The sequence below is a fragment of the Orcinus orca genome, chromosome 15 (genome assembly GCF_937001465.1).
Source record: "Orcinus orca chromosome 15, mOrcOrc1.1, whole genome shotgun sequence".
Taxonomy (NCBI): Eukaryota; Metazoa; Chordata; class Mammalia; order Artiodactyla; family Delphinidae; genus Orcinus; species Orcinus orca.
The window spans coordinates 21,059,418-21,636,133 of NC_064573.1; the positions used below are offsets into that span (position 1 = coordinate 21,059,418).

Consider the following 576,716-nt stretch of genomic DNA (forward strand, 5'->3'; position numbering starts at 1 on the left):
GCAGAATAATGTTTGGCCAGACAGCTGGGCACTCTGTGGCCCAGTCACGTTGACGCATAAAATTAACCATCACACTGTGCCTTCTTTTCCTCTTACTGATCCTTACGAAGTATATCCCCTAATCCTGCTGTGTGATGCTGTGGAATCCATTCTGACCCCTGGTTCCTGACAGTTGGTGACCCAGATCGGACTCGCTTTGCACAGAGGTCATAGTCATCATATTGCCTCTCTTTCCTGCTATCTATCATCTTCCTGCCCTTTATTTACCCTAATGCATTCTTACTTCAACTGATGTTTTCACAGCAGTTGTTGACCTGCTTCTTTTTGGAATTTTTAAATAACTGCTCCATGATTTATTTATCTTTAAAAGAAAGCAGTATTAATTTATTTCTTAATACACAACAAACATTATCACACAATTACTAAGATTCTTTACAGCATCTAGGCCAATTACCTTTTCCTATCTTCAACTCAGTATCCATATTAAATCTTTCTTCTTGCTCTGCTATAAATCTTTTTGGGTCCAGGTCTCAAATAGGCTTTCCGTGGTGCTTCTTCGGTTTGGTGTTAGATATTAAATAGCGACCAGAATATGCTGTTCACAGAAAACCACTGCTTTTATATGATAGATTCTGGAAAAATCTTCACTGAACATCATTAACACTGTCTATAGATACTCAACTTGTAAAGTTCAATTTTGTCCAAACTCTCCATGCTCAGCTTCCTCAACTTTGACATGCAAATGATATGTACAGTAATAGTCCCTGCAATTAAATGCAACTGGATTAAGATTACTTACCATTCCCCTTTAGCAATTCATTAACTTATAGCACGATTTCTTGTTTAATTACATAAAGGAAGTGCTTAGAGGCTCTGAGTGCTTTCATATTTCAACCCCTTTAAAAAAGTGTTTTTCTTGCTAGCACAGCTATAAGGTAGTAGATTTTCAGACAATACCTTCTACCCTATTTTCTCTCAAACACATCCTTTGTCCAGAGGCCTTTTGTATCTCACTGTGAGTGAACAGATTCTTTCTTGATATTCTTTCATCAAAAGAGTTCTCTGGACTAGATGCTTTGTGCTGTTGAGGAGACAGTAACTACACCTACAACATCTGCAAATGCTACCGAATTCCTTCCAGAAGTTTGCATTCATATTCACATGGCGTTACATGTTTTTCAAGATTAAGCAGTTGATGGGGTTCAGGACACTACCCTAAAATATAGTACCTTACATATTAAATATCTTAAGTTGGAGAAGTTTGAGAAAATGGCAGAAGCAAAAAGATCTCTCTATTCTCTCCCCCTTCACCCTTCTTCCCTGAAACAGGTCCTGAAACTCCTATTTGAAAGGTGTGTTCCCTGTACCAGGGAAGATATTCTTATCACCTGCAACAGGGAATTTGGGCAAATACTCTGTACAAACAAGCCTTGTTAAACTAATCCTTATCTTCCTGTTATAGAACCTTGTGGGGTCCTCCCAGTTACAAAAGCCCCTCCGTGTTCCCTGTTTCTTGTTTGTATAAAAGGTCTTTGTCTCCTAGGCCTTCCCTGAGTTCCAAAGAGCAGACCCAAGCAGTTACTAATTAGGGAAGTGAGGGAATTCAGAAACAGGAAAAGCAGTCCAGCAAGGAAAGTACTGATAGCTTAAACAATAATTCAGCAATAAAACAGTGTCCCAGTTCCTCCTCAAGGGATATACATAACAATCTGACGTACATCTTTGAACTGTTCTGCAAACTGACTACAAGCCCCCAGACTGGTTGGAACCAGAAGGCTGGTGATTAAGATTCCTGAAACATCACTCTGTTACCTCCCCACCACCCAGTCAGAGGAAAGTCCGTCCACAGGCTGCAACCCTCACCCCAAATGTTGCCTGTCAAAAGCCTTCCCTGAAACCCTTTGGAGAGTTCAGTTTGGGTCTTTTGAGCATGAGCTGTCCATTCTCCTTTCTTAGCACCTGCAATAAATGCTGTACTTTCTTCCACCACTATCTGGTGTCAGTAAATTGGCTTTGCTGCATAGTGGAGGAGCAGAGGCAAATTCACTTGGTAACACTTCTTCACTATTTACTACCCAGAGCCCAAACCCTTTGTCTTGTTGATTCTTCACAAATTTATTGTTTCTTTATCTAAAATGTATAAAAGTTTCCTGCTCTGGTCACTCCTTCAGGTCTTCATTCTCTTGTGAAGTCTCCCATATACGTGTACAAATGCAATAAAATGTGTATGCTTTTCTCCTGTTCATCTGTCTTTGTCAATTTGATTTTCAGACCCAGCCAGGAACCCTAAGTGGTTCAAGGAAAACATCTTTCCCCTGTACAGCTCAATGTCTGCTGAAAGGCAACAGCCATCAAAATTAGACATCAGTGCCTAACTGTACAGAAAACTTTAAGGCTAGGCAGGAAAGCTATCCTGGAATCATGTGTCACTTTATAGGGAAAGATCTTTAGAGCCATTTAGAGGTTATCTTCATCATAGAGAACCAAGGTAGGCTTATAATATTTTCTTAAACATATGTGTCTTAGGCCTATTTATTATCTTCACTGGGGCTTCATAAATTATATGGTTCTGTTCTCTGGAAAGACCCAATGGAGTAGCTCAGTGTAGACCCTCCACTCTGTGGAATTTCAGGAGACTAGACTTTCTGCCTGCTCATTCCTGGTGGTTACTGCTAACACCTACAGAATTCTGGCCTGTCTTTATCCAAAGGCTTAAGTTCCTGACCTGACACACCATCCCACTCTCAGCCCAAAGGTGTTCAGCAGTTGTTAATATCTGTTGAATTTTAATAGAGCTTTGCCTTGGAGCACAAGACCAGCAAGTAAGTACACAGTGCAAGACAGCTCAGCCGGAGACCCGGATTATCTGCATTCACTTTAATTAAATGGAAACTTTTAAACACTATTTAAGCCTCTGAGTGTTCTAGAAATGCATGCCCTTAGGCTTTCAAAATAAACGTGATCTCCGATTCTACACAGGTGTTGGTCATCCAACTAAACCATTATTTTTTTTAAGATGAAAGAACTGCACTTGGATGATACTTTCCTGCCAATTACCCGCTTCTCTGGGATTTAAGATTTTAGGTGAACACAATATGTAAATTTCCGCCTTTCTGGTGTATTCCTTATGTTCTCCTTGAAGACAAACATTAATATAAAGTGAACTATTAGTTGTTCTCGAGGTACTTGTCTTCCCTGTTACCTGAAATAACAATTAACTTGTCAACTGTAATTTACAGAAATGTGTGTGTATTATATACATATATATATAGTATACACACACACATTGATCATTAGGAAGGATAAATATTTTAAAAAGGTATCTTATGAAAACATTAAGTGAAATACACATAACGTATATAATAAAAATAACATCAGGAAGGGTAACTGAGGTGAGCTATAAACACTCAATTTTATAATACTACCTATTGAAAAGAAAAATGCTCTAAACCGAATTCAGTCATTTTCAGTCAACCTGGAAAATACTGAGTGATCTCCTCCTAACTCAATAAGCCTTCTATTTATGATAATCAGATTATTTTTCTTCTCAAACCACTTTCATAGACCTTGTTGGTCCCAAGTCCTAATCCAATTTACTAATGATAGATTCTGAAAAGTTGCTGTTTGAATTTTGGGTTTGCTTATTTATAAAAATACAAAACATAAATTAAGATTTCAAAAAGAATACTCACAATGGATTAATTTGGAATTTTGGTTGGCATTCACTTTTTTCTTTTCTTTCCTCAGATTCACCAAATGTCTCTTGTTGATAAGATAAAAATAAATGAAAGTGTGATTGATGTAAATTACATAAGAGAGCTGAGCTAGGATTGCAGCAAAAACCTTTTAAAAAGACAATCTGTCTATTCAGATCTTAGATAAAAATAATGAAAAACTATAAAGAAACATGTTCTCTTGTTGTAATTTACCATATTGATTCCTTTTCTTTTATGTTTAATAACACTGTGATTTTGCTGGCAGTGCTAAGATTGTTTACTTCTTTTCTAATGTAGAAAGAAAAAAGAAATCTACTAGTTATACAATTTAATGTATGAAAATAAACTTATCTGCAACCTAAATGAAAACATTAGTTTTCCTTAGTGATTTTAGTAAGTTAAGCACCTCCCCAATATAAAATGATTTCATTTTCCAACATTAATTTCTGTAAGAAAAGTTGTTTACCCATTTTTATTACTTTTAACTAAACCAATGCTGTTGAGTACAAGCATTTTCTCTTGAATCACTTCATGACTGCTTTCTTTAAAATTATTTAGCTCATCCATGTAGTTAACCCAGCACACTTATAAACATCACCCATAAAACCTAATTGGGTCTTTTCATCACATACTCAATACCATATCAAAAGTGATAAGGAAAAAAGTTATTGTGTAAATATAGAAAAAATGCAAAATTAATCTTGTGTCACTTTATTCATAGGTTAACATTTTTATTCATAAAACCTGCAGAAAAAACTAACAGATGATGACAATTTGCCAGTTTCCACGTGTATCTGTATGGTATGAACTGATCCCTTGAGGGGAGAAGGTCAACAGTTTTGTTTTGTTTTTTCCCCCTCCAAATGAAGACCTCACTCTGAATTCTATGACTTCCACATTTTAAAACTGATCAGTCATTTATATGTCGCTTCCTCTATACCACTCACTGTGCTGCCACTTGGGATTAGAGCCTCCTGCTGGTTTGTCTTTCTAGTTGCCCATCCACCTTCCATTTCAGATGTTAAATCAGCTTGCCTCTGCACACCACCTGTCTGATTCAGCACCCATTCACCTAGAGGTTTCCCGTTGCCCACTGGTTTTGATCCCCTTCCTACTTTAGACCTTTCTATCTACATCTCATGCACCTGTTATGTCTCCTTTAGTCTTCAAAAGTGGGTCCGTGGTGGTGCTTTCACTAGGTTCTAATATTGTACAAAATTTAAGAAAATTTGGTGATTTTTATAATCCAGTTTGTAATGTCCAATTTGTGTTATTTTTAATTAAAGTGAACTTCCCTTCTTGAGAATATATTATTCTTGAGAATATATTCCTTTTTTTTTGATTATTAAAAAGCCCTTTTTCTCATGAAGAGATATGATAATATGCAGTAGTTCTGATTTTGTTTAACTGTATTTTATCATTCTTATCTGGCAAAATTAAAAGATGATAATTATACATTTTTATTAATAATTATTATTATTTTTACTGAAATGCCACGTTTTGAATGTTCCAAGGATGCCATCAAATTTTTAGCCTTCATTTTTGGCAGCTCCTTCTGGATCTTGCTGTATTCAAACCAGTGAGATATGAGGCAATTTGTCAATGATACCAACAGAAGTACAATTACCAATTGCTCTACTTGTGGCATCCACTAGAAACCAGGATTATCCAGGCGTAAGTTTTTGTAGATGCAAACATAAAACTGAAAGAAGTGGAAACATTTTAAGTCAAGATCATCCTGCCAAAGGCCTACAGTTTAAAGAAGGGCTTTAATTGGTCAGTGAGTCAATTGAGAAGCTCTAAAATCTCACGGGTCCAAACCAGCTGGGAAAATAATTCAGAAAATAAGAGGAAACCAACAAGAAAAGAGGAAACTAGCAATCAAAAGAAAGAAGGGGGTAAGTAAAAACAACCTCAAATTTAAGTACACCTCATTTAATCAGCAGAATCTTAAGAATTTTCACAGTACAATTAAAGCAAAGTATCCACGTAACAGCATGACCTCTTTGGCTGCCACCAGTAGGTGGCAGTAGATATACCTTTGGTGATATTCCTTTGGATTTATAGATTTTGGAATAGTGTTCTTCCTTGTCCTTTCCAAAAAGGGAATTTTGTTTATACCTTTCTCTGACCATGCTGGTTTTCTTTTTCCTTTTTAAAATAATAATATGAAGTACCATTTTAAAGTATGATATGAAATAATTCATGGACTTGTTTTCTGTTTTGCATTTTGTTTTTCTTGACAAATAGCTCAATCTAGGCTTTTGAGTCATCTTGCGGGGAGTGCAAAAAACGCCAAGTTTTCTTGACTGATTCAGTCAGTCACTCAGAAATACAGACTTTCCACTAGAATATTACCTATAAAGTGCCTCCTGATGGTTTAGGTAAATGTCAAACCACACCATCTGGTAAAAGGCCACCATGAAGAGACAAGATCAACATCAAACTAATATTCTGATTTAAAACTCCAGCCTGAGATGTTTTAGGCACAGTGACACATTTGGGTGGAGAGTGCCTAAAAGCAGACCTTCTTAACTGGTGTGTGTGTGTGCGTGCGTGCGTTTCTACCACATCTCATTTAGGCATCTAAGCTTCGGAAATCCCATATATAAAGGGAAGTTTGCTAGGAAATAACTGCATGACAGCCTCAGAACTGAAGGCAAGTGCGGGTTTCAGCAACACAAACATGAGTTGTCATAGCAACAGCAGAGCCACACACCCCCCAACCTCCCACAACCATTTAATGTGGGTGGCATCAGAGTTAACACATGAAAGGGGATTGGGATGCGTCTCCGTGGCCTGGACTAAACCACCAGTGAATGAAATATTTCCCATACATTCACAGGGAAGATTGAGAAAGGAGGTGTGTAATCAGATATTCCTCACTCATAATAGGAAAACACAAAATCACATTAAACTCCCAGATCTGCACCTATGTTAAAGCAGCATTTTGCAAGGAGGATAAATACCTGTTTGCAGTAGAGTCAAATATATCAAGTGTTATGAGATTATTATGGATCTTGTAAAAACCAGCCCGGGGCAAAAAAGAAGAGTACGATGGAATGGATTTATTTCAGGCTGATATTTAATGAAAGGCCAGATCCTGAGGACAATGCTGTGATCATGTTTCTCCTTCCTTTAGAGCCTCCAGCAGCCTCTTCCTGTGATCCGTTACTAAACTAACAGCTGTGCTCTGAATACTGCTGTCATTATTTTACAATAATCAAGTACGTATGTTTGTATTTATATACACAACTTTCTCTTTCACAAACTGTGTAATATGAATGAATGTATGCATATCACAGCTGAGTCAGGTCACCTGCTGGGAAATGACTGTATTTTATACTTGGTCATCAGCAACCTAGCCAGACGTGGGCTGAGATACGGGATCTCTCCATACTACCCAGTAATGTGATAGAAATTTGTAGATTAGAAATAAAGGAGATTCACCAAGAGTGAAACCTAAGGTACACTATGGACTTTGGAGGATGATGCTTCAATGCAGGTTCATCTATTAAAACAAATGTACCACTTTGGTGGAAAATGCTGATAGTAGGGGAGGGTGTGTGTAGGGGGAGACTGGGGGCATTTGGTAACTCTCAGCTAAGTTTTGCTGTGAAACTAAAACTGCTTTAAAAAAATGAAGTCTACCGAATAAGTCAATATGTAAATAAAGGAGATTCAGACATGAGCCACCAGAGCAAACTCCTGGTCTATTCAAGCCAGAACCTTCTAAAGGAGGAAACTTCTTATCTCATTCTATATCAATGTCGACAGTTTAGAGGTATGTTTCAAATATACCTAAAATTTCTTTATAACCTGCATCTTAATGTCTTCAGTTTGTCCCCTGCTAATGTATCTAAATCATGCTGAAATCAGAAGCATCTCTTGGTTCACTGACTTTAACTGGACTTCAACTGTGTAACCCATATGCCCCCGGGGACTATCTCTTGAAATCTCCCCCAAATTTTCTTGGGCCCTAAAGGTTCCAGATTTCTGAGGCTGCCAAGGTGGCTTACATTCTTAGGGTCTCTCTTACTTTCAACCATGTATTTCTGTTCTTCCTCATGGTAATCCAGATGGGACAGAAAATATCTTTACAAGCGTGGAAAATTTTACTGAAATTTGATTTTTTTGGTAGAGTTTAGACCAAATTAATATCAACAGTTTTAAATTGAGCAATACACTTCCCATTTTTAAAACGTTCTTCTACGACTTTCCATGGGACACTAGTCCTTGGCCGGCCTGCTCCTGGGTCCTTACCTGCCCCTAGTTCTCCAGCTCCTCTCTCCTTCCCACCTTCTCCATTCGTCTCTTCTCTCCTCCCTTTTTGGTAGCAAAACATACATTCCTATAATTTTCTTATCCAGAAAAACCTAACCACATCTCTTTTCACAGCTGGGTTTCCTGCAGACACCTATGCCCTCGGAATCATACCTTCCACAAATACTGAAGATTTTGACCAACAGTTTACTTCCAAAGATGAATTTTGCTGCCAGCTATAAAGATTATACATCTTTTACTTGCTTATGTAAGTTGCACTTTGTCCTGAAACTACCCCATTTGAGTTGAAACAGAGGGACAGAAGGAAAGCAAGAGATTATACATTTAGTATCTAAAATATGTCAGGCCCTTGGCTAGCAAGCATGCTTATGGTTTCGTGTAAATCTTGCAATAGATCTATGAGGCAGCTGTATTGCTACACTCATTTTAGAAATGAAGCAGAGGCTCAGAGAGGTTAAGTCATTTGCTTAAAATTACACATTCGTTTAGTAGCAGAGGCTAGATTTGGAAAGTCCTATGCTGACTTTAAAAACGTCTGTGTATTGCATCTACTGTCAAAGAAACGGACAACTGGAAAAAACACCAGACTTTAATTAAAAAAGAAAAGATTCCAAGTTCTAACTAAGAAACTGTAGTTATATGACCTTGGGGGAAATTACCAAACATCTCTGATTCTCATCTTTCTTGTCAATAAAGCTCTGACCCTTCTGATCCAGCTGAGTTGTTGTAAGGATTAGTTAATGTGTATGAAAGCATTTTGTAAGTGGGAGGTAGCTTTGTTCAAAGAAGAAGAGCTCAAGTTTTGGCTACAGGTGGCCTGGGTTTAAATCATGATGCATCTGTCACTTACAAATGGTGTGACCCTGTTCAAGTGATACACCTCTCTAAGCCTCAGTTTCTTCACGTTAAACAGAAATAATGAGTACAAACTTCTAAAGTTGTATGCCCTAAACATGACAAAGAATATAAAGTGTTTAACAGGCTCTGACATATGGTGAGACATGAATAAATTTAACAACAGTTATTGTTGTTAAATTGTAACATTTTGGAAGTACTGGGGGTCCCAACTGCTCACCCCTTCTCTTCAACCCAGACTGCCATGTATGACCACGCAGGGTGTACCCTCATGCCATTCACATGGTCTCAGATATGAAACGTGACGCTTGGAGTTGTGCAATATAGTAACACTGCCTTCACCAAGGTCCTTTCAAATCGTTAATGAAAACACCAAATGGGAATGGCGAGCTCAGTAGCTGTGCTAACTCCCATCCCAAGCCTAAACCATGAAACTCTCCCTCTTCTCCCTTGCCCCCCATGAAAACTTGGTTTGGAAAGTAGATTTGGGGTACTAGGCCATTTATGTGGAGACTTACAGAGCCGGTCCACAAACCCAGGTACCAGCAAAATGGAGACTCAGGGAAGCATCTACATGACCTTTTGTTGATATGGTTCTATTACCTGGTAAACATGTGGCCCCGTGGAACTTGGGCTCTCACCAATTCAATTAACTACTTTGTTTTGGTTGGGAGGAGTTCTCTCCCACATCTCACTCTCCTAGGAGGTGAAGCTTAGTCCCTTCCATAATGCAGGAAGATAAGCAGTGTCATCCCCACTTTAATTAGCTTTAAAACATATTCAAATATAAGTGATTTCAGTCTTATCATCATTTATGGTTTTCATAAAGGCTTATCTCCTATCTCCTAATGTGTGCTGCTTTGTAGACCTGAGTCCCAATCATCTGGTCTCTCCCTAGTTGATCGAGTTTAGTTTCTTGTGTCTGTAGTACTTCTTGAAGAACCCGGATGACCTCCCAGATAGATGTTATAATATCATTTATCAATCTTTAACTGGGTCACACTCAGATATTCTCCTAATCAATGATCTAAGTCTTCAAAAGTGTTCACTGTTTATAGAAATACAGAATAAACCTAAATGAAAAAAACAGGTCTTTTCTTGTTTCTCCAGTGCTTCGAAAGAACAGAGATATCAGTACACAGTATAAAGCTCTGGATCTGCATATGAAAGATGAACATTTTGGAAACAATAATTAATACAGGAAAACGTATGAAAGTATGTTGCTGGGGAGAACATCAGTCTGGCTCTTAGAGAGGCAAACCCAGCCTTCCTTCACTAGGTTCATCAGCTGATCAGGTTCTTGGGCAAGTCTTCCACACTTGGGATGGGGCTGGGATTAGGATTTCCCCAAAAGGAAGAGGAGATAAAAATCTGGCCTTCCTAACGTTCACACAACAGAATATTACTCGCTCATAAAGCGGAATGAAGCACGGACACACGCAACATGGATGAACCCTGAAAACATTACGGTCAGTGAAAAAAAGCCAGTTACAAAGGACCAGGCGCATTGTTTTAGATGGAAATTTCCATGCTAAGATCTTACCTCCCCTACCTGTATATAAACCCATATATAACCTAATCTTGATTCCAGAACTCCCTCCTCAAGGCTATTTCTCTGACAAGAAAGTATTAAGTAGTAGATACTAAACACTGAAGAGCCAGAGATAACTTTCCCCAAGCTCCTGCCTCGTCTGTATGGCTGGAGGGGTGTGTGTGTGGAGGTGCTGATTCTTTCTCATTTGCCTATCTTGAAGTAAATGATTCAGAAGCAATTTGACAAAGGTATAATTTCAGGGGACTTCCCTGGTGGCGCGGTGGTTGAGAGTCCGCCTGCCGATGCAGGCGACACAGGTTCATGCCCCAGTCCGGGAAGATCCCGCGTGCCGCGGAGCGGCTGGGCCCGTGAGCCATGGCCGCTGAGCCTGCACGTCCGGAGCCTGTGCTCCGCAACGGGAGCGGCGGCGATGGTGAGAGGCCCGCGCACAGCGACGACGAGTGGCCCCCGCTTGCCACAGCTGGAGAAAGCCCTCACACGGAGGCGAGGACCCAACACAGCAAAAATAAATAAATTAAACTCCTACGCCCAACATCTTCTTTTAAAAAACGGGTGTAATTTCATTCAGCATCTTATTGCCGCGCTATAGTACTATTTGCCAACTGTCAGTAAGAGTTAACGCTGACTTCCTGCTCAGGGGGATGTCAATACAAAAAGAAGGCGATGGTTTAAAAGGAAGAGGAGGGCGAGGGGATAGAACATTACAAAGCAAATAAACTTGGTTCAAAATACTTGAGGGGATTCAGAGGTAATACTGGCTTAATTTTCACATGTCTATAGGGTCCATGGTTTTTGAACAAACAAGCAAACTTAGAAGAAAAAATAAGGTATTTGGTATACATCTTAATATACTCAATGACAGCTACATTTGCCATAAAATCGGGGTGATCTGGTTTCCAGTTTGAAGCCTAAGTACAATAAATATTACATCATTTTCCAAGCTGGATTTCATAGAATGCTACTGTCCTGTAAGATATTAATAGATGCTACGTAAGAAGGGTTCCTAGGTTCCAAGTTTGGAAAATGAGGCTTACTGTCTTCCTTTCTATAAGATTCACAATGCACATTATTACATTCAAAACTTTAAGAAGTCCCACAGGATGAATGGATGGAGAGACAGACTCTTCATCACGGTTTAACCTTGCATTTCCAAAATTTATTTAACAAGGGAAATCTCATTTTGGAGAACTTTTATCTTATAAAATAGTTAAGTCCTCCAAGACGAAGTTTCCTTATCTAAAGTGGGGAAAAATAAAAGCCAACCTATATTGTTACTGTGAAAATTAATCGAGTTAATCCACAGAAAGCACACAGTGAATCTTCCATAGGTGTTAGCAGTTACGGTTATGATTATGATTAAAAGACATTACTTCTTGAGGAGGCTGGAGTGAGAATGGCAATTTTAGCTGTGGTAAATTGTAAAAATGGTCATGGTCTCTTCCCCTCTCAAAGTGAGGAGTATATTCCTCTACTCCTTGAATCTTGGATGATTTTGTGATGAGTTTTGACCAACAGAATGTGGCAGAAGCTGCACTGTAAGTTCCAGGCTATGGCTCAGAAGACAGACCCTGTAGTCTTGGACCCTTACTCTTAGAGCTCTGAGATCTCCAGGGGAACAACCCAAGCTGGCCTGCTGGAGGATGAGACCTAGAGAGAAGTCCCCACCTTTCCAACCAACGCCATCACAAGCAAGTCGTCCCCACCAATACAATAGCTGATTGCAGGTACATGAGTAAGACCAATCCAGCTGGCTCAGACCAGGAAAACCGCCCAGCTAGTCTAATGAATCAGGAAATAAACAGTCGTTGTTTTAAGCCACTCAGTTCTGAGGTGGTTTGCTATACAGCAAAAGCTAACTGATACATTAGGAAAAAAAAAAAATCAACTCTGGGGGCTTCCCTGGTGACACAGTGGTTAAGAATCTGCCTGCCACTGCAGGGGACACGGGTTCAAGCCCTGGTCTGGGAAGATCCCACATGCCGCGGGGCAACTAAGCCTGTGCGCCACAACTACTGAAGCTCTCACGCCTAGAGCCCATGCTCCGCAACAAGTCACTGCAATGAGAAGCTTGTGCACTGCAACGAAGAGTAGCCCCCGCTAGCCACAACTAGAGAAAGCCTGCGCGCAGCAACGAAGACCCATTGCAACCAAAAATAAATAAATTCAAAAAACAGCTCTGGTGCTTTTACTCTAGTCTGCTCTGCAGTCTCTCAGAAACAAAACCTACTTCTGAATACAATGTGATATATTAATAAAATGTATGTTTTGCTATTTATTAGCAGTGACTGGTCTGTAAAATACATTTCTGTCTGGGGTTGAAAATGCTATCAAGCAAAATTTTTTTTCAAACTTACCTATGTATGCATCTAATCATATCATCAGCACCATTTTCAACTGAGAAGGACAGCAATCTATGTATCAACACAGTATCATTTTTATATCCATCTATACGCCTTCAGAATGATACTTTGAGTCGAGAAATAAAGGATACATTCAAAAGATAAGATGCTGCTCAAACACCACTGGGAATGCCATTTTTGTAGAGCATCTCCCAGTATTTTTCACTTAAAAAAATAGAACACTATCTTTTACTCCACCATTGTCCTTAAAGACTGCACAAAAAAAATCAAAATATTGGCATACACTTTTGTTTAATGACTCATTAAAACGTCACGTGTCATATTGCATGGGAGCCTGCAGGCATTAGGATGAGAGTATTAGCTAGGGAACACTTAGGCTTTCATAATAAATATTACTAAAGGTACATATTGAGTAGGACCCATGAATGCCTTTTCTCATCAGGAGCTCTGCAACACTAATTTTATTAACTCGCTGAACACTAATAGAAAATGAATATTATTAGCACATATTGTAAGTAAAGTATAACCCAGGAATATTATTTAAGGTAATTCAACAAATGTTAACTGACAATTACTATGTCTTGGAAATCTGTAGCCATTAATGATTCAAAATGAAGAACACTACCCCAAAGTACCAGGAATTAAGTTGCATCAACAACCTGGAGGGCGTTTTGGTGTACACTGTTAAAAAAAAATGAATATATTGCTACGCTCCTTGTAACAGCCATCCTGGTACTTGGACATCAGGGTATTTGAAATGGCTTCTCAAATATTGATCAGTGGGTACCACTTGGGATCCACAGGAAATATTTTGAAAGTGGGGTTAACTTTAGGTATGGAATAAAATTGTTAAAATTACTGGATAGAGCCTACTGTGGTTATAAGCACGTGTCTCGACGTGAGCCTGACCTAGGTTAAAATTCTAATTTTGCCCAATTAGTAGCTGTGCAAGACTGAGCAAGTCCCTTTCCTTTGCCTTCTCATCTTCATGCTTTCTTGTTACATGTACGCCCAGGAACAAAAACACGCCATGCCACAAAACAAAAAGTACTATTTTTACCTTTAATCAGGTTTCAGATTTTCTTTTTCTATAAAGTGAGGAGTTTACTGCTCCAAGGTTTTCCACATATCAAACCACTACTATCTGTTGCAGTGTAATGCAGAGAAGCATAACCTACCATATAGATTCTAAGATTGAGGACCTGTGTTCTACTGGATGCTTACAGATTAATTTAGGTACCAGGTAGGCATGGGGCAGTGGGTTTCTGATTTCAAGAGCTTTAGAAATTTGTATTTATTAAGCTTCACAACACACAAGGTCATTTCATATGCATTTGTAATAGCCGTTCCTGTTTTATTTCAAACATGAACAAAAAACTCCATATCCGTGGTTTTTGACTTTAAAAAAGCCTTTTCTCCTCACTGCCTCCTCTTTTCTTTATCTTCCCTCGCTATTCCTCATCTGCTTCATTTTTTTCTCCCAGCATAAAAAGGCTCAAGGACTCACACACACCCTTGACCAACTAGAGTAGCTTCTTTCCAATTCAGAAGGGATTTGGAATTTCTTCAAAAGACAGCACTGTTCACTGTACTTACAAAGTTCTTCTGAGAGCTCTGTGAACCAGCCAAACCCTAGCCTGCTACTTCCTCCAGCCAGGAGAGGAAAATTAGCCAAGTCTTTGCCATAGCCTGATACTAATTTACTTAAAAAACTGCATTACCCTAGAAGGTCAAGTAAAGTAGAATCTATAATGAATTTCAGTAAAGTCCTGTATTTAGAGGAGTATAGTTAAGTGACTGTTTACTAACTGACGAGCGTCAGGTTTGTATCAAGAACATCTTTTGAACATGAGTGTGCCTTTTACTGATAATACAATAAAATACACTTTCAAATTACACTGCACACAACTTACTTTGTATAAAGATTCAGAAAGGATTATAGGATCTTGCCGGGCCTCAAGTCACATTATTAACAGTAATTTTTATCATATATGTCTGAGGATACTGAGACTAAAACAAAGCTGCCCTGTGAGAAGTAACAGCATTTTTATGTACTTTGTGTTGTAAAAGTAGAAGCAGAGTGAAAAATTATTTGGGGCTCTGGATAAACACATGCTTATTGTACTCAAAGAGTTTAAAGAGGTGTAAAACTACTTTCTAGGACAGTTGTCAGACGAACAAGTAGGGATGTCCAACTCATGTCAATTGACAACCTATATAAATGGAATTTCCTGCATAATTTTCATTCTTCACTTAAATGTAAAATAGACTCTAAAGCTATGCTTATTCGATGAAAGTATCTGTAGTGTAGGTCTATTTTCATTCTGACATGCAACATATTTTTAGAAACATCTGAACACTGCGAATCAGTATGGTCTTGTTTCTAGCTTCCTTGAAAATCACAGGGTACCATCTGTCCAAAGACATTTAAGCCTTTCACCAGTATCATGTGATGTAATAAAATAGTGATGATTTACCTTCCTAGGCAATCGCGTCACGCAATTCTTCTAGGTAGAGTGTCAGGGTTTAAAATCAAAATGTTTATAGGAGAGCATAATGGGGCATAAATTCCCCTAAACTGTTCTGAAATTTACTCCTCTCTGAAATTTACTTCTCTCTTAACAGAGTATTGGGGATAAAAATCAAAATTTTTCCAACGCTTATTTCTCTCATACGGTAACTTAGAGGGGAGCCAGGAGGCTCAAATAAAGCCAGGCAGAGGAGAGTTAGTAGTCCAGGTCTAGGAATTCACATTTACGAGAGGTCAGATCCAGAGGTCAGCAAGCCAGGAAGCTGCAGTGGAGAACACACAGAGAGAAAGACCTATGCCTTCAGGGCTCTGTCCTCCAGGTTTAGTCTGTGTATTTGGAATTTAATGAAAAGTACTTGGCCGAAAAAGGGTGAGGGTATAGTTGCACAAGTTAGGATCAAAGCAGAGTGTTAAGAATAGATGTGGAACACTAGAGCATCCAGGGTCAGAAGCAGTCTTGGGATAGCGCTGATATGAGAATTCTTTGAAACCAAAGGAAAGGGGGAAGCAAAAATGAGAAGCTCAAATTTCTCCTCGTGATTTCTAAATACTATCAGAATCATGGAAGGTTACTTCAAAGCAGATGCTACGAACTAACCTGTGTTACCAAAACTTCCAAAATAATACTGAACAGCCTCCTCTCCGGGTCTCTAGAGTCTAATTACTTTCCAAGTCTTTAAAATGCACTGCATCTGAAGGAGGCTGTTGAACTACATATGGATCCCTTGAAAAGATTCTAACGTGTGTACCCTCATTTATAAAGGTCCTTTTGTTTAGGAAGCACCCTGTGTTTAGTTCTGGAAATGTATTAACTGAAGAGGTCCTTTTACTTTCCTACTTCTGGAAATGGAAAAGGAAAATGGTCCTTTTCATCCTTCAGAAATTATTTTCTTTAAAAAATCATCCATTGTTTCTTATTGCTGAAGTTTCTCCTTGTGTATTCAATCAATAATAAGAGAAGTCATTCTCTTCAACTAACCAGCTTTTTCATTATGTCCTGGTAGTATTTAAAGAACAAAGTAATGCAAGCATTCTGTACTATTTTCACATATAAATAGATGGATATAACAGTCTCAAATTGATGAGGGCTTTATAAAAAATGAATATCCATAAAATTCAATGCCCTGAAAGCTAAAAGAGCAGACTGCATTTCAAGCAGAGACAAAGCCTTCTTCTCAAAGACCTATGTTTATTGAACTTCACTACAGGCCAATGAAATAAAATTTGCATAACATTTTGAGAAAATGGGCAATAATGGAGGAAAAAATATTGGAGCTTGGAGGACAAATGAATGGTGGACTATAAAATTCGTGGCTTCTGCATAAATACAATGTTAGAGACACTCCCTCCATTCCTCCTGCTACAATGCGAGTTCCTTGAAGGAAGGCATCCCCTTACAGTGGTTACTATGGTACTTACATACAGCAGGTATTCAATAAATATCGACTATAAAATTCAATTCTCTACAATGACTTACATTTATCAAAATCAGATAGCAGAGTCTGGTGTATCCCAGCCTTTCAATCAGCTGGGTCTTCTTTCCTTATATTTCTCTCTATAGAGCATATATTTTGAAAGATATTATCTAACAATCTATTTAATAATATTTTTACAAATGACCATGGATTTTATTAATTTTCTAATTCTAAAGTTCAAAAGAATGTCAAGCTAAGTTATTAGAATTACAAAGAATTGAGCTAGGTTCTTGGTTTGTTCCTACCTATCTAATCTATCTAATCTATTTTATCTACCTAGGGAGGGAGTCCTATTTAAAAACAGATAAAAAATAAAATTAAATATACTATTTAAAATATTAGCAATAATACATGGTGTACTAGGAATAACTCTACAGAAAGATTCAAAAGACTTCTATAATTAAATAGACTTCAAAACAGAGTTTTAAAGACCAAAATGAAAAGAGAAATACATAATATTAAAATATTGGAAAGGCCAGAATTGTAAAAATATAAACTGTAAAGATGATTCCTTTCTAAAACATTTATAATTTAATGCAATTATGATCAAAATCCCAACAGCTTTCTTGGGGAAACCTTCAAAGTCAACTAAAATTTTAAGGAAATGTAAAGGCACAACAAAAGCCAAGACACGCTTGAACAAAGAACAAAACAGGAAGCTATAGTAATCAAACTGATATGTTACTGATGCAAGAATAGACATACAGAACACTGACACAGAATACAGAGTCCAGAATCATAACCTACATCAGTGGACCCCTGATACTTGACAGGGCATATGTTATATGGCACTGCAAAACAGTAGGAAAAGTTTAATCCAATCAACTGATGGGCAAAGACAACTGATAAGGGAAAAAATAAAAGGGATATTGATAAGGAGAAATTAAATCAAAACTCTATCTTCCACCATATACAAGTCCAGTGTATTGGATGTCTAAGTGTGGAAGTTATGAAACATTTAGAAGATAATAAAACAATATCTTGACAACCCTGGGGGTAGGGAAGAATTTCTTATGCAAGACAGCAAACAAGCAACAGTACTAAGTTTTCTTTCTTTTTTTTTTTAAAGAAAGGAAAAAAGAACAACAACAACAACAAAAGATACAACTAGGTCATTGCTCAAATTATGCCTCTTGACATTTTCCTAGTCTGCAAACTTTTTGTTACCAGTATGCAACATGTCAAGTAGACATACTGAGAGGAAGCTTTTAGAAATTTCTATCAAATTTTGATATAGAAATTTTATGTCTATTGAGTTGAATTTAAAAATTGTTTGTATTTATAATGTCTTTATTTTTACTAAATCATTATATTGGATTTTAATAAAGTATCAGCCTGTCAAGGAAAAAAAAAATGACTGAGAAAAAAAATGATCCACAGTTTGAGAAGTAGTAAAATAAGCAATCTAAGATTAAAATTAATAATTTTTTAAAAATTCTATTCATTAAAAGTTAACTAATGGGGCTTCCCTGGTGGCGCAGTGGTTGAGAGTCCGCCTGCCAACGCAAGAGACACGGGTTCGTGCCCCGGTCGAAGATCCCACATGCCGTGGAGCTGCTGGGCCCGTGAGCCATGGCCGCTAAGCCTGCGCGTCCGGAGTCTGTGCTCCGCAACGGGAGAGGCCACAACAGTGAGAGGCCCGCGTACCGCAAATAAAAAAAAAAGTTAACTAATGATTAAAGACACTTTGAAACCACAGAATAAAAGAAAACATTACAGGTTATTTTATCATTTTTTGATGTAATAAATGCATATTTAAAACAACAAAGAAAAGGCTTAATATTAAAATCAATAGTCTTATTCCCCATTGGGAACTTTTAAAACCTCTACTTGCAACTTCTTTCACAGCTCTAAATAGTGTGGTTGGTCCTGGATTTATCAGCATTAGACATTATTTATTGACTTCTCACAATGATGGATGAGTACTTAAGCTCACTTACGCCACCACCTCCTCCTCCCATATATTGTTATTGGGACTATCTATATTGGTTACCACTGAAACTTTTAAGTAACATAATACTCATGACTCTTTATTTCTTCTTTCAGTGATAGACAATACTTCTTGATTTCATAGTTTGTAAAGAAGAGACTATTACTATCTTTACCACTGCTTTTTAGCGCTCTTTTCCATTTTATCATCTACCTTCTGCCATAGATATGTTTACCTTTTCAGGACAGATTCAGTAGTGTGTTGTGCATTGTCTATAGGCAGATTCAAAACGGCCAAAAGTAATTCAACACTGTTTACATTTTCAAAATTATGTAAATACAGCTTGTTGATGGGACAAGTAGTGTATAACAATTCCTTGTACAAACTAGTTCGCTCTACCTTTTAATTTTCTAGGCATTTACATTCCTTCCTTCTTTTTTAAAAAAACTGTATTTATAATCTCATTTTCTCCTTCAAATCTTCCATCAAATCTACCAAGTCTCTTTTCCCTGGAGATCTGCCTCCTAGACCCTCTTCTACTCTAGTCTGTCCTGGCTGATCTCTAGATCAGCTGCAACACGTTTCCATCTGGGATGTTCCTTCACTGTTATTTCTTTTTTTTTCTTACTTTGCATTCACTCTTTGCTATGTAGTGGGCTTAATTCTCCCCTAGTCCACCCTCAAAAAAGATATGGCCATGTCCTAATCTCCAGAACCTGTGAATGCTGCCTTTTTTTAAAATATGGATAAGGTCTTTGTAGACATAATTAAGTGTCTTGAGATCGTCCTCAGATTATCCAGGAAGGCCCTAAATGCAATGACAAGTGTCCTTATAACACAAAGGTAGAGAGTGTTTTGAGATAGACATCATACAGAGAAGCAGACAGCCGGAATGAAGAGGCCATGTGACCACAAAGGCAGAGATTGGAGTGATACAGCCACGTCTGGAGCCGATACAAGCTGGAAGAGGCAAAAAAACAGATTCTCCCCTAGAGCCTTCAGAGGACAACGCAACCCTGCCGACACCGTGATTTCAGACTTCAGGCCTCCAGAACCTTAAGAGAATACATTTCTGTTGGTTTAAGCCCCCCAGTTTATGGTACTAGGTTACAGCAAACACAGGAAACTGATACACAAATCAAGGCCAGGACTGCTGAGGTTAATGGGGCAGGCGCCTTGGGCACAAACGCAACGGGGCACCAGGAAACTCAATTTGAAGATAATATTTTATAATGCAATATTTTTCAAAAATCAAAATGAAGGCAAAAAAAAAAAAATCCATGATGAACAAAACATCATTTTTTTTTCTTTAAAGGAGTATCCAAGCCTGAACTTGCACGGCGCAGCTCCCCCGAGCTCCACGCCTGTTGCTGGTCACTGACTTTCCTTTTTTTTGCTCCTTGGCTACAAGTAACTTCCTAGGAAAGGTATGAGATATATAATTTCTGAGCCCTGTGCTATTCTAGAGCTTCCCAAACAGTCCACTCATGACTTTAAAAAAAAAAAAAAAAAAAGAGCCTTCCTTTTTCGAGCTAGGAAATGACTATTGATTAGGTATTCCGCAAAAATAGAGAAAAAGGTAGGATAATTTGTTAATATTTCCACCACCACCACCCTTTTTGTCCCCTCTTTCCTACCTTGGGGTTTTCGTTGGTGTTCAAACTTCTTCAAGACTCTGCCTGGGAGAGCAGGGCCATCCTGAGCTGCAGTCTCTCTAGATGTGCGAGACGCCAGTGGATCTAAACTTCAGTGAGCATCAGAAACACATGGAGGGCTTGTTAAAACACAGATAGCTGGGCCCCGCCCCCAGAGCCTCTGTCAGGGGCCCTAGGGTAAGGCTCAGTAAGGCATTTCTAACAAGCTCCCAGGTGACGCTTATGCAGCTCGTTAGGGCCCACCCTCTTTGAAAACCAGTACTCACAGCTGACCTAACTTGACTAAAAGTTACAAGCGCCCAGGGCTTTTATTCCAGAACAGTCTCCCAGACCCCACATCAACTTGATGATTACAGATGATTACATTTAGCCCCTGGAGATGACCGTCAGGGCACCTTATGCGGCTGCAGACTTTTCAGTCTTGTTTCATCTCTTTCCCCCTGCATCTGATTTTCTGTTTCCTACAAACTGTTGCAATCTGTTGTCCACACATACCCCACCTTTTTTTCTTCATTATATTTGGGTTGTGGCTTTCGATTCTTATAAACTTTTTCTATCCCTGCCTGAAGTGATGCGGGGGAGAAAAATAAGCATATTTGGTGAATAAATCATCTTGAAATGGAACTCATAGTTAAGGATATAAAATGCAAGGAAGATCCCTTCCCTTTGGCTACCAATTTAACTGATGCTCAGGTCACAAAATGGGTATAATATCTTCATCAGGTGAGGTGAAAGTCTTCAATATTAGAAGCTGAAAGGCCAGGATCCTAGTTTCAAATGTCTGACTAACTGAAAGCATAAACTTTGATACAGAAGTTATAGTTTTCTGGAATCTAATGCCCTTAAATCCAAGGTTTACGACTGAAATTATAATTTCTTTTTGCCAAAATCTTCCCAGTTGCTATTATTCTTTCCAGCAGCCCCCGGAGGATGTGGTGGGGATGCTATCCCGAGAGCATAAAAGGTTTGAGGTATCGTGACATGACCTTCATAGCGATAAATCGATCCACCTTTGAGGTGTTATGCCGATAGCACCTTGAATATCAGACAACTGACCAATTTGCAAAGTTTATTTTCTTGGCAATGAGAATATTTGCATACACTTGGTTGTCTACTGAAGTAGGAAATCTCCAGGAGAAGCAAGACAGAGATAGATGTATACTCTATTATAATGATTTAAACTTTAGAGGCAAGAAATTAGAGATAAGATGTCGAATCACTCCTTGGGGAGTTTCAGTTTCCACTGAGTCTTTACCATGAAGGAAAAACAAAGAAGCAAAAGCAAAACCAAAAAAAACCCCCAAAACAAAACCACCATTATGGATCATATGTTCTACTGGACTAACACCTCCCTGAAGGAAGGGTTTTGTGTAATCTGAGCCCTTATCTCTATAAACAGAGAACACAGCCAGCTCTGACATTGACCCTAGAAATGTGTTTTTACCTTTTGCATTACAGTATTCTTATTAGGACATCCCATGGTAGTTTCTCTGATGAAGTACCTTAGACATTAACTATCAGCCAGAGGGAAGGAAATAAAAGTAGAAAACACTTTCAACTCTAAACTTATTAAACCTCTAACACAAATCATCACATCACTCACGCCATAAACCATGGTAAACCACAGAGAGGCATTTAATCAGATTCTCTCAACAATAAACTGCTGGTGCCCTACGATGCACACTTATAAACCTCTTGCTATTATTCTTCTGATATTCATGGTTTACTGACTTTTTAAAATCATGGTACAGTGGAATATTCTTGAAAGGATAACTGTTAACGTAAAGTTCCTTAACCAAGATGTGTTCAGCATGAATTGACAAAATTACCATCTACCTAAGTGTGTGTCATTACAACATCATCTACTAGAGAGGATACGATAGTTAATAGCTTCTCATAATTAATAAGGATTCAACTATAGTAAGCAAAAAGAAGGTATCACAGAGTAAGTAACTACACTCTAAAATAAAGGGGGGGGTTCATAGAGTAACAAAGCGTGGGGCCATTCTACATAAGCTTGAACCCATATACATACTAAACTTAGCTCTATATCAGAATCACCTGGGGACTAATAAAGAAAACAGCCTCACTGAACTAGAATAAGGCCTGGGCCTGGTATTTTTTACCAGTTTCCTCCAGAAGATTCTGATACAAAGCAAATTTGAGAAGCACTGAACTTAGGGGTTAATTAAAATATGAGAGAGGTAACAAGAGAGAATAATTCAACACTACAGAAGGCTTTTGATATTGAAGAAATTCCTACCTCCCTCAAACAGATAAAAGAGCACAGAGAAAACTTTAAGAGATCTCTCTGATGCAATGTCTCCATTTATATCCCCATATAAGTGAGAGGGTAAAGCCCCAAAACGTCCTTGGGTTCTGCACACTGACTCACTAGGTTTCTACGCAGAAGTTGTTTCCCGCTTGTGTGTCCAGCCCTGGAGTACAGGATAGAACAGTGAGACTGTGCTCACTTTTTCTGTTAGGAGCCTAGTGGCTTTCTAAGCGAGAAAGTGCTTCGAGAGACCACCTAATAAGGGGCTTGGGCATATTCCTATTTCATTTGAATAAAATAATTCAAAAATTGAATAGAACTGAAAAATAATGATCAATTTCTTCATATATTTTAAATATTGAATTCATTTTATGTAAAGGAGAATTTTTCTTTACTGTATTTTAAAAAACCTATGGTCTCGGGCCTTCCCTGGTGACGCAGTGGTTGAGAGTCCACCTGCCGATGCAGGGGACACAGTTTCGTGGCCCGGTCCGGGAAGATCCCACATGCCGCAGAGCGGCTGGGCCTGTGAGCCATGGCCGCTGAGCCTGCGCGTCCGGAGCCTGTGCTCTGCAACAGGAGAGGCCACAACAGTGAGAAGCCCGAGTACCGCAAACAAAACAAAACAAACAAACAAAAAAAACTATGGTCTCCACCTCACGCCTGCTTCGAGGTTTGCATGTGAGGTCTGTGCTCTGATGCTGGCCCAACCCAGGGTTCAGTTCCTCTCAAATGACACTGAATAAATCAGGCCTACTGAGGTGTGAAAGTGAACTGGGAAGCATTTGAAAACTGCTTTCTGAAAGGGAAACCAAGTTATTACTTAAAAATAAAAAAGATAAAAGCCACAATTTTTCTCTGTGTTGGCTCAATGGGAGGAGAGGCCAAGAACAGTAACTGTCCTATCGTCTTGGCATGTCAGGAACCAAAATGATCTCTGGACTATGGGGCCTTAAAGGATGTGGAAGGAAGATGAACCTGAATCCTTGAATTCTCTGGGCTTAAGATCATTATAAAAAGGCTTGACTATTACATGCAGACTTTTATCTTTTCCAAATCCAAGATCCTGTGACTCCAAATTCCTGCTCTCGGGGTTGTTCCTATACACTGGTAGCTAAAGTCTTTTGACTCGTGATTTGATTTCTTGACTCCCAGATAAACAGAAGAGTCCTAGGCTCCAGTAATCAGAGGCTTAACCCTTAGCTCCCCTCCCCTGCAGTTCTGTTCACACCCATTACTGACGATTTCAGTTCAGTACCGCCCACAGCCCTGGTAGGACACTAAGACACTGTAACTCTGTGCCCACTGTGAATACATCAGGGAAGGTGACAGACATGGTGCCCACTTCGGTCAGGAAGCTTCCATTGTAGTGGGACAGGCAGGTGCTAAAAAATAATAATGAAAGTATAATCAGCGGGCTTCCCTGGTGGCGCAGTGGTTGAGAGTCCGCCTGCCGATGCAGGGGATACGGGTTCGTGCCCCGGTCCGGGAAGATCCCACATGCCGCGGAGCGGCTGGGCCCGTGAGCCATGGCCGCTGAGCCTGCGCGTCCGGAGCCTGTGCTCTGCAACGCGAGAGGCCACAGCAGTGAGAGGCCCGCGTTCCGCAAAAAAAAAAAAAAAGTATAATCAGCAATTGTTATGAAGGAGATTTAAGGCATGGTGCTGGGATAGCAGCTAGCACTAAGACCTAAAAAATCAACAGATATCCCAGAAAAAGTGACATCCAAACAAGGTTCTGAAGAATGAATAGAAACGAGCTAACTGGAAGGAACTGGGATAAGGGTTTGAAGGAGATTATGCCATGTTTCAAGTCTTGATGTGGGAGGGGGAATGGTTTGCTCAAGGAAGTGAGGATGACTAGTGTGTCTGGGAGCATCCCAAGGACACTGATGGGAATGGAGTTGGCTGTGAGGGAAGGAGAGGGAAAGGGGATAAAGGGATGGAAGGAAGAAGTCAGATTAGGCAGGACTTTTAGGTCATTGAGAACTTTAGATTGGGTCCTAAAAACAGTGGGATACACTGAACAACTTCAAATACCTTTTAAAGACAACGTTGGCCTCTGTGTATAAAATAGATTAAAAGTTAATTAATAGACTTTTGTAGGAGATGCAGTCAAGAGATGATGGAAGCTTCTGTTTGGAGGGTTCCAGTAGGCATGGAAAGAAATAAACCCAACAAAAAATAAACAGTTGTAGATTGAGTCAGTGGATCTTTGAGAAAGGTGTAAAGGCAAAATTATGGAGAGATCATTGTCTTTTTAACAAATGGTGCTGGAACACACTGCATATCTACATTACAAAAAAAAAAAAAAAAAAAGAATCTACACCTATCTTACACCCTTCACAAAAATCCACTCAAAATAGATCATAGACCTAAAAGTCAAACACGAAATTATAAAACCCCTAGATAACAACATAGGAGAAAACCTAAATGATCTTGAATATGGTGATGACTTTTTAGATACAACCCTAAAGGAATGATCCATGAAAGGAATAACTGATAAGCTGGGCTTCATTAAAGTTAAAAACTACTCTGTGAAAGCCATTGTCAAGAGAATGAGAAGACCACAAGCTGGGAGAAAATGTTTGCAAAACACTAATCTGATAAAGGACTGGTATCCAAAATGCATAAAGAACTCTGGAAACTCAACAAAAAGGAAAAGAACAACCCAGTTAAAAAATGAGTAAAAAATGTGAACAGACACCTCACCAAAGATGATAAACAGATGGCAAACAGCCACATGAAAGATGTTCAGCATCATATACCATTAGGTAATTGCAAATTAAAACAACAATGAGATGCCACTACACACCTATTAGACTAGCCAAAATCGAGAAAACTGACCACACCAAATGTCAACAAGGATGTGGAGCAAAAGGAAACTCATTCATTGCTGGTGGGAATGCAAAATGGTACAATCACTTGGGAAGACAGTCTGGTAGGTTCTTACAAAACTAAACATACATTTACCATACAGTCTAGCAATCACATTCTTTGGTATTTATCCAAATAAACTGAAAATTCACGTACACCCAAAAACTTGCACATGGATGTTTATAGCAGCTTTATTCATAATTGCTAAGACTTGGAAGCAACCAAGATGTCCTTTAGTAGGTGAATGGATAAATAACCTGTGGTACATCCAGACAATGGAGTATCATTCAGTGCTAAAAAGGAACAGCTATTAAGTCATGAAAAGACATGGAGGAAACTTAGATGCATATTAAGTGAAAGAAGCCAATCTGAAAAGGCTACATACTATATAATTCCAACTATACTATTCTGGAAAAAGCAAAACTAAGGAGACTATAAGAGATGAGTGGTTGTCAGGGGTTATACATTTCACTATACATTTGTCAAAACCAACAGAATGTACAATACCAAAAGTGAACTCCAAAGTAAACTATGGGTCTGGGGTAATAATGATGTGTCAGTGTAGCCTCATCAATTGTAACAAACGTGCTGCTCTGATGTGGGATGTTAATAGCGGGGGAGGCTATGTGTGTGAGGAGAAATGGGGGTAATGGGAACTCTCTGTACCTTCTGCTCAGTTTTGCTACAAACTTAAAAGTGCCCTTAAAAGTAAGTCTATTCAAAAGAAATTAAAATATATGTTTCTTTGAGACTGGACATGACTAGTTATTGGACAAGGATGTTGTAGGTGAGAGAGAGAGAAATTACATCACCCAGATTTCCATCTTAGATGACTCGATGGATACAGGTCCACCCAGTGCAATGGGACTAAAGAGAAGAACAGGACAGAGTTAACTGTGAGATAAGAGAGAAATTGCAGAGCAAAGCAGATTCCTGGTTTAAACTTTGACCACTGAAGAGTCATTTGATCCTTCATTTTTTTTTTTTCTTTTAGATTTGGAGGTCCAGGCTTCATATCTTAACATTTTTCACTGGAAAATGTAAGTCATTTATAGGGTTAGGCATAGCATGATTCTGATAGAAAAATGCAAATAGAAACAGATGTCTTTGTACACATAAAGAAAGGCATGATGAGTTAGAGAAAAAAATATGGTTCTGGGGTCTGCAAGACCTGGGTTCTAAACCAGCCTTGGACATTCATTAGTTGTGGCGCAAATTATTTAGACCATCTGTCTCTTAGTCTCCTGCTGAGGGACATTCATAGTGAGTGGTTGTGAGGAATATAAATATTTTCAGGAAACTAGCACAAAAGTTGGTCCTCATACAATGGAAACAAGTGTTGGGATTATACCCCGGGTGCTTGTCACATTTTAACCTGAATTTGACAGCTGTATGAAAATATACTGCAATTAGGTGAGTGGAATAATGCTAACATATGTCGGGAAGTGTGATTTCCTAGAAATCTCCTGAAACAACATAGAACTGAAGTCTTGGTACCATGCCTTATATGGAAGGCATTCCACATTTTTCTAGATGGCCCATGTTTGTTCTTTTGGGGAAGCCATACTAAGTCATCAGTCCTCAAGACATTTCAAAGCCAGATACCAAATGACAACATGTCTTTTTCTCTTCCACTGCTTCCTTGTCCTTTCTTCCCTCCCTCTTTTCGAGTTACCTTCCAAACAGCAAGTTTTTAGGAGATTTAACTGCAGATATTCGAAAGTGTAAAAATGGTATCTGTATTATTATATATTAACTGAAACCCTACTGAGCGCTAAATATGATAGAAACGGAAAACACACACACAACCACAAAGAAGACTTAATAGCAAACCAACAAGATTAGAATGAATGTTGGGAAGCTTTAAGAAAAGGTGTTAACATCATCCACAAACTAATACAAATATTGAAATAAACAGACTGAGGACTAAGAATTCTCCAATCAGAGTCTTCTCTGTAGAGATCTGGCAGAGTCTAAGATGGTGAGGGCAACGTGACAGAGCTCTTTCTGCTTTGTATACGATGGACTGAGTGACTAGTACGGCAGTGAGTCTTAGTAATGGAAATCAGCAGCCCTGACCTGTGCTGACGACATTTGTAGATATTTTTCCCCCATCGGTGACCTACCACATGTAAGCCTTCTGCCTCTGATTTATGAGGTACAGAAGGCCAAGTGCAAAAGTATGAAAAGGTTACTCATTAAAAGCTGAGAAGTGGATAAACTCATAATTTTTAAAACATGTGAAACACATGTTCCCCAGGTAAGACCTTGCACTCCAAATGTCAGGCCAGAGTGAATTCTTAAAGCCAAGCTATAAAGCTCTGAAAATAGAGTTTATAATGAAAATGTTGACAGGCTCTTGGAGCCGCTATAGTATAGAAAATTTAATATGTCACCTTGTTTTACAAGATTTTACTGGCATAGAAGAAAATTAAAACATTTAACATCCTTCACTTCACCAAATTGCTTTCCTCCTCCAAAGTGTGGCACCATTTGTGGTTCTCTTTCATTGATAAAACATCCTTTTTATTGTTACCAGGCTGAACACACATATTCTCAGCTTTGCGCTCACACTTCCTTTCCAAAGCACTGAAATGCATATTGGGGCAGCATTATCGTGTAATCTTATTCACACTTTCTGAAGGCATGTTAAGTTGTGAGAGTTCTGATGGGGAAAGGGCTGAAATGAAGTAGCTACAAAGGCAACATAAATGATGCCAATCACTTAAATAATTTCCACGAGCATTTCAAAAAGCCTTTTTTAAAGAGAAACATTCGTCTAGTACACAAATTCTGAGGGAAAAAGACTTGGAAATGATAGCTTAGTATTTGGAGGAAACAAATTCCAATCCTCCGGCAAAATAAGATGACTGCTTGCATTTCTGAATATAAGTAGACAACAAACATAAAATGGGGGATAGTTTTCTAAGTCAGTTACAAATAATCAAGATTTATACGAAAACACAACTGTGAATCCAAGTCATATCATTAACAAGAATCTCTTGACCTAAGTAATATTTTTATATCTCTAATGATCATTTACTTTTATGAAAGGTTAAAGACCAATGAGGGTAACCAGTCAGTCTGCAGTTCATATGTCCTCCCAGAAGGAGAAAGAAGGGTCCCGAAGCTTGCTGGTCCAGAGAAAGCTCTTCAAGGTTCCACGACAAACTTTACTTCAGATTTTTGCTAAGTGACAATTAAGAGATGTTGTCTTCTGATATCATCAAAGAACAAAATCAAAACCATGAGTATTATCCAAGTACTTTCCAGTGTAGTCATTATTTTACTCCAGGAAGGAATATCAACCCCAAAGTATTGGTACTAAGAGCTTTAAACAGGCACATAAAACCTGACATGTTTGCACAGAGCTCATCTGGATGTGGGAAAGCAAGACCCTGGATGAGAAACAGGTCAGATAGTCACGGAGCATGCAGACATGCACCCCACACAGGAAAAGAGGCCTTCTTCGTGGGGTTTCTCTCTTCCCATTTGCTGCAGGGTATTCAAGGAATCTTCAAGAGTACTGCCATTCTCTATCTCTAACAAAACTTCATTCATTAAGCCCTTAGTAAGTCTAAGCACTTCTTGATTATATTCACAGCAACCTTATAAGGCAGGCCCATTTTTTTTTTTTCTTGTGGTAGGCAGGCCTCTCACTGTGTGGCCTCTCCCATTGCGGAGCACAGGCTCCGGACGCGCAGGCTCAGCGGCCATGGCTCACGGGCCCAGCCGCTCCGCGGCATGTGGGATCTTCCCGGACCGGGGCACGAACCCGTGTCCCCTGCATCGGCAGGCAGACTCTCAACCACTGCACCACCAGGGAAGCCCAAGCAGGCCCATTTTAAGAACAGGAAAGTAGGCCCAGAACATTTCCACAGAGAGCCCAAGTTTACAGAACTAGTGAACGGATAGAGATAGGATCCAAATCTGTCTGGCTCTGAAGCTCATGCATCTGACTACCATGCTATGCCATATAACTAACCAGGTTCTAAAGAGTTTGCCCACCTAGAGAAGTTGAGAAGATAGAACATGATCTGTCTTCATGAAGTCATTGACCAGTGGAGGAGTTGTGTGTATGTCTGTGTGTGTGTGTATTTTATAAGGACATAGTGTGACATGTTCCATGCCATAATGGGGGAAGCCCAGTTTACTGTGAGTACAAGGAGGACGGAGACTCTCCTAGCCTGAGGGACCAGTCAAGATTCCTAAAGATGGACTGCATGAATCCAGTCTCATTCAAAAAAAACAAAAAGTGCAAGAGTGAGCATAACGGATGAAAAAGGAAGACATACAGAATAAAATATGCAAAGCCATGAGCACCAGAATATGCATGTGTAGGAAACTGCTATAAAAACTGAAGGGAAGAGTGTGGACAGGATTATAGATTGGGCTAAAGGCACACTCAGGGGCCAGACTCTGAAGGGTCTTTAGGCCCCCGGAAAGAGTTCCCGTTTTTCTGTGGTGCACTGATATGACCAAATGCCATTTTGGACCTAAAAGAGGCCCCAACCCCAAGTCATTTTCATGAAATGACACCCACTAGAAGACTCCTTTCACACAAAGCAGGAGAGACACCTATCAGCACAGGGAAATCCTAGGACTCAGATGAGATGTATTCTTCTATAATGCTGAGTCTCTATTTTTTTTTTTTTAAGTGAGGCAAACACTTGTAACTGTTAATTAACAGTGTTAAGTCACCACTACTCATTGGAGTAAGCAATAGATTTCAGTGATATTTACAAGCTAAGGAGAAGCCAGTTCTATTTGCTCAGTCAGTGGCAGTAAAACACATGCTGACCTCTGATGTTTAGGTCCAGGCTAACAGAATGTTCTTGAATCTACAGTATCTACTAAAATGCTGATACTCTTTGACTCAGAGATTATATTGCTAGGTACACGTCCTAGAGAACTTGTCAAAAATACGCACAGAAGAGTATCCACTAAATACAAGACTATCCATAAGGGCACTATTAACAAAAGTGAAAAAAATAGAAACAAACCAAATATCCATCAATATACAAATGGTAAACCAAAAAATACTATGGAGAATTAAAAAATATGAGGCTGATCTGTAAGAACAAATATAGAAAAGCATTAAGCTATATCATTAAGTGAAAAAACAAGCGACTATTTAAAGGATAATCAGATAATCTTGTTTATGTTAAAAATAAACAATGCAGGGCTTCCCTGGTGGCGCAGCGGTTGAGAGTCCACCTGCCGATGCAGGGGACACGGGTTCATGCCCCGGTCTGGGAAGATCCCACATGCCGCGGAGCGGCTGGGCCCGTGAGCCATGGCCGCTGAGCCTGCGCGTCCGGAGCCTGTGCTCCGCAACGGGAGAGGCAGCGACAGTGAAAGGCCCTCATACCGCAAAAAAAATAAATAAATAAACAATGCAGACAGACAGTAGGTTAGTGGTTGCCAGGGTCTGAGGGGAGAGGGGAATGGAAATGATAAAAATATTATAGGGTTAGAAAGTAGTGATGAATGTACTAATAATGAGTGAATTACATACTTTCAAAGGGTTAATTTTATGGTATGTTAACTATTTAATAAAAACAAAATAATCCCACATCTATACAATATGTATGCATTTGGGGTGAAGAGGATTAAAGGGGACATTTACTTTATCTGCAACTACATCTTCCAAACCAAGGCACCTCCTGAACTGACACTCAACTGGAAATAACCTTAAAAAAATAGCCACACATTCGCTCATAAAGTACCCAATGCACTGTGGGACCCAAAGGATGCCCCTGGAAACAATGATTAGATCAAAGAAACACTAATTATTTTTTACGTCATATTCCAGCCTTTGGAGAAATTTTCTCTTTGCGAGAGGAACCACAAAAATTCAATCCAATAAAATCAACCAGCACTGAAACTTAATGTTGAAGCTATATAGATTTTATTAATCTTTAAAACATTTTCTTAAATAGATTCCTAGCTGGTGAAATGTTCCAGGTAAAAAAACCTCAGCAAATGAAACCTCATGAACAGTCCTTTTAAGGGTAGTAAAGCTTTGGGTTACAATAAAAAGGATAAATATATTTTTTTATAAAATAAAATTTGTAGCAATGTGTATAACAGAACAGTAAATTAGAGGGATTATAAATCAAACAGATTTTATGACTGTGCTGTTCATCAAGAGATTTAAAACTATTTTTAAAGAAGACAACAGCAAGAAACAGGCCCAAAATGGAGTCTCTTGTGCTAAGCCACACACATTTAACAAGTCAGTCTGAATTACTTGGTCAGCACTAGTAAGATAATCTGCCTAAAAGACCCCAACTTCCTCCAAAGGAAGACAACGTTGTCTGAAACAATCCACTCTTTGCTAGAAATTTCCTTTTTCCTCTGCTTCTGCCTATAAAACCTCTTATTTTGTTCAGCTCCTTGGAGCTCCTATCTGCTAGATGGAATGTTGCTTGATTCATGAATCATTTAGTAAAACCAATTAGATCTTTAAATTTACTCAGCTGAATTTTGTTTTCTAACAGGACATAGAGGCTTAGCGAAGAAGATTCATCTAAATGGAAGGGTGTATGTGCATGCTCTGTATTTATGTCTAAATATCTCTGGGTAACCTAGGTTAGAATGTAGACAGTGTAAATTGAATTGTTTAAAGATCCTGATGGGAGATGATAGAACACAGACTCTCTTACACACACACATCCCCTACCTGTACCAATATCTACTGATTTATTTACACACAATCACACTGACCTGAGCTCACTAGATTCCGAGTTAGGCATATAACCGTCGGACTTCATCATCCTCTAGAAGTTAGAGCAGCTCTTTTGGGTTCCTGCACCTAATTCCAATGCGTGTGTGTGAAGGTGATTTCCCACACCACCAGCATTTCTCTGGACATCAGTGGGTGTCCTTACAATTCAACTCGATCCTGACACCTATCTATCTGCCTGGAGACAGCATCAGATTCCACAGGTTAAGGGTTCATTCCTACAAGACTGTCTCCCTGTCCATCCACTTCAGATGCCAGTCACGAGCCCAGGTTGTTACCTGTGCTTCTGACCAACTGGCTATAAACCAGAGGTTCTGATGACCTCCTCCCTGGGCTCAATTAATTTGCTAGCGTGGTTCACAGAACTTAGAGAAACATTTTACTTACTAGATCACCAGCTTATTATAAAAGGACATAACTCAGAAACAGCCAGATGGAAGAGATGCACATGGCAAGGTATGAGGAAAGGGTGTGGAACCCATGAGACCAAAGGCACCATTAGCCCAGCACCTCCACCTGTTCACCAGCCTAGATTCTCCTGGAACCTTCTCCTTTTGGATTTTTATGGAGGCTTCATTACATAGGCAGGATTGATTAAATCATGGACATCAGTGATCGATTCAACCTCCAGACCCTCTCCCCTACCAGAGCCCATGGGGGTAAGACTGAAAGTTCCAGGCTTCTCATCACTGGCAGGGTTGGTTCCCCTGGCAACGAGCCCCTATCCTTAGATGGGGTTCAGAAGTCACCTCATTCACATAACAAAAGACACCTTTATCACTCTAGTCACTTAGGAAATTCAGAAGGCTTTAGAAACTCTGTGCCATTAGTGGGATAAAGACCAAATATAAATTTCTCCTTGTGAATCACAATATCACAGCCCCACAGCTCTATATGGCCCAGTCAGAGGAGGTGCCTCTGTACCTGAGTGGCATTTAGAGACAAGTCCCAGTTAAGGACCTGTCTGAATTATGTGTTGCTTCTCACAAAAAAAGGGCTGCTTCTCAGATGCTTTGGGATGTTTTCCCAAACTGCCTTTCGGTTTAAAACACTCTGACCTCTGGGACTAAGGCAATAGGTTTTGTCTTTTAATAGAAAGTCTCCAAAGAACTTTCAGCTGTAGCTCTGAGAGTGGCAGCTTTGAAGGTACTATATCATATTGTACTATTTTAGTATGTGTGTGCATATGTATATGTGTATATATGTGTGTGTGTGTGTGCACATATGTATATGTGTATGTGTGTGTGTGTGTGTGTGTGTGTGTGTGTGTGTGTGTGTGTATATTCCCAGTATATTGTGAAATGAGTAGATATATTTGGGTTTTGGGATTTACTGTGATTATTTATTTGCTATCAAAAATATTTATCATTGTTTTATTGTTGTTGTTACATGCTAAACTCATAATTCAAGGTCCAAAACAAGTTATTTGCTACACTAAGAATATGTGGCCCTAAAGATGTTAAAAAAAAAGAATATGTGGCTCCTTATATTCCAATGGCTGCCTAGTCACTAGAAATCAATTTACTGACTTATTCTAATTCTCATCTCTACCAAATAATAGACATATTTAACAATTATAGGAGACTAGACTGATTATTATAAAATATATAGATATAGCTTAAAAATATAAAAGTAGATTATTAAAAAGCAATACCTGGGGCTTCCCTGGTGGCACAGTGGTTGAGAGTCCGCCTGCCTCGGCAGGGGACACGGGGTCGTGCCCCGGTCCGGGAAGATGCCACATGCCGCGGACCGGCTGGGCCCGTGAGCCATGGCCGCTGAGCCTGCGCGTCCGGAGCCTGTGCTCCGCAACCGAAGAGGCCACAACAGTGAGAGGCCCGCGTACCGCAAAAAAAAAAAAAAAAAAAAGGCAATACCTTCTTAAAGGGAGATGTTTTCACTGATGTATTCAGTACTCTCATCTCTAAATATGGATCCTGACAAGAAAAGTTTAAGATAATTTAGGGACTATATACACTGAGATTTTCCATGATTTCTTCTTAGTTTCTAGAACATTCCTAAGCTTGAATATTTCCTTACTTTGTAGAAAGACTTGTATCTAGTATAAATATCTTAAGTTGTAGATCTTTACTAAATTTAAATGATAAATTTTAGCATGGACATAAAAAACAATAGAAAAAAATCAGTACCAGTGATAGGTTCATAAAAGTAAAATGCTCTATTAAATTTATTATCAATCATAATTTTATCAGAGATTTACAGTTATACCACCTGATCTATCTACTTTACTTCCTCTGATTTAAGTCTTTGTTAGCCTGACATTGATTAAAAAAAAAAAAAAAACAAAAAACAAAAAAAAATCTCTTGTATTCCAAGGGGGTCTTCTAGAATTCAAAAGAGTTTTTGGTTAAAACACTACCACTGTACTGTTTTACTATTAGTATTACTAAATAGTATTACTATTTTAGATATTACCCCTTCGTTTTTATTACAGCACCAGCAAATATCAAACTGTAGCTAGCTTAACAGTTGAATAAAAGAACAGTGCTCTTAAGATACTGAATTTTAGAATGAATAATTACTATTTCCACTGTCATATGAATTAGAATTCATAACAAAGAAAAGGCAGTGAAAGGTTGGAAGATTTTTTAAAGTTATTTTGTTGATGTTTCTACTATAAAAAGCCCTGTCAAGTTTTCTTTTGTAATTTTTATAATGCAGACGATGTCTTTCTACTCTGCATATTTTATTCAGGAATATATTTCTATTTTAATTTTACTGCAGAGTTAATTGACTTAGGAAGGAGGCAACTAAAAACCTATTCTTTAAAATGCCATTATTTAAGTTGAGGGTGTGGGAGTGTGTGGGTAAGTAGGCACTGGGCAATTTTGGTGATTATCCCAGTTTTATTTGGCAATAAAACTAAAAGAAAATTATAAGATTAGCACACATACAACAATTACTTATAACACCACAATCCTTCCTTAAATTTTCTTTCTTTCTCGTGCTTTAACCACAAAACAAAAGAACACTTAGCTAAATGAAGATAATTAAGACCATTAAGAATTATGGAGTCAGAACAATGGATTTTACTGCTCACCAGTCTGAAAATAAACAATATCCCTCTCAGTATAAAATGTAAAACTTTGCTCTGTAACTGAAACTTCCCCAAAATAGAATTCTGAGAGCATTCAAGAGCACTGGGATGCATTTTCCAAACTGCTTCACTGGATGAACTTGACCTTCTAGGCAAGATTCTTATATTTGTTCTTGTAGAGGAAAGGAATATGAGCACTTTTTCTTGCTATTTCCTTTCTATAACATTTGAGTGGCCCGAGGCAATGTAGTTTATTCTTCCTTCTCTTAAGACAAGCTCCTTTTTCTGTTTCCTTTTAAGTAAAAACGTAAAGGTCAAGTTATCATTTCACAAACTGCTCCATTCTGCTGAAGCAATTCTAGCTTCTCTCACCATAATATGCTTTCACTAATTATTTCATAACTCATTTAAATTGGAGGCATCCTGGAAGGGAATTCATTGAAACTACTCCTCAAGTAACTAATTATTTTTTTTTTTAAACTCAGGGGAATTTTAATTATAATGCCTGTGTTATTTAAAAGCAGAGTGCTACAATTTGCATCTTGAAACATCTATTGTAATAAGGAAGTAAAAAAAAATATGCTCCTGAATGAAATAACACAAGTAAATGCAATTTAGTTGGCCTTTTATTTTCTTGATTTTCAAGAAAAAAAATGCAAATTCGACCTGAATTATAAAACCACTTACAAAGATAAAAGGTAACCAAAATCTTGCCCCTAGAAAGACTATTTATAAGCTGATTTTAAAAATCACATGTTCTCCACATTTCAGGAGAGATTGATCTTGTGTCATTATTTAATGCATAGCTGTGCTAGCAAAATCTTATCTTAGAAGAAAACATCCAAATCATAGTGTTTGCCCATGTTGGGAAGGAAGAATCTTTCCTTCACCCTTCTAGGTTCTTCTGACTGGTCTAAGAATTAAATTGACCTAAGACAGATTAACAGAATACCACATTTAATTTCATACGTACAGGAATCCCACATATATGAGAGTGTAAGAGAACCCACATATTGAGAGGTTCAAAGACAGAAAACCAAAACGAGGTATATATGCTGTTCTGAGCTAAGGAGTGGGATACAGGCCGGGGCTTCCCAGGACAGGAGGGTCACTCACAGGACAATATAAAGAAGAGCAGACATTTAGTAATTAGATATTTGTCCTGCCATATAGATGGGGCCACTTAGATAAAGTGTATCTCTGGCAATAACTCTTTTTCTGGGAAAAATCCCCAATTTAAATTCTTCTAGGTTAGTAAGGGACAGACAGTAGTTTCTCTTGAGCCCCTAGGATCTCCATTGCTTTTAGCGCAAAATAATCCACATTCCAAAGTAGCACATCTTGGGGAGGCCTCTTCTGAACCCCTATACCCATAAGAAGTTGATATTTTCAAGGCAATAAATGGATAAAAGAAATCTACTATTATTTTCCCCTTAGTTTCTATTTTGGAGAGTTTGAATGATTAAAAATAAATGACTAAGTGAGAAACTATTCACAGTATCCTTAAACCTAGTCCTTAGACTGAGAAGCAAAATGATAAGGGAATAAGTGTGTGCCAGAGTGAGACAATCTGAGTTCTAGTCTCTGCCTGTAGAAAGCCACCTACCTCTTTTCAGTTTGTTCTCTGTCATTCTGGGTATCTATATCACTGGGCTTTTTTGAGCATTATGAGATAATGTGTATGAACATACTGTGCAAAGAGCAAAGGACTATAAAAAAAGCAAGTCAATGGTTTTAATATTCAAGACATAAATGCTTAAAATTAACAACAACAAAGAGAATCTACCTGGACACAAATGCTCTGTAATGTATCCTGCAGTCAGTGTTGCTTCACATGAGGGAGGAGAGGCTGGCCGCCTTCCAGCCCCAAGAGTGTGAATACCAGCAGAGGAAGCACTTAGGTTGCAACTGGGCTTCTAAGAGCCCTGCAGGAGAAGTACATGGGCAAGCAGTCGTGTGGGTAGGTGGGTGTGTTGGATGGTGGATGTGTGGTGGTGGTGTAATCAGGGAAAATGAATAAGATGACTCTTTCATGATTATTTGGAGGAGCTCTGTAGTGATCTGGTTTTCTTACACATCAGCATTATTTAAACTCCCAATCTAGACCAAATAACTCCTGTAGACCCAGCCTAGGTGACTCTTTTTCAGTTGGAAGGGCATCAAGGAGGCTTGGTTGAGAAGATTGCCCAGCATCTTTTTTCCAAAATGACAGCAGTTATTGCTTGGTCTAGACCCAGTACAAATTATATTGGCTCCACTGACAAAATAGATCAACTTTTGGAAAATGAATTTTGTAGTTAAACTGATTTTGGCATTGCTGGCCAACAAACTGCAGAGAGATTCAACCATTTGAAAACTCAATTCAGTCTTGCCAGTTTGTAATTATGGATTGCAAAGGCAGATATCTGATCTAGGGCGATAATATTTATGGCTCAGGATTTGCAGCCTATATTTACCTCCTTCCCCCCCAAATTTTTTGTACCACCACATGGGAATATTGAAAGTTGTCATTTCCTAGTAGTAATAATTGTAATAACACAATAACCATTATTAAGTCTATTTATACTACTGCTGCTATTGAATAAGAATCTACTCTGCACTATGGCTTTACATCCTAGATGTTATTTGAAAGCCAGCACAGCCTTAGGAGGTAGATTATTATTATGTCTGTTTTATGGAAGAGAATACAGGCTCAGATAGCTGGTGACATCTGGCAGAGGGAAGACGTGCTTGGCCAGATGCAAACTCATCTTGATGTTATAGGAAGAAATAAGGAACTGACACATGCCTTTTATTTTTTTCACGTAGCATGAATATTCCAGCACAGTCCATCTTCTAATAGTTAATGAATTTGTAGACTATTGAGATATAAATCAAATTATTCCAACTCTGCCCATCAAGAGTAGGGACACAGGGCTTCCCTGGTGGCGCAGTGGTTGAGGGTCCGCCTGCCGATGCAGGGGACACGGGTTCGTGCCCCGGTCCGGGGAAGATCCCACATGCCGCGGAGCGGCTGGGCCCGTGAGCCATGGCCGCTGAGCCTGCGCGTCCGGAGCCTGTGCTCCGCGACGGGAGAGGCCACAACGGTGAGAGGTCCGCGTACCGCAAAAAAAAAAAAAAAAAAAAAGAATCACATCAAGGTCAATAATGAAGAAGTGGATGAGGAAGAGAAGGAAGAAGAGAACATTGGCCAGAAACTCTCCATAGACGGCAGAAAGCCCCACATCTTCATTGGTAAAACAAGTATCTACTGAAAAACTACTAAACACGTCTGATGATTTTCTAGGTACTGAGTGGAGAGGGTGGTAGGAGAAGTTATATAAACAAAGTCTGGCTGTGCTCCTCTCTTCAAGCTGTTCTCCATCTAGAAATGCTAAATAGAGGTACACGATGCAGATAAATACTGTACCATTTTAGATTAGAGCTAATTGGATACAAATACAATTCCCAAGTTTCAGCCAGTACTGGCCAAGTTGCTTTCAAATAGAGATTTAACAACCCAGGTGTTCCTTACTGATAGAACTCACAATTCCCAGAAATACTGACAGTCGGTAGGCCGTAACACTGAGATTTTTAACAAGATGTTGAATGGGCTGGTAGCCCCTCATTTCCCTTTCCTACTCTCTCTCCTTCTCCAGCTAAGCATGTACTCAGGGCTTAAAGAGCACTTGAGAAGTTCTTAGAAAATAGAATGAATGGTGTATGGCAAGATCATTGCATGAAATAAGCTGACTGATTAAGGACCGATTTCATTTGCCACATTTCTTTTTATCAAGACACTTTGAGAAAGCAAAAATGGAAGAGAAGCATTCTATTAAATGGGCTCTACACAGCACCTGAGGGTAGAGAACAGATTTTTTTTTTTCTCATCCAAAGAAAAGCTGCCTGTTACCTTTTAGGAGTGGCTGGTTTACTGACTGCTAACGTTTTAAAAATGAGATTAAATCAGGCCCGTGGTCTTTATTACAGGGAAGATATATTCCCCTTGTGCATTCCAGTGGTTTGGCAATCTTAACCTCAGCAGACACAACACTGACATATGCTGTGTTGCCAAACAGCAAGGTAAGTGTTTAAAAGGCTGTGAATAAGCCTCATTGCCTTGAAATGATACAATCTAATATTAAGTTGTAACTCAGTGACTGAATCTGCCAGCCTATCCTTGTACAGAATATGAAAGTCAAAAGAAGAAGCCACTTTATTTTGATATCTCACAGGGAAGGGATTATTCTTCATCTCACCATTGAAACAGAGCATGTAAAAGTGAATCTAGATCACAGGAAACAGAAACCACAACTTACCAGGACATTTTCATTAACAGCACACATATGTGTGTGCCTTTTGGAACAGGCATCAAAGTACCAGCCTGATTCACTCAAATCAGCAGAGCTACGTTGTATTGTGGGCAAGTGACGGATGGGATGTGAGCGTCCAGAAATTCTCAAATGCGGGAAATCAGACTGTACCCTTTCTGCTTCATTTGGAGCATTCCAGGAAAGCAGTTTTTACCTTAACCCTCAACACTTGCTCCACTTTTCTTTTTTAATCAATCATCATTAACATAGAATTTCAGTTCTCTCCACACTTTACGCTCGTCAATCACATTTCAGACACCCATCACTCAGAGATCCCAGGTGGCTGGTAGCCTTGGTTTTCCTGATCAGGTGCCACCTCATGTGTGTCCTGAGTGAAGGAGACGCTCTGCACCCATGCTTCAGTCTAGCGTTGCTAGAGAAGGTGGAAGGTTCCACTAGGTGGGTTGACCAACTATTCTGGTTTTACATGGGACTGAGGGGTTCTCAGGACCAGTACTTGCAAGTGCTAAAAGCAGGTCAGTCCAGGTTAAACCAAGACGGCTGACCACTGTATCGCCAGGACATCTTTGCTCTAGAATAGTCTTGTTTAACTGAAATATGAAAAAGAGTCCTTGGTGGGGAAAAGAAGCCATAAAAGAGTGGCAGGAAGTTGAATTTATGGACTGATCGCTTATCTATGAGATCTAATTTTTTATATCATAATCTGACAAAATCCCTTTTTTCAGATTTCAACTTTATCGCATCTTTACTAGAAGAGTACAAGGGGTGGGGGGGTGGTCCTGCCTGACTGTCCTAGCAAATGTCATGGCTGAAAATGAGTCCTCATTCTCATCAGTCTTCCTGTATACAGACTACATGGACCCTGGGGAAGGAAACCCATATCAAATGACTACATTATGGCCTATTCATTCAAGTGAATAGAACTGAAGATTAAGTTTGAAAGGAGCCCTTCAAACCTGTTTACCTATCTGAAGGCCTAAATTTTTTTCAGGTTGGATCCATTTGCCTTGTTTTGTGACCAATATCAAAATTAAACAACAGAAAAAGATGAAAAAACAAAGTCAAAGCCCAATTTTTAGCTGAATTATTACAGAAATGAGGAAAATTTAATTCTTCTTCCTACAGGTCTACCTCTGAAAAGAAATAATCATGAGCTACCCTCTAACCAAAATAAGTGGGGCAAAAAAGAGCAATATCCATGGATTCCAGAACATTCAGTACTGTTTCTTTCAGGGTCTGCACCACTTCAAAATATATATAAAAAGAAAAACTTTTCATCTTATTATTTGGTTATTGAGTCAATATATTACCAAGCATAAAGATATTTGGAAGCACTATTCAAATTTTTATTTTTCATTTAGAGATTTATATGTTATAGCCATTATAATTAAAATAAAATCCACTGCTCTAAAGGCAAAAAAAAACAACCCAAACAAATAAACAAGCACACACACACACACACACACACACACACACACACACACTGCAAATTTTCATCATTAGTGAGGCTGTAAGATGGAATTAATTAGGAAATTATTTTTCTAATATTTTTCTATTAATGAAAACTCCTTCCTTACACATAAGTAGTGGGTCAACTTGAACCAAATTTTGTTTTGGAAAATCTCATCATGTTATGTTAATTGTTGAGATTCTTCTATTGTTTTCCAAGCTAATTTAGGCAAAAAGTCAATCAAGACTGTGAGGAAATAAACATACATGTTTTTACATTTTTTCCTTTTTCTTAAAAAATATAGTTGTTTTTACAAATATTAGGGGTTTTTTTTAATCTCAAAAAGAAAAAAAAAAAAGGAGTAGAAGAAGAGATGGAGAAGGAAGAGGAGGAGAAGGAAAAATCCACTTACCTGCCACTGCAACTCTTGCTGTCCGACTAATAATTGACCCAGAATCTCCTAAAGATGCCTCACATTGGTAGAGTCCCTCATCTGGCTTATGGTGCCTGGAGTGAAGTATGTTTTGTATCAACAGAGAGCCATTTGGAAGTTGCTGCTTCCTTTCGTCCATCCCCAAGGCAAGGTGGATGCCATCTTTCTTCCACTTGATAACTGGAGCTCCTCTGTCAGACTCTGCAGAGCAGTTCAGGAGGACATTTCCTCCCCGCATCGTGACGGCATCAGAAGGTTCCGACAGGAAGCGCAGTGATGTGAAAGACTTAATCTGGAAACCTGGAACATGAAAGTACAGGGAAATATGGTCACTTATTCAAATAGATCTCAGGAGTCAATCCCCTGCCTTTTCTTCACAAAACTTTTTCAAAACACCTGGGGGCTTTGAATAATGTCCAAGGCTAAATGAAACTTAAAATCAAGGATGTTGTGTTAAAGAAGTGAAAAAGTGTCCAATTGAGGTAACCACAATTAATGAAACTATCGGTCCCAAAAGTAATAATATAACAAATTAAGAATTTATAGAAATCTAGGCATGGCCACCATCACATATCAATCAACACTTGAAAATTTAGACAGAATAGACTAATATTTTCCAAAGTAGCCATGGTGGGACTTCCCTGGTGGCACAGTGGTTAAGAATCCACCCGACAATGCAGGGGACACGGATTCAAGCTCTGGTCTGGGAAGATCCCACATGCCACGGAGCAACTAAACCTGTGCGCCACAACTACTGAACCTGTGCTCTAGAGCCAATGAGACACAACTACTGAGCCCACATGCCACAACTGCTGAAGCCCATGCGCCTAGAGCCTGTGCTCTACAAGAAGAGAACCACCACAATGAGAAGGCTATGGACCGCAACAAAGAGTAGCTCCCAATTGCCGCAACTAGAGAAAGCCCGCACACAGCAACAAAGACCCAACGCAGCCAAAAATAAATAAATATATATTTTAAATAAATAAATAAAGTAGCCATGGTTAGTAGTGGGGTAGCTAAGATTTAGGGTGCTATTTCTATCTCTGCATTCTGAGTTTAGTATCCAATAAATTTAAAAAGAAATCCACTCAGAGACAGTATTTCATTAACAATAATAACAAAAAACCAGCTCCAAACTGGGTGGGACAAGTTATTTAGAACAAAGCTCAGGTGTGTTTTAAATAGGCAAGAGATGCCACTTGCAGAAGCAAGTCAATAAAGCTACCACCTAAAGTCACAAACCCGTGATGTGTCTCAATTTCCATCCAAATGTTGCTCACGAGCCAGGAAGTCTAGGTGAATATTATAGTTGGATTTTTTCTCATAAACATCTATGAACATAAGAAATCAACAGAAAGAATAGAAGGTTGTTTAAGAATCTGGAGGAGGTAAAACACCTACAATTAGTTTAAGTACATTCTTTTCAGGGCTGGCATCACAGCATTTGGCAGAATATTTGGTTGTTGAATCAAAGACTTTGATGAGGTCTCAGGAGGTCATGGGGCTCACCCTTTGCTCAGACAGGTGTATACCTAAATCACTCAAGTTCAATTACTTTAAATTTCATTTTCAATGATTTCTGGGCCTAGGGATTCTACAATATCCCTTGCTTTCAATATTGAATCATTCTTAGAGTCTTAACTGAATTTTCTTGCTTCCATTTAATCCCATTTTTCTCCTGAATCACCCTGTGTAACAGTGCAGAGGAGAGGAACACATTTAATTTCTTTAAAAATACTCCCTCCCCTAAGTTATGTTTGGCTTCAATCTTCCAGGATAACAATCTCAACTTCATTAGCTTCCTTAATTTTTCTGTGATGGGAACAATTTTTGTTATACTTGGTGAAAATGTTCCAGTTTTCTATTATTTAAAAGGCAGGCATCTAAATTGCTTATAATCAGTACTCTTATAATAAAGGATTGACCCATACTAGCACCAATGGACAGACTCGTTTCTAGCTTTGTATACTCCACTTTCAAGATAAAGCAGAACAGCTTCTCACTGTTTCTCCATGGTGTTATCTGCCATGTTCCCACAAACCCAATTTTTCTAAACCTTATATTCAAAATAAGTCTGTTACTTTATTGTTTCTGTTGAAATTTGCCCATCATTCATTGTCATACACTCATTTCATCCAACTAGGTCATTTACCCAAAGAAAGCAGCTGGAAGTTTGCTCAAATTATTATAAATTGTAAAATAACAGTGAGCATCGTGTCTACCGTAAATTATAATGGTAAAAATCCCCAAAGATACAGCCTCACCCTCTCATTGTCCAATAAGGCCCTCCTCCCGTCAGACTGTTTTGGTGTAGCCAGCCTAATTATTACTGCCCACCCCTCTAGTGGAAAGTACATCACATCAGAAGTCTGGATAATTAGCCCTTGGTCCTGGCTTTACTATTTAAAGATCTGGGACTCAAACAAGCCTTTTAAATCTTCAGAAGCTCAGCTCCTTCTGTGAAATGAGGGTGTTGAACTTGATGATCTCTAAATTCAATATCCAGTTTGGGAACTTTCAGAATTAGGATGGGTTGAAGACATCCATCAAATGAACGCTGCTCTAAGCTTACTGAGCTGCTAACAGTGAACAGCTAGCTAGAGATACACCAAGGATGAGAAAGTAGAAAGAAGTTCTAATGTCCTTAAATGTCAAGATATTTCACTAGAGTAATACCTGCAATTTCCATACAAGTAGCATTAATAAGGCAGAAAAAAATTTAGAATTTAAGACCAGGCAACTATATTAAAAAGCACTGATTGCTTTTTTGTTCTTCCTGGAGCCTATATTTTAAACCACCACCTCATGTTGAACACCTTATTTATGTCACAGAACACACAGTATATTTCACACAGCTGTTTATGACACCATGTTAATGAGCATATGTGCCCATTATCACAAATAAATAATCCACTTAATCTGAAACAAGGAGGTTATGACAGTTTTCAGCACTGTGAATACATAATTTGGGAAAGTTAAATAAAGATGAACATTTCTTCAATACAATTACCCTTGCAGTTTGCTGGCAATGTGAGCTTTTGTGCTCCTTTTCACAATTATATTTTGAACATGTGACTCTGGAATAAAGGTGTCTCGCTGCTTGAAGTAACTTGCATTAGTTATTTCATTTTTAGAAAAGATGGGCATGGACCCAAGCAAATATAATCTGTTGAGAAATAAGAGGTGTGTCTCCAATGGTCCTGGTTTCAAAGTTTTAGCTCATGGTAGGGGCAAGCTGCCTCCACCCCCTTGGAGAGTATACACAGGCCTAAGAAATGTCTCACTGATAATTACACTGACTTCAATCTAGGCTATCCTCCTCCCTCTTCTCTTAGAGTACTAGTTCCCCTTGGAGGGATGGGCCTACCAGTGTATCGTATCTTATAAAATAATTATATCAAATTGTTTCATCTAAAATTCAATGTGAAATCAACTACACTGATTTAATGTAGGAGCAGAGAAAGAAAGATGATAAAACTAAAGAAAGCAAAGAAGTACACATAACATTTGGAAGTTGTGGCTCAAAAAATTGTGGCTGGAATTTGGGCAGAGTTCGATGAGGATACAGATCGCCTAGGAAATGGGTGAAAGATTTAATCAGAAAGCAATAGAAGAATGCTTTGGAAGAGTCAAAATGAAACTACCTACTTTACAATTTTACAGAGGATTTTACATTAGAATAACAATGGTGAGAATTTCATCCAGAAGAAAGCCAACAGGAGAAGTTTTCACTTTGTTTTGTTTTGGTTTTATTTTTAAGATGCCCATGGTCATTCTGTTGAACCCTCAAATAGTAACATTTCCCAGTCTTGCTTCATAGAAGCAATCCTTTTGGCCTGCTATAAAATTACATAAGGTAATTATATTTAGAGAAATGTACTTGAGAATACCAAAATCCCATCCAGTAAGAAATTTGTATGAGTGAGTCTGATACCAGAGTTCATGATAAGAATAAGTGAGTCTCAGCCCTCTCTCTCTCCAAATTTTGTCTTGGGAAGATTCCTAAATCTTCTTTATCTAGGATTTAGGCAAAGAGCCATATATGCATTTAACTAACTGGTATTGTTTCTTATCTGTGTTGGTCCAAGAAAAATAGAGTATCATATTTTCCTTAGACATTATTCTTTTTCTTCTTCTTCTTCTGAAAGATGGTAGTTCATAAGTAGATACGAACACAGCAAAACCTTTAATGTTCTCCTAATGAAAATATAGAGGAAGGCCTACTCTTAAGAGGTGACCCAAAGGAGAAATATTAACATCTATTTGCTTTAGTTTTGTCAAACATAAATAAGCATAGGAGAAACACTCCTAGGGATATTCCAGATTTATATTAATTGAGCACCTAGAGATAGAGAAGATCCTCAATGTGTTTTAGAAACTCACCAAAATGATCAAGCAAATAATAAAAATGTTTCTATAAGATTAAGTCCCTTTGTGCTTGCTCTCCTTATCATATTCTTGTTAATTTCAAAGGCCAGTCACAGAGGCAGACTTAGAATGGATTTTTAAGGTATGACATTTCATCTACAATATTAAACATTGTTAAGTGTGAAAAATAATTCCCTATGAAGTCAGAAACTCCTTTCCAAGTCCAATGTTTTAGAGCTTCTGCTTAAAGCAATAAAAGCTAAAAATGAAATTTATGAAAAGTAGCATGAATGTAAAAAAGAAGCTCCTAAAAGATTTTAAGATTAGAAAATGTCATACAAATCCCCATAGAACTTACTATGCATAATTTTGTCTCTTTCAAATGATGAAAACTTTTACTTTGGGACGCTTGGAGAGTCTGTGGATCCCCAAATTCATGTAATCAACCCAGAAAGTTCTGCCATTATTATCTTTTCTTAGAAATATATTCTACTGCATCTGTTTCTCTTGTGCTAAGATAAAGAAAGAGACCTCCATTGAAAGAAATTAAAACTATTCTATGGGTGATGGAATATAATCCATTTTCAATTAATCAAACATCACTTACATGTGCAGCTGCCACTCTGGAATCAGCCCTAGCAAAAGCTTATAATGTCTGTGAGGCTATGTGATGGGGGAGGGGATTTAAAAAACAAAACAGAAACCCATGAATTAACAGGTCCCCTAATTAATGTGAACATTACTTGGTTTAGGATATCAGATTATAAATCTGACACAGTGGTTCTTAAACTAAGGTCCCCAGACCTGGAAAAGCAACACCACCTGGGAACCTGTTACAAATGCACAATCTCAGTCTACACCCCAGACACATGCAATTGGTCAGCAACAATGGGGCAGAGTCCCACAATGTGTGCTTTAATTAGCCTTCCAGGAAATTCTCACATTCACTAAAGCTTGAGAACTGCTTCTCCAAAACTTCCAGCTGGGGAAGTTTGGGGATCCCTACAGCTTGGGGATCCTTGTGTTTTTTGAACTATCTTGTTATAATGTTCCATATTTGGTGCATTTGTGCAATATGGTCAATTCTAAGTAGAAAGATGAAGTTACCAGGCTGATCCAGGAATGCGAATAACTGAATACCATTTCAACACTTTTTTTTTTTTTTTTTTGCGGTACGCGGGCCTCTCACCGCTGCAGGCTCCAGACGCACAGGCTCTGCGGCCATGGCTCACAGGCCCAGCCGCTCAGCGGCTTGTGGGATCTTCCCGGACCGGGGCACGAACCTATGTCCCCTGCATCGGCAGGCAGACTCTCAACCACTGCACCACCAGGGAAGCCCAACACATATTTTATTAACATTTGTTGTATAGTTCTCTTTGAGAGGCTGAAAAAAAAGTAGGGAAAAGGCTAAGAAAGAGGGCTATTGGTGACGACACCTCATCTTTCCTTTGTTACCAGCACTCTGGACACCAAATGGCCATACTGGATTAAGGGGAAAAAAAAAAAAAATTCTAGAGTCAATTGAACATTTAGAATGTTCTTTGGAACATTCTTGGTTGTTCACACAAGGAGCTGTCAAAAGATTTCTTTTAATCAGCTGCAATAGCTATAATCCTCTTGCAAAAGAAGTTTTGGAAAACATAGTATTCTTTATCAGATTACATTTCTTTCATTACCTTTTAGCTCCACAGTATAATTACAGCATTTAAAAATACTGGAACTCTAAACACTTGCCTGGGTGACCTGCCCCTCAGACCAGTTTAGTCTCCAGATGGGCAAAACCATATTAGCACTCATTCTGCTAGAGCCTTGGAGGTATACTTTATATGCTTCATATTAATGCCAAACATTAACTGCAGCCAGCCCAGAGTGAGAAAGTGTATCTAACCAAAGCCAGAACCAATGACCACAGCGGTTTCTGTGAAGTATCAGTGCTTTTTTTCGACTACAATAAGAGACATGGTAAAAATACTTGTCAGAAGATGTGGTCATATCTTTAAAGGATTGTGTGCATTCCAGCCCGTCAGAGAGACTATGTTCAAGCCGTTCGACTTCAAGTTTTTATTACAACAAACGGAAATCAGAAATGAATGAGGTTTTATGGCATTTATTACTGAATTTCAATAAGGCAAAGACTTAACAGGAAGAAACACGAGTGCATTTTACTATGGGAATTTATTAAGTATCATTAAAATGTAGGGAAACAGGGCTTCCCTGGTGGCGCAGTGGTTGAGAGTCCGCCTGCCGATGCAGGGGACATGGGTTCGTGCCCCGGTCCGGGAAGATCCCACATGCCGCGGAGCGGCTGGGCCCGTGAGCCATGGCCGCTGAGCCTGCGCGTCCGCAGCCTGTGCTCCGCAACGGGAGAGGCCACAACAGTGAGAGGCCCGCGTACCGAAAAATGTAGGGAAGCAATGGATGAAATGAAAAATTTTAAAGGATAGTTCCAGTTTCTCCCCCATTAGCATCTCTAGATTTAGCCAATAAAAATTAAAGATATCAGTTACACTTGAATTTCAGATAAACAACAAATAACATTTTAGTATATATGTGCTTAAGATAATAAATGCTGATATTAAATAAATATTGCATAGGACATACTTATGCTAAGACATTTTTTGTTATTTATTCAAATTTCAAACTTAACTGGCCATACTGTATTTTATCTGGCAATTTTATCCCCCATGAAATTATTTCCCTGAGGCCATCGCAAAAGTAAGCAAATAGTATATGAATTCATACTACCCTTCTCAGTTCTGATGTATCTACCAAGAGTGAACTCTTGGAAAATTACCATGACTGAATCAGGAAAAGTAATTTTAGTGTCAGGACACTTGCTGACCTAGTCCAGTACCACCAAATATACAGGTAGAAAGGTTGCTGAATCTGTTTTGTTCTTAACACAGCAATCCTTCTTTTTCTCTTCCCTTTACAAGACAGGGAGCAAAATTCAGAAATACAAATACAGGATGTGAAGTTCAAGAAGCCATGGTCCCACACAGAGGCTCCCCATCACACATTCTGAGCACGTGGCACCTTCCACAAAGCAGTGGAGGCTTTGCAGAGAGATCTGAGGTTTTTAAAGGGCAAGAAGTGTGTGCCCCAGGCAACTGTCTGAGTGTCCGCTGGCTAAATCCAATGGTAAAGAAAAATGATAAGGGCCAAGGTAGAGTGGGGGAGTAGCTTTCTCATCTCTTTGCTGCTTCAAGAGCTGAATCTCTAAACCATAGCTTGATTTTGCTGTGTGATACTGGGCAAATTGTAATGGGATTGTTTTTCAGCTCAACAGGTAACACAGTCTGACTTCTAGGTTATCATTCCCTAGGCCTCATGCAAAATTAACACTTAAAAGAGAAACTTCGATGTGCTGCTTAATCTGCCCTGGGTTTGAACCTTTATCCCCTGCCTCATTTTGGTAAAATGTAAGCTGGCTTTCTCCTCCCTTGTGTTTTTCATCAGTAGGGGCATGGACTGCTTTTTATGAATGCACAGCTGTCAACTGGAACACTGAGAAAGGTTTTTCAGAGTATTTAGAAAAAGTACCAGGTAATGGGTATCTAGTGCATAGGAATCTCTCCATCCAGATGACAGTGAAAAGTGGACAAGCATTGGAATGCCAGGTATTGTTAAGAGACCAATCAACTTTCAGAACCTTATTATTAATCAAGTTGCCCATATTTACTATACACAGGTAAGAACATATAAACATAAAACCGAATGTCATAATACTCGCTCATAATCCTGCTTCACCTGGTGACAGCCACTGTTGAAATTTATATGCATTTCCTTGTAAGAAATGATTCATTTTTTGATTCATAGTAATTTGCTATTTTATCCACATGTTTGTAATAATATGAGAGAGAGAGAGACAGAGAGAGAGAGAGAGAGGTTATATCCTGATCTCTCTTCCTCTTCTTACAAGGACTCTAATCCCGTCATGAGGCCCCCAACTAAACCCAAAGGTTCCATCTCTAAATATACACCAGGAGTTAGGGCTTCAACATAAGAATTTGCCAGGGCAGGGGCGGTGGGAGGGGCACAAATATCCAATCCATAACAGGCGAAGAATAGGTATCTAGGGGAAGAAATCTGCGGGGACACAAGACCAAGAGGTCACAGGGAGACGTGTAAGACCTGGTAGACAAGTAAAATAACTTTGCTTTAACACTGACAAAGAAGGAAACCAAGTGGAGAGTTTTCAAGACAGTGCAAAGGTCCAACTTATGTTATAAAAACAGTAGTTTTGAATAGGGAAAGACACTCCCATCCCCCAGCCAGGACACTGGAGACACTTTTGGTTGTAACAACTGGGAAGGGTGCTACTTGCATGTAGTGGGAAGTGACCAGGGTTGCTGCTACCCGTCCTACAATGCACAGAACAACCCTTCAGAGGAGAGAATTATCCAGTCCAAAATGTCAATTGTGCTGAGGTTGAGAAATCTTCTTTTAAAAGAATCATCCCGGTTGCTGTTTTGAGAACAAGGGTCATTGGAAGAAGAAGGGAAACGAGTTGGGAGGCTAGTGCCATAGTCCAGGTGAGAGATGATGTGACTTGATAGGAAATGGTCAGATTCAGGATCCATTTTTAAAGGTAGAGTCAGTGGGGTTGCTGAGGGATTAGATATGGATTGTTGAGAAAAGAAAAGAGTCCAGGATGAGTCCAAGTAGATCAATAGAGCAATTTACATAATTTATATGCAGGAAAGGCACACTTGCAAAACAAAGCTCTCAGCACAAGGGGTCAGGAGACCTGAGTACTTCGCCTAACTCTGTCACTCACTAGCCCCTCTGAGTATGGGCTACACCCCTGGGAGCCGATGTCCTCAACAATGAAACAAGGAGTCAGACTGCATGACTTCTAGGTGTCTTCAGCTCTCTTGTTATAAAAGTCTATGAGTTCACACATATTAACTTTGCTACTTACAAAAATTACCCTCAAATTTAGGAGAAAATTTGTTATATGAAGAGATCTGCTATAATCATGCTGTGATCAGTTTATCACAGACTTATATGAGAGCACAAAGAGGCGCAGGTACTGAAGGTGCCAAGAGACCAACAACCCACCTTCGTTATCCATGAAATAGAGAGAAAGTCTAATCTTTTCTCTTGAAAATAAAAGACTGCAGAGGTCACTCTGCCAACAAAGCACAGGCTGTTTTATTATGATTCATGAGAAATGAAGCATTCATCTTGTGGAAACTGCTGAATATGTGAAGGATTAATTCCATAAAGGTCTGACAGGTCCTGGGAAAGCCTTGAAAATTCAGCAAACCTCATGGTTGATATTGTGGTATAAAGTCTGATGGGGGTACCCATACTGGTAAAACATTTGTGTTATAATGATCCCAATTTTCTTGACACAGAGGCCCAACAGTGTTTTTTATTAAAATGTAGTCATTCTGTTTTTTTCTTTTTTGAATTTTTGAATTTTATTTTATTTATTTTTTTATACAGCAGGTTCTTATTAGTTCTCTTTGTCAGGATATTTACTGTATCTTGTCACAGCAGAAAGGTGAGCTTTTCCTGCTTAGTCTATGGAGGACATCAAGAAGGAAAACCCACAATGATAAGAGAAACATCAACATTGGAACTGAGAGCCAGTGAGCTTTAAACCACTCAGGAGGTCAGCCTTTATTAAAGGACCCATGTAAACAACTTGTTTTATTCAATGATGATTTAGATTCTACAGGAGATGACTTAGAGAGCAAGGACGAAGTCTCTTTAAAGGATCAAAACCATAATGGGAAGTCTGAAAATGAAGACACACAAGTGTATTTCTCATCTAAAAAGAGTTAATTGTGTGCATGAGTTAGCTTTAGCAGTTTCTAGAAATGTTCGCATTACAGTCGTTCCTAGAATCCAGTGGTTATTACCTTGGACCCAGCATACTAGCAGGAGGGGACCAGAGTTGAAGGCACCCTGTGCCCAAACAGTGGCCAAGGAATGAGTGACCCGACCATATATATATTTTTTAAAATGCATTATTCAAATGTATAAGATCGAGTCAATATCTGAATGTCTGGAATGCCACTATTGGATGCAATCTGGAAAGTTCTCTAGACTGAATTATTCATAAATCCTTTGCTGGTCAAGTCCTACTACAGACACCAAACAAAACAGAGGGCAAAGATTTCTCTAGGAGCTGTAATCACTATAGTAAAAGGCACTCTCAGTTCACTTGCTTTCCAATATGGCAGGACATCCAATAATATCTTAGAACTAGTTATAAATCTTAAGCCAATTAAATAATAAACATTAATCCTCATCAGGCTCTCATTTTACAAAATGGAAAAGTTAGACCACAGGCCTGTACAGAGATAGAAAGTCTCCCTGCATAGCAGTGACAGTCCCAGCTCTTAGAAGTGATAGGTCTTTATTCAACGTCTCCTGTGGCTCTATTCTTTCTATCACATATTTATGAGAATTTCTTCCTTATTTTACCACAGACTCCTGGGGAGCAGAAATGAATCACGTTTGTCTCTCTGTATCACACAGCCCTTAACTATCTCAGATGCATTTAATAAATATCTATTGAATAAAGTTACACTGACAAAAACATGAATAATTTACGAGAATTGCCTATATCAGTGAAAGAAAATCATAACAGAGGTTAAAAAAATGGATCTCATTCTCTTAGATTGGTTGTGAATGATAAAGATTACTCAATATTACTGTCAATAAAAACAAAAATTATCAATATTCATACTGATAATATTTCCTGGAGCAGTCTGAAGAAGGGTTGGCCAACTTTCTTTTCTATTAAGGGCCAGATAGTAAATATTTTTCAGCTTTGTGGGCCAAGAGGCAACACTGAGGATATTATATAGTTATTTCTAGGATGATTTAAAAGTTAACCATTTAAAAAATGTACAAACCATTATTTTAAAAAGAGGGTAAGGGCCAAATCTGGCCATCCCTCCAGGCTGCAGTCTTTGACCCCTGTTCTAAGAAGAAGATTCTGCTAATCATCTGCTAATTCACAGTGAAGGGGATTCAAGCTTGGAGCTGCCACCTTGTGCTAAACTCACCACCCTCAAAGCTGCATTCCTCTCGGTAATGGATTTACCAGTTACAAAAACTTTAATAAGAATATTTGGTCTATAGGCACACAAGTGAAGTTCATTATAGTTGTTCATTCATTCATGCATCTCATTAAATATCTATTAAATGGCTATGTAGCTCCCCCACTACCTTGTTCCTTCTAATAGCCCTCTAGTTCAGGACCACAGACCACACGCTTCATCCATCCTCTCTCTTCCTGTCCTTCTCCTCGCTGCCTCTGGACACTCCCTGGCCTGTCTCATGTCCCTGCTGCCTGCTGTACCTATACCTCAGCAAACAGAGTGGTTGGGGATTCTGTGGAAAATGTATTCTTCTAATTACTGATGATATATGCAACCCATGCTATTATCATATCATCATTTACTAAAAAGCCCCAGAGAAAAGGAAAACAGTCTTGTTAGCTTTTTTCATCTTACATGAATAAATATTCAAGGTGAAGGGAAAAGCTATTTCTTTTGTTTTCTTGTTGCAATTAAGCCAGTACAGTCTAGCCTGCTCTGCTATAGCACAGTAGAGTTTTTCACTGGCTTTAAAGAGGCTATAAAATTTCAGTTACACATGATAAATAAATCCTGGAGACTGACTGTACAGCATGGTGCCTATAGTTAACAATGTTGTATATTTAAAAATCTGCTAAGAAGGTGGATCTTACGCTGTGTTTTTAATAACAAAAAAAAATAAAGAGGGTGGGAAGAGACTTTTGGAGACAATGGATATGTTTACGGCATTGATCCTGGTGATAGTTTCACAGGTTTACACTTATCTCCAAACTCATCAAGTTGTATACATTAAATATGTACAGACTTTGTATGTTGATTATACTTCAATAAAGTTATTTTTAAAAAAGACATCTGGGTAACTCTCAGTCCTGAAGAGCTAGGGACTTATAGTATCACCAATGGTGAGCTGTGGGTTGCAATTAAGGTTGCTTCGCCACTTTTTACCATTCCTGGACAAACTTCTATCCAGTTGCTTTTTATGTATTTGTCTTATTTGACCTTTAACAAATTCCTTTCACACTGTCTCTAATTGAAAAAAAAATCAGTAAGGGTCAAAGCAAAGAAATGATCTTCTGTGTCTCAACTGAGGAAGAGTAAATGCCTTAAATTTATCTAAATAATAAACAGCAGGTTCCCTTGAATGATAGAAACTGTAATTCCCACTGAGAGGTCCAAGTGTTACCATAAAACACTCAGAAGTAAATGTATACACAATTCTCAGATGAAACTCAAAATTGAGAGCAGAAAATGTGCTGAGTTCATTGAGTGTGGTCCACAGGCCTCCCCATCTCAAGTGTGGGCTCCCTTATAATTCATCAGCTGGAGACACTTCTTCCCCTCACGGCCCACGATCCCAGACAAATGCATCTGCTTCTTCTCTTGTTCTGCCCCACTTACGGGTTCTCACCTAATGCCTTCAGCTCTTTTAACCTCATATTACCTAACGATCAGAACAGGCAGGGACTTAATATATGTCACCAGAAGATAAAGAGGGGGTTACTTTTGGTTGTATAACATTTTGATTTGTATGATATATACCAGAACTGTAATTTAAAAAACCATAATTAGTATAAGTGTTAAATCATATTAGCCAAAGCACTTACTACCTTTTAATGTAATCAAATAAATAAAATCTTCTCTCTCCCCTTTTCAATTCTTTTTCTCTCCAGTGAAAAAACAGCTTGAAAAATACGCCTTTGCTATTGCATAGCCAGGGGAATGAATAATACAGACATGAAAAGGACTGATAATGATCAAAGTCACTTACATACAGTCAGGTTTATTATCCTGTGTAGGGGGTGGTCTGGAGGTTAGGGTTGGGGGTTATTTACCACCTTAAATCATGGGTCAAGGTCTGGGATGGTCTGGGAAGAGCCCACTGGAATACAGTTGCCCTGCACTTCCATCAACAAACAGGAGACCCGGGCGCCTATGCATGAACAAACAGGATGGTGGGGGAAAAGGCTGGAGGAATAACACCAAAGCAGAAAACCTTTTTCTACCTTATTTTCTCCTTGAGACTGACCCTCAATCACAAAACCCAGATTTATCCCACATAACTGGATGTAGAAGAAACAAGGCATTTGATCAGCAGAATTTATAAATATCAGGCCTCCCAAATTTTGATCAGCCCAGAAAATCTGTATTGATCTATCAAATATATTAATACCAGATCTACTACTTTCAAAATCAAGAACTATGACTACCATTTTGTTTAAATCTCCTTCCCTATGTATGTTTAGCACTGATGAACACATAATAGATAATAACTTTAAAAAGTGTTAGGTGGCGTTAGTCTCAGGACAAGAGAATATCTTTAACATGTTCAATGAACCAAAGATGAATAAAGGAAAGACAGTGAACATTTTGAGCTTCCTTTAGTACTTACTTTCCAGTAGGTCCAAAGTTTGGTTTACCCACTGCAGGATTCACCTGGAGTCTGCCATTTATGGGCAAGCAGGACCCAAAGAAGCTCATAACCAGACACTGTAGATTAAACGCTTTCATGGATGCCCACTTGCGCATCTCCAAGATAGAAAGTCAGTAACGCAGTTTGTGAAGGTTTTAAAAGTAGCTTTTAGGTGGGATTGCTGTTGAACATCAGCATGTCAATTTTTCTTCACCACCAATGTTAAAGTAAAATTTAACAAAAAATATATAATAGGAGGACAGGCTAACTATGGCACTGTAGTTGTTTTTTTTTTTTTTGCGGTACGCGGGCCTCTCACTGTTGTGGCCTCTCCCGTTGCGGAGCAGAGCCTCTGGACGCGCAGGCTCAGCGGCCATGGCTCAGGGGCCCAGCCGCTCCGCGGCATCTGGGATCTTCCCGGACCGGGGCACGAACCCGCGTCCCCTGCATCGGCAGGCGGACTCTCAACCACTGCGCCACCAGGGAAGCCCAGCACTGTACATTTTGCTCTTGGCTAGTTTCAAGCTAAATCACTGGTGTGATCACTAGGATAATCACATATTTTTTATATAAATCTGATACTTTTGAGACTGAAAGAGAACTCAATTTATAATTATGCCAGGACAACATGTATAAACTAGAATTGTTTGAGGCAACCCGGGAGGCATAGTCTCCGACCTATCACTGTTTTAAAGATGACACAGATGTTCAAACTTGCACTCTCTTTTGAAATCTGTTTATTTTTGTCTGATAGTGAGATATCTTGTCAGGAGCTAGAAGCATTCAGAATGAACTATATTGAAATATAGTATATACATTTCTATTTCTGAAATGTATGATATACTGTCATGCTTCTGGAATTTTCGTTAAATTTGTATTTAAAGAATGATTGCCTTATTCTCACTCAATGTTGCTTACTCCTTAATGGAAATGTCTTTGGGTAGGGGTAAAAGGCCAATGTTTATTGGAACACCTCCTGGTAATAACTGGAAAGACATGGCTGTGGGTTCATCATACTGGCCTGGAGCTACAAATAAATTGAAACCAAGTGATTAAAGATGTGATTTGTCTGAGTGAAGGGGACTGTGAACCAAAAACTATCACACTTCCCTGTCGGTTTGCAAAGTGACTGTGAAAAATGACACATGAATCATGGTACAAAGGACCGCGGCCACTCAGACACTATTAACTCCACTGGCTTTGACCGTGAAGAATAACGGCAGAATGAAGTATGAGAGTTGGGATCATAGGCAAGAGACCTGTTCCATCACATTAAATGACTCACAACTCTATGTCCTTTTGCTCAATAGTGGTGGGTTCAATGCTTTGACACAAATAAATATGTTCAGGAAACCTTTCTAGTCAGTGCTGACATCAGCAACTAACAGTTTAGCATGGCCACAGCTAAAAGCAGGGGAAAATTAAGTTGGTATTTTTGGTTGCATTAATTTATTAATTCATACAGAATACTTTTTTTTTAAATTTACATAGTACTAATGGATCTTCATTTGACCACATCAGGAGAGTGCACAAATAACTACTAGATACCTTAAACACTAATCATAATTTTGAAGTTCTTCATTTATAGGAGGGAAGAACAAGGGGATCAATACTTAAACCAATTATATGATTTCATTTTCAACCAGCTGATGAAATTATTACTATGTTGATTTTAGGGAGGAAGAAACTATAACAAATTATAATTTTCCCAATGGATGAGTTTGAATTTGAAATATTATCTTTGACTCCAAACTCCATTTCTGCCTGTCAGATTTGCTTCTCTGTATCGGGACTCTACATTTTTTTTTTTTTTTTTTTCGGTCAAGGGCCAGAGAGTAGATATTTTTGGCATGTGGAGCAAACTATTCAACTCTACCACTGTAGCAGGGAAGCAGCCACAGACAGTAGGAAAAGATACCCACCCTGCCCCTTCCTCCCGAGTAATCACTAGAAATGAAAGCAAATAAAACCCCAAAACAACAACAACAACTAAACCCAAAGAAAAACCTAAACAAAAATAAATAAGTAAATTGTGCAACACACTAATAGGCTAGAATATATTACAATGATGTCCCTGTAATACCTCCAGTAAATAAATCTGGATAGGAAACAATCGTGTTTATGTAGCATTCTCTAACCTTCTCTTCCAAAGCCCTTTTCTGCCCTCCACCTCCTGGGTATCCAGTGCTCTCCTACTGGCATTAGTGTTCTCTTCTCAAAATTCCCTCTAGCCCTTCCCTTCCTGGCTGAATCTTACTTTGTAAACTCTTCTTTCTTCAGCTTCCCATTTTAAAAATCTATTCAAAATAGCATCATCTAGTGGAGAGGAAGTTTCGATCATTTTTACCTACCTTTAGGTATGATTGGCTAAAACAACTTAATATGACAACCTTAAAGTTATCATAATTTAGTAAAGTCTAGGCTGAGTTAAATTCAGTAACCATAAGTCTCTATGCTAGATATTGGGAGTGGGAATGTTTCTAAAGAAAGCAATGTATATCTGAAGCCATAAAAATTTAGGATTTAGTAAATTCACTCCTAAGAAGCTACCTCAAGAAAATAATTCAATGGGACAAAAATCACTGTATATATAAAAATGAAAAGCTCATTGCAATGTTTGATATCATAGCAAATCCAGCTATACTGAAACATATTAACTGTTTAATATTAGGGAAATAGATAAGTAAATCACAGAACACAAATATAATGATATAGTAGGAAATAATCAAAATTATCACCATGAAGACCGGGAAGAAACATGCAATAATAAGCAAATCATTGGGGTAGATCTGTGGATGATTGATTTGGGATTAAAATCCCTTCTACAACTAAAATAATGTCATGAAGTCAACCACTGATTGAATATGAAAGATCTTTATACTGCATGAATGTTTCAGTATGATCTTAACGCACTCTGTATAGGTATAAACGCTTGTGTATGTAAAGAGGAAATCATCTGTAACTTCCTCACCCTAAACCCTTTTACTAGAGAGGGAGATGTGGACTGCTGAAACCACAGCATGGACAAGCCCTCTGTCATATGACTGAATATCCTTTTTATAATTGTCAACTGTACCACTTCTGAATGACAGAGACATGCACAGCTCTTTCTTTTTGTGCATTTTGTTTTGTTTTGTTTTGAAGCCTACTCCCTCATTCCTCAGAGGCCAGTTAGCAATGCAATAAATTAATTTGTACTTTGGAGTGAACTCTTTAATCCTTTTTTGTTCTCTCACCTCCCAATCAAACACACACTTTCACATTTGCATGTATTAACATAATGAAACATTAATTACACAGTGTCTAGGATAGGACCAGCAAAGCACTTCAATCAATCTCAATAACTTGCATCAGGAAGGTGGAAAACGCTGCCCAGCCTTATCAGAACCACATAATAGACACAAACACAGTCTCGGTGCCTGTTTTGGGTGTGATTTATAACCAACATCTGAAAACAAAAAGCAGAAAATTACAAGGAGACTAATCAATAACAGTTATCTTAATGATAGATGGACAAATTTTATTCTTTTGTTGGGCGGTATTGCAGTCTAGTGGTTTGTTTGCAACAGGGGATAAAGATTAAGCAGCTGCTCTAGAAAACCAATGAGGTCTGAAGATGCCTAACTCCTGGGGTGCAAAGAGTCCTTACATTATCTGATTTCTCTCAAGAAACTGTGAGAGTTCATCTGAACAAGAGAAGGTGTCTTCCAAAGCTTCTCACACAGCCATTTCCTAACCCTTCTAGATTTTTGTTGGTCTTCCTGGTCTCTCCCCACACATACGTGTTGATCTGCTTAAGAAGGTCTGAATTCCACCAGGGCCATCCTTTGTGCTTATGGCCAGCATGTGTTCTGAGTGATTATTGTTGAGCTGTGCCAGTTTTTAATTATGTAAAAATTCTTACACAAGGGTAAGAACCTTCCAGTACTCACAAACATCTTCAGTATTTTACAACCTTGTCAAGAGCTTTTTGTAAATATAGATTATGGTAACATAGATGTATTTGGGTCCATAGAAGCCCTGTTCTTGTTGGATTTTTGCTTAGAACCATGGAAGATTTATAAGTAAAAAAGAAAAACAAAGGGCACCCCTTAGACCATGGTTTCTCAATGTTGGAACTATTGGCATTTGGGGCTGGATAACTGTATAATTCTTTGTTGGGGGGAGCTGACCTGTGCATTGTAGAAAGTCTAGCAGCCTATCTGGTCTCCCTTCACATGCTGGTACCCTTCCTGCTCCCCTTCCAGTTGTGACAATCACAAATGTCTCCAGCCTTTACCAATGCCATGAGGAAGAGCAAAACCATCTCCATTTAAAAACCACTGGCCCAGACCCTTCTGTACAAGAATTATATGTAATGCTCATTTAAAAAAAAAAAAAAAGTTCAGTAAAGATTACACAAAATTATTTGCTTATGCAAAAACTGTGTTATTAAATCTTTGAAATAAGTGGATTTTACTCAGCTTTAAAGTCAACATTTCAGGGCATTTGTAAAACATTTAAAGCCGAGAAACCTAAATTTTATTCCTAATGATCCCATCCATACAGCATGGCCTTGGACAATGAATCCTCTTTTTTTTTTTTTTTTTTTTTTAATATCCCTTTCTTCCTTTGCCAAGTGAAGAGCTTGGACTAAGTGATTTCCTAGTCCCTGCCAGGTCTAACATTCTGTGGGTCTATCATTAAAAGAACTGACTCATGTGGACTAGCTCTTGAACCAGGACCATCCACGGTCCTCCCAAACATCACATCCAATGTGGGACTCTGACAGCGGTCAATGTTGCTCACTGACCTCGGCATACTACAAAACTGTAATCCCCAAAGAAGGAAAAATTGCATGCATTAAAATCTGAATGTATAATTCAGCAAAGGTGGGTGTAGTTCCTGTTTCTGGGTATTCAAAGAGACAGAAACATCAAGGGAGCAATAATTAGTTAGGGCTTCCTTAAAGACTTGGGCATGACCACCAACCCAAAGAATAGGCAAACAACAACAGAACAGACCACTAAATCCAGCCCTAGATACTGCCTATTCGCTAACACTTTTTCTTTCCTATTATAGTAGTTTTATTCAAGGTAGAAACTAGATTTAGAGAAAATAAATGTGTACGTACATACGTACATACATACATACAATTATTAAAAATCCAGTTTTCCTGAATTTGATCTTATGGGCTATAAGGTCTCAGAGCACATGCTTTCTGATTTGTGATTCCCAGAGCCCATGACTATTTGTGATCATTTCTCCAAATACACACTATTCACATAGATCCCTGGAGATTCTAGAGACCAATCTGCACTTTTGATAGCTGTTGAATCCTTGTTTGCACCAGAGATGCAACAAGTCAATGAAATCATCCTTCAGGACCCTCGACCCTGTCAACTATTGGCTATTGAAACTCATCCATCTGCAGGCCCTCATTTCAGCTCTTCCATAACTGATATGTTAGCTTGTGCATTCCTGCAACTGTTCATGTGAGTACAAAATAAAATGACAGGACACAGACACAACACTGTACGTCTCTATATCCAGAGGCTCGAGTGACCTGCCTGCCAATATACCACAGTACGTTCCCATTTACAATGCACTTATCTCAACAAACAACTGAGGAAATCATCTTTCACACAGGTTGTACCTGTCTCCTCCCATTGCCTCTCAACATTCTAGAAGATGCATCAAAATACAATGATCCTTATAATTTCATGTATAACAATCTTGGGAGGCAAGAAAGGCAAACCACCTAGCCCTGAGAAATGGAGCACGTATGCAATAAAACGATACAGAGAAATTGTTAGTCTGCACACTTGGTGAGATATCATCTAAGTGTCACTGCACTTTAGCTGTTTCTGGTAAGACAAAGAACTTTATTTCTAAGGCTACCTACAGGCACCAAATAATTGGTATCAGTAATAACTACTGATTTTTTCAAAAATAGCTTATGATCTCTTCACAATACTTCTCACTTTTATTCATTAACAAAGAAGAAGGGAGAAGCAGGGCACACAGTCATAATTCCCTAGGAAAGGCACTTATAAATCCCAGGAACCTCATCCTTGTCAACACAAAAGCTAAATTGTTTTATGGCGACACACTGACACTCTAAAAATGAAACCCTTCTAGTTTGAGCCAAGCACTGACCAGACATTAGAAAAAAATGTTTACCATTAGGTGAATGAATTGCATCACTATAATGAAACGGGAGAGTTGGGAAAATAAACAGCTAATTCATTGCAAATGCAAAACCACTCTTGCTCTCTAAAATGAAAGCCACAATAAAACTGATGGGCCATGGGTTATAGATACATTGTTTGAGGTTTTCAAAACCCAAAGATATTTTAAAAACCATAATCCAAACATAACCAAATTGTAAAGCATTCAATAACAAATGTGTATACTTCAGCCTTGCCCTTCCAGCCAGCACCAGCAGCAAAATCCCCCTGTCATCCTCTCCCGACCAGCTGTATTTGGATACACTTCATGAAAAGTCACAGCTTTCAGATCTCATTTCCTTTCATTTCAGTGGATTTGGCCATTTCAACATAAAGAAATTAAAATTTAAAAATAGATAAATAAACGTATCTGAGGGTCATAAACCCGCAAGCTCAGCAGTTTTAATGTTTAAAATCAATGTTTAATGTCCAACAGCAGGATTAGGTGATATTACAAATGCGGATCATTTTCTTCTTGGAGATGAACAAAGCAAATAGGAGGAGGAAGGGCAATCAAAGTTGCAGGATCCTGAAACTCTGTTATTCATTACACTGTTGGCTTCATGTCAGAACTGGCTGCCATGTTTCTAAGTCCTTATCGCAATCATTTATTAGCCCATAGCAGCTTCAGACAAACAAGAGATGCTCCTGTTGACCATATTTAAAAAACCCAATCCAAAAATGGGCAGAAGACCTAAATAGACATTTCTCCAAAGAAGATATACAGACTGCCAACAAACACGTGAAAGAATGCTCAACATCACTAATCATTAGAGAAATGCAAATCAAAACTACAATGAGATATCATCTCACACCAGTCAGAATGGCCATCATCAAAAAATCTACAAACAATAAATGCTGGAGAGGGTGTGGAGAAAGGGGAACATTCTTGCACTGCTTGTGGGAATGTGAATTGATACAGCCACTGTGGAGAACAGTACGGAGGTTCCTTAAAAAACTAAAAATAGAACTGCCATACGACCCAGCAATCCCACTACTGGGCATATACCCTGAGAAAACCATAATTCAAAAAGAGTCATGTACCAAAATGTTCATTGCAGCTCTATTTACAATAGCCAGGAGATGGAAACAACCTAAGTGTCCATCATCGGATGAATGGATAAAGAAGATGTGGCACATATATACAATGGAATATTACTCGGCCATAAAAAGAAACGAAATTGAGCTATTTGTAATGAGGTGGATAGACCTAGAGTCTGTCATACAGAGTGAAGTAAGTCAGAAAGAGAAAGACAAATACCGTATGCTAACACATATATACGGAATTTAAGGAAAAAAAATGTCATGAAGAACCTAGGGGTAAGACAGGAATAAAGACACAGACCTACTAGAGAATGGACTTGAGGATATGGGGAGGGGGAAGGGTAAGCTGTGAGAAAGTGAGAGAGTGGTATGGACATATATACACTACCAAACGTAAAATAGATAGCTAGTGGGAAGCAGCCGCATAGCACAGGGAGATCAGCTCGGTGCTTTGTTACCACCTAGAGGCGTGGGATAGGGAGGGTGGGAGGGAGGGAGACGCAAGAGGGAAGAGATATGGGAACATATGTATATGTGTAACTGATTCACTTTGTTATAAAGCAGAAACTAACACACCATTGTAAAGCAATTATACTCCAATAAAGATGTAAAAAAAAAAAGTGTTGGTCAGCTACAATTATTTTCAAAAGAATGGTACTGTTTTCATGATCCAATGACAGTAAAGGGCTGGAAGATATCACAAGGTAAAGTAATTTTTAATTTTCAGAACTCATCACTGTGGATTTCCATTTCTGAGTGTTTTTTTCCTCACTGTGGAATATGGTGTTCCTGCAGCAACACACCTATTACTTCCGGTATCATATCTAAGAGACGGTTTCTATCAAAATAGATGAATATACTTTTCATCTTGAGTTATATGGGAGAGACTCCTATTTATTAGACTCGTAAGAAATACCAGGGATTTACTAAGCAAGAGAAATGTCAGGTGTGGGATGTTTCCCAAAGCTCATAGCTTTCTTTTCATAATTATGATTAATAATGATGATAACATTTATAGCGGCTTCCATCGTTGCATCATTTTTAATCTGCTACTACACACTATGTTAAATATCTATTATAGATTACGTAGAATACTCCTTGCATCTGACCTATAATTTGGCGTGACCATTATCTCCATTTTATAGATGAGTAGACTCATCTTGGTGGTTCAGAGAGGCCACATAATTTGACCATTGTCATTCAATCAGTAAGGGGCAGAGCCAGGACTTGAACTTGAGTCTTCCTGAATCGAGAGACTGTGCTTTTGATCAAAGGATTACATTTGGAGTTCACAGGCCTGAATTCCACTGCAAAAAATTAAAATATAATATAAAACTTACGAAAACTGTTCATGGCTTAAAATATTTCCAAAATAACTAGAGAAAGAAGAGACATATATACAAATAATGCTGAAGAATTTGGTGTGATGGGAGGCTAGAGAAGCGAGGTATACAGAAGATGAAATATGGAAGAAGCGATATATATGGGCCAGCAGAGAAGATGTGAGATGATGCTACAACTAGTGAAATTGACTAAAATGAAGGTCCTGTAGTGGAGAGAGATGGGATTCAATAGAAAAGTGACCATACTATGCAAGAATCACTAAGTATCAGGAGAAGGAGAATTGCTAGGTTACAGAGACAAACTATTTATAAATAGTGGTTAAGATCACAGACTCTGGAGACAAGCATTTCTAGATTTAAACCCAATCTCTGCCACTTATCAGTTATACGACATTAGCAAGTCACTTATCCTCTTTTCTCTTCCATAAAGCAAGACTAAATGTCGCTACCCATCTTCTAGAGTGGTTTGGAATTTTTAAAATAAAGTGTTAGCATAAGGCCTGTAGTAAGCATTCAATAGCTGACCATTTATCATGATCAACATTGGTCAAAATGTGATGACTCACAATCAGCGTGACCTCAAGCAAGTCACTTTACTTCTGCCATTCCATTGACTTTATCTTTGAAATGGGAATGCTATTGGAAGCTCAACCTGTTCCACCCGATTAAATGAGATAATATGTGTAAAACAATTTCAAAAAGTATAAAAGTGTTATTACAACATTGCTTAGAAGTGGAAACTCAACCATGAACATCTGATCCAAACAAGAGTGAGCAGCCATGTGTGTACGGATCTCTTCTGAGGAAAGGAAGGATTAATGCTGAGGACCTGGTATTCGTTTCATTTCCAATTTATATTTTCTATCTCTATTGCCTTACCCAGTCTCTTGTTTCTCTCTCTGTAATGTCATCTCAGTCCAAACCATCTACTTCATTTAACACATGAAGTCCAAATTCCTAGTGAAGTAAAACTATCCTCTCCCATTGTGAGATAATAGGAAAAGTATATATTGGTCTCTGGCCCTGGTTCCTGGCACAGGGCTCCTGAAATCCCTGTAATTTCCTAACTGATAAGAACATCAGGAGTATCTTTAGTTCTAATATTTGATCTTTGATCTTGGTTCCTGACACAGAGCCCCTAAAACCCTTCTAATTTCTGGGGTGAAAGCACTGTCTTTTATCCTAATGAAGTGACTCTTGGTGGGCTCCTGGATGGGGGCTGGTCACCAGAAAAGACCAAGCCATGATTAGAAACTTGGAATTTTCAGCCCTACTTCCCATTCTCCAGAAGGAGCAGAGGGGCGCGAAATGGAGTTAATGATGGATCATGGCTACATCCAAAGACAGAGCCGAGACTTCAAGAGGCAGTGCTATGCACAGTGGGGAGTGAGGTGTGTATTGATCACCTAGGCTCCCAGCTTTGCTCAGATCCTGGCATGGGCTGCCTTTCTGAGCCCTCCTTCGTCAGGGGCTCTGTCCATGAGTCTAGTGTTTATTTCCTCCTGCAAAAGGTGCTTCAGCCTCAGGGGAAGTGTGGCCCCCTACGGGCAGGTACTCTTGGCTAATCAATCTCAGACTACACAAGGGACTGCTATTGATGTGGCCTGCTGGGCAGCTGTCTACAGGGAACACTTTGAAAGAGAATGGAGAGGATCCTTGGCAACCAAAATACTCCTCTTAGTTTCTACTTCGCTATTCCTTTCTGAGATTAGTCTCTCATAGCAGGTAAGACTGAAGGAAAGCTGAGATGCCACCCAGGGAGAAGAAGTTTGTAGAGAGGGCCAGATGGAGTTGGGTGTGCTCACTGTATCTATGCTGATTGTGTGTGTAGGAGGTTTGAATGATGATTAACATATGATAGTCTCTGCTTCAAGAAGGCTTTAGGCTACTATGAAAAAAGGGAACACAAGCTTTAGTAAGCATACAAATGACTGCTAAAGGACAGGAAGTAAATAAGATGTATCGATCATATTATTCTCTTGGTAAATCTTGGGAAGATTTATGGATCAACTTAAGCTACTATTTCAAGGTGAGCAGAGCTGTGGAATTCTGAGGCCACCTGGCAAAATTTGTGAAGAGGAAAAAAAAAAAAAGAAGTGCAGGTGAAGTAAAACAGGCATTGAGATCAGATTAAAAATAGGGCATGAGAAGGAAAACCTATTAAAACAAGAGAACAGGGGCAGTTAAAGGAAAAATAAAGTTGTATTTGGTGGAGAAGGTGATGGGTAGTCACTGGAGGTCTGAAATACTCACAGTCATCCCTCTCCGACTCTTCCCAGCCCACTCTTTACAGCTGTGACGTTGAAGATTTTCAGCTCATAGAAGCCACCATTTCCAGTCCTGAGACAATGCTGACCAGGCAGCTTAAAGGGCTCAGGCTCACAAGCTGGTGGGTCTGCAATTAGCCATGTTGACGTAAATCAGGGAATTAGGGTGCCTGAGGGTGAGGTTTAGGACCACTCATCTTTTCACTTCTAGAATTTGTCTTGTGTGTCTTTGTGATCTGGGGTTAGAGTATCAAGTGATTTGTCTGACCTCAAGTATCTCAGTTGTAGGGACTTCCCATGGCCCAGTTTCACCCTCCAGAACTCAGACAGAGTGCTTTAAATATGGTCTTCATGTCCTTCCTGGGATGGTAATTTGGTCTGAAGGACTGCTAAAGCAATGCCTACCCTTTTTTAGGCTTTCTCCTTTATGTTCTAGCCTACCCTTGAGGTTCTACAATTCCTCAGTTTTGGCCTACTCTCTGACCCACAGTAATTATCCCACTTATGGTAACAACAGACAGATTTTATGCTACCCATAATGACACAATCACTGGTAGATCTTCTGATTTGTATTGAATTCTGTGTCTAATTCATCATGACTGCATTTTGAATTTTTTAAAAAAATTACTTATTGACAATAGAAATATTCCATTTGAATTTTAAAAATGTAGTCTAGAAATGAGAGCAAAATTATGTAAAATAAGAGAGAAAACAAAATTAGTGGATGAGTTCTAGAGTTCCAATCTCTAAAAAAAAAAGAAAAAAAAAGAAAGAAAAAAGATTTCTGGAACATTTTATGAAGCTAATGGAAGAGAAGACATTATTGATGAACTAATTCAAGAAAATTCCCCAGAATTGAAGGACACACAAATCCATATTAAACAGGTCTATATCCACACCATAACAGATATCCCTAACAAAGGATCATAAGGATCATGTCTATCATAAGACTTTAGGTCACTGCAGACAAAGGGAACATCCTGTACATTTCCAAAAAGAGACAGACAAAGAGACCAAGAGACAGAGAACCTAAAAGAATCAAATATCAGAATGCATCAGATTTTTTCAAAAGCAAATGTGGAAGCTGTAAGACAACAGAGACATACCCTCAAATTGTGATAGGAATCTTATACCCAATTTAACTACTAACAAAGTGAGAGCATAGAATAAAAACATTTTCTGATGTGCAAAGTTTTAATTCTACCCTCCCCCACCCCCCATGAATCCTTTCTCAGGAAGTTACTGAGAGATATAATCCACCAAAAGGAGAGAATAAAGAAGACAAGAGCTTCAGGAAACTGGTGCTGCACACAGAAGGGAAGAGGAGGGGGTTCTCAGAATGGTCATGAAAGAAGACCTTGGGTCATAGCAGTGCCCACTGAGTAGCAGTCAATCTTTTCGGACTGGAGCAGGTCAGGAGTCTACGGGAGTGAGTGCCTCAGGAAGAGACAATCTACAGATATTGTCTGAATAATTGGGAGGTGATTTAGGCTTGTAATGAAGAGAAGAATACATTAAAACTAAAAAAACCCGAAAACGAAAAAACAAAAACCATACAAAGGACAATGATTAACTCCAGAGGGAAAAATTATACTGGAAAGCAAATGTACGCACAGTATAATCTGCTTCAGTACTGTAAACACTGAATATCGATCTAAACAAAATTAAGATAAAACTTTATTGGGAATGTGAGGATGAGAACAGGGCACATATAGGGTAAAGGTGAATGGGTATGAAAGGAAATCAACTCTGCATCTGTCACAGCTGGAAGTCAGTAGATAATGCTCAAAATGGAAAAATTAAAAAGGAGTAATGTATGTATATTACTTAGAGATATGGAGAAAAATTCCATAAAAATCAGCTAGAGGGATTCATTCTTTTTTAATTAGTTACTTTATTTATGTTTAGCTGCCTTGGGTCTTCGTGGCTGCCTGCGGCCTTTCTCTAGCTACAGCGAGCAGGGGCTACTCTTCCTTGCAGTGCGCGGGCTTCTCATTGCTGTGGCTTCTCTTGTTTCAGAGCACGGGCTCTAGGCACGCGGGCTTAGTTGCTCCGCGGGACATGGGATCTTCCCCGACCACGGCTTGAACCTGTGTCCCCTGCATTGGCAGGTGGATTCTTAACCACTGTGCCACCAGGGAAGTCCCTCAATGCAGTTACCTCTGGGAAGGGGAGAAGAGTTGAGATGTAGTGGCAAAGGAGTGATGTTTTTACAGCAAGCTTTGCAGAACTCTAGTGCTCTTAAAATCATGTGCCTACACAACTTTGATAAAAGTGAATGCAAAATGCATTTTACCTAATTCTAAAAAGTGATTTGAGGTACCTCCATGGCCAGGAGACCATCAAACTTGTACAAGAATCAGGGGTCAAGAGGCATGAATGAAGAGGATCACTGAGACTTTAATAATGGTGATATTTTTCCTTAGTGAAGTCAAAGTCTTCCCACCTCATCTGAGGTCAATAGCCAATTGTCTGTTCACAGATAATCTAGGTTTTCTCTCTCCAGGTAAGATACCATCTAAGAGTTAAAAGTTGGCTTCCCACACCTAGGACCTGTTTTCATAAAATCTAGTGTCAAGCTGATAAAGTCAAATCCGACCTAACCCTTTAGACTTCGAACAAACGCAAGTGTAGCCCCGCACTGTCCTGTTAAACACAGTCGGTTTGCTCATAATAAAGCTCTTTTAAGAATTTTGTGAGCTTGACGGGAAAACAGAACGAACAGCCCAACATTAAATTATTCACTTGAATGACTTTCCAAATTGAAATCACAAAGACTGCAAGCACAGAGTCGTAACTACACAGGAACCCATTTGGAATAATTTCAGATCTGAACATTGCCTCATGGTCCTGTTGATTTCGATGGGGCAGGCTACTCATGTGGACAATACTATGCAGATGCACCAGTGGTGCCGGAGCCCTCTGCCAAGGCCATCTCTGTCCCGGCCCAATTCTGGTGCCCAGATACCCTGTAAGGATTATATACCTTTTTAAGGGGGCTGGAGGAGCCCAGGTTGGAATGGAAGATGTGTACATAACATTAGTTATCCTTCAGATGAGAGGATTTCTGCCACGAGGACCATGTGGCTCATCTAGAAGGTGACTGCCTGCCAGAAGAACGAACTCATTTGCTACAGTGAGATACTAGCCTTCTCTCAGCCCATTATATAGGGAGCTGGAAGAAGCAGTATGTTAGAGAATCCTGTGGGAGAGACACATGCATGTTCATAGCTCAAACAGAGCTGTACCATGTTAGAGAATCCTGTGGGAGAGACCCATGCATGTTCATAGCTCAAACAGTGTTGTACCTACGTGGTTTCTAATAACAAGCGAAACTGTCATGTCATTTTCAGGGTTGGAAGACGTCTTTCCTTACATCTCATCTCATCTTAATTTTCTCTTCTGTCCCGTGCAGCTTTCTGGTAGGATACGGTGTGTCCTGCTGGTTCAGAGGCACCACAGGCCACTATTTCTAGGTCTGAGAGACTCACACTTTTCTAGGAAGGCCTTCCCATCCTGTGTGATAGCACTTCCAGAATCTAATGAGTAAGCACGAGAGACAAGGCAGGCCGTGCCCATCTGCACAAATCAGATTCTGGACCTATATTCCAAACCAGAATATAATTCCTACATTTTTAGTAGAAAATGAGCAGAGATATATAATAAAATCCCCTTTCATTAATTTTAAATAAGATCCATTTGAAAGTGATTTTCATTTCATCTTTTTAAAAAGTCAGTGCTATCTAGAGGATGGAGTTATACAAATCTCTATTGAAAAAAAAAAAAAAAACTCTATTCAGTCAGGATTGTCTTTCAGCCTGGGAAATAATCCACTGGGGACCCTCCCCATCACCTGCAAGCAGCAGGAATATATGGAATGTTTCCTGGGTAGCAAGGTTCTCTACTCTAGCCACTTCTGTCATCTTATCATATTCAGCCCACAGGTGATACTTTTCTGTGCCTATCTCTTCTCCACATATCAACCAGTGGGATCACATAAAATGAAATTCAGGGCTTCCCTGGTGGCGCAGTGGTTGAGAGTCCACCTGCCGATGCAGGGGACACGGGTTCGTGCCCCGGTCCGGGAAGATCCCACATGCCGCGGAGCGGCTGGGCCCGTGAGCCATGGCCACTGAGCCTGCGCGTCTGGAGCCTGTGCTCCGCAACGGGAGAGGCCACAACAGTGAGAGGCCCGCGTACCACAAAAAAAAAAAAAAAAAAATGAAATTCAGAGCTTGCCATTCCTCTCCTTAAAACTTTCTGGGGAGTCCTGTTGCAGGGACTCCCAAATCCTGAATGTGAACCACCGTGTGTGCACCGCTGGGCTCCCGGCACCCTACTCTTCATCTCCCACCTTTATCATCATGTCACCACAGCGGCTTCCTTTCTGCACTCTGAACTCGCCACTGATCTGTCCAAGATCTGCCCATGAATAGGAGTGATCTAACTCCTATTCATCTTTTGGTTTCAGCTTAAATGTCATTTCCTCAGAGAAAAATTTCCTGACAGACCCTCAAGTGAAAAGAAGAACCCCTCCACCGCCACCAATGTGATTCCCTCTCAGTGTAAGAGGTATAGATAGCTTCCTTAACAATTAGCTGTAATAGATTTGTTTTTGCATTTGGTAGGCTAATACTGATCTCCCCCACTGAAGCAGAAATGCCATGAGGATGGCTTCTGTTTCTTTATATTCACCTTTCTACACGCAGCCCTAGTAGACTGCCTTGTACATCTCAGGGGTACAATAATAATTTGCTGCACAAATGCATGAGTGGATCATCTTCCGTCTGAGCCCCTAGGATTCCTGAGAACTAACACAAAACTTTCTCTTAGACACTCTCTATCTATTGCAGGCCTTAGTATGTTTTTAAAGTTGATTTTTTTTTTCTTTTTCTTTTTGCCAAGGGGTCTGTAGAGGGTTGAATAGTGCTCCCCTGGCAAAAAAAAAATTTACAACCTCTTGGAACTGAGGTGACTGTGATTTTATTTGGAAATAAGGTCTTTGCAAATGTAATTAAGGATCTCCAGATGAAATCATCCTGGCTTTGGGGTGGGCCCTAAATCCAATGACTGTCATCCTTATAAAAAGGAGAGAGGATACAGGGAGACACAGACACACACACACGAAACAAGGTCATGTGAAGACGAAAATAGAGATTGGAGTGATGCAGCTACAAGACAAAGAACGTTCAGGGTTGCAGGAAACCAGAAATGGGCAGAAGCAAGGAAAGCTTCTCCCCTACAGGTTTCAGAGGGAGAATGGACAAGTCAATGGATCTTGACTTCGGACTTCCGAACTCTACAACCGCGAAAGAATACATTTTTGTTGTTTTAAGTCACCCAATTCATGATAATTTGTTATGGCAGCGTTAGAAAATTAATACAGTGTTCTAAGAGCAATGCTTTTACTCTGTGACCTCTATGACTTCCTTTCACAAAATTAGTGAAGAAGAAACTGACACAGAGACAAGAACTCATACTTAGTAGTCACTTACAACTGCATAGACAGGAACTCTAGAAATAGGACTTGGGAATTAAAGAGGTCATTGTAAGTTATTCTGTTCAACCTCCCCATGATACCAGCACTCTCTGCAGAGCATCCCTTCCAGATAGTTCCCTGGCCTCTGCCAGAGAACTGACCTCTTGTCAGAGATGACAAGAAAGTCACTCTCCCACAATGCTACACAGAGGCAGAACCTTTAAGGGAAACAGTCTATGTGCCCTGTAACCCACAGCTGACTGTTAGACTAACGCTGAATTGACTGTTGGAAGCTTCAATGCGCCTCCAGAGCTTCGAAGAAGCAGCTTCAAAGGGTGGAAACTTTGTTGTTTAAATGCTGCCAAAATCTTGCCCTGGCTTCCGTAAACATAATTCAGTGTTTGCAAGAAAGAAGTAATAGAAATATTATTCAGTGACATCATTTTATTCAATTATCTCTGCCCAAATCCCTGCAGCAACTGAAGAACAGAGTCAATTTTCATACTTGTGACCAAAACCCCAGTCAAATTAAATCAAGTCAACTAAGACTTATTGAGCATCTTTCTTTGGGTAAATGTTTTATGGGAGTGAAACACAGATTTGGAAAGTATGCTGCTCACAGCATACAGCTCAGTGGATCTTCATGAAGTGAACCACCTGTGTAGCTCGCACTCAGATGAGCAACAGAAACTTACCACCACCCCCTACGATCCCCTCCTGGCCCCCTCCAGTCACTGACACTCCCACCAGCAGCCGTTCTCATGACCTTCCACTCATAAGATTAGGCTGTGCTGGTTACTCCTTTTTTGTCTTTTTTTTGGTGGTGAAATATATGTAACATAAAAGATATCATTTAACCATTTTACAATGTATTACAATTCAGGGGCATTAAAAGTTCTGCCTGTTGTTGAATGTAATATAAATGGAGTCTTGTGTATAGCATCTTCTGTTTAGCATCTGTTTAAATCATGCCACGTTTTGGAAGACAGTAAATAAATGTCTTTTATGTATTTTATCCACTGAAAATCGGCACCAGTGAAACTCTAAAATGGGTGGTTTTATGGGTTAAAAGGCCCCTGGAGACATGTATTATACTGGTGTCCACTACACGTAAATGTAGTTTTGAGCCTCTCAAGTTACTCCCCTGCTGACCATCTGGAATCTGCGGGCGAAGTTTCACTGCTTGTGGTTTCTGAGTATTTGAATGTTAGGATCTGTGGCCACCGCAGGAAGCACTGGAGGTTACAGAAGCCCATGAGTAGATGGGTCTTTCCTCTCTGGAACAAACACAATGTGGAAAGGACCTTAATTTAAACCAGAAAGAGGTAAGGGGTGACCCAAGCTTCCAATGCCATAATAATGTCGATTAAAGGCAAGCTACCTTATAAACCCAAGCTTCTGATTTATAATGTATGCTGCTTTAAAGGCTCTATGACATATAGTTATCATGACCTCATAGAAAACATTTTTATTTAGCTTTATGGGCCGTGTTCCGCAAAATATCACATTCGCTTCTGCACCAAAGTTTGTGGCATAGCCTTGCTCATCCTGTTTACAAAATCCAGACAACTCTTGGCCAATCTGCAGAAGCTCCATGGATTTCTGTTCCCGGGGGCCCTCTTGCGGTCAGTTCTCACCAGGGAGAGGCTTAATCTATGTGGTCGGCTACTTCTTAAGAGTTTGTTTACACAGATGAACAGGCAGATCACACTGCAGGGGGACAGAAGTATAATACCCTGGCTCTCGGTGACTTGTTATCACATTTAGATTCCCATCTATGAAACCGTTCTCTGCCCTGGTTCTGAAACCTTACAGCCCTCTTTAAAGAATGATCAGAAAACTTCAAAGTTAAGAACAGTTTCGAGACGGAAAAATGGTCACCTATGATTGCAAGAGCAGAATGCTCAGAGGAAACTGACGGGAAGAAAAATCATCTGTACCTGTAAAGGAGGGAAATAGGGAGCTGGGACAGAGTCTTTATAAGGAGTATGTAATCATAGGGAAGATGGTGATATTCTTTCCACGACAGCCCAATTCAAAATCCTGTCTTCAGGGCTTCCCTGGTGGCGCAGTGGTTGAGAGCCCGCCTGCCGATGCAGGGGATGCGGGTTCGTGCCCCGGTCCGGGAGGATCCCATTTGCCGCGGAGCAGCTGGGCCCGTGAGCCATGGCCGCTGAGCCTGCACCTCCGGAGCCTGTGCTTCGCAGCAGGAGAGGCCACAACAGTGAGACGCCTGCGTACCGCAAAATCCTGTCTTCATCCCCCAGCAGGTGAAGCTTTTTCCCGACAGCCATGTTGCCAGGATGGACAAGGGTAATTGTACGGTGTTCTTAATTGGGCATCATACTTATTTATCTTCACCATCTATCACACAAAGGACCTTGCCAAGCACAACACTCTGACCTTCAATCATAAGCCACATGTGAGACTACAGAGGTTTTCACGAGCAGCTGCCGCCGTCGTATCCCATTATGGCTTCAAGGGCTTCCTAGCTGTCCACCAGTGAGGTCAGAAGCACCCCCCTGCCCCTCACTGTCCATCACAGCACGACAGGTGAGTGAGAGGACAGCCTCAGAGTGGAGAAGCCTGGGGTTCATAGGTGCAACTGACTGCCAACATGACAGATTGCTTGTTTCATATGCAAAAGAGGAAGGAAAAGAGGGGCCCCATGGGATCTCAGTGCTCTGCAGCGGGCAGGCACAGCCTGCGGGCATGGGGCAGGCAAACCAGGGCCTAGCAAGGGCCCCCGCAGGGGGCGAATCAGTAAACAGTGAATTGAGAGCAGCTGGAGAACCCAGCCCTGCATCTGCTCCCTAGCTCTGAGCAGGGATCACAGAGTCACAGAGCAGGAAAGGACTTTGAGACCTCTGTGCCACCCCCTTCTTTTTACAGGTGAGGAAACAAAGACACTGAAGGGTAACTTACATGCTGCAGGTTACATTCCCCGTTAGTGCCGGGGCTAAAAGGAGAACCCAGATTGCCTGACGCCTAAGCTGGAGCTCCTTCTACTGTATTTATGGCCCCCAAATCCGGAACAGCTCTTTCAAGAACAAATCAGTACAGAAGGTCACCGGGTGACTGGGTGGGATGAGGGTAGAGGATTACACATTTAGACCTTGTAATGAATGGGCAAGACCCCTAAGCACAGCCAGCAGATTGGGCTAAGGCTCCTCAAGTGTAGGAGGGCTGTTTGAATTAGGGGTAGAGAACTGCAGAGATTTTCAGGGATTCTCTAAAGTGAGCCTCCTTGCAGGATTATCCCATGATACTAGGAATTTCCTATAACGGTGATGATTTGTAACATTCATTCGCATGTTCAAATGCCCCAACAAAGTGAAAAATCAGATAATTTTATCCTAAAAATAGTTCTTATTCTTAATAAAGGAAAATTGAAGCTTAAGGAAGAAAGGATTCATTGTCATGCTTCCACCTCCAATCCACATACCTCCCCCAGAAAAGCAATCACAAGAGAGAAATGGAATTATCAGTGTACATAGTATCAACTTGGAAAGAATCCTTAATTAACATGTAACCACTGAATCCTTTTAATGGAATAACTAGAACCTACTGAGTAGTCAGTAATGCAGTATCAGAATTAGAGATGAGTGTACCTACAAATACTCAGGATTCAAATGGATGAGATGCTTATCCAAATTATCAGTCTCAACTTGCTCGCTCACCCTCCAGATAGCCTCATTCCCTAACATAGCACAGCCCTCCCAGTTCAGTTCACAATGCTTTTCCATTTCTAAACCTTAAAAACAAAATTGTAATACTTCAAAAAACGTTACAGAGCTAACTCCCAAAATTTACTACCCACAAGCAACTGCTCTCATTCTTGCTTGCTCCCTTTCTTGCTTTGTCTGTTTAGCCGGGTTTTATATAATTATAAACATAATGCTCAAGAAAATTTTCAAAAAATAAGGCAATTCAATAAAAGTCTGTCCCAAGGGACTTCCCTGGCGGTCGAGTAGTTAAGACTCTGAGCTTCCGATGCAGGGGGTGCTGGTTCGATCCCTGGTCAGGGAACTAGGATCCCGCAGGCTGTGCTGCACAGCCCGAAACAAAAAGCTTTCCAAAGTCTGTCCCGAAGGTGTATTTTCTAGGAAACACTGCCGTGGTTACTAAGATGCCACCTTCCTGTGGACCCCGAGGTCAGACAGATTGGTTCAGCAGCTTTGTTTTGCTCTCCTCTTTCTAGAAGTGTGTCCTCAGTATTGCCATCTGGTAAGTGGGGTGGGAATAATACTGGCATTTATCACGTAAATCCATTGCAAGGATTATACATGACCCATACAAAGTACTTAGGACTGTGCCGGGAACGTAGCAGAGGTTTAGAGGTAGTCCTTAAAGAGACTAAAAGTCCCCAGATGATAGTCTGTAGTCTTACAACAGACATCCGTCAGTTAAATCCTCATAAGACCTGCTCAGTCGCTATGTTTTCATCTTCCTTTCTGCATGAACCTGTAATACCGGTCTGCCCCAGCACAGAGTATGTTTTGATTATACACAGCTGGCCAGTAAGAACCAAGTGCCTCCTTGTACTGCACTTACGCAGCGCCATGTGTGATTACAGGCTTAACACTTCCATTCTGATGATAATGATGATGACAGTAACAGCAGCACTGATAATGGCTAAGAGATGACAAATAACCTGCAATGCAAAACTTGCCCAAGGAGGGGCTGCCTTTCCCTAGCTTCTGGCTGAACACAATAAAAATGATCATCTCCATCCAAGAGGCAATTAAACACTTCTCTGCAGGAAGCTAAACTAAAAGATCCGTCAAGTGCACGGGGGCTGCCCTCGGGAGTATTTCACGTCTTCTTCATGCTGCAGACTCTGCTTCCAAATATTAGCAGGCCATTAAGCACCTGAGATCCTGAGGGGGTACCCATGTGACCAAAGTGGTGTCTTAAAGCTTTGACCTTCTTGCTAGGTTTTTTGTTCTCTCTCTTCTGTTCTCTCTTCCTTGTAGAACTGGAAGTTCAGTTTTGAACAGGTCACTGGTTTCCAGGGTTTTCTTGAACTCAGTGACTCTTTTGGTATGAGCCCACAGACTGGTACGACCAGCGTTGTGAGCCCATGGAAGTGGAAGTTAACACTGTCCTTTTCTCCCTGGCCTAGTTTGTAATGGTATCTGAATATGATCAATTAAAGACAAAGTGTGTAAGGAATGACCTGAGCCAGAGAAGCTCAAAGAATTGGGCATCCACTTCCCCAAGTCCCTTGGCATATTCCATCAACAGAGCTTTCAGAAATGTCCCGGCTAGGCACTAACGTGGTTTTAGGTCCCAAATGGCCTCTCTCTACCAATTAGGAAGATTAAGTCAAAAGTCAAAAAGATGGAATGGAGTGAGCTCTGTTTCCCTCAGAGGACAGGTATAAGGAGTGAGAGTCAGGCAGACTCAAGAACAGCAAGGGAAATACATTTCAGTGGATGACAAGGCAAGGCAGTGACACCTTTGTGAGCTCTCATAAACTCTGCAACTCTTGAAACCAAGCAGGACCCTGTGGGACTCCTGGGAACAAAAGCCTTTCTGTGTCCCCTTCCCTGAGTTCCAAAGGGCAGGTTCAAACAGTTGCTAATCAGGGAAGGGAGGGGATGTGGAGACAGAGAGAAACAGTCAAAAAAAACAGTAGTTCAGCCTTGTGGCGGGGTCCTGGTTCCCCCGCAAGTGATACGTGTAATAGTATCTTTGAGCTCTTCTGCAGAACTAAAACCCCCAACAAATGGAAGATGTTAACTACTTGATGAAGCATTCTTCATTCCAGAGAGGTGGTCACAGCTTATCGCCACCTGATGCCAGATGACCTCTAGATTGAAGGAATGAGGGCCCTGCTCGCACCCTGATCCTTATCAGCAACCCTGCCCCTGGACTATGAGACTCCTCACAACCCCCCTTCCCCAGGTTGGCACACACAGTCTTGAGGGCATGAGCCCACCGTGGCCCCCTTTGCCTGGCAAAACAATAAAGCTATCCATTTTGACTTCACCCCAAACTCTTGTCTCCAAGATTAGTTTGGCGCCCGGGTACAGAGGCTGCATTCGGCATCACTCTGAGCCCTCCACACAAACCGGCTTCACAGATCTCCCCTCTGCCTTTGCAAAGCCATTTGCCTACAGGCTGACAGCAGACCAATTAGGATATCAAGTAACACATGGATGAAAGGCAGCACTGGTAATGATGAATGTGGTTTATGAAAATTAAGAGTGCCAGCGAGAATGTTTTAGAAAACCAAACCAAACTTCTCCGGATGGCTTGATCATTTTCCATGGACTGTTGGCCTTAGTTCCAGCTCTAAGTATTCGTAGGATACCTAGGATACCTAGTATTTCAGGATTCTCACATGGAATGCAGTAGAGTAATATGTTCTTTGAGATCAGTCACACCTGCGTTATAATCGACTCACTTTTCTCATCTGTAAAATGGGATAACAACATATACCTCCCCAGGTTATGATAAAGGCTGAGTAGGTAATGCAGGGCATGTAAATGATTTAATATAGTGCCGACAACATAGTATTTTAAAATCGGTTGCTAAGGATAGTAAGGAGAAGAAAAAGATAAAAATAAAATGATATTACACATATATAACAATATCCTTATCATGTTACCTAACAAGGCCATCCATTAAGTAGATGGGAAAGTATTTACTTTATTTGATTTTCTGGCTTTAATTATCCTCCTAGATGTGTGCAAGACTTACTGATACAATAAATTTAAATATGTAGAATATGCTTGTACTGGTCAGACACATAGAAAAGTCAGCGATTTCCCAAACTAGGCATCAACAAAAGAGCAGTGAGCAGAGCACACGCCATGCCATTGCCACAAGGGCCCCCAAGATAGCATCTTTTCCCCACCTGTCTTCTGTGTCAGAAGGACAAAGTGAGAGTGTGGTCGGCCAGTGGCACCTCCACCGTCTCCTAAATAAAGGCAGAAAACTTGAAGGTTCTGTGATTCTTCGAGCCATTGCCTTCCTTCCCCAACATCTGCATCTGCAGTCAACTTAAAGTCTGAGAGTACACCAACAGCCTTGCTGCAGCAAGATTAAAGCTGAGGTCAAATCCCATGACAGGTTGGTAGTGAACTAATTATTTCATCTGTCATTCAACTAACATCCATGGAAGATAAAATAAATAAACAACAAGGACCTACTGTATGGCACAGGGTACTATATTCAGTATCTTGTAATAACCTATAATGGAAAAGAATCTGAAAGAGAGAGCAGACGTTTGACCTTATGTTCCTTACAGTCTAAAGAGGGGAAATAGCTAACAAGAAATAAATACATAACAATAACTGCTATGCTGCATGAATATAAGGTCACAGTACAGAATGATGGGCACAGGGGTTGGGAGTGTCTATTTTAGATAGAATGGTTTTCTATCAGGCACACAGTCAAGACCTTGGCTTTGTGCTCACTGGCAGAATAAAGTTATTCTTTTGGGTACCAACGATGATTTCCTAACCAATCATATAAAGTCTCCTGGAGACCGGTATCTCTCCTCTGTAAGCCTTTATTCCCAACCAACATCCTCTCACTCCTCCTTTTACCATAGATGTGTATGTCAGGGGTAGAACAGGGAAGGTACGTCTGGGAACAGAATGCAGGTACATCTAAGGGTTAGTTAAATCAAGGCAGTTTCTCTTTTACCTATGCTAAAAATAACACTGCTTACTGTAGAAAATTTGAAAAACACAGTAAAGCATAAAGAAGAAAATTAAAATCATAATCTCATCTACCAGGAGAATGGCAACTAACATTCTAGTATGTTCCCTGCATGTTTTGGTGACTCTCAATCTCTCACTATCTCTCTCTCTCTCATACACACACACACATACACATACAAGTTCACACTGCACGTTCTATTTTTTATCTTACATTTTCTTTCCTTAACATTACATCGTGAGCATATATTCTTACATACAATAAAATTCTTTGAAGATACTTTAATAGCTGCACAATATTCTGTCCTATGTTTATACTGTATTTTAATCAGTCATTTCTATATAGATGGCAATGTAGACTCTTTCCAATTTTTCACTGTTGTTAAAAATGCAGCTGCAATCAGCATTTTTATATATATTCTTGTCCACATTTCTAATTATTTCCTTAAAATAGATTCCAAGGAGAAATACTGATCAAGAAAGAGGGTACCAAACATTTTTGAGACCTTTGAGAAAACGGACAAATTGACTTCCAGAAACCTGGCTAGTGGCCAATCTTACCAACAGCTTCTGAGAATGCCTGTTTAACCACATTCTCAAGGGCATGATGGCATTATTCCTCTTTAATTCTGTTATTTTTAACAGTAAAAAACTCTCTCACTGCTATTAAAAATTTTGTTAATTTGTTTATTCTCTGAATTGAAAAGGCTTCTCTCTATATATTTATTCATTCGTATGGTTTTATTCCTGTGAATAGTCAATTTCACATCATTTGCCCATTTTCCTAATAGATTTGGATCTTTTTAAAAAATTCATTTTACAACAATATTGCTAGATAAGGATTCTTCCAGTTACTTAATGGTTGCATTAATCTTTGGAACATATTTGATTTGACTAAGTGATATGAGATTTCAAAATTACTCTAGCACGCATTCTGCAAAACATCTGGCCTTGGGAGATTCAAAGAAAGCAGGCCATCTTCACCACTGGAATTAAACAGAAGGAGAAAATGGAGGTAACTGTCCCTGGCACACAGTGAAGGGACAGGCAAGTCAGTTTCCTTCCTGTACCAGAATATCTCACTACTGACTGGCATTAGCCTCTTGGCCTGTCTGTGCTCTCCAGATTCAAAGCCAACCCCCTGTGACATGCCCTTGTTTTCTCTTCTTAGCACCACTCAGTGTTCCTAATCCAGTCTAATTTCTAACATTACTTTTTAAAAACTTTTTAACCAGAGGGTGGTTTGGGAATTAGACAATCAGTCTTTCTGGGCAATGAAGAACAGAATACATCAGAACATGACTTTGGAATTGAATGGATTTCAAATACTGTTTCTGTAATTGACTATATTTTAGTAGTCCCGGGGTATACGACTTTGGACTAGTTATTTAAACTCTCTGAGGATGAGTTTTCTCGCCTGTAAAACTATAGGTATTTTGCAATCCGGGTGCCTCCTCCGAGTTTAACAACAAAGTGTCTTGCGGGCCTTGATGTTGGAAGGTAGGGCTGGACAGAGAGAGGACAGAGCAGGTTGCCACAAACAGACAGGACACAAAATGAATCTCACTTTTGTGTGCATCTTCAGCACTTGAATGTCTAAGAGTATAATAAGTAACAGTAGACAAGGGGATAGTTTTTGGTACTAAGCTACACAGATTTTGATTCTGCCAGAAAGGGCTCCCAGGCCGTGGTTCCTGGCCCATTTAACCCAGGATACTTTTCCTCTAGCTTAAATGGGAGTTTTGATTACTTTGTGGGTTTTCTGTAACTTTGTTGCAACATACTATTTTTCTGGAAACTCCAAATCACATTTGCTTTCTCACTTATATCTTCTTTCCTGTTAGCTTTTTATCTTTAGAAAATTGCTAATTGGGTCTCATATGAGCGAGGTAACAAATTCTTAACCTTCTAAAGTTGAACTACCTACAGACTCAGACGCAGCAACCCTGGCAGTGGCCATGGGTGGGGCTCCTTATGGCCGAGACTCAAACATTTCAGGGGAGCCCACTGCAGTATCTTTTTGTTGACATCTTCAACTGCCCTGCTGGTTGTCTATGCAAATGAGCTTTGACATCTTTAGATATTGGCCTCTGCTATTGGATGTGATCCTGTCTACCAAGGGGAGGGTTAGGGTTTTTCAAATATCTTGAAACTACCAATATTTTACACGTAAAAATGTACGAGAAAGATTTTTGCCAATTTAAAAGTCACTTAGAGAGATAAGAAGAGGAAAAAGAGGCCCAGATATTGCAAAGTTAATAATAACTTAGTAATATTTACTCAGTAATAATTTAGTATTTACTTAGAATTACTCACCAGGAAATCGTCAAAGCTAGCACCAAAATTCAGGGCTCCTGTTTCCCTATCCAAGCAATGGCTACTAAGCAAATATGCTGTAATAATGATAAATTACATAGATAATAAGTTTAAAATTAAGTGTCAGAAACACAGAAAAGTTAGTAAGTATTGTAACATCATTCATTTTCTCCTTTGTGTGTGTGTGTGAACTGTTGTTGTGTTGTTCTCTTCTTCTTCTCCTGAGTCACAGTAAAAGAAATTCCCACCACTCCCATACCCAGTTCACTGAAGAGTGCAGCTTTTTCCCTTCCAAGTCTTTGTACATGCTGTTCCTGCAGCCTAGAGAGTCCTTCACTTCCCAAGTCTCCCCTTCCCTCCCACCACATCATTTCTCTCCTGTTTAACTCGCCGCTTCTTTTATATCTCAGCTCAGATGTTATCTGTCCCTAAGACCTTCCCTGATCAGCTCTCCTCACCCCAAGCTCAGAACGGTGTGTGTGCTCAAGATACCTTGCTCTTCTTATAGTACTTTGCTCACCAGATTTTTGTGTTTGTTTACTGTGGGTAAGGTATTATTCTGGGCCCCTTAAGGTCAATGTCGATCATTTGTTATCTCTGCCTCTTCAGTATGCATCACAGGACCTGGATTGGTGGTGGGTGGAGAATGGGTGAGTAAACAAATAAACAGATGTAACTGCAAAAGCATAAAGCATTTGGGGGCAATGCTTGAAAGAAGCTGGCAGCATTCTGAATTGCTCTTGGTAATAAATGGTCTGCTTTGAAGTAAGAGAAATGAACAGAATTCAGAAATAGTCTTCCAGAAACTTACAATGTCAAGGGAAACAATGTTCCCAAAGAGCTACCAAGGAATAACAGAAACCTAATTACACTTGCAAACTATTTCACAAAATTCTAAAATATTACCATCAGGCCATAGGTATTCATAATAAATAAAATTCTCAAACCTTGGTATGTGGGACTCTTTACGAGGAAAACTAGAGGACGATCAGGAACCCAGGGCTGTTTTCTAAGGACTGTTAGTCATGATCTGGAAGCCTCTGCACCCACTGGATTATCTGACCCAGACTTTTGTTCCTAGAGTTCAGAATTGCACTAAGAGACTTCCCTGGTGGTCCAGTCGGTAAGACTCCACAGTCCCAATGCAGGGAGCCCAGGTTCGATGCCTGGTCAGGGAACTAGATCCCACATGCCACAAGGAAGATCCCACGTGCAGCAACTAAGACCCAGCGCAGCCAAAATAAAAACAAAACAAAAATATTGCGATGAATTTTTTAAAACAGATGGAATTATTTCCACTCTGGGGTTTTATCAAGGTGTTTAGATGTCAACCTCATTTTATAATCCCTACACGTTTCTGAGTGACACGGGTACACCAGGTGCTAGGTTTAGATTTCCATCATGGCCTAATCAAGATGTCTCTGTAATGTTTTACCATCCTAAGATTTAGTAGTCAGCTAATGGGGCATCCTTCCCATCCACGGGTTACTCAGTGGCCCTAGGCTTTTTGTTACCATGCTACATTTGAACATCAAGTCCTTTCAGTCTAGAATGAAAGGAAAGATTAAACTTGGAAACCTAGACGTCAAATCCTATGACAGATTTGTAATAAATCAATTATTAATTCATTTATTATTCAACAAAAGTTTTTTGAGTACCTTTTATATACCTGGCCGTGGTCTAAACAGGACACCCAGCTGAGTGATCTAAGCATCAACAGTATGATAAATGTCAGACCAACATCTGTGTTTTCAGATCGCCAGTCTAGTGCCCTTTCCACTGGGTTTCCAGAGAAACCCTGTGCTTCCTTCGGGCCCTTTTTTTTCTCCTTCAGACTAATTACCTATTTAAGAGAGAAACGTTCGACAGAAACCTCACTCGTCCTGTGTGAAGACTATCGTTAATGCCTGGTTTTCACATACACATTTCCTTCTACCGCTGTCAGCTTTCTTTCAAATATGAAATCCCAAAGACCATATTTAAGAAGCATCAGAATTCCTAACACTCCTCTAGCCACTCTAGTCTTCTTCCTTCAATTTCCCAGAAATCCATTTTGGGGTTGCTGTCACTTTAATGAACCAATCTGAAAACCAGGCATTTTCAGGGATCAAAATTTATATTAGGATATCCATCTTCATCTGATCAATTGATAATTGTCCACTCCTATCCCTAAGAGAGGAGTAGATATAAAATGAACTTAGAAAATAAGACAAGCATTTACATACAGTGTAGGAAAACCAGCCTTGTTACCTTATAGGCACACTTTGCATAGCATAATTCCTTAAGGGGATAGTAAGAGATGATGCCAGAGACACAGCTGTGGACACAAGGCCCAGGATAATTTCAGCACCTGGGAACCAAGTGCCCCAAAGCTTCATATTAAGATGCATGAAGGGGAGCAGAGGCATGATTAGTCATAAATTAGGGCAAGCATATAAACGTCCAGGCTTCAACATATCCTCCGGCTCAAAGAAAAGACATGAGGGAGGCTAAGGGGAAAAGATTGAAAACAAATCCCCAAAGTCTTCTACACCAATAGATACAATGGTTGAAAAGGCATCAGTAAAACCGAGAAGCCATGTTCCTGAGGGCATTCTGAATCCACAGAATAAGAAAGACTTTAAGAGTGTGAGAAAGGAAAGACGAAGGCCAGCCTGTTTAATACCACCGGACTTGACGGCTGATACTGCTGTGCTGTTTGTACACTATCAGGGTATATGCCGTTTATTTCATTTGCAATGTGGGATTCGGCATCATAATGCGACGAGCTCGGGCTCTTGAATAGAAGCCTTCAATCACCATCTTCATTTAATAAAATCTGAACTTTCAGGAGATGAGGATAACATCTCTCATAACTGTTAAATACAATTGGAAACAGTCTCTATATAATTTTCTTTAAAAATGACTGTGTGTAGAAAATGACTGTGACTGCTTTTGAAAGCCTCAGATATTTATTTATTAAGTCAGGATCCCAATTTGTAAATAAACAAATTACCAGGTGTCATCCTGTTTTTAAACAAATGGGCTACCCCATTATAAGAGCATGGAACAGATAATAAACTATGTAATATAAAACTAAAATATTTTCCTTCAGTGCTAGATGATAAATTATTGCATTTGAATTTCATCACATAAAAGGGTTGAGAGTTTTATGGGTACACTGACAGAGACTCGAAATGGTACCACATAACGTTTATAAAGTTCTTTTATACCTGTGAACTACTTTATACCTACTTTTATAGAATCATAGGGTGTAGTATCATAAGGGAACCCTTAAAAGGTAAGAAACTTAACTAATGGTATACAACTACTTAGTCTTAGACCCAGACCAACCATTTCCCATGTAGCTCCTTGAGTCTAAGTTTATACTGAAAAGTGGGAAATGGGAAAGAATAGCAGACCCCTTGGATCCAGTCAGATTCTTGGACCCTGTATAGTAACTTTCCATCTCTGTCTACAATCTAAGCACGAGAAAGCCAGAGAAACATTTGTTGTCTTATTCTTTTATCTGTCCAGACTTTTCCCATTTGATTTCATCTCCCTTTAGTTTTAAGATAAATCATGTCATCTGAGTACATTTTCCAAAAAGAAATCTTTGTAATAATTTTAAGGTAACATGTTGACCTGACATGATAAAAAGACATGAGAGGAAGCAGTATGAAAACAAGACGATGAAACCCACAAAATCCAACCCACACTTCCAGACCCATTTCTGTCTGCTACCCTGTGGCCCCCTATCATTTACCGATCCTCACTGATGCTCAAACCTGGCTTTGCCTTGGTAAAACTGTATAGAATTCCAAGGAGAACGAAGAGGTTAAAAAGGGGTTATTTCCATATGGAAATAAAAATGGTCAATGTTGTCAAATGTCATTGGAAAGTCCGTAAGATGAAATCTGTGAAGAGAGTATCAGATTTGACAACTGGAAGATCATTAATATCTCCTAGAATAGAATCAGCAGAGTGATAGAGGCACCCAATTATAGAGGATGAAGAAGGGTAGACTTTTCTAAGAAGGAAAGAAGACACTAGAGGTGAGATAGTAAATAAAGGAGAGGCTGGGGCCAAGAAAGGTTTTTGTTTTGTTTTGTTTTTAAGTGGGAGTGACATATATAAAGTCTGTGGGGAAGAATCCTGTAGAGGTTGAGATATTAGAAATTCAAAAATTAAGAAAAAATTGAACAATTGATGGAACATTGCAGAAAAAAGGAGAAGGGCATACACAGCGAGAGTAATTTGCCTTGAATTAGAAAAATGAAAAGCTCTTTCTACAATGCTGAAGAAAAGGTAGTGAAGGTGGGTGATGATAAATAGAAGTGTCTATGTATGGAGATAGGTAGATATGAACCTCAGTTTTCACTACAAAATTGGCAGAAAACTTCCTTTAAAAGTGTGTAATAGCTGTTATGGGAACGGGAATGAAAAATGATCAATGTTATGTAAGTGCCTGGTCCAGCATCATGGAAGCCCAAGAAAGATGGAAACCATGAATTTGTAGAAGCGAAAATCCAGATTAAATAGCTGGATGCCTCTGGAAGGCAGGATATAGACCCTAGAAAGCAGATAGTTGGTTTAGCTGGAAGATGACAGTTTGCAGTGTGAATGCTCCCACAAGGCCAAAGGAGCAAGAATTTTAGGATAGCAGCAAGAAGTGGCTGAAGTGGGCCCTACCAGGTCTAATCTGGATAGAAAGGAAATATGCCAAATTTTGGAAAAAATAGAGGACTCCAGTGTTTAGAAATAATAATAAAATCAATAGCAGAAATATGACATAACAAAATACCATGTTTGAGAATTAAAGGAGGCGTTATTAATAATCATGTCATGATAACAAGCATAATAGGATTGACCCAGAAAAATTGGAATATACAGGAACCATACTCAAGGGTGTACAGAAGATAGTTACTGGACTTGCAAAGATCGAGGTACTTAATCTTTAGGCTAGTTTTTGGATGGTCCATGATGAAAGTAAGAGCCAGGATAATAAAGATGAGTGTGGGCTGTACTGCAAATGCTCAGTGGATTTAGGAAAGGGATGAGGTAGTTGGTAAACAACTACAAGTAGGGTTGGAATATATTTGACAGCATGACAGGAACAAACATCAAAGAAAGGATGATGGATTGAGATGGAAAAGTAGAGATACAAAAATAGGTAGGATTAGTAGTAGTAGAGGTACATAGTAGTAGAGGTACAAAAGTAGGATACAAAAATAATAAGGATTGTGCAGCAATTCTGTGCCTCACGGTAGATGTGGGAGCTAGGAGTGTTATGAAGAAAACTCTGACAACCTAAGTGTGTATTTTGTATGCTGACAGTTGTCCCATTGGGCTCACAGGTAAAGAAGCTCCAGGCTATGGTCTTTTAGCATAGTTAACGAGAACACAATCATATTCCTAGTTGCTACTGCTACACTCTTTCAGGATAGGTAACATTTCAAGTATCAAGGCTACTGTAGCTGGGACATCAATAAGAAGCACTAGACCTTGTTAAACAAAAATAAAAAGAAAGAAAGAAAGAAAGAAAAGAGCTTTCTAACTATATTAGCAAAGTCAAGGTGAAAAGACTTGGAAGGATATTTTAATACAATATAGACGTACCTGATTGTATTGAAAAATGGATTTCCGCCATCTATTATATTAGATAAGTCCTTACCAGAAGTCACCCAGTGTTGCTTAACTAGAAAATCTCACAAACAATATTAGTCATTGATCAGAGGCTATCAATAGATACAACTCACTGTGGCCAGTGAAATTCACCATGACAATATGTGTGTTATACAGAGCTTTGTTCAGGTTTAATGATTAATTCCCAATGGAGCAATATGGAATTGTGCACTTGCAATGCTGGTCAATCAATATCATGTGCTACTCTTGGTAATAACGCCTGTACTTTAAGGAACACAACTGCAATCACAGAAATGATGCTCTGCCCTGGCAATTCCTAAAGTGCTATCCATTCTCAGACTAGTTCAGCCTTTGGAAGCTGACCCTGGTAGTCGGCACAGGAAGAACCCATCTACATTTGAAGATACCAAATATATTTCTGGGTAATCGTATAGAAGAGACTCAACAACTATTCACTGACTATGAGTGGAAAGTGATGTGTAGGATAGAAAGAATCAAGTTTATAGTCTTACTCAGGAAAAAATTATACCTATAAAACTGTATTAGAAAGCCCATATCTATGAGACAATCTGTATGTGATAGAAAAAATGTAGCAGACATTCATGAGAAGGGGCCTGGGGGTGGGGGGACTGCAGGTAGGAGTAAAGAAGGTGAGACTTAAACTGGATGTGGGATGATGGGATATTTGAGTTGGAGATCATGGAGGGAAGAATAGTGTGTGTGTGTGTGGGGGGGAGAGATCTATCAAACGGTAACTTATAAAACATTCACTATATTTCATGATGTTTCTTTTTTACATAAACAGATTGTTCCCAAGTCTTGAAATTATAGACTCATCATCCAAAAGAAGACTAAAAACATATTGCTCCACTCAATTTATACATGAGGCAACTCAAGACTCACAGATTTATCTGGAGTGATATAGACACTTCAATGGACAGAATTAACACCACTCTGTGAATATACTGATACTAAACCCTACAGAACTGTACATGTGAAGTGGGTGAATTGTATGGGGGGGATATGAATTATAGCTCAATAAAGCTGCTTAGAACAAGGACAGAATTGGGGATACAGGACTACAGTCCATGTCTGCTGACCTCCAAATCAGAGAATAAGAAAGTAATATGTAACCCCCTAATCACCCTAATAGAATCGGGATACAAGGTAGCAAAAGTTCAAAACATAAAGTTTTCTACTGCCTCAAACTTCAGGATGCCCATCTTTCTTATCCCTCAGACACCACCAAATGCAACTGCCTTTGCCATGGATATCGAGTCTGCTCACAAGGTTTGGGGAATTCACCAATAAAACAGCTATATTTCATTTGTCATTTCCCTTGAACCCCTGACATTCTGATTAGCAAATTCACGAATGATCAAAAATATCTTAAGATGAGTAACAATGATTTTATAGTTCTTCCTCCCAAACGTTCTTGGATAATTATAGTGACACCACGTGGCTGCCACCAGTGCTGCTACCCCAGTCAAACCTGGGGTGCAGACAGGGTCAGATACAGTCTCCTCGGCTGGCTCAGAGAAAATTACTGAACAGACGCCCTCAGTCCCATGGCAATGTCCATGGCCACATGGATTTCCAAACATGATCCCAGCATGAAACCACCCCTAGACTGATGGGCTCACAGTTGGTTGAGGGGTAGGGTCTCAGGGGATGCTTCCAGTCGGCTTGTGCTCTAAGAACTGCAAAGCTCACAGCTCAACAGTGAGCTTGTAAATTTCACACCCTCACCCTCATCATCAAATTTTGGAACTGACATCTCTGGATTCTATATAAACATCGAGGGCTTCCCTGGTGGCGCAGTGGTTGAAAGTCCGTCTGCCGATGCAGCGGACACGGGTTTGTGCCCTGGTCCGGGAAGATCCCACATGCCATAGAACGGCTGGGCCCGTGAGCCATGGCCGCTGAGCCTGCGCGTCCGGAGCCTGTGCTCTGCAACGGGACAGGCCACAACAGTGAGAGGCCCGCGTACCGCAAAAACAAACAAACATCGAAAATTTTACTGACAACTATGCTGTAATTCTGTGGATTTGTTCTCCCTTTAAAGTTTTTCCTTGGGGAAGAACATACATCCATTCAGTTATTAATTTATTCATTTATCCAAGGACATGTAACTAACTGCACACGATTTGGTCCCATCCTAAGGATGGTTATGTCACCATATTTCCTATAACCTGGAAGGGTCCCTTTTTAAGACCTTCATCTTTCATACAGTTGATAATCTATATTTTCAAGAACCACAGGTTACATGGAAGAACAAGAGGGAGTAAGAGTTGCCAAAGACGTTGGAAAAAATACGAACTCTGTAAACCTTAATCTGATAATCACGGCACTCAGAGAGAATGTTGTCATCCTCATTAAATCAGAAAAAAGAAGAGAGGAAAAGCTCACCAATTCATCCTCCCTGATTGTAATTAGGTACTATTTCTGGCAATAGGTCAGCTGTGATGCAGATACATTCCTTAATGAGACAGAAATAAGCTACTATTTTTCTCCAAAGTTAAAGGATGAAAGATATGAATCCCAGCAAACAACTTCCAAGAAGCTCAACGTTACTGGATCAAGTACAAGTGCTGGGCCTTTTCGAACACAGAGAGTTTCAGGTTGTTCAAAAGCTGGCTGTCATTTCTCTAATGATTAATGATGCTGAGCATCCTTTCATGTGTTTGTTGGCAATCTGTATATCTTGTTTGAAGAAATGTCTATTTAGGTCTTCTGCCCATTTTTGGATTGGGTTTTTTTTAATATTGAGCTGCATGAGTTGCTTGTATGTTTTGGAGATTAATCCTTTGTCAGTTGCTTCATTTGCAAAGATACAGCCACTATGGAGAACAGTATGGAGGTTCCTTAAAAAACAAAAAATAGAACTACCATATGGCCCAGCAATCCCACTACTGGGCATATACCCTGAGAAAACCATAATTCAAAAAGAGTCAGGTACCACAATGTTCATTGCAGCTCTACTTACAATAGCCAGGACATGGAAGCAACCTAAATGTCCATCAACAGATGAATGGATAAAGAAGATGTGGCACATATATACAATGGAATATTACTCAGCCATAAAAAGGAATGAAATTGAGTTATTTGTGATGAGGTGGATGGACCTAGACTGTCATATAGAGTGAAGTAAGTCAGAAAGGGAAAAAGAAATACCGTATGCTAACACATATATATGGAATCTAAAAAATATATATAAAATATAAAAGAGAAAATGGTCAGAAGAACCTAGGGGCAAGATGGGAATAAAGATGCAGACCTACTAGAGAATGGACTTGAGGATACGGGGAGGGGGAAGGGTAAGCTGTGACAAAGTGAGAGAGTGGCATGGACATATATACACTACCAAATGTAAAACAGGTAGCTAGTGGGAAGCAGCCGCATAGCACAGGGAGATCAGCTCAGTGCTTTGTGACCACCTAGAGGGGTGGGATAGGGAGGGTGGGAGGGAGGGAGATGCAAGAGGGAAGAGATATGGGGACATACATATATGTATAACTGATTCACTTTGTTATAAAGCAGAAACTGACACACCATTGTAAAGCGATTATACTCTAATAAAGATGTTAAAAAGAAAAGGGGCTTCCCTGGTGGCGCAGTGGTTGAGAGTCTGCCTGCCAATGCAGGGGACACGGGTTCGTGCCCTGGTCCGGGAAGATCCCACATGCCGCGTAGCGGTGAGCCACGGCCGCTGAGCCTACGCGTCAGGAGCCTGTGCTCCGCAACGGGAGAGGCCACAACAGTGAGAGGCCCACATACCGCAAAAAAAAAAAAAAAAAAAAAAAAAAAAAAAAAATCTGGCTGTCGTAACTAGGCAAAAGGAATTGGCATTATTTGGTTGGTTTTAAAGAGTAAGAAAGGTACTCATTCTCTAAAATAGGTGTTTTTCCAATATGTATTTGGCCTTGGGATTTGAAGGGAGCTTTACTAAAATTCTATCTTAAGAAAACACTGTAAAGATTCTGTCTTGTTTTGTGCTTTATGAAGAACACATGCACACAGCAGGGCTACAAGTAAAGTCCTTGATGGCTTGGTGCTGCTCAGGAGCTGACCCTTGCCCTTAATTTCTAATTGCTCTATTACTTCTTAAAGGATTTCATTGGATTAAAGGAATCGTTTCTTGGTAGTAAAAGTGGCAGAACACAAGACACCCAATTCAACCTATGCCTTCTAAACCTTAATGAGTGGTACCTAGATCTTAATTTTCACTTTTATTCCAAAATTAGATTCAATTTCACAGAGCTGACTAAGGTAGATGACCTTATTGTAAGAGTGTGAATTCAAATTAAACACAAAACCAAGAGCAGATGATACCCTTTAATGATAATGAATAGAAATAGAGGGAAATATAAGAAGATGTCTGTTACAGCCAAAATAGATTCTCCATCATACTTCCAAAAATGTCTTCCAGAAGGCTTAACCAGCTGTTCTCCAATGGAACCTCTTGGATCAACAATTATATTTCATATCCAATTTTTATGTTTAGTAGTATGGCATTTGCAAATTCTCTATTTAACAATGCACTTGTATCTAAATACTTTTAAACCCTGTACTCAAAATCCTGATTCTGAGCACTGAATGAATGTATCGGTGGCAGCACGAAGGTACTTTTGGAGGAAAACTTCAAACAAAAAATTTTTAAAATGCTATTTCTTGATAAATGCACACATTAAGTACGTTCCCACGTATGATTTAAAATAACTGTCAGAATTTAATGAGTATATCTTCAAAATGTGAAGCACCCTTACAGTTATACACATATATCTAATAAAGGACCAAAAAGTGAGATCATGCAAGGCTCAGAAGGCTTTCTTTTCCACTATTCATCTGTTAATCTAAACACGTCAGCTGCCCAGAGAATTCCTTAATAAATATGGTCTATTCTTCTTCCTTCACTTCTCCTCTTCAACCAAAAACTAGGCTGTCAGGTGGTAGCTCAAGCTTCACAGACATCTGAAGCAGAGTGACAGAGCTCAGTGGAGTCCATAGTAGCTAATCCCAAACTCTGAGACCAAAGGTGAAACAGAAAGACCTGATCGGTCTTGTTCTGCCTCCAGAATAAAATATCATCAGAACCTCGATGTCCGGAAGTTACCCATAGACTTAGGTTCAGCACTCTGCAATTCCTTACTGAGAGCTCTGTGCCTGGTGGCGCATTAGGGACCGAGTCTAGATCTCCTTCTGGAGGGAAGAAAATACAGATAAACAACTGGAGCTTAAATAGAAGCATACACATACTTTCTAAGAGGGTGAAGTAGGAAGAGGTCGCTGTAGTGGAAGGAATAAGTCAAAGCTTCATGAATGCCAGGGTGTTTGACCTGGGTCTTGAAATAAAGGTAGTGTTTGGGAGATAAGGTCAGGCACATTGATAGTATCACATTACGAGGGCCTGCAAATAAAGGCCACATTAGAGTAGAGCAGACTGCATGGGACTGGCAGGGTCCACAAATGTTGACTCATAGGCTCACTGCATCAGAAATACCTGGGGAGCAGGCTGAAAATTTAGATTCTATATTTTTCTAATTCTGTAGTATGAGGTGGAGCCAGGAATTGGCTGCACAGACACGTTCAGGGGTTATCCCAGGGGATAGGGGATAAGATAAGAAACATTAAAGGGGCAGTTTGTACCAGCTCAAAAAGAGTGCTAGAAGTGCAAGGAGTTTGGGTTTTACTCTGTGGATGGAATAGAGTTTCTTGATTACTCTAAAGATCCTTATCAAGAACATTTAAATGCCAATCTGTGAACTTAGGGATAAAAAACTTCTGAGTAAAAGGTCATAGATGCAAAAACATGTGCATACCCATGCGTGCGTGCATGCACGCGCGCGCGCGCACACACACACACACACACATACACCCATACACACAGACACGTAACCAGGAAGTTTACAATGTTAGCAAAAATAGTTATATGACTATTTCGATAATAGTGGTTTCCATTGATTTCCTGTATGACAATGATACAGTTACTCTAGAAGGAGGTATGGGATGAGTTATCCACCTAGAGGTTGAAGGACTCTAAGGGGCTCTTATCTCTATCACTGACTTGCGCAAATTAAACTTCTCTGTGCCTCAGTCTCGTCCTATGTGAGAACACAATAATAAAGCCTGGTGAGTATCAAACAGATGGCAAGAATCACAAGAAAAAGTAAGTAAAAGGCTTCAAAATATTAAAATAGAGTCTGTAAAACCCAATATTATATGGAGAGGAATGTTCACTTAAGTATTTCCAGGGAATACTTTCTGACTCCTGAGTTCTAGGGAGATGATAATCCCATTTTGAATCCCTTTTCATTTTTTTGTTTTTTTTTTAACGTGTAAATGTGGCCAGAGCCTTCCTGGGACCAGTTGTTCTGTGAGAAGCCCAGGTCCCAGGGGTGACTTGCAGCTGATCCCTCCCCTCCCACGGTCACAAAGATGAGAGCAGATGCACAGGGGGAAGAATGAGCAGCTTATCACTGAAAATCTAATTTACAATCCAAAAAGAACATGTGGCAACATAAAGCCTCGGCTGCAGAAGAACCTTTCTCAAAAACCTATTTAAGAGCGATCCACATATGTTGAAAATATTCCCAAGTTATCAATCTTCTATTGAGGCTCCCATCAAGCGCTGGCTGTCCTCACAACCATGCTTCTCCCCTGCCACTTGGGTCCCCCACAGAAAAGCCATCAGTCACTTGCACACTGATTATTTATGAACACAACTATCAATCATGTGCTACTAACTACTGCTGCAAAACCATTTCCCCAAATCTTTTAAGTTAATGTTAGTAAAAACTAAATCTACCCTCTTGGTATCATTTAGGGTTTTTTCAAAGTCATGAATAGCTGGATTCTGCTCTTTGAGCCTCTCTACCAACAGACACAAACACACTACTGTTATTTAATACTTGGTAAGGACCAGAGGCCAGAAAAGTCCAAATATTACCCACCTAAATAAGAAGTAAATAGCACATTGCAGCCCGGAATTGGATTCGCTCAATTCATTCTCGTAAAGCAACACAAAGTAGTTATTTTTAACCCCCATTTTATAACTGAAGAAATCGAGGCCCAGAGAGGTTAAGTAATTTGCTTAACGTGTCATAGTTAATTTTTGGTGGTGTCAGAACTGTGCTGGGTAATGTCTGAAAGAAGAAGAGGCAAGAAAGAGACCTGCAAAAGTCATTCCTTTATCCAAGTTTGTAGATAACGGCCAAGCTGAGTCTACAGGATTTTCTCTCACCCGGGGTTGTGAGTTTCCAAGCTACCCAACCAAGGGAGATAACCCTTGATTCCCCAGCAGGTGTCACTGTGGTTTGCGGAAGAGCATCCCTTACCCACCCCAGAAATTGCATTCTCTATACCTCAGACTTCTACCACTGGTACACAGAGCTAGTAGAATTATATGTTATAATTGGAAATGTAGATATTTTCTAATCTAATCTCACCAGTTTACAGACAAAGAAATTGAGGCATGGAAATATGACCTGTCCAAGGTCACGTGCCTGTGGACACTCAGGACTAGATGAGCCCCCTGAGATCCACTGCTGAGGACAATTCTTTACTCAGCTCTGTCTTTTCCTACTGTGATTCTAACTGATGTCTAAGGTTTTCTATCTGCAGCAATGCCTTCTGCAATTCTCTATTTTCTTAAGCATGGGAAGAAAACATACAGAAAGAAGCATCTAAAAACATATATTTTTTTAATTAGAAAAAATAGCTCTGACACCTTAAGTCCAACCTCTCCTCTAAGACATCTCTTCTGTGAACCTCACTTCTAGAATATTAGGAAGTCTATAGCTAGGAGGGACTAAGCCATCTGATCCAATTGTTTCCTTCCCTTTTTTTAAACTACAAACTAAACTTCAGGTTGTATTTGGATTTCACCAGTTTTTATACTAATGTCATTTTCCTACCTCAGGACACAACTGAGGATCCCACACTGCATTTCGTCATCCTCACTCCTTAAGTCTCCACTGGTCTGGGATAGTTTCTCACTCCTTCATTTTCATGGACTTGACAACTTGAGCAGTACTGGTATTTTGTAGAATGTCCCTTAGTCTGGGTTTATCTGATATTTTTCTCATGATGAGACTGGGGCTATGGGTTTGGGGAAGAAAACCAGAGAGATGAAGCTCCCTCTTCATCACATCGTATTGGGGGTATATGCTATGAAGATTACTTATTACTGGTGATGGAAACTCTGATAACTTGGTTAAACTAGTGGCTGCCATGTTTTCTACTCTTACTAACTTTCCTCTTCCCATGCTCTATATTTTGGATGAGGGTAAGTCCAGCCCTCACTTACATTACTTGAAATAATTTTATAAGAAAGATCTGTGCCTCCTCCCCTATTTATTTATTTATTCAATTGTTTAATGTCAATGTGAACTTGTATATATTTATTTTATACTTTGGGCTCTATACACAATTGAGGTTATAGTTAAATATCACACACTATATTTTCTTGCTCTATCTGTTCTCAATAACAGGAGTGCCAAAGTCTTCTGGCTTCTAGGCCAGAGAAGCTCTTTCTAAAAGGGTACAGTTCTATCTAACAATTGTTTTTTCTGCAACCACGCTTATCATTGCTGGCCTCTGATTTTATAATGCTATTATTTTATTTTACACTTGCTAATATCTGATTTCTTCACCTGAAAATGCGTACGGTATAACTACAAGTACCTTCCCACTGTGAATTCAGAAATGGGATGAATAAAAATGGCCTCTAAAAGCCAGGCTACGAACCAGCTCAGAATGCGGCTATTTAAACAGAGGGTATTCTAGAACGTCCATATGGCAGGGGTTTAGGAGACATTAGTCTGGTTAGAATAGGAGGCTAGGGAGCTTCCCCTGAAGTTTTATTTGCAGCAGCTTACATTGTACAGAAAACGCAAAATACGTGGTAAAGGTAATTTTGTTCACATTTGACATGAGACTGCAAAATAAAACAGCATTACAGTAAAAGAATATTATTATTGTTTTGGGTTTGGATGGCTTGAAGGAGGGGCTGGAGCAGATCTTCCAAGCTCCCCCTTGGTGCTGGCATTGCTTCCCAAACTATTAACTACCCCCACAAGCTCTCATGACTAACAGTGGATTCTTGATACAGTAGTGACTGCAGGTTTAGCAATAGAGGAAACATTTGGCATTTAGAATAAAAAATAAATAAAAACCAAGCTATTTAGGGGAGAATGTTCCAATCACTTCTACTCCTCTTATCCCTGAAGTAATTGATGTAAAAGGTGAGGTCAGTTATGAGTCAAGACACCTTAAAAAGGGCGAAAGGCTCTCAGGCCAAAATAACACTTGAATGCAGGAAGAATCTATCCTGCACAGGGCGGCAGTGAGGTGAGCCAAACAGTAAAACATGAGAAAAGAGGGTAAACTGGCTTAAATTGTGTCCTCCCCAAAGGATGTGTTCAAATGCTAATCTGTGGACCTGTGAACGCAAACTTACTTGGTAATGGGGTCTTTGCAGATGTAATCAAGTTATGCTGAGGTCATACTGGATTAAGGTGGGCCCAGAATCCAATGACTGGTTCCCTTATATAAAGAGAAGGGGGCGCACACACAGAGGAGGTTCTGTGACTCTGGACTCAAAGATTGGAGTGAGGCAGCCACTAACCAAAGAAGGCCAAAGATTGCTGGGAGCCACCAGAATGGAAAGGAATCCAGAAACGCTCTTCCCTAGAGATTTCAGAGGGAGCATGCCTTGCTGACACCTTTCATTCATATCTTTAACTTAGAGAATTGTTAGGAAATTTTAAGCCACTCAGTTTTGATATTTTGTTAAGATCAGCCCTAGGAAACTAATACGGAGAGTTAGGGAAGTAGATTTCTTTTGGGGGATGAGTGAATCTTGGCCAGAGGACCGGTGTTCCTGGACCGGTGTTCCTGGCAGGTGATCTCTAAAGAGGAAAAAAATGCCTCAGTCTCCCCACCCCAACCCGAGGAACATCTCATAGGTTTATCTAGTCAACTCTCTTCATCCTGAGAGCATGGACGTTATCAAGTTTTGTACTACAATGGGACTTCCCTTGAAGGCCTGTCTACAGGCAATGAATGTACTAGCGTCAACAGAATACTCTGAGGTGCATGGCGGTGACACTTCTCATTACAGTAATAAATCTGTCTGTGCACTTTGCTAATACAAATATTCCCTCGAGAGACAGACCTGCTTGTGTGCTAGCTAAATCAGGTTTGAGAGCTTATAAAGCTGAACACCTACTTTCCGACGCTGGTAAATTCACCTCCCTGAGAAGTCTCTTGGGAGAATACTGCCAGCCTTCCTGACTAATGTGCTGATCACACCATACATCTCTCTTCCTCAAAACTTCTATAGAAATAATTTCACTGCCTTGTGATCCCTTCTACACCATTTTCTAATTGATTGAGGTTATTTCATTATACATATTGATTTATACTTTCTCCTTGTTTTCAAAGACCCTAAGCTTCATCTTGGCCACTTACTACCTGACTGACCTTAGACATAACACTGAGTACCTCAGAGCTGTACCTTCCTTATTGATAAAATGGGCACAATGGGCTTCCCTGGTGGCGCAGTGGTTGAGAGTCCGCCTGCCGATGCAGGGGACACGGGTTCGTGCCCCGGTCTGGGAAGATCCCGCATGCCACGGAGCGGCTGGGCCCATGAGCCATGGCCGCTGAGCCTGCGCGTCCGGAGCCTGTGCACAACGGGAGAGGCCACAACAGTGAGAGGCCCACGTACCGTAAAAAAAAAAAAAAAAAAAAAAAAAAAGGGCACAATAATGACTGTTCTACCCATCTCACTTGGTTTGCGTGGAAATCAAATAAATTAGTATATGTGGAAATACTGTTCAAGTTTTAAAAAATGTACTTTAGTATTACTGTTATAATTATTAACTCGATTTTCCAATCACTCCATTTCTGCAATTTTGTCAATCTCATCACAAAGTAGAACCCTTTATGCAAGATATCCTCAACATCTTCACGTGTGTACAGCGTGCTCATCCTTCAAAACTCAACCTGAATGTTACCTCTGCCATGAAGCTTGTATTGCTCCCTCAAACTTCCTGCTGCCTCATACAATAGGTACTTGTACATGTGTTATTTTCCACACTCAACCGTTAAGTCCTTAAGGGCAGGATATCACCAGGGAACTCAATGCCTTTCACATGGTGTTCTCAGATATGTTGGCTGACTTAAAGTAATAAACGCTTATTATCTCACAGTTTATGAGAGTTAGGAATCTGAGCAGGACTTAGCCCAGTGTTTCTGGCTCAAGGTCTCTTATGAGGCTGCAGTCAAGGTGTCAGTCAGGGTTACACTCAACTGAAGGCTTGACTGGACTAGAAGATCCATTTCTAAGCTCACTCGCATGGCTGCTGGCAGGAAGCCTCAGTTCCTTGCCAATGAGGGCCTCTCCACAGGGCAGCTCACAACATGTCAGCTGGAGTCCCCCAGAGAGGGTGATTTCAGAGACTAAAAGAGTGAGAAGCCATAGTGCTTTTTATGACCTAATCTCCAAGTCACACACTACCATTCTGCTTCCTTCTGTCCATTAGACGTGAGTTATAAAACCCGGCTCATTCACAACAGGGGGGAGTTATACAAGGGTGTGAATACCAGGAGGCAGGGATCACCAGGGGCCACCTTGGAGGCTGGCTACCACAATGACTGAATGAATTAATATGTCATGTTTATATTTAATTTACTTCCCACTCAGGGCTTTGTATTTTCTTCCAGTCAACATAGACTTGACTTCACTTTCGTTGAAGTGTGCTCAGGAGCGCAAATGCAAAGCAATCATTAACCTTTATTTGATTCAGAAAAGATGATTTACAACAAAGAAGCCTGAAGCTAAATGAAAGTGACTTTTGTATTAACTGGTCAGCGTTCATTCTAAACTCACCTCCCCTATTACATATATGTACATAAGTGATGGAACTTTTACTCAAAATTAACGGAATCTTTTTAGCAAAGTGATACTAATAAAATCAGCAAGTACATGCTAACTGAAATCAGCTACTTTTAAGAATATTTTCTAATTTATATTTTCCATTTCCTACTAAGTCAAAACTGGACTCCCTGCCTTCTTCTCACAGTGAAGCTCACACTACATTTATTAAGTCCCGACAACATGCTATGTACTGTGCTTGTGACAGAAGGTAAGGAAGAGGCACAAGGGCCCTAGGCTTACTCAGTTTATAGGAGGACAAACACACACACTACAAGAATTCTCTGGAATCGAATACATCAATATACCCAACTTCTTTCAATACTTCCCAACACAAATTTTTATACTCATCATGCCTATGAACTTCTACATGCTTCTCAATTTACTCAAAGCTCCTCTACATTTCTTTGAAGGCTACCCAAAGTGGACTGTCTTCCACGAAATTTTCCATGCTTCCCATGCAATAAATCTGCTGTGCTTTCAAACACCTTCTGCTTTGAATTTCTACAGCAAATGAACACTTAATTATGAACTATCTTACTCTTTTTCCCAAATTGTTTCACATGATTTAGTCGTATTGCCCCAACAGACGGCAATTTCTTTGCGGTTCAAGCTCCTCCCCAAATGCTTAGAAGGTACTCAATAAAGGCTTGCCGACTGATGGCTAATAAAGATAAAGTGCTTGCTTCAATGTCCTTGGCCAAAACTCCCCACGTTTGAACCTGGACTAATACGACTAGTTTCTGAATTAATATTCTAGGTGCTTCAGGCTGAGCCTAATTTGAATTAAAATTTACATAAATTATTTTAATAAAAATAAATGGACAGTGCCTTAATCTTTTCTGAATTTAGGATTTATTGGAGAGATTAATAAGTTCCTGTTGCTTAGTGTGAAAGCTTAGCAAATGGAATGTTAAATATTCCGTATTTTTTAAATAACTATACAGAAAGAGCTACTATTATTTGCAGCATTCTTTAGATAGAACACTTGAAACAGCCTAAGCTCTTGGAAAGAATTCTGGCTTTAGAGTCACACAGACCTGGGTAAGTCAAACTCTAACATTACTGTCTGGCAAATTACAATCACTCTAAGCTTCCGTTTTCTCCTCCATACAATGAGGTTATTACTTTTTGCTTTGCAGAGCTGTTGGGAAGATGGCAGTGATGCCTGAGTCACCTGGCCCAGGGCCTCGGTAGCACTTACTGTGTGTACCCTACTTCTTACTCTTTCAGTAAATATTTCTTTAAGAAACATTGGAACTATCAATATATTGACCTAAGGGGAAATTCTGTTAATCACCCAATATAACAAACAAACAAAAAAAATCATTGATCATTTTCAAATACATCGTTATTAAACGAAGATCCCATAGCTGGCCACATGTGACGATGTACTCAGGAAATGGTGGGCAATTTAGACCCCTGGTGTCCTCAGATTTCGGTAGATTGTGAAACTGACTTGAGTCAAAGACATTTACAAACCAGAAAAGCTGAGAAAAAGAATGGATGGTCAAAAAGAAACCAAAGAGTCGTAAAACTAAAGCACTTCTCTCCGAAAGGGAACCCTCCCACAGCAATCCCCTTCCTGGGTATATACCTGGAGAAAACCATAATTCAATAAGGTACATGAACCCCAATGTTCATTGCAGCACTATTTACAATAGCCAGGACATGGAAGCAACCTAAATGTCCATCAACAGATGAATGGGTAAAGAACATGTGGCACATATATACAATGGAATATTGTTCAGCCATAAAAGGGAATGAAATTGTGCCATTTGCAGAGACGTGGATGGACCTAGAGACTGTCATACAGATTGAAGTAAGTCAGTAAAAGAAAAACACGTATCGTATAATATCGCTCATATGTGGAATCTAGAAAAATGGTACAGATGAACTTATCTGCAAAGCAGAAATAGAGACACAGATGTAGAGAACAAACTTATGGATACCAAGGGGGGTGGTGGTGAGATGAATTGGGAGATTGGGATTGACATATATACACTACTATGTATAAAACAGATAACTAATGAGAACCTACTGTGTAGCACAGGGAACTCTACTCAGTGCTCTGTGGTGACCTAAATGGGAATTGGGAAGGAAATCCAAAAAAAGAGGGGATATATGTATATGTATAACTAATTTACTTTGCTGTACAGCAGAAACTAGCACATTGTAAAGAAACTATATGCCAATAAAAAAAATAAAATAAAATAAAATTTTCATCATGTCAGAAAAACAAAAATAAACCACTGTTCTCTGAATTTTTGGTTTATCGTCCTTCTTTGATTGCAATAATCCACTGTTACTCTGAATTATCAGGCTTTCCTTGAACAGTCTCATGTCTCAACACTGGACCTCTGTCTCCCATCCACAATGCCTGTAGACTCTTGATGTCTAAAGGCACTTAGATTTTAGGTGTCACTACTAATTCCCAAGAAACACCTTAGTAGCAATATCTGGCTTTGAAGTTTGGAACTATTTTTTGTTTGTTTTTTATGCTTTTTTTTTTTTTTTTTTTTTGCTGTACGCGGGCCTCTCACTGTGGCGGCATCTCGCGTTGCAGAGCACAGGCTCCGTACGTGCAGGCTCAGCGGCCATGGCTCACGGGCCCAGTCGCTCCACGGCATGTGGGATCTTCCCGGACCGGGGCACGAACCCGTGTCCCCTGCATCGGCAGGCGGACTCTCAACCACTGCGCCACCAGGGAAGCCCTATTCTGCTTATTAACAGTCCAAAGTATTGAGAACTAGTCTTAGGATACATTTCTTAGTTGTATGTGTATATGTTCCCTACACGTATTTGCAAAAATATCCACATACTTTAAAAACATTTAGCTAACATCCTAACAGAAATTCAAGCTGTCTCCACATCACTTGAGCAAATCAGACTCAATTGAAAACTTTTTTAGAATCACTTTTTAGACTAGGTTTGAGCAGTGGACTCATTTAAAGAGTAAAAGTTGCTGGGCTGGGGGTTAGGAGATGTGGATACCAATCTAGATTAACTACAGTCTGTGACTAGGAATATGGAAAAAGATGGTTAAGCTGATGAGTAGAACCACCACAGGAAAGGATCTTGGGAGAAAAGGACACAGAGAAGCTAGATGATCCATGTTCTGGGTATGACAAGAATGGCATTGAGTCAGATTCTACAGATTAGTCCAAACGCTCATGTTCTCAGTGAGAAATTGTAGAGAAGAACTGAAAGATTGGCAAAAATCTGATCATGGAGAGTTTTCAGTAAGGAGCAGCCCTGGAGGGTGACTGATTTCTCTTCCAGCCTCTTAAGTCCACCTCAGATGGACTCATGCCATTCTTAGAGTGATGTGAGAAGCTGCTCATGGATTATGCTGAGCTTGTTCTACTCAAGAAAATCTTGCATGGTTGACAGGAAACAGGAGAAGTTGCCCTGTGGTGAGAATATTCTGATCTCACGAGGCTCTAGGTCTTATGAACTCTGATTAAGTTATCCTCTGAAATCTTAATTAATCCGGCATTTCTGGGTTTGGGGACACTGTTTCTGGAAGTGTGGGCTGAAGAAGTAGAGGCAACATGAACTCCGTGCCGAACGTCTCATTTGGACTATCGAAACACTGCCAGCTCTTAACTTCAATTCTTTGGTAAGAAAAGAGAATTGAGCAGTGCCCCAAAACAGTACAATCCTTTTAAAGCTCAGACTCGATGTGTTATAAGGAGTTGTATAGAGCTCTGTTGGAACAGAGGCCAGTGTGAAAACAGATCCTTGCAAATTACTTGAATATTTATTTTTCATGTTTCAGCCCAGTGAACCACAATGAGATGTAGCCAGTTGACTGAACAACCTAATAGGAGTGAGTGCAACCTGACCATTAGGAAAGAAGTACTGGTGGGGTTCTGTTCTTAAGGAAATGAAAGAGAATGTCAGAGGAAGCCTCAGGAGTAAAATGTCTACGGTTTGATGAGTAGCTAAATCAAGTGACAGTGGCAGTGCTGAGAGCACAGATATCCTGGGTGTGGGTCACAGTGGACTCGTCTGTGTCCCTTCAGATTAAGACAGAATTCTCTCCAGTATTGATACTGATACAAGCAGTCTTAGCCCTTGAGGAGAAGGCTTGGATTATGTCTACTCCCATATCAGCATCTTTCTAGTATAACTAGTTATATTATAGAGGGTTTTTTTGGTACTTTTAGTAGCTATCCAAGTACACCTCTTACTTTTTTTCCCAGAAGGAGGAGGGCTTTATAAAGGTAAGTGCAGGGACCTTTTTCAACTTACATTTGAATTCTTTCTACCTTACTAGTTCATGTTCTGAAAACAGTACCTGAACAATAAATATATAAGAAATGAAGGACAGAGAAAGGAAGAGAGGGAGGTGGAGAGTGAAGAAGACAAATACTATTATTCCACTAATTCCCTAACTTCTCTTTCAGGCTGGCCAACAGTTCTCTTGGAGGGGAAATTTCACTCGAGTCTGCTGTTTTTTCAACTTACATAATCTAATATACGTAACATTAACTTTTCCCCTATATGCCTAGTACTTCATTTGTTCATTCATTTATTCATCAAATATTTCTTGGGCTCATTCTGTGTGCCAGGCACATCACTATACACTGGTCATAAGTAATAAACATGAGAGGACGGGTCCCTGTTCTCTTGGAACTTACATCCTAATGGAAAAAGAAAAACACATCAGTCAATCAATCAACTGACCAACCAACCAACCAGAAAAATATCAAGGCTCTGTGGAAAATAATATTATTTATGATAGAAGGTGACTCAGTGTAAGGGAAGGCCTTTCCCTGAGGATCTTGGAGAATAACACTCCAAACAGAGGGAACAGACAGTGCAAAGGCCCTAAGGCAAGAACTTTCAAGTGTCCAAAAAAGTACATGGCTGTTGAGTAGTATAAGATGGGAAGAGAAGAACAAGGTGGATTAGAGGAATAAGATGGGATAGATCATATTGGGCTTTAAAAGACAGTAAAGACATTTGGACTTTATTCCAAGGAAAAGGTATAATATAAATTAAGTTTTAAAGATTAGTGTGAATAGATTTCGAGGGGAAAGATGGAGTCAAAGAAACCAGTTACAGGATTATTTCAGTCATGCAGCAGAGAGGTGACAGTGGTGTGGAGAAGGTGGTGGTAGAGATTAGAGGTGAGAACACGTACAGTTTTTGATGTTGAACTTCTAGAACTTGCCCATGGTTGGGATGCGGACATTGAGGAAAAAAAAGAAAGAAGAAAAGCTATTTTTTTTCTTTTTCTTTTTTGGATTTGAGCCACTAGTAGATAGTGGTGTCTGTTAACAGGTATGAGTAAGAATAGGAAGATTAGATTTGAAAGGGAAAATCAAGTGTTTTCCATTTTGGTTAAGTTACATCTGATGTAACTTTCAAACTAGTAGATGCTAATTACATAGCTGAGATCAATAGGTCAAAAAGATTGCTTCAGAACTAGAGAGATCTATTTAAAGTGGCTAAAGGGGATGAAGAAAGTTCATTTCAGATTTGGAGATCTACGTGACTGTCATCCCACACACTGTAACCCGTTATCACATGCTTATGTAGACACTGTCCTGTAAAAAATTATCAGTAAATCAAATTAATAGGTCAGAGTAAAATTATGAATTCTAAATATTTACTGCAGGCCAGAAAAAGTTCTGACATTCACCTTGTGAGAGAGAGAGGGAGGTAGGGAGGGAGAAGTAGAGAGGTAGAGAGAGAGATTAAAAAAAAAAAAAGAAAAAGAAAGGCAAGGGAAGGATTGGTAGTTTGGGATTAGCAGAGGCAAACTATTATATATAGGATGGATAAACAACAAGGTCCTACTGTATAGCATAGGGAACTATATTCAATATCCTGTGATAAGCCATAATGGAAAAGAATGTTTATATATATGTATAACTGAGTCACTTTGCTGTGCAGCAGAAATTAAACACAGCATTGTAAATCAACATTTCAATAAATTTTTTTAAAAAAGAAAAGAAAAGTAAGAAACTTAAGCATGGGATAACAGAAACGCTAGTACCTCACAGCCACCTACACCTCATTATTTAATTCTTAGAAGATATGGACATGTTCAATCCTGTATCAAAACATACAGACAGCATTGTCTTAATTGAATTAAATTGAATATCAGGTATTATGTCTTCAGAACATAAGTACAATTACCTCCATATAATATATTAAAAAAAAGAATTGTAATCATATGTCTACCTATTAGTACTTCGAGGAATAGGTAAATACTGAATGACAACTGATAGAACAGTAGCTGCAAATGTTAGAAAAGTAGATTTGCAATTTTTGAAGTAAATAATCCCTTTACCACAAAAACATGATAAACTGCTGCATAATATCATATGATATTGCTTATCTGCAGAATCTAAAAAAGTTGATACAAATGAAATTATATAAAAAACAGAAATAGACCCACAGACATAGAAAATAAACTTATGGTTACCAAAGGGGAAAGGGGGGGGATAAATTAGGAATTTGGGATTAGTAGATACACACTACTATAAATAAAATAGATAAACAAAAAGGAACTACAATATAGCACAGGGAACTATACTCAATATTTTATAACAACCTATAAGGGACAAGGATATGGAAAAAATAGATATATATGTATGCACAACTGAATCACTTTGCTGTACACCTGAAATTAACACAGCATTGTAAATCAACTATACTTCAATTAAAAAAAATAACAAACAAATTTAGATTATGATTTGTGTCATTAGTAGTTTAAGCAAATTTGCCACCTGCACACTCGAAGGCCTTTTTCAAAGTTCTTGTTCTTAATTTATTTTCCTGAATATTCTAAGTGCTTTGGAAACAATGAAAACAGCAAACTCCACTTCGCTGGCCTCATGCCTTCACCCCAGCTTCAACTGGCACCAGCCAGATGGATGAATTTGCCCAGTTGCTACAAGGGACAGTTGGCACACTTGTCTCCACTGATGTTATGTAAAATGTCAGAGACTTTTGAATTTGATTTTGGCATGGCATGATGGAAACATTCCAAATCCAAAGACTGTAGAGAGCTGTACAATCACCACACAAAGGGACTGATGTGTTGCATATTGAATTCAGGCAATGATTACATATAATTGTATCATTACCATCATTACCTAGAGTGAGATTAATGGAAGCAACTATTCAGAAAAACAAGAAAGAAATTAGCTTTGAAGGAGCATAATGAAAGATTTTAATTGTGGGAAGAATTCAGTCACATTTTGAAATTACGGGTTGTGATTCCATCAAGCTCACTAACCCCGTATCTTATTCACTGCTTCAACGCATGTGCTACATTCCATTTGTCCACACAATGACTAACGAAGGTCAGATAGCTACGGAAGATGATCTCACCTCAAAGCTAGTAAACCAACCTGTCCAAAATGTTATTTTAATAAATGGGCAGAGGAATTTACAACACCTATTGACAGAGCAAATAAATGAAGTGGGTGTTTGGTTTGTTTTTTTGTATGTGCCATTAAAGCCTGTTGGAAGCAAGATAACATGGTACAGAGGTGAACTATGTATGTTTCATATTAAGTCAGAGATTAGCAATTCTTAGCATCTAAGATAACAGTCCAATTTTTTTTTTTTTTTTTTTTTTGTGCGGTACGCGAGCCTCTCACTGTTGTGGCCTCTCCCGTTGCGGAGCACAGGCTCCAGACGCGCAGGCTCAGCGGCCATGGCTCACGGGCCCAGCCGCTCCGCGGCATGCGGGATCCTCCCGGACCGGGGCGCAAACCCGTGTCCCCTGCATCGGCAGGCGGACTCTCAACCACTGCGCCACCAGGGAAGCCCAACAGTCCAATTTTATTCAAATGCATTCATATAATCTACATAAAAGAGTCCCATTGGTTGTTTTTTTCACCAGGGGTTGTGTGCATTTTCCAACTTTAAATATACATAAGAAAGACTCTTGCTAGTCCCTGAGTTAAGAGTAGGGAAAGGTTCCTGAACCATAGGTTCTGCAAAGGAATGGTACTGAAATTCTTGACTAGAGGGGCCTTGACATCTAGGGATGCACCTTCCTCCCCTACCTCTCACTAAGGCTTTTTAGAGACTCTCAGAGGAAGCTCTTAGAGGGGTTACAAACTGGATCAGAACACTTAGCCCCATATCTAAATGTAGATTTGGACATAGGCTATGGTTTAGAAATTGTTGCAATATAGACCTTTTCTTAGCCGAGTTCAATCAATATGTCAGTTAACATTAAGTCATATGCACATACTGTCTAAATTGCAATATAAATAATTTAATATAGTGGATTTCTTTGTAACAACTCTGTGTTCACTCTGGAGACTCAGAAGAATAAAAAGCTGCATATCCTCTACTCTGGAAAAACACTATTTATAGCATTCAACGTATCCACTGAAGAATAACAACTGCTCACCCCTTATATGATATAGCACTTTACATATTTTAAATATGTATTTTGAATCTGTTCTTTACAAAAGCTAAAGAGGTAGAAAACCCAGGAATCATGACTTCCTTTGATGGCAAAACTATAAAATATAAAAGTGGCTCAGGTAAAACAGATAAAAACTTGAAATAATTTATTTTTACTCCCACTTCAGAACTCTTTTCAAAAACAGCATTAGAACCACGTGGGATGAAGAAACAGCTCCAATGATGAAACCCATCCATATTCAGCCACAGCCCCTACACACCAACACAGTCTGACGAGCCATCATCATCTCCTTCTAGGTAACTGCCGTAATTCCCTTACTGGTCCCCTGCTTCTACTCTTTCCTGTTCTCATCTTTTTTGTACCCTACAGCCAGGTTGATCCTTTGACCCTACAGCCAGGATGGTGTTCTGATCATGCCACCTCTCTGATTAAAACCCTTCAATGACTCAGCACTTGTTCTTAGGAAGAAAGCCTAAAACACTTTACACGGCCAACTTTCTTTAGGTCTCTATTCAAAGGTCACCTCATCCTCCTGACCACTCTGTAAACCAGGAACTCTTCTCCCCAGTCAGTCTCCATCCTCTAACTAAAGCACCTGCTTTAGTTCTCTTCATAACACTTACCACCTGATACAGTCTCTATTTATGGGTCTAGCTGCTAATTATTTGTCTTCTCAGGCATTCATCGGGTTTGTTCACGTCTATATCCTCGGAATAGCACCTCATAGCCTATGCTTGTCCTTTATTGATAAACTCAATGCAGAAATGCTGTCTTAGTCCATTTGGGCTGTTATAACAAAATACTACAAAATACCACTGGCTTATAAACAACAGAAATTTATTTCTTACAGTTCTGGAAGATGGAAATACAAAATCAGAGTTCCAACACAGTCAGGTTCTGGTGAGGACCCTCTTCCAGTTGCAGACTGTGGACTTCTGTGTCTTCACATGGTGAAAGTGGACTAGGGAGCTCTGGGGGTGGGGGCGGGTAGGAGGGTGTCTCTTTAATAAGGGCACTAATACCATTCATGAGGACTCCACCCTTATGACGTAAGAACCTCCCAAAGGCCTTACCTCCTAGTGGCATCATATCGAGCATTAGGGTTTTGACATATGAATTTGGCGGACACAAACATTCAGGCCATAGCAATGCCCTGCGTGATCCAGCTCCTGCTTACCTTTCCAGCCTCAACCCTCACATCATTTCCTCTTGCTCTTGGTTCTCCAGGTCCACTACCTTTCTTCATGTTCCCTGAACGTGACAGGATTCCTCCCATCCCATTGTCTTGTTCCTAAGCCTGGAAAGCATCTGCCTCCAACTCCTTTAAATTAATGCTTGTTTCTCCCAGTATAGCAGGATTTTTGGTTGTTGTTGCCCTGCTGACTTTTGTGTCACCAGTAACTGGTCTATAGAGTGAATGTCACTTTGATATGACGTTCCTATTTATTTATGTCTAAATAGGTAATGTGTTCTTTTATTGAGTTAAAATCCATCAATGTTTCATTCCCATTGACTGGTTCATATTTGGAAGTGCCTTGGTGAGTAAGTTGGGTAAAGTTAGGCAGTCCATAAACTGCCACAAATGGAACCCCATTAGCAAATTGCCCTATTTGTGCAGTTAGTAATGGCAAGTTTGGGGTGGCTTTCACAGAGTTAAATGCTTTTAGTGCAAATTAAATTAGCAGATTCTCAAAGCTTCTATCATAAGCCATATTAAAAACATTTATTAACCCTCTGGATTTAAGTGAGGTAAAATTAGGCTTGAAATATTTAGAGTGTCATAATTACGGCATTTTCTTCCAAGAGGAAGGACACTTATTTACAAACCATGAAAGTTACATTTTCATGTTAGAAGCTACAAAAAAAGGGGCACTTACCCCTACTTTCTGTTGTGAATCAAACACTGTCTTCTCACATTGTCCTCACCTTGCTGAACAAGCAGATTGAAAAAAAGATTCTAATTCAACCTTGATTTTATTTCAACCCAGTGCATTTACTGTGGACCCATCCGTGACAGGCCCCAAACTGAGTCAGAATTAGCAGCTACTCCTCAATAGTTCATATGTGCTGACAAAGATGACCAATCAGAAAGGCTCCCTGCCTCAAAAAAGCAACAAAGCACACTTTCTCCCCCCTCCTTATAAACAAAGAAAAAAATTGTCCACTTCTGAAATATTTTGCCTAATGCTATGCCTATTGAGAATAAGGAATCTCACTAGTATCAATCAAATAGATGGATAGTAAAATATTTTTGTGTTTGCAACCGGCACACCATTTCCCTGATGCCATGGGAATTAACTGGCAAATCTGGATTTTGGAAATAGTTGATGTATAGAAATAAGTTATCAGGATTCAGACGGTAAAGGCTGATGGGAAGAAGAGTGGGAAAAATGGAAAGAAAATGGCTTTAGGATCAAACAGACCTGGGATGGACATTCATTTCTGCTACTTGCTTACCATTTAATTGTCTAGACCTCAGTATACTTGAGGAAATATCATTTAATTGTGAGCTGAGGAAATACCATTTAATTGTCTAGCTGAGGAAATACCATTTAATTGTCTAGACCTCAGTATACCTCTTTCTAAAATGGGGCTAATATAATATCTAAATCTTTTGTTGTGGTAGAAATTAAATGTGATAGCATAAGTTGAAGGGATAATATGACGTCTTACATAAAAAGTCTAGTAAATGTTAATCCTCACCCCTACCCACCACTGCAATTTATTAATAGACTCAGGGAGGATTTGACACACTGAAATCTAGTCAATGTAAGAACTAACCAGTGATTTTCCTCCTGTATTTTAACTATCCACAGAAGTCATCTAAAATTGTTTCTCTTCATGTTATATATACTAGGCAAAAGTCTAAAGCTATAGAATATTTCTGGTAGGTTTAGATTTATGATAGAGTATATGTGGTGGATTTAGGAAGGACAGTATACTAAAATGCATTTTTTCTTTCTTTTAGGAATATCAACAACATGGAATATGAGGTTGGCCACCCATACTATGAAAGCAGGGAAGGCGGCTAGCTGAATGACATGATTTGCAAGTCCATTCACTCATTCATTCGACATTTATTAAGTTCTTGCTGTGTGCAAGGCATTGTGCTGCTCCAGAGCGATAACATGAGTACAACTGCTATGTCCCTTCCTTGACGAAACGAAGAGTCTAATGATGAAGAAAGGTAGTAATATCTATTAAAGTACTGCATAATACTGTTCAGTAAATAATTAAAACCGAGATAAGCCCTTTGAAGGAAAGGAGCTGAAAGAATATATGATGAAGGAATCCCATTCGCATAGAGACATCCAGGAAGGCCTCCCTATATAACAGTGGTTTGGACTGCTGGATAAGTGAGAGTTAACTGGGAAACCTAGGAGAGGTCACTCGCTTTCTCTCCCTGGGAAACCCCTCATCCTTCAAGACAGAGCATATTGAAGCTTCTTGATTCCCACAGGCCTAATTGGTTGCTTCCTCCTCTGTCTTCCCAAAACACTCCTTCTGTTCTACTTGAAGGTTTCCCACAATGTAATTATCTGTGTATATTTCCCGTCACATGTATCATGAGGCCAGGATGCTGTCTCATTTTCTGTAATAGCAAGGCTCCGTCCCAAGGCACATAGTGGTCACCCAGGAAATGTTTCAAGGATGAATCTACACCTCTCTGACCCTGTGACGATGCTTAACACTTACACGTAACCAATTTATTTTAATTAAGAGTTACGTTTTTGAGGAGGAGATTTTTTTTTTTTTCCTTTTTACAGTAGTGGAATTCTGAGCAATTTTGCCTAATTATTTGATTTCTATTCTAGCTACTGTATTGTTTACACAAAATATAAACATTTTTTAAAAAGTCTGTTAGAATGCAAGCTATCAGAAACTAACACCTCAGAGTTCAAGTAACTGGTAAGATGGACTTTAATAACCTAGGAAGAGCCAAAGGGATCAGGATCCTGTATAACCAAGTTTTGATTCAGGGAAGTAAACCCAACATACAATCTTGTAGAAATAACCAAGCAAGACTTATGGATTCTTTACAGCAATGATTAAACTGAAACCGCCAGGAAGTTCCATAGGGCTAAGTGGTACTTTGTCATGCAATAATAATTGTTTGGTTCAGCAAAAATGCAAGGAAATGCAGAGAACTTCTCTCCTGTGGAGGTTTCTGCATTTCTGCTAGATCAGAGATACACACTATGGGCCCTCCTTCCCTCATAGTATTCTGTTTCCTAGCAACCAACATGTCTAGGCATTACAAGCAAGGGGGCTACATGAATATACACCCTTACTCTTTTTAACAATAGACAGGAAGAAATGCAGTGGGGAAACATCTGTAAATCATGATCAACAACAAAAATACTATCTTCTAAAAGTTTGCTTGAGAATGAGCATACTATCAAAAATGTAACTCTGATTTGCATGTAATTTAAATACCTTCCTCAATGTTTGCTGGAGGGCATACTTCCTGTGTTCCTGAGTCTATTTTAATATCTATAACTGAAAACTAAAACACAGTAATAGTAAAATTAGGATGATAACTATAATTATAAATTCCTTCATATCACCATTCAATAAATGTTCTTTGTAGTGGATTTCCTTTGGTTTTATGTTCACAAATAATATTCATTTAAGATAAATTGCTATGCCCTGTGGGAAAAATAATATTTCAAAGCTTTATGCCTTGTAGTTTGTCAAACTTTTCAACTGACCTGATACTCTGGGTCAAAATGGCTTTTTCAATTAAAAATTGAGAAGGAATAGAGGATGCAATAAAGCAGGTAACAGCAAAAGCTAAGTATGGAAGCAAGGTTATTAGTGTCAGAAATGGAGAGGAATAAGTAACTTTAACAGCAGCTGGCAGATTTAACAGTAGAATCACTGAAGAAAGAATGGGCCAAAAGGATAGGGGCAATAAAAGAAGAGGAAAGGAGTAACATGTGAGAGCCATGGGGTGGAAACAGAAAGAAGGGATAATGAAGGCAGTGAGCAGAATTGGTTTCCTAGTGAAAAGGTTAATTAAATCTTTCGTGGCATGAAATTCTTAAAGAACTACTTTTCTGACTATGTGTGTATATATTCGTGTGTGTTCTTTGTAAACACTCAGAGATGATAATGATTCTCTCCTAACATCCTTTCCCACTAATGCCTGAGCACATTTATTTTAAAAGGACAATAATTTATTATTTTAAGGCTTCTAACATGTTGAGTAGAAAGAAATTTAACACTGTTGACCTGAAAATAAATCTTAGGAGCCAGAGTTTTATCTCTTTTCCTTGTTCTGCTTTATTTTCTCCAAAATTTAAAACAAACAACAGAAAAGCAAATCCAATATCTCTATTAAAATAGATGGCATAATGAATGAATGCTTACAAACAATAGAGGGGACAAAAAGGGACCCATAAGGCTTGGGAACTTCAGTACTACTCTGAAGACCATAAGGCTGATTTCTAAGCTGAAGAAATGATTATAGATCATCCCAGGAGGACGCCAACCAATAAGATGGCTGCAGCGCTATTTGTTTTCTGCCTTTTGTGTGTTTCTTAACGTTAATCTTGCAGTGCTGTCACACAGATTCCAGCAGCCTGGGGCAGGCTGGGGGCTCCGGGAGGGAGGGTGGAGTTTCTGATGTCAGTGTAAAGGGCAAATGTTGATCAGTATCATCAAGAACACACAGTCCATCCAAGGTGTGACATGTTGTCTCCATCACTGTTACCCTTTTATGCCCATCCATGTAGTTTATACACCCTTACGGGGGAAGGTATTGTGTGCAGTGAATACCTTCCTTTTGTTTGTTCTATATTTAGCCTTAGCCTTGACTTTAAAAAGCATGTGATTTATTTGTTTTCAGAATCCCGGCATATTCTGACTACTGAAATAATTGCAGTGGATCAGGCTACAAGTTGTAGGGGAAAAAGTATGAATATACCTGCTCAACAAGAAGCCAGCCTTCCAAGACCCTCCTGTGCTTAAATAGAATCCTTTCATGTGGAAAATCAAAAAACAGAGTGAAGCAGCTTCCTGAGAAAGGCAATTTTTTTTTCTTTTCCATTTTGTCAGAAAGCAAATGTGAGAAGGGGAGAATCTGTCAGAGATGTTTCATTCTGCCCTCAACTTCTTAAGAGAAGTTCCCATGATTTATCTCCAAAGAAAGGCATTTCCTCCTTCTTTACCAGTGAGAGATTACTTTGGTTTGTCAAAAATGGGCAGGGTGAATGTTTTTCTAAGTTGAACCAAAATAATAATGATGATGATGATAATGACAACAAAAACAATAGGACAATTACAGAACCAGGGATGGCAGAACAACGTAATGTAGCAGCCACTACAATAACTGTTATTGTTGTATGGCCAATGAAGACTTTTCCATATGCTTTGAGCCTTAGCACAGGCTGAAAAACAGGCATTTTAGTATTCAAGTCTTCACTTTTCCATCTTATTTAATGTAGGCATACTTCCTTCCCCATAATTGTAGGGCAAGGATAGTTTTGACATTAATGAATTAGCTCTAGTAATACTAAGGATGGGCAATATTTATGATTATAGAATTCATTCAAAGACAGAAATTTAAAACACTGGTGTTAAGAGAGAAGAATTAAAGCCTATCCCATAAATTAAATGCGTTATGTCATGTCTAGCACAGAACATTGGCTGAATTTATTTGCTGTTGAATTTCACTGATTCTCAGATCTCTTCGGGCTACATTAAAAAATTTACAGGATATATATTACATTCATGTTTCTGTAATAAGTACTTGGAAAAAAACAAAGATATTAAAAATGCTTTCTCTATCCTCGAGGCATCTACAATCTAGTTAGGAGGATAACATTTAAAACCCAAAAATGTCTTCAACTCAAGGCACAAGGAAATCAACCTCTAGCAAAGATCACTGAGTGAGCAAAACAGGTTCTACATGCTAAGCTATGTGAAGGCCCAACAACTCCTAAAAGAAAACCAATGAGAGACAGAGAGAGAGAGAGAGAGAGGAAGGAAGAAAGAGGAAGAAAGGAACAAAGAAGGGAAGAAAGGAGGAAAGGAAGGGAAAACCTACCACTGGATCTAACTTTAGACTTGGGACAGAGCCATGGCTGGACCTAACTTGACGGTCTCTGGGCGCCTAACACGGAACCAAGACTTGTCATAGAAAGACTCATCCTCAGTTTAGTCATCTGTAAAGTGGACTGGAAAATTCCCACAAACCCATCTCCTAGGAGCAAGGTTTGGCTTGTAAAACTTTGTCAGATACAAGACAGACATTTTAGGTACAAATCACTTACATGTATATATTGCTTAGTAGAGCATATGATTTTACATACTATCGGATAAAGCACTGATTTGTCTGAGTTGCCATTACCAACAATAGTAGTTTTCCTAAAAATAGTGGTAGATGCCATTTATTGAGCACTTACTACTACATGATGCATGTCTTTCTGTACTTCATCTCAGTTTATCCTCAAAACTCTATGAGGAACTAAAACTACTACCACTTACAGACAAACTCAGAGACTCAGTGATAGAGTCAGGATTTGAACCCATTTCTGCCTCTGGCTACGAAGGCCCCCTGCTGTTAACCATTCCATTCTTGGATCTGGTTAGACTTATGTATCCAGCTTGTTCTGCTAAACAATAAGAGTTGATCAAGGAAAAGATGTGAATTAAAAATAAAGAGTATATCACAGTACTTTCTAAAGCTGACTATTCTGTAAAGGCCACTGAATATGCTCACTTTACAGATAATTAAAGGAAGGCCAAGAAAGGGTCAATCGTTTGCTGAGGATCACCCACCTACATTGTCAAAACTAGACATGGCACCCAGGCTGATTGATTCCTATGCCAGCCCTCCTTTACTTCTTCAATACCTTAAAATAGTAAAATGCTGAGGAAAGAATAGCATTCACAGAATTTGCTAATTATCTAAAAAGTTAAATAAAAAGCTCTTTCCACGTCAATCTTGGTTACTGAAAATCTAAAGTATGGGTTGGATTTACTGCTTTGGCAAACATAATAGAAGAACAAAATATATTTCTTGGCTTCAACATGCTACTGTGGAGTTGGTACTGAAATAGGATAAATTTGGGCTTTACTTTCAACTTAACTAGTTATTTGCTGTGCAGATGTGTAGACTGTTGCATGAAGGTTTCCCAATGAATCACGCCTCTGGGTATTCACTCCCTTGAATGGTGCCTCCAGTATCAGCTCTAGACTTGGTCATGTGATTTGCTTTGGCCAATGTCCAACAGGTAGGACACAGCAAGGCCTGCACACTGGGGACAGCTGTGGTGGCAGTGTGTAAGAGCCCATCCTAACCTCACTGAGCATAGAAGACCATTGGTGAGAAATGCCCAGCCATTGCTATTATAGCTGAGCTCAGTCCTCAGCTGTGGTACCCAGAACCTAATGGAGGCACAACCAGCTATGAAGAAGATTAATAGCCTAAGGTAAAAGAGTTTGCCCCATCGTGGGCTAAACACTTTCAAGAGACAATGTCTCCTTTTCCATGTCTCAAGTCTTCAGTGAAAGATTAGCAGTGAGATCCAAACCTAGGCATACCTTTTTCTACCCACTCCTTTCTACCCCATCCAGTTGTATATCTCATGTTTCAGAAAGGGCCCTATCTCCCCCAACCTTTGAGCATGAGCTAGACTTAGTGACTCAATTGCAAAAACAGAGGATGCCAAGAGAAAACTAGAAACGTAGTTTCTAGCAACTCAGCAAATACTACCTTGTTCAAGTGATGAAGGTCAACATCACCAGTGCAGGTCATGACGGTTCATCTGCCTCATGAGAACATCAGTCTAAACATGAGATAAATGTCAGACAATCCCAAATTATAGGGCATTCTACAAAATCCCTGACTAGTACTCCTCAAGACTATGAAGGTCTTGAAAAGAAAAGAAAAGACTTAGACACTATTACTGACCAGAGGAGACTAAGGTGACATAACAACTAGATAATTAAATGTGATGTGGCATTCTAGACTCAATTCTTTTTTTTTTTTTTTTTTTTTTGCGGTATGCGGGCCTCTCACTGTTGTGGCCTCTCCCGTTGCGGAGCACAGGCTCCAGACACGCAGGCTCAGCGGCCATGGCTCACGGGCCCAGCCGCTCCGCGGCATGTGGGATCTTCCCCGGACCGGGGCACGAACCCGCGTCCCCTGCATTGGCAGGCGGACTCTCAACCACTGCACCACCAGGGAAGCCCTCAATTCTTAAACAGAAAGAAAAATGGAACATTAATGAAAAAACTGGTGAAATCCAAATGAAGTGTGGAGTTTGGTTTAAAAATGGGAGGGACATTTATCATATAACAAATGTCATTACATCCTTCCAACCCACGAATGAAATTGAAAAATAAAAGACATAATCCACTCAGAGGACAGGAGTAGTTCTGCTCACAATGCTAAACAAGATTTTATTAGGTATCTAGACACAGAATACACTAAATGAAGTGGGACTGAATCTAAGGTCTTCTTCAAAGCTAGGGCAAAAAGTATAAAAGTAAAAAGGAAAGGAAGGGAGGGAGGGAGGGAAAGAAGGGAAATAAAATGATTGTGTGCTTATATCCTCTTGTTTCATATCTCTCCCTGTACCCATTTCCAGTAAAAAGTGGAGTACGTGAAGAAAAACCAGTTACTGTAGAGTTAATTTAAAGATTTAAAGAGTCAGATTCTAGTTAATTGAGAGTTTTCCTATTGGCATCTTATAGAGACTAGCCTATAAATTAAAATGTATACACGCATACATCACTTTTAATAGTACTATTGTAAATAAATATTTGTTTTTAAATGTTATTATTAAATGTTTAGATCGGTTCTAGCAAGTCACAGACCTTTTTAATGTCAATATTCTGTACTAATCTTTTGTTATCCCAAAGCATAAACATAATTAACCTATTACTGTTTTCTTATTTTGCACAGAGATTAATGTAGGGTGGTGGACAGTATTCATACTGGTTTATCTAAACCGATTTGTGATGACAACATAGTCTGGAATGGAGATGGGGAGAATCTACAAATTTGCAGGGGTCGACATGAATAAAAGCTTACACTTTGACAAAAGTGCATCTGGCTCTTTAAATATTCATGAAAATAATAATATAAGGCCTCTGCTCTGTGGGGTGTTTACCCTCTTTTCAAGAGTTTAGTTCTGCAAATGTGACGGTAAAAAGGTTGGCAGATGATACTGAATAATGCTATTGTAATGCGGGGGAAAAGGTTCTGATGGAGAACAACATCATCTGGGCCTTTTGAGTTTTTTTTAAAGCATATTGGAAAGAGATCGAGAAGGGCCCCTTGGCAAATAACATAAAACAGAACTAACAACGAGCAGAGGCAGACAACCAGGAAGGATGTGCTAATTCCACATATGTCACTTTTGGAACTGGTCGCACTTTCAGTCATATGACAAGGTCTATTCCCTTCTAAGGAATGATCAGCTTCCAGGGATAGAAATGGTGACTGATTTGCAAAATCAATTGTCCTGGATTACAAAGCACTTGTGTCTGAGGTCCAAGCATCTATTTAGCTGGAACCCCAACTTTGAATTCAAGGATGATTATCTTAAGCCTCCCAGCAGGGGTCAGTAAGCTAATGATAAAAATATAAACTCTGATATACTATGTAATCACTGTTTCCACTGACAACATGAGGGAAAAAGAAAACAAAAAAACAAAAACACATGTATGATATCAAAGATCCTGCTGGGTAAGCTTTGGAAGAAAATACAAAATATTTCTCAGCAAAGTGACAGTATTTTACATAGAGAGTCAAAATATAATAGTTGCACTTTAGTGTAATGTTTACAGAGAGGGCAGGAGTCTGTAGTCTGCTAGCTTTGAGAATTATATGCATTTGGTGTACTATTTTGTACTAGTTTGGTGTACTATTCTCATATTATAAATATATACAGGAAAGAGACTGAACATTGGAAAATTAATGATTTTCTAACAATGATTTTGCTTAAACTTTATACTTAAATAATTTGAACATAATAGAGGCAGCATTTATATACATTCTGATTTCATTGAGGACTCAGTCACTTAAGTCACCTTTCATTTGCAGAGAGGCCCTCAGTCACCTCGTCCTGGTACTCCATCCTCATACTTGCTACACTCCCTGGCCCTGGAATAGTTTGGAGCTTTGAATGGGTTGTAATGATACTAGCAAGAGTGGAGAGCTGAGATCTTTTACTTGAAAAGTATAATTCATTTCCTTGAAATCAGCCCCAAACCCGTTCCTAAAATTTAAAAGATGGTCATGGACAAATGGGGTTCCGTCATCTTGCCAGCTACAAATCCAAGATCTTTACCATGGCCTGTATCCCTCACCTTGATCTTCTCACTCCAGAACACTGGCTCCTCAGTGTTGGGATAACACACCAAGCACAATTCCCTCGGAGCCTCTCTGGAAAACACTTTTCCCCCAGACACTGCGGGAGGTGGTCCTGTCACCTCATTTAGTTGTTTCCCCAGCTGTTATTTCCTCAGAGAGGTTCTCCCTGACCTCCAGACCTGAAGAGCAGCCACATCATTCTTTATTCCCTTAGCATACTTTGTTTTTCTTCAAAGCACTTTCAACACCTAGGTTATCTTCTTGGTTTATCTGCTATGTGTTTTCTGCCATCCCCCACTAGAATAATAAGCCCATGGAGGTGAGAGATTTATATGTTTGGTTTTCTGATGAATGTCCAACATCAAGAACCTGCCTAGTACAGTAAGAACTCAATAAATATTTCAAAATAAATGAATGAACAGACAAACCAATATATGTACCATGTATTCCCCACTTTGGAGGATGGCAAAAGAGAGATGAGACACAGATCATGACAAGACACATATCTAACTGAAGAGACTAGAGTTGAACACAGAATGATTTTTCATAGCCCTTATTCCAACCAAACCAACCCATGGCACAAAGATAAACTGCTCTCCACGTATAGAAACATAAGCCTTTAGTAGGAACCTCTGGCGAATTGATCAGGTATTGGAAATATTCGTTTTAATTGAATCTTCCGTTATTTGAGAAGTTCACAAAAGGAAAAGCTCTGTTCCACTGCCAAAGACAGAATTTGAGGCTGAGTAGCTCACTGTTCTCAACTCACAGGGAACTTCTCAGAGTCTGATGTCCTTATTACATTTTGATGTTTATTCTTTTATCTCTAAATTCATAGCATAGACGAGCGCATCAGACACTTTCAGGATGAGAGATCATTTGTGAACTAACCGCACTTAATTAAGCTTTTCTCTTGACTATTTTTCCTTTTCTAGTTATTACAAAAACCTAGACGTGAAAATGCCCCTTTTTTATTCTGTCTCCTGTCCACGAATCATAGCTTTAAAATTGGAAATCTTCTCATTTTTTTAGTTCTCCCCAACTTCAGATTAAACATTTGATCCTGCTTTATTTTGAATAATAATTGGAAATAAAAACAAGGTTGGGGGGTGGTGGCTACTCGCTGGAAATTTCAAACATGTGAGATTACTTGAAACCATCAACAATTGTACCTGATTTCCACGCTCTATACAACCTCTATTCCAATAAATATTTAATTAATGCAAATATTTCTGCTTGACTGTCCAGAAAGTTGGCAACCTTACACCTCCCTCTTGCTTTGATAGACTCATTCATTTTTTTCCTACCCACTCAGGAAAGAAAAACAGTGGGAAAAACCAAAGGGTTAAAAAGACACCCCTTAATGAATGTGTTTAATAGCCGACATGTCTTCTTTCTTTTTGTTCCATTAAACTGGCACCTACTCAGCGTGGCATTGTTCACTTTGAAGTGGGTTTTCATTGTTCTCCTACCAGCCTCCATCAAGGCCTCCTGACAGATGACCTATCAAATGCTTCCTCCTTTGTCTTCCAACCTCCTTACCACCCCTAATTTCTTTTTTCTCTTCTTTCTTTCTTTCTTTTTTTTTTGAAAAGGCACAATCTGCTCACCCTCTGGCTCGTCCTCCTCCTGGGTTAGCAGTTGGTAAGCCTGGGCCCCCCCAAAGTCAGAGCTGTTATGCGAAACATGTCTGGATCCCAATTACTCGAGGAGAAGTAGTGCATAAATTAGGAGATACTGTTTCTAAAGCTGTCAGGGATAAATTGTCCTTATTTCCTGAACCTGTCATAGGAAAGAAGGATGGTTCTAAGATGAGCTCTGACACCCCTGTTTCTCCTTGAAGACAAAGAAGCCCTAAAGTCTCCTGCCAGGGCTGGGCCAGGAATACGCTTACAACAGACTCAACTTACAACACAGCGTTAGGAAATAAGATAGAACTGGCACTGTGGTTGGAAGGCAAGTTTCAATTCAAACTAGGCAAGATGAAATCTATCGATAATAAAGCTGTCTCATGAATCACGTGGAGTATTTAGGCTGAGGTTGCTTGGACGATGCTGCAGCATCCTAAATAAAGTGTCAGTTTCATAGCAGAGAAAGGAATGGCTCTCTTGCCCCTGGGTAGGGGCAAGAACTCTACCAAGGGGTGAGAGTTGGGGCAAACCAATCCCTACATCCCCCAAAGTTACCTGTAGTCTTGGGAAGGCTGCTAGGCTGGAGTGACTAAAACTGGCCTTCTCTGGATCTTCCTGGACAAAAGCCTTCAGAAGGTCTATCTTCAGTGAAAACAGATAACCACTCTATTTCATTCTCTACCTCCTAACTGTGGTCCCTCTCTTTGGCCCCTCCCCACATCTGGACACATAGATTGCACTTTTTGGCATGGTCAACATCATTTATATAGAATTCAATTACTTATTAGATGGCCCATGGCACAATCAAACACATACCTATGCATAAATACACAGGTATCTGAGATACAATTTTAAAGATTTTTCCGTCAAAATGATTGGGCATTATCTTAATTTTTTTTTTTTCTTTTACATGTTAACTCTTCAAATTATAAGCACAGATCATCCTTAAAACGAACTTCTGGAGAACCCATCCTTTCCAAAGATGGTGGAAGTGACATGTCATGACTTACGGCTGGCTAGGCACTAACTAGTTATTTTCTTTTTCCAAATTTTGTGAAATTTTGTTAAAATAAAATGAGTTGAACTGAGCAAAGCTACTATGAACAAGCGTATAGTATTTGTATAGACAAGAATAAAATTTAAATTGTACTACATGTTTGATTGGCAGAAACACAACTCATACATATTTTTCCTTTCTGTAGCATTTCTATTTAAATGACTGCGTCTCTGCTTTGCTGTTCTCCAAATGGATGTAAATATGAAAGCCATAAAAGAGTAAACTTCTCCGCGCCTAGAGCCCCTGCTCTGCAACAAGAGAAGCCACCGCAATGAGAAGCCTGCACACCGCAACGAAGAGTAGTCCCCCACTTGCCACAACTAGAGAAAGCCCGTGCACAGCGATAAGACCCTACGCAGCCAAAAATCAATCAATCAATAAATTAAAAAAAAAAAAGAATAAACTTCAGTACTTCTGTTTGTTTAACAAAACCTAAGATCAATCATTGCATTTAGTATCAGATCTGATAAGTACTAGTCACATATTGGAAAAGCAAAATCTATTGTTAGTCTCTATGACTGTTTGCTCTTCTCTTTATATGGAAACTTCACCGTGCTTTCAATCAAGTGAGAGAAGTGGATATAAGTGAAGTATATAAATATTTTTAAACTAATGGTGAATTATTTTGAGTAAGTGAATATCTGAGGAACAAGGCATATGATTTAATGCTGGATTCCTTTGATAATTCAGGCATCCTAAATAAAGTGTCAGTTTCATAGTAGAGAAAGGAATGGCTCTTGCCCAATAGAAACAAGAGATGCTTGTTTGCCTGATGTTGATTTACATGAGAAATTAGGCTTTTGACTTCCTTATATTTGGTTGATTAAACTGAAAAGTTTGCAGCCAGCAATAATTACCAAAACATCACCTAGGCATAAGCCACGACACCCCTACACTTGATACTGCTGCATCACTGAAAATATGTAGCTATTGTTTTTCAATAGATGGTATAAATCAGGCTCCGATTATCTAAACGGTAAGAATTCACTAACTTCTGGATGACATCCAAACTCCTCAAGCACATCTGCTCTACACACTAGCAAAATGCACAGTGACGAGTGCTGCACAATTCAACATAACAATTTAAATATTTTATATAATTAATGATATGTAATTAAACTTAATGTAATTACATTTGGGTTCTCTGAGGTAACTATTTTTACAATTAGTGTTTCATCAACAAATAGCTTTTCCAAGGCACAACACAGCTCTTCCTACAGTAGCAAGCCATACCCAGAAGTCTCCCTGTTACAGTAAACAAATTGTAAGGCAACAAAACCAAGCACTCTAGCCCATCAGCTTTTGATTATATAAGAAACAAGAGGCCTTCGCATACCAAAACCACACGTCAACCTATACGTTAATGGCTTTGCCTTCCGCTTGCTGGAAGTTGGAAAAGGACAAGAAGGTTCAACCATGAGATGGGCTTTCTTATAACTTCACAAGCATAGTCAATTACTAAGAGGCCTATGAAGAGAAGGCTCAACATTCTACATGTCTCAACAGGGCCAATAAAACTGTCTACTGACCTGCCTCACTTCCTTAGGTCAAGAATTTGATGAGGAGATGGTGGGTGAAGGAGTAGCATCTGAGAAGCTGTTCTACCTTCAGTGATGAAGGGAAGACATTTGCCCAGTATTCAGATAGGGCTGTACCTGTATGAAGTCATTCTATGGCCCCAGCTCAATAAAATTAATGGTCACATCATATAGCCGCAATAACAGCAAAGAGATCTTATTGCTAGGATTTTTGCTTTAAAACATTTGGCCCACTGCACTGGTTTATGGAGCAGATATATGATGCAAAAATATATCCTCTCCCCAGATCTGTTCAATTCAAAGAATTGTAGCAAAGAGGCTTTTTCTCTTACATGGAGGGCTCAAGTCTGTAGCTGTCTAGACTAGCTCTCCAGACTGTCTTCTGAGGGCCATTGCACCTTTGGAATGAATCCACATTTCTCTTCCACGCACTCCTTTCTCTCAAAATAATTATCTGGCTTGTCCATACCCAAGATTAAGTTTCCTTTATTGCTTTCCTTTAAGAATTTTTATTAACAGCAAAGCATCACATGTCCACAGTAAATGTCATATTAATCTTCCAGGCCATAATGATAAAGCAACAATCCCCTGACACAGCTCTACTCATATAAAAGTTATAGCTTTCAGGAATGGCCACACTCAACTCTTACTGATCCTTCTCTTATTCTAAATAATATTCTTATTTCTTGATTTTTCCAATTTAAATATCATGTAATGACTTTCTAGTCTGGAAAGTAAGATGGTAGTTGTAGTTGTTTTGTATACCAGGCCCCCAACCATCCAAAACGTCTTACTTTTACTTCTCACTTCTCTTACGTCTCCTCTTACTTTCTCTCAATATAAATGTAGCACCATCTATAATAAACCACTATGGAAAATGTATAAAAGAAACCCCAATGTTCATTAATACATTAATGTGACTATGTTTATTGTAGAGTACCATATAGTGTACCATGATCAAATAGCCTTTCTTACACAAATGTTATTTGAGCTAAAGTGAATGTACCTTTTAATTTGCTTAATTTTCTAGGAAATTATCAGTAATTAACTTCCCAAACTCCCCAACAGAACTAAAACCTTTTTTTCTAACGAAGGTGAACACATCAGGGTCCACTCAGGGGTGCTGCTACCTTCCTGCTTCAACCTCAGCAGCTGTCACGCAGCTGTCACCTGGAAGCTCCCATCCTAGCATCATCCCGAGAACTGCCTCTTTCCCTCAGAGGATCCTTTTTTCTAGATCCTGAGGCTTCCTCTTTATTGGTTCTTCCCCCTTTTATTAGACCTTAATGCTAGGAAAGACCTCGCACTTATTTGAAAATAGGCTACACATGGAATTCTATGTTGACAATTATTTCTCATAATACACTGAATGCCTTCCTTCCTTGTCTTAGTTTTATCAGTGCTGCTATTGAAGAGGTGTTGGTCCACTCTGATTCCTTATATTGTGTGTATGTGAACATACTTTTTTTTCTTTCTGGGAATGTTTCTCCCTGAAGTATTTATCCCTAAAGTTTTGAAATGCCATCGTGATGTCCCTTGGGGTGAATATTTTCTCATTTATTGTGCTGGGCACTCAATGTGCCCTTTCAATCTGGAAACTCATGCCCTTCTGGGATTATTTCTATCATCATTTCTTTCCTCTCTGTTTTTGTTCTGTTTTTTTTGTTTTTGGGGGGTTTTTTTTGGATTTATCTGTCAGTAACTGCTATAATTCAGATGTCGAATCTCCTAGCACAGTGGTTCTCAAAGTCTAGCTCATAGATCAGGCACATCTGCATTCACCTGGGAACTTGCTGGAAATGTGCATTCTCCAGTCACACAAGTAGCTTGTGATTTAACAAGCCCTCCAGGTAATTCTGATGCAAGTAAAGTTACAGAATCACTGTTTTAGACTGATCCTCTATTTTTTTTTTTCTGCTCCTTCCTCTTTTGTCCTCAATGTTATTCTCCAATCCTTCAACTGTGTTTTTCATTCCTTCTATTAGGAATACCAAATATTCATTTCTGAGCACTTTTTCTTATTACTTGAAAGTTTTTCTCTCTTATTTTATAGCTGTCTATTCTTGTTTCATGGTGGCATTATATTTTATTCTCTCTCTCAGGGTATTAACTTAAATCATATTTCACTTGTTTTAAGATTCCTTGTATGGTTTATGTTTCTCTTGGTTTCCTTTTTATTTGCTGGTTTTGCTTTCTCTACTTAATTTAAGAAGATTTTACAAGTATTTGGTGATCCTTAGATGTCCGTATCTATTCAAAAGTGAAGGAAAAAAATAACTTCTGTAAATCCCAAGTGCAAAGTGGGGCTTGTCAATTGCAGGCTTCCCTCTAGCTGTTTGGTAGCCCCCATGGATCTTTCTCCTTTGGGTAGACCAGTTTCTCAGAAAGGAATTCTCCAAACCTTGTGGAGGTATTGGGGAAACATTCTGCCTGCCAGCTTGAGAAAGGCCTAAAAGATGGAGGGTTATGGGATCTCAGCATTCAGATTGCAGACCTCTCACTTAATCTCCTTATTTTCAGTACAGTTTCTTCTCCCCACACTCATCTGTTTCTGGAATTCCTAAAACCCGATCCTCTCCGATTTAGTCCCTGTAGAAAGTGGGCATTCTCTCTTTTGCTGGAGTCAGAGACGTCTAATTGCTCAGCTCTGTGGGATCAGAGAAGGCTTGTAGGTTCATACACAATCACCCTCATTCTACTTGTTTTCCATATTCTGTACCCCTCCCCATCACAATCATCTGTTGCCACAATTCCTGAGTCTTCCTGGGGTTCTGAGGCCTACTCTGGCTTGTTTAGCATTAAGTTGTAGTTATTTGCTCCCGACCAGAGATCAAATTCAGTTACTATTCAGCCATCCACTTTTCAGCTTCCAAAATCTTGTCCTCTCCTATCTCCTGTTCTCCTTATTCCCCTTTTCCTGCCCTTCAAGATTATCCCATCCGTACTCCATTCTGTCATGTTAGCACTGAGGGAGCAGAGTTACACCTGGGTGTTTAGTTCATGATATCCCCAGAAGCCCTTGTCGTACTATGGAATATCAGTGGAGGGTAATCCTGAAAGCATGGCCAGGAGGCATTGCTATTCTAGAAGGGCTAGAATGGTGGAGACAGGCTGGGGAGGAAGGGCATCGGTATCCAGCTAGAGGCACATTCATTTTGATGGGGAAGGGGAACCCAGAGCAACTTGATTCTCATGTGTGTCCACAGGTCTGTGAAAATAATGTTTGCCTGATGGTCAAAAGAGAGAGTTCTGTTCTCTTATCGTGAGTGAAGGCCAATCTACACAAACACAAACCTGAAATTTGATGGTGACAAAAGACCTATAGGTAATACCAAAAATTTTCTCCTTTAATATGCAATCAGATTGCCATCATGGCTGTACCACCTGGACCCCAAGGAGGACCCTCAGATTTGTTTCAGTCTCTTTTAGTTTGATTCCAAGGTACTGTGAACCTAAACCAGAGCGATGCAGTCACAAGGGTGATTTGAGAGTCAGTGTGAGTTTGGGAGCAAGCAATTAGGTGGCGTTTCTGCTTTACCTTCCTATCCTGGTGATTTGAACTTTAATGGATAACCATTTGGTCTTTTCATGGATTCTCCCTTTCACAACATTCTGTTTCAGAAAAAGGAAAAGAGGGAGTGGGAGAGAAGAATGTACACAAAAGTGATATATTTATGGGAATCCCTTTGTTGCCAGGCCAATATGGACTAACTCAGCAATAGTGGGAAGAGATGGGACAAAATAATTGGTGAGGCCTCCCTTCAATTCTACGTTAAACACAGGCTTCCTAATGTGTCTACTAATCGAATAAAAGGTGTGGTGTGATGTAGTAGAAAGAACACAGAGGTGAAACTCTAGAGAACTGGGTCCCAGTTTTTCTCTGCCCTTGACTGCCTAGCCAAAATTTAAAAGGCGAGAACTTCTGGTTCATTTTCAAGTTCTAATCTAACCTGAAATGGCAAATCACTTAATCTGTGTATTTCAGTGGTCTAATCTATAAAATGGGAATGACAGACTACAAAATACCCAATAAATTGTCCATGTGATTTTTATAACCTGTACATCCGTATTCCTTAGTATGTAGTATGTGTTTATAATCCATGCTTATGCTGGTTGGGATGGGGGTGCATTCTTGCAAGGCTTGGAGTATCCCCTTCAACCCCTCTTTTATTTATTTTAACTATAATGTAACTTAAAGAAATTTATTCTAAAATGAGAAATGTATTGTGTTCAGTGGTTCAGAAGCATCTGTGGGGCGTTAGTGAAAGCAGAAGTGAAACATAAGTGGGAAGCTAAATTATTAAATGCATTCCAAAGCTTGGGGCATCTGCACATGTTCAACAGTTGCACTTGATTGGCCTGGTTTGTATGCTGCCTGACTACATGAGTTCTTATCAGGATGACTTTTTAGATTAAAAATTTAAATAGCTTAAGTCAGCAAAGCACTGCATAAGCACAAATAAAAAGCAGTGCATTAGAGAATGCAAGTGAGCTTTGTCATCACTGGGCTAAGAGATTCAGCTCAGAGTCCCTGGACGGAATGCAGTGTAGGCCTGATCTAGGAAAGTTAATCAGCAGCTTCCTCTAGGCAATAACATTTTGACTTTACTCGGCCCCATTTCTTTACTTTATGTAGAGTCCTGGAGGATAATATGATGGTATTTTGGATTACTATTCACTCTACATGTGAGAGGGTTGTTTCTAAACCTTGAATATCAATTCATTCATTTGTAGTTACTTCATGGACAAATCTAGCATCTCACTATGGTCTAAACATTGTACTCAATTTCATTTGTTCCTGTTTTAACCTTCTTTTGTCCTGGTGGTAGAAAAAGGTAGGCAAATCTGTCTTGGCAAATGGTAAAATGCTGGGACATTTACCAAGAGTGGATGATTGCCACTGACTAAAACATTATTTCAGAGAACCTTCCTTTAGTTTTTAGATTATCAAGTACTCTTCCAACGTGCAAGCAGACAGTTGCCTAATTCTGAAGGATGAGTAATGAATTATACTGAATAACAATATTTACTGATTTAACCTCAGTGGGGATCAAAGGTGTCTGGTAAAACAATTTGTAGAATAGTCACTTTCAAGCCTATAAACGTCACTTGGATGGTCAGATGCCAACAGAAATATACTCTGAAGCAATATCAGCCTTGTCCAGAATGGATGATCTAGGTAACTTTTTTTTTTTTAACCTTTTCCATTTCTAATCACTATACAGAAAAACACTTGTAAAAATAAAACAAAACTCTGCTACATGGGCTTGCCTGGTGGTACAGTGGTTGGAGGCCGGCCTGCTAGTGCAGGGGACGTGGGTTCAGCCCCTGGTCTGGGGGGATCCCCCATGCCACGGAGCCGCTGGGCCTGTGAGCCATGGCTGCTGAGCCCGCGCTCTGGAGTCTGCGAGCTGCAGCTACTGAGCCCGCGTGCCTGGGGCCAGCGCTCCGTGGCGGGGAGTGGCCCCCGCTTGCTGCGGCTGGAGGGGGCCCGCAGGCAGTGACAGGGACCCAGTGCAGCCAGGAATAAACAAATAAAATATATAAATTTATTTTTTAAAAAAACAAAGAAAAACTCTGCTACAGCTACATCCCTTTGAATGGAGTCTACTTACTTAAGTGATGAGCGATGACCTTTTAACCTCATCATGCTTCTCAGATTAATTAGGTTTCAGGATGTTGTAATCATGACAGTGTAGAGGACTAGAAGGTGAGGAGAGGATCGCTTTTAAGTTCTGGGTCACTGACACAAACTGAAAGTATTTAGCCTATGGGTGTGATCACTTATGCTTTGAATCAGGGATGGTGGGGTCCAGAATCTGCTCAGGGTTATTTAGATAAAATGTTTTATGTAAAGATGGGGGCTTCCCTGGTGGTGCAGTGGTTGAGAGTCCGCCTGCCGATGCAGGGGACATGGGTTCGTGCCCCAGTCCGGGAAGATCCCACATGCCACGGAGCGGCTGGGCCTGTGAGCCATGGCTGCTGAGCCTGCGCGTCGGAGCCTGTGTTCCGCAACGGGAGAGGCCACAACAGTGAGAGGCCCGTGTACCGAAAGAAAAAAAAAAAGATGGAAGGTGTTTGTACAAGAGTTTGGTTATTTGATCATCTATTCAAAAACAGAAGCCCATGACTTTTCATGAACTGGAGCCCTTTTGAGAATGAACCGCAACTTGATTGAAAACTCTGAGAAGGAAGCTCTCCACCTTCCCTACCTTTGAGAGAGGAAGTGCAGCTGGCTGGAAAGACAATAATTGGTGCCTCCACTGAATTAATACTCCCACATCACCCATACATTTGTTTTGTGACACTAAAAATACTCAGCTATACTTTCCTTGGTAATGGAGAACTCAAAATGAAACTAATTACATCCTAAGCATGAGCAATACCAGGTGTTAAGTAAGTGCTTCTTATAATACAACTAAGAGACAAGAATATGTCCATCTCTTAATGGGGTAAGAACTAAAGCCAGAACCACCTCCAGTCAAAGAGAATCGAAAGTGTCCAATTACGGGATGGTTAACACCGGAAGTGTGATGATGAGCCCGCTCTTTCATCATTTTACACGGTAAAAGCTGTGACCCAGAGTGATTAAATGATACGTAAGTGATTATAGCTAGTACAATCCAGTTTACTGAACATAATATTTATGAGCCTGGAAAAATGTTTGGCACTAGGAAAAAGAGGAAAAACACAGTCTCCAAGTGGAAGGTGGTCACTATCTCATGCAGAAATAAATGTATAAACACAGAATTACAATGCGGTGTCTCCAGCCAAGATGGGATTAGAACATGCATCTCTTGGTTTATCAGTGGCACTTACATCTACCCAGCTGTCTCGAACACTCTGAAACTTGGCCCTCAGTGAATCAGATCTATCCGAAGTAAGACGGGCAGACTGCAGTGAAAGAAAACTTAACATCACTTCCGGCACATTGCAGGTATCCATGAGAAACAATGTAGCCCTGCTGATTAAAATAACATAAAATGCCAAGGTTTCCTCGGCACCAAGGAAACCTTGACCTTTGCTTGGGGGCCTTCAGAAAATTCTTTCTAGTTTAGAATCTCAGGAAAGGCTTCCAGCTAACAGTGAAACGTAGCCACTGTTATATGGTGAAGCCCAGCAGCATAATTTCCAAGAGCAATCCTTGGACCAAAAGAGGTCAGGAGGAGAAGGGGTGCAGCCAATTGGAGGATGCGTGCAGCCTGCGAAACTGCACCTGGCACCTGCTTCAGGCACACCCAGGGGACATCAGAGCGAGAACGGTACAGGGAATCAGGCGCTGGGCTCAGAGAACAGCTTGGGTTTTGTCTCAGCACGGATCAATCTTGTACAATACTGGGCCCCCCACTTTATTTCCTTGCATTGCAGTTTCCCTATCAGTACGTAAGCAAAAAAAAAAAACTCTGATGTGACCACATTCGCCCTTCTATAAATATGATGGGCATAGAACAAAGGGTATCCAAATATTTCCCCGGAGGAAAGTCACAAATGACACAAGAGATTTGAAGGGGATATTTCTGACGCATCACGTGTGGAGATGTGCATTTTGATTTCTTTTTTCTACTAGGAAAGCATTCACTCACAAGTATCACGGATGGGTTTGGACTTAGAATGTCAATCTTCTTGAAAGGTGAAACCCTTGGGGTAAATGATGGTGCTTATAACGAAGAACAGGAAGAAAGGAAAAGACAAAGAAAAAATAACAGACCATATGTGTATCAAAGTCAAGGTCTTGGCTTTATTTATACGATGTTCTTATCGAAAAGATTCTATTGAGCGTGAGCCTGGAGCCCAGGGTTGTGGTAAGTCTCGCTGTTGGCCCCAGTGAGGGTGTAGTCCTGGAAACCACCTCTGCATATTTCTTCATGGGCATGGAAGTGTTTTATTTGTCTGACAAAGGATGGCAGAAGACTCAAGACAGAGGCAGTGCTTTCTTTGGGGACGACATAAGTGGCAGCAAATAGGGGAGGGACTTTCAACAGTCAGGTCTTTGGGGGACTAGGGGATAGCAGTGAGAAAGCCACAATATCTTCTCTGATTATTAGTCTTACAAGGTGAGGAAAGCGCACAGAGAGCATCACGACAAGAAATGGTGAGATGCCATCCTCCACTGGCCTAAGTATGTCCAAGAGGAAGCTGGGCCACAGAAACATGAGGGACATTGTTTCTGAAGGTCTATGCGGTGCTTCTTGGGGAACTACAGAAATCAATCTTAATCCTTCAGTTTTGCAGGTGGGAGCTGTGCATTCCCAGAAACACAACTATCTCAGATATAGAAAATGAAACAAGATAAAAGGAATTTTGCCCTGACATCATTTGTACCCACCCAGTAGATGTGGCCATGTGACATCTGCATTCCATGAGTAAACATGTAAAATGCCCAAACCTACAGTAGGGACAGCATTGCCTGTAACGTTCAGATGCAGAGATGACTTTGTTTTAGGATAGTCTGCAAAAGTCTCATGGCTCTTGAGTCAGAGCTTAAGTCTGAATATAATTTAAGTAAACGGGAGGGAAGAATGAGAAATTTCCAGTCCCACCCCTGCAAAGAAAATGGGTAAGTAAAAGCACAGATATGCCTGAAAGAAAGGGAATTAGATGCACAGAACTATCTATCAGGATGGAGGCTGCGTGTTGGACACTCCTGCGAGATGAAATTGCACTGTTAGAATAACAGAATACATAAATAGAAAACAGAATTATATATTAGAATATATAATGTTGCTCACAAGGGCATGCCCTCACCCCCCCTGCACCCTCTTGGGTATCTGATGTACTGTTCTATGCGGACATCCTGAATAACATCCCTGTACACATGGGTGGAGACAGAACATATTTCTTCTATTTTCCAAGTGGGAAATTTTAGATGCAAAAAAAATTCACCCACAGTTATCAGGCCAAGACAACTGAAGATCAGAATCCAGGTCACCCACTCGCAATCAGTTCTTGCTACCTGTGTATGAGAAAGGGACCTCACTTCAAATGACTATAGTGAAAAACTGTGTGGCTTCATACTCACTTTATCACCTTATGCAAGCATTTTAGTAATAACCTGTATTAAATTCAGACATTACATTTTACTACGTCCATGTATAATGTATAATATATAATACATAACAAATAGCACATAATACTGACATATATAATATATAGTATACATAAATACATAATATACATTGACATACATAATATATATAGTACATATAAATATAGTATCAATATATTATATATATTTATATATACATGTATTTAATGGAAGGGACAGGCAAGGGAAAGTCTGTTTAGCACCTTAAAAAAGTCTATTTATGTAAAAAAATTTTGGGAATACAGTTTGTTTATAGTGGGATTTAAGGAACTAAATATAAGTACATCACTGAAACTTCCTGAAGAAATTTGGGTTTTGTTTGTTTGTTTTCAAAGAATTACTTCATTTTCCTCCAAGGTAGATAATTTTATACTGTTCTCATTGGAGAAAAAAATGTATGGCTTTTATTTCTAATACAAGTGCCTATGTTTTTTGAAAAATCATGACTTAATTAATCTACTTATTAAACATAAATTTTATAGGCTATTTTTAACACTGGCTTAAAAAATGGGCTTCTTCCTGTTTTGAAGGTTTTCAATAATAGGCAAAGTAAAACAATATCCTTCCTTCTATGGCTCAGAGAAAACACTGAATTAAGCAGCAGAAACTATTTGTCCATTTGTCTAAGGTCAGGGGAAAAGAGCCTTCATCTTTTTGTTTCAAAGATTCCACTCAGATCCCCCCAATAAAGGTAAGAAGCGCTACAGATCCATTATTAATTTGTCAAAGCATTAACTAAGATAGGTTTCACCTCCTCTGAAGACGGCCTGACTCAATGTTTGCCCATCACAAGGAGACTTAACAAGCCCCTCATTGCAACCACGCAAAACTGTGTTTCCATCAACAACAACTGTGCTTGAAAGAACTTTAATTTACGGTTCTGGATCTACGTTCTTCCCCTCTCCCCTTACAAAGAAATAAAAAAGAATATGTAAATAATAGCAGAGTGGCTGTTTAAGATGAACGTGATTAAAGGGTTAATGTGAAAAGGTGCAGATTCAACAATCCAATACAGTACATCCACCTTCTGGGACGCTTCCGTTCCACAACTCAGCTGGGACAAATTTACTTTTGTAGTAATGCATGGAGAATTCAAGGATGGGTGGTTTATATTTATAGCAGCTGCAGATTAACAATAAAAGCAGTTGAGTGAAGCAAGTGGAACAGACTCTCCTTTGATGGAAGAGTGGTCCTTAGTCTTGAAGCAACATGAAGCATTTTCAAGTTATTACAAAAACTTTTATGGCTGGAATATAAAGCTTGGGGTCTCTTGCAATTTGGGTTTCCAAATTTGACCTTAGAAGAGGAGGTGTGGAAGAGCTGAAATGTGTCCCCTCCCAATGTATAGCCTGAATTAACTCCCTGTCTCCCAAAATGTAACTGTATTTAGAGATTAAGTCTTTAAACAGGCATTAAGTTAAAATAGGTGGCTGGAACTGTCTCTAATTCAATCTGACTGGTGTCTGTATAAGAAGATGAAATTTGGACACAGAGAGAGACACCAGGGATGTGTGTACACAGAGGAATGCCCATGTGAGGCACTGCAAGAGGTGACCATCTGCAAAGGCAAGAAACCAAACCTGCCGGCACCTTGATCTTAGACATCTGGCCTCCAGAACTGTGAGAAAATACATTTCTGTTGTTTGAGCCATCCAGTCTGTGGTAGTTTGTTATGGCGGCCCTAGCAAACCAAGATGGGACATAAGGTGATTCTTCACTGCTCAGTCTTGCACTACCATTATTCTAGTTCATGGTGATGGTTTTGTATCAGCTCCAATCACCACTAAACTATGTATAACAGTTATATTAGTCATCCCCCTTCCCCATCCTATATTTTCATTATTGCTCTTGTGATTAGATGCTTTCTCCCTAACCAGGCTGTCTACAACTCCAGGTCACAATGTCTATCGTGGGCTTCAGTAGCAACAATTAACATGTACTGTTGTACTGATAATATGTGGGTCAAACTGGTACTAATTTCAAAGTTTCCAAATAAAAGTATTCCTTTTGTCTCAGATAAAATAAAGGGATTATTCATCCAACAGGATAAGTCCTAGATAAGTAAGCTAGGAAAAGCAGTGGCTTCAATGTATCCCTTAAAGGATGTTTAAATGCAGTTTAGATATTATCACCTACAAAAGAAAGAATGCAAATGCTTGGAGCTCTAAAACTTAAAAGATGGATTAGGATGCAAGAAATTGAAAAACAGGTGTTCCACATGGTCTCCTGTGCAATAAACAGGGGCAAAGGTACCTGGCTAAATATTGCCAGTCTTAGGCTGAGAGGCATAAAATCAAAATTAGCAGCTACATCCCAATAGTATTGAAGTGAGCAACCTGGAGCAACTGGCAGATGGGAAAGAAATTAAACAAGTATATGATCAGAAAGGCAAAATGTCAATCTCTGTTTAGAATGTTCCAAATATTACCTGGAAAACTCCTACTCATCCTTCAACTCCCTAGATCTTATGTCCTCTCCTATGGCAAACCTTCTCAAACACCCAGAAGTCCTTTGTGCAGACTTCAAATATAGCATTTATCAGATTACTACAAAATGACTGTAACATTCAAAGATGGTAAAATAAGAAAAAGAATGTGTACCTTAGAAGGAATTAAATATAATAATTGATATTCCCTTGATTTTTCATTATCTTTCTATTTTATTATTCTGTGTCCTCAGAACATAGGCTAGTTCCTGGTAGGGGGAAAGTTCTGGATACTCATTTATCCCAGTCCCCATGGGAACTCTACCTATCCTCTCATAATTAGTGCCTAATGACCATTTTCTGAAAGGAGAACATGAAACAAATTTAAAAGGATTGTCTTACCACAAATTTTCATGCCACCTTCTAACCAAATTACTACTACTGTTGCTGTTGCTGCTGCTACATAGTGGCACACGCATATGCACACACAGATGCACACACCCACCACTTATTGATCTGTTGTAAGACATTCTGATTCCCTGTGGCTCATTAAGATGAGTTGGTAAAAAAAAAGGAATAACACAGCCATATCCAGTGTTATGACTCAATGTTTGTGTCTCCCCCAAATTCATATGTTGAAATTCTAACCCCCAGAAGAATGGTATTAAGAGGTGGGGTCTTTGGGAGGTGATTAGGTCATGAGGGTGGAGCCCTCCTCATGAATGGGATTAGCGCCTTTGTGATTGAAACTCCAGAGAAGGCTTTTACTCCTTCCCATGTGAGGACACAGAAGACGGCGGTCTATGAACCAGGAAATGGTTTCTCATAAGATACTGAAACTGTCGGTGCCTTGATCTTAGCTTTTCCAGCCTCCAGAACTGTGATAAATACATTTCTGTTGTTTAAGCCACCCAGTCTATGGTATTTTTTATATAGCACCTGGAACTAGGACACCCAATGAAGCTGAAACAAAAGGAGGCAATGCACTCCAAGGGCTCATGTGAAGAGCCATGCAGAGCTGTACAAATATCTCTGTTCCATTGTCCTCAGTTACTCAAATCTTGATTGACTTACTGTGACGGTGTCTAAAAGAGAGTATACTATTGGCTCCTTGAAGTGACTGAAGGAACTCCAGTCCTCAGTCTCCACTCCTTATCTCATCTGCACTCTCAAAACTCTCCCCAGTTGAGTTGATAGAAACAGCTTCTGTTTCCTGTGGTCGCAAAGCACTCTCCCCTTCCAATTCCTTAGAGAGCCATTTTCCAGGCTTCCTTCTTTACAAAGACTTTTCTTATCCTCCCACTTCCGCTCTCCCAATCCTAAGCAAACTAATTCCTCTCTTTTCCATCTTTCTACCTTGAATGACAGTGGTAGCAAGTGTGCATATATCTTGTCATTCCGGATCCTTCAAGTCAAATACTGAGTTGGCCTCCTCTTTGCATTTCCTACCACCCGATGGGCTGGAACAGGATGGGCACTCTATAAGCACGAGTTGAATGCTGTTGAAATGAATAAATGGATGGCTTTGCTTCATCATTTAGGGAACCGTTAAGTCAAAATGTATTATGTGGGCTTCCCTGGTGGCGCAGTGGTTGAGAATCTGCCTGCTAATGCAGGGGACATGGGTTCGAGCCCTGGTCTGGGAGGATCCCACATGCCGCGGAGCAACTAGGCCCGTGAGCCACAAGTACTGAGCCTGCGCGTCTGGAGCCTGTGCTCCGCAACAAGAGAGGCCGCGATAGTGAGAGGCCCGCGTACCGCGATGAAGAGTGGCCCCCACTTGCCACAACTAGAGAAAGCCCTCGCACAGAAACGAAGACCCAACACAGCAAAAATTAATTAATTAATTAATAAACTCCTACCCCGCAACATCTTCTTAAAAAAAAAAAAAAGAAAGAAAAAAAGTGTATTATGTGACATGATGCAATACTACACAATAGATAAAAGGAATACACAGACCTCAAACACTTAACTTATGTTATATATTTAAAATGTATGGTAGTGGTTGCTTGGGGTCAGGGGAGGAATGAGACCAGAGGGGGGTTTAACCTTCCCAAGGATTTTTGCTTTGTCTCTGTCTTTTCATTTTCACTTAAAAAATAAAGAATACTGAAAGCAACTTGCTTGTTACTTCAGGATGGTAGGAACATAGGTGTTTGTTAGATTATTCTTTATACCTCCTGTATTTTTAAATTTAAAATAAAAAAACATAAATTTCACCTCTTGAATGTATAGGAATATTTTTTGTTTCATTAACTGGACACGAAGGAAAAACATCATCATGACATTTTGTTGTTCAGTATACTCTCAAGCCTGGCATCATCATATGTGTGTATGTGTTTATTGTTTGTCTTTGATTAGACTGTAAGTTACATGAAATTCTGTTTGTCTCTGCTTCCTTAGCTCTTAGATCATTGGCCACAACGTAGGCTCTAAAATAAATACTTGTTGAATAAATGAAACAGTATACTGACCATTCTGTGTATCTATCAACCTTTTAAAGATATTATTTCATCAATATAGTCCTTGGAATTAAATTAATCTTTAGTCAAAGATCCTCCACTTATTTTAAACAGTAGATTAATTCACTCCTGAAATTACATGCAGATTTGTTGTGCAGACAGGAATGTGCATTTTTCTGCGTAGAGAAGTGAAAGCAGTAAAAAGGGTATGGAAGAAGGGGAATGGTGAAAGGTGTCAAAGGATGTTGGTGGTGGCTGGCACAAAGGGACAAAACAAAGGGACAGGGAAGAGAACAAATGAACAGAGAGAGAGAGAGAGAGAGAGTGATAGGTCTAGACAGACATCTGAGAGAGGCAAGGAAGCTTGTGGTGATGATGGCCATGTTTATTATTGCTGTAACAATAATTCTAGACCCCTAACTACTGCCATGTATTAGGTATTTTCTAAGAACCAAGAACTGTGATGGAATCTTTACATATGGTAACTTTTTTTTTTCAGTTTAATCCCCCAATATTGTACACGTACATAAAGCTCAGAGGGCTCTTTTACTAAAGACTGATCGATTGATAGTGACAGAAAGAGCATCAAACCATGGTCTGTTGTGCTCCAGAGTGCCAGTTCTTAGCCACTGTATAACTGTTATATTTGTCTTTTCTTTCTTCTCCCTAGCCATCAGGAACATCTCAGTGATGGCTTACTCCATCAACTTTATTGGATTCTCACAGCCAAATTTATAGGGCTAAAGACTTACAGGGGCAGTGGAGACTTATTAATCAATACCCTCCTCTTATGATGTATGACCAGGTATTCATTTGCATTGAACTGTCCACCCCAGACCAGCTACTATTTTCCAGAAGCAGCATGGAACACGCAGTTCCCAGGGGAGCAGTGCACTTTTTTTAAGTGCCTAAGAGAGCTATCTCGCAGGTAAGGACTTCCTACCATGGATTCAAAACCCAACCTGGTGATCTTGGGGATGCTATTCCTTTGGAAATGCTATTAAGAATTATTTCCCCCACCCCACCCCATTGTTTCCTAAGCTATGATCCAAATTCCAACATTGCTAGAAAAAAATCAATACAGAGATGAAAGTATAATTTTTAAAGGAGATGGAATGGAGTTCCCCAGACCATTTAGATCTATCAGTTGAAAAAATTTCTATTTTGGCAACTTCAAGCATTGGTAAAAGTAAGTTGGTCCATCCCTCCCTCCCCTGGGCCTCTGCTCTATCATCAATGTCTTGTTCATCATATCCTATAAAACAAAGAAAAGAAAAGGAATTTTTAAAAAAGAAAAGGAAAGGTAAGGCAAAGCAAGGAAATAGGGGAGGGGAGGGAAAGGGCGGGGGTAGGGAGAAGAGGGGAGGAAAGGAAAATAAAAGAAGAAAAAGAAAAACAGAAGCAAGGTCTTCATGAATCCCTCCATGTCTCACAGAATGACTACAATGAGAGCCCTTTGTGGGATGAAGTGGCAACATTCCTTATCTGGTACAGAAGGATGTTGAAAGAAAGAAAACTTGGTTTGAAACAAATAAAAACCAAATCCATTAGTTTGTTCTCTCTGTCGTTTTTTTGTTTGTTTTGTTTTGTTTTTTCATTAAAAGGGCAGACCCGGCATATGAAACACTTGGGAAACTTACAGAATCAGAGAGTTTCAGAAAAAGGATAAAGCTTCAAGAGCAACTACCTAAAGGCCCCCTCCTTTTTAGGATACTGAAACCTAGAAAGACTAGCGAAATTACACGTCAGAAGTCACCCAATCCCAAGGCGTTTATTTTATTGTGGAGTCGGAGTTAATCTTCACAGATTTTTTTTTTTCTCTTAAAGTTTCCATATTTTTGTCCTTAAGGTTGTTAATTTCCAAGTGTACCCTCTCTCCTTTCTCATCCTCTTTCCTTCAACTCTAGTAAAAGCCAAAAATGGACAGCAGAGAATAGCCACCCAATTCAGTCTCAAGCGTAGGTGTATGATGAGACACCTGGGACAACCAGACTTCAGCATAGCCACTTACAATTTTAAGACCTGGTGTTCCCCTTCTCTGGCACCTGTACACAGTGGTACACATCCAGAATCACAAAGCTCATTAGCATCAAATTCCTACAGAACAATGTTACTTACATGGGCTCTAGACCTGTCTCTACACTTAGCTGTATGATACTGGGCAACTCAACCTAAACTGAGCCTCAGTGTTCTCACCTGATAAATGGCAAAAATAGCAGTCTTATTTGAGAGCTTCTTTTAGAAAAGGAAGCTCAAGTCAAGGGTATGCTGGTAAACATTTAACAGCTGGTTCTCTGGGTTAGTGGGGGGAAGCCCTGATTTGCAGTGTCTACCCATTTCTGTGGTGTAAATACGCCACCAAATCTGTGTTCAAGCTACAAACAGCATGTCACTGAATGCCACACCAGAAAAGATACTGTGAGCTGACCGGAGAACGTTCCAGTACACCAATTACTCCATCTACCTATAGGTAACACCACAGATGTCCTTGCCTTTGAACTTCGACTCACACATTTCAGTTAAGCTGAAGCTTTTCTCTTCTCTGCACATCTCACTCCTACTCATAATTCAAGACTCAGCCTTACAGCCAACTCTTCCATAACTCTTCCAAGATCATTTACATCAGAATCAATTCTCTGGTTATCACATCTCTAGTTAACTCTTACTCTATTTTTCCTGTATTTATGAGTTGTGTCAAGAGCCTGTTTTCCCCTCCTTCCCAGCTCACGTCATAGTCTCCATGCTCTCTGACAGTACAGAGCAACATCCCTTGAACACAGGAGGGGTTTGATCAGCGTCGAATAAATTAGTAACTAAAACTACTTTGAAAAAAGCATGACAAAGTCTTATCAAGAAGTATTTTCCCCCAAGGACTGAGAACTCTTCGAAGACAGGACAGTGTTTAATTCGTGTTTATATTCTCAGTATTTCATTTGTGCAAGATAAAAATTTAGAACTAGAGGGAACTGAGCCAGAGCAATGGTATTTCCAAAGTGGCTGATGCAGGTGTTACCAATAGAAGTGGGATGGGAGGGGCCCAGTTGACATCGGGTTCCAACCCACCTACAGGATTTCAGTGCCCTGTGCTTCTCCTGCCTCAGATCTGCCTATGAAACCCGGACTTGCCACAGAACGTCAGATCAACACCACCAGTGAGCCTTAGTTATCACTAGATGGCAAGACAGGACCACCGAAACAGCCATGAGATGCACCCAGTCTCCCAGCTGGGAAGCCAAACACAGGGGATGAGGGACAGCATCCTTCCTCAGCACCGTAGCTGTGAACAGAAGTAATTAGGTTGCAAGCTGAAGAGGCGGAATACCCAACACACACATGAAATGTTAGCCTAGAGGCAAAAAGCCGAAAAGGTGAGCTGAAGGCTATAAACCCGGAAGAATTAGGACCAGGGACTGACATTCCCAAGAGGCAGTGAGGTAAGATGGAACACAGTGTCTGGCCTTATCATGGATGACTAAGTCTCAATTGTCTGTCATGTTCAGGAGAGAAAGTCAATATTGGGAGTTGCTAACTTTGACTATATGTGGAATAACATTTTTAAAAACAGAGTACATGTAAAATGCAGAAATTACACTGACACTTTCTTGAAAACTTCAAAAGGTACCTCAGGATGATTACAAAGCTCATTTATGATTGCACTATAGGGATAAAACAATGCCTGCTGGTTTACTACATGCCCAGTTAGGAAACAGGCTCTGAAATGTTAGTGCCTCGGCCAAGGCCACACAAGCTAGTACCTGGCAGATCAAACCCAGGACTCTCTGAATCCAAACCCCTTGCTCCCTTCCGCTATGTCATCGTGCAAACTAAAGCAAAAACAAGGCGCTAAAATAATGCTTTACCTTTGTCTTACGCGGCTTACATAAATCTGAAAGGAATTCCGAAAGTGTCAGGACCTAGCTTCCAAAGGTAAATACTTTGAGGAATAACATTCATGTGGAAGTAGAAGCTCTTGACTAATTAAGATAAAAAAGGAAGGTCTATTATAGTCCAGCCTCATATATTTAAAATAGTGTTGCTATTTCAGTTAAGGGTCCAAAAAGGGTGAATTGAGGTAACTTTTCCTTGTTAGAGCTTATTCTCCGTCAGGACCTCACTGAACACCGGATCTGTCTGCTACTGATCTGGTACAGACTAGCTGGTAGATGGATACTGAGGGTAGAAATCAAGAATTAAAACATGTCAATAAGGTTTTTTTTTTTAATTCTTTATGATGCCAGTGATACACCTGGGATTCTCTTTTCACCTTTGAAATGTGGGACCAGGTAAAAATGTTAACCCTTATGGACAACCTTTTATTTTACCCCATGACTTTCCCATTTCTTTTGCTTTTATGTGTGCTGTGTTTTGTTTTCTTTTAAGCTTTCAAATCCAATAATGAACTCCAGTTATCTTATGCCATTTTTGAGAGATGATTAGAAAACTTTACAGTACTCTTCTGGCATAATACAAATATTGCACAAGCAGAAGTTGGGTGTGAAAGCAGAACAACTAGTTGGGTAGTTTATATGAGTGGCAGAATACAATTTACTGAGTCTAGAATATTCCATAGCCCTTCTAGGCTAAAAGTGGTGATTGCTTTCACAGAATTCTAGGCCATTTGCATTATCCAGTCTTACTGGCTGCAAGCTACTCAGGTTTAAAGCACTCTTTTATCACACTAGGGTCCACCTGAATCTAAGTCAAAATCTGACCAACCCAGGTCTTATTTGTACACACCTGAAAGCAAAACTGAAACACAGCGCCTCAAGAAAACTCAGTGTAAGTGCAAAACCAATGGATAAATCATCTTTTTATAAAAATAAACAAGAGCAACAACAAAGCACCTCTTTTTGTTTTTTCTAAATAGAGGCTAAAATGGTTTTCAAAAGAGATGTAGCCTCCTACGCAAAACTTCCATATGCATTGGGTCAATGCTAAAATTATGGTTTCGGACCAGTCTGTCAAGCAACTCTCTCAACCAAATTCTACCATTATTTATACGAATTTTCAATGGACATGGCCACTTAACCAGTTCACTGCCTTTAGCTGTACTTACAAGCCCAGAGAACTGATATTGATGCAGCCCAAGGGGATCCAGAGATACTCATGTGCTCAGTGCTCAGAGTATCGAGAGATACTCACGTATCAGACATTTTCCCTTAGCGAAGCCTGAATGGACACAAACTGTGATCCTAATACGTCCTTGAGCAAATGCCTTTCTGGAAAACACACAGTATACTGTGCCATGTCACTTATTTCCTGTCCTCTCCTCTCTCCTTTGATATGATCAAAAAAGCATATTCTCTTAGGAAAAAAAAATCAAGTACAACATGTTTTATCATATAAATTTCCTTTGCATTATTTTCCTTGTTTTAGCACAGCAAAGGCCCCAAGTTGGAAGATTCCTTATCCTTGTCAGGACCAACATAAGAGACACATGGGCCATTTCCAGAGATGGAAGGGAAAAATATACAACCTGACAGAGAGGGCTCCTTTTCCTCTTGTCCCCATGCTCCTGGCATTGATGGTGGCTTTTGTTTTTTCACCTCCCTCTTGGTGGGAGAGAGGGTAGGTAAACAATCACCAAAGGCTCTGATCCACTTTCAGCTTTGCAAGGAGAGAAAAGGGGTTGGGGCCATGGCCGTGGCCTGGTCCTTCTACTCCTGTTTTCCTGTATCTCCAAACCATTCATCAGCTACTAAGGAGCAGACATTCCTTCATAGAACAATTAGGGGCTGGGGACCACAATTAACTGTTGATTAGAACTTTAGAGATTGTACTTTCAGGAAGAAAAGGAAGATCTTAGAACAAAAATCATGTAGGTTGGTTTTAATGAGTGTTGCTAAGGATGATGAATTACTCCAAACTCTAATATTTCATAAGTTCTTATACCCTTCTTTTCTTACTCTTTGAGAACAAAAACATAGGGAAAATGTTAAATGTGGGATTTTCTGACTCAAAACCACAAAAATGTCCTTGAGAAGGTCAGCTATTAAGTATCCCAGGGCACCTGTTGTAACTGGGTCAACAGGTTGAAAATTTGGCAGGTAGAAAATCTTCCTGTCTGAAAGTTTTCAGCCCATGCATTTCTTCTCAAACTACAACCCAATAGTGAGCCTCTGTCAAATGGTCTAGAGGCACTGATTTTTCTTCTCCCTTTTAAGAGGCTTTCTGTCCATCTATAAAACATTCCTCTCTTCTCTTTACACTGAAGTTTCCTTCAGATGTTTATAGGACACATTAATTTGAGGGGTTTGGATAGGTAGCCATTTTCAATTTCTGACTGAATAATCTAAACTCCTTTCTCCTCAAAGAAACATAGTTTGAGGAAAGTGCTCTCTCAAGAATTTTATTAAAATTCAGGATTATTTTTTCATTTCAAGTACAAAAATTGAGAACAAAATGAGCAAGAAATATTTGCTCAGTGCCATATTTATACCTAGTCTATTACTTTGAGTTTTGGTGAAAACAGCTCAAGACAGCAATGGGCTTTGCCCAGAGGACTTTCATTCTAGTTGAGAATTAGCACATGAAACATGAGCGTATGAAGGTCAAGGTCTCATTGACTGTTTTGCAGTCAGAATGGAACATGAGTCAGGAAGTAGGATCTATGTAGAAATATGGAGGAAAACATTGCACTGGCTACGCAGCTGTGAATGGGGTGGAGGGACCACTCAATTCTCATGGTCTACAGAAATGTGGATAACTTAATTTATATTAAAAATAAGAGTAATTATCCTTATAAATGTATGGTCTCTACTTAAAGAAATTAATTTTCCTTCTAATTTAAATCTCATAGTAATTTTATACTATGTCATAGAGTGGGCACATTGAATCTTTCCATCTATTCAACTACGATGCCTTTGGGTTTATATTTACAGAGAGTAAATGGAGCATCTTTTCAGTCACTTGCTGCCAAGCACAGTGCTGTGTTGGGAGATGATTGTTCATTTTTTTAATAGCAGTGAGAACAAATTGCCCTCCATCAAAGGGCTGTTGTGAAGCTGTGGAGAGCATTACTTGCAGAGGTTTTGGAGCTTCTTGGACAGAGGTGTTATCTGAATCAGAACCTGTGAAAAGAAGAATAGCTATAACTTTTTCTAACAGTGAGAAACTACTGTGTTGTAAAATAGTTTCTAAAGGGAAGAGTGCTCTAGACATTATTTGTTAAATTTAGAGGAACAAGACAAATCAAGGAGCAAGGAATCACTGGAAATAATACAACCTGCAAAAGGGTAGAGAAAATAATGTATTACTAATTTCTATGGCCCCAATGTTATAAGAATAGTAAAAGTGATGCCAAGAGACATTTAATAGAGCTAAATCCTACACTTCACTGGAGAATTGAATTATTGGAGTAGCTTCCAGTTGAGACGGATAATTTTACCAGGCTGTATTGTGTTCCCATTCTAAGGGTATAGCAAGGAAAACAGTTAAACAAGGTTCGAAGGCTTAACGTCCTCGGCTCTGTAGGGAAGGATGCAAACGGAAGTGAGAAAACATCCTTTAGCAGATCAGGATTTCAAAGGAATAAGACACGAAGAAATGAAATAAATTTTCCAGGTCTCCACCACTAAATTATGCTGTTAAATAAAACTAATCCTTCACTGTAATTTAATCTATAATAATGATTGTCATTACAGTTCTGAAAATAAACCTTCAGTCTTCAAGGAAACATCAAAGTAATTCTGGTTTTTAAATTTTTTTCAGTTTTGCTATGTACTTTTTAAGTTATTTTTCCCATACCCATGCTAATATTTTTCTGAAATTCAAATGATAATAGATTATCCCCATTTCCCCACCATAGGATGTATACTCTCTATGAATATTAATATTTTTTCTAATACTTTTCTTAACCAGAGTCATTAGTATGATAATACTTTGGTAATGAATTTACAAAAATTCCACACAAATACTACATGTGCTAATACAATGAAATACTGTGGAAATAATATGCATAATGCATTAGGCTTTGTTACAGATGCCTGCCAAAAATAGTGTTTGGCAAACAGTAGCATGTTTGAAAAATGCCCAACCGATTAAAATTTATTGCTGCTGATAGACCCAGGGCAAACACGGAATGATCTTTGCTATTCATGCCTTGGCAGACACATCAGTTCACTGACTGCTCAGATTTTCTCTGAAAGCTTCTGGACATCACAAAAATTAAGGAAGACACTTAATGAGATGTTTAATGCTGGGGAGAGTGACTCGTCCAAACAAAGGAATCCCCCCGATATACCGCAGTTTCATCTCCGTGGATGTCGTTCCTGGCAAAGGGTCAAAGCTCCACCCAGCAGTCACGGGCAGGGCTAATCTGCGTGCTTTCTGTGCTCTGTCTCTCTTTTCACAGATAGTTGCTTTGGAAAGCGGGAAGCTGTGCTAGCATGAAAGCACTCTCTTCTCTCCATGCTGTTCCCGGTTTGATATCACCTAATGCCTTATTGCTTCGTGATTGCACCTTCCAACATACATGGAATTCCTAGCACTGTGAGTTACAGGGTGGTGAGAAGTGAGTCAGGGGTTATTCCATTCGCTGGAGTCATGTGGGAAAAGTATTGGGCTCTGGGGTGGAGCTTTCCAGACAGAGAATTTTCTTTCTCCTTTAGAAACTAAATATAATTTGACAGTGAAGCCACTGACTACTGTTGCAAATGAATCAAGATTCACGCGATTGCTAAAAGATCACAAGTCCGTCAGTTTTCTTAGATTGTTAGCACTTGTGGGGTCTTGGAATTCATTTAATTTAGTCCCATCATTTTACAGATGGGCAAATGAAGGTGCAGAAAGAGAAGCTGACTTGACCGACCGAGGGTACACAGCTAATTAGTAGCAAAGTCAAGATGACAATTCCTAATTCCCAGCCCAAGTCCTTCCATCAATGGCACTGGCTTTACTGAAGAAGAAAAAGAAAAAGACTTGACGTCTGAGGTACCAGCCCGCCTCCTCCTGCCCACTGGTGCTGGCTACTTCTTCAAAGGACTGGAGGGGAAAAGCTTCTCTGGTGGAGGATAAACAGAATGACTGGATGCTACCGATGAGTCCCAAATGCGGTAAGCTCTCAAATACGTGTTTAGATAGATATCTAGATACACAAAATTCGAATGAATTTTGAATGAAACTTTAAGTGCTGAAGTCGATGATTGTATCCATATCTTTCTATCTCTCTATCTCTCTATCTATCTATCTACGTTTACTGGAAGAAATACAGTTCCCAATTATTTGAAAATTTTAAACTGTCCCTGAGGAAGATCCTGGTCAGAAATACTTAAAACTCCATAGTTCAGAAATGGTTTCTGAAAGTGAAATTGAAATTCATCTCTGTTAAAATTTAGAGAAAAGGGCAAGAGAGACCATTAAGTTTAGCAAGAATGCCAGAATTGCCATCAATCAGACAGTTTTAGAAATGTAAACAACCTAGTAAAGAAGACTGGCCAATCTATAAAAATAAGCAGAAAACAGCTGTAAGGATCATTAGCAGAAGAGAACAAACGGGAGCATGAAACCACAGGCATGCTCGCCATCAAAATGCAGAAATGTAAGCTCTGAGAAGGCAGGATGCGATGTATCCGTTAAGAAGGATAACAGAAGGAGGGAGCGGACAATAATGAAATGCCTAATGAGTTCAATTTTGGTTTATTTTAAATTGACTGAAAACTACCTGAGTGGAAAAGGAATTTCAACTTCGAAGTGGTGGATGTTGAGCTGCTCTCTAAGCAGCAAAACAGAAAAATGTTGCTGGCAGCTGCCGTATTGAAACTCATGCCACTGAGGTCCAGCTTCAGTCTGGCTCCCTCTTTTGCCCTGTGAGAGTCAATTTGCAATAAAACATCCAGGAGGCTGTGCACTTGTAAAACTTTATGTTCATTCGTTCAGCACATTTGTCGATTGCTTACTATGCGCAAACTCTCGCGCTAACTGATGAGATAGAGCAATGAGCAAAAATGGATAAGGTTTCTATTTTCTTGGAGTTTACACTGTCATTAGGGAAGCAAGAATGAATTAGGACAATATCATCCTTAGGAATATGTACTTAAGAAATTGAGTAATTTGTTCTTGGAGAGGAACACAGGTCTCTGACAAGGTATGATAAAGACCAGCAGTATAGCCTGGGAACTTGGGGAAGACTTCTCTGAAGCAATGATGCTGATGCTAACAGGCGAAAGAAGGATGAGAGTCACTTTGCAGAGCTGGCATAGGAGATTCCTCTAAGGAAAACTGCATATGCAAAGGCCTTAGTTTGGAGCAGATGACTACCTTAAAGTAGAGAGGACCTGAGAGGGGTTATTTCTTCTATCTTAATGCCATCCTCACAAAACTCAGCTTTCTAAGAAGGAATGACTGAGGACAATTTAAGAAGCGTCTAAAATGCACTTGACTTCATCGAGTTCTTCATCTGATCAATCAATATAGTCAGACATTTTCCCAATTGAGGTGAGATCAGCAAATCTCAAAGCATAAACTAATTTGCATTGAGTTGAAAAACAAGTCACCCAACATGTCTCTCTTTCAGACAAATGGTGACAAAATTAGTAAAATGCAGCCTGAAACTGGAAGCCACAGCACAGGCAAGCATGAGAACTCTTCCTATTTTGGGAAAACTGGCCAGACAGCATTAGGAAGAGGGCTAGGCCCACAATAAGGCTAGTATTCTTTCTCTCCCATTTAAGATTCGCTCAGTTCGTAAGGCTGGGGAAGAAAAGAACAATATCTTACTCAAGTGTACACTGGCTGGGAGCCGAGAAAGAACCACTGGCTGTGCAAGGTGATGCCTTTCCTGGAAACAATCCATTTTGGAGACCTCGTGTTCAAATAACCAATTTTATTTCTATTTATTCATGTGTCCTCCACCTAAGCTTTTTATTTTTACTTTCTTTCTCTATTAGTCAAGCATTTGGCTATCATGTTGGCATGAGGAATGTTTAATATAAACACACAATTAAATAACAACTACTCATTAGCAACAGTAAATGACAGTTAGAAAACAGTATCCCAAATGTATTTATTTTTAAAGCATTATATTAGAACAAATATAATTCTCTCTCCCTCCCTCTGTCTCTCTCCTTAAGCCAAAGTTCGTGTAGAAAAATAGGCTTTCAAATAGGTGCTGAAGATTAATGGCTTAAGATACTTGATAGGTGTTGAGAGAGGGAGGCCTTGGGATGAGGGCCTCTTCCCCAGGGTGTAGCATGAAGAAGGATCAATTGAAAATGAAGAGCAAGAAACAGCATACTAAGGGCACAGCACCCACACATGCAAACGTTTCTAGAGTTCAGGCACTTCTTTCAGATATGTGTTTCTATGACACCAGGAAAAGGGCACCTCCTAACAGGTCACTTGGAACACTAAGCAAATGGCTTTTCTAAAGTCTTGGATGGCTTCTCAAACTCTTCCAAAATATAGCAAAAGGGGGAAAACTCCCAAACTTATTCCACGAGGCCACCATCACCCTGATACCTAAACCAGACAAAGATGTTACAAAAAAAGACAACTATAGGCCAATATCACTGATGAACACAGATACAAAAATCCTCAACAAAATACTAGCAAACAGAATCCAACAGCACATTAAAAGGATCATACACCATGATCAAGTGGGGTTTATCCCAGGAATGCAAGGATTCTTCAATATATGCAAATCAATCAATGTGATACATCCTATTAACAAATAGAAGGATAAAAACCATATGATCATCTCAATAGATGCAGAAAAAGCTTTTGACAAAATTCAACACCCATTTATGATAAAAACTCTCCACAAAGTAGGCATGGAGGGAACTTACCTCAACATAATAAAGGCCATACATGAGAAACCCATGGCCAACATCGTTCTCAATGATGAAAAACTGAAACCATTTCCACTAAGATCAGGAACAAGACAAGGTTGCCCACTGTCACCACTATTATTCAACATAGTTTTGGAAGTTGTAACCACAGCAATCAGAGACGAAAAAGAAATAAACGGAATCCAAATTAGAAAAGAAGAAGTAAAACTGTCACTGTTTGCAGATGACATGATACTATACATAGAGAATCCTAAAGATGCTACCAGAAAACTACTAGAGCTAAACAATGAATTTGGTAAAGTAGTAGGATACAAAATTAATGCACATAAATCTCTTGCACTCCTCTACACTGATGATGAAATATCTGAAAGAGAAATTAAGGAAACATTCCCATTTACCATTGCAACAAAAAGAATAAAATACCTAGGAATAAACCTACCTAAGGAGACAAAAGACCTGTATGCAGAAAACTATAAGACACTGATGAAACAAATTAAAGATGATACAAACAGATGGAGAGATATACCATGTTCTTGGATTGGAAGAATCAACATTGTGAAAATGACTATACTACCCAAAGCAATCTACAGATTCAGTGCAATCCCTATCAAACTACCAATGGCATTTTCCACAGAACTAGAACAAAAAATTTCACAATATATATGGAAACACAAAAGACCCCGAACAGCCAAAGCAATCTTGAGAAAGAAAAATGGAACTGGAGGAATCAGGCTCTCTGACTTCAAACTATACTACAAAGCTACAGTAATCAAGACAGTATGGTACTGGCACAAAAACAGAACTATAGATCAATGGAACAGGATAGAAAGCCCAGAGATAAACTCATGCACATATGGTCACCTTATCTTTGATAAAGGAGGCAAGAATATCCAATGGAGAAAAGACAGCCTCTTCAATAAGTGGTGCTGGGAAAACTGGACAGCTGCATGTAAAAGAATGAAATTAGAACACTCCCTAACACCATACACAAAAATAAACTCAAAATGGATTAAAGACCTAAATGTAAGGCCAGACACTATAAAATTCTTAGAGGAAAACATAGGCAGAACATTGTATGACATAAATCACAGCAAGATGCTTTTTGACCCACCTCTTAGAGAAATGGAAATAAAAGCAAAAATAAACAAATGGGACCTAATGAAACTTCAAAGCTTTTGCACAGCAAAGGAAACCATAAACAAGACGAAAAGACAACTCTCAGAATGGGAGAAAATATTTGCATACAAAGCAACTGACAAAGGATTAATCTCCAAAACATACAAGCAACTCATGCAGCTCAATATCAAAAAAACAAACAACCCAATCAAAAATGGGCAGAAGACCTAAATAGACATTTCTCCAAAGAAGATATACAGATTGCCAACAAACACATGAAAGGATGCTCAACATCACTAATCATTAGAGAAAGGCAAGTCAAAACCACAGTGAGATATCATCTCACACCAGTCAGAATGGCCATCATCAAAAAATTGACAAACAATAAATGCTGGAGAGGGTATGGAGAAAAGGGAACCCTTTTGCACTGTTGGTGGGAACGTAAATTGATACAGCCACTATGGAGGACAGTACAGGGGTTCCTTAAAAAAATAAAATTAGAACTACCATATGACCCAGCAATCCCATTACTGGGCATATACCCTGACAAAACCATAATTCAAAAAGAGTCATGTACCACAATGTTCATTGCAGCACTATTTACAATAGCCAGGACATGGAAGCAACCTAAGTGTCCATCGATAGATGAGTGGATAAAGAAGATGTGGCACATACAGACAATGGAATATTACTCAGTCATAAAAAGAAACGAAATTGAGTTATTTGTAGTGAGATGGATGGACCTACAGTCTGTCATACGGAGTGAAGTAAGTCAGAAAGAGAAAAACAAATACCGTATGCTAACACATATATAGGGAACCTAAAAAAAAAAAAAAGGTTCTGAAGAACCTAGCAGCAGGACAGGAATAAAGACGCAGACATAGAGAATGGACTTGAGGACATGGAAGGGGGAGGGTTAAGCTGAGATGAAGTGAGAGAGATATATATACACTACCAAATGTAAAACAGCTAGCTAATGGGAAGCAGCCGCATAGCACGGGGAGATCAGCTTGGTGCTTTGTGACCACCTAGAGGGGTGGGATAGGGAGGGTGGGAGGGAGACGCAAGAGGGAGGGGATATGGGGATATATGTATACTTATAGCTGATTCATTTTGTTATACAGCAGCAAGTAACACAACAATGTAAAGCAATTATACTCCAATAAAGATGTTAAAAAAAAGAGGGCTGCACACACACACACACACAAAACCTAATTTTTAGAAATCTCACTTTAATGCTCTATAGTTTGACTTTTTTACTAAAGAAAATTAACTGTAAGATGCCATGTTTGTTTCAATTTGTATTCATTAAAATCCAGTTTGAAATCCCTAGCTGAAGCTTTGCTAGAATGTCATCTGTCCTAATGAATATGTATAAAATAAAGTACAGGATAAATCTGAAAAAAAATATAAAGTCTTGGATGGGAGACTTGCAAGGTACATAGTAGGCAGCTCCCATGAATCAGAGGATAATGCTTGAGCATCACTTCCTGCAATGCCATCATCTTCTGGTCCAAGTCTGAACCTCTTGTTGCTTCTTTCTAGAGATACTGTAATAATTAACTAAGCAGGGAAAGTAGCAACTGTCCTGAGAGATTTATATCAAAATTTGCCCCTCATAAAGGTCTACCCAGAGGCCATTAAACATCAGCTTTATTTTGTTTCAGCTAAGCAGCCCTAGATTTCATTCATTCTCTGGCATGATGGCATTCACTATGTACCTTCCTATGTGCCGGGCACTATACTGCATGATTGTATAGCCATCACCTTAATTAAACTTCATATCAACACTGTCGTTATTCCCATTTACAAATGAAGACGTCGAGGCTCAATAAAATAAAGTCACTTGCCTAAGACTGCATAGACATAGTCTGGAATCTAAGGGGAAATACTGAGAATTTGCCCCGTAACACCTCACACCTATATTATTCTAACTCTAAGGAATCAGATCCCCAGATCTCATAGCCTTTCCTTATCTCAGTGTATAAACCTCTTGAAGAATTAACCCGTGGACTGCCCTATGTCTCTGTTAAATTATAACTAAATAGGTTTCTAAGAATTTATTTGGATAAGCACGTATTTTTTGTATGCCTGTACAGGTTTTAATTACAAATTGTTTAACAACAATTTAGTTGTTAAATTGGATGGATTTCATATGTGGTCTCTTCATTTGTGATGTGCTTTCATCATTTGTGAGTCTCCCCCACCAAGTATCTGGGTATTGGGCTCTTACTGGCCAAGACCTGGTAATGGCCACATTTCCATATGGATTTAGTAATAGCTTTCTCAACTAAACAAACGAACAAAATAATCTAAAAGATCAACAGCAATGCCTAATGCCTATTCGGCACAGCCACAGATTCAACAGTGGGTGGGCGGCAGTTTTTTCCATTTTTAATGAAGAACTCTACAACAAACAGAAAGAACACCATGCTAAGGACAAAGCTAGAAGAAAACACTGAGCGTAACATACTGATGGACTAATCCGTAGACTATGTATTGCTCTCCTACGACATTCTTGCAAAGTCTAATTAATTCAAATTTCTTCCAGTTTTTGAAAAGACAGAATTATTTGAAACCTGCCTGACAAACTTTCTCCTAGATCTTTTCTTTCTCGTGGTACTATCATCATGGCCGCGCCAATTTAAATATATTTGTTCAGTGACACACCTAAAAACAAATGGCTTCAGAGAGTGAAAGGAACCCTTACCCAATATTTGGGAGGTACGATATTGCCCATGTGCTGGCATTGGCACACAAGAGGCATCTGCGACCTGTCCTCACAGATGCCCACCTGATGCCCTCCTCAATGTTAACAACACCTACAGCTTCAGGGGCACAATGTGATGCCGTTTCACAGAATCAGAAAAAAAGAGGCCATAGCTCAGACCAGCTCTACCAAAAAGAGACCAGTTTCCATGAATTGAACAGGGTTGTCTCCCTCCTCATTTTGCTACCTGTAAAACTGCCAGGACACCCTCTTCCTCTGTAGGCCTCTGTTCTTCCAGGATTCTGAAGCTTCCTTTTGGTAAATCAGGGGAAGTTGGGAGGGAGTAGTGATCATTTGGAAGAAAGGCACATTCACCAGCTGTAACTGACCTACAAGCCCACATTATTAACAAAGTCTGTGGTTCTCAATGACTACATGAAGGGGACATTACAGACGAAGGTAAGTTTATAGCAGGCACATCTTTGCTGCCAGCTGCCCCATTTACTGAAAAATAAACACTGTATATCAGAATATGGCCAGCAAGGCGATGGCATATTTAAAAGAACGCTTCGCTTACAGTATAAGAGACATTGGGTAGTGGTTCCCTGGTACATGACTGGTTTGCATAATATTTTCCTAAGAACGATCATAATTGCTTTTGGAATTTCATAATAAAAAAAAAGTTTCCAAGTATGTTAAATGTTTTATAAGCAAAAGCAAAGATCTTTGAAGATTCTGTTCTTTGGGGGGAAAAAAAAAGTCTCCAAGGTCACCCTAATTGCAATGTTCTAATTTAGGAAGGAGTCACAGGAAAAGGAAAGATGTGAACCTTTCCCACAGTCAATACAACTTGGAATGTGAAGACAAAGACCAAGAATTGGAAAGGTTAAAGGCAAATACTTTTTCCTTGGGAAGTTATATAAGCACACCAAATACCTCACGAGGCAGAGCGATCAGATTATACAGCACACCAGCTGCTGAAGTGCAGAGAAAAGCAGGGACTGAATGACCCAGGGACAGTTGAGTATTGCTGGTCAAAGTGAGACCAAAGACAGTGAGTGAATTACGTGGAGGAGTGACACTGAACACGTGCCAGGTGCACGGTCAAACTCCAGCTCCGAGGCCAGGAAAGTATAAATGCGTATGAAGACCACCCTCTGCCCCATGCAAGGCAAGAGCTGCTTTTCCTTCTTGTCCCTCAAGAATTAGTTAGTGGAACAATTTGTTTTTCTTTACAGAAAGAAGGAGGTTGTTCTCTGCAGGCTAAACTGGGAAGCTCAAGTGACTAGTGCTGACTTTATACAACAAAATAACTGTGATCGCTCCCCCTCTTTGTATGCAACACATTATAATCCCACTGTGCTCATGTTAAGAAACCTGAGGCCTAAGGAGAATTAGTAACTCCTTGATTGTCAGTGACTTGAAGGCAGCGTTGATGTCTGGCGTATCCCCAGGTCCCTGGCACTGCACAGGCATCTTGTTTATCCCTGATATTAACCCACCACTGGCATCATTCCAGAAACTCTTGTGGGTGCTCAGAACATAGCAGTGACCAAAACAGATGTCTTTACACCCTCGTGGACTTTAATTCTGGAGGAAGGAGATGGCCAATAGTCAAATGAAATCACAAATTAACTGCAAATTGTGCAAGTTCTAAGAAGGACTTTGTGCAATAAAGAACATTGGGGCTCTACTTCTCTACTTAAGATAACGAAGTCAGAGAAGACCTCACTGAAGAGGTGAGATTTAAAATGGGAACTTACAGGTAGGAAAGCACATGAAACGCTGTCCCAACATGACAAAGACCCTGAACTGTAAGACAACTTGGCTTGTCTAAGGAAAAGAAAAGAGGCCAGTGTGAGAGGGATGGGCTAAGAAACACATGGTTATTTGTTTGGAGGTACAAGGTGGGGGCCAGATGTTATAAGGTCTTGTAGGTCTTGGTAAAGAGTTCAGGTTTCAGATACATTGGAGAGAGACTGAAAAGATTTAAGAGGGGGATGACCTGATTTGCTTTTATAAAGATAACCCTAGTTGTATGGAGAAAAGGTGGGGACTGGCAGGGCTTGGGGTGAAAAGAGAAGCAGAGAGCCCAACTGACATGGCTATTGTAATATTGCAGGAGAAAGCTGAAAAGCTTAGACCAGGAAGGTAGGCACGAAAATGGAGAAAGTGGAGAGACTGGAGATTTATTTTGGAAACGGAGCTGGGAGGGTTTGCTTGTGAATTGAATGAGGGGTAGACAGAAGTCAAGGGGGAAGCAAAGTTTTTGGCTTTTGCCAACTGTGTTTCCAACTGTGTGACACCTGGAGGATGAACAGTGTCGTAAGCAATGAAGAACCGTGTTCCAGACAGAGCTTGGGGTGTTGGTAAAGCATCCACATGGAGGTGTCAAGCAGACCATTGGGTAAGTTCAGGTCTGTGAGGAAAAGAGTGAGGCTGGAGAGAAACGGCTCGGTTGTCCTCAGCTTCTAAATGACATTTAATACAGTGATGCTGATTAAGATCAAAGAGAGACAGTATGCATCCTGAGAAAAAAAGAGGGCTCAGAGCAAGCTCTGTTTACAGCAAATATTGCAGTGTCAGGTGTAGAGAAAAGACCCAGCAAAGAACACAGAAGAGGAGCTGCCCACGAAACGAGAGACAGAAGGGAAAGAGTAAAGGAAGGTTTCTCCAAGGAGAATGTGATCACCTGTATTGAAAGATGCTGTGATGGGAGGCAGTAGGGGGGAATGAGAACTGATGTTGGGATTTCCCACGTGGAGGTCACTGATGACCTAAGAAGAGCTGCTTTGATGGAGGGTGGTGGTCAAAGTCTCATGGGAGGAGCTGAGAGTGAACAGGAAATGAGGAAATGGAGAGAGTGTGAAGACAGCATCTCAAAAGATGCTTTGTTGTGAATAGGAGCCTGTATTGGGGCAACGTCTGAAGCGGGGTGTAGAAGCAAGAGGTTGCCTGCTTGTCTGTTTAAGACGGAAGACACCAAAGCACGTTCGTATACTGATGGAGCAGGGAGAGAAATTAATGAAATGGGAAAGGGGAGTGGGACTTAACAGGAGTCAAGTCACTGAAGAAGGCAAGATGGTTTAGGATTGAGGCTTTCAAGCTGAAAATTGACCTTGATTAGTAGCAGGGAACAGGTTCCATTGTCACAGAAGGAATGAGAATATGGAAAGACCACAAGGAGGGTACTCCATGGTTCTTGAGTGGATAAATGAATGAATGATTATATCTGCTTCTTTTCCACCACCTAAGTAATTTAGAGTGTTTTTCAAGTTTTACATCATTCAAAAGAGGCCATACCTCATAGTTCTCCGTTCTCTGAGCTCACATAATATTTAATCTCTGCATAAACCAATTGTCACTTCCCATGCATCTCTCTGCCTAGTTACGTCTTTAAGCCTTTGGTGCCCTGGCTCCTTAATGACGCAGTCAAGGCCACCTATACTCCTGTGCCTCCCTGCCCAGTCATCACTGCATAACGGAAGTTCAACAGATAAGTTTATTGATTAATTGGAGTCAGTTTTCCAAGGTCCTGTCCCCATTACTATTGATATTAATGTCGCTTCTAGCTCTAATAGTCTACGATTCTCAGTCAACCGTAAATATGTACTTTGGTCACCAGATATGACTGTAATCCCACTGAAACCACTAGCTTTGGATCATTGAATCTACTTACAGGAGCGTTACAGCAAAAAAAGAAGGGCCCCAGAGTATATACAAAATCACAAACCTCACTGCAGTTTCAGTGAGAAAAATAAACTCCCAACCTAAATCCTAAGATACTTTTTCCCATAACTAAACTTTCACAACCTTTAGTATAAAGTTGAAGCCCTAGCCATTTCTCAGTACCACTAATAAAAGGTAATGAGTTTTCTTATACTAAACTATGTTACAAGATACCATTTTACTCACACTCTCACTGAAAGGGAGTGAAAAAACAGAAGAAGAATTCATTTATATTTGAATATTTTTATTAGAATTAATTTATATATGGAATTTTAATTACAGGATGCAAGCCTGCGATTAATTTAATTTTGTTTCAATTTACGAGGATGCACTTGGTTAATGGAGTGCCTTTTAAAAAAAAGGCTTTACTGAGGGATCTCATCTGTGTGATTTACTGTCTGAGTATATGTGAAGTTCCCTTCATTACATAAGAAATTATTATTTGCCCTTGACGTTGAGTCCATTGCATGGGTGAGGAGGTGATGTTAATCCTATCATATAACCTACTATTTCTGAGGGAAGCAGCAGATTCAAAAGAAACCTTGTTTGGCTTTCTTGATATAACCCCCTTTCCCTGTGTATTCAATACACACATGTGCATTGCTGATTAATGCGTAAATCCTTGCTGACATTGTGATAAGCTTTAAAGCAATCCTACCTTAGAGAGAGAGAAAGAGCAACCACTGCCTTTTCTTACAGAAAATCTCTCTTGAACTGAAGGTTTGAGGCAAAGGAAAGGAAGATGAGGCAAAAATTGAATGAAGCAGACCTGAATATAGAAAAAGAAAATAGAACATAAGGGGAAAGAATACTACCTCAGGAAGTATCCTTGAATAACCTTGCTTAGAAAACTGTGGAAAATAAGCCTATCTATGTAATCCCGTCATGAACTGTTAGTTTAAGGCTTTAGTCACAGAGAAACTGTGTAATAAGATTAAACCACATAAGGAAACATGGTTGTCTGCTGCTTGTTGGAAGACCAAAACAAAGAAATCAATAAATGAACAATTACCATCCCTTGCTTCTCCCCCAACTCCCTTCAGAAACAAAACAATTAGGAAGGAAGATCTCCTGATAATGCAAATGCCAAACCCCAGTCTCTCCCAGCTTCACAAGAGAAGAGAATGCATCTGCTTTCATTATTCACTTCCTAATGTTCTTTCTAATGTGATGAAAGAATGATGTGATTTTAAAGGGAAAGACAAGTTCTGCAGAGTATTCCCTCTTTGCAGGAGTTCCCTCTCTCAGTACCTTAAGAAGATACCTGTGAAAATATTCGACTTCCTTTTGGTATTTCCTCCTCCCCCCAACTCTAAGAGCGCCCTACAAAGTTTTCATTTTCTTTACTTGCAACTACTCCACTCCTCTATTGCAGCCACAGGCAATACATAAATACCTGCGGGTGTCTGTGTGCCAGTAAAACCTTATTTGCAAAAACAAATGACCAGCCTTCGGCCATCATTTGCAGACTCCTGGGTTAGATGATAAGGGAAGTGGAAACAAGGATTGGGGACACCTTGGATGAAATTGGGGCCCCTACATTTGATTCCTGAATTTATATTTTTGTATGTGTCCTTCATGGATTTAAAACATGGATCTGTCACTAAGGATACGGGATACATGATGGACGTGAGAGGAATCGTGAACAAGCATTCCTGCTTTGATCACCTTTTGTCACCTAAAATCAAAGGTGTGGTTGTGGGGGAAGTGCATATAATAAGGGGCAGGGATGGAAAGAAAGAGAAGGCTTCTAATCCTCTAAATGGACCACAAGCCCAGCACCAGACATAAAAGTAAATCTATTCACCGAAAATAGTCTTTCTCATAGTTGGATCCTAAATCAGTAGCCTGAGAATCACCTGAGATCTTATTAGATCTTATTAGCCACCAGCCGTGCTCCATGGATAACACGCACAGAGACAGCAATCCTGAAGGCTGGTAATGTGGTACTGATCAGAGTGATCAGTCCTCTACCCCTTCACGCAGCCTTATTCTGACCACGAGGTGGATGAAAAGAACCAAGAGCGAGAAGTCGTACTTCTGGGAAAAGTCACCCTGGTTAGAAAACTTTACTTTGAAATTTAAAAGAAGTAATTGGCCTTCAGTATAAATGCAGAGGCCAATGTAAATTCATGACTGTATAATTCTTGATGAGAACATTTTCCATCTAGTGCCTTACAACAGTACAGAAAACGACGGGATGGCTCGTTCATTTTGTACATACTAAGGCCGCATAAGATGGCTATTTATTTTTTTCCCCATATCATCTAATTAGAATAGAGGGAAAACACTAAAAAATGAGGCCAGAAAAAAATTTAATAGGACTCTAATTTAACTCAAGTTTACTCTAAAGCGTAATTCAAAATGTTCAAATAAACAAAAACAAAATGAACATGAAAGCCAAACCACCTCAGGAATAAAAACTTTGGGAAGGAAATTCTCTTCACCAAAGAACTGTGCTGACTATATTTTTTATATAGGTTTATGCAGAGATTTAGCAAAACAGCAATTTTTATTACTGAACCCTTTGAAGATTGGTTAAACACAGTCAAGACATCACCATCACTGGATAGTTACTGAGCCAGTGTCTCAGAGCTCCGAATTATAAGCTGTCATCTGCAGCAATACCAAGAATTTCAAGGAGTCAAACTCTTCACTTACTGTAGCTCCCCTCTCCCCTCTGCCAAGTAATAAAGGGCAGTACTTGGAAGCTTTGTTCATAACTAGCCAACATCCTCACTTCACAGATAAGGAGAGTAAGTGCTTGAGAGGTGAAGAAATTCATCCAAAATTAGACAAGAGCTGGGAGTAAACTCAGTCTCCAAATCCAGGGCCTTCCCCAAAGAGCACTAGCTGAGGAACTGGGAGACAATTCTCCATCTACCTTAGCTATTTAACTGATTGGCAAATCCGAAAACCAACGGGGATCTCTGTTTCTTCATCTATATTAAGGTGGGGGAGGGGCCCTCCTTGGCCCCTTCAGTTACTTTTACATTTCTAGTGAAATGCAGCCATTTAACCCAAGCATTCTACTTTGGGGCATTTTTTTCCGTTCTAGCACAGTCGCTGGGAGTTTTAATAATCAAGTCCTAGGTGTTAACTTATGACCGGAGCCTATGCTCGTTCTCACTGAGGGGCAGTTGCCTTTTCAAAGATAAAAGTTATTAGTGAGAGGGGTGTGTGACAGCAGGTCTGGACTCTGTGTGGGGAAAATTGATCCATGTGCCATTCTGGCTTTCATGATTCTTAGTAAGGGTAGGAATTTATAGAAGAATAGATCAGGGAAAGCTGAATGTGACACAAAATCTTTTCATTTTGATTTTTGAAAGGTCTCTCATAATGTCTTATTTTATAGCTTAATACTGGTAAAATGAAAGTACTGTTAGTTGGATTTATAATAAATTGAACAATTGCACTGCATCTGAAGAATACTGGTTAATGGGACTGTCCATACTCAAAGGGAAATGTTTCAAACACCATGAGCTCCAAATGTTACAGCTGAAAAGGAACAACAACAGCAAAAGAAAAATCCAGAAACAGTTGTCTAGTGGAGTAGCACAGAGCTCTATCCTTGATTCATTTCCAGTTTAATATTTTTATAAAGAACGTGGTCAAATTAGTAAATGGCAAAGAAAAAAAAAAAACCTTAAATGATCTCATGATCTCTATCATTTCTACCATGGGATGTTTTGGGAATCCATCCCAAACAAAAGTGTCAGACATATTTATACAAAACAAAACTGTCAAGAATATCTGTCATTAGAGTAAAACAATGGACAAAAAGGGTGAAATATAATAGAGGTAAATGTAAAAACTTAAAGAGTGAAAAAAAAAATCAATTAGATAGGGCTTCCCTGGTGGCACAGTGGTTAAGAATCTGCCTGCCAATGCAGTTGACATGGGTTCGAGCCCTGGTCCGGGAAGATCCCACATGCCGCAGAGCAACTAAGCCCGTGCGCCACAGCTACTGAGCCTGCACTCTAGAGCCCACGAGCCACAACTACTGAACCCGTTTACCACAACTACTGAAGCCTGCGTGCCTAGAGCCCGTGCTCCGCAACAAGAGAAGCCACCACAATGAGAAGCCCGCGCACCACAACGAAGAGTAGCCCCCGCTTGCCGCAACTAGAGAAAGCCCACACGCAGCAACGAAGACCCAACACAGCCAAAAATAAAATAAATCAATTTACAAAAAAAAATATATATATATATATATAAATCAATTGGATAAATATAACCAAGAGAATCTTGTCTTGATAGTAGTTGAGGTAAAAGCTATCTAGGGAATTTGCTGACCAAAAGTTCTGTCTGAATTAAAAGTCTAAAGGGCCTTCTGAAAAGAAGCTAAAGCAATAGCTGGTATGAATAAAACCTAGAGAATAAAAGATGTAAGAACACAGCTGGAGAATTATGCCATTACTGAGCACTGAGCCTCATTTGGAACCTGAGAGATTAAAGATTGTTCCAAAAAAGATGACCAGGATAGTGAGAACAAGAAAGCTATATTGTTTGAGAAATGGCCGAAGGAAATGGTGCTGTTTCATCTGCAAAGATAACCCAGTAAGTGAATAAAAGCTTTTATAACATTTGATAAGGAGCTTTGGAGATGATTATTAAATTTATTTTTACATATCCAAACAGGGGCTTGGGACCAATGAGTTAAATTCAGAGAGGGGTAATTTTTGGTTAAATATAACAAAGATGTTGCTATAGATTAGAGCCGTCAACAAGGGAAGGGGTTATACAAAACAAACAGTTCATTCTGCATCACTTCATGCATAATCATGAAGGCCGTGGCCATGATTTTTAAAAAAATGGTTTATTTGCCAGGAGGCTGGACTTGGTGGTTTGTAAAGTTTCTTCCTTTGCAGTTTCTGTGATTCTATGAATAATTTTTTTTTTTCTATTCTAAAGAACGGTAGCAGTGATGGGGAATTTTCTTCTAATAGGAATTAGGTCAGTGATATTTGCTTACAAATGCCTAGTAATAGTAAGCCTGCTACTTTAATGAATAGCAGGGATCTCTAGTGTAAAATATTTGTGCAAGTTTATATTTAATATAGATATTGAAATGATGTTCTTATAATTCCTTACCCAATAATCTGTGTGGATATACTGTCATAAAATTAAATTGCTCATACTAGGTATTTTGTCATACCTCTGAGCCAGGCCCTAGGCTACATATAAACTGATGAAATGAATGAGAAGTTGCTTGATCTGGCAGTCAGCTTTCAAAACCAAGCCCATTAAATCCTAGGATCGGAAACTGCCTCAAATAGTAAGTAAAATAAGCTTCCCTTCATGCTTCACTGACAAACTGTAGCATTACTTATGTCTGTTATTTTTTTAGTTTTACTTTTTAGGAAAAAAAGATGACTCATATTTCTCAGTGTAATTTTTTTTTTCTTTTTAAAATCAGAACATGTTTAGAAAGCAAAGACAAGAAAAAATAATAAGCAACCTACTCCCTCCCTCAACTTCCAAACTGGATCAGGGGAAGAGGAGGTTATAAAAAGTGGTCTCCAAAATATAGAAGGGAAAGTGAGTTCACCTCAGAAATCAGAAACTCGAAAGACAGTTGAGAGTCAAAAACTACTCTGATTGAGTCTCTTAAAATGTCATTTGTCTTTCCCTCAAATGGATTCTCAATGTGGTTGGGAAGTGTTTATGTTTAACCTCTGATTCACTAAGCCTCCTGAGCCATTCCTCACAGCCATTGTTCTAAGCATGTACCATCTTATTCAAACATTCAGTCTTGCCCACTCCCAATTTCTATAGATGTCATCTCCTCAATTAATGAGAAAATGAGAATTATTAAGCATGAGTGTCCTTGAATTCACCCTTCTCCATTTTTTTTTTGTTGTTTTTTGGTACCTCTTAATGTCTCCCCTCTGTCTCTCGGCTTTTCTCGAAGCCGTACTACACCCTCCTGCCAGACTCACCTTCCTAAAGGCATAACTCAGACCATGACACCCAACTAGTCTAATTCTGTTCATCCCAACCCACTGCCTATAGAAAAAGTCATTAGTCCAGCTTGGTATTTAGGGCCTTTAATTTAATCTCTAATCAATTTACTTTTCTGGTCTCTCTTACAAATCACCTTTACGCATCTAATTCTGCAGCACCCTTCCCACCTCAAAAAGTAAGCCGAGTGTTCCCTTGCTCCCAAGCTTGGAATCATACCCCACCTCCAAACATCCCCACCACCAAGCAAGCGCCATCTAGAGTATTTTTTCATCATCTTTAACTTCCTGATACTTTCCTCCCTTTCAAAGGCAAATCACACCTTTTTTGTCCTCATCGCCCCAGCATTTACCTGTTTGTATTTTGAATTAGATGAATATGTGTTTTATATCCTCTACCAGATTATAAACTTGAGAGATGTGCTGCTTCCTGAATGTTCCATAGTACCTGGCTCTAATAGATACTGAATGCTTGTTTGGGGGTACTTGGGATGGCTATCATTTCTTCTTCCCTCCCTGATGCAAAAGTCATTGGTTTACCAAATGGGCCAAACCCAATGAAGTGACACCTAAGAGAGCCTTTATTTTTCTCCAAACTCTGCCCTCTAACCTCCTCTGTCACATCTCCCTCAATTTCTCCTTGATAACACCTCTACCATCCATGGCTTCCTGGTCACTTTCAATTATAAAAACAATCTCATTTAGGTAAGCAACTCTGATTCATTTCCAGGTATTAAAATATGACAGTCCAGTCTAAATTAAACTGAGCTCTTATACCCAGCCTGAGCCCTCAAAGTCATAAAAAACAAGGAAAGAATGAGAAACTGTCATCGACCAGTAGAGCCCGGAAGACAGGACAACTAACGGAAATGTGTTACCACAGCTTGAATTCTAAACACAAAGAGGAAAAACTGGTGAAATCTAAATAAAGTCTGGAATTTTGTTATTAGTAACGCACCCATGTTAGTTTCTTAGTTTTGAAAATTGTATGATATATATATTTCATATATATAATTTTACATACATATTATATACATAGAACAGATATGTATATAATACATAAGAGATATATGTATATAATTTTTTTTAAGTTAAAATAATGGGATCTTCTAATCTAAGTTTTTCCCCGCCTCATTCCCACCTCCTGCTCTGACCACTTTCTCTATCTTTTAGTAATATTTACAGGCTCCTGGCAGGGTCTCTTTAAGAATTTAGAGGAACTCACCTCTGTCCTCAAACTTCCTTGATAATTAAAAAAAAAAAAAAACCATTCACTATCCTGTTACATATAGAAAATTGACATGTACCACAGTTAGGGATCATTAGTGAAGAGAGACTTTCTGATAAAAAAAACTTACTATGACGCTGGGTTGTACAAAAAAAAAAACAACACAAAAAACCCCCAAAACAAGATACTGCCACAGGGATATTTAAAGCCTGATAGATACTGGTTTGAAATCAGTTCTGCCTGAAGCCAGGGAACAGATAAACATCTTCTCAAAGTTCCCCATTCCTTCCATGTGTTATTTGTGAATGTCATTGTCAAAAGGGAACACTCCCACCACTTTGAATCCTGAAAAGAGAATTACAAGTGTGTTTAAATGGCAGAAAAGCTTAAGAATGAATGGAGGCCTCAAAGGATGTGACCTGAGGGCAGGACAGAAAGAGAGTGTTACATAAATCTGTCAGTAAGTAACATAAATCCACTGCAGCCTAAGGAGCCTTCACAGAATTTCAGTGGTTCCAGTTTACACTTCATTCAGAAGCACCTTTTCAAAGCTTCAGAGCCAGCTCACATCTCTTGGAAATGATACTTTCACTAGGAATTGATGTTTTCCAATATAGTTAGTGTTTCAATGATTTGCAGCTATTAACTTTTAACAGGGATGTGATCACATAGAAAGAACTCTGACATTTCCATGACATTTTCTGTTGAAAAGGGAAAAAAAAAAAAAAGATTTTCCTTTCTTTCTTTTTAATTCAGCGCTGAGTTAGAGATGGAGCAAAAAAAGGGAGGGGGAGCTTTGTGCCTACAGATAGCATTCTCTTAGTTGTCACTATGGATGACATTCTCTGATGTTCATTTTTATGCTACTGTTTCCTCAAACTCTTAAGTTCCCCTGATACCCTCAGCTGAGGACACATTACAGAGACACTTAGGCCATCATGCTGTTGAAATTTCAGACTTTTCAGATATAACATGCTTTATATTCACGAGTTTTATTTACCATGGGACTGTATTTCTGGTCTTGTTTTCATCATTGACAGGTAAAATGCTTGCCAATTTTCCTTTTCGATTTTTTATCCTGATACATTTAAAGAAAAAAAAAAGTGAGACACAACTTCAGGTTCTGTAAGAAAGGCAAGGTATGGAATGCAGAGGTATTATCCTCAAGGGAAATGTCAAAATGCATACCTTAGACAAATCGCTGGTGTAGCTGTCAATGGTGTCAGAAGTCACTTGTCACTATTTTTACATGCAACTGAAAAGACTGGGTTACTAGGTGTCCCTTTCTGAACTCTCAGCATAGCGGGATGCTGGTGGATATCATGCAAGCTTCTTCTTCAGAGATCTTTGGAGAATGACACACCTCTGTTTTGGAAGGTATACCCAGAGTCTTGATTGAAGGCCATGCAATGATTAGGTCACCTTCCAAAGAGATCTATAATCTTCTAGCAGTTTGTCCTCCTGACCAATTGAGAGTCATTATTTTATTTTTAATAGTAAGAGTAAGTAATATTTCTTAAACATATAGGGAATTTATTTCACAAACAGGAACCCTGGCAGTCAGTAATAAGAGCAAGGGTTGCTAAAACTTTACAATCTGATTGCAAAAGCCTGGCAGAGAAGCCAGGGAAACCAATTTGGAAAGTGTTGGTACCGGATAATCTATTCTGGAACAGTATGGAATCCATCTGCTCTGAGCTTAACCTCCTGGCACAAACACCAACGCACTTTCCAACATTTCTGTGCTAATTAGGATGATGATTCCATGTGCTCTGGAAGCAACGTGAAGATGAAACCGGCTTCCCGGGGTTGGATATAAAGTCACCAGCGAAGGAGCCAATGTGTGTCTTTCAGTTTGCTCTTAGCTGATACTCAGTCTATCCTCCACCTAGATGTTACCATATAGTTCAGTGATTTAATTAAAGAAATTGTCGTTCTTTGGGGGAATAGAGAAGAAGGAATGAGGGGTTCAAGTGATCTAAGCGGAAATGTGTAATACCAACTTGCAGGCTACTTGGTTCCTGGTTTGGTGCCTATTAGGCACCAACTCTGAGGATACCTGACACATGTCATCATGTTTTTAAATAAAATAATTTCCTAACCATTTCCCTCATATATATCATAATTTAGTGGGGATTATCCCAAGAGATACATTGTATAAAGATAATTTCAAAAAAAAAAAAAATTGAAAGAAGCACTCCTACTACATCTCCCAGAGGAGGCTCCCTAGAGATCTTATGGCCAACACTGAATCCACCTTGTGTGTAAGACTGGAAGTAGAGAGGAAAGAACAGCTTCTTACCACTCAACATGCCTGACAGATATGAACCCACCTGCTTCCTACTCTCTGTATATACAGGGATACCAACAGAATGAAGGACAAAAATAAAGAATTTGATAGGAAACACCCAAAACCATATACTATTCTATATGTAGAATGATTTTTAATTTCTCATCAACAGAAGTTGTTAGTCATTGGCTCATTAACCACCGCAGCTGGGTGCTTTGCAAGAGACTGCATGAGGCAAAATGTTTAAGGTGATGACGTACACTTAGGAGGTGTATTTTCTAAAGGAAAGAAATATTCCCAAGATCAAACCCCCTTAAGGAAGTGCTGGGCATGCAATACAAAAGTAATATAATTGCCATGGCTCTAGAACCAGGGTAAGTGTGGTTCATGCAAGAAATAAAATGAGACCAGTGTGTCTAAAATCAAAGAGCAAAAGGGAAAGGACAACACAAGAAGAGGAGGGTAAGGGAGAGAGCGGGGGCCCAATCATGCAGATGCTCTGAAGCCAAGTTGAAGAACTCAGCCTTCACCCTAAAAGCCATTACACTTTAGTGGAGGGTTTCAAGCAGAGAATGACATGCCCAGACATTTATTAAGTTTTTTTTTTTTTTAAATATTAAAGCCACTCTCTCCACAGCGGGGACAGTGAATTGTGGAGTAGGCAAGAGTTGAAATAGGTGCTGACAACAAATGACGGTGAGAAATAGGAGATAAAATGATTGGAAATTCACAAATAATTGGGTATTTCCCAGGAGGGGAGATGAAAAAGATGGAGGAAGCCAGGACAATCCCCAGGTTTTGGGACCGTACAGCTGAACACCTGTTGATGTTCACAGATGCCGGCACCATCTGACCCGGGGAAAGACACTAGAACAGGAAGGGGTTTAGAGTGAGGATAAGTGCAAAGCTTACCAGATTAATTCTGAGATATCAGAAGAGAACTGAATAAGTATGTGGATGTATCAGTCTGGAATGAAAGTCTGAGTAATCACAGAAATTCAAGAGTCATCAGCCTGCAGAAGTATGGCTGAAAGCCCCAAATAAGAATAAAATTTTAGAGGGAAAAAGCATATAGTGATTTAAAAACATTCCAAAGCCTCCTATTTCTGTTTTCTCTTCTACTCTCTAACATACTAGCTACTTAACTCTGAAGTTTTTTTCCCTCCAAATCAGATATATGATCATTTATACTCTTCATATATCCACACTGTCACACAACATAGTAAAAGAAGCTAATACTGGCTACCATGTTTGAGTGACTGTTATATCCCACACAGTATGTCATATAATTTAGCTTTAATTATTCTATAGATTTCCACGGTAGGAATCACTATCTCTATTTTACAGATGAGAAACTGAGGTTTAAAGATTTTACTTAACTGTCCTAAAGTCACACAGTAAGTGTCAGAACTAGAATTCTAATCTAGGTTTGAATAACTGAAACATTTATCATCTTTTCACTATACCATGCTACTATTCTCCATAATTATTCAAAAAAGCTAACAGAAGACATCCAATTTAAGACCCAAATTAGAGGGTTTATTTGAAAGTTTTGGAAAAGGGCAACCTCTAGATTTCAGCCAGTTGGGATATATTACTCACCTGTGTATGCTCAGACACATGCTTTGTATCAAGGGGTGACTGAAGAATTAACCAACTTATTACTTAAGGGATCAACCTGCCTTGGAGAACTGAGAAGTATATGTGACAGTCTATAAGTAATTAGGTCTTTTTTTTTTTTTTTTGCTGCCCGCGGTCCTCTCACTGTTGGGGTCTCTCCCATTGCGGAACACAGGCTCCGGACGCGCAGGCTCAGCGGCCATGGCTCACGGGCCCAGCCACTCCGCAGCATGTGGGATCTTCGCAGACCGGGGCATGAACCCGTGTCTCCTGCATCGACAGGTGGACTCTCAACCACTGCGCCACCAGGGAAGCCCCAGTAATTAGGTCTTTAAATATATGTTGTACCTATCAGTATGCTAGGGAATGGCTATCAAGATATCAAAGAGGTGTGAGAACTGAATATGGTCTTGAAGACCTTCTAGGAATTATTCAGGGAAAGATGGCAGGGAGGGAACCATGTTCCAGCTGCCAGGGGAAAGGCACATGCCTAGGAGAAGCATGCTATGAGCTGACACCAGCAAAAGTTTACAGTGGCTGATACTAGATGTGGCTGTCCAGAGGGAGTCATTGGACATTTATGAGTCAAATAAATAAAAGTGGGGATTAAAACAAACAATTACACCCTAGATTAAATATACCTACCTGTTATAGGTATGTTTAATCTAGGGTGTAATTGTTTGTTAAGGGGCAAGCAAGGGACACAAAAATATTAACAGGTTTTTAAATGTTTAATGAAAAGCAACTTTATTTAATAAATACATGAAAATACTTCAAAAAAACCGATACCTACAACATTTTACTGATATGTATTCTAATCACTTTAGCAATAAACATTCCTAAAATCACTGTCAAAGGGGGACAATTCTAAAACCAGACCAAATGAACATAAGGAAGAAAGCCAACTATTGGACAGTGTAAATTTAGGTCAGCAAATTACAGCCTGTAGGCAAAATCTAGCCCACCGCCTGTTTCTGTGCAGCCCATGAGCTAAGAATGGTCTTTGCATTTTTAAAAGGTTGGAACAATCTCAAAAGAAGGTTCTATAACATGTAAAAAACTATATGAAATCTAAATTTGAGGGCTCAAAAATAAAGATTTTATTGAAACACAGCCACATCTATTCCTTTGTGTAGTCTCTGGCTACTTTCATGCTACAGTGACACTGTTGAGTAGCTGTCACCAAGACTGCATGGCCCACAAAGCCTGAAATATTTACTATCTGGCCCTTTAAGCAAAAGGTTGTCAATTTCTAGTGCAGAAAGGTCCCTGCTAATTTCATGAGCTACTGTGATTGTTCTACTGCATATTTTTCCATGGAAGAAGCACTTCTATCTTTGGATTCAGTAGGCTTGGTATCTAGTTCTTTTGAGTAAAATAAAGAATTTGAACTCAATATCTCAATACCTTTCAGACCTACAGTTCTATGACCAGTCTTACTCAATACATACTGAGTTTCCCCACAGAAAACACACAGTATTTAACAGTAAAGAAAATAAACACTGTGAATACTTCTTTTAAGGAACAGTACATTTACCTATTTTGCTTTCTTAATGTAAAAATTCCTGTAAAACCTGGACAACAAGACTGTTACTTTTACTTTATACAATGATGATACTACTAGCATACCATGAACATGACTCTTGTGTTATGAATCTCATTCTTGTAACAGATATCAGTTCATTTAAGTCACCCACATCCTCTAGCATGTTTATCCTTTTTTTCCAAACCAAAATTCAGAACATACAATTTGACAAAGGTTTTTTTCAGGTTCCCTTCCATATGTTAGAAGTAATCAGAACTCTATGGCAAATAATACATTGGAAATTCTAGAGCAAAGTTGGTTCAGGGGGAACAGTAGAGAGGAACGTGTATAACTTAGATGCCCAAAAAACTAGAATATAGTATCAGTGAAAGTTGGTCCTTGTGAGCACCAAGCAAAGAACTGTGGTCCTGTTAATGCCAGGCTTCATCGAATGGAGCCACCTGGCCCAGTCCCAATTCAACGCTGTATCCAAACCTGGGGATGCTTAGCCAATGTTAATTATAAATGGAGAGAATGGTTTGCTAAAGCCACCCAGAATATCAGATGCTACACTGAAATAAGGTCAAGGCCTCTAATCCAGTCTCAGTCTGACATTCCTCCAAACCCATAAATACACACAGAATTATTAATAAAGTTACATTTCCCCCTCGGATAAATACTATTCAGTTTCTTTGCCTTTCACCTTCTGATCTGTAGTTCCTATTTCTAAGAAACTTGTTTCTGAACTTCTCCCGTATGAGGAATTGCATTGCCTGAATTTGTACCCCAGCAAAAGAGGCGAAGCATATTAAACACATGAATCAAATATTCCTTTCTGTCCAGAGACAGAAAAACACGTCTTTAAATTTATTTACATTGGCAAGTAGTATGTCTCAATGTGTACATGCCTGGATTCATATTTTATTGAAATATGCTGCATTGACTCCTGGTCTGAGATGCATGCTTCAAACACTCGCTGGAATCCGTGGGCTTTGCTAGACTCTCAGGAATTCATGTTCAGAGAATATAAGGACAATTGTGTGGTGATAGGATCTGATGTAATAAGGTAGCGTGAGTTGTAGATGCATTTCAAGGCAGATAGGGACACAAAGCAGAGTCTGATTTTCACATATCTGACTCTGCAGGTTTTAGAAATTGCCTCTTCATCAGGCAAATTCAAGAATTTATGCTTACCTATGATGGTTCATGAGTGTAGAGTTTAAGGATAAAAGCAGTTGCTTTCTAGAAACATCAGGGACTGCATCATTCATCCTTATAAATTCCAAATTCCTTCACTTGCGATAACTTCCAGTGACAGGTTCCTGAATACTTCTACCCACTAGCAATACCAGCTGCTGATGGGTTAACCTCTAATGATCTCTTTCATACCTTATGTCTTCACTCACATAGTTTCCTCTGCCTAAGTCTTCCTTTAGTACTCAATTTAGGGATCATTCTCTCCAGGAAGCCTCTCTGTTCTCATTGGAAAGGCCAAGTCATCTGTGATCTCATCTCCCTCTCTGCCTTGATCTCTCAACAGAAATATTTTGTTTATATACATAGGTTCCAATCTGACTGTGAAATGCAAAAAGAGGTCTATTTTGCATTTATCCCCAAATCCCTGTGCTTTGCACATAAAAGATGCTCATTAATATTTGTGAGATGGAGCTCCTACTGCTTATAGCAGACTATTAGAAAGCAGGACTCCTGATTTAGTGAAGAGAATGGTAAGCAGTATGATACAGATCAAAAAGTTTAGAGGCAATGAGGGGGTAGGCAGGAATAGAAGACAGGACTGGTCATGAGATTTTGTATCAGAAAAGTCACTTTTCTATAAAGAGGTTCTCCCTGAAATATAGGAAAAAATATCCTTGAAAATAGGGCCTGGAAGCTCCAAATAGGCTCCTTAATGGAGCATGTCACAATTATTCCTATATTTATTCCACAAGACACATTGCTTGCCTCATTCTGAAATATCATCAGTCTTTCCCACTGTTCATCCAATTTCAAGGCCCGACTTAAGTTATATCTCCTCCTGAAAACCCCCCTTCATTTCTCTGATACCCAGATATCTAATCTTTTTGTTTGTTTCCAATGCTTTTTGCATAATTTTTGCATATTATTTCACACTGAATTGATATCCAGTTATTTGAGTGTGCAAGTACTCTCTCAGCTATTAACATTATAAACTTAAGGAAAAAGAAGGGTATTCTCATACTCTCTTTGTATTTTCTGTAATGCAAGGCAAAACACAGGATATGTGTAACTGATTTCATTAAAATCAAAGAAGTAAAAAAAAAAAAAAAGAAACCTAAGGAAGATGAGATGTGAGCGACTTGCTTCAGAGAAGACTTTGAAGGGAACATCTCCTTGCCCTAAAGATTTGCCTGATTCAGATTTGAGCTAACAAACCACTAGCTGAAAAGGCAGTAAAGATTTTATTACCAAAGAATAAAGCTGTATACTTAAAGACTGCTCATTACCTCCCTGCTTTGCCTAATTAGATCTTGGAGATCCAGTCTTTAAGTGGTACCCAGCTGTTGTAGAGACTCGATGTGTTCATTTTACCTGGCTCCCTTGTGGTATCCTGGGCATCCTCACCTTTTCAGGTAGGGGCCAAGTTACAAGTTCTGACCAGTGGGCCCTGAGCAGAGATGATGGATGCCACTTCCAATTCAAAGTGGTCATCTCTTTCCCTGGCACAGAGGCCATGAAGTTCCTGTGTTGAGCTGGCAGCATCACGAGGTCCTAGAGCCTCTTTCAGCACGAATCTGTGAGTAAGTACTTGGAGCAATGTTCCTGCTCATTCAGATCAGACGTACTGTCTTTGTTGTGTTAATCTACTAAGATTTTGGTGTTTGTTACTGTGGTATAACCTCATTCTGGCAAAAATTGCTTTCTACTATTTCAAAAAGCTTGAAAATTTATAGACTCCTTCAAAGGTCTAGTCCCTCCTTCATTACCCCAATTCCCAGAAGTTTCAAAAGGGGTTGGAAAGGAAGGAAATCACAAACAATTGTTTTATCACAGCCTGGCCACAACTTGAAATGCTTTCAAACATTTCCACTGACCTCAGTTAATTCAGTATGCTTACTTAATTTGCTGTTCCCGATACCCTACTACCATAAAGTGTTCCAAAACTCTCATGGTAGGGCAAACAGATTCCAGTACAAAGAGACAAACTATATATTCCCTCTTAAAAATCTATATCAGATACAAAATATCTCAATTCTCCATATGAATCTTACTTTCCATCAGGGCAAACTCAAATCTTAACTTTTCTATGAATCTCTCCTTAACTGAATCCTAGTTAACAGTGATCTTTATCTGCTGTGAAATATTTTGGCATCCATCAAATGTACCCACCTGTATCTTGCCATCTTATAATGTGCTTCTCCTTAACTAGATCATCAAATCACTGAAGATAATAAATACACATGTGTATTCTTTTTCCTCATAGAGTACTAAATAATAGCTATTGTTTCAGATTGCCAACTTCGTGCCAGACACTGTGTTTGGTCTTTAAATGTATCATTCTTTCATCCTTACATAATCCAACAGGGCAAGTATTATGCTTTATTTTTTTATGGACTAGACAACTGGATCTGAGAGTGTAAACAATTTATTCCACGCTACATGGGGAGTAAATGGTAGAACTATGTGGTAGCAATTGCTTTGTGTTCACCAAAATGCATTTGCTCTTCCTCTGGGGCACACGGCTGGACTACGTTTTCCAGCCTTCCTTGAAGATATAAGTGGCAATTTCTCCAAGTTCTAGATAAATATATCATGGGTTACTTGCAGATTTAGGTCATCAAACCTTTCCCCACGATACTCTTTTTTTCCTCTGTCTTTCCACTGGATAATGACAACTTGAAAAGTTTGGTTTTCCTGAAAGTTCTGTGTTGAAGTGGCAGTGTTTCTGAGTGTGGAGACACTGCTAAATGCATTCAGTGACCACATGGAAGAGACTCCCACCTTATCCACTGCCAAGTGGAGTTTACACAATCAAGACATGTACTTCTGTTGTGTTGTCACTAACATTTGGTGTCTTTTTTTGCTATAACATTTAGCCTATAGTCAGTAATACAAGCTAGGATTACAACTTTGATCTGTAAGCCCTTACATGCCTTTCCACCATATACATCCAGATATTTTAAATGTTGCATCATTAAAAATACATTGATTTACTGATGAAAAGAAATGCTTTAACATCTTAGAAACAAGCTATCTAGAAATTCAAATACTTTAGCTAATTTCATATATTCCAAGTTTCCAAAGTTTGAAAGCTTCCTCAACCCCCTCACAAAATTAAAAAAAACAAACAAAACCACAACAACTTCACATAGTAAAAAAATATACCTTAATATGGTTCACTTATCAACTACTGTTTAGTTTTACCTGTTTATATCAATTCCTATAGAAGAGATTCCATTGTTATTCACATCTAAGGTCTGATAATTTATGCATCACTTGGAAATGACTGTCAGATTTCAAGTGGTGATATAAGAGGAAATAACATTCATGTTCCACATCCAACGTGAATGCATCTGGACTCCATGGCAAACTAATGAATCCCAAGTGAGAAATAATAGATACATTTTTTAAAACTGCCATCAGTGGATGAGAAATTTATCAAATAACGTCACATATCTCAATCACTAAGGACAGACATTTATGTTCCTATTATAGGCATTACGACACTTCACAAACATCCAGTTATCTTCAGATAATGGTGCTTTCCTACCCTCCTGAAGCTGGAAATAGCCTTGACTTAGTTTGGCCATGGGTCAAATCTGGGTTCACACATTAAATTTCCTATGCTCAACCCTCTAGCGCTACTCTTCCCCTGCCATAAAGATTATGGAAGCCCATGTTGAAAACAGGATGTCGTAAGATCAAAGCAGTCTGGAATGCACTGGACATTCCAGTTGCTCTGAGGGACAGATCCCGTGGAGAGATGCATGGGCTCAAAGCAGACACTGCATGAGTAAGAAAGTTTTGTAGTATTAAGCCATGGATATATATGTCAAAACATGTAAAACAATAGTTGAAGTGCTAGAGATTTAACTCATTTTCTAGGGGATGACTTGATAGTTACCTTTCTTTCCAACCATTTACAAATATAAATATACAGAAATAAACATATACACACACATATACATATATATGTATATACATATGATGAATTTTCAGAGTGCCAAAGAACTTGATGAGACTGTTACATTGATTTGACCACTTAGCGGTTTCTACTACTGTGCTTGAAAATCAAGTGATAGAAATAAAATTTGCAGAAGACATTCACAATAAGCAGTACTGAAATAGTTCCTGGAACCCTTTAATTAGTTTAGGCGAAATACTGCATTCCGTATAGTATTAAAATATAGGTGATCTGAATAACATAAGCCATAACATTTTGTTCCATTTCTTTTAAATAATATTTATTTATTCATATTATTTTTGGCTGCATCAGGTCTTAGCTGCGGTGCATGGGCTCTTTGTTGCAGTGCACGGGCCTCTCTCTGGCTGTGGCTCACAGGCTCAGTAGCTGCAGCCCGCAGGCCCAGCCACCCTGCGGCATGTGGGATCTTAGTTCCCCGACCAGGGATCGAACCCACGTCCCCCCCACCGGAAGGCGGACTTCCAACCACTGGACCACCAGGGAAGTCCCCAATTTCTTAAATTGATAGCACCACTATGCATCTAGCCCCTACCACAGCCCACATTAAGTTTCGTAAGATTATAGACTGGGTTTCAGAAGGAAGCAACTGTGGATTGAGTGCTGAATTAAAACGTCACTATTTCTGTTGTCCTTAATCAGGGATGTCCTTGCTCGGATAACAGTCACTCTCTGATATGCCAGATCTAGTCCAGCCATTGGGTGTAGCCCAGTAAAAGAACTATAATAGGGATAGAAGTGTCACCTACTGCAATGAGAGAAGATGAGTTCCATTCTCTATTTAGTATTTAAATCAGAGCACCAATACATCGCTGAATGCTACTGTTCATATGCAATTGTAAATCTGCCATACTCTGTGTTCTTTATTTCATACTGAGCAGGACTTCTGATTAGCTTATATTTTCTGGAATTCTACATTTCTCCTATAGTGCCACAACTTTTTCTGTCACTTGCTGCTGCAATAATATCAGAAGAAATGGCAAGTTAATCTTAGTGACTGTAGAAACAGTCGGGAAACACTTTCAAATTGAATGCAATGGCTTATTAGTTGTAATTGCTGTCTCTTTCCTGGTTTAGCTGTACCGCTTTGAAAGAAATGTCATATGACAATTAGAGAATCACTTCCACTGCCTCTTGCAAACTTGTCACTTAACCTATTTTTCTTCTAGATTAGAAATTTTATATTAAGAACAGTGATTTTTTTCCATCCTAGTGTTTGTTTACAATAGGTGTTCACATGCATTTTCATGTTTATGTTCTCAAACAAACCTAATAAAGTAACTTTTATTGTTTTCCTTCATTTTGCAGATAAGGAAATGAATCTCAGAGATGTTGACGTTATACCACAAGTCGGTAACCATGATATAGCTATTAAATAGAAGATTAATGGCTCAAATTCCATTTTTTAACTCTAGAACCTCAGCTCCTTACAATAAACCACACTGCCTAAAAACAGTGTGTATTAAAATATGTCAAGAAACATTTATTAAGCGCTCACTTCAGACTAATCTTCAGACTAATCCCTCTTTTTTTTTTTTTTGGCCACACCAGGCAGCCTGTGGGACCCTAGTTCCCCGACCAGGGATCAAACCCAGGCCTTTGGCAGTGAGAGCTCGGAGTCCTAACCATTGGACCGCCAGGGAATTCCCCAGACTAATCCCTTTGAGGTATATAAACAGGGAACACTAACCTCTGTTCTTGAAAAGTATATAACATAATTGAAGAGACAGTTTACACCACGGTCATGTAGAGCACATTACAAGTATAACAGGACTGCATGAAATGTAACAAAGCAAAAAAACGAGTGATGCTGTTGAATGGCTACCCAATCCATTCCCCGTGCCCTTCTTTTTTGCCTCCCACTATGAAAGCAGGAAAGCCAGTGCTTCACTTTCAACCTTCCCTTGCAACTAGACATGTCCATATAATGTGTGATTCTGGTTAATGAGATGTAAGTGGAAATCTAGGGAGGGGGATTTCTGGGAAAACCTTTTCCCTCCTGATACAAAGGGCCAGACACAGGAGGTACAACCCTCATCTGTTCTCTGGACTCTGAACTCAGAAATAATGGGAAGCTGCAACTGTCGCTTTTCAAACATGAGGGAAAGACAGGCCATTGCTTAAATAATTACAGTATCTTCATTCCTCCTGACTGCTTCCTGAGTGGGAAAAAATAACCACTTATCAGTTAAGCTGTTGCTGTCTCTTATAGCTGAATAAAACAGTAACTGATACACATAAAAGCTATCAGAGGTTCAGCTCATACCTCTTCTGTGAGAAGATTACTGACTAGCTGATCATCAGAGATGGGACAGGCTGGTTGGGAAAATGAAGTTGATGAGGAAGGAGATATTTGGTTGTGTTGACGCGATGACACAAGATTATGAAATGCCAGGATGAGGCTTTTAGTTCTTGAATGACAGTTACATGAAGAAAATACATTAAAAAAAATTAATCTAGCAGTGGTGAGTGAGAAGAACTGCTGAGCTAATTAAGAACTTTTCTATTTATCTTCTTGGATGCCACCATTTTTTACTTTTCACACATTTCCAAGCACTACTGTAAGCCCAACAATTATTGACAGTGAAAGATAAGCCCAGATATAAATTACGGTCAAAGTTAAAAATATCAGAAGAAAATACATTTGTGAATTTCTTAGTAAATATACACAAAATGAAAGGTAAAAATGAAGTTTACGGCAATTTGTATAAATTAAATAAAGAAAAGCTTATGTTCTTTTCTGTAAAATACTCTAGCAGAAGTTAGCTTTTATCCTTTTCAGGTTTTACCCTTTATTGAATTGAAAAAAAAATCTCTCGTAAGGCCCAATATTTGTGGTATTGCTTCCGTCTGTTCTTTCTCTCTCTCTCTTTTTTTTTTTTTTGTGGTACGCGGGCCTCTCACTGTTGTGGCCTCTCCTGTTGCGGAGCACAGGCTCCAGACGCGCAGGCTCAGCGGCCATGGTTCATGGGCCCAGCCACTCCGTGGCATGTGGGATCCTCCCGGACCAGGGTACGAACCCGTGTCCCCTGCATCAGCAGGCGGACTCCCAACCACTGCACCACCAGGGAAGCCCGTCATTATTTAACTTTAGATATGTTTTTGCAGTTTTTGTGATATATGCCATTCTTCGTCAATTTATGATTTAAGTTAAGAGAACATATGAAGCCTGGTGTGTTTGCGCGTGTGTGCTAATTTCACTATATTTTCAGGTTTTCTCAAAGGTTTTGGTGGTTATGACAAAGATAACATGAAAAAGACACTTTGTAGGTAAAACTGTCTTTTATTCTGCTTTTTCTCTCTATGGTTTTTATGAAATCTATATTTGAGTTTTTCCCATCTCAATAGTTATCCTATACTCCTTTTCTTTACTATTTTTTCAATGTCTAAAGACAATTAGAGCTGGGAGGGATTTAGAGATTATATACTCCTGCTTCTTGATCTAGTGGACAAGAAAGCAGAGGCCTGAAGCTATAGATAAATGAGTGGCCCAAGGTCCCAGTTCTAGTTAGCTGGAGCTGGGACTAAAACCATTACAGCACAAAAGTTCTTTCCAGTTAGATAGTCATCTTAAATGTTAGCAATGCTTTAGTTTACCTTCAGTAATTTTATTTTAAATATGATAGCTCTAGTCTCCATCCCTGGAGATTCTGATTAAGCAGGTCTAGGGCTGGTCCCTGGAAACTGCACTTTAAAGGTTTTTCTCAGGTTATTCTGAAGCAGTGATCTGCAGGCTACATGCTGAAAAGAACTGCATTTTGACTCATCTAAAAACATCCATTAGGTAATCTCTTCCTGCCAACAAAAATGTATGGCTTTTGGAACTTACTGATTGACAGGTAAGAAAAACCTGTCTATCCTCTATAATATGTATTACGTCAGGCAGCAATATTTCCAGCTTTAGATAATATTTCAAGTTAACTCTGACAACAAGCCACACCCCTTAATTATGCAAAACAATCCTTAACATACAGATGTTAGGCATGTGGAAGGGAGGTACTCTGTCAGGTGTTGACAGTCAAAATAAACCAAATCATGATAAATAGTGGATAAAAAGAAGTCACCTGTGTTAAATCTTGTTGGTTAAAGCCTTTTTAATTGTAAAAAAATGTTATATCCTTTATATGTTTGCACTGTATTTCCTTAGAGTACTAATATGAAAAAAAGGTAACTCACTGGTGAAAATACATTATTTTAATAAAGACATATACTTGAAGAGTTTCACTGGTTGTATTACGTACACAATTTATTTAATTTAGGTTATTCTTGGCAGGGAGAATGTGTATATTGTACCAGGCGTCACTGATTTCTTTACGGCAGTGACTCAAATCGTCGGCATAATGTTGAAGGGGAAAAATGATCACTTAAAAGAAAGATTCTGCATAATTGAACCCTCTTTCCACTGTCAAAAAATTATACTGTGCTGTTATGGGGAAGCAGACACAGACATTTGGGAACATTAACAATAGTTAGGAATACAGTAGAATATCAAGTGTGATTAACAATAGAAGCTGCAGAAAAATATACATTTACAAATATGTCCAATCCTCTGAGTAAACCAAGGCTTTCTATTTTATCTACCACACCTACAAAAGCACTGGGGAAACTGACAAAACCTTCAGCAAATTATCACATATTCATGTTAACACTGTATCCATCAGGAATTAGACCTCCCCTTAGGGTCATAAATATGAGAATATTTTAATTTCCTTGCAAATTTGCAATATGAGTATTCATCCAAAGTAAGTGAAATTCACCAAGAGCAAGTGGGTAGAGTGCACAGAAGTGACAAAGCCATTACTTTATTATAGGAGAAGCTAGAAAGAGTGTGGAAGTTACAGATAAACATGTTTGTTGGGTATTTCAGGACTTAAGTATTTATCTGACTGTGGAATAGAGAGATTTTAGAGTTAATTTTGCATCTGATGTAAGCAAACTATGAACCAGAACAATATATACAAAACTGTGATAATTCACAAGTGCAAACACATCTAAGAACACAAGCATCTATGCCAGAGAAATGCTACAAGTTCTAAAATGACAACTGATAATATAAAGGGGCAGTTTCTGTAAACTTCCGTGGCATTTGGGGAAACTGTTAATACTAACTGAAAACCTCATAACTCACCAATACTTCAGAGAGGAAAAGGTCACATATATGTGGAATTAAAAGGAAGGAAAAAGGTGAAGTGACAAACTCCCTCAATTTGCCACTAGAGGCTTCAGAACTAAAAGAAGTCAAGATACATAGAGAAAAAACTGAATAAACATGGATGACAGTCATAGAGAGCAAGCTAACAAGAGATTCGATGTCTACAATGGCAGCTAAGCAAGGAAATCTATAAACACTTCTCCACAGGAAAAAGGAAGCTGTATACTACAAAGTTAGGTCAAATTCTCAGATACATAAATGTCAGAAATTTGTATCTGTAATATGAAGGTAAATTAAATGATAATCACACATGCATGTGTTGGGGTCTGGGGTAGGACACCCCAAAATGTGCCTCAATGACATATTGATTATTTTGAATTAGCTACTTAAGAAAGAGCCAATGCAGGAGGAACACTCAGACCCTCCTTTCTGTATTCCTGAAAGCAGAAAATGAATCTCCCACATGAAAGGTGCCCTCCTGGCATCTGGGGCTAGAATGACATGCTTATTGCCAAAGACAGGGAATTTGGGGCCAAGAAGCCTGTATAAACAAACCTTGTAACTTCTTTAACTTACTTCCCAAGCCCAAATTCTGTTTAGATTCTTCACTAATTGGGCACTCAAAACCTAAGTGTCTTTTTCCTGTCAATTCCTTACAGATGTATTGTTCCTTTGTCTAAAATGTATAAAAGCTGCTTGCTTTTGCCATCTATTTCTACAAAACCTCCCTTGAGCAGGAATTAAAATGTGTTTCATTTTCACTTGTTGTTTTGTGTCCAACCACAAGAATTTAAGAAGGATAAAGGGGGAAATTTCCTCTTCTCCAACATATGATAAGAGATTTATGTAGGTATGCAAACAAGCATTCAGTAATATAGACAGAGTAATAGACTGTTTCTTTTAAAAGTTACTAAATTAATACAGCTAGGTAAGATTTTCCTCAGAAAACACAACTTAGTCAAATAACTCCACCAACGTATCATGACACATCTGGGCTTCCTTTTTGAAATTCTACTCAGAAGTTTATGGTCCACATGGAAAACCTTCTTTCTGAAAGTATTATGCCACCTTAATTTTAAACAAAATAGGATCTCTTGTTTCATAATCTTGGCACTGCATAACTTTTGATTATATCCCCAAATCAATGTATCCACTAGGGGAAGGAATTTTTAACACATTAAAGTTCAAAGAATATTAAACGAGCTAAAGATAAACTAAAAAGCAAGTTACCCTGTTAAAAAGAAATTACTGGGATTCCCTGGTGGCGCAGTGGTTAAGAATCTGCCTGCCAGTGTAGGGGACACGGGTTCAAGCCCTTGTCCAGGAAGATCCCACATGCCGCGGAGCAACTAAGCCCGTGCGCCACAACTACTGAGCCTCTGCTCTGGAGCCCACGAGCCACAACTACTGAGCCCACACGCCACAACTGCGGAAGCCTGCACGCCTAGAGCCCGTGCTCTGCAGCAAGAGAAGCCACTGCAATGAGAAGCCCGTGCACAACAGTGAAGAGTAGCCCACGCTCGCCACAACTAGAGAAAGTCCACGCACAGCAACAAAGACCCAATGCAGCCAAAAATAAATAAATTCATTAATTTTTAAAAAATTACCATAACCGACAATGGGCGAGATCTTTATGGAGGAAATCACAAAGCTTTATTGAAAGTGAATAAAGAAGACCCAAGGAATGTTCAATGGTCATTGATAAGAAGACAATATTGTAAAAATGTTTACTGTCTCCAAATTGACCTATTAATTCAAAACAACTCTATTAAAATACAATGAGTTTTTAGCAGCAACTGGATGAGGTACTTCTAAAACACATATGCAAAATAAAAAGGTTAAAAAGGCGAAAAAGCTTTGGGGAAAAAAAAGTTTGGTCTATTTGCTCTCCCAAATATCAAGAACCTGTAATGATTTAGAAAGCATGGTAGTAGCAAAATGATATGACAGATGCACAAAAGAAAAGTGTCCAGCACCAGATTCACATGTACACATAAATTTGACAGAGGACAGAAGTACGACTCTGAAACAGTGAGGAGAAGATGGTCTTTTCAATAAATGGAGCTGGGAAAGTTGGTTATCAATGTAGGGGGGAAAAAAGCAAATCAGATTCCCATTTCACCCTGTACTCAAAACTCTATTCCAGGTGAAATCCTAAATGCGACGAACAAAATTCTGAAGCTTCAGGGAAATAATGAACTATAAGAAAATAACTTAATGACTGTAGGAAAGAAAAGAATTTCATAAACAAAGCAGAAAAGAAAAGCAAAAGTCATTAAAAAAGGGTGAGAACTATAACTGTTAAATTATTCAAAAGCTGGGTTTTAAGTACCATAAAAATAATAGTACGATGACCAGAGAAAACGGGAAAAGAGAGCAACTATTTAGGACAGGGGCAGCAATGCATGACACAAAGGCCGAGTGTAACTGGTGCCAATTTTCATATGGCCTGTGGAGCCCAGACGTTGTCTGTACTTTCAAATACTTGAAAAAAAATCAAAAGAGGAATAATATTTCTTGACAGTGTAAACTTGTGAAATTCAAATGTGGATTACTGGAATACAGCCACCCTATTCACTTTCGCATTGTCTACGGTGGGTTTTCACGTTACAACAGCAGAGTTGAACCGTTATGATAGAGTCCATATGGCCACAAAACTCAAAATACCTCCTGGCTGGCCCTTCCCTGAAGAAGTTTGCTGACCTATGGTTCAGAAAGCACTGCACTGCAGTAGTATGCATACTACTCATACCATCCTATGGTCACTACCATTCCTAACACCCTCACTCTAGTCTTTCTTCCAATGCGCCAACTACACTGCCATGCAAGGGATCCGTGCAAACACAAAATTCATAGTCAAATTTGCATCTGACCATGAAACTCCATATTTAAATGACCACGCTGACTACGCATCACAGGAGAATAGACTCTGACCTCCACAACACACACAAGAGGCCTGGAGCTGGCTCCTCAGGCCTTTTTCTGGCCACGACTCATTGCCCACCATCCCTTCTATGCTTCAGATTATCAGCTGTTTATAGTCTGGCATTCACAACTTATGTCTGAGCCTCCATGCGTTCCTGGGCCTGCACACAATTTTTAGACTCCATCTTCTGCTGGGAATTCCTTCCCCATCATATCATATTTACCTACCAAACTCACTCTTTCTTCAAGACTCAGCTGATACCTCATTTCCATCAGGAAGCCCTGTTGGGGTGCTTGAATGGAACTATGTCACTTTCTCACTGCTTCCTTAGCCCTCTTTCATGCCTCTTATTTTCACCTAGCCTCAGCACGTAGCACAATGCTCAGCACATAGTAAAGAGCGAAACTAAGCACACCCAAACGAAATGCTACTGATTTTGCTTCCCCCCCACTCATTTACAGCTGTAAGTAGGCTCAGAGAAGTTAAATGACTTGCTTAAAGGCCACACAAGCTAATGAAAGTGACTGAGCTGGCATCTGAGCCCAGTTTTTACCAAATCCAAAATTTTCACTGACTCCAGAGTGTGTACATTTTCCAACATCATTTTGCCTAACATGTATAGCTAATAAAGTTGCTTAGGTACAGATGCCAAAAGCCAGGGGAAAATATATTATAAAAAAGAATGAGGGCTTCCCTGGTGGTGCAGTGGTTAAGAATCCGCCTGCCAATGCAAGGGACACAGGTTCGAGACCTGGCCCAGGAAGATCCCACATGCTGCGGAGCAACTAAGCCCATGCACCACCACTACTGAGCCTGTGCTCAAGAGCCCACGTGCCACAACTACTGAGCCCATGTGCCACAACTACTGAAGCCCACGTGCCTAGAGCCCGTGCTCCGCAACAAGAGAAGCCACCGCAATGAGAAGCCCATGCACTGCAACGAAGGGTAGCCCCCGCTCACCGCAACTAGAGAAAGCCCATGCACAGCAACAAAGACCCAACGCAGCCAAAAATAAAAACAAACAAATAAATAAATTTATCAAAAAAAATAAAGAATGAGGAGGAAGAGGAAAAGACTGATGAATGGAAGGACATTCAAATGGTTCAGGGCTATTAGAAATCAAACAAGTTCAGGAACTCTGAAATTTCTTCATTGCCCCTCAACCTGGCAAAGATGCTCACAATCATGAAACAGAGAAGAGAATATCGAGAAGACTCTAGAGCATTTTGCTCCATATCCTACTTTAAAGCATTAACGATAATAGCCTTTGAGTTCCTGCAAACTATTTCCAAAGGATCAATGCTTCCATTTGCTGCCACTGTGCAGAGCAGAGGAGGGTACATCGGTTCCACAGTTCCTGATTTGACCTTTGCCCTCCTAAAGATGTTGGTATTTCACCAGCTAATCTTCTTAGCACCCTAAGCCAAGGGTTTGATCTCCAATAATTCCTTTTCTTCCCTTTCAATTCTAGATCAGTTTTGGCAGCTAAAAGGAAGACTGAACAGGAAAAAAACATGCTTAAAGCACCTAATTGGTGTGATCGCATATTTTCTACTCTGTGAAGGGCAGGAGAAGCAATATTGACCCATCACTGCTGGGTGACAGTGAAATGTCAAGACAGGGCTGCAACAATATTCTCCGTAATGAAGCAATGCTGAATACCAAGTCACGCAGGCTAGTGGAAATCAAGTGAGAATGAAAAAGTATAAACACTTCTGATTAACAGCCAATGGCACCAGCTGGAGCAGACAGAATAACACAAAAGGGTCAGCTCAGCGCTGACAGGTTTGGCAAGGCAATCTCGTTAACGGCAAGATGAAACTTCATTTGCTCACAATTTCATAGGCTGTTTCAAAGACGCCTCCTGCAAATTGGCTTTAAGAGATGGAATTGCGTTGAGCTTGACTTTTCTGGCAACAAAAGAATTTCTCCAAGTCTTTCTTGGTGCTTGTGGAGATTCAGATTCAAAAGGAGAGCATGTGATGAAACAAAACAGGAAACAAAAGTATCACAAAACGCCTATGAAAAGGAGGACCTGATTTTTTAAATAAGTGGCTGGAGGTACTTGGTTAAATGTTCAACTAAGTAGCTGAGCAAGGAAAGCGAAGCTCAGGAGAAAAGAAACATGGAGACTCCTGAGTGTCTCACAGCATTTAAATTTAAGTAGGGAAAGAGTACTGACTGGAGCTCACAAAGTAGTTATGAAGGAGGAATTTGGTGCTAGCTGTTAAAAATTCAAGGATTTCAACCCTGCGTGTGTGTAGAGAGCAACCACAATAGCGGTACAGGACAGCTGAAAGAACACTAGGATTTGTTCTCAATTCTGATACTATGAATAGAACTAGCTAGCTCTATTCTCTCTCAGCAGGTCATTTCATGACTTCAAGTTTCAGGTTTTCAACTGTAAAAAGAATAAGTTCTATCACTGGTTCCAAGTGTCTATCAGAATCATGGGGACCTAGTTAAAACACAGACTGTCTGGTTCCACCCCCAAAGTTCTTGATTTAGTAGATCTGGAGTAGGACCCTAAAATGTGCATTTCTGGCAAGCTCCTAGTGATACCCTTGCTGCTGGCCTGGGGATCAGATTTCGAGAATTCTTGGATTAAATAATTCCAAAGGTCTCTACACATTCAGTGTGCTCTAAGAACACGGTTGAACTCACTAGAGAGGTGACATAATTTAGACCATCATTTGAAATAGCAACACACAGGGTGGTTTACTTGAGCACATTACATTTGAAATACATTTCCTGGGTGAGTGTGTATATAACCCTGTAGCAGGATGTAAGTTCTATCACTTGGAAATTCTTACGGGTAGAAGGCTGTCCCGAAAGAAGGTCACTATTAGGTGAACACTATAAATAAATGAAGTGAACAGGAGACTGTTAGCTTCTAGATCTATTCCCAAAAGAAGTTAAGGGCTGAGTAGTCCAAATGGAAGCCAATGGTTATAAAACATACACCATTCCATGAAAGCTCTAGTCTGTAAAGGTTATAACCTTTTAAAAGTGCCTGAATATGGATCAAAATGCTGGTATTAAATCTGTTGCTTTTAAAAGAAGCGTCCAAAAGAATGAGAAGGAAGACATTTCTTGAGTGAGATTTCTTACGGCTGAACTTTGGAACTCAGAACCTCTAGTCCTGCAACTACCACTTGGGTCCTATATCCTTACTTGCTCTTGCTAACGGATTTACGAGTATGTAAATTTCAGTGTTTTCAGAGCTCCACCCCAGAAATCTATACCTTCACAAGTAACTGGATCAAAATGATTCTCATACCAACTGAGACAGAATCAATAAAATGTGATTGTAGGTAGTTATAATGCACATACTATTAAAAAACACTGCTAGGTAATGATGGGGGGATAAAGTGAGGGCTTTCACTCGGAGGAGGTTGAATCTCCAAGCGAAGGGTTCCTCTGTGGTATTAAATGGACAGTGGGCACGTTTTGGAATGAGTATGTAATTGTGGACAAAGGAGAAGCACATTTCTAAGAGCAGCAGGGATAACAAATGTGTCTATATAATAAGTAAGTTCAGTTAGGAAAAGGAAATTTCATATCTGAAATAGAAAAAATAATTTGGTCTGAAAATTTTAACATAGATTTTAGGGAAACTGTTCTCATGAGGATCAAGGTGTGACCCAACTAAACCCAAGACAAAGATTTAGCACCCACTGACTAAATGACTGTTCATTTCCATGGACCATCATAAATTTCAAGAGCTAGTCCAACTGAGAACTATGGGGATTCCCAAGGAGTTCAGTTCAGTTATGGGAGGTCCTGGCCTTCTTTAGAGATGGATAAAGAAGTCCTGGAAAGACATGATCCTCTTTTAAGCAAAGACTTATTAGTCAATAACATGTGAACTAAGTGCTTGTAAATTTCTGTACTTTAATTTGCTCATCCTTCCAGGAGAGGCACCAAGCCTTGAGGTGATGCAGGAGACACTGGCAGGATGACTCAGGAGAAGAACTGAAAGAGGGAAATGGTGCATCCGTAGCTAAAGTCTTTAGAGGAGAAAATCCTCTCTTCCTCAGTCCTCCGGGTGATCCCCAAATAAGAAGCTCTCAAACAAGCAGAAGACCGAGAAATCTGCCTAGTGCAATGTAGGGTGAGGAGAAATAAAGCCACAGTAAGATCATGGCAGTAACAGGAAAGGAGCAAGGAGGCCTCAGTTCCCATATCCTCTCCAACAGGCAGTGTAGTCAGTACCTTGACGTCACTAAGATACACCTAGATGTGAGGGGAGTAAGAGTAAGAGGACTTGGGGTTCCTGGTGTGGAAAAAACAACCAAAGTGATATGAGACAAGAACGAGTAAAGAGCATCTTAAAATGGGGGCCTGAATACCTCTGCTGATAGAGTCATTCTCATTCTGAACCATTTTTCTTTTTTCTTTTTTTTAATTTTTTCTCTTTTCTCTCTCTCCCAACCCCCAAACATTTCTAAACTATTTTAAAAATAGTTACCTATATTGTAACTCTGTGATTTAATAAAATGTTTGTGTTAGGTAGAGGCAAATTTTATAATAAGAGCAAGGAAAGGTACTTAACTTGCATTCTTTCTTATATTATTTTTTGTAACTATTTTGAAGAACCATTTAGGGTATTTATATCAATTCTAGAAAGGTCAGTTATCTTAGCTCACACTAAGAATAAACTAAATCTGAAAAAAATATAAGAAAATTTCAGTGGGCTAAATCTATATGATGATTTTAGGCTTTTGTTCATGTCTAAATTTTGTTTCCACTATTTTAAGAAGTTAGGAAATATTGCTTTACTGTACACCTGAAACTAGCACAACATTGTTAATCAACTATATTCCAATATAAAATAAAAATTACAAGAAATGGTAACAACGTGGAATTCTACATGCAAACAACAAAAAACGTGGGGAAACAGTACTCGTAAAAAAAGGATGCTAATTGTTTTTTAAACTATGTATAAGATGTAAATAATATAACCAATATTAAAGTGTTTAATTAAATTCACCTATCAGCATGTGAACCATTTTTAAAGAACCAGCCACACGTGGGTCAGTTCTTGATCTAATGCCATCCACAAGGCACAAGCTTTTACCTGATACTCATCCAGGCAGTCTTCTTTCTTAGAGTTTTCCTAGGGCTATGATTTAGTGTAACTATACTTTTCTTTAAAGAGGCCAACTCTTTGGTGAAATAATAAACTAAGAAATGGCCCTTTGGAGTTTCCTTCCAGCCAAATACTCCCTATTTTGTCCAAGAACATAAATGTGATACGTGGCCTGACCTGTCCTCTCGCACTGAAATATATGGCCTTGCAGATTTTCTCTGACATTCCAAGATCTTTCACATGCACTGGAATATACACTACCTGAGAGCAGGAGTTTCTGTGTGTTCATATCCCTCAGGTGCCTTAATCAAGTCTGGAAGAGTGAGTTAGTGCCTTACTCTCTAGAGGCCAATGGACTCAACCAAAGAGGGATGATTTTGCCCCTCAGTGGACACTAAACAATGTCTGGGCATAGGCTCGGCTATCAAAATGGGTAAGGGGTGGTCATCTAGTGGGTAGAGTCCAGGTATGCTGCTAAATATCCTACAATCACAGAAAGTCCCCTCTCCAGCCCCCCATACAACAAAGCATTATCCAGCCTCAAATATCAATAGTGAGGGGGTTAAGAAACTCTACCACAGATGGTTAAAAGTTTACATTAAAGGGCTTCCCTGGTGGCGCAGTGGTTGAGAGTCCGCCTGCCGATGCAGGGGACACGGGTTCGTGACCCGGTCCAGGAAGATCCCACATGCCGTGGAGCGGCTGGGCCCGTGAGCCATGGCCGCTGAGCCTGCGCGTCCGGAGCCTGCGCGTCCGGAGCCTGTGCTCCGCAACGGCAGAGGCCACAACAGTGAGAGGCCCGCGTACCGCAAAAAACATAAAACAAAATGTTTATATTAAGATTAATGCATTAATATCAGGTTATATGTGTACATGCTTATTTTTTAATTATGTTTAATCATGGTTTTAAAAAATGTAAAGCAAAAAGAAGGAAAAGATAAAAGCGTTAGCAACTAATAGATAACAGACAAAACTATACATTTCCAGTTTAAAAGGCAGTTTCTTGAGAAAAGACTTCAAAGTCTTGACTTCAATGATTTGTGTTCTTGGCACCAGTGGGAGCCTCCTGCTGAAGGAGTCTGGGGTAGGGAAGGATACAGGCTGCACCATGTGAACAATCAATTTGTTTACTTCACAAAATTCTGACTTGGGCCTTTTCAAAATCTGGCTGGACATTGGCGTCTGAAAAGCTCAATAAGTGGGAAAGTGGATATCTGAGAAGAAGCTTAGGCCAACTTCTCAGCTTCAAGAATGTTTTGGTTAAGACATGAGAGGGAGTGAAAAAAACATTTTCCACAGATGACTTAAATACATAAAAGACAGTTGTAGACTCAACCACGAACCTATGATTGAATAAGTCTCCTTGAGGATTTTGGTGAAGGGGTAAACCTAGATATGATAATACTTTCCTTAATCTGAATAAATAGAGCCTTGACAGTAGAAATAAAATTTGTGCTTTAATATGTTATTAAGTGAATTAAACTGCCTTTTTCTCATTTCCACGTCCTTATTTCTATCAAGGAACCCAGCGGTGAGGACTTAACTCTAGTTTCTTTGATTGCTCTGCTCAAGCCGCTGACAAAGTCAATGTCTCTGCAGTTTGGCTGGGAGCAGGGGGTTAGTGGAGTGAGCTTTCATAGCATGGATCCACTAGGAACCTAACTGGCGGCATCTGACTTCTATCTCACAAGTCCCCGAAAAGCTCAGCAGGTAATAAACTTTTCTGTCCTTTTTGAGCTAGTTTTGACCAAGGACCTTAAAGAAAAGAAGAGGAAATACAAAATAATTATATTAAATGAAACCCTAAGACTTCTGAAAGAGGCTTCCTACCTGGCTTTGGAAGAAGCTCCTTCCACAGTGCCTTAGAGAACTACTGATCTGGTTATTTTTTGTGATTATTGTTTCGATTCCAGACCCAAACTGAAAAGAGTAGTTGGGAAAATTGGGGGCCCCATTCTTGTCTTATCTTAAACATGTTCCTTTTGTCACTGCAGATTAAAATAATGGCAAAGGTGAAAATAGATAAATAAAAGACTAAAGAAGGAAATGAGAAAGTATTTCCATTTATTTTCTCTCAAGTACCAGCTCTTTCAACGACTACAGAGCTGCTTAAGAGATGTTTAAGAATTTGAAAGGAGCAATTTAGCAATGGATAGTGAAGACCTTAGAGATGTGTACACACTTTGACCAATCAAATACATTTTCATGAACTTATTTTAAGGCATTACTAGTCATGAAAGCAGGAAGACATGAATAATGAGATCTTGCGCTTAGAAGTGAAAATTGCGGAAAGAAAGTTATTTCATAACTCTATTTCCTGTGGCCAATAAGAATTATCTTGTGGGAACAATGTTCATAATGTAAGTGAAAAAATGCAGTTTGGATTTACATTATTATTTTATTTTTTTTTGTTTTAATTTACTTTTAAAAGCCTGGAAGGTTATATTGATAGACCAAAATGTCAGTGGTACTTATATATGCATGGTAGTTAAATTGATAATTTTATCCTTTTAAAATCAAATGTATTTTATTTTCCTATAATGAACATGCATTATTTTATTAATTATAAAAACCTCAAAAATGCATAGAACGTTACGACCTTCTTAGGTCATAGAATCTTAGTACTAAGTGGGGTTGGTTTCTTGATAGAATCAATGTTTCTTTTTTTTTTAAATTATATCCAATTTGAAGCAATGGTAGGAATTTTCCATAAATAAAAAATAAATTTTCTGGGCTTCCCTGGTGGCGCAGTGGTTGAGAGTCCGCCTGCCGATGCAGGGGACACGGGTTCGTGCCCCGCTCCGGGAAGATCCCACATGCCACGGAGCGGCTGGGCCCGTGAGCCATGGCCGCTGAGCCTGCGCGTCCGGAGCCTGTGCTCCGCAATGGGAGAGGCCACAACAGTGAGAAGCCCGCGTACCGCTTAAAAAAAAAAAAAATGATAATAATAATAAAAATAAATAAATAAATAAATTTTCTTCTGGCAGTTTGGCTAAAACATCAACATTTTGATGATATAACTGCAGAATATTTTTAATGCTGGCTGAATTGGGTTCAGTATTGATTTTTAAAGAAATGGCCTATTTGAAGACGTTTATCTCCTTGTAATCGACAGCGTATAATCCATTACTCTAATAGCTTAATGGTGTTTTAACCAGAAAAAAAAAAAAGCAACTCTTAGATTTTAAACTTCTTTTTGGTTACCCAGAGATGGTAAAGACTTATCTGTATATCTTGCTTTGTAGAGCTTAATTAAGCACAAATATTTATCAAGTACTTACTCTGTGCTTAGCACAGATATCAGGGTTACAGCTGGGGACACCGGGAATCAGGGCGCTGGTAAGACCACAAGGGTTGCTGATGACCACATCCATTCTGATGGTCAGTGCCCATGCTGTGCCACTGCTTAAATGTTTCAAAAACCACAGCTGCAAAACTTGATCTCTACACATTCAACACTTGCACCCTGCTTACAGAGACAGAACTAGGATTCAGGAAACAAGCATCTTCGTGCCAACGCTAGGTTCCAGAAGTACAAAATTATGATTAGCTTGTTAACGAAATACTATTCTCTCACGTATTCTCAACTTCTTTGGGACAGGAAAATTGTTTATATACTTTTTTCACCCTCTCCAGTGTCTAGCTTTTGGCTGAGCATATATTCAGTACCCTAGAGCATTTGATAATTTGCTGATTATAAAAGGAAGTATGAACATCCACACTGCACAGCCTTGTCATCGGTCATGCTAATGCTTTTGAGGTCCTGAGTTTTCCTTACACATGACAGTGTTGACCTAGAGCTTGAATGAAGAAAATGAAAACAAATTAAAATTTTATACAAAGTAAAATATATAATATATTTAAGCCAAGGTAAATCTGTAGATAATTTTGTACAAAGAAACCCTGGAACAGAATTCCACATTTCACTTTTCTTTAATCAAGCATGGTCTTTAAATTATTTTCAGAGAATTATGCTATTTTGTTATAGAAAAAAACATTTTAAAAAATGTATTTTTACAATCTGTGGTACAGATGAAAGGGTTTACAAGAAAGAAATAGAGACACAGATGTAGAGAACAAACGTATGGACACCAAGGGGGGAAAGCGGCAGGGGGTGGTGGTGGGATGAATTGGGAGTTTGGGATTCACATAAGAGAAAAAGAAAGAAAAATGTTGGATTTTTGCCAAAAGCACACCTGCAAGGGTGGGGATCAAATCAGTAGATTATCAACAAGGAATTCAGCAAGGACTCTCTCTTTTCCCCTTATAAACTCTTATCAAATAATATTTATAAACTTCAAGCAGTATCTTAGAGCTTATCTATGTTGGTTCTACCACAGTAGAATTATGTGAAGGCAACTAGCTTTAATTCCACATATAAGTCCCTAATAAGTTCTCTGTTTTCCCAGAGATAACTATTAATTAGTTAATAATTGCTTGAAGGCTCCAACTGATTGGCACTATAAACAGAAGAAGGTTTATATGGGCCTTTTATTTCTGAGCTTTCAAGATTAAGTAAAATGTTAGCAGCATGTTATTAGGCAGAACGGAGAAGAGGATTGTACAAACCACTGAAGAGGCATGAGTAAACACTGTGCTGGCTTGTCCCTCTCTGCTTTGCAGACTGGCAAGAAATAAATGAGAACTGTGAATATACAGCTTGAGAACATAGCCAAATACTGCACATGAATGGTCTTGCCAGAAATTATCCAAAGGCTTCAGGGAAATTCAACACATAGCCCCCAAAGCTTAGAGGGTTTTCATTCTTGGGAAGATTTATGTTATTTGTGTCACAGAATATGGCATTCATCGTGTAACAGTAGAAATAAGTTTGTGACTATTTTATTCCTGTACTCTCTTTATCATTCATCAATATCTAAGGAGAAGTGTTTGTTCCCCATATATTCTCTGGAGTGTCATTCCACATATATTTGTAAGAAATTTTCCTCTGTCTTGCTGCCTCATTGACCCCCAAGTCCTAATAGCCCTTCTACAAGTTGCTAAAAAAAACTTTTATGAAGTTTGGGACAAATATGGTTCATCAGTCACAAATATGGGAATCATCTGGAGTAAACACCTACAATGTTTTTCAAAGTATTTTAAAGCCGGATTCCTTTAACTAAAACTAAAGGAGATATGTTATGTTCCTTCCATTGGCCATTCTCTTTCCAAAGTCAACCCAGTGTCCAAATTGCTGCTCTATTGATTTAAATTTACACAGGCGTGGGCCAAGAATAATATCGCCTGGTATTTCTTAACCAGTAAGCAACTCAGAAACTTGGATCTCTTGATTAGTAAAAGTAGTAAAAAGGATTCTCTTTGAATATCTTTGATATGAAACACTTCTGTGGTTCTCACTGCCTTGAAGATCAAAGACAAGGTTTGGAAAACGCTAGAGTGTCATCACCAACATGGCAGAATAAGGATTTTCTTCCATCTGCTCCACAAAGAACACCAATTTCAACAATCACTCATAGACAAGAGTGCCTTTGTGGAGGTCTTGAAGTCCATGGGAGATGTTCCAGAATACCATTAGGGGAGAAAAAAAAAAAAAAAAAAAAAAGAGTGTGGACACCTACGCCTTTGTGTTCTGATCTTTCTTCACCCATGCCTGTTCCCACTGGATCTTCATACCTGCATATTCTTTCTGTCTGTAAGGGCATCTTTCCTCCCCAAAACTATCCTTGAGGTCTCAGCTTAAACAGCACCGCCAGAAGGAACTTTTCCCTAACCCCCAGCAACATTAAGAAGAATCCCTCTCAAACGTACCTTTCCTTCCAGTCGTTAGCATCGTTTGTAATTATGTACTCATTAACTTAATTATTCGTTTTATAGCTGTTTTCCCCACTAAATGGTAACAAACATGTGAACAGACAGTATTTTGATTTTTTTTTCACTAGTATAAGCCCAGTATCTAGCTTGGCTACAACTCTACAGTCACTCAATAACATTTATTGAAGGACTGAATTAAGGTAATTCTCATTCACTTTATGGCTTCTTACAGGCATCCTCACGGGCAGACATCAGGTTACGAAGGAAGAAAAGCTACAGCCTTCCTTGAAGTGCAAAGCTGCAGTAGATCTATCAATCAGGTCTCTTTCATAAAGCTGAAAGGATTCATTTAAAGTGACCAAGTAGGCTATGAAACTATAAAAGTAGCTTTCTGTCATTAGAAAGTATGAGGAATTGGGAGAAGATTTTTTCCAAGGTGCAACAGGAACACAATGGAAATCCCTCAGCACTGTCTAAACACAATGAAGTAATACACATTTTCTAGTAAATGACCTCATATTAAGATGAAAATGATCAAGAAGCAGAGCTAGAAGAGGTGATGTGGCCAGGAACTTACAAACGAGAGAGCCTACATCAAGGCAGAGTGCAACCCATATCACTTGTTTTAAGCACAACAAAAAAGGTCCTTTAGGCCAAGTGTTCCATCAGACTTTCACAGACGTTTTGATAACCCGAGAAAAACTTATCCTCTGGAATAAAATTAGGTCTTCAGGAGTTTCCTTTAAAAATGCAAGACTCCGTAGGCAAAATGGTATCACCAAAAATCTCTTGTGTGAATTCCTTGGGGATATAAAGTCGCCAAGCTTTACAACAGCAATGATCATTCATTAGCTTTGCATGATTGTGCCATATTGATCAACGCCGGTGAGATACCATAAAGGCTAGAGTATTACAATGGAGTGACCCTGCCATGCCTTGAATTCCCGCTATAAAATAAGGAAACAGTTATATACAGTCCCTCTCTGTATCCATGGGGGTTGGCTCCAGGACTGCCCCCCTACCCCACAATCCCCTCACCCACCACCAAGCCCCTTCCCACACCTTGCAGATACCAAAATCTTCAGATGCTGAATTCCCTTACATAAAATGGTGTAGTGTTTGCGTATAAACTACACACGCCCTCCCATATACTTTAAATCATCTCTAGATTACTTACAATACTTAATACAATGTAAATGCTATGTAAATAGTTGTAAATACGATGCAAATGCTATATAAATTGTCGCCCATCCATGGCAAATTAAAGTTTTGCTTTTCGGAACGCTCTGGATTATTCTCTTAATATTTTCGATTCACAGTTGGTTGAATCTGTGAATATGGAGGGCTGATTATATATAAAATTTAGGTTTATTGCCACTCCCTCTTAAGCACAAAAATATAAATCATCATAAAACTAGGAGTTTTTATTTCTAATAGAAGTACAGTATTACCACTGAGAATATAAATGAAAATTGGGAGAAAATGACTAAATCTGTTAATCATTCTTCTTTACTGCTGATACTGGATTCTTCTTTACTGCTGATACTGGATCATTCAAATTCAATTCAATAAGAATTTATTGCTCTACCATATGTCTGACTCTGTTAGGTACAACCATGTTGTATTCTAATTTGACTACCCTGAAGCTGGTACATGCTGTAGAAGAAAGAATACTTAGGAAATATTTGCTTTCATTTGTATTATCAACTTTAATTACTGGGTGAGGGAGGATCTAATGTGTCCATCAACTAACACCAAAGTTTTCACATCTATTTGCCTAGCATTTCACATCAGGGGCCCATCTTTAGTGAACATTTCCCTTACTGAACCCTATGCAAAGATCTCCTTTAAATTAAGAAATGATTAGCCATCCCAAAGGAAAGATTTAAGAAGTCTTAATTTGTGTAATTGTTAATTATTTTTATTGCTATGGACAGAAACCTCCTTTGGCTATTTCAGCTCTGTCTTTCATCCATCTTACCTACGTGAGTTCTTTTTTTTTTCTAAAAGGAATGTTACAGGTGCCATTCCACATCTCAAAGTGAAAAAAAAGATTTATTCTTATCCTTTTTTGTCTGGCCATGTAAAGATACTGGGCTTTGGGGCATGCCTTCACATATGACTAAAAGACTGATTTAACACTTTCACAGTCTTGATTCTTGATTCAACTAACTGCCCAGAGCAAATACTCTTCACCTGACAGGTTTGCGTGCTAAGTTGGTTTCCAAGAAGACCATGGTTAGGCATGTTTATAGAGCTGTGTTTCCGTGCATTCTTTAAGCATTCGAAAATGACATGAGCATGTGTTTTGTAAAATAATTCATGCTAGTGACACTTTAGCTTCTCAAGACAGTCTCTGGAAAAGGGACCTACCTATTCTCTCATGCAATTCTGAATATTTAGTATTTATTGTGTGCTGATGCTAAGTGCAACTGAGAATATTTATAGTGGAGTGAGACCAGAGCCATATGCCAATGGTCATGTCATTGTACCAGTGAGACACAGCATCAGGTGATGATGTGAATAGTGGAACAGTGGTTTAGATGGACACTTTAAATTAAGCCAACCTCAATTTCGATTTCTACTCTGTTTATATTAGCTTTGTAACATTGCTTGATTCATTGAAACTCTCTGTATCTCAATACATGGATGTAATGCCTATTTCAGGGATTAATGTCTGCAAAGAATTTAGCAAAAAGCTTAATACATAGCAAGGACTCTATAAATCACTAACTGATACTAAAACATTATTTTATGTGATAGCTAAGCTCCAGTGATGAAAAGTTGTTCACTTTCTTTACATTCTAAAGGACACCTAAACACACAGAGTATTAGGTGGCTTAAAGCAATCTGTGAATGATTTGATACCTACTATTGTTGGAAAAAAGTGGTGGGGCAGCCATTTTTACAGAGATGTATCAGGAGGTCACCAACCTTACTCCTGCTTTATAGGAGTCACTATGATATTAAAAATTCCCTTTGATATACCTTAACAATCAGTTTCATTTCCATGTCTGATGTTTTCTGAGTTTTCCTATCACACATTTTTTTCTTTGACTTCATGTTATTATTTGAACTGAAACCCAAGCATAGCGAAATCAACTTCAGTTCTTGTATGATTTTTAATTATACATGACTGTATGTGTACATGCGTGTCCAAATACTAAGAAAGATTATATATAGGTAAAATATTCCATATATAGGCAATATTTTCAGTGATTGGTTAAAAATCCTATTTATTGTTAATTTAACTGCTATACACACATAAAATTCTCCCTGTATCTTAATCAAAAAATTATCATGTCTTTAAAAGTTTAGGAAATTCTCAGCCTCTTTTATTCTGTTGCAATTTTCTTGTTCCAGAGGTGTTTAATATCTTTCCTTAAATAGTAGCCATTGTAACTAATACTGCTCGTCAACTGATTTATCGACTGATTTAAGTTGATTTAAAGACAACAGTTATATTCATTGAAATAATTCAAACCAAATAAATAAATAACAACATAAGGAGTGCTTTGATCAGGGGAGGGAGATTATTTTGGTGAGTACAAAGCAGATAATAGTGGACAAACATAAAAGAGTTGTTAGAACTTCACAGCTAGTGATATTCTAGGATGGGAAGAAGGGACAAATTTACATTGTTCTTGTCTTAGAATCTCTGTCATGAGTATGTGGAATTAGGCCTCTATACAAGATATTAGAAAAGCAGAAGACTGTTTTTTAATGCCTATAAATTAAGTCAGTCAACCCAAAGCAGACCAAGAGGATATTTCTAACATGTGCATTACACAGTCATTTCAGCTTTTGGTCTGAGGTTGGTCAAGAAGACATGGAGTTCTCTCTTGCCTTCTCTATTTTCAGAAGGCCCAATCACTAGCTAACCCCTTAATTCTGCAAAGAATATACCTGTCTTTAGATAAATGAATAAGAAGCAGAATTCAACCATATTTTAAATCAATTTCCCTAAAGCTTTAAGGGCTTTGGGAGTTGCAAGGCTGAGTTAACTGTGGAATCTTTGAATACAATTGTGCGGAGTGTTAAGGGAGGGAGAAAATATAGGTAACAGTTGTTAATTTACAGGGAGGGGGCCACAGTTTTGATTCGTCTTTCCTTTTCTCCTAGCAACGCATACAGGCTGCAAAGAAGGGGAGCCGCACCCATAATGGAATGAAGTGACCTCAAGGGAGCTAAGGCGTTGGGACCACCTGGTCAGGGATGCCATAAACAGTATACTGTTCAAACAGCAAACCAGGTATTCGAGAGTGATGAGGTCAACCAAATTATTAGTAGGTTCATAAGCATTGTTCAAAGAAAGACGATAGGTTCAAAATGGAGTCACTTATACTAAGCCCCAGGTCACCAAACCAAGACTTAATTACAGTTTTGGCTCTCCCAGAAATATAGAATCTTAAACCAGTCAATCAGGAATCGCCTGTTAGGTAATCACTAGTTAGGTAATCTGCCGGATAGACCCTTCTCATCCCCTAAAGGAGAGTAACTTTGCAATAACCAATCCACTTTCTCGCCTAGTATAACCTCCTTGTTCCTGCTCCCTTCTGCCTAGAAAAGTTTTCAGTTTTGTACAGTTCCTCGGAGCTCCTTTCTATCTGCTGGTTTGGGTGCTGCCCAACTCAAACAGATTTTTGCTCAAATAAACTCTTACATTTTTATATATGCTTCAGTTTATCTTTTAACACCAAGAGGACTGTACGTCTATAAGAAGTCAAGCCTGCCAGGCATCAAGGTGCTGGATCGGACTGAAGGGATGCAGAATGAGCCTCCCCAAAATGCGCCACTCTGGCATGCGGATTGTGTTGAGCTGACGACAACGGAGGCCGAAAAGACTCAGGAAGAGCTTCTTACCTCCCCCTTAACTGCCTGAAAGACTTTAGAGAGATGACCCTGCCCAGGAAGAGAACTCTCAACAGAGATAACTCTAAAGAGTACAGGCTAGAAGCGGTAAGCTGTGGGGAGCGCCACGGGGCCTCTCAGCTCTGAGTCCTCTCCGTGGCTCACTGTCTCTGAATGGCCTGGCAAACATTTGTTTACCAAACACTTGCTCTTCGCATATTCCTGTGAATTGTCTTTCTTCCCTTTGGAGCCCCAGATCCCTACCCTCTTCTTCTCAGCTCAGAAAGGCACATAAGCCTCAATGGCCTTACAGTTGAGGAGTCTCTCATTGTCTTTGTACGGTTCCCGTACATATGCAATGAAATTTGGTTTTCTCTTGTTAATCTGTCTCATGCCAATTTAATGAATAAACCAGCCAAAACAGCCTCGAAGGGTAGAGAAAATGTTGTCCTCTCCTATAAGACCAAGGGACTGCTTCCAACAAAGACACCAGGGGGTGTTGTATGGAAGGGCAATATTTGCCCTCGCAGGTTAGGAGGGGAACCAGGCTTCCCTAAGCTCATCTTTAAAAATATTTGGTGAACTTTTCTAAATCTCCTCTCTCTCTCTCTCCAATAAGGAACAGCCTCCTACACTCAGAGTATTAAAAGAAGACAATTGTAATAGTTCACATTTCATGAGTTTTTATTACATGCTAAGTTCTAAGTATTTAAAATATGTCAAACTCATTTTATCATCATACGAAACACAAGACCAGGCATATTATTGTTCCTATTATTGGAAATGGAAAAACTGAGGGACACTAACTTGCCCAGGGCTATATCACCAGTAAAAACAGGAACTGGAATTTGAACCAGGGTTGTCCAGCTCCAGTGTCTACACTCTAGTCTAAATCACTTCACTCTACTGCCTGTTGCAAAGAGGTTCCTAAGAGTCCGGAAAACTTAACAGTCATTTGTCTTTGCTTCAGTCAGCTCGGCCCCGCCCCTCTCTTTTTTTCTGATCAAATTAATCAAAATAATATTTTCATACGCAATGCTGGATCTAACACACTTGTTTGTACCTGTCTGTATCTTTTCAACAAGCAGACTTCCCAAGGTGGGCTGGTGTGCTGACCAAACTCTGTTCTCCTGGACAGAAACAAGACCAAAGTGTTGGGTTGTAAGCTGTGTTCCTTACCCCTTCCTGATATTGACTGACCTTACACATCGTTCACACTGCAGAATTCATCATAGGAAGAAAATTGGCCCTCGCAGTACAGCTGATATTCTGGCAAATGAAGCCGGGTCTCTTTGCCTAGCTTACTGCAACCTGCAGACACCTTAGATTTCTCAAGTAATTACAATTCAGCTAGGAAAAAATGCTGCTTCAAGAGACACAAATTTTGAGACATTCACTATAGGCTTCTAGGCAATAACAATAGAATGTAGGTGGCCTCTGATGAAAAACACACTTTAAAAAGAGTAACACAGAGATGAGAGGGAGTGAAAGAAAAGAAAGAGAAAGCAATTAAGGTTATGGAAATGGGGCATTTCAATGCAAGGTGGGTTATATTTAGAGGTACCTTGTCAAGTTAAAAATATCTTTCATAACCCTTCCTCACATAAGTCATATATTATATTGTTAAACCTGAGAAGATCTGTAACAACCAGGATTGTTGCTAACTCGAATTCAGTTTACTTACCACTTTTCCTTCAATTTTGTAACTTATAACTATCATTTTAAAGGATCACTCAAAGTAGAATGTGTAATACTGATGTTAAACCAAACTGACTACAGTGATAAACTTTGCCAAGGAAACTTATTATTCAGACATTTAGTAAAAGGTCATAATGCAATGTCTCCTTTGAAAAAGATAAATATACATGTATATATGTATATACTCTTCTAAATTTGTGTAACTCTTTACATTTTATAAGTAAAAAAAAAATGTTTTTGTTAAATGCCCATTAGTTCATCCCTGGCGTTATATGACAAGTTCTTGAGAAATGCTTGAAATGAGGAGACAGATTTATTTCTGGGAATTTTGCTCCAAGTGCTTTTGAGTGGTTCAGAAGGAAGGAGCTGAAATGAGCTACTTCTCCTCTCCAGTGTTTTTATTGCAAATTGATCAACATCTATTTAAAAAGTGCCTATTTCATGCTAGCTATTATAGGCCTTGGAGTGGCAAGACAGAACAAAACAGATAAAAAAAAAATTCATGGTCTCCTGAAAACTTACCAAAACAGTAGGTCTTGTAATTGTCCATTTATAAAAGAAATAATTTTAAGACTATTTTTAGGTATGAGAGAGAGCCAATGGCAAAAGTGCCCTTCTGAGTTCTCCATCTCTCAGATACTTGATGGTGATCGCCAGAGTGTCAATTACATTCTCAGAGCTAGCTGTTTGGAAACACATACTTGGACTTGACTATGACACCTACAATGCTTCCTGAAATCATGCCACAAATACCTCATATATCCCACCATTAAAGAGTCTTTACAAATAACTGTAAAAGACATCAGGAAGAAGACTTGTAATTCTCTTCACCCTCTCCTTTCCCATGGCCATTCCTAAAGTGTTTTTCTCCTCACTGACTTCCCGGCCAGTCTCAATTTCACAGCTGGTGGTTAGCTATAAAAGAGAGTGTTCCCATTTGGGGAACTTTACACCAAAGCCTGCCCTGTTTTGATATACTGAAGGCATCAAAGAAAGCAAAGTCCTAGTCCTCTTTTTTTTTTTTTTTTTTTTCCTAGTCCTCTTTTATCCAGCTCCTCAAAGTGATAGAGAATTGGATAGCAAAAACACAGAGGAAGCCAGCCCTAGCCCAAGCACGGGCCCTTTTCTCTGATTTGAAGCTTTAGAGCTGGTGCCCAACACTTTCATGCCATGGTCACTGCAAACACAGGTACACGAGCTTTTGGGTTTGCAGCTATACATCAAGTGATTGCATATTTCAACAAGAACTTCCGTAACTCAATAACCAACATAACTGTGAGTGGAGAGATGAAAAGTTCTGAATGCCATTAAGCCATCTACTTTCCGCATCAGCCTAAGACAATCTAGAGTGGCAAATTGAAAACCAGCTCCCCATTAAAGGGAGAGACCCCAGATAGGTCATTTTTCTAATAATATGTGAATGTGATATTGGTCTGATATCTAAAATGTCCTTCGTTAACCAGCTACCTTTGGAAAACTCTGTGCAGATTTGGACATGGGAGAAGTTGAGCTGAAGAATTACAAGTCAGCTTAAAATACTGGGAGTTCGGAAATGATAACTACACAAGGTACCCCATCACATGTGTGTATTTATGATGAATTAATAGAGTTTTTAGATGTTGGCTCGTCCAGAAGATGATTTACATTGCATTATCCTGATGGACTATAAAAGGAATCAGAAAAATCTGCATGTGGCAGTTAATGGGATGAGGTCCCTTGGTTTGTATAGTGCTCTCTGGTGTATGTTAAGTGCACGAAATGGCCATCAGCAGTTAATTTACCATTCTAAGACTAGTGACTAGTCCTCTGGATATAGGACTATATTCTTTGGGCAAGGGCACCGACCCTACAGATCTAAAAGGTTTTAGGGCAGTATCCAAGGACAGTCCATGCATTTGTGACTGGTAAGAAATAATTTACAAACTTTAACTCAGAATCAAAAACCTTTCAATCTAGAAAGTCACTGATATGTTTCTGACATGTCCCTGAAGTTTGCTGAAAAGCTAAGGAGTGAAGGAAAAAGAGGGATATTAAATGCAATAGGAAAGACAAAGATAGCAAGAAAGAAGGAATAAGAAGAAAAGTTGACATGTATGGAGAGGTGGGATGCCGTCAAAGCCAACAATAAATTCTTATCTCTTTTCTTATTTATTTAGGCTGTCACTCAATCCTAAATTGAATTCAGTCCCACAGTATTTATTGAGCTCCAACTATACCCAGGGTTTTAGTGCTGTGGCGGGTGAAAAAATATAATAATCTCATATTATAGAGAACTTTGCAAGTTGTAAAGCTCTGCCTCAAATTATCTAATCTTCACAGTAATATTGTGACTTGGATATTATTTTCACATTTCTTTTTTTAAAAACACTTTTTATTTAATATTGGAGTATAGCCGATTAACAATACTGTGATAGTTTCAGGTGCACAGCAAAGCAACTCAGCCATACATATACATGTACCCAATCTCCCCCAAACTCCCCTCACATCCAGGCTGCTACCTAACACTGAGCAATCTTCACCATACTTCCAACAAGAGGATTTAAATAGCTTGCCCAATGTCATACAACCAGCCCTTAAGGAGAGATGACAACAAACTATGTCTTTGGCTCCAAGACCCACTCTTAAAACAGTCAAACATACAAATAATATATATAATATATAAAGGTGTATATAAATAATATACACATACAATTTTATAATTATATATACTACTAAGCCATATATTTTATAGTTATATGTAATTATATACAGCAAGTCCCCTACATACGAATGAGTTCCACTCCAAGAGCATGTTCGTAAGTCCAATTTGTTCTAAGTCCAACAAAGTTAGTCTAACAAAGGTACCCAACTAACACAATCAGCTATATAGTACTGTATTGTAATAGGTTTATAATACCAATACTTTTCACACAAATAATACATTAAAAAAACACAAAATATAAAGAAAACATTTTTAATTTTACAGTACAGTATCTTGAAGAGTACCGTAGTACAACAGTTGGCATACAGGGGCTGGCATCAGTGAACAGGCAAGAAGAATTACTGACTGGAGGAGGGAGAGGAGGTGGGAGATGGTAGAGCTGAAGAATCGTCAGCAACAGGAGACGGACGGCAAGCTGCAATTTCACTCACACATGAACGCACGTTCACACTTTCGGAAGTTCGCAACTTGAAGGTTCGTATGTGGGGACTTACTGTATTAAAATCCATATTTAATATATATGTAAGTTGCAACTGATGGTCAAAGTGCTAAATGAGCCTAGAGGATAGAGAGAGATTCTTTTCACTGAGGAGGGGAAGGAAGATCAGATCCATGGGAACTGATAGAAGCCTTAGAACTGAACAAATTGAACTCATACTTGAAGGAGTACAAAGGGTCCAAAAAGCCCTAAAATCAATTCACTAGATTTATTACTGATAGTGATTCTTAGAAACCGAGTTTTAGTCTTTATAGCACCATGATTAAGAGACAGGGATTATTCTCATTTGGAAAAGGGGGATAGTAATGGTACTTGCTTCAGAGTTGTTAAGAGAAATAAAGGGAATAGTCTATATGCTACTTAGAAGGTTACAGAATCATGATATTGACAATGGTGACAATGACAGTGATGCTGCTACCAGTGCTACTGGTGGATCTGGTCTGGGTCTCTTAATTCAAGGTTGGTCAGTGTCTTCCAGGTGCCTATAGTCTAAGTTATGTAATGTGATAACTCTCATTTTAAACTGATAAAACACTACCTTAAGCAAAATGATAATTTAACGTATTGGTCTTCATAAGTTAAAAATACTATAATAGAGATGGCTTCAGTTGTGGCTTAATTTAGGGACTAAAACCAAGTCCCCATGGGAAGATTTCCCTCTCCATGTCTCTTCCTCTGAGATAGTGATGTTTCCAGACTTGCCTTCCCCTCGGAGGTATAAGATGTTAAGAGCAACTCCTCTCAGTATCAAGGCTATATCCTAGAAGTTCAAAAACTATCTTCCTTGTATCTTTAATTCTGATGGCATCATGCAGCCATCCCTGAATCAATCATTAGAGGCAGAAGAAGAAGATACTGTGACAGGCGCTGGTCTGTCCATCAGTGGAAATGGCTGGTCCACCAAGAGGAAATGGAGCCCAACCTAAAGCACGGAGGCTGAGAGTGGGGAGTTCTGGTTGCCCAGGAGAAAAGCACAGTCATTTCTCCCCAAAGAAGAGTAAATGGTGGCTATGAGGCAAATCATATGTCTAACACATTGATCTGTGTCTTATCAATCCGTTGTTCTTTTTTGGGGATATACTGAAAATTTTCCTTACTCTTTTTCTCCTTTCTTGATCTAGTTCAATTTTCCAGAATTATTCTATGTACTGAATTAGCGACTTTGATACAATTTTTCCCCAAATGAAATTATTTGCACCCTCTTGTTTTTGCCTTTTCTAATATCAGTCGTGCCATTTTAATTTAATCACTTCCAAGTTTTAAATTTACATATTTGATGCACAATAACTTCCAGAGAGGTCCATCCCCAAACTCCTTTGGAGCAGATTAATATGTAAAAGTCACGTGGAACTGCATGCACATTGAAGATTTGAGTTCAAATTATGCTCGTAATCGAAGCCTTAGTTTCTTTGTTTATAAAATATGGCCATTATTTGTTCAGCCTAATTCAACAGGGCTGTGAGGACTATAGGGGCACAAAGATACACACACACACACACACACACACACACACACACACACACTCTTACTTGTAAACTATAAAATAAAAGTTAAATCACTATTTTACTATTCTGGGAGGAAGAAGAAAGAAAAGAGACTGTTCTATTCTTTGCTCTGTTGCTTATTATGCTGTTTAGTGCAAACCATTTTTGAAATGAGAATTAGAAGGTAAACTTTAAGACCATTCCAGCTATGACACTCTAGGACTCTACTTTCATATTCTAAATGAGCCTTCTTGACTTTGTGAATTTTTATCCTAATAAAGAAAACTCTCAAGTAAAAATAAGTATTGGCTGGCCAAAAAGTGCCCTTGTTTTTTAAGTAAAAATAAAAGACATATTTTCACCAAGAACTTTATTGAACATCATATGCATCGTTTTGTTCCACTACCTTCTGCCATTTTTCAGGCAACTTCATAATTCCATCTTCCCAAAACTTTTTATCTTTTTGAGCAAAGAACTGTTCCAGGTGCCTTTTACAGTTTTCCAGTGAATGGACATTTTTTCCATTAAGAGAATATTGTAAAGACCAAAATAAATGGAAATCTGAAGGTGCAATGTCTGGTGAATATAGCTGATGAATCAGAACTTCCCAGGCAAGCTGTAACAGCTTTTGCCTGGTCATCAAAGAAACATGTGGTCTTGCGTTATTCTGATGGAAGGTTATGCGTTTTCTGTTGACTAGTTCTGTAAGTTTTTCGTCGAGTGACACTTTCAGTTGGTCTAACTGGGAGCAGTACTTGTTGGAATTAATCACTTGGTTTTCCGGAAGGAGCTCATAATAGAGGACTTCCTTCCAGTCCCACCATATACACAACATCACCTTCTTTGGAGGAAGACCAGCCTGTGGTGTGGTTGGTGGTGGTTCATTTCTCTTGCCCCACGATCTCTTCCATTCCACATTATTGTACAGTATCCACTTTTCTTTTCATCGCCCGTCACAATTTGTTTTAAACACAGAACGTTTTCATTACTTTCAGTAGAGAATTGCATGTGGAAATATAGTCAAGAAGTTTTTTTTTTTTCACTTAACTTACATGGAACCCAAACATCAAAGCAATTCACATAACCAAGCTGGTGCAAATGATTTTCAATGCTTGATTTGGATATTTTGTGTATGTCGGCTATCTCCCTCATGGTATAACATTGACTGTTCTCAATTAATGTCTCGATTTGATCGCTATCAACTTCAACTGGTCTACCCGACCTGGATCATCATGCAGTGAGAAATCTCCAGCACGAAACTTCACAAACCACTTTTGATATGTTCAATCAGTCACAGCACCTTCTCCATACACTGCACAAATCCTTTTCTGTGTTTCGGTTGTGTTTTTACCTTTCTTGAAATAATAAAGCAAAATATGCCAAAAATGTTGGGTTTTTTCTTCCATCTTCAATATTAAAATGGCTACACAAAAATTCACCAATTTTGATGTCTTTTTGTAAATGCACGCTGATATGATGGCTGTCACATACAATCTAACAAAATTGTTTAGAATGAAGTTAAAGACAACTAAGTGCTACTAGAGCCAGGTTACAGAAAAAAATGAACGAATCGTTTGGCCAAGCCAATAAGAACATAACTGGAAATCAACCTCACATCCCCTCAGCCAGGATCCTGTGCTGAGTGCCTGGGGGCTGCATTCAGACAGGTGAGACCTCTGTAAGATGGTGTCTGGGACAGCCAGGGAGGGCATGGATAAGCAGACTAGGGGATGGATAGGGTCAGGGATGGATACTGATTTGTCTTCTTTTCACAGAATGCTAAGCCTAAACTAGATAAACAGATAAAATCCATGAAAGATACTCTTTCAAAGGGGCCTATGGAGGCTGAAATACTCATGGAAGCAAATAGGAACATTTCATTTCCCCTTATAAATTAATGAGTATAACCACTTTACCCCCCAAAAAATCCATTTATTCTTTTTAATATGAATGGAAACTAAAAGGAAGGCTGCCCTTAAGTATCTGAATTAATTTTGTTTCCATTACAAGAAAATTTTCACGTCTATACACAGTTGCCTAAATTACCTAAAGTTCAGTTGCTTCACCATTTGATTTCTAATTTTGTTTTTCAGTACACTTCTACAGTAATTTTCTTTTAAAGTATACTTTAAGAGGATAGCTCTATAAGTACCAGTCATAGACCTCTTAACAATAGTATCTTAATTGAAAGGAAGAAAGAGGAAGAACAAAGGACACTAAAAATAAAGTAAATCAAATAAAATAAATCAAAATAGTGATAGGCATCATGGATAGTAAGAGTTATGAAGGATGAGAATTTCAGACACATACAGACAACAACAAACACAAAAATTCAAAGAAAATACAAAACCAAAAAAACCCTAAAAAATTATCTAACAGAACGTGAGAACCTAAATCCATAAAATTCATCATCCATCATCAGCTTGTTCAGCGATCTTATTTCTGGCTCCAAGTCTAGTGAATCTAAGGAATACAGTCCTTGCCATATCCCTGCCAGTATGGTATTCAATAAACACAAGACAGTACAGTTTCTGTTGCTTTCATCAAAGTTGTAGGACTGACTCAGGTTAAATTTGGACAGGTGTGGTAGGCAACTGTGTATTACATTCCGTCCCACCTAAATACTACCATCCAGGTGTAAATAATCAGGTTGGAAGGAACATCAAAATTGCTTCAGAAGATGGAGATAAAGCCTGAGGATTGTGTGTGAAGAATCATCCTTGTTGCCTTGGTGATCCTTGGTGATGGGAGCATAATGAGTTGATGGCACAGAAATTATTCTAATGACATTTTTAGCACTGGTAGGTGAAATCACCTCCTTTCCCCTTACTTGTCATTATGTTCTTTACATTTGCTCAACTGATGTCCAACAACTTGTTTTTAACATTAAGCCTGGCATCTCGTGAAGTTTCCCTTTCCTAAACTCCAGATAGGTGGCCTCAGAAAAGGTTTAAATGGTAGCAGTCTCTACCAAGGATATGCCTATTTCCAATGCAAAGTGGGAGATTTCTAAAGCTCAGGACCAAGGATAACCTCCCTGCTTTACTCCTTTCCTTAGAGACTGCTCTAAGCTCTAAATTACAAGCCTTATATTACTTCATCTGAGGGGGAATGAATAAGAAGATGAGAAAAAGAAACTGTCAAGATTATCTGGAAAAGAAAAGGAAACTTGAAGGTATAAAGGTTTTCAATTATATGACAGTTAAAAATAACTATTGAACCATCAACTTAAGAATTCAGCTTTGGGATTCTGCTTGAACTCCCTACTGAATATTTTAGAAGAAAAAAATCTCAAACGGCATTTTATTTTATTTTTAAATAATGCTGTTCAGGACCTCCCTGGTGGCGCAGTGGTTAAGAAGCTGCCTGCCAATGCAGGGGACACAGGTTCAAGCCCTGGTCCGGGAAGATCCCACATGTCACGGAGCAACTACACCCGTGCGCCACAACTACTGAGCCTGTGCTCTAGAGACCGTGAGCCACAACTACTGAGCCCACATGCTGCAACTACTGAAGCCCGTGTGCCTTGCTCTGCAACAAGAGAAGCCACCACAATGAGAAGCCTGTGCACTGCAACCAAGAGTAGCCCCCGCTCACCACAGCTAGAGAAAGCCTGCACGCAGCAATGAAGACCCAACACAGTCAAAAAATAAATAAATAAATGATGCTGTTCATCCAATGGAAAAACAGTTGAAAGGCATCATAAAAAGCAGATCCTAGTAATTAATAAGCATATGAAAAGCTGTTCAAGCTCATGAGTGATTAGTAAGGTGAAAACTAAAAATCACCCTGAGATATCACTACCCAACTACCCGATTGGCAAAAAGTAAAATGTCTGACAACGCAAGTGACTGCAAGGATGGGCAGCAATTCGAACTGTTATTCATTGCTAGGGGAAATATAAATAAGAAAAATTGAAGACGTACATATCCTACACACCTGCAATGAGTCTCCTAAGTATATAATCTGCAGAAGCTCCTGCCCAAGTGACTCGATTCATGTCAGAAAATATTCAGAGCTGCACTGTCCGTGGTAGCCCTAAATTAGAAAAACCCAAATCTTGAATGTGTTGATAAACTGTAGTATAGTCACAGAATGGAATATTATACAGCAAGAAAAATGAAGTATAAGTACACATAAAATATGGATGGAACTTGCAAATATAATGCTGAGTGAAAGAAGTGTATGGAAGGATAAACCATGGTTATAAAGATAAACACAGCCACACTATTTTCTTTAAGAATGAACCAGAGGTAGTGAATACAAAGTGGGAGGGAGCCCACACTAGGTTCTGGCAGCTGGCAGTGCTCCGTTTCCAGGCCTGGAAGGAATTTGCGTTGGTGATCTCTTTAAAAGTATTCTGTATAAATGCTCCAGCTCACAATGGAAAAGAAAATGTCACACAGGGCTTCCCTGGTGGCGCAGAGGTTGAGAGTCCGCCTGCTGATGCAGGGGACATGAGTTCGTGCCCCGGTCCGGGAAGATCCCACATGCCGCGGAGCGGCTGGGCCCGTGAGCCATGGCCGCTGAGCCTGCGCATCCAGAGCCTATGCTCCGCAATGGGAGAGGCCACAACAGTGAGAGGCCCGCGTACCGCAAAAACAAAAACAAACAAAAAAACAACAAAAAAGAAAATGTCACACAGCTCCATCTGTACTTCAGCCCCCTTGTAAATGACAGAGGGTTGGGGAAACTTCCAGATGGAAGACAGCGGCTTCTTTCCAGAGTCCCTCCAGATCTCACACTCTATTATTGGATTGTGGAGATGTGCCGTTTCTTCTCTGCAGGAATATTCAATAGTGGCTTCTAGTAAGTGGGAACAATTTTTTCTTTCTCTCCCACAGAATTTGTTTACCATGAAGATGAACGACTGATGTTTTTGAAACTTAGGCCACAAAAGTTTTAGAGAACCACAAAAGGCCAGGTTGTTAAGCCTGTAAACAGTGGACACTGTAACGCTCCCCGCTTCTTGGTGAGGAAGTTCAGGGGGAAGTTTACTTAGCTCATCCATCTGAACGGGAAGCATGAATGTCTACTTTAATTATTATTTTTAACATGCGTTTATTTCTAGAAACACTCCCTTTGTCATTGTTACTGTGACCTCACCACATTTCTTCAATGACATGACTTACTTACCAAGGGCAAAGAATGTATTGAACCAGCTAAACAGGGCATATACAAGTTTGTTCCTGTATTACTAAAATATATCTGAAACAATAACCTACATGCAAGATTCTATTTTACAGAGTAGTTGTGAGGATCACATGAGATAATGCTTGTGAATTACTATGCAACATAAATCATTTCGCTCTTTTCTTTAAGGCACTTAATATTATCATCTCCATCCTTCTAAAAAATCACATTACAAGTATGAGTTTTCTACAGGAGTAGGAAAAAAACCAAAGCAATAAGCAACTCAAATGGTCAAAGAACAGTAGGAAATCATATTGAACGGTTTTCAGATTTGTAGTTGATCTTAGGAAAAAGTAAGAAAACTTCAAGTGATACACAAGCACATGAGTAATTGGGCACAAAATAGAACATTTTAGTTCCAGAACCTTTGTGACCACATGGACGCATCAAGTGAGTTATAAGTATATTTGAACTAGCTGTCCTTTTTGAATGTAACACAATGTACCCTAGCCACGAGCACCTTCTGTCTGTGTTATTTGGGTTTGCCTCTTCACTGCAGGCATAATTGCAGGATGTGCATTGCAGTAGTTAAATTCAAAATCCCCAAGGTTCTTCATTTCTCTGCAGAATCGATATGGATAGGAGATGGTTCTGGTAAAATGGAATCAAAGAGAATTGGTCCAGTAAATCCCTAAGTCACCTACATTTAGAATATTAGCAATGGTGAAAAGTAGTAATGCCTCATATGAATGGGCTGCTAAATCCCAGGTGTCTTGACAAGTTATGACCCTTAACCTTTAATGGTAACCTCATGAGGTAGGTACTATTCTTATCCCCATGGCAGAGTCCAGAAATCTGAGCCGTGGAGAGCTTAAATGACTTGCTTAAGCTCACACATACAGTGAGGGCAGTCTACCTATTTTCAGAGGGTCTAGTCATATACATTTCTATACACTCATAAAAAGACACTTTATTTTTATGAAAGTCTATTCAAATATGACAAGTTAACAAATGTTGCCCTCACGCTCAGTGTATTCTCTTTGTTACTACCCAATGCGTTAGACAACAAAATTTTAATATACTGTGTTGACGGAATGAGACAAAATGAGTGACTTCAAAACAATGAACCATGGGGCTTCCCTGGTGGTGCAGTGGTTAAGAATCCACCTGCCAATGCAGGGGATACAGGTTCGAGCACTAGTCCAGGAAGATCCCACATGCCGTGGGGCAGCTAAGCCCGTGAGCCGCAACTACTCAGCCTGTGCTCTAGGGCTCGCGAGCCACAACTACTGAAGCCCACGCACCTAGAGCCCGTGCTCTGCAACAAGAGAAGCCACCGCAATGAGAAGCCTGCACACCACAAGGAAGAGCAGCCCCCGCTCGCCGCAACTAGAGAAAGCCCACGCGCAACAACGAAGACACAATGCAGCCAAAAATAAAAATAAAATAAAATAAACGGTGAAACATGCTAACAAAAAAAACAACGAAATTGTTTAGAGGAATTAATTCCTTATTTTCATGGCTTAAAACTATAAAAGTTTTATAGTTTTAAACTACATTAAATCTATGATTGCACGGACTTAACGGGTTGAATTTATTCCAGGGCAATTACTTCTCACACTTAAATCAGTCCAGTTTTACAATTCTCTTCCCAAATCCTGGACTCTTCTACAGTTGGTTCTAAAGAACTATTCCATAGCTCTATCTAACAGCTTTATGAAGAAGTTTATAATATTATACTTCAGTGGCCTTGAGGAAAAAGTATGTTGCTGGGAAGAAATATTGCTAATATTGTCGGTGCTGTAGAATTCTCACAGCTGTTATGAATTCTCTCATATCCAATGTTGTTTTGTCACCAATTCCAAAGTATGCACTTTTATTTTATACACATTCACATTCACAAATGCAGGCTTCCATATTCACACACTCCTTTTTATAAACAGCCAAAATAGAGATGAGTAAAAAAACAAAACAAAACCAAAAAAACACACAGGTTATTGTTTCACAGAGGATAGAAAAACTGAGAAGCATGCAATCAATATACATTATTCAAAAAATAATTTGATGAAGTGATTTAAAAATGCATGCAAGTATTTGCTGAATGAACAAATGGATGAATGATGGGTACGATATGAAGAATGCAAAGGAAGATGAGGTAGAGGCAATTGTAGAGATGCCTATTAAACATATGGATAAACTTCCCAGTTTTGCAAGTTGTTAAATACCAGGACAGAGAAGTTAGAGATCAGAAGCAGAAAGGAGAAGAAGAGAGAAGACAGAAACTGGTACAAGAAGCGTAGTGGAAGGGAATCATCCATTTTGGTTTACCTGGGAAAAAGGAGTTTCCTGGAACTTGGGAACTCCAGTGCTAAAACTGGAAAGATCCCTGGCAAACTAGGATGAGGTAGTCACCTTAGGAGGGAAGGATCTGGGATTGGGAATCTGAAAACCTGGAATCTAGAAATTCTGACACTTAGCCTGAACTGGTACAAATCACTTAATTGAGTTACAAAATTTCTTCATCCATTTAGAAGGGGGAGCAGTGGGCGAGATAATCTTCAGGGCTTTTTCAATTTAGAAAATACTGTGATCTGAGATGTAAAGAGTTGCTGGGCCAGGCCAACAAATTAAATAGAAAGAGACAGCAGATGATCCCTCCAGAGGTTAACTCAGCCTTTGAAAAAGAAGAGGGCACAAACAAAACTGAAAAAAGACAAATAAAATTCTAAAAGAAAATTAAGCTCTATGTTGTTGATTTTATGCTACTCTCACACACTTTGATGAGTGAAGTTGTTCTTTAATTTGGTTGTGAGAACACAATTAAAATGCATCTATTAAGTAAATGCTATTTAGTTTTAAATCCTTGAAACCTGTTTGCACAGTCAGTTTTACTTTAGAAGAAATAAGCCTGAGGATGATTTAGTTCAACTCAAAGGCTGAGGACAAAGATGCAAGCTCTCCCTCCGTCCCCTTAATTCACTACACCCATGGGATAGAGAGGTATGTAGCATCATGCATTTAGTATTTTTAGATGTATATTTAAATATAATTTTAAATATTTATATTTAGTGTTATTAATAGGTTATATATTATTAATAATACATATTATGGATTCTATTTATATTTATTATCTTATTACTAAAAGAATAGAACATTAATTTGGAATTTTCCCCAATAGTCAGTGTAGGGGTATACGTGAACTTTCCCATCACAAGAAGGTAGTTGAAAGGTGTTTCCTCGGTATCACATACAGTGCCTGTTCAGCGTTGCCTTTCCTAAACCACAGTGCTTAATAGGTTTCCTGGCAGCAGATGCTAAACACTTTTTAGAGGCATTTAATGTGAAGCATTTGTTTACCTGTGGATTCATTATTAATGAAAAGCCAAGCAAGGCGCAGTTCAAGTCAAGCAGACATTAAGTGGATCAGTCACCTGCATTATTAAAATGTACCCCGGGGGAATAGGGATTATTCTCCACATTCAATTATTCCTAATGCACGGAGCCCCCCTCCCCACAAACTCTATCACTCTCAAGAAGAAAGCTTGCTCTTCCCGTTGACCTTTCTAAACATACACATGTCTTGGTCTGCCAAGGCTCCAGTCCCCAAGGGAGCTGGAGGTGGTGCAGAGGCAGTAACTGCTGAGCAGGGTCCAGATCCCCCTCCCCCTTAGCATCTCCTTAAAGCAAAGCCCCATGGGTAATATCACAGCTCAAAGCCCTTGACTGCAGGTCCCCTGACTACAGGAGGTTTAGAAGCTCCGACACAGTGTGTCCCCAGAGCCTGTGTCTACATTGCCAGGAGGCAAAATTCTGTCAGGGAACATGCTTTGGCTGTCATCAGCTCAGACCTCAGGAATCAGGTAAAAACAGCCCCCAGCTGCCTTGAAATCTCGATTAGGCAGAGATGGAAAAGCAGCGTGGTGAAAAATGAGACAGGGCAGTGAAAAACTTAAGACCACCAATTCTCCCTTTTCCTCTTCTCTGATTCCATAACACACCAGTTTCCACAGTGTATCTTTCCATGGGGGTGATATTTATAGCTGGCCGCCCACTTGTGCTTTGGTTTAATGTCACTGTTTATTGCCAGTCAGCCCTGGCTCTCTACTTATATTGTAAAAGCCTAGAAAGTCCAAATTATTTCTATGGAGTTTTCTCCACAGGACACACATAAGCTGATGTTCAAAAATTGATTGTTTTTCATGGGGTTAGAAATGTTAAGGCCTTCCAAAACACTTTTTCTTATTATTTTTAATCACAGTGCCTTCTATGCAGCCTATATGTTCTATGTGGGTTTTGATCTGGTCCTTGGATTGACCACTTGACAAAACCAATGAATGCAGGTCACTAAATCATTTAGACACCTTGATCCTATAGAATCTGTGCATAATTGCCATATATGTTGTAACTGTGGACAAATTGATGGAGTCATTAAAGCTTCCAAGGACAGAAAGCCCAGAACCGACCCAACACCCAAGGGTGCTCCCAGCATAGAATACCTTCCCAGGCTTGAAGCAAAGTCCCTCATATGGATCTGGCTCAATATCAATATCTCACCACCCTCCACTACCTCAACACCTTCGATCTATTTTGTACAATACTTATGGCCATAAAAGTAAGGTAGTGATGCGTTCGGGACCACTTATGTGAAAGAGAGGCTCAAGAGTCAGGGGCTCACGGGGGATTAGTTCCAAGCTTATCGAAGGCTGAAATGTTGCAGTGGAATTCCACTGTGCAGTTAAAGGTCATGCTCAGGAGTAAGACTGAGTAAGGGGTTCAGAGGCTCTCAATTGATTTTATTCAGCAGGTCTGGAAAAGAACCCTGGGAAATGAGAGGGAGAACCGGGCCCCTTGTCTTCCTGTATGAGCAGGTGACCATTACTGATGTGAGCAGTAAGCAACACATGTCCTTTACTTTGGAAATGATCTGCAACATACAAGGTGATTCCTCCAACACATAAGCTGTTCTCGGCTGGACACCCCGCAACGCTCACCACTCCTTCTCCCCTTTCTCTCTCAGGTTCTCCCTCCTTAACATTTTTAATTTTCAGCTGAGACTCCACATATTGGAGTTTGGTGGGGGCAGGGGGATGAGTCATATTCCTGGCAGAGCTTGGTCTATGTTCTTCAGATATCCTAGTGTCCTTTGAATAAAGTCTATTTTTTTAACTTAAGATTGATAATCTTTCTTTCTGTACCTTCCAACTAATCATGATCTATAAAAACAAAGTCAAAAGTCAACAGAAGTACAAAAGAATTTGACTTACTAAATTATTTGTTTATATAGATGTCTTTATCCCACAGATCAAATTATAACCTCTAAAATACGTTAAAACTGCTCAGCATAACACAGCCAACTGGAAAATAGTTAGTCTTGTGCCCTAATAACAATTTAAGAAAACAATGGCATCACACCAGTTTGACACTCATTACTGAACTCCACCATAAAGAAAGCAACAGAGTAAAGGTATTCAGCAAATTGTTGATAACACAGGCACACACACACACACAGAGGCTCATGTCTACAGAAACTTTAAGTAACATCAATTTTGTGACACTCAGACCACAGGGACCTATCGACCTATCTCAGTGAATTTAGTATTGTGAGAATAAACTACTACTTGTGCTCAAATTTCTAACCCCATTCTCAACACCGTAATATGAGATCAATATGATTTCTACAAATGTGAAAATCATGCTAACAGGTTTGTTTTAACTTCTGGTACTTCTTTAAAAACTGCCGCAGCATCATTCCTAATGAACCCAAGAACAACTTTACTAAAAGGAATCAAGGTATTTAAAATATTTTTCCCCTGAAATACCAAGAAATGGTCTATTTAGAGCTTGTTGAACATTAAAGTTTTATGCAAAACCAACAAACCACAGAAATGTTTCAAAGCAAATGGACATTTTAAACTATACATCTCCTTTGTTTCCAGTATCTAAATATGTCTATACTAATGGGAGAAATAACTGCTTCCTACATGGAAGCATACAGAGCACACCAGTGGGAATTTTCATTTAAGTGCCATTTAATATTTGTTTTTAAGCCATCAAGAAGCCGCAGCAGACAATCCAATAGACAGAATGTGTATAATTATGGTTGCTTTGAGAAATCTGCCACACGATTAGAGGCTTGCTAACTCTGCAGAGTCTGCAGTTTAAATTATTTAAATAAAACATGAGTAATAAATAACATTAAATTAGTAATGGTCAATATATATGGCTTAAATTTAGTAAAATGCTTCTAGAACTGTCTTCATTGATAAAGAGATATATGTCTGTGTGTGCACATATGGCTTTATACACATTTACATATATATGTATATGTGTGTGTATATGATTGTGTGTATACATATATATGTGTGTGTATATATACATACACATATATATATATATATATATATATAAAACTGAGGAAGCTATATACCTTAAATAAGAGATTAACTAGTTCATTGGTATTAGAATCTTGGTATTTTGACTTCTAATCCAGTGTACTCTCTCCATTTTATTTTTCTTCTTTGCATTCACTTACAACTTTAAGATTACAGACATTAAAATTTTGCTCTATAACTAAGCCATTTTGAACTTTATATAAAATATATATGACCCATATGTGTGTATATATGATATATATGTATGTGTGTATGATATATCAATATATATGTATGTGTGTGTATATATATATGTGTGTGTGTATATATATATATATATATATATATATATATATATATATATATATATATATGATAGAAATTGCATTTAATCCCTGTGTATTGGGACAGCAATGATAGGTAATGCATGTTGCCTCTATTTATTTCACAGCCAGCATTTCTTTCATGAACTGGACAGCTGTAACATATGTAGTTAATGTCAATACAGCTGAGCTCCCTGTTCCACCACCTCCACCCCACCCCCACTCTTATCTTCTCTTGATCACATTTCTGTTCATATTGTTCTCCTTTAAACATAGTGCCAGAAATTTAGTACACTAAATAAACATCCATTCCCTCCCACAGTGTGTCAATCACAAACCTACATGTACTTGATGACCAAGAAGAAGTTCCATGCTGTCAAAGAAGTTTAATGCACGTATCTTAAAATATATTTGCTACTTCCCTTAAACAGTTTCTATATAGAAGTATAGATTATGTAATTTTATGTCACCTTGTATTTATTTCCCATTAAATCTCTAAGTCATTTCCCCCCAAATAATTATGATATACATAATAATAATGACAGCTACTATTTACTGAGTACTTTATATATGTCTGATTCTGTGATAAACCCTTCACCTCACTGTAATTCTATGAGGTTGATCATTTGTACTGTGCTCATCATGCAGGTGAAGAAATGGAGGATTAGACAAGTTGGATAATTTGTACAAATCCACAGACCTGGCAAGTTACAGTGTTAGGATTTGAACCCAGGTATCTCTTACTCCAGAGCCTGGACTAAATGCCTCCTAAAATTCCTCTTTTATCCAGCTCAGCACTTCACACACAGTACAGATTGATGAATAAGTACTAGCTGGCTGTGTAGGTGGCAATAAAAGTCCAGTAAATCCTGTTATGATATACCTTGTTATTACACAGACTTATAAATGTTTCAAAGCATGTTCTTCAAAATATAACAACTCCATCATAAAAGCCTGACTTAGCACAGTCAGCATATATGGTAAATGTTAGTACTGTATCTCATATCAGGGATACACACACACACACACACAAACACACACACATTTCTAATTAAGATATATACATATATGCAAAGCTAGAATATATGCGAAGTGCTAGAATTCAGCATATATGCAAAGCGCTAGAGTTCAGCACCAAACAAGAAAAATGTGATCTCTGTACCACCTATGGAGCTTCAATTCTAGAATATTTTCCAATGCCCAAGTTTAAGTTTTTCAAATAAATGTTTGAAATTCCAAATTAATTAGGACTGAAAGAAATTATGCTTATTGTGGGATTGTCTTTTACATTATAAATACTGTGAGATATATATGTAGCGCTTCACCCCTGCTTTGCATATATCTTAATGAGAAGTGGGTCTGTGTGTGGGTATGTGTATAAGCTTATACACACAGTGACATATAGTAAACATCTGAAACACAGAATTATATAATACTCACTAATTTGTTCAAGTTAGAAAAAATGGGAAATTTATCATTAGTCTGGAAGATAGAGTATTTTTTGCAGGGGAGAAATACTATCAGTGGACACTTACAAAGCACTCACTATGAATCAACCCCTACATATATATATAATTTCATTTTCAGAGGCCATCATTTTCTTCACCTCTATTTTTTGCTTTTTGGTTGATGTTGCTGTTTTCAATAGTTTATTCATTTTGTACTGTTAAGGAGTATTACACTGTATGGACGTACCACTCTTTGATCACTTGTTCACTTGTCCAAGGACATCTGGGTTGTTTCCAGTTTGGGGTGATTATGATTACAACAGTTACAAACATTCATGTTTTGTGTGAGCATGTTTTCATTTCTTTATGGAAAATACCTTAGAGTGGCATTGCTGGCTCATACAATAAGTGCATATTTCACTTTTTTTTTACTTTTGAAAGACAGACTCACAAGAAGTTGCAAAAATGGTACAGGAAGGTCTTACAGACCCATTACTCAGAATGCCCCCTACCCTGTTCTAACAGACTAAAGAATGATCATTACCAAAATAAAAAAATTATCAAAACCAAGAAATTGACATTTGCACAATAAGAGTAGCTAAACTACAGATCTTACTTAGATTTCACCAGTTTTTGCAGGAGTTTTTTGTGTATGTGTGTGCATAGAGTTCTGTGACATTTTATCACATGTATAGATCTGTATAAGCACCATCACAATTAACATACAGAACTGTTCCATCCTAGGATTGGGACTCCCTTGTCTCTGTTTTAAACATAAGAAACCTGAGGCACAGAGAACTGGAGTAGGATCTATGGCTACATTCACATAGCTGGTGAGTGATGGAGCCCAGATGTGAGTCCTGGCAGAACCAAGGCCCACTCTCTCCCCACCATTGCTATGTCCCTCCTCCAGCTTGATCATTTAAACACAAGGCAGCGCTTGTAATAACAGCTAAAAAATTTTACCTGGCAGAATTGTTTTATTGATAGATAAACATATATTTACTCATGTAACGTATTTGAATGGCTATGTTAAATTAGTTTAAAAAAATTTGTAGGTAGACATTTCTAAATTTTGAAAGGACTGTTAAAACCATCCCTGCTCTTTTACATACCGATGGGCAACAGGTATATGAAAAAATGCTCAACATTGCTAATTATTAGAGAAATGCAAATCAAAACTACAATGAGGTATCACCTCACAGCAGTCAGAATGGCCATCAAAAAAAAGACTACAAATAAATGTTGGAAAGGGTGTGGAGAAAAGGGAACCCTCCTACACTGTTGGTGGGAATGTAAGTTGGTGCAGCCACTATGGAGAACAGTACAGAAGTTCCTTAAAAAACTAAAAATAGAGCAACCATATGATCCTGCAATCCCACTCCTAGGCATATATCCAGAGAAACTGTAATTTGAAAAGATACATGAACCCCAATGTTCACAGCAGCAATATTTACAATAGCCAAGACATGGTAGCAATCTAAATGTCCGTCAACAGATAAATGGATAAAGAAGATGTGGTACACACACACACACACACACACACACACATGGAATATTATTCAGCCATAAAAGAGAATGAAATAATGCCATTTGCAACAACATGGCTGGACTTGGACGTTATTATGCTAAGGGAAGTAAGTGAGACAGAGAAAGATAAATACCACGTGATATCACTTATATGTGGAATCTGAAATATGATACAAATGAACATACTTGCAAAACAGAAAGTGACTCATAGACATAGAAAACAAGCTTATGGTTACCAAAGGGGAAAGGGAGGAGGAGGGAGTATGTGATTAACAGATATACATTACTATGTATAAAATAGATATATAAAATAGATAAGCAGCAAGAACCTACTGTATAGCACTATATTAAATATCTTGTAATAACTATAATGGAAAAGAATCTGTAGAAGAATATATATATGTATACATATATATGTGTGTGTGTATATATATATATATCTCTGAATCACTTTGCTGTACATCTGAAATTAACATAACATTGTGAGTAAACTATTCTTCAATTAAAAAAAAATCCTCTCTGTTCTTTTAAGTAATATTAGATTGAACCTTATGAAATTACCATTTTGAGTTAAAACACAGTTGAATATCAACGTTTTATAGGGTCCAATTTAATTACAGTAATACTCAGTACTTAGGTCTTACTGTCCTGGGTGTTTTATAGAGGTTAATAATCTTAAGCTAACATCATTATAAAAGGCAACTCCTGGATTCAAATACCTGAAAATCCCATGCCTTTTCCTGTTATGCTACTATATGCATTTAGGTATTCTAGCAGTTTTATTCTACTGTTTGTTTATAACTTCATCCTTTTTTATGGCTTTTGGTATAATTGACAAATATATCCAAGCCAGGTTGTATTCCAACTGACTCTGTCCTGCACAGGGAGGTCTTAGCTGCAAATTCCCTCTTTGCTGCTATTTCCTGGGACTCTGGATCTGTCGTGTTGGCCTTCTTCAGTCTCTTAAATGTTGTCTCCTAAACAGGCTTCACAATAAGCCGCCATCACCACAATGTCATTTCTGACCATCCTCAAATGGAGCAGAAAATGTTTTACAACATTATTCTTTCTGTTTTGAGAAAATATAAATGCAATTCTGAAAGATGTCTAAAGTACACAGACTTCAGGTAAGTCCAGTTTAGAAGGGAAGTCTTCCACTGCAGCCTCTCTATCTGGAGGGATGATCTGTTCAACTAATCTAGGCTCCTCCCAGGCAAGAACTCCTTTCTGGTCCCTTATGAACTTCGCATTTTCTTTTCATTCCAGTATGCTTCCCTTCAGCAAGCAGTGTGACAGCTCAACTCCTTAGCTTCTACTGAAGTCAGTATCATAATGAAATCATATCCTCTAGCTACCCATCTAGACACAAGGTCCCGTAATAAGCAATGTGTACTCTTGTATGTGAAAATATACTCACATTCTGTACACTACAGGGAGCTTTTCCACCGGAACAGACTTAATGGGTTCCATGGAGTCCCTGGAATTTTATGTGTATGTATAAATGCCAATTTTTCTTGAGTTTACATATCTAGATGTTATAAAATGCTGAAAGAAACCCTTTACCTCAAAAAATATTATAATAAAAATACCCCAGGCCCAGGGATCAATGAGAGAAGAATCATCTCAACTTAGGTAAGATTTTTCCTCCTGTTACTGAAGTTACTCATTCTTAAAACTTCTGTTTGAAGAAAACTCACTTATAATTTGTCAAAATGTATTTCAGAAGTTGGAGGACAAAATAGCATGATTAGGTATAAATTACTTCTTACTGCTGCAATTAAAAACACAAGGAAAAAGAAGATAATGATAAATGCATACTTAAGGGTTTCAAATCTCAACAAGAAGTCCACATATTTAATGAAATAAAAGATAAGTGAAGAATTCTCAGCTTAGTAATTTATTTCAAAATCATTTCAACTCCATGGGAAGTGCTTAGAATAATGACTATAGGGGCTTCCCTGGTGGCGCAGTGGTTGAGAATCTGCCTGCTAATGCAGGGGACACGGGTTCGAGCCCTGGTCTGGGATGATCCCACATGCCACGGAGCAACTGGGCCCGTGAGCCACAACTCCTGAGCCTGTGCGTCTGGAGCCTGTGCTCCGCAGCAAGAGAGGCCGCGATAGTGAGAGGCCCGCGCATGGCAATGAAGAGTGGCCCCCGCTTGCCACAACTAGAGAAAGCCCTCACACAGAAACGAAGACCCAACACAGCAAAAATAAATTAATTAATTAATAAACTCCTACCCCCAACATCTTCTTTAAAAACAAAAAAAACAAAAACTGAGTTTTCCACCCAAACTATGCCAGCCTGCCACACCTGCAAGCCCTGTAGGCTTGTGGGTCATTCCTCGGGGAGCTGACCTGCACCTAAAAACAAGAATGACTATAAAGCAAATAATATCATGGACATGTACGTAAGTGAAGCATCTGTTCTCCTATAAACTTCTTTTGCATTTCTTGTAAAATTTTTTTTCTAGTACATTTGAAACTCTGAATTCTTTGGGAAAAACAAACAAAAATTCAAGGAGAAAAGCTTAAAATGGTATAGAATCTATATTATTGATAAACAGCTTTAATTTCAAGGGGGTCACAAGAAACAGAGAAGAATGCAACAATATGAAATGAAAACTGGCATGACATGCAATGATCGGTACCATGACTGTGTTTTTTTTTTTTCGTCATTAGGAATACGTTGCATTAAAACATTGATCTAGTCTCCTACATGAGTTCCCAAAGCTTTGCTGATGCAAGTCCACTGACCAAGACAAGGGGGTGCTCTCTTGGGATTCTGGCACAGAACCCTACTTAGTAACACTCCAGGCTTTGGCCAAATAATAGACAGCAAATCCCAGTTAGATGTGCTAAAGAGAACCTACTAAAAGGAAAGACTGGGAAACAGGAAATGCTAATGCAATTTTTGGAGGAGGCTATTTTAAAGATAGGGTTGAGTATAGATATAGAGAAAAATCACAACTCAATTTTTGAAGCAGCACAGAGAATCTGTTCATGCCCTATTTGATGACAAGTGGCCCTTTTACTTATGTTCACACACAGAAAGGTATAGGTACCATACCTGAGGCATATTCACCAGGGAATAACTGACATTAAACTCCAGTGTTCCTAAGATTTTAAAACTTTATGTCAAAGGTCAGCTTTCCCATCCTTACTTATGTATGCATGCTTAAGAACGTCTTAAACATATTACTGGTGATATAAGACACCACCAGGATTACACTAATATTTAAACATACTCCTCCTTCATACTTGAATAAAAAGCCTGAGCAGGAACTTGGAAAATTGTCTCCAGTGCCAATTAATTTTTAAAGACAGAGCATATATTTTTATACTTGTGGATTCTGACAACATGAAGAGTTGAAGATTTGATTACTTCTGAACCTACATTTATGTATAGAGGAACCATTGAATGAGTTGACAGTACTGATGGCTGTAATTAAAGTGAAATTAATATTTATTTTAAAGTAGAAGTTAGCATTAAAAACCTATATTATGTGTGGTTTTGATTATCCAAATAGACCTAATATTTGACTTCATTTGTTAAAGATCACTACCTCTTAAATGAGAGACGATGACTTTCTTTTTTACAAACCGATGTTTGAGTTGGTCAACAGATGTCAGAATTTTGTCCTAAAGTTAATGTGAATCTCTAATGGATTCATAAGGCAGATGCTAACTTAAGAACTCCATTTTCCTGCTTTTGTTTCAAGAAAATCATCAAAACTCTCCTTTCTTTAGTCTTTAATATATTTAGATAGAGATAAATCTTGTACCATCTTTTTCTTACACTTGACAATATGTATCTCTTCACTTTCTCTTAATCATGCTATGTGACTCTAAGCGTTTGAAAATTCAAAATTGAAAATTGTTCATAGAAAAGTGAAAAAGGAACCAAAAATTTTAACAAAGAGATTTCCTAGCCACTCTTCATTCCTTTGAAATTTGACAAGGTCATTTTTTTTTTTTTTTTTGCTTTTTTTCATTCATTTAAATAAAAGGCTGTAGCTAAATAAAGTAAAAAGGCAATTTCAATACAAGTAACCCAATCCCCTTGTATATAAAGTAAGGAATCTGGGGCCCAGGAAATGATTTTTCTACTGTCAGTTGTCAGCAAAGCTGGCTTAGACTCTGACAGCAATGCACATTTATCTCCACATAAAATTCACGTCCATTGCCTCAAGAAGAGACTATTTCAGAAGAGTGCCAAATTATTCATTTTTAAAACTTTTGTTTCAGATGACACTTCCTTTTTTTTTTTTTTTTTTTTTTTTTGCAATATGCAGGCCTCTCACTGTTGTGGCCTCTCCCATTGCGGAGCACAGGCTCCAGACGCGCAGGCTAAGTGGCCATGGCTCACGGGCCTAGATGCTCCGCGGCGTGTGGGATCTTGCCAGAGCGGGGCACGAACCCATGTCCCCTGCATCGGCAGGCGGACTCTCAACCACTGCGTCACCAGGGAAGCCCTCAGAAGACACTTTCAAAAACCCCTCCCTTCCTTTAGGTCCAGGGTAGAATCCTAACTCACTCACAAACCTCATCTTGACACATTCAGTATCCCTCCTGAGAAATCTTAACTTGCTTTGATGTCTACACCTTCTGCACGTTTTAATGGAGAGCTACACATAGCAGTTACTTAATAAATGGTTCTTACTTAACAATTGCAAAATAATAAAAATAAAATGCATCCATAGCTTACTGAAGGGAAACCAGTGATGAAAACATTTATTTCCTGACTTAGAAATAGCTTCTGAAATAAGATGGAGAAAAATGAATTGAGTGGCGTAAGAGAAGTTAAGCAGATAACCTCTAATATTCGTACAGCACTTTTCAATTTAGAAAGCACCAGTCATACACATTTTCTCATTTAATGTAAAACCTACCACCTAGTGAATATCATCATAAAATTCCATTACAGTTCTGAAGATGAGTTTCTTTTTTTTGAACAGGAATCTCTGGACTTACTGTTAGAGCAGGCAACAGTATTGGAATACTCACAATGGCTACGGGCTCAAAAAGTAAATTTCCATTCAGTTAGTGTTTCCACATTGACACTTCCAGGAACACTCATACAATGTTTTATATATGTGTGTGTGTGTGTGTGTATATATATATATATATATATACACACACACACACACACATATACATACACACACATATATATACATATATATTCATATGTGTGTATATATATGTGTATATATATATATATAAAGTATAAGTAAGAGAAGGCAGACATCAGTTCCAACACTGATATATATATATATATATATATATATGTATATTCTAAATCTTATTTAGGCATTCATGCCCACAAAATAGCTTTAAGTAAATCTCTAGATATCTCTAAGCTTATAAATCATCATTTTTATGGACAATTAAGGCATAAAAACTCTGAATAAAGATGGCTCAGCATATTCTTTTCCTATATATCAAAGGTTTACGTAACACCAAACATCTGGATATAAAGCAAAATGTTCAACCTTCCATATGCTTCCAAATATCTAGATGTTTAGTATCATGCAGAGATAAAATTACATAGAAAAAGTGATAGAGATATCTATTCAATAAAATACAGTATCTGAATCATTCTTCATGTTAAGCCATTTGATTTTTTTAAATGCTGATATTAGTGTATTTAAGAAAACAACCTAATATTTCAGGTCACAAGCATTTACTGTCCTATTGTACATATTATCCTGCATTTTCATACCCAAACAAAAGACACATTCACAAACATCTCCACAACAGATGATGAATTTCAAAGAAAGGTGATATACAATAATATCTTATATTAAAAAGATGATAGCATCAAATATAAGTGTACAAATTTATAAGAGAAGCTATAACTACTCAAGGGTGAAGGTCAAGGATTTATGGGTTGTTTATGTTCCACTTTTCTTTCTGTTCTATAGTAGAAGGATGCAGTATGAGACAGTATGTGAGTGGCTCACTAGTTCATATACAGGCTTACTTGTTTATTAAAAGGGTCACAGCAGTAGTTACCAAAATCCCTAGGATAAGGATATTCAATTCAACCAGGAGTCAGCAAACTATGGTCCTAGGGCAAATCATATGACAGTGAGCTTAGAATGGTTTTTACATATTTTAATGGTTGAAAACAAAATGACACGTAAAATTTCATGACATGTAAAATTATATGAAATTCAAATGTCGGCGTTCATAAATAAAATTCTATTGTTGTACAATCATTCGTTTATTTCAATGGCTGCTTTCCTGCTATAGGGGCAGAGTTGAGTAGTTACAACACTGGCCATACGTCCCCAAACCAGAAATATATATTATTTACTACCTGGTCCTTTATGGAAATAAGTTGCTGATCCCTGGTTTACTCCCATAAATAATTACTAATTTGAAACTTTTTCTTTATTATTCAAATGACCCTAATTTTTTAAAAAAAAGAGAGGGAAAGTATACATGTAATAATGAACTACAAACTTAAAATGTAGAAAATCCTCAAGCCATTTCTTCCTAATCCTCTAAACATTCTGTTTATTGTTTGCTTTCTTGTGAAATATTAACTCGTAGGAAATAATAAATGAAAAAGTTTAAAGCTAACTCCTATGGCCAGCTGATTAGCTTCATAAATAATAAGTTCTTTTGTCTCTCTGTCTCTCTCTCTCATTCCTTTACAATATGGGATGATATTTGAAATTTATTTGGAAAGCTTTGGGAGTTTTCTAAAATTTACTTGGATGGCAAAATAAATCAAACTGGGAGTTTTCTTTTTTTCTAAGAACATGTTATTTGTGACCTAAATAAGTAGTGAGTTAGAGAATCAGGTAGAAACAGGTATTTCTATTATACTTACATTTACTATGCATGATTTACATTATTCCTTATTTCATCATCTTGGTTTTCAGTTTTGATCACTCAATTTGATTTTGATTCTTTTGTGTATTCTGTCAGCAGTGCGTGCTAGGTATTATGGCTGCCTGAATCCCTTGTGGCATACAAAAGGAGAGAGGGAATACCTTTTTAATAGGAATCCACCTATTTTCAATAAGTGAATGGAGACAGGATGATATTTTTAAAACAATCTCTCTTAATAAGGAAGTAAATTAATATATGACCAGCATGTATGGGGCAGTGGAAAGGCTAGCAGTTAGGAATTGAGACTATTACTATTTCTGCATCTGTTCATTAACTGACCTTGAGCAAACCATATCACCTCTCTCGGCCTCAGTTTTCTCATCGATCAAATGGGAAATTTAAATAGTTGATGTTTCCAGCTCAAATAATGTGCACTTAATAAATATTTGTTTAATGAATTAGTATATTTTTTCATTAAAAGTATTTCTAGAGTTTCTATATAACAAGTGAAAGTAAGCTTTACACTTTTTTATTTTTTAAGTACTATATCAATATTAGTATTATTTCAAACTAGCTAGCTGTAAATATTTTTATGGAAACAGATATAATATGGTACAAGAGCTTCAAGAATTACAAAGTCCTGATTTTCACACTTCTGGCTTTTGGCCAGACTTGTGTCAATCACCTACTGAATAACTCGTTTCACCAAAGTTCACAAATAAGATAAGTATATGATACTTTACACAGTAAGTTTATTCTTGAAGGTTTGGATAATCTAAATGCTGTTTTAAATGCATAATGGGGGCTCAGATTTAAAGAAACCCTTAGCTCCGTCCTTTTGTAACAAAAGAGCCTTTTGTGATGTGAATAACATACACTAACACATCTGTTTTATAAACTGCCTTCATACATTAGACTTGCCTGAAGGAAGTTTTTTTCTTTTTTTGCGGTATGCAGGCCTCTCACTGTTGTGGCCTCTCCCGTTGCGGAGCACAGGCTCAGCGGCCATGGCTCACGGGCCCAGCCGCTCTGCGGCATGTGGGATCTTCCCACACCGGGGCACGAACCCGCGTCCCCTGCATCAGCACGCGGACTCTCAACCACTGCGCCACCAGGGAAGCCCCTGAAGGAAGTTTATACCTGGTCTTTTCTAAGAAATGCGGAAAATAATTTATAAATATTTAGAAGGTGCTTAATTCATTATTAGATTATTTTAATCTCCAGAGAAAAGATATTCAGACAAAATAACAATGGATTTAAATGTCTGAACCAATCCTAAACTTTAAAAAAATACATTATCTTTACCATGCTAAACATTTCACCCTACGACGTGGTGCCAGTCTTCCGAATTTAACAAACAGATTGTGGTTGTTTAAATGCAGGATGCCATTACCTAGAGGAAATGACATTCTTTTAAGTTTCTAGGTCTTCCCACTAAAGGCTATTGAGCCCACCCATAATGGAGCTGACTTAGTACAAACTACCATTAAATGCATAAAACAGTTATGACAGTGATTCTAGGGAGTGTTGCTTTTTGTTACAATTTGGGGCCCAGGAGGTTATTAACAAATCTCTTCCGGGTCATCAGCCCTGGTTACAAAAATGGACTTCTCCAGTCAAGGTCAAGATTTCTATGAAAGATGTTCAAGAGTTGGTATATAGGAGTTATATCTGTATTCTTCTCCCTGGACATAAAAGCAGTTTCTAAAGTTCCTGGAAAATATCTCAATGAAACTTGATTTAGAATGAATTGGATATTCTTCACTAAAAGGATATACACCAATGGATGTAATGACTCAATGAGCTATAGATATCTCAGTATCATAGCAAACATTGACAAAACGATGCATAATGACTGTGGGTAATGGAATGACTCCAGAGACATCAAGAGGAATTATTAATGAATAATTACAGCACATCAATTTGAAGATGAATAAATGATTTCTAAAAATACAAGAAATAACAGAGGCTATAAGACACTCTTTAAGTAATGACTTGTTCTCTCCCATTAAGGTTAAATGAATCAAAACTAGATGCTACCCTTTAGTTTGATATAATTAAATGATAACAGATTTTCTTTAAAAAAATCCAAGTCTCTTTAGAGCCAGATTACCAAACCAAAATATCTACTAAAAAGTAAACTTGAGTACTTCTGCTTCCTGTGTGTATCACTAATAGCTGGTATCAAAAAATCATGCTCTCAGCCTGCGGTGTATTATTTTTGTTACTATAGACATATAGACAGTACAAATAAGAAGTAAATAGATCATCTAGTTTATTCTTCCAGCATATAGGGCTCTACTGACATCCCAAAGGAGAAATAAATGTTTATTGATTTCTGCCTATGTTTCTGTATTCAGTAACTAAGGAAACATGTACTGACTTCAGTGTGCATGCTCTTAGTTCTTCCAGATCATAAATGATAAACTGAATTAGACCTCAACATTTGCTTGGAATTTCCTGCAGCATGACACCCAAAAGGTTTTTAACTGTGGATGTTCTTTTTAAACATCGTCAGTCCTCCTTCAGGTTTACATTAATCCAGATATCCTCTGACTAACTTTCAGTCCGCAGCCATAATGGTTACTTGGCTCTTACGGCTTACCATTTTTCATTATTAAATCTTATTAATTATCACAGCATCAGAGATTTCCAGATTTGGACAAAACTTTAAAGGCCATCTAGCCCGGGCTTCCCTGGTGATGCAGTGGTTGAGAGTCCGCCTGCCGTTGCAGGGGACATGGGTTCGTGCCCTGGTCCGGGAAGATCCCACATGCCGCAGAGCGGCTGGGCCCGTGAGCCATGGCCGCTGAGCCTGCGCCTCTGGAGCCTGTGCTCCACGACGGGAGAGGCCGCAACAGTGAGAGGCCCGCGTACCGCAAAAAAATAAATAAATAAAAATAAAGGCCATCTAGCCCAACTCTGTCCTGACAATAGTTTCTTCTGTAGTCTTTGCCTGGTACAACTAGACCATGCTTAGAAGCTTTCATTGTTAGCTAACACATCACTTTCCATCTTTTGAACTCATTAGACTTACTTATGCCAAGCCTAAGCTCTGTCTTTTATCTCCCATTCATTCATCCTACGTCTACCCTCAGATTCCACCCCAATAAATCTAATTCCTTTTCTTCATGACTACTCTTCATAGGTATAAAAGTAGAAATTATGTGTCCCTAGTCTCCTCCTTTTAAGAACTTATCTACATTTCATAAATGAGGGGATTAAATTCCTTTACCACCCTGATAGTAATCAAGTGAATTGGATTAACTTGTTTATAAATTTCTCTTAGAGATCGGCATGGTAGATGTGTTTTGGTCAAAACAGAGAAGAATGAGACCATCACCTCTACCATCCTAGGTATACCTCACCTTTACTGATGAAATCCAAATCACATTAGTTGACCAACATCAAACCTAAAAGCTACGCAAATCCACAACCTTGTATTTTTCACATATGATTTTGACCATACAGATCTTTCCCCATTCTGTCACTGATCTTTGGTAAACTCAAAGTTAGGACTTTCTATAATTCATGTTAAAGTTGAAATTTCATGTTGTCAGATGCAAGGAATTTGTTTCAGCTAGTCAATCAACATCAGTTGGATGCTGGAAAACATCACCCTAAGTCATTGAAGCCCTTCCAGTGTCATATCATTTATGAATTCACAAGCATTCATCCACGTTGATTAAAACGTGAATAAGGCTAGACAGAACACCTGTAGCATGTTACTACAACTTGTCTCTCAACATGCACAAGGTCTCATTAATCCAAATCCTTAGGGCATTCCTTCAGTTACTAACCTGCTAGTCATCTTTTCTTCTAGTTCTTATCTGCCATAGTTTCTTTTACTTGAGACCATTTCTACTTTGTGATCTGACAATATCTGATTAATAATGTTAATAATATCTTACACTTACTAACATTTCTTTTTTTTTTTTTTTTTCAGTACACGGGCCTCTCACTGTTGTGGCCTCTCCCATTGTGGAGCATAGGCTCCGGACACGCAGGCTCAGCGGTCATGGCTCACGGGACCAGCCGCTCCGCGTCATGTGGGATATTCCCGGAGCGGGGCACGAATCCATGTCCCCTGCATTGGCAGGCAGACTCTCAACCACTGCGCCACCAGGGAAGCCCTTACTAACATTTCTTGACCACTTATCTCACTTATGACGTAGCCTCTCTTATAACCCCAATTTACAGGTAAGAAGATGAAAATTTAAAAGTAAAATAACTTTCTCAGATGAAGTAGCTAGGAACTGTGGATAGGGAATTGAATCTAGAATTATTTTCTCCAAATCCTGTGCTCTTTATTGCTCTGATAGATGGTACCACGTGATGTAAGCTGGCAGCACATAACATATATTATGTCTGTTATATAGTGTTGATATATTTTTTTCTCTGAAATGGCTTTCTCATCCAGTCCATATGGAAAACTGCTAATCATCCTTCACTAGCACAAACAGCATCCTTTCTGTTCATCTCCACTGCCCGCCTCTAGAAGCCCTCCGAGCTTCTGTAATTGCCCTCCATACACTGTCATTATTGTTGACCATTTTTTGGCTTCCTTCCCAGAGCATGCACTCACACAGCGAAGGCGGGGCTTCTCACTCATTTACCTTTGTGTTCTCAGAAATTAACACAGCATCTGTCTCTTGGAGGTGCACACTAATTGTTTATTGAACAGTAAGTCATGTTTGACATGTAGTTCATTGATCTCATGGACCATTCGCTTTGTGTCACCTGGTCAAGCCGACTTGAATTCATTCAGGGCAGCTTCAAAACTTACCCTCTCTCTGCCCCATTATCACTGCAGTCTCTGCTCTGTCTATGCATTTACATATGTTCATTTCACAGCATCAAGTCAAAGACATTTTGGCCCTGGCAGAGGAGTCAGAAGTAGGGCAGGAGTGGAGGAGTTCTGCTTACTCTCCACCACCCTTCAGCATTAAGCCATCAGCTGCTGGCAGCAGCCTTGACCCTTCTCTTGCTCTAATCAGAAGTGACCTGAGAACTTTTCAAAACCTCCACTCAAATTTGGGGCATTTATCCCTATACTATCCGATTATTTTCACCCTTTCAGAATGAACTAAGCGTGCCAAAATCATAATGTTGATTTCAAAAAGACATCTCCTCTTGAAATCTAAATCTAAATTTGATAAGTAAACATTTCTCCATTATGTTTTCATATAAACAGCTTAACTATGAATTTTAAAATAAACCTTTTTATTCCCATACTTTTCTCACCCTAAGATTACCCTGTGGTATTTCTCATCTCTCCAACCTTCCCATCCATCCTCATCTCAGACCCTGGGGCACCTATATCTCAGTAATAGTTTTGCATGATAGTAGGAACCGCGTAAGAAGTTTCTGATTATATCCACTCCTTTTCTTGATGGACACAAGGTCCTTCAAGTGTCCTTAAATGATTCTTTGGCCACTTGGCTTTGCCCTTCTGATTCCTGTGGGTCTCCATTCTCCTAACATTGAAAGTACAGTCTACCTATGTTGGACCTTCAGCACATACACCTCCCTATTTTCATGCACTCACCTATCAATCCACCACTCTCTGTAATCTCTATATCTATAGTGCCCTACTATTCGATAAGCTGGTTTCTAACTTGATGTTCTTTGTTGCAGTGATTTATTTCTCTACACATCTGGGCTTCAATATCTGAAAGTCCAGGAAAGATCATTCCCATCTTCTGTCTTCTCTGACATATATCAATGCCTTACACACCAAAACCAAAGTTCGCAAGACTCCAAGGTGCATATCTTAGTACAGTAAGAGGAAGATAAAGACTTTATCTGCAGCTTAGGCATTTGGAATAGAATATGCCACCTACTGGGATAGCTGAGCTCCATGATAGGTCACCAAAGAAGACTGCTGTCCTCTTTCAATAGCTATCCTATTAGGAATATTAATTTGTGCTACATAGTGTACGTGTGTGGGGGGAGGAGATGAGGGTTGGTAATGGGAAGGGAGACTATATGACCTTTCGAGAGCTCTTCTAACTTATTACCTTATGAATGTGGATAGCTCATTCATTATTCAAAGCCTGCCTGTAAAAACTAGTAACTTTACTACTAAAAATTTAGTTAGAGCATCTTTCCCCCTCTTACACTGGATCACTGTCTTGTCAAATGAAAAACTTCAGATCTGTTAAAGCTTGTGTTTTTGGTAGTACAACTTTATGACCCAAAGTTTAGGTATTTCCTCAAAGACAATCATATCAATATTATAATGTATGGTAGAGCTTCGTTGAGGTTTTCTGTCTTCTTCTGCCTTTTCTGTATCCTCTCCAAAATGTTTTACTGTCCATTTCATTGACCAGTTGAAGTACACTGCCACTATTAATATTTCAGAGGTATGATTCCACCTTGCCACCTTTTTTTTCTGTTCTGAGCTCTCCTACATTGATTGTACCCAACAGAGCTGACATTTCAATTAAGAGAACATGCCTGCCAAGTCCCCATTATGCCTGTTCTGTCGTGACCTCCATCATTGGCATGCAGTTCCAGTACTTTCGCCACTGACCACCTTCTCTCTTTGTTAGATAATTTCATAACACTCTTTTCTTTGACCTTGTTTTACGCTGTACACAGCAGGATTGTTTCTGAATTTGGAAAGCAGAAAAATTTTAGTTACAAAGACACAAAACTATTTGCCCCTAACTTCTATATATGTATCTCCCATTCTAGGTTATCTTTACCCTTCATTTGTTAAAAAATAACCTTTATGTTTTAGAGTAGTTTTAGATCTACAGAACAGTTATAAAGTAAGTACAGAGTACCCCTATATACCTCACAACTAGTTGCCCCACTGTTAACATCTTACATTAGTGTGGTACATTTATCACAGCTCATGAAATGCTATTGATACATTATTATTAAATAAAGTCCATACTTTATTCAGATTTCTTTAGTTTTTATTTAATATCCCTTTTTCTTTTCCAGGATCTCTCCAGGATACCACATTACATTTAATCCTCATGCCTTTTTAGGCTCCTTGTGGCTGACAGAGTTTCTCAGATCTTCCTTGTTTTTGATGACTTGGGAAGCTTTCAGGAATACAGGTCAGGTATTTTGTAGAACCATCCGTAACTGGGGTTCATCTGCTATTTTTCTCATGATTAGACTGGGATTATTGGTATAGGGGAGGAAGACCACATAAGAGCCACTCTCATCACTTCCTATGAAGGGTACATACTATTAACAGGACTTATCACCAATGATGTTCACATTGATCATGTGACTTAAGTAGAGCTTTTCATTTTTCTCTACTATAAAGTTACTCTTGGGCTTCCCTGGTGGCACAGTGGTTGAGAGTCTGCCTGCCGATGCAGCGGACATGGGTTCGTGCCCCGCTCCGGGAAGATCCCACATGCCGCGGAGCGGCTGGGCCCGTGAGCCATGGCCGCTGAGCCTGCGCGTCCGGAGCCTGTGCTCCACAACGGGAGAGGCCACAACAGTGAGAGGCCTGCGTACCACAAAAAAGAAAAAAAAAAAAAGTTACTCTTTTCCTCCCATTTCCATACCTCACTCTTTGGAAGTAAACTATGTACAGCCCACACTTAAGGAGGGGAGTTATGTTCCACTTGTTGAGAGAGGGGAGTATCTACCTAAACTATTTAAAATTCCTCATTAAGGGATATGTGTTTCCTCCCCCTCACGAGTTTATTCAATCACCGATTTATATCAGTACGGACTCATTCACTTCTAAAGCTCACATCAGAGTTACTCAGACAATTATTTCATTTGTACTAAGTTCAAAATGAAACTTTCTTTCTCCAGGCTCATACTTCAGTCTCTTCTGCAGATGGTATGATGAGAAGGGATGCCCGTAACAGTTGCTCTAGGGCTCTGAGAAATCTGAATGATCAGGGCCCAGAGTAATTACATTTAAAATGGGAGACTATATAGTAGAGAAGCCTGGACTAGCTTGCCTGGGTTCAAATTCCAGCCCTGCTTTTTGCGGTTTATGAACTTGGGTAGGTTATGTAAGCTCCTTGCATCTCAGGGTTCATCTATGAAATGAGAATTTTAGTATACAACATGTGGGGTTGTTATGAAGATTAAATGAGATAATCAATGTAAAGAAATAAGTGTGGTGCCTGGGACAGACAGAAGAATATGAATGTCAGCCATAAACCACAGTTTATATTTTACATGTCAGATAATGTCATGCATGATAAGAAATGCAACTTTTAGTTAATAAGAACATTTGATAAAATAGGAGATGCTATTACCCAAAGGTGAAATCAGCTTTAAAAGGAACGTCCTAGAATGCGGTTGTTTTACTACTCTAATATTCTATTATTCTCGTCAGTAGGACTGGAAGGAATGAGACAAGAAGGCTAAGCAGAAAAGCATGGGTTCACTGTGTGGACAAGTTATGAGGACTCATTTTGGTGGGTCTTTAGAAAACAGGTACAGAGACAAGGGGCTAGGAGAAGGAAAGATGCTGTGAGCAAAATGGCACTGTGCTTAAGAGATGAGGGCTCAGACAGGGAGGCAAAGGTGATGCCTAAGACAGAAACTTCTGCTTTTGACAGAAAGAGCTGGTTGAAGATGGAGAGAAAAGAGTATGTAAATGGAATGCAACAAAACCGGAAGGTCCTCTATCTCCCATGTGCACAGGGGGACTCTACTTGTCATGGCAGGAAGGAGATACTAAATGCTGGAATTGACAGTATACAACATGGCTTGAATTCATTTTCATCTATATAGTTTCTGCAAAGTTCAATCAGGAGCATCAAAGACTCGGTCAGTTTCCATATCTGAAAATTCAAGTTTGCAAGGGCCATGAAGAAGTACCTTCGGAAAGGTACCTCTGTGCATAAGAAACCTCTGTGCACTATTGTGTTTAATATCTTCGCTTTCTTTAACCACATTTCAGCACCTTGACAGTGACTGACTCTCAAATATAGAGGAAATATGGCTAGAAAGAACGCAGTGCAGGGACACCCAGATCCAGATAAACTTAAATCAATAAGGAATGTTTCTCAAAATTTTCTAGAAGCTCAATATCTAAACTTATTTATTTCAATAAGTATATAGAACAAAAGACTTAACTGGATACATGTTGATCAAATCATTCACATCTTATCCACAAATGTGAAATTTCTACATAAGTTAAGTCCCCATATTTCACATTTAAGTGTGAAAGTCTTTGCTGAAATGCCATGCATTTGGAATGTCTGGAAGATCCTACACCCCAGGATCTTCCAAAGCTGGCAGGGCCAGGCTGCGGATTCTGAGAGATATGGAAGCAACCTAAGTGTCCACAGTTTGATAAATGAATAAAGATGATGTGATAAAATGAAATATTATTCAGCAATATAAAAGGAAATCCTGCCATTTGCAACAACATGGATGGACCTTGAGGGCATTTTGCTAAGTGAAATAAGCCAGACAGAGAAAATCAAATACTGTATGACGTCACTTGTATGTAAAATCTAAACCAAACAAAAATACACAGAAACTGAGTTCATAGCTACAGAGAACAACCTGGTAGTTGCCAGATGGAGGGAGTAGGGAGTGGGTGACATGGGCGAAGACGGCCAAAAGTCACAAACCTCCAGTTACAAAACAAGAGAGTCCTGGGGATGTAATGTACAGCATGGTGACAATAGTTGGTACTGTATTATTTATTTGAAAGTTGCTAAGAGAGTAGATCTTCAAAGTTCTCATTACAAGAAAAAAAAATCTGTAACTACATGTGGTGATGGAGGTCAACTGAACTTAGTGTGGTGATCATTTTCCAACATATAAATATATCGAATCACTATGTTGAATACCTAAAACTAGTATAACATTGTATGTCAATTATATCTCAAAAGAAGTCACACTATCATTGGTTCAGAAACATGGAAGTAACCAAGCAAATGTATCCATTTACCAACCTCTGAGTAGCATTGCAAGAAAATATCAGGTCAGTAAAAGCCCTTGCCCTTCTGTACTTCTTCCTGCTTCTACTGACACTGGACACCGTCCTTAAACTTTCACAGGCAATCTCCAGAGCTGTCTTCAGGTCCCTAATTCCCTACAATCCCCAGGGAGAAGCTTCCAAGTCTGATTCACTATAAACTAACTCCCCAATTGCAACTCCTCCTCAAGGTATAAAAATGACTGAAGGAAAGAAGTCCTTGCTTCCACAATCTAATCAAGCATCTCATTACCCCTGCAGATTGGATGCACTATCTGTTTCTCAGAATGATTTTATTTTCCCTTGTCTTCCTCACTTATCACACACCTCTAAACTGCTAAGTTTTATAAAATAGTTCTTCATCATTCTGTCTCTAACCCAAGCTGCAGTGGCAATTGAAAAGGTATAATACAGCATAGCATCACTCTCAATAACCCAATGCTCATTAAGTTTAATGAGTGATTATAATGGTCAGAACTGGGACAGAAAAGGAAACCTGTTACCTGTTGTCCAGATCTTAAGTTTTCTAGAAAAAGTTCAGTCAATCCAAGGGGAAAAGTTCTTTTTTAAAAGAGTAAAATTTAGAGTTCCCTGTGCTATACAGTAGGTCCTCGTTGATTATCTATTTTATATATAGTAGTGTGTGTATGTTAATCCCAACCTCCTAATTTATCCCTCCTCCCTCCCCCTTTCCCTTTCGGTAACTATAAGTTTGTTTTCTAAGTCTGCGAGCCTGTTTCTGTTTTGTAAGTAAGTTCATTTGTAACATTTTTTTAGATTCCACATATAAGTGATATTCTATAATAACCTAAATGAGAAAAGAATTTTAAAAAGAATAGATATATGTATAACTGAATCACTTTGCTGTACACCTGAAAGCAACACAACATTGAAAATCAACTATACTCCAATATAAAATAAAAATTACAAAATAACAAAATGTAAAAAAAAATATGAGTAAAATTTAAAAGAGTGAAAATGTATATGTATGTATGCATGTGTATGTATATATAGATGTACACACACGCATATATATACACACACACATCATTTTATATATATATATATATATACATATTCTAAATGTGATGATACTGCAGAATTACTACACAGGAAACTAAAACCTCACAAGTTTTCTTTCTGTTCACTGTTCTGAAACCTTGATGTGCAGAGAAGAGCACAGGAGAGCATGGCCTGTGGGAGTGAACTGGAGACCCAGCACGCTGAGTCGATTGTTCTTGATAGAAGATGTGACCTGTGTGATCATGAACATTTATCACAGTAGGAAGCAGGCAGCAGGGAAGGAGTGTCCTGTAGCACCACAAGAAAAACACTGGGAGGAAATGCCAATGGGGATGACATTAAAAATAGACCAAATGACCTGCTTCTTCCTTGGCCAGTGTCAAAACGTTCAGTGCTTCGATTTAGTCATCACCAGGTGCTCTTCCCCCAACATGACAGGGTGAGAACTTTGGGGAGAGCTGGTGACAGCAGCTGAAAAATCCTCCGAAAGTTCAGAGAGAAAATAATGACTTGGCAAAACACACAAGGAACAAAGGTTACTTTCAATTCACATCCGTGAAGCCTATTTTAGGCAGGGGAGAGATAAACAGGTCTGTGCCTTCCTACTTTCCTGTCCCCGAACAGGAGGGCCTTCATGAGAAGCATGGACAGCTATTACTGTGGCCAGGTTTATTAGCCACAGGTCCACAGACTCAAAAGGGTTCATGCTTTCAAAGGCAGTCCATGAACCACTGCCACTCTGCGAATCTTTGATGATTTTTCCTTGATAAGAGGTTCATGGTGTTCATCAAATTTGGAGAGGGACCTGTGACCTAGGAAAGTTTAAGAATGACTGCTGAAGATTGCAGTCTGCAGTCACTGCAGAAACTGGCTCCCAGGCAGCCCACAGCGATACAGATGCCAGGAAGTGCCTCAGGAGGGCTCCCAGCCCAAGCGGCAAGGGTGGACTGAACTCTAGCTCTGCTCTCTACTCAAGACTTTGCCCTGGAGTAGGATAAGGGTGAGATGCTCCTTTTCTGTATTTTATTTGTCCAGAAGGGGTTCCATTTTAAAATTCATATAAGGGTGCTGTATGGACTAACAGTGATCTGTGATCCATTTATCCTCCTCTCTCTCCCACAGTCCCCAGGACTAAGCGACTACCCTGTTAGCCTACATCTGTGCCATGACTCCAAAGGTGCTTTTGCCTGGGAAATTATATCTATTCTGCCTCCATTCTATCCAGATATTGTTTTGAATTATGGCAATTCCAGGTTGGTTAGTATGCTTGGTTACTCTAAAAGTGCACTACCCAACACAGCAGGAACCACCCACAAAAGGCTACTGAAGACCTGTAATGTTGCCAGTCCAAACTGAGATGAGCTGTAATTGCAAATTACACCTTGGATTTTGAAAACCTAGCAGGAAAAAAAATCATATAAAATCTACTCTGATTTTATATTGACTTTTTGTTGACATGATAATATTTTGAATATATTGGGTTGAAAGTATAATAATACAAGTAATGTCACCTGTTTCTAAGACTTTCTTTAACATGGCTACTAGAAATCTTAAAACTATACCCATTGCTCTGCTCACATAGTATTTCTATTGGACATCACTGATCTGAAACATTCTGTCCAGCCTCTACTTGACATGGAACTCAGATCTGACCAATAAATTATCACTTCTCATATTGAAGCGAAACCTGTCTCTCTTCATCTTCTTAAACTCTAGGTTAAATTTATGGAACTAGAATACAGCGCAGGTTAAGCCCAACTCTCTCTGGCACAACTTCAAACACCCAGTGGTATTCATCATGTCTCTCTATTACTTCCCCAAGATAAACATTCATGACATCCTCAACTCGTCCTCCTATTAAATCTAAAATCTTCTTCTGGATGTTCTTTGATTTTCTTTGGTCTTTTAGACTAGGGTTCTAAAATATAACCTCTTGCCCCCTCAATCTACTGGAATGTTTGATAATATTTTAAAACAGAAATGTCACAGCATTAAGTTATTTTCCATCTTTAGAGTTAGACACTTCTGGTTCTGTGGTTTAAATTACTTCTGCTGACATTTAATTCAATCGTTCCATTTATTCAAATCTTAAAATACATATGGATCATGTACTCTAAACATGCCCTTGTTAAACATTTAGTGTTATTTATTCTTTCAAAACTTTTGAGTGAATGCTACTGAATTAAACAAATTTAGGGTTTTTAGCTTCAAATTCACAGGTATCTAAGATGAGAGCCGGATTATTCCACAGTAAAAATTACATATTTTGTTACATTTTTACTTCAGAAGCCATTTGTCCATAGCAATATAGGTCCTAGTATATCCTTATTGGAAGTGTAAGGGCAAGATTATAATAGATGTAAAGGTGTAACTCCATAATGATAAAAATATCCTTTCAGAAGAAAGAGACTTTTAAACCACTCTTCTCACATCTAAGTGCTGTATTAGGAGCTGCCCAGAGGACCTGAGTACAAGAGCCTTAGGTCTGTTTGTTAAAAAGTGGGAAAGGACCAGGTTTGATTTGAGGTTTGAGAGTCTTGAACAACATTTAATGAGAATAGCAAGGATGAAAGGCTAAGGCTACTTAGCAAGGCTTAAGGCCAAGGCAAGCCCTCCATTCTGCTGCCCCAAGAGGGCAAAACTCACATCCAAACCTTATAAAGTATCGAAGCTAAAAAGGATCCCTTATCTCATCTGTTCATGCACTTCATTTTCCAGTTCTAAGAATAAGCACTCAAAAAATAAATTTGCAAAAGTAGTAGAGTTAGAACATAGAGGATCTGGAGGTAGAACACAAATCTTCTGTTCTAACGATTATGAAAGTTGCCTCCACTGACTGAAGAAAAAGGAGGTTAAAGTTTTTTTTTTTTTTTTTTTTCTTTTTTTTTGCGGTACACGGGCCTCTCACTGTTGTGGCCTCTCCCGTTGCGGAGCACAGGCTCCGGACGCGCAGGCTCAGCGGCCATGGCTCACGGGCCCAGCCGCTCCGCGGCATGTGGGATCTTCCCGGACCGGGGCACGAACCCGTGTCCCCTGCATCGGCAGGCGGGCTCTCAACCACTGTGCCACCAGGGAAGCCCTAGGTTAAAGTTTTTAATCCATCGAAGGATTCTTGTTGTTTTTGTTTTTGGCATTAAAGAGAATCATCAACAAAGTTGAGGTAATGAGGAAATATATTAAAATCGTCTTCACAGTTCTGAGCTCACTTGCTCTTACTTGATACAGCAGAAGGAGAAGACCATATGGTGACTGAAGAGGATAAATAATGAATAAGAGGGTTACGAATGGCAAGAACACTGCACTAGAAATGTTGTGCACTAGCGCCCCCTCCTGGCTCCTCACCTTGTGTGCCATGTTATCCGGGTTAGTCTCAAGACACTGGGCCACCATATTCTCATCCATAAAGTAGAGACAATGTCACCTGCTCTAATTGGCTCCTTGAGTGACTGTGTGGACCAAACAAGACAAGATCTTTGGAAAGGCATTTAGGACAATGAAACACTATTCAAGAGTGGGTTGGTGCTTCCAACTTTCGGCTGCCCAATTGCCTTCTAGGGGAAAACACTACTATCTCCAAATTTTTCCCTGATTCTCTAGGACCACTACTCAATGATTTTTACCATCGACTTTGCCCCTTGACAAATACCTTTTCCTGGGCAAGTGGACTTCACCTCCCCTTGTAGGTCTCAGCCATAAGACAGGCCAGCCAGCAACTTATAAAACACAAGCATGAAAAGGAAAGATTTTTCAGGGAACATAAAAACTCAAATTGGTGCCAAACTCATGACAGAGAATCAATGCAAAAAGAAAAAAAATTAAAGCACCGAAGTTTTCCTTATAACAACAACAACAAAAATCTGACTAAAATCTTCACAGAGACACCCGATTGATGACAGAAATATGACACTAGTTTAGTTTTCTTTAAATAAGTGATAGTGTAATTTTAATAAAAATCCAATCAAATGGTGAATAATAAATTACAGAACAGAGTTTACATGTGAATGAATAATTTACAGTGGTCAGGAGATTTTTTAGATATAAATAAGATTAGGGGTTTAAGTTGGTACTTGCTCATACTTTTATACCAGTCTTACTCTTCATTTTGTCCTCCTCAGCATCACACACACACACACACACACACACACACACACACCACACACAAACACACACACATCACACACACATCACACACACACACCACACACACATCACACACACATCACGTATCACACACACACACTCATTCTGAGAAATGGAGAAAAGGTGACAGGCTGAAAATGTAATATAATCAAGAATATTTTTGTCAAATAATTGATGACAGGTATATACAGGATTACTGAAAAGTTCATTGGACCTAAATAGATTCTGAAGTCAACAGCATGAAGGCCACATGAACATCCCCATCTTCCACAAATCATTCCTGATTTCTACTTTAAGAACACGATGGCCATAAGATTTTTAGAAGCCCTGAACTCAACTTTGAGTTTGTTTGCCCTTCTTTGACATGATAAAGTAGGTGCCTCTTCTCCCATCACCACCCAGCTTTTGAATAACAAGTGTGCTCTTATTAAAAGCATGAGACACATGAGCAGAGACACCAAATCAATTCAACCAGCGTTTTCTGAATCCCATGATAATTTCACTGGGGATATGAGACTAACACATCTAAAACAAAGGACAAAAGCAGAATAACATGTTTAACCTAATAAAGCAATTCAATTTGTAAAATGTATAGGGCTGGCAGTATCCTAGGAAGACCGGGTCAACAGCCGCATTTTGTGCATGAGGAAACTGAGAGTCAGAGGATGCGTGACATTGATTCAAACCAAGGAGAAGGTGTCAATACCTTGTCTTATACCTCCCACACCACATCCCCACTTGCCTTTGCTTCCCACGATCTGTGCGTGAAAACAGTGGGACCCAAACCCTTCCCTCTAGAAGATAAACTCATCTCTACAGTCCTTACATAGTTGAAACATTATCCAAACTTCAGGACTAGTCTCCTGCCTTCTTCCATCTTTCTTTTTCTCTTCCTGTTTACTTCACTCTCCAAATCAAAGGCACTGGAATTTTGCTAGGACTCTCTTTCCCCAGATACTTGCAGGATTCTCTCTTCAAATGTCTGGTTAGCCCAGTCCTCTGGGTTATGCAGGGGTCTCCTTCACACACACACACACACACACACGCACGCACGCACGCACGCACGCACGCACGCACGCACACTTCAATCCTGGTTGCTCTTTTATTTACAGAAAGTGTTATCATATCATATACGGAGTAAAATGACTAAAATGTATCCCAAATAATTTCCAAAGAATAACATAAATGAGAAATTTACCTCTAATCATATACATTTAAAGATTAGATGCCTAGAGAGATAAATCTTTGCATGTGTCAAGTCATGTTTATCTATAGTAGACATTCAAATTCCCCCAGGTTTACCTTCCAGAGAGCCTTACCTTTTAATGCTTTTCAACTTGAACCTGTTATTCTCAATCAGGATGCCTTTCTCTCTCAACTTCCTGTATAGCCACGCTGTCCCTTACCTATACAGCTTCACTTCTGACTTTCTTCTTTCTGGAATTATTTTCCTCTTTCATTTTGCTAAGTCAAATTCTACACTCGATACCTGCAAGTTGTAATTAAAGTCTCAGCCACAAAGATCTGAATAACTACTATAATCCACAATTTTCTCCAAGCATTCAATTGTACACTGCCTGAGATGGCTCTATAGTTGCTAAATGTATGTCTACCTTCTTAGATGGTAAGATAGTAGGAATAATAGCTCCTTAATTTTCCTTTACCTCTTCACAGTTTTTATCATGTGCATTTATTTTGTGGGTTATTATTATTTTTTTAGAATTAATTCTGCCATCAGTATAAACTGAATTCAATTGAATGAGGCCCTGTACTAGGCCCTGAAAGAAGACAGAAATTAAATATGATAGCATCCTTGTCCTGGCAGAGATAAAATTACACTAAGTAAGGTAGCCTTCCATAAATAATTAACTCCTAAAACTTTCTACTTAAGATAAAGGATTTTCTTTCAATATTCTTTAAATCTTTTATCACCAACTCTCTGCAATGTAATTGTATGTTTTAGGCCCCAGTATATGTATTAACCATACTTAAGACCAAATGCCTTGATGCTGCTAAAACTGAAGGACCTTTAAAAAGAGAGACAAAGTAATGTCAAGTAAAAAGGAATGATATCATTTTAAGCTCCAAAGAGATTTTAACTTCTTAGTGTGCACATTTAAAGAAAATGAACAAAAAATTGGAACTGTGATATGGGACTCTTTCCACTACATCAAGATAATGGCACTGAACATCTCACAGAACAACCAGAAAAAAGTGAACACAGCCTCTGGGAATTCCAGTTTGACTAATTACCAGGGTTTCCCATTGACCTTTACTTAGATATGCCTCAACTTTGAATCAAGCTTATTTTCCATGGATTTACCTTACACTTGCACTTGAACCTCTGGAGAGAATATTTCCTTCAGGAACTCTGAGAACTTTTCCTAGGGATCCATGAATTCTTAAAATATCTCTCTATGGTCCCAAGTTCACTATAGTTTAAATTAAGCCTTACGAAATCTTCTGTTCCTTCTGTATTAAAGAAGGAACTCAAAATATATATTGACTCGGAGATGAGGCTTGAAGAATCCCAAAACCAGTTCATGTTCTGACATCCCAAACCCAAACTGCTGATTACTATATAATTGCCATCATCAAACTCCTTTCCATCTGGAAAGAGCAAGAAGCTAACTATAATTTTTTACACATATGTCTGTCCACTCCAGGCCAGCCACCAACTTTAGCACTGAGGCCTTGTCACCCACCATATATCATTCATTCACCCATTTAATACACTGCTAAAAATCTACTCCGTGTCTGATATTTTAGCCTCTTTTGGAAAATACAAAAGGAAAATAGGTAATCTCTGCTATGAAGGAGTTTATCATCAGTGTTAAAAGCAAAGATATGTTTATAAGAAACTAAGGGTGAGGGAATTATATTATGACAAGTAAGACTCTGTAGTAAGGAAAGCCCCTCTCTGGAGAGGTATGGGTCTAGCAGAGCTTGTCCTAAAGCTACTGGAGATATAAAGATGAGGAAGAGGGCTTCCCTGGTGGTGCAGTGGTTAAGAATCCGCCTGCCAATGCAGGGGACATGGGTTCGAGCCCTGGTCTGGGAAGATTCCACATGCCGCGGAGCAACTAGGCCTGTGCGCCACAACTACTGAGACTGAGCACCTAGTGCCCATGCTCCACAACAAGAGAAGCCACCACAGTGAGAAGCCTGAGCACCACAAGGAAAAGTAGCCCCCAGTCGCCGCAACTAGAGAAAAGCCCTCACACAGCAACGAAGACCCAACACAGCCAAAAATAAATAAATAAATAAATTTATTTAAAAGAAAAAACATGAGGAAGACTCAGTTCGTATCCGGAAGCTGCTTCCAGCCTGGGGTGAGGAGGGATGGAAGGAGACAGACAAAACCAACCAAAGTACGAGGTGGGATTTATTACACAATAAAAAACTAATAGAGACAAAATATAGTCAGAATAGAGAAGAAAGAAATTCAGTTTGAACAGGTTACATCAAGAAAGATTACATAGGTGTTGGTGATGGTACATATATTTTTAGGTGTTTTGTTTTTGTTTTGTAAAAGTAACATTGTGATGAGGTTAAGTTAAAAAAAAAAAAAAAGCAGTGTTGGGGAGAAAAGAGGATATCACCATAGACAGGCTTTGAAAAGTGTATAACGAATGAGAAGAAATAGTTCAGGTTGAATCCCTAGTGTGAACAAGGCAGAAGGGCTGCCGGAAGTTGGGAAGTCATCAGATTTCAGGACCCTATCACTATTGCCACTGTAGCTGGAGGAAAGCAGGAGAGGATGCTAAGAGTAGGCTTGAGAATAGGTCGGGATGTAGTTGTGCAGGTTTGCTGCCATGTTGGGGATGGAGGGAGCCCAGCCAAAGCCAACAGTTGTTTGAATGCTGGAATGAAATGTTGACTTCTGTTTCAGCAAGAACCTCTTGGTGATGATTCAAGAACAGATTGAATCCAGGGTAGGAAGCTCAGTAAAGAGGCCACAGCCAGAGCCTGAAGAGCAGGGAAAGACTTGGATATTTGGAAAGAAAGAAGTGTAATCCTGCAGGGAATGGCAGAAGACAAAAACATTCTAGTACTCACAGGTGAGAGCTGCACTTCATCTGAGATGCAAAATGGGATTGCAAAGCAGGGGAAGGGGGCACAAACATGGCGACACCACTGACTGACTTTGGACAAATATCTCGAGGTATAATTACAGTTTCTCAAGGGTGAAATAAACACTTTGCATTCACAGACAGTGAAAAGGCATATGCCAGTGCCTCTAGGAATCGACACCTTTGTTCTCTTTGTGTTATTTCCTTTTCTTTCCAGACCTGTCATATTTGGGGAAACGAGAGGGCTCCAGGGGGTCCAAAAATGTTCACATGCTGTGGACCGTAGCTGCCTCCTCTCGACAGTAATTTTAAGTCTCCGAGTTTGGAAAGCCAGGAGATATTTATATCCAGGAAGAAGATTTCAGCTAACTATGTATTTGCCTCCAGACAGCAGCCTCAACAGTAGCTGTGTTTACTTTTCAACACTGAATGGGAAATATCATTTTGAAAAAGCTGATTTCCAAACACTCACCCCACAACAGCCTAATTTTAGAACCCATGAAAGCTAATCATTTCAAAATTCTACCCAACAGTTCCTTGTTTATGCTCTGCAATCCAAGTCTAAAGATATCAAAAGGAAGATTTTAAATATCACTTTATCCACTTATTTACTTACTACTGCATTTATTTATTTATTTCCTCAAGCAAAAGCTCAGGGACTTATTGCTTCCTGTTGGTGTTTGCCCTCTGAACTGAAGATGGTTTTCTCATGACGAGGTAAGGACCTGCAGGGAAACTCAGATGAAGAAAAACCAGAGCTTCCAAATTAAACTCTCTAGTATAAAAAGACGCAAATCAACACCACACTAGAACAGCATAGGCTCCCTGCCCTCTCTTACTGACAGCCTCTGCCTCCTTAAGGATGATTAAAATCAGAAGGACACTGCACTCAGTCTAAACCTTACATGAAGAAAATAATAATCAAACCTGGTTCTCGGAGAGGGCCTGACTGTCAGCAATACGGAAGTTTAAAGAATAGATCGTTTGAAAAGCTCCAAACTTCTCTGTGAAAATGTCTAGGAGTCTTCTTGGGAATTAAGCTTGTTTTACGGAACATTGAAATGAACATTCAAATGGAAGCAAAATCAGTAATAAAAGAGAAAAGGCATTCTAGCTCGAAAGAAAGGGGACACATCCTAGGGGAGGGATAGAATCTGGGGTATTTCCAAACTCATTTTTGAAGAAGATTTAGCCACGTGGTTAAATCAAACACAGCAACTTTGGCCTGGCCTTACACTAGGGCTGGAAGCCCTATCAGAGACCTGGAATGGAGGCCACCTCTTTTCAAGGAACATTCAAGTTTTAATATGATTGATACTGTGAGTTTTACTGAAAATCCCTGTATTGGTAATATAGTGTCTTGCCCCCAATTAAAAAAAACCAAAGAAACAATCTCCTTAAGATCTGTGAGAGAAGACCCTTGGTGAAGGCCAGATCGCTAGGAAGTTTTTCTTTTTTTGGAGGAAGTTAAAAAGTTGTGCTGAGTAAACTACATAAGTTAGGGAGAAACAGCCTACTATATAGTCCACCTGCCCCCAGCTTCCCACTTCTGTCTTTTTTCCACTCTTATGGTCAGAGGCCTTCTTGAAGATCCAAGTTGGTCTATTCACTCCCCCTCTTGACAATCTAGCTCCAACATACCTTTGTGTCTCCATTTCCTCTTCTCTCCCATGTATCATTCTTCCTTCCACCAAAGTCCCCTGCCTCTACCCTCCTCTACTTTCCAACCACGCATATCTTCACACTGGTGCTTGAAAATGTCACGCTCTCTTGCTCTTGTATCCTATCTTAGCGCCTGCCTGATTCTGTGTTTGGGATGACTTTTCCCCACTCTTTTCCCATTCTCAATTCAAAAGCCACCTTCTCACAGAAGATCCACAACACCCTCAATCCCTTATCTCTCTTCTTCTGTGGTCCCCAAGCACATGCATAAACTCTTATAGCACTAAGCAATCTACTTTTATTTTTTCATATACCAGATATTTGGGTCCTGAAGGGCAGGTACCTAAGTTGTCCTTGTGAATAGTAGGGTCTCAGCAAGGATTTGCTGAATGATTGAGTTTGAAAAAATCCCCATGCACCAATTTTCTCAGAATATTTTCCTTCCACATTAAATACAGAAGCCTCTGTATTTTTAAGAATTGTTCCTACTTGAAGAATTCTTTTAGTGTTTACAAAGAGTATTCACTTTCCAAAAAACCTCCCAGACACTTTTTCCAAATTAATTCTGGTTTTATAGACACTGTGCTTTTAATTAGACAGTATACTGGACATGACTTCGACATCTAGTTATACAATTTCTGCTAACAGTTTCAAAAAATGCATCTGATTGATGAATGAGAAGTGTAGTGCAATGATATACCTGATATGGCCTTAGTGGTACACTAAGCAGGGTACAGCAAGTCATAAGAAATTAGGCAAGGACTGAAACAATGGTGCTTTTCTTCTCTCACATTCAATTCTGCCTAACTATTGCTAAACTTTCCAAAAGGGGGAGTGCCTAAGTAGGGGTTCCAGGCTTGTTCTGCCAGGAGCAGGTTCAGGACAATGGCAAGCACCTATTATCCAGAAACTGGATCTTGCAATATTAAGCTTTGTGTGAAGCTTTCACAGTAGCAGGTAATGTGTGATTACTGTCACTAGTTCTTTGATTGATTATTGATTGTAATCATCTGCTCTCTCCTGTGATGGAGCTGGCTACAACTCATTCATGCAGTGACTGATAATGCCATGTCCCTCCTTTTCAACGGCAACTTACGCATATTGCTGCTCGAGATAAATTTCACATCGACGTGGGGGGGTGGAGAAAAGTGGTAAAGGAGCAACTCAAGTTTATTAGTGACAATGATATAGTATGTTCAGTCTCTGTATTCCAGCTACACATAATGAGGTTGGACAACACTTACAATGGTGGAGAGTTGACATGCCAGGTAGCCTGGCTACTGGATTCTTTTTCTATAAACTTGATTTAATATTTGCCAACAAACTTACAAAATATGATACATTTGATAAGCTAAGTAGATATTATGTTTTGAAAATAATCCTTACAAATTCACTTCTTTTAAAAAAAAAACAAAACAGTAAAGATCACTAATGAACTACCTTAAGTCTAAACTATTTCTTTGGATTACTTTAATTAGGATCCAGAGAAAGTAAGTATTAAAGATGAAATTTTAGGGCTTCCCTGGTGGCGCAGTGGTTGAGAGTCCGCCTGCCGATGCAGGGGACACGGGTTCATGCCCCGGTCCGGGAAGATCCCACATGCTGCGGAGCGGCTGGGCCCATGAGCCATGGCCGCTGAGCCTGCGCGTCCGGAGCCTGTGCTCCGCAACAGGAGAGACCACGACAGTGAGAGGCCCCCGCACCACAAAAAAACAAAACAAAACAAAGATGAAATTTTACTCTCCAATATGCAATCGAGTACTTAATCATTGCTTTTATTAAATTGGTGACCTTGACTGAATTAATTAGCCTTTCTGAATCACAGCATCTATTGTGGGCCCAATGCATATTAGGCTCTCGACAAATATTTGTACAGTGAATGAATGAATGCTAATTTCTTTATCTGTAAGATGACTCAGATAGTAAGTCAGGTCTGGCAAACTCGAATTCCTCATGAGGCCAAGCAGGCCAAGTGTGTGAATTAATCTAATGGGACAAGGAAGCATATTGTGGGTCTGTCATGAATTGGAGGCATTAAATTTTTATTTTCAAAATTGACTTAGCCAAGTTAAATAAGTCTTCCTGATAGATTTATTCTTTTTCTCTATAATCTTGATTTAATATTTGAGTTTCCAGTTTACCCATCAGGACTTGGGTCATATGTTTTTTTATGAAACTTGTTCGAGAGAATCCATAAAAAGTATCTAATACAGCGCTTGGTGCTTTTAAAAAGAGAGGCTATACTTTAAATAGAATTCAGTATGAAGAAATTCAGAAAGCATTTTCCTTACTATTTTCTTAATAGTAGACTATTTCCTAACATAGTCTTCCATTAGTTCATGCATGGATGTCCACACAACAGAACATTATTCAGCAATAACATAGTAATATAGGCTTTAATTCAGATGAACCTTGAACTGTGCTAAGTGAAATAAGCCAGTCACAAAAGCTACATATTCACTACATGCCTATCAAAGTGGCTAAAATAAAAAGTAGTGACAGCACCAAATGCTGACAAGGATGCAAAGAAACTGTACTGCTCACACACTGCTGATGGGAGTTTAACATAGTGCAGCCACTCTGGGAAACAGTTTGACATTTTCTTATAAAAACTTCATGCGATTACTGTACCCCCTGAAAACTGCACCCTTAGACATTTATCCCAGAGAAATGAAAACTTATATTCATGCAAAAACCTACAAAGAATGTTCATAGCAGTTTTACTCATAATAGCCAAAAACTGGAAAGAGCCCAGTGGGTAAACGGTTGAACTGCCATACTTCCATGGAATACAATGCCGCAATAAAAAGGAATAGACTACCGATGCATGCAACAACCTGGGTGATCCCCAGGGAATCATGCTAAGTAAAAAAAAGTCTCTTTATGAATTAAGGTTTTCTCAGGGTATATGCCCAGTAGTGGGATTGCTGGGTCGTACGGTAGTTCTATCTTTAGCTTTTTAAGGAACCTCCATACTGTTCTCCATAAGTCAGGAGACTTATGTATCAATTTACATTCCCACCAACAGTGAAAGAGGGTTCCCTTTTCTCCACATCCTCTCCAGCATTTATTGTTTGTAGATTTTTTGATGATGGCCGTTCTGACTTGTGTGAGGTGATACTTCATTGTAGTTTTCATTTGCATTTCTCTAATGATTAGTGATGTTGAGCATCCTTTCATGTGTTTGTTGGCAACCTGTATATCTTCTTTAGAGAAATGTCTATTTAGGTTGTCTGCTCATTTTTAGATTGGGTTGTTTGTTTTTTTGATATTGAGCTGCATGAGCTGCTTGTAAATTTTGGAGATTAATCCTTTGTCAGTTGCTTCATTTGCAAATATTTTCTTCCATTCTGAGGGTTGTCCTTTCATCATGTTTATGGTTTCCTTTGCTGTGCAAAAGCTTTTAAGTTTCATTAGGTCCCATTTGTTTATTTTTGTTTTCATTTCCATTTCTCTAGGAGGTGGGTCAAAAAGGATCTTGCTGTGATTTATGATTCAAAAAGAGTCATGTACCACAATGTTCATTGCAGCTCTATTTACAATAGCCAGGACATGGAAGCAACCTAAGTGTCCATCAACAGATGAATGGATAAAGAAGATGTGGCACATATATACAATGGAATATTACCCAGCCATAAAAAGAAACAAAATTGAGTTATTTGTAGTGAGGTGGATGGACCTAGAGTCTGTCATACAGAGTGCAGTAAGTCAGAAAGAGAAAAACAAATACCGTATGCCAACACATATATATGGAATCTAAGAAACAAACAAAACAAATGGTCATGAAGAGCCTAGGGGTAAGACAGGAATAAAGACACAGACCTACTAAAGAATGGACTTGAGGATATGGGGAGGGGGAAGGGTAAGCTGTCACAAAGCGAGAGAGTGGCATAGACATATATACACTACCGAATGTAAAATAGATAGCTAGTGGGAAGCAGCCGCATAGCACAGGGAGATCAGCTCGGTGCTTTGTGACCACCTAGAGAGGTGAGATAGGGAGGGTGGGAGGAAGGGAGATGCAAGAGGGAAGAGATATGGGGACATATGTATATGTATAACTGATTCACTTTGTTATAAAGCAGAAACTAACACACCATTTTAAAGCAATTATACTCCAATAAAGATGTTAAAAAATAAAATAAAAGAAGTCAATTCCAAAAGGTTAAAAACTGTTCAATTCCATTTGCATAACATTCTTGAAATGACAGAATTTCAGAAACAGAGAAAAGATTAGTGGTCACAAAGGATAGCATTGAAGGGCAACTTGAGAATATGAGGATCCCCTGTCGTGTTGGAATTCCTCTGTATCTTGACTTTAGTGGTAGATACACACACCTACACATATGACAAAACTGTTTAAAACCAAATATATCCACAGGCACATACACAAATGATTACAAGTAAAAATGGGGAAATCTGAATAAGATTGGTGGCTGGTATCAACATCAGTATCCTGGTTAAGTTATTGTACTTCCATGATATAAGATGTTACCATTGGGAGAGACTGGGTTAAGGATGAAGAGGACCTTTGTGTATTATTTATTACAATGGCACATGACTCTACAACCACCTCAACAAAACATGTATTGACATTTTTTAAAAGGCCACATACTGTATGCTCTTATTTATATGAAACGTCCAGAAAAGGTAAACCCATAAAAACATAAAGCAGATTAGTGGAAGCGGCTGGAGAGAGGGTGGGAAAGGGTATGACTGCTAATTTCTCACAAATGAGAAAACAAAATTAAGCAATGTTCAAGAGAATTAACAGATCTTTGGTGTGAAATCCCCTTTCTCATCATGATGCAGAATGCATTTGCCCAGCGTGCTTTTTTGACCTTTTTTCTAAGAGCCAGCATAAACCTCTTCTTCCTAGAGTAGAAGAATCTAGACCACAGGGATCACTGTTGAATTTAGATTAATTTCTGCACATATTCCCCTCGATACGTGCATAAGCACAGAGGCCACTAAGATTTATCTGTAGGTTTGAGGATGGCTGTGAGGGCAGCTACATCTGTCTGAAAGATCACAGGACAATCTCTACCTTTGCACTGTGCAAGGCGGAAGGGTGGTGGTGGTGATGGAAATGAGATTGGCTCACAGAAAAGTAAGAGCTGCCTAAGATGGTGGGTTCGTTTGGGCGATGTAATTTCTTACTTTCTTTATTTTTTAAGATCAAGAATAAAACATGGATCGTGCTGGATTATTTCAGAACACCTTAAGAGGTATTCGTACAGGTACTCAGCCTCAGAGAAAGTGATGACAAGAGGTAACAGTAAAACAGGAGAAACTTCGAAAGGGAGTTAGGAGCATGGGTGTCAAGAGAGGTGGTTGGAATATTCTAAGTTAGGAGTACTGAGTAATTTTCACAAGCCAAGAAGAGTTCAAGAAAAAGCAAGGGAAAACTCATTAAATATTGGAAATTGATAGGCTATAGATCAAACAGAGAAACATATTTCAATGGTCTACTTTTAGAATGGAAGATAGTATGAAAGATTAAGCACCTCTCTAGGGAAATAAGTTTGATTTTTATTTATTTTTTGCGGTACGCGGGCCTCTCACTGCTGTGGCCTCTCCCGTTGCGGAGCACAGGCTCTGGACGCGCAGGCTCAGTGGCCATGGCTCACGAGCCCAGCCGCTCTGTGGCATGTGGGATCTTCCCGGACCGGGGCATGAACCCGTGTCCCCTGCATTGGCAGGCGGACTCTCAACCACTGCGCCACCAGGAAGCCCCATTGACCCATTTTTAATTGTCATGGTCAATTGAGAAAACCCATTGCAGTAAAAGGCTGAGCTTCAGAATACTCAAAGCCTCCTCTGTACAGAACGGCACTATGTGGGCAAAGTTTATCATTTATGTCAACTTGGCAACAGCTGATTAATTAATATAGGCATGTGACCCGAATCTATATGCCAACCAGTAGCCTAATTGGTGAAAGCTTGCCTTAAATGGGATGACTAATCCTATACACCAATCATATCTTTCATCTCAGAAAATGTGTGCAGAAACACGAAGTTGAGCCGTCAATAAACCCAACATAATAAGGAGAATCTATGAGGTGCTGAAAGCTATGAATAGGCAGAAACCACAAGTGGACAAAGCTCAGAGATAAAAGTTAATTACAGAATAAACAGAGAAGCAGAGGTGTGGAGCATTATGGGATCTTCATTAACAATGAAACACTATAGTGGGGATCAGTGAATCCCTGCTCTTGAGAAGCAGTGTGATAACCAGGTCACTAGAACTGATGGATCATGAAGGGTTCTATGTCCAGTTACTGATTTCCACTTCTTGAGCCAGGCTCCAGTCTCTTTGCAACTTTTCTTACTGACTGAATGTTTGTGTCCCCCACAAATTCTGTGTTGAAATCCTAACCCCAAATGTGATGGTATTAAAAGCTGGGGCCTTTGGGAGGTAATTCTGCTATGAGGGTATAACCCTCATGAATGGGATTAGTGCCCTTACATGAAAGAGACACAAGAGAGCTCCTTTCCAACTCTTTCCCCGACATGAGGATACAATAAGAAGTCAGCCATCTGCAACCTGGAAGAGGGCTCTCGCCAGAACGGAACTGTGACGGCATCCTGATCTCAGACTTCCAGCCTCCAAAACTGTGAGAAATAAATTTCTCTTGTTAAACCCAGAGGTCTATGGTAATTTGTTATAGCAGTCAGAATGGACTCAGACACTGGCAAGCGTCGGTACCACTGTTTCGTTCTTTCTTGAAACCAGGTGGTGCAGATTTTTCTAGATTCTCATATAAAAGCCAGATGTGTGATCAAATTTCTGACTTCCTTATTTTCATTCATATCTTTATAAAAAACATCTCACATTTCTTAGGTCACCAGAGTAAATCTCAGTTCCTGACAACAAAATAGCATCTGCTGTACTGTATTTGAAATATATCTCGAAATATATATATATGTACACACACACACACACACACATATATATATATATATACCTACACACACATATGTCTGTCGTATTTTTGAAATGTTACTATGTGTGCAATGTATTTAATAAAGAACCGATGAGTTAAAGGGGGAATAAGAGGAGAGAAATATTTCACCCATACAAGAGGCCAGCCTAACCTATGATCAGTTCATTACCCCAGTGTACTGATCTGAGAACTTTAAACCACTTGTGCCATCTTCCATAAAGTCTGTAACAAGGTTCTATATCATCTTCAGCTGTAATAAGGAGCAACCAGCTTTCAGAGCTCAGAAATTCGGTGGTTTTATTTTTGCTTTGCAAAAACAGGTGAATCTGCTTTGCTGACCCTTTGTATTAAAGGTAAAATGGGCTGCCCAGAAAATCATTCCGTGGAAATAAGGCAGAGCTCTTGGGGATCAGACTAGTTACCCTCCCTTCCCAGAACTGGCAGAGCCTGGATGCTTTTGACCTAATGCCCTAATACAGCCAAATAGGTGTCATGATTTAATTTTCTTGAAAATACTTTTACCAGCCACAGCTAGAACAAAATTAACCTCACAAAAACTTGAACTTGTGGTTGAAATTGAACAGCTGTGTTTATCCAAAAGCAAAATGGCGATGGTTTGTGTGGGATTTTCTGCAGTGACATGAGATGGTCAGCCCTTTCCAACACATACAAATTAATGCCCTAAATTGTTACATATGTAAACATTAATAAGCTCATTTAGCAACCACTGAACTCTCCATTTTTCTAACACGTTCACTTTCATCCTTGCCCTGAAGATAAACAACTGGGGGAAAAATCCATCATTTAACTGCAATTAAGCTTAATAACTATTCAAACTTGTCATCCATAAATCATGACTAATAAAACATTTCCAACCAACTGCTCATCAGTAGAATCACTGGCTATGCATTTATTATAACAAAAGGACCACTGTTTTGTGTATTCCTCCATAAAATTCCTTTGTTTAAAGAAAGACTGTATATTTGCTTTCTTCTCATCATATTCCCCAAGCAGTCTGAATGTAGTATGTGGATATCATTTACTGTAGAGTGGAAAAGAGGAAGAACAAATTGCTCTAAACCTAGTATTCTACTCTCAAGATATGCTATCACCTCTCAGTGATGGTTTCCTTTATCAAAGGGAGAACAGAAGCATGTGTAACACAGCGCTTTGTTAACCCATGTAGAGGGAACCCAGATAAAAGCCCTAGATCATACACCTATCAGAAGGAGGTTATCCATGTCCAGTGATATTAAAAATGGGTTCTGTTCTAGAAAGAGATTTCTTGTGCTCACTGGGTAAGAAGGTATTGATGTATGACTTCGGATAAACATCAAGGTTTCCAGAGATATTTGTAACCTAATGATTAGAAAATTCTACCTATGAGACTAGCAGTATCATCCCTATTTCTATATTAACTAAAAAGGCGGAACTATGAAATAAGTGCACGTGTGTGTGTGTGTGTGTGTGTGTGTGTGTGTGTGTGTGAGACAGAGAGACCGAGAGAGCATGCATGTGTGTGTGCATGTATAGGCATAAATTTATTAACTCTTATGGAAATATACTAAAAGCCCATGCTCTTTTGTGGTTATTCAGATATTATACTCAATAAAATCACAATATTGGTTTATATTTGAACAGATTTTAAAACACACTGAGGCCCATTATTTCATGAAACTCTTTGAATAGTCCTGGGAAGTACAGGGAAGATACTCCATATTTACAGATGAGTTCACTGAGGCTTGTACATAGTGACACAAGACAGAATAGCCTGGCCTCAAATCCAGGTCTTCTAAATCCTAGGTCAGTGCCATTTCCCTGGACAAGAAGAGCCTCCCAAAGAGCAGACCAGTCTGAACTATAGTTGACCAACCACCAGGTCTTCTACCCTTAGAGCCACCGGCAGTGTCTGGGCTCCCACATACCAGAGATGCTATCACCCACTGTCTTGGAAACACTGGCCCCCTAAATTCACCATACCTAATATCCCCATTGCAAGGCCATTGACCATCTATTTCTCCCTTTAGTTCCACTCTTTCCAAGCTCTCTGCTTTCTCTTCTCTGACCTTCACTTTTCCTTCTTTCTCTCGACTGGGCCCCTAGAAACTCTGTTCCATGTCAAACAAGCTTTCCTACATCCTCAAATGCTTTCTAATAACCCCTCCTACATCCTTACTTAACTCATACCTGGTTCTTCCCCAAGGGTACCACTTCCCCTGAAATCTTTAAACAAAGATGAAAGCATCCTGAACTCTGTCTTGAAGGAGAGTGTGTTCACTGAGATCATTATCACATAAACAAAATAAAGTTATAGAACACGAAAGTACCTTAACTTCATGTAATGTGATCTTATGATGTTAGGTTGAGCAGAAATTATCATTTTCATTTCACACATAAGGAAACTGAAATTCACAGAGACAGCATAACTCAAGTAAGGACCAATAGCAGTTAATGGCAGAAGGCATCTCCTCTGGCTTCCATCTTTCTCTGTTACTTCTCCTAAATGATACTGTTTCTCTATCCTCACTGTCACCATTCTTAATATCAGAGTTAAGAAATCTGTCTCTGATAATTATCAAATTTTTTCTATTCTCCATTCATTCCACATCTATTTATCAACAAGCATTTAATTCCTAATCAGCTAAATTTTAAAAGTCTAGCTATCCTTTATTAGGAAATAGACCAAAGGCCTACACGTTTTTTCTACAAATGGCCAAATTGTAAATAATTTAGGCTTTGTGGGTCATAAAGTATCACAACTGCTCAACTCTACCCTATAAAGAAAGAGAAAAAGCAGGGACTTCCCTGCCAGTCCAGTGGTTGAGACTTCGCCTTCCAGTGCAGGGGGTGCAGGTTCGATCCCTGGTCGGGGACCTAAGATCCCACATGCCTCATGGCCAAAAAACCAAAACATAAAACAGAAGCAATATTGTAACAAATTCAATAAAGACTTTAAAAATGGTCCACATCAAAAAACAGTCTTTAAAAAAAAAGTGAAAAAAGCAGTCAAAGACACTATGTAAATGAATGGGCATGGACGTGCCTCAATAACACTTTATTTACAAAAGCAAGTGAGTGGCTAGATTTGGCCCAGAGGCCATAGTTTGCCAATCCCTGCGATAGAATGTTATAAATGAATAGGAGTGGAAAGACAGACCACGCAAAGGGTAGAAGATGAGTTTGGGAGAGACTCCAGTTTCTGCCAGGCTAGTTTGCATGATCATATGCATTTACTAAACAGTGCAAAGCAACCTACCAACAGATGTGGAATGATATCAAATAGACTAAATGTGCAAGTGGGTTAATGAGACAGACAGAAGGCAGAGCAGGGGCATCTTTATTATGTCAGAGTGGAAGGACATACATTTAAATGTTGATTCATTGCCTCTTAAATGCCAGATACTGTTTCAGGCACTTATAAAGATAACTTTATTCTTATAACAGCCCAGTAAAGACAGCATTGTAATCTTTATTTCAAATAAGAGAAGCAAACGCTCAGAAAAGTTATATAATTTGACACTAATAATTGAGAGAACCAAGATTTAAAATCAGTTCTCTTTGCTATCCAAAATTATGCTCTTTCTATGATTAAAAAAAAACCCAAAAACTAAAATCCCCTGCCATGACGAGAGTGGTATTAAAAACCTAATTTAAAAATGTGCTCTTTTCTTCTCCACTTCCCCCACCCCCAGAGAAGGGTACTCGCAAATATGTTAATATGGAAGTATAGCAGGCATCATCAAAGCTCCTGAGCTCTCTTTGGTTCTGCTGATTGTCACCAAAGGGATAAAGTGGGCATATAATTGATTCAGTCTTACTAACTTTATTTTCTTCAACCATATCTGGAATATAATTGTCAGATGTGGGAGCTGATGTCTCTCTACAGATAGCAACGGTGAGTGATAAAACTCTTGCTCTGTATAGAAAAGTGTGACCTCCAATTACATTAACAATGTCTTTCCAAAAAGTTGGGCATAAAATTATTTGAGATGACTCACATTTAAGTATAATAGGGCAGGGGCTTCTTCCAGGGATCGACACATTTTTTAATTGTAGATTTTAAAAAAATTGTAATGCACAAAAATCTTTCAATCATATAAATAACCATCCTCTAATGTACTTGTCTTATTAGAATTTTTTTTGTCTACATCACGGCTTCTCAAAACAAGGTTTATTTAAAAACCAGTATGTTTAAATAATTGTATACTGGAGAGACAGAAACATGCTAATAAAGCTCCTTAACAGGATTATTTTTACTTCTTTATGGGAAATTTTTAACTTTGAAGACTATGCAGAAATAAAGTAAAATTGTATTAAATTTTTAGAAGAGACCTAGCCAAAATTACAATTTTTTGTCTTGTTTCAGGACTCAACTAGGTAAGCCCATAATTATTTGGATATTAGAGAAAGTTGGTATAATAATACCCTGCATTTCCATCTGATGACAAGACATTGACATAAGACAATCCAACACGGCTGTACAAACTGTTAATTGAGAAGAGCAGGAGATATTTATCTTGTTAGTTTCAGATTCATTTATTGTTCCTTGGACAAGTATGCAGACATCCGAGAACTGCAAAATTTACTTTTTTTTAATTGGGTTCAAATGATACATTGCTATCTAAATGATAATCAAAATTCCTTGATGTTATTAATAAACAAACTTTAAAAATATAACTGGATTATTGATGCCATGCCAAAAATCTGTCACTGGTGTATAAATTAGCATGAACATATGTTAATGCATAATTCACCATTTGCAACAGAGCTTTGTTAAAAACTTGATGAAAATTCATGAAAGAACCTTTCTAGATTAAGTTGCCCAATAAAAGTAACCAGAGGCATTCACAATGCAGAGTTAATACAGCTTTTGAAATGAGGTTTTGTGCGTTTTGTAGGACATTTATAAGACATTTAATCTAAACAATTTTGTTAATGACTTTGAATCACGGTTGTCTACATCTTAACAACTAAATGGAAAGGAATTGAGAGGTCATCCAGTCCACTATATCCCAATGTGCGGTCCATGGACCACCTGCATCTGATTTACTTGTGAGCTTACTAAAAATTATCTTCATCCTGGCCTGTTCTCAGGCTTCCAGAATCAAGACATCAGATGAGAAGCCTAGAAATCTATACCTCCTCCCAAGCAACTCAGATGCTTCCCCTGTATTGTAAAGTTGAGATTTAACCATGCGGAACCTGTACATGAGAAACTCAGGCTAAGTTTACTCAAGGTCACCAAAAACCAGCGGGGGATCTGGGACTAAAATCCGTTACTACTTACTCCTAATCAAGTGTTCTTCCCCCACATTTCAGAAAACATCAAGTAAATAAGAAAGACAACAAATGATCAGTCTGTACCAATGTCATCAGAATAAACAATTGGTGGCCATGGCTAACACAGGCTTATGGTGGGCCAGATCCTATTTTCAGTACTGAAATATATTAACTTATTTAATCCTCACATCAAACCTCTGATTTAGGTCCATGAGGAAACTGTGATACAAAAAGGCCAAGTACCTTGCCCTCGTGGTTGTGGGATTACTACTTTCACATATGAGATTCAACAAGGAATATCACACTTAACCTCATCTTAGCTATTTAAATAGGAGGAGGTACTAATATTTTCTTGAGGTGGAACACTATAAAATATCTCTGATAAAAATGTACCTTCAGGGGCTTCCCTGGTGGCGCAGTGGTTGAGAGTCCGCCTGCCGATGCAGGGGACACGGGTTCGTGCCCCGCTCCGGGAAGATCCCACATGCTGCGGAGCGGCTGGGCCCGTGAGCCATGGCCGCTGAGCCTGCGCGTCCGGAGCCTGTGCTCCGCAACGGGAGAGGCCACAACAGTGAGAGGACCGCGGACCGCAAAACAAAAACAAACAAAAATGTACCCTCAGAAGACTGATCCTCTGGAAAAACAAATTCCTCTTTGAACTATATGAATATATTTAATTTAATGTCTATTCATTAATCAAGCTACAAGACATTTATACCTGAGTGTATATATATATTTTTTTCCAGTTAGACTCTGTCTTCTGAAGAGTGGGTGAAATTACATGCAATGATAAAGTGGCAGTGGAGATGGGTGTTGGGTAGGTTTTCCAGATTTAGCAAATAAAAATTTGAGATGCCTAGTTAAATTCAAATCTCAGATAAATTACATATTTTTATCATGTGCATCCCAAATATTACAACATGATAATATTTCCCTATAATAAAAGTTATTTATTATTTATCCAAATTTAACTGAGTGTCTTGTATAAGGCAACCTCAACTTGTAGAAAGTAAAAGAGAGGGCTTTTGAAGAGAGTGTGGTCAGACTGAGGTGGAGGCTTTACTAGGGAATTTGGTGTAACCCTTGGGCATCACATAGGCACTGCACCTGGGAAATTAGAGAGCACAAGGGATCTCTCTTTACTTGCTGTTTTGTCTAATGTTGGGTTTGGCCAGCACCGCCATGGCATCTAGATCTGAACAAAAACCTGTGAACATTTATGAACAAAATAAAAATAATGTAGAAATGGTAGGACTACGTAAATGCTGATACTGCCATGAGTGTATCTCTAGGTAATTTTCTCTTGACCATGTAATTATCCCTGAGTAACTCAACACTCTATATAATCTTGGGCATTGCCTCATGATTGTTTAGTCATTTCATTATATCTCTCTTAGTTTCCCGACAGAGCTATCAGCTCTTTAAAAATTTGTGAATTTGCACTTTATTGTTCTTACAAAGTAAGTGTGCTGAAAATATTTATTGAATAAGACTGAGGACTGGAATTTGTTTAGACTTGATAAATAGTTTTTGCCTAAATTATTCATTTATTCATTAATTTCTAACAAATATTTATTGAGTACCACCTTAACTCTGCAATTTGCTCTGCCTGAAAAGGCAATATGAGGATGAGAGATGGGAGCTCGGTACTAACCACTGTGAAGTTTTACGTCCTCTCCAGTCAACATAGCAAACTGTGGTTTATTAATAAACAATCCATGGGGCAAACCATTCACCTTTTCCAGTTTCAAAATCACGGTAACTTCCCTAAAGTTTATTTGTAAAATCATAACTTCCTTAAAATAATGTAACCCAGAATCCCGTATCCGCTCTCCAAGGTAACACACAGTTTATTTTATGAATGTATATTTACCACAAAAGGATGCATTTAGTTAAATCTCAAAGAAAAATACTTATAAATCAAAGATGCTTTTAAATTTTTATACAAAACCAGAGCCTCACGGTCTGAATGTACATGTACCAAGGAAGGAAAAGAATAAGGAGACTGTCTTCTAGACAAAACGAAATCCCTCTATAGAGCTTTCGGTCTGAAATATATTAGCAATTAAAACAGAGGAAAAACACATTATTTTTTTCTTAAACAGTCCCTTTTAAACTAAAAGTTTGCATACTTAAACAGAACCTGAAATTCACTTGTTAGAAAAGTAACAGCGATTTTCAAAACTGCATATAAGGCGAAATAGTTTGTTCACAGATTTCAACCACAGCAATGCAATTCTTATGCATGAGAAGGATACAAACTGAAGTAACAAATGATTAATGTGAGCCACTTTAACAAGAACGCTATAAAATGGAAAAATATTTTGATTGCCCAACCCTAACAATTACTAGGAAATTCTAACGGAAACAACTAATTGCCTGTAACCTCCCCCCACACCCCAAAACCGCACAGAAATAGAACAAAAAGTATTTTGAACCAAACCTGTAAGACCACAATGACAACAGGAGCAAAACCATGCATAAAAAGAAGTGGATCAGCAAGCAACTGACCTCTCCACATCAGGGAAGACGTGAGGGGTTTCATAAAGCGTGGCCTACCTACCAATTTCTTCTCTGGGGCATTATCCACCAAGTCAGAAATCTCCAGAAAACTCTACCATTAGTATTACTCCATTTAGTCATCTACACTGGTTTTCACACAGCCACAATGGAAATGTATACGTGTTACCTGAGAAGTTTCTGTTGGGAGAATGGGCAGGGATAAGGAGGAAATGTTTTGTAAGTAAATGAACATAGATTTATTGGCTATAGTAGCCACACGTGCTGAAGGGTAGAGTAAGAGGGTCCCTGAAGTGACCAGCCATGGAAAATCTCTTGATGATTGAGAAGTCACCTCTCAGCCCTCGGTGCTTGTAGGAGGATCACAGAGCCATAACTGTGGCTACCAGCACTAGGAGTTATGCTTTGAAGGGCCTGGGACCTGACCAGCTTGGGGGCACTGGCTTTGGAAGGAACCCTTGGGTCACCTAAATCAGCTTTTGATGAAGTCAAAGCGAAGACAAAGTAATGCGGCTCCAGCTTTGCCAACTCCCCTGCCTCTGGGATTATTCTGTTTTCTTTTTGAACTACTTGACATTCAACCAATAGCCTTTACTACTGAGATACACACAACCGGAGGAAAAGACGAGAGAGGAAGATATGGCAGGGATTTTCCTTCCCATCCTCCCGCCCAGCTCTCCTGTCATCTCTTTGTTCAGACACTTCTGTCCATCACAGTTCACTGCAAGTTCTTCATCTTCAAGCAATTTCCACTCAATTGTCAGGCAACCCCAACTGGAATGGCAATTAGCCAGATGTCAGCTCTCCTATTACCTCCATCCTCAGTTCTACATTATTCAGTCAAGGCCTGATCACAACCAAGGTGGAACCCACCCGGGCTCCTCTCTATAAACCTGCAATGAACCTGAAGTAAAGCCAAAAGATTCATCACAAAGAGGCAAATGTAACCAAACCTTCGCTCTTTCTATCTTTTTCTTATGACTTTGCTTTATTTGTTCCTCCCCTGCCCTGAGTCTCACTGCAACTGACTCAGACATCCTAAGCAGTAAAGCTTAGTAAAAATGATTAAACTACTTCATGTGTCTTTTAAGATACAGTATCTGTTATTCTCCTGTATCAGCAAAATCTGCACATAAGCATCCAATCTCTGGGGTCCTTACTCCTCCCATCAGCTCCGTTTTGAAAAATTAATATAAATAAAAAAGATGCTCACTACACTGGAGTTCACATTTAACAAAGAAGTTTGCCCCTTGGGGCATGCAACACCTTACTTCATGAGCAAAACCCAGGCGCTGGGAGCAGAAACCTGGGAAAGCTGCAGCCCGAGCTTTAGAAAGTCACTTGCTAACACAAGGTCGGCTCCCAATCTGGCAGAAACATTCTCGAGCTCTCCCACTCAAGTGCATTTTTCAAAGGCATGTGGAGCTAATAAATAGGAAAGTTGTCATTCAGAAAGATGTAATCATCCGAGGAGGAAACCTTTCCAGGTATTTTCATCTGTTACCAAAAAATATAATTAGCAAGATGGGTTCCCATCCACTTACTGAACTCTTTCGACTCAGGGGGCATGGTTAGAATTCCCTGGCCCTCATTCGGGGTCACAAATTAATTAGTACCTCAAATGCTGAGACAGGTGATTAATCTGCCTGAGAGAAGGCAAGGCAAGAAGGAGCTGTGAGCCAGCAGGCAGGGGCAGGTAGATATTTTCTTAAAAGCAGCTAAAACAAAAATGCACTGTAAGGGGTCCCATCGTTCTTCTCTCCCTTGGCTCTGTCGTCAAACATTTTCAGTTTATGAGTAAAGAATGGTTTTAATAATTGCCAGGACTGTACATTTTTCAGGCATGCACAGACACACAAGAGGCAAAAAGAGAATAAGAACTTGTATCTATCTATATTTGTATATATACATATTTATACACACACACACACACACATACAGCATGCTGGGCTCTGTTCACCCACATTCAGTTACACCTCCTGCATCACACTTTTTTCTGAGACTGGTGCAGTTTTGGGTTTTTTTTTTTAAAGAGACACTAAGGCAGAAGTATTTCAGTGTGAGTCTTATGTCTACCTATCCCTCAAATGAGAATCTAAGAGCAAACTAAACAAGGAGCAATGAATTCGTTCTCCTCCACAAATCTGCTTAACCCAAGCCATTGATATTTTCATTCCATGCCTTTTCACATTTATTTTTCCTGGAAAGCACTACTCTTCCTTATAAGAGAGCTCTCCAAGTCCAAACCCTGGGTTCCATCTTTCACCTGGGAAGCCAGCCCTGCCCACTGCCAGCACATAGCAATGCTCTCATCTGCGATATCACAGACCCAGAGGGTAGATACTCTGTCCCATGCTCTCTCAGGCTCCTACACTCCTATCCTATGGACTCATACCCTAACGATGATCAATCACCATTGGTATCATTGTACAGACTGCCTTCTATTTCTAGGACCGCTACATTTTTTTCTTTTTTTTTTCAGTTTGAAGATCCAAGAATGTATTAGGACATTAAGTGTCATACTTTAAGGAAAAGCAACACCACAGTCTGGAATTAGAACAAAATGGGGAGAATGCAAGACTGTTCATAGCAGCACTATTCATAATAGCCAAAAACTGAAGGAAAAAAGGTCCATCGGCAAAAAAATAAATTGTGGTGCAGTAATTGGAATGAATACTATGCAGCAATGAGAATGAATGGGTATATCAACCACAGTCAGCAGCCTGTGTGAAGGTGGACACAAAAAAAGTATGTACTATAGGATTCCATTGATATCAAGTCCCCAAATAGGCAGCTAATTTATGGTGTCAGAAGTCAGGATTGTGGTTCTCCATGGAATGGAGTTAGAAAAGTGGGCACAGTGAGGTCCTACATGTGCCAGTTACATTCTAAGTCTTGATTTGGGGGCTCGTTACACCAGTGTGTTCTTTTTGAAACTTCATCGAGCAGTCTGTTTATGACATATGTACTTTTTTGTCTATGTTATGCATCAATAAAACACTTACTTAAAAAAGGAGGGGGATAAATTTGACCCAGGGAGCACATACTGGCACATACTGGGTACTCAGTATATGATGGTGTAATATTGATTTCTAGGAATATCTTAATTAACAGGTAACTGTGTTTAGGTATCATCTGTTGAATGATGCTTGGACTATTTAAAGATTTGTCTACTAGAGATAAATCTGCTATGAACATTTTTGTACATGTTTTCCTGGGAACATGAGTTTTCATTCCTCTGGGATAAATGCATAGGATTGTATCCTTGAGTTGTACGGTATTTGAATGTTTGGTTTATAAAGAAATGGTCAAACTTTTCCAAAGTGGTTGTAACATTTTACATTCCCACCAGCAATGTACAAGTGGTGCAATTTCTTTAAATCCTCATCAGCTTTTGGAGTTGTCACTCTTTTTCTATTACAGCCATTCTTTTTTTAAAATAGTTTTTTAAAATTAATTAAATTTCTTTATTTGGTTGCACTGGGTGTTAGTTGCAGCAGGCATGCTCCTTAGTTGTGGCTCGTGGGCTCCTTAGTTGCGGCTTGTGGCCTCCTTAGCTGCAGCATGTGTACTCCTTAGTTGCGGCCGGTGGGCTCCTTAGTTGCGGCATGCAAACTCTTAGTTGTGGCATGCATGTGGGATCTAGTTCCTTGACCAGGGATTGAACCCAGGCCCCCTGCACTGGGAAAATGGAGTCTTAACCACTGCGCCACCAGGGAAGTCCCTATTATAGCCATTCTGATAGGTGTGCAATGATATCATATTATGGTTTCAACTTGCATTCCCTTAATGGCTAATCATGTTGAACATCATTTCATGTACTCTTCTGCCATCTGTATATCCTCTTCAGTGAAAACTCTGTTCACATCGCTTACCCATTTTCTAACTGATTTTTCATTCCTGTTAATTTTGAGAGTTTTTTATATGTTCTAGGTCCTTTCTAAAAGATGTGGTTTGAAAATATTTTCTCCCATTCTGTAGCTTGTCTTTTCAACCTCTTCACAGGGTCTTAAATAGAGCAAAAGTTTTAAGTTTTGAAGAGGTCCCACTTATCTTTTTTTCCCATTTACAAATTATTCTTTTAGTGTATAAGAACCCTTTGCCTATTTTTAGATCTTAGAGATTTTATCATATTTTAAACTTTTTTTAATTTTATAATTTATATATAAGTGTATGATCTATTTTCAGTTTATTTTTGTATAAGATGTAAGGTTAAGGTAGAAGCTCTTTTTATTCTCTCCATGGGTGCATAATTGCTGCAGCACCATTTGTTACAAAGGCTATCTTTCGTCCATTGAATTGGTTTTGTACCTTTGTCAAAAATTGATTGAGCATATTTAGGCAAGTTTACTTCTGGGTCCTCTATTCTGTTCCATGTTCTATCTGTCTGTCCTTCTGCCAAAACCACACTGTTTCGACTGAGTATTTTTGTGTGTTAGTTCATGAGAGATATTGATCGTCAATTTCCTCTTTTTTCCTTCCTTCCTTTTTTTAAAAAAACTCTTTTTCTAATTTGAGTTTCAGGGCAATCCTGGCTTCATACAGTGAGTTGGGAAATGGAAATATTCTCTCCTCTTCTGTTTTCTGGCAGAGATTGTGTAACTGTTGTATATTTTTATAATATATTAGCACGTGGTAAATAAAGAGACATAGATTGGGGTTTATGTTCAAACGTTTTCACTGATGGGGTTCAGGGTCACTAAAGTTTAAACACTAGATATGTCAACAGTTCTACTTATTTTTGATCAAATGACTTATTTTGTTTAGCTTTGTTCTTCTTACATTCCATTTGAATGATAATGAACCAATTACGTTTGTATTTCTCTTCTCATGCCATGAAAATTTGAGAGGCATATGGGAAATTATACTGAGTTGACAACATACTCATTTAATAAGAAGAAGCAACAGACTTAAAAAAGGTACACAACTCACATTTTAAGGAAACAAATCAACAGTCTCATGCATAAAAATAAAACAAATTATATTTCCAAGTCTCTAACCTAGTGGTTTTCAACTGTGGACATTTTTTATCCTCCACAGGGGACGCTTTGCAACGTCTAGAGACAATTTTTTGTTGTCACAACTCAGGGTTGTATATTCCACTGGCATCTAGTGGGTAGAGGCCAGGGATGCCATTACATATCCTACAATGCACAAAACATCACTCTGCAAGAAAGCATTATCTGGCCCTAAATATCAATAATGCTGAGGTTGAAAAAACCTGGCTTTAAGCAATCCTGAATCTAACAAATTCCAAAATATGACTTCATATATATAAATAGAGATATGAAGTCATGTTTTTGAATTACAGATTTTTATACATATACACGTATATGTGTATATTTGGGCACACATACACATAATTTTAGTGACAATAAATAGATACCCTATATTGCTGTGAAAAGAGTTCTACTCTGAGGAAAATTTTCTTCAAGGGATAAAAAAATGTTTTTAAAGTCTGAACTATCTTGTGGAAGTAAGCAGTTAGTCTGAGAAATCCAGAAAGAAATAAAGCAATAGGACCAAGTGATAACCATAGATTTTAAAGGCAAAACATGGTGAAAAAATATGTGTGTCCTTTAGGTTACTTCTTGCCATACTGACCTCCTCCTGCAGCACCTCTCTGTTAAGCAAAATGAAAGAAACTTCAAGGAACTTTTGCCGGACATTTGTAGAACTGAGAAGTCAACAGGGGACCAACGAGTAGGGTCTAACAACCAGAACAATGTATGGAGGAAGAAGCCCTACTTTTAGAGCCAGAAGTCCTTGACTTGGGTTTTGATCCTCTCGTTTACTAGTTGTTGATCATGTCCTTCATCTATAAAACAAATTTATTTATAAAATAAAATTTCAACTCATACCTACTTTCTATAATGGAGAAAGAAATATTTATCTTGCAGGCTTGTTTGGAGAATAAATAATAATATAATGGCATGGTGCTTAATATAAGCACTGGGAACAATGAGAAGAGCTTTACACAGATATGAACTCATACACCCCCTTGAGGTGGATATTACTATTAACCCCACTTGAAAGAGGAGGAAACTGAATCACAGAGAGATTAAGTTTTAGGTCCAAGATCACACTGCTAATAAGTGATGGATCCAGGATGGAAACCCAAGAAGTTGTGTTCCAGGGTCTAGGAAGCCACCTTGCCAAACACACAAGCAAATGTAAGATATTAGTATGATGCTCATTTCTAAGGAAAAAAAATCAAACCTTCCATTATTACCCCTTTCTTTCCAAGCTACCATCATGCATCCCTTGGATAATTACAATAGCTTCTTAACTGATTTTCCTCCTTCCACCTTGTTCCACCTACAGACTTTCAACCCAGAACAGCAAGAGTGGTCCTTTTAAAACATAAGTCAGATCAGGTTACTCTTCTGACCAAATCCAGCAATGGCTTTTCATTATCTTTAGAAGACAAAAGAAAATTCTTACCAGGCCCACAAGGATCAATACTTTCTACTCTTGGCTCCCTTTCCATTCCTATATATCATCTTCATTTCTTCATTCAACTCTGACCACACAGACTTTCCTACTATTTCTTTTTTTTTTTAAAGATTTTTTTTTTGACATGGACCATTTTTTTAAGTCTTTATTGAATCTGTTCCAATATTGCTTCTGTTTTATGTTTTGGTTTTTTGGCCGTGAGGCATGTGGGATCTTAGCTCCCTGACCAGGGATCAAACCTTCAACCCCTGCATTGGAAGGCGAAGTCTTAACCACTGGACCGCCAGGGAAGTCCCCCTACTATTTCTTGAATGGACCCAAATATTATTTCAGAGTCTTTAAGGGTTTTTTTTTTCTTTCTTCTCATTCTGAGCACTTTTTTTCCAAGTACCATGCATAAAAGAGGTCATCCCTGACCTTCTCATTCAAAACAGTAAACACTGTCAATCTCTACCCCTTTCCATTGCTTTATTATTTTTATAGCATTTGTCATGTTTATTATCTGTATCCTTCACTAGGATGGACACTCCAAAAGGACAGGGCTTCTGTCTGTGATGTTCACCACTGAATTCTCAGTGCCTACAATTTTATCTGGCACGTAGTAGGCGATCGATAAATACAACAATAAATTCTAAGTGTGTGACACCAGTAAAAATAAAAATCTAATAGAAAAATATAAGTACCTAATTATAATTAAAATTTTAAATCCAGAAATGTTTTATCATGCCTGAAAACTCACTAATGAGCAAAGAAAGTACATCAGTGAGCGAGAAGTTAAAGGTAGGGTTCTGGGGTTCAGCCCTTCTATTAATATGTAATCACGTGATTATGGAGGAAGGAAGGCAGGAAGTAATGGCTAAATTTGTTAGTGGTATTCAAGCGAGATAATTCCCCCAGTAAAAACGTGAGAGCTAATGAGGAAGTCCAGGTGGAGGACTGGACCACAAGAATGGCAGATGCAGCTACACAAGGCTATGATTAAGGAACCAAAAGAATAAAATAGCACAACACTTTCACAGTTGGAAGAGTGATTTCTAAGCCCTGAATCTATTACATATATTCTCATAATGCTAGCCACACTCACCCTAAGGAGGTCATCAGCTTCTTTAAAGTAAATTAAGTTAAATTAAAATGAACTAAAATTAAATAAAATTGAAGATTAGTTTCTCAGTCATTCACTACTCACATTTCAAGCGCTCAATAGCCACATATGGCCAGTGGCTACTGTCTTGCACCGTACAGACCTAGACTATATCCCTGCTTAAGTAACATGTTTAAGCATTTCAGGGCTCACTGTGTAAAGCAGCATCTTATTTTCTAGAAAAGTTCTCATTTCAAACTTCAAGGAGAAATTTTCTGCACTAGTATCCAATGATTAGGTACATTTTTTCCCTCTTTATGAATGCTTTCAAAGTTTTTGACTATATCACCTCTATGGCTTCACATTTCCTGAATATAAATCCTTAATCTTTTAAAGTAAATTTACTTATGAAATCACCTTATATCCCCAATCGAGTTATTATTCTCTGAACCTTCTGTAGCCTTTTTCACACCTTTTATTTCTTTCAGCGATCAAACCTGACAAGAATATTTTAAGTGTGGCCCAACATTTTTTTAGTATAAAGGTGTAATCTAAAATTATACATATCTAAAGAAAGGATTTTGATCTATATGAGATAGCAAAGGTCTACCTGGGGACACGTTGATAGACAAAAGGCATAATTTGGGGGCTGGTTTCACTTTTGCACTCCTTGCTGGGAACATAGGAGATATAATAATTTACCACTTTGCCACTAACTAAATCGGCAACTGATAGGCTAAGTCTAGCAAGAGAAAGCACTGTCTCATTGGAAGTTTTTTTACAGGACTAACTACGTACCTCTGACTTTGCTTCAGTCATTATACTCTTCAATATCTTATCTATGTGTATTCTATACACATGAAGAATGCAAATGCTTAATATGTTCATGGTCAAAAGCCTTTTACACCAACCTTCAGGGCAATCATTCCTCCACCAATACACACACAAGCACTGCGTTAATATATTTGACTCTGAGAAATTTGAAATGATTAGGAAATGAACATAGAGTGGTATTCACCAAACATTGATTCATTTGACAGAAATTAATTAGTTCAACCTGATTGGCTCACTTTAATAGTAGTAATAATAAGAAGAAGCCAAATAAAGCCCAACAGAGAATAAGACTCCTAGGAAAGGATATGTGATTCCTATCAGGCTATAAAGGATTAGCATCTTACCTCGAGTTAACAAACAGCCTTGGTGTATTCGTTTTCCTTAACTATTTGGTGTCCATTTTGAACCTTGCAATATATTATCTATGGATTGATTCAATAGCTCACTTTTAGGAGTTCATTTTATGTCCACCTTTTTCTCTTTAATCAATACAATCCATCACCAATTTGAACTCTAAATGCAATTATCTAAATATCAATGATGGACAGGTAACAATTGTCACTTTAAATTCCCATGTAACTTATAGTATTAATAATCATCCTTCAAAAACTTTCTTGAAATGGAGAAAGAATTACATCTATGACCAGCAGTGACAGTAAAGATAATAAAATGGCAATATCCAATAATTATGGTTCCATTAATAGTAATGCTGAATATCTATCTCTTGGTAAGAAAGACATTGTATATTTCCAGAGAGAGAGAGAGAGAGAGGAGGTTTATAGACTTAAATGCAGATTTTTAGAGAAAAAAAATCATATAACATTAATTATAGTGACTAATATTGAAGCATGATAGACACCTTGGGTTTAATAATTTTTTTAATATCAGACAATAGATATTGCTTTATTTGTCCTGAGAACCTACAGCCAGAATCTCCTACAAAGGCAATGATCATAATGCAAGCTAATCATTTGTATGGGCATTTTAAGTGTTTTGTACCTTTTATTTATTACTACAGTCTGAACAGTTAAACCCTATTATAGCATGAATCACGTTTATGTGTGTTTGGATGTTCCACAAGTCAATCCCAAATAGTTAAAAATAAGTTAATAGATTATAACTCGTATGCACTAAACAAAGGATTTTATACCAAATTGTGGACATTAAAACAGTATTCCATTACAGTGGGATATTTCCAAATTTTAGCTTTGTTAATTAGTCCTAAAAATGTGCTACCCAATCTAGAATTATGCAAAATAATTCAACCATCAAATTACAATTATCGAGAATCAAAGCTGCAAAACAAAGGGGAAAACAAATATTATCCTAATGCCCTTCCTATGGGAATTTGGTATTGTATGGGAAATAAAAAATGAAAATGCTATAATCACATTAATAAATTCTCACTTTTCTTAACCCTGGCAGGCAGCTCTGTTAACATGGTAACATGTGTAAATGTGTTTCCTCACCACCAAAAGAAGTATTTCAATGAAATTTGCAGATTTTTATAAATTACCTTTTTAGCAAACTGATATGATTAACAAATATTTCAAAAATATCACATCTATTTCAGAATTTCTTTGGAAAAAAACAATGACTTTTTAGCAGGATCAGATGTGCCCAAGAAGGGTAAGTGGTCACCCTTCCAATTTCCATTTCATTATTTTTATAAGTTTAATTTTCAAAAGTAAATCCAAGACAAATAATGTGTCTACAAAACAGACAAAATACAAGTCTTGTCTATCTTCATCTTTCAGCCTGGACTCAATACTACGATGTATTTAGGATAGGGTAAAGGGGAAAATCCACCAGCTTTCCTTAATCATGACACCAACTATTCTTTGTTATCCCTCCAGAGATTAGAAAGAAATTTAAAAATCTAAATTTTTACTCATATTCTCTCTATAAAATTTCTTTCATGTCCTTTGGTTAAGATTCAATCTTTTCTTTAAATACACATTTTGTTCTTTAAAATATATATGTATTGGTGAATAAAAGCCTAAGAGAGATCAGGAAATGGGAAATTCTTTTACCTTCTGTCTCAGTTTACCTATTAGTAAAATTGTGGAGATAAATTACCTTCCTTAACTCATGGGATTTTCTAAAAATCCAGTTAGATATGAATATTATTTAAAAAGCATAGACCATAGACCATTAAATGAGGGTATCTTAAGATGAAAACTGAACAGAACACTGTTGAAAATCAGATAGAGACATGTCAGAAACCAGCTGAAACCACACATTTCAAGAAATTTAATTTGCTCAAGTTCACCTCTTAGGGAAAGTTAACATATAATTATATTATATATATTAGATATATATAATATAATTATAATATATAATTATATATAACATATATCTCTTTTCTTTCTGCTCCCTTCTCTTTCCCCTGCAGACTATGTTAAAACTCCTGAGAATTTTTAGTTGCATCTTGAAAAAAATTTTAGGAGTGTGTCATTCTGAGCATTTCTGGGATCATTTCAAATTCTTTAAAAATATGCAAAAAAATAAGGCGAATGTTCAACAGTAGTTATTTATAAGGTGCCCACGGTATATGTCGGGATAGATGGTGCTACTTTTTTCTGAATCGTAATTGTCAAGACAGCAACAGACAGTGGGATTTAGGTAGAGAGCTAGAGAAGCAGGCTGCCATCACCTGAGGCCAACCGGCCCCGGTGGAAAAATGCAGGAGAATGGGGACGCATGGAAGAGGAAGAAGCGGGAGGGCGGGTGGTAACTCCCTCTGCATATGAGCTCTTTCTGGTTTTGAGATATCCACTCACGGCTACTGCTGAGTTCACTTTGCTCCACAACTCCCAATAGACTTTGGATTCATGAAATTGAGTCAGCCCAAGCAAGGGGTTTAATGGGGACCAGGGGTCCCAAGCAAGCCGGAATGACTCTGAGGAAAGACCCCAGAGGCTCTGTGCTTCACTTCTCTAATTTACCTGTTTACTGAATGCCTACTCCACAGTCCTTCATGCGTTGGACATAGGAGTCATAAAAGGTAAAGAGACTTGCTTCCTGCTCTCTCTAGGAATTCAGAGCGGTGGTGGGACCCTGAAATATTTGTCAGTCACTGTTGACCAGGGGTTCCCAGCCATCCAGCCATCTCTACCCTCTTACTTTGTTTGCTCTGATCCTCTCCCATTCAGGCTGCCAGATTCAAGGGCTGCATTAGGCTCAAAGAAGAATCAAACAATAAAGTTGTAAAATTCTTGGCTTTTATTGGGTGGAGGAGAGGAGGAGCCTGGTCCAGAAAAAGGGCAGAATATTAGACAAATAAATGATGCAGGCTGCCAGCAATCACCATCGCCCCCATCCTGCCCCTGCATGTCATAGGGAAAGATCCTCTGAACTGGAGGTGGGGAGGGGTGGGAAAGAGCGGTGAACAAGAAAATTAGACCTCGGAGACTGAAGGGAGTGGCAGAGTCTCTCCATTTACATCTAGAAATTTGAGAGTAGAGGGTGTTTTTATTCTGCTTCCCGCCTGAAACACTCACAGCATACACATCCCTAAAGAGCTCCCCATTTCCCCCTGGCACAGAAAGCTCACTAGAGTCACCTGTAAAGAATGTCTAGGCAGATCCATTTAACACAGCTTCCACAGGTAACCTGAATACCCGACAGGGCTCAGGAAGCAGCCAAATACCTTCTTCCAGAGCCTGTGAGGGGCATCAATGAGACACCAAACAGGTGAACCAAGAGGCTCCTTTTGATGAAAATGGGGGACGTTGCAATTGAAAGAGGCATGAATGGGGTGCTTAAGTTCAGATGAGCACACAGTGACCTCCGATGTCAGCAGGGAGGGGTAACAGAAGCCAAGGACAGATGGACAGATGGTCATCTCAGCAGATGGGAGCATGGAAAGACCTCTCTCAATGCTCCACAGGGATGTGAAATAAACTGAACTCAGGTCCATGTACTCCAAGGACAAACACATGCTTTTCTAATACATATTTATGCCTATTTCTGCTCTCATGGATGTTTGAGTCCAGAGATGATTTTGATATAGCACGACAAAGACACTATTCTGCTTAGCCTACTTTTTAAGCATGCTTAGATCAGCAACGTAACACACCTGTAAGAAGGGCAACCCTGAATCCCACTTTGCCTAAAACAGGTGCATTGCGATGACCTTTCACTCTGGAAAGTATTCCAGCTTGGAAGACAAATCATATAGTTGTCCAACCTCTAATTCCTTTTGGGTTTTTTTGTCTTACTAATGGAGTATTTCACTTTGGTATCAAACAGACATGATTTTAAGATGTCACCATGATTGTTCATATTTTTATTTAAAAGGGTAAAATATACAAGCAAATAAAAGAATTGCCTCCCCGATTTGATTTGGCCCTTCAGCCTCTTCGGGTGAAACAGGTCCCTCTAAAAAGCAAAGTAGCTAAATATGGTGGCTTGTTTTGCTGAATCAAAATCCCAAATGGCTAATGTATAACAAATATATGACAAAGGAAAACATTAGCAGGACAGCACAAACTCAACAATGCAAACAGAAGGGACTGCAAAAAAAATTGTTTTGAAATATTTGCAAATTCTCCCAGGATGTCACTGAATTCACTCCCGCATCTGATTCTGAATGCCAAATATATACAGTATGAACTCCTGCCTTGGGGCTTTTAGAATATCCCGGAAGAGTTATGTAGGTTACTGACTTGTGCTGTGTAGGCAGAAAGATAGACTTTGCATGTGGCAGGGCAATAAAGCGAGTATTTGTCAGCTTCCAAATTGGAACCAACGATGAATTGGCTATTTGCAACACTGCTATTTCTACAAGAATGATGCCAGCATCCTTTACTCCTATAGAATGGATGGATCAATTCTAGATGTGTAATGGCCCAGTATATTTTATCATCATATCATCTTATAACAATAAGAAAATTTAAATCAAAAACTCTCCTAACAGGCAAGGATATCCTCCACTCCCGTTTCTCAAAAAGAGCATACTTGGAAAATTACACTTTTTTTTTTTTTTACTGAAGTATAGTTGATTTACAATGTTGTGTTAGTGCAAATTTTTAAAAGTGTTTATACTCAAGGAAATTTCAGGATGCACAGGTCCATGGCAAAGAAGGGTCGTGATGAACTTCCACACCAAGGAAATAAAAATAGTTTAGATGTTCTTATTGATAACTCATATTCTTTGAGATATAGTCGATATTCTTGTTCCTACAGGAGTGAACTGAATATTTTCTCCTTCTTTATTTACCCTGATATTCCTCTTCCAGATTGCAATTTAATTCTAACTTGCCAAAACAAAAAGTCTGAGAGCCAAGTTATCCATTGGAATGTCTGCAGAATAAAGCTTTACACAATATCATGTATAAAAATCAAGCTCTTGAAGTGTTATATTTTCTAAACGTACATAAAAACATAGAGCTGTGAGTCAGGATCTCAGAGCTCTTCCCGTTTAGAACTGTTGAGCCATTCCCTTTGACTCCAAGAACCAGTACATGTGCAGGCAACTTTCAATGCCTCTTCCTTATTTACACACTGTAAATCTTGGAAAGGCAACATTCACATCTTTAATTTTAATTGTACTATCCATATACTCAAGATAACCTGGGCTGCCTAAAGATAAAGAGAAACCGTGTATAAAGCAACTGGTCCCTAATAGATGAACACAAGTCAGTCAGTTTTCCATCATATGTTCTAGAAGAAGAAACAATTTATAACATTACCTTAAGCGCAATGAAAAAGGAGAAATACCCACCAAGAAATTTTGATAGCAACATATTATAGAGAAAATAAAAGGGGACCCAGAGATGATAAACATGGGCTTAAAATCTGGCCCCTCCATTCTCAAGTGCCCTTGTTGGGCGTGCTACTTCTGCTCTCTGCAACTCAGTTTCTTCATCGGTTAAGAAGTCAGCTGCCATCACCAGGAACCCTCCTAACACTGATACTCCACGATTCCATCTGTTTTTCCTTTCCCAAATAGCAATTCAGAAGACTGAAATTCCGCTTGATAGCTCTTCTCTTTTTTTACATTACCTTTTGTGGCATAAACTTCTGCTTAAGAGACACGACATAAAGGCATTCAGTTGTGTGTGACACATGCATATAAGGTGTGTTTAGAGGTTCATGCTGGAAACTGGTAAAGAGAAAGTAATTGGACTTGGGGGGCTGCAGTAAATTGATTCTGGCATGCCATTTGTTGCACAATTTACTGTACACCAATTCTTTGCAAATACCTGCTCCATCTTTAATAAGAGTGTGCTGAGAGTCTTTAGGAATAAGGAGGGCTACTGCTGCTCATGTCAGCAATCATGTGTAAACCCATGCACTTGGCTGAACGGGAACTGAGGAAATATCCCTAATACAAAATTACCAACGTGCAAAGATTTCAAATAAAGATGCTCTCACTAAGAGATCACTGTTTTTCCCCTTCCTCTCAATGTTACACGGTTATTTGGTGGAATCTGTGACACAGAACCAGTGCGCATTGCTGTATTTTTAATGCTCCTACTTTGGATACTCAAAATAATAATGACAACAGTCAGAAAACACTGATCATCTAATACATGCCTGTGTCAATTACTTTAAGTGCTTTGTATATGTTTCCCAATGATTTCAATTCCCCAGGGAAATGAATGTTTTATCCCCATTTCAGAGCTAAGAAAACTGAGGATCTAAGTCACTTGCTTAAGATCACACAACTGGGAAGTATTCTTATCCTCTCTTGCTACAGATGGATTAAACAAAAAAATTCTATAAATCATAAGAGAGATTTTGAAACAGTGTTCCAGAGCTCTAGTATTAAAGAAATGTTATTCAAGTTCATGTATGATCATTTTAAATAACACAAGTTAATTTTTACTAAAAGAACTGTACTCATCTGAAGTTTCTGCATGGAAAGACAAGATACGGAGAAAATAGCCACGAAACCGATCTGGAGGAAAAACAGGCAGTTATTAGCACCAAAATAACTGCACAACAAAGGAAGCTTGTCCCACACTGCCTGCAATGAGTATTACAATAGCTCTAATTTGTTTCGCTTTTATTTATGCCAAATTAAATCCTACAGGACTGCTACTTTACATACTGGTAAATCCAGAATGAATGAAACACCAAGAGATGAATTCCTCTGTGAGAGATCACTGCTTCTGGATGCTAAACCCTTCTGCTCAAAGTGTTTCTGTTCAGAGTCTTCATTTGCCATTCACGAATTCTCTGCATGAATCCTTTCACCCCTGGCTCGATGCTGCATTGTTTGCAGGCATTTTACAAGAGCTCACCTGGAGCAGGAAATGCAGGGCGCAGCCACTTTGTGGCGAATGTTCGTAACATGTCAAGAACACCTGGTCCCTGTCACCTGAATTTCTACTTGGTGTGAGCAGAAAACCTAGTCACAATTATGTTTCCAGAACAGAACTGCACGCCTAAAGCCATACGGAAGCAGCGACCCTAGCCCCAGCTGGAAATATGGAGAGAATGAAAGAGTGGAGGCACAGAAAGTTAATTCCTGTCAATTTCAGCCAAAAGGCAGCAAAACAGATGAGATAATATATAGGATTTACTCCTAAGCCATTCGCTCTTCCCTCAGGCTTTAAATCATGATTGTGACATAGATAACCCTTGAGAATGATTTATGGGGACCCTCCCCGAGACCCCATCTGTTTGTACCATGAGCCACTAATGCAAACATTTCCAAAGCAAGTGAGGGAAGCTCTGTGTTAAGAGTCATTAAAAAGGGACTGGGCAAAACACTAGAAAATATACAGCAGGGAACAATACAGAACGGCTCCCTAGAGAATCAATTCACTGTGACCTAATATTTAAGATTGATAGTCAACAATGTTGAAACATTAATAGTAAATAAAATGCACTGAAAGGTCTTTGTTAAGCAAGGACCTTGTGTTAATGATGGCTGCCAAATAGGTATCTGATTGGGGGGGGGGCGGTGCATGGAGTAGGGGAGGGGAGGAAGAACACTCCATCAGAAGACCAGGGAACGGATCAGCTGATCTTCTTAATGCATCAGAAAAGTAGGTGAAATAGTAAAGTTTATACAGTTCAGACCTCTAGAGCCTATGTCCATTCTATATGCCAGATACTACAGCACCAGTTCTTCAAAATGAGCCTCTAATGAATAATTGTTCATCCCACCATAGTGAAAACAGATGTATCTTCATACCTCCATGGTAGAGATGAGGAAATAGACCAAAAGAATGCTTGGGGAATCTGAAATCACTTAGCTAAACTGGGAGACTCAAGAACAGAAATGATCAGTCTGGGTCATTTCTAGTTGGCAGTCAGTAACTATTAAGCTTAACCTTGTGATTTAAATTTATTTGAACTCCTGGATCCTCGATCAGCACTGCGTTCCAGGAGCTTGCAATTTTGTTGAAGGAAGAGTATATACTATCATAAATATATAAGACCTTGTTTTAGTACCAAAGAAGAGACACAGTTAACAAGGGCAATGGGACATCACAGATGACAGAGATGACTGCGGGTGGTATGGTGAGAGAAGATGTTAGAGAGAGAAAACTGTGCTGATCACTGCCATGGTCTGAACAGCATCCCTCCAAATTTACAGGTTGAAGTGCTATGCCCCAATGTGCCTGTATTCGCAGGTAGGGCCTTTAGAGAAGTAATTAAGGCTAAATAAAGTCTTAAGGGTAGGGCGCTGATCCCATAAAATTAATATTCTTATAAGAAGAGATACCAGAGGACTTGCTCTCTCTCCACCACATGAGGACACAGTGAGAAGGAAGCTGTCTGCAAGCCAGAAACACACCCCGATGGACCTTGATCTGGGACTTGCAGCCTCCAAAACTGTAAAGAAAAATTTCTGTTGGTTAAGCCCCCTGGTCCATGGCATTTTGATATGTCAACCTGAGCAAACTCAGACAGCTACTGAGGGCAGCTAGCATCCCTGGAGAAGTAAACGATATCCTCCAATATGCTCAGGGGACGGCAATCTAGATCCAGCTCGCTACCTCTTCCTGTATGGCCTGTGAGCTAAAAAATGTTTTTTACATTTTCAAATGGTTGGTAAAAAAAAAGCAAAAGAGAATAACATTTTGTGATTTGTGAAAATTACATGAAAGTCAAATTTCAATGTCCATAAATAAAGTCTGATTGGGGCACAACCATACCCATTCTTTCATGCTCTGTCTGTGGCTTCTTTCATGCTGTGACAACAGAGTTGAGTAATTGTGACAGAGACTGGCCTGAAAAACTAAAATATTTACTACCTGGCCCTTTATGGGAAAAACTTGTCAGCCCTTGGTCTAGACTGGTGCTTTAACTTTACTGTGCATATCTGCCTGGGGACCTTGTCAAACTGTGAATTACAAGTCAGTGTATATGGGATGGGGCTTGAGGGTCTCCGTTTCTCACAAGCTCCAGGTGATGTTGGTCCTACTGTACATGGACCATCACTTGATCAGGAAGGTCAACATCCATTTTACCTAAGATCCTGGTTTTCCTTTAGAGGAACATCTTTCTTAATGATCTGGATGACTGGGTAATCAGCCTCTACCACTCACAGAATTATCTTGGAATTCATCCCAAAATTTAAAAATCAGCCCTTAACAGGGGCTGAGTAGGACAAAAACAGAAAGGGAACCTCTGCTTTGTCTGTTGGCAACTGAAAGCCACTATTACAAGAAAAATAGGTCAAAACTGAGCTTTTGTAGCTTGTGTTAAAGTTCGTTGATTCTTTCTTTTTTTTTTCATTTTTATGTTGTTCCTCTTGATAATTATTTTTTTCATTATATGTAAAATGGCTGTTGTTTCCTTTATATGTTATACGTAAATCTCTTTTGTGGAGATGTACAAGAGGCCAATTCTTTATGACATGAACAAGCTATAACCCTCTCTTTTTTCAAGCTTTTAGAGTAAAACATCTAAAAGTAAATATCGAGATTTAAATTGATGAGAAACAGATTGGGTATTGCCTGTCAGAGCCCCAAAGGCCACAAAATAAATGGTAAAGTAACAGCAGCCTCAGCTGATTGAAACGCAGCCTATATTCACTGAGATTTCATATGCACGTCTTCCCTTCACCGTCTCCTTAACAGATGTCATCAAATCAGATATACAGGGCCAGGGAAATGAAGTGCAAATACCACCCCAGGAGGTGCTGAGACCTAAGCTACAGAAGCCCCAACCTGTGAACCACACATGTGCAAGTTCCTAGACATAAATTCCTCAGGCAGGAGCCCAAGATGTCATTAGAACCAGAAAGTAAAACCTGTCATTTTAAGGATTGAGCCCTAATAACTTTCTGATATTTTCACATAAAGTGCCTATTCAGCCCACACATAAAACTAGCTATGCTATTTCGGAAAATATGTGGAAAATTTTATTGTATGTTTCTACATTGTTCTGAGTATCAAAGTCATAAATGATTAGCCTTTACATATTTGTGGGGTTTGCTGATTTACACACTTTTGATTGCTAAATTCAGCACAAACTATATTAATGTCTTAAGTTAAACAATCATTTTTGGACTATACTTACATTATCCATATTCTGTAGTTAAAAGGGTAAATAATGGGGAATAAGATCAAGGGTAATCAGTGATTTCACCAGAAGCCAAAATAGAGGTTGGGTTACAATCAAGATGAATAACAATATTGCTACCCCTTACTAAATCCTTAGTATGCACTATGGTACATAGCATATTAAAATAAAATTATATATATATCAATATATAATATATGGCATTTAGCATAATAAAAGTAACTAATCAATAAATACATTCTCCTTTAATACTACTTACAAACATAAGAGGCAGGTTTCTTTCTCCCCATTTTACAGAAAGTGAAAGTGAGATGCAGAAATATCTAGTACTTTGGCCAAGGTTGCACAGATAGTAAGCTGCTCAGCTAGGGTTGGAATTCCCTGACACCAAATCCACTGTTCTTAGCGGCTAGCAATATTGTCTAGAAAAATGCATCACAAAACTCCAGATTGCTAAGAAACTTAGCATTCAAAGCCTTTAAAATTTCTCAAGCCCATTCAGTTGAAGGGAAAAATCTCTTGGGATGATTTATTTTGTTAAATGACATTGTTTTGAAATGCCTGCCTCTCTAGGTAAAATGGAATAGCCTGTGGCAAACTACAGTTCCTACAAAGACAGGATGGAAAACATGTTTTTTTTTTTTTTTTCTTTTTTAATCTGTTTAAAGGTTTTAGATTTTTGCTGAAGTGATGCAAACTAAAGGGGTCAAGATTTCAGAAAAAGGAGAACTTTCATAAAAGTGAGTTGATGTCATATAAAAGCTTTTTCCAAGGGGCATTTGTCAATTCTTGGTGTCTGGAAAGAACCTAAGAATCCAAGCTTTGCCTGGGCAGAAACCTATATAGGTGGGGACAGAGAAACCAGTAGAACTTTTTTTGTGGTCTTGCAGCGACAAAAATGGAGACTTGAACATTCAGGTTTCTACTAAGAAGAGGAAAAGAAAATGTGAACAACGTCAGTTTTCTCAATACATATGCCAGATTTTGAAGCCCTTGAGGAGAATAAAAAGCTAATTACGAAGTCACTAAGGAGCAAAATGAATTTTTCTGTCAGTCCTTGCTTGCTAAGAAGACAATGATTATAATGTGAGATCCATCCATCAGGGAGTGACCCAAGTGATCACACCAGGCTCCTTGTTAAAAGCGCTGGAGGACTATATCCAAAGAACAAAGATGAATGGGAGAAACTGCCAACAGGACTTAACTCAGCTCAGTCCCTTACTGGGTTAAATTGATCAGCCCCCACTCTATCTGTCTAGCAGAGAAAAGAGTGAATCCCTGGGCAGCAAGATAACAGAAGCTGAATAAATGAACTATTTTATATACAGTATTTAGCATTCAATCAAAAATTCCTAGACATGACAAGATACAGGACAATATAACTAATGTCAAAAAGGACAATAGAAATAGACCCACAGTGAGCCAGGAATTTTAATTAGAAGTTCAAGAAAATAAAGAACAAGTTAGAGAAAGATGCAGAGAATGAATACTTTCATTAGAGAATTGGAATTTATTAAAGAAAATGCTGGAACTATAAAACATAATAACTAATATTAAGAACTTAATAGATGAGTTTATCAACCAATTAGACACTACATAAAATAACCTTGGTAAAATGGAGAAAGTTCATGGAAAACTTCAGCAATTTATTTTTAAATGAAAATATGGAAAAGTGAATAAAAGATGGTAGACACTATATATATATATATATATATATATATATATATATATATATATATATATATATCTCTAACATGCAACTAACTGGAATACTATTGAGGGAGAGAAAATGAGGCACAAGCAGTATTTGAAGACATAATGAATAAGGAATTTCTAATCTGATTAAGGACATTAACTCTCAGATTGAAGAATCTCAATGAACTTCAAGCAAGATGCCACCAACACACACACACACAGAGCACAAAATCAGCCACATCATAATCAAACTGCCATAAGCCAAAACCAAGAAAAACATTAAAAACAGAGAAAACAGGCGTTTCTCTGAAAGGAGAAATAATAAACTTAAAATTGACTTCTCAACAGAAATGATGGAAGTCAAAGAAAATAACTGCTAACCTAGAATTCTACACCCTGCAAAAATATCCTTCAAAAACAAAGACAAATAAAAACATTTTCAGACAAACAAAAACTGAGTTTATCGCTAGTTAACCTGTACCAAAGAAAATTCTAAAGGGAGTTATTTAACCAGAAAGAAACAAGGAAATGCCAGATGAAAACAGAAAGGGTAAATATGTGGGTAACTATATTTTAATGGGAATTAATGTCTTGTGATCTTTAAAATGTATTTAGAATTACAATTCATAACAAAAATCAGAGGACAGGAAGAGGTAAATGCAGTTAAATTATTCAAAGATGCTACTATAAGTGACGGGAATAATTTGAATTTGATTGTAATAAGTCAAAGGCACATGTTAATATCTCTAGGTTATCCACTAAACAAAACAGTAAATGAATATATAACAAGTTATTAAAGTGAAAAAATGGAATAGTTATAAAATGATTAATTTTACAAAGGCATGAGAGAAAGGAATACTGAAATCACTAAGACCAATAAAAAAAAGGATGATAGATATAAACCTGAGTATGTCAATAATCAAGTTCCAGTGGACTAAATATTCCCACACTAAACAATTAAGATTATGAGACTAGTTAAACATTAAAGACACATAAATCTATAAATTTTAGGAATAGAAAAAGATATACCATGCAACTATCACCAAAGTCACTGGTAAGACCATAATGATACCAGAATTCCCAAATTTCTTTCTGAAGCAATTTCAGGAATATATACCCATTCCAGAAAAGAAAAGTCAATTTCTTGTTTCCTTATGGGTTTAAATTTTTCTTATGTTTTGTGTATTACTGCTCTCTACTGGAAAAAATAAATAAAAGACTGAGATAAACAAAGATCCAGATGGTTTCTTAGAGGAGGGTGGGTAAGCTTTCCAGGGTGTGAGGGCAATTTCAGAACGACTGTTCCTCCCTAATTTCAAGGCTACCATCTTACATTTACATGAGCTCAGAGGAAAATCAGAGTACTGAAACCATCAAATATCATGATCAACAAACCCTGCAGGAGGATTGTTTTTATAAACTTCATTGCCAGCCATCAAACTTCCTTGGTTGTTCCTTATGGCTTAGTTTATCTTTTCATGTGATACATTTATCTACCTCCCCCTCCTTCCTTCTCTCCCTTTCAGATCTTTCCTCTGCACGATCTAGAATTGCCATGATGCGATCAGCACATGAATCTATCTCCCCAACCTCTTTTTCAACATGCCCACCCACTTTGTGGCCTGGCAGTCTGTGGTCATGGCCACGACTGATTGGGTAACATAGCGATGACTTGGCAAATGCCATTGCCTGCTGCCTCCGCTATCCTTTTACAGAAGCGCATGTCTGGCACATGCCCAATCCTGGGTGTGTGCACTCTACCCATGTGCCTTTCATGTATCTCACCTGAGGAGCTGAACACGTCTGGAGAAAATCACACACTGTCTGGCAACACTAACTCTGTTGTGGCAGCCTCGGTTTCTCAGTCATGATGTTGTAATATCATGACTAATGATGTAATGAATGTATTACATCCATTTTCCCCCCATTAAAATTTCCCCATATCCACCTTCCTGTCGCTCTCATAGCTCCTCTCACACTTCAGTGAGAAACAAGAAATCATGTGCCTGAATGTCTCCACCTTTTCACAAACAAAACTCAAATCTACCTGCAGAGGCCTATCTCTTCTCCCTTCCTGCTACCCCTGCTTCTGTGATCACTCTCACATACAGAGAGATACATACACCCTGGATCCATCTTCTCCCAAAGACCTTGAGTGATTTTCCTCCTCTCTCCTGCATCATCAGTCTCTTGCTCCCTCTTTGATCTTTTCCATCAATATTTACAAATAGTCTGATTTTCAGAAAACAACTATTTTGATTCTACATCTACCCCTTGCTGTGGATACATTTCTCTATTCCCCTCTCAAGAGTCGTCTACTTAATATCTTCTCATAATGTTCACCAACTCTATCACCCCAAACTTCTCTGGTCAAAATAATCAAGATGGTGTACTGCCAAAGCTAATGAACACTAAGTTCCCACTCAACCTTTCACTCCTTCATTTGTAAAATAATTTCCTCCTTTAGTTTAAATACCACTATTCTCTCCTGGTTTTCACCCTATGTCACTGGCTGCTGCTTCTTCTCTTGAATTCTGATCACTGGGTTTCCCCAGGGCATGGTCTGAGGCACACTGCTTTCTTCTTTCAACATATACTGTCTACTGTCAAATTTACATCACCTTCCAGACTGCTGCTCTGAGCTCCAGATAAGTATGGTCATTTAAATGTCTCATACACACCCCAAACATCCCAGCCTCCGCTAACCTATTCTTCCCCAGCCATCCCCATGAATACACATCAGTGATTTAAACACAGACAGCTGCTGAAACAAAAATCCTGAGCATTCTTGAGTTTCCCTTTCTCCTGTTCCCCATATCAAATGTTCTACCTCTCCTACCAGCACTGTTGAAATGGGCTCCGCACTGGTCTCTGGTTGAGCTCATGCCACTTTTATTCATTCTCTACAAGTATCTGGAGAACAATTTCTAAAACTTTTAATTTTCAAATAATTGCAGACTTACAGGAAACTGCAAAAATAATATAGAGAGATTCCTGTGTATCCTTCGCCCAATTTCCCCCACTGGTTATGTCTTGCATACCTACAGTAAATATCAAAACCAGGAAATTAACAATGGCATGATGAGTGTGTAGAGTGGTAGGCCATTCGATCACATACACAGATTCACATAACCAATACTGCAGAGGAGAAATCTATTTAAATTTAAAATGATCACAACACTTGCTCTGCTTAATATCCTTGAACAACTACCTTTCCATTTAGTCTAAACAAAAATTCAAACTCCTCGCCCAGGTCTATGTGGTCTGCTCCCAGCCCAATTTTTCACTTCATCCTGTGCCTCTGGGTCCCTCGCCTTCTGTGCTCCAGTTTCACTATTTACGTTCTTTCTTTCCCCAAAACAGGCTGACCCTGCCTTCAACTCAACCCCTTTTCACGTATTCTTCTCTTTATCTGAAGTATTCTTTCCCTAGCTTACATATTACCCCCAGATCACCCTATAACATACCTAAGCCTGTTTTCTTTCAGCACCTGCATGTCCTTCCATGGACTACAGCACAATTTGCAATTATATATGCATTTGTTTACATATTTGACTTCTGTATTTCTCCTCCACCAGACTATAAATTCCATTGGGAAGATAAAATATAGGTCATGAACATCTTCTATCCTTATTACCTAGCATAGAGCATTAATCTATGTAGCAGGTGCTCCAGATAATGAATAAATAAGGTGGGATAAAAATAAAAGGGGAAAAGAAATGAGTAAAATAAGAAAGGAAAATTCATAGCCTGAAAACATTCTGAGAACCTTTGATGAAAGACTCGGTGTAAGACTGGAGACATGTTAAGTAGAACTGAAGTTGCTTCCCTCTGCGGTATGGCCCCCTCCTGTGAGTATATAATTCTAATTAATACTAATTGAATTTAACTCTGCATCAAAGGGGAAATTGATTTTTTTCCTGCATACAGCTCCTAAACATCAGGTCTGAAAGGCACAACTCCACATTTTAACACAGAGCTCTCTTTTCACTTTAGAAGCCATGAGGAAGCATGAGTATTGGCCTAGGGACATAATCTTTTCTCTGTCCCTCAAAAGGGAACGTGGTGTCCTTTTTGTCTTCAGTACCCAAAGTCAAATATTTCCTTGCTATGCCAACCAAATATTATCAGTGATACCCAACTCTGATAAGTCTTAAAAACAGATAAGCCAGACATCACAGAAAAGGGAGGGAGATATAAGAATGCTCATGATCTAAAAATTTTTGAGAATCTTCAATGAATAACTAGGCTAACTGAATGTAAAGAGCCCTTTACCTGGAAGCAGGTACCCGGTTTCCAGCCCCAGCTCTGCTCCCAACTAGCTAAGGCCAGCTATTTTAGCTATCTCAGTCTTGTTTTTCTAGCCATTAAATCAAAGGCATTAAGTGGCAAACCAAAGACCCTTCTGGTTCTCTCAACCCAAAGTTGTATTCATAAGCTACCATGTGAGTAGGGAAAGAACAAAAAAAAAAGGGAAAAAAAACAGTCTGTTACGCTGACTGGCTACTGTTCTGTGAGCAGGTGATCACTTCTGCATGAAGAAGACTTCATATTTTCTTTGTTGCTTCACTGTAGCGTGCCACTTTTTCTACCTTGTCAAAAGATCCTATTATAGAAACTGCCAGATCTATTAGTGTATCTTAATGACCACATCTTGCGCTGCTTTTAGCCTCCAGTGGGGCAAAACTGTCATGATTTATGCTGTACGAACAATGTTATTTTTACATTAGTAAGCAATTAAAGAGCCCAGCAGCACTCCTGAGAACTTCAAGAAAGTGTAGAAGGACTGCCGTCATTTTGATTTATATCTGCTTTAATTATATTCACAGAAAACTTACAAAAGAAGAAGATTGTGTCAAAATGTTTATGGTGCTCATAATAAATGTTTGTAAAAAGAGAACATTCATGCTTCACACTGACTATAAAGCAGCATACAAAGTTAGAGAGAATGGGCTCAGACAAGGTCACACAAGGATGATAAGCAGTGGCGGGTCTCAGACTTGTCAACCCAAGAAATTAAGATGAAAGGGATTTCACTCCAGGGTGAAGCTTCTATCTTATGTGTGTCCGTCTAGTAGGGTGATAGTAAACCTGATCTTTCCTTGGAGAGGGGGACAGCATTCTTTACGCTTGAAGCAATGTGGGACCTATTAACAAAAATATCTGTTGTGAATATAACAGCTAAAAAAAAGGCAAAGATCTCCTGCCAGCAGTGAGCAGAATCAAGGCCAGGAATTACTGCATCCCTTCTCCAAGATATAGGCTATTGAGAATCAATTCTTCTAATTCAACTGAAAGATTTACTCTCACATTTTTGAGGTCTCACCATATAATATTCATTTCCTTCTTCCTTCATGTGTTTTGTCTTATTTTGTCTTCATCGATCTCTCTGTCCTATACATTTACTATCAAAACCTTACTTAATTATGCAAAGGCTACATAATGCGTAAGCATAATTGTAGAAAAATGGTATCAGATCAGAATATGAATCTTCCCATTTAAATCCTGTTGAGCTTTCCAGATTTAGCCAAAAAGTTAGTAGGGATCTAAATTCCACACTTTTCCTAAAGTCATAGAGCCTTCCCTGGACAAGCACACCAGCATCATCTGGGAGCCTGCTGGAGTGAAAAATCTCTATCTCAGACTTACTGAATCAGAGAGAGCAGGGAGTCATGAGTACATGGGTAGATTAATAATTGAGAAACACTGTAACAAGGTTAGCAGGCCCAGGCGTGGGGGGTGTCAGTGTGTCTATCAGGGAAATTAAATCATGATACCACAAGGTCTATAGCTCTAAAAAAAAAAAGGAAGAAGAAGAGGAGGAATAAGAGGAGGAGGAAGAGATGGATGAAGAGGAAGAGAGAGGGAAAGGGGGAGAGGAGGAGAGGAAGAGGAGGAGGAAGAAGAAGGGAAGGGGAGGGGGGAGTAAAGGGAAGGGGAGGGGAGGAGGAGGAGGAGGGGGAGGGGAGGAGGGGGAGGGAAAGGGAGGGGGAGGGCGAGGGGAGGAGAGGAGGAGGAGGGGAAAGGGAAGGAAGGGGGAGGAGTAAAGGGGAGGGGAGGGGGAGGGGAGGGGGAGGGGAGGGGAGGGGGAGGGGAAGGAGAGGAGTAAAGGGGAGGGGAGGGGGAGGGGAGGAGAGGAGAGGGAGGGAAAGGGAGGAGTAATGGGGAGGGGTGGGGGAGGGGAGGAGAGGAGGAGGAAAGAAAGACAGGTGGAGGAGGAGGAGGAGAAGGACTAGAATGAGGAAGAAGGAGGTAGTGGCTTTTTGCAGTTATGCCACAAATTCCTCTGTTCCATGTTTGCTCTAAAATAAACCAAATCGGGCTTCCGGGAAGATGGCGTAACAGTAAGACGCGGAGATCACTTCCCTCCCCACAGATACACCAGAAATACATCTACACATGGAACAACTCCTACAGAACACCTACTGAACGCTGGCAGAAGACCTCAGACCTCCCAAAAGGCAAGAAACTCCCCACGTACCTGGGTAGGGCAAAAGGAAAAAAGAATAAACAGAGACAAAAGAATACGGACAGGACCTGCACCAGTGGGAGGGAGCTGTGAAGGAGGAAAGGTTTCCACACACTAGGAAACCCCTTGGCGGGCGGAGACTGCGGGTGGTGGAGGGGGGGAGCTTCGGAGCCACGGAGGTGAGCACAGCAACAGGGGTGCGGAGGGCAAAGCGAGAAGATTCCCGCACAGAGGATCCGTGCCGACCGGCACTAACCAGTCCCAGAGGCTAGTCTGCTCACCCGCCGGGGCAGGTGGGGCTGGGAGCTGAGGCTCGGGCTTCGGTCGGAGCGCCGGGAGAGGACTGGGGTTGGCGGCGCGAACACAGCCTGCAGGGGGTTAGTGCACCACAGCTAGCCGGGAGGGAGTCCGCGGAAAAGTCTGGAGGTGCCGAAGAGGCAGGAGACTTTTTCTTCCCTCTTTGTTTCCTGGTGCGCGAGGAGAGGGGATTAAGAGTGCTGCTTAAAGGAGCTCCAGAGACGGGCGCGAGCCGCAGTTGAAAGCGCAAACCCCAGAGACGGGCATGAGACGCTAAGGCTGCTGCTGCCGCCACCCAGAAGCCTGTGTGCGAGCACAGGTCACTATCCACACCCCCTTCCAGGGAGCCTGTGCAGCCCGCCACTGCCAGGGTCCCGGGATCCAGGGACAAGTCCCCTGGGAGAACGCATGGCGCGCCTCAGGCTGGTGCAATGTCATGCAGTCCTCTGCCGCCGCAGGCCCGCCCCGCACTCCGTGCCCCTCCTTCCTCCCCGGCCTGAGTGAGCCAGAGCCCCCGAATCAGCGGCTCCTTTAACCCCGTCCTGTCTGAGCGAAGAACAGACGCCTTCCTGCGACCTACACGCAGAGGCGGGGCCAAATCCAAAGCTGAGCGCCTGGGAGCTGTGAGAACAAAGAAGAGAAAGGGAAATCTCTGCCAGCAGCCTCAGGAGCAGCGGATTAAAGCTCCACAATCAACGTGTTGTACCTGCATCGGTGGAATACATGAATAGACAACGAATCATCCCAAATTAAGGAGGTGGACTTTGAGAGCAATATTTATGATTTCTTCCCCTTTTCCTCTTTTTGTGAGTGTGTATGTGTATGCTTCTGTGTGAGATTTTTGTCTGTATAGCTTTGCTTCCACCATTTGTCCTAGGGTTCTATCCATCCATTTTTTTTCTCTTAATAATTAGATTTTATTTTAATAACTTTAATATATTTTGTCTTACTTTATTTTATTTTACTTTATCTTCTTTCTTTTTTTCCTTCCTTCCCTCCTTCCTTCCTTCCTCCCTCCCTCCCTCCATTCTTTCTTTCTTTCTTTCTTTCTACTTCTACTAATTCTTTCTTTCTACTTTTTCTCCCTTTTATTCTGAGCCGTGTGGATGAAAGGCTCTTGGTGCTGCAGCCAGGAGTCAGTGCTGTGCCTCTGAGGTGGGAGAACCAACTTCAGGACACTGGTCCACGAGAGACCTCCGAGCTCCACATAATATCAAACGGCGAAAATCTCCCAGAGATCTCCATCTCAACACCAGCAGCCAGCTTCACTCAACGACCAGAAAGCTACAGTGCTGGACATCCTATGCCAAACAATTAGCAAGACAGGAACACAACCCCACCCATTAGCAGAGAGGCTGCCTAAAATCATAGTAAGTCCACAGACACCCCAAAACACACCACCAGACGTGGACCTGCCCACCAGAAAGACAAGATCCAGCCTCATCCACCAGAACACAGGCACTAGTCCTCTCCACCAGGAAGCCTACAAAACCCACTGAACCAAACTGAGCCACTGAGGACAGACACCAAAAACAACGGGAACTACGAACCTGTAGCCTGCAAAAAGGAGACCCCAAACACAGTAAGATAAGCAAAATAAGAAGGCAGAAAAACACACAGCAGATGAAGGAGCAAGGTAAAAACCCACCAGACCTAACAAATGAAGAGGAAATAGGCAGTCTACCTGAAAAAGTATTCAGAATAATGATAGTAAAGATGATCCAAAATCTTGGAAATAGAATAGACAAAATGCAAGAAACATTTAACAAGGACCTAGAAGAACTAAAGATGAAACAAACAATGATGAACAACACAATAAAAGAAATTAAAAATACTCTAGATTGGATCAATAGGAGAATAACTGAGGCAGAAGAACAGATAAGTGACCTGGAAGATAAAATAGTGAAAATAACTACTGCAGAGCAGAATAAAGAAAAAAGAATGAAAAGAACTGATGACAGTCTCAGACACCTCTGGGACAACATTAAACACACCAACATTCGAATTATAGGGGTTCCAGAAGAAGAGAAAAAGAAAGGGACTGAGAAAATATTTGAAGAGATTATAGTTGAAAACTTCCATAATATGGGAAAGGAAATAGTTAATCAAGTCCAGGAAGCACAGAGAGCCCCATACAGCATAAATCCAAGGAGAAATATGCCAAGACACATATTAATCAAACTGTCAAAAATTAAATACAAAGAAAAAATATTAAAAGCAGCAAGGGAAAAACAACAAATAACACACAAGGGAATCCCCATAATGTTAATGGCTAATCTTTCAGCAGAAACTCTGCAAGGCAGAAGGGACTGGCAGGACATATTTAAAGTGATGAAGGAGAAAAACCTGCAATCAAGATTACTCTACCCAGCAAGGATCTCATTCAGATTTGATGGAGAAATTAAAACCTTTACAGACAAGCAAAAGCTGAGAGAGTTCACCACCAAACCAGCTCTACAACAACTGCTAAAGTAGCTTCTCAAGGCAAGAAACAAACACAAGGAAAAGACCTACAATAACAAACCCAAAACAATTAAGAAAATGGGAATAGGAACATACATATCGATAATTACCTTAAATGTAAATGGACTAAATGCTCCCACCAAAAGACACAGATTGGTTGAATGGATACAAAAACAAGACCCATATATTTGCTGTCTACAAGAGACCCACTTCAGACCTAGAGACACATACAGACTGAAAGTAAGGGGATGGGAAAAGGTATTTCATGCAAATGGAAACTAAAAGAAAGCTGGAGTAGCAATTCTCATATCAGACAAAATAGACTTTAAAATAAAGACTATTACAAGAGACAAAGAAGGACACTACATAATGATCAAGGGATTGATCCAAGAAGAAGATATAACAATTGTAAATATTTATGCACCCAACATAGGAGCACCTCAATACATAAGGCAAATACTAACAGCCATAAAAGGGGAAATCGACAGTAACACATTCATAGTAGGGGACTTTAACACCCCACTTTCACCCATGGACAGATCATCCAAAATGAAAATAAATAAGGAAACACAAGCTTTAAATGATACATTAAACAAGATGGACTTAATTGATATTTATAGGACATTCCATCCAAAAACAACAGAATACACATTTTTCTCAAGTGCTCATGGAACATTCTCCAGGATAGATCATATCTTGGGTCACAAATCAAGTCTTGGTAAATTTAAGAAAATTGAAATTGTATCAAGTATCTTTTCTGACCACAACACTATGAGACTAGATATCAATTACAGGAAAAGATCTGTAAAAAATACAAACACATGGAGGCTAAACAATACACTACTTAATAACAAAGTGATCACTGAAGAAATCAAAGAGGAAATCAAAACATACCTAGAAACAAATGACAATGGAGACACGACGACTCAAAATCTATGGGATGCAGCAAAAGCAGTTCTAAGAGGGAAGTTTATAGCAATACAGTCCTACCTTAAGAAACAGGAAACATCTTGAATAAACAACCTAACCTTGCACCTAAAGCAATTAGAGAAAGAAGAACAAAAAAACCCCAAAATTAGCAGATCATCAGCAATCATAAAAATCAGAGCAGAAATAAATGAAAAAGAAATGAAGGAAACGATAGCAAAGATTAATAAAACTAAAAGCTGATTCTTTGAAAGGATAAACAAAATTGATAAACCATTAGCCAGACTCATGAAGAAAAAAAGGGAGAAGACTGAAATCAACAGAATTAGAAATGAAAAAGGAGAAGTAACAACTGACACTGCAGAAATACAAAAGATCATGAGAGATTACTACAAGCAACTCTATGCCAATAAAATGGACAACCTGGAAGAAATGGACAAATTCTTAGAAATGCACAACCTTCTGAGACTGAACCAGGAAGAAATAGAAAATATGAACAGACCAATCAATCACAAGCACTGAAATTGAAACTGTGATTAAAAATCTTCCAACAAACAAAAGCCCAGGACAAGATGGCTTCACAGGCGAATTCTATCAAACATTTAGAGAAGAGCTAACACCTATCCTTCTCAAACTCTTCCAAAATATAGCAGAAGGAGGAACACTCCCAAACTCATTCTACAAGGCCACCATCACCCTGATACCAAAACCAGACAAGGATGTCACAAAGAAAGAAAACTACAGGGCAAGAACACTGATGAGCATAGATGCAAAAATCCTCAACAAAATACTAGCAAACAGAATCCAACAGCACATTAAAAGGATCATACACCATGATCAAGTGGGGTTTATTCCAGGAATCAAGGATTCTTCAATATATGCAAATCAATCAACGTGATACACAATATTAACAAATTGAAGGAGAAAAACCATATGATCATCTCAATAGATGCAGAGAAAGCTTTCAACAAAATTCAACACCCATTTATGATAAAAACCCTGCAGAAAGTAGGCATAGAAGGAACTTTCCTCAACATAATAAAGGCCACATATGACAAACCCAGAGCCAACATCGTCCTCAATGGTGAAAAACTGAAAGCATTTCCACTAAGATCAGGAACAAGACAAGGTTGCCCACTCTCACCACTTTTATTCAACATAGTTTTGGAAGTTTTAGCCACAGCAATCAGAGACGAAAAGGAAATAAAAGGAAGCCAAATCGGAAAAGAAGAAGTAAAGCTGTCACTGTTTGCACATGACATGATACTATACATAGAGAATCCTGAAGATGCTACCAGAAAACTACTAGAGCTAATCAATGAATTTGGTAAAGTAGCAGGATACAAAATTAATGCGCAGAAATCTCTGGCAATCCTATACACTAATGATGAAAAATCTGAAAGTGAAATCAAGAAAACAGTCCCATTTACCACTGCAACAAAAAGAATAAAATATCTAGGAATAAACCTACCTAAGGAGACAAAAGACCTGTATGCAGAAAATTATAAGACACTGATGAAAGAAATTAAAGAGGATACAAATAGATGGAGAGATATACCATGTTCTTGGATTGGAAGAATCAACATTGTGAAAATGACTCTACTACCCAAAGCAATCTACAGATTCAATGCAATCCCTATCAAACTACCACTGGCATTTTTCAGAGAACTAGAACAAAAAATTTCTCGATTTGTATGGAAACACAAAAGACCCTGAATAGCCAAAGCAATCTTGAGAACGAAAAACGGAGCTGGAGGAATCAGGCCCCCTGACTTCAGACTATACTACAAAGGTACAGTAATCAAGACAGTATGGTACTGGCACAAAAACAGAAATATAGATCAATGGAACAGGACAGAAAGCCCAGAGATAAACCCACACACATATGGTCACCTTATCTTTGATAAAGGAGGCAGGAATGTACAGTGGAGAAAGGACAGCCTCTTCAATAAGTGGTGCTGGGAAACCTGGACAGCTACATGTAAAAGTATGAGATTAGATCACTCCCTAACACCATACCCAAAAATAAGCTCAAAATGGATTAAAGACCTAAATGTAAGGCCAGAAACTATCAAACTCTTAGAGGAAAACATAGGCAGGACACTCTATGACATAAATCACAGCAAGATCCTTTTTGACCCACTTCCTAGAGAAATGGAAATAAAAACAAAAATAAGCAAATGGGGCCTAATGAAACTTCAAAGCTTTTGCACAGCAAAGGAAACCATAAATAAGACCAAAAGACAACCCTCAGAATGGGAGAAAATATTTGTAAATGAAGCAACTGACAAAGGATTAATCTCCAAAATTTATAAGCAGCTCATGCAGCTTAATAACAAAAAAATCCCAACCCAATCCAAAAATGGGCAGAAGACCTAAATAGACATTTCTCCAAAGAAGATATACAGACTGCCAACAAACACATGAAAGAATGCTCAACATCACTAATCATTAGAGAAATGCAAATCAAAACTACAATGAGATATCATCTCACACCAGTCAGAATGGCCATCATCAAAAAATCTAGAAACAATAAATGCTGGAGAGGGTGTGGAGAAAAGGGAACGCTCTTGCACTGTTGGTGGGAATGTAAATTGATAGAGCCACTGTGGAGAACAGTATGGAGGTTCCTTAAAAAACTACAAATAGAACTACCATATGACCCAGCAATCCCACTACTGGGCATATACCCTGAGAAAACCATAATCCAAAAAGAGTCATGTACCAAAATGTTCACTGCAGCTGTATTTACAATAGCCCGGAGATGGAAACAACCTAAGAGTCCATCATCAGATGAATGGATAAAGAAGATGTGGCACATATATACAATGGAATATTACTCAGCCATAAAAAGAAACAAAATTGAGCTATTTGTAATGAGGTGGATAGACCCAGAGTCTGTCATACAGAGTGAAGTAAGTCAGAAAGAGAGAGATAAATACCATATGCTAACACATATATATGGAATTTAAGAAAAAAAATGTCATGAAGAACCTTGGGGTAAGACAGGAATAAAGACACAGACCTACTAGAGAATGGACTTGAGGATATGGGGAGGGGGAAGGGTAAGCTGTGACAAAGCGAGAGAGAGGCATGGACATATATACACTACCAAACGTAAGGTAGATAGCTAGTGGGAAGCAGCCGCACAGCACAGGGAGATCAGCTCGGTGCTTTGTGACCACTTGGAGGGGTGGGATAGGGAGGGTGGGAGGGAGGGAGACGCAAGAGGGAAGAGATATGGGAACATATGTATATATATAACTGATTCATTTTGTTGTAAAGCAGAAACTAACACACCATTGTATAGCAGTTATACTCCAATAAAGATGTTTAAAAAAAAATGAACCAAATCTCTAATACCACACATCCAGTAGATATACTTTCCACGTTTGGGACATGCCAAGAGCACAATGACCTTCTTTGACCCCAAGTCTCCTGCTTTGAAAAAGCAGTCTTATACATGCCTCCCACCTAAAAACAGCAGTATGTGGCAGGTGGTTTCTCTGGAACTTGCAACTTTGCATTCAAATAATCAGATCTCGTGTCTATATGGGTAAGACTTTCACAGCATTTCAGAATAAGCTTGGAGGATGCCACAGATTAAACAGCAGTCCGTGTCAGTTCAGTGATATTCCACATGAAGATTTCTACAGAAATAATGAGGCAGCAGTCAAATCTAGCTTCACTTATGCACTTTCCTCTCTCATTTCTCCCTATAGGTTATCCTGTACCAATGCCAGTGTTGAACGCACTGCATATTCTCCTACCTATTTCCCCATCATGTGTTCCTCATCAGACAGTATTCTAATGGTTTACAAAAGCATGTTAATACTGGATTAGAAAAAAACAACTGACTTTGTTTCCACCTTCTCAATTACCACTGCTTCATGGAAGTTTGAGATTTACTTTTAAATTATATTTAATCGGCAATTTCTAGTAAAATTTTTTGTTACAAACTATGGATGAAGCAGCATGTAGTTAACTAAAGGAGAGTCTCAAGAAATGAGGAATAATTCTGAGAAAAGTGAGAATGGTGGTGGAACAAACCAACAAAGAAGAAACAAAACTGTCTCTTTGTTTCTTTCCTTTTAGAGCACCCCCCTTTTTATTCTGAAACCTAGGAAGATATACTGCTGATCAAGAATTAAAGAAACGTTTGGTTGAGATGGGGACAGTTGGTCATACACACATGCAATCAAAACTTTGCCATTATCTTTGGTGATTAAATATGTGATATTAGAGAAGATCTTCTCAGGCCCCAAAAGACTGAATATCTTAAAGGAGATTCATGTGCTGACTAGCCTGGTAATCAGAGAGAGGAGGTTTATGTAATTGTCTAAGGGCCACTAGAGTGGGTATTTGAATGCTTCCTCTCATGTTTATTCTTCTAATTAATTTAGTGCTTGTTATTATTTCAACGTGTTTTCCATTATTGTTGATCAGAGCCTCCCAGGAAGACAGACTGGGCAGACGGTACTTTCTCCATTTTGTAGATGTGGTAACTGAATCACCTTAGAAGTAGAGCGTCTCAATGATAAAACAAGGACCAGAGCGCAGTTTAACAGTCTCCTAACCTGCTGCTTAATATTTAACACCTACTAGCCTTTCCAGCTGCATCTACATGTACAATGATGGGGTTCTCTTTAGATTCCTTAGTCACTGGTATCCATCCAGTTACCCACCAACTCCCCTAGTCCATAGCACAATACTGGAAGCACCTTCAAGACAGTTATTAACTTCTGTCTATTTAAAGGTTTCTGGGTAAAAGCATTTTATGTGGTTTCTGAGTTGCACATTCCAAGTTTAAAATCTGAAACTACATCCTGCCTAGAAGAGTTTTTTCCTGTTCCCCACAGAGAACAATAGCATATGTCTCTACTGTCTGAGAGACAGTGAATAATTTACCAAATCAGAATATTCTGTAAAAGATACCGTTTTGCTTTGATGCTCTTGTGTACCTGCCACTGACTTTAATGAGAATTACACACATCTGTCATTGGGCAGAATCAACCCCATTATTTATTAAAGCTTAAACCCGCCATTTGCTATAAAGCCTTCCTCTAGTCAATAATTAACAGATATAAGACTCACAGATTTGTGGTTCATACTCTATCGTTCTGATGAGCAAAACATGGTAATGAAAGAAAATGAGCCAGAGAAACATTTTCTAGGCCTAGAGTATTTTTCCTGGTTCCCATGGTCGCATATCTAGACTTTCCAGCTTTGGTGATTAAAAGGGAGACAAGCAGCTTCAGTGATTGTTTGTTTCTTTGCTATCACACAATCTGTTGTAGTAAATAATATAAATCCATTCGATTAACTGGTATAAATCAACTGTTTTCTATGTTGTAGAATCATCGGGAGGCTGTAATGAGGACATGAGGTCCAGCTGACTACCTTTAGGAATCTGTAACCCTGAACTCTATCCTTGCTACTCACATGACTGATCCGCAGACCAGCTGTTTTGACATCTGCTGGAGCTTATTAGAAACGGGACCCCACACAGGCCTCCTGAATCAGAAACCCTGGTGTGTCCCCCATTTGTGATTTAACAAGCCCTCCAGGTGACTCTGATGCCCACTCAAGCTTGAGAACCATGGCTGTAAACCATTATCTACAACCTTGTAAAATAAGTTGTAAAATTATTCCCATCTGGGAAAGGATGGAAAAGTAGGACTAGTGTTTTTTTCTCCTTTTTTGTCTGCTTGTATTTTATATCACAAAATTATATTACTTTGTAATATAAAATATGTTTTCAAATAAAAATTATCAATCCTATTTTTGATTAATTTCAGAGATCATATTATTGTTGAATTATCATTTTTGGTTTGGAAAAAGGTTGTTTTGCATGTTTAACTACATTCCCATTCTGCCATTTACACAATGTTTTCTGCCCTCTGAGCTCGACTTATCTGGTACAACTTGATATATCCTGGAATTTTCATTGAGCTATAATAAACTATACCAAATGAAACACTCATAATACCTGTACAGTTGTTTTCCAAATTTCTATATCATTATTTACTTTTCCTTTACTAGCAAGAACCAATGAAGCATTTTTTTCTCTTTGAGGGTAAAAATGTTTCAGAAAGAAGAGATTCGGCTTATTTTTCATTATTCCCCAAGTCTTCTGATACTCAACAAGGGTTGTCATTTGTTTAGAGAATTTTGTAATGGGGATTGGGGGTGGGTAAAAGCTATTGGTGCCAGTACACAGCCAGAGAGTGCATAAAAATGTCTAATGATACAATTTATCTGCTAGACTAAAATACATTTCATAGGATGGAAGAAATAACTCTTTTAGTGCTGCATTCTCAGTGCATTCTGCATTCAAACTTCCTAAAATTCTCGCTGGCAGCACAGTCCATTTTGCAATGATGGATAACTGCTCTCCCACAGTGCTGTAAAGTGATTATTAATCTATAAGCAACTGCCTGCTGAGGAATTCCATGGTTTTAAAAAAGTTAAGAAGCATTTCCACACCGTTGGAGCTATTACAACCTTTTCGAAGCCTTCAGTGTGGGACTCCCTATCTGTTACCATACTTCTTTATTAATTTAAGCTGACTGTCAAGACTTCTCAGCACCGTACAGTCTAGTTCCAGAACTACAGAAGAAACAGCATGTCACGTTATAAGAGAGACTGTTACTGGGCTCATAAATGGGACAGATCGGTAGTCACCATGTGGGACCTTCATGCTACAAGTCTCAAGGGCCAGAATAATAGAAGTGTCACGTCACATCATGGGACTTGAGAGAAAAAAAGAACTGATGACATCACCAAAACCAGTTAATTAACTGGGGGGAGGGCAGGAAAACCTGATCACCCCTCAAAAAGTAAGAGTGGCCTGCTGGGGTTGGAGGGAGAAATCACCCTATTTTCCCTGCTCTTGGCAGAGATCTGCTTAGGCACCTCTATAGAATCACTGGTACCTGGCCAAGCTCAGAAACTTCTGGTTTAGTACACTCCTGACATCTTACAGATGAGGAAACTGAGACCAGAGAAGCTAAATCATTTGCCTTCCAAACTCAAAGATTATTCATAAGAGAATTTGGCCAATTTCCATGTATTCTGACTAGTAGTAGATTGATGTTTCCACTAACTTATACAAAGGCAGAAGCTGACCAAGGAATGCTGAATGGGAAAAGGAAAAGAGTAATGGAGATCTCCCTGGAGTAGGTATTGGGGTTCATTATAGGTTCCACCTCTCCTCTCAGGCGAAAGAGATTATAGTAAAATAAAAAATAATACCAGGAGTAGTTATGGCCAACCAACAGCAGATGCCTCTCTGTTCTGAGCCTAAGACAGGGGTGAAGACCTACCAAACCCCAAGAAGGAGGAGACTGAGCAGGACAGTCAATTATTACTTCTAAGCTGGGGGAATAGAATTCAGTTTTAAACAGAATGAAGGAAGAATAATCAAATTATAAGAAGGCATATGGTTGTAAGGTTGGTTACTTTCTCTATTATTGATCCCAATTTAAGGAAAGTCACTGGTATGTAATATAAAAACAAAATAAAAGAACCTGGACAAAAGAGATCTGATTCAGGGAGAAAAGTGCTGAGAAAAAAAATAAATAAATAAAACAAGTATCAATATTTCCAGAGAGATAAGAGAAAGAATTGCTTCCATTGAACAAGAACATAAGGCTGAAAAGAGGGATCATTCGTAAAACATAAAAGAGTCCTTGGATATTAAAAATACATGATACCAGAAATAGATGTGAGATAAAGACCTCCTAGAACGTAATGCACAAAGAACAAAATATATAAAACAGGCAACAATACACAAGAAAACTGAAACAATACTAGAAGTTCAACATCCAAATATTAGGAGTTCCAGAAAGAGACCAGTGCAGAAGAGGAACTCATCAATAAAATAATTCAGGAACATTTCCCAGAACTGAGGGACATGATTTTCCAGATTGAAAGACCCACCAAATGCTTAGTGGAAGAGACGAAAATCACTGACATGTTTATAAAAAAACGAATTGACTGAGGTAAAAAGAAGAATCTACAAGCTTCTAGAGAGAAAAGAAAAAAATCACATAAAAAGGATATGACGTTAAAATGCCTTTAGACTAACCTGAAGCTAGATAAGAACTCAGTGTCTTCAGAATGTTGAAAAACATGATATCCAACCTAGAAATCTGTCCCGAGACAAATTGTTAGTAATATTTATAAGTAAAGACATTTCAGACATGCAAAGTTTCACACAAGTTACCTCCCATACACACTCCTTCTCAAATTGTTGCTAGAGACGAAAGTCAAATGTGAAAGGAAGACAGGGGTGTAGTATGTTGAGTGGAGCCTCCCTAAAAGATACGTCCATCCAGAGTCTGTGAATATGCCCTTATTTGGAAGAAGGCTATTTGCAGATGTAATTAAGTTAAGGATCTCGAGATGAGGTCCTCCTCAGAAGAGAAAGGCAGAGGTAGATGTGGCTGAGACACCGAGGACATGGCCACGGGTAGACAGAGGTAGACCAGAGTTGTTTGATACCAAGGCAAAGCACACCTGCAGCCGCCAGAAGCTGAAAGAGGCCAGGGAGGATTATCCCCCACCTTCAGGAGTATCACAACCATGCCAACACCTTGATTTGGGACTTCTGACCTCCAGAACCGTAACGGAATAAATTCCCCTTGTTTTAAATCACCAAGTTTGTGATGATTTATTATAGCAGCCCTAGGACACAAATACAACGGGATACAGTAAATGGTAGCTCCAACACAGAAAAGAGACAAAGAGAATCATTAGGATGGAAGTGAAGGGTGATCCCAGAATGATAACTCTGCTATCAGTTGAGACTGGCTCCGGAAGAAGCTTGTTCATCTTTAATGTCATTAAAGATGACATTAATTGAAGACTTCTTGGTGTCAATAAATATTTTAAAAGGAGATTTAGACAATTGGCCTATAGTTTGGGTTGAATTAGTGGCAAGTACACAGATAATTAAGCAAATGAAAGTTTAAAATGGAAAGGTAAGTAAGATTTACTAAAGGTCATAATAGAGTAATAATGAATACTGATCTAATTAAAACTGCAATTTCGCTATATACTGAGAGGGTTAAGGATGAAAGTAAGTGTGGAATCATGAGCATGGTTGTATGTGCGCGTGGGTGGGTGGGTGAGTGTGGTGGGGCAAAAGTAGGGAATGAGCCAAATGCCAAATCTTTATCTTCCATAAAACCGAATCCCTAAAACTGAAAAATGAATGAACAGCAATACAGGCATGTTAATTAGTGACATGATACTAAATATCAAAAGAATCATCTAACTAGTTGAAACCAGTTACCTCTGGGGCGTAGCAATACTTTTGTAATAATGTAATAAAATATTTAGTATTTAATAAAATAAATCTAATTAAAATTAAATAACTTTAACATTACTCATATAGGACTTACTACAGTTCAGATATTGTTTTAGGTAGTTTACTCATGTTTTTCTTTAGCACAATCTTGTGGGGAGGGTACTATTATCCCTACTCTACTGATAAGGTCACTGAGGCTACACAGTCACACAATAGTGTCAGAGCCAGATCTGGAATGTAGTAGTTACCTCCAGAGTTCCTGCTTTAATCTCAACATTTCTTATAAAAGAAAATATGGGAGGGGTGCTGGGCATACTGTTTACCAAACCCTGTAGAACTGAAAGACTTTTAAAATTATGTATAAATATAGTGTTGGTTTAAAAATATAACCACTGATAAGAATCTGCCTGCCAATGCAGGGGTCACGGGTTCAGGCCCTGGTCCAGGAAGATTCCACGTGCCGCGGAGCAACTAAGCCCGTGTGCCACAACTACTGACACCTGCGCGCCTAGAGCCCGTGCTCTGCAACAAGATAAGCCACTGCAAGGAGAAGCCTGCGCACTGCAACAAAGACCCAATACAGCCATACATACATACATACATACATACATACATAAATAAATAAATAAAATTTTAAAATAAATAAATAAATGAAAATAAAAACATAAGCACTGGAAATAATCAGAAGATGAAAGTCATTACTCTGACATTTTTTGGTGTTGACTCTGCCTCAGAATCAGAGTAAATCTGGGGGTGGGGATGGGTGGGAGTATAGTTTCCCTGGTCAGGTAAAAATTTGGTCTAACCCACTCGTGGTAGCTCCAGGTGTCAAATGGTGTAAGTTGGAAAGAACAGCCCTGAGACTACCTATGACAGGCAGAAGGCCCAACGTGTGGACCCCCCAAAGAAGGAGGTGCTTGGGAAGTTCTTGAGAAGACAGCTTGGCAGCACGTGCACCAGACTGGCACACATCTCTACCATATTTGCATTTCTGTGTCAATACTTCATTCCCATAAATTGAACCAACACCTGTGTAAGCCTAAGAAAGTTTAAGAATCTGAAGAAATTAATTTGCATGAAAATGAAGCAAAATATTTAAACCTCAATAAGTATGCTTGCTTTCTTTAGTTCTGCCTGAGCTTACTTACGAAAATTATCTCCATTCCATATGAAATGAGTAGATGAGATATTCAAGGGCATACTCATTAAAAATAATAGATTTTTAATTTAACCTCTATGATGAAACATTGTGATAGAAATTTTTGAAAGGGGAATAAATTGCTCTTAATAATTTTAAAGAGATTTTCTTAAATAGTTGATCTACTCAAAACAGGTATATGGAAAAGAGGTCTAGGTCTGGAAATGAGAATTTTGAAAAAAATATATTTGGGGGGGCTTCCCTGGTGGCGCAGTGGTTGAGAGTCCGCCTGCCGATGCAGGCAACACGGGTTCGTGCCCCGGTCCGGGAGGATCCCACATGCCGCGGAGCGGCTGGGCCCGTGAGCCATGGCTGCTGGGCCTGTGCGTCCGGAGCCTGTGCTCTGCAACGGGAGAGGCCACGGCGGTGAGAGGCCCGCGTACCGCAAAAAAAAAAAAAAAAATATATATATTTGGGGGTAGATCCAAATCCTGAATAATACAGTGAAGTGGCTAATTTGGTTGACAATGCAGAAAGTCAGATAAATTAAATATTATAGCTTCAAAAATGACACACCCTTTAGATTTATGGCTGCCAAAGGGTAAATTCAGCAATGGCACTCCTGAGACCTTCTTGTATTTCTAATAATTGGAATAGTTAATACTTTATGAGTATTTATCAGGAATAAGGCACTGTTCTAACTGCTCTACAAAGATATTACTGCCTTTCTCACAACAAGCTTATGATATTGGTACTATTAATATCTTCATTATTTTATAGAAAATGGCAAGGAGAGATCAGCTGGGACTATCAGCCTTTGCGGACAGCTCTAGAACCTGGGCTCTCTAACACTGCCTTACTGAGGAGTAGGTTTGCTTACTGATACAAGAGCTTTAACTTCGTCAGATCTTCTTTGCCAAAGGAAATGTATGATCAAGGGGTGTGTACTGGTCATTTACAGCTATATTCCTTGTCTCGCTTTAATAACTTTAAGAAACATGAGAAGAACCCTCATTTTAAGCAAATGAATTAGAATAGGTTGATAACTGAAGCAGTCACATGTTTACCTCTATTTAATAAATTAGAAATATTTGCTTCTTTTTCCTGGAATATTAGACTGATATAGTCTTAAATAATGAGGACAGAACAGATGGAGCAAGTCCTTTAGATTTAGGCTAATCTCAGTTTTCATACTCACTGGCTATGTGACTTGGGGCAAATTTCTTTCCTTTTATTTTTTCTTTAGGGGACAAATTTCTTGACTGCTCTGAGTCTTATAGTTAATAATACATTTGACTATGTCATGAGGAGAACTATATGGAATATGTAGCATAGCTTTGGTGCTCCATTTATGATAGCATCCTTTATGACCGATGGGATCTATTATACATATAGGATTTGCTACCAGTCAAGAAATAACACAGATCTGAGAACAAAAATACTCTATGAAATAGTTTCCTTGAGTATGGTTAAAGCAGAGCTCAGAACCCAAGACAGAAAGAGAGAAAGTGGTCTTCAGAGATTCACTTTAGCATGGGAGGTCATTTCCTTTATATATATTTTTTATTTTAGCCATGTTGATACAGAAAAGGTCAAATTTAACAGGAAATTTTGCCTGCATTTGTCCTCAGGTTACACTTGAATGGATTAGCTAACAACCATAATTTTGGAATTAGTGTGGGAGGAAGAGAGCACCACTTGAAAAAAACTCACTCAGAACGTGTGTGTGGGGAGGACAGGGGGCAAGGAGACTGGTGCACAGTGAAGCTTTTACAGATGTGCTAGTAGATTTCATTGCCTAGAGACATTCCCAAAATCATATCTAAATACACTACAGTAGAAATTTCAAGTTAAGACCAAGGGACAGGGAATTCCCTGGCGGTCCAGTGGTTAGGACGCCACACTTCCACAGGTTCGATCCCTGGTCAGGGAACTGAGATCTCCATAAGCCCCACGGTGCGGCCAAAAAAAAAAAAGCGATAAACAAAATGATCACAGGGTGCTTAGATTCTCCAAGATGATGAAATGGGTCTTTGGTGGTAGATGACTTTTCTAATACAAGGCAGTAAGAGAAAAGTTTATCCTAAAAATATGGATTGAGTGGGCAGATTAAATCCATCCTCTCAAGCAAAAACTATATATCTTTTAGCATTTAAAATGGGCCTTCCCTGGTGGCGCGGTGGTTGAGAGTCCGCCTGTTGATGCAGGGGACACGGGTTCGTGCCCCGGTCCGGGAAGATCCCACATGCCGCGGAGCGGCTGGGCCCATGAGCCATGGCCGCTGAGCCTGCGCGTCCGGAGCCTGTGCTCCGCAACGGGAGAGGCCACAACCGTGAGAGGACCGCGGACCGCAAAAAAAAAAAAAAAAAGGGGGGAAGAATCACTGGTCCTTTACAAGGAGTCTGGTGCTATTCTAAGCATTATACACATGTGTACATGTTGTTTAATTCTCACAAACAGGCCTATGAGGTAGTTACTATTATTCCCACCATTTTCAAAGGAGGAAAATGAGGAACAGAAGTCAACTAACTTTCCCAAGGATAATACCCGGTGTTAGCAATCTAACACCAGGGCCAACAAGCTTCCCTCCCACTCCAGACAAGCCATACCTCAACTGACCATGCATTACCCACAATTTCTAGCACAATGCCTTCCCTGCATGTAGTACGTGCCCAGTAAATGCTGAATATTCCTCCTACAGTTAAAGACACTGAAGACATCTGTGAGAATGCATCTATGAGAGTATTAGCTCCTTAAATCATGATTAAGCAAAAATTCATCAGAAGGGATAATTTATCAGATTAGTCTAGCAGAAAACATGGATCTGAGGATTTAGGAAAAAGGAAAGGCCACATTTGATCTAAGAGAGGAAGAAAGATCATGTTCATAGTATCAGACACTTCCTGGTGGGGCTCAATAATGGGATACTGGGAACCTCTGACATCCAATCAGGAAGATGGTAATTTGAATGGGAAAAAAGATGCCAACCCTCCCCCCTCCTTCATATTACTATGGGGTGACTGTCCTTGGGCTACAGTTGATGGCTTTAGTGCCACATACCTAACCATATCAGAGTCCAACCACTTCTCATGATGTGGGAGGCTCTCACATCAAGTTAATTCCTTTTCAGAAGATAAAGATTTAAGAGGTATTAGAACAAGAGGCATCAGCTACCATGTCTCTTTACTACATGGTGGAATAGGCTGACCCACCCCAAGAGAAGATAATACAGCCTGCAGGGGGTGCCGGAGAAGGAAAATCCTAGAATCACACAAATGCCTGGTCCACCAAGTTCCTGAGGCCAAGATGCTGCTGATTCTTCCCACCGCTTAGTGTTACGAAGACTACTTTGCATACGGTTGGCTCCTAAATCCACCATTTTTCTTAAACGGGTTATAGTTGGGTTTTTGTCACATACAACTAAAACAGAGAAGGAAATCTTCAGACTGTCATACTTTGAGCTTGTTCTCTACTGTTTTCCCCAAGGCACTCATAAGTGATGCTTTTACCTGATTCTCATGCTTAGGTTAAGTACTACGTAGCCCATCTTATCACCAGAATTTAATTCTTACTTAAGTGAGAAATAAAATTCTACTGTGAGGTCTTTTGTGTGTAGCAGTTAACCTACACTGAATTTTACAGGAGTGACTTATCCAAAGTCACCCAGCTAATTAGAAGCAGACCCAAGACGAGATGAAAATCTTGCTCCTTCAATGCTGTCCCCCCAAGACATTACATCATTTGTTACAAATGTGTAAAGGTGAAAGGGAGTAATTAAATTTTTATCCCCATCTAAATGAATGATTTTGACTAAGCCAGCATGCTTAAAAGGCAGTGGTATTACATGACAGATTATACAAATGAGAAGCTCGCCCTAATCTGTGCAACATTAAATGAGTAAAGGAAAAATCATTGCCTTCGGCTCAGAGAGCACTTCACATCAGTTTAATTAAACACCCACACGAAGACACACAAATGCACAAACACATCCCCCTAGACAATCACAAATCTCAATCTGAGGTTTGTTATGCAGACAAGCCAGGTGCCTCGAACTAAAACTTCAAATGGTTTCTGCCAGAAATGAAACAAACAGAACAAAAGGGAAAAGAGACAATGTGTCTACATTTATGGAATAAAAATTATGATTGAAGCCCTTAGGAGCGGAAGAAGCTACAAGTACCTTATTTTTAGCCTTGAAACTCACGGAGGATGGATTTTGATTTTCATTGAGCTTGTGCTGTAGGTAAGAAAGCTGACTGTAGTGAGACTGCTGGCTTGTATCTACCTCTAGAGCTTTCCTTCAGTCGTTTTAGGATTCAAACATTTCGAGATGGTTATCAAAGTTCTTTCTAAAAGAGTGCATGCAGTTGTTATCTGGAAGAGAACTAGTTTCCTTGGTGAAACGATGTCCAGTGATTTTCTTTAAAGTATGGAAGGTAATAGAAGGTGAAGTAGGGTGGGAATGGGATCGGTGGACGTAGAAACCCTAATTGAAATTAAGATCCAAGTTGTTGTAATAGTTGCAAATAATCTGGCTAGACAAAAAGACATTGAGGAAATCCAGAATTGTTACCTTTAATTAATATTTATGCTTTGTTCTACAAACATTTCCTTCATTCTAATCACCCCCTTTTCCACCACCCTCTTCTACAATGTCCTTAACCACACAGCTCAGAAAGGCCAGAGAATCTCTCCTAATGGCTGAAATGGCAAAACCCTTCCTTTCTTGGGTGGCTGGTAGAAAGGAGAGATTGATAAGAACTTCCTTCTTTTAAGGAAAATGAAACCTCATCCCATCTCTACTTCCACACCCACAGGAGAAAAGAGAAAAAAAAAACACTTGGCTCACACCTTCCTGTATCATCAACCCAATTTTTTCCTGTTTCAAGCACAAAAGTAATTATGAGTCCAACACTAAATAGCGCATCTTTTACCTTGACAGGAAGCGGGAATGATACAAGGGTTTAATGAGATTATTTATTATCCACCTTGTACACAATATTTTCTGTCACTGTTGGAGTTTTGTGTTCATTTTCTTGCAAGCGGTTATTTTCATATTAGCTTTACCCTGATGTGTTACTACTGAATTTGAATGTCTCTAGAATGCATTCTATTTTCCATCTGGAAATCAGCAGAAAGGCCTTAAAACATCCCCATAAAATTGCTTAAGTATTATCTACCCCTAGACAGGAAGAACGTCAAATGCCGGCGGATGAAGCATTTCCTGGGTATCCACCCAGAGTTTCTGTGATTAGTCCTCAGCCTCTTTACTTGTCCCTGTGGGTGTGGGGAGTAGCAGCATCATGACTAAAATTGTGATCAGTTCCCTTAGAACTTCTCTATATGTTCCCTGGTGGCGCAGTGGTTGAGAGTCCGCCTGCCGAGGCAGGGGACACGGGTTCGTGCCCCGGTCCGGGAAGATCCCACATGCCGCGGAGCGGCTGGGCCCGTGAGCCATGGCCGCTGAGCCTGCGTGTCCGGAGCCTGTGCTCCGCAACGGGAGAGGCCACAACAGTGAGAGGCCCGCGTACTGCAAATAAATAAATAGATAAATATATATATGTTCTTATTCAAATCGGAGAAAGCCTAAAGAATAACTAATACCAAAGGCATAAATTACCTTCCTAAACTTGTGTAGACATCAATTCAGAGAATGAGGAGAATTTTAAAGACCAAATGGCGAAGCCCATTACAGCAACAGACTAAGGAAAACCAGCTTGGAGGCCCCATTCCATGGTTCTTCATAACACAGCTAGAAAGTCATTCCCTTGGCTCTCTGAGTCAGGAGAGCACCAAAGGGAAGAACCAGATGGAAGGGTAGAGATCTGAATTATTTCCTGGGTCTGTCTCTGTCAAGCTTTGTAATCCTGGAGAATTGACTCCCCTTCTCTGGGTCTCTACCTCCTGACCTATCAAAGTCTGCAACTCTACACAGCTTCAGTGAGTTCAGTGGGTGACAGAGGTGTCTGCTTTGGTCACCAGAAGTGAAGACCAGGTCAACAGACCATGTGGCCCAACGTTTAAATCCATTATTGTCTCAGACTTGAAGCCTTAAACTGATGCCTCTGACAGGCTTGAAATCAGCAGGCTTGAAGAAGGCAGAGAGGAAGCATGAAACACTGGCTCATTTGGAATCCTGGACGTTTTCCTTTTATCCCTCTCTTAATAAGTCTTACTATCTCCTATCCCCTCGACCACAACGCCCACCTTCTTCCCCTTCTACTCCCCTATACCTTTACACCAGGGTGGTAATGTTGCATGAATCGCTTTATTATTTTTTTCTCTGATAAACCTATTAGAATTTAAGGACAGAAAGTTGAAGAGATTTTGTCCTGCTAAAGTTACCCTGTAGTTTAAGGCTGGGCGGTAGTTTACAGCCCTCCTGAAGGTTCGATAGGATTAATCCTAAAACACCTTGGAGACACAGCAAAGTTTTTGGCAGCATTATATCAATTGATTTAAAAAAATGTGACCTGTAAGCTGAGTTGAGGGTCATTGCTGAACCTGAGAAGTACATCAGAAAAAGGTAGAAGGAGCTTGGGTAGACCCTCCACGCTCACCATTTCGAAGGTAATTGCTAGGAGGGATTGAGTCTCTGGCCGGAAAGACTCCCCTGAGGAATTAAAGACCCTAGAGGAAGATAAGTGACCTTGATTTAAACATGGAGGCAGGTGATGTATTATGGGAGATGCCAACTGATTTGTTAAATCTATCAGCTGAAACTGACCACAGAGACCAGTGTCTTCAGCCAAATGTTTAGAATCCTACAGTCTTAACTAAAAAAGCAACACAACAGGCCACGCTGCCCTGGTCTTCCTCTAAAAGGTGAGCTATCTGAGAGCCAGGAACGAAAGGCTGGAGACTTTTGACAACCACATCCCTGGAAGCGGGCGCCAGAGCCCACATATTCGAAAAGTCTGGAAGTGTCCTTTCCACTAAACCAGGAGCCCCTAACCTCAAAGCAGAAATCAGCTTCTAGAAACAACTGAACCACGTAGTGAACTGGATTGCAAACAGCAGGCAACTCTGAAAACAACTCAATTTTTTCAAAACGTTGTTTGCTCATTAGCAACGGACTTTCCAGAAGAAACATTCCCAGAATACAGCTTTAAGTTTTGATGTGTAAGATTTCCTAATGTGGACGGGCATAGCTGGCATCCCTTCACTTTGAAACACAGGGCCTGGGGCTTGAGGTGAATAACTCATCCAGTTAAGAAGTTCTGCTGTTTTCCTTCTCCTGTAACAGTTTCTAGCCTAGCACCCTCCACCCCTGTGGCCCCTTCTTTCCTATACCCATCTGGGGGTTGTCAAATACTGTCCCTAATTAAAAGTGTTATAATAACATGTGAAGATGGGCTGCAAGTCTGAACCTGGACCAAGAAAACTGAGGCCATTCACATGACGGTTAGTGTCAAGTTACTCAGAAGAACCTTCCTTAGTCTTAAAGAGTAAAAACAGTGGTTCATGAAAATGACACACTCATTTGGAATCAGGGCAACAGGATCTGAAGCCAAAAGTAGAAGCCCAGTGCTGGGCTTCGAATTTCCTTCTGTCAGTGCATCCACCAAATTCAGTCCACTGACTGAATCAGCAACACTGCAATTGAATTTCACACACCTCTAGAGATATAATGTGTGAGGGAAGGCCACGGATGATTGGAACATCCCAAGAGGCCCCTGCACATGGCAGCTGTTTCAGCAGGTGAGTGCAGAAAATGTGTTTTTCAATTATGCCTTCCCTTCTATATTATGAACGAATAGCTAACACTTGAGTCCATGGAGCCTGGGTCGAGGGCTATCACATATACAGTCACACTGTCACTACTTTTGGATGAGTTTCCCAACACCTCTATTCCTCTAGACCCCAGACAAACAGATGACCCTATTAGCTCTGCCTGAAATGCTAAATGCTATTTTAAAAAATTTTATTGGAGTATAGTTGATTTACGATGTTGTGTTAGTTTCAGTTGTATGGCAAAGTGAATCATTTATACATATACATATATTCATTCTTTTGTACATTCTTTTCTCTTATAGGCTATCACAGAATATTGAATAGAGTTCCCTGTGCTATATAGTATGTCCTTGTTGGTTATCTATCTTATATAGAGTAGTGTGTGTATGTTCATCCCAAGTTCCTGATTTATCCTTCCCCGCCACGTTTCCCCTTTGGTAACCATAAGTTTGTTTTTGATATCTGTAAGTCTGTTTCTGTTTTGTAAATAAGTTCATTTGTATCATTTTAAAATTAGATTCCACATATGAGTGATATCATATGATATTTGTCTCTGTCTGACTTATCTCAGTCCATATGACAATCTCTAGGTCCATCCATGTTGCTGCAAATAGTATTATTTCATTCTTTTTTTATGAGTAATATTCCATTGTATATATGTACCACATCTTCCTTATCCATTCCTCCATCGATGGACATTTAGGTTGCTTCCATGTCTTGGCAACCGTAAATAGTGCTGTAGTGAACATTGGGGTGCATGTATCTTTTCAGATTATGGTTTTCTCTGGATATATCCCCAGGAATGGGATTGCTGGATCATATGGTAGTTCTATTTTTAGTTTTTTAAGGAAACTCCATACTGTTTTCCACAGTGGCTGCACCAATTTATATTTCCACCAATAATGTAGGAGGGTTCCCTTTTCTCCACACCCTCTCCAGCATTTATTGTTTGTGGACTTTTTCATGATGGCCATTCTGACTGGTGTGAAGCTATAACTTCATTGTAGCTAAATGCTATTTGTTCCTTTGGCTTAAGGCCCTACAAAGTTTTTTAAAATACAAATCTATTTACAGAGAAATATAACTGACATATTAATTTCCAGATAATTACGTGCATTTTAGAAGCAAATCACACCTTATTCACTTGCTATCCCCTAGAAACCAATGCAAGGTAGCTATGCAGCAACTGTTAGTGAAATAAATGGAAGGGACAAGTCTACAACAATAACATCGCACAGTTGTTTATCAGATTTGCTTTGGTCAGCCAAGCAGATCACTGAAAATAAAGGAACTAAGAGGAATCAGTCTCATGGGATTAACAAAAGTATGGCTACCAAAGGGGAATGGTGGGGTGGGATAAATTGGGAGTCTGGGATTGACATATATACACTATTGATACTATGTATAAAATATAAACTATTGAGAACCTACTGTATAGCACAGGGAACTCTACTCAATGCACTGTGGTTACCTAAGTGGGTAGGAAATCCAAAAAAGGGGAGATATATGTATACGTATAGCTGACTCACTCTGTAGTACAGTAAGACAACATTGTAAAGCAACTATACGCCAATAAAAATTAAAAGGAAAAAAAAAAAGAGCGGTGGGAACGGTGCCCCCTAGAGGAGAAGTCAGGTGAGTGCAGACAACGGGCAGGAACAGAGGAGAAAGGTGGGGTAGCCTGGAGAAAAGAGGTCCCAAGACTAGGGACTGCGGGGGATCGGGGATTAGCACAGCAGGGAGTTTTGTCCATGAGGGTGAAAAGAATTTCCTGGTACCTGTCTATTTCACCACAGCATAAAGACTGCCTGTAAAAGACATCCTATAAAGAACTATCACCCCTTGCTCAAAAGTCTGTTCTTTTACAAAATTTCTTCTAGACATAGCATGAATTCAGGCTATGGTGTGGATGACCACGTGGTTAATAAAGTTAATAAAGACTTTGGGATACTTCGTGTGACCCTAATCTGGTCTATCAGCCCCAGTGTGACGGGACAACCTCCAGAAAGCCTGCAGGAGACCCTGCCCTCTCTCACTGTTGCCTCAGGAAGCAATGACGTCATTCTTCTGCAGTGAAAACTGACTTCATTATCGCAGATTTCTTTTCAGTTCTCTGCCCTTCATGTAAGACAGAACTGCAAACATTTCCATATGAGAAACAATAATGAAAATTCAAGGTTCAGCAAGGTCACCCAAAGTATTCCAAAGCCTTTGAGAATGCCAGTTTTTCATGAGTCCTTTGCATAATTAAAAAGAGGCTCTGGAAGGCTCATCTGATTGCAGGCTTAGAAGCACCTGTGAGAAGAACCTGTCTTCTTGGTCATTATCCTGATATATATTTACCACAGGTTCCCTTCCATTTAGCCCCATCTAATTTCCTCTTCCTCTTGCAAAGACACTAGGCTTAGAAATATGCTTCAAGTTCATACCATAACCCAGAGCTGGGTGCTGATGAAGAATAATTTCTGTTGTTTTTGTTTGGATTTACCTCGGTCGATAAAATGCAGTCTTTCACAGATCATTTGCTGAGTCTAATCATGGTCGATCCTGAAGCATAAATGATAACCCTCAATAACGACACACACTGATGACAAAAGAGCTACGTGCGTTCTCTTCTACACATCAAAGAAGAAAGCAGCCAGCGGAGGGAGTTGACATTCTATTTTCAGGGTGAGAATAGAAGAGAACCCATGTAACCCGTTGGCTGAGAAAAAGACCCAGGATTGCCTCAGCACTAGGAGGTCAGTGTTAGGCGGAGACTCTTCTTTTTAAGTGTCTTATGGCAGATTCTGCCTATTTGTTACTGTAAGTGGGCAGTTCTTTAACTTTTACTGTGTTTGTGACACAAAATTAGATTTGAAGGTTAGAGCCCCTGCCCTCCAGGAGATCAACATCTAATTCTAGAGACAATAAGTGTGATAAAAGTATCAACAGCCGATTCATAGCTTTACACCGTTTTAAAGCTGTCATGGAATATGATACGTTGTCTCCCACTGGAGAGTGTTTATGTTGTGTGCAGAGATTTAGCAAACACAAAGGGACACTTGCATGGGGAATCACTGGGCTTCCTGATTTAAGTATTTGGAAGTCTCCCATTTGCTGAGTGCTTGGAAACCCCTCAAATGAAATGTCTTCTATCCTGGAATTTGGAATTCCACTCCTGCCTCTCTGTAGGCGTGACTGTCTTGGTCAATCTCAGGCATACTGACTAAGTTAAAAGATGTAGAGCCCTTCCTTGATGTTACCATAGATTTGACAGTCAGAAAAATCTAGAATATTGGACAGAAAGTTGGGTGTGTCAGGTACCTTGTAAGTCTTGTAGGAAAACTACAATTTATATCTCCTCTTTCAATTATCTAGAACCCAACTCCTGCATAAGGGAAGGCTATTTGCAATCTGACTGGAAACCTACTTTTGTTCCCATAAGCTCACGATAGCCTACATGTAACAGAGCAGGGCGATGGTGGGAGGAGAATCAGGTCTATTCCTAAAGTGTCACAAATCACCAAATCCTGGATTATATTCTGCTTCTGATAGACAATTTTTAAAAAATTCTGACAGTATTTCCAGCATTTGATACATGGTACTAAATCTTTTTCTGTTTCTTCACAATCAAACACATCTGACCAGCTGTGACAGAGGAATGCCATGTAACCACCAAGTCCCTCTTCCTTTCCCTCTTGAGCACATGATCGGGCACCTCCACGACTCCCTGGGGCCATGTGACTGCAATCTGTTCCAAGAATGTCAGTAAAAGTGATATGTGCCACTCCCAGGCCTTTCCCCCAATCTCCTATGTGATTCCACCTTCCTTCATCCCTCATCTGCCAGCTAGAGACAGGGGATCTGATGGAGGATTTTGAGGCTTCAGGTATGCAGGACCACAGGAGGAAGACGCCTGGGTCTCTGCATCACTCCATGGAATAGAAAGAGATACCCACTGCTTCGTATTTGGCTGTAACATGAGCAATTAAAAGCCTTTACTGCATTGATTAAACCACTGAGATTTTGTTTGTTACAGCAGGTAGCATACCCTGATTAACATCGTGACCTAAGTCAGATGAACATCCAATGAAAGCTAAAATTTCAACATTTTTATCAAACCCAATTTCTTCTGTAATTATCAAAGTTTATGAGACTTGTACTTCTTACCATTAGTGTGAGTACCAGCCTCCCGTTTCCCACTCATTCTTATAAAATAAGTATATCTTAATATTCATATAATTGGAGAAACATTTCTCCATATGCAAAGGTGGTTACGCTGTCTAAATCAACCTGTTGGCTAACAGCAGTATCACTGGGAGATGGCTTAAAAATGTTTTTCCAACAATGAACAAAAGTCTAAAGTCAGCATATTTAGGTGTCTTATTTGTTGTCAGTTTATAAAAAATGTAGGTGGGTCAAAAGTTAAGCATAACAGACTACTGGTAGTGGTTGCACGTCTAGTCCTGCAGAAAGGAGAAGAGCAGTTAAACACGCAAACACTTTACTTTTAAAAGTGTATCTTAAAAAAACCAGCAGAAGTTTAATGTAGTAACAGCTACGAGTTTTGAAATAGACGTGCAGACTGCAATCATGGGAGAGTAAGGCAACTGGAAGGGCATTATCGGCCCTCTGAGGGCTAGCTCAATCCGACTCTCCCACTGTTTAAGTCTCTTAGCTGTTTACCATGGCAATCGTTGCTTGAGGTAGTAATTTTGCATCTGTTTTATTAATGAAAATGTTTACATTGCTAACATATTAACTATTAATAAGCCTTCAAATTGGCCATTGACAAAACCACAGAAATTAATGAGAAACAAATGCTACCATTAACTTGAAGTTTTGCTTGAAGGCATGGGATGAGGTTGGCCAATGAAACTGACTTCAGAAACTAATAAGAATTAGCAATTAAATGTTTCCCAAGAGCCCAGCAAAATTATCCAGTGAGTCTGAAAGACTCACTTGAGATTTACTCCATCTTCATCCTTGCCTCTGCTCCTCCTTTGTCCTTCACTATAATCAGTCCTTTTGAGGAACACTTTTTAGGGTCACTACGTCATCTCAATTCCCCATATGAATTCTAAGTCTATGTGGTAAAGTATTCCTGGGCTGTATTCTCTATCTGCCTCTTTTATAGCTCATATTGTTTCATCTTGTCATTATTTGATTGTTTCATATTTTATTTATAAGCCCATCTCCTCCCCCGCTGGATTGTGAGCTGGTCCACGGAAGAGAACTTGCCTTACTCATATCTGCATCCACAGAGCCTGGTGTATAGTCGGGGTACAAAATCTCTGTGGAAGAAATGAGTATAACTACATTTCTTCGTTGATTTGTGATGAACATCCATGTATTTAAAATTATCATCAAAGCAATATAGCTCATAATTCAGAACCTTCTCTATAGGAACCATTCTTAAAAGGCTCCAACATCAAGAAGGACTCAAGCTTAGGCTACTTGGGTTTGAGAACCCAGCTCTGCCCTTCACCACCTGTGTAATCTTGGGCAAGTTGATTCTAGTCTCTAAGCCTCTGTTTTCTCATCTTCAATATAAAGACAACAATAAAGGCAACTTACAGCACTTTTAACAAATGTATGTAAAGTGCTTCACTAAGTGTTTGGCACAGAGTAAGCATTCAGCAAATATTAGATACATTTTCTTTTTATTGTGGAAACTCAGAAGGCTCATTCACTGTACACTGTGTTCTAATTTGAAACCTGCAGAAGACTAAAGGTAGTTTCATTTCAGCCTAAGTTATAAAGAAGAAATGTCATCACGGAATCTTGCTATTTCAGTAGAATAGCCAATATTGCAATTACAAGCAAGATAAATACTGGGATCTCAATCAAGGCCAACAAATCTTCTGAGAGGTACAGAATGTGGCATCCATGTATAAGAGGTAGAACTGGACTAGAACCAATGATTCTGAAACTCTTTCCCTGAAGCATCCTCTCAATAGATATTCCCTGAAGTAGTCTACTCCCCCAAGCATCTACAAAGGCAGAATGGGTAGGAGAGGCCCCGTAAGGTTAAATGTTCTCTGAAGTTTCTTGAGTTGCATTACAATTTTATGTGAATTTTTATATTGTGTCCATTAGGAAACTCCATTATTTTTATGTTAGATCAACCATGGACATATTACTCAGTGTCTTCTTGGCCTCCAGCTGCTTAACCCTATTTCAGCAGCATGGCCCTGGGCGAGATTAAAGATCTAGAAAGCATGTTGGTTCTATACAGGCCTAGAGCTCAGGGACAGACCTGCAGTAAGCATGCATCTAGCTTCTTAAAGGTGTTTTTACTGAGTTCAACTATGAAATGACTTGACTATAAAATAGGAAAAGGTAATTCAATAACTACTTCTGTTAATGCAATTTATCAACAGCATTGAATTAATTTTTATCGAAGCCCAGTTCACTAGGCTTGAAGACGTGAGCATGTTTTATCAATTATAAAATGCATATAATCAGTTGCTTCCTCTGTGTCCACACAAGAATGAAAAGAAATACTGTCCTGCCAAAAACAGGGGAAGTCAGAAAGAGCTGTATCAGTTTAAGACTCACAGACTTCGAAAACAAAGGCATGGTTACCAAAGGGGAAACGTCGGGGGAAGGATAAAGTTTAGGGTTGACAGACACACACTACTATATATCAAATAGATAATCAACAAGGACCTACTGTAAAGCACAGGGAACTCTACTCAATATTCTGTTATAACCTACATGGGAAAAGAATCTGAAAAAGAATGGATACATGTATATGTATAACTGAATCACTTAGCTGTACACCTGAAAGTAACATATTATAAATCAACTATACTCCAATATAAAATAAAAATCAAATTAAAATAAATAAACACCTTAAAAAAAATTTAAGTTGGTGCTTGGGGGGGGTGGTTACTGTTGCCACTGTGACCAGTCTTGTGGTGCCAGACCCTAAGGTGACACGTTTTCAACATTAACTAAACAAATAGAGTTAGAGGACACACACATGCCTTTTTCCAAGAAATACCTTCAACAATGGGGCTGGTGATTTAAAGGGCTAAGCTAGTGGCTTGGCCTGAATAGAACCACTTCAGGCAAAAGGCCTTCAACAGATGCTCCTTTGTCAGGGTAAGGGGCCTGAGCCTCTTTCCAGATCAGTTGTGATGCCGGACTCCCCGAGGGCATCTCCACAAAACTTGAGGCATCCCAGTGACATGAGGTGGCTATTGTGCCTCTAATGACCATGAGACTCAGGAAATAAAGGGCCAGGGACTGCCCTCATGCACGTGCTGAGAAATGTCCCTTCGGCTTGGATACATGAAAGGGAAATTTACTGGCCAAAAGAAATGGGGAGAAAAAAAGTCAGCAAAAGACACGTGATCTGTGGCTGGGAGTCGCTTAAATCAGATCCCCTAATCTTTAGGAACCCCTACCTCACCACCAACTTCTGGAAAATACATCAGTTCTCAAAGGCAGACCAATTCTAACTATTTAGCAATTTCTAGAACTTACTGGGCAGGTGAGGGTCCCTCCTAATTAGTAGACTGCAGTGATGCAAAAGCTTAGTAGAGCGATCTAAAGGGGACAACCAGCTTCTATGGGAGTGCCTTGCACCTCCCTAGTTTTAGCTCTGAGACTGTTGGTCACCTTAGTCCAGAAGAACAATCCCTGGTTGCCAAATTAATACAAAGAGAATCTCAAAAGTCTACAGATTTCTGTATATTCAACTGAATTGATTAAGATAGGAGAGATACCAGCAGACACATGCCTCTTTCAATCACAACTGCTTCTCAAAAACTCAGATGTGGCACAGGCAGAATTTCTGTTGCTCCAGAAAAAAGCCCCCCTACACAGCAAACTTAAGTATAAGAAATGGAATTTCCATGGGGAGAAATAAAACAACAACGAAACAAAGCAGGCAGTACCAACTGCCTGCAGAAAATCTCCCTCTGGTTTCTGTCAACTCCTTCCAACTTGAGTTGAAAGTGATGTTTTGTGGTTCGAATCTTACAACTGCCAGGACACATCTGAGGCCCTGCTGATGCAGGGAAACCTACATTTTCACCTGTGGAATGTGTCAAGTAGATACTTGCAAATTAAAAAGCACCACTTTGTGTCATTTTTCCAAGCTCACTGCAGATTTGATGGGCAACTCTCCAATCCTCAGCTCCTAATGAACATGCTTGCTTAATTCCATAAAAAACCACAGTTCTTCACACAGAGAGCTTAGTTACACCTCTTCTATTAAAATTTATCTACTGCTGACATCTGAACGTCTTTCTTAAGGACGCAGGGCACTAAAGCACACATTTTAGATCCTAAGCTCAGATGTTTGGGTGTTCTGATTCCATGGCCAGCTACATGGCTTTTGATAAATTCTCTACCCACTGGTACTTTCATCTTCTCATTCAAAAGGAGTGTATAAGAAAAGTGTCTCCCTACCTAGTGAGCATATATTGAGAACATTCTGTTTGAAAGGAAGAAAACTAAGAATCTTAGGGAAATAATCACTGGATAAATAGAAAGCCTTTACATTCAACAGGCTTATAATATAGCATAGTTAAGTAGACAAAACATATGTGCATAAAAAATACAAAGTTACAAATGAAATAGTAATCATTTCACAGAAATTAAAGCTATAAGTGCTGAAGAGGACCCACGATAAAAGCCTGATGGGACTATTCTGAAGGGAAGCCGTAAAGACTAACACTAAATGGTGGTAAGGTATACTTCCAAAGGTATTAGATGACCCATGTTTATACCTGTGTAAAAACTTCAGTCTTGGGCTTCCCTGGTGGCGCAATGGTTGAGAGTCCACCTGCCAAAGCAGGAGACACAGGTTCGTGCCCCGGTCCGGGAAGATCCCACATGCCGCGGAGCGGCTGGGCCCGTGAGCCACGGCCGCTGAGCCTACGTGTCCGGAGCCTGTGCTCCGCAACGGGAGAGGCCACAACAGCGAGAGGCCCGCGTACCGCAAAAAAAAAAAAAAACAACTTCAGTCTTTGCTTATGATTACTTAACATTTTCCACCTGGTCTAGACAAAAAGATTTAATACAGAAAGAAACTCTCCTGCTGCTGCTCAGATGACACCCTTAGCCCTTAGCACGGTGCCTGGCACACGGTATGCAACTGAAAAATGTGAATCCAATTAGTCCTCCCATAGATACCTCCAGCTAAGGCCACGTACTTATGATCAAGGGCTCTGAGCTCAAATTACCAAGGTCTAAATCCTAGACCCAGTATTGAGTAGTTAGCTGTGAGACCTTGGACCAGCTGCTGAAACTTGTAAGCCTCAGTCCCCTCCCTGGTCCAATGCAGAGTCACAGCATCTAAAGGAGATAATAACAGAGTTCTCAGCACAGTCCCCAACTCATAGTAAGTATTCAATATATGCAAATGACTATTATACTTACATCTCTAAGAAAATCAACCTTCTACCAACCTGATCTTTTCCTAGACTCCTTATCTCTGGTCTTGACGTCCCCGATCACCTACTCTCAGGAGGTGGCCAGTGCAGATGAGAAGGGTGTTAGTTCCGAAAATCAGCAGGAGAGGCCACTATGGCTTAGACTGGAAGCTACCCAGGAAAATGGGACGCGTAAGGTCATAGCTGAACACAAGAAAGCAGCACAGGAGCAGGGAACCAAGCCCCGTTGCCCTGTTCCTGGGTCGCAAGGATTAAATTAAAACAGATGACATATATAAAGCCTAACATAATACCAAGGACAGAGTTGGCACTCAGTAAACATAACTATTGTGAGTATGTTTATGATTACGGTCACCATATGTTGAGAATACAAAAGGGAAAGGACACACCAGTCACAGCAGTAGGACTCAGCTGGGCTTTCTGAGAATCTGTAGCTCCACCACCAATTATGAGAGAAGGCAGGAGGCCAGGGGCCTTGTGCAGGGCTATAATTAGGGACTGCCAGAAATAGCCAGGAAAGGCTGAAGTAGACAGGATACTTCTATAATTCACACATTCATTCATTCATTCAGTAAATAATTTCAGAGTGTCTACTCTCTGTCAGCAACTATTTCAGGCACTTGGGAGACAGAAAGTAACAAAACAGACATAAATCTCTGTGATAATAGTGCTTACATTTTAGTGGAGGGAAATAGGCAATAAATAATAACAATAACATATTAAAAAATATATGGTACGTTACATGGTGGTAAGTCCTATGAAGAAAAATCAGGGAAGGGGCATAGAGATGTGGGGGAAGATGGTAATTTTTTCCGGGGACAGGCTCACAAAGAAAGCAACATCTGAACAAAGACCTAAAAGAGATGGGGAAGTGCACCGTCCTGCAATATCAGGGGACGAAGCACCACAGGCAAAAGAAAGCGAGCACAATGGCCTGGGGTTGAAGCTACCGGTGTGGCAGGAGCAGGGTGCGCCAGGGTGAGAATTACAGGATATGGGTTCAGAGATAAAATGGGGCACAGATCACAGAGCATCTTTAGGGCACTCGAAGGGCTTAGGTGTTTACTCTGATTGAGCTGAGAAGCTATTAGAGGGTTTTGAACAGGGAAACGATAGGCCCCCACTTACAGGTTAACAGGGTAACCCTGGTTGCTCTGTTGTATTAAAAAATACTGTAGTCAGCCAAAGTAAAAGTCAAGAGACAGGAGGGAACTGTTATAATTTTGGTAGGAGATGATGATGGCACTGACTAGGGTGGCTCAAGTAGTGAAAAGCGGTTAAATTCTACATATACATTAAAGGTACAGCCAATAGGATGTGCTGATGGATTAGATACGGGTGTGAAAAAAAGAACAGAAGAGCCAGGAATGATACCAAAGTTTTGGCCTAAGCAATCAAAAGGACAGAGTTTCCATGAACTCAGAGGAGACAGCAGGAGGAGAAGGTTGAAGAAAGGAGGAGATCAGGCTCAGGTTTGGGCAAGTTCAGACTGACGTGTCCATTAGACGTGCAAGTGGACAGTTGGGAAAAAGAACTTAGAGTGGAGAGGAGAGTTCTGAGCTGGAGATCAAACAGGGATGTCTGAGCACTGTAAAAGTCATGATACTGGATGAGATCACTCAAACAGTAAATGTGCCTATAGAAGAGATCCAAGGCTGAATCTTGAGGTATTTCTATGATTAGAGATCAGAAAGACAAAGAGATACCGGCAATAAAGTAAGAAGTGGGCTCAGCCACATGGAGATCATTGGAGACCTTATTACCAGCAGTTTTGATGCAGCACACGTGGAGCAAAATCTATCGGCTTGAAAACAAAAAACAAAGGAGAGGAGTTAGAGATCACATTCTTTTTTACTTTATTTTTGATTGAATTATAATTGATTTATGATGTGTTAGTTTCAGGTATACAGTAAAATGATTCAGAGATATATATTTTTTTCAGATTTTTTTCCCTTATAGGTTACAAAATACTGAGTATAGTTCCCTGTGCTGTACAGTAGGCCCTGTTGATTATCTATTTTATATATAGTAGTGCGTGTATGTTAATCCCTAACTCCTAATCTATTAAAATACTTTTTTTAAAAAGATCCTTCAAGAAATTTTGATGTACAGAGGAACAGAGTAGTGGGGCAACATCTAGAGAGGAAAATGGGATCACAAGAGGATGATTTTGATTTTATTAGCGTGGGAAAATACCAGCAGGCTGTGTGTTGATAAGAATGATCTAGTAGAAAGGGTAAGTTGATGATGTGAGAGTGATCAGAGAATTCAGTGGGTAGAGGCTGACAGAAGGTTTTGATATTATGAAACTTTTGTAACCACAGGGTAAGAAAAGATTACAACTAATTTATGGGATGCTTCAAGGTTGGGAGTTAAACTATATTCGCTGGTGTACAAATCACATGGCCCAGCATAGCAGACTGTTAGGTTTTAACTTCCCTTTTCATTTTTAAGGCTCACATAACATAATTATTCTAGCCAAAAGCAATAATAAAAAAGACAATTTTCTTTTCTATTTTTTTTTAATACTTCGTCTTCCCTTTCAGGAATGAGAGTATTTAAAACAGCATACTAGGCTAATGCAACTCTAAAATATTTTAAGTTCCTTAACAAGGAACTGAAAAAACCCCTGCATGTTACAAGATGTCTTTTACAGCAAAGATAAACCACTGAGTAGAGGTAATGTAAAATTTTATTCTAGTGCCTCTGATACCAAGGAGTAGAGTCAGTACATTCCATTAAAGTATATTTTCTTTATTCTGAATGAATCATTAGTGTTGTGTCCTGAAATTATGTAAATTTGGGTCAAGAAGGGACCCATGTTAGGCATAGCAGAGGAGACAGGGAAAGAAAAAAGGGTGTAAGAGAAGATCTCAGAGACATTTTCTGCTTCCCTGGTATATTTCAAGTTGGTCACCAGAGATAAGGAGGTTCTGTTTTCTTAAGAAATCTAAGGATTCTGGGAAGAAAGAAACCCAAGCTTTGATGAACACAGAATAGCACACAGGACACCCTACCTAAGAAATGTTGTGAGGAAAGGTCAATGAGTTTCCCAAAATCAAATACTTGAAGGATACTAGGTTAGTGGACCTGCTCAATAAAAAGGCAGGAGGTTCACAGGCTCAAAAAAGGGTGGCCTTTATTGAAGGCACTAGGTTAATGACCCCTGCTCAATGAAAAGCCTGGAGAAAGTGATGTCAGGACAGGGCTGATGGTGGGAGCGCCATGGGAGCCACCACTGCCATGGTGGTGACGTGGCTGGGGGGTCTCAGCTGATGTGGGGTGTGAAGCAGAATGTGCAGTTTGCTGTGGATCTGGACCGGATCTGGACCGGATCTGGCTTGGCCGGATCTGGACCATCAAGGACATCAAGAATATGGTTCTGTCTGAAGATGTAGGACTTGTCTCCATCAGTGACACCATGTAGCACCATCCAAAGGCTGTAGCAGGAGTGAATAGACTTGATCTTCAAAGGTTAATTTCTACAGCCAAGACAAACAACTTTGTCCTGAGTTATTTGTTTCCTTCCTTCATCCCCTCCCTTCTTTTCTTTCTCCCTTTCTCTTCCTCTCTCTCTCCCTCTTTTTAAACAGTTGAGATTGTAGGGATGGGCAACACCTTTAAGGGATAGAGAGCATCCCCTAGTGACACTTCCCTGGAAACTGAATGTATAATATTTACTTGTCTATGTACATATATGTGATAATCATAATATATGATATAACACTTGGTATATCATATCTATAGTAATATAATGATAGTATAACTAAGTGCGTGGGATTATATTTACCTCTGAGTTGCTGAAACATCTCATGTGAGCTATAGTTAACTGAAGATTCTGAACAAAGGAGTGAATTGATCAAAATCCACATTTAAAATGTTTTTTTCATATCTCATCTTGAAATAAAATGCATGCGGAATAGATCAGAATTAAAGACAATAAAAAACCATTAGAGAAGTTTGAGTATTTAAATATTTGGGTCTGGTTTTCTCTGTTGGCGACCCCATGTACCCATCATCCCTAAACTTTCTACAGTGGATATATTTAATTTATCACAAATATTTAAGCTATGGCATAAAGATATTTTCTGTGTACTGCTACACCAAACAACACTGGATAACAATTCCAAACTAGGACTGAATGTTGTATCTTCATTTTTCCTGCTGCCTTACGAGACACAGCTCTTGGTGAGAAGCCTCCCCTTTGTGATTTTTCTAGAACTATTCTACTGCATTAAATTCCAGTCCTTCCCCTGCTGCCTTTCTTCTGGCAGCTCATTTTTAAATCAAAGATTTCATTGATGAATTTTTAAAAGCACAATTCATAATTACAAATGATTTCAACTACAAAAGTGAAGAGTCTTTTGTGACAAAGAGAACCAGAAATGAAAAGCTGGTACAAAAAGCCCTTCATGTGTTGCATTTCCATAAAGTGCAGGATAATAGGGATTCTATTCACTTCAATACAAATCAGAGAGGAAATCCTGTTTTGAAAAAAAACGTCAAAAAAATGAAAATGGGAGATAAATTCTCGCCAAGAATAATACTCTTGGGAGGTAATGTTGTATTCAATACATCACAAAGACCTCAGACTCAGTATTCGAAAACAGGGGATTCTGATTCCAGCTTCGTGTGTTAAGGCTGGTCACTTATACTCATTGAGGCAGCTTACCTGTAAATTAAGGCGTGAGACCTGTTAGCTCTTGAGTCAGGTTAAGGTCTAAGAGTCTATTAAATTTATCCACTGGTGTGCGTGTGCGTGTGCGTGTGTGTGTGTGTGTGTGTGTGTGTGTGTGTATGCACCCGTGTGTATTTTCTGCATTTTCTATATAGATATACAGATATGTCATTAAAAACATCACCATCAACTACAAGTGACTTTTCAATTTCCTCTACTTTGCTTAAATGTTTATCTTTCTAACAATAGGTAGAAATAGTTCAAAATCAGGTCATACATTGGGGCCTATTAAAAGATGAAAGTCTAATTTACTTTTTAAACCTAAATATCATTAGGTAAATTTAACATTGCATTGTTTAAACATTTCACCTAATACATAATTAAGTTGGTACACTAACAAAGTTATCAGGAAAACATATGGCAGTTTGAATAATCTTTACTATATCTCAGATATGTGCTGGGGAAAACACATGGTTACTATCCTAGTCAACAATGCTCTCACCTATTTCACATGACAGCAACAGAAAATTTGCAGTATTCATTAACAGACACCTAGGTGTCTATTTGAGATGAATGATAAATGCAGTATGATATACAGTTATTACTGCTAATAATAATAAGTATTATAATAAAACTAATGACTTCTCTCATTAGTTTCCAACACTACGAGAATAAGCCACCCACTTAAATCTGAAACTTGTCTTAAGGATAAATCCTTCAGAAGTATTTGAAGCTTTATCCTAAGGCAAATATTATTTTCAAAAATGAATGTATATAATATATTTAAATAATTATAAGTTGGAAATCTGTTTTCAACAGAGAACAGGGAACAGAGTGACAATTCTATTTTACGCTGCAACAATAAAGACCCAGCAGGACAAGATTACAGAACATCAGTGCAACTTACACAGAGATCCTGACTGAAACTACTAATCTGAATCATTTCAGACAATTTTCATGACAAGACTAGATATAAAAACAAGCCTAGCATGTTTACATAAATTACAAACGGTGGCCCAGTTGGAAGGCCAGTACTGTGTGTGTGTGTGTGTGAGAGTGTGAGAGAGAGAGAGTGTATGTGTATACAATGAATCCACATGCATTAGTACATATGTGATCATGGGTACATGGCACCCTCTACATGTCACAGTATATCTGCCACCTCTCCGCTATCAATAGAACATATAAGTATCTCCAAAGAAGACAGCAGCTAAGCTCTTGTACAACATGACATATTGTATCAGCTCAGATTTCAGTATTTCAAATTGTTCCCTGGAAATAATTCACTAAATAACCTAGGCAGTCAAAGCACAGATCCATAAGGCTCAGTAGAACCCATCCTTTAAATGTTAGTGCCATACAATGAATATCTGATAAGTACACCATTAATAAACCTTGGTGTGACATAACTGATATCACGGATGTTTAATGACAATTCCAAATGGTGCAGCACATGGCATCTGCCCATCCCTCAATCATCATGCAGGCTGCCCCTGCACCATGAGATGGGTACAATTGGAAAGGCAAAGTCTGATCTTCATTAGTGGCTATCATAAAAGGCGTTCATTACAAGACAAATGGTTATGGCCTGGCTTTATTCATTAAGCATGCATTTCTGCAGACCAAAGTCATTGAATAAAATGGCCAGTAGCTTTTAAACTACACAAAAACCTTAATGTCTCAGAAATAAGATTCCACCTTTATTTCATGCCTTTAACCCCCTGTTATCTTGAGAATGTACAGCAACTGAATTTAAAGTGTTGCTAAACACTGACTGCACTTCACATACAAGAATATTTTCCTCTAACCCCTTGCTTTGTGACTGTCATAAAAAACTGATTTTTCTTTCCTCTCATCCAATCACCTCAAATTCAGCTTAAACATATTCCCAACTTTGAAAGAGCATAACTCCAGAACACGGATAGGTCAACTACAGAAGCAATAGGACTCACAGGAATGAAGTGGTTTGCATCCTGAAACAGAAGAGCTGGCTACAGAACAGGTCAATAGAAATCCTTTATTCTCTTATCACTAAATCACAAGTAGGAAATAAACTAATCATCCATGCTCAGTCATTCCGAGTCCTTCTTTATTTTGGGGTCAGGAAGGATGCTTGAAATATGACATGTCCACATAACAGTTCCCTGTCTAGCTCTGACTGTTACAGTGAGAAAAATGTCTTCTTGGAATACCAGCTTTAAAGTGTAAAAAAACTAGACTAAAGAAGGAATCCCTAGAATTTTTTCTTACTTTTTCACATGTACAGTATTTTGGAGCCAAAGAACTCTAAAACAAGATTAGTAAATTTTGTAGTGATTTATGAAAAAAATACTTTCTAGATAGTTTGATACATTGGAGCCCATGAAAGCAAAAAATAAAATCCACTCATGAAGAAGACATATGTCTCAGTGCTCACAAAATCATCTTGAGATAACTTTGTTAAATAAAGCAAACATGTATATGTACTGCATGACCCACAATGAGGTGCCAGAGATTAATTTTATAATACCACAGAATATTCTGGCAATGAGTCAAATTTTTCTCCCTCATTCTGCGATATACTATTTTTGTTTTGTGGTCACTAGCAGAAATAATTACATTGTTAAATTAATTCCACTTCTATTGACCACGGTCACTAGACAGTTCATCAACTTACTGTATTAATATAAAAGAGGAAGCTTGACCCTCACCTTGTCTAAAATACTTTTATTTGTAATGTTATTACTTGCATTTACTGGTAATTACTTTGATCCTTTACGAGGATGCTACTGATTCTTCAAGCATGCCTTTCAACTGGAGCATTAACAAACATTTAGCTGTAAAGGTTAATTTCATTTCTAACATTTTTAAGGACCCTGACACTAACTCTGACCATAATATTTCCAATCCCCACGAAGCATAAAAGCATTTCCATAGTTTATTGTCTGTACTCCCACTGTAACGGCAAGGCTGTTGGCATTAGTCAGAGAACCATGGCATACAATTCCTACACCAACTAAAAATACCACTAGACTATTCAGATGATTCATTTTGCATTAGTGCAATTGTTTCCAAGTGTGTTTCATCTAGTTTCTTCTTGTTGTAGCACTAACCATTAAACTCTACATTATGAATTTAATGTATAAAGTTGAAATTCCTTTATTAAGTTCTGCTATGACTTTTATGCTCATTTTGATTCATTTTATTAAACTTAGATTACTAACACAGATTGAGAGATAATTCTAATTGAACTTATTTTTTGTTTTGTTTTTCAAATGCAGGAACCTCCACCAATATGTTTCAATGTACCCCTTCTCTCATATTTCAGCTGAGCTCTCTTTGCCAATTGCCCTTCATTCACATCATCTATTTTTCCTCCCTGATCATTCAAAGGCGGTGGATAACTATCTTCGGAGACATTGGGTCTTTACTCAAGACCTACTACTATTTTGAAGATGTCTCCTCTCTTTTTCTTCCCAAGTCCCAAGCAGATTGGACTCTGTCAGTGACCAGCTAAAGAACCCAAAGGACACATTTCTGTCTCCATGAGTAATGGTTTCTACATGTACAAAATGATGAAGCTTGACAAGAACTCAGGGATTCTAAATGAATCGGAACTGGCCCGTGGCCTTTAATTCCCTATGTTGTATCAAGACCCAGGCACAGATCAGGACTTTTGGTGGAACAGTTAAGAATGGCTGAAGTGGAAATCTCAACTTCTATCCTTAATAATTCTGTGATCCTGGGCAACTTACTTAACCTCTGTACGCCAGTTTCCTCAATTGTAAAATGGGGTTATTCATTCTTATTCCATAGGGTTTGTTGTGAGGATTCAGATTAGCAAATATGTTTAAGGTGTTGAGACAGTGCACAGCACATGGTCAGCACTAAATGAATATCACCTAATTTGAGTCCCTAAGAATTGAAAAAACTATAGTATCCTCCATCCTCACCCCCTCTTCCATATGTAAGTCAAAAACAAAATCCTGATCTCTCCATATGGTGACTTTAGGAGGTTTTAGTTTAAATAATAATTGAAAAAGCAAATTTTTTTAAAAAGTGAACTTTTAATTTTCCTGCCCCGGCTCTGCTGGTGCTCTAAGCCAGAACTTCCTGAGCACGTGCCGTGTTGTATCCATGTGCTGTGAATCCATGGCAGGTGGGCTGTGCCTCAGTGTCGCACACCACTAGCACAATTCTCTGCATGTGTTGTGACATCAATCACTGTTCTGAGCACTTTCTTAGATTATTTTTGATAAACCTAGTACTGGCAACACCGGCAGCCCACACGCACCAATTCCTGAAACAGTGATCCCCTCTGCAGATGTAAATGCATCTGCCCCATTTGGATGAATGTGGGTGGGAAATTAGGAGCAGAAAAGGAAATGCTGAAGACGATGATTAATCAGATCACCTCCACCCCCCAGCAGGAAAGAGGATACTGAAAACATGCTTATGAGTGAGTAATACAGGGCAAAAAGAATACAGAAGTTACTTTCAAAAAAGACTAGCAACAGGCTAAAAAACACAATGCATATTAAAGTTATTAATATTGCACTAAAGCTCTGAATTTGCCTGAAGTATACAGATAGTAGGGTTTTATTTGTATAATATTAATGGGATATATTTCCAGCTGAAGAAAATTTTCCAGATAATGGAAACTCATTGTGCTAAATCTCAACATTTTGGAACACTGATCCATTTTTGGATTTGTTTAGGTGCCCACCACGCCTTTAATCCAGTCCTTGTGAAGCCAGCTTACATTCAGCGTCTCCTTAGTGGATTATTAGTCAGAACAGATAACTAAATCCACTTTCTCCTCGTATACGCAAATTGGGACAGGAATAGGCAACTGATTCAGAGCTGGCGAACCATAACATTGCCAGTGTGAAAAGATGAACTGGAAAAATTGTCTTCTTGAAATTTTATCAGAAAAACCCTGAGAGAATAAGATAGAAGCAGAAATTCAAACTGAAAGGAATCCTTGAGGGATCAGAATCAGAAAGAAAGAGAGATATTGTTAGGGAACCATTGACCGAAACCACCCGGCTTGGCCAGGCGCGATCAATACCTAACCACTCGAATGAGTTGTCTCACAACAAAAGGTTCTGATGAGGAACATGGTGCTGCCACTGAAAGATAACTGGGAGAATTTGGGAGGGGCCAAAAAGGAGGGAGGAGATGCCAGCCCATAATATGTCCTGCCAACCTCCCAGAAACCCTCACCCTGGAATCCATCTTGGCTGAGAGATGTGCGTGCTACCAGAAAGGACCCTGAATCTGGCCAAATATGGCCAACAAGCAAGGTGATTGGCCAGAGACAACCCAGAAAGCTAACCCCACCCCCATAAACCCTGAGACTCCCAGCCACGCGACAGAGCAGTTCTCCTGGGTTCCCTTACTCTGCTGCTCTCCTCCTGGGCACCCCTTCCCAATAAAATCTTTCACTTTGTCAGTACGTGTGTCTCGTCAGACAATTCACTGCCAAGTGTTAGACAAAAGCCCAGTCTTGGGCCCTGGAAGGGGTCCCCCTTCCTGAAACAACTTCATATTAAAAAAAAAAAAAAGATACCAGGGAACCACAAAAGAGAGAGATTCAGTGGCCAGTCCACGGACTGAACCAAGCGACTCCAAGTGACCTCCTGATCACGTTACTTTTTTTACTTGCCGTATCTAATTCCTAGGTGAGCACACACCCCACACACACACACACACACCCACACACACACACACACACACACACACCTCTCTCCGTATGTACTTAGGGATGAACTCTCTATTACTTGTAACCAAAAGAGCCCAAGTAAAACACCGGCATCACTGAAATGGATTATAAACTATGTCCTCTCATTGAACAGAGCGCAGTAAACCTACTTTAACCATTTCTTGACGGCCCGGGGTCATCATTACTGACAAGAACTGCGAGGCGGTGTAATGCACTGAGCCTTTCTGGTTGCTGGGCGTGCAAGGCTCTTTATCTCTTCCCCAGATAGCCTCAGGAATGATGCTTTTTTGAATCCCTAGCCTGCTTTTAGTGCTGTTTCAATCTCTCCCATTACCATAAATCTGCTTGCCTCTAACAGCTTTCTTTTTAACTTTCTGCTTCTGATCTTCTGGAGGCTGGAAAACAAGATAACCAAGCTTGATGGATTTCTGTGTAAAATAAGAATGCGGCTCATACACCCTAGGTCACCTCCTCAAAATATGATTATCTATATATAGTAGAATCATGACAAATGGAAAGAAGGAAGGGAGGAGAGACATACTTTGGGTCTGGCACTGTTCTAAGCAGCTGCTCACCAGTTCCCTCAGTCACAGATAATTGATCCCTGCCTCACAACATTCCTGCAGCGAAATTCTCATGTTTTACATCGTTATTGCAATAGTAGATGCTGCCGCCCAAATCTTTAATAACCAAGGAAAACATGTTAATATCTTTATATTTTATTCACTTAAAAATTGACTTCAAAAGCAAAATAAGCACATTCAGATCACATTTCTAAAATAAAAGCAGATAACCAAGTAATTTCCTTGAACTATTAAAATAATTTTTTGATTTCTTGTTGATCCTTTTCAAATTAAACCTGCTCTGCTTTCATGAGCAGAGGCTGTTCTTAACCTTCCAGATGACTATAAGAGCACTTTTCTCAAATGGTGAAATTGTGTTAGAAGGTTCACTCTTTTATAATACATATTACGTTCCAAAAATAAGCGAGGCTCAGAGGATGTATTGGTGAACAAAACCAACAAGGTTCCTGTCCTTATGAGGCTTACATGAGGCTTACATTATATTCAGAATACTACAGGCAATCATGGTGTAGTTTGAATAGCTTAGCAAAGCACACATGGCCAGACTGAGTAGATTTTGCCTAAGGTGACATTTCCCCAAAGAGTCTAAGTTATTGTTCAAACCAGGACACTTCTGAGAATGGAAGTGGCATTGTGAATAGTTAACAGGGTCATTAGGTATAAGTCTGGGCCTTCCAGGGAAAACCAGATAGATGGTCACCTCATCTATAGGTCAACATCTGATGTAAGCAGCTCTTTACAGGAAACCATCCTCAGCAGGAAGCCCCTTTTCTTGTCACTTTAGCAAAGCCATATTGTAACTAACTTTTAAACCAGGCATCCCTATGCTCTATTCAGCTCCAGCCCAAGCATACCTCCCAAATCTGATTAAAGACACCTTTCTTCTCTACCATTTGTGAGTATTAATTTTGTAAGCGGTGAGCAGCGGGACCCCCAATTCATTCAGCAACATGGGCACATAGTAGATGCTCAATAAACATTTACTGAATGAGTTGAAAAAGTATGAATAAAAAGGACCATGCAACTACATTATTAATGAAAATAGCAATTATTCCTTGACCAGACTTTCAGTCTCTCTGTCATCCATATAAGCAAGTTTAATCAAATCTTGGTTACTCCCTAGCTGTCTTACCATAAAAATGATGAAATAACATGGCTGTTGGCCAACCCTCCTGAAATATCACTTAGGAAAATTACATAGACTGAAGGCAGCTCTATTCTGTTTTAAGTCTCTGTTTGACACAAGCTTGCTGCTGAAATTGCTCTGCCTTGAAACAGTTTCTTTCCCCAGCTGAATAGTAATCCTTCAGTTAAATTCTTACTTTGTTACTCATTTTAATACATTAGATTTATCAGAGTAAGGTCCCAAATAAGGTTCCAGTTGGAATAAAAAGCTCATTCCTAACTTTTTTCCTTTAAAGCTTTGCCAGCCTAAGTATCGTCTTTTCATTGCTATTTCCCTTCCCTCTGAACACGGAGCAAATGCTAGAGAGTTATCACTCTTACCTGGGCTTTTAAACTATAATTCAGAATTTACTTATACTAAATCATTAAGAAAACATTGCTCTTAAATCTCTTAAGTTAGCATCCAACAAAATGTCTATAAACCCCTAAACCTGTATGTATAATCTCGCTTATAATTATGTATTCTTTTCTAAAATAGATTCCATAAGTTTGTCTAATTTCCAAAGGGCTCTGAGATCAAGACTACCAATTTAAGGAGAGAAACAAGCAAACATTAATTTCTCCATTTTACTTCCCATGAAACTATTCTCCAAATTCATTTCAGTACATTTGGCAAATTGCTGGAGACGACTAGGTATATGGACATTCGGTGGGAAGGTAAAAGCCCAAAGATCTACCCACACTGTTCAGAACGACCTGTTCCACTAAGTAGAAACTACATATAAGGATCATGTCCACTCCACTGCACTGCCACCATTCTAACCTGAACACTCAGGATCTCATCTGTAAACCGCTAATGAAATGTCTCAACTCTAATTAAATGTAGTTTTCCCTTCTTCCCCCTCCCCACCATCACCCACCCATCTATCCATTTCAATCAGCTCTGGGCAGATACATCTTAGAAAAACTTTCTCCCCAAAGTTTTCAAAAGTCTTCAATGGCCTCAATTTCCCTTGAATAAAATTCAAAATTCTTAGCCAGTCATTAAAATCCATAAGCTTATCTAATACTATTTCCTCTCATGAACATTCTACCCTATATAAAAATGTACTCTCTTTCCACCAAACAAAGCACTATTCTACTTTCAAGGTTGGACGAGCTTACCAGTCCCCAGACTCCAATGGCCTCCATCCTGATGAGGTTGAGCCAGCCCAGCCTTAGGGGTCCGAATGGGTCGCCCCCTCCTCTGTGAAGTCTGCTCCGACCACCTGGCATACACTGCCGTCTTGCACCTTTCAACTCATATAGTAACCATCTCCTACCCCAGAATCACTGACAATGACCACATGCTGCCTTGTATTTATATAAATCTTTTAATCTTTTCCCAACTACGCTGAAGATTTCTTGAAGGCAAAAGCCATCTTAGACTACTTTGATGCACTCACCATCTTTAGCCCTGGTGATGTGTTGATGATGTTGCTTAATAATAATACCAAAGGGTTAGAAGAGTGAGGGCATTATGTTCCAAGGTGGAGGTGAGCTTTATTATGAAGGAGTCCTTTTTGCTTCTTTTGAAATCCCTGGGCACGCTCAAGTGTCCCTGTGCCTCTTCCATCTGTAAGAACTAGTTTTGTTTTCATGGGAGAACTGAAGTCTTTGAGGTCCTCAAGAATATGGAGAAGGGAACTGCTTCCAAATTGTTCTGAGGTTATTACTCTGAACAGCATAACTCTCTCAGAACTACTCAGAACTGAGGACGGAAACCGGCAAACAGTGCTGATGTCTCTCTGAGCATTATGCCGAATCTAACGTAACCCCACAATCTAAAATTGGAGACAAGGTTCTGCTCAACTCACCTCAAAATGAACTGCTAAGGAGATAAGGAATCTCAGCGGGTCTGGTGAGTTTGCTCTAGTACCCTTTTCCCATCTTAATGGCAGCAATATGTAAAAAGGAGGATGATTCTCTGACATCTATATGTAAACTGTCACAATAGCATCGATACCAAAAGATAGCAGTAAGAAGGGGAATGCCAGATGAGATTACCAATGACACATGAATACAAATCAATCTTACAGCTAGTAGGATGAAAGTGTCATATCCACAGTATGAAGTCCTACAAAAAGTGTCCTTTAGAGTTATCTGCAAAACAAGCAAAGCAGCAATTCAGATGTATTTACGTACAAGGGCCAATAAAATATAAGGCCAAAGCCAACGAAGGATCCAACATGATCTGAAGAGGTAGTTGACAGAGTTACTGAAGTCAGAAAAAGAAAAAGGATGGTGAAACTTCTGTCAGTTCAGTTGGGATTGTACACTTGGAGGATCCTACAGGTGGTACATAGCAATATACACGCTTTCAAACATCCTATCAAGTTTATTATCATCTTTCCTTTTTAATTCAAGTTAAAATGAACATTGCAGCTGTTGGGTAAGGGTAAAGGAGATTTTGAAGTTACAGAAAGTGCTGAGAAGGTTACAAACTATAGATGCTACATCCTTCTAATATACGAGACCTAAGAGTTATTATCTCTTAGTCACTACTCTCCCCCAACAGACCTGCAATGCTAGATTCCCAAACTTGGGGCCAGATATTATACTAGACAATCAGGGGTCCTGGATAATTATCTCAAAGGCTGCTCTGAATCTCAATTCCCCAGCAAAGCATCACTTTGTCTTGAGTTTCTTTTGTCCTTTCATTTCACTGAAATATTCCCCACTCACATATTAAAAATCCGTTCTTGCATTAGAAAAACTGAACATCTGAATGTATTATTACCTTAAGGAGAGAATATACACATAGAGGCACAAGTAGAAAAGTAACAGATAAACAACATTTAAAATTTGTATTTGAAGAGCACATACGTGAATATATAAAGTGGGTGTATTTATAAAGTATTATTCAGTCTCTCAAATTTTGTTACAGTGTTTTTCTCAGTATTCGTGTCTGCATAATGATGCTACGAAGAGAGGTGAGTAAGTGCAGCTGCAGGATTCTTTATGGATAATCTTCTTGGAAAATTGAATAACGTTGGTAATATTCCTGCTGTTCCCAAACTACATTTTAAATCAGAAGCTGCAGTAACCACTGCATTCATTGGAAACTGTTATTATTATCCGTTACTGTTGTTCTTCTTATGTGGAATGGAGTGGACTGCTACTTGTTAGTTACCAAAGAACCATAAATTCCCTTGAAAGGAAGTATTATTTAGGGATTGAACTTTAGTTATCAGCTTGCTTTTTGGTTTTTGTTTGTTTTCTCACTCTCATTTTTCCCCCCAATAGTAGCCTTATTATGATCATGCAACAGCTCTGACATTTTTCTCTGCCTTGCATGTCCCTCCCCTACTAAACTCATTTACTGTTAGGAAAAAAAGCAAAGAAAAAAAGTATCCTGCCTATAAAATACCCACAGACCTCACAGAGCACATTATTTTCCAATTATACAGTGACCCACTGTGGGTTCATAATTGTTGGATTATTGAGTAGAGAAACTATGTTAGTTCTTCACCATACTTAAGGTTCAGAGTTAATACTAATTTGAAAATATAGGTGGTCAATAGCTCTCTCTCAAGTCACCTTGCCACGGAATCTAGCTGTCTAGCTGAAGGGTTTCAATGAGTTTTGGGGATGATTGCTCAGAAAACACTTTGGAGAAGGAAAAGATTACAGTTCAAAACAATAGGACACAAGAGAATGTGGTTTAACACTACACTAAGCCAGAGCAAGAGAAAAAATACCTTTCAATCTTTCCCTCCTGTTATGAATAAAGCAGTTATTCCATATTCAAATGCAAAATCAAGTGCCAAACATGGTAAATTTGGATTCCCAAGGAACAAAAAAAAAAGACTTCTGTTTGCTTTTGTCTCAACCTTCTAGCTCAGTGCTTGTTAAACCAGCTGAGAAGTACTACTGGTCAGGTTTGGTAGGCATTTATTGGCTTTGCTATTTTGTTTTTAGCACTAAAGTGTGTTATGCTGCAAAAAAACAAACAAACAAAAAAACCCAGTTGATTCTAAACTTCTTAGTGTAAAAGTCTTCCAATGTCTAGGCTATTTCTAAGAATATTACTATTTTTTTCACTTATAATATGATGTTTAGATTTTCAAAGTCATATAGTTTATTTTGGAAAATGTACTGCAGGAAATTAGGAAAATATTTCATTTTAGTGGTGAATTCCTCACGCCAGTGACGGGATTCATGGCAGGCTGGTGGCCCTCCCAGATCTGGAACAGGCAGCCACACTCCACAAGCTCCAAATCCAGCTCCTTGGTCTCCTCCTTGGTTAAATGGGCCACAGTCACTCCAGACTTCCCAGCCAGAAACCTGGTGTGTGTCTCCTCAGTGCTTTCCTTTTCCTCTCTCTCAGCCAATCAGCAGCCAGAGCTTGTGAATTCCCCTGGCGCAAATCCCTCCCCTCCATTCTTCCAACCTCACCACCTCTGCAGCCCTTATCAGTGATAACCTGGAACATTTCAATATGCATCCCTCTACCTCCCGTCTCCATCTCTCCCAATTCATACGTGTCATTTGAGCCATCACTCTAGAATAAAACCGTGATGCCTTCACCCTAGTTATAATTCTTAAATAGTGTCCCAGTAGTTACACAATGAAGTCCAAACTCCTTCGCACAGATTTGAAAATCTTTCATGGACTAGCTGTTGTCTACATTTCCTGCCTAATCTCCCACATCTTCCTTCTCTCCATTCTCCATGTCCTCTAGTCATGCCAAATTACTTACAGTTCCTTTATCAAGACATGAATTTTCCTCAATCACTTTCTTCTATGAATGCTGTTTTTTCTGCCTAGAATGACCTCTTTCTTGCCTGTCTAGGTAACTACTCTGCATTCTTTTTCTTTTTTTTGCGGTATGCGGGCCTCTCACTGTTGTGGCCTCTCCTGTTGCGGAGCACAGGCTCCGGATGCGCAGGCTCAGCGGCCATGGCTCATGGGCCCAGCCGCTCCGCGGCATGTGGGATCTTCCCGGACCGGGGCACGAACCCGTGTCCCCTGCATCGGCCGGCGGACTCTCAACCACTGCGCCACCAGGTAAGCCCTACTCTGCATTCTTTATGACTCCCCAGGAAAGTCTTTCCTGAGCAGAGCTATGCGCGTCTAATTTTTTTTTTTTTTTTTTGGTGGCCTCACCACACCATAGGTACATCTCTACTAACTCTTTTCACCTTCTTGCTAATATCTCATGCGTACTTGGCTCCCCTCGTGAGAATATGAGCCCTGAGAAGTCTGGGAATGTGCGCTTTTCATGTATAAGGGTCTATTGCTACTGCTAGTGTTATAGATCCTCAATTAGTATTTATTGAATACATTGATGGTGGCGTGTTAAGGATTGTACCTAAGGCATGAACCTCATGAATCTGACCACAAAGATGTTTTTATTTTTAGTGTTTCTGATAAACAGAACATCACAACAATGAACACAATTATGTATCGTGACTAGTGGTACTAGCTGAATTTGGACCGTAACTGTTTTGTACACCTGTACCGTACTTTTTGATTATTATTACCATTAAATTAAAATATTAAGTGATAATTATTTCACTAAAGTTCTGATTTTCCAATTTTTGCTTAATTAAGAAGTCAAGGAATCCTGGGCTCTAGTTTCCTCACGACAAGCATCACCTGAAACTGTGTAACAGCTGTTCTCCTTATGTGGGGTGTGAGCTTCTCAGTTCACCAGCTGCTGTACTCCCGGTAACTGCCTGGCCCCTGCAGGTACTTGATTTTTGGCCTTCTTGTAGAACAATGTAATGGAGGAGGAGTACACAGCAGAAAAAGTATTTATGTATAAGTAAGGACTTCTGAATTTTTGTATTTGCTTTGCAATTAGTAAGTTCTGCGCCTTATTCAAACAGATTAATATTTTTGGACATAAGTTTTTTTTCACCTGTGCAAATCAGAAAAATGGGCTAGATGAGTATATTTCAAAATTTCAGTAGTGCCCATCAAAGAAGGTGGATGGGTAAGCTAAGGAAGGCTGAGAAGGACCCCTAACTGTATCTAAATAAGAACTCCTGAACTCTGATTTTTTTTTTTTTAATATCCTGATGCCATATAATATTTGGTTGAAAAATGGGCTCCAATACTAAATAAGAGTTAGAAAACCACTAAATTAGATGGTATCTAAAGCTCTTATCAGCTCAAAGTCCTATTGTTATAGTTAGGATCTTTAATCATGGCCAAGCTACACTAAAAGTTACATTTTTCATCTATCTTCATTTAGTTAACACAAGTGCTCAGCCTACCTTTCATTAATAACCAACAATTATGCATTGTAATTCTAGCTGGAACATCATTTCTTTGTAGTGTTAGCTATATCATGAAAACTCTACACAGTTCTAACTGCTTGTGACAGATGAGAAACAGGAGAAGGTCTCTTTTTTTTTAACAAAGATTATGAATGTCACTGTAAGAAACTCATGTTAGAATAGGGTTTAGTTTACCAAAAGGGACAGAAGCATAAAAAAAAATCACATTCCATAACTGTATTACAGGCCTTCTCCATCACCTAAAGGACAGTGTAATACCCTAAAAGCTCTAATAATGCTCATTTGATTGACTCTGCCCAAACAGCCTTTTATCAGGCACAAGCTACTTCTCTATGATGGATGACTACGGTTTATGGTGCAGACCTCATTTGCAAACAGAGTTTGAAAATTCCCCTTCACTGACAGAATTCTGATGAAGCCTGGACCATCATTACTGCGCGCTAAACTCATTAGAGTAAAAAGAAGGCAAGGTGGCTGAGGTTTAATGGATGATTTGCTAATCTTGTTGTGTGAGAATAATACATTTCATTTTCCTTTGTGGGACCTGACCCATCTTGAACTTTTGTTTGCTATTACTTGCCAGATTCCCTTAAGGTGCTGGGAATACTTCCTTTTGTGCCTTTAAGGTTAAAGAAAGGCAGTGATCAAATCAAACCCAGCTAGAAAATACCTCTATGGATTCAAATTTCCCAAAATGACTATGTCAGGCTGAAGAAGATGAAAATGCTGGTGTTTAAAAATTCCACCATCAGCTCTTTGAATAGGAGAAAAAAGGCAGAAGACTGTTCAAACAGAAATAATTGTGTCTTGGAAGTTTCTTTGAATGGTGGTAGGATTTAAAACAATGGACTCCAGACAAAAATTAAGGTAAAAATAAAATAAGTAAGAGCAGATCTATAACATTTCATAGACCTGGAGGAAAGAGTACCCTGAGAACCATGGAAGAATAAAACACAGACACAGTACTCTTTTTCACACATGAATCGATACAAATCGATACAAATTGATAAAAATTTCTCACTTTTAATATCTCAGCCACTCATCCCGTTTTGTGGGCCTCCTGTTAGTCTCCTTCCTGATTCACTATCATGCTGTAAGTATTGCCATTTCTTAAAATAAATGGTCTCAGGCAAATGAACATCTCTTCTGACTTTCCAGCTCCTCCAGAAGTCAGTGTTAAAACGTCAGTGATTCCACATTCTCAATGATTTGCATAGGAAATTAATCACAAGAAGATGCTATTGACTATTGTCTTATGTCCACAGCCTCAAGGCAAACTTGAGAAAGATAAATGTGCCCACAGATTTGCCATTAAGTCCCTATCAAGTGATCCCCAGATGGCTGTATTGGTATCTGTGGTTTATATCAACACTAGGCTATTCAAAGTAGATTTCCATTGTACTATAAAATTACTTGTACCTTTATGGTTTGTGAATTTACACAGGACACTTACAAAGGATGATTCTCCTTTAGCTTTCCTTTTTCTGTGCCCTCAGCAAACTTCTGTGAAAGAAGAGGCTTGGCATAATTATGGTCCATTCTGATTGGTACAAATCTGCACATGAATCATCACAAAATGACTGATTTCCCCATATAGCAATAGTGCTTAAGACTCAGAAAGTGTGAAATGAAAAGCTTAATGTTCTCCTAACAGTGCAATTTAGAAAAATGTCTATACGCCACATGCTATTTTTTCAAACCTTACACTTAAAAACTAAAAGCGAATCAAAATGGCGTGTTCCCATTGTGTGAGATATTTACTATGCGGTATCCCTCTCTTCCAACTCACCTCTCAATTGTGGAGGGCAATGAGCAAAGGAAGCTGCACCATTAAATGTCAGCCCCATAATTCATACTCAATGCGCAGGCAAACAGTCCTTTTCACGGGCCTGAAATGAATGGATGTAGAAGCACTATAAATATCGACCTCACTTATTAAAAACAAAAAGAAAAAAGTGATAAAAGGAAAGAAAATCCACAGGAGACTCCCTCCTACTTTCTAAGAACTAGTCTTGTGGATTCTCACTCTGAAGCAGGTGACCATGAGTGCTTTCTCAGGAGAGAGGTTTAAAGTGAGAGGGTATATTAGTCTGAAGGAATTCTCTCGAAGATTCTACCCTTTGTAACCAGCCTTGATGAAAGGCAAGAAGACGGAAGGGGTGTGTGGCTCCAACTGGGGTGTACTGAGAATTCTGCTCTTAGCAGAGCCAGCAATGGCCACGTGAAAAAGAAAAAGCTGGTGCTTCTTATCTCACACCTTTTGTCACACTGTCCTTTCTTAAATCCAACCATGTTCATGCCTTAATCTCCATGTAAATGGCAGGCTGTCCCTTCTTTCCTGGGAAAACATACAAACCCCTGTTCTTTCTTTATACTTTGTCATTTATTCCTCTGTTCATTCATTTATAACTGAAAAACTGTTTATTTAATATGAAAGTATTTACTGAGAACTCAGTTTCTATGGATGCAGCGATGACAAAAGTTCTTCTCTGTATCCCACCCCTCCAGGCGGTCACAAAGGATAGGGAGGGTGGGAGGGAGGGAGATGCAAGAGGGAAGAGATATGGGAACATATGTATATGTATAACTGATTCACTTTGTTATAAAGCAGAAACTAACACATCATTGTAAAGCAATTATGCTCCAATAAAGATGTAAAACAAAAAAAAAAGTTCTCTGTTGACAAATCCTGTCCTACGTCACGTCCCTTAGGGTAAGCTGTGACAAAGCGAGAGAGAGGCATGGACATATATACACTGCCAAATGTAAGGTAGATAGCTAGTGGGAAGCCGCCGCATAGCACAGGGAGATCAGCTCAGTGCTTTGTGACCGCCTGGAGGGGTGGGATAGGGAGGGTGGGAGGGAGGGAGACGCAAGAGGGAAGAGATATTGGAACATATGTATATGTATAACTGATTCACTTTGTTATAAAGCAGAAACTAACACACCATTGTAAAGCAATTATACTCTAATAAAGATGTAAAAAAAAAAAAAAGAAGCCTGCTATTTAAGAGGGTGCATTCATCTGTCTTAAAACTTCAACAGGCCTTGTTATCTTAAAATGTCAACACCCAAGCCCCAACCCCAACCGAGATCCTATGTGTCCTTTTAAAAGGAATTGTGTCTTATCCCAGGAATTACTGATGTGGGAACTTTGAACACAGAAGCAAGGTCAGTAATGGCCCATATGCCTCACCTGAAATAAGGCCATTTTTCACTCTAATGTATATGTGAGGTAGAGGAAAGAAAACATGTGAGATCAGGGAATTAAGTACCATGCCCAAAATTAAACTACCACTAATGTGTTCCTAAATTCTGGATGATGTTTCTTCACTTTGAGCTTAACTTTTCTTATTGATATGTACTCTGCATCTATATTAATCATTGGAATAAGAGCCCACCTATAATTCATCCTGTGATTAGATCATATAAATATATTTATCTCCGCTCTGCCAAAATATTAAAGAGTGGCCTGTTCACTTGTGCTTTTCCTGATCCACACCCCTAACCCAACCTGAAAGAAAAACTATATTAATTTTTTTGATCTAATTTTCCTCTGCCATCTGGCTCCCACACTTTTCAGGAGCAACAGGAGCTCAATCGGTAGAAAGAAAACTCATGATGCCTTTTGCTGGAAAAAAGAGGAGAAGTGTTTAGCTACTGTTCACACCTCTTCAACTGATCTTTCCAAGTCTTCCTAGTTTCTGAAGGGTGGAAATGATGGGTCCCTTGGGTTCACTGCTGTTCAGTCAAGACCATGTGTAATTTACCTAAATTCACCTAAACCATAACCCATTTGCTGCATAATACATTTTATGGCGTTTTAGCAGTAGACTATCTGCTAAACGTAGAGGTGGAGTGTACAGTATGGTAATGAAATAGTGGTGCCATTTGGAAATGCGAAGTGCTAAGTAAATACACAGCACCGCGTTATTACTGCAAATATACAGCAAATACAGTAAATACACAGCACCGCGTTATTACTGTCACCTCACTCTATTTAGGTGTGAAGACGGCCCATTTTAATTTACTTCTCAATCTAGAGAGAGGATTGTTTTTTAAAGAGTCCTTTGTTTAATCAGTGCCCAAATGTAACTTTTAAAAGGCTCCATTTTCACATCATTGTATTTATTTATTTTTAAAATTTTTTTCTTATTTATTCTGCTTGAAATTCCTTGAATGGCTTAGATCTGCGGGTTCCTACTTTTTAACATTTTCTTAAAATTTTATACAATTTTTAAAGTTTTACAGTTATTACAAAATATTGACTATATTCCCCATATTGTATAATACATTCTTGAGCCTATCTTATACCCAATAGTTTGTACCTCCCACTCACATCATTTTAAAACTTCTGTTTGGAGCAATCGTTGTGTAGTGTTTTGAGCCATATGACTAAATCTTGCCAATTTTTCTGAAAGGAAGACAGTCTGTGAGCTAAGGAGATTGTGTTAATGTGAAAAATTAATAAACTTCTACTTCATGGTTCCAAGTGGGCAATTAGAATGGCAACTACCTTTTTTTCAACACTCTTGGTAACCCCAAATAACATCTGTTGCAACACCACATAGAAAAATAGTGCTTTAGGATTCTCTTGATTTGAACCAAGAGACCAACTGGCGTGGCAGAAACCCATGGTGCTCAGTGTTATTTCTGCACATCTCCAAGTTGCATTGCCCATCAGCAACTTGGTGCATGTCAAGAACTCAATGGAGCCGTGGACACTGTTTGTCTATGGGGCAGAGAAGTGAGAAAGTGAGCAGCAAAATCACAGAGAAACTCTAGCCTCTGGGATCTGTTTTTTCAAAGTAGGGATGGTCAACTGCAGTCACAACAGTGACATCTAATCAGTGACTCTATATATGTGTCACCATTCTACCTAAAACCTTTCTTACTTCTACTGGCTCTTAATAATAATATTTGGGAAAAGGAGTGGGTGAGGGGCAGTCTAGCTTAGTATTTGGCATCTAAATATTCATTTACAGTTGAGCAGATGAAAATTCAAATAGATGACTGCCTCAAATGAGTGAATTCTGAAGGCATTGTAATATTTGCTACAAATGGAAAGGGAAGGGGAAGAAGAGATTCTGAATTTAAGCACTCTTCTTGAATATAGGTGGATGGTCATTTGGGTTTAAGATAGCCTGAACCTAGGGGTCAAAATTTTCCTGAGAAGAGATAATTGGGATAGCATAAAATAAAACATATAAACCAATCTCCTGTGAGATGTCAACGAAAATAGGATTTGAAAATAAATCTCACTGATTAATTTTCTTCTTTCTTCTCATAATGATAAAACTCTAGTTAGAGCAATAAAAGCCCTACAAAATCCTACGTGCAGAATATGTGTCCAGATCTTTAGCCATCCAGGGGCTCGTATTCAAACTGTTGCTCTGTCTCTCCTCCGAGGCTGTCCCACAACCTTTTCACTCTTTCTGTCTCCATCTGTTCCAGCCTATTTCCAGCTCCTACTCAGAGGAAAGGCCAAGGTAATTATCACCTCAGCACGTAATTTATCTTGCTGTGACCATCTTTGGACTGAAAGTCTGTTAAGTGCTCCTGTGTGTTCCCTTTCCATCACGTGGCTATAAACTAACCTGGCCCTTCCATCTTGGGTAGAATGTACTATCTCTATATGCCTCCACTTAGTTGAGCCTTTCAGGGCCCTATCTCCCACTAACATTTCTTTCCCATTTGGCAATTTGACATCTCAAAGGGACCAGAACATTTTCCTTCCTAATGTTTAAAACTGTACTCAAAAGGAAAATATGTCATGCTGACTTAATCACAAATACCTATTCAGTCATGGTACATAGTGAAAACAATGTGGTCTTGAGTCTTTGTACAGAGAGAATTCAAGTTCCAGGGACAGTAGGCAAATCTCTTCATCACTCAGCATCAGCTTTCCCATCTGTAAAATGGGAAACTTAATAATTAACTCAGATTACTCTGAAGATTAACTGCAGTAACAGAAGACAGCATCTCACATTTTAATGTGCATGGGGAGAACCTGGGGATCTTGCTACAACGCAGATTCTAACTTGGTAGATCCAGAGTCGGTACACAGACTGCACTTGTAACAAGTTCCCGGATGGGAAGATTGGTTCAAGACAGCGGAGTACAAAGACATGTGCTAACTTCTTGCGAAAGCACCAGAATCACAACTAACTGCTGAATAATCATCGACAGGAAGACACTGGAACTCACCAAAAAAGATACCCCACATCCAAAGACAAAGGAGAAGCCGCAATGAGACGGTAGGATGGGCGCAATCACAGTAAAATCAAATCCCATAACGGCTGGGTGGGTGACTCACAGACTGGGGAACACTTATAGCACAGAAGTCCACCCCCTGGAGTGAAGGTTCTGAGCCCCACATCATGCTTCCCAACCTGGGGGTCCAGCAACGGGAGGAGGAATTCCTAGAGAATCAGACTTTGAAGGCTAGTGGGATTTGATTGCAGGACTTCGACAGGACTGGGGGAAACAGAGATTCCTCTCTTGGAGGGCACACACAAAGTAGTGTGCGCATCGGGACCCAGGGGGAAGGATCAGTGACCCCATAGGAGACTGAACCAGACCTACCTGCTAGTGTTGGAGGGTCTCCTGCAGAGGTGGGGGGTGGCTGTGGCTCACCGTGGAGACAAGGACACTGGCAGCAGAAGTTGTGGGAAGTACTCCTTGTCATGAGCCCTCCCAGAATCCACCATTAACCCCACCAAAGAGCCTGTAGCCTCCAGTGCTGGGTTGCCTCAGGCCAAACAACCAACGGGGTGGGGGGGGGCGGGGACTCAGCCTCACCTATCAGCAGACAAGCAGATTAAAGTTTTACTGAGCTCTGCCCACCAGAGCAACATCCAGCTCTACCCACCACCAGTCCCTCCTATCAAGAAGCTTCACAAGCCTCTTAGATAACGTCATCCACCAGAGGGCAGACAGCAGAAGCAAGAAGAACTACAATCCTGCAGCCTGTGGAACTAAAACCACATTCACAGAAAGACAGACAAAATGAAAAGGCAGAGGGCTATGTACCAGAGTAAGGAACAAGATAAGAACCCAGAAAAACAATTAAATGAAGTGGATATAGGCAACCTTCCAGAAAAAGAATTCTGAATAATGATAGTGAAGATGATCTAGGACCTCGGAAAAAGAATGGAGGCAAAGACTGAGAAGATGCAACAAATGTTTAACAAAGACGTAGAAGAATTAAAGAACAAACACCTAGAAGAATTAAAGAACAAACAAACAGAGATGAACTATACAATAACTAAAAAATACACTAGAAGCAATCAATAGCAGAATAACTGAGGCAGAAGAACGGTAAGTGACCTGGAAGACAAAATGGTGGAATTCAGTGCCATGGACCAGAATAAAGAAAAAAGAATGAAAAGAAATGAAGACAGCCTAAGAGATCTCTAGGACAACACTGAACGCACCAACATTCACATTATAGGGGTCCCAGAAGGAGAAGAGAGAGAGAAAAGACCCAAGAAAATATTTGAAGAGATTATAGTCGAAAACTTCCCTAACATGGGAAAGGGAATAGCCCCCCAAGTCCAGGAAGCACAGAGTTCCAGGCAGGATAAACCCAGGGAGAAACACTGATTCATTTGCAAATATTCTCTCCCATTCTGAGGGTTGTTTTTCCATCTTGTTTGTAGTTTCCTTTGCTTTGCAAAAGCTTTGAAGTTTCATTAGGTCCCACAAATTCTTATAAAAGGATAACCTTCCAGGACTGAACCAGGAAGAAACAGAAAATATGAACAGACCAATCACAAGTAATGAAATAGAAACTGTGGTTAAAAATCTTTCAACAAACTAAAGTTCAGCACCAGATGGCTTCACGGGTGAATTCTATCAAACATTTTGAGAAGAGCTAACACCCATCCTTCTCAAACTCTTGCAAAAAATTGCAGAGGAAGGAACACTCCCAAACTCATGCTGTGAGGCCACCATCACCTCGATACCAAAACCAGACAAAGACACTACAAAAAAAGAAAATTACAGACCAATATCACTGATGAATATAGATGCAAAAATCCTCAACAAAATACTAGCAAACAGAATCCAACAACACATTCAAAGGATCATACACCATGATCAAGTGGGATTTATCCCAGAGATGCAAGGATTCTTCAATATATGCAAATCAATCAATGTGATACACCATATTAACAAATTGAAGAATAAAAACCATATGATCATTTCAGGTGCAGAAAAAGCTTTTGACAAAATTCAACACCCATTTATGGTAAAAACTCTCCAGAAAGTAGGCATAGAGGGAACCTACCTCAACATAATAAAGGCCATATACAACAAACCCACAGCAAACATCATTCTCAGTGGTGAAAAACTGAAAGCATTTCCTCTAAGATCAGGAAAAAGACAAGGATGTCCACTCTCGCCACTATTATTCAACATAGTTTTGGAAGTCCTAGCCATGGCAATCAGAGAAGAAAACGAAATAAAAGGAATACAAATTGGAAAAGAAAAAGTAGAACAGTCACTGTTTGCAGATGACGTGAATCAATGGACAAAGGATTAATCTCCAAAATATATAAACAGCTCATGCAGCTCAATATGAAAAAAACAAACAACCTAATCCAAAAATGGGCAGAAGACCTAAATAGACATTTCTCCAAAGAAGACCTACAGATGGCCAAGAGGCACGTGAAAAGATGCTCAACATCATTAATTATTAGAGAAATGCAAATCAAAACTGCAGTGAGGTATCACCTCACACCAGTTAGAATGGGCATCATCAGAAAATGTACAAACAACAAATGCTGGAGAGGGTGTGGAGAAAAGGGAACACTCTTGCACTGTTGGTGGGAATGTAAATTGATAGAGCCACTAGGGAGAACAGTATGGAGGTTCCTTAAAACACTAAAAATAGAATTACCATATGACCCAGCAATCCCACTACTGGGCATGTACCCAGAGAAAACCTTAATTCAATGAGACACATGCACCCCAATGTTCACTGCAGCACTATTTACAGTAGTCAGGTCATGGAAGCAGCCTAAATGCCCATCGACAGACGAATGGATAAAGAAGAAGTGGTACATATATACAATGGAATATTCCTCAGCCATAAAAAGGAACGAAATTGGGTCATTTGTAGAGACATGGATGGATCTAGAGACTGTCATACAGAGTGAAGTAAGTCAGAAAGAGAAAAATATCATATATTAATGCATGTATGTGGAACCTAGAAAAATGGTACAGATGAACTGGTTTGCAGGGCAGAAATAGAGACACAGATGTAGAGAACAAACGTGTGGACACCAAGGGGGGAAAGCGGGGGGTGGGGGGGTGGGGATTGTGGTGCGATGAATTGGGAGATTGGGATTGACATGTATACACTGATGTGTATAAAATGGATGACTAATAAGAACCTGCTGTATAAAAAATAAATAAAATTCAAAAATTTAAAACAAAAAGGTAGCTGTGTAAGCTAATGGATGTGTTAATTTACTTGATTATGGTAATAACCTCACTATAGATATGTATATCAAATCACCATGTTGTATACTTTATATATATTACCATTTTGCTTGTCAAATATACCTCAATAAAGCAGGGGAAAGTTTTTTAAATTAAAAAAAAAAGTTCCCGGATGAAGCAGATGCTGCGAGTCACGGGCCACACATTCAGTAGCAAGAATGGAGAGCACTGTGCTGAAGACCTGTCACAGCATGGCCCTCTGGTTCACCAGGCACTAGAAGGGTCCCTCCAATACTGTGTTTATCTCTCAGGTCTGTGTCAGAATGCGCGTTGCAGAACTACTGCTTTGAGTTAAACAGTCAATGTGGGAACGGGCTTGCTTTGCAAAACACTCTATAAAAATATTCACACATATTACTTGTCGATTTCCACAAACCCCTTCCTTCTCCCTTTAGTCCAGAAGGCCTTTGTGACATTCATGTCTAGGCATTAGGAAAACATCCTTGCAATTTCTCACCTCGGAGTTTGTAGGGGAGAATCAGTGGTTACATTAAAAGTAAGATCTGAGTGGGTGGTATGATCCATGTGTGATGGATATCTCAGAGTTTCCAGAAAGATCTCTGGGCTGAATAGGAAGAGGAAGGAAAATGACAAAATACTCTTGCGAAGATGGCTGCTGTGGGGCATTCTAGCTTTGCTAAGGGCCTGCCTGGTTCTGCTGGGAGACGTGAGAGACTTTTATTGGAGGTGGAAATTTCCTGAGAACTCCCCCTGGGCGACAGCTCCCGCACTCACAGATAGAGGTTGATGCAGGGAGAACGCAAAAGAGTGATCACCCTGGAGTCTATAATGGAGCTTCCTGCCCCACCACAGGCAACAAGAGTGATGTTCCTTTTAGCGAACATGCCCACCAAGGCCAGAACAAATCCAACCGTGGAAATGGCAAGAATCAATCTCAAAGGCTGGCAGCAGAGCAGGTGGCCCGGGAGGGAAGGCCGGGAAGGAGGGCTGTAATCACAGTTGTAATAAATGGGAAAGGCAGCCCAGCTCTACAAGAGGGTGATGAGAAACAGGTCAGAGCTGGGTAAGCATCTGAGCGGTTCTAAACAGTGACAAAGCTGCAGGGATTGGACAGTGTTAGCGTGTGTGGTCCCATCCACGTGGGGCTGGATGAGGACATAACACTGGCAACAGGCGGAGTGGAGATTCTGGGACTCTTACTGCCCACCCCGTCCATGAAAAAGATGGCTCAGAAATAGGGAAATGCCATATGGGGGTGCAAGGGAAGGCACTGAAGGAAGACAGGGCTATTTAACACACTCTCTCACTCTCTCTCTCTCTCTCTCTCTCTCTCCCCCCCTCCCCCCTCCCTCTCTCTCTCTCTGTCTCTCTCTCTCTCACACACACACACACACACACACACACACACACACGCACACACGCACACACACGCACACTGGCAAATTAGGCTGAAAGTTTCTTGGTACAGAAAAGCAATCAGCAAGGTAGCGGGGAAAACTGATGAAGGAGAAATATTAAAAATGTCAAAGGTGTGACGGGTTAGCCACGCAAGAAGGTGAGCAGATTAGAGAGGGGACAGAAAAGGCACCAGAACTCATACTGGCCTCACAATATGAGTACACACATAGGAAGAAGCTAATAATGCCAAAGAGAAAGACTCAAGTTTGCAAACAGTTCGAGAAGACCCAATCTCTTAGTCTTCACAAGGTACTATGATTCTCTGCAAAGAAAACTAACAGTAAAAGCAAACTGATTGATCTAGGAGGACACACATACACATGCATAGATTTATTGGTATCACGAATATATGCCAAGGTCCAGGGGTAGAAAACACTATCAAAACTCAGAGGAAGGAGCTGTTACTGCCGAATCAGGGAAGCACCAGAGAGAAGGGAGCTCGGAGGGGTGGGGCAGTGGCCAGGCGTCTGAGGCTTAAGATGTTAACAAGAAAACTGTGGACATCACCTCGCTCTAACTTTACGACAAAAATGTTTGTGATACATTTAGGAAGTGGCAAATAGTAACCAAAAGGTTGCAAGGCTCCTAATTATTTTGCCTTTTTAAAGGGTCTCTGTCAGAAAAATTCTGAAATCTGTTGGTTTATTAACACTGTCACATATGCACACAAGCCTAAAGTGAAATGGAGAACCTATTTAATTATCTAAAATAGTTTAATGCAGCGTATCACCACTGTTTAATTGATGCAGTTCCTCAAAAAATGGTTTTACAGGGAGTTGAATTTTATGAGTAATTGTAGCAACTTATTTTGTTTATATCAAGGTTTCTCAAACTGGGTGCTATTGACATTTTGGACCAGATAATTCCTAGTTGGCAGGGATGGAGGGAGTGTGTGGGGAGGCGGGTTTCCCATGCATTGTAGGGTGTTTAGCAGAATCTCTGACCTCAACTTGCTAACACTCCCCAGCTGTGACAACCAAAACTATCTCTAGGCATTGTCAAATGTCCCCAGGGGGGAAAAATTATTCCCATTTGAGAACCAGTAGTCTAAAGTATACCTAAGTCAGGGAATTCCCTGGTGGTCCAGTGGTAGGACTCAGCGCTTTCACTGCTGTGGCCCTGGGTTCAATCCCTGGCTGGGGAATTAAGATCCTGCAAGCCACATAGCCAAAAAAAAAAAAAAAAAAGTATACCTAAGTCTAGCTACATAGGTAAATCCAAGGCTTACAACAGAGAAATCTGGGATTTTATGTATTGATCAGAAGATGGATGCTATAAAGTACTCAATTATTTCTAAAGATTTTCTAAGATTCTCTGATTCTGCGAGAAACTCCGCTAATCAAAAATCAAAACAGCCATACGTCTCACATTGTATTAGTAGTTTATGCTTTTCATCTCATTTGTGTCCCCTGGACCTTCAGGCATGGATTTTTAGCACCTTGGTGTTCTGTGACTGCCATACTCAGGTTCAGCTGTCATGCCCAGACCACAGGGAACAAGACAGCAGTTGAGTCTCAGCACATAACCACTATCAAAGGCTATATTCTAAAACATGACAGAATCCCATTTGATTTGCTGCTTTGAAAGGGACAAAAACAGGACTGACCAGTACAAGAGAGTTAATTATTGTTGATGAGAAACTGAAATCAATCAGATTTAGAAAAGAAGTCTGGAGTTAAACGTAAAGGACAGAGTAAAAACAATCTCTTGATTGTCCACAATTGTGCTATGACTTTTATAGCTTTGCTTTTCCATCAATTGCCACAAAACACATTCCTAATGTGTTATAATTCACACAGAGTTCTCGTTATGTTTTTTTGTTGTGGTGGGTAAGCAATTTTAAGTGCATCCAAGAAAGTATTTCTTTACCAAATTGTTGTACACTGTAAGCAATGCAAAATTGAACTTGATATGCTATAAGGAGCACCGAATTAGGTCAAATGCAGCCCCAGCATCCACTGATCTCTGAGTCTCCATTAGCTAATCTGTAATATGGGACTAATAATAACTTCCTTGCCCTTTTTACTCAAATGAGATTCAAGTGAATGAATGCATATGAAATCAACATGAGTACTACAGACATATATGAAATTGATATTATATTCAAGCATGATTCTGTAATTAAAACTCCCTCTACTCAAGGGTTTCAATGAAGGCAAAATAACTTTATTTTAAAATATTACCTAACACAAAGTAACTCTAATTAATAGATTTTCTATAAATTGTTATAGATATATATCTTTCAAGTACCTGGTTAAATAAATTTAAGAATGTTAAAAGAGAATAAAATCCTCATATCACCCATAAACCTCATTAACAAAAACAGGCTCAACTGACTGCCTTACCATTAAAGGTGGGAAAATAAATACATACATATATACATCTGTGCTTCACTTCAAATCCGTTTGTGTTTTTATTTGTCTTATGTCCAGATGACAGGACTAAACTGCTGTTAGTGGCCAGATGTTACAGAGCAGAGGGAAACTGAAAGATGGACAGTCAGGGCATCTGAATTACCCTCTGTTAATCTCCCTCTCTGGACTCTCTGGAGCAGTAGACTTTGGACCAATGCAACCCACAGGTGAGTTCAGACAGCACTCCTGCATACTGCAGGCTTCTAAACAAATCCACTCATAGTACTTGGTTTCGACTATGTAGTTTTAAAAAATAGATTAATAGTGTGTTTAATCATAACATCCATAAGTGATTACCAAGTATTAAACCTGTTTCAGAATTTGACTTGTTTTTACCTTCAGCCAATTCTCCTCACATTAAAGAACCATTTATGCAAATACAACATGAGGCAAAGGGGAGAGATAAAAAGCTGCCTAAGACCTTATGAATGACTACATTCAGCCTGACTGATATTATTTTTCTTTAGTGAAATTATACTATCCATTGTCAAAAGAACCGCTCCTTTACACTGATGGCATCAGAGGGCGCTTAGGCAAAAATGAGAAGCAAGAGGGATATTTCTTCATTTGGTTCCTCTTGAATATAAAAGCCACATAGTGCACATTGAATTCTGAGAAGCTAAAACTCTGTCACTGAGCCGCAAATGTCCTCATACATCAAAGGAGACCCAAGTCAGCAGGATAAACCTCCAGCTTAGGTAGCCAGACCTGGGCCTGTCTGCCCCTGATCATGAGAGTGATGCGTTATTAACAAAACACAAGACACGTGCAACACCTTTGAGATAAGCGGTGGTCAAGGCAACCCAGGGAGCTAGCGACAAAACAGGAGCGGCAATGTTTTCAAAGGTTGGACAGAACTAAAAAAAAAAAAAAAAAAAAAATGCTGTCAGGGAGAGAAGATAAAAGTGGTAAACAGTGCAACAAGGGGTGTTAGAGATAAAATAAGAGAAAGAAGAATCAGCAGAGGCAGTTCTGACATTTCCGGCGCTTGACTGAAATGCACTTGGGTTTCAAAGAGTCTGAGGGATGATTTCTCTAGCTGAGCTCCAAGGGATTGTGAAGCAAGATGGATGGAGAGACAGAAAGCCACCGCCCCTTCAGCTAGAATGGGCAGTGCAGGATGAATCAAATGGGGTTGATGTTTCTGTTACACGGAGCTCGTTGGTGAGACATTTCATGGGTGGTAATTCTCCCTAGTGAATAAAGGTGTGTGTCCTAGGAAGACTGTTGTGGCCCAGGATTTAGGATTCATGGTCAGGCTGAGAGAGCCACACCTTTCAACATACTTCCTACAGGAGGGCTCAGCAAGGATTTCAACTGGCCCTTGAACCATCATCAGTCAAGCCCATCTAATTCTCTGAAACCACAACATAGTATTTAGCTGTAAGATGAACACTAATTTTAAAAAAATTTAAACCACAGTTTTTTTCCCTTGTTGAATATGCCACACCTAGCTCAGTCCCCGGCAGCACTAATTGGATTCTCAACAAATATCTGTTCAATGGATAACTGAAAGGGAAAGAAGATTGACCAACTATAGTCCCCCAAAATATTCATTCATTGTTATAGACAGAAAGTGAATGCTGACTTTCTTTGAAGTTCTCTTCCTGTTTATTTTTTGGTTTCCCTTTACAGATTTTTTTTCATCAATTTTTACCTTTGGGTCCAGAGCAGTGACACAAACTATAATAAGCTTTAAAATCTTCTGGAGAACTTATAAGAATACAGCTTGCTGGGTCCCATCAACTGATTCAGATTTCCCCAGCATAACTGCATCAGATTTTGGATTCAGTAGGTTTGGGTTGGGGTCCTGGAATAAGCATTTCTAACAAGTTCTCTTGTACTGGAAAGTCAAAGTATCTTCCTAAGATGAACTTCAATATGTGTCCATATTTTGATATGTGATGGGCTGACTCCCCCCATTTTTGTGGGATGAAACTAAGCCACTCACTCTGATCAAAACATATGCATAAGGAAACTGTCGGTTCTAAAAACAAGAACTAAGTTCTAAAAACTAAGAAGCTTTATAGTGTCCAATGAAAGCAGTGGTGCTCTCAGCTACGGCCTGGGATTTTCTTAGATAAAAGACATATTATTTGAGACTGTTTTCTCCATCACCAAATTCACTGCGTGAGCTCTTTCAGCATTGTTTTATTTCTTCCTGAACAACTGTGTTTCTCTCTAACTGAAAAATTCCCTTCTGGAAATCATGCAACTGGGAAGCTCTGTAGACTGGCTTATTTCACAGAGGTTTTGCACAGTCTCCTTTGCCATTTGCATTATGCATTAGAGATGAGAATTAATGAAGAATTTTACTATCATCCTCCACAGATTCCTACCTCACTCCCAATGCTTCCAACCACATCCATCACCTCCCAGGCTCACTGTCTGTCCCAAGCTTTCTCTTTCCAAGCAAACACAATCATCAGCTACTTGGCTGCCTTAGACAAGAACCTCTGAGCCACACTGGACTCTTCCTTCTTTCCTACATCTCACATCAAACTGGCCAGTTTTTATTCTACTTCTTTAATATTTGTATGTTTCAAATGCATAACAGACTTTTTAAGGCATGACAACTATTTTTTTTAAGTATAGCTGATTTACAATGTTTTGTTAATTTCTGCTGTACAGTAAAGTGATTCAGTTACATACATATATACTTTCTTTTTTATATGCTTTTCATTATGGTTTACCACAGGGTATTGAATATAGTTCTCTGTGCTATACAGTAGGATCTTGTTGTTATCAACTTTCAAAAAAAATGTTCCATCCATGTATTTTTTTCTCCCTCATCACTGTCGCTTTAGTCCAGAAATATATCCTCATTCACAGGGACCATGGCAGAAACCCCCTGAATAATTTCTCATCTTCAGTTTCTCTCCATTTTCACTTTCCTTTCATTCAGCTGTCACCATTATGTTTCTAAGAGATGGGCTGCTATTACTCTCATGCTAAAAACCTCCCTAAGATCGGGCTTCTCTTGGGGGTTCAAAAAACTCTTCAGGCTCAGTTTGGTCCCAGATCACCTTTTCAGGTACAACTTTTGCTCCATGTATGTTTTACATATACTTTATGCTCTACAACTATCTGCTTTATGCTCTGAACAGCTTGTTCTTTTTCCTCTACTTTAAAATATTTTTGGACACCTTATCCATGTTTCAAATATGATAAATCCTTCCATGCCCAGCTCAAAAGCCATTCTTTCTTTCTAGCCCCAATACACTACTCACTTCTTGATTTGGTTGAACAATGTCTACTTTTCTTTCTACTCCATAAACTTCTTAAAAGCAGGAACCAAGTTTTAATTACTTTTGGATTCCCAAAAGTAATACGTGTTGTAGCATACCTACAGCAGTTACTGGTAATAAACAAATGCAGCAATGAGTTGGATAGAATTAATCAAGATCTGTCAGAATGGGACTCTGGATGAGTGCTATTCTGATGGAATTAAGAGTATTACCAAATTAGAGATTTAAAAACACAGCTATCTTGTGATTTAGATTAGACTTAGTTGATCAAAACAGATCAGATGAACCTTATGTTGATATAAGGATTTCAGACACACAAACAATAAATTCAAAGAGACCCATGGTAAATTCATTTGATTATGTGAAAAGTGTTCACATAGCCAAATAAAGTAAACTAAAAAAACAACTTTGATGGTGAAAACTCATTAACAGGCCCTTACTACTCTAATAACAAATTTTAAGAGTGCTTTAGCACCCTGAAAAGCAGCAAAGGTGTCTGAGAAAATCCAAGGGGTCATGTAAATTGGTAAAAAGAGCACTGGCTTCGAATTCACAAATGCTCTAGTGTGAATCCCAGCATTGTCCCACCAGTTGGGTGTTCGTGAGCCTTTATTTGACCTGCCTGATTCTCAGTTTCTCCACTGTGAAATAGAGATAGCAACACCTACCACCTGGGTTGATGACTAGACTAAATGAGATAACATGTATAAAGTGCTGAGCACAGTGCCTCGTGCTTACCAGGCACTCGATAAATGAGCCTCAGACACAGTTACAAGGGCACAGGTAAAAATTAGTCACTCCTTGTGTTCTATAGACGCGCATAGGCATTTTGAAAAGGCATGGCGATGTTTAGACAGCAGAATGAGAGGTCCAAAGAGAGAACAGGAGCTGGCGATGAAAGCAGGAAGAGATTGGACAAAAGTATTCATCTATCTGCCTACTTTTCTAAGTCATGAACAGCTCAGATAAGAGGTATTTCAAAGGCAGTCTATTGCTTCTACCATGCTCATACGTGTAGCTTTACCAACCACAGTGTTAATCCCCCACTGTTGAATGACATGCTTTGCATCCCCAAAGTGTTCCCAGGAGTTAAAGAAGACATAGTTGGGCTAATAACATACCTGCTGATTGAAGAGCAAGAGGCCTTTGTTTGTTTGTCTGGTGCTTTATTTCAGTGAAATAAAGATTTTTTAAATTATAATGAATTATCACGGCTCCCTCTGTCTCCCACAAAATGCCTAGTACCCAGTTTATATGCTGCAATAGTTTGGTAACAATAATGCTAATGATGACAGTAATAATTTAAATCAGGAAACAGCTCAATTTAAAACACATTGATTAAAGCATCCATTAAACTCTAAAAACATGTGTGTCATTTACTGTTGTTGGGCTTCAATCTTCCATATTAAAACATATCTTCTCTGAGTCAAGTGCATCTCCCTTTGGCTCTGCCTGAGACCATTCTTTCTATGTGTTTTGTAAACTTTGAAATTCCCTCCTAATTATGATAAACACCTTTGTTATAATTTCAGCTAATCTTACTATGGTGCAAAAAAACAGAAATTTATTTTTCTACTTTTCCTGCACTAACACTGCTAACACATTCTCTGAAATCATCATATAAAAGAGCCAAAGAACAGGTCTGTGGACATGAGTTGAATTAAACACAATGCTGCTCACCAACCTGCCGTGAAGCAGGAGCGATGGATATTCACAGGGAAAGAAGTTAGAGAGCTAATAAATGTGCAGAGAAGCAGTTTTGGTGGATGCAGAACTAAGAGGAAGGGGGTGTGGGGAGAAAGGACAAAAGAGAAATGCAAGTAGATTTTTAAAAGAGAGTGATAAGGGGCTTCCCTGGTGGCGCAGTGGTTGAGAGTCCGCCTGCCGATGCAGGGGACACGGGTTCGTGCCCCGGTCCGGGAAGATTCCACATGCCGCGGAGCGGCTGGGTCCGTGAGCCATGGCCGCTGAGCCTGCGCGTCCGGAGCCTGTGCTCCGCAATGGGAGAGGCCACAGCAGTGAGAGACCCGCACACCGCAAAAAAAAGAAAAAAAAAAAAAGAGTGATAAGAGAGTGATAAGGACCATAGCATTCAAAATGCCTGGCCAAGGGGAATGAAGACATGGGCACAGTAGCCAAGACAACTGGGTCCTAGAGACATGACATGGATGAACAAGAGCTGGTTTGGTGGAGCGTTTGCCTCCTGGTTTCATATCAGATATGGATGATGCTGCTTTGTGTGAGATAATACTTTGAGTGCTATACAGGATGAGAAAAAAATGTTCTCCAATTTCTAGGAGGAAGAAAAGGCACTGAGCTATGAGAAAATGAAGAAAAACGGAGTGAACGTATTGTGAGGTAAGCAGTTGACCTATGAGAACTAAGGAGTAAGTGCAAATACTGCTCCTCATAAGAGGAATCATGCCTAGGGCAGGGGATCTCTTAGAACAAAAGTGTATTTCTCTTCAGTATGTGTACCCACACATCCTCTGGCTCCCCATGAAGCTGTAATGAAGGGCTCAGACTCAGGCTCTCTACCAGGTAAACCCAACATTTTGCTTTTATAACTGATTTGAATCTGAACTTCATCTTTTCTTTCTTCCTTTCTTCCTCCCTCCACTCTCTCCTTCCACCTCCCTCTCTACCTCCGTCCTTCCTTGCCTTCCTTAATTTCTTCCTCTTTCTCTTTCCCTATTCCCTGTTTTCTCTCGCCCTCCTTCCCTCCCTGCCTCCCTTCTTCCCTCCCTCTCTTTCTTTCTCTGAAAAAAATATCTTCAAAAAATGAACAGAAAGTAAACAGGGAGAAATAACCCTGGACGTAGTATAAGAGAAAGGGATATATTTACCTTAAGGGGCATAAGCAGATCTGAGTTCTCATGCTGCATTTGTCACTAGGTAGCTGTGTGACCTTGGACAAATCACTGCAGCTCTCTGGGCTTTAGCTGCCTCTTTATTAGAATGAGGAGATGAAATTAGATCATCTCTAACTGCTCTTGCAGTTGTAAGTACTTAGTGAAAGGGTAAGAACTTAGAACTGGATGAGGGTATCAACTGCACTATTAAATTACTATATGATCTTGAACATATGTAATTTTTGAACCCAGTTTCCCTAATCTATAAAATGTGAGTAAAAATAGCATCTACATCATAGGATTATTGTCAGAATTAAGTGACATGAGTCATGTCAAGAATTGAGAATGGTGCTTGGCATATAGTAAGTGCTTAATAAACCTCAACTATCATTTTTAACCTTAATGCCTTTTTTTGTTACTATGGTCAGAGCAAGTTCTTCATTTACAAATTCAATTTCTCTGATAGCAGAGGAGTAATGCTATATTACAAAGGCCATTTAAAAATATAAAATAGCATGAGAACCAAACAATTTACAGATCTCCATCTATTCACATGTTGGTAACACAGATCCTCTAAAGAGACGAAATAAAATAGATCATAAAAAATTCCCTTTTCAGAACTATCAGTGGATGTTAGACATTATCAGGTCTATTAAACAGGTATCTGCCTTGTAGATTTTTGTTGATGGTTGCTGATGTAGTTATTGATTTATTCAGAAATCTATCCACTTTCCTTTGGGGACTTATTTCTAGGAAAACACAGACTCTTTCTTGGTCAGAAAAACTAATCCTTTTGCTGTTCATCAGGCCACACTTCAGTCTAAATATGTTCCTTGTACCTACTGGGCTCTTCAGCCATGACCTTTGTGTCCAAGTTTACAAAGGGGAGAAAGGAAGAGTCTTAAAGGTGTCAACTGGGGCACAGCTTTCACTCAAGCTGTCAAGTTGAAGTAAGTAAAAAAACAATCCTGGAAGTAGAGCAAGCTTTAGTAGGGAGTTGGGTTCTTTCTTCTCTGTTCTCCTTTCAAGGGAAATTAGTGTGGTTTACACGATGGGCTGGAGAACACAGCTTTTTACCAACACCATGGAATATAAACAGTTAAAAAGTTCCACTAAGATAATCAGTGTGAGATCTTTAGCCCAACATTTAGGATTTACAGCTGATATTGGGAAAAAGGAAACCACATGGTGATGGAGAATATTGACCCTTATTGACTACATGGTATGTGCATAGGCAATAAACACTTATTAAAGTATTCCAACGAACATGGAAGATAAGTATCATCTTCCCTTTATACATAAGTACTTTAGATACCACAAGCCAAAGTCACAAAATTGTCATCCAGTGGAGCTGAAATTCAAACTCAGTCTACCTCCCTCTAAAGTTTCTGCTTCATTCTGGGATAGTCATACGTTCTGGGATACTCATAGCATCCTGAATGTATAGATGTATGTGCAATGAAAAAGAGAACCTTCTGATGGTAGATGGTGTAGTTGAGGCCAAAAGTCTTTGCATTATAGCACCAAACTTGAAATCACTGCAGAAGCTGACTGGAACTCTCTGCAATTTAGGCATTAACTCTGATTTAGGAAAGGGACCATTTTAATGCAGGGAGACATGGATCATAATGGGATTTAGAGCTCTGTAACATCCAAAGACCCATCTGAGGATGATGACAGAAGCAGCAGAAAGAGAAGAGGGATACCATCTTAGCCATACTTGGCTATCTATCTTATCAAGACCTCAGGGGGAGGGAACTGACAAGTAATATCAGAACTACATGAGTTTTGCTAGGATATTATATTGTAACATAGTTTAAGCTCCTGTGGTTTATTAATTTTCTGATCTAGAAAATACCTGGGCTTATCAACACTATCCAACAAGTGGTGGGGAAAAAAAAAAAGGAAAACAGGGAATGAGAGAGGTAATAAGAGATGCATAAGAAAAAAAAAGTAGAAAGAAATTTAAAAATTAATATGATACTTTGACAATGATCTTGGGTTTGATGTATAGAAGGAAGCTTTCCACATACAGGTCTAGACAGAACTCCACTTAGATGATCCACTCCAATTTCCCCACCCACCTATTCTCCCTTTATGAATTGACAGGTATAACTATGACGGGCTTTGCACAGTTTAGAAGCAGTTGGCAGTTGGTAGATCCAATAGCATAGTTGGAGTATTGGATTAGAATGAAATAATGCCATTTGCAGCAACATGGATGGACCTAGGGATTATCACACTAAAGTGAAGTAATCCAGAGACAGAAAGACAAATATCATAACAATATCACTTGTATGTGGAACCTAAAAAAATTATACAAATGAATTTATATACAAAACAGAAATAGACCCATAGACATAGAAAACAAACTTATGGTTTCCAAAGGGGAAAGCAGGAATGAGATAAATTAGGAGTTTAGGATTAACAGATACCCGCTACTATTTATAAACTAGATTAACAAGGTCCTACTGTATAGCAGAGGGAACTATACTCAGTATTTTGTAATAACCTATAAGGAAAAAGAATCGGAAAAAATATGGAGATATAACAATCACTTTGCTGCACACCTAAAACTAACACAACATTGTAAATCATCTATACTTGAATAAAAAATAAAATAAAAAAGAAGTCATCAAAGCTGTCACCTACAAATTGGTACTTGCCATTTACCTCTACAAGGATCAAATTATGAGCCATTGCAGCTGCTGACCTTCAACACCCCCTGAAAGGAGTTCAGGGTGGAGATCAGGAATGAAGCACTCTGTGCTCTGGCAAAAACTGGCAGAACAAATCTTCAGATAGGTATTTTCAGGAGACGACTTTATGGGCTCAATTCTTGCATCTCCGCGTTATCTAGAAAAGCACTAAAATCCTTCATGGTGACGTCTTCTCCTCATGACTAGCAGAAAACTTTCTGCAAAAATATGTGCTTGACTGCATGTACTCCCCCTTCACCAAAATCACATATACACTGACCTTCCCCCTACCTCTTTGGAGCAGTTTCTCAGAGCTATCTGAAATGCTGTCTCCTGGGCTGCAGTCTTCATTTTGCCCCAAATAAAACTTAACTCACAATTCACACGTGCATTTTTTTTTTCAGTCGACAAAGCCTGATTTGGCTCTACCACCGATATCACTCTATGTGACTCAGAGCAGGTCACCCACATCTTCTTTATCCATTCATCCGATGATGGACACTTAGGTTGCTTCCATGTCCTGGCTATTGTAAATAGAGCTGCAATGAACATTTTGGTACATGACTCTTTTTGAATTATGGTTTTCTCAGGGTATATACCCAGTAGTGGGATTGCTGGGTTGTATGGTAGTTCTATTTGTAGTTTTTTAAGGAACCTCCATACTGTTTTCCATAGTGGCTGTGTGAATTTACATTCCCACCAGCAGTGCAAGAGTGTTCCCTTTTCTCCACACCTTCTCCAGCATTTGTTGTTTCTAGATTGGAATATTACTCAGCCATAAAAAGAAACAAAATTGAGTTATTTGTAGTGAGGTGGATGGACCTAGAGTCTGTCAAACAGAGTGAAGTAAGTCAGAAAGAGAAAAACAAATACCATATGCTAACACATATATATGGAATCTAAGGGAAAAAAAAATGTCATGAAGAACCTAGGGGTAAGACTGGAATAAAGACACAGACCTACTAGACTCTGACCTACCATCCACCTTCACCTGGACACAGCCTATGATTCTGGCACAGTGTCCTGCTTATGGTACTTGCTCCATAACTGTGTGTCAAATGGAAATTAGCATCGGCTTTTGGTACTTTTGCTTATCATGTTCTCCCTTGAAGCTCAGAACACATCACAGTACATGGATGCTTTCCAGAGATTCTCACCACTCCTGACATGAGGGGCACCGTGCCACACTGAAATCCAACTTCCTCAAGCCATCACATATTATAATTGGGAACAGCCAGGCACCTTATGCTTTTTTATGCCAGATGAGATGATATTTGAAAAAAATATATGAAAAGGTTATGAAGGGTCCAGATGGCTTGTAACAGGGCTGTAAACAACCTGACACATCCTCAAAGGTATAAAAATATGTCATTTTTAAACATGTACAATGATAACGTAAAAACCTCAGCAATTCTGGCAAAGTCAGACAAAGCATTTGGGGAAGCCCTTGTCGGTCTGTTATCATATGTAGAATGCAGACGCGCAGATTTTATTTCTCTCCCCACACTTCTAAAATTGCATTTGTAATTCACCGCTTAGAACTAACGAAAAGACTAATTTCTTGGTATATAATCCTCGGCAATCACAGAAACATGCCAACTAGTTTCCCGTCTCTTGCAGCCCAAGATCGTGTTAGAGAGAAGCATAAACCAATTAAATGTCAGGAGCAATTAACTTCTGCATTTTTCATGCAACACAGAATGAGAAATTTTTATAGTACTCCTATAATTAAAGTTAATAAAAATGAATACAGAATTCCCCAAAGGCCCGTAAGTCATGCAGGTTCCTGTGATCACACCATACAAATATTCTCCACCTTGCGGGAGTCTTATGGTTTCATTGGAAATGCTGTGCAGACTGGGTCTCTTCTTGTTTTTTACAGCTACCTATGCAGTTCATCCACCACTCTGTTCTCCCACTAAAGATGAGGGGAGAATCCTGCTGGACTCAGAAGACAGAGACGGGCTGACCCACCTGCTCTGGCCATTTGAGAGCCAGGAAGGCAGAGAGAATTCTACGCTCACAGATAGCAAGTCAATGGGATGGGGAATAAAAAAGGCTAAAAGCAAGTGAAAGCTCTGAGTCAAGGTAAAGAAAAGTCCTATTAAAGTCTCATTTCAAAACCATTTCAAGTCAGAGGAAAGGGTTTAAAACCAAGGAAATTAATTGTATCTTCAAGTAACAGATGAAAGGTGTGTGATAAACATAAATGGCTATTTTTAAGCATACAGATGCATGTGTGTATAATGACAAATCATTCTATTTGAGGAGCATCTTCCTACCAACAGTATGCATGTCTGTTCATAAATATCCATGGCTTTTTATATACTTATAATGTAAAAGAGTGATATTCTACAGAGAAAAGACACTGAAACTTGCGAACACTTCCCTCAGGATTGCATCAAAACTGGATGCTACAAATGCTAAAGCCCAGAACCATGCCTATAATCTACATTAGTAAGTTATAAAGGAGCATGTTTCTTTTTTTTCTTTGAGGCAAATTAAGTAAAAACCCCAAACAGAGCTACAGTAGACTAAATTTTGTTAGAATGAATAAACAAAAAATAACATGCTTGTTATATATAAAATAACTATCAGAACAGAGGGTCAATAGAGATCAAAAATAATTATCCATATGCTAATACCAAGAAATAACTTCTATTATCATTTGATAAAAATAAATCTCTCTACTTATACTTGCAATCAGAAGAAGAGATGGAAAATAGAAAGACCAAAGTAATTTTACACCATGTGATCATATCATACATGCTATTTATATTAATGTCAATCAGTTAGACATGGCTATAGAAAACGTGAAAGGTCCAGTTTGCACTAAATAATCATTGGCTGTTTTCTTTTTGTTTTCTAGTATAAAGAGCCAGGCTAGAAATAACATCTTAAAACTATGAGGTTTGCATGCTTCTTAGCATAAGCTATTCAGGGAATGGTTTTGGGTTCTCTATCCAATTTCTTTACTAATCATCTGGGTAATGTGGACATACCATTTTAAAGCAGAGAAACAGAGGCAATGATCTTTCATGAAAAAGAAATTATAAAACCCTAAACAAACTCAACTTTCCTGCCAAGACCTACTGAAGACAACGGAGATGGTAAATGTCAAATAATGCAATGTAGGTAAAGTCAATCTATTAGGGAGCTTACTCAAAAAGCATAATAAGTTTAATTGTCTGTGCATAAGTTCATGGTAACGATGCCATTCCATTTCATTCAATCTGGATGAATCAGGTCTTCTAAAATTATATGTGACAAGTCAGACACATTGATCCCAGAAAAAGGGACATGAAGTTATCATCTATTAAATGCAAAAAAAAAAAAAATAAAGATTCTGCTGAAGAAACACACACAAAAAAAAAACCTTTATTTTTTGTAAAGGTTATGGAGAATATTTTCAGTTAAAAAAGTGTATCAAAGAAGTGTGAAAAGTTTAGGAGGGACTTAGAAAGCAAGTGATGATCAGAATGAGAAAGCCAACAAATTTAAATTTTGAACCCTGTAGTACTCAGGGGTGAAAACCTTGGGGCACAGTGCTTGGTTCTGTTAAAGTATGTAAAAATGAATGCCTGACTTCTTATTATTTAAAACCTACTGCTGTGACTGGTTCTGAAATAAAATTTGTTTCTGGAACTTATCTTAGAAATTTGGCTTTTCATCAAATTTCAGTTGTATATTTGTAAATATATGTCTCTATAGATACACACATTTACAATAGTAGATGTTCCTTGTATCTCATCCAAATTATTTCAGCATTTATCATAGCATATATTACCTCTAAAAAAAAATCTTCCTTCTGTTTAATTCTTGAGGTCAGGGACTTTGTACCTTATATTCCCTATTTAACAAGGTAAATTGTAATGAATGACAGCTAAATAAATTAGTACAGAAATAAATAAATACATATACCTATACAAACACACAATCATAGACACTCTCACAATGCACACACACGTACCTACTCATTTAGACACATACAAGTGTAATTATATACATTTATACACTTACTTATGTATGCATAAGTGCCATTATATATTACAGTACAAGTGCTATTACAGTACAAGAGCTTGAGGTGCACAAAAGAGGAAGTACTTCAAGGGAGAAGTGGTATTTGAGTTGGATCTTGAAATATGAGTAAGACTTTAACAGGTGGAGGTGGAGTAGGGAATTCCAAGCTAATAGGACACTTTGAGCAGAGGCTGAATGCATGACTATTTAGGGTCTGATATAGCTACAGAATAAGTGTTCAGTTGTGAAAGGTTAGTCAACAAGGTTGGACAAGTAAGCCCAATGTTCTAAGCATTTTTCATCTATTAATCTATTCAGTTTCATGAAATTCCTATCAAGTAGGTAGGCTATTATCTCCATTTGACAGATGCAGACACAGGCGCCCAGAAAGTTGCCCATGGTCATTTAACTAACATGTGGAGGAATCTGGATTCAACATTAGGCAGTCTGATGCTGGATCCACAGTATTGGGTACTTTTGTATTCATCATGAATAAAAGAAAGAAGGAAAGTTCCCAGAGCTGCTGAACATAGCCAGAGGCAACCTCAGGTCAGCAGGCAGACCCCACCTCGAATTAACACTTTTGTAAGGGAAAGTGTCCAAAGACCTGGGAACATCTTCCCGTTAACAAGAATGGGAAACTAGTCAAGGCTCTACTCTTGAGTCCAGAGAGCACTGGTTGCCCCAGGTACTGAGAGTTTCAGAGTAACCTGCTTTTACTTCAGGCAGGGTCCAACATCCTCTATCCATGCCACAGCTGGACCAAGCCATCTTCAACCTAGCGGTAGCATTACGGAGACCTCCTGAGAGGTACCATGTTCCTTCACAATCTTGGCGCAGAGAGACAGTAAAATTGAATGAAAGTGGGAATTCACCCTAGAGAGATCCATAGGAATTCTCTTAAAGCAATCTTTGATGAAATCCTTGAGCACTGCATGCAAGTCATAATAGCTTCAAAAATGTATAAAGGCAATTTAATGCTCAGAGTGTAATGGGAAATTATAATAAGTAGGTAAGTATGGGGAATGTCACATAGAAATTCCAAAGTAAACTGGCTTTCTTTAGAACTTACTTTACCCTTCTAGAATATAGCCTAGGACCAGTCAAAATACAATTTAAATAGGTGCAGGGGGCTTGAAGCATAGTAAGATTAAAGCTGAGGCTTTTTCTGAAAGCTGTCTGTAAGAAAATTGTATTCTCTACCTAACTCAGCAGTTGCTCTATCATCCAATATTATACATTGAATTTCTCCATATTCAGTTTGATCTTTCTAATCTGCTTTATCTGTTACTGCAGAATAAGATTCTGTTTTGTGTGTAAATATTTTGATTGCCCAAATCAACCATCTAGCGTTGTGAGCTTCTCGAAGTCCAAGATGAATAAACATAATGTCTTAACAGCAGAAGCACAGACTTTTGACCTGGATGGAGTCGGCTTGTCTCTAAGTTGTCCCACTCCCATCTGTGGGACGTCAGGGAAGGTACTTCAAACCTCACTGAGGCTGTTACACAGCCATAGAATAGGAATGATAACAACTACCCTTCCAGGTGGCTCTCGTGACTGCGATGTGAAGGCTTTCCTTATATGGAAAAAGCCTCAAGCTCTCAATAGTTTTTATTTTTAATACACTTTTTTTTTTTTTTTTTTTTTTTTGCGGTACGCGGGCCTCTCACTGTTAGGGCCTCTCCCGTTGCGGAGCACAGGCTCCGGACGCGCAGGCTCAGTGGCCATGGTGCACGGGCCCAGCTGCTCTGCGGCATGTGGGATCTTCTCAGACCGGGGCACGAACCCGTGTCCCCTGCATCGGCAGGCGGACTCTCAACCACTGTGCCACCAGGGAAGCCCTACACTTTATTTTTTAAGAGAAGTTTTAGGTTCACAGCAAAATTGAGTTAAGGGCATAGATGTTTCCCATATACCTCCTCTCCCCACTCATACACAGGCTCCCCCATTATCAACATCCTCCACCAGAGTGGTACATTTGTTATAACTGATGAACCTACATTGACACATCATTGTCACCCGAAGTCCATCGTTTACCTTAGGGATCACTCTTAGTGCTGTACATTCTATGGGTTTGAAAAAATTTATAATGACATGTACCTAACATTATAGTATCATACTGAGTAGTTTGATTGCCCTAAAAATCCTCTGTGCTCTGCCTACTCGCCCCCACCCCCAGCCCTTGGCAATCATTGATCTTTTTCCTATCTCCACAGTTTTCTCTTTTCCAGAATGTCATATAGTTGGAATCGTAGAGTATGCAGCATTTTTAGATTGCCTTCTTTCACTTAGTCACATGCATCTAAGGTTCCTCCATGTCTTCATGGCTGAAGAGCTCATTTCTTTTTAGTGCTGAATAACCCTCTGTTGTCTGGATGAACCAGCTTACTTATCTATCCTGCTGAAAGCCATCTTTGTTTCTTCCAGTGTTTGATAACTAATACATGTTTTGAGGAAAAACAAAGATTTTGAAAGGAACAGTTTTCAGGTAGCCCACATCTTCATGTCTTTATAAGGCAAAGATGTAGCATTACTGAGCTGGGCCTTTTGACTAACTGGGATGTCTTGGTAACTCTACTGTAATCCGTTGGAGTAGTATCTCTAGCTATTTAACACTAAGTCATCAGACGGTACCCTTAAAAAAGCAACAGCATCTAGAGGCTTAGACTCTACTTTTGAGCCACTGAATCAAAGCCTTTATTGAATTTCTCTTTCATTTTCTCCAACTATAAAATGAGGATAAATGGTGCCTGCCCTTCCAACCTGACAGTGTCCTATTGATGATCAGGAATAGTATTCATAATTACTCATATCTGAATTGTTTTTTGTATACATTATAACACTCCCTGCCCTCACATGACCACTGTGAAGAAGCCTCTCTATCTAGTAACTGTTAGTCGAAACACTGCTAAATATCTCATGAATTAGATTTCTCTTTGTTCACACAGGTCACTGTTCAATCTCTGAAGGATCTGTAAAGGTCACCCAGCACACGAGTGGCACTGCTGGGACACAGACCCAGGCCACTGACTCTAAATCCAATGTGCTTCTGACCATGGCAGGTGGCCTTTCAAAGAGGAGTAATAAATGTGGAAGTATGAGATTGAACTACATGAAATTCCAGTTTTGTAAGTTAAGAAAAAACAGCTGAATATCAGCAACTTCATACGGTTCAATTTGATATTTTACAAATGTGTAAAGGTTTATACATACAGAAGTTATTGTGATAAACTGGCTGATTAGCACTGTCTACAGACTACTCTCATACACAATGGAATCAATTACCTAGAACAGTCTGGCCACTTAAAACTGCAGGTACCATATTATTACTTGCTAACGTGTATGTTTCCTCTAATGTAGGAATGTGTTATATACTTCATTTGCCTTGCATCTGAATCTTCTTTAGGTGAGGCAGTGCAAGGCAAATGAAATATATAACACATTCCTACAGCCCAGGAAATGTGTCAACTGCTGTTTTAAGTTGACTGCTGCTTTCTGGAACCCTTTCCTGAAAGAATGAACCAAAACATTTCTCTCTGTAACAAGAAGTGCTTTGTGCCAATAACAACTCAGAATTGTCATTGGGGCTAGATCCCAAGACATTCATTTGACCTTAATGAACAAAGATGAGTTGCTTTTAGATCTAGCTCATAAGGATGACATGAGCATTAGAATTCAAGCTAATGAAAACAAATAACAGTCCCCAAACTTCCGAAAATAATTGTGTCTGCTTTTTACGGAGAACTTGGAAGTTTCAAACGAAAAGGGCTCCTTAGACACTTTTACAAACTTAGTACAAAGTGCCCAATTGTTTGGGAAATAAAAGGAAATCCAATACTTGATACAGTGATCAGTTAGGCTGAGGAATGATTAGGGTATGAAGCTATATTTTTACTAGAATCACATGACATAGTAAATCCAGAGTTCTCTGGAAGCCGTAGATGTCTGATGCTTCAGAGGAAATATTAAATAACAAACTACACATCCAAACAGTATCAATGTGCAGTCAACTTCTTCATCTGAACTGAGTGTCTGAGAACCTGGGGTGTAATTATATATAAATTAATTTGCAGGCTCCAGCTGTTTTATAGTCCACACTAGGAGTTCTCATTGCTGAGAGGGGCTAATAAAAAGACATCTTATGTTCTAGAATAAAATTCAAAATTTATAATTTCAGTGCATAATTCTTCATGCATTTTGATTTCTGCATTTGTTGTTGTAGAAGCTCCCTAAGTAGGAAATTTTTTTTAAAAAAAGAATTAAAGTATCTTCTAACTACTTTTCAATATAAACAATTAGCTTTGAATCTAATCTCATTTCAGATGTTTTTAAAAAATCTCTAAATTGTTGCCACATAGACCTTCTAAACTATATGCATAATATATTTGTATATTATTTATAATGTCATAAAAGTTTTGTGACTATATAGTTTATAATAAATCCTAAGTGGTTTGTGTACTTTTTACAAGCCTACTAAATGAAAAATATATTTTTGTAAGACATTATTAACATTTATTTCCCAAAAAAACAGCAAAGATTTACAAGGAGATATAAAATTTGCCTAAATGAGTCTGTTGGATTTAAATCTTAACCACATTAAATTGAGAGTATGCAAATCAAGAAGGTAGCTTTGAACAGAATAAGGCAAAAGACAAAATAAACTAAAATGATGTTCTTTTAATTTGTCTTATTGCTTTCCAAATATGGCCTCCACAGAAATGTAGGCCCTGAGTAAACTTGGTATAAAAAATCTAAAGAGGAAGCTGTAAAGAGAATACACGACTAGATTAGAAATAAAGAAATTTCTTTTCTAGAAATGTATTATTTTTTGACTTTGGGGAAACTTTTGAAATGTTTGCCTTCACACCGAACCATTTATTCATTTATCACTTATTCATCCATTCCTTCAGCAAGTTGTATATTGTTCATGTATAAATAAATGGCAGAAGATGAGCGAACAGAAAAGGAAAAAGAGTTTCTATCCTGAAGAGTTATTTTTTTCAATCTAATTGAAAGAGAGCATACAAAGTTGAAACCATTAAAGAACAGTTCTGTTTTAATAAGGTCTTATGAATGAGGGCATGAATGTTTAGAGACATTCAGAAAATCAACATCAAGGAAGTAACTGGAGTATGGCCAGCTTCTTGGTATATTTTGACTTGGGTCTTAAAGAAAAAGATCTCTTTTTGACCCGGACACCTAATAATATATCTGATGTACATTTATCTCTCCTCAGAATCAAATTATTCCACCTCACTTTCATTCTTTATTTTGCTATGTTTCCAGTAAAACTATCCCATATTTATACCAGGAAAGCTCTTTATTTTCCAAGTCAAGATATAAAGCTTCTCTCGACTCTTGACCATAAACAACATTGACTGCAGGAAAGGACCAGGACAGGTCAGTCCCAACCTCTGGGAATGTAAATGACGGCAATAACACAGCAAAAAGAACTGGTTGCTACTTATCAAGCACCAGCTTCAGGAGTAGCAATTGTGTCACCAAAAGTTCCTAAAGGAAAAAACTATGGAGAGTGATAGTTGGAAAGGATCACGGTAATCAAGGTTCGCAATCTAGTAGGAAAAATGAAGAAAAAATACAACATGGTGGTTTTTCAAGGACTGAGGTGATTCCCAATGAAGGTATCCATCTAAAAGTAAGAAGAAAACCTGGCAGAAAGTACAACCCCACACAGACATACACAGACTCACACAAGGGGTTCATTAAATACAAAAAAAATAAATAATGGTTAGTTTAGACTATTCTAAATTGCAATGACTCTACCTAGCTGGTTCTCAAGGGCTTTGGGGAATAAACTTCTAGGGTGATTCAAACTGTAAAGCATTTTTTTGGTTTTGATTTAATTTTACAAGATACTATATGACGTTTACAAACATACAAGTTACAAAGGAGAGACAGAATAAAAAGTGACAGGGCTATCTACCACCTTTATCATGTTTAAATATTTATTTCCATCAGAAGGACACAGAAAATGTAGAGGATCAATACGAGCTGTGTAAGAATCTGTGGACCATCAACCAGAGTCCAGAGTCAGCAGTATTGCTGTCACCAGCTTAGAGGGAAACTGACAACTGCAATCTTGACCACAGGCTGTAAAGTAGAAGTCTATCCATTATTTTTTACCAATGTAATGATCAGGGACAATCATTCTTCTTTTTATTTTTGCATTATGGCGAGAGTAACAGAACAACACAGGTTTTCTGTGTAGGCTCTAGGAAAGACTCTTTCCTTTACCAATTTCACAGTTATGCGAATATGATCTCAACATTTTTAGCATTACAGAAGTGTTCAGTCTAGGCAGAAAGAGGGATATGGTCAAAATACATCACTTATACTCATCTTTTGGGTTAAGTGTCTAAGGCTTGCCATCATCCCCTGAGGATGACTGTTCTTCATAGTACTAACCCATCCTCTTCAACAAAACACAGTCAGCCTGACCCATGGAAGGATGAGTTGCCTAGTGATGTCTGTGTGTTTCCAATGTATTAAAACTCTACATGATGAACATAATCATCGCCCTCCTTAATACATGATAAATGATGTCTTCAGATAGCAGGGAAATAATGAACTGGCACCATATTTTTGCCTGATAAGTTCATGCATCACTGTACCTCTGTCTTCAAGGATCTCTCTTCCTACCCCTCAAAGTCAGGGAGAATCTTCTCTCTACTCAGAGGAACTGGCCTGTTGGAAAATACTTTTGTTCTTCCAGAAAACAGCTATCTGGAGCCCGTGAAATACAGTGTAAATCACAGTGAGGGTCAATGCTTACTAATTGTCAATGACTAAAGCTCCACATAATGTCTAGTGACACAGAGAATGCCAAATAATGCCTCATCTCTCAGTGCCCAGCACAGTCATCAAATATACATTAAAGGGGGCCCATTTTTAAGAGCACAAAGGTGGACATCAAGTGTTGGCAAGAAGGCTCTTCTCAAGCGTGAGCTATGTTACTGAATTAACAGCAAATGCATTATTTAGGGAAGGGGTATGCTTTGAACATTGGGAAAAATACAAAGGCATTGCTTCCTCCCTGCCCCCACGGTTGATCTTTCCTGAAGAATTTTCTGTTTCATTTGCTTCTCATCAGTCTTCTACAGAGTCTAGTGAACAATCAGGAAGAATGTGGGGGAAATGAGGGGAGTCAGGAAGAATAAATAGGACTTTTCTATTATACTGTCTCCTCTCAAAAAAGTGTCCCATGTGTTTTGATCAATGTAAGAGAGAGGTTAAAATACACCCTAAGCGTGAATTAGAGCATAATTGGGATGATAACCAGTTTCTTGGATATGATCCTAGACCCTCAAGAAGCCCTAGGGTGAGCTGCCCTCTGAATGACAGCAATGGCGGAAAACTTGAAACCACTGGAATGAAGTAAAAAGAATCAGGGCTGGTCAGCTTTCCCTTGGCTCTGTCTCCTTCATAGGGGGACGGTTCCCCAGGAGGCAAGGACACACTAAGACAAACCCAGGATATGCCCCCCAGATTTGGCCCACCTGCATACACTGCCATAATAGCATTCTTTTGCAGGCTTACTTGTATTGATATATTTTCTCAATATTTATTATAGTTCGTTTGAATCATGATGGAAACAAGGTCCACACGTTGCAACCGATATGTCTCTCAAGTCTTTTTGTATCTGTACCTTGCCATGCCTCTTCTCTCTACTTTTTTATTTACAACATATTTCCCAGCGAAAACATTACCTGTAGCCTTTCCTATAATTTGCTGAAAGTTTTTTTTTAATGTGTTTGCTTTAAAAGTATTAGGAAATATATTTTCCTGAAACTCTCAAAAAATAAAATAGCCAAATGCTTCTTCTCCATCCTCAAAACTTTTCTCAATGTCTCTTTCTTCAGAATCTAATTTCTGATTCCTAGGCTATGAGCCAGCTTTTCTTTGTACTTACATCACACCCCAAATTTTGAGCAGTATCCAAAGTAACGGCCACATGTGATCAAATGTGTCCGTTTCCTTAACCAAATCCTTCCATTTGATGATACCGTCTGACGTCACTTTCTCTGCACACGAAGCACATATATCATCAGTGTAGCCTGTAGCCAGTAACCGAGCTTCTGTGTTTGCTCCAGGCACACCTGGATACTGACTATACCGTTTTTATCATAATCCTATAGAATGATAATTAATTAGTACTTCTTTCAACCACTTTGAAGACAAAAGGCACTATGTGAGCATTCAGGATTAACACTCATTAGTATTCCTCCTACCAGCAGCCCAAGTTTTCTGTGCTCTCCCTATTATCACTAATTTCTTTCCTGCAAAGTCTTTACAAACATTAACTAATTAATAATGATTCTAGTCCTTAAGTATGGTATATAAAGAAGTGCGAAAAAAAGGAGATGGGGAAATTAGTCTCGTTAGTTACACATTTCAAAATGTAAAAGGCAACAGGGAAAAAAAATCAGCTTATTTTATAAAAGAAAGACAGAAGTAAAAAGACAAAACCTTTCTGTAGGAAGATTCGGGACTGGAGCCAGCTCTTAAAAGAGGAGGTGGAATAATAATTCCTTGACATTTTCAAGTCACAGATTGATGTGACTTCTCTGGGGTTCTTAAAGAGAGAATAGAAAGTACGACAAAGACAACAGATACAATGGGTAAAATCAATTGGTAGAACGAACTTCAGGAAGTGGAAAATGGGCCTCAGGGGCCCTTGTCTACACATCACCTACTCAAATGCATTCTTGCCTATAAAATGGAATATGCTGATCACTGAAAACAAACAAGGCTAGATGCACAGTTCCAAATCTGCTTAAAATGTCCAGAGGGTAAGTTATCACCCATTCCTTCCTCCAAGGTAAACTCTGCCATATACACCATTAATGTCAAGTAGTTATTTCAGTTAATATGGATGAACAAAACCCCAAAGCTAAAAGGATTTCTAAAGTGGTACCCAGTCAGATATGTCCACATGCCCTGAACTGGACAAGCAATCCTTGACAAGGAATACACTTGTTTTCCAAAAGATGATTGCAAGTCAACCATTTTAAGTCAAAGTTTATGTCCTATAATTAATAAATAAATTAGAATTTCCTTCCTGAAAAGAGATTTCACCATATAAATGAAACAGAATTGATCAGAAAAATAATTGAAAAGGAAACAATTTTATGCTTTTATAGAATGGGCAAACTAATTTATGATAGCAAAGCTATATCCCCTTTTGGAAGCTCTTCAGACCAGGCCAGTTTTGTTAAGCCTTCTTAAAGCTGAGTGTAGTGAAGTTTTAATTGCAGAAATCTTGCTCTTTTCCTGGTAAATAGGCATAATTCAGTGTTCTAGGACTTAGAGCAGCATTCACAATTAAAGCCTCAAATTATCATTGCCGAGTCCATATGGATTAATGGACCTGAGAAAAATCTTTAAAAGACAAATGCAGAGGAAGGGACCATTTTCAGCAATTCTTTGCTGTAAAGGCAGCTGTAGACGGAGTCAGCTAAGTCAGTAATTCCCAGAAATGTTTAAGTCACAGCTTGGCGGGGACTTCCTTAGGGTACTGGAATGGCTTTCTACATTGCCAGTTGACTTGATGAAGGTCACCTTTGTTCGGAGGCATTAAGTGGTCATAACATGGATTTTACCCCATCTTTATATTGGGGATCGCAAAAGCAAGGGGTTCCAAGCTGAAATGTAACTAGTTGGGTGATGAAAATGCTTCATAGAGGTGGGGAAATGGGGAAGTTTGATTCCACCATGTCCCATGCCTTGTAAATTCATGAATGTGGTCAGACTTACAGAACACCCTTTGGGAAGGTATATTGATGACATTCTACTTAACTTTCCCAATAATGTAAACTTTCCTAAATAATATCCCTTTCTTATGAGTTCCAAGAGCCACCAGAATTTATCCACTTTTGATATATATGCATTTTATTTAGTCTGACCGACAAGTTTATGAGACATTATTATTTTTTGACTGACCAGATTCTATTTTTCCCCTAAAACATAACTTTGTTCATAAGGAGTTTTGTTTAGGAAATTTTAATGTTCTAGAGAAGTTAGGTGCATTTCTTAGTCTGCCGACACTAATTGATTTCAAAATCACCATTTTTAGCACAACACAGTTCTATATTTTATATTCTTTGCTACCCTTATGAATTGGAACCAGGATTGATGTTACTTGCTCTATATTCAGGTTGAGAAGCATCAAAACAAAAGTAGGCATATTTGGGTTTGAGATGAATTTCACACATTTGGGCTGAGCTCTGAACTGCTATTGATGGGATACTTTCAAATATATCTCCATCACAACATGAAAATACGATCAGAAGAAAGTCTGCAGCAAGGTACGTGGCACGGTTGTACTTATTTATCAACCATTCATTTGTCCAACAAATATTTACTGATTTATTGCTTTCAGCCTAGGTGTCTATTCACACACTTATTTAATAAATGAATTCACATATTCATTCCACAAAGATATAGTAAGTTATGGACTAGATACACTGTCTTAGAAAATGCTAGAGATACTCATATGAATAAGACAAGTCCCTCAACACTGAGGAACTCAGAGTCCAATAAGCATAACAGGCATGTACATAATTGCCTTCTAGTGAAAAAAATATATAATTAGTGTAATCATATAAAGTGATTACGAGAATACAGGAAAGTGAGAACAAATATCTCTGTTTCTAGATGTTTAGGAAGGCTGCTCAGAGGGTTCGACAGTTGAGGTGGGCCTTGAAGATGAAGCAGAGATTCAATAGGCAGGAAGAGCCCAGTGACTCTCAAAACAACATAATTTTTTTTAGGAATTAGGAGTGGATCATGTGGGATGTGATATGATGAAGAAACAGGCAAAGGAGATAGAAAATTATGCTGGGCTTCACGATGATAGGTCTGCCCACCGCCCCACTCCCCCAAAAGAAAATTATATAAACATGTTTAATAAGAAAAGGCATACTTTATGTAGACATGAAGATAATAAATGTGTATTTAGTGCCTATTGTTTATAAAAACTGTGTAAGCCCAGTGGAAAAACAAAGACTTACATAGGCCCTATCTACATCATTCCTAATTGATATCCTGTTGTGAATGAAAGTTATTTTATGGTATTTGTGAGTGGGGGTAAGTGTGTGTACAGCTTGGCTCTACCACTAGATCATAAATTCCTGAAGAGTCTGAATATAAGACCATATATTCTGCTTCTCTGTATTCTTTCAGCATCAATTGTGGTGCCTTATAATACACAGTAGATGCTAAATAATTATGTTCTGAAAGAAAAGACAAGTGAATAAGTTTGCTATCTAATTGAGGAGGCATTATTTATATAGATAAGAAGTTAAATAACAACACACAGGACATCACACAGCAGTATGTAATGGGAGTGCCAAATGAATGTCTTGAGTCAGTAATACCCAAGAGTTCATAATAGACACTGAAGAGAGAAATAAACTTTTCTTTGAAGAATAAATCAGATTTGGAAAGGAGAAAAGACCAGCAGGTGTAAGTAGCTCTAGGGTGTCTGGATGAAAACTTCCACAGACTGGGCTCATTTAATATAATTTTAAAACTTTGCTAAGTGAATGTGGGTAATGGTAATGGGTAATGGGTAATCTCCCCCAGCTATGAAACTAGATCAGTCAGTTAGCTCTGTCCTCTTCTCTTGCCCATGTATGAACCCCCGAAGTTAAAAAACTAATATGTCACAAATGAATTTGTCTACAAAAGAGAAACAGACACACAGACGTAGAGAACAGACTTGTGATTGTCAGGAGGAAGGGGGGGTGGGGGAGGGATGGAGTGGGAGTTTGGGATTAGCAGATGCACACTAGTATATAGGGAATGGATAAACAGCGGGTCCTACCGTACAGCACAAGGAACTATATTCAATATCCTGTGATAAACCATAATGGAAAAGAATATAAAAAAGAATGTGTGTGTGTGTATGTGTATGTGTGTGTGTGTATACATATATATATAACTGAATCACACTGCTGTACAGAAAGAATTAACACAATGTTGTAAACCAACTATATGTCAATGAAAACTTAAAATAAAAATACTAGTCTACAATCAGTGCTGTTGCTGAGAAAAGAAGCCAGATGAGACGCAGTTGATGAGGGCTTACAGCCCAGGCCCATTACTGAAAAGCAAACAAATCACCCAATCAAAATACACGGCTGCTTTATCCACTGTTTACATAAAGAAGGATGTTTTCTTCATATTTTTACAAGAGGAATAGAAGGTCCATGTCCAGCATAATCATTTGTATCCAGAGTCACCCAGAATCAACAGACAGTTTGTAACTTAAAGCAAATACAGACGGGGAGACTTAATTGGAACAAAAATATTACATGCGAAAGTGGAGAGTCAACACCACTGGCAGGCTCTCATGGCAACAGGTGCTCCTATTATCCTGACAGCCACCCTGTGAGAAAGGGCGATGAATCAGACACACAGCTACAGCTATGTGGGCAGCGCTGGCAACAACCAAAGTCAGATCCCCATAGAAATGAATATATGTCTCGGTAGGCCTCGAATGGCAATTCTTCATCACATGAAGTAAGAAGAAAAAATAAAAGGCTAACAGAAAACTGGGTCTGCTGCCCTTCATAGGTGACGGGTCCCTGAGAACCAAAGCCATGAAGGCACACAGTAACGATGGACGGACACTCCCTCACCCCAGCTGTGATCATTTATGAAATCAGGTGCTTTCTATGTGTGAGAATCTGTGCTCTAGGGAAGAATTCACCTGCAGATGAGCAGATGGAAACTGCCACAGGGGCAGTGCAGGTAGATGTTAGAAGCCAATGATGCTCCAAGTGTAGTATCCAGAGTAGCAGCATCAGACCCCCTGGGAACTTAGAAATGCAGATTCTCGGGGCCTCAGACCAAGTGAATCAGAAACACTGCAAGTGCGGCTGGGGAATCTATGTTTTGTAAACTCCCCAGGTGATTCTGCTGCAAGCTCAAATTTAAGGATCACTATTATAAGCATTTAGGAAAGGAAAAGACTATGTCCATGATCCACTGAGAGGTGGCCACGATTAGGAAAGTGCTGCATCCTTTTCTCTAAAGGAAAACACTCTTCTAAACATTGATTTATTAATTCATTCAGTCTGGCAAGCATTCACTGAACACTCACTACCTGCATGGATTATTCTGGGCGTTGCCTAAGGAAAAATTAACAAAACACAGTTCCCTCTTTGACGATAGTAAAGCCTAGTGGGGCAGTAATTAGCCTTTTGCTCTGCTTCCCTTCTGCATGCCTGGCATTTATATAATATGTTTATAGTTACTGTTCATTAAATTGAGATGACCCACCAATTACAAAACAACTGCTTGGTTCAACTTGCTGACTTTAAATGAAAATTCACCAGTGTTTGTCATTCATTACAATATAACACAGTATTCTACTTTATTGAAGCTTTCTATAATGAAATTAAAAGGCAACTGCTCTATTTATTAAATATTAATCCCAATGGGAGTTGTAAGAGCTACAGGAATTAATAGTGAACCACAGAGCTTTTTTCCGAACAAGGGATAAAGATGCTCAGACCATCTCAGGACTTTTTTTCAGTTGGCTCAGGTCAACTTTCAGGAACCTGAACGGAACCTGTTTTTCAGTTGGCTCAGGTCACCTTTCAGGAAACTTTACTAGTTAACCTCTAGGTTTCCCCTGCAAAGTGGTCACCAAAGAGGCTCAGAGGAACTAGTTGGAAGACCCGAATGCTGAGAATCAGCATTCCATGATAAACCTGGCTGTCAGGAAAATTAGGGGGAGCTCCAATGGTTGAATTTTTTTCTGATTTTCCAGAAGCCCTAGCTCCTTCAAAAGCTTGGAACATATATCCTTGATATGTGAACACACCCTTCCATGTCTTTTAGGGGATGGTGGCGGGTTTATCCAAGGCTCATTATTGCATTAGTATTGAAGTTCACACATCAGTAGCATTTTCTTGCTCCAAATAAAAGAACATGGCTAAATCAAACAATATGCAGACTACGGCAGCATTTATTTTCTTTCCTGCTTTAAAGGTCATTAAACAGGAAACCCCAGAAAAGGTTCACAGTTTGCGTGGAATCGTATAATCCACCAATTTCAGTGCTGGTGCTTGCATATGAGGTGGTATCATTCCTGGGCCCATTGAGGAGACCCTGCCCTTTCCTCAGAACACATGGAAAGCTGGCCTCATACTCCCTATATGATTAGATATCATCTACTAATACATACAACCACTAGGATGTACAATCTACTACAACATACATCTAGTGTGGTCCACCTAGAGATACATCCTGACTTCTAGGAACTGGTGGAGATGTTTAGAAGCATTACCTACTCTATGTGAGAGACCAAAGAGCTCTGGACTGTAGAATAGTTAGCATTAAAGAGAAAAGCAGATACCCGGGTAGAATCAGTGGAAATTAAAGGCCAGGAAGAGCTGTGACCCATAAAAGATGGGATGCCCAAAATCTAGGAGAATGACTTTGGTTCTGGTTTGCCAGAATAACAGGAAGGCGATCCTAAGTCCAGAACGGAATGGGCTTAGACAGGCTTAGACAGATCAGCAGAGAGCCCCGGGAAGTCTCAGTTGGCCCGGCTTCTCCACTGGACTTTGTATCTGCTCTATGTACCTAGAATCACCCAGACATTTTGTGCCTTTGTAACTGGGCCACCCCATTTGGCAAATCCTCTCATCACCGCACTTCTGGGCCTGAGTATCTGTGGCTTTCCAGAAAGGACCATGGGACACATGTCCTCCAGCCTGAAGCAGCATACAAGTCTCTTCACCCCTTTGATGACACCAGTGAAAGCTCACAGCCCATTGAACCAGGCGAAACCAAAAAGTCCAGCAATGCTGCAGACGAAGGCTTGGTCCTTTCTCTCTAACAGCCTGCGGCTATCTGAGCAGCTTTGTGACCATAATTGCTGGGTGGATAATACTATCATTGTCTTCAGACACAATAAATACCCCTTTCCTAGCCAATAGTAGATTTCAATCTAAACATCAAAATACTGTTTTGGTCTGGATTTTCCTGTGTTCCCCCAGAACCCGTCTGCCTTTAATTGTGTGAGTCCTCTGAAAGCCTGGATTGGCAACCTCAGTGAATAGAACACAAACACAAAGGATTGTTGTCTATTTAACTGCATCAGTAGCTTTGGCTCACACTGTTGAAGGATGCTACAGGGTGCTGTTTTTCCCTCTCATGTTTCCTTGTTTATTTTATTCCTGATGACTTAGCCGCAAGCTATGCATCTGGGAAGTGGAAGAGAGTTTCTTTCTCAAAGAGAGTTGCCAATCTGTCAGAAACCCATGCAGCTCTTGAAGTTTTTCGTTAGCTGTTTTTCAGACAAGTTGTCACTTACAACAGTTCATTCTTGGCTGCTCTCTGTTTGATGTCACTTGGTCCAGCCTAAACCTTAGGTTAAAAACCTGTGCTATAAGGGTCCGTTGAGTTTACCTGAAAACCAGTGTTTGCCAGGAAACAGTGTCAATGTGACCTAGCTAGCACAGGTGTTCATCATTAGGATGAAGGTCCGGGAAGCTGCAGGAAACAATTCCTACTGGCCTGGCCTCTGAAGCCAGTTGCCCATTGACTCTGGCTTTTTTAAAAATTGGAAGTGGTAAGGAGAATGATTCCAAATCTGTTGCAAACAATGTCTGAGTAAGTGAAACCTGAAGGTTAGTGCTATTCAACACAGCAATAGAAAGATGAAGTCCAGATGCCTGGATATAGGAGTGGACATGTATCAGGACCAAGTCTTTCTGATTGTTGGGTTTAGAAATGGGCTTTTCAGGCTGCATCTGTTGTTTTTAACTCCTAGTCTTGTAAAGGGTGCTAGATTTAGCCAATGACGGTATCTTAGATGCCTACCATGAATGAACAGCAGGCCAAGGGCTGTGTGGCACAAAATAAGCTTCGTGTGGATTGAGAAATATGCTATGGATCGAAAGCTAAAATGCAGGTTTAGGGAAACAGCACAAGTATGTGAAAATCATGGAACCTGAATCTAGAAGGACCTTAAAGATAATCTAGTCCAGTAACTCTCAATCCTGGCTACACATTAGACCCTAAGTGATTGACTGGTCTCTGGTTAGGGTCCAGGCATACGGAACAATGGTTTCCTCCAACTTTAACATGCTTTAGAATTTCCTTGGGAACCTATAAAAACATAGATTTCTGCGCCTCAGCCCCAAAGATTCTGATTCAGTAGATTTTACGCAAGGTCCATGAATTTGCATTTGTAAGATGCTCCCTGGTGATGTTGACACAGGTGGTCAGGAGACCACACTCTTGGTCCACATCTGTGCAGTGATCCTCAAACTTACTTGCACGTGGAAATGAAAGTAATGCGTTGGTTAACAAATGGATTCCTGGGCCATACCTCCGAAGTTTCTGTTTCAAGAAAGTGCATTCTAACAAATTCCCAGGTGGGCCCACTGTCTAAGCACCACTGATTTGTATCACGCAAGGATGGAGAGGTACATTTTAGAACCATCTGAAGTGTTTTTTCAAACTACACCTGCATCCAACTTTCTGGGAGACTCCATGTGGTCCAGGTTAAGAACCACTGATAGAGTAAATCTCTGTTACACAGTGCTTCGTGTCCCCCTAGAGGGGCTGGATAGGGATGGTGGGAGGGAGATGCAAGAGGGAGGGGATATGGGGATATATGTACACATATAGCTGATTCACTCTGTTATACAGCAGAAACTAACACAACATTGTAAAGCAGTTATACTCCAATAAAGATGTTTAAAAAAATATGTTACAAATGAACCTGTTATCTTTCCCATTTTATAGATAAGAACATTGAGGTTCAGAGTAGAACCTCGACTGTGACCACACAGATGTTGAGAGGAGATCTATGGTCAGCACCTGCCACACGTCCCACCTCAAAGCAGGAGCCCTGACAAGAGTTCTGAGGACAAGAAGTGAGAGAAGACATTGTGTGGAACACTAATGTCATTACTTCTCAGTTCTGCCTTAGGACCAGCCCTGACTTCACCATGGAGAAATGAATGAGAGGCAAATGGCTGCCATCACAAATAAAATTATAACCACTGTAGAAGACTGCAAGAAAAGCCTAGAAGGAAGATGGTGTGATTTTCCTCCCCCTAGATATTCACGCCTGAAGCAGATGCTACTGATATTGCAAAGTCCGATTCCAGCCCTGCAGAAGACTGGAAGATGAAAGTCAACTTTAGGGTCGTTCTATCTTGTAATTTTTTTTGTCTTTCTCTATCTCTATAAACAAAAACGAAACATCATTATCCTATTTGAATAAATGGAACATACCAAATTAAACAGTGTACCCCCAACAAGTGTTGCACGGTATCACAGACAGAGGTCTCAACAGGTCTATTGTAAGAAGCTGCCCCCCACACAATAAAACTCTCAAACCCCTCATGCTATTGAGGAATGATGGCATATTACAGAGAATACATTGTCTATTAGAACTAAGCTTTTCTTCTTCTTCTTCCATCAATTTGCATTGTGTGTACAGTGAATATGCATTGGGCTTACACATACACTACTCATATACTACTTATAGTCACTATCTGTGACTATAAGTCGTTAGACTTGACTGTAATGCTTCCATCAGAATTCATGCGCAGCCATCCTGTTTACAGCATCATCATGTGGAGATGTGGCATCCAAGCTTCCTAATAGGTTGAGTTACTTTTTAAAAAAAAATATGATAGTGACTCATGTAACTGTCACCCTTACAGCACAGATGTAGTAGTTTCTGTTATTAGGCTGAATAATACTGTATTTCAGATTATTCAATCACGTATCAAGAACCCCAAGACAATGACTCTTCTTCTTTCCATTAGTCATCTATCCACCTTCTACCAGCCACTTGCCTAGAGCTCCAGGTTGATTCTGAAGCATAACTAACAGACAAAGAGCCTCCTTATTCACACATAACTGAATGAGCATGTGTGCTCTAACAGGCAGGCAATCTGCATGCCTCATGAAGCAGATTTGATTTTGACTTATTGGTTCTTTTGCCAAGAATTCGGGAGCTGAATGGTTGACACATAGCACCACGTTGGCAGCTTTAAAGTTGATACACAGATTTGTGTCTGACATTATCTGTCCCAGGAGAGCAGTCCCGAACACATTCCCCAGCCATGCATCTCTAAGTCACTTTCCAAAGATATGGTGAAAAAGCACCATGACCGTATGGCAGCACAAGCAGACTAAGTATATTTCTAGTCACCCCACCCCCAACAGATCCACAGAGAAGCCCAAATAGAGCAGAGCTGCTTAATCATGATAGTAACATGCTCAATCACAATATGGTACCCATTAAAGTTTGAGAAGTGTCTTCTGTAAATAACCCAAATAGTTTACTCTTCTCTAGTCCTTTCGAACTGGGACAATATTTGAATCTATGAGCCACCCTGAATATGGCAAGATGATAAAAATCATTGACAACCAATGGTCAAAGTAGGAAAAGATGTAGGCAGCTTGTCTCCCATCTCAGAAGGAAAAGCAAGTCTGAGTTCCTCAGCCCTGTTGGGCCCCTTATTCTCATGTGAAAACCTCCTGCCTCTAGTCAAACAACTTCTTCAACTTTTCTTTCAATGTGTTCAACCTATATTTTTAAGTTAAAAGATACAGTCAGCAGTGGGAGGGAAATGGATCTGGATGTGTCTTCACTGCCTGTCTGTGTGCTTGTTGGCTTTCTTTCAAAATAAATACAATCTGATTTTAGAAAGTGAGATCCATAACAGTGAAGCAACATTTGGGGAGGTCCTCTGTAAACGTCCGGCAACTGGCTGTGTGGCAGAGAAGAAAAATCTCTAAAAATGAGGTCGAGTTCCAAATTGATTCTGCTGCTCATCAACTACTGAAGCTTGGGATGTGTCAATTCATATCTCCAAGCTTCTGTGCCATCATCTGCAAGATGAAAATAATATGGCTTTATAATATTGGTTTGAGGATCAAATAACAGCATCTATGTATGTGGAAGACTGAAAGCACAAATATAAGTCTATGTGTGTGTCTGTGTATGTGTGATAAGTTGTTTTAATTTTACACCAGGCTGTAAAGCAATAGGGTGGTAACACTTCTGTCAAAGGAGGAGACAAACTTCCAGAAAACAGGCTGTATAAATTCTAATTGCTAGAAAAATGGTGCAGATGAACCAGTTTGCAGGGCAGAAATAGAGACACAGATGTAGAGAACAAACATATGGACATCAAGGGGGGGAAGTGGCGGGGGGGCGGTGGTGTGATGAATTGGGAGATTGAGATTGACATATATACACTAGTATGTATTCAACGGATGACTAATAAGAACCTGCTGTATAAAAAAATAAATAAAATAAAATTCAAAAAAAAATTCTAATTGCTAAGACACTGAGGGTTCACTGTGTGTGAGACACTGCACTCTGCTGAGATGAGTATAATAATGAAAACAACTTGATAATTCCTGATCTTGGCGAATCAGGAAAGAGACAGATACAGAATAACTAGTATTTTGCCTAATGTGACAAGTGGTGATGGTTCTTAGTCACTAAGCAGTGGCTTAGGGGATGCTGCTTTTCTTCTCTTCCCATCACCCTCAGAGGCACAAGTCTCCTCCAAGCTCCCTGCACACATCTTCCACGTACTGAGAAGCAGATACCAACCTGGGATCCTGCAGGGCATGAATATGCAAAGGCATGAAAGACAGAAACTGTTCCACTCAACAACAAAAGCAAATGATTAGTGGGAAACCTTATCTACAAATTTTAAATAAACTATTTACAAACTTTTTCATTTTAAAATCCCTTAGGGGAAGGATATTGGTTCAAGATGGCAGAGTAGAAGGACATGCTCTCACGCCCTCTTGCGAGAGCACCAGATTCACAACTAACTACTGAACAATCATTGACAAGAAGACACTGGAACCCACCAAAAAAGATACCCCACATCCAAAGACAAAAGAGGAACCACAATGAGACAGTAGGAGGGGCACAATCACAATCAAATCAAATCCCATAACGGCTGGGTGGGTGTCTCACAAACGGGAGAACACTTATACCACAGAAGTCCACCCACTGGAGTGAAGGTTCTGAGCCCCACGTCAGGCTTCCCAACCTGGGGTTCCGGCAATAGGAGGAGGAATTCCTAGAGAATCAGACTTGGAAGGCTAGCAAGATTTGATTGCAGGACTTCAAAAGGACTCGGGGAAACAGAGATTCCACTCTTGGAGGGAACACAGAAAGCAGTGTGCGCATCGGGGAATGAGCCGTGACCAGGGGAATGAGCCGTGACCCCATAGGAGACAGAAGCAGACCTACCTGCTACTGTTGGAGGGTCTCCTACAGAGGTGGGGGGTGGCTGTGGCTCACCATGAGGACAATGACACTGGCAGCAGAAGTTTGGGGAAGTACTCTTTGGCATGAGCCCTGGCAGAGTCTGCCATTAGCCCCACCAAAGAGCCCAGGTAGGCTCCAGTGTTGGGTCGCCTCAGGCCAAACAACCAACAGGGAGGGAACCCAGCCCCACCCAACAGCACACATGTGGTTTAAGTTTTACTGAGCTCTGCCCACCAGAGCAACAGCCAGCTCTACCCACCACCAGTCCCTCCCATCAGGAAACTTGGACAAGCTTCTCAGTCAGATAGCCTCATCCACCAGAGGGCAGACAGCAGAAGCAAGAAGAACTACAATCCTGCTGCCTGTGGAACAAAAACCACATTCACAGAAAGATAGACAAGATGAAAAGGCAGAGGACTATGTACCAGATGAAGAAACAAGATAAAACCCCAGAGAAACAACTAAATGAAGTGCAGATAGGCAACGTTCAAGAAAAAGAATTCAGAATAATGACAGTGGAGATGATACAGGACCTCGGAAAAAGAATGGAGGCAAAGATCAAGAAGATGGAAAAAATGTTTAACAAAGACCTAGAAGAATTAAAGAGCAAACAAACAGAGATGAACAATACAGTAACTGAAATGAAAAACACACTAGAAGGAATCAATAGCAGAATAACTGAGGCAGAAGAATGGATAAGTGACCTGGAAGAAAGAATGGTGGAATTCACTGCCGCGGAACCGAATAAAAAGAATGAAAAGAAGTGAAGACAGCCTAAGAGACCTCTGGGACAACATTAAACGTAACAACATTCGCATTATAGGGGTCCCAGAAGGAGAAGAGAGAGAGAAAGGACCAGAGAAAATATTTGAAGACATTATAGTCGAAAACTTCCCTAACATAGGAAAGGAAATAGCCACCCAGGTCCAGGAAGCACAGTGAGTCCCATACAGGATAAACCCAAGGAGAAACATGCCAAGACACAGAGTAATCAAACTGACAGAAATTAAAGACAAAGAGAAAGTATTGAAAGCAGCAAGGGAAAAACGACAAGTAACATACAAGGGAACTCCCATAACGTTAACAGCTAATGTCTCAGCAGAAACTCTACAAGCCAGAAGGGAGTGGCATGATAAAGTGTTGAAAGGGAAGAACCTACAACCAAGATTACTCTACCGGCAAGGATCTCACTCAGATTCCATGGAGAAATCAAAAGCTTTACAAACAAGCAAAAGCTAAGAGAATTCAGCACCACCAAACCAGCTATACAACAAATGCTAAAGGAACTTCTCTAAGTGGGAAACACAAGAGAAGAAAAGGACCTACAAAAACAAACCCAAAACAATTAAGAAAATGGTAATAGGAACAAACATATCGATAATTACCTTAAACGTGAATGGAATAAATCCTCCAACCAAAAGACACAGGCTCACTGAATGGATACAAAAATAAGACCCATATATATGCTGTCTACAAGAGACCCAACTCAGACCTAGGGACACATACAGACTGAAAGTGAGGGGATAGAAAAAAATATTCCATGCAAATGATAATCAAAAGAAAGCTGGAGTGGCAATACACATATTTGATAAAACAGACTTTAAAATAAAGAATGTTATTTTAAACATAGGAAGGACACTACATAATGATCAAGGGATCAATCCAAGAAGAAGATATAACAATTATAAATATATATGCACCCAACACAGGAGCACCTCAATACATAAGGCAACTGCTAACAGCTATAAAAGAGGAAATCGACAGTAACACAAAATAGTGGGGGACTTTAAAAACTCACTTACACTATTGGAGAGATCATCCAAACAGAAAATTAATAAGGAAACACAAGCTTTAAATAACACAATGACACAATAGACCAGACAGATTTAATTGATATTTATAGGACATTCCATCCAAAAACAACAGAATACACTTTCTTCTCAAGTGTGCATGGAACATTATCCAGGATAGATCACATCTTGGGTCAGAAATCAAGCCTCAGTAAATTTAAGAAAATTGAAATCATATCAAGCATCTTTTCTGACCACAATGCTATGAGATTAGAAAGCAATTACAGGGGGAATAAAACATAAAAAACAAAAACACATGGAGGCTAAACAATACGTTACTAAATAACCAAGAGATCACTGAAGAAATCAAAGAGGAAATCGAAAAATACCTAGAGACAAATGACTATGAAAACACGACAATCCAAAACCTACAGGATGCAGCAAAAGCAGTTCTAAGAGGGAAGTTTATAGCAATACAATCCTGCAAGAAAAATCTCAAATAAACATTCTAACCTTACACCTAAAGGAACTAGAGAAAGAAGAACAAACAAAACCCAAAGTTAACAGAAGGAAAGAAATCATAAAGATCACAGCAGAAATAAACGAAAAAGAAACAAAGAAAACAACACCAAAGATCAATAAAACTAAAAGTTGGTTATTTGAGAAGATAAACAAAATTGATAAACCATTAGCCAGACTCACCAAGAAAAAGAGGGAGAGGACTCAAATCAATAAAATTAGAAATGAAAAAGGAGAAGTTACAACAGACACCACGGAAATACAAAGCATCCTAAGAGACTATTACAAGCAACTCTATGCCAATAAAATGGACAACCTGGAAGAAATGGACAAATTCTTAGAAAGGTATAACCTTCCAAGACTGAACAAGGAAGAAATAGAAAATATGAACAGACCAATCACGAGTAATGAAATTGAAACTGTGATTAAAAATCACCCAACAAACAAAAGTCCAGGACCAGATGGCTTCACGGGTGAATTCTATCAAACATTTAGAGAAGAGCTATCACCCATCCTTCTCAAACTCTTCCAAAAAATGGCAGAGGAAGGAACACTCCCCAACACATTCTATGAGGCCACCATCACCCCGATACCAAAACCAGACAAAGATACTACAAAAAAAGAAAATTACAAACAAATAACACTGATGAACATGGATGCAAAAATCCTCAACACAGGGGCTTCCCTGGTGGCGCAGTGTTTGAGAGCCTAAATGCCCATTGACAGACGAATGGATAAAGAAGATGGGGCACATATATATAATGGAATATTACTCAGCCATAAAAAGGAACAAAATTGGGTCATTTGTAGAGACGTGGATGAATCTAGAGACTGTCATACAGAGTGAAGTAAGTCAGAAAGAGAAAAATATTATATATTAACGCATATATGTGGAACCTAGAAAAATGGTACAGATGAACCGGTTTGCAGGGCAGAAACTGAGACACAGATGTAGAGAACAAATGTATGGACACCAAGGGGGGAAAGCGGCAGGGGGGAAAGTGGCAGGGGGGAAAGCGGCGGGGGGGTGGGGGGGGGTGATGAATTGGGAAATTGGGACTGACATGTATACACTGATGTGTACAAAATGGATAACTATTAAGAACCTGCTGTATAAAAAAATAAAATAAAATTCAAAAAAAAAAATAAAATAAAATCCCGTAGGGGAAAAGATTCCAACAACTGCTGCTAAATAAACTGGAGTACCTATAGGCAGGGATAGCTTCTGCCAGGCTCCCCAGGAGCCCAGCACTGTGGCAGCTGCTCCTCCCTTGTTCCCCTTCGTGTGCTCATCAGAAGAATGACAGAAGTAGCGTGAGACGTTGGGGGGCGTCTCGCAGCAGGTAGAGTTTTAGAAATAGATCCACCTAACTCCAAAGTGATCTGCAGTCACTGTGCAACTACTGAGAAACTGGAAAGGAACAGAAATAAACCCATGGAAGAAAATTCTGCTGCAAAGCCAACAACTTGAAAATCTGACACAGGAACATCACAGAGAGACGACTGTTTCCCCTCTTAAAGATATTTTGCTGCCTGGGCTTTCTGTTTCTGGCAAGGAAAAGATAGAAGCTTAGGGAACATCCTGGAACCAAGTCCCACCTCTGACATTTGCTAGGGTTGTGACTTAGGGCACATTATAATTTGAGGCTTGGTCTCTCCATGTGAAAAACATGGGATAACAATTTCCTTGCTTGGATTGGAAGCAATCTGTGTGAAATGGTTTGCACAGAGCTTAGCACTTAATAATTCCTCAATGCAAGGAAGTTAATGATGTTATTCACTGAATCAATCCACAATCATCATTATTAGATATACACTGTATACTACACTTTCATAAAGGGAAGGGGCTCCCTGTCCTTGTGAAATAGATCAAATGGTGGGGGGAGGCACACCCAGTCCTCAAGACTCAGAGATCCAGTAAGAGGATTTATTTATTTATTTATTTATTTTTGCGGTACGTGGGCCTCTCACTGTTGTGGCCTCTCCCGTTGCGGAGCACAGGCTCCGGACGCGCAGGCTCAGCGGCCATGGCTCACGGGCCCAGCCGCTCTGCGGCATGTGGGATCTTCCCGGACGGGGGCACGAATCCGTGTCCCCTGCATCGGCAGGCGGACTCTCAACCACTGCGCCACCAGGGAAGCCCAAGAGGATTTATTTTTGACTTATCATGTAGGTTCTGCCAAATTACTCTGTTTCCTGGTTGCAAATTAAACTCCTATGACATCAGCATTTTCTTTTACAAGTCACTCATTTTCTCACTAAAAACCACACTGTATCTTTCCGTGGGTATTTACTATGTTATCGTATAAGGTATTGGAATACTTCAGGGATTCTCAGCCTCATTATTATTGACAGGTTGGGTCAAATGAGTCTCTGTTGTCCTTCTGCCCTCTGTGATACACCTCTACCCCTGTGGGATGTAGCAACATCCCTAGCCTCAGATCTCAGTGGCACAGGGCTGTCAGATTTAGCAAATAAAAATACGTAGTAGCCAGTTAAATTTTAGATACACAGTAAATAATTTCCCATGTAATATTTGGGATATATTTATATTAAAATTACTCAATTTTGTTAAAATTCAAAGTTAACTGGGCATCCTGCATTTTAACTGACAACCCGACAGTAGGACCTTCCCCCTGTGACAACCAAAAATATCTCTAGATGTGACTAAATGTCCCCTGAGGGGCAAAACTGCCTTCTGGTTATGAACCACTGCATAAATGGATTCATCAACATGATAAAATGGAAACAGAGGGACTCTCCAGGTGGGCTGCCCTGGGTGCATACAGTCTGAGATGGAGTAGTTCTCTAAGAACACAGGAATTGGGGTGGAGCCATACACTCAGAGCACAGAGTACACAATTAACACCCAGGAAATAACACAATTTGGGATAGATGGCTGTCCTCACTCCTAAACGGCTTCTGGCTATAAATAACTCTTAGCCTCGCTGAATTGCCGCTGTGTGGAAACATTCTTGCCTAAAGATGGTCCAAGCACACTTGGGCTTGTATCCCATACCACCATTTATTCTTCTCTCTGGATCACACACTGAGGAACACAAAGCTGAAAATGTTTGGAAAACTCATTCTCAAAACTATACTCACCCTCTACATAGTTTTATGTGTGCTTAGGAACGAAGCTGAAAGTGAACCATGAGATCCTTGAAGGAAAAAAGCCCAGAGGATACATCCTCCCTTCCTTCTCCAGTTCACCTGTAGGACACTGACAGAACCTTGACAGCCCAGATGAAAGCCTTGTTGAAATGCTCTTACCAAATGGGGCAGTTTTCACACATTCTAAAGGCACTGGGGATGGCCACGCAACATACAGCATGGATTTCAGTGAGAAAAAGGGTGGCATTTGGAAGAGGAAATGCTTCCATGGTAGGAGTTTAATTTGCAACCAGGAAACAATAATTTGGCAGAGCCTAAACAATGAGTCAAAAATCAATTCTCTTGTCAGATCCCTGAATCTTGAGAACTGTGTGCCAACGCCCTGGTGTATGGATGGGTGGCTGCAAAGTAACCAAATTCTAGGAAGATGCACAGCACATTTCTAGAATTTTGGAGCTAGAAAAGATTTTGGAAATCCCCTTTCCCAATGTCCATTTTTGACATATGAAAAACTCTCTTCTCCAGATGCCCTAATTAGTTAAAAAAATTTAAAAACCCAAAGTAATAGAACAAGTTGGTGACAGATCTAAGAGAGGGGCCCCCAAAGTCCCCTTAGTCCACAGATATGGATATTAATACAGATTTCCATACCTAACAATGCCAGGAGGTACAGTACCCATTGAACTCTACACAATGCCAGGGAGAGTCTCCCATATAAACTCCAATTGGAGTGGCCCTCCTTGGGGTGTACACGCCGTGGTGAGCCACATACACATCAATGCCCCCTGAAGAACACCCACCAGGGTTGCCAAAGATCAGCTCTGGGTCACAGACCATGATCAGTGCTGGGCAGTAAATGAAGGCATTCACTTTTTATTTTTTAAACCTAGATATCAGTTAATGTTTCACAAACACACACTACTTTCATATGTAAAGCGGGACAGAATCTGCTAGGATCTTGTCTACTGCTATAGAATGTTCAAGAGAGGTGGGTATGCAATGGCCTCCAAGAATGAGGCCAGAACATAATGGCTCTGCCTTCCCTGTACTGGAAGATCTTAGAGCAACGTCTGCCCCCTTGGTGTTCCTGCTACTGGTGATGGTTGTGTGCACACACATAGCAAGGCTTTGCAGAAGATGACTCCAGTGGCTTTGACGTATGTGAAAACTGAAACGCACCACTGTTGTACACAGAAGAGTCTGGGTAATGTGATCACCTGGAACCCCTCTGTGGTCTCCTGGAATTCCCCAAATGTTCCTGTCTCCCTTCCCATAATATTCATTCATTCCCTGTCCTGATATTCATGATTTCATTTGCATTTGCACAACATCAAGTCTTATCCTAGAAGGGCGGCTGCTGGTGGGCAGAGTCTTGTCTGTTGCAAAACACTAAATAATTGCTTACGATACTAAACAGAGAGCAAAGAACATTATCTATAGTTCTTGTGGCATGAGAATCTTCCTTTCATATGTCTATTTCAATTGAAAGGGCTATTAAAAAAATATGGGCTAGACAGTTTCAGCAGAATTTGATGTAATTTGCTACTGATGAAATAGAATAGTCTAGGACTTCCCTGGTGGCGCAGTGGCTGGGAATCCGCCTGCCAATGCAGGGGACACGGGTTCGAGCCCTGGTCCGGGAAGATCCCACAGGCTGCGGAACAACTAAGCCCATGCACCACAACTACTGAGCCTGCGCTCTAGAAGCCCGCGAGCCACAACTACTGAACCCACACACCACAGTTACTGAAGCCCACTCCGCAACAAAAGAAGCCACCACAATGAGAAGCCCACGCACCGCAACAAAGAGTAGCCCTGCCTGCCGCAACTAGAGAAACCCTGCGCACAGCAACGAAGACCCAATGCAGCCAAAAATTAATTAATTAATTCATTTTTTAAAAAAACTTCATAAAAAAAAAAGAACAGTCTACCCCTGACTCTAGTTACGCTTCAGGTCCTGCTTCATTCTGTTCAAGGGGTTAAACTAGTCTTTTTAATTAGCTACAAGGATGGCATCAAAAACCAGAGCCACTGACAAAATGGTATGTGTGAAAGGTACTAGGCTGGAGAGCTAGTTTCAGTGGGGATAGTGCACTTACAGGGAAAGGTGGCTGTTGCTATGTGGCACCTGCCATGTGGTATGTGATACACCTGTGCAACATGCACAAGCTATGTGTGCTTTTTTTTTTTTTTTTTTTTTTGCCATACGCAGGCCTCTCACTGTTGTGGCCTCTCCCATTGCGGAGCACAGGCTCCGGATGCGCAGGCTCAGCAGCCATGGCTCATGGGCCCAGATGCTCCGCGGCATGTGGGATCTTCCCGGACCGGGGCACGAACTCGTGTCCCCTGCATCAGCAGGCGGCCTCTCAACCACTGCGCCACCAGGGAAGCCCTATGTGTGCATTTTTGATGTACCCAAAATTGTACACAACACACAAAATTGGGCACTGAGGATTTAATTCCCAACAATTTCCTTCCATAATTTTTAAAACCAGGAGTTGCCTGTCCTGCTAAGTACCTCTTGGCTGCCTTTCTCTCTGCCTAAACCATCTCAACAAAGATCTCCCAATACATATTTCCAGAAATAATGTATACACTTGGGGGTTTGAAAAATCAGGGCTCTTCAAGCTAATTACTTGGTTAATTAATATATCACTCCATTTCTTTCAAAACTCATTATGCTCACAAAAAGCCTGGTGGACTAACAGAAGAGGAATGAAAATAAATGACTAGGGAAACATTACGCAAGAAAAAACATCATTTACTGACTGAAAAAGTAATATGAGGATTACCAAAATCCCCTAATGACTTTCCATCACAGGATCTAAACTTAAAATCATTTTTTGTTTTTGTTTTTTGCAGTACGCGGACCTCTCACCGCTGTGGCCTCTCCCGTCGCGGAGCCCAGGCTCCGGACGCGCAGGCTCAGCGGCCATGGCTCACGGGCGCAGCCACCCCACGGCACGTGTGATCCTTCCGGACCGAGGCACGAACCCGTGTCCCCTGCATCGGCAGGTGGACTCTCAACCACTGTGCCACCAGGGAAGCCCTAAAATCATTTTTGAGGGCAAAAATGAAAGCCACGTCTCTGCTAAAATCTTAGAACTGAAACTGAATACAGGTTTTTTGAATATAGGAAATACCCTAATAACTGTCACTGCTGTTCAATAATCTGTCACATGGGACGTAGTCTAAAATAGTTGTTTTCGGCAGACTTAGGTTTGTATGCTGTTCTGCCATCTGGGAAATGGCCTCTGTTTTCTCAGCTGTGAAATGGGAAATGGCATTATTAATGTTAGATAATACTGAGTTCTGACCATATGCCAGGCACTGGAAACAACCTCAAGATTTGTGGTGAGGATTAAACAAGACACACACACACACACAAACATACATACACACACACACACACACATATATAGTTGTTTACATATACAAATATATAAATATATATAATATATATTGTTATTTAATCAATTTCTGTTTAATCAACATTGTATGTATATATACACACACACACTAGGATATATATCTATATACACATATATATAACATATCTATGTGTTTATATAAATGTATATATGTATACATATATATACATACACATCTATAAATATACACCATGATTAGCATGATCCCTGACACACAGCATACGCCAAATAAATGTTCTTTTCTATTAATAAAATGGCTTTTATAACAGTAATAATATGTGAATATTATTTCCTTTTAAAAGAGGAAAACCAATGGACAACTACTCAAAGCCCCAAAGAATAATATTTAAATATAAAAAAATCATATGGATGACTAGAATTACTCGGAAGAAAACGACATTAACTTGTTTGGTGAGTAGTCAAGTTAGACTTTAGACTCAAGTTTCTAAATTCAAGTAATTTACTGGCCAGGAAAATACTGCTAGTACTACTGCTAATAAGGCATTATACAGAATCACTTTATCCTCTGGTTATTTTTAAGCCATGTAAGTGTTTTCCTGGGATGGAGGCTTTTTCAGAAGCCGAGAATGAACTAGCTGCTCTAAGAGTATATCATTTCAGAATGAAGACTTGCCCTTTATCACATGTAATGCCTCCTCTCTCGAGACAAGAAAACCGAATACCCAGCCAAGTGCATTCTCCTTTAACCTCTACATTTGCTTTTCAGGAAAATTTTAAGCAACAGTTCCGAATCATCATTTAATTTTCCTTTGTTCTACACACTATATCATCCTAAAAGACAACTGAGCTTCTGCAAAAATCCTCTGGTTCTCAAGAACTCCAAGCTTCAGTTGCGTTTAATCATTATGTTGAAAGCTGATCCACAAACTTATTATCTGGAGAACCCATTAATTAAATGAGTTTTTCCTGTTATTGTCAACACTGGTAGATGTCTCTCTTTTCATTACTATTACTTGTCTATATCACAAGGAAAGTGGACTTTTTTTAGAAAATGCAAAAAATCACCTTCAAATACGAAGGCAGTAAAGTAATTCTGAAAGAGTAGACGATCTGAATACATACTTTCAGTTTTGTTTTACAACTGCCTTGCATTTTGCTAATTTTCCAAATGAAATTCAGTGAGTCAATTTCTGAATCAAGCATGCCAAAGGTAGGCATGAAAAAAGACCTGATAACTCTTAACAACAGACCTACCTAGTGATTCCTGAACACTCAACTCCCCCTTCCCCTGCCCCTACAGCTCTCACTCCCTTCTGTCCTCAGTGACCTTAACAAGAGCTTTTGTGGCCTTCATATATGTTATAGATACAGATTTCTGTAATTTTTAACTACCCTTGGGAGAACCTGTAGACTCTTCCTCTACACTGCAAAGAATCATCTCCACAGAAATATAGTAACTCATGAGACCATGTCATTCACATTTGACATGCACTCACCAGTGAATGTGCTTTCAGATATTATTACAAACTTAAATTATGGCTGGAATAAAGGAAAAATAATTTATGCACAGAGCTTCCACAGAAATGCCAGAATTCCAACCTCACCTTCAAAATGAAATGCAGTGTCAAGTGTAGCTCCTTAGTGCAGCACAGAAGTGTCTGATGATTGTGGGGCTCATGTGAATCAATCACTCAACGCCAGTCCAGTAAGCCCCGTGTTTCCCCATCTGCCCGGTGTCGGGCTGCACACTTGTTTATAACAAGTATACTCTGCAGTTTCTAGTCACAAGAAATGCTTAACTAAGAAGACAAATAGGAAATAAGTAGAATAATAATATTTGAGAATGTTATTAAAAATAAGAATGTAAATAAATTTGTAAGTAAGAAAAGAAGTTATTAGGGGTGGGGGAATTTTAATTGGTCAGAAAAGTAATTATTGTAGGAAGTGCTATGTGACAGATAGGATTTGCCTAGATACACATGGAAGGATGAGTTGGTGCCATTCCAGGTTGAAGAAAACCAAGAGAAAAATTCACAAGGAGGAAACATTCTGCGGTAAATGGATAGAACACTGGAGACTGGCTGGATGGTGATGGAGTGAGATTAGGGAAAACTGTGTGATGAAGTTTGAAATTTTGTTATCTTATACACCAGTAGGAACTCCAGATTGAAGAGATAGGCATGAAAAATTACAATAACCGTATGTAATACAAAGAAACCAGGAAAACAAAGGAAGATGATTCTAGAGGGCAAAAATTTTTTTTGAATGAAGTTACATTTTCTAAGTATAAGATTAGCGAAAGAAATCATTAAAAAAAAAGAGTTTGCCTCATAAAAACATAAAACACCAGGATATAAAAATGGCATAAATAAAAATAAAAGGCTAGTCAGAAATGTGAAAACCCTATTTGACACCAATATGGCAAAAATAATACCCTTAATGTATAAAAATAAGTGCTATCTAATAAACATATATAAAATTCAATGAGATAAATAATAAGATACAAATAGAAAAGACAGGCAAAGTATATAATAGATAATTCACAGAAACAGCTGTCTAACAAATACATAAAAAATACAATGCTTATAAAAGCATCATCCCTATAGTAGTAAAAGACATGCCATTTAAAACATGAAAGCATTTCTGACCAGATTGCTTCAGGTAATACCCATTACTGGATGGGATATGGTGAAATGGGTGCTCCTATAAACTTAGAACAAGGTGAATCGTTGCTACATTTCTGGAGAACCATTCACAGATATCTATCATGAGCTTTTAATATGTTCATTCTTTTAAGTCACAAATTTTATCTATTCTAAGGAATGAATCAGGATCATGCTTAATAACGAAGAACTGAGAATATACCACCCAAAACTAGGGAAATGATCAAATAAATTATGATACACCTTACAATGATAGTATATTCTAGGAAAATTTAAATTCTATTTGTTTAGAATTTTTTTAAAGATGGGAATATTTCAATATAGTCATGAGTCACAAATATTAAAAGAATGAAGAATAAAGACTTAGAAGTCAAAGTACCTGATTTTCAACTCTGGATTTTCCTCCTACACAGACACCTAAGTTACACATGTTACATCAAAACAGAATCTAGTTATCTACTTCCTATTCAGTTTACTCTGTCTCTTGTGTTCCCCATTTTCATTAAGTCACCATCTATCTACCCATAGACCCAAGACAGCACCCTGGATGTCACCCCCAATTTCTTAACTTCTATCATCTCCCAGGTCAAATTGGTCATTGTTGGCTATCTCCAAAACAGCTCTCTGATTTGTCACTGTTACCACGCCAACACCAGAATCTTGGTTTACATCCAAAAATTTTCTAACCTGAATACTTGAAATAGTCCTCAAACTGTCTCTCTGACTCGTTTTATCTCAGCAAAATCTGCTCTATAAATTTTACCAGAATGTTCTAAGATGGAAATCTGATTATGGCATTTTCCTGCTTAAGGCTTTTTAAAAGTTCTCTGTCACTTATAAGGTTAAGTTCAAAATGTGTAGCTTGCTAACCAATGCTTTTGATATTCTGGCCCATATCTACCACTTCAGCCTCGTCCCCTCAAAGCCAATAGTTTTTCTCTATTTTCCACAATGTATATGAATCATTTATATTATTAGATCTATTACTTTAAGAAGAAAGAAATCTTTCCTCTAACAACAGACCTATGTAGTGATTCCTGAACACTATATCCTCCCTGCCCTCTTCCCAAGAAGGGTTCCAAATCGGGCATCCTCTCCTTCCAGGTCTTTCAAACTAGACTGTGATCGTTTAGAGGGTCATTCAAATTTATTGGTTCATAGCATGCATTCTGAGTATAAAAACAATAGAAATGGGAACAGAAAATACCAGTCGTTGCATGTAGCTAGTCATTGCATGTAGTTTTTTTAACTTGCACTTCAATCATATGCAGGTCATAGGCAAAAGAAGTTTGAAAGTCGCTGCACTATTCTTAGTTCCTCGGTATTTTGTAAATAATTTTATTATAGCACATAAATCATTATGTCTGTTATTTATCTCTTTCACCTACTGACTATGTAGCCTAAAAAGCAAAAAATATTTCTTACTCACTTTTACATCTCTGAACATAAATATATCTGAAAATATACCTAGCACAGAATACTACTCGATGCACGTTAGATGAAAACGTGTGTGCATGCAGCATGGGGTTCTGATGGTTTGGCTATTTGTGAGTCAATCTCAGGTCCTCACTCGAAGGCCTGTGGTTCCAGAAGGGCCTAAAAGATAGCATTATTTGTCTCTCCTAAAAGTTTATCGCAAAGCGTGGATGGGGGAGACGGCTTTATTATTCCAAAGCTTTAGAATAGCTTCTCAACTCTACCCCCAGATTCTTCCTGTAAAGTTATAAGGTATAATTCTGGCAATTTTTAACATTCTGTTTGGAAACGTCCCATAACAGGAAAATAAGATTAATAATAAGCAGGAGGTCCAGAGAATGAGCTGTCTAGGGCAGAAAAGAGAAGAGAGAAGAACAGCAGCCTGGGGAAAGCAGACCTTACAGCCAGAGCAAAGGGAATTGAGGATCTGCCAATATTGACCCAACTTCTGTTGGGACACTGGCACCTCAGTCGAGGTCTGAAGCCCCCCTCAGCAGTGGGACAGAGTGTGAAGTCAACCCTTTTATCGCATCAAGGGCAGGACTGGAGTATGAATATACTGAGTACATAAAATAGGCATAGGAGGCCCAGAGCGCTGGTCAGGCTCTTCAGTGATGTTTATGCTTCTGCTCTGCAATCTGAACCACTTCAATGTTGAATTTACACCCTGTGCCCAGTGAAATATACATAGCTTGGCTGTCCAAAGACTTCATCCTTGGATACAGTGCATTACTTAATAAGGTTCCATTTCAGCCTAACAAGATTCTACCCTTAGATCCTGAAAAATGATCCTTTCTACGATGCTACAACGACTTCATCCATGACCTGCCCCTTAAGTAAACCCAAACTGGCTCAAACAGAAACTTGTCATTTACTGTAGGATCAAAGTATGGTCTTCAGGAAGCAATTTATAATTTCACAGTGACATCACTGCAGTTCAAACATGATTTGATTTTTTTTTCTTAATAAAGCCCTTTAACTTATGAGTTCAGCAACACTAATTATTCCACTTAAAAATAATTAGCACCCTCCTTCCTCCTTGTCTAATTAATACCTTGTATTCAAGCTGCCAGCAAAGGTTACAATGCCAAGTTGTTCTTCTTGATTTTTTTTTAAATTGACCTAACCGTGTTCCCTAATGCCAGGTATACAGCTTTAGAACAGCCCCTGCAAGGCTGGCAAGCACTGATATTATTTTATCCAGGCTGAACGAGACTCAAGGAAAGTCTTCCATTCCTCCTCTGCAGCAGACTCCCTATGATACACCAGCCAGGCAAGAAAGAACAGGTAGATACATTTCATACACTGGATGTGAGAAGCTGTGTGCATCACAGACTCACACAACTTTAGCTCTGTAATGCAACTGGTAAGTTGTTTCTGTTTTACTATTTCAACATCCTCATTTTACAGGGAAGGAAACTGAGGCTCAAGGACAGTCTACAGAATTTCTAAGTTTGTTTAAGATACTCAAAGAGACAGATGTAAAACCTACGGTTATAAGCCAGTTTTCTTCCACTGACTCCCAAGTGTCCATCAAGAATGACCACTGATGGCTGGAAACTGTAAAATGTGGAATAAAGGGAATTGTGTTTTTATAGTGGGTTCTTACAATCAAGCTGCTTTTTCTTTACTAATTGCTCATGCACTTGGTTACCATAAGATACAATTTAAAGAGGCCACTTGGTTCAATTGGAAAGATGATCTAATACAAATCATCAAACTTGAAACGTAATTATACATTCTCTTACGAGTTTGCTAGATGGTTTTGAACAACACCTCATTTATCTCAAAGAGTAGAAACTTTATTCATAGATGACGTTATAAAATCATAAGAATTCAAAGACCTCAAGGAGGTCTCAAGCCCAAGGTTACCAGATAGAGATTCAGTTCCTCTGGGTGAACTCCAAGACAAAGGACCGGATTTCTAAGCTGTTTCAGACTTTTATACCCATTTCTATTCCCCTTCTTCAAGAGTAGTCAGGAAGTCAGAAAGGAGACTAGAGCTCCCAGGGAGACTCATTTTGCTGTGCTCTTCAAAATGTTGGTATTGGCACCCTTCCCCACTCCATACCCAGTTTCCTTTTCCTTAGAACAGAAGAAGCAATGTCTGAGTGTGTGTTACTTGCCAAACATGGTGCCAGGGATTTCACAGACAAGTGCAGTCCCCAGATCTAGGATGGAGATGCTGTTATGATTCACATTTCATGGAAAGGAAAACTAGAGCTTAGAGGGGTTAAGTCCTCTGTCCCAGGCTGTGGCTCAGAACCACATCTGACTTGTTTCCTGACCTAGCTCCTCACTACGCCATGTTTCCTCCCAAGATTCTCAGCAGCACCCAAGCCTACACCACCCCAACACCTACACACACCAAAACACACACACACGGCTTCCAGCCATGGAAGATCTCAAAGCTAAAGGGAATATCAAGGATGTGTACCTCACAAGAATGCACAGCAGACCCAAATCTAACACTCCCATTTTACATTTGAAGAAACTGTCCCCAAGGGCTAAGAGTATCTGTCCCAAGATTATCTAGGGATCTAGAAACTGAGCCAGAGCTAGAAATTAAGTCTTTTAACTTCCAGTTCAGGGCTCATTCCCTACACCCCAAGTGGTGAAATAAAGATAATAAAATTCCTAGAAGGACCTTTGCCACAAAGTGATGCACAAATATTAAGTGAACTTTGCAGCTGGGAAAGTGAATTAAAGGGCCATTATCACTAATAATAATTATTGCTGAAAACAGTCATAACAAGCATGGGAGCAGAGATGAGAGTGTTGAAAAACAGAACATTAAATACTTGGCCCTACGTGTTTTCTACTAGTGAACTATTTCAATGGCCAAAAACCCCAGATTAAATAACCATTACTAAGACCACAGAGATAATAAGCTGTAGAGCGAAGATTTAAAACCGGATCTTGTGGGACTTCCCTGGTGGCGCAGTGGTTGAGAGTCCACCTGCCAATGCAGGGGACAGAGGTTCCATTCCTGGTCCAGGAAGATCCCACATGCTGCGGAGCAACTAAGCCCATGTGCCACAACTACTGAAGCCTATGCACCTGGAGCCCAAGCTCCGCAACAAGAGAAGCCACCACAATGAGAAGCACGCACACCACAACGACGAGTGGCCCCCCGCTCACCGCAGCTGGAGAGGGCCCACACACAGTGGCAAAGACGCAATGCAGCCAATAAATAAATAAATAAATTTATAAAGAAAAAAAATTTTTAAAAAAAGAACGAAAGAGAAAAAAAACCAGATCTTCTGTATGCCAAAGCTTCAACTCTGTCTAGTACACTTTGATTTCTCACTCAGAAAAATGGGCATTTATTCAAAACACTGTTGAAAAAAATCTGTGAATAAGGAACTTTTAAAAGAAACATCACATTCCCCCTGGCACCCAAGAGAGGTTTGCTATACAATATCCGATGCCAATAGTGAGACCACAGGATGCTTTCAGCAATGTTTTTCACTTTTATGACTCCAAACAAACTGCTTTGTAAATATACATTTTAGCTTTGCTGCAAGAGTTTGTACACAAACTCCAGCGATAGGAAGCAAAGTTCAATATTCGCCTTGAAGAGGGAAAGACTATTATTTAAAGAAAGATCATCCTATAACATAATTAAAATAGTACATATTATATATTATAAACCATCCTCCGCCTGTTTCATGGTTATATATCTTGCATCACAAAAAAGATTACAATTTCCTTAAGTGTAGAGTTTATTTCATATATTTGTCTTATGTCATAGTGCTGAGGTATATAATATGTGCTCAATAAAGGCTTACTGAACTAAAATTGAAAGTTGCTTAAGTCATGACATTAAGTCACTTTCCTGAATCTTCTCAATGTGAGATTCTGGATTTTTTTTTCTTTCCACATGGTCTTCTATGAGTTAGATTTCTATGTTTATAAGTGCTCTCAATTTCTAACCAAATTTAGGTAATTATATCCATTGAGATAATCATGAAAATAAATACATTCACCTTCCTCAATGAGCATGAACAGCTATGTCTACCCTTCTAAATTCACCTGGAGTCCTCAGTTAATCTATTTCTCCTTTGACATTTATTATGGTACTTTGTGAAACCTGCTTCACCAGTAGTCTGTATGAAGGTCTATAGACTCTACGAAAATCTCCATGTGCCAGAATTCTCGGAATCAAGCCCTGTGGAATTCTAGATAACTAGGAAAAGAAAAGTAAATGACCATATTGTTTGTAAGTGTTTTGGTCTATTTTGCAGTATTTGGTTTCTGCAGTTTCTGCAAGAAAAAGCATGAATGAATGGTTGGCAAAGATTCCACTTTTACTATTATTTAAGGGAAGGCCAATGCTTGAATCAGGCCTCGATGGCTTAAGATAAAGGGTGACAACATCTAAATGGCTGCTGTTAAATCACCCTTGCTGTTCTGGCTTTTTCAAGAGCTTAACCAATAATGAACAAAATAGTAATGTGGCAGTTCATGGTCATTCCTGGAGATTCACAAGAAAAACCACTTAAGGGCACGTTAACCCGCAGAATCCTCATAAATAAACATCTCTGATCACAAGCTGATGTGGATTTTACCTGTCACTAGGAAAAGACAAACTGGGCATTTCTCTAAGTGATCCATTAAAGTTATGAACGGAAAATGCTCAGGATAGTAATGTATGCTGGTTCTTCTCTTCTGGAAAAAAAATCATAATTTTAACAGCACAGGAACTATTCATCAAAAGCTAATTTAATTTCACATTTAGACCAATTAGAGAAGAAAAAAAAAGTTGAGGTTAAGCACTTGTTTATAAAATGTCCTTAAGTAAAATTGTTCACTCAAAGAGCATTGCAATAACAGTCAGCTCTTTGCTCAAAAGGACTTTATGCCTAAAGACAGAGATTATCTTCTGCTAATGACACCTGAAGAGGGGAACAGGCGGTAGGCTAGCCAGGGCCAGGTATGGTTGCTGCCCACAGACCTGTTTTAACCACCTGAATACTCCAGGTACTGTTCTGACGGCTTTACATGGACTTTATGTTCACCATACTATTCTTTCTCTCTTCCTCTCCTCAGCTTTTACGTATTTGAACCTTTGTATGTAGCTCTTCTTACTACTTCATTTACTCTAATAAATATTAACTGAGCATATATCTATCTGAGATGAGTGCTAACTACTGAAGGCGACAGCAAGGTATGTAATTAATTGAGATGGTATATGTAAAGTACCTAGATTGGTAACCACAGTAGATAAACACTAAATGGCTGCTGAGAAAGTCAGTGAATGAATAAATAAATGGAGCAGAAGATAAGAAAGGGAACTCTCCTTTGCGGAACAGTCACACAAACAAAAGCACAGAGGTCATCAACAACTGTCCAGAATGTCAGGGGAGTGAAAGTATTTTAGTCTGTGTGTTTTTTGTTTTTTGTTTTTCGGTACGCGGGCCTCTCACTGTTGTGGCCTCTCCCGTTGCGGAGCACAGGCCCCGGACGCACAGGCCCAGTGGCCATGGCTCACGGGCCCAGCCGCTCCGCGGCATGTGGGATCTTCCCGGACCAGGGCACGAACCCGTGTCCACTGCATCGGCAGGCGGACTCCCAACCACTGCACCACCAGGGAAGCCCTTTTAGTGTGTTTTGAGCAGTTTCCTCTAGGGTAAACGGTTGACAGCATGTACACACAAACAGAGAAATTCAAGCCCATCCTACCTACTCTTGACTGTACAATGGAAATCTTGGGAGGCAGAGGAATCAAGACCTCCTTCCTTCTCCATTGGAAGGAAGGTATTTTATTATTTTCCTATATTATTAATAAAAAATTATAGAGAAGATTTGGTTTGCTAATTCCTTTAACCTTGGACAAAGCTTTAACGTGTGCTGTAGTTTCACTTTTCTTAAATTCCATGTCTGCTTGTACTTTAACCCTCCTCTTGATTGGCTTTGATATCCAGGTTCTTCTCATAGTAAGGAGGACACAATCCTTTTATCACCAACATGTAATTCTCAGTCTATGCAGAACAAAGGGCTATATAGAGCTAAAAATCTGGATTTAATTTTAATCAAGGTCCTAATGCATAATTCTGTCCAAAGGCGGCCACAAAGGGGATCAAGTAGAGCTAAAAGCCCCGAGGTCCTCTTTCAGCAGCCTTCAGCCTTGTATTAGATTGTTAGTTCCAGGAAGGGCGATGACATTTAGACAATGACAGTGTCCCAAGAGGTTGATAAATCAATATGGGAGGGAGAAAAAGAAAAGTGTAATACACATTTGTTTCTGCCTCTCAAATTTCTTTCTCTCATACAAACCTCCACAAAGTCTGTGTGAAATTAGCATTTTAGGTAACAAGACATTTTATGTACTCATCTTTCCAGACCACATCAAAGCACTGGGTCTGAGTCAAGACTCCTGAGTTCAGGAGAGTCTTAGACTCTTCAATCAAGGCAATTTATTAAGGCTAGTACAAAGGTGATGTGGTATTATTGTCTGTTTTCTCATTTTTGTTTATTCACACTACAGGCAAACCATTTAGTTTCCTTGGTTTCAAAACACCAAGCTGAGCTGTTCTAATGTTGGCCCTTTCTATATTAAATTCCTCTCCTGTGTCTTGCCCCTATCATTAATACTGCTTGATTAAGGTTTGTGAATATATACAGCATTTATATTTATTCAATTCAAGTAAACATGCCGTGAGTGCCCAGTCCATTCTCAATAGTCTTAGATACTAAAAAGGATAGAAAATGATCTCTGTCCCTTAGGAGCTTCTGGGGTTTAAAGCCAAGAGTTCAACAATTTTTAGCTTGTATCATGAAGAAGGAAAATAATCCCAATGATAAACATCCTCATTAGAAACCAAAAATCCATTTGAACATGTGTATTCACTCTCCCTAAGTTCTATCCAGTAAACGCTACACATTTCTAAAGGATGATCTAAATTAGGAAATGTGATGCAACCAAACTGTGCTCCATTGATCACAGCTGATGGGATCCTAATGGCAAAGCCCATCACCTATTCGGGTAGAGAGAGAAGAATGAGGTAAAGACTAGGGTGTTAGCATCATATAACCTGTGGAAGCTAAGACTGGAGAAGGGAATTAATTGAGGGCATTATTCAGGTGATAAAATCCAACATGGTGTGTGCTTCCCTAAAAAGCACAGAATAAAAGAGAGGAATAGAAGTTTTGAGTCATGAAGCAAAGTCCAATTGTTGATATACATATCACAGAAGAAATTCCCAACTATGAAACTAGAGCCAAAGCGCTCCACTGAAGAAGTCCACCTGTAGTTCTGTATAGTCATCTCTTTATCTCAGCCACACTATTGTTGGAAACACGCAGCTGAAAAAATTGCTGATTTGTAGGCTCTGTTTATTTGTGAAAGCCTCCTCAAAAGTAGAAAAGCACAGACAATAGGGTCCTTGAGGCCCATATCACACGTTCTCATATTTATTTTAGATGGTCACAAAATTGTTAGTTCACTCTAGCAGCTGACTTTTGTTAAAGCTTATGCTTGGTGGTGGGTGGGGAAGGGTAACTTGCACATTTTTGGGGAAAAAAAAGAAAATTCTTGGCCCCTAAGCTGCCTCAATCCGCCTTCTCAGCTGATACTAGATTCCTATATCTTCTCCCATGAAACTCTTCCTCTGGCTGTGTTTACATTTTTAAAATACTGTCTTTCTTTCTCTGAAAAGTGAACTTCCACTGCTGGAGAGCCAGGTCATTGATTATAAGCCACAGGTGTGTTGTCAACATATTCAAACCCAGTGTGGGAATAGAGGTGCCTACATCCCTAACAAGATAATGGTGTTAAGTACAGGTTTTTAGTAAAATGTACTGCATTTCCCATACAAACAACAAATTGTTTCCAATGGTTGAGTCTTCTTTTATCATCTCAGCTTTTTGTCATTCCATCCTCTAAGTGATCCCAGAGCTGCCCTAAATTAAATTCAGCACAGCAGCCACATTGCTTTTTTGGTTCTATATTGTTAAAACACTTTGATGTCTAAACCAGTGCACCCTCAGTGCAAACTTCTCACTGGTTTGGATTCAAAGGACCTCTTCAGATTCGCCATACCCGATCAGAGCTCATTAGAGATGGCTCACGTTAGCTGGGAGAACCAACCAGACTTCAGCACTGGATTTGCTAAGGCAGCCCAAGACAGAACCACCACCGTGCGTACTGAGCCAGGAAAAAAAGAAGACGGGCTCTGCTCAGAAGAGACAAGTAAAGAACAGGAGCACATGGCGACAGGGATGCGGGATCAGCTTCCAGAAGGGATGAGATGGGAGACATCTCTCAGGGACCCTCCAAGGAGGAGAGCCCACTATCTTATAATTAATAGCAATATTTTAGTGAAAAGTTTAGAGGTGGAAAGTCACAAGTCAAATGGCAGATTAATCCCAGGCCAAAATCTCTCCCTTCTGCCCCACACAGCCACGAATGATAGACACTACAAAGGGTGGGATAATGTCGAAAATGTAAGCAATGCATAGGTTTGGAGGAAGCTATATTCTGAAGAGAACCATTCAATATAGTGATACCTTAAGTTCCATACATTGGTGTGTGACTGAGAGATGAGAGCCTAGAACAGGAGTCAGCAAACTATGGCCCACAGGCTAAATCTGGACTACTTTTATAAATAATGCTTTATGAGAACACAGCCACACTCATTTGCCTGCTGACTGTCTCTGGTTAATTTTATGCTACTATGCCAGAGGTGAATAGTTGCTACAGAGACTGCATGGCCCTAAAAGCTCAAATAATCGCTTTCCTGCCCTTTGCGGAATGTGCTTGCTGACCCCTCATCTAGAACAGTGCTATATAAGCATTGAAAACTTAGCCCTTTCTCACTGAATAGCAGCTGACTAGAATGGAGAAGGAAAACGGAGTTGCAACCCAATTCAGAATCACGTGGTGCCTCACCCCTCCCCACGCATCTGTTCCCAGTCATCGTTCCTTCACTGCCATGCTCTCCTCTAATGCCCCAGACCATAAATCCCACCCAGACAACCAAGATCCGTAGTTATTCAAGGCTATAATCTCTGTTGTCCTCAGTCCTCCCCAAATCCCCATTTCTGGATGTTTTAAGACACAGAAGATAATCCTTTCCTTTCAAAGGTATTGGCATAATTTTAATTAAGTTTTACTTAATAAGTAATCATGTGTTACTTGTTTATCTTTTTCACTAAACAGTAATCAAGGAATTCATCTATTACCCACAACATCCCCCCACCTTGCCTCAATACTTGATAAATGAGTGAATTAGTCAATGGAATACAATAATGTGAACCACCTTCTGGTCCATCACTCCTGCACAGAATTACACTCATACTTGACCTTTGCATAGCACTCCCCTTCTAAACATTCATGCACTGAACATCACTGTCTTATGAATCTTCCCAAGACCAGAGAGCAATGAAGGTAACAAGGAGACAAGTTTCAACATATCAAATGATAGTGAATTAACCTCTTGATATTTTCCAACTCAAGTTATTTTCAAACACATTCTCCTATTTTTTTTAAATGTACTGTGTCCAGCCAAAAAACAATGGAAGTGGGAAATACGATTTCTGAACTTTCAAAACTTCTAAAGTTTTCCAGTTTAACATCAAAGCCATAAGTCCACCAACGTAAGTCTCAGTAGAAAAGAGAAAGTAGGAACAATAGGTTAAAAGGATCACCCAAGAGACTCCTGCAATCTCATGACCAATTATTATTGCTCAGCAATGCCACTGGCCTTTGCCTTAGCTCAGCCAGCTCCTACCACCCTCTACGCCTGCCCTTTCTGTGCCACTTCCACCCTCTTGTGTATGCTAAGAAGGGGAAAAACAAGATCAGTGGGTAAAGGATAGGAAGGAAGAATTTAGATTGAGAGTAAAACAGAACTTTCTGGAACAATTAATGATCTAAAAGTGAAGGGAGATATCACAATAGATTGTGAGATATCAAGGAGAAAGTTGGAGAATATTTGAGAAGAATGTCATGTAAAGGAATTTTTTTCCTTGGCCACAAGGATAAACTAGTTGACTTTAAAGTTCCCACCCAACTCTTATAAATCTTGAAACCGTGTTCACAATAGATTGTTAAATTTTTTAAAAGTTATACAAGTATATATGAGATTATTCATTTACTATTTATATATATAAAATACCAAAATGTCAACAGTAATTCTCTGAGTCATGCAATGAGTGATTTATATTTTTTCCCATTTATCTCTTTTAAGGTTTTATTCATTGAACACAATTTCATTGGCAAAAGAGATAAAAAGAGTTTAAAAAGTCATTGTAGACATCATAGAACCGATCATTATGTGTTACATAATTTATTCTATGTGAATAAATAGGTCACAAGGTCACAAAGGCAGTTAGCATTGTCTCCACAGAACAAAGACAATGAAATCAAAGTGTGAATGGCATTAAAAAATTAACCAAAAATAGAGCCAAGGCTCAGCCCTCCATCTGGCCTCAGCTGCTCTCAGAGCTGAAGCTCCTATAGACATCCATAAGACAGTGATTCAGGGAATACCAACCTGCTCAGCCATCACAATCTCAAGGAGTCCAGGGTCGCTGCAAGCCCAACATATGGGGGAGCCACGTTGGACAGTCTAGCTGGCAGGCTGGCGGGTACAAAGGTGACCCAGGACCTAGTGAGGGTACATCTGAATTTCCAAAGTCACTGGAGGATAGCTAATCCTGGTATCTTAGAAGCAAGACTTTCAAGACCTGATTGGCCAATCAGAATGGAGGAGGCAGGGCACTTTGGAAGGTCCTGGGTAGCAAATATTTACCAACCAGTGAGGAAATATTTTTATTTTTAGCAATGTGACCATCCATACTGGTACCTGAATACCATTGTTGGCTGAATACCAACAATGGGTTTAAATAATTTGCTTAATCCACCGGTAGAACCTAATTCTCCTGCTTTTACCCATGCCTTTCTTCAAGGGCTAGCACATCTCCTGTTCTAGAAAATCCTGGGAAGTACATCTTGCCTGACAAATGTCCCTGCTTACAGACTTCTGAGTCATAGAAGACAACTGCTTGAAGCAATAGGCAAGGGAGTTTTTGTATCTAAAACATAAATGCTAAGAATCTTTCAAGGAAGGAAAATGTGCTGTGTTCTTTATGGGCTGTGCAATCTAAGAGAAAGAAGAAATGAGGGACTTTGAAGGGTGCCCTCGTGAACCTGAGTGCCACGTCTATGTTCTCATTTCAAAATACAGGAGGCCTAGAAATAGAAACAGAACCAATCAATTACATAATTCCATTAATGAGTCTGAGCTGAACCTGTTCTGCATGCAGACTTTACGATGAGCTCTGAGTCTCCTATTGGACCATAAACCAACAAATTAAATCCCTAGAAAAGCATCTAGAAAGCAACCTAAGGAAGTAACTGCTCCTTTTTAATGTAGGGGGCTGAAAGAACAAAGGAAAGTTTTGTTTGATTCTGTCTCCACTCCCCAACCTGGCCACACCAAGGATCATAAGGAAAGATTCAGCTTTTCTTCCACAGCATTTGATAACACTGTCACATTCCACTTTCCTGTTAGGTTCTGATATTCTTATGTTGAGGAGTCTACACACACCCAAAACAGAAACTCAATCATAGATTTTTAGACACTAAGAGAAAAAAAGGAAAACTATGAGCTACAATATAAAAATCATTGTGGAGTTCAAATGTCCTCTCCCTAGCGCCCCCAGCTTAGGAATTTATGGAAGCTTACTTGATGTAAAATGGACCATTCCTACCATCGCCCCTCATCTTGTTTTCAACCAGAAAACAAGCCAACGCTTGAAATTAGGGAATAGAGAGACGTGATATGTGAGATGTTGCACAAATTCAAGAAAGAAATTAACCGCTTATCAAGGTCAATAGCTTCCCAGTTCCTGATAGGAAACATAACCATCAAATGTGGATCTGTGGGAAGCAGAACTGATTGGATAAATGGAGTTAACGCAACTAATAACCATCATTCGCCCATTCTTGGGAATGGCTAGGCTTTTACAAATAGGGCGGCCATTGTTGAAGAAAGTAACTCAGAGGCTGGGCCTAACAGTTTCAGCCTTTGAGATGCTGCTTGACCTTTCCATCCTGAAACTGATTCGCTTCAGCTAGGAGAAGGCTTTCAAAATCAAAATGCTATACACAGCCAAGGGCATGTTTCTTCATTCAATCAAGTGTTTAATTACATTGTTCATGGAAAGAAAGCAATGCTGTCACAGAATAGTCAAACCACACATGGCAAGCTTATAGTAATTCAAGGCCTAAAACGTTTAGAAGGTGGACAAGTCCATGAAAAAAAACCCCAATGCATTATTTATAGGAAGCTCAGCTTTGACTCATTAAAAAGAAAATACAGTGCCTTCTAGTTTTACTCCTTGACATTCATCATCTTTACAGGTCAAGTCAGTGGTACGACAGAAGGTGAAATATGATTTCCCCACTCCCCCAACATTTCTACAACAAACCAGAGGTAAAATTTTGTTAACCTCATGCTTCTCATAGATTTCATTACAGTAAAAAGCCTCAAGACTGCTTGAAAAGTAGAGATCCAAGTGCCAAGCGAAAACCCCATTTCTCAAGCAGTGGATGACCTATCATTCAAAGTCACTGCATTCATAACACCTCAGATAACATGTGTCCTCATCTAATCCATTTAAATGCTGGATTCGTGATGATAACTTAGTGAACCAAAAGGGAACAGTGGTTTGGATAAGGAGAATATGTTGAAGTTCAATTAAATAAAGTAAGATTTGTTTCTAACATTTGTCAACTTAGTTCTCATCACCTCTTCACCCTCGAATAATACTTAGATTTTATGTTTTCAGTTTAATTCTGTTTGGTCCCTGGGATGCTAACTTCCAGCAAGACAAAGTAAAGGTACCACGGAAGAGGATAATGATCTCCTATGTGTTAAGGAAAGAAATCTGATATTTGAAAATCTATTTGATAAATATTGGAGGCATTGAAGACTTAATGATGCTACGACCATGAGAAGCAATAAGGAGACTAGCAATGCCTTTGTTTTCCTGCCTGCTGAGAGCTGATAGAATCTTAGGCTTAATAGAGTCTTCTTGTGAAGTTATCACAGCGGAAAAATCCAACCTACATTTACTTCCACCTACATTCAGGGAGGAGCATCAATCATTTGTGCTTTCCACACTATTACATCATCATTATCATAACTGAGCACTAACCGAGGGAATAAAGAAAAAAATATTCTTGGCCTTTTTCTTTACACAGCTAACGGTTTCACTGCAGAGAGTCTTCACATGCATTAGCAAAAGAACACCAAGCTGTACATGATAAGTAAAAAATAGGAATTGGAATAGGAAGCAAAATTCTTTAAGGCATTACGGGCTTGAGTACACTGGGACTTTAGAGGTATGAGCGAGAAACCTCTGGGGTGACGTCATTGAAGAGGTTGGACATAAGGCAGCCCTCGGACAGTTTTTCTGAACTTCACTGATTAATGAGCACAACAGTCAGTACTGCTTTGAGCAGATTTGGAAGTCACATGAAAGAGCTGCGGTGGCACTGGCTGCTTCTCTTACCAACATTGCTAATTCATGAGCAATCCCAGCTCTTAGAATATGGTAGAGATTTGAGTAGGAAGGATGCTTGAATTAGAACTTCTGAAACTCTGACTTGCAAACACATAACCAGGGGATTTTGTGAAAATGTAGATTCCAAAGCAGCAGATCTCGGAGGAAGGCTGGGTTTCTGCATTTCTAACAAGCTCCTATGCGACGCTAATGCTGTGGGTCTACAGGCCACACTTTGAGAAGAAAGGTATTAGAGGACAGTTGGGCATTTCTGAGGCCTTGGAGCTAACTCTTTTCCTCCGCGCAAAAAAGAAGACAGCTACATCTGTCCAAAAGCCATGTCTCTTTCTCTTTGTGGAGATCATTTTCATCTTGATCATATCTTTTGTTCCCTAAATGATAAAGCAAATGTTTGAGGTTTTTGTTTTGTTTTGTTGCTGTTTTCAGATTTATCTATTTGCTTATTTGGTAAAAAGAAAACAGAGCTCAATATTTTAATGTGATGCAAAAATAGACATAACTTTTCCCAAGTTTCACAGTAATTGTATGGCAGGTAGAAAAAGAAAAATAAAAGACCAAGCAAAATGAATGAACAGTGGTTTATCCCAGAGGGATGGAATTATGGGGAAGTTTCCTTTTTCCAACTCAAATATTTCCATAATATGTGAATCTTCACAATAAGCACAGATGTCTTTTTAGGCAGAAATTATAATAAAAATAAGGATATAAATAAACATCAAATTTTGAGAGGGCCAGGTTGTCATCTCTACATGGCTGTCAGCTCTGTCATGCTAGTAGCATCACTTTGGGCTGCTGTGATCTTACATGAGACAAATTGGGCAACTGCATATTCTTCAACATTTGTAAGAAATAGAACAGAATCAGTCAGTTCTAAACTTTCAAGTTTTAGGATTAGTGCATTTTATACATGAATCTACTTTCCCATATCTAATCATGAGTGAAAACGATGCATTCTTACTAGCAATTCCAAACAGGTGCTTTCTCTTCTAGCAGCAGCAAAATAATAAAATGGTTCAGGAACTGAACATTTGTATCCAATTTCACTTTTGGCTTAGTTAAGCAAAATCATCATCCCCGAATAAAGGTTTTCAATGTTTTTCAAACAACTTTCCTTGCTGAGAGGGCTTTTTCATAAAATCATACAATGGTCCCTGATTTTTTTTTAAAGAAATATGATGCACCATCTCTTTAACAGAAAATTGGGTTATTGATTAATTGATTATATGCTGCTCACAAATGCCAACTTAAGCACAAGTAAGGAGAAGCTACTGAATGTTCATAACTCAAAGGCTGCAAGACCATGCTACATGGTTGCATTATTACCGTCTTCTATTTTAATGAAGACATAGCACAGCACTTTGTTGGCCTAATTTACACGATATATCAAAACTATGTGAAATGCCCCTACACTACAATGGGAGAGAAATTACAACGCATATGTGAATTACAGAGCTTAGCCTGGTTGTTAAGGTAGGGCATTAGCATTTCAAAGTTGTAGTTGGAATGTTAGTCTTTTATAAAGGTGGCAGTGGATTTCTTTTCAGAGGAAATTAAAGTACATAAAGCTGTCTTATAACCTGTTAGTGAAAACTGTGACATTTGAAAATGATTAACAGAAAATTGATTTTTTATTTAGATACTCAATAATCTAGAAGTGTCTAAATAATAAATGGATCACAGGAATATACCACCCACTTGGAGAGGAAAAATGAATATTATAAAAATAATAATATAATAATAATAACATAAACTATTTATCTAAGAATCACAGCATGAATTCAAGAATGTGTGTTTTGAAGCCAGGATTTGAATCATAGGTCTGCTATTCACTAGCATGGAGCCATGAGAAAATTAGCTAACATCTTGGTGTTTCACTTTTTCCACCTGTAAAAGGGCATAATATTAGGTCCTTCCTCATTGTTTTACTATGAGAGTAAATAATTTAATATGGGAATACATAACAGTTAGGACTGAGTGTGATTGCAAGTGACAGAAACCTCATGACAATGGTTTAAAACCAAACAGAGCAACAAGGTCCTACTGTATAGCACAGGGAACTATATTCAATATCCTGTAATAAAGCATAATGGAAAAGAATCTGAAAAAGAATATATATATAAAATAATATATATATATAAAGTTATATATATGTATAACTGAATCACTTTGCTGTACAGCAGAAATTAACACATTGTAAATCAACCATATTTCAATAAAATAAATTTTAAAAAAACAAATAGAGGTATTATTCCTTATATTAACAGGAAGTCTTAAAAGGAGCAGTCCCAAGAAGGTATTGTTGCTCAAGAAAGCCATCATGGACTCAAATTTCTTCTCATTTCCTTCTCATTGTCCTTAATAGGTGAACTAATGCAGAATGGCTATGACTTAGAGCCTCAATGCTGCTGTCCAGACAGAAAGGAGAAAGTAACAAAGAGGAAGGGGGTGGTTCTGAGGTCGGGAGAGTAAACTTTTTCCCAAGGAGTCTCCTGATTTCACACCATTCACCAGAACTATGTCACACAGACGATCCTAGCTGCAAGGGAGTCGGGGAAACAGTCTTTTAGCTGGCATACTGCTGAATAGAATGGAAAATATCCCTTTATTAAATAAGGAAATAGGTGGGCAATAAATATGTCATGCACAATACCTGCCATATCACTTTATTTTTTTAAATTATTTTCTCCATTGAAGCTCCTTGCTTCTCTCCTTCTTTATTTATTTATTTGGCCACACCGAATGTGGAACTTAGTTCCCCGACCAGGGAATGAACCCAAGTCCCTTGCATTGGAAGCATGAAGTCTTAACCACTACACCACCAGAGAAGTCCCCCTGCCATGTCACTTTAAACCACACACAGTCTCATAAATACTGGCTGTTATTATTATTCTACACTTTTGTACTTTATATATGCCTCAGGCTCAGTGAGACTAATCATGGTATATGCATCTGAAAACAGACATTTCTTTGCAGTGGCTCATTTACACAGGGGAGATTTAAGTACCACTTAAAGAAGAAGTTCCATTGGTGACCTGGAGACAGAAAGGCTAAATCTACAGGGAGATAAGACATGGGACATCTGTCCTCAAATCAGCCCTTCAACTGAATCTGAGTCATAGGTAGAGAAAAGTTACAGACCCTAGTTAAAAGAATTGTTGTCTTAAAGGGTTTTGTGAAACAAGGGACTCAGGCAACTTGATAAAGTTTAACAGAGAGGAAGAGACTATAGAGACACTCTGTCCCTGGACATAATGCTCAGGCACTGGAGAGGTTCTAGAGCTTGCACAGCCTTACACAAAGCAGCAAAGGCCAAATCCAAGAGAGGAGGCAGGACACCTGGCAGGAGATGGAAGCGCTGGGAAGACACAGGAGAAGTCCAGCAGGCATGCCAGACTGCCAGACACACATTGACGACACAAGGCCCCTCCCGGAACTCCTAAAAATATGCAAAGAAGGCACTGCAGGAGGCTGAAGGCCCGTTTTAGAGAGTGGGGAGCATTCGTGACAATGAGGAGTAGTCTAGATTGTGTATATGTTAACTTATTTAATCCAGACTAATACTAGTATAGTCTTGCTAGTTACCTTTTTATTAGTGCTTAGTGCCTGGGTCACAGAATATACGAAATAATTCACATGTATTTTCTCAAAAAATGTTATAAACACTGTCTGAATTAGGTATTCTTCTACTTTACAGATGAGGAAACTAAGCATAGACAGGTAGAGGAGTATCTTACCCCATTTAGAAAGTTCTAGGGCTGGAATCTACACTCAAGCGCCCCTGACTCAAAAATCATACCCTGAGTTCAAAGACTGGCTTGACAAATAGAGAGCTATCGTGGTTAATTTTTAGAGAGAATGTACAGCAAAATACGGTGGTTTTCAAAGTTAAGTGTGCATAAGACTCACCTAGAAAGTGAGTCTCTCTCACTTTAGCTAAAAATGCTATTCCCTAGTCCCCCCCTGGTATGTCCAGGATTCTAATTCAGGTGGTGTCAGGTGGAGCCTAGCAATTTGCATTTTAAAAGATGCACACATCACACTGATGCAACCATACTTTGAGAAAAGTGCTGGGATAATAAGGGTTATGGAAACATCATCTATAATTCTCAGAATAATCACACAAGAACGAAACTATCATCTTAGTAAACTATCATTTCTTAGTAAACTAAGAAATTAGTTTACTAGGATTAAGTATTCTGCTGGTTTTTCCACTCTGACAAAACAAAATAGGATGTTTTTAAAAATCATTTTTTTAATTTTAGAATAGTTTTAGATTTACAGAAAAAATGTGAAGATAGTACAGAAAGTTGCTATATATCCCATATTAAATTTCCTCTATCATTAGTAACATATTATTATGGCAGCTTTACTAAAATTAATGAATCAGTACTGATGTATTATTAACTAAAGTCCAGACTTTATTCAGATATCTTTAGTTTTTACCTAAAGTCCTTTTTCTGTCCCAAGATCCCACAAAAGACAGCATATTACATTTCATCATCATGTCTCCATAGGCTTGCCTTGGCCCCAACAGTTCCTCAGACTGTCCTTATTTTTAATGACCTTGATAGTTTGAGGAGTATTGGTCAGGTATGTTGTAGAATGTTCCTCAATTGGGGTTTGTCTAATCATGATTATACTGGGGTTATGGGTTTGGGAAAGGAAGTTCACAGAGATGAAGTGCCACTGTCATCACATCCTCCCAGGGGTACATGCTCTTATCATGGTTTGTCATTGTCAATGATGACCTTGATCATCTGTCAAGTTTCCCGCCCCCCTGCCCCGTAAAGTTACTCTCCCCCTTCCCCTTGCATCCTGTACTTTTTGGAAGGAAGTCACTGTACACAGTCCACACCGAAAAGAGTAGGGGTTATACTCCACCTCCTTCAGGGTAGGTTATCTATATAAAGTATTTGGAAATCTTCTGTGTGAGACATTTGTCTCCTCTCTTCCATGTATTTATTTATTTATTAAGGAATTTATTTATAGTAGTATAGTAGTATAGTATAAATTTATTTATAGTAGTATATAAATAGTATGTTTATTTTGTATTTTGAGTTATAATTCAAAATTACTTGATTTATTGTGTTGCTCAAATTGTTCCAGTTTTGGCCATTGAGAGCTTTCAGTTAGCTCCTGTGTCCCTTTGACACACTCTATCATTGTGCATTTTTCTTTCTTTCTTTCTTTCTTTCTTTTTCTTAAAGAACTTCCGTACTCCCTGGCACTTACATATTTCCAGCCTAAGTCTTAGAATCAGCCATTTCTCCAAGGAACCCTTGTTCCTTTTACTGGAGAATGCTATTAGAAATTAAGATTTGCATGCTAGATGTCATTTTTTTTAAGTACATGTACTTTTGGAAAACCAAAAAGACAGATGCCCTTCATTTTGTTGGGTTTTTGCCCTTGCTTTTGGAAGGTGTCAGATATAACTAGTGAGTAAATGAATTAAAAGTCAGAAGACTTGGGTTTTTCTTACAGAAATAGTAAGTTCTATGTGATCTTAAACAAGTAATGGACCACCAGTCTTCATAAGCTCACTCACAAAACACGTAAGAAGAATTAGCTCTTCTGCCCACTTTTTAGATGTATTGGGAGAGGAATTTAGATAATGGATGTGAAAGCCATTGGAAAATATAAAATATCAGACAAACATAAGGCAACAACATCATCATCATTCATGAATTATTAATTATCATAATCTTACATGACTATTTTTGGTGAAAGTACAAAGGAAGAGCTATTTAAGCTGAAAATTCTGTGCTGGGCTACCTGCCCTTTGGCTTTAAAAAGTATAGAAAATCTTTTATAGGCTAGCTAACACCCTTCATGCATTAGTAATAAAGGATTTTGGCATCTTGGACCAAAGTTTTCTATACATTTTTGAAGCTCTCCTAAAAGGAAAAGGATGGAAACATTGATTTCCAGCACAGACTTATTCCAGCAGTGCTGAGGCCTAAATTGGCTTTTGCAGCTACTACATCTCAGTTCAAAATGTGGTGCATGATGGGATCTGTCTTCTCCTGAGCACCCTGTCCTTCTGAGACCTCCCTAAAATTATTAGGAAACGGCTTGCAGATAAAACCTCTTCATTCTAAAATTACATTATTTATGCTGCCAAAGCTACTTCGCCAGATGACCGTGTCATTTCTCTCTCCCTTTTCTCCTTGGCTATCGCAGATCTGCTGCGGAAGAGGCTAGTGAAGCCATTGCTGGTGATGGGAACTGGTGGCCATGGCCAGTGGGTGGCTGACTCTTGCAAGTGAAGCGCTCACCATCTTTTCTCTTGTCTTCCAGAGCCTGGACACGTAAAGAAGTGTCCATACAGGAACATCCCAAACACCTTGCCCACCAGACTTGTCCTCTTTATTCATGAAGCCCTTCTCACAGCGTTTCTCTCTCTTCCTCTCCTCTACCTATACTTCTCAATCATTTGGTTCTTAATAATATGTTGTCTTGCAGCTCTCCTTGTCTTTTTTTTTTCATGTTTAAACTGCCTAGGTTTTATTTCCCCAAGCATTCTATTCATTCTATGAGAACAGTGGTAGTATGTAAGATGCTTTTTATTATACATCCAATGTTAAGAGCCAACAAATATGATAAATCAAACATGGTCTCAATAAACATCTGTTGAATGAATGGATAAAAACAAAAATAGCTTAGTGCTTACTATGTACCAAGGACTGTGATAATCCTTTAGTGTGATTCTCCTTGTTTAATTAACCCATTCCCAGTTTTAGGGATAAGGAGGGAATCATAATGAGGGTCACGAAGTTAAATCTTGGTAGAGCCAAGATTTAATTCCACGTGTGCAGAAATGTTTCGTGGCACTCATTCTTAGATTTGTGGTTTGGGTGTTCAGTTAACTTCTCTGAAACCCTGTCTCATCATCAGGACAATGAGACGGGCATATCAAACAATTACTGAAGTCCTTTCCTGCTTGACTGATGTGCTGAAACACACGAAGAACTGACCTTTTGACCTTTTCATCCTGGGTGCCCCTCTTGTACTCATCATCTTGTCTTGGCTTCCACTGACTTCTACAAAGATAGTATTTTGATTTTTTTAAAATAAATTTATTTATTTATTTTTGGCTGTGTTGGGTCTTCGTTGCTGCACGTGGGCTTTCTCTAGTTGCAGCGAGCGGGGGCTACTCTTCATTGTGGTGTGTGGGCTTCTCATTGCGGTGACTTCTCTTGTTGCAGAGCATGGGCTCTAGGTGCACGGGCTTCAGTAGTTGTGGCACATGGGCTCAGTAGTTGTGGCCCGCAGGCTGTAGAGCACAGGCTCAGTAGTTGTGGCACACAGGTTTAGTTGCTCTGCAACATGTGGGATCTTCCTGGACCAGGGCTTGAACCCATGTCCCCTGCATTGGCAGGCGGATTCTTTTTTTTTTTTGCGGTACACGGGCCTCTCCCGTTGCAGAGCACAGGCTCCAGACACGCAGGCTCAGCGGCCGTGGCTCACGGGCCCAGCCGCTCCGTGGCACGTGGGATCTTCCCGGACCAGGGCACAAACCCGTGTCCCCTGCATCGGCAGGCGGACTCTCCACCACTGCGCCACCAGGGAAGCCTGCAGGCAGATGCTTAACCGCTGCACCACCAGGGAAGCCCACAGGTGGATTCTTAACCACTGCACCACCAGGGAAGTACCAAAAATAGTATTTTAATTTTTTGACTCAACCCAGTCTTCAGGAATGGTTCTCCTAAGGAAAACACAGAGTCTATCCCTGGGATTATTATCTTGGAAGTATTTATACACCTATTTTGTCTTGTTTCATTTTCATACCTGTGAGTTGACAAATGCCCTAGATGCAGTAATAACAGGGCTTAAAGAGATAGCAAATTCTATAGACTTCACATACTTGCATTTTAGTGTTTGCAGGATTTCCTTGATTTTGAATTTTTTCCAAGAACTCTGGAATGGCGCCAATAAAATTAGTAAGAGTGCCATGTAAAGGAAAAAACAATCAAGCACAAAGAAGGGAAGAGGAGAATAAAATAAAATTCTCTGGAAAAAGCTGAGTACTCATATGAAATGTAATATATCCTTAACTGAACTTTGCATGGCTGTGATAAAAGTAACTTCAGATTCTGTGCAAACTTGAGAATAACCATTATATGGAAATCAATTAGTGAGTATTTGTTAGATAATTAATATGCACCCAGCATTATACGAGGCACATTAAAACAAAAGTATTAGACGTGCTTCTCCAATAAATAAATTATCCTACCATCTCCAATATATTCTGATACTGAAAATAAGCTGTTTCTGACAGTTTGGGGACCAGGTAGTTGGCCAAAAAAAAAAAAAGAAAACCTTCAAGTTTGGACATCAAATTTTATGTTAGCGCAGGTTTAGAGGGTAAGGACTTCTATGACCCAAATACAATAGCCAAGGCACAAGTTAGTTGTAAACCATCAAACGGGCACCCATGTTCTCTGATGGGGCCCCCTCTTAATAGGCCTTGCAGCCTGCCCCCACTTATTCTTCCATCTGGCTAACAGCATGTTGGCTAAAATACCACGACACTGCTGAAGACCCTTCAGAATTTTCCCCACTCCCATCCCCACCCCAGGTACCTAATTTAGGGTGACCAAACACTACAGTTTACCTGGGGCTGTCCTACTCTTAACACTGAAAGTCCTGCTTCCTAGGAGGCCTCTCAGTCCTGGGCAAACAGGAACAGCTGGTTGCCCCCTAAATGCTGCAGCATCAGGACCAGAGCCATCAAGCTCTCCCACAGGCCTATTCCTCTATGTATGTCCTACTCCCTCCGCCTATGAGTTTGTTCTCCTTCTCTTCCTTTAATTCATTCTTGAAGATTGATTAAATTATCTTTCCTAAGCTATAGGCCATGAAATGCATTTTTTCCCCGAGAGGCGGTTTCACCCTTCTATAAACAGAATTTTACTCTAGAGGGGAAAAAAAAAAAAACAGCAGCCTTACATAACCTTTCACAAAAGCCCTACTCATTTTCTACCAGGACCTGAAAAGGGCCTACATTTCATGGGCGAAGCAGAAAACTTCTCTCACCAAGAGGAACACTGGTGATTTTCATTCAGATTGATCCAATCTGCACAGCTGAACCCCCAGGTTCTCTTCTTGTAGAGTCTGATTTGGAGCACGCCAGTTAAAGCTCCTCTCTCTGCCAGACAGTGCAGAGCAAAAAGCTTCAAAACCTCGCACTGAGCTTTCTGTCTGTAAAGCTTTACTCTCTTCAAACACCTCAGTTACGCCCCTTCTCCCCCTACCACAGAGGCCCAGGCAAATGAGCATTTGGTCTGTTTCATGCCCTGAAGACCGTTCCCCATCAAACGATGAGCATCAGCATGGGGTCGCTGGCAGGGTCTCACTTTGAGCACCTGTGGGCTTTTAGCGTCAGACCCAAGAGGCAGAGGAGGGAGGGTGAGGATGGACTCAGGGCCCTAGTGTCCCTTTCGAGTGTCTGCCATTCTCCCTGCATCTGAGTATTTTTAAGGAGGAAAGGGGATAGAGGGAGGAGAAAATATGGAATGCAAAGCCGGAGACCCTTTTACAATGTGCCTTCTTCCTTGAGCATTGATAAGAAGGGAAAAGGCAGGTGGAAAACCCAGGGATCATTTTCAGAGCATTTTCAAGGGCCTTTAATCTCAAGGAAAATGAAACATGTCATGGTCTCCAAGAAATACATTAGCTGCTAAATTACACACCAGAAGGCTCTTGGATGTTGGTGTAGTTCGCCATTCCAAGACCAGTTCCTGAAGCTAAAGTCCTCCAAAGAAGCTTCAAACTAAGCTTAAACAAGTATGGATGGAACCTTTTCCCACTGAGATTTTTACAAAGAAATCGAGCCCAGGGTCACTTCCGTCCGTGGGTTTTCAGTCTCCTAGGGCAGTGTTCCTCAGTCACCTGGGATTCTCGTTCAGTTAAGTCGAGGTCTGGACTCACCTTCTGTTTTCCTAAAAAGATCCTGGGATATGCAAATGTTGCTGGTCCCTGGACCACACTTTGAATAGCAAGGTCCTAAGACACTGATTCTCAAACTTGGCTACACTTTGGGACAATCCATGCAGGTTTAGTAACTGTGTGTGCTGGGCCTCATCTCAGAGATTCTAATTCTAATGTACAGGATAGAGCTGGGCATTAACACCTAGCCAAGGTGAGAGTGTCTTCTTCAGAGAGAAGATTCTCAGGGCAAATTATACCTGGCACTGCACGTTAACCACTAGCCTCCAGGTGTTCATGCTAAGTAGATGCTGGACTCAATGGGTCTGCAGGAAATGGATGTGGTTAACCAAACAGGAGTTAAAGGAGGAGGTTAATTTGGATGAGGGATCCACAGGAGGTACGTCATACGGTGCCAAGTTTGATCAATATTGTACTGTGTCAGGTCTAACTTAGCTGAATCTGTTAGCCTCTGAATCTAGCAAAGGCATGGACCATGGACCACTAAACCATGACCCACTGAACAAAGCATGGGCTTGATTTCAAAATTTCTGTTAGGAGTCTGACATCTTATTTTATTTCTAAGTCTTTAAAATCAACTACAACAATGAAATTGAGGAGGGTTCTAGAGTGGCCTGCCCATGCCTGTGAAATCTGCTACATGTAGACTATTCCAGTATAAATCTAGCCCACAGTAGGATAATACTAAACACAGCTAGCCTTTAGAGAACATTTAAGGGTCAGGCATGGGAATGGATATAGTTTATCTAACTGTTGGAGTAAGTTTATCTCCAGTTTAGAGATGGGAAAGAGAAGTCAATTTTGTCTCCATTTTACAGATGGGGAAGTCGAGGTCAAGTCCACTAGCTGAGAGGCTTTCCCTCGCCAGGTTGTGCCACGTCTCTCATCATAACCCAAGACCACAGGACCATGCAGCCAACTCCTTTGCAGCTTGGCAGCAGTGGAGGAAAGGGGATGCAAGCTCAATGGCTTCTAAATGAGCTGCAACTTAAAGCTAGGAGAACACTCATCCATTTTTTTTTAAGGAACAGTAATAGAAAGAAAATGTATACAACAACAGGAGCATCTTGAAAAAATAAGCTGCAAAAATTTTTAAATCGTAGGTTCAGTTTCCTTTTTAAAAAAATCACCTAGAGTTATCAGGCGCACATTTCAAAGGAGGCCACGGGAAAACGAAATGTCTCCGTGCCAATCTTACTTGAATAGAAAAGGTGAAGTCCTGTTTCTCTCTGTTCAGTGATAGCTTTCAAAGTGGAAGTAGCCTGTTACACATGCTCATGAATAATCACTTGCATTCATCTAGCTCTTTACACTTTGCAAAGATTTTTTTACCCCGTGTTACATTGTGTCCACACAACCCCATAGGTATTTCTAAACATGTGAGATAGGTAGGTTCATAAACTCACACCTAATAGTTAATAAGAAAATCAGGGCAAGGATTACCTATGCAATTTGCTTAATTTTTTTTTTTTTTTTTTTTTTTTTTTGGCGGTACGCGGGCCTCTCACTGTTGTGGCCTCTCCCGTTGCAGAGCACAGGCTCCGGACGCGCAGGCCCAGCGGCCATGGCTCACGGGCCCAGTCGCTCCGCGGCATGTGGGATCTTCCTGGACCAGGGCACGAACCCGTGTCCCCTGCATCGGCAGGCGAACTCTCAACCACTGCGCCACCAGGGAAGCCCCTGCTTAAATTTTTAAATGATTGTGCTGAAACTAGAAAAAGGTCTTTGTTGTGAATTCATTTCAATTCATTCAACCAGTATTTATTAGTATGCGTAGCTACTACCTTCAAGAGAGGATCCAAGGGTATTCTCCAGCCTCAGCCAAGCCGTCATCATGATTAGTTCTCCTGGATCTGGTTCCACTCATCTTCTTTGAATTCACTATGCCTCCACCCACTACACAGCCTTTGCACTCACCCTTCTCACTAGCGTTTTCTCCCCTGCCTCTCCCTAAACATCCCCTCTTTAACCAAGTTTACTTATTCTTCGGGTGCCAACTACAACTTTCTCAGGGGAGCCTTCTTTGAGCTGGATCTGAGCTGCTGTCCTATAATACTCTCTTTCTTTCAAAGGCTTCTCTCATTCGAAATAATGGACTTATTAACATATTTATTTGATTAGCATTTCCATCCACTGCATTCAAAGTTCTATCACCACCTTAGCACAATACCTGGCACACACTCAATAAATAAGGAAAGAAAGGGTCATGGAGGTCTGGGGATGCATGTATAGCAATAGGCTGCCAGATCTGCCACATAAAACTCCATATCCTTGGGGCTTCCCTGGTGGCGCAGTGGTTGAGAGTCTGCCTGACGATGCAGGGGACACAGGTTCGTGCCCCGGTCCGGGAAGATCCCACGTGCCGCGGAGCGGCTGGGCCCGTGAGCCATGGCCGCTGAGCCTGCGCGTCCGGAGCCTGTGCTCCACAACGGGAGAGGCAAAAAAACCCCCCAAAAATCTCCATATCCTCATTCTTGCCAAACGTGAGCTTGGTTTAAACATGATTGACAACTTTTTACACTCCTTCCTTTTTGTTTTTGTTTTCTTTTGGTCAATCAATCTATGGATACAAGGATGAAAGAACTGGCTCTGTTACCCCATCTGGCTAGCATTAATATATTAATGATATAATGCATAAACATGGTAGTTGATATTTTTCAGAGTCTACCCTGCTTAGTTTGTGCTTCTTCTCTTAATGAGTACTTTGTTCTGCCTTGTAACCCATTTAGCTATGTCTGTGCCTGTCACCTTCTCTTAGTGATAAACTCTTGGAGGGCAGAGACACATTTAAGCCTTTCATTTAATTCTTTGTAACCCATAGTAAATGTTTAGTAACTATTATCTTGAATAAAAGTCTTAATCTTATTTGATCCTTATAATACCTCAATGATTTTGTCAGGCATTGATAGTCCTACCTGAAAAATGAGGACTTAAAATTTGAGAGACAAAATGTGTGTCCATGAATGACTGTACAATAAGGTAAACGCTATGCTAAATCTGTATTTCCTAATATATGACTTGGGAGAGCTTACTTAGAAGAGCACATTAAATTTGGGGCACTTGATTACCAGAAAGATATAAACAAACTAGAGGGAGTTCAGGTAAGAAAAATAAACATGATTAAGCTTCTGGAGAGGTATGAAGAAAGATTAAATGAACTAAATATTTACAGTCTGGTTAAGTGAGGACTCAGGGGGGAGGCAAGAATGATTTATGGCTAAAATTATCTAACAGGCTTCAGCACAGAAGACACAGAATGCCACTGAGGAGGGCAAACAGGAACCAGGAGCTGGGTGATAGGAGTGACAGGAGGCATATTTAGAACAGGACTATCCAAGATGAATTTTAAGAGGAAATTTTAACAGCAAGAACTGATATGCTGCTGAAAAGTTTCAAGGGAAACAGTGAACAAGCCATCCCTGGAGACATCTCAAACCAGAAGGGAAAATAACTAGAAATTGTCCTGCAGGGAACAGCTCTGCCCAGACATTAGACATGAAAAGGAAAGCTTTGCAGATTTTCTCTCTAATTTACATTCTTCTGGGATCCCAAGAGGCTGAGCAAAGATGTGGAAACAATGGATTGAGGACTCCGGGCGCGAGGGCTTTGCTTAAATGTCTCAGCCTTGGCTCACATCTCTAATGAGTCGGCACAGAGGCAACACCCCAGAGAAGCCACTGCTAGCATATCCAAGGCTTTATTCCATCCAGGGCCCTTCATTAGTCTGTCCCGTGGGAAGGGGTGAAACAATTAGGGACACCCCCCCCCCCCCCGCCAAAACTGGGACGTGTGCGTATGCCCTTGTGCAAGTATGGGTTTTGTTTGAAACCCACAGTCATATATGAAACAATGATCCTGGGCCTATGTACTTTACCATAGTGGAAACATACCCAAGTTCAAATGCCAGATTAGGATTTTAACTCATACTTGGTATCTGGCATTACAATTCTGTGATTTAGTCATCTTTGAGTTCTGTCATATTCAGGGGATTTATAAGGTTACTCAAATTAAGCCTGGCACCTCAGGATCCAGCTTCCCTGTAAGTGACATGCTGCATAGACACAATAAATAGGATAAAGCAGGATACTGACATGGCAAGAGTTACTCTAGGTAATCAACAATCCTACAGTGACTAAGGATCTCTCTTCCAGTCTAAAATAAGTGTTCATTCTGGAAAGCTGTTTAGGGAAAGTCTGGGCTAAAGTAGGCATGATACAGTATCAGGCAACAACTTCCTAAAAGTTAGATGACCAACTGCATCTAAACCTAAAAGCAAAAGTTGCTTAGTAGCAAAGACGGAATAACTACTAACAGTAATAGTATTGATGCCACAAAGCAAATGGCTGCTCAGTTGGAAAAACAGAATCATAGAACTACCTTGCTGAAATCACAAATGGCCAATAAATTTATGGGAAAAAATGTTCAACCTTATGAGCAATCAGGGAAATGCAAATTAAAACCACAGTGAGATGCTAATCCACATCCAGCAGATGAGAGCAAATTAAACACATGACAATACCAAGTACTGGTGGAGACATGGAACAAAGAAGATCGTCCTATGCTCCTGGTGGGAGTTTCAATGCAAAGTTCAAGGTAACTTGTCATTGTGCCCTAAAAGTAAAGATGCCCTTTCTATGACTCAGCAACTCCATCCCTAGACATGCACTCTGGACATGGTGGCAAATTTGTTCCACAGAACATGGATAAGAATGTTCATAGCAGTATTATTGGCAATAGCAAAATACTGACTTCCCAGAAGTTCAGCAATGGTAGATTGATTAAGTGTGGTTAATTAATATCATGGAATATTATACAGCAGAGAAAGTGACTGAAGTGTAGCCATATGCATTCTCACAGATGAATCTCAAATATTTAATGTTTAGCAAAATTACATACCAGAGAAGAATACACACATTATATTTATTTTATATGGTCACGTACAGGCAAAGCAAAATCATATGTTAAAGATTCAAACATATGTAGCAAAACTATAAAAAGGCAAGGGACTAATTAATACAAAATTAAGAAAAATGCGGGTGGGTACATGGGTTATTTGTTTCATTAAAATTATTATTGTGATCAATGTTATTATTATTAATTATACCCAACACTATATATATAGTATGCTCATAACGTAAATAAATCATATAATGTTGAAAACAGTAATATAACTAGAAGTTGTCTAGTCCACACCCTCATTTAACAAGGAAAAACATAAAGAAAAATGGCATCCAAAGTAACAGCAGATTTCAGAAATGCTACAAACCCATTAGTGAAAACCAATTAGCTAGTGAGAGACTCAGGACTTGATTTAGAATCTCCCCTTTTACTTTAGACACATCTCAACAAAACACAGTCACCTATCTCTCAGCAAATCAGAAGTAGAAAAGAGAAAAACTTCTTTGAAGAAGTCTTACGACAGGGGGAACTTCCAGCTGGATACAAACAAGTAGATAAATCGCATTCTACAAATCAGTAATAAAAGCCTTAGGAAAACAAAGCAATAGTCTGTGGCCATTTAATGGGAAATAAACAGTCCTCCATGAGGCAGTATCTTCAGAAATCATCCCTATAAGATCAGATAATTTAATAAGTGAGCCACAGTAATGCCTGGGGCTTCTTAAGGACAGGTTCAATTATGTTCTACATACTTAAAATGCAGCTAAGGGAGTGGATAAACATTTTTAAAGGCTTAAAAAATGAATAAAATCAGGAAATATTGGTGTTTAACAAGAAACTTCAGTACTAAGAAAACTAACTAGAGTAAATAACATTTATATTAACCATTTAATTCGTTTATTCTCTTATAAAAATGTTAAAGCCAATTTAAGAACATTTAAGATACCAGAGTAATGTTGGTATTGATAAGTTCTCTTACCAGGTTAAGATACACTAACGAGTTGGTATTTTCATTAGATTGTATCATAAAGATTCAGTTAATTCAGTAGAACATTTTTGTCCTAGGTATGCCCAAAAGTAGCCTTCTGGCAAGAACTAGTCTGTAACAGATGAGCAAAAGACAAGAGCAAAATCTCCAAATTGCAATGCGTGCCCGTCAAATCGCTCAGAATAATCACAAGTGGTATAAAGGGCTTTCCTCTCTTGAAACCGTGAAATGGCTGAACAAGCAAGAAGTCAGAGAATTTGGATGTGTGAAATTAAGCTAAAGTACCTCACAAAAATAAGAAGTAGGTTATAGGCACTGGGCTCAGAGAATTTAGGAAAGAAGATAAATTTCCTCACCCAGGTCATGTCATAACAATAAACTTTAAAAATATGATCAATAAATAGGGAATGATTTATATGTTTTCTGGTTGAACTATTCCCCCAAGAAATGAAAGCTGTGAATAATATGGTTGTTTCAAACTATTTATAAAAAAGCAACATGTACTAGTATAACCATTGGCAAATCACCATCAATAATGAAAAAGAAGAAATATATTCAATCATACACATCATTATGTATTTCTAAACTATACCATTGATAAGGTCAGGCATTTCTAAACCACCAAAAAAAAAAACATTACTTAACAGTTGAGTTAAAGAGGTCTGGTTTTTTTAACCTCAGGCTAAAATGTGTCAAAGAACTTTAAAACACTATAGTGTTTTGATCATCAATGAGCCAACCTAGATTTCTGTGTGTTAGCCCAGCACTAAAGCAGAGAAATAGAAGGAATCAACCATCTACTGAAGGAGGGAGCAAATTGTGGAATACTAAGAGGCGCTGTAATGTACCTTCGTGCTGCAATTATAAAGGTGTGTAATATTCTGCATTTTATTTTTTGCTGTTACCCGCTTGGCATGTGTAACATGTCATTTTATCTTGCATGTTTCAGTTGGCCTACAGGGAAAATAATCTGGACTGTTCATCCTTTTTTTTTTTTTTTTTTAATTGACAAGTTTAACATTTGCTTTACTTGAGGTCTTGTTTTGAAGGAAAATATCTTAAGTGCTTTGGGGTCAGTGCCATGCTACTGATTTTATAATACCCATTAAGAAGTGCTTTGATCTCTGAAAAGTAGTAACTTTGAAGAAAATTAAAGTTCTATTATTCCAAGCAGGTAACACCCTCCTGGAAAAAAAGCAGCATGCTGAGGTTGGCATAATCTACCCTCCCCTAGTGGTCATTTCTACCTCCCATTAATGCTCTACGAGCTCTGAAATTTCAATGATACTGGCTGAGAGGCCACTAGTTAGTCTCCTATAGTAAGAGTACCACTTAGCTGTCTTTAGAATTTACAGGTAGTTTTAACTTCCCAAAAAAGAAACACTCATGAAAATTTAAAAATTTGTTTTTAAGGCAAATCCCCATGACCTTGCAAAGTGTAGTCCAGCATGGTAACTGCAGTGCCTGTGGATCAGGACCTTGGATTCACAGTGAGAAAGGTTTTCCTGGGTTGTAGGAAGGGTGGCAGTGTTGATGCTATACAGTTTAGAGATCAGAGCTATAATTCTGTAGAGATAGGCTGGAGAGAAGCAAGCAGGCTGCAGAACAGTTCATCGGGCATCATGTTGGTATTTAATTCAGTGTGTTTCAATCAAGACTTAGTGAGATCCCAGGCTACAATTCATTAGGGTATAACTGTTGTGACAATTCACGAAACGCTTCAATCCTCCTCTTGAGTATCATAATGAAGAAACAGAGAAAAAAGAAGAAGATTCCACGTTTATGTTTTATGAATTGTAAATGTGCACAGTATTTATCACTCCACTTCAGGGATTATGGTATGTTTCCAGAACCAAGTGACTTTTTATCTTCAGTTAATTAATCAAGTAATCCTTGGCAGGCTTATGTCATTATTCCTTTTACTCAGGCAAAACAAAGGTTTCCCGAAATTTGCGTATACAGTTCATGTAAGAGATTATCATCTGAGGTAGGTTACTCTATCAAAAATTGATCATTTGAGCTAGTAGCTGTGTAACAAATACCAAAATCCAGCAATGTGTTCCTAAGTCAGTGCAAGTTTCTGAGCGCAATACAGGCCATATCTTTGGAAAGTGGGGAGATCCACAGCCAGGTCAGAAGAGCTCACTCACCAGTGAAATAGCACACTGGTTTCCAGAAGCATCTTTATGTATTTAGCACTAGCTCAATTCCCCCCCGAAGTCATACATTTGGGGAAGTGGCACGGAGGGTGAAAATGCTCTCTTCCTTGTATATGATTGGCTTTTAATATAAGCAAATGCCAGAAACAACTGCATCCTTTCCTCATAGAATTATTTTGTTTGGCAGAAGTATGACGAAAAAGAAATTTCACAAGCACAGTTTCAGATGGCAAATTTTCCAAAGAAAAAGTAAGAATATTTGCTTTAAATTGTAATCTCGGGGCCCAGTCTTCCATGGAAAGAAATATTCTGTTCAGAAATTCAGCACTACCTACATACATGCAGCATCACCTAAAGATAAAAAGTGTTTTCGTTGAGAAGTTAAGATTGAAAATAGAGCTTGTTTCCAAAGGAGAAAGATAGTACTAGATGACCCCACTACATACAGCAGGAAACATTCTGGGAGCAAATCATATGCATTTGAAGAATTTCAAACTATTGAACGAAAGAAGAAATGTAAGCCAGAGAGGAAGAAATCTTTCCTCTCATAAAAGATGCTTTTGAGGATAACTAGAATTCCCTTGGAAGATGCAGTGTCATCCTTTCCCTCTCCAGAAACAAGTAAAAATATTCCCTTCCACCTAAAAATCACCTCCTCAAATCTCATCCAGCTCCCCATTGGCTGAGAAAATCGTACTACAGCCTGTAAATATCCTGTACTCTGGGAGAAACTTCCAGCAGGGCTCATTGAAGAATTTAGACAGGATTAAACCTCTTCCTCTTCAATGAAAACAATAAGGAAGTTTGCTGAAAGGTTAACTTGCCCAAGAATAAATGTAAGTCATACACACTGGGAAGTTATAAATCTCTCCCCAGGGGAAAAAAAAAAAAAAAAATGCCTATCAGCAGCTCAAGCCAGCCCAGCTCTTAAGAACATTAAAGCAAATGCACTAAGCCTAATATATGCACATAGAACACATGTGGTGGCTGTTTCACATGCTTCATAACTCAGAGGGCAAGGCTGCTGTGTGGGAAATGGATGCTGTGACAGGTCCCTGGTGATTTATACCGCAGCACTCACAGAGGAGTGGACAGCTGGGCTGCCCAGGCGCCCTCAGGTCCTGCCATGCTCCACTCAACAGCAAAGCCAGATCTGGGGCGTCGGATCTGCTTTGGTTGCGGGGGATGAGAAAGATGTGGATAGGGGACGTAGCAAGCTTCATCTCACCATGTCCCGACGACATAAACGCGCACTGATGTTTTTAATCGAATGTAATCCAAACATATATATGAAGAATTAATTAAAATTAACATGTATACTTGCAATTGCATTCATTACCATCGAAAATTTTCATCTCTTCTGAGATGCCAGGACTCTACTTAGTGCCTTTGCTTGGGGCTCAAGTCAAATATATAAGAAGACAGCATCTTACAAAAAGCCAACTAGAAAAGCGCTAGCCTCCTCCTCCAACATCACTTCCCCATCCTATGCCAACACTGTCCAGGGATGCCCTTTGTTATGTCCTAATGATTTCACAAAAATCTACAGCAGTTTCAGACTTTATCTAGGAAGTGGGAAAATAGCCAGTGCTATTGTACTTGTCTCCATAATCCTTTGTCACCAATCAACAAAGTCTTTAAAAACATCCTCCTGAATGGGAATTTCACTGCCGGTAAACTAGACACTTGGCCTTATTAAGGGCACCTCCTACTGGTCCTTTCATAGAGTGAACTGTGCTTTCCTCATCATCAATTCCCTGCCATGTCCCTGAAGAGGGGAAATTGCTACTGGAGAAAGGAGAAACAGATTAAGGAGCAAAGATCAGAGTGATCTGAATTAGCAGTATCTCAAAACTGCACCATCCACTTTCCTGGGACTGGCGCAAACTACATCACATCTGAAAATAACACAAATGGATTTAGAGGTATAGAGGAGCTTAAAGATTGAGACCCACAAGCCTATCCACAGGCACTTCCCTTGTATATGTATCTTTTTGTCTGCCTTTTCAATCATAGACTTATCCCTTGAGGAGTTAATTAAAATAAAGTAATATATGGTCCTAACTTTCTAGACAAGAAACTTAAATAAGTGGGAAGGCGGACAATTAATTAATTTAGATATTAGTAAAACATATATAAATCCATCTCCATTCATTTATCCCCACCCTTTGCCAAAGACAGTTGGGAAAGGCTTTAAACTATTTTAGTGTAACTGACAAAATGTCATTGTCCATTTCTGCACACCTTCCTTGTCTAATGCAGTATTTTCAGCCCACGCATTTCAGGCCTGGCTCCATAGACTTTCTACCCAGCGAGGATGCCCCTCTAAACTTCCCCTCTCTCCTCCTTGGCCTTCCACCAAACTGCCCGAGAGCACAAATCAATCTGTGCAGAAGGAGGGTGCTCCTGGCTGCAGCATCTAGTGTCTGAGGGTAGCAGGAGGAAATTTTGAAGACACCTTTCGCGACTGCTTTACTGCAGGGATAGTCCCCCGCCCACCTTCTGGGAGTAATTGCTGAGGACAAAGCTCCGGGAGAGTGGAGCCCAGAGGAGGAGACCAGCCTGAGAGGGAGGGAGGAAGCAGGAGCTGCTGGGGGAGCGAATGCTGATACGCGTGCACCGCACCGGAACACACACACACACACACACACACACACATACACACACCCCTCTTGCTGGCTTGTGCTCGCTCGCTCTGTCAGGCCAAAGGAAGGCGAAGGGTCGGGTCGATGTGGATTCGCAGATCCCTACTCCTTTTCGGCCACGTCAAAATTTGGGGAGCCTCGCGCTTGAGTGTCTGAATCCCTAGCCACCGGAGAGGCACATTCCCCGCTGGGGCTCGCAACCCTGGACCGCGCAGCACTTAGCAGCAACAAGAAAGCCGGAGCTTCAGGTTCCCGAGAGGCTGGGGGCTTGGACACGGTTTACATTCTGTTCCCTGTTAATTTCCAAGCCACATGTTGGGGTGCTCCCACCCAACGCCTGGCCCCTGCCAGAGGCCCCTTTTCTCTGGGATTTGGGGAAAGGTTATTTCCGAAGGGATCTGAATGCTCAGCCAGTTGCTCTCCCCTTCTTCCCCGCCGGGCCCACTCCCTATACCCTAGTGTCCGTCTACACTTGTGGTGAGGCCGGCAAAACCAGTAGACTGTTATAATGAATCATTTTGTTCTTTTTTAAATTATTATTATTATTTTGGCCATCGAAACCTCCAGCTCCACGTTCGCAGACTGCCGCAGCCCTGAGCATCCCTCTGGTTCCTCTTTTTCCTGCTCTAACCCAATCCAGTACCCAAACAGTTTTGCCATTTTTAATTAGGAACTGTGCTTGCCAAGTACCAGGGCCAGGGGGCTGGTTCCCCAGAATAGCAATCATTTGGAGTTTGGAAGTGTCCTGGAGATATCTGGAGACTTAGCTTGAGAGCTGCATTCACTGTTAAAAAATAAAACAAAACACGCCTCCTTCCTCCTGGCAACTCTGCAGCCTCCTTCAGCACCATCGTCCCCTCCTCCAAAGTACCAAAACACATTAGCGTCCCTTTCTCCAATTCTCAATCAGCAAGTCTAAAAATCCAAACCAGAGATGCGTCATATACAAACGACTCAGCCCCACCATCTACATTCCACACAGACTCCCTCAAAGCCCCCCTGGAGGACCTCCTCCACTTGGCCCTGTTGCCCCAATTCCCCTCCTCCGTAGCTTTCCGAGGCTTTAAGGATCCAACCCAGTTCCTTTCAAGACGTCCCCATCACCTGCTTCCTCCCTGCCCCAGCCCGCCAGCTCTCCAAACCAATGCAAGTATTTGCAAAAGCAAAGATGTGAGAAGCACCAGATTTGTTAAAAAGCCAAGGGGCGCCCCTTTCCCCAGCTGCCAACATCCTCCACCCCCAGGGAAAAAAAAGTCTTCCCATCTTTTATCATCGGTGAGGAAATGGGGGACAGAGGGAGCTCCGAACATCTTGCCCTTTCTCCCTCTACCCCAATTCTACTACTCGCCAAAGGAAATGAGGAGAAGGAAAGGGGTGTGTTACGGGGGGCCGGCGGGTGCGAAGAGAAGAAAGGAAAGAACCTCTTACCGGTGACTTGGAGATGTGCGCTGAGCAGGGTAGCTCCGAAGAGTACAAAAGCCAGCTTGGGTACCCAAACACATCCAAGACTATTCTCCATATTTCAGCCAACACCTTCGGGGCCGGGGGTCCTGGGCAGCCGCAACACTCACACACATGCACTCACACACGCATGCACACATGCACACACACGCACACACACGCGCCGAGCCCCTTCGGCTTCCCCCTCGTCCACTTCCTCCACCTTTCTCCACCTCCCCTGCGCCTCTTCTGCCTCCGAAGCCTTTTTCCTCGTCCACTGACAGAATCAGCAGCAAAAAGAGGCAGCAAAAAGTTCCATTCGGTCCAAGAGATCTCGAGCCCCGGTAAAACCTCGGAAAACTAACTCAAGGAAACAGAGGGAACAAGAGGAGGGCAACTAGCTCTCCACGGGGCTTCCGAAACAGCAATAAACAGACTACCCAGGAGGGACCAAGACGAGACAGAAAGGAATCCTGTGGCTGGGCTGTGCATCCAAAGATTGACGCTGGGTAAAGTTGAAGAGAAAAATCCGTGCGCGAAACCTGGGGATGCTGTTTGGTTTTCCTCCAAGAGCCGAAGGGGACCTGGGGAGGAGAGGCAGGGCGCTGCGGGGTGGAGCGCTCTCACTTGTTACTGGGGTGTCCGCCAGTGGTGCGTGAGCCGGGAGTTGCAGCCGTACTATCCATTGATCCGGAGAAGTGGAGGGCCGGAAGGGAAAATGTGGAGACCGGAGGGAAATGAACAGGATCAGGCAAAGATTCCACGGGAAAGGGGGTGGGGGCAGAGAGATGCCGGCGAAGAAAAAAAAGAGCGGTCGGGGGAGGCTTCCAAGCAGCTGCATTCGCCTGGTCTACATATCAATGAGCAGGGATGCCCTCTGTGGGCAAAGCGTGGGAAGTCACTTTTGTCAATGGATCTGGCAAATACTGTAAGTGTCCGGGGGGTTTGCTGCTATTTCTTTTGACACTCAACCTTAGGGAATTTATTTTTGACTGTAAAATTGAGGGGGGTATTTAGGCTGGGTCAGATGGGCACGGTGCTTCCTTCCTTCTCTGCCTCCTTCCTTCTCTGCCTCCAGCATTACTGAATTTTTCATCTGGAAAGAATCACTTAATCCAACTCCTTCTAGGACAGGTGGGAAACTGAGGTCCAGAAACACAAGGGACAAATATCAGACTGCTATTTCCTGACACAACAACCAGGGTCCTCTTTTTATAGGATGTCTTATTTCACCTGTGTTCTCTCTTCTCTAGACAGGATTCAGTGCTTTGTTCAAACAATTTTAAAGCATTTACCATGCTCCAGGTACCCTGTTAGCTTCCAGGACATATAAATGTGAAGTTTAATAAGACTCAGATTCTGTCCTCCAGCGGTTGGTGATCTGTTGGGAGAGAGGCGTAAATAGATAATTATAAAATATCTTAATAAATATGATGGTCTGTGCAATGAGGAGGTGTTCCGGGAGAACAAGAGAGGGACTTCTCCAGTCCCTGAGACATGAAATGAAGCAAACACACGCAGGAGGAAATTTAGGAAGGGTGCACAGTGGAACCCTTTCAGGAAACTGCTTTAAGCTGACTTTCCTTGCACATCTTATCTCTACTGCAGGACCTCAAGCTCCTTTGAGAAAAGGGATTGTATGTCATTCACCTTTGAACCCCTCACAGATCTAGCAAAAGACTTGGAATGCTGCACGTGCCAAGAGATTTTTGCTGAATAAGTGAACTTACAAAGGAATGAACCTGGCCACAAAGGACGAAAAATAGAAATGCCACTCTGGTAATAGTTCTGTCTTTTAAGGAGCTGTTCAGCTGTAGGTTCTCTCCATTCCCCACTGCATTACATTGTCTATTCACTCTTTCTCTCTCTTCCCCAAACTTTCTTATCACCATCTCACACTTATTAGTTTATGAGAGGAGAAAATGTGGCTACCTATTCAAAAGAAGGGGGGAAAGCATGAAAAATACAGGATACAATCATCATCAGGAAAAGTCCCATGATACTAGAACTTGACAACAATGTTTCTAGATCATTAGCCATGTCCATCCCTTTCTGTCTTGAAAAAGTTAAGATAAGAAGTACCTGTAACATATAGACACTACCAAATGTAAAATAGACAGCTACTGGGAAGCAGCCGCATAGCACAGGGAGATCAGTTCAGTGCTTTGTGACCACCTAGAGGGGTGGGATAGGGAGGGTGGGAGGGAGGGAGACGCAAGAGGGAAGAGATATGGGGACATATGTATATGTATAGATGATTCACTTTGTTATACAGCAGAAACTAACATACCATTGTAAAGCAATTATACTCTAATAAAGATGTTAAAAAAAATTTTAAAAAGACACTTGGCAAAATTTGAATATGAGTGGTATATTAAATAATAGTACTTTAAGATATTAAAATTCCTCTATTTTATATTTGCATTGTATATAAAATAATATCCTGTTGTTTTAGAAGATAAACATACTGAAACAATTAGGGGTAGACATTTATGATACCTTTAATTTACTCTAAAATTGTTCAGCAAAAAATATGTATACACACATTCATACACACACACAAAGTAAACGTGACAAAAGCGAATAATTGGTGAATGTAAGTGAAGAGAATAAGTTTATTAAGCATTCTTGCAGCTTTTCAATTCTTTTGTAATTTTTTAAATTAGAAGTTCAAAGAAAGATTGAAAGAAAAAAAAAGGACCTGTGATTTCCAGATCAAACCTCCAGAAATAACTTAGATGGATGGGTCCTTTAGAATGGAACGGAACTCTTTGGTGATCTCCAAATTTCTGAAAATACTCAAAGCTTCCCTTAGCTGAGGATGAGGTAACTGGAGATACAGGCTCAGGGTCTAGAGCAAGGATCTTTAACTCGGTCCATGGACTCTTCCTAGAAGGTCCCTGCTGACAAGTTTCAGGGATTTCATGAGTAACCTGAAATTTTATGAAAAATGATTGACTTCTGTGCTTATGATCTTTTTTCCTTAGGAGGGAATATTTAGCTTTCATTAGATGCACAAAATGAATTCAAGCATGCCCTCTGCCAAAATGATGGAAAGAACCACTGGTTTACAAAGTATGGTATGAAGAAAGAGTTGAAATCTCTTCTGAGAGAGTGATGAAGTCCTCTGTTCTCTTCATCAGTAAAAGAATGTCCACAAAGAGTGGGAGGGTAGGAACCAAAAATGGTCCACGGTGTTCAAATCCCTTTAAATGGACACTGCTCAGTCTAACAGAACAAATAGTGATTAAGTTACTCTTCGCTATGGTCCTTGACTCATGTACCCTGAGTCATTGAGGTCATCTGCCCACCAACCAATGAGCTTCTAAAAAGATCATCAAATTCTCATCCTCTTAGATACTTAGTTGGTTTCACAACTAGCTTCTGACAGTTGCTTGTACTCACTTGCCCAATATGCCCTCTTTTTTTTCTTACAGATGACTCCAGCTTGATTTTGGTACCTTTTCTTGGAAACAGCTTCAATCTTTTCTGACTCACAGCATGGCCATTTATACTTGGGAAACATAGCACCTCCTTACTGCTCCTCTCAGAGGTGTGAGGCCCACTTACAACCTAGCCTCCTTATCAGGAAAAAAAGAAACCAGAAGATCAAAGAGTAAGAGAAGAGCCATGGGAGCCACAGGTAATAGTTTAGTGTAATGAATCCTCTTCATATAGTCTTTATGACATTTGGTGCTGAGAGTCCCCTTCTGGGGTTTAATCTGGTAATAAAATACATAGATAGGCAGATACACTTTTGTGCTCTTAAGGGAGATTAATCAGTACCTATATTTCTTCAAAACACATGTACCCTAAGTTATGTGTGCTTGTGTGTGTTTGGGAAGGGGCAGGAGGCATCTGGAACAACGATTTTCTGAGATTAGCCCAAGAGGATGAGCCAGATTAAAAATATGCAATTCCTTTTAGGAGCTGCATTACGGAGCTGCATTTCTTGTCTTACCTTAATTCAGAAAATTAATGATCTGAGACCATTTCTATTCTTCTCCCTATATCACGACCTGACTTTAAAGACACTTTCTGTAACATGCCCTAGAAATTTACTTGCCAAAACAGTATCACCTAGTCCAATGGTACATGTTAGGCTATGAATTTGACTATACTACAAGTCAAATCATGTGAACATGACAATGTAATAATTCACCATTTAGTCACTTATTTAAGAACACCAATTATTATAGTAGACATTCTGGGCTCTGTAATATCTATATAGAACATATAACTATCAATAAGACATGGTCATTGCCCTTGGCCAATTTACAGTCATGGGGTGAAGGGATGTATTTTAGTTGACATTTGTAGGTTATTTTGGTTTTTGTTTGTTTTCGTTTTTGCTCAGAATCCATTCTTCCTTATTTTGGTAACCACTCCCACATTTGGCTACTTCTCTTCCACATTATCAACTACAAAGGTGAAGAAGTGGATCCTAAGTCCCTCTAGTCCCTCTCCCCTCTAAAGTGGAGACTAGCTTCCTGATCAAGATGATAAAAATCAGAGCTGAGCCCACCAGCCAGTCAGAGCAGAGGAGTCATTTCTGAGGCTTCAAGGAGTGGGAAGCTCTCTGTCTCTCCTGGAGGTACTGCTAGGAGAAACCTTTCTTCCCTCTAGATCATGAAAATATATGAGCTTAAATTATTGTTAGAGAAACACAAATCAAAACTACAATGAGGTGCCACCTTACACTGGTCAGAATGACCATCATTAAAATGTCTACAAATAACAAATGCTGGAGAGGGTGTGGAGAAAAGGAAACCCTCTTACACTGTTGGTCGGAATGTAAATTAGTGCAGCCAATTTGGAGAACAACATGGAGATTTCTTAAAAAACTAAAAATAGAGCTACCATATGATCCTGAAATCCCAATCCTGGGCATATATCAAGACAAAACTATAATGTGAAAAGATGCATGCACCCCAGAGTTCATAGCAGCACTATTTACAATAGCCAAGACACGGAAGCAATCTAAATGTCCACGGACAAATGAATGGATAAAGAAGATGTGATACATATATGCACAATGGAATACTACTCAGCCATTAAAAAAGAACGAAATAATGCCATTTGCAGCAACGTGGAAGGACCTAGAGATCATCATACTAAGTGAAGTCAGAAAGAGAAAGACAAATATCATATGATAATATCACTTATATATGGAATCTAAAATATGGCACAAATGAATTTATTTACAAAACAGAAACAGATTCACAGACATAGAAAATAAACTTATGGTTAACAAAGGGGAAAGGGAGTGGGGGAGGGATGAATTAGGAGTTTGGGATTAGCAGATACATAATATATATAGATAAAATAGATAAACAACAAGGTCCTACTATATAGCCCAGGGAACTAGATTCAATATCCTGTAACAAACCATAATGGAAAAGAATATAAAAAATAATATGTGTATATATGTATGACTGAAACACTTCGCTGTATACCAGAAACTAACACAACATTGTAAATCAACTATACTTCAATCAAAATAAATATATATATATATATATATATATATACACACATACATACATACATACATATGAGCTTTAATAGAGGTACTAATTTAGGAGAAATCTTGGCACTTCCATCAGATCCCTATGAGGAGCCTGTGTTAGACAGAACAATTTCCCTCCTCTCTCCTTCAAAGATGCCCACATCCTAATCCCTGGAACCTGTGAATATGTTACCTTACATGGAAAAATGGGTTTTCAGATGTAACAAAATTAAGGATCATGAGTCGGAGAGATTATCCTGGATTATCCCAGTGAACCCAATGTATCACAAGGGTTCCGAGAAAATGGAAGAGGGAGGCATAAAATCATAGTCAGAGAAGGAGATGTGATGAGGAAAGCAGGTGGTCAGGGCAGAGTGATGCCATTACTAGAAGGGATCATGGGCCAAGGAATGTGGGCTCTGAAAGATGAAGAAGCCAAAAACCAGACTCTCCCCTGGATCCTGCAGAAGGAATAAAGCTCTACTGACACCTTGATTTTAGCCCTGTAAAACTGTACATACACACACACACACACACAGCAAATTTAGTGGCTTAAGCAACACAAATTTATCCTCTTACAGCGTAGAGGTCTGCCTGGAATGCAAGCAGCCCCAGCACTGGAAAAAGTAAGAAAGGGATTCTCCCCGAGAACCTCCAGGAAGATTACAACCCTCTGGATACCTTAATTGTACCAGTATAAGACCCATTTACAGAATTTTGATCTCCAGAACCATAAGATAAGAAATGTGTGTTGTTCTAAGAAACTAATTGTGTAGTGACTTGTTAGAGCAGCAATAGAAAATAATATAGAAAATGAGCATGAAACTGAAACTGTCAAATTAGAGGGAAAAGCTGGAAAGAAAGTGAATTCTTGGTGATACTGGAATAAGTCATTTTGTGTGAAGCCGGCCTGGACTTTTGATTTCTCAGTTACAGGAGACAATTAATTCTTTTATTATTTAATTCAGGTTAAGGAGGATGTCTACCTTTTATAACATAAAGAATCCTAACTAAACCAATTAAAAACAGCTGCTCTTTATTAAGTACATTCTCCTACCATGAAATTTATGGGTTCTATTTGGTTTCAGCTTTGCAACTAATTTTTGACTGGCAGAGGTAGAGGCCATCAGAAGTCTAACTCCAGGTGTGTGATGATATGAACAATGAAAAGAAGGTTTTGTTGTTATTATTAGTCAGCAAACCTTTCTCAACACTCATTGTATAGATAACTTAGCGGTTAAAAGGAAGGACAAGAAAGAGTTCTTGCTTTCAAGCAACGTCCTATCTAAACAAAGAAGTTAGACATATTTTATGGCCTAGAATTTAAAACTTTATGCATGTAATAGCAAAAAAAAAAAATGCTGCAGTAATTTAGATGAAGGCGGAAATGAGGTGGTCAGAGATAACTTCTTCGAAGTAATAGGACTCCAATGGGACTATTAACCGAACAAAGGATTTGAGGAGATTATGGATGTGTAAAGTTCTGGAACTGAAATTAAATCAGCCTGATAGGACAAGATAATTTGAGTAGGGGCACAGTAGGAGAAGAATACCCAATAAGGAGAGCGCCCTAGAGGGTTTATGAGCCAAAAATCCCAGAATTTCTGGTTTCAGATATTTTCTAAAGTGCAAAAATTACTTGCAAAAAGACATGGCTGGGTCACTTTTTCTAATCTTTAAAGAATAGGAGACGAAATAGCCAAATTTCCTTGATTTACATGAAAGTGAGCTGGAAATCAGTTCCAGGCAGGAGATAACAATTAATGATTAAATATATGATCTATAAATACTTAGGAAAGGATGTAAGATCACTAGGACCCAACATGGGTTCACTTAGAATAAATTATTACAGATTGAAGCAGCTGGAAAATGTCACAGACAAATCATACCTGGATTTCAGTGAGGGCTTTTACCACGTACTCATGACGTTGCTGTTAAATCCCTAAGTTAAAATCTGACCTAAACAATAATACGGTGTGGTAAATCCATAGTAACTATTACCGAGGCGTTGTATTATTTGGTCAATGCTAATTCATGCCCATTTTGGAGGCTGTTCTCCTGTAACTTACCATAGGGCTCTGCTTCCCTTTGCCCCCATAGCAAATGTTTTCAGTTGATACTTGGGATAGAAATATTAACATGCTTACTTAACAAATTAACTGGTGACATAAACTGGAAGGAATAACTAATATACTTGTGGACGAATTTAAAATTCAAAACAACCTCAGCAGGATAAAACAATGAAATTCATCTAAAAAATGAAAAAGAATACTTGTAAAGAATTGTACTCCAACTCCACCCCCTCTCCCGGAAAAAAAAAAAAAAAAGCCAATTCCGTAAATAAAGAATTGGAAAGAAGGGATTTGATTTCAACTGAGTGGGAAAAAAAAAAAACAAAGAGCATCTCAATTGACGGTAAGCTTGTTAGGAAAAAACTGTATGATGCATTCATTGAAAAATCAAGTGCCGTATGACAGCACGTTAGACACAATGGTATACCCAAGCTAGGGTGGTTAAGTACCACTCTGTTCTGTGCCCAGCAGTACACCCAGGGGGGTTCCCTGTTCAGAGGGAGCTTTAATCCGAAGTTGTATGCCCTCCCTCTTTAGCTTTTAAATTACTACTTCTTCCTTTATCCTATAAATGTGGGCACTTCCCACTGAGTTTAGAATTAAAGTTAGTATGAGTCCCAATAAGTATATATATTTATATATTTAATATTGTATTAATCCATATTAATTTTACATTAATAGAATGTATGACTGTAATAATATAATATTTGATATATATTTACTAATTTGGAAACTATTACAAGTGGTTAAAGTCCAAATAGACATTATATAGCCTGAACAGAGAAACAAAACAAACGACATTTTATGGTCATGTCAGGGGAATGAGAATGTGTGCCTTTCTGGGAAGAGGCTGGATTTCACGTGGATCGGAAGAGGAGCATGCAGCCATCACTTCTATGCCTATTATGTGCCAGGCTTCAGTCCAGGCACTTTAAATGTTATCTCATTTAATCCTCATAAGAACCTTGTGAAGTGCTGCTCTTCCCATTCACAGATGAGGAGCCGAAAACTATGCAAGTTAAAACTGCCAGCCCAGGGCTTCCCTGGTGGCGCAGCGGTTGAGAGTCCGCCTGCCGATGCAGGGGACGCGGGTTCGTGCCCCGGTCAGGGAAGATCACACATGCCGCGGAGCGGCTGGGCCCGTGAGCCATGGCCGCTGAGCCTGCGTGTCCGGAGCCTGTGCTCCACAACAGGAGAGGCCACAACAGTGATAGGCCCGCGTACCGCAAAAAAAAAAAACAGCAACAAAACCTGCCAGCCCAACATCACACAGTTAATAAGAGCTCACACTGGAGCAGGCCCTACCCCGAGGACACCCAGGCTCCCCCGCGCTGGGTGTGCTGCCTCCCAGCCATGTACCAGGACGTAAGGCCGCCATAACACACAGCTCCTCAGAGAGCACCATCTCTTCTCTAGAGCAAGGCCTTCCTTGGGTATGGGTTGTATCTTTGGCTATCTCATGTACTGTAAAAATCCTAGCTAAATAACTCAAGAAGACAGTGCCCGGAACAAGTTCTGGTAATGCTGTGCTACGGGAAGTGATGAGGGAATTCACCCTCGGCTCTGGGAGCTGTTGGCTCAAAACGCCCTATGGCAAACTTCTCAAAATGGCTGTGATGTCTGAACATTACAAACTGGGATGCATGTTCTTCACATCCTCCCATCCAATGGTCTCCAGCTCCTAGGTGGCTGCCCACAGGGAGGGCATAGCTGGCTCCATCTCAATCATCTCTTCGACAAGGTATCTTCAGGAACATGGGTAGTTTTTTCTATAATAACCCATGGCAATGGAGGAAAAAGCCTTAACGATCTCCAAAATGGGAAAGGAACTTTCCATCTCAGAAAAGAGCAAAAGCCAAGTTCTTTTGCAAGTAGAAAAGTGTCATTTTTGCAGTTGAATACTCTTGAAAATTGGTACTTTGGTACAACTCTATTCCCCTGAACTGAAGGAATTCTCCTTCTGAGGCTGGTAAAACAGCTGCAGAAATAGCCTATTTGTTGCTACAGTGGTGAACTACAGAGGCTTAATTGAATAATTTCCTGTTTCTAGTTCCACCATGTGAAGTATTGCAGAAGGACCAACTGCTGGCCTTGATCCATGAGAAAACCTGTGATGTCTCTTCTTATGCAAGGTGGGCTCTCTCAAGTGTCCAGAACTTAGAGCTCTTAAGAAAAAGGAGAAGGAGACAAGTTCACTTCTTTGAGTGCAGTGGTAAAGGAGGCAAGGGGACCCTGAAAGCCAGAAAAGAAAGGCTGGGCCCTGTAAAGTCCAGGAAAAGTAACAGATAAGACAACAGGCAAGAAATTACACTCCTAAGCAGCTATAGGACAAAGGAGAATTGAAAAATGTATAGTATCATCATCATCAAAACCAATGAAAACATTAAAATCTAACCTTCCAGAGGGTGAGGAAGGTACATTTGTCCACTGATTTTTTTTGTTTAACTAACATACGAAAACACAGGCACTTTAACTTCTACATACAATATTGCCTTTCATCATGAACTATGGACTGTATCTCCAAATCTTCTTAACTAGTAGTGTGGGGTACTTTCATGATTATTTCACAAAATGTTAAAATGTGATTTTTTAGACATGGTGTTAAGTAATTTAAAATAAAAAGGCCAATGCAGCATTAGAGTTTAAAGTATTTTTTTCACCTATCAACTTGTCTTCAGAAGGAAAAAATGCTTTAAAATATTTTCCTTGGGATATTTGACCTTTTCCCTGAAAAGGATGGAAACACTTTTTCTTTCTTTCTTTTTTTTTTTTTCCCTGTACGTGGGCCTCTCACTGTTGTAGCCTCTCCCGTTGCAGAGCACAGGCTCTGGACGCGCAGGCTCAGCGGCCATGGCTCACGGGCCCAGCCGCTCCGCGGCATGTGGGATCTTCCCGGACCGGGGCATGAACCCGTGTCCCCTGCATCGGCAGGCGGACTCTCAACCACTGCACCACCAGGGAAGCCCGGATGGAAACATTTTTGATGCCAATATTTTCTTAGGTTTTCAATTTAAAAAATAATAATAATAGGAGATGGGTTACCTGAAGACAGTACATCTATTTAATGAACTAAGGTATAGACCTTAAGAATTATGCTGTAGAAAAAAATAAATCATGAGGCTTTATAACATCTTAAGTGAAAAAGTTTTTAAAAAAAGGTCCAAATTTCAAGTATTGTCTGATCTCTCTTTTCTAATTCATATGCCCCCTGCACCTCCCCACACACATATACAGTATTCCAGCAGGGCAGCAAGGGAATGGACTTAGGGATTAACTACACTTAAGTTCAACTCGAATCTAGGCACTAAAAGACTTCAGTCAGGTTTAAATCTCTGAGCGTCCATTTCCTCTTTGCAAAATAAAGACATATATATGCTCTGAGCATCACTGCGCTTGCAGCTTTTACTCTATACAAGCTCTTCTCAACACAGCCAGACTGATTCTTTTAAATATAAGTCAGACCAAGTCACCCTGCTCAAAACCTTTCTGTGGTTCTACATCTATTCATCTCACTCAAATTCAGTTCCACCTGACTCAAAAGACCCGAAGAGCCCACATTTCCCTTCTCCTTCCCTGTCTGACGCTGCCTCCTAGGTGCCCCTTCAGTAAGTCCAGGACTCCAGTCACTGGCCTCCTACTGTTCCTGGGACACATGGGCACCCTGCCACTTTCAGGGACTTTGCACGCATTTCCTCTCTCTGGGACGCTGCTCCCCAGAATCTGGGGGCTTTCTCCGCAAACTCTTTAGGTCTCTGCTCAAACACCACTTTCTCAGGGAAGCCTCCTTTGACTGCCTTGCCTACAGAAGTGCCACAGGAATATAAATTTAAGGCAGAAAGTCAAGGGGTCAGGAGACTCTTCTGTGTTCTAAAATTCTTTTCTCTCCCCCGTCACTTTTTCTCACTTATCCCTCAGATCTCAATTCAATCATTACTTCCTCAGGAAAACCATCACAGAGTAGATCAAATGCCCCTATGGTCGCCACTCATAGCCCATGTCCCCCTTCTTCACTGAACTTACCAAAGTGGTCATTTTGTATTTAATGTTGACTAGTGTCAGTCTTTCTCACTAGACTGTGAACAAGATGAAGACCCAGGTTTTTGCTCGCCATTATCATTCCAGCACTGGTATAATGACTGGCCCATAACAAGTGCTCAGTGTGTATTTTTGAAGGAATGTACACACTGCTATGGCCCATAGTGGCTGTGAAATGAGAGCATCTGATGATCTGGGATCCAGGGGCCCAGCCACCCTTTTATCTTGTCTCAGCAGACAGGTGACAGACCAACAACAGTCCAACGTGGAAAGCACGGCCCTAGCACAGCATACTGTGCTGCAGTTGTGTCCTGGCATCAAGACTGGGTTAGCTGGACTAAACCTCAGTGCAGTCCCAGTAAATATGTACAGGTCAAACTCATCACCAAAGATTGGACAGAGGACAGGAAGACAGAGATCGACCTCTGAGATCCAGTACAGGTGGGCCGATCCACACAAGCAAAACGGAAATGGTTGCAGAAAATGGGATGCTTTTTAATGCAGCCATCAGAATTGTTCATGAAAGGTTATTCACTCTGTGGTAAAATTCTTATTATGTAAGTAAAAACACAGAATCTATGACTATATCTGATTGCCACTAAATAGAAATTACATAAAGAGAACAAAATTAGGATGAAGCATGGAAAAATGTTATTCATAGAGCTCCCTGAAAGATAAGGCTGTGAGTGGTACTTTTTTTTTTCCTTCTCATTGTTCGGAACGATACGCAATTAACGTGGACCACCATTAAAATCAGGAACGTATAAAAAAGGAGTGGGCATCTGTTGCTTTTGCTGCATGCATCCACTTATCCTTCTTTGGACAGCTGAACCTCCATCTCTCTCTGAAGAGCAAAACCTTCCTCGTCCGCATTTCAGGATGCTCTTTGGGTATGTTCCTAGCCATGGGGATGCCTGAGCAATGTGACTGTGATCCGCCCAGAACAGAAGAGATGCACAGAAACTGTGCTGGGACACTGGGCAGAGCAGACCTGTGTGTTCCCATTGGATTGAGCTGAGAGGACTTCAGGCCTGGGGCTGCTGCCCTTTCCTTCAATGCGAGGGGGAGTCTGGCTGAGGATGGAGGGAGAACAGAACTGAGAGAGAGGGAAAAGCAGAGTCCTGGAAACACATTCAGAGCCCCAACAAAGTTGAGGCAGAAAGTGGTCATAGGCCCAAACTTTCAAGTTACTTGAGTTATCACATCCTTTTATTCAGCTTGGCTTGGGTCTTCTTGCAACCAATGAATTCATGAGTGACATGGGAAAATGTCCTTTTTCCCATGTGCCCAGGTGATGGGGACAGGATGTGACATGCACAGGATGAGGCAAAAAGCAATGGCTATGGCTCTGACTACCACGTGCTTTGGGTTTTCTGGGGAATATGAGAGATTGTGAGTTAGTCTATATTTGGCCACCATATTTGGATGGCAAAGATTACAGTCCTATTTCCTGTGTTGGTCAATATAGTGCTCACTGAATCAACAAACAACAAACCTGCATGTGTTCTACAAATATCTGGTATTTCCATAAAGTCATCTTCCATATTTACAATAACAAAATCCCCATGACTTATTTTGGCTAACGTGAGTATGAAAACAACTTTTAGGGATGTCAATAAAATAGGTAAATTCCACCTATATAATCTGTTATTCTGGACACACAAGCATATTTTAAATGACACAAAGGATAAATGATACATTCACTTAGAAATAATCTTTTCCACTCTCACATTGTAGCAACTGTGCTTATACTCTTCACATGCATTCTTAACATCAGTGTCTGTGTATCTGATTCACGGGAGTCAATTCTCACTCATGTTTACCACCGTTTTTCAGAGCACATCATTGTTCTCATCCTATTAAGTCGAGATGCAGCCATTTGAATCTATAGATGGGCCCACAAGTGGCCATTACCATAGCACTGGAGCAATTTCATTTTTCTATTCACTCTATAACTGTAGAAATGGTGTCTTCAAAACATAACTGCTTTTGGTATTGCTTTCAGTAAAATGATTGTTAAAAGGCTTTTTTATGATTATCTCAAATACAATCTTGGGGTCATAGCCTCAGGAATAACTACTAACTCTGTTGCTATTTTTTTTAAACCTTAAAGAAAAACTATGTCAGTGACCTGTTGAAACATACAAAACTGTCATTGATTGAGATCAGCTCAGACCTAATTTTTTTTTTCTGAAAAGTGCTTCATTATTTACAATCAAGTAATAGAGAAAATGTCCCTTAATATCTTCAAATACAGAGTACGAGATAACTATCTTAGGAAAAAATAATCTTAGCTTGGGTGCACGTGATATTTGGGGGCTTAAACAAGATACGGGCCCTTACAGAGCTTAGAGTCTTTAGGGTGAAGCAAAAGTACAAATAGACAAGTGCAATTCAATGTGATAAACACTGTCTGATGGGCAGTACGGTGTGTGGAGGAGGCACTGGAGAGGGACATGGTAAGTGGACTCCAGAAGGGCAGGGCATGCTGCCCTAAGAAAGAAAGAGGGAGGCGGCCTCGAAATAATGCATCACAATGAATAAGGAAAAAACTGTGTGTGTGTGTGAACATAAGGGGCTTAATGGTAGACTGCAGGTGGCAGGAAAGGGGCAGAATGTTCCAGGCAGGAGGACACTAGCATCTGCAAAGGCACAGGTGAAAGAAACACTGCATATTTTATGGTAGAAGCTCCATCCTTCTCCTAAAAGGTCAGCAGCAGTGTGTTTGTTTGTTTGTTGTTGATATTTAAATATTTCACCGTGATGAGAGCTACTGAGGGCGCTGTTAGAGAAACAGAGACCCAACTTTTCAAGTCTCTAGCATTTTCCAGGACAATATGGCATTTCCCTGCCAGATGGAGAAAAATTAGAAGTAAACAGCATTAGTGTTAAAGGCCATATTCATGATCATTTTAAAAGTGCACCGAATTCCAAGATGTGAAATTCATTTCAAAGAGCCATGTTAGTGCAGCCTTGCCAGCTCCCCTACGGGGAAAGCCACTTGGCTAAGAGACTGCCCCACCCCGGCTCTGCCAGCAGGTCTGCACTGCTAATAGCTCAGGACATATCTGCTTAACAGGAGCTGAGACGTACTTTCTAAACGGCACCTTCATTCAAAAATATGAGCTTTTACTGTGTATAAGGAATGCTGTGAAATAGTACACAGGATACGAGATTGAATGCATCACCAAGTTCGTGCTGGCAATCAAGGAGTTTACAATGTAGGAAGACAGAGACACTGCTACATCATGAATGCTTCAGAATCAGACACACATACACAGCACACAGTTATGGGCTCTCTTGAATTATTTTCTAATTCTTATCGCCATGAGACTTTAACATTGTATCAAGCTATGTAAAATAAAAACTTTAGAAATATGAGGAGACAGAGAGGAAAACCCACAATGATATTGTGATAACCATCAAATTGTTTTTAGAGTTTGACAGATCAAATTGGTTTAACCAATTTGTGAAACATAGAATATAGAACCAAATGGGAAATGTAGAATGCATTAGTAGTTGGACTAACTACGTGCAGAGCTTCTGTCCTGGAGCTCTTCATATTTTCTCTTCCTTAAGAAAGAACTGTTCTCAGAGTTGGGCGCAGACCAGACCTTCAAGTTTCTGTTAATTGATTTCAACTCTTGTGGCTGGAGAGTTGCAGATACACAAAGCCAACCAGATATCACAAAGCCACACTGACTGGTGAATGATTTCCTTAAAGGAAATACAGTCTGAGGTACAAGAAGGAGAGCCAGCCTGGGAGTCTAGACATTTGGGGATGGAGCCCACTTCTGACCCTGGGCAGGGTTATTTATAAAATGAGGGAGCTGACCACATCAGTGCCATCAGAGCCATCTGAGATGTTTGTTAAAAATGAAGATTCATGGCTCTACTCCATATGTACAGAATCATAATCTCCATGGGGTGACATTTGGGCATCTACACTTTTATAAAGCTTCAAATTTTAGGAAGGAAGCCTAGTACTGGACCACTGACCAATGTTTGGGAATCACTGACTTAAATAATAATCTCTGGAGCTCATTTCAGTTCTAAATTTTTCTGATTCCATAATTATAAATACATAATCTTTTATATGAATTCCAAAGTGGGGACTTAATAAGGAGTGGTTTACTGGTTGATCAAAAACACCTGAGTTGGTAAATCTATCTTAAATTACTTCTGAGATATTGAAGCTAGACTATACCTAAAGTTGACCTTGACTCTCCCAAGTAGATGAATAAATGATTTAGGGAGACAGGCATAGTTCTCATTTCCCAGATGTAGCTTCTAGGTTGCCACAGGCTCTGAAAACAATCTCCAAAGGTAGTTCCCAAAGTTATAAACAATGGCGATATTGTTGAAAAAATATCACATGAGCTTTATTTCAAAGAAAATGTAACGTGGAAAGGACATGGATTTTCCTTTAGAGGACCTAGTTGGAGAAATGGTCTGTTTGTTACTGATGGGGTTATCTCAAATAATTACTCATTCTCTTTGAACTGATTTTCCCTTAAATACTGCTGTTAGGGTTAAAGACTGTAATACACATGAAGAGGCTCTGTAAGGTAAAATTATAGTATTAATAAAAATTATAGTGCTAAAAAATGTTAAGTTTGTAGCATACATGGGAGTATATAAGCAATAGCATATTTGATGGAAAATAATCATCACTTTTTTTAAATAGTTATATTCCATAAATTGAGTTTGTGTTCTTCACAGATTATTTTTTAGTATAAAATGGATTTTAACCAAGAGGTTCCTACATGTGACGGAAGCAGGGAGAAGATATAAGTGGAGTGTGGAGGCTCAGATGAAACAAGGGCTGGGCTCTGAGAGCTCCCAGGGCTGGGTGAATAATGTGCCGCCAGCACACACTTGAAGAAGAATTCCATTTTGCTTGATTCCTAAGGTCCAGAGGTTTTCATTTGCATGGTCTGTAACAGTGGGCTTCAGACAAGTAATCTTGTATCACTTTTATTTATTAAGAGTCTGAAATGCAAACCCATTTTGAGGCGCTCTGCATTATTCTGATGACTGGTTATTTTATAAACACGTTGTTCACACACTAAGTACAGAGTGGCCCTTCTATTTCTGAGACTTTGAGGCAGGCTGTTGCATGTGCACACAACAGCAGTGAGATCTCCGCCTTGGGAAAGTTCCCTGGGGGCCACTGTGTGTGGTCTCAGCATCTCGTGGGGCTATATCCCTCTTCATGAGTGTTCCCGGAACGATCTCCTGCACTAACAAAGCAGTTCTCAAATACATGTAATTTTGTCCCCCAAAGGACATTCTGCAACGTCTGAAGACATTTTTGTGCTACTGGCACACAGGGATGCTGCTCAAGATCCGACAGTGAACACGACAGCCCCCACCAGAAAAGAATCATCTGGCCCAAAACGTCAGTAGTGCCCAGTTTGAGAAACTCTCGCCTAAACGGATCTTGGACACGCATTGCCTTTTTGTTCCTCTAATAAAGTACTGATAACCTCTAGAGTTAAGTCAAGTCCCAATGGGAAAAACCGAAGAGGCCTCCACAGCCTGAAGCTAAGCATCCTTCACTGCCACCACCTCCCTTCCTGACATTAGGAAAACCAGTTCACCCCTCAGGGTCTCTGCTCACTGACTGGTAAAATGAAAGTTTGGGATTAGATGGGTACATTTCAAAAGACGCCCTTCCATGTCACAGTACTTTGTGAATACTCTATAGAGGATAATGTTAAGAGCCAACTTTCCCGAGTGCCTGCTTCAGGTAGGGACTGTTCCAAGTGCTTTTCAGGTACTAACTCATCCCACCTCCACAATACGTTGACCTAGTGTGTTGTGTATTACCCACCATTTACAACCTGATAAGAAGACTAGGATGCAGACAGGATAGTAGTTACCGAGTTTGCCTACCTCTCATGCGTGGCAGAGCCAGGATTTGAATCAGGTGGTCTGATTCCAAAGCCTGCACAAGGAGCTGACGTGAGCATCTCCTCCCCAAAGAAGGAGAAGCCAGGAAGGGATCAAGCCGGAAGTACTACTGCCCTCACCGCCAGCTGCTTTATCTCCTCCCGAGGTACCACGTGCTCGCACGCTAAGCATGAATCATTCGTTCAACTAGATTTTCGATAAGCCACTATATATGCGATTCCTCAGCTTTTTCCATTTTTGAGATTTTACTACTTGAACCTTCCAAAATGGCTAATCCAAAATAAAACTTTTCCAAAAGCGTGAACAACAAAAATAATGATAACTCTAAGAGAGCAATCAAAATAACTAGATATTATATGCACAGGAATAAAGACAATCTTGGATTATAATGACTTTTCCCTGAAAAAGTATAAAGCACATAACCAATTTAAGAACAGCCCAACATGGAAAAAACTACAAGTTTAGAAAACTGTTGAACTTGGGACCTATTATCTGCATTTTAAATGGAGTCCTGGCAACACAGATTCACTACAATATGCCTTTAAATACCAACCTCCCCTAGTGCATTTAAAATTGATTCAAGTTACAAAAAATTCAATGTAGACTCCACTTTTCAGGATTCCATCCATTACATACAATGGAATACACCTGCAAAACCTCATTTATCCTCCCAATACCCCAATTTCTCCAAAAGCATTATTTCCCACATTTTTGAGAGAAAAAGAAATAATGCAGCATCTTGTATAAGCAGAGGACTAAATGAATGCTGTCTGATGAGAATGACTCACAAGTAATGATGAGGCTCACAGTGATGACAATGGTAAATGTGACCTGTCCATCATCTGAGAATTAGAGGCAACGCTTTATTTGGAGAATAGAGATCTTATTTATTATCCTCAGCTACCATCATGGTAACTGAGTATTATAAATAATGTACACCTTTCCAATTTCTACTACATAATATCGAGACCTCACCATCATTGAGAAATGATCACATTAATGCATTCAAAAATTAAGTATCATAACTTTATAGTGATTTACCGTGGCAGACTGCTGGTTATTCACTCAACAGCCTTTCTTCCTCACGACACCCTCTTCTTTCTAGCTGGCAGAGCCTGCTTCCACTGTAAGGGCTGATAAAGCAAGTTTTTTGCTTCTCTTGCAGCCAGAGCACAGACAAAATGCCAAAAAAGTACATCAGGAGAAGTCTGCAAGCGGTCTGGGAAGGAAATTCTCCCTGTTTCCTTTAGATGTACTTGTGTAAAGGTGTGAAGACCGGGGCAACGGCCATCTTGCAAAAATGGTGGAATAAGTCAAATAATGAAAACCATCATTTTGAGAGAGGTAGACTAGAGAGACAGAAAATACCCAGGTGGACCAAATCTTTGTGAGAGGTGTAACAAAAAGCATAAAAAGGGGGCTTAAAACCCAACATTATCCTAATAGCGGCTATTAAACACTTATGCTGCAGTGTAGTTATTGATGTTGCCCTCTTTGTATATTAAATTCCATCATGACCTTTTCATCATTGTATCCCTAGAACCAAGAAGAGTACTTGCAATACCATGAATACACAATAAATGGCTTAAGTGAATGTTGAATCAAAAACAGAGAGAAATCTAGAATAGCCAGGATACAGAAGCAACCTAAATGTCCATCGACAGATGAATGGATAAAGAAGACATGTGTGTGTGTGTGTGTATATATATCTTTATACATACATACACACACACAATGGAATATTACTTAACCATAAAAAAAGAATGAAATAATGCCATTTGCAGTGACATGGATGGACCTAGAGATTAGCATATTAAGTGAAGTAAGTCAGACAGCAGAGAAAGACAAACATCATATGATATTGCTTATATGTGGAATCTAAAAAAATGATACAAATGAACTTATTTACCAAACAGAAATAGAGTCACAGACATAGAAAACAAACTTATAGTTACCAAAGGGGATAGCAAGGGAAGAGGGGCAGGGATAAATTAGGAGTTTGGGATTAACATATACACACTACTATGTATAAAATAGGTAAACAACAAGGACCTACTATATAGCAGAGAGAACTACACTCAATATCTTGCAATAACCTATAAGGGAAAAGAATCTTAAAAAGAATATATGTATCTGAATCACTTTGTTGTACACTTAAAACTAACAACATTGTAAATTAACTGTACCTCAATTTAAAAAATAATTCGCTTAAAAACAAACAGAAACAAAAGAAACCAGAGGGAAATCATACAGTGACCAATTCCTTCTAAGAGACTTTCCTCTGAAATTTTACCAGTTCCTTTTATTGGTCAATAGGGAAATAGACCATAATTATTATTCTAATAATAGAATAAATGTTAGAGGTAAGCTACAGCATATATACATTTTTTCAGTGCTTTGATCAACAGCCAACATATTAAACAAGGAGAGCTGGAGGAATAGCCTTAAATTCTCATGACAACTTTGTCACTTTCAGTCATGTGATATCCAGCAGGTTGGCCCTCAGATTCCCAATTGGCAGAAAGGAACGATGACCTCTAGGGTTGTGACAAGTATCACATGAGATAGCATGTACGAAAACCTTCTATAATGTGTAGGTCTCCTTGAAAAAAGTCACACGAATGTAGTGGGATGAGGGGGTGGAATCTGTTTTAACATGAAACTCAAAGTGGTTTGCTTTTTCATTTGTTGCATTAGTTATTCAATACATTCTGGTGCAGAGGATGAACTACCCCCACCAGGCCAGAATAAAAGCTATTAGTTTTAAAAACTGAGCCTCCATCCTTGAGGGGAACTATTTTTCTTATTACTAAAGATGTGGCTTCCAGTGGACAGCTGAGACACCTCTTCTTGTGCTAAGAGGGGCAATTATGAGAGAGAGAGAACTGGTCTTTTGATACCAGGAATATAGGCTGTGGAAGCAGGAAAGGTGGTGAGGCTGGGGGCATGGGAGAAGGATGTAGGGGGCTGTGAATTTCAGAGGCCCCAGTCAAGAAGGTGGTCTGGGAGATGGCCAGGACCTGAAGTGTTCCTGGTGGATACAGATCTCACCAGCTGACTTCTTCTGATCCAAAACTATATATAGGCTATAAATCAAGAACTGTGCCAGCCAACTGCTCTTTATGTGAAAGGATCTTTGCATTGTTAGACCCTAGTGCTCCCATTAGCTGCTGTCCAGTGGAAGAAATGCCCAGAACCTGACAGCTCTTCACTCTTTTCTTGCCTGGCAACACTGAGGACACTGGCCTCAGTGCCCCCATGACACACTGCTAAGACCCCTGGGGATCCCAGCCATCTAAAAAAACACTGATACAGAGGATAAAACAACTGTGAACATAAGGAACTAAACTGAGAGTACCAGGGCTGGGTCAATGGAGAATACATACTACCATTACATTAATGTTACATTGACAAGCTCTAGCTTTAAGATATGTAAGTGTAGGTCAGTGGGAAAAAAAAAATTAGTAGCAGTCTTATTGATTTCTTCACTTTCTGAAATGTTATTGCACTTACAGTGAGTATCAAATAATTTAGCAGTCAGTCCTTCTTTGTTGATTATTACTTGTACAAAACTCTGCCATCCATCTTTTTGTTTCTGTTTTCATAAGCACCGCCAAGGGCCCTTCCTTGGCTCCTACATGAACCAATGACTTACTAAAACGCATCTCCTGCTTCTAAAATATACTCCCTTTTAATCAACTTTACACATAGCAATCATATTAGTATTTCAAAAATCCACCTATGATCATAGCTTCCCTCTTCGATATCTTTTAATATTTTATTTTTACCAGAATTCAGTTCAAATTACTTAGGATCTGACCCCCATGTTTTCCTGTTATTTGTATTCCCTTCCACATTCCTTAATCTTCAGCCAAAATCCATTGCCTGGTTTTCTGAACCTAACCCCTACCATCGGCATCTCCATATCACCTCTCATACTTTTCCTGCTGCCTGAAATACTTGTCACTCACTTCCACCTGTTGAAATCCTTCCCTTCTTCCATAACCCACTGAATTGCTGCCTTATCCTTTAATATCTTCCCTGATACCTTCTAGTCATCCCTTTGACCATAACTAGAAACCATACTGCCAGATCATAAACTCCTTGGTACACACAGTAGATGCTCAAAACTATTTCCTAAAGACAGAAACTTTGCTAGCTGTCTTAGCTTCCAAACCGGATGTTCCTTGAGGCCGAAGACCACGTCTTTTTCCTAATTCCATCCCACCCCTTCCTCCCAGCATCTAGCATAGAGCCTTGCTCACAGTAAGAACTCTGGACATGTTTGAGGAATGTTGGTCTACTTCTTCATTCCTCCACTAACATTTACCAAGGAGCTTTCCATATGGCAGCTGTTCAGTAAAAACTTGTTCCAACCAGGTGACCTCATTGTCATCCAAACAATTTAACCAGTGCTTCCAAAAAAAAAAAAAAAATCCGTACTAAAAGACTTAGCTACTCAGGTGAGACAAAAGCAGTGTAACTAACAACTAACGGCATTTTTCAGCAAGATCCTTCCATAGCCATGATCACTGTCAGGAAGAAATGCTCCCTGGATGTGTCCTGACACTGAGCTCTACACCCACCGAACAGTGGCATCATCCATCCCACAACAGCTGGTTTTGACGATCCGTCACATAGAACAGGATGGAAACTCTTTTTAAAATCTGCTGTGTTCCCCAGCTTGTCGTAGATTCTTTTGAAGCATATGTTCTTTATAAAACAGTGTGGGTTAATTCCAGGTACATATAATCTTTTTAGAAATTTAGCTGATTCTGTTTGGCCCTCTCAACTGCTTCCACAGGTATGTTCAATATACCTCTCCTATGGTTACCATTTCCTGTTCTAAATGTATTAGTCACCAGCTCCACTCTATTGTTTAATTTAGAGACTCAATATTTTTAATCCGTTAGGGACTGTGCAATTTCAACATCAATTCTTTGTGACAGTTGCAACAAAACAACAAGCCAATCTCTTAAAAAGTCTGGGATGCAAGCCATCAGGCCCCACAGTTTGGATTTGAACACATTTGTCACATTTCCTCCTGCCCCTGTTCCTTTTCTCTCTGGGGGTAGTGATTATTTGTAAATTCTGGTGAGCTGAATGTAGCAAGTTGCAGAATCCCATTTCACCTTCAAGGAAATGCTGAGGAACAGAAGGTGTTTTAATGTCTTTGTAAAGTTTCAAATAAGCATCTGTTTACATCTGGATATTCAGCTCTTCGGTTTTCATTTTTAATTGCCCACTTAGTGGAACAATCAGTAATCCTGAAAGGGTGACCTGCTAACCGCTAGAGGTATTATTTTACATCCCATTTCCCTCTGCAGCCCTCAGATACAGTGGAGACAACGGTTAGTTTTTATTTTTGTTGTTGTTAAGTCTTCAAGTGTCTAAATAAATCTGTCTAAACAAGTCATACACAATGTAAAATAAATGCAATTTGATTCATATATGGGCATGCATACACATATTGAGATTTTTTACAGCAGCTGTTTTGTAATTAATTTATCTTGACATGAATGCTGAAGAAAAAACGATGGACTCGAAAGGTACTAATTTAGAAAACGAATGCTCTCATTTCATGACATTAATATATCATGTAATATTTGCTAAGAGAAAACCTAGAAAAACTTCAGGGGATTTATTTCTTTCCTAAACTATTTCAGACCAAAACAAAAAAACAAAACCAAACACTGTGGTGTCAGTTTTTGACTGTTCATGAAAGCTGATCCCATGGTTTTGACAGAATCGGCCTGTCTATACCAAATCGTTTAATAATTTATTACTAGTTTGTAAAATTAATACATTATTCTGTTATGCAAATGGTTTGTGTAGAAAGATACAGTATAAGCTAATGGCATAACAGAACGTTTTACACAAAAATGTCATAAGAAGCAAGATAATACTCACACCCAGGCTTAAGTCTAGACAATAGGGAGACACTGAAAGTCTCTGAGAAATTTCATGAGTCTGCAAGACTTCAACTTCTTAAATATCATTGACTCTTATATGACAGAGACCTGAAGCAATTCAATTCAGCATACACCAGGACTTACCTGACACACTCTTTTCTATAACACTGAAATCGCTTATCCAATAACCATTTCCACTGCCCTTTTCTCTTTTCTAACTAGAATAATTTGGGGGCCCAACAGCAAGGTGTTTCCCCTTTTATGCTAAGCCATCCTTGGCCTTAGGAACGTCGATTGTTCAAAGCCCCCGTACCTGTTCCCATAAATGTTGCTTTGGTGAAGGCATGAACATGTGATGAAATCCACAACAAATAATTCATTCAACCCATATTTACGGACACTATAATGTTCCATCCACTCCTCTGGGTGCTGGGGACTGCAGTAAATAAAAGAGGCACACCCCCGCCCTCACGGAGCAAAGAAGGGGCTGTCCTTCTTTCTTATAGATGTTGATGTAGCTCTTCTGACACCCACAACAGCTGCAGCCACCTTGAAGCTACGGAGATGGACTGAAGAAGACAAAACCGGCACACCCAGGGTGGCAGTGAGGGAAAAAAATGGAAAGAATCTGAGTCATACGTGACAAAATTAGCATTCAAACAAACCTGGAGTCACCCTTCCTCTGGACAAAATATCAATATGGTGGGTTAAGCTGAATCCCCCCAAAAGATGTACCTAAGTCCTAACCTCTAGTACTTATATGAGTGTGACCTTATTTGGAAATAGAATCTTTGCAGGTGTAATGAAGTTAAGGCTCTTGAGATGAGACCATTCTGGATTTAGGGTGGGTCCTAAATCCAATTACTAGTGTCCTTATAAGAGAAAGGAGAGGGAGATTTGACATGCAGAGAGAGGAAGTCCATGAGAAGATACAGCAAGAAGGTGTGTGAAAATGAAGGCAGAGATTGGAGTGTTGCTTCTATAAGCCAAGGAAGGCCAAAGACTGCCTGCAGCAAGAATTTAGGAGGGACGGACATGGAACTGATTCTCCCTTAAAGCCTCTAGAGGGAACCAGCCCTGTGACACTTTATTTCAGGCTCCTGACCTCCGGCACTGTGGAGAGAACAAATTCTGTTGTTTCAAGCCACCTAGTGGGTGGTAATTTTTTAGGGCAGTCCTAGGAAACAAATACAGCGAAATAAGGTATTTCCTTAACATTTAAGCCCCCTCATGATTTATTCTTAACACATGGAAGCCGCAGAGAATATAACACTCCTTACTTAAAGCTCCCCAAAAGTCCTTCTTCTCAGTCATATTAAAAGCCCAATATCCCTTCACCGGCTCATGGGATCTGCCATGATCTGGTCCCAGGTAACCTCTCAACTTCTTTTCTCAGGTTCCCTCTGCTTCTGCCAGACGTCTTCCTGGCTGTCCTTTGAACACATCTGTACCTTACGAGTTTTTGTACTGGTTTTTCTTCTACCTGAAATCCAACTTTCCCAAATATCTGCATAGTTTCTTAATGCATCTTCTTTTAGTCTTTGCTCAAATGTTCCCTTAGGGCTTCCCTGGTGGCACAGTGGTTGAGAGTCCGCCTGCCGATGCAGGGGACACGGGTTCGTGCCCTGGTCCGGGAAGATCCCACATGCCGCGGAGCGGCTAGGCCCATGAGCCATGGCCGCTGAGCCTGCGCGTCTGGAGCCTGTGCTCCGCAACAGGAGAGGCCACAACAGTGAGAGGCCCACGTATCGCAAAACAAACAAACAAAGAAACAAAGAAACAAAAAAATGTTCCCTTAACAGTGAGGGTTGCGGACTCCTACTACCGCTATTACTAACTACTCTATTGAAAACAGTAAAAGGCCCCCATCCCGTTGCACGAGAGGTAATGATGCTCCTCACCCCATTCTACATTTCCTTTTTGTCCACAGAACTTATAACCTAACATTCTCTATGATTTAGTTTATTGCATGTATTATTTATAGTCTGCATCTTCCACTACTAGAATATAACCCCTCTGACAGCAGGAATCTTTGTATGAAAAACTTATGTACCTAGAGAAGTGCCTGGCCCCAGAAGAGGTTCATTAAATAATTGCTAAATTAAATAAATGAATGATTTCCTTTTTTTTTTTACTTTTACTTTTTTTTACTTTTACTTTTTTTTTTACTTTTTACTTTTACAGAATCACCTAAATGATTCTGACATGCATTAGCATTGCAATCCTTACAAATATGAACAATTGCTTCTCTTTCCTAAAATTCTCCTCTCCAATTTCCCCTCATTTATTCTCAGAAACACATGCCTGCATGAAGTTATGTGGCTGTATGTAAATTAAAATAGTTCAAGTTTTCTTCTGTAACCAGTTGGGAAAGAAAGCCACTATCACACACATTCCAGTGCAATTTGCTTTTGTTTTTTTCTTTCTACTCAACAAGTATGACTTATCTCAACTATCTCTATCCTCGTGGTGTTGCATTGGTCTCCACTAGAACATATATTTCTTGAAATTTGAAAATTATTAATTAGGTCAATTTTGACAAAATGTTTTTTATGTCAAACATTTGAAGATGTTAACTCTTCTAAAACAATTACTTCCCAACTGTTTTGTTTTTGTGGGCTCATTTGCCAAAATAAGGCAATACTGCCTTGCTTTGAAAGTCATCTGGACCTGTCCATGTATCTTGAATCCATTTATTACTGTACGTTAGAGAGATGGCTCCAACAACAATCCACATCAAAAACGCAGGCTTTAAATAATTTCAGCAAGGCTGACAGTTCACTTGTGCCTGGAAATGAATGTGCACATCAATCTGAAGACTGTTCAGTACACTGCATGTCTGGGTGCATCAAAACAGGAAATACGTTTTGTAACATGGCATTCCTTTTTATTTGTGACACTCCTTGTACTTTCGGTTGTGTCCCTTCAAGATAGATAGGATCAAAGAGTTCAGAAAAGACTAGTGAAAACTATTAGAGATGGGGAATAGAAGAGAAACTCAAAAAAAAGAAAATATATATATATATATGAGGACCTTGGTAAAATACAAACATATATTAGAGGACATGGATATATTGTTAAAAGAAACACTTGTGACAGAAAAAAATTTGCTTACAATGTTCTAGTTTATAATGTTTTTCTCCATCCTGCGTTCGTGGTTGATAGATATTTTCTAATGCACAAGCACACTCAAGATGGATTTTCTCTATGTTTTCTTTCCCTTGGTCACATCAACACATTCTGCTAGAGCCTTATCTTGATAAGCATCATGACCAAAGCTTAGTTCCTAAATAACCTCTTTATTTCCAGTGCAAAGTTTGCCTATGGTAGCACCGATTAGTCTCTCATTTTACATCTAATTATATATCAAATTATCTAAATTTGAGGTTCTTTACAAAACTGCATTCAGCAACTATATTTGACTATATGTGTGCGTGTTTCTGCATATAGATACACATAGAGAACCAGGGAAAATTAAATAAAATAGCAAGTTTAGACAGAGGAATGTGAATATAAGGATATATAGGCCATTAGTTACTACATAGCACACATTCTTAATGGGGCATTAACAAATTTTTGGAGGGTAAAAAAAAAAAATCTTACTCTTTTTCTATATAAAGCACAGATACACATATGGTACATAAACAGATACACAGTATATCAGTGGTATTAAAATTTCATGGGAGGGGGCCTAATTAGATGATTAGAAACAAATATACCTTAAAAGGCTCCTTTAGGAGGCAATAATGAGGGGGAAAATGGTTGAAAAACATTGGTGAAGAGTGATTAAAGTTGAGTTTCAAAATCTGTACCAAAAGATTCCTGACAGGCAGAGCAAAATAGGAAATAATATAAATGTCAAAATTCACACCGTTTCATGAGCGTACCTAATTCCATAAGAAAGAAAAACTTTTTCTAATTTTGTATATCAGAAGGTTCTTTTACGTGCCTTTATGTAGCAGACTTTGGGTGAGTGAGATTTTCAGTAGATTTTCTGTGTTTGCTTCATTTAATACAATGTCAAAATGCCAACGGTGGAAGTATGCGGCCAGGGGAGATGAAAACAGGGCAAGATAATGCAAGGACAGAGCTGCTGGGCTGAATCCAGGGCTGAAAACAAGACCTCAAAGGTGAATGAACTGCACGTCCTTCAAATGATTATGTCTAAATGCTGTTTCTCTGGACTTAGCACTTAAAAAACACTGGTGGCAGGAGCTTCAAGACGGCAGAAGAGTAAGACGCAGAGATCACCTTCCTCCCCACAAATACATCAGAAATACATCTACACGTGGAACAACTCCTACAGAACACCTACTGAACGCTGGCAGAAGACCTCAGACCTCCCAAAAGGCAAGAAACTCCCCACGCACCTGGGTAGGACAAAAGAAAAAAGGAAAAACCGAGACAAAAGAATAGGGACGGGACCTGCACCAGTGGGAGGGAGCCGTGAAGGAGGAAATGTTTCCACACACTAGAAGCCCCTTCGCGGGCGGAGACTGCGGGTGGCGGAGGGGGGAAGCTTCGAAGCCACAGAGGAGAGCGCAGCAACAGGGGTGCGGAGGGCAGAGAAATTCCCGCCCACACAGAGGATCGGTACCGACCAGCACTCACCAGGCCGAGAGGCTCGTCTGCTCACACGCTGGGGCGGGCGGGGTCTGGGAACTGAGGCTCTGGCTTCGGAGGTCGGATCCCAGGGAGAGGACTGGGGTTGGCAGCGTGAACACGCCTGAAGGGGTTAGTGCGCCACAGCTAGCCGGGAGGGAGTCCAGAAGAAGCTCTGAAACTGCCGAAGAGGCAGGAGACTTTTTCTTCCCTCTTTGTTTCTTGGTGCGCGAGGAGAGGGGATTACGAGCGCCACTTAAAGGAGCTCCAGAGACGGGCGCGAGCCGCGGCTATCAACGCAGACACCAGAGACGGGCATGAGACGCTAAGGCTGCTGCTGCCGCCACCAAAAAGCCTGTGTGTGAGCAAAGGTCACTCTCCACACCTCCCCTCCCGGGAGCTTGTGCCACCCAGCACTGCCAGGATCCCGGGATCCAGGGAAAACTTCCCCGGAAGAACGCACGGCGCGCCTCAGGCTGGCGCAACGTCACGATGGCCTCTGCCGCCGCAGGCCCGCCCCGCAATCCAGGCCCCTCCCCCCCGACCCCGCCCCGGCCTGAGTGAGCCAGAGTCCCCGAATCAGCGGCTCCTTTAACCCCATCCTGTCTGAGCGACTAACAGACGCCCTCAGGCGACCTACATGCAGAGGCGGGCCCAAATCCAAAGCTGAACCCCGGGAGCTGTGCAAACAAGAGAGAGGGAAATCTCTTCCAGCAGCCTCAGGACCAGCAGATTAAATCTCCACATTCAACTTGATGTTCCCTCCATCTGTGGAATACCTGAATAGACAACGGATCATCCCAAATTGAAGAGGTGGACTTTGAGAGCAACGATATATATATTTTTTTCCCCTTTTTCTCTTTCTATGAGTGTGTATTTGTATAATTCTGTCTGTGATTTTGTCTGTATAGCTTTGCATTTACCATTTGTCCTATGATTCTGTCTGTCCGTTATTTGTTTTGTTTTGATTTTTTAAGTATAGTTTTTAGCACTTGTTATCATTGGTGGATTTACTTTTTGGTTTGGTTGCTCTCTTCTTTCTTTTTTTTATTAATTTTAATTTTTTTATTTTGAATAATTATTTTTTATTTTAATAACTTTATTTTACTTTATTTTATTTTTTATTTTACTTTATTTTATTTTATCTTCTTCTTTCTTTCTTTCTTTCTTTTCTCCCTTTTATTCTGAGCTGTGTGGATGGCAAGCTCTTGGTGCTCCAGCCAGGCGTCAGGGCTGTGCCTCTGAAGTGGGAGAGCCAACTTCAGCACACTGGTCCACAAGAGACCTCCCAGCTCCACATAATATCAAACGGCGAAAATCTCCCACAGATCTCCATCTCAACGCCAAGACCCAGCTCTGCTCAACAACCAGCAAGCTACAGTGCTGGACACCCTATGCCAAACAACTAGCAAGACAAGAGCACAACCCCATCCATTAGTAGAGAGGCTGCCTAAAATCATAATAAGGCCACAGACACCCCAAAACACACCACCAGACATGGACCTGCCCACGAGAAAGACAAGATCCAGCCTCACCCACCAGAACACAGGCACTAGTCCCCTCCACCAGGAAGCCTACAGAACACACTGAACCAACTTTAGCCACTAGGGACAGACAACAAAAACAACAGGAACTACGAACCTGCAGCCTGCAAAAAGGAGACCCCAAACACAGTAAGTTAAGCAAAATGAGAAGACAGAGAAACACACAGCAGATGAAGGAGCAAGGTAAAAACCCACCAGACCTAACAAATGAAGAGGAAATAGGCAGTCTACCTGAAAAAGAATTCAGAATGATAGTAAAGATGATCCAAAATCATGGAAATAGAATGGACAAAATACAAGAAACGTTTCACAAGGACCCAGAACAGCTAAAGAGCAAAGAAAAAGTGATGAACAACACAATAAATGAAATTTAGAATTCTCTAGAAGGGATCAGTAGCAGAATAACTGAGGCAGAAGAACGAAAAAGTTACCTGGAAGATAAAAGAGTGGAAATAACTATTGCAGAGCAGAATAAACAAAAAAGAATGAAAAGAATTGAGGACAGTCTCAGAGAAATCTGGGACAACATTAAATGCACCAACATTCGAATTATAGGGGTCCCAGAAGAAGAAAAGAAAAAGAAAGGGACAGAGCAAATATTTGAAGAGATTAGAGTTGAAAACTTCCCTAATATGGCAAAGGAAATAGTTAATCAAGTCCAGGAAGCACAGAGAGTCCTATACAGGATAAATCCAAGGAGAAACACACCAAGACACATATTAATCAAACTATCAAAAATTAAATACAAAGAAAAAATATTAAAAACAGCAAGGAAAAAACAACAAATAACACACAAAGGAATCCCCATAAGGTTAACAGCTGATCTTTCAGCAGAAACTCTGCAAGCCAGAAGGGAGTGGCAGGACATATTTAAAGTGATGAAGGAGAAAAAACTACAACCAAGATTACTCTACCCAGCAAGGATCTCCTAATGAGCAGTTATGTTTTCACAGGGAGTGTTAAGGGTCTCACTTGACATGGAAGCCATGCCTTGTGCATCCCAGCATACCCAGTAGCATGCCTTACACATAGTAGATGTTCAGTAAATGCATAGGATTAGAAAGCTGAGTAAAGTTGCATGGAGAGGCCGTAGGACTACATTAATTATAAGGTAGAATGTTGACAACTTTTTTAAAGCACTAACTAAGTCTCCCATATTTGTCAAGCTCTTCAAATCCAGAAAGGCAAGTCTATTCCCATACAGAGAGATTTTTCTCTCTTCATTGTACAAGTCAGAGTTGGCTAGCTAGGCAGGTGGAGCTCTGAGAATAGAACCGCATGACTATAGTCCACTGATCCCAAAATAAAACCTATGCTGTACACAAGCAAAACAGAGCTCACCCACACATTCCCTGCCGGAAAGATGTACTTAATCAGGGACTCATGACCAGGCCCAGAGTTCTACTTTCTATTGATTTCTTATCAATACTGGAGAGCCATCACACACAACAACATAGACATACTTGAAGACAGAACATTTAGATAAATCTTAATCTCTGATTGTCATTCCAGTTTTGCTTCAGTAGACACATTTGGATATTTAGAATTATATTTAACAATATAATTAAATACATTTTAATGAAAGACTGCATTTTCATTTGGACATTTATGTATAATGTAGTATGCATGAGGTTTTTCTTTTACATTTTTGTTACTCTAATGTTTATCTTTTTAAGTTTGTATCTTGGTTATGTAAGAAAACTGGAAAAAGTAAACTTCAAACACACAACCAGCAATGCACTTCATTTTCATGTCTACTTCTGAAAGAATGCAATCAAAGGTTACCATGCTTATATATGCTGAATTCTTCCCTAAGTTGTTTAGTTGCACACTTGTGAGATTTAACAAAATGACTTATGTTTCATCTAATATAACAATACTGTGAAAGGGATTTTCTGTCAGGTTATCTTCACAGAATTATAAGGAGTTGGGGAAATACAAGTTGGAAAAGTATCATGAGGTCAATTTCAATCCAATAACAGCAAAGCTTATATAACTCTGCCACACTGTAGTTTTAAGTATGTTCTTCTTTTATTTAGGCACGACTCTGGCCCATCTCCTCTAACTCCCTGGTATAAGGAAATGCTTTGATGTAGGTAATGATTTCTCAGACAGAAAAGTTTACTTACAAACCTTATTCCCATGAAACACACTGAGGTAGCTGAATTCTGGGAAGCTGGTGATTCAGTAGGTATTTTCTTTGTTGTTCTCATTCCAAGTTGGCTTCTGAGAAGACCCTAAGACAGTGAAAGAATAGTTTTGTTACCTCTTACCATTTTCAACCACTTTTTTTTTCTTTGAGGGATTAGCTAGTTCCTAGAAAACAAATAGCATTTCTGAAGGTACTATTAGCGAGAACTAATACTTCTTTGCAATTTCCTGCAAACTAACACAACTGTTCACAGACCCAAGGAACTGCAGGGGAGAGCTGTTCTACTTCTATACCAGACAAAATTTCCTTCTCCATCTTTCCTTCTAGCCCCCAACAACCTCGCCATTGGCAGAGCTCCTGAGCTCCTCTTCCCACTTCAAAGCTTTGGTACACACCTACCTCATGCTTGCCATGCTACCATATATCCCATCCCTTGCTTTACATCAAGGGTCAGCAAATTACCTGTTTTGGACAATAAAGTTTCATGAGAATACAGCCACACCTGTTTGTCTGAATCTTTTCTACGGCCTCTTCCATGCTACTGAGCTGAGCAGCTGTGTCAGAGACCACGTGGCAGGCAAAGCCAGAAATATTACTGTGTGGCCCCTTACAGAAAATGCTCGCAACTTCCGCTTTAAACTCATAGATTTTCCCCCAAACCCATGTAGAGATTTTTCAGAGATTCAATCAGCTAACTTTCCGGAGTATCAGCAGTATTTCCTTTCCTTTTTGGGTGTAAGTTGCTACAGACAGCAAGTTTAAGGCTGTATGTTTTTTATTAATAAAGCTTATTTTAGAGCATTTTCAGGTTCACAGTGAAGTTGGGTAGAAAGCACAGAGAGTTCCTATATAGCCCCCGTCCCCACTCATGCAAAGCCTCCTCCATTATCAACACAAGAACACTACATCTGTTACAATGGAACCTCCATTGACACATCATCATAACCCAAAGTCAAAGTCTCATTAGGGTTCACTCTTGGTGTTGTATATTCTACGGTTTCAATGAATGTATAATGACATGTATCCACCATGATAATTTCATACAGAATAGTTCCACTGTCTTAAAAATCCCCTGTGCTTTGTCTATTCATCTGTTTTCCCTTCTAGACCCTAGAAACCATGAATCTTTCCACTGCCATAGTTTTGCCTTTTCCAGAATGTCATATAGGTGGAATCACACACTATGTAGGCTTTTCAGATTGGCTTCTTCTTTCACTTAGTAATATGTGCTTAAGGTTTGTCTGTGTCTTTTCCTGACTTGATAGCTCATTTCTCTGTATCGCTAAATAATATTCCATTGCCTGGACGTACCACTCACCTACTGACGTACAGGTTGGTTGGTTCCAAGTCTGGAAAATTATGAATAAAGCGGCTATAAACATCAGCATGGAGGCTTTTGTGTGCAAGTAAGTTTCAATTCACTTAGGTAAATACCAAGAAGAATTATTGCTAGATTATATGGTATGAGTATGTTTAATTTTATAAAAAACTGCCAAACTCTTCCAAGTTGGCTGAACTATTCTGCATTCCCACAAGCAATTAAGGAGAGTTCCTATTGCTCCACATCCTCACCAGGACTTGGTGGTGTCAGTTTTAGATTTTGGCCATTCTAATAGGTATACAGTGGTTTCTCACTGTTGTTTTAATTTGCAATTCCTTAATGACATATGATGTTGAACATCTTTTCATGTGCTTACTTCCCATCTCTGTATATTCTTTAGTGAGATGTCTATTCAGGTCTTTTGCCCATTTAATTGGGTTGTTCAGTCTTATTGCTGAGTTTTAAGAGTTCTATGCACATTTTGGATAACAGTCCTGTATCAGATGTCTTTTGCAAATACTTTCTCCTAGTCTGTGAAGGCTGTATTTTTGAAAAAGGCTACATTAAATTTCCATTAGTTAAACCAAGTGATTAACCTACTATAATTTATAAAGTATAAGTATAGACTAAATCAAGCACTTTTAATAGGTTTTAAAATATTCTCATTACAAAATTAATATTATGTACTATAAGAAACTTGGAGAGAAGAAAAATAGCCACCCAAAATCACTGATACCTTTTGGTGCACAAACAATGTACCTGTACATCATATGTATAAAGAATAATATTCATATCAAATATAACTGTGCTTAATATATTTGAAAAAATAATTTATCAATATGTTGTGAATACTTATTGAAGCATTACATATTATTCTATAACAATGTTTTAAATGAAGCCTTTTGTATTCTATCTTAGAGTTGTATAGTAATTTGATTATTTCCCCATGTTAGTTATATTGATTCTTGTATCTTTTAAATAACACATTGATGAGTGCCCCAGCAAAAAAATCCTAGCATACATCTTTGATTACTTCTTTAGTCTAAGTTTTTTTAGAAGTGAAATTTTTGGACCAAAATAGAAAATTTTAGAGCTCTTGATACATATTGCCAAAACATCCTCCAGAAAGATTTTTTTCTTCTAACACCCTTAGGAAATCATTATGACAGTGTTATAAATACTCAAACATTTCATTTTATGAGGTGCACTAACTCACATCCATTTACTGTAGGATCAATTCTTTTTAGACACAAAATGACATGAAATAACTTGATCTATTCACTAACACTAAACTTGACTCCAAATTAACATGGTTTGTTATCAAACACCAAGTACACTTTTAGAGGATAAGAAGTTGGGAAAAAACAGTTAACATTAAAAACAAGCTAACAAATAACCAAGGAGGCAAACAAACAGAAGCCTCTGACTCCAGATCTGAAGGCAGTCTTAGAAGATGCCCTAAAAGATGCTTTCAATGTGGTCAATATCCTTAGACTATTAAAAACATAATCTTCCCAAATTCACAAGCAAAAAGCTAACTCTCATGTGAAACTCTAACTCTGGAACAGTTGCCTGAAAATTACTTGCCCCATTATTTCAAATGTACACCTGTGTACACAGGGAGTGCTAACTGACTCCCTTTGAATATTTGAATCACTTTCGTTCCAGTGGAAGAGGCCATACCACCAAGAGCTTCCTATGAGAAGCAATGTGATAGGGTGGGCTTAGGATCAGTCAGACTTGGGGGTCAAATTCTAACTCTCTGATAAATCATTTAACCTAGATAAGCCTCAACTTCTTTCTAACAGGGGCAAACTACTTATGTCATTAAGATCGTTAAGAAGTTTAAATAACACAAAATATACAGGGCACCTAGTAGCTGACCTCAGTTTTTGGTAACTCCTCGTTCTTCTTCAGTGCGGAACAACTCTGTCCTAGAGAACATGCAAGCTGTAAAAGCATATTCCCAATAGAAATTAATGGTACTACAGGAAGACAGGTCTAGCCCATGCACGTCTTACAAAACCTCAGCTTTGCCTAGTGCTAACAATACCTGGCCAGACAGCTAGTGAGAAAAAAATCATATTACTGAGGGTGTAACACTGGAATGAGAATGGAATTCAAGCATTTCGGTAATAACAATGAGAAAAAGAATACAGAGAAGTAAAGAGCTATGGTTAAGCACTGTATTTTGCCACTAAATGTCAAGGCAATTTTTGGATATTCTGATTTTTGCCTCCAAGATTTTCCTCAAGATTAGATGGCATTGTAATGCCACCGAATAAATAATGCTTACATTCTGGTTCCACAGCTGAGTGATGGCTTCTGACTAGAAATTGAATGAACAGCTTAATAGTAGTTCAAATAGTAGCAAATAGTTGTTTGCCAGTTTACAATCACTTATTCTCATTCACTCTCTGTCATTTTCTGAGCTATTTGCAGTTAGGAAAGCTGTCATACAACATGAAAGTGGCTTTTTCAAGCAGAAAACAAACGTACTCTGGCTGGCAGACTGGCATTTAATCATTCAGTCTCTTAGCGTCATTACTCTGCTGCTAGCATAAAACATCTCGCGTTGTTTATGGAGGAGTAGATAGACTGTGAACACCGGGACCTTACCAACCTCTACAGGTAGGTGCCACTGAGGTCTCTGTTGTCACTCAGGAAAGTGATCTTTCTTGGTGTGACATCTGGGTTTATCAGCAGTAGCAGAGGTAGAATGTCTCTGCGGCTGTGACTCCTAGATTCACATCTCCCGGTTTGGAGTGAGAGTGTTATAAGGCATATCTCAGTCTTTGGTTTGGTTCACGGCATCACCCTCTATGGCTCAGGGACTGGAAGCTATTTAAAATACAAGTCTCTTGTGGCCATCTCTAATCTCTCACTTGATTATATAAACTAGTTAACAAATGAAGACTCTGGTGTCTTCTGGTAAGACTGAACACAAATATTCCTTTCTGTTTTAGACGGTAAAATAGAGAGGCCCCATTACTGAGGGAGTAGTAGTATTGAATATATTTGTCTCTCCTCATTGTGTATATAATGTACCAGGTGTGATGTTTCCTCCTGAAATGACAGTTCTAATTACTTTGAGCAAAGGAAACTTCAAGAAGAAGAAAACTCAAATGATGGCATTCTCTCCAAGCACCATGTATGCATATTCACACCCAGGCTTTCCATATGTATGCCTTTTAGAAGAATTCCTTAGAATACAATAGTTTGCTATTTTAATTGCTTCTCAGTAGAGGGTTATCAATATTGCACTAAACTTAGTTAATGGAATGCATTTTAAAAGATACTCTTCTGTCATCTGGTCTACAATGTCCAAATTCTTCATTTTCCAACGGTGTATTCAAATGTTCTCCCAGTGAATACTGTAAGATCCATTTATTGTAGATGATAAGACTGCAGAATGTTCTCCTCTTCTATGCTTTGATATGTGGGAATTTCTTTGTGAGGATCCCAGGGTATAATTATCAGAGGTGTAGACATTATGGTTTCCATCCAATCTACCATTTGGTTCCTGATGATTATCAGATGTCCTCTATTTCTTGAAAAACATAAATTGATATTAAAAAGACCAGATATATTAGCAAGGAGGATTACCAAAGATGAAAAGAGACTAAACTGGAATTGTTTAATTTGGAAGAAAGCATGAAACCACCGAGTTTACTGTTAGGAAAAGTTATTGAGAATGTATCAAATTAGTGATTCATTAATGTTTCTATTTATATGTCAAAAACATTGATGTAGTCTCAGGAACTGGCATTGGCTTAAGAGTCTTTGAAATAAAGTGAGTTATAGGTAAACAAACAGCGGCTCCCTTAGGCCTCTGTGCTCCTTTCATTCTTCCCGAACAAGCTTCATCCAACCTTCTAAACCCAGTTAGATTACCCATCAGAGATGTTAGAAGTCAAACTCTCCTGGAGAAGTCTGTACTGCAAAAACAACCTCCATATTCACCTTGCAGGAAATATCAAGATTAATCAATGCTAAGTTTGCAAATACCTTTGTATATCTACTGCAATTCAGCACCCTGCTGAGCTCTCTAAGGCACAGGAAATAAGAGAAATACCAAGAACTGTTTTTACAGCAGAATGTGAAATGTTGTCTGATTCACCAGGTCCTGCAACTCAGCTTCAGGAGTGCAAGTTAAAACCATTATATATATCAAGAGTTGATATTAGGTTATTTGCTTCCAGTAAGAAATAGAAACAGAAAGGCCAGGGGGAAACATAAGCTAAAACCAGTTAAAATGAGATCTTTGTGTTACTCAAGTATCAGGCAGACTTACACCCATGCAGGATTTTGTGAACTGCATGGCACCTCTGCGTGTCAGGTCCATCCTTTCTGCAATGGTTGCATCTTTCATCTTCCCATCGTGGAACCATGTATGGGCCCTTGTTATTAGATCTCATTTTATTTCTGCTCCTTGTGGGAAATTATTTTATGCCACTGTCAGAGCTAACGGCACTTGGAACGTTTTAATCTTGTAAAACCTTCTCCTCAGTTACATAGGGAAGTCTGTTTTTGAGTTTCTGCTGTTATCATGAACAATAAGGGGCCCGCATGCACACTTCTTTCCAATTTATTATATTATCATCCCTAACAACTCAGATAATTTTAACATATTGTCATATATCATGTGCCTCTAACAGCAAGTGAGTCCTAAAGTTACCTCTGTAACCACGTCCATTTTACTTTTGGTATAAAAACAACCATTTGAATGGTGGGGTGGGAAGGGGCTGGGATGAGTTGTGGACAAGCACAGTCATGCTGCCAAGTAGAATACCAGTCGGAATGGAAGACACTGCTATAAGGGAAGGGGGACTGGAGCAACAGGAGGAGATTCGGTGGGAGAGAGGAATTAAATGATTCCCAAGGTTTTGGTATGGGCAAGTGGGAAAGGCATTAGAGGTAGTTTCCTGGAGATTATTTGGTAGAGTTACTTGCCACACCATTTAATTAGATAGCAGTGTTTTCACAGATGACCCAAGGCAAAATGTTGTTCATTCATTCATTCATTCATTCCTACTTGCACTGCATATGTACTAGACTCCTAACAATCTCTGAGAATAAAAAGGAAAGGAAGGCATGATCTCTGCTCTCAAGGCTCTCACACTCTGGTGAGGGATAACGGACAGATGCCCGGAATCCTTTAATCCAGTGTGAGGCACGTGTCAGCATGGGGACACGTGCACCCAACTACCTCAGCCCAGAGGATGTAGGTGTTACCTTTACTGAGGTGGGGAAAGAGGACAAAGGGAGGAGAGGAGGAAATCAGAGGACAAAGAGGCAATAAAGATGACTCTCCAGAAGAGATAACGCTTAAGCTGGGCCTTGAAGAGTAAGAACCTACCAGGAAGAAAAAATGAAAGTACCATTTCAGGCAGAGGACAAGAGGCGGAGAAAATTCCAAAGAGAACCTGTTCTCCTCTTCTTAGCGTTTCATCGCTCCCTCCTGACACCTTGATGCTGCCCGGCTTTGTTACCTTCAGTGCCAAGATCTTTCAGCACAGTCTCCACAAAATGGTACCCATTCTATAGGTTAAATCCCCATTCAAGACCTTGATTCCTGTTCACCGACAAATGACAAAGGGCTTGGAACTCTTTCATTAGTGCGTTTTGCAGTGGGGTCAGATCGAATGAGGGACAGCCTTTCGACCTGGAATACCAAGGTAGAAAAATGTGTTGCTTGTGTTGAAGGTCTGTCTTATCTGAAGAATGATACCCAAAGCATAAATGGTGGTCACACAACCGAAGAGAAAGGGAGGCTTATTTTGTTCAATGCAATCAGGGAATTCGGGCCAATTAAGAGATATGGATGCGCAGACTGGAGAGGAAAAGGTACAGTGGGGACAATGTGCTGTCCCAGGAAACGTACAGTTTTCCCAGGACATTAAAAAAAGGAAAAGGAAAAGAGTAACCTTAGCCAGGAGTGGTTGGCAACAGGCAATGTAATGATAGCTCCTTCTTAAGTGGCCTTCCCGGAGCCCTGTCTTTGGGAACCACAGGTCTGATGCAGGAAGAATGAGTTAAGATTAGTCTTCTACACATAGAATTGCTTTGCATTTTCCTACCATGCTGACACTGTTGATGAAGTTCTGAAGTATGTTCTTCCTTTTCGAGCCCTCAGAGGAAAAAACAAAGAGCTCTATCCAATGTCCTGATTTGACTCTCCAGCAATTAAGAAAACCCATCCTCCTTTCAGCAATGATCCGGAGAGAAAACTGCTTACATGTTTCCGAAGACATAATTGGTGTTATAATTCTGGGGTGACTTCTCCTTCCAGCAGGTATTACTGTAGTTATACTGTTAATATACCGCAAGCATTGAACTGACTTTAAAAAAAAAAAAGTGCGAATGCTTGTTAGGATTCTCAAGCACTCCAAGTTATTGGGATCAGCGGCTTCAATTGGAAACATTTCATTTGTTTTTATAATAAAAAGTACATAATTGTTATTAGTCCCATGATTCTTTCTGTTGAATACAATAGTGCCTGTCTTTACCCCAGACTTCATTGCTTTTCATTCTGCATCATGTGCTTTATTGATTTTCCTGCTACTATTATTTCCTTCAGTAAGCCATTTTAAAATAACATGAGTTTTCTTTAATTATTTTGGCTTCATTCCTATCCACAGCCCTCCCCAGCACTGAGTGTACGACTATGCTATAGCTTTGGCACTGATCCGCTTTTCCTTTCTGCCTTCTCATTTATCTCCCCCATGATACCGTGTCAAGATTTTAAGGGGGGCAAATAAATAACTCCCTTTCTCCTCCTCTTGAGTTTAGAATTGAAAAAAGAAAAAAAGATAGGCAACAAGCAAATGGAGATCAAAACGTCAGCCTTTACTACTGATAAAGCTGGTTGCAGAGAGTGGGTTCTGGCTGTTTAATAGTCCCTCCTTAAATTACAAAGACACGGCCATGTAATCACAAACAGCCCTGGAACACTGCAGCCCTCTCGAACAAAAGGAGACCCCCCCCCCCATACCCAGCAAGGGTGAATGTCTGTGTATCATAGAAACTGGGTGGGTCTGAAAGGGGGAAACAAGAGGGGCAGAGCCAGGTATTCTGAGGTCCAGTACATTCTAAGCCAAGTTCTTGACTGCAAACCCATCCATCCTGTATCACTTACCTGTTGAAGTGTGATACTGTGGAGAGGGTTCCTCAAGTAGAAGACCCTTGAGTGAAACATGAGGCTTAGGGGAATGATGTGGTAGGTACTAGAAGCTTCCATTTCCAAGAAAATATGCATAAAATGTTCCCTGGCCTTATAGCTACTGAAGAAGTAACTAAAGCTCCGACCTCTTCTCTTTCCTCTCTCTTTTCCCACACCTAGTACATTTATCATCTAGGTGGGATGCTGAGGTTATTCCTCAGAATATGTCAGATTCTGTGGTCTGGGTGTCTGCTATTCACAACTGTTGAACAATTCCAATGTTACTAGGTCAAAATGCTAATTACTACTGCAATTCTGATAAATGAAAGGCAAATCTTTGTTGACTTGGGACTGCAAGGAACCATGTGGTAATTAAAAACAAAAAGTAAAATCAATTATAGTGCTCATATATTCGACCTGCACTTCTCATACCAGAGACAAAAACTGAGTTTTCTTACTACTTAGTTACTAATATTTTATCTTAATTTCTGGAGAGCTGATATTTCTTAGTTTAATAGATTTACAAGTTAAAGGTACAACTTCCTTTTGTTTTGTTTTGGTTTTGGTTGTTTTTTTTTTTTTTGCGGTATGCGGGCCTCTCACTGCTGTGGCCTTTCCCGTTGCGGAGCACACGCTCCGGACGCGCAGGCCCAGCGGCCATGGCTCACGGGCCTAGCCGCTCCGCAGCATGTGGGATCTTCCCGGACCGGGGCACGAACCCGTGTGCCCTGCATCGGCAGGCGGACTCTCAACCACTGCGCCACCAGGGAAGCCCGCAACTTCCTTTTGATGAGACACAGAAGTTTGTCATTTGGTCAACAATAATCTCTTTGCCCTGCTTTAGGCTGGCCTTTTTTAGAGACTGGGCTTCAGCATGTATGAAGAAAACCTTTTTATGGAGGAAGAGGAGGCTAGGTATTGGAATTGACATTATAGGACATTCATGCAATTCATGGAATATAAGGGACTCAGAAAAATTAGGCATGAGCTTATCTGGGAAGCCTCCAGGTTCTGACTACATTCTTCTCTCTACACTTGAACACGTCTAAGTCTCCCTACTGGAGCCACATCATACAAACCATTCACCGTATTCATTTTGCTTTTTTTTCCAACAATGACAAAGCAAAATGACCTTACGTGATAAACATTTCTGTTGTACACTCAAGTAGTTACAACCTTCCCAAAGTGTGGTGGTTAATAACATGGTCTCTGGAGTCCCACTGCCAACCTGCCATCACAGACTGTGATCACGGGAGGTTATATCACTCCCCTGAGCCTCATTTTCCTCAGCTGCCAAAAACGATAACAATCTACACTGCTGGTGACACTGTAAATTAGTGCAGTCACTATGGAAAACAGTATGGAGCTTACTTAACAAACTACAAATAGAACTACCATATGACCCAGCAATTCCACTCCTGGGCATATATCCAAAGAAAATGAAAACACTAATTTGAAAAGATACACGCATCCCAAAGTTCACAGCATTTTTTTTTTCCTTGTTAAAATAATTTTTATTGTTCTACTTCCTGCTGGTTATGCAGGCAGCCACCAGTGGTACATGCATGAGAGCTTTCCCTTCAGGGCTTTCTGACTCCGTTTTATTTAATTTTAATTTTTTTAATTTAATTTTTAAATTTTTTTAACATCTTTATTGGAGTATAATTGCTTTACAATGGGGTGTTAGTTTCTGCTTTATAACAAAGTGAATCAGCTATGCATATACATATACCACCATATCTGTTCCCTCTTGCATCTCCCTACCTCCCACCCTCCCTATCCCACCCCTAGGGTGGTCACAAAGCATCAAGCTGATCTCCCTGTGTTACACGGCTCCTTCCCACTAGCTATCGATTTTATATTTGGTGGTGTATATATGTCCATGCCACTCTCTCACTTTGTCCCAGCTTACCCTTCCCCCTCCCCATATCCTCAAGTCCATTCTCCAGTAGGTCTGCGTCTTTATTCCTGCACTGCCCTTGGTTCTTCATGACCACTTTTTTTTTTTTTTTAGATTCCATATATGTGTGTTACCATATGGTATTTGTTTTTCTATTTCTGACTTACTTCACTCTGTATGACAGACTCCAGGTCCATCCACTTCACTACAAATAACTCAATTTCGTTTCTTTTTATGGCTGAGTAATATTCCATTGTATATATATGCCACATCTTCTTTACCCATTCATCTGTTGATGGACACTTAGGTTGCTTCCATGTCCTGGCTATTGTAAAAAGAACTACAATGAACATTGTGGTACATGACTCTTTTTGAATCATGGTTTTCTCAGGGTATATGCCGGGTAGTGGGATTGCTGGGTGGTATCGTAGTTCTACTTTCAGTGTTTTAAGGAACCTCCATTCTGTTCTCCGTAGTGGCTGTATCAATTTACATTCCCACCAACAGTGCAAGAGGGTTCCCTTATTTCCACGCCCTCTCCAGGATTTACTGTTTGTAGATTTTTTGATGATGGCCATTCTGACCTGTGTGAGGTGATACCTCACTGTAGTTTTGATTTGCATTTCTCTAATGATTAATGATGTTGAGCATCCTTTCATGTGTTTGTTGGCAATCTGTATATCTTGTTTGGAGAAATGTCTATTTAGGTCTTCTGCCCATTTTTGGATTGGGTTGTTCGTTTTTTTGATATTGAGCTGCATGAGCTGCTTGTAATTTTGGAGATTAACCCTTTGTCAGTTGCTTCATTTGCAAATATTTTCTCCCATTCTGAGGGCTGTCTTTTCATCTTATGGTTTCCTTTGCTGTGCAAAAGCTTTTAAGTGTCTTTAGGTCCCATTTGTTTATTTTTGTTTTTATTACCATTTTTTTAGGAGGTGGGTCAAAAAGGATCTTGTTGTGATTTATGTCACAGAGTGTTCTGCCTATGTTTTCCTCTAAGAGTTTTATAGTGTCTGGCCTTACATTTAGGTCTTTAATCTACTTTGAGTCTATTTTTGTGTATGGTGTTAGGGAGTGTTCTAACTTCATTCTTTTACACGTATCTGTCCAGTTTTCCCAGCACCACTTATTGAAGAGGCTGTCTTTTCTCCATTGTATATTCTTGCCTCATTTAATAAAAATAAGGTGACCATATGTGTGTAGGTTTATCTCTGGGCTTTCTCTCCTGTTCCATTGATCTATATTTCTGTTTTTGTGCCAGTACCATACTGTCTTGATTACTGAAGCTTTGTAGTATAGTCTGAAGTCAGGGGGCCTGATTCCTCCAGCTCCGTTTTTCTTTCTCAAGATTGCTTTGGCTATTCGGGGTCTTTGTGTTTCCATACAAATTGTGAAATTTTTTGTTCTAATAATGTGAAAAATGCCGATGGTACTTTGATAGGAATTGCATTGAATCTGCAGATTGTTTTGGGTAGTATAGTCATTTTCACAATGTTGATTCTTCCAGTCCAACAACATGGCATATCTCTCCATCTGTTTGTATCATCTTTAATTTCTTTCATCAGTGTCTTATAGTTTTCTGCATACAGGTCTTTTGTCCCCATAAGTATGTTTATTCCTAGTTATTTTATTCTTTTTGTATGGGAGTGTTTCCTTAATTTCTCTTTCAGATTATTCATCATTAGTGCATAGGAATGCAGGAGAGTTCTGTGCATTAATTTTGTATCCTGCTACTCTACCAAATTCATTGAAGTTTTCTGGTAGCATCTCTAGGATTCTCTATGTATAGTATCATGTCATCTGCAAACAGTGACAACATTACTTCTTCTTTTCCGATTTGGATTACTTTTATTTCTTTTTCTTCCCTGATTGCTGTGGTTAAAACTTCCAAAACTACGTTGAACAATAGTGGTGAGAGTGGGCAACCTTGCCTTGTTCCTGATCTTAGCGGAAATGGTTTCAGTTTTCCACCATTGACAACAATGTTGGCTGTGGTTTCTCATGTATGGCCTTTATTATGTTGAGGTAAGTTCTCTCTATGCCTACTTTCTGGAGGGTTTTTATCAAAAATGGGAGTTGAATTTTGTCAAAAGATATTTCTGCATCTATTGAAATGATGATATGGTTTTCTTTATTCTTCAATTTGTTAATATGGTTTATCACATTGATTGATTTGTGTATATTGAAGAATCCTTGCATTCCTGGGATAAACCCCACTTGATCCTGTTGTATGATCCTTTTAATGTTCTGTTGGATTCTGTTTGCTAGTATTTTGTGGAGGATTTTTGCATCTATGTTCATCAGGGATATTGGCCTGTAGTTTTCTTTCTTTGTGACATCTTTGTCTGGTTTTGGTATCAGAGTGATGGTGGCCTCACAGAATGAGTTTGGGAGTGTTCCCTCCTCTGCCATCTTCTGGAAGAGTTTGAGAAGGATAGGTGTTAGCTCTCCTCTAAATGTTTAATAGAATTCGCCTGTGAAGTCATCTGGTCCTGGGCTTTAGTTTGTTAGAAGATTTTTAATCACAGTCTCAATTTCAGTGTTTGTGACTGGTCTGTTTATATTTGCTATTTTTTCCTGGTTTAGCCTCGGAAGGTTGTGCTATTCTACGAATTTGTTATTTCTTCCAGGTTGTCCATTTTATTGGCTTATAGTTGCTTGTAGTAATCTCTCATGATCCTTTGTATTTCTGCAGTGTCAATTGTTACTTCTCCTTTTTCATTTCTAATTCTATTCATTTGAGTCTTCTCCCTTTTTGTCTTGATGAGTCCAGCTACTGGTTTATCCATTGTATTTATCTTCTCAAAGAACCAGCTTTTAGTTTTATCGATCTTTGCTATTGTTTCCTTCATTTCTTTTTCTTTTATTTCTGATCTGATCTTTATGATTTCTTTCCTTCTGCTAACTTTGGGGTTTTCTGTTCTTCTTCCACTAATTGCTTTAGGTGTAAAGTTAGGTTGTTTATTTGAGATGTTTCTTGTTTCTTAAGGTAGGATTGTATTGCTATAAACTTCCCACTTAGAAATGCTTTTGCTGCATCCTGTAGGTTTTCGGTTGTCACGCTTTATTGTCATTTGTTTCTGGGTATTTTTTGGTTTCTTCTTTGATTTCTTCAGTGATCTCTTGGTTATTAAGTAGAGTATTGTTTAGCCTCCATGTGTTTGTATTTTTTAGAGATGTTTTCCTGTAATTGATATCTAGTCTCATAGCGTTGTGGTCGGAAGAGATACTTGATATGATTTCAGTTTGCTGAAATTGACGAAGGCTTGATTTGTTAACCAAGATATGGTCTATCCTGGAGAATGTTCCATGAGCACTTGAGAAGAAAGTGTATTCTGTTGTTTTGGGATGGAGTGTCCTATAAGTATCAATTAAGTCCATCTTGTTTAATGTATCATTTAAAGCTTGTGTTTCCTTATTTTCATTTTGGATGATCTGTCCATTTGTGAAAGTGGGGTGTTAAAGTCCCCTACTATGAATGTGTTACTGTCGATTTCCCCTTTTATGGCTGTTAGCATTTGCCTTATGTATTGAGGTGCTCCTATGTTGGGTGCATAAATTTTTACAAGTGTTATATCTTCTTCTTGGATTGATCCCTTGATCATTATGTTGTGCTCTTCTTTGTCTCTTCTAATAGTCTTTGTTTTAAAGTCTATTTTGTCTGATATGAGAACTGCTACTCCAGGTTTCTTTTGATTTCATTTACATGGAATATCTTTTTCCATCCCCTCACTTTCAGTCTGTATGTGTCCCTAAGTATGAAGTGGGTCTCTTGTAGACAGCATATATACGGGTCTTGTTTTTGTATCCATTCAGCCAATCTATGTCTTTTGGTTGGAGCATTTAATCCATTTTCATTTAATGTAGTTATCGATATGTATGTTCGTATTATCATTTTCTTAATTATTTTGGGTTTGTTATTGTAGGTCTTTTCCTTCTCTTGTGTTTCTTGCCTAGAAAAGTTCCTTTAGCATTTGTTGTAAAGCTGGTTTGGTGGTGCTGAATTCTCTTAGCTTTTGCTTGTCTGTAAAGGTTTTAATTTCTCAATCAAATCTGAACGAGATTCTTGCCTGGTAGAGTAATCTTGGTTGTAGATTTTTCCCTTTCATCACTTTAAATATGTCCTGCCACTCCCTTCTGGCTTGTAGAGTTTCTGCTGAAAGATTAGTTGTTAACCTTATGGGGATTCCCTTGTATGTTATTTGGTGTTTTTCCCTCGCTGCTTTTAATATTTTTTTGTATTTAATTTTTGATAGTTTGATTAATATGTGTCTTGGCATGTTTCTCCTTGCATTTATCCTGTATGGGTCTCTCTGTGCTTCCTGGACCTGACTGACTATTTCATTTCCCATATTAGGGAAGTTTTCAACTATAATCTCTACAAATATTTTCTCAGTCCTCTTCTTTTTCTCTTCTTCTTCTGGGACCCCTATAATTCAAATTTTGGTGCTTTTAATGTTGTTCCTGAGGTCTCTGAGACTGTCCTCAATTCTTTTCATTCCTTTTTTTTTTTATTCTGGTCTGCAGTAGTTATTTCCACTATTTTATCTTTCAAGTCACTTACTGTTCCTCTGCCTCAGTTATTCTGCTATTGATTCCTTCTAGAGAATTTCAAATTTCATTTATTGTGTTGTTCATCATTGTCTATTTGCTCTTTAGTTCCTCTAGCTCCTTGTTAAACGTTTCTTGTATTTTATCCATTCTGTTTCCAAGATTTTGGATCATCTTTACTATCATTATTCTGAATTCTTTTTCAGGTAGACTGCCTATTTCCTCTTCATTTGTTAGGTCTGGTGGGTTTTTATCTTGCTCCTTCATCTGCTGTGTGTTTTTCTGTCTTCTCATTTTGCTTATCTTACTGTGTTTGGGGTCTCCTTTTTGCAGGCTGCAGGCTCGTAGTCCCCGTTGTTTTTGGTGTCTGTCCCCAGTGGCTAAAGTTGGTTCAGTGGATTCTGTAGGCTTCCTGATGGAGGGGACTAGTGCCTGTGTTCTGGTGGATGAGGCTAGATCTTGTCTTTCTGGTGGGCAGCACCATGTCCGGTTGTGTGTTTTGGGGTGTCTGTGGCCTTATTATGATTTTAGGCAGCCTCTCTGTTGTGGGTGAGGTTGTGTTCCTGTCTTGCTAGTGTTTGGCATACGGTGTCCAGCACTGGAGCTTGCTGGTCTTTGAGTGGAGCTGGGCCTTGGTGTTGAGACGGAGATCTCTGGGAGATTTTTGCCATTTGATATCATGAGGAGCCGGGATGTCTCTGGTGGACCAATGTCTTGAAGTTGGCTCTCCCACCTCAGAGGCACAGGCCTGACTCCTGGCTGGAATACCAAGACTCTATCATCCACACAGCTCAGAATAAAGGAGAGAAAAAAATGAAAGAAAGAAAAATAAAAGAAAATAGAGTTATTAAAATAATTATTCAAAATAAAAAAATAAAAAAAAAGAAAGAAGAGAGCAACCAAACCAGAAACAAATCCACCAATGATAACAAGCGCTAAAAACTATACTAAAAAAAAAAAAAAAAAAAAGACAGACAGAACCCTAGGACAAATGGTAAAAAGCAAAGCTATACAGACAAAATCACACACAAAAGCATACACATACACACTCACAAAAAGAGAAAAAGGAAAAAACTATATACATAGTTGCTCCCGAAGTCCACTGCCTAAATTTGTGGTGATTCGCTGTCTATTCAGCTATTCCACAGATTCAGGGTACATCAAGTTAATTGTGGAGATTTAATCCGCTGCTTCTGAGGCTGCTGGGAGAGATTTCCGTTTCTCTTCTTTGTTCGCACAGCTCCCGGGGTTCAGCTTTGGATTTGGCCCCACCTCTGCATGTAGGTTGCCTGAGGGCATCTGTTCCCACTCAGACAGGATGGGGTTAAAGGAGCAGCTGCTTCGGGGTCTCTGGCTCACTCAGGCCGGGGGGAGGGAGGGGTGCGGATGCTGGGGGAGCCTGCGGCAGCAGAGGCCACCATGACATTGCACCAGCCTGAGGTGCGCCATGCATTCATTCTCCCGGGGAAGTTGTCCCTGGATCATGGGACCCTGGCAGTGGCGGGCTGCACAGGCTCCAGGGAGGGGAGGTGTGGATAGTGACCTGTGCCCGCACACAGGCTTCTTGGTGGCGGCAGCAGCAGCCTTAGCGTCTCATGCCCGTCTCTGGGGTCCGCGCTGTTAGCCGCGGCTCGCGCGTCTCTAGAGCTCCTTTAAGCAGCGCTCTGTCGCGCACCACGAAACAAAGAGGGAAGAAAAAGTCTCTTGCCTCTTCGGCAGCTCCAGACTTTTACCCGGACTCCCTCCCGGCTATCCGTGGTGCACTAACCCCTTCAGGCTGTGTTCACTCCGCCAAACCCAGGCCTCTCCCTGCGATCCGACCGAAGCCCGAGCCTCAGCTCGTGAGTGCTGGTCGGCACTGATCCTCTGTACGGGAATCTCTCCGCTTTGCCCTCTGCACCCCTGTGTCTGCGCTCTCCTCCGAGGCTCCGAAGCTTCCCCCCTCCGCCACCCCCCATCTCCGCCCGCAAAGGGGCTTCTAGTGTATGGAAACCTTTCCTCCTTCACAGCTCCCTCCAAGTGGTGCAAGTCCCATCCCTATTATTTTTTTATTATTATTATTATTTTTTGCAGTACGCGGGCCTCTCACTGTTGTGGCCTCTCCTGTTGCAGAGCACAGGCTCCGGACGCGCAAACTCAGCGGCCATGGCCCACGGGCCCAGCCGCTCCGCGGCACATGGGATCCTCCCAGACCCAGGCATGAACCCACGTCCCCTGCATCGGCAGGTGGACTCCCAACCACTGCGCCACCAAGGAAGGCCCCTATTCTTTTGTCTCTGTTTTTTCTTTCTTCTTTTGCCCTACCCAGGTATGTGGGGAGTTTCTTGCCTTTTGGGAGGTCTGAGGTCTTCTGCCAGCGTTCAGTAGGTGTTCTGTAGGTGTTGTTCCACATGTAGATGTATTTCTGATATATTTGTGGGTAGGAAGGTGATCTCCACGTCTTACTCTTCCGCCATCTTGAAGGTCTCTCCACAGCAGCATTATTTACAATAGCCAAGATTTGGAAGGAACTGGAGTGTCCATCAACAGATGAATTGAAAAAGAAGATATTTTATTTATATATATATATATATATATATATATACACACACACACACACACACACACACATATATATATATATATATATCAACCCTATAAATTATATATATATATATTTATAGGGTTGGCCAAAAGTTTCCTTCGGTTTTTAAGTAAAAATAAAAGCCACATTTTTCATTTTCACCAAGAGCTTTATTGAACAATGTATTCACCGTTTTGCTCCACTACCTTCTGCCATTTTTCAGGCAACTTCATAATTCCATCTTCCCAAAACTTTTTATCTTTTTGAGCAAAGAACTGTTGCAGGTGCCTTTTACAGTCTTCTACGGAATGGGAATTTTTCCCATTAAGAGAATTTTGTAAAAACCAAAATAAATGGAAATCTGAAGGTTGCAATGTCTGGTGAATATGGTGGATGAATTCGAATTTCCCAGCAAAGCTGTAACAGTTTTTGCCTGGTCATCAAAGAAACATGCAGTCTTGCATTATTCTGATGGAAGATTATGTGTTTTCTCTTGACTAATTCTGAATGCTCTTCAACGAGCGCTGCTTTTCAGTTGGTCTAACTGGGAACAGTATGTTGGAATTAATCGTTTGGTTTTCCAGAAGGAGGTCATAATAGAGGACTCCCTTGCAATCCCACCATATACACAACATCACCTTCTTTGGATGAAGACTGGTTTTTGCTGTTGTTGGTGACGGTTCATTTTGCTTGTACCACGATCTCTACCATTCCACATCATCGTACAGTATCCACTTTTCATCACCCATCACAATTTGCTTTAAAAACAATGTTTTCATTACATTTAACTAGAGAATCGCATGCGGAAATACAGTCAAGAAGGTTTTTTTCGTTTAACCTATGTGGAATCCAAACATCAAAGCGATTCACATAATCACACTGGTGCAAATGATTTTCAGTGCTTGACTTGGATATTGTGAGTATGTCACCTCATGGTATAACGTTGATAGTTCTCAATTAATGTCTCAATTTGATTGCTAACAACTCCAACTGGCCTACCCGACTGTTGAGCATCGTGCAGTGAGAAATCTCCAGCACAAAACTTTGCAAACCACTTTTGACACGTTCGATCAGTCACAGCACCTTCTCCATATGCTGCACAAATCTTTTTTTGTGTGTTTCAGTTGTGTTTTTAACCTTTCTTTAAATAATATAGCACAGTAGGCCGAAAATGTTGCTTTTTTCTTCCATCTTCAATAGTAAAATGGCTACGCAAAAGTTCACCAATTTTGATAAGTTTTTTCTTTAAATGCACACTGATATGACAGCTGTCACGATACAATCTAACAAAATTGTTTCAAATGAAGTTAAAGACAACTAAGCGCTACTAGAGCCATATTACGGGAAAAAACAAACAAACCTTTTGGCCAACCCAATACACACACACACACACACACACACACACACACACACACACACACTGCAACATTACTCAGCCATAAAAAAGAAAGAAATTTTGCCATTTGCAACAACATTGATGGACCTGGAGGGTATTATGCTTAGTGAAGCAAGTCAGACAGAGAATGAAAAATACTGTATGTTAGCACTTTTATGTAGAATCTAAAAACTAAAACAAATGAATATAACAGAATAGAAATAGACTCATAGATATAGAGAACAAGCTAGTGGTTACCAGTGGGGAGAAGGAAGGGAGGAAAGGCAAGATAGGTGCATGGGATTAAAAGGTACAAAGTACTATGTATAAAATAAATAAGCTACAAGGATATATTGTACAGCACAGGGAACACAGCCAATATTTTATAATGACTTTAAATGAAGTATAATCTATAGAAATATTGAAACACTATGTTCTACACCTGAAACTAATATAAATCAACTATATTTCAATAAAAAAATGAAGTCATCTTGAGGGAGTCATAACTCCCTCATAATGACGAAGTGAGAAAATGCACACCGTGTTCACAGCACAGGGCCTGGGACAGTATGAGAACACAATCAAATTAAAATAATTATTAGTAGTACAAGGATTTTAAGAAATAGCATATAAGGACACCAAGGTGAAAAGACAGACAAGAATTTTATATATTTATTCACAGAGAAATATTTACGTTGAACATTTTTTAAAACCCTGTGATTACAATCCCAAATTAGCAAATCTTAACATTTCATCACATTTCCTTCAAGCGTTTTTAAAAAGAAACAGAAAATTAGAAGCAAGTTGAAATTCCTTCTGCGTACCTTCCTTAACCGTTCTCTCTCTCCACTATTTACTAATCTGAAGTTGGTGCATATTCTTTTTACCACAATTTACACATTATCACCAGATTATTCAAAGTATTTTTGGTAACATACTCCATATGTTTTTCTGCAATGTTTTTTCTTTAAAAAAAAAGATTATTGTGAAATTCATCCATACTTACAAACACAGCTTTAACTCATTAATTTTCATTCTTGAATAGTACTCTGTTCTATTATTCCCACAATTCATTTCTCACTTCTCCTGTTGATGATACTGGGGTTGGTTAAACTTTTTGTCTATTCAAATGTTGCTGGAATCATTCATGGTCATGCCCCCTTACAAACTTATAAGCTAGGGTTTCTCATAAAGTTGTCACAGTAGTATGCATTTCTGCCAGCAGTTTATAGAATTGTCAGATTTTTAAAATGTGTCAATCTGATGAATGTGAATTTGCATCTCGTTTTATTTCGTAATTCTAGGATAAAAAGGTGTACATCTTTTCATTTGCTTATTTCTACTTCCATGAGCTGCCAATTCCTAAACTGTCTCCATTTTTCTATTGCCTTTATTTATTTTGGCTTCTTGATTTTTAGACTTTTAATATATTCTGATTATAGGCATACCTTGTTTTATTGTGCTTCACAGATATTGCATTTTTTACAAATTGAAGGTTTGTGGCAACCCTGCATCAAGTGACTCTATTAGCGCCATTTTCCCAATAGCATTATTTTTTAATTAAGTTATATACATTGTGTTTTAGACATAGTGCTATTGCACACTTAATAGACTACACTGTCGTGTAAACATAAGTTTTATAAGCAATGGGAAACCAAAAAATTTGTGATTCACTTTATTGCAGTGATCTGGAACTGAACCTACAGTATCTCTGAGATATGCCTGTGTTATAGTTTTCTTTCTTATATGTGTTGTAAATATTTTTTAACTTTCTAGTATTTTTGGAATATAGAAATGTTAAATTTCCAAGCAGTCAGTATTTTTTATCCTTTCCTTTATGATTTATCCTTTTGTGTTTAAAGACTCTACCCCAATATAACAATATTCTACTATTTTTTCTAAATATTTCAAGTTTTGCTTTATCATATTTAAGTCTTTCATCCATCTGGAACCTAATTTTGTGAACAACAGAAGATGAGGGTTTTTTTGTTTTTGTTTTTTTTTGGTTTTTTTCCTTTTTTTGTCACCAGTCAGCCTAGCACCATTTATAACACAGTCCCTGGCAATACCAAATGCAGCTGTGGGATATACCAAGTTTGGTGGAACTCAGCAGGGCTGTTTCTCATCTTTATTTTGTTCTATCATTCTACTTTCTATTCTTGGACCAATATTACACTCAGGAAAGGATTTTTTTTGGGGGGGGAAATGGGGAGATAATCAGCTTTATCATAGTAATCATTCTCTTCATTATCAGCATTTGTTAACTGCCTACTAAGTAGAGAGTCCTGAGCTATTTACTTTTTAGCCAGTATTATATTCAATCTTTATTACAACCCAATGAGGCAAGTGTATCTTTACTGTAAAGACAAGGAAACTGGGACTTGAAGTTAAAACTTGCCCAGGTTTATTTAGCCTGGAATTGAGAGAGCTGGGATTCACATTCAACTCCATCTACCTGCAAAGCTTGTCTTTTAAACACCTACGATACACTGTCTCCCTGGACAAGACTTCAGCGATCGCCTTGCCCAGCAGTTGTCAGCACTGGCTGCACATTAGAATCACCTGAGGAGCTTTTCCAAAGTATTGAGGATCAAACTCCACCTCACACAAAGTATATCAGAATACCCAGGAACAAAGCTCAGGCATTAATATAAAAGCTTCCTGGATTCTAGTGTGCCTACAAGCTGTAAAACCACTGATTTAGTCCTATGTATTTATTTACTCATGAGAAAACTTAAGCACAAAGATGGAATAAAACTTGCCCCAAATCTCATCCTAGTTTAATGACAGAACAGGAACTACAATGCAAGTGCTTTTTTAAAATTTTTTATTTTATATTGGACTATGGTTGATTTACAGTGTTGTGTTAGTTTCAGGTGTACAGCAAAGTGATTCAGTTTTATATATATACATATATCTATTCTTTTTCAAATTCTTTTCCCATTTAGGTTATTACAGAATATTGAGCAGAGTTCCCTGTGCTATACAGTAGGTCCTTGTTGGCTACCTATTTTAAATACGGTAGTGGGTATATGTCAATCTCAAACTCCTAATTTATCCCTCCCCCCACCTTTCCCCTTTGGCAGCCATAAGTTTGTTTTCTAAGTCTGTGAGTCTGCTTCTGTTGTGTAAATAAGTTCACTTGTATCATTTTTTGACTCCACATACAAATGATATCATATGATATTTGTCTTCCTCTTACTGACTTACTTCACTTAGTATGATCATCTCTAGGTCCACCCATGTTGCTGTAAATGGCATTATTTTACTCTTTTTAATGGCTGACTAATATTCCATTGCATATATGAACCACATCTTCTTTATCCATTCATCTGTCGATGGACATTTAGGTTGCTTCCATATCTTGGCTATTGTAAACAGCACTGCAGTGATGGTGTGTATGTATCTTTTCGAACCATGGTTTTCTCTGGATATATGCCCAGGAGTAGGGATTGCTGGATCATATGGTAGCTCTGTTTTTAGTTTTTTAATGAACCTCTGTACTACATAAAGAAAATAAAAAGAAAACCCACAGAATGGGAGAAAATATTTGCAAAGGATGCGATCGACAAGGGATTAATCTCCAAAATATACAAACAGTTCATGCAGCTAAATATCAAAAAAACAAACAACCCAATCAAAAATGGGCAGAAAACCTATACAGACATTTCTCCAAAGAAGACAGGCCAAGAGGCACACGAAAAGATGTTCAACATCACTAATTATTAGAGAAATGCAAATCAAAACTACAGTGAGATATCACCTCACACCAGTCAGAATGGCTGTCATCAAAAAGTCTACAAACAATAAATGCTGGAGAGGGTATGGAGAAAAGGGAACCCTCCTACATTGTTGGTGGGAATGTAAATTGGTGCAGCCACTATGGTGAACAGTATAGAGGTTCCCAAATACTTTGATTCACAGACTAGTACTCTTCATGAAACCACATGTTTCCCCAGCTTTATTTATATGGAATGGTGGCTGAATAAATTCTCCATAAGTCTATATCCAAACCATGTCACAGGGTCCTTATTGTTTTAAAGTTTGAGGCCAGGCAAGGAACAGAAGAAGAAAGCTGACCAGGATCATCTGTCCCTAAGGCTGCTGGTACTCAGAAACCACTAATTTGGTGTGAAATCAAGGGACCAAGAGCCTCCTCTCATGCACAAATAAACTTATTCCCAATTTTTCAAATGTTTGCTCTTTTGCTTATTGAGAACAAAAATTCCTCTAATACTTTTACTTGGTAATTATAAATAACTGGAAAATTACTTTGCAGAAGTATTGCACTGACTTAGCTTCAATCAAAGTGTCAATGGTGACTCTTACACCCTTTTCCAAGGACAGATTATTGAGAAAGGAGATAAGAAAGGTGAAAGTCACAAGGCAATAAAAAAGAAGAATCTGAGAACTAGAGAGATAAGCTTTCCACTGGAACCATAATGTTGCCTAGGCTCTCACAAAGAAAACACATTGCTTAGAATACACATACACTGGGAATTCCCTGGAGGTCCAGTGGTTAGGACTCCGTGATTCCATTGTGGGGGGCGGTGGGTGGGGGAGGGGGGAATGGGGCAGGGTTTATGTTAACATTATTGATGTATTATTATTATTAATGATAATATTATTTTATCAATCTTGACATGCAGTTTTGAGCACTTTCCTTTCCAGACGCTCAGAGAGTTACTATCTTTGGTATATTCCTGAAGAGAGATTCACAGCTCCAAAAGTACAGGCTCACTCTTTGCTTCATGCATATAAGTCAAAGAAGAGACTTAAGGGTCATAACTCTAGAGATCAGTCTTCCTTGACTTTGGTTCATTCTACTTTCATACAATCCATTCGTTTGCACATTATACATCAACAGCCCTAGCTAGGTTTCATAAGCTCCATTTGGCCTTCTCTGCATAGCTGATAAGCTGAAATGTGCAGGTAGTACATAACGTTTCTGACAGTGGTACGATTTGGGCAGCATATTTGTACAGCACTGTTTGTGTGTCTTGAATATTTTATTGCCTTCTGTCTTCATTATTTTATAAAAATAAATGGTAGATGAAAATTCTGATACAAGAAGTATAGATCTCATAAACCTAATATAGTTGAGACAAAGATGGAAATCACTCTGAGTGCCAAAAGTGGTAAATCAACAAGACACTCATTGGGCTTATGTCAGTCAACTGCTTGTTCAGTTGTGAATAGAACAAACAAGAACATATTCAAAATTCCAGAGATAAATCATAGAGATCTGTGTCAAAGACAAAATATAAATGAGGACATTTTAGCTCTCTGTGCCTGGGTCCACAGCCCCCACTCTTACAATATGTAAGTTTATTATTTGGCCTTTAAACAATAAACTTTGATACACATTATTAAGAGTGCATTATGTACTAAAATAGGATATTTCCTGGATATCTCTTATAAACCAAAAATAATCCATTCCACAATCACAATATGTTTTTCTGAATGCTGGGATAATGGTAAAATAACAATTCTTCTTGGCTTACAAAATCATTCACACACACAGGTGTGAGCACATACAAGCATGACCCTTGTCCTATCTTATACCAATGTAAGGTCAGTCCGTATACCAATAATGTGTTGCAAAGGAGTATGACTGGCATACATGATATAAGTCCCAACGATGAAGAGATGACCCTCCAGAGTCCTCGTTTCTTCTATGATTCATTATGAATGCTTCATTGATCACAGTCATATTTTTATACACTCTCTTCTCATCTGAGGAAATCATACATATACCCCCTTGACCACACATTCCATGTTAGAGAATTAAAGGGCACCTCCACTCCTTAAGGAATTTGTTTCATTTGTTTCGACTTATTTAGCCCTTAGCACCATGCATGACATATATTAGGAGCTCAATATACCTCCCAAACTGAATTTCCTCTGCTAATGCCAAATCTATGTTTGTATTCATTAATTCATTCATCAAATCATTTACTTATTCAACATATATTAAATACTTAATGTGTGCCATTCTCTTGGCCAAGAGAAAGATGACGTAAAACATAGCTTCCTGCCTTCAAGAGTGAGTCTATCCAGAAGTAGATATTAACATATAAACCACAAGTTTGACTGTAAGGCAGACAACTGTAAATGAAACAATTAAGAGAAATGTACTATTTAGAAGATAGAGAAAAAATAACTCTGACTACAGGTAAAAGAATGAAATTCATAGAAGAGGTAGCATTTGAACTGCGCCTTCAAACAATGAGTAGAATTTTGAATAAGCAAGGAGAAGGAGGCTTCTTTTACTGGTGATATGGATATTAGAGGTTTAGAGAAATCATTCTCAGTTCAGCATCAAAAAAATCTTTAAATATATATATATTTTTTTGGCCATGCCATGTTCTATGCAGGATCTTAGTTCCCTGACCAGGGATTGAACCTGTGTCCCCTGCAGTGGAAGCAAGGAGTCTTAACCACTGCACCATCAAGGGAGTCCATGTATACACTGCTATATTTAAAAAGGATAACCAACAAGGACCTACTGTATAGCACAGGGAACTCTGCTCAATGTTATGTGACAGCCAGGATGGGAGGGGGGTCTGGGGGAGAATGGATATATGTATATGTATGGCTGAGTCGCTTTGCTATGCACCTGAAACTATCACAACATTGTTAAACGGCTATACTCCAATATAAAATAAAAAGTTAAAAAAAATTAAAAAAATAAAAAATATATTTTTTGACATATGAATGAACTAGGGATAAAATAAGGGAATATCATAGCAGAAAAAAAAAAAACGAAAAATTGAATCTGTATAAGATAGTGAAATTGAAGTAGAAATTATTCCCTGACAAAATGATGTTCCAGAGTCATGAGGTTTAAAGAAGGCTGGAGTAATGAAGAATGGAGGGTACACAAATTTGGGACCCTAGTAAGATGCAAGACTGCATTAAAAGAAAAAATCCTCCATAAAATAGGTTTCCTAAAGGACAATAAACTCATCACATATACAAGAAAAATGCTATACCTCAGGGGCTACTGGGATATTTGTGTTTTGGATTTGATTTTAAGTATAAAAGAAGAAATGGGGGAAAGATTCTAATGAAGATTCCCAATTAAAAGCCTGCAAGCAGGCTTGAGGCTAGAATTCACACTTCCTGTATGGCCTCCAAAAGTACAAACTGGAAATTTAAAGTAATCTTGGGTTAGTAGACCCCCAGGTGACTGAACTGACTGACCCACATGCAAATCCATTCTGGAGCAATTAAGTTTCAACCCAGGCTGTGTATGCATCTATATTTATATATCTCTAACTCTGTCTAATTAGTGGAATAGATTAAAAAGCAAAATTAGGTGCAACAAAGTTAAATCTAATGAAATCACCAAAATGCATTACAAAATCCCTCAAAATATGTGAAAAGAAATTATAAAAGAAAAGTTATAAGGCAAAGAGAATAGGCAGTATTGCAATATTGTCTTTGGCAATACTGAATATTGAAATAGATGTAATATTCAAATAGAAGATAATAGATGAGAGTTTTTCAGAGTTGATGCAACACACACAACTCTGAAATTTTCACTGGAGAGATAAAATTAAATTTATAAGTAGATATAAAACAATGAAACTGCAGAATGTGAAAAGCAATAAAGTAATCTTAAAGAACAACCAAAGGGAAAAGATTACCTCAAATAATAACGGTTATACTGACAGCTAATTTCTCAGCAGTAATCTTCAAAACGATAAGAAATAGAATTGTAACTTCAAAGAACTATGATAAGTTAACTGCCACCCTAGATTTCTATGTACAACAAAACTATCTTTCAAGAATGAAGGTGAGACTTCAGACTTCTGCTTACTATGTAGAAATCTGGAAAAAGGTGTCATTCTCATTTTTACTACAATAATAAAACTCACTGGATAAGGGCTAATTTACAACTCTGCTCAAAGTGATCAGAGAGCTGATATTGCAGGGCAACCCACTAGCCAAAAATCTAAGGAAAGCAGGCACCTGCAAGCAGAAATGGAACACAAGGACGTGCTTGCTTGGGTTCAGTGCCTCAGGATGCCATACATGCTAGTAAGAAGAATTCAACTAAAATATATTTAATGAATTGATAAAGGCCAAGAGTGGGCCAGCATGAGAAAAACATCAGAAAAGCAGGGGTTACCAACAGCAGCCATATAGTGGGATCAATCACAGTTTGTAGTGACCTACTCAGCAGACAAATCCACCAGATTTTGCAACTGAAGAACAGCCATATAGCTGTGGCACACTGCTGCATATTTCACCAGCTTTTGCCACACAAGTATTCACATTTGCTAATGCCAGTCACCTGAGAGCTTCCCTCCTCCCATCCCACCCCCAATAACCCCTGCCAGAACTCTAAAACTGCACCAGCAACTAGCATAGGCTTCTGCAGCTGTGTGAGTGCAAGACACCAGCCAGACCCCCATGGAGGAGCCCCATCAACATGCAAACACCCAGGGATAGCCCCTCCAGCTATATTACTTGCATGCCTCAGGTCTGACACTCATCACCCGTCTCCACCGAAGTGTGCATGCCCAAAGGGAAACTGTGCAGCTATGGGTGAGTAAACCAACAGCCATTCTTCTTTACCCAAGCTTTTCTTAGACCTCAGTTCATAGAGTCTGCAAGAGGTGACTGCTTCTTCAAATCTGCAGACACCTACACAAGGCTACATGGATCATGAAGAAAAAGGGGAATATGAATCCACAAAAGGAACAGAGTTAACCTTCAGTAACTGGCTGCAAAGAAATGGAGATCTAGAAACTGTCCAACAAAGAATTCAAAATAACTGTTCTAAAGATGCTCAGAGTACAAGGGGATACAGATAAATAATTTAATGACATCAAGAAAAAAATACAAGAACAAAATAAGTTCAAAAAAGAGACAGAAATATAAAAAAGAAATGAACAGACATTTCTGGAGCAGAAGAACACAATAACTGAACTGAAAAAATGAACAGAGAGCTTCAAGAGTGGATCTGACCAACCAGAAGAAAGAATCAGTGAGTTCAGAGACAGCTCAATGGAAATTATCCAGAGGAGCAAAAAGAAAATAAGAATGAAAATGAATGAACAAAGTCTCCAGGACTTAACGGGAAACCACTAAAGGAACAAGGTATGTATTGTGGAGGCCCAAAAGGAGGAGAGAGAGAGAAAGGAGTAGGAAGTTTATTTAAAGAAAGAATGGCCTCGAACTTTCCAAATCTGGAGAGAGATCTGTATATCCACGTTCATGAAGCTAACAGCCCACTGCAAAATTTCAATCCAAAATGATCTACTCTAAGACACACTGTAACTATCTAAAATCAAAGACTGAAGTAATTTTCAAAGGAGTAAGAGAAAAAAACTTTTTTCTCATAAAAGGGAACCCCTACAAGGTCATCAGTAGATTTCTAAGCAGAGACCTTGCAGAGCAAAAGAGAACAAGATGATGTATTCAAAGTGCTGAAAGAAAGTGACAACCAAGAATACTTTACCCAGCAAAGCTGCCCTTCCAACACAACAAAAATATCTGATAAACCCACAGCTAACATTATATTCAGTGGTGAAAAGTCGACAACTTTTCCCAAAAGATCAGGAATAAGACCAGGGTGGCTGCTCTCACCACTCCTACTCATCAGAGTTCTGGAAGTCCTAACCAGAGCAATCAGGCAATTTACACACACACACACACACACACAAACTGGAAAGGAAGAAGTAAAATTATCTTTGTACATGATATGATCTTATATATGAAAAATCCTAAAGATTTGACAAAAAAACTGTTAAGATTTATTCAACAAATTTAGTAAAGTGGTAGGATACCAAGTCAACATACAGATTTCAGTTGAAATCAGTTGCACTTTTATACACCACCAAAAAAATATCTGAAAAAGAAATAAAGCAGCCAATTCCATTCACAATAGTATCAAAATCAATAAAATCTCTAGAAACACATTTAACCAAGGAGGTGAAAAATCTATATACTGAAATCTATAAGACTCTGATGAAAACATATTTATGCATCTATCCATTTATTCATTCATTTCTTTGATCAAGAGAAATGCTGGGAGACAGGGTTAGCAAGGTCGACTGGGTTAGTTTACTAGTTTACCATGCTAGGCGAAGCTTCTGCACTTAATTCAAAAGTAATTCAGGCTCATTAAAGAGATCTGAGGGAATTCCCTGGTGGTCCAGTGGTTAGGACTTTGTGCTTTCACTGCTGAGGGCCCGGGTTCAATTCCTGGTCTGGGAACTAAGATGCAAGCCATGTGGTACAGCCAAAAAAAAAAGAGAGAGAAAGATTTGAAATTTTCAAAAAACAAAGAAATTAAAGAAGATAACAAAGGGAAAGACAGCCAATGTTTATGCATTGAAAGAATATTGTTAAAATGTTCATACTACCCAAAGCCACTTGCATACTCACTGTAATCCCTATCAAAATTGCAATGGCATTTTTTACAGAAACAGAAAAACCAATCCTACAAGTTTTATGGAACCACAAGACATTGAATAGCCAAAGCAATCCTGAGAAAGAAGAAAAAAGCTAGAGTCATCACACATCCTGATTTCAAACCATACTACAAAGGCATAGTAATCAGAGCAGTATGGTACAGGAATAAAAAGATATATATAGACCAATGAAACAGAATTAAAAACCCCAAAATAAACCCTCACAAATATTGTGGTTAACTATATTTGACAAGTGAGTCAAGAATATTCAATGGGGAAAGGATTGTCTCTTCAAGAAACGCTGCTAGGAAAACTGTATAATCACATGCAATAGAATAAGATTGGACCCCTATCTTACACCACTCACAAAGAACTCCTTAACTTTGGTCTTGGCAATGATTTTTTGGATATGACACCAAAATCACAAGCAACAAAAGCAAAAATTAACAAGTGGGACTACAACAGACTAAAAAGCTTTTGCACAGAAAAAGAAATAATCAACAAAAAGAAAATGCAACCTAAAGAATAGGAGAAAATATGTGCAAATCATAAATCTGATAAGGGCTTAATATTCAAAATATATTTAAAAAACTCATAAGACTCAATAGAAAGAAAAAGAATTAAAAAAGTGGATAGAGGATCTGAATACATATTTTTCCAAAGACATACAAATGGCCAACAGTTAAATGAAAAGGTGCTCAATATCACTAATAATCATGGAAATGCAAATCAAAACCATAATGAGATATTACCTCAAACCTGTTAGAAAAGCTATCATCAAAAAGACAAGAGATGGGCTTCCCTAGTGGCACAGAGGTTGAGAGTCCGCCTGCCAATGCAGGGGACACGGTTTCGTGCCCCAGTCTGGGAAGATCCCACATGCCGCAGAGCAGCTGGGCCCGTGAGCCATGGCCGCTGAGCCTGCGCGTCTGGAGCCTGTGCTCCGCAACGGGAGAGGCCACAATAGTGAGAGGCCCGCGTACTGCAAAAAAAAAAAAAAGACAAGAGATAACAAGTGTTGGCGAGAATGCGTAGAATTCTTGTGCACTGAAGTGAAAATTAGTACAGCCACTATAGAAGACAGTATGGAGGTTTTTCAAAAATTAAAAATAGAACTATTATATGACCCAGCTATCCCATTTCTGGGTAATATCCAAAGGAAAGGAAAAGAGGATCCTGAAGAGATATCTGCACTCCCATGTTCATGGCAGCATTATTCAAAATTTCCAAGATGTGGAAACAATCTAAGTGCCCATCAATTAACATGGATAAGGAACATATCATACGTGTATGTACACATATACAACGGAATATCATTCACATGAAAATGAAGGAAATCCTTCCATTTACAAAAACATGGATGAAACTTGAGAGCATTATGCTAAGTGAAATTAATCAGATGGAGAAGGGCACATTAAAAAGCTGAACACATAGAAACAGTAGAGTTGTGGTTACTAGGCTGAGGGTGAGGGAAATGGGTTGATGTTGATCAAAGGTTGCAAACTGCCAATTATAAGATGAATAAATTCTGGGGATTTAATGTACAACATCGTAATTATAGTTAATAATACTGTATTCTACACCTAAAAAAAATAGGTTAACAAATGAGTTGAGAGAGTGTTCAAAATTTCCAAGTAAATAGAGAATAAGATTTCGAATGAGAAGAAGAGTGAAATTCAAAAGGCAGCCTATGTGATAGAGACTGGGTATATATTTAGTAAATACTGGAATGTCTGGACAAATAGGTATATTACATTTTCTAACCTCCCTTATAGTTAGGTGTGGCCATGTGACTGAGTTCTGGTCAGTTTGGTGGACATGATGAACCACTTCCTAGTCTCATTCAAAACACCTGTCATGCCTAATTTCTCTATGCCTTTTGCCCTTCCCTGGTAACACTGAGTCATAGATATTCATAGAAACACAATCTTACAATCCTTACTTGGAAGAAAGCCCACAAACCAGGAACACCTGTTTTTAGGCTTTACATGGGGGACAAACGTCTATTATATTGACCTACTGAGACTTTGGGATTTATAAATTACATCAACTAGTGTTGCCTTAATTAATACAAGAAAGGAGAAAAACAGGAACAGTGATATATTCAAAAATAATACAAATTGAAATGAGATATATTTTAGATTGTAGAGCCAAAAATATCAATAATCACATTGTAAAAATTTAATCTCTCTAGTTAGATTAGATTACAAAAATCATAACTGATAACATAAGGACAGTGGACATTTGAAAAGATTAAAACTATATGTGTACCAGTCAAACACTATTCAAAAAGTCTAGTATAGCTATGTCAACATCAATCACAATTGTCCTGAAGACAATATAAATTACTAAAAATACAGAAGGTCATAACATTGATAAGAGCTTTCATATTAAGGAAGATATAAATTTTAAATTCCACACAGGTAATCAAACTTTATAAAATGTATATAGTAAAAACTGACATAACTACCAGGAGAAATTGTCAAAGCCAGCATTTTAATGGGAGAGTTTAAGAACCCTCTCGCTAGAACTGCTAAAGTAAAGAAAAGCAGTAAGGATGCCAAGGATTTGAACAACTCAATTATATATAGATATAGACATGGATTTAGACATAGATATCAAATTATGTTATTTATATATATATATATACACACACACACACATATATATACCCCAAAACTAGAAATTATACATCATTTACATGCAAACGTGGGATATTTACAAAAATTGATTATGTACAAAACCATAAGGACAGGAGGGGCTGGAGGAAGTTGCTGCTGCTGGTGCAGGCAGCCCAGCTTTAGGAAGAGCAGTATAAACTCTCTTCCAAGACCAAGACTAGTTCCTGGTTCATAATTTTCAGAAGGATTGGAGAAGAGCAGAGATGAGACTGCCTCAGAATTATAGCAGCTTGGAAATCCTGATCAGAAGCCAGTCTGATAAGGCAGAAACATTTTTTTGGGCTCACCCTACTTGGAATTTACTCTTCTTTTGGATCAACAGCCATGTGGCTGACAGGGTCTAGTTGCACCAGCTGGGTGTCAGGCCCGAGGCTGTGAGGTGGGAGAGCCAAGTTCAGGACACTGGTCCACCAGAGACCTTGCAGCTCCATGTAATACCAAACAGCAAAGATTCTCCCAATGATCTCCATTTCAACACCAAGACCCAGCGCCACTCAACGACCAGCAAGCGACAGTGCTGGACACCTTATGCTAAACAACTAGCAAGACAGGAACACAAACCCACCCATTAGCAGAGAGGCTGCTGAAAATCATAATAAGGTAACAGACACCCCAAAACACACAACCAGACGTGGTCCTGCCCACCAGAAAGACAAGAACCAGCCTCATCCACCAGAACACAGGCACTAGTCCCATCCACCAGGAAGCCTACACAACCCACTGAACCAAACTTACACACTGGGGGCAGACACCAAAAACAATGGGAACTAACAACCTTCAGCCTCCAAAAATGAGACCCCAAACACAGTAAGATAAGCAAAGTGAGAAGACAGAGAAATACACAGCAGATGAAGGAGCAAGGTAAAAATCCACCAGACCAAATAAATGAAGGGGAAATAGGGAGTCTACCTTTAAAAGAATTCAGAGTAATGATAGTAAAGATGATCCAAAGTCTTGGAAATAGAATGAAGAAATTACAAGAAACATTTAACAAGGACCTAGAAGAACTAAAGAACAAACAATGATGAACAACACAATAAATGAAATTAAAAATTTTCTAGAAGGAATCAAGAGCAGAATAACTGAGACAGAAGAATGGATAAGTGACCTGGAAGATAAAATAGTGGAAATAACTACCACAGAGCAGCATAAAGAAAAAGAATGAAAAGAATTGAGGATAGTCTCAGAGACCTCTGGGACAACATTAAATGCACCAACATTCGAATTATAGGGGTCCCAGAAGAAGAGGAGAAAAAGAAAGGGACTGAGAAAATATTTGAAGAGATTACAGTTGAAAACTTCCCTAACATGGGAAAGGAAATATTCAATCAAGTCCAGGAAGCTCAGAGATTCCCATACAGGATAAATCCAAGGAGAAACACACCAAGACACATATTAATCAAACTATCAAAAATTAAATGCAAAGAAAAAATATTAAAAGCAGCAAGGGGAAAACAACAAATAACATACAAGGGAATCACCATAAGGTTACCAGCTGATCTTTCAGCAGACACTCTGCAAGCCAAAGGGAGCAGCAGGACATACTTAAAGTGATGAAAGGGAAAAACCTACAACCAACATTACTCTATCCAGCAAGGATCTCATTCAGATTTGACAGAGAAATTAAAACCTTTAAAGACAAGCAAAAGCTAAGAGAATTCAGAACCACCAAACCAGCTTTATAACAAATGCTAAAGGAACTTCTCTAGGCAGCAAACACAGGAGGAGGAAAAGAATTACACTAACAAACCCAAAACAATTAAGAATATGGTAATTGGAACATATATATCAATAACTACGTTAAATGTAAACGGATTAAATGCGCCAACCAAAAGACATAAACTGGCTGAATGGATACAAAAACAAGACCCGTATATATGCTACCTACAAGAGACCAATTTCAGACTAGGGGCACATACAGAGTGAAAGTAAGGGGATAGAAAAAGATACTCCGTGCAAATGGAAATCAAAAGAAAGCTGGAGTAGCAATTCTCATAGCAGACAAAATAGACTTTAAAATAAAGACTATTACAAGAGACAAAGGAGGACACTACATAATGATCAAGGGATCAATCCAAAAAGAAGATATAACAATTGTAAATATTTACGCACCCAACATAGGAGCACCTCAATATATAAGACAAACGCTAAAAGCCATAAAAGGGGAAATCAACAGTAACACCATCATAGTAGGGGACTTTAACACCCCACTTTCACAAATGGACAGATCATCCAAAATGAAAATAAATAAGGAAACACAAGCTTTAAATGATACATTAAGCAAGATGGACTTGATATTTATAGTACACTCCATTCAAAAACAATAGAATACATTTTCTTCTCAAGTGCTCATGGAACATTCTCCAGGATAGATCATATACTGGGTCACAAATCAAGCCTCAGTAAATTTAAGAAAATGGAAATCATATCAAGTATATTTTCCAACCACAACGCTATGAGTCTAGATATCAATTACACGGAAAAAATGTGTAAGAAATAAAAACACATGGAAAAAACAATTTGCTACTAAATAACCAAGAGATCACTGAAGTAATCAGAGTAAATCAAAAATTACCTAAAAACAAATGACAGTGAAAACACGATGACCCAATACCTATGAGATGCAGCAAAAGCAATTTTAAGAGGGAAGTATACAGCAATAAAATCCTACCTCAAGAAACAAAAAACATCTCAAATAAAAAACCTAACCTTACACCAAAAGCAATTAGAGAAAAAAGAACTAAAAACCCCCAAAGTCAGCAGAAGGAAAGAAATAATAAAGATCAGATCAGAAATAAATGAAAAAGAAATGAAGGAAACAATAGCAAAGATCAATAAAACTAAAAGCTGGTTTTTTGAGAAGATAAACAAAATTGAAAAATCATTAGCCACACTCATCAAGAAGAAAAGGGAGAAGATTCAAATCAATAGAAATAGAAGGAAAAAGGAGCAGTAACAACTGACACTGCAGAAATACAAAGGATCATGAGGGATTACTACAAGCAACTATATGCCAATAAAATGGACAACCTGGAAGAAATGGGCAAATTCTTTGAAAAGCACAACCTTCCAAGACTGAATCAGGAAGAAATAGCAAATATAAACAGACCAATCACAAGCACTGAAATTGAGACTGTGATTAAAAATCTTCCAACAAACAAAAGCCCAGGACCAGATGGCTTCACAGGCGAATTCTATCAAACATTTAGAGAAGAGCTAACACCTATCTTTCTCAAATTCTTCCAAAATACAGCAGAGGGAAGAATACTCCCAAACTCATTCTACGAGGCCACCATCATCCTGATACCAAAACCAGACAAAGATGTCACAAAAAAAGAAAACTACAGGCCAATATCTCTGATGAGTATAGATGCAAAAATCCTCAACAAATTACTAGCAAATAGAAACCAACATCACATTAAAAGGATCATACATTTTCAAGTGGGGTTTATCCCAGGAATGCAAGGATTCTTCAATATATGCAAATCAATCAATGTGATAAACCATATTAACAAACTTAAGGATGAAAACCATATCATAATCTCAACAGATGCAGAAAAAGCTTTTGACAAAATTCAACACCCACTTATGATAAAAACCCTCCAGAAAGTAGGCAGAGAGGGAACTTACCTCAACATAATACAGGCGATATATGACAAACCCAGAGCCAACATCGTTGTCAATGGTGAAAAACTGAAAACATTTCCACTAAGATAAGGAATAGGACAAGATTTCCCACTCTCACCACTATTATTCAACATAGTTTTGAAAGTTTTTGCCACAGCAATCAGAGAAGATAAAGAAATAAAAGGAATACAAATCGGAAAAGAAGAAGTAAAGCTGTCACTGTTTGCAGATGACAGGATACTATACGCAGAGAATCCTAATGATGCTACCAGAAAACTAGTAGAGCTAATCAATGAATTTGGTAGAGTAGCAGGATACAAAATTAATGCACAGAAATCTCTTGCATTCCTATACACCAATGATGAGAAATCTGAAAGAGAAATTAAGGACACCCTCCCATTTACCATTGCAACAAAAAGAATAAAATACCTAGGAATAAACCTACCTAAGGAGGTAAAAGACCTGTACTCAGAAAACTATAAGACACTGATGAAAGAAATCAAATATGACACAAACAGATGGAGAGATATACCATGTTCCTGGACTGGAAGAATCAACATTGTGAAAATGACTATACTACCCAAAACAATCTACATATTCAATGCAATCTCTATCAAACTACCAATGGCATTTTTCACAGAACTAGAACAAAAAATTTCACAATTTGTATGGAGACACAGAAGAACCCGAAGAGCCAAAACACTCTTGAGGGAAAAAAATGGAGCTGGAGGAATCAGACTCCCTGACTTCAGACTATACTACAAAGCTACAGTAATCAAGACAATATGGTACTGGCACAAAAACAGAAATACAGAACAATGGAACAGGATAGAAAGCCCAGAGATAAACCCACGCATGTATGATCAACTAATCTATGACAAAGGAGGCAAGGATATACAATGGAGAAAAGACAGTCTCTTCAATAAGTGGTGCTGGGAAAAGTGGACAGCTACGTGTAAAAGAATGAAATTAGAACACTCCCTAACACCATACACAAAAATAAACTCAAAATGGATTAGAGACCTAAATATAAGATCGGACACTATAAAACTCTTAGAGGAAAACATAGAAGAACACTCTTTGACATAAATCATAGCAAGATCTTTGTTGATCCACCTCCTAGAGTAATGGAAATAAAAACAAAAATAAACAAATTGTGACTTAATGAAAGTTAAAAGTTTTTGCACAGCAAAGGAAACCATAAACAAGATGAAAAGAGAACCCTCAAAATGGGAGAAAATATTTGCAAACAAAGCAACTGACAAAGGATTAATCTCCAAAATTTACAAGCAGCTCATGCAGCTCAATATCAAAAAAACAACCGAATCCATAAATGGGCAGAAGACCTAAATAGAGATTTCTCCAAACAAGATATACAGATTGCCAACAAACACATGAATGGATGCTCAACATCACTAATCACTAGAGAAATGCAAATGAAAACTGCATGAAGTATCACCTCACACAGGTCAGAATGGCCATCATCAAAAAATCTACAAACTATAAATGCTGCAGAGGGTGTGGAGAAAAGGGAACCCTCTTGCACTATTGGTGGTAATGTAAATTGATACAGCCACTATGGAGAACAGTATGGACATTCCTTAAAAAACTAAATATAGAACTACCATACGACCCAGCAATCCCACTACTGGGCATATACCCTGAGAAAACCATAATTCGAAAAGAGTCATGTACCAAAATGTTCACTGCAGCTCTATTTACAATAACCAGGACATGGAAGCAACCTAAGTGTCCAGTGACAGATGAATGGATAAAGAAGATGTGGCACATATATATACAATGGAATATTATTCAGCCATAAAAAAGAAATGAAATTGAGTTATTTGTAGTGAGGTGGATGGACGTAGAGACTGTCATACAGAGTGAAGTAAGTCAGAAAGAGAAAAACAACCGTATGTGAATACATATATATGGAATCTAAAAAAAAAAAAAAAGTTCTGAATAACCTAGGGACAGGACAGGAATAAAGACACAGACATAGAGAATGGACTTGATGACACAGGGAGGTGGAAGGGTAAGCTGGGATGAAGGGAGAGTGTGGCATGGACATATATACGCTACCAAATGTAAAACAGATAGCTAGTGGGAAGCAGGCACATAGCACAGGGAGATCAGCTTGATGCTTTGTGTCCACCTAGAGGGGTGAGTAGGAAGGGTGTGAGGGAGATGCAAAAGGGAGGAGATATGGGGATATATGTATAAGTATAGCTGATTCACTTTGTTATAAAGCAGAAACTAACACACCGTTGTAAAGCAATTATACTCCAATAAAGGTGTTAAATAAATAAATAAAAAATAAAGCAACACTAGTCTTTATCAAAAAAAAACCATAAGGAGAGTTTCAAACTTTAAAGAAAGGTGAGACACGGGAAGTGTACATCATGTTGAGAATATTACTAAAAGTATACAGACATGAAATACCATGTATGTTTCAAGCAATGAAACTAGTAGTCCTAAATGACTGATGCTAAAATTAGGAGATTTTCCTAAATTCCAAGCCAATAATGAAGAAATGGCTGAACACAGAAAAGGTCTGAGCTTTTTGTCCGGGTCTTATTAAGCATTAGTTTCTTTTAGGTCCTGGCCACATGAAATAGGTTAAACATTTGAATTAGAGGCAAGAGGTTCTATATTCCATCTCAACCATAAGTTATTAACTTCCATCAGGAGGATAATTCAACCCATAAGTAGACAGCCACCATGGCCTGATGAATGTCTTTCTTCTCTATCTCTTGCTTCATAATAATAAAACAAAATCCAGTCACGCATCAGACTCATAGACATGTAGAAACAGACATGACAGCCATGGAGACTGGCAGACAATTTCTTGACCATTCAAGCTTCTTGATTTGTATAAATTCAATCTCCTTTTATCTCCCAATGTAAATGTGACTCTGATCTGAAAGGTCAAACATAATTGGGTTCTATTCCTCTTCCTAACTTGAAGTTCAGCACTGGTCTTCCCTTCACATCTTCTCAATTCTTTTATGCAATGGCAAAAGTGAGGTCAGCTGTTTCCCAGCAACAACACAGTGACCATCATAGATCAAGACTTTTGACCGGAACTTATGCTAGGCAAGTCTTTGTCATGCCAATCAAGTTGAAATTGTGCTGCTTGGATATCAGGCCAAAGGTAAAACAGCTGGTTTTACTTATTTGTTAGACTTAAAAAAATATAGGGCATAAACATTTGCAACCTGTGACTCAACCTTTTAACTTTACCGGAGTGAGCGTTTGAGAAAGCTTACTACTACACTTACAAGGCTGATCTTTCATTTCATATTGGTGTTTATGTGGAGATGTCTCGTCATATGCAAAAGATCCTCTAACCAAAGAAATCACATTCCTGTCCTCTCCTCAACTTAGAGCAAATGGTCTTTTGTTTCCACCATTCAACTGAAACTGCTTTTGTCAGTTATCCTTGTTCTCTGTGCTGCTATATGCAGCACAGAGAACAAATTTGACCATTCTTCACTTCTTGAAACACTTTTTTTCTTGCGACTTCCTGATACCACCTTTGTTTTCCTTCTACCTCTCTGGGCCTGCCTTATCAGTCTTCCATGTTCCTATTCCACTACTCCACTGCCAAATATTGGAATAACCAGCATCTGTTAGTAAGCTTCCCCCGACCCCGCATTTCTAAGCTCTCTCCAGTGTGATTTTATTCAATCCCATGGCTTTGTATATAGTTGCCAAATTATGTCTAGCCCTGATCTCTCCCCTTGAACTTAAGAGGCAGATATCCATGACATCTTTACTTGATGGTATAATGGGCATCTCAAAATTGGCATGTCCAAGGTATTACTCTTGGTTCTGTTTTGTTCCCCCACAATACTCTTATTCCCTCTGTTTTCCTATCTTACTAAGTGGTCCCAATGGCCACGTCCAAAAATATGTCTTTAATCCTTGATTCTCCTCCTTCTACAAATCAACGTATCAAATCTCAATGGCTATTCCTATTAGTTCTGCCTCCAAAATTCATTCACTTCTGCTGATATCCACTGTTCCACTAAAGTTTCTACTACACTACCCCATTTGCCATGAGACTGAATACTATACTGATGAATGATGAATCAGCGACTAAAGAAATGCTCTAGACTCACGTATGCGTGATCTGTCATACAAGGTCAGTATGACTCACAGTTGATGAAGGACACTTAGCAACACAGTGGAGAAGACAGGAGAGAAAGAAGAGAATGAAACTAATATTCGTTGCACAGGTATCATTGCACATCACCGGGAAATGTTTTATCTCCTTACATCCCGCACCAACTCCTAAAGAAAAATGGAGTTACTTTAACAGAGGAAACTGATGTACACAAGATCACTAAGTGGCATGAGTGAAATTTATACTCTCGTCTTTTGGGCTCCATTGCGTCTCCCCTTTCCATACTCGATGGGACTCTGAATGGTACCTCTGTCTTAAACATGTGAAGAGAAAAACAGAGAAACTATTCTATCTCCCACTCTGTATCTCCCAGGGATTAGAAAAATCAACCTGTCAATACAGTGACAAACCTTCAGAACTGATTAGCTGCCTGACAGCTGGAAAGAAACCAATGAAAGGAGTTCCAGGATCATTGTGGGACAATATTTCAAAACCTACAATAAACCAGACTTCATTCACCAGGGACAACAGACTGAAAAAAGAAGCTGCTCTCCATTTGGTTGTCAAAGTCTAGGGCTAATCTTTTATCAATAAATTTTGATTGAAAGTCTATTATCCCAGATAAAAAAATATTCTGCCCCATTGTCAAATCACCCATCTGACCACGTGACTGATTTTCACTTGTAAAATACTATCACTGTGTCCTGATGTGAATCAGACTTAGTAGATTTAGATCTTGCTAGAGCTCACGGTCTAGCGCAATGTTGCTCACTCTAGAGGCTCTTGTAGCAGAATCCTTTGGCAACACATCATTTTAAAAACCCTGAGTTCAATCTTCTGAGTAATAATTTCTTAGGGTGTTCATTGGAAATTTTCATGTTTAAAACAAATAAGCATGTTGGAGAAAACAACATGTGCTATGGAGATGTCGCTTGCCACACAGACAGAAGAGAACCCATGAAGAAGCCCTTTTCATTGTAAAGAAAATTGGAGGTTAATCTGATGAAACGAAGGAAGACAAGATTAGAGATTTTTCTTCTTCAGTTTTTAGAATTATAAGTAGTCTCTCTTCTGATTTTGAGGAACTGCTGAAGTTTTAAGTTTTGGTTTTTTTTTCTTTGAACAAGTATTGCCATTTTGCTATATATCAAGAGTAGAGCCAGCTGGTGGGGATTCTAGTTACAAGCCTGCCCTTAGAATCCAGTAAAAGTACATACCCTCTTTATGCTTCAGCTTCCTCATCTGTAAAATGAGGCAATTAGACCACATGACCACTCACATTCCATGAAGTGGAGCAGTATATGCAATTCCTAAAGACAGTGGAAGTGTTACATCGTGGGGGCTTATACTTGGGCTTTTTTAAACCATTACGTTAGAATTAGGAACTGAGAGGACAGCTACAGTAAGAGGAAGGTGGTATCTGTGAAAACTCTAACCCTGACTGTGAAAGACAAGAGGATTCTTCTGATAATATTAATGAAAGAACTTGAAAATTGCCTTTGCATCACCAACTAGATTATCTCAGCTCTAGACCTCCTTGGTGTCACCTCCATCTCTTACCCAGTGGAATAAAAATGGGTAATGAGACACAAACATCACTTTCCAAGCATATGGGGTTTTGTAGAGTTCCTGGCAGGCAGGGCAATAAACAACAGCAGGTCTAGAAGCTGTAAAGCAGGAGTCACAAGCATTGGTTACCCAAGGAATAGGCGTAAGAGTCAGCTGAGGGCAACTGGAGGATTATCAAGGGATTCTATTGTTTTATTGGGTCAGAGACCAAGAAATATCCTTGTTTAACTATGACCTAACCACTCTTCCTTTTGACAAGGGAACCAAGTCTGCAGGAAACAAGGATATGAAAGGGCAAAGCAAGTCCAAGGCTTGATTATTAGCTTGGGGCCCATATATCGCTGCAGAACTATCATGAGTTGGTCTGGAAACCTTGGACAATTTATTTACTCAAGCTTGGCCTTCACAGCTTGATGCAAATATATATAACACAGTCAAAGGAAAAAAATTAATCCAGGAAGGCAGCCAAAATAAGTACCTTCATGTTCTCTACAGGCCGCCACCCACAACCTCCCCAGACCTCAGGACAGAGCTAGGCAAAGCTAACAACTGCAGACCTTCTCAGAGGGGACAAAAACTTCAGATCTTACTGCCCCCTGGATGAAAGGAGGATCTGAGAATGAATGGAGAGAGGGAGGGAGGAGACATGAACAAGAGAGTCAGAGAGGAATTGATAAAGGAGATGTGGTACATAAATTCAATGGAATATTACTCAGCCATTAAAAAGAAGAAAATAATGCCATTTGCAGCAATATGGATGGACCTAGAGATTGTCTACTAAGTGAAGTAAGTCAGAGAGAGAAAATATCATATGATACTACTTTTATGTGGAATCTTAAAAAATGATTCAAATGAACTTATTTACAAAACAGAAATAGATTCACAGACGTTTTGGTTACCAAAGGGGATAGCTGGAGGGCATGGGGCAGAGATAAATTAGGCGTTTGGGACTGACATATACACACTACTATATGTAAAATAGATCACTAATAAGAACCTACTGTATAGCACAGGGAACTCTACTCAATACTCTGTAATGGCCTATATGGGAAAAGAATCTAAAAAAAGAGTAGATATATGTATATGTATAACTGATTCACTTTGCTGTATACCTGAAACTAACACAATACTGTAAATCAACTACACTCCAACAAAAATTTAAAATAAAGTAAAATAAAAAACAGTCAGGGCTTCCCTGGTGGTGCAGTGGTTGAGAGTCTGCCTGCCGATGCAGGGGACACGGGTTCGGGCCCCGGTCCAGGAAGATCCTACATGCCGTGGAGCGGCTGGGCCCGTGAGCCATGGCCGCTGAGCCTGCGCGTCCGGAGCCTGTGCTCCGCAACGGGAGAGGCCACAACAGTGAGAGGCCCGCGTACCGCAAAAAAAAAACAAAAAACAGAGTCAGAGAGAGATAGAAACAGAGAACATGAGTGGATCAGATAAGAGCTGGGACTGCTGGTAAAACTCCACAGTTGTAGGAAAAGAAAAGAGAAGGCAGAGTCCTAATTATGGCCCCTGTGACTTTATCTCTTTGTGTTTGAAAAGTTTACTTCCTGATTTGTGATTTGTTTACAGAATAACTCCTAAATCTGACAACCAATGAACAATGCTTACATTATTAAAACTAAATCATTTTAATGTCTGACAAAATAGTGTTCTCCTCTTCCATGGACATATTTCATGTTTCCTTTTTCTTTCAACTTTCTGATCTAAGTTTTTCAACTCTAACTTCAAACGTAACTATGATTATTTTTATGTTGAAATATACTTCTATACAATGTGGGGGAGTTCTTTCTTACTTCAACTTGATTTTGGGGCCTTTTTAAACTGTTTATTTTGAAATCATTGCAGATTCACATTATAGAAGTGGCAAAGAGAGTACAGAGACATCCTGTGCAGCCTTTGCCTCGCTTCCCCCAATGGTTACATTTTAAGTAACTGTAATAGATCTAATTGCTTATTTTTTTTAAACTACTTCCTGTTTTATGGCTCTAATATCTTAAAATCTCTCTGAGATACTAATTATAACTGCTTTAGTTGTTTTAATTTATTTTCTTTTGATCTCCTATGTGCCTGCTTCCTATAGGGTTACTTTGCTCTATCTTGGTCTCTCTCTTTCTTTGATGCAGAATTTTCTCAAATATCTGGTGACCCTTGATTGTTAATTATATTTTAAACAATTATTCCTTAGTAGAGCTGATGGGGATGTCTGTGTACATTAGCAGTCAGTCAATTGCAGACTTTGATTTGGGGTGAATGGGCTGCCAAGCAGCAGTTACGCTGGGAAAACTCTGAATTCCAGGATGGAGAGGGCTTTATCCCATGGCCTTGTTTCCTATACCAGTTCCTCTAGTGCACCCTGACACCGTCTTTTAGAATATGTCTGTCTCACCACTAACCCTAGGATCCACACTTGGCAGCTCTGCCTGCTCTAGTTGCAGGGGGGATGGGAACTGAGGGATAGAGAGAAACAGCCAACATTGCCTTATCTAGACATCAAAATTGCCCCCCCCCAGTCATGAATGCCTTCTCATCTTCGCTCTCCTTCACATCATTTATCACAGATACATGAATTTCTTTGGGGATCTTCAAAAGCCCTTCTGCACATCTGGACAAGTGCAGAATTATCCAATAAAAATACAATGAGAGTTATAAATGAGAGCACCTTGTATAATTTAACATTTTCTAGAAGCCACATTAAAAAGTTTAAAAGGAGGAAATTAGTTTTAGTAACATTTTAGTTACTTAAAATATCCAAAATGTTATTTCAAAATATAATGAGTATAAAAATATACTGAGATATTTTACATTCATTTCTTCATACTAAATCTTCAAAATCTGGTGTTTATTTCACACTTCTTACGGTCCATCCAGACCAGCCACACTTCAGGGGCTCAGTAGCTACATATGGCTGGTGGCTACTGTTTTGGATAGCACAACTTTTATTGTGACTCCAATCATTCTACTTCTTCCATTATCACTGCTTCATCTATTTTTAATCATCTAGAAAATGTATGAAATCTCTAATCCACTGACGGTCACCCTCTTACTCTCATTATTATTGTGGATTTAACCTAACTTTAAAATTTCACTTCATTTTAGTATAGTATCAGGAGGAAAACTAAATAAATGTATGAACTCTGCCACTGAGAAACCCAGAAAAGAACCAAAATCCCAACATAACCTCCAGCAAAAGGAACTCCAACATGTAGGTTTTGTGGGTGTAAAATAAACAATAACAACAAAGTATAACTCCTGGCATTTCCTCACACTTCTATTTTATACAACTCAGGGGTTATATTCCTGTTTAATTACTTTGGTCCACTAGCATGTGACTATTCGGCATTGTTGGTTCCTTTGTAATTTAACAAAAACTAGTACTTACTGCTTACTTACTAAGTCTCAAGAATTCTTCTTATGCTTTATATGTACTATCTCATTTAATCCTCTCAATAACCTCAGGCAGAAGGTGCTATTATCATCTCCTTCTTATATTATCATCTGCTTTTTATATATGAGGAAACTGAGGCACAGAGAGGCTAAGTAAGTTGTCCAAAGTCACACAGACCCCAGAACTGTGATTCCAAAACACATGTTCTTAATCACTATGTCCTATGCTTCTTCCAGAGTTCATGTGTAGAGCTGGACCACTTGGGTTTGACTCTTAGTCTCTCTACTTGCTAGCTTTATAACCTGAGGTTGCTACACACCCTCTCTGTGCTTGAATTTGTCATTAGGGTAGTAACATTATAGTATTCACCACAGTGCTTTTCACATATACAGTAGAGTAGAAAGATGGTAGCTGTGGTCATTATGGGACCAGACAGCACTTCTGGGTGTGCCCAGTACTACCTACAGACGGGCTTCTCTGCTGAATGCTGGCCTTACCTCTAGATTTGGACTCCATTTGAATTTTCACCAATATTCATTTAATTACAGTCTCCCTTCCATAGAGTGATTTTCATCTCTCTGATCCTTGCACCCTTCTCCATAGAATGGCAATCAGTACCGGAGACCTGGCTATATTCTCTCTTTTCCTTTAGGTCTAAATAAACTGCTGACTGTTCATCTTTGATTTGGAGAGCCCCACTGCTCATCAAGCACAATTATGACATTGTAAGTCATTGACTCCTTAGGCCTATGAAGAACAAGTTAAAAGACATAGATTGACTCTCGGTGAACCTATATTCACCATTAGAAAAATAATATAAAAAGAAATGGCTTGAGATAAAGATAACTTTTAAAATAATAATTAAGAGTTTTTATCTTAGACCTAAGTTTGATCACTAGACTAAAATAGTTCATAACAAAGGCATGTTAAAAACAAAACCTTTACGTGACTATAATATCCAGGAAACTGCAAAGCACTTGGTTTAAAATGTGCCGTTCCCAAAGACCCTTATGGAATAGATGGTATTTGCACATCAATTGGCATCTTGGGTAGGAAATGCTTTCTTAGAAAGCTTGGCTCTGCTGTATACAAAGAAGAAGCCACCATTTCTCTGTTAAGTAATGGGCTATGACCATGCTAAAAGTATGCCTTCAACTGAAGGTCTCCAAAATGAAGGTGAGAAAACTGATTAGAAATGGTTTGGGAGCCTAATTCTGTTAGTGGAAATGAAAATTGATAAACAACATCGGGTGACCTGCTGGAACAAATAGATTCTTGATTCAGCAGGAATCCAGCTGCTATTATGTTCCAGGTGAGGAAGCATCATTTAAACAAATAAATCCCTTCTTTTTTCTGTACATGCTTTCCAGGTTCGCCACATTTATTAAGTTAGAAGCAAATGCAGGTTGCAGAGGCACAGAATGCTTCTCTGCAAGACACCACGGAATTAGTAAGATAGCCAGAAAGGTCACTGAGTTCCAGAGAGGGGAAAGGTCATGTTTAGCAGCTTTCTCATAACCGAGCCTGCTATTAACATAGTAGTATTTTGAATTTATAAAGCGTCTTGCTGCTCTGAGCTTCCATGTGTACTGCAAACATTAATTAATCCTCACAACATCCCCTAGAATGTGAGGAGGTCCAGTCTGCATCTCACAAAGGATGCAACCCAAAAGCAGAGAAGTTAAGCCAGTGGCCAAAGGACACTCAGGTCACCCAGGAGACTGACTGCAGGGATTGCAAATTCTCAGCCCCTGGGAAGAAAGTGCAATCATGTGGACTTTAGCAGGTTAAGCAAAAGGAAAATAAAAGCGTTTCCCAAGGCTTACGGAAACATAGGGAAGGAATCAACTACAGAGGAGTTTGTAAACACGTGCTTGCATTGGGAAGGCAACTTTTGCTCCATGAGGTATTTTTTCAAAGAAAAAAGAAATACGATCAATTTTCTGATTGCAATAAAATGGTATCCTATCCCAAGGTAAAAACATAAAAGAACTCCAATGCTGTCTAATTCTGTTGCACTGAAATAACTCCTATGTAGTAGCTCTAATATATAGAAAGTAATTTCCCAATCCTGTTGTAAAAATAAGAATCCAAGTATCTCTTTTCTTTAAATTTAGATTTCTTTCTCTGAGGGAAAAAAAGAGTGAAAAGTTTCATCCAAAAGAAGTGGGAGATGTCACTTATTGAAAAGGCAGATTTCAGGCAGATTTGACAAATGAGAGCAGTGACATTTTCAGAATCACAAAAGCCGGAGCAGTGTGCTCACTCGCCTTCTGAGGTAACATCTCTCCAAGTTGCAAATAGGATTATAAATAAAGTGCTGTTCAAAGACCAATCGCAAAACCATTTTCCATGAGAAACTTAAAATAGAACAAAAATATACCATTTACGTTGGCATGATACATTTTACTACCTGCCACTTTAATCTCCAGAAGAGTCAAGCTTAACAATAATATCAAAGACAGGTTTATTATCAAGGTCCACATGTCCTATTTTCCTTACTAACAACCTAACACAAATGCCAGACACAGGAGTTATTCCTGGTGCAACAAATCATTTAATTCGCTTTGACAGGTTTACTCTTCTTGGAAACTGTAAATTCATTCATTAGATGGAAGAGACTTGTTAAGCTCTGATATTTTTTTGTTTGTTTCAAGGATAGGCATTATCTCTTTGATGTATTGCTGAAAAGTAGTATTAATGGGGGGAAATATTGATGACAGTCAAAAAATTAAGTGCTTGGTCTCGTGTTTCTGATTGAAACCACTAAAATCAGTAGCGCAAATAAGCAGCAGGACAGATTAGAAGTTCTGGTGTGGAATAAAGGATTAAAGGTTTAGAGATGCATACTTTACCATAACATATATATGGGATTTTGAAGCTCACTCCTAGTTTTCTTAGAGAATATACCTCTTACCTGGATCTCCAGATCTCTTCTCTTGTTGGTATTCATTTCTAGGTGAAAATTATCTAAAACTCCCTTACCTCATTTGCCAGCATAAAGAGAACCATGTTGGAAAGCATCACATGGGTAGAAAAGCTAAAGGGAAGATGGCATTAGGGAAAAAGAGAAGGGGATTCATCAGCAGTTTTGACACCTCCGGAATGTGTCATATCAACTTAAGAAGCTTGCTGAAGTTTACAGAACTCATAAGAAACAGATCTAATAGCTGATTCAAATCTGTGTCATTCCAAAGCCCACACTCTTTCCACAACAACATAAACTCTCCCTAAAGCACTGTGGTTACAACTTCTTTATTATTTACAACCAGCTTTGTTCGAAAAAGAACATCAGGCTAACTTACAAACATGCAAACATCACAAGAGGATTCAAGTTGATATAAGGAAGCACAATGACACAGGAAACTGAGGACAGAGAAATAAAGACAATCTGAAGTCAGTTTAGGGCACACCACGATGCCAGGAAGTCCCTTTGGAGATGAGCCTCAAACTTGGCCTGGAGTTTTCCAGCAATAAACAAGAAGACATATATAGACCTCCACATTCTATGTATAGAAACCAACCAGTTATTCAGAAAACTTAGACTGATTTTCCCCTGCTCCAAGTTCTTATACAGGTATGAAAACGTGCTCAATGACACATTTTCAGAAAACGTGGTGTCAAGTTTAATTAGGCTCCTAAAGTTAGATTAATGGTGCCACATCAAAGCACAACTCAGTAAAAGCAACCCTGAACACAGGATTCTGGAGACTGGGAAGGGCAGGGGCAGAAACAATATTTAATGCAAGTTCATGGCTTCTTAATTATCTGGTATAATTCAGGGCTAGATGTTGAAATATTGGGAAGACTAGATGGGCTATCCTCCTCTTCCCTCACCGCCCCCCCCTGCAAATCCTAAATAAATATTGCTTCTCTTAGTTGAGTTTTTAAATGTATTCAGCAGGGTAAATTTAAGATGATAATCCCTGATCAGCAGCTGCAGCTCAGCAATGCTCTGCGGCCAGTTAAGTGTGGATCTGCATGTTTCAACAAGCATAGTCAGAGTTACAACCTAGTGTTAGGCATTAAAAAAAAGATCTTGTTAAATCAAAGTGCATTATCTGGAATTAAGATATTATCAGGATTAACAACTTAGCCTGAGTTAGTTCTGCCAATTAGTTATCAGACACCAGGGACCTGAAAGAATAGGATGAAGGAGACATACACCCTTTTGAAGTGCCGGAAACGTCTTTCATCTCTACACCCAATGCCACAACAGTGGCAGAAAATGAGTTTGAATGCTGATTGGCAATCTGCTCCTGCGTGATTCTGGCGGGAGTTGGAGGTCTAGGGCCAGCACGGGGGCACTGCCTGTCTCTTGAACTGGGGACAAGCAGTGCCGCTCTTAGAGCCGACAAGAAGAAGTCTCTGCCTGAGGTGCCCACCTCTGACAGCCCCACATTTTGGAGGGTCTTTGTGGACATCATCTACCTCCGTCTTTCCAGTGGCTTGGAACGAGCTCAGTGCCAGACTCCCCGGCCCCTGCTTTTCTCATTCAGAAGTGTCTCTGGTCCTCCACCACGAACTCTGCTGTGCATGGGGTCATCTACATGCCCCAGGACTGACTTGCGCTCATGTGGTCATCCCAGGGCCCTGTGGGTGAGCCCTGGTCTAGGACGGTGAGCCGATCACTCTCGCTGGCTGATAAGAGATTTCTTTCGGGGATTATGTGAGACTGAGCTGCCAGAATGGCACTGACACACTAACTGGGAGTGACTCTCACTCAGGACCCTGGACAAGTTCAGGACTCCAGGCTGCTGACCATCTCCCACAGGTCCTCGGGCCTGCTCTCCATCATCTATCTTCCAACCACAGGGCTGTCTCTGACCTTAGCACCTGTGGGCTGTGAGGGGAGCAGCACACTGGAATGGCGGCAGAGGCTCCTTCTGGCGGCAATGCTTCCCACGCTGTGATGTTTTTGAATCACCCAGGGAAGTCTTGACACTCCCTCCACAGACTCTGCGCCATGACTGAGGAAGACTCCTTGGAAATGGTCACGCATTTCCTCTGAGGGATCCTGAAACTATGGCTTCCTGATGTCAACTGGCCCATTTAATCTGTGTCCTCTTTTGCCTTTGACCAATATGGTGACATTGTGCTTTCCTAAACTGGTCTTAAACCATGCTGGATGAAGAAAGGACACTCCTTGTGCAAATGGGAATGCCTTTCCCACTCTGTCCAAAGGGCCACTGCCTCTCCCCCAGCTGGTGGCCACGCATGGGAAGCAGGTGTGCAGCCAACACTGAAAGAGCTCATACTCTAGGGATGTAGCAAGGACAGCCTAAAGAGTCCAAGACAACACATGATTGTAAGATGTGCTATCCAAACTTTATACTATAAAACTCAACAGTCAAACTAGCGTGTCTAAAAAATTAATTGTTCATCACTTTTCCTGCATACTCTAAGACTTCTATTTGAGGTCGTCATCAATAAGCTTTAAGACAGTCATTAGAAGCCAATATTCAAAGGTGGCTCAATGGATGATGCAGTCCTAAGTAAATGGTACTAGGAATTGGCAAAGGCAAAGAGATCTATATGTTTCAATAAAACAGGTTGTAAGAAGCCATGACATTGTGGGTAAAAACATCATACTAACTTTGTTTCATGGGGAAAGATGAAATTGGCCGAGAATGGTGTATTTGATAACCATAAAAGAGAAGGAATGGTTCTTGGACCTGAAGAAGAAATGGTGCCTGGACACTAGGAAAAATCGACATGTGTGCTGATATGTGCTTTCTAACTTGCTGGCATGGCAAGATGCTAAAAGCTCATCTTGAATATATACTACATTTTAAAATCAAATTGTTTATTTAGATAAGGATCTTCAAAAAATATTTGCATGGGTCTCCACACACTCGAGGCCAAGTTGTGCTCCAGGGTCTGCAGCTCTAAGGAGAGCAATGGGGAAGATAGTAGCAAGCAGAAATTTGAAGGGAGGAGCCAGATATAATTTTCTTTTTCACAATTTTACTGCAAACCGGTCCTGCTTCAGAAACCTATTCAGCCGTATTAGAAATCCTTTAAACCTTTGGGCTTGCTGAGAACATGCAGGCTGATATAAACATTACATGACCCCATAACCCAATATTATTCATCCAATTATGTGAGATAGCTGACTGAAAGGTAGTTTTAGAATTTTAAATAAGGCAATTTTTACAAAGAATAATTTGGAAAAATCTCGGAAATAATACCGTCATGCATTGCAACAAGTAGTGGTGTTTGATAACATTGCCTTATGGATATTTTACTTACCAGTCAAAGTGTAGCCTGGCATTTATTTTTACAAATTCCAAGCGTTTTAAAAAAAAAAAAAAATGTGTCTACACTACGCCCACAATTCGTCATCCTCTTGCTTTTTGGAATTAAAACTTATACTTTGGATAAAAATTAAGAAGCAGAACTAAAAATAAGAAACCAGGTTTACTGAATAGGACTGTGGTTCAACATGGTAAGACTTTCCAACACGATATGAAGAAGCTTGGTTAAGTGGCTCTCAGTGTGATTCTGTTATATTAAACAGTCACATTATTAAGGGGATTGTTTTCTGGGATGGCATAAGCATGATTTCTAATGAGAACTTCTACACCTAAACATCCTAAATCAAGACTTTGGATGGCTTTTGGTCATGTCTAAAAAAGGTAACTCTAAGTTCAAACAATGAAAATTTGCCAATGATGAAGAGCCCTAATAGGAAATCTAAAAAAAAAAAAAAAAAAAAAATCTGAAAATATTTGAAACAACAGTGAATCACTGGGATTATTATATTACTTTTTGTATTAATTACAGATGCATGAACTGATGTAGCAAAACCCCCAAAATCTCAGTGGCTCAGCACAACAGAAATTTATCCATGGCTATACAATCCACCAGTGCAGGCATTCCTAATGACTGGATAGCCTTCCATGCAGTGATACAGGGACACAGCCTCCTTTACCTTGCCACACTGGCACCCTTTCAGCCCAAGTCTTCTGTATCCAGTTGACAGGGAAAAGAAGGGAGAAAACTTAACACTTGCTTCTTCTCAGCTCATCCTAGAATTTACATACATTCCTTGCACTCACACTCCATTTGTACAAACTTATTACTTTGTTTAGAATGGAAGGAGTCTGGGAAATTTCCAGGGAAACAGCTCTGCAAGATGGAAGGAGGGAGCATGGCTTATTGGTGGCAATTCCAACCTAACAGCTTCAAGAAAGATAACCAGCACTGGCATGTCCAAGTTCAGCTCCAGTCATATTAATTTTTTTAACACCTTATTGGAGTATAATTGTTTTACAATGGTGTGTTAGTTTCTGCTTTGTAACAAAGTGAATCACCTATGCATATACATATATCCCCATATTTCCTCCCTCTTGTGTCTCCCTCCCACCCTCCCTATTCTACCCCTCTAGGTGGTCACAAAGCACCGAGCTGATCTCCCTGTGCTATGCAGCTGCTTCCCACTAGCAATCTATTTTACATTTGTTAGTATATATAAGGCCATGCCACTCTCTCACTTCATCCCAGCTAACCCTTCCCCCTCCCCATGTCCTCAACTCCACTCTCTACATCTGTGTCTTTATTCCTATCCTGCCCCTAGGTTCTTCAGAAAAATTTTTTTCTTTTTATATTCCATATATATGCATTAGCATATGGTATTTGTTTCCCTCTATCTGACTTACTTCAGGTAAGTCACTCTAGGTCCATCCATCACACTATAAATAACTCAATTTCATTTCTATTTATGGCTGAGTAATATTCCATTGTATATATGTGCCATATCGTCTTTATCCATTCATCTGTCGATGGACACTTAGGTTGTTTCCATGTCCTGGCTATTGTAAATAGAACTGCAATGAACATTGTGGTACATAACTCTTTTTGAATTATGGTTTTCTCAGGGTATATGCCCAGTAGTGGGATTGCTGGGTCATATGGTAATTCTACTTTTAGTTTTTTAAGGACCCTCCATACTGCTCTCCATAGTGGCTGTATCCCTCATTGTAGTTTTGATTTGCATGTCTCTAATGATCAGTGATGTTGAGCATCCATTCATATGTTTGTTGGCAATCTGTATATCTTCTTTGGAGAAATGTCTATTTAGGTCTTCTGCCCATTTTTGGATAGGGTCAGTTGTATTTTTTTGCTTTGAGCTGCTTGTAAATTTTGGAGATTAATCCTTTGTCAGTTGCTTCATTTGCAAATATTTTCTCCCATTCCGACAGTTATCTTTTCATTTTGTTTATGGTTTCCTTTGCTGTGCAAAAGCTTTTAAGTTTCATTAACTCACATTTGTTTATTTTTGCTTTTCTTTCCATCTCTCTGGGAGGTTGGTCGAAAAGGATCTTGCTGTGACTTATCTCATAAAGTGTTCTGCCTATGTTTTCCTCTAAGAGTTTTATAGTGTCTAGCCTTACATTTAGGTCTTTAATCCATATTGAATTTATTTTTGTGTATGGTGTTAGGGAGTGGTCTAATTTCATTCTTTTACATGTAGCTGTCCAGTTTTCCCAGCACCACTTATTGAAGAGGCTGTCTTTCCTCCATTGTATATTCTTGCCTCCTTTATCAAAAATAAGGTAACCATAAGTGTGTGGGTTTATCTCTGGGCTTTCTATCCTGTTCCATTGTTCTATATTTCTGTTTTTGTGCCAGTACCATACTGTCTTGATTACTGTAGCTTTATAGTAGAGTCTGAAGTCAGGGAGCCTGATTCCTCCAGCTCTGTTTTTTTCCCTCAAGACAGCTTTGGCTCTTCAGGGTCTTTTCTGTCTCCATACAAATTGTGAAATTTTTTGTTCTAGTTCTGTGAAAAATGCCAGTGGTAGTCTGATAGGGACTGCATTGAATCTGTATATTGCTTTGGGTAGTATAGTCATTTTCACAATGTTGATTCTTCCAATCCAAGAACATGGTATATCTCTCCATCTATTGGTATCCTCTTTAATTTCTTTCATCAGTGTCCTATAATTTTCTGCATACAGGTCTTTTGTCTCCTTAGGCAGGTTTATTCCTAGGTATTTTATTCTTTTTGTTGCAATGGTAAATGGGAGTGTTTCCTTAATTTCTCTTTCAGATTTTTCATCATTAGTGTATAGGAATGCAAGAGATTTCTGTGCATTAATTTTGTATCCTGATATCTTACCAAATTCATTGATTAGCTCTAGTAGTTTTCTGGTAGCATCTTTAGGATTTTCTATGTATAGTATCATGTCATCTGCAAACAGTGACAGCTTTACTCCTTCTTTTCCGATTTGGATTCCTTTGATTTCTTTTTCTTCTCTCATTGCTGTGGCTAAAACTTCCAAAACTTTGTTGAATAATAGTAGTGAGAGTGGACAACCTTGTCTTTTTTCTGATCTTAGAGGAAATGCTTTCAGTTTTTCACCAGTGAAAACGATGTTGCTGTGGGTTTGTCATATATGGCCTTGTTTATGTTGAGGTAAGTTCCCTCTCTGCCTACTTTCTGGAGGGTTTTTATCATAAATGAGTGTTGAATTTTGTCACAAGCTTTTTCTGCATCTATTGAGATGATCATATGATTTTTCTCCTTCAATTTGTTAATACAGTTTATAACATTGATTGATTTGCATATATTGAAGAATCCTTACATTCTTGGGATAAACCCCACTTGATCATGGTGTATGATCCTTTTAATGTGCTGTTGGATTCTGTTTGCTAGTATTTTGTTGAGGATTTCTGCATCTACATTCATCAGTGATATTGGTCTGTAGTTTTCTTTGTGACATCTTTGTCTGGTTTTGGAATCAGGGTGATGGTGGCATCATAGAATGAGTTTTGGAGTGTTCCTCCCTCTGCTATATTTTGGAAGAGTTTGAGAAGGATAGCTATTAGTTAGCTTTTCTCTAAATGTTTGATAGAATTCGCCTGTGAAGCCATCTGGTCCTGGGCTTTTGTTTGTTGGAAGATTTTTAATCACACTCTCAATTTCAGTGTTTGTGACTGGTGTGTTTATGTCTGCTATTTCTTCCTGGTTCAGTCTTGGGAGGTTGTGCTTTACCAAGAATCTGTCCATTTCTTCCAGGTTGTCCATTTTACCGGCATATAGCTGCTTGTAGTAATCTCTCATGATCCTTTGTTTTTCCACCCGGTCAGTTGTTACTTCTCGTTTTTCATTTCTATTGATTTGAGTCTATTCCCTTTTTTTCTTGATGAGTCTGGCTAATGGTTTATCTATTTTGTTTATCTTCTCAAAGAACCAGCTTTTAGTTCTATTGATCTTTGCTATTGTTTCCTTCATTTCTTTTTCATTTATTTCTGATGTGGCCTTTATGATATCTTTCCTTCTGCTAATTTTCAGGTTTTTTTGTTCTTTCTCTAATTGCTTTAGGTGTAAGGTGAGGTTATTTGAGATGTTTCTTGATGTAGGATTGTATTACTATAAACTTCCCTTTTAGAACTGCCTTTGCTGCATCCCATAGGTTTTGGGTCTTCATGTTTTCATTGTCATCTGTTTCTAGGTAGTTTTTGATTTCCTCTTTGATTTCTTCAGTGATCTCTTGGTTATTTAGTAGCATATTGTTTAACCTCCATGTGTTTTTATTTCTTACAGACTTTTTCCTGTAATTGATATTTAGTCTCAGAGCATTGTGTTCGGAAAAGATACTTGATACAATCTCAATTTTCTTAAATTTACAAAGGCTTGATTTGTGACCCAAGATATGATCGTTCCTGGAGAATGTTCCATGAGCACTTGAGAAAAAAGTGTATTTTTGGATGGAATGTCCTATAAATATCAATTAAGTCCATCTTGTTTAATTATAATTTAAAGCTGTGTTTCCTTATTTTCATTTTGGATGATATGCCCATTGGTGAAAGTGGGGTGTTAAAGTCTCCTACTATGACTGGATTACTGTCGATTTCCCTTTTTATGGCTGTTAGCATTTGCCTTATGTATTGAGGTACTCCTATGTTGGGTGCATATGTATTTGCAATTGTTCTATCTTCTTCTTGGATTGATCCCTTGATCATTATGTTGTGCCCTTCTTTGTCTCTTGTAATAGTCTATATTTTAAAGTCTATTTTGTCTGATATGTGAATTGCTACTCCAGCTTTCTTTTGATTTCCATTTGCATGGAATATCTTTTTCCATCCCCTCACTTTCAATCTGTATGTGTGCCTAGGTCTGAAGTGGGTCTCTTGTAGACAGCATATATACATGTCTTGTTTTCATAACCATTCAGGCAGTCTTTGTCTTTTGGTTGGAGCATTTAATCCATTTACATTTAAGGTAATTATCGATATGTATGTTCCTATTACCATTTTCTTAATTGTTTTGGGTTTATTATTGTAGGTCTTTTCCTTCTCTTGTGTTTCCTGCCTAGAGAAGTTCCTTTAGCATTTACTGTAAAGCTGGTTTGGTGGTGCTGAATTCTCTTAGCTGTTGCTTGTTTGTAAAGGTTTTAATTTCTCCATCAAATCTGAATGAGATCCTTGCTGGATAGAGTAATCTTGGTTGTAGATTTTTCCCTTTCATCACTTTAAATATGTCCTGCCACTCCCTTCTGGCTTGCAGAGTTTGTGCTGAAAGTTCAGCTGTTAACCTTATAGGGATCCCCTTGTATGTTATTTGTTGCTTTTCCCTTGCTGCTTTTAATATTTTTTCTTTGTATTTAATTTTTGATAGTTTGATTAATATGTCTTGGCGTGTTTCCCCTTGGATTTATCCTGTTTGGGACTCTCTGTCCTTCCTGGACTTGACTGACTATTTCCCTTGCCATATTAGGGAGGTTTTCAACTATAATCTCTTCAAATATTTTCTCAGTCCCTTTCTTTTTCTCTTCTTCTTCTGGGACCCGTATAATTCAAATCTTGGTGCATTTAATGTTGTCCCAGAAGTCTCTGAGGCTGTCCTCAATTCTTTTCATTCTTTTTGCTTTATTCTGCTCTGAGGTAGTTATTTCCACTTTTTTATCTTCCAGGTCACTTATCCGTTCTTCTGCCTCAGTTATTCTGCTATTGATTTCTTCTAGAGAATTTATAATTTCCTGTATTGTGTTCTTTATCATTGTTTGTTTGCTCTTTAGTTCTTCTAGGTCCTTGTTAAACGTTTCTTGTATTTTCTCCATTCTATTTCCACAATTTTGGATCATCTTTATTATTATTACTCTGAATTCTTTTCCAGGTAGACTGCCTACTTCCTATTCACTTTTTTGGTCTGGTGGGTTTTTGCCTTGCTCCTTCATCTGCTGTGTGTTTCTCTGTCTTGTCATTTTGCTTAATTTACTGTGTTTGGGGTCTTCTTTTTGCAGGCTGCAGGTTCATAGTGCCTGTTGTTTTTGGTGTCTGCCCCCAATGGGTAAGGTTGGTTCAGTGGGTTGTGGAGGCTTCCTGGTGGAGGGGACTGGTGCCTGTGTTCTGGCACAGGAGGCTGGATCTTGTCTTTTTGGTGGGCAGGACGGCATCCAGTTGTGTGTTTTGGGATGTCTGTGACCTTATTATGATTTTAGGCAGCCTCTCTGCTAATGGATGCAGTTGTGTTCCTGTCTTGCTAGTTGTTTGGCATAGGATGTCCAGCACTGGAGCTTGCTGGTCATTGAGTGGAGCTGGGTCTTAGCGTTGAGATGGAGATCTCTGGGAGAGCTTTCACCATTTGATATTATGTGGGGCTGGGAAGTCTCTGGTGGATCAATGTCCTGAACTCGGCTCTCTCGCCTGAGGGGCACAGGTCTGACACCCGGCCAGAGCCCCAAGACCCTGTCAGCCACACAGCTTTTGGTTTCGACCAATGAGAAGCAGCATAAAAGGAGATTAGCTGCTAGTATTGGAGGGTCTCCTGCAGAGGTGGGGCATGGCTGTTGCTCACTGTGGGGACAAGAACACTGGTAGCAGCATTTCTGGGAAGTACTCCTTCACATGAGCCCTCTCAGAGTCCACCATTAGCCCCACCCAAGAGCTGGGTAGGCTTCAGTGCTGGATTGCCTCAGGCCAAACATCCAACCCATATTAATTTCTAGTCATACTATGTCAGGCATGTGGCTGTCTTAAGCTTTCAGTTTAAATCACAAGTCAAAATGTTATGTAATGAGTAATTTAACACAGGAGCTATTCCTAAATTATAAGTACAGATATTGTAGTTACAGAATGTTCTGGGAAAAAGTGGGAAATCTTCAAGAATCCCTTAATTAGTGAACTAAGCATCACATGTTTTCAGGCATGTCAATACTGTCTTTAAATAAAACCTGCTGTGTTTTAGTTTCTCTTACACATAATGAATAGAATGCCAATCTTAGCACATCTTGAAGTGGACAAGAGTGGATACAGAGAACTACCAGGGACTGGACAGCAAAGATGTCTATGTAATCTTCATAAGAACTTTTTTGAGTACTCAATATCTACCAGGAAAAACACTTAACACTTTACATACATCATCTTCTTCAATGTGTGCTCCAGTTCTGAGAGTTACTAATACTATCCTTTACAAAGGAGAAAACTGAAGCTTAGAGAGGTAAACTCCTATGCCAGGGCATGGCAGGGCCAAACTGTAGACCCAGGCAGGGGGGAGCTCTGAGGCTTATCTTAGAATATAAAAAGCAGAGCCGTTGATATTGCCAAGAGAGTCAACATATACAATGTGAATTTAGCATTCCCTCCTCTGCAAGCCTCTAGCTTTCATTAAACAGAACAACACAGACCAAAAACACCTCCATGTGACTAAATAATTTGAGATTTTTCTCTATAAACATTCTAGCACTGCAGGGAATCCAGGTGTCTTTTAAATAAAAGAAACAAGCCATTAGAGATCAAAGTCTCCAGTACCGATGATTGGGAGAGCTCTATGTGCTGAGATCCTAAAGTCAGGTGATGACAGTATCAATCAGTCTTATTTTTCCATTCACTGGAATGGCCCTGTGGCGTACTCAGCCAGGCACAGAGTGATGGAAAATATACCTTCGTCCCAATTTCAGTAAAGCTCCCAAGGAGAACACACTCGTGCAAGAGAAGGAGTGATTTCAGACCAATTTCTCTCCCATCTTGCCTGTTCAATGTCGTTACTATTCTCTTTTCTGATCTTTGTATCATGTCTCTATATCATGAGAGCATCTATATGTTTGGAGGGGTTGGAAGCAGTGATTTTCCGCTTTGTCCCTACATGGAAATCTGAAAGTGTTCGGTTGACTTTTGGATGGCCCAAGGAGTCGGGAAAAGGAGACAAATAGGGGCCTAAGAGGAACGAAATTTCTGTTATACAAACCCTTTCATTCGGGCGAGAAACAATTATTTTATTTGAATAATATGGGAGTCTTTAAACCTTAAAAAAGTTATTTAATTATGTTTGAAACAACATTAATTCAAGGACACTTCTACATAAGGAAAAAATAAAATGTAATTACTTTGTTTTACCTTAATGCTGATTAAAATTATATATATATACATATATATATGTATATATATATACATATATATATAGACACACACACAATTGTATATAGAAATTGTCTGTGGACATGTTTTATTTATAGAAAATGTGTCTGATATTTTGAACCAAGACTGCTATTGCTAGTGATTCACTGAAATGTTTTCAGGCTTTTTCATTTTCTGACGCCAAACAATTTCCCTGAAAGGTGGAAAATCATTTAAGTGAACCTATAAAATAGGTGGTAGAATGGTTTTTAGCTCAGCTGAGGAGATGCTGCGCTGGTCTTAATGAGGCACCCATTTACGAAAGAGTGTTATCAGGCTTACACAAGTCATTTGTTTCAGTGACATCTGAAACAGCTATTAATGCAAAAACTTTACATCTATAAGCCCCACTTTGCCAGTTTTCCCACATTTCCAAGAGTTTTGACAAGCTTGACTACCCATTATAAACTTTCCCCTTCCTAATATAAAGCATTCATTTAATTTGAACACAAGAATTACTGAGACAAGCTTTTAAGCAACAGTACTGTGACTCTTCATTTTACCTTATTCCTTAAGACAAATTATCTGAGTTTGGACACATTTAAAAATTCTTCTTTTCTATGATTTTTTTTCTAATTGTTAGCATGGTTAGGACATAAAGTTCCTCAAATTAACAAGCAAAAATGATCAGGGCTTACTGTGTAGAAACAGATTCAGTTATGTGATATATACAAAAGAAGATGGGATTTCTGTTTTTGAGGAGATTACACAAAACCTAAATGCAGGGATGGGAAGGAAGCTGGTCTGTTACACAGAAAGCAGCAAATATCCCTTTGGATATACTTCATTGGTCAGGGTAGTGGGCACCCCAGAAGGAGAAGTATCATCTGAAGCTGGAGACCTCAAACAGGAACTCAAGGCGGGCTGAGGTTGTATTCGAAGCTAGGAGCACGGCACCTGGCTACCTTAAGCTCTCTATGTGTGTTGTTACAGAGACTCTGGTCTTCCATGTAGTTACCTATCGTCCCCTGTTTACGTAGAGAATCTTATTTTTCTTCTGGGTTTCTGTTATGGGATAGACACTTCCATTTGATTTGTAAAGAGATAAGGTCTCCCTTTGTGAGGAATATGAGACCAACTGACAACCGGTCATGGAATGTTGAACTTTCAACTCTGAATCTCTTCTCGTCTGTAAGAAATGAATCAAATCATTGCGAACTTCAGCACTTTAACTACTATTAGAAAGAAGTGACATGCCATTGACCTCAGCTTTTCTCTGCACGTGTGTGTACCTCTTCCTCAACCACCCATATAGTTGAGATTCAAAGTACAAGGTCTGTTCAAATGTTAATGTCCTACGACATTATGATTCTCAATATTTAAAATCTGGTATGACACAAAATACGGTCCTACTCATCTTGTGGTAGTGATGACATCTAAAATACACAATTCCCTTGGGCTTAAACAGACACACCATAAAGGTATATTCAAAATCACAGCAATTTCACAACTGCAGGAGGTCTGAACTACTTTTCTTTCATTTAGACAGTAACAACCAAAAAGAAAACAACAGCAATTCTTCACTGGCAATTCTTATGATTGAAATTTAGATATACTAGCTATATACATGGAATCTGCAAAGTTGCAGTGAAGCAGTTTTCCTTCATTGGATCACATTCTTTGGGGCAGCTTGTCATCTGCCATGTGTCTAAAAAGATGCCATTACTAACTCTCGCATCCCGTATCTACTGGCCTCATTTTCTCTAATGCACATAGGCATTCTCCGTGTACCAGCAAGGACGGTTGCTGATATCATCAGGTTTCTATATATTTTGGCTCAAGTTCCAAGAGGAATTGAGAGTTATCTTTCATCCTCCAATGCAGAAAATTCCAATGGAGAATTCTAACTGGCTCAACCTGTATCTCATATCTCTTTGTGGGTGATCCCATATTAGTTTATTTTTAGCCTAGCTTTCTTTCCATATACCCATGCCGTGCCTGAAGGTGAGGACAGAACACTGAGTTTGATAATCTAAAGCAACTTGGGAACACAGTGTATGTTCCAAAGGAAAGCACATACCATTTCCAGGAAGAAGAAGGAAAAGTATGCTAGGCAGACAAAATTTCTAGGACACATCCTATACTGATTAGGTGACCCATATATCAAAATGGTGTTTAATGAGTTGATAAAGAGATACACTGGCCTTGTTTAGTCTTCTTTTCCAAATTCTAATCTTCTTAAGAGCACTTCATAGTGAAAAATATCATCTCTAGCTTTATGTACAAATTTCCTGATCATTGATGGCTATGATCTATGCAACACTTGACAGGCTCACACAGAGACACAACAAATACACCAGTGTAAACTGGCTTTGTTGAATTTTCCTTTATTTAAGCTATGAATCTCGCTTCTATTGAAAGCAATAATTGAGTTAAAATTTTATAAGTGTTTAGTTTTGTCTTAAACATGTTCTTTATTCTTGTCAAGTAAGAATAAAATGACCTAGAAGAGCACATTACCTACTTTAACAAAACCTGAGCCAATCATATTCCAGATGATGTTTGCTAGTTACCAGAAAAAAAAGAAAAACAAATACACACCTCAAGGTTGAGCCCTAAATGGCATTATACTTCCCTTTATGAAAGCACCACAGAAGGACCAGCCAGATCTGTCTGGCTTTCTGAACAGTCTACTACCTTAATGATGAGATGTGAATAATATCAGTACAGCTCTCCACCCTTGGTCATACCCTCAAGCAGGACATTCAACCTTCTCTGCACTTTAGAATCACCCCGGGAGTTAAAAAATGCTTTGGGCCCAATTCCAGACTCAATTCCTGGAGAAGAGCTTGGACCTTAATAATTTTAATACATCTGTGGTTCTAATGTGCACGAATGAGAACCACTAGCCTAGTATTAAGGACTTGAAATCAAATCACCAGCTCAAATGCAGATGTGTCACCTGAGATGGTTAGTACAAAAAGCTAATGTGTGCTAAGATCACTTGTCATTTTCAACTGGGGGCAATTTCCCTCCCCTAGGGGACATTTGGCAATGCCTGGAGACATTTTTGATTGTCACAACTTGGGGATGCAATTGGCATCTAGTGAACGGAGGCCGGTAATACTGCTCAACTCCTAAACTGCACAGGATAACCCGGCACGCACAGGAAAGAATTATCCACCCAAAATGTCAATAGTGCTGAGGTTGAGAAACAATGCCTAAGCCAGAAATAAAAGATTTGGGACAGAAGACAGAAATTGAGGAGTATGAACTGCTTTCCTGGAAGAGAGGAAACCAATAATGTGTTGAGTGTCCTTGCGAGCTAACAGGCAGCATGAAGTGCTGCAGATTTCTTAAGACAGATTGGAGGGGGACTGAAAGGGGCAAAAGAGCTGAAAACTTTGCCCGTGAACATTGGGGTTAATAGAAGGCACCCAGACTTATGTAATGGTTGTCCTGGCTCTCAACCAAACTATCAACGTTACAGATGCAAAAAATCAATCAATACATTTGTAAATTTGCATTACAAATTTCAATTTCCAAATAAATCCAGAACTTCTAAGTTGTTATGCAGAAGAAATTACGTCAAACTAATGATAATTGCTTTGTAAATTTAGATTACTGAAATGGTAGACTTTATTAGCTCTTTCCTTTGGAAGGAGGAGAGCCTTCTTTCCACACACACACACACACACACACACACACACACACACACACACACACACAACGCTGACTGCTCTAGAGATTCAAATCATGCTTGGTACAATGGATCTAGCATCTTTCCTTTTATCTAATTTAAAAGTTCCTTGCTATTTCTTCAACTTGACCAAAATTGAGCAACTCTTTTCTTTTTGCTCTTTGATCTAGGAAAGTAAGCAAAGACTCATGGACCAAACTACTAATGAAGACATACAAAACCTAGACCACAGAAGTCGAAAGCTAAATGGAGATGAAAGTCACCAGATGGGTATCAATGGTCTGACAAAACTGAGGTCAATATCCCTGCATTTACTCAATTCATAAACAGAAAGCATCAGGCGTGTTCCTCACTGTGTGCTACCATCAGGAGGGTGGTACATGAAAAAGGAAATCTAAGTTTTGCCTGTCCAAAATGGCCCAAAAGTACACCAAATATTAATGATGATTGTTTCCAGGTGATAGAATTGGGGATGACTCAATTCCTTCTTTACACTTTTCTATGCTCTCCTTATTACCAGGAACACAAATTAGCTTTTTAATAATTTCATAAAGGGAAATACTAAGCATCTCATAATTCTTTCATGAAATAAGTTTTTGTGGGAATATAATTTAATAGAGCCTAGATTTAAACAAATCATATATACATCATGTAAAGTAGAAATCACAGGAGCATCCCAAAAGATGGACAATTGGACTACTGTTTTAAAAGAGGACCTAAAACCCATTCCAAACATTAAGAGACCATTAGGTCTCAGGTACATCCTGCCATAGGGCAGAGGCCCCTCCCCAGGACTGGGAGGTATGTTTATCAAGTCCTTCTTCCCCAACCTCCCCTCTCTTGCTTCACCCATTTCCAATATTCCACTCACGTGTAATTCTCCCAACCTGCCAATTCCATCCATGTCTCTCACTTCTTTAAAAACTCAGCTTGAGACCTCCTTCAGGGGAAACCTTCTGAAATATTTTGACATATGGGGGAGTCAAACTCAGAGAAATTCCAAGACAAGGACCCATGCTTTTAAATAATCTAGATCTTGCTTCCAAGAATGACCCTAACTGAGAATAACAAAAACAACAACAATAAAAAGCAACAAGGAACTCACAATTCAGCAAAGATTTATCCAAGCTTCAATTCTGGGAAGACTGAATGAAAAGCTCCATCTACTTCTACCCCCAGACTCTTATTTTGGCCTGCTCACTACATATGTGTTAAGTTTGTGCAGGTTCCATTCTTATTTAGCGTAGCACTTTTAAAAATACACACACTCATACTCATGATTATACCTGATTGTTCCAACTACCAGCCATTCCTAATCCTGGTTCCACACCAGAATAAGCCAGAGAACAAAATGAAATTACCAACGCCTTAACTCCACTGTAGATCATTTAATCAGGCTTGTTGGGAGAGGGACCTGGACATGGGTTTGAAAAGTTCCCCAGGTGATGATGATGTGTAGTCAGTGCCCAGAACCGCTGCGTTAGGGCATAAAATATTAGGGTCTAGAAGCTACCCTCTGTTTCTATCTTCTCCACTAGTACTTTTAATCCCATGTCTCACTACACAGCACACACATCAAGACAAGCACATGACATGCTTTAAACATAGACTTGTTGACTTGGTTTGGCTATAATGGTACAGGTCATAAGTTATTTTTCAATGCCCCACACCTAAGAAATAGGGAAAATAATGGCCAAGAAGAATGCTCACCAGAAATGGGGGTGAGGGGTACTGCCCAAAGTTATGATGGAGGTAGTGAAAAGAAAACAATGGATGAATGCTTCAGTTGCAAAGGAAACCCTCCTTTGCAAAAAAAAAAATTTTTTTTAGCGTTTCTTATTATTTTATATTGAGTTGAATATTTGACTCAACACTTTTCTACATACAAAACACAAGTCTCTTGAAGGGTTCTTCATAAGTGCATTACAGAAGAATTTAGTATGTCATAAGCACTTAAAGATTTGACATTCAACTCATTTATTTCAGATCTCCACAAGGATCAAGCACCCAAACCATTCTGGAGGGGCTCCCCAGGCTTCTTCAGCTCTATGATATATGAAACTCCAATTATTCTTGACTCTACGTCCCTGTCATGGATGCAAAGAGCCTTTGAATTCTGAAAGCCCTTTCTTTTGCTATAAGCAAAAGAAAAATCATGCTATGAGCCCAGCAGAGCACAAGGGAGTGGGCCAGTGCATCACAAACCATGTTCTTTTTTATCTTCCACTAAGTCCTTGAGAAGTAGGGCACCTCACAAGACTGTGGACCAAGCCTTTCTTATATTAGGGTAAGTCTGTGAGCATAGCTTTTCTGGGCCAAGCTGAGAGCCAGGAAGTCACTGCCTTTGGTGATTTAATCATCCTAGCTTTGGAGTTGCACATAAAGTCATGTCAGTAGGTGACAGCAGGAGGCAAGACAAAAATTTGGTTGTTCTCCAGTCTGAATAATGGGCTGCAATGGAACCTCATCTCTAGCGAACCCAGTATGATAAAAACAAGTGCTGCTGCCACTATGGGATGATTCAGTTCAGCAAGAGTTGAGCTCTTAAACTCTAGTAATCTCTCAAGGAGTCCTGGTCCTTGAAAGTTTACCTACCGAAATATTCTACATGGTGGGCTAGTAATCCAAAGACCCCATGAGTCCATTCAGCACAGTTTTTTCTTTAGGATGAAAAAAAGCCCCATAGAGCCTTTCTTCGAGATTTTGTGACCCCAGAAATTTAAATAGGTTATTTTTTTAGGTTGACTGGCAAACCCCTCACAAGCATTTCCAAATGAGGAAATGTTTTTACTTTATAGAGATTTAATTCTAACAAAGAAAATAATAAATTGAAGACTGTATCCTACCCTAATCAAAATAAGCATTTGGAGAGAATGATCCTTTGCTAGTACGTGAGAAACAGTTACATCACAGTTGAATTTTTCTTTACAGACTTCAATCATGAGCATTAAGACCATCCAAGCATCTTCTAAGTTAGGTGCTGGAAGAGGAGACTAGGGAGACAAACGGAGGATAAAAGGCAGGACAGAGTACCACTTTTAGCCTGTGGCATGGCCATGTGAATGCTACTCCAACTTCCTGTGCTTCAGTTGTACCAATATTACGTGGAATTAATTCTTGCTGGAAATAAACAATCACTATTGAACTCTCTGCTTTCAGGCTTTCCCCTGGAAAGGTTTCCCCATTCCTATGTCACCATGTAGTTTGGAGATGGCTGTCGTTTCCCTGTGTCATCACACAGCCCTCCCTCTGTGTCTGTGTCTTAATCTCCTCCTCCTATAAGGACACCAGTCTTATTGGATTAGAACTCCTCCTAACAACCTCATTTTAATTTAATTACTGCTTTATAGACCCTTTCTCCAAATACAGTCACAGTCCGTGGTACTAGGAGTCAGGACTTCAACATATGACTTTGGTGGGGACACAATTCAGTCCACAATGATACTTAGTGCGTTTAGCTCCACTCTACTATTCTTTAGAGTAAGATCTAAATAAATACAAAAATCTTGGTAGAATGAGGTACATTTTCTACCTTGGATTTGTTCTCCTCTTCCCTTTCTTTTCTTCATACTCAGCCCCCCAAACCACAGTTTATCAGAACATTCTAAGTCACCTTGGACAGTTTTAGTTTGGGTTAAAATTTGTTTTTAAAGATTAATCCTTCTCTCATGGCTTCAGGGTTCTGGATTTTAGCCTCTGGACAGCATATTATTAAGGCTTTTATTTGGCTTTTGACATTTATCTAGCGTGATACACCTTTAACTGTCAGCTTACTGTGCATCAAACCAAAGGTTATATTTGCCCTTATAAATTCCCCGCTCAAGCCTTTGCTTCCTTTCTCCTGCAGCAAAGCAGGGAGGAAAAAGAGAAAAAGATCATGTCCATGTCTGAGCATGAGCAACATGGATTTCAAGAGTAGTTTCCCCTCAGCAAAGAGATTTTAAAGTTCTAAGTGGCTGTTTCTCTTTGAGAAGGTGCTCCCTCTACCACCCTTCATGCTGGTCCACTGCTAGATGCCTATGGAACGTGTTACACTGAACTTTAAGCTGCGTCTCATTTAATAACTTGACATCTGATTTGAACTGGAATTCCTTTTTTTTATTTTTTATTTTTTTGTGGTACGCGGGCCTCTCACTGTTGTGGCCTCTCCCGTTGCGGAGCACAGGCTCCGGACGCACAGGCTCAGCGGCCATGGCTCAGGGGCCCAGCCGCTCCGCGGCATGTGGGATCTTCCCAGACCGGGGCAGGAACCCGTGTCCCCTGCATCGGCAGGCAGACTCTCAACCACTGCGCCACCAGGGAAGCCCCTGAACTGGAATTCTTTAAAATAGTTTGATGTTGCTAAATTTCCAGCCCATAAATGAATATAACTAAAAAGAAGTGTTATAGATTATGGGGTTGGGCTGTCTGGGAACATTCTCTGAGATGGGCATACAAAAGATTTCCTGGGATGGAAAAAGGACTAGAAGAAGGAAATCTGGCAGATCATCACGCCCACCTGACAAAGTCAGACCAGTGGGGAACTCTGGGGTAAAGATCTATCAGAGGAGTCCTGTGCTAGGTGGAAGTGGCTTTGTACCACCATCTTGCTGAGTTACTGATGGGGACCAGCCTGAGAAGGGGTGAATTCAGCTACAACCTCCTTGCTCAGTCATTGGCTGAAGGCTTCTCAAAACATGATACATGGACTTCCCTGGTGGCGCAGCGGTTGAGAGTCCGCCTGCCGATGCAGGGGACACGGGCTCGTGCCCCGGTCTGGGAAGACCCCACATGCTGCGGAGTGGCTGGGCCCGTGAGCCACGGCTGCTGAGCCTGTGCATCTGGAGCCTGTGCTCCGCAACAGGAGAGGCCACAACAGTGAGAGGCCCGCGGACCGCAAAACAACAACAACAACAACAACAACAAAAAAAACATGATACAAACTCTGGTGGATTCTGGCAACTAGAGTTTGTCAGCTAAGGACATTCCACACAGATGGACAGCATGTCCTTTCTCAAAGGGGAACCTGGGCTGTGTAACTCTGTCTGCCACACATGCCTTTGGAAAAAAGATCCAAAATGATGTCTTATTTTTGTGTGTATGTTTACAAATGGTGATCACATTACTTATTGTCCAAAGTATGACCTTCTGAGAGTAAAAGGAGTGGATATTAATAATTACACCAGGACTACAGGCACACATAATCACTCTAATTATATACCTGTCTACCTTTATGACTCACAAACATCTATCTTCACCCCTAGGAGACTCACTCACGCATCCATCACAATTAACTTCCTCCATATTTACTTAACACTTACTATTTATGAAAAAATCAAACGTGGACAGGCTCTGGAGACCGTGTTAAAGGAGCACGTATGAAAAAGCAGATGTGTTAGCGTGCCCCCCTCCTCCCTTTTCCTACTTTAATGATGCTGTCAGAACTCACTTAAGCATTCCAGCTCACTGATTCTCAGCCTGGAATCTGTATGGGCCCTTAGAGGTCCTGTAAAGCAGATCACTAAGGACCCATACAACTTAGACTAATTCATTTCTTAATTTTCTGTTTTCATTTTCATGTGTATGTTGGGGGCAGGGCGGGGGGGTGATGATATTTTGTTTATCCTCAGTCTATGTTAGAATCACTTGCTAAAGTGACCAATTTCAGACTCCTGAAGTGTTGATATGTGTAATTTTAGTCCAAATTAGATCAGTTTTTTCAGGACTCAATAGAAACGTTACAAATCTTAATCTTACTCATTGTTGCCTAGGTACTCAGTCTATTTGTTTGTCTGCAGGAGGCCAGTCTATCTTTCCAGTCCATTACTATTTCTGGAAAAGAGGAGGGAGAGGGAAGAGGAAAGGCACGTGCCTTTTTAGATCTGTTTTCTGAGCCAGGTAACTTCCCTTTCTCTTGGCTCTAAGAACCGGGATGCCTTTTTTAGCCAGTCTTCTCAGAGAAGGAAAAGGATCAGATGAGATAATGGTATTCTCGTTTCTCTACTGCCCTGAATCTCTAAAGCGTCCTTGGGAAAAAGTAGAGAGCCTTCTCATCTGTGCTTCCTAGCCATGCACAGTCATTTCTTCACCTGTCTACTGGACTATGAGTGGCAGCAAGCTCTATTTGAAAGTTCAAGGTCCAGCTGTATTACCTCACCGGCTCTGTGATATTACTTACCTATTTAACCTTGCAGAACTTCAATTTTAATGATGTGAAATCTCTTTAAGGCATACATTTTATGACCATTAAATGATATAAACTTTGTGTTTGGTTAGTATTACAGTCAGTGGCACCCAAGAGAAAACCCTACTGCAGTAATTTAAAACACAGACGTTTATTTGTCTCACACAGAGACAGACAATCTGGGATGGCAAGACAGCTAAGCATGTTAGCTCTGATCCGGGGCCCTTCTGGGCTCTTGCACTGCCATCCTTGCTGTTGGTTTCTGTTGTCATGACATCAAGATGATTGTTTCACCTCAAGCACTGATTCACTGCTCTGGCTAAAAAAGGAGAAAAGCAAAATGTCACAGGGGAAAATAACAAAGATGCATGTCTGCTGAGTCTCTCTCTTTAAAAAAAAATTGTCTGGGAAGCCTAACCTAGCAACTTCTACTTATATTTCATTAGCCTCATCAGGACATTTGGCCCCCTTTGGCCTCAAAGGAGTCTGAGGAGAAGGATGCTTTAACTGGGCACATGGACACTTGAGCAAAATAAGGGATCTAGTAATAAAGAAGAGGAGACTGGATATCCACAAGTCATCTATCATACTGTATAAAACACATAGCGTAATGCCTGCACAGACACAGTTTATCCAGACCTGCCTCACTATGGAAAGTATAATCCTACCACCCCACCTATGAACTTTTTCTTATATTTTTCTACTCACAGGACTATCCCCTCACTCCCTCTTTTCTGTCAAACAAACATCCATAGACTTTTTAAAGTTGAAAAGCATCGTCAATCATGTGGCCCAATTTCACAAGAATTCTGAGACCCAGTTTGTACATCACAACTGGTTCCGCTCATCCGTCTAAATCCAGTACAACTCACACTGTTCCAACTATGACTTGCTGGTCACCTCACCCTGTAATTGCAATTCCTTCTTCTGAATGCTGTATTTAAAACGGATCCTTTTTCATCTACTGTAGATTTAAAATATCATTTATTTAAAAAATAATATTACTCTTCTTTACCCCTGTAGTCAGCCCCAGCGACAACTGTGCCCCTCCAAAGCGGCTCCTGCTCCAAAGGTCCAGCCCTGCCCCACCCAGCAGGTGGTCTTGGCCGGCACCGGCACCCCTCCAAACTGTCTCCCACTCCGGGGTGGGAGCAGCGCTGCACTACCACACCCGCCACAGTCAGAGCCAGGCCTCACAGCCAGCTGGCCTGAGGGTCAACCCCAACTGCCAGTGCGACCACAGCAATCGTGGACCAATTACAACAGGTGGGCACATGCAGTCCACCCGGGGGGACACCCCAGAGCACTTGCATCTGGTGACCACAGGGGTCTGTGCCACTGAGCCTCACAGGATACCTTCATCATAAGACCACTCTTTCAAGACTGGAAAACGTAGCTGATACACTGAACACACAGAAAGAAACACAGAGAGTTAGACAAAATGAGGAGACAAAGGAACACCTTCCCAAGAAAAGAACAAGACAAAACCTCAGAAAAAGAACTACATTAACCAGAGATAAGCAATTTAGAAGATAAAGTGTTCAAGGTGATAGTCCTAGCAACGCACACCAGCTCGGGAGAAGAAGAGCTGAACTCAGGGAGAACATCAACAAAGAGAAAATGTAAAAAGGAACCAATCAGAACTGAAGAATATAATAACCGAAATGAAAAATACACTTGAATGAATCAAGAGGATATCAGAGGATGCAGAAGAACAGATCGGCAATCTGGAAGGCAGCGTACTGGAAATCACCCAATAGGAACAGGGAAAAAGAAAAAAGAATTTTTAAAAATGAGGACAGTTTAAGGGACCTCTAGGACAACATCAAGCACACTAACATTCACATTATAAAGATTCCTTAAGGACAACAGAGAGAGAAAGAGAAAGAAAACCTGTTTGAAGAAGTAATAGCTGAAAACTTCCCTAACCTGGTGAAGGAAACAGACATTCAAGCACAGAAATCACAGAGAATTCCAATCAGGATGAACCCAAAGACACTAACACCAAGACACATTATAATTAAAATGTCAGAAGTTAAACAAAGATTCTTAAAAGCAGCAAGAGAAAAACAACTGGTTATGTACAAAGGAACCCCCTCCCCCACCAAGACAGACAGCTGATTTTTCAGCAGAAGCTTTACAGGCCAGAGGGATTGGCATGATTTATTCAAAGCACTGAAATAAAAAACTTACAGACAGGAATACTCTAGCCAGCAAGGTTGTCATTCAGAACTGAGGGAGAGATAAAGAGTTTCCCACATAAGCAAAAGCTATAGGAGTTAATCACCACTAAACTAGCCTTACAAGAAATGTTAAAAGGACATCTTTCAATGGAAAAGAAAAGGCCAAGGGAGACGCAAGAGGGAGGAGATATAGGGATATATGTATATGTATAGCTGATTCACTTTGTTATAAAGCAGAAACTAACACACCATTGTAAAGCAATTATACTCCAATAAAGATGTTAAAAAATTTTTTTAATTAAAAAAAAGAAGAAAAGAAATGGCCATAACTAGAAACAAACAAAAAAAATATGAAAGGAAAAATCTCACTGGTGAAGGCAAGCATACAGTATAGGTCGTAGATCAACCACCTATAAAGTTAGTATGAAGGTTAAAAGACAAAAGTAGTAAAACCAACTATGCATAAAATAATTAGTTAAGTGATACACAAAATAAAAAGATGTCAAAACAATAATGACATCAAAAGCATAAAATGTGGAGGGGGAGCAAAAATGTAGTGCTTTAGAATGCACTTGAACTTAAGCAACCATCAATTTAAAATAGACAGTTGTATACATACGTGGTTATATATGAACCTCATGGTAACCACAAACCAAAAACCTATAACAAATACACAAAAAATAAAGAGAAAGAAATACAAATGTAACACTAAAGAAAATCATCAACTCACAGGGGAAGAAACCAAGAGAAGAAAGGAACAGAGAAGAGCTACAAAAAGAACCGGAAAACAATTAACAAATGGCAGTAAGTACATACCTACCAATAATTACTTTAAATGTAAATGAACTAAATGCTCTAACCAAAAGACACAGGATGGATTGAGCAACATCAGGGTCATGGTGGCCTGACACACTCCCTTTGTCTCTCCCATTCAAATCTACAAGTAAAACATCTATAACTCAACAAAGGTTTATCTGCCCAACACACCAGGACACCAGAGAGATCCACACCTATGTACACCTGAAGGTGGATGTACCAGAACACACAGAGGAGGTGAAACTGGGGGAACAGCAGAGGTGGTGCCTATGACACTGATCTCTGAGCCAGCTGCCCAGAGAGCTCAGTAGCAGCAGAGGAAGCAATGCATAAAACGCCAGCTTCCTGGAGCAGCACCCGTAGCCACAGGGATCCGAGCAGCAGCAGCAGTGGGGCCTGTGACTCTCTCCCTCCAGCTACAAAGGCACATCCTAACTGGACAACCCCAGACGTAGCAGAGGCACCTGCAACCCCAGCTTTCCCTTCACACTCACCCTCACCCTCACAACAATGGCAGTGCCTGTGACTCAAGCAACTCTGGATGCAGTGGAGGCGCCCACCATTCAATGCCCCAGGTAGCAACACCAGTGGCACCAATGACATTGATAGCAGCAAGGCACTAGCAACCCCAGAGGCACAAGCAGTGACAATGAGGGCACCAGACAACACCCCTGGCAGAGGCAGAGGCCATAAAGGGTGGAAAGCACTGATGCTTACATATAGCCAGAGGCAGTTCAGGTAAGGGAAACAAAAACTTGTGCTGTATCGCCACCTACTGAAAAACACAAGAAAGGCTTCTAATTACCAATCTGTTGAATTGTTAGAATGAAGTAATAAAAGCTTTACCTAAAGAAAGGTCTTTACTACTTCAAATTTGTCAGCAGAGGAACAACTCATCAAATACCAGGAGAAACCATAGTAACACATTATAACAAAAATAAAATAACAATTCTCCAGAAATCAAATGTAAAGTCACAAAATATTATGATCTAATTGATAGAGAATTCAAAATAGCTGTCATGAATAAACTCAATAAGCTAGAAGAAAACCCAGAAAAGCAGTTCCATGACCTCAGAAATAAATTAATGAACAGAAGGAAAACTTTACCAGAGAGATTAAAACTCTAAAAAAAGAACCAAACAAAAATTCTGGAGCTGAAGAATTCAATAAATGAGATGAAGAATTCATTAGAAAGCACTGGAGGGACTTCCCTGGTGGCACAGTGGTTGAGAATCCACCTGCCAGTGCAGGGGACATAGGTTCAAGCCCTGGTCTGGGAAGATCCCACATGCCGTGGAGCAGCTACACCCATGCACCACAACTACTGAGCCTGCGCTCTAGAGCCCATAAGTCACAACAACTGAGCCCGCATGCCACAACTGCTGAAGCCGTGTACCTAGAGCCCGTGCTCCGCAACAAGAGAAGCCACCGCAATGAGAAGCCTGTGCACCACAACGAAGAGTAGCCCCCGCTCGCTGAAACTAGAGAAAGCCCACGTGCAGTAATGAAAACCCAATGTTGCCAAAAATTAATTAATTATTTAAAAAAAGAAAGCATTGGAAATAGAGCAGATCATACAGAAGAAAGAATTAGTGAGCTCAAAGATAGAATTCTAGAAATTATATGGGCAGAAAAGAGAGAATTTAGATCTAAAAAAAAAGAAGAAATCCTATGATAACTATCCCACTCCATTAAAAGGGCAACATAAGGATAATGGATATCCCAGAAGGCGAAGAGAGGGAGAGGGGATCAGAGAGTTTATTTAAGAAATAAAAGCTGAGAACTTCCCAAACCTGGGGTTAGAAACTGGATAGACAAATCCATGAGGCTAAGAAATACCTAATTATCTCAACACAAAAAGACCTTCTCCAAGACGCATTATATTAAAACTGTCAAAAGTCAATGGCAGGGCTTCCCTGGTGGCGCGGTGGTTAAGAGTCCGCCTGCCGATGCAGGGGACGTGGGTTCATGACCCGGTCTGGGAAGATCCCACATGCCGCGGAGCGGCTGGGCCCGTGAGCCATGGCCGCTGAGCCTGCGCGTCCAGAGCCTGTGCTCTGCAACAGGATAGGCCACAACAGCGAGAGGCCCCCGTACCGCAAAAAAAAAAAAAAAAGTCAATGGCAAAGAATTTCAAAGACAGCCAGGGGGAAAAACAACAGCAACCTTCAAAGGAAACCCCATTAAGCTCTCAGCAGATTTCTCAGCAGAAACCCTACAAGCTAGGAGAAAGTGGAATGAAATACTCACGATATTGAAAAATGAAAACTGTCAGTCAAGAATACCCTATCCAGCAAAGTTATCCTTCACATATGAAGGAGAAATAAAGGCTTTCTGAGACAAACAAAAGTTGAGGGAGTTAATCACCACTAGACCTGCCTTACAAGAAATCTTGAATCTACCTGAAATGAAAACACAAAAGTACACAAAACTTAGAGTAATATAATAAGTAGACATACAGAATCAGAAAACTGCAACTCTATATCAGAATATATTGCTAAACAGCTAAGTATAGCATAAAAGTTAAAGAGAAAAACACAGTAAAAACTGACAAAAGCTACTTCAATTTGGAAATAAACTCACAACGTTAAAAGGGATAATTTGCGACAAATTACATAAAGAAATGTAAAAGGGGAAGAGGAAAAGGACAGAACTATTACAGGCAAATGAAGATAAGATGACATTAGCAGAAAAAGGACCATTTCATTTTTAAGACTTTTTACAAAAACCTCATGGTAACCATAAAACATAAATCTAGAGCAGACACAAAACACAAAAAAAAGAGAAAAATGAGAAAAACATCACAGAAAATCACGAACACAAGGAAAAAGAAACTGGAAGTATAAAGCAACCAGAAAACAGAAGATAAAATGGCAGTACTAAGTTCTCATCTATCAATAATTACCCTAAACGTAAATTGATAGAATTCACCAATCAAAAGACAGAGAGTGGCTGGTTGGATTAAACCAACTATATAGTGTCTCCAGGAGATTCATCTCAGCTCTAAAGACAAAATGCTGAAGGCGAAGGGATGAAAGATGATACTCTGGGCTTCCCTTGGGACGCAGTGGTTAAGAATCTGCCTGCCAATGCAGGGGACACCGGTTCCATCCCTGGTCCAGGAAGATCCCACATGCCACAAAACAACGAAGCCCGTGCACAACTACTGAGGCTGTGCTCTAGAGCCTGTGAGCCACAACTACTAAGCCCGTGTGCCACAACTACTGAAGCCTGCATGCCTAGAGTCCATGGTCCACAACGAGAAGCCACCGCAATGAGAAGCCAACGCACCACAAGAAAGACCCAAGGCAGCCAAAATTAAACAAAATAAATAAATTTATATAAAATAAAAGATAACACTCTAAGAATATTTCAGCCAAAAGAAAACAGGTGTAGCCATACTCATAGCAGACAAAACAGACTTCAAGCTATGAATGGTAAAAAGACACCAAAATGGATATTGTATACTCATAAAGGGGTCAATTCATCAAGAAAACATAATAGTTATTAATATATATGTACCTAACACAGAAGTATCAAAATATATAAAGCAATTATTAACACTCCCAAAGGTAGAAATTGACAGCAACACAATAATAGTAGGGGAGTTTAACACCCCACTTACATCAATGGATAGATCTTCCAGACAGAAATTCAACATGAAAGTATTGAATTTAATGAAACATCAGACCCAGTAGACTTATTAATAGATGTATATAAAACATTCCATGCAAACAGAGCAAAATACACTTTCTTCTCACATGCACATGGGATGTTCTCAAGGATAGACCATATATTGGGACACAAAACAATGTGCAATAAATTTAAGAAGACTGAAATCATATGAAGCATCTTTTCTAAACACAATGGTATGAAACAAAAAAAAAAATGAACTGCAAGAAGAAAACTGGAAAAATCACAAATATATGAAGACTGAAAAACATGCTACTGAACTACTGGAGCAGTAAAGATATCAAAGAAGAAAACTTTTAAAACTTGAAGTGAAAATGAAAATATGACATACCAAAACCTATAGGATGCAGCAAAAGCAGTACTAAGAGGAAAGTACGGTTGACCCCTGGATGACAAGGAGGTTTGTGGTGCTGACACCCAGTGCAGTCTAAAATCCATGTATAACTTTATAGTCAGCCAGCTGTACCTACAGTTCCACATCTGCAGACTCAACCAATTGTGGATCATGTAGTGTTGTAGTACTTAATAAAAAGAATCTGTGTATAAGTGGACCCATGAAGTTCAAACCTATGTTGTTCAAGGGTCAACTGTACACAGCAATACAGGCCTACCTTAAGAAACAAACATACAAAATCTCAAATGAACAATCTTACCATACACCCAAAGAAATTAGAAAAAGAAGAACAAAGCCCAAAGTCAATAGAAGGAAGGAAATAATAAAGATCAGAGTGGAAATAAATGACATAGAGACTACAAAGACAATATAAAAGGTCAGTAAAACTAAGAGCTGATTCTCTGAAAAGATAAACAAAACTCACAAACCTTTAGCTAGACTCAGTAAGAAAAAAAATACAGAAGGCTCAGATAAATATTATTAGAAATGAAATACGAGAAATTACAGTGAATACCACAGAAATACAAAGGATTATCAGGGAATACTATGAACAGCTATGTGCCAATAAATTGAACAACCTAAAGGAAATGGATACATTCTTACAATCATACAACCTTCCAAGAGAGAATCATGAAGAAACAGTAAATCTGAATATACCAATCACTACTAAGGAAACTGAAACACTAATCAAAACCCTCCCCCAAAACAAAAATCTAGGACCAGACGGCTTCACAGGTGAATTCTGCCAAACATTCAAAGAAAAGTTAATACATATCTTTGCCAAACTTTTTCAAAAAATTGAAGAGGAGGGAACACTTTCTAACTCATTTTACAAGGGCAACATTACCCTGATACCAAGACCAGACAAGGACAATGCAAAAAAAAGAAAATTATGGGCCAATATCTCTGATGAATATAGATGCAAAAATCATCAAGAAAATGTTAGCAAACTTAATTCAACAAAACCTTAAAAGGATGACACACCATGATTCTATGGGATTTATTCCAGGGAATGCAAGGATGATTCAGCATCCACAAATCAATGTGATATATCACATTAACAAAATAACAATTAAAAATCCTATGATCATCCCAACAGATGCATAAAAGGCATTTGACAAGACTAAATAGCCACTTATGAAAAGAAATTCTCAATAAAATGAGTATAGAAGGAATGTACCATGTATCTCAAAATGATAATGGCCATATGTGACAAATTCATAGCTAACATCATATTCAATGGTAAAAAACTAAAAGCTATCCCTCTAAGATCAGGAAGAAAGATGTTCACGCTTGCCACTTTTATTCAACATGGTACTGGAAGGCCTAGCCACAAAAATTAGGCAAGAAAAAGAAATAAACATCATCCAAATTGGAAAGGAAAAAGTTAAACTGTCACTGTTTGTGAATGGCATAATTTTATATACAGGAAACACTAGCGACTCCACCATAAAAGTGTTAGAAATAATAAATACAGTAAAGTTGTAGGGTTCAAAATCAACATAAAACAGTCTGTTGCACTTCTATATACTAACAACAAACTAGTGGAACAAGCAATTAAGAAACAATCCCATTTACGATTGCAACAGAAAGAATAAATACCTAGGAAAAAATTGAACCAAGTGAAAGAACACTAAAAACTATAAAACACTGTTGAAAGAAACTGAAGAAGATACAAAAAAATGGAAACATAATATGTGTTCATGGATCAGAAGAATTAACATTGTTAAAACGTCCCTATTGCCTAAAGCAATCTACAGATTCAATGCAGTCAGTATCAAAATCCCAGTAACATTTTTTCACAGAAGTAGAACCAAAAAAATCCTAAAATTTGCATGGAACCACAAAAGAACCAGAAGAGCCAAACCATCTTAGGTACAAAAAAACAAAGCTGGAGGTATCACGCTCCCTGATTTCAAATTATACTACAAAGATATAGATAGAATCAAAACAGTATGGTACTGGAAAAGCAGACACACAGATCAATGGAACAGCAATGAGAGACCATAAATAAACCCACACATACATGGATAATAATTTACAATAAAAGAGCAAAGAATATAAAATGGAGAAAGGATAGTATCAATAAACTGTGTTGGGAAAAATGGACCTCTACACGCAAAAGAATGAAACTAGATCATTACTTAATACCTTATGCAAATATTAACACAAAATGGATTGCAGAATTAAGTGTAAGACCTGAAGCCACAAAACTCCTAGAAGAAAACATAGGCAGTATGTTCTTTGACATTAGTCTTAGCACTGTCTTTCTGGAATGTCTCCCTCAGGCAAGGGAAACAAAAGAAAAAAATAAACAAATGGGACTACATCAAACTTAAAAGCTTCTGCACAGCAAAGGAAATCATCAAAAAAATGAAAAGACAACCTACTGAATAGGAGAAGATATTTGTAAACCATATATCCAATAAGGGATTGATATCCAAATTACATAAAGAAATCACACAATTCAGTATCAGAAAAACCAAATAATCCAATTAAGAAACGGACAGAGGACCTGAAAGACATTTCGCCAAGGAAGACCTACAGATGGCCAACAGACACATGAAAAGATGTTCAACATCACTAGTAATCAGGAAAACACAAATCACAACCACAATGAGATACCACCTGTCAGAATAGCTATTATGAAAAATGCAAGAAATAACGAGTGTTGCAGAGTATATAGAGAAAAGGGAATCCTGTTGGTGGGAATGTAAACTGGTGAAATCACTACGGAAAACGTATGGAGGTTCTTCGAAAAACTAAAAATAGGACTATCATACAATCTAGCAATTCTACTTCTGAGTATTTATATGAAGAAAATGAAAACACTAATTTAAAAAGATGTATGCATCCTCTGTTCATCACAGCATTAGTTACAATAGCCAAGATATGGAAGTAACCTAGGTTCCCATCAGTAGACAAATGGATAAAGAAAATGTGGTGTATACACATACATGCACACACACACACACACACAACGAAATATTACTCAGCCATAAAAAGAATGATATCTTGCCATTTGCAATAATATGAATGGACCTAGAAGATATTATGCTTAAGTTAAATAAGTCAGAGAATGACAAATACCATATGATTTCATTTATATGTGGAATCTGAAAAACAAAACAAACAAACAAAAAGAAAACAGAAATAGACTCAAAGAATATACTGGTGGTCGTGGCGGGGTGGGGGGTAGTTGTCAGGGTGCAAAATAGCCAAAGGGAATTAAGAGATACAAATTTCCCATTACAAAATAAATAAGTCACAGGGATGTAAGGTACAGCACAGGAAATATAGTTACTAATACTGTAATAACTTTGCATAGTGACAAGTTATTATAAGTCTAGATGATTACTAGACTTATCCTGGTGATCAATTTTTAATGTATATAAATGTCGAATTGCTACCTGAAACTAATATAATACTGTATGTCAACTCTACTTCAATTAAAAAAGAACAAAGTGTGATCAATATATTTTTACTTTTGTCACAATGTTTATATTTTGTAAATACTTATACATTAATTAGAACAAAAAAGGAAAGGCAGTAAATAGACATGTTCAACACAAACAAGATAGAACATCAAATTTGCCGAGTGTGAAATACAGGAAAATTTCAAATCCCAGGAGTAAAACAAACCTTTATTTCCTTATCTTTTGGAATCCACGTTCGAATTTTCATACATATATATATACACAAAAAGCAATTGTGACATCAGAGGATAACACTTCTTAGTCTCCTGTAAAATCAGAGTAATTCAATTATGACACTGCAGCGACATATTGCTTTCATCCTTACGAAATGCTAACTAAATGGTAAATGAATAAAAAGAATTCATATTTGTATAACTAATTTTCAGTTTTCTAATCTCTCTCCTCATGCTGTCCACCTTTTGATATTTATAATCATATTAAAGTTGTGTTCTTATTTACAAACTAGGCAAGTGAGGTTGAGGAAAATGAGGGACTTGCCCAAAGTTATACACTAAAAAAGTGAAAGAGACAGAACTTCTGATTTCACATCTGGTTCTCTTTCTCCCACCTCCCTAATTATTGACCAACAGGTAAAGAATATTTGTTTGGGGTCAAAACTTTGAGGAGGGTTTATGTGCTGTTTGAAAGAAATGTTTTCCTTTGTCTACTTTTTCCAAATTAGGAATATGAGGGTATTGGGAGGAAAAAACATTTTCAGGTTCAATGGCTTGGCTAAAGGTGCAAGGCAATAAATTTGCAATAAGACTCAGGTTTCTAATCTGTACTCTGTAGCTGGCAGAATAGGTGAAATTCATCATGTCACTTACATTCAATTAACTGTTTCAATTTTCTCAAAGAGCAAACCAAGGAAACACAATCACATACTTGTGATTGATACATTGAATTCAAAGCTGATGCTGTTCTTTATAACTCACCCCTAGGCTCACTCACTTCCCTAAGGAAAAGACCTTTGAGTCACATTGGCCTTATTCTGACACCTCAGTCTACAGACTAATAACTGCTGGGATAAACCAAGATCTCTCATTCTATAATCTTCTTAATCAATTCATTTACTAAGTATTCTCTCAGCCATGAATATGATCCCCGAACCATTCTAGGTTCTTAGAATACGTGGAAAAAAAAAAAAAAATGAGACAAAATCCTAGGCCTTGTGGTGCTTATATCCCTATAGAAGACACAAGTGAAACACATAAAATCTGTCACATGCTACTGTGACTATTATAGTAGCATGTCATAAAGCAAAAGGAGAGAAGAATCTCTTCTGTCCAGTAACCCAGAGGACACTGAAGAACATACCATCCAAAGAATGGATCGATGTCCTCATGGGTGAAGTCAAGCTATCGGATGGGTTTACAGAAGTAATATTGTATTCAGGTTGCCATAGATGCTGGCAGTGATGCGGATGGAAAAGGAAGACTGGCCCCAACCAAAGTTCTCAATAGCATAAACTGGGGGGCTTTCAAATGACCGGGAGTCTGTCAGATAATCGATGTTATAGCTGGGCGGCATACATTACAGATGAGGAAGAATTACTGCATTAGCTATAGAAGAATCATGGTCTGGAAGTAACTTAAAAATTCCAAGATCATCCCCAGATCTCAACATATGTATGATATGAGAACATGAAATGTCTCCTATGCAGAATACTGAAAAGGAAGTGGGTTCTTTGGGAGACAGCCGGGTATGTTAAGTCAAGGATTTTGAAGAGAGAGAGGAAAATCTGTTTAAAACTGAATGTGGTTCCCACAGGAAGGAAGCCCATTGTGAAGAATTAGAGGAGAAAAAGCATAGAATAGTATCAGAATGAGTATTTGGCTTAATGATCTTGTACTATCACCAGTGAACAGGACAAAAAGGATCATGGTGCATGGTTTCTGAGGTTCCAGGACTAAACAGGGTAAGGCTCTGAGTATTGTTGAGGTCATATCAGATGGATACCTGCATATACTGTGGGTAAAGTTACAGGAGAGACACCCTGAGCTTAGGATTCCAGAATCTTTTATAATGGGTAATGAGCATGGAGGGAAACATTATCTCTGTCATACTAGATAATAAGCATTCCTGCATTTGCTTAAGAGGAAGACATTACCTCTACCCTCAGAGGCTGTTTGTTTAACATCCTTGAAACAACAGTCTGGACCAAAGGGCAGTCAGTGTCTCTGCTGACAAGACATGCAGAAGCATGAGAGTCCCTTGGAGAATTTTCTCCTGATATTGGTTTGTGACCTTTTCCCTAGGCTCAGGGATGCCTTAGGAGTTACCTTAGATTTAACACTAATTCAAGGGATTTATTAATATACTGTAACCAAGATGAGTGAGAATTGAGCTGAGGTAACCATGTATCATACCAAGTACAAGTACCTCATTGTTGGAACTGTAATCAGTAACTGGTAATCATGAGATGCAGCTGTTTTAGAGATTAAGTACTAGTCATGCAGCCCTGAAGGAGCTGCCCTTTAATAAGATATACTAGCTAAAGAGACCCAAGAACTATGGTTTTCCTGAGCTGAGATGGTCTGATCTCACCCAAGTTTGTCTTTTTGTGACCATGCATTTCCCAAGTCTGCAGTGGCTGGAAAATTTTGAAGCCGTGCCTAAGTGCCACAAGGCCATCCCTGGCTGATGCTACTGTGCTATCCTGTAGCCTTTTTCTGTACACTTTCGTAAAGCTGTGTGTAACCCATTGCATCTTGTGAGTGTGAGGGTCAATCTAAACCCCAATGCACAGCTGCTGCCTCAGTAAAGTGGGCACTGCCCTTCACTGAGGGGTATAATCCTCACCCTAACTGTTCAGATTCTGGGAGCTGAATATGAATGCATTATTTTCAATACCGTATCCCTGTCTAATCTAATACTCCACAGTTTTCTGCTTCACTCTATCTAAGGAACATATAGGCACACCTTGCTTAATGTGCTTCACTTAATTGCGCTTTGTAGATATTGTGTTGTTTGTTTTACAAACTGAATGTTTGCGGCAATTCTGCATCAGATAAGTCTATAGGCGCCATTTTTCCAACACTACTGCTCATTTCATGTCTCTGTGTCACATTTGATTAACTGTTTTTTTGTTTGTTTGTTTGTTTTTAATTGCAGACTCTACCTCACTTCTGGTGATTGGTCTGTTCAAATTGTCTCTTTCTTCTGGACTCAGTCTTGGCAGGCAGTATATTTTTAGAAATTTGGTTTTTTTTTGTTGTTGTTGTTGTTTTGTGGTACGCGGGCCTCTCACTGTTGTGGCCTCTCCCGCTGCAGAGCACAGGCTCCGGACATAAGGGAATATAAGGGAGCATTGGCTAAGTACTGGCAGTTATGTAACATCTAAGAAGTCCAGGAGATTAAGAAAGAGACTGAGTAAAACCTATAGGATGAGAATGTAGACAGAGGAGAGAGAGAGTTAAGGTTATTCAAGTACAGTTGATGGGGCTGTGGCTGTGATAGTATGTTGGATGCTGTGAACACACATAGATGGAGGAAAATAAGCTAGTACTGAGTGCTTGTTATGTGATCAGCAGAAATACAAAAGGCACAGGGCACACGTGAGTGGTATAAGGTATAGTCATTTTTATCTATATACTACAACTTTGTTGGGGTGCCAAGAATAATGTACATGACATAATTAGAAAACAATCATATCATAGCAAGTGAGTAGCTGCTAACTAAGTGTCGCTAATTCTAATGTGTTGTATGAATTACTGAGAGAGGGAGACGAAGAAGGCTGGAGAAAATCACAGATGTCTTCATGGACGTAGTGTAGGACCTTATGAGACATGGAACTAGTTGATTTGTAATACTTTTACAAGTAACTGATAAACTCAGAATATCAGATATATAAGATATTATATTCTATGAGTTTATCATTTTATAATACTTTTATCTGTATAAAATTTTCCTATATGGTATGTGGCACTCTTTTGAACATTTGCTAAAATTGAATTTTTGAAAGAATTATCCAGTGATTGTAGAACTTTAAAACGGTGGGGACTGACCCAACACAGGTCAGCCTTTTTAAGGAGTAAGATGGATAATCTGCTTGGAGAGTACAGGAGAATACAGAAAGAAGATTTCTCTTGGGAAAATCTGAAAAAGATGCCAAGAAATGCAAATGCATTTAACCCCAGAGACTGAGCATTGGAACAAAAAGGTCAACAGGCATAGGAAAAGAGAGGTGTCCTTTCTATTACCATTTGCTAACACTCACAGTGTCACATCCTTCATCTGAATTTCCATCTCTTTAGTGACCACGACCACCCTGTTGCCTTATAAGTGTCTACTTCAATCACATGACAGGCAATTTAGAATTTTTGTAATTATCTAAGGATTAGCAGTGGAGTAGGCTTTGTGAGTTCCCAACTGAATGCTCAATTTTAGAGCCATAATTGGAAAGATTTCTGGTAATTTGTGGCAGTTGTATCCAGTGGAAGGAAGAGAGGTAATTTTTATTACTTTATTCCTGTGTTAGGTCTTTATAATCCATATTTGGCAGAGGTATGAGATAATCTCTGGCAATGTGCATCTCGGACAAAATTTTTCTTTGTGACACAACTGCAGAGGAGGCTGAAAGTACCCTATCCTGCTACTTATTTATCTTCTCTGAGAAGTGTCAGTCATCAGTACTTTTCATACTGTACCACAGAGCTATTGTTGTGTCGGTATGAATCAGTGAAAGTAAGTTTTGCTCCAAATTAACCAGTCTATATTTTTCAGTCTGTGATTGAGTTATTAAATAGGTGATGATTGAATCACTACTAAATCATCAAAAATAAATGAGAAATTGTGTCTGTACTGTGGTGTGCCTTGTACAGACACTTGCAATGGCACAGATTTTATTTGCCTTGGTTAAGATTGAACCAAATACCCTGCCTCCCACATACAAAACCAAATGAGATAGACTCCTCCAGTTCTATTGGACGGTAGTAAGAAAGCACTGATACTGAAGCAAACATATGTGGATATGCATCTACTTGCTTAGATGCATGTAGGATACAAATAGCCAAGAGTCTATGTTAATGAAAGATTAACCTAGTTTCATACATTTATAGATCAACTTTGATGTGACCAATATTCTAGTCTCTTTGGGAGACAAGGAAAAAAAGAGGTGATAACATTTTTCTCCTATTTTCACTGAATTTTCTTGCAGACCAATTGGATAACAACTGGAATAACAATAAAAATAAAATTTTTTGTTTAAATTTCATAGCAATTTCAGAAGTAAACCACTGAATTTTGAATAGAAGAAAAACAAAGGCACCATTTGTTAATTTTCTATAGAACACTGTCTTTGTATAATCAATGGCACTAGAATCATGAGGCCTAAATTTTAGTCTTGATTCTGATATTATGGAATATTAATCTGCCTTCTGTTTGTACATCTATAAATGTAGGAGTTGGACTATAGTAGTAAATCTTCTGGCATGTCGAATTACTAAAATCCTTCAGAGCTGTGCTGCTAGATTTTAATGAATATGTGCATTTCACTTTAATACAAATGATGGAAATAGGAGCTTTGTCATAGAAGAAAATGGAGAAGAAATTACTGTGAGTGAAAAGATACGGTCTAATGTGAATATAGTTCAAGACAGAATTTAGGTTTACTGTAAGATGTGACTGCTTTGCCTCTTTAATATTGAAAATTAAATACTTTGGGTGGTAAACAATTTGTTATAAATAGGTAAACAGTGATAGAGAGTAGCCAGTAAATAGCATAATAACCACTGAATGTTGTTTTTATTTCATTGCTTTTTTCTAAGCTTTATTTTAAAAATTCCTGTTCATTTCTTAATCATTTCAGGCATGTTTTTACAAATTCTAGAATTCCACCAACATAAAATGCCTGACCATCACTATCATAGAGGATTTTAAGGTCTCTTTAAAGCTCTTGAATTTGATGATGTTATATGTATCTAATACAGATCAAAAATACCACTTCTGCCCCAGTCCGGGAAGATCCCACGTGCCGCGGAGTGGCTGGGCCTGTGAGCCATGGCCGCTGAGCCTGCGCGTCCGGAGCCTGTGCTCCGCGACGGGAGACGCCACAACAGTGAGAGGCCTGCGTGCCGCAAAAACAAACAAACAAACACAAAAACCCACTTCTATCCAGGATATCCTTCATCAGTGAAGGCAAAAGAAAGACTTTCTCAGAAAATTAAAATCTAAGAGATCTCATTGCCAGCGTATCTGCACTAAAAGAAGTATTTTAAAAGGAAGTACTTCAAGGAGAAAGAGTATGATAAAAGATAAAAATTTAAATCTACAAAAGAAAGAGCATGGAAAATGGTAGCTGTGAGGATAAATATATATTTTTTATTTTTAATCTTTTAAAAAGTTAATTATTTAAACAAAAAAACACGTAGCAATGTGTTGTGTGATTTATAACAGATATCCAAGTAAAATGTGTTATTCAGTAGCACAAAATATAAAAGTGTACCATTACAATATTTTAATATACCTGAAGTGGTGTATTATTAATTGAAGGTAGACTTTGATCAGTTAAAAATGAATTTTGTAAACCCTAGAACAAGCACTAAAAAAATTATGATTCCAATGGTTTAGTCATAAAAAAAGAAAAAAAAGAACTAAGTAAAAGCAACATAAGTCAGAAAAAGAGAAAAAGAAGGGGCAGATAGGACAAAGAGACAACTAACAAACTCAAAAATTTAAATCCAAACATAAATAATTTAATTAACTATAAATAGCCAAAACCCTAAATAAAAGGCAAAGACTGTCAGATTAGATAGAAATGCAAGAGAGCTCTATACTGTTGACCAACACCCCCCCACATATGTGCACTTTAAATATAAAGACACAATTAAGTTAAAAGTAAAAGGATAGAAAAAAGATACTTTGCAAATGCTAAACAATGTGGAAATGTCTTTTAATATCACACAAAGTCGGCTTCAGAATAAGGAATATTATTAGGGATAAAGAGGAACAATATATAATGATAATGTTATCAATGCATCAAAAAGACATAACTGTCCTAAATATGTAGGCACCTACAAAAATGCTTCAGAATATTTCAAAATACACATGAAAAAAATCTCAAAGAAGAAATATAGTTGTAGATTTCAACACTTTCTCACTAGCTGGTGGAACAAACAGAAAATCATTAAGCATATAAGATTTGAGCAGTACTGTCAAACAGCTTTGACAAATTACATTTATATGACACTCCACACAATAGAATAATATGTCTATTTTTCAAAAGCAAAGGGAACATTGACCAAGGTAAACCACATTCTGGGCCATAATAAAAATCTCACCAATTAAAAATAAAATCATAAAAGTATGTTTTATGTTTACAAGGAAGTTAAAATAGAAATCAGTAACAGAAGGATACTTGGAAAATCTCTTTGGAAATTAATCATTATACTTCTTCCTAGCCCATGCATCAAAATAGACATAATATTTTGAATTGAATAAAAATTAAATAAAACATATCAAAAATTATAGAATATGGCTAAAGCACTGCTTAGAAGAATTTTATGCTTATTAAAATCTAAGAAAGTCTAAAATAAATAAGGTGCCACCTTAAGAAGCTAGAAAAAGTTAATTAAATTCAAAGAGAACAGAAAGAGGGAAATAATAATCAGAAATCAGTGACATTTTAAACTGGATGAGAATTTTTAAATCAAAGAAATAAAAAGCTTTTTCATGGAAAGAATTGATGAAACTGATGAACCACTAACCAGACCAAAGAAGAAAACAAGACACAATTTACCAATATTTGGAATGGGAGAGAAAATAGTACAGATCCTACAGATAGTAAATGTATCAAGGGGATATTATGAATAACTTCAGGTCAATAAAAATGATGTAGATGAAATGGTCAAACTACTTGAAAGACACAAATTATGAAGCTCATTCAAAAAGAAATAGATAACATGAATCACTCTCTATTATAGGATTGTAGTTAAAACTCTTCCCACAAAGAAAACTCCAGGCCCAGGTGGCTTCACTTGCAAATTAAACCAAACATTTTGGGGAAAAATAATACCAATTCTATACAGGCTATTCCAGAAAAGAGGAGAGAAGAAAGCTTTTTTAACTCTAAACCAAACATATTACAAGAAAAGAAATCCACAAACTAACATCCTTCGTGAACCTAGTTGCAAAAATTTTTTACAAAATATTATCAAATAAAACCCAGCAGTATATACAAAGGATGATGCATCATGACCCCGTGGTATTTATACCAGGAATACAAAGTTGGTTAACCTTTGAAAATCAATCAGTGGATTTCACTTATATCAACAAAGTAAACACACGCATACGCGCACACACATACATACAAACAGTCATGATCAGTACAATAGATGCATTAAAATTTGTTGAAATTGAATACCAACTCATGATAAGAACCCTCTGCAACATACAAATAGAAGGGAACTTATTCTTTCAAAGGACATCCTAAAAACCAAGTATGGCTGACATCCTACTATATATAAAGACTGACTTCTTTTTAAGATTGGGAACAAGGTGAGGGTTCCTGTTCCATCCATTTCTATTTAACATTTACTGAAATTTTTAGCCAGTGCAATAAGGTGAGAAAAAAATTAACAGAAGACACATGGAACAAATGGAACTCTCATACACTTCTGGTGCAAATGCAAACTGACACAGCCACTTCAGAAAATGCTTTCTTAATTTCTTACAAGTTTAATCATACACTTATTCTATAACCCAGCAATCCCACTCCTAGGTATTTACCCAAGAGAAATGTAAACTAACATGCACATAAAACCTAGACATGAATATCTGTAGCAGCCTTACCTGTAGTTGCTCCAAATTAGAAGAAACTCAATATCCATCAACTGTGATGGAATAAGAAACTATACTGTATCCATACGGTGGATTACTTCTCAGCAAAAAAAGGAGTGAACTACTTACACACTCAACATCGTGGATGAATCTCAAAAACAATATGTGGGGGGCTTCCCTGGTGGCGCAGTTGTTGAGAGTCTGCCTGCTGATGCAGGGGACACAGGTTCGAGCCCTGGTCTGGGAGGATCCCACATGCCGTGGAGCAACTGGGCCTGTGAGCCACAACTACTGAGCCTGCGCGTCTGGAGCCTGTCCTCCGCAACAAGAGAGGCTGCGACGGTGAGAGGCCCGCGCACCGCGATGAAGAGTGGCCCCCGCTCGCCGCAACTGGAGAAAGCCCTCGCACAGAAACGAAGACCCAACACAGCCAAAAATAAATAAATAAATAAATAAATTTATTAAACAAACAAACAAACAATATGTGGAGTAAAAGAAGCCAGAAACAAAAGCCAACATGTAGAATTCCATTTATATGACAGTCTTGAAAAGACAAATTTGTAGGGGCACACCATTGTTGCCGAAGTCTGCAGATGGGGTGAGAAGGTTGTCTACAAGTATGCATGAAGGAACTGTTCTGGGTGATGAAACATTCTACATCTTGATTTTGGTAGAGGTTTACTGACTGTACACATTTGTGAAAACACATTCTACTCTACACGTAAAGTGGGTGAATTCTGCAGTTTGCAAATTATTCAATTATTCCGACTTTATAAATATTTAAAGTAGCTAATTGTCATGAAAATGGTCAGCAAAGGTAAAGTATTGCTACAGTTGAAGTACATATAAATCATTCCATATCTAGCCTGGGTAAGATTAAAAAAATATCTAATAAATTAGATTTGTCAACCTGGGGGCGGAGCGTAGAAAGTTAGTAGCATTCTGGAGGTCCTCCTGAAGTGTATTCTCAATAATGAAGATAGCCTTGGTAATTTATTTGAGTGTTAAATGTTTGAAAAGTGCAGTACTTATTCTGAGGGCTTGTGATTATAATTGTAAATTGAATAAATATGCTTACCTCTCAAAACCCTACTCAAATTACAGTGAGTGGATTTTGTTTTAAAATTTTATTTATTTATTTAAAAATTACAAAAGAAAAACCCACCAAGACCAAGAAAATTATAGTGGACAATAGCAATATACAGTAAAAACTGGAAAGCACATGGCCACTCTTAACAGAGAGCAGAAACCTAAGCTAATGGGACCAAAACCCTAGAAGATGAATGCAGAAAGGCTCAGGTGACACAAGTACCTCTGACATAGTAATGAAGGTGGCAATAAAAATCATATGATTGGTGGAAAGTCTGTATAAGAACTAGTTTAGCTCTAAAATCCCCTCTTGATGCCCCACAGATGGGCAAATTGTTTTCTCCAGTACAGCTGAAGATTGGACATACAGGTATACATCGGAAATATCATGGGTTTGGTTTTAGACCACTGCAATAAAGCAAGTACAGCAAGGTGAGTCACACAAATCTTTTGGTTTCCCACTACATATAAAAGTTATGTTAACAGTATACTGTAGTCTAGTAAAGTGTGCAATAGCATTACGTCTAAAAAAAAAAATACCTTAATTAAAAAATAAAAAACAAAATAATTACAATAGTAAAATCAAAGATCACAGATCAAAAATATAATAGTAAAAAAGTTTGAAATACTGCAACAGTTAACCAAGTCTAGGACTGGACAGCTTCACTGCAAAATTCTACCAAACATATAAATAAGAACTTATACTAATCCTTCTCAAACTATTCCAAATAATTGAAGAGGAGGAGACACCCCCAAATTCATTCTACAAGGCCATCATTACCCTGATACTAAAACCAAGCAAAGACACTACAAAAAAAAAAGAGAAAATCACAGGCCATCATCTTTGATAAATACAGATGCAAAAATCCTTGACAAAATAGTAGCAAACAGAATCCAACAAAAATCCAAAGGATCACACACCATGATCAAGATGGATTTATCCCAGGGTCACAAGAATGGTTCACCATATGCAAATTAATCAATGTGACACACCACATTAACAAGAGAAAAGACAAAATCCACATGATCACCTCAACAGATGCAGAAAAAGCATGTGACAAAATTCAACATCGATTCACAACAAAAACTCTCATCAAAGAGGATCTAGAGGAAACATATCTCAGCATAATAAAGGCTATGACAAACACGCAGCCAACATGATACTCAGTGGTGAAAAGGTGAAAGCCTTCCTGCTAAATTCAGAAAAAAAGACAAGGATGCCCACTCTCACCACTTCTCCCTAACATAGTATTGGAAGTCCTAGCCACAACAATCAGACAAGAAAAAAAATAAAAATAAAATGCATCCAAATTGGAAGGGAAGAGGTAAAACTGTCACTATTTGCAGATGACAATGATACCCTATAAAGAACCCTAAAGTCTCCACCCAAAAACTATTAGAATTAATGAATTCAGTGAGGATGCAGGATACAAGATTAATATACAGAGATCTGTTTCACTTCTATACACTAATAATGAAATATCAGAAAGATAAACTTTAAATTAAAAAAATCCTGTTTAAAATCACACCAAAAAAACCCCAAAACATAGGAATAAACTTAACCAAGGAGGTGGAAGACCTATAGTCTAGCAACTATAAAATAATGATGAAGGAATCTGAAGATGATTCAAAGAAATTGAAAGATATCCCATGCTCTTGGGTTGGAAGAATTAATATTATTAAAATGGCCATACTACCCAAAGCAATCTGTAGATTTAATCCAATTCCTAGGACAAAATACCTAGGACATTTTTCATAGAACTAGAATAATCTTAAAATTTATATGAAACCACAAAAGACCCAGAATTGCCAAAGCAATCTTAAAAAAAAAACAACAAACCTGGAGGTATAATCCTCCCAGACTTCAGACTATACGACAAAGCCACAGTAATCAAACAGCATGGTACTGACACAAAAACAGACACATGCATCAATGGAACAGAATAGAGAGCCCAGAAATAAACCCATGTACTTATGGTCAATCGATCTATGACAAAGGAGGCAAGCATACATTGGGTTGGCCAAAAAGTTCATTCGATTTTCCATAAGATCTTACGATCTTTTTGGCTAACCCAATACAGTGGAGAAAAGACAGTCTCTTCAATAAGTGGTGCTGGGAAAACTAGACAGCTACATGTAAAAGAATGAAATTAGAACATTCTCTAACACCATATACAAAAATAAACTCAAAATGGATTAAAGCTCTTAATGAAGATATGACACCATAAAACTCCTAGAAGAGAACACAAGCAAAAAATTCTTTGACATAAATCATAGCAATATTTTATTGGATCACTCTCCTAAGGCAAAAGAAATAAAAGCAAAAATAAACAAACAGGACCTAATTAACTTAAAGGTTTTTACACAGCAAAGGAAACCATCAACAAAACAAAAAGATAACCTAGAGAATCGGAGAAAATATTTGCAAATGCCATGACTAACAAGGGGTTATTATCCAAAATATACAAATAGATCACATAATTCAATATAAAAAAAATCCAATTTACAAATGGGCGGAAGACTTGAATAGACATTATCCCAAATAAGACATGCAGATGCCTAATAGGCACATGAAAAGATGTTCAACATCACTAATTATTAGAGAAATGCAACTACAATGAGACATCACCTCACACCTGTCAGAGTAGCTATAATCAAAAAGTCTATAAATAATAAGTGCTGGAGAGGGTGTGGAGAAAAGGGAACCCTCATACACTGTTGGTGGGAATGCAAATTGGTGAAGCCACTGTGGAAAACAGTATGATGGTTCCTTAAAAAAAACTAAAAATAGAACTAGCATATGACCCAGCAAGTCTACTCCTGGGTATATACCAGGAAAAAAAAATGAGAACACTAATTTGAAAAGATACATACACCCCAATGTTCATAGCAGCACTATTTATAACAGCCAAGATGGAAGCAATCCAAGTGCCCATCAATAGACGACTGGCTTAAGAGGATTTGACATATAAACACAATAGGGTATTACTCAGCTATAAAAAAGAATGAAATACTGCCATTTGCAGCAACGTGGATAGAACTAGAGAGTATTGTGCTTAGTGAAATAAGTCAGACAGAGAAAGACACATACTATCAACACATGATATCACTTATATGTGGAATCTCAAAAATAATACAAATGAATGTATATACAAAACAGAAACAGACTCACAGACATAGACAACAAACTAGTAGTTACCAGGGGGAAAAGGGAAGGGGTGAGATTAAGGTATGGGATTAAGAAACAAACTACTATGTGTAAAATAAATAAGCAAGAGGATATACTGTGCAATACAGGGAATTATACCCATTATCTTGTAACAACCTATAATGGAATATAATCTGAAAAAATACTGAATCACTATGCTGTACACCTGAAACTAACACAATATTGTGAATTAACCACACTTCAATTTATTAATTTACTTATTTTTAACACCTTTATTGGCATATAATTGCTTTACATTGTTGTGTTAGTTGCTGCTGTTTAACAAAGTGAATCAGCTATACGTATACATATATCCCCACCCTCTTGTGTCTCCCTCCCACCCCTCTAGATGGTCACAAAGCACCGAGCTGATCTCCCTGTGCTACCTGGCTGCTTCCCACTAGTTATCTGTTTTGCATTTGGTAGTGTATATATTTCCATGCCACTCTCTCACTTCATCCCAGCTTACACTTGCCCCTCTCCATGTACTCAAGTCCATTCTCTACGTCTATGTCTTTATTCCGGTCCTGCCACTAGGTATTTCAGAACCTTTTTTTTTTTTAAATTCCATATATATGTGTTAGCATATGGTATTTGTTTTTCTCTTTCTGACTTACTTTACTCTGTATTACAGTCTCTAGGTCCATCCACCTGACTACAAATAACTCAATTTAATTTCTTTTTATGGCTGAGTAATATTCCATTGCATATATGTGCCATATCTTCTTTATCCATTCATCTGTCGATGGACACTTAGGTTGCTTCCATGTCCTGGCTGTTGTAAATAGTGCTGCAATGAGCATTGTGGTACATAACTCTTTTTGAATTATGGTTTTCTCAGGGTATATGCCCAGTAGCGGGATTGCTGGGTCATATGGTAGTTCTATTTTTAGTTTTTTAAGGAACGTCCATACTGTTCTCCATAGTGGCTGTATCAATTTACATTCCCACCAACAGTGCAAGAGGGTTCCCTTTTCTTCACACCCTCTCCAACATGTATTGTTTGTAGATTTTTTGATGATGGTCATTCTGACCGGTATGAGGTGATACCTAATTGCAGTTTTGATTTGCATTTCTCTAATGATTAGTGATGTTGAGCATCCTTTCATGTGTTTGTTGGCAATCTGTATATCTTCTTTAGAGAAATGTCTATTTAGGTCTACCCCCTAGTTTTGGATTGGGTTGTTTGTTTTTTTGATATTGAGTTGCATGAGCTGCTTGTATAGTTTGGCAATTAATCCTTTGTCAGTTGCTTCGTTTGCAAATAATTTCTCCCATTCTGAGGGTTGTCTTTTCGTCTTGTTTATGGTTTCCTTTGCTGTGCAAAAGCTTTGAAGTTTCATTAGGTCCCATTTGTTTATTTTTGTTTTTATTTCCATTTCTCTAGAAGGTGGGTCAAAAAGGATCTTGCTGTGATTTATGTCATAGAGAGTTCTGCCTATGTTTTCCTCTAAGAGTTTTATAGTGTCTGGCCTTACATTTAGGTCTCTAATCCATTTTGAGTTTATCTTTGTGTATGGTGTTAGGGAGTGTTCTAATTTCATTCTTTTACATATAGCTGTCCAGTTTTCCCAGCACCACTTATTGAAGAGGCTGTCTTTTCTTCATTGTATATTCATGCCTGTATATTCATGCCTCCTTTATCAAAGGTAAGGTAACCATATGTGCGAACTACACTTCAATTAAAAAAAAAACAAATGGGGTTTCCCTGGTGGCGCAGTGGTTGAGAGTCCACCTGCCAATGCAGGGGACATGGGTTCGTGCCCTGGTCCAGGAAGATTCCACATGCTCCGGAGCGGCTGGGCCCGTGAACCATGGCCGCTGAGCCTGCGCATCCGGAGCCTGTGCTCCGCGACGGGAAAGGCCACAACAGTGAGAGGCCTGCGTACCACACACACAAAAAAAATTATAAATAAATAAAAAAATAAAAATATAAAATGAAATAAGATAAAATTAGCAAACTAGATCAATTTCCATTTTCTTTCCCCCAACTTCATTTTGGAGACTCTCTAGGAATTGTTCTTGAGGAAATGTGGAGATCAGAGATACTCAAAATGCAGGAAACAAGTGTAGAAGGAGGATAAACAATGTGCCTGGACATTTTATACATTAACTAACCACATTGCTGACCATTACACCTTGAAACAAAGTGTAATGTAAGAGATAAAGTCCATGTTTTGAGAAGAAGCTGCCTTATACTTAGAGGAGGTACAATCATTTCCTCTAAAGACCTATAACTCACCCCCCTTCTCAGCTCTAATACATCCGCCAAATTGGTCTTTGTAAACCCAACATTACTCCCAAATGGTAAACAAGGAACAGCCAGGAGTCACATAAGGATGTGGGTTGGCTCTTTCTGAAGGAGACAGGACTATGGTGGAGAGAACAAAGGGAGAATGTGCAGAAGAGGAAAGAGTACAGAAATGGGAATTGAGAGAGGCCAGATTAAGTGTTGCTTATGTCACAGCATTGCCACCAATGCTTTTGTGTATATACTGACTTGCTTCAAACTCTCCTCTTCATGACATTTAGAAAAAGGGTATTTTACAATGGAATATTACTCAGCCATAAAAAGAAATGAAATTGAGTTATTTGTAGTCAGGTGGATGGACCTATAGTCTGTCATACAGAGTACAGAGTGAGGTAAGTCAGAAAGAGAAAAACGAATACTGTATGCTAACACATATATATGGAATCCAAAAAAAAACAAAAAGTGGTTCTAAAGAACCTAGGGGCAGGACAGGAATAAAGATGCAGACGTAGAGACTGGACTTGAGGACACGGGGAGGGGGAAGGGTAAGCTGGGACGAAGTGAGAGAGTGGCATTCACATATATATTCACATATATATACAACCAAATGCAAAACAGATAGCTAGTGGGAAGCAGCCGTATAGCACAAGGAGATCAGCTCAGTGCTTTGTGACCACCTAGAGGGGTGGGATAGGGAGGGTGGAAGGGAGACACAAGGCGGAGGGGATATGGGGATATATGTATATGTATAGCTGATTCACTTTGTTATACAGCAGAAGCTAACACATTGTAAAGCAATTATACTCCAATAAAGATGTTAAAAAAAGGTATTTTATTATTACATCTTTCAATATAGAATACACATGAGGCAAAAACTAGACGTACTATCACAGAAGCTATTTATGCCTCTGGCACTATCGTTTCTATATAGAAGACCTACAGACATCAGCAAATCAGCTCCATTCTTTACAAGGAAATCATGAGTTGGTACACAACACTGCCACTTCAAAAACCAAAGACATAGCCCTCACCCCTGCTCTGTCACCACCTGGAGCTCTGATCCCAGGAGGCCCACCTCCAAAAGACCTCCTCTTCCCCAGCTAGATTTCCCAGGTTCTGATTGGTTTAACGGGAGCCACTGATTTCCTGTGACTCTACAGAACACAGCCTGCTTCTTCGTCTTTAAATAACCATGTATGTTCCAACTGTGTTTCACATTATGTATGCATTCACATGTGACCCACATCAGCTAATATAATTGCTTCCTTTTTCTCTCCTCAAAACCAGATGATACTGACCTTTTGGATCTCTTAATTTGGGCCCTAAAAAGTCACTCAAGTTACTCTTGCACAAACCTATGTTACTTTTGCTGGGCTAAATCGTCATTATCTTGTCTTCAATTTTAATATTCACTTGTAAGCTTTTATGATAAAGATTCCAGTCCAAGTAGAAAACACCCCTAACGATAATTACTATCCAGAATTGGCGATACTCCTTTTGGATCACAGCAAAAAAGAACCCTGTTTATAGCTAGGTGCTCAAAACTGTGTATATACACTTTGTCTTAAGAAGCCATAAATTTAACCACATATGCAAGGGATTTTCTTACTCTGGAATTGAGAATGAACTTAAAAAAGAGGCTGAAAGGAGCTGATTCCTTATAAGTGTTTAAACTATGCCACTGTTCATCTATTCCAAACTGCTAACTGAATGCTAAAACCACCTTTAAAAATGTTCTGACAAATTTTCATGCAAGCTCACCTCTACCATTTTCATAGTCACAGGGGGAGATCATTACCTCAAAAAACACTCCATCCATTTTTAATGGCTCTCTTGATTCAGCAGAACAAGTTCCCCTTGTATTGAGCAGAAATCTGCTTCCCTGTAATCTCCACATATTACTTCTGGCCTCTGGAGTAACACCAACTAAACATTACCTTGCTCCCAAATGGCTGCCCTGAGAATATCTGAAGCGTTTTCCCCTTAGACTTTTTATCTTTAGTTTCGATGTTTCTAGCTCCTTTACCACTGGCTTCCCGGCCAAGGCACACCTGAATCACTCCCCTCTGGATGAAATGCAATTTGAAAGCATCTCTTTAAAATATAACCCTTGAAACTGAGTTCAACAAACACATCAGTTGACTCTGTCTTCCACTTAGGATGTAGAAAGCTGAAAAGAGCAACACCCATCTACCACCACCAACAACAAAACATACACACACCCGACAATCTGCAAGTTGACAACTGTCCTGCTTCTACCAGCGGGCTGAGGTTACAGAGCAACTAGCAAACCCAAAATATAAGGGAAGACAGGACCCTCTAAGGAGAAGAGGAATGCACACACCTGCTGACTGGGAATAGATGCTTCAGGATACCACACACACTGCTAATGAGAAACCAGCTCAAAGTCTGAATCAGTTGCTAAAGGCTGAATGTGGGCCAGCGCAAGAACATAAAGCCCTGGTAGCCGCAGGCCCAAGAAGTTGTGCGTATTCGCAGGCTTCTCCTCCACTTACCTTAGGGTGCTCGGGAGAAACATGAGCTGTGGGTGAGAAAGGAGGAGGCTCCTTGGTGGAGCAGCCAGAGGTGGGGAGAAGCATCACTGGGAGCAAGTGCAGAGCCCCTCCTGGACCCTTCTCCCCACGGAAGAAAAGCCTTAAGCCTTTGGAGGAAGAGCAGCAAATCCCGTCACCTGAGGGCACAGGTGAAGACTCACTGAATCAGGGGAAGCAAACAAATAAAAACTGCCGCTCTGGAAGAGTGCAGGTGTATATACTGGGTCTAGATCTTTAGGGATGTCCTGCCTTGGGGGGGTGGGACAGGAATAAAGCCCCCCAGGATTTCCGGCTGGAGAGCTGTGTATGCTGAAATCACTGAGCCATCATTTCTAATACTTGTCTTTCTCCCTTCAATGCTAAACATTTAGTTGCTGATTTCATTCCTGACTCCTAGAAAATTTTTCTAAGAACTCACTCCTGGTTTTCCCCTAGTTAGGCTACAGGCTGAAGCTTTTTGAACGGCTGCCAGAAAGTGGGGTTTAGACGATCCCTTCCCTCCAGGACTTTGAAAATAAACAGAGAAGGGAGAGAAAAAGGTTAGGGGATTAAAAATTCAACAGCCCTCGCAGTTTAGCTGTTCTTTTCCTTATGCTAGCCTGCCTCTAAATCTACTGTGTGAAGATTGAGATGATTGAGACAGAACAGGATAATAAAGTACGTGGAAAAATTTCCCCCAATCTTCAATAATCTTCCTCTTTCCCGCGTTCTTAGCTGACAGGTAAAGAAACACTGAAGGCAAAGATAATTGTGGTTTGTCCTGCGCGATGGCTGCCTGCGCCTGAGGGGTGAGCTTCCTGAGCTGAAAGCCTGGTGATTGAGTTTGTAATGAGTAGAGCAAAGCACAAACTCCCACATGGCTCTAATCCTTCTGAAACAGCCCCACCTCCCAGTTCCCTCTGTGCTTGTTGGGAGAGACTCACGGGTTTTGTTTGTGCAGTTGTTGTCTCAATGAGCACTGCAAGCTTCTTTTAATCTTCCTTTCCATCCTCCAGCCCTCAACGCTGCCAACCGCGGAGGGATTTCCACGGTGCAAGTAAGTCTTTACCCCAGCTGCACTGCATTGCATTAAATAAGGGCCCTGACATTTCTAGAGCCCCACAGGAATGCGGGGGAAAAAGGCAAGAGAGATAATTATGGTCCTGTTAAATGTATTCTGTTTCCCTCCATCTAATCTCCAAATCCTCCTAGGCATGCAAACCCCAAGGGAATGTGTTTTTGGAAGTCACTTAAGAAAAAGGCCGATGTGCAGGAGACAGGTTGAGGGGTCACATCATCAGGGAACGCTCCCCTCTAATGGCCTAATCATGCTTAGGCTCTTTGCCAGGGGTTTTAGTTTATTTTGTTTTGTTCTTACTTTTATTCTGACACTGGTTTGGGTGCCAAGGTTGCAAGAGTTTGCAGTTGCAACAGTTTGAAGAGAACACGTGGAAGAGATCGTGATTTATTTCTACAGTTAAGACCAGAAGCTTTAGCTTGGTTTGATAACCTACAGACATCCCTCTCTCCCGCCCCACTCTCCCATTTTCCCTTTCTCCCTCCCTCCCTCCTTCCTTCCATCATCAGCTATCTATGGAACACCTCCGTGTGCAAAAAAAGTCTTTACCATTCTAATTAATGACAGTTGTCACTCTAAATAATGACATTCTAATTAATGATATAATTACTGTATCACCTATAGTAATTAACGTAGAACATACAAAAGTAAATAAAACACCAAGCCTTTCTTCTTCTAGCTAAAATACTAGCCACGTAGACCCAGCATGGCTGCGATTAGCACACCCATCACTGTAGCACCACTGCTTCCTGTGCTCTGAGCTCCAGGAGGGCAGGTGCCAGCCTGTGTGTGCCCCATGCAAGCTCCAGGGCCTCGCAGGATGCGCCCCAGAAACTGGGCTCCATAAAGGCTTGCTGAACTAAGTGAGTGTGTGAGTGGACGACTGGACTGTAGAGAGCTTTCCATTCACATTTTCTGTCACCGAATCTGTGCTCCTCTAAATCACCTTTCACAAAGCAATCCCCGCTACTAGCAGTTCAGATCCACTGAGACCCCCTAACTCACCTCCACAAGCACCCAAAGGGATTTTTCAGCTCTTAAGAGACTTTTGGAGACTCTGCAAATCATGGCAAAACAGAGGGAAATCACCAAAATAAAAGACCAGTATCCCTGAAGTATGAACGAAGGCCTGTGGAAGTACAGAATACTATTATTTCTACAGTGTGTGTGTGTGTGTGTGTGTCTCCATATTCGCAGGGGCTGGTGGGAGCAGACATGTGGCCAGGAAGGCTTCCTAGAAATGGTAACATTTAAGCTCGTTCTCAAACGTCGTGTGTAATCTGGCTGAACAGAGCCAGAGGAGGAGTTTCAGCACATGCGGAAGCACAAGGATGTGGCAAGGTGTCGGGTGCCTGGGGATGCGCTGTGATTAGGAAACAGAAAGCAATGGGGGGAGGTGGGGAAGAGTGAGGCAGCCCAGATTGAATGACCGGTCGGCACATGAAAAAGTATGTGCTTTCTACAGTCAGTAAGGAATGCATGGAGTACTTTAAGTAGAGAAGTCTAGGTTCTTAAAGGTAGTTTTAGGGGAGGTGTGCCAGAGGGCCTGGGCAAAGGAAAGCTAGAAGCAGGGAGACTACATATAAGGCTTAGCAAGAGTCCAGAAACACTCGTGTGTGTGTGTGTGTGTGTGTGTGTGTGTGTGTTCATGTGTAGTGGTATGCAGGTTATCAGAAAAATTGGCTCAAAAATGGCTCATCCCAGCCCCACCGTACGCCTGAAAAATTCTTCTGCATTGATCTATACTCAGAAATGATAGAGGCATAGTAAAAATCACTATAATCTCTACAGATTTTAATTTACTTCTCAAGTAAGCCACATTATATAACTAGCTTCCAATAACCCAGACTGGGAAAGCCAGCTCTCTACTTGTACTGACTTCCCTCAGCAATAGTTTTTCCACCTGATCAGCCCATTCTTACATTATGCAAATGTTCTGACCTCCAAAACAATGTGTTCTTACAATAATGTGTTTGGAAATATTGCTGTGGTTTTTCCGTCTCGCATTAGCACAGAATCATAGCCGAGTGCATCACATTTCTCCTGGGGAAGGTAACTGAGCCATGCAAAGGGCCAAGCAGAGTATACAATATGACTCAGAAAAGGGGGAGAATATGACTATTTCCTGGGGAAAATGATTAAGTCATAACTGTACTTCATATACGTAAGTGGCTTAGTTTTTGAAACACGTTTTAATCCTGGAACATTTATCTATGGGATTCGCATTTAGCTCAGAGGCTAATAATCCGGTATGAGCACACAGGTGCAGGGGGCAACCAGTCTCCTGGTGCTGTTAGTTCTCCACTCCATTGGCTGCCTTTCCCTCCGTACACTAGGAGGCGATATTGCACACTGCAAGTGCTGCGACCTATCTGGGTTTGAATCCCATCTCTACTACTCCTATGACCTTGACAAGCTACGTAACTTTTCTCTATTTAATTTTTTTTTTAATATATAAAAATGGTAGTACTTATCTCACAGGTTAGGGGGCAAGACAGTAAACTACCAAAAATATAGTATTCAATATATTAGCAACCATAAACATCAACATGAATGATATGGAAATATATTGTACGCCTGCAAGTGATGAGTGCTATGGTAATGCAGAAGAAGTAAGGGGGTAAGAGGGATGGGAGAAGCTGGGTGGGCAGTGTGGCAAATGCAGGGTGGCCAGGACAGTCTACTGAGGAGGTAGAACTTGAGAATATACTTGAAGGAGGGAAAGGAGTTATCCAAGTAGATACCTGAGATAAAGGCCCCGAGGCCCTCACCTGGTGTGTTCAACAAGCCTCAGAAAGCCAGTGGTTACAGCACTGGGACAGGGAGAGGTATGCGAGGTCTGACAGTGTGAGGCCAGATCACTAGAGCCTTCTTGGCCATTTTATAGCCTTTGGCTTCTTGGAGTGAATGGGTGTGAACCGAGGAATGACAAGACCTGATTTACTTTTTAAAGGCTGGTGTGCTGAGAACCTTGCCAGGGGAGCACAGAAGTAGCAGAAAGGCCCTTCGGGAGGCTTCCCTCACCTGGCCTTTAGAAATGCTTTCCTAAAACCCACGGGGAGTTCGGGTGTTTTGAGCACTAGTTGCCCTGGCCTCCTTGCTTGACACCCTGCAATAAACAATGCACTATCCTTCACCACAAACCAGTGTCAGCAGATTGGCTTCACTGTGCACAGACCAGTGGATTCAAGTTTGACTCAGTAACAACATTGTGACTGGAAGATTGAGTTCTCTAGGACAAGTCAAAACAGAAGTTGTCTCTTGTCAAAAATTCATAGAAAATGCAAAGTACATATAATTATAAATACCTCACACATTTTTTTTTCTTTTACTTTTTGATGGAAATTGGGCTAAGTAGAATTCATCAGAACCCCTGTGGTTGTACAAACCTATACCAGTATTACAAACACGGAATACATCTATAATTGTTCATTTCTAAAATAAATATGATAGAGATTTTCCCAAGTTTAGCAACAATGCTAAGTTCGTGACAAGTTGTGAAACTGAAAAATATCTAAACTATCAATGAGAAACACATTTTAGAGGAAAAAAATAATACTTGAGGAAAGACTGAATTATCTTGCTATTCTATTTACAGAAAATGATATTGTAAAATCATTTCAAATGAAGAGGTGATGGAAAATTATGTAGCCTCCCCCCCCAAAAAAAAGGTTAAAAAGGAAAGTTGTGTCTGGAAGTTAATATATTAATAAATACTAAATTATTATGTTATCTTTCTAAATGTCTACCTTTATGATACTTGTTGCTTTTAGATATTTATAGTTGATTGTACTTTCTTTTCTCATTCTACATAAATGTTCATTTTTGTACTTGATTTTGTGTTTGCAATTTTGTATTCATTTTCTTAGAAACTCACAAATCATATAAGCTGCAGGCATCACACAATCTGAATCCATTCCTACCTGGTGCGTAGGAAACACACTACAAACTACACTTCATTTTCCTCTCAGCCCACCCCCCGCTCAGAGCCCAGAGTTGAATATTGCTGTTTATCCCCACTCCCAACATATCCCCTTAGTAGCTACTGGTCAGCAAGACTGATGGGGAGGAGAGCTGGAGCCCCACTTGAGGACACGATGATTAGGAAACTGAGTTTAAATGCATGCGTTGAGTTGAAGAAGTCCAGGACTCTTTAAAGACAGGGGTATAATCTCTGCCTGAGTGATTAGGAATATGCTGTTATCTTCCCTCACAGAATTCTTTCTGGAATAGAGATTGTCTTTAGCTTAATAAGATGTTAGGCTTCATTAGAATTTATCAAGAACTTAGGATAATACACTAGAAGTCATGAGCCCTGGGTTCTGGTCTAGGACTTTGGAATCCTTTGTGGCCTTGGTCTTGGGACTTTAACTTCCCTGCATCTCAGTCCCTTTCTCTTAAAATAAAGAGGTTAGATTCCATCAGGCGTTCTTAGCCTGGGATCTGTGGTCCTCTAAGAGGCTCATGAGTAAGCTTCAGAGAATCCACGACCTCCTGAAGACTGTTTGTAGAATCATATGTGCTGTGCATTTTCCTGGTTAAGTCAAATTTTCAGATTCTCTGCGGGTGTATTTGTTTTAATAAAAAGAAACAAATACCCCTGAATTGCAAAACCTTAACATTTGCTACATTTTTCAGATGTTGCAAATATAATGAATAAAAAGCAACTAAACACCTGACTATAAAGTAGTAACTAAAATCATTTAAGAACTCTATAAAATGATATGTAACCTTTCCCAGTCCTTATAACTTGAGAAACCTTTAAAAAATACCCATATTCTAAGTTTTAAGCACCCAAGATGAACTTGAGAACAATGTAAGTACAAACTGCATAGCACTTTGGGCTGTCAGACTCCGACAGGACATAAACATACCTGACAGTGCAGTGATAACATCCTAATTTGGAGGGTCGTTGGACTCTAAAATGGGACGTGTAAGAAGCCTTCTGAAATTCCCTTCTCTGATATCTGAGGGCTGTTTCAACTTATATACCTAGAATTATTTTTATAACATTATATTTTCAACTGTGGCCAAGTATTCTACCAGCTAAGCAGCAGGCACTATGTTAATTAGCAACGCTAACTGATAAACTGCCTTAGTTTTTACTCTGGACTGGTGAGGTTCGTTCCAGTTACTGTGCTCTTTGTCACAGGCTAAGAAAAATAAAAAGTCAAATAATAAGGAGTGAGATGATGATAAAAGTGAAAGAAAATACATGAAATGAAATCATGCTGAATCAGCTTTCTGCTCCAAGTGATCTTTTCTCCAATGTGTTCTTGACCTCTTGAGATGAGCCTCTCAATCCCCCGACTCTGCCCGCATCCCCCCTACCCACCCCACCCCGCGCGCTTCCTCTTCAATCTGCATTCCACACATATTTACCAAGCGCCCATTGTGTATCTGCACCCTAAAGGCGGGGAGTACAACTTGAAAGTAACAGGAGCTGGTATTGATTTCACACAGATTTATTCTTCTGCAGAACAAGGCCAGCCTTGCCCAGAGGCAGGCTGAGCGGCCTTCTCCCCTGGTAGGAGGAAGCCCCCTGGAAATGAGCCCCCCCCCCACAAAAGGCATCTTGTTCTTTGGCCCTGCCAGGTGCCTGCAATTCTCACATTAGTCACTAATGTTCATTAAGGCACTGAAAAGTCTCCCTGTCACAATGCAAAGGTTACTTGGGAGGGGAAACAAATTAAATCATTAGCACAGATGAATTAAATGCATTCGCTTCTCCCTACAGGTATTGAACAAAGGATATACAGGATTGATGGCATGGCCTGGAGAAAAATTCCCAAGATCAATGGAGGTACCTCCTCTTGGGGTATGAACTTTTAATATCGAAAAGATTTGGACCCTCACATGGCAGTAGTTTGACTTTTAGAGTAATAGTCACTATTCACTATATCCTGTTTACTAAGCACTATATATACAGTGTATATTTTCTCTTTTAAGCAGCCTTGTGATGAAGATGTTTTAATCCCCATTTTACAAATTAAGAAACTGAGTGTTCAGGGAGGTTAAGTAATTTCCCTACGGTTACACAGGTCATGACGCATTCCTATCTCTTAGATTTCAAATCTTGGAATCTAAAGCTAGTATGTTTTACTGCTTCCCTTAATACAGAGAAAAAAATACATATTGATACCTACTGTTCATGCAGAAGTGTTTTTAATGGCTTTGAATTATATCAATGACAACATAATCCTCTCTGTGGAGAACAGTTGTAATGACATGAATAAGTCTTCATACCATAACCACCCTTGCTGAGCCTATGTATTTAAGGGCCCTGTACCGCTTAAGGACATACAGGAATCTGGAATCCACCAAATTTGGGCAATCACAGCTCTAGATGATGAGTCATTAACTGGTATACTGCCTCCTCTACTCCATGGCACCAGGAAGTCAGAGAGTAGCCTGTCCATCTCAAGCAATGAGGTGAGGAAAAGCAAAGAAGGGAGTCCAAAAAGAGTAAAACAACAACTCCAAAGTCTCTATATACAGGGGTATAGATATACTGAAAGAGGCACAGAGAGAGATTGAGAAATGAGAGAGAGATGTATATTCTATATCCTATTGATTCTAAGTCTTCAAAAGGCCATTCCAGAACTCTAGCAAACGACCTACTTTAGGATGGTAGGGAACATGGTAGGACCAGTAAATTCCACGAGCAAGGTCTATTGCCACCCTTTGGCTGTGAAGTGAGCAGCCTGTTGAGAAGCAATGCTGTGTGCAATACTATGAAGGTAGATGTCATTCTGTAAATCCATGGGTGTTACCTCTGATAGAAGCACTGTCTGCAAGGAAGGCAAATCCATACCCAGAGTAATTATCCAGTCCAGGAGGAACAAAACACTGCCCCTTCCGTTATGGGAGTGGTACAATGTAACAACCCATTACCAGGTAGCTGGATGATCACTCCAGGTGATCCCACAGTGGGAACTCACTGTTGATCTCTGCTGCTGACAGACCTGGCACTCAGCAGTGGCAGTAGCCAGGTTGATCTTGATGAGCAGAAGTCCATCTGCTAAGCTCATGTATAGCCTCCATCTCTCCCAGTATGGCCACTTGTTCATAAGCCCATTGGGTGATGACAGGTGTGCCTAGAGAAAGAGGTTAACTGATCGATACTGGCATATCCCAATTGGAAGCCGAGCCTGAAAAGGCTATAATCATCAGGGTCTTGAGACACTTTATCTCCTTGCTTCACCACCCTTGATATGCAGACTTCTATCTTGTGGTCTAAGATGGCTGTTAGAATCCTAGCCAACATGTCCACATTCCCAACAGTAGAACTGAGGAAATGAGGAAGAGAGAGAACACCTGCTGGAAGAGGTACCCAAAGGTGTGCTTACATTCCACCAGCCAGAACTTAATCACGTGGTCATCACCCAGCTTCAAGCAAGCTGGGAAAGCTTCCCTAAAACATGGACATTTATTTTTTTAAGGGAGAAAATGAATATTTGTGACCAGCAAGCAGTCTCGCTACCCTTCAATATATTTTAAAACAAATTTATCCACCTCCAAACAACTAAAGCTGTTTTCCCTCTTACGGAACCTCTCTTGGTAAGTGGCAGCATCATTTACCAAACTGCCAAAGTCAGAAACATCCTCCTAGTTTACTGCCTACATTTGGCATGGCCAACCTCTACTGACCCTATCTTTCAGTACACCTAACGTCTATCTCCTTTCTTGAAATTCAAAAGCCACTTCCCTACATCCTTTCATGGCCATGTGTCACTTTTATAAACTCCTATCTCTTAAATAATCTCCCCAGTGTCAGCCCAGCTCCTCTTTCATCCATTTCTCACTCTAATGGCAAAGCCACTTTCTAAACACAGTTTGGACCACAGATGTATCTGATCATTCTCCAGTGGCTTCTCAAATCCCCTCCCAATCAAGTCCACAGCTTTACCCCAGTCTTATTGCTTACTAAACCCTCCACGCCCATTTTACCTCCGCAATCTAGCCATCCACGGGAGGTTTCTGGTTCCTCAAGTACTCTGAGCACTCTTCCGTCATTTGACCTTCCCACTTGCTGCTCATTACTTAGACTCCCTCCGTGCGTACTACTACTGATGTCCTAACTCTGGTCATTCCTCAAGAATCAGCTCAAGTGTCATCTCCTCTAAGAAGCCTTCTGTAAAGGGCACATGTTATGAAATTGTGTCTTCCTACAGCATCTCCATCAAAGCATTTTCTACAACACATTATAATTAACTACCCACCCCAACCCCCACCCCGCCACCCAGGACTCTAGAGAAGGAACAGAATCATTTGTCCACCAATGTCCTGTTCTCAGTACAGTGTCTAGCACATCATGCTTCTGCAATAAATAAATGAGTTCACTAAACAGGACTCCAGATCTCTTGCCTATCACATAGATTTTATCTCTGTTCAACACCTGGGTACTCCACTATCCTGTTCCTAGTTTGTTATCCGGATTCATGCCAGCTTGTCCTGATATTGATGCTCATGAGAATGCTAGCCCAGAATAACCTACCGGGCAATGACCTCTAGTCTGACTCCTATCCTTCACGAGCCTGCCTACTGCACACCGGACACATCTGTTCATAGCACATTTTCACTGGAACTACTTGAAACCACTACATGAAACCCTATGCTCAATCCTGGTTCCAGAAGACTTCATTGTATCTACTAATCTAATAACAACTAAGGCTTTAATCACTGAAAAGCCAACACTTTTTGAGCACTAATTAATGAACAGATATTTATTGCAGCCCTCCTTTGTGCTAAATACCGTGTTTGATGCTGAAGATGCAATGATGAGCAAAAACAGTTCCTCTCCTAATGGAGTTTCTAGCTTATTCAGGAGAATGGCATTAATCAAATAACTGCATTAATAAGAATTTAATTACAAATATTAAGAAGTATCTTCAATGAAATGAAGATAGTCACTGATTGCTAATATCAAAGAACTGTACTTAGGTGGGAGCAGAGGTGAGGAAGGTTGTGGGGGTGTGTTAAGGGGAGTCAGAGTATCTGAAGGATGAACAGACATTAACTAGGTGGGAGAAAGGGTGATAAGAAGCAGAGCAAGGAGAGGGAGAACAATGAGCCAGAGGGAACCGTATGTGCAAAGGCCCTGTGGTAGAAGGGCTTTTCCCTTCATGATGGTGAGAGAAGGTTCATCTAACTGGAGCACATGTGTGAAGGAGAATAGAGAGGTGGCAGGTGGCCATCCTGGTGGAGCCACATCAAGTATATGGGTCTTCAGAATCATGGTAACTGGGGTACCTGCATGTGATGGAGGGGAAGTCCATCACATGGAGGGAAGGGGAAGTCATGTGCTTATCAGGTAAAGGATGTGTCCAAGAGAGAATACAGATGGCGTGGTCTGTAACTTCAATGAGCTTACAACCAAGAATTAGATATCTTGACACACGAACAATCAGATATCAAGTAGTGGCTGAACAATTTGCTAATGATTTAAGGAGCCAAAGGAATTCAGAGATGGGCTGGATCCTTCCCCATTCCTCTGAAGTCTGTAGCCTGGTGAGCACCAGAACGGATAAGCTTCTAATAAGAAAAGGTACTTTATTTCACAGTATGTTCATCTGCCCAGGGGACGTTTCATGGGCATCATTGAGCTAATAAATAATTGAAAGAGTTCTAAATAGGGAGTGGGGATTTCTCAGAAAGGAATTATAAAATAGAGTGTGCCCCACTCTGAAAAGCCCAAACAGGATTTTTCCAGAAAGATTACGTTTAATTAGTTCCCATTTTGCTTCTCATAACAGAAGGGATTTAACAGTTTATGGTAATAATATGCTAAAGGTTGAAATGCTCTTGAAACATTCGCCAAAATCTGCCACTGAACAGAGTGCGAGAAGCTATTGGCATTACTGGTGCACAGGGAGAGTGTGAGAAGTGTGCCCTGCTCTCCTGAAGTCACTAGAAGGGCAGCTGGCAGTGGACTTTACGGGTCTCCATGTAGACAAAGGGGTATCACTGTCCACAGTCAGATTGTATGGTCCTTGGTGGACATATACTATAGCCCTGGCCAGGCTCTGCAAATGAGACTACAATTATTAACACATAAGTAATTGTAACAAAAATAACTAATACTTAATGAACGCTTATTATATAATGGGATCTGTTCTACATAGCTTGTATATATTAACATATTTAACTATTATGAAAACTGTACAAAGTAGGTATATTAGGTTCATTTTTTAAATGGGGAATTTGAGACATGGAGGTGTTAAGTAACTTCTCAAGGCCTCATAATTAGTTAATAGAGTGAGGATTGGAACCTAGGCAATCGGCCTCCAAAGTCCACACTTGTTATAAACATGCTAGAGTCCTCTCATTCATGTATCTACTTCAAATGCTTGATATGAGAATGAAGTGTGCTTAGGTATAAAAAGTGCTTGGAACAGTTCCTGGCCCGTAACAGTACCCACGTTTGCTTTTAATATTTTTCCTGCAGCTGACTTTCGTCTGTGCCCGCAATTCTGTTCGCCTCTCTCTTTTTTTCTTCTACTCTAGTTCCCTCTCTGTCCAACTGACTCCTAGACAGGAAGGAGGAGGAAGAGAAATTCACAAGCACAAATTGATGACGGAAGAACAGGAACCACAGGAGTAAACGCCCCTGGAGACAATAAACTCTGAACAGCGGCCAACCCAGGACGGTGCTGTGTGGACATGGCTTACTCCAGGAAAGCAAGAAGCCTCAGAGGGTCGCATCTGCTCCACGGGGCGCAGACATGAGTTTCCATACTGTTTCCCAAGGCTGAGGGTAGAGGGGGCTAAGACAGTAAGACACAAAGCATATGAATATGGACTCATAAAAGGAAAATTCAGAGACGTGGGAAGAGAAATCAGAAGCAAGCATGCGGCAGTTTCAGGTCATGACACTGTGACCACAGATTTAATAAAAAGGCTGTGATTACAGGTGACAGGTGACATAATGACATACTGACACGGGGACCTTGACTTGAAGGCAGGTGATAAAAAATAACCCGTGTATGTATTTCCAGGAAGAATGAAAATGATAATCTCTCAAAATCAAAGATACCCAGCCTTGACTTCTCTCTGCTCAGGAAACAGATAATACCATCAAAAGACACAATGTTTTTGTCAAAGGTCTAGCCACGGGGTTAGTTCATTCACCAGGACAAGCTCCAAACACGACTGATAGAGGCAAATCACAAAGGAGACTTTGGAAACTTTTGGAACAATGTCTTCCAAGCGGTGAGACCGCTGAGGGTCGAGACTATCAGAGGCCTAGGGTTCTGGGGATATTTTTAATAGACTGCCGCGCTGTTTCTGTGCCACGTGAGGACAGACTGATATTCTGCAACGGACCTTGATGGACACGCAGCTGGAGGAGAACCAGAAACCGAAACTAATACTAAAGCAGCCTGGGGCATAAGCGCAATGGATGTGGAAGTCACGGTGGGTGACACGAACCCACAGGAGGAAATGTGACTATCACCGTTCATGCCTTGCCCGCCCTCACCCTGACCTGCTGAAATGGCTGTGATCAGCATTCAAGTGAGTTCAGGTCTGGCAGAAGAGCTCTGAAATTCATTCCTGGCCCAGGTGTGCCTCTGGTCTCAGGTCTTCTCTAGGAAGGCTTTCATTTGCCCATTCTATAACATTTCCCCAAAGTGAGAAACCTTGTAAGGTAGCAATTATTAAGTTCTTACTATGCACTAGGTAACTTTACATCCAGTATCTCATTTAACCTTCACAAAGATCTAATGTGGCAGTAAATTTTTCTAAAAACATTTTCATTTTTAAACATAAATACGTGGAGGGTTTGAGAAAACGGACACTTAGCCATGTGGCACAGATCTATAGCTCAAATCAAGTCCCATTTGATTCTGAAACGTGGGTTCTTGTCCCCTCTGCTCTGTGGTTTCTTGGATGGCCATTTCGGATCATGAGAGTGAGGGGGGTAGGAATTTCTATTCCAATAACAGTGTCCACCCCGGCTCTTTGTATACCACAGTATGTAAGCGTTTACAAATATCTGGAAGCTTACAACCCTCTAGAGAGTGAAATATAAATTTGAGCAGGATTATTTCAGCTAGATCCTATCCAAAGTGACTTATTTTTACCCTTTCAAGGATAATCTCCCAGGACAATTCAATATTTACTTAAAGCCTACTGTGTGCTTGGCCTTGTGTCAGGAACTGCAGATAAGCGACTAATAAGACACAGAACTTGGACATCATCAGAGGTCGAATGATGCTCAATTATTAATCTTTCTTTCATACAGATACTTCCCTTCCTATAGCCTTACCTCAATGAAGGGACTGCTGGAGTTTTCTTAACTCTTCCTGCTCTTACTACGGACACTCAGAATCTTCATTCCTTCACCCATGAAACAGAAGATGCCTGAGGCTTGGGGACTGAGTCCTCCCAACTGAGCTTTGGTTGCCATGGAGACCTCCTCTCTTTCCTTCCCCACTTTGGCTACTGCTACCACTTGGACCTCAGCTGACCCCTACCCCCCAACTTTAACCCAGTGCAAGGAGGTGGAATTATGCGGGGAACAGGTATTGCTCGTGGTATGTGAAACTAGAAAATGAAAATGTGTTCTTAGAGAAGTAGTGTTATGAACGAGAAAACTGGGTTTTAAAAATAGATTTTAATATTCATCTATATTCTATAAAGAAATAAAATATGGTAGCCTAAATTAATAACCTGTCTATGCTTTATAATATTTTTCTAGGGGAAAATAAATTTTGAATCCCTAACCACCAACTTCAAGACAAAATAAATGAGACTCCTTCATTAACTGTGGGCTGGCTACACGTTACATTTTTTAAATTTACTTATCCTGTGACGTACACAAATGTCTGGAAGTGGTATAAATAGCCAATTAGAGAATCTAATAGAAAATGGAAGATAAAATTCAGTGAGAATAAGAAAGTTGTCTTAGATCACCTAGTGAGTCCGTCAAGAATGCTCACATCAGGATGAAGTTAAGTTAGCTTTGCCAGTGAAACAATGCTTTGGCCCAAACTTCCACTCTGCAAAACGAAACCTGAGTATTTGCAGACATGTATAAAGGCCATCAAAAAGGATAAAATGAACAAAACCTTGTGGCTGCTTCTGGCACATCCTCTCTTATTTTCAACATACACAATTACTGAGGCAGATTCATCAGGTTGGGATCGTT

General features: G+C 39.3%; 1 protein-coding gene across 1 annotated transcript; it reads right to left on the reverse strand.

Moving 5' to 3' along the window:
* Positions 1–40,146: 40,146 nt before the first annotated feature.
* LOC125961283 (netrin receptor DCC-like) lies at positions 40,147–433,981 on the reverse strand. The gene is made up of 3 exons (XM_049698141.1): positions 433,411–433,981; positions 41,493–41,813; positions 40,147–40,220 (listed from the first exon to the last, which is right to left on the reverse strand). The coding sequence occupies exons 1-3, from the start codon at positions 433,499–433,501 to the stop codon at positions 40,147–40,149; spliced, it is 486 nt and encodes a 161-aa protein (XP_049554098.1). The 5' UTR covers positions 433,502–433,981.
* Between the last annotated feature and the right edge of the window lie 142,735 nt (positions 433,982–576,716).

Excerpts from the sequence above, each read along its gene's own strand:
- LOC125961283 (XM_049698141.1), bottom strand. The coding sequence starts at position 433,501 with ATGGAGAATAGTCTTGGATGTGTTTGGGTACCCAAGCTGGCTTTTGTA. Across the intron at positions 41,814-433,410 it reads CGCACATCTCCAAGTCACCG|GTTTCCAGATTAAGTCTTTC; the intron begins GTAAGAGGTTCT and ends TTCATGTTCCAG. Across the intron at positions 40,221-41,492 it reads AGCAAGAGTTGCAGTGGCAG|TTAAACAAGACTATTCTAGA; the intron begins GTAAGTGGATTT and ends TTCATATTTCAG.